Here is a 576,716-nt window from a genome sequence, read left to right on the forward strand (position 1 = left end):
TCATATAGTATGCACTAATTATTCTGTATACTTAAAGAGAATGGCTGAAAGGTACACAGAAGGCTTTGCCGTTTGGTGTATCTATGGTTTGGCATGAACCAAAGGATCATGTAACTGATTGTGACTTTTGTTTAACAAGTGTCTGTAATTTCTAAAAAATCTAAACATGCTGTAAAATATCCTTCATTGCAATCAGGCCTGTACCTCACAGTGAAATTATTGCAATTCCTGAGCCACCTGTGAATGTATGTTTCGAAAGCAGTACTGAAGACAACAATGATTTTGATTTTGAATTATCTTCCAATAAGCCACATCTTATATCACAAGGTGAATTAAATGACCCTGTTAGGGATTTAAATTTATCAAAAAATCAAGCTGACCGTTAGGATCAAAACTGCAAGGTTGGAATCTATTTCAAAAAAATACAAAAATTTTGACCCAACAAAAAACTTTATTGATGAAAATAATTTGGTTTATTGCACAAATATTGATGAGCTTATGTTGCACTTAGAACAAGTTCATAAACTTTTCATCAATTCGTCTGGCACCTTTTCATAGATTCGTCAAAGTATAATTTAAAAGTGGTTTTACTACATGATTGTATTAAATATCCTTCAATGCCAATCGCTTATGGTATTAATTTGAAAAAGTCATATGATGTGATGAAAGATGTTCTTAAAAACATACATATGTGGTGATTTGAATGTTATACTAAATACATATGTTTTCTTTGTGAAAAGGACAGCCAAGCTAGGGTTAAAAATTTTGTTTCCAAGGTGTGGAAGAAACGAGACAACTTAACTCCAAATGGGAAAAATATTCATCACCCCTTACTTGAACCCAAAAAAATATTTTTACCCCCTTTCCATATAAAGCTAGGACTAATGAAAAATTTTGTAACAGTAATTAAGAATGATAGTCCTGAATTTTTGTACATCAGGCAGAAATTTCCAAATATAAGTGAAGGAAAAATTAAAGAAGGAATATTTGTTGGTACTCAAATATGAGAATTGGTCAAAGATGTATTTAACTAAATGTTAAATAATGTAGAAAGTGCAGCTTGGGCTTCATTTAAAGACTTTGCTGAAATTTTCTCAAACAAAAATCCAACAATTACCACGATATTATTAATCAACTTCATACAGAGCTATGGTATGTAATATGTCTTTGAAAATAAATTTCCTTCACTCGCATCTGGATTTTTCCCCAGACAACTTCTGTAATGTAAGTGACGAATACAGTAAACGTTTCCACCAAGACAATTGGGTGATGGAAAGCCACTGTAAAAGGAAATTAAATACTAACATGCTAGTCAGTTATTGTAGGACATTAATTCAGGATGTGCCTGAGGTTGTTTATAAAAGAAAAGCATCAGCTAAATCATTCTAACACAGATAGGCCATACAAAATTACAGATTTTAACTATATTTTCCCTTAATTTTTTTTAAGCATAATTTGTATAGCACTTAAATAAATAGTGAAAAGGTTTTTTTGTCTATCATTGTTACCAAAGGAAGGAAGAAATTTTTGTAAATCATTCTTCATAATAGTTTTAGGGCCAGGTAATATTTTTTACCCCGTTTTTTTTTTCAAAAATCTTTCTCTTCGCCATTTTGTAGTACCGTTTTTACCTATGTAATAATGGTTTTTGTTCAGAGTCGCTATCATGATCAAGCTAAAATCATCCTCTCCCCGTTTCTTCTGATTTAACCTTCGGAACCACCGTAAGGTATTAGTGAAGAGGATGATGTAAATGAAGTGTAGTCTTGACACTCTCATGTCGACCATTCATGAGATGTGCGGTTAATTAAACTCGACCATCAAAGAACACCGGTAAACACGATCTAGTATATAAGTACCTTTATTATGATTTGAATCTTCGACTTCGAAACAGCTGAGTTGGGATGATGAGTTCACCACTAGACCGACCCTGTCAGATTCATTGACGACGGTTCCATTTCGTAAGTTATATTAAAGTTCAAAAATAACTTTTTGCAATGTTTTCAAAAAAATAGTTTTGCACACAAAAAATATAATCATGTATAAAATAATACACTATATATATATACTTTTTATACACTATGTTTATATATAAGTAAAACTTTGACACTAAACATTAAAATAAGATTGTTATGAAAAGTTATATATATATATATATATATATATATATATAATGTTAGTGTTTAACCAGTTTATTTAACATATACTACCAAATTTTAACTCTTACTTAGCGTCCATTAAGTTTATTTATGACCAGAAGAAAGACTCGCTGTGCGTTTTATGCTTGGTTTAATTTCTGGAAGCATTAATTGATAAGGTTATGTTGTTCATTTTAGGTGATTATTTTGTTTATATTTTTAATTGTAAACATTACTAAAAGAAACCGGTAAACTGCAGTTTACGTCATTGTTATTTTGGTTAAATTAATTGCACAATATGGAAAATGTTTTGTCTCTTCAAAAGGAGGTAAGATTGTGCTAGTTTTGTTGATAAAATGTATTTCGTACTATTTATTTTTGAAGTAAATGCTATAGCCAAATTTACTGCTTTGAACTGTATGAAAAAAAAAGAATTAGCCTACTGCGTTTTTTAATTGATGATACCCAATAGAATAATTATGTTTCTTACAAGTTAATGTAATCTGTGGTTATTTGTTTTTCTTGATGTATATTAAATATTTAAAGAGATTTTTTTTTGGTGTTTTGAGTGACAATCCAAATTCTTTTCAAAACTGCCATCTTCAAATGAATAGGAACCCATTTCATTGTAGGTTTGGTCATATTTGTTCAGATTTCACTATCCAGCCATAAAGAATAAAAAAACAACTAATATATTGAATCATAAAATCAACTACACATTAACTGCCCTATATTAGGAAAATAAAATAAAAATAAATTTTTATATTGTAGTCTTACTACACAGAAAATCTCATAAATTAAAAAAAGAAAACAACAAATTTTAATGAAATAAAAACTAACAAAACATTTTAAAATCAAATCGCATCATATCTACAATAAATAAATAAAAACAGTATATTGAACTAAAAGCATACTTTAAACAAAATGCCCTATTAAAAGAAGAACAAGTAACACAAAATAAAAACTGTCACTATTTTGCCTACGTGTGTGGCAGAGTTAGTGTTTTGCCTTTCATCAGGAGGTTATGGATGTAAGTTTTAGGCAGGCATAGCAGTTTTCACATGCTTCAAAATTCATGTAACCATCATGACTACTATTGGACATTAGTCTGTTGTTGCTATTATATGAACAGTAAGTAAATAAAAATCTAAAGAAATGATTCTTTTAATTAAAGCTGTTCTGTAGCACAGCACAATTAAACTCACAAATAAGGACTTACAAGCAATGCATACATTTTAGCTAGACACAAGGGCAAAATTATTAGGTCCATGCACATAACTAAAAAAAAAAATCCTCTCTTCAAGGTTGAAAATTGTTTGAACCTTGTAAGGCCATTTCAATAAAAATAGTAAAAAACTATTTTAAGTCAATAGGTTAAAAATCTCAAAGTAAAGAAAAATTTTAATTTTAAAGGTGGGCCAGTTATATTCATTCTTTTTCAGAGTTTTTTCTTGACATTATTTTTTTATAAACCAAATAAAATATGATTAATGTTTTTTTATGTCCATTAACAGTTTCTTAATATAATGGCAAAGATGCTCACTGACATATTTTATTTTGTAACCAGCAAAACATGTACAAATTTGGATGGTGGAAACTATCTTTAGCATTTTAAATGATATGATTAGACATTTTTTAGTATTCAAACTCCAATAATATGATAGGTTGAATAGCCATTATATTAAAAGTAGGAATCCATTGTGTGCATACAATATCTGACTCTTTTTTTATTGGAAAACCAATATTTTTTGTTTTGTTTTTATTTAAAACCAATATTTCAAGAACTCTTTCTCTTAGACCAGTAGGAACATTTGAGATTTTTATGTTGAATTCTCCAGATATTTGTTAAAAATGTTTATTAATTAAATGTTCATTTTTATCATATTTATCCTCTAATATTTCAGTTTTAGCATCCTGCTTGTCAACTGGAACATATGAACTTTATTTACATTATCCGGTCTATTTAACTTATCTCATAAAATATATCACTAAAGAATTTATCTAGTCAGATTTTCTGTACTTCTCATCAGATTATTATTAATTTTTCATTTATGAAGGACTTCAAATTGTTAAGATTATAATAATCTGTCGATAGGTTGAGAAGTAGGTAAACCTTCAGAAGCTTCAATATCATCTTTACTACTTACTACCTAAACAAGTTTTGCATACCAAATTTTATTTTTTCAGAAACAGACCTGTTAAATTTAGAATCAGTACATGATTCATGAATGATTTTTTACATAAATCTTTGCAAACAACGATATTTCTTCATGTTTTAACTTTATCATAACAAACAACATTATTTATTTCGGTACTTACATATTAATGCCACCGCAGCTACAGCTTTATTTAAAAACAAAGTAGTCAATCGGATTTCGGTGGAAAATGGGCCGATATAGAGTTTAACATAGATTCAAAACAGTCTCTTTATTAATTTTAATACATGGTTATTTATATTTATTTTATAAATATAATGTAACCAAACTTAACCTACGCTCGCTTCGCTAACCTTGACTAATTTAACAGGAGTGTTTTGATTATTTAAATAATAAATAATTGCAATAATTACTGAATTTATTAAATAAATACTCAAAACACTCCTGTTAATTAGTTAAGGTTAGCGAGCGTAGGTTAAGTTTGGTTAAAATATATTTATAAAATAAATAACCATTTATTAAAATTAATAAAGAGACTGTTCATTTTCCACCGAAATCCGATTGACTTTGTTTTTAAATAAAGCTGTAGCTGCGGTGGTGTTAATACGTAATATTTCTAATAAAAAGTTATTATCAATTAAAAATTTTGAATGAAAATATTTTATCTTAGCTTTTGAACTCCAATCGGTATCTTAATGAATGAATAATAATAAAGATATGAATACAGCAGTAGATGGATTGTTATTGTAGTTTTCTTTAAGATAACTACTATATAAATCACACAGAAATGGACAATAGAACAAAGTGATAACAAACTAGTTGAGTTGTAATAGATAATCTTATACATGATATATTGTTATAAATAATTAAGAATGCTAATAAAATTATTAGTATAACATAACCACTGTCATTACCACAGTTGGCAAAAAGGTGATCAGCACTAGCTATTATAGAAATTCGTATCTCTCTGTTTTTCATTTCTTAATGATGTAATCTTAATTTCAAACATTATTTAAATGTTATGTAAACATTATTTTAATGTAATGATTAAACATTATTTACTTCAGAAAACTTTTACACTAATGTAATTCTTCTGGTAATAAAATTGATGCATCAGAATAAAGCAGCCAAATTTGATTTTCTGGAAAGGTTTCTACGTTAGTTATGTCTTGTATTTCTTAACCTTTTTTCTGTACATTTCTATGGTTGTTGTAAACAAATTTTCATCAACAAAATTAAATTGTTACCAATTTTTCTTTATGTTCAGAAAACTAGTCCTTTTTTGCTCAGGGAATACTGTTAAGTGGTTATTGTTAGAAGTTTTTTTTAATTTTCTTCCAATGGCTAATTGAATTTCAGTAATGATATTTTGCAGCTGTTTGATACCAGATAACTTTACTATTCATTTCGTTTTTTTAGATTTTCTCTTGAAATATAAGAAATATTTTTTTTTATGAATTTACCACTTTATTGTACAAAAGTATAAATAAATGTGAAACTAAATTGAAAATGAGGTATAGACTTTTGAATTAATAATCAAACCACAACTGAATTAACAAACAGGAAATGCTTGAAAGGTTTATAAAATGTATATCCTGTGTTGGAGATTAGTCGGATCCATTATGAGTTTTAAATAAGTAATGGCTGTACTTATTCCCAACTAGCTGATTATAATCGTTTGAATAGACTGGTGCGTAATGAATCATATGCAAATTTTTTTATTATCATTATTATCTGATTTATTTATAAAAAAAAAAGTGAACACACATTACAAGTTATTTTCAGCTTGTTTGTAGTTAATTAGTGATAAAATGAATAATTGTACTGTTTAGCTTAAATTTCTAAATAATTCATCAAATTATATCTCCTTTTTTATATATATCATGATTTTGATTTTTTTTTTTTTGTTATTAGGATCTTTTGGAATCATATAAATTATGGAAAAGTGAACAGAAGGTGATAGCAGTAGAAAGTAAGATTTTATTTTTGGTTTTTTAATGCTTTTGTTAGTTGAGTAAAAGAAACTTCTGTTTGCTAAAAAAAATACCAGTAATTACGCATTAACGCCACCGCAGCTACAGCTTTATTTAAAAACAAAGTATTCAATCAGATTTCGGTGGAAAATGAACAGTCTCTTTATTAATTTTAATAAATGGTTGTTTATATTTATTTATTTTATAAATATAATTTAACCAAACTTAACCTACGCTCGCTTCGCTCACTAACCTTGACTAATTAACAGGAGTGTTTTGATTATTTAAATAATAAATAATTACTGAATTTATTAAATAAATACTCAAAAAATTATGATGTTAATTAGTCAAGGTTAGCGAGCATAGGTTAAGTTTGGTTAAATTATATTTATAAAATAAATAAATAACCATTTATTAAAATTAATAAAGAGACTGTTCATTTTCTACCGAAATCCGATTGACTACTTCATTTTTAAATAAAGCTGTAGCTGCAGTGGCGTTAATACATAAGTACCAAAAAACTATTCCCTAGATGAGTTAAGTTGAAACATGAAATCGTTCAGTCAAACAAAAATATAAATTGCTTCATGTAGTCATTATATAATAATGATGATTTCAACTTTTGCAAATTTTAGCCTGATTACTATGAAGTAAGCGACTTATTACATGTTATTCATTTTCATTAAAATTACACACTTTGTTGGTTCTTTAATATATTTCATTACCTTTGAAAGTGTGTTACATAGCTATGAATTGATGATTTGTTATATAAATATATTTATTTTTTCTCCTAAGTGAACATAATTTAATAGTACATTATTTATCCACAAAAGAGAGGATTTTTTTATTATTTTATATGGCCTACCCTATGCTTTCTTATGGTTGTGTTTATAACATGTGCATCTTATTTATCTAAAAATATTAAAACATAACCTTAATTAATAGTAACAAATGCTAAATATTATAATTCAATATGATTATTTTATTAAATTTTCTTTTAATAAGGAGATGCAATGTATACAATTCATTGTTTCCCGTAGAAAGTGAACCAAGCATTAATTTAATAATTTTATTATTATCATTATTATTGTTATTAATTTGCAGATTTACAGTGTCTGTCTCAAACTTTCATATAACTGCAATTATTGAAGTATCTCTAATAGCAGTAGTCAGTTTTCTTTTTCTGTGAGTAACAATGTTCATTGTAAACCAGTTCTTTTGTTAAAGTGAATAAAGATATCATGTGTAGAACACAATACATTACCTGCATTTCAGTAGACTTGGCATACTGATATCGATCATATTCTGCTCTCAATAAAAAAGACGAGAAAAGTATGTTTTCCTTCTTTTGGTAAGCATGACATGGATTGCTTCTTATTCTTGGGAATGACTAAGCCATTTTGAGGATCCGTTTTGTCTTATGTCAAGTCACCTACACTCATTATGATTATGGCACTCAGAATACATACATACATACATACATTATTTAATTACTAAAAATAATTTGTAAAATTAAGTCCAAAAGTATCCTTAATTATGTAGTTAAATCCATCTTGCCACTGGTGCGTTTCGCTCAAGACCCGTGATAAGTGTACTGGTAGACAGTGGTGAGCCACCTGTTTGAAATAGGTGGAAGCAGATTATATGCTCCTATGTGGTTCAGATTAAAGCGCAACCAACTCATCCAACCTTTGATGTGGTATTCTCCAACCAACATGTTAATCAATACCAGGAACAGCCGAGATCTACTGCTCTGGTAGGCATCAGAGCTCAGCACCCGTTCTCAGCTCTAAATATGCAATTACCTCCAGTCCTCACTGTTGCTCCATGTTATTACCATCCTTGGCAGTCTTCTCTTGTTAATTACCGCTTTGATATTTGTCTATATAATAAAAAGAACACAAATTCATTTTTACAAATAATTAGTCTATTCAAAATGTTAAACTTGCTGTAAACTTAAAACTTCCAATATTGCTTCAGCTCAGTTCAATTTGCATAAAATATCTTAGAATACTTTTACTTCTTACAGGTCTTCCAATAAAATTACATTCAGTGAGGAATTATGTACTATATTAAGTTGTCAAAATTACTTTACTTATTCTGTCTTTGTTGGAGACACAATCTCGATTATTCTTGAGATTAATCAGTCTATCTCCAAAGTTAAATATCTGCATTGAATTCCTTAAATTATTTAAGTTTAATTAATGATATAACTAGAATTGAAGGTTCTACTGAGTCATGTCTGGATTACATTTTTATAAAAACAACTAAATCACTTGACTCTATTTCATCAGCAACCAATCTGTATAAAAATTACTGATCATTATCCTGTAATACTTAGTATAGAAAATTGTACTGTTATGACCTGTACTAATAGGTCTAAGTACAAGTTTATAAAAATAATTATCTATGAAAACTTAAATCTAGATTTAGCTTCTGAGAACTGGAATTCAGTTCTAGAATACAATAATCCTAATCTTTCTTTAAATTGTTTTATGAATACATTATATAAACACATACATAACAACTCTTTAGTAAAATGCTACAAAGTTCAGCCTAAAATAGTTCCATGGATAACAGCTGTAAAATCAATTAGGATAAGAGATAAATAACTACATGTTGCCTTAAATAAAAAAAAAAAGTTTTTACACAAAGATTGTAACAAAAAAACATAGCCTAAATAATCTTCCTCCTTCTGTGGATCAAGTTAATTTTTACAAGCATTATCATAATTTGTTAAACATAATTATAAAACAGGCTAACCAGAATTACTTTAAAATGCAGTATCTAGAAGCTGGTAATAACACAAAAAACCGTTGGAATGTCATAATTAATATCTGTTATAGAAACAAAGCTTTTGTCTTCCATTACCAAAATCAAATACGACAATGCTGTAATTACAGATCATCAAGGCATAGCAGATACCTTTAACCAACACTTTTGTTCAGTTGGAACAAAGGTAGCTCGTAAAATTATGGTTGATACCACTATTCCAGTAAATAGACCGGCTAATAATTTTGTACCACTTTTTATTTTTCTTGACCCACTATCTGAGTTGGAAGTTTTGACTTTTATCAGTGGTCTCAAGACCAGTACTGTGTGTGGAAATGACAATAACTCTGCTAGAACTTTAAAGACTATTAAACAGCATATTTCCTTCCCTTGGGCTCACACTTTTAACTTCTTGTTGAAGATAAGCATTTTTCCTGATACACTAAAAGAGGCTGTTGTAATTACTATTCATAAAGGGAGTGACTGTTGACGTGAATAATTTTCGGCCAATATCTCTACTACCCCAATTTGCAAAACTGTTTGAAGAATGTATTAAGAGCAGGCTTATGTTATTTTTGTCAAATCATGAGATCATTTCTAAAAATCTGTTTGGCTTCCAAGAAAAACTTGGCTCTGATGATGCCATATATGGGTACTTTCTTTCATTTCTACGGTAATCTTACCAAATCTAAAAGAACCTTACCCGTTTTCCTGGATTTGATGAAGGCTTTTGATACGGTTCAACATGATATTTTGCTTGATAAATTGCATGGTGCGGGGGTTTGTGGTAGAGCGCTGAAACTCTAAGCGTTATTTTTCTGGGAGAACACAGTGCATAAAAATAGTAAATAAAAAAAGTATCTTGTCCAGTGCCTTTATTGGTGTCCCACAAGGAACTGCTCTGGGGCCTATTCTATTCCTTATCCATATTATTGGTGTATGTAACCTCAAAATGGATAGCATGAGTCTAATTTCATGTGCTGATGACACTGTGCTTGTTTTCTCTGGTAACTCATGGATTGAAACCTTCAAACTTGCAAATAAAGGTTTTGCAAAGGTCTGTTCGTGGCATAATAACGATGTTCTAACTTTAAACATAACCATAGCTTTTTCATCTGATCCCTGCTTTCAGCCTGCTCCTGATCTTTACATTTTGTCTACATGAACAATTAAACCCATCTCAATACACTCCATGTTCTAATGCAAAAATAAAAAAGTTATCGGTAATAAATATCTGGGCATTATTGTTGATGAAAACTTATCTTAGGCTCCCTATGCATGCAATCTCGCTGGCAAGTTATGAACATGCTTTTACATATATCATAGGTTAAGAATTGTTTTACCAACAAAAGATGCACTTAGCGATTTTGACAGTTTTACTCAGTCATTGATATGTTATGGTATTGTGGGATGGGGTGAATTGTTTTGATAGTCACCGTAGTCAAATTCAAATAACCCAAAAATATGCTCTAAAGGCTATTCTAAAGAAACCCTTCACAAATTCTACACATCTCACATATAGGGACTCAAACGTTTTGGACTGTAGACAGTTGTATTATTTATTATATTTTAACTTTCTTTTATAAGAAGAATCCTCAGTTTCATGCTTATTTTGTAAATAACCAATCATATGATCTCAGAAATAGTACTAGATCAGTTTTCAGGCACAAGAGAATTGGTCAGCGACATGCTGACTATATCTTTAGCAAATTCATCAAAGTTCTTCCTGCCTTTCTAAAATCTTGTTCTAAATATTATGTTTTAAAGAAACTTTTGAAATTGTGGCTTGGATATGAGAACATGAAAGATTTTTGTTCCCAACTCATTAACAAAAATTTTTGGGAATTTGATTGATTACTTCCTAATGTTTTTCTCTGTTTCTTTTGCTTGGTTTCTTAAATATTGTCTTAAATGTATTAGTTTAGTTAAGTTGATGATTTGCAGTCTTAAATTACTCTATTACTTAAGTATATTATATACTTTATGCATCACATCTCTTATACTTCAGATTATATACTTTATGTATTATATGATTTATATATGTTGATCTTGATTATTCATTATTCCTTAGTTATACGAGGGTTATTTTTTTCAAGGTCCAATCGGTCACGAAATTAAAACCACAGTGAAAATAAAAAATATTTTATTTGTAATAAGTATTTACATAGTTACGCTATTTGTCTACATAGTCGCCACTCTGATTTAGACATTTGTCGTAGCGTAGTACTACCAACATTCCAATACCCTCGTCATAAAATGGAGGCGCCTGTGTTTTCAGCCATGTTTCTACGCTGGTCTGCAGCTCGATGTCTGTGCCAAAATGTTGTCCTCCTAGCCAGCGTTTCATGTGAGCAAAGAGGTGAAAATCGGATGGAGCCAAGTCCGGGCTGTATGGTGGGTGATCAAACACTTCCCAACAAAAACGCTACAGGAGCTTCTTTGTTACAGCTGCAGTGTGTGGCCGAGCATTGTTGTGGAGAAAGACAATGCCTGATGACAACATTCCTCTCCGCTTATTCTGAATCGCCCTTTGTAGATGTTGAAGAGTCACGCAGTATGAGGCTACAGTGATGGTCGTGCCATGTTCTATGAATTCCACCAAGAGAACCCCATTCCGGTCCCAGAACACAGTAGCCATACAGTTTCTGTTGGAGAAGGTTCGCTTGAACTTCTTTGGTTTACTGGTAGAATGAGAATGCATCCGCTGTTTGGATTGTTTTTTGTTTCTTCAGTTATGAAATGGACCCATATGTCGTCCCATCTGACAATTTTGTTCAAAAAAAATCTTCTCCTTCATTATGGTAGCGCTGGAGAAATGTTAGAGAGGCAGCCATTCTCATTGTTTTGTGATGGTCGGACAGCATCTTGGGAACCCATCTCGCACACAGTTTGCGGTACTGAAGTTTCTCACTCACAATGGTGTAGAGAGCTGACCTTGAAATTTCAGGAAACGAATCACTCGGTACAGAAATTGTGAGCCGATGATTTTCTTGAATTGCCTCATCCACTCGCTCAACGAGATCATCGGTTGACACTCGCTTCCTTCCCTGACCGCCTGCATCATGAACATCTGCACGTCCTGCTTTAAAGTTCCTGCACCATTGTCGCACTTTGCTGTCACTCATTGAAGTTTCACCATACACATTACTTATTCGTCTATGAATTTCACTGCATTACACCCCTCAGCCTGAAGAAATCGAATTACCTCACACACTTCACACTTTGCGGGAGATGCTATTGTTGTAGACATGTTTACGTGCTAGTTGCGTGTTCAGAACTAAACAAAGTGATGCGGTGTGATTGAAGACCATACTAGAGATGCTACACAACACATGCGCAAAGGTTCATCTGATTTTTGCGCGGGTTTTTATTTCGAGACCGATCGGAAAAAAAAATAATAACCCTCGTATAATGATAGTTTGTATTAGTTAGATTCATGTTTAAATAATAAATTTTAGTATGTTTGTCATATGATTTAACTATATTCACTTTTACTTTTTTCTAAAATTTTTAATTAAAATAATTTTTTTTTTTAAATTTGTATACAGGAAATAGCCCACACAAAAGTTTTTACTTGGTGGGCATTGCAACTTTGCTTGTTCTTCTTTGTATTTTAGTATTAGTGTTTTAGGTTAATTAAGTAAATTGTACCAATATTTTGTTTTTGTTTATGCTAACTTATCCATAACTAGGAATATTAAGAGTTGTAATTAAAATAAATTTAAATAAATAAATGTATGGACATGAATGTTTGCGTAATCCTTAATGTAAACATTGCAGAAGGCTCGGTTACTGTTTTGATTTCAATGTCATATGTTGTATTGTTGCTGGTGTTAGGTAATGTACACTTGTTTATAAAGTAATTTTATTAGCAGTGAAAACTTCTATTTTATGCAATACCTTTTATTTTTTATTTTATTAATTAGAGAAATTTTTATTTTAGCCGCAGAGAAACTGGGATACGACAAAGTGAGGTGCAATTGGTAGTTTTATAATTTATAAACTGTATTGTTATTGTAAGAATCCTTGCATTTTTTAAAAACGGATTATGGAGTGTATTGGCATTCACACTGAAACAGTATGTCATAAATTGACTTAGAATAGATCTTGAGTATTGCACGATATTTTAGAGTTTACTGAACAGCAAATAACATTGATATCTTTAAGAAGTGGATGTACTGAAACGAAAATTATCTGTACTTTTCATAAAACAGAATATTTAAATAAATATTATCATATTAATGGGAGAGGTTGCTCTGACCCATTTAGCTGTCATACTAAACCGGTTATGAATCTCTTTGAGAAATATCTTTGACACTTTCATCACGCAAATCAAATTTAAAATTAATTCAAGGTAGAGCACCATGTATAAAATGCTTAAACAAAATACAAAAACCACAAGATGATACAGAATGAAAACCAGAATGTCAAGATTTATTTAAGCCTCAATGTGTTATAGTTGAGTCAGTGCATAAAGCTTGTTCAGCACTTTGTATTTCCCCCCATTAAGGTTCAAAAATTATTGAGCAGCACAAACGAACCAAATTTAAAATATAAGGTTACAAAAATAGCCAAGTCAGTTACCAGTAAATTAAACGATTCCTTTGATTTAAATATTTGTACAGAAGAAACCTTATTAGTACCACAAAATTATGCCGATTTAGGTAGGGAATATGAAGAATTAATCATTAAAGTAAGAATAAAATGAAAACAGTTAAAAAATTAATATTTTAAGTTTATTACTAAGCAGCTGGAGCATTCAAAAAATTCAAAATGAGTTTAGTGTTAGTCAGCATTTAGCTCGTCAATCCAAATAATTAGTAGTTAAAGCAAGTGGAATTTTGTCATAAATCGGCAAAAAGAAACCCAGTTACGTGACTGATGGTGTTATTAAATGTGTCCAAGATTTTTACCAGAATGATTAGCACATCCAAATGATGCCTGATACCATGAAAAAGGACCATGTGATGGTATTAGTGGAACTGTAAAAAGGACTGTGACCAAAGCAAGCCTTCAAAGGACAGTCAACAATCAAATTGTTACACCTTCTGAAATGTACAGGAGCACTAAGTTATGTTAAGTTTATTATCAAAAAGTGCAAGATTTATTTGTAACTTCCATTAGCATTAGTAAAATAAGGTAAGAGTGAATTGAACTGAGTGTTGATTGAAATTGTTCATGTATTTGAATTGTTTATCATTCTGTAATTGACTATTTATTAATTATCAATTTATTCATTCTAATGAGTTTGGTTGTAATCTTTATAATCTGAAAAAATACATAACAGTATTTTGGATAAGTTGTTTATAGTTAAAAGAAACAGTGTTTTTAGGAGTTTTGATGGTTTCATTAGTCGTCAACGCCTTTGAGTAACAAAATAAATTTTATATGGTTTTAAAGTACATAAATACTTACTGCTATAAACATATCGATTTTTTGCCAGGTGTCCCACAAGTGGTTTTTGGGCCCTAATAATGAGACATTTTTGAAATCGTATGATATGGCGACTTTTTTTTTTAATGATGGACACTTGGTAACAGTCCAATTTTTTTATAATTACTACTAGTACGTAAGAGTTAAAAGGTAAAAAACAGGCCTGTTACCCTAAGCCCTTCATTATTTATTTTGGATCCAAAATTTGAAAAAAAACAACAATTTGTAAATATAACTTCAGTAAACATTTCAAGATTTGGTTATGTAACAAAATGAATTTTGAGTACACTTAAGATACAAAAAGCCCTTTTTGACCCTCTGTGTGATATAAAATAAGAATGCTTCGCTCATGGGAAGCGTGATGAAAATGGCTGTTTTTACCTGTTAGCAAGTTAGAAAATAGTTTATTACTCAAGAAAATTTTTTTTTTAAATATAAAAAAATGTTTTTTGGCCACTATAAGGTGGATAGTTGTATACCAAATTTCATCAAAATCAAAAATAGTGATGCACTGATCATTTGTTGAGGTAAAATAGAATACCCAGACTGTAGGAATGCTACTTAGGCCCTACTTACTCTCTGTAAACACTATTTTGTGTGCCAGGACAGTGAAGAGCTGTAATATCTGGTTTATAATGTCTAGTTTTAGTTTTATTATCTTGGATGTTGAACATGAAGTATGTTGTGTCTCTGCATATATATATTTCCTCTTCACAGACACATGTGCTATGCTTTCTCATCAACATGCAATTGCAGCAGCTGATATTTATACCATCCGTCTATCTTTTCCTTCCCATTTTCTTAGTTTTTCTCTGTCTGCTACTACATTTTTTAAGCGTTCATATCTTATCTTGAGGATTTAGTGCTGTATACTTATTATCAACACTTAGAAAGTTCGAAAATTTCTCATTTCTGTTTTTTGATTGAAAATATTGTCAGAGTCTAGATTTGCATGTAGTGCACATTTGCAATATTGGTTATTCCTCACCCTCTGTGTGTTCTTGGTAGGTGGAATCTTTCGACGTATGAATTCAGGTGATAGTATTGAAACTCTGTTCTTGTTGTCCTTGTTATTCGGTTCAGATGTCGACAAATCCAACTGCTTATGACAATTTTAAGAAAAATATGATATCTTCCACATATGGAATTTATTTTTCTGTGTTATTGTTTTTTTATCTCATATCGTATTTAGATCGTAGGTTATTGAAGTTGGTTATGGTAACAGATTTCAACTCATCTCTTGCTAGTTAAAATGTTAGGAATAAACTCTCTTTGGTAGGCATGAGGTAGTGATTGTAACTCAATTCTTTTACTGTAAAGTTTACTTATCTTCTTTGATTGAAATGTATAAAGCATAAAATTTGTTAGTAAATTTTTTGTTTATTTAATAATTTTTTTATTTATTAACCTGTAAACTTAGTAACTCCATTCACCATATTTTGTTATTCTTTGTAGAAGCGATTATAGTTTAGAGTTTCTAAAATTATTTATTTTTTTGTATCAGCATATTGCAACATTTTAATACATCCTGTTAAATCTTTATTTTATTTTAGGTGTTACTGCAAAGAGACGTAGGAACAGAAGAAAAACTGTAGTTAAGGCTAAAAAAGTGAACGATGAAAATAATGAGGTATAATAATAAAGATTGCATTTGTTTAATCTTTTTTAAAGGAGACCTAAAAATTAATTTTGTTCATAAATCTTACAGTTCAACTTATTTAATGTTGTAACCAAATTTTATTTTGTATTGAATTTCCTTTGCCTACCTACAGATTTGCATGTTGTTTTGGTATTCTGTTAAGAAAGTAGGAAATAAAGAAGATATAAATTGTTCTGTGTATTTATATTAATATATTTGGAATCGGTAAGTTTTATTTTTTAATTTTATGTAAAATTTGGTTGGGCTTCTGAGTAGAAGCCCAACCAAAAAAAAATGCTACTCATATGAAAAGATTGCTTTTAAGAACTCCTAAGATGAGAAACCTGGCTTTATGAAAATAAATTAACTAAACATAACTAAAGCTCTTTGAATATGCGAATATGTATTGTTTTATATGCTGCGCTTCATTGTGTTTCACGCTGTGTTTCGTTGTTTTACATGAAAGTGCTGCTGTACTTATGTTTTAGAATCCAATGTTAAGCAACTTTCATAACAAAATCAAATACCTTAAGATCCATTTTATTAACAGTGAATCTTTTTGTTGAAAGAATCTTACATGTTAGGTATGTAGAATAAAGATCTTACATCGGGGCAATTCGAGGAATTTCCTTCACAAAATAAAAAAAAAAATCGTTAGTGTTGGGTCATATGATAAACATAATGGTTAAGTAGTATACAAATAAAAAAATGATAAATATATATGAGTTAAATTGAGAAATATTTTATATCAAAGTTCAATTTAAAACCTAATTTATAATTTATCTCTAATATTATAATTTTAAAATCTTATACCTAGATTTTTTTTCACTTTAACTATGATGTGCTTTATTACCGTATAAATAAAGTCTAATTTACAATTGAAAAGAAAAAAAAAGTCTTTTAGTAGTTTAAATTATTCCATTTTTTATATTTTGCATATATTTTTATTTAGTTGACAACTTAACAATAAGTATGAAGATAGTAATTATATTATTTTTATTTTATAATTTTTAATTTTTTTTCAGTCTAAACTTAAAGCATTACCCGAGGAATTTCTGGAAAAATTAGCGTCAAATGAATCTAATACAAAGAAAGTAAGAAATTCCAATACTTCAGTTAAAAATAGAAGTACAAGGAAACGAAGATTAAAGATTACTAGTAAGTATAGTGTAGCTTGTAAGACAAAAGTAAAAGGATAGGGTGAACAGTATTAATTGTATATCCATGACTTATGTATTGATATATGAATATAATTTACATATATAAGTATTTATACAGAGTGGCTGAGAAGTCACCTTGCCCCCTTAAGTTAGAACTAAAAATTTGTGATGAGTCATAAATGAAAATTGTGATATAATAATCAATTATTTTATTTATTTTTACTTGATACATATTAATTTTAATAGCCCAGTGAGTCTGTGTGTTTGCCTTCTATATGTTATCACGTCCTCTGTGACATGTGTTGGACCATTTCTGGTATTACATTACAGAAGGTGTCCCTCACACAATCACGCAATTCTGCATTTGTTGTGTAGCAACGTGCAGATATATGTGCCTTGATAATTCCCCGTTACGAATTATCTGGTGATGGCTATGGTAATGAAGTGGTGGCGCTGGAGTACCATGGCTAATCTGACATCCTGGAATTCTTTCATTCAGAAACGCATGGTCCGATAGAGCAAAATATGCAGGTGCTCCATTCTGCTGCAACCATACTCATTCCATGAGATCCTTCTCTTGAAGCTGTGGTATTAACATGCCTCCAACATCTCTAAATAAGTTTGTTCACTGGCCTGTCAAAAAAATAAGGACCAAACATATTACAAGCTGTCACCCTATCCCATATCATGATGTGCAGTGGATTTCTTTCTGACTCTGTTGTGAAATAAGGATTTTCTTTTGCCTAAAATAACACATTTCTGCCATGCGAACTGCGATATATTGCATATTTGCCAATAAAAAAAGCACCTTTCCAAGGTGCACTGCAGTGGAGAATTTTTCTAATAAAGCCTGGCAGGAAGCCCTTCAGTTATTATTAGACCGTTAAAAAAAACTATGTTAGTAAAAATCAAGAAGCCCATTTTTGAAATAAGTAAAATTCTCTCTTAACTGTTTTTCTAAATAGGAACTAAAAATTAATTTCTCATGCTTCACTTTGGTATAGTCAGTCAGATTAAATTATTTATTAATGTTAAAATGTAATTCCATATTATTTTATTATTTTCTACTTTATACTGTTTTGTAATTTCCTGCATTAAGGATTTTTGTTTTTACAGGTGCATTAATTGATGATGCAGATTATATACCGTTGGATTCAAATCTTAGTTCTACAGATTTTAAATTAGTTAGGCTTGATAAAGATCCTAGTAATTCAATGACCAAAACTGCTGTGGATTTTTATAATAGAAGACTTTATGGGAAACATATAAATAGAGTCCAAAGTAAGTATGGACAAATTAGCTCTGATGTAATACAATGTAAACATTATATTATACCATTCTTTCATTGCCACCCAAATAGTAAGTCTTCCACTGATTTTGCACCTATTGTTACCATACGATTGCTTTTTTTTCTCATTCCTTTTGTATTTATTTAATGTTCTTGTTTGCATATTTAAAAATCTATGCAGCAGGAGAAAAATTAAACCAAAGAATATCTAACTAATATATTTTTATTTATCTTAATTATATAACATAAAAATAAAATCATACAATTTTAGTTATTAGTACAACTTTGCCTATGTTTTAGAAGTTCATTTTTTTGTTTTGGAATGGATTAAACAATGAGTGTTTGTTTTTCTTAATTTCATCATTATGAAACTTCATTGAATCCTAGTAAAAGTAGTTGTTTTTACTAATATTTGAATACTAGATAGTTGATACCGGTTTACTTTGTAGGAATGGTCAGCCTGAGTCTGTACAAGATTTCATCTCATTTACATGTCACACATATCCTCATCTCATTGGGCCATAGGGGGGGGGGGGGGTTGCTTATTGTTGTTCACTAGTTAAACAGATTGCAATTACTCATTAGGAGAAGGAAAATAAATAAACAAAAATTTTATTGGATCACAGATCCAATCCAAAGTCACAATGAATGTCACTTTGAATCTAATAGCAACTATAGATGTGTTATCTGTTTTAATGAAATGTGTAGAGAATACATCTGGCATCAGAAGGGATGATGGGAGGATAATTAAAAGACCTAAACTGTATTCAAACTCGGTGGTATTAGAAACAAAATCAGGATATATATGAATGAACAACAGAAGTTTAAAAAAATGTTTTCAAGAACATTCCTTACAAATATACATTAATAAAAATTACTTTTGTGACTTATGATTCACTTATGAATAAATAAATGAAAACATGTTTGCAAAAATAATCAAAAAATATGTTTTCAAAATTGATAATAAAAAATTAATTAAAATTTGATGAAAAATTACATGGTAATTTAATATATTCAATAAATTATTTACAGAAGCCACAGACTTTTGTGTATAATATCTAATTTATATTCTCATTAAGTTTTTAAAACTCCTATTGGTGAGGATGGAAGTTTTTGGATGGGGAAGATAGATAAATGGGTTTATTAAAGTCTCTCAAAAACCACTTATATCATAAAATTTCCTGTTATATGGTTCTTAGTTTTACTCTGTATGATAAAAAATTATCAGATTTGTGACAATTTCAGTAGGTTTCTGTAGTTTTTTCCTGCCTTCTCCCTATAGTTTTTTCCTACGGTAATATTCATAATTAACTTTATAACTAAAGGTATAAGGAACAAATTTGAAACCGGAATCTCTTAGAGAAATTATTTTCTTATAATTCATGATTTCTTTCTTTACCCTAAATTCAAAATTGACCAAAATAAATATATATATAATTAATTTTTCAGGAATGGGCTGTTATGGTAAGTAATTAAAAAAAAATTCTGTACAAAACTAAGCTTTAGTTTTTGTGTAAAGAATAAAAGTGCATTTGCTTTTTAATTTTACATTTCATAATAGATAAAAATATTTTTATATAAATAATTTTTATAAATATGTTAAAAATTTTAATAAAAGTGTAAAATTAAAAAACTGATAAAATTATGCTAATTTATTTACTATATTGTAATTTACTTGTGTAATTTAGTCAATTACAATATTGTTTTTTGAAGTATAAAAAATGAATTTGTAGTGTAGATAAAAAGTGTGTGGTCATTTTTATATGTGCATGCATTTTAGTGTATAAAAATTGGATTATACAATCCAGCACAGAATATTCATTGTCCCCCCAATACATTTTATGTGAGAGTTATGCCCAGACCTAGAATGCCTTCAAAGAAGAATACAGTAGATGAAGTAGAAAGAATACAAGAAAAGCACAGTAAAGAAAATGCAACAGATGCATCCAGAAGTGCTCAACCGGAAGTGCTAACATTAGAAAAGTTGGTCAACGTGCAAGCTGCATATTCTGTTAGTCCCAAGAAGTCTGTACAACACCTTTCAGCCCGTCTGGTCTCCATTGATAGTGACCACACGGCATTGCACAAGCATTTATAGATGCCATACAGAATTCATGTTGTTACCTACAGACAATGGAAAACGTGCAACTTTCTGTTAGCGATTCATATCATCATAACACCAGATGGGGAGGAATTCTATATAAGTGTTGTGGTCTGACATGGTGTGGTTTCACCTTGATGGATACATGAATGCACAGAATTCACACATTTGGTGTACCGAAAATCGACATCAGCTTCACAAGTCTCCTCTGCATAGAGAAAAGGTACCTTTTGGTGTGCAATATCACATAGATGAATCTTCATGGCACAGTGCACAGTGAGTGCTACATACCAATGGTGCAACAATTTGTAAACACTGTACCTGCAGACTGACTAGAGTACATATGATTTCAGCAGAACAATGCTGCAGATCATACAGCCAACAACACTATGGCTTTCTTGGATCAGTGTTTTCATGGACAAGTGATTTCAAAGGGGTTGTGGCTCCCTCAGTCTCCTGATTTATCCCCTCCCGATTTTCTTGTGAGAATACCTTAAGGATGCTGCTTATAAAACTCATGCTCAAAAAATTCCCAAATTGCAGAGCAAATATGAACAATGTGTCGCTGCAGTTCCTCAAAAAATGTTATCATATGTATTTAAGAGCATGAAGTGTCGTATTGATTTACGTGAATTGCATAATGGAGGCCACTTTCAACAGCTATTGTAACTTAACTCTTTCTCATAAGGCTGTCACGTTTTGAACACTCTGTATTAAAAGCAGTGAGTTTTTCCTAAAAGTTTAAAATTAAGAACCAAATGCACTACTTTATTCTTGAATAATTTGGTCAGTCTGGATGTTAGAATAAAGAAATAAAATCCAAATTTTAGTAAAATAATTCCCTTTTCTTTAAAAATTTGAAAATGTAATTCTGTATTCTAAATTTACCTATATTCTAATTTAAAAGTCTATATTTTTATAAAAATAAGAATTCGTAATTAGATACTTAAAAGCAAATAATTAGATACAAATTAAAAGCCTGGTCGAACCCGAGAAAAGGGATGATTAAAATGATCTATGTAATCAATGAATGTTTTTTTTTATTTTAACTTTTTTTTTCAAATAATAATTAAACTAAACAAAATTTATAATATTATAAAGTAGTAAAATAAAATAACAATATAATATAAAAGTATGTACAGTACAGCATTGTGTAATTAATTTCTAATTGTTATTACTATCTACTGTAACAAAATGTCCAACAATATCAATGTTGTGACCGATAACAATATATTTGAGATAATAGTAAATTACAATTTAGATCTTTTAATGTTAATAGTAACAGTACTGCAATGAATATATTTTGATTTTTGTTTTTTTTTTTACAGCTAAATCATTATTTATTGGTGCAGATAAAATAAAAGCAAAGCTGAGTGCAAAAAAGAAAAATTAATTTTTTTTTGTTTTGTGTATGAATTTGTTTTACATATTAAAGTATGTTCTTACCGTTATCTTAATTTTTACTTGGTATTTTATTTAATACATCTTGTAGTCCAGTTCATTTCCATACTTTTTAAAACATTTTACAATGCCACTTAGCGGTACTGTGCTATTCATAATCTCTTGGCTTTGAAGTTAATAACAGCATTTAAAATTATTGTACGCTAAGACTGTGCAGCAGTGACTGATTTATCCAAAACATATCAGAAAGTCTTATGTCTTACAAGTAACTATTACAAACTTTAATTACCTATTTAGTTGACTGGTTCGACCACAACAGTTTTGCAAACATTAAACAGCACTTCTGGAAGCGTTCTATTGTAAACTGATGAACGCTTCTGAAAGTGTTCTATTATGATGATGATTCTCTCTACAGTTACTCTGGATTGAAGAGCTCCATGGCAGCACAGTATTCTTGATGTGTCCAAGTTTATTATCTAATGTAATAGTCGTCAGTCAGTCACCTTGCCACCGTCTTTGAAGATTGTGTAACAGAATTAACAAAATCATTAGTAGTAGCAAGAGTGGTGAAAGACAGTCGGCTATATGCGTCTTTAACAGCAGAATCCACACGTTCATTACCTGGGATTCGCACATGGCTAGGGATCCACAGGAACTCGCTTGTGTGTTGAGTCAGTTCAATTCAGCGATTGCATGTTGAATTTTGTTGACGTTAGGAAGTTTAAAATACAAATCTTTTAAAGCTTGGAGTGCACTACACAAATCGCTACAAATGAAGATGTGACTGAATTTTGGATTAATAATAAATATTCAAAGCTTTATTGATAGCGTACAATTCAGCATTGTAGACACTTGTAATATCAGGTAGACTAAATATATGTTTTGTCATTAACAACAGAAACGCATCCAACAGTATTGTGTTTGGACCCATCTTTATATAGTACTGCGTCTGGGTTTGTCTTCAACAGAAATTGGTAAAACATTTGTTGAAATATGAGTTTTTTATTTTTTATTATACATTGTGAGATCATAATTAAAATTTATCAGATCGAGTCTCCACGAAGGATATAAACACATAAGTGGGAAAATAGAATGTGTCAAAATTAAAAAAAATTTTTAACCATTCAACATGGATGGTTTACATATTTTTGTAAATGAGAATTTGCGAGGACTGACTTAAAAACCACGTGATATGGTTGTCCTTTAAGATGGGCAAAGTAAGATGCTTAAGAGATATGATTTATTCTGTGGAAACTCTTGATCATATGTATTAGATTAATGTATTTAATGGGTATACTGATAAAACTCACCGTCAAACTTAATAATTTTTAACTTTCATTGTTGCATATCTTCCCTTCCATATAATTATGGAATAAGATACTTCTGAAAGTTGTATTAGAGGGTTATGTTATCAATTACAAACTTTAATAAGAATTAGAATAAATAAATATTGAGAAATGAATTATCTCCACCAATTGATGAAGGTTTAATTTGTTTTACCATCATTTTAATGTTAATTTAGGTAAGAGTGCAACAGGGAACAATATGTCAATAATAATAGATCTTTACTAATAATTGTCATAGCCTAAAACTAATTTTATGAAACTTTGAACAGTGCTGGCTACAATGACCAATATTTTAATATAATACAAATTTTTAATAATAAAATGTTATTATCTACATATAATTTTAATTTTATTAAACATTGCTAATTGCAAAAATAAACAATAGTAGTATTTAATATACATGACATATAAATTTGATATTTTTACTTATATATGATTTTTTTATATTTAAAATCTCAATATTATTAAGTCTTTTACTGAAATTATCATTGTAACCGTTGACTGTAGAAAAATATTCCAGTATCTGATAAAAATAAAAAATTCGCTTACAGTTATGGCTTACGCCTTGTAAGAATTCAGTTGTAGATAATATGGTAATTCTGCTGCAGATAATAATTATTTAGGCTTCCATATTCTTGAATCATCATAAAAGCAAGCAAGCATCAAAAAATTTAAGTTAAGTGGTTAGTAAAGTGGTCAGTTATATTTACTGAGAGACAGCTTTCAGGAAACCAGTGTTCCAGGGTAAAATCAGTCAAAAAACAATCATGACATAATTTAACTCAGGAAAAATCACCAGTCTTAGACGCTTGTAGAAACATCCTTTCTTCATTGGTTGATCGGTCACGCTAGTAATAACAATCATATCACCAGCAGACTATAAATATCTTTTTAGAGAACCAGTAGTCTAATAACTCCATGAGACTTAGCAATAACAAATCTGCTGCACTTTAGCAGAACCAATGCAATTCCTTTAGTGCAGCTGTAGCACTGTACTAAAGGAATCGGCATGATTCTTGGTTTTAAGCCCTCGTCCTAAAGACAGGGCTTGTTGTTTCGTGTGAACAAGGAATAATAAGCTCAACTTAAGTTGTTCTTTTACACTTTACACATTAATAATTAATGTAATAATTATTACTAACAGTAAATGAATTAATGTGTCTGAATTCCATTTAGTCTCAAACATTTGTGGAGATTTTTTCACATAGAAGAAATAAATGTTGCAAATAAAAATAGTCTTCAAGTGAACCTGCATAAAGATCAATAATGATATGTCTGTGCTTAAGTTAGCAGCATGCTGTTCATACTCATCCAACCAGATAGGACATGTGTCATGTAAAGTCAGAAACTCGGGTGGTCTTTCTCCTAGACATTAAAACTAACCTGAGCTCAGTTTATGGTTAGGAGTAGATAAACAGTGGATTCACACAGCGCATGAAAAATTTTGTTTCAAGATCAATTAGTGATTTTTATTTTGGCTTATCTTTAACTGTAAAATTATGCTCGGTCACTTATTTTGTAGGGTGATTATAAATAGAATAAAATCAAGATGTACGAGCTGCTAGTTTCATGATTGATGCTTTAAATACAAAATTTTATTTATAGATTATTAAACAAAAATGAGTTAAACAAGATTTAGAAAAAAAATCAGCATAAAGTTCCTTTTTAAAAATCAAATCTAGAAACTGCTACTGAAATGTCAGAACATGAAAATTTATAATAGAAAAAACAATTTTCAGTAGATACCGTAGATTTTATTTTTTTCAATAGAAGTACCGTAGATTTTATTTAAAGGCTCATTTCCTCCTTAAAGCAGTGTATAAAAAAAGAAAATACTGGTAAAAAGTACAACCAAATAATAATAATAATAGGTCAGGTCAGCTGAACTTGAAGATGAATTATAAGAAAATGTTTAATGGAGTTAAGCATTTGTAACGTCCAGTGCAATGAAAATAGTTGAGCTAAATAACACATTTGATTGGTTAAACCTTATATTTACATACACAAAAATAATAAAACGTTCAGTTAGCCAAATAAATCTTCATTGCAACATTATTAAAGGCAATACAGATTGAAATAACCAGGTAGTTAGACTTTATAAAGAAAGGTAAATAAAAATGGCAATAATCCACATTTGTAACATTATTAGTAATAATACATCAATGAATTTTTTCTTACTATTTATAATAATGTTGTGATTTAACAGAAATACAGTCTGTAAACTTCATTCTTAGACCCTTCAACTAGTACATTCTCAGTCAATGTCTGACAATATTATCCTCATCAATAATAATTCTAGCAATAGGAAATACTATTCAATCAAAAGCAATATTTTTGGAGTTGATTTAAACAGGACACTAAGCATTGTGTATCAGTGCTTTTTACACCATCTCGTCAGGATGGAAAAATCAGAAACGTACTACTACATAATCACCAAATACTGCATAGAATACTATATATATTAGAAAAATCAATTCCTTTTTTGTTACTGTATTTGTCCTGTCCATATTCCCCTCTATGCTAATTATGTCATAAAAAAAGTATAAAAAGTTTACCACCAAGAGTACAGAATTTAGTAATGCCTCTTACTTTAAGCTTGTTATATAAAAGCGCTTTTGAGGGTTTCACTCATCTTCAGTTATTAAAACATATTCTTTTTAAAAATCACACCTAAAAATTGTAAACATATAAAAATATATAGTCATAAAAGTTAAAAGATAGAATAGAGTACAGTACTGTATGCGTGGCTAGCCACATATATTTAACATTTTAATCTTTATGACTGCATATTTTTATAATGTTTAGAATTTTGAGTTTTAAAATTTAATGTATGATTTTTAAAAAGAATCTGGTTTTATTAACTGATGATAGGGAAGAGGAAGGCGACTTTTGGTCGGGTGACTTTAGAGTAATTAACTCAGCGTCAAATAATGGGCAGGCAGGAGTAGGTTTCGTGATGAACAAGAAGATAGGGAGGAGAGTGGAGTATTTCAAGACGCATAGCGATAGAGTCATTTAATAAGGATAAAATCAAAACCTAAACCGACAACGATTGTTAACGTCTATATGCCTACAAGCGCCCATGATGATGATGAGGTAGAATGTGTATACGAAGAGATTGATGAAGCAATTAAACTCTTAAAAGGAGATGAAAATTTAATAATAGTTGGAGATTGGAATGCAAGCATTGGAAAAGGCAAGGAAGGAAATATAGTGGGTGAATACGAGCTGGGCAAAAGGAATGAAAGAGGGGATCGACTTATAGAGTTTTGCACGAAGTATAATTTAGTAATTGCCAACACCCAATTTAAAAATCATAATAGAAGAATGTACACTTGGAAAAAGCCAGGCGATACTGCAAGGTATCAGATAGATTATATCATGGTTAAGCAAAGATTTAGAAATCAACTCGTCGACTGCAAAACTTACCCTGGAGCAGACATTGATAGCGACCATAATTTGGTGATAATGAAATGTAGATTGGGGTTTAAAAACCTGAAGAAAAGGTGTCAGATGAATCGGTGGAATTTAGAGAAGCTTGAGGAAGAGGAGGTAAAGAAGATTTTTGAAGAGGACATCGCAAGAGGTCTGAGTAAAAAAGATAAGGTAGAAAATGTAGAAGAATGGGAGAATGTTAAAAAGGAAATTCTTAAATCAGCAGAAGCAAACTTAGGTGGAATAAAGAGAACCGGTAGAAAACCTTGGGTTACAGACGGTATATTGCAGCTGATGGATGAACGTAGAAAATATAAGAATGCTAGTGATGAAGAAAGTAAAAGGAACTGTCGGCAATTAAGAAATGCTATAAACAGGAAGTGCAAATTGGCGAAAGAAAAGTGATCATAAGTGGAAAGAGAAATGAACATTGGTAAAATAGACGGAGAATACAGTAAAGTTAAGGAAAATTTTGGGGTACATAAATTAAAATCTAATAATGTGTTAAACAAAGATGGTACACCGATATATAATACGAAAGCTAAGTCGATAGATGGGTGGAATAAATTGAAGAGTTATACGGAGAAAATGAATTAGAAAATGGTGTTATAGAGGAAGTTGAGGAGGATGAAATGAGAGAAACAATACTGAGATCTGAATTTAAGAGTGCATTAAAAGATTTAAATGGCAAAAAGGCTCCTGGAATAGACGGAATACCTGTAGAATTACTGCGCAGTGCAGGTGAGGAAGCGATTGATAGATTATACAAACTGGTGTGTAATATTTATGAAAAAGGGGAATTTCCGTCAGACTTCAAAAAAAGTGTTATAGTAATGATACCAAAGAAAGCAGGGGCAGATAAATGTGAAGAATACAGAACAATTAGTTTAACTAGACACGCATCAAAAATCTTAACTAGAATTCTATACAGAAGAATTGCGAGGTGAGTGGAGGAAGTGTTAGGAGAAGACCGATTTGGTTTCAGGAACAGTATAGGGACAAGGGAAGCAATTTTAGGCCTCAGATTAATAGTAGAAGGAAGATTAAAGAAAAACAAACCAACATACTTGGCGTTTATAGACCTTGAAAAGGCATTCGATAACGTAGACTGGAATAAAATGTTCAGCATTTAAAAAAATTAGGGTTTAAATACAGAGATAGAAGAACAATTGCTAACATTTACAGGAACAGTAATAATTGAAGAACATAAGAAAGAAGCTGTAATAAGATAGGGAGTCCGACAAGGATGTTCCCTATCCTCGTTACTTTTTAATCTTTACATGGAGCAGTTAATGATGTTAAAGAACAATTTAGATTCGGAGTAACAGTAAAGGTGAAAAGATAAAGATGCTACGATTTGCTGATGATATAGTAATTCTAGCCCAGAGTAAATAGGATTTAGAAGAAACAATGAATGACATGGATGAAGTCCTACACAAGAACTATCGCATGAAAATAAACAAGAACAAAACAAAAGTAATGAAATATATTAGAAATAACAAAGATGGACCACTGAATATAAAAATAGGAGGAGAAAAGATTATGGAGGTAGAAGAATTTTGTTATTTGGGAAGTAGAATTTTTGGGAAAGATGGACGAAGCAGGAGCGATATAAAATGCTGAATAGCACAAGCGAAACGAGCCTTCAGTCAGAAATATATTTTGTTTACATCAAAAATTAATTTAAATTTCAGGAAAAGATGTTTGAAAGTATATTTTTGGAGTGTCGCTTTATGTGGATGTGAAACTTGGACGATCGGAGTATGTGAGAAGAAAAGATTAGAAGCTTTTGAAATGTAGTGCTATAGGAGAATGTTAAAAATCAGATGGGTGGATAAAGTGACAAATGAAGAGGTATTGCGGCAAATAGATGAAGAAATAAGCATTTGGAAAAATATAGTTAAAAGAAGAGACAGACTTATAGGCCACATACTAAGACATCCTGGAATAGTCGCTTTAATATTGGAACGACAGGTAGAAGGAAAAAATTGTGTAGGCAGGCCATGTTTGGAATTTGTAAAACAAATTGTTAGGGATGTAGGATGTTGGGGTATACCGAAATGAAACGACTAACACTAGATAGGGAATCTTGGAGAGCTGCATCAAACCAGTCAAATGACTGAAGACAAAAAAATGATAGGGAAATCTTCAAGCGCTTTTATATAACAAACATAAGGTAGGAGGCATTATTGAATTCTGTATTCTTGATGGTAAACTTTTTTTATACTTTTGTCAAATGTATATATATATATATTTATCAGATCAACCCAAATACAGAATAATTGAAATAAGAGTAGGATGACTTACCTTATTTTATTACCTAAGCAGAAGTGCTTTCATGAACTTAATTCACATATCCAGCTGCATTATATTTAAATATATATATTTCAAAAAACATCATAAACTTGCCATACGTAATATCATATCGCTTATTCATTTATATTCTATGTTAAAATATAATATAATTATGTTATGTTTTTGTGAGTTTATGATTTTTTGAAATACATATATAAATATAATGCAGCTGATGTTGCAAATTAAATTTGCGAAAGCAATTCTGCTGAGGTAATGAAATAAGTCATCCTATTTCAATTATTCTGTACTTGGGTTTATATATTAAATATAAATTAATTTGTATTGCTACAGAGAGTATGGTTATTAAAAGAATTGATTTTAAAAATATATATATTCTAGTCCCCATTGCAGCTTCGCCTGTGCTATATGGTTACTTGCATTTCCTATAGCAGTCAATTCTTTTATTTGATGTTCTGTAGTCAAGTAACCAGAGACAGGTTCAGCCAGTCACAGTGGCAGTGGCTGTGTTGGTTGAGCCAACACAGCCACAGAATTAAAAAAACCCTAAAATAGTTTTTAAATATTTACTTGATGGGTATTTGCAAGGCCAAATCTACTGAATATCTAGTTTATTATAGTCTGGATTGTGAAAATTTACAATCATTGTTGAAAATTTTTTTACCTTTCTTCATCCCCTTTGAAGGTCGAATTTCCAAAATTTAGAGATTGGTTTATTGACATGACGATTACACTAGTCAAAAATCACATTCATTTCTTCATTTGTTATCAAGAAATTAAAATAATTAAGAAAAATCAAGGATTGTTTTTAACACTTTTTATCTCTGAATTTCAAAAGATGTAGAAATCAGTTTTTAGATATTCATATTAACATTGCACACACCAAAAATCAAGTTGATAATCTACATCTGCTACCAAGAAATCAAAAAAAAATTTATTGTTACTCCATTTTAACTTATAAAACTCAGAATGGATTTTCTTAGTATGCATTTACACCATAAGGAGAAAGTGTATAAAAATTTTCATCGATTTATCCTAAGTAGTTTTTGCTGAGTGTTGATCACTCTCATGTTATTTTATATATATATAGAGGGAGAGAGAGAGAGCATCCCCAGTCTCGGCCACACCCGAAATTATAATGTAGCCAACCCATTTTCTTACAGTATTAAATTGATAAAACTTCCAGGTATATGATAGTTTCTGTAGCGTTTTGATTTTCTGGCAACAGAATGCATAGACTTTACAAATGACCAGTTCTGAAAGTCCAACATATAATTGTCCATGAGAAAAACAGTCTGATCGTAAATCAATACAATGTGTTTGAATGTCTGGCCTTGTGCTTTATTGTTATAGCAAACAAGAGAAGTTTTACAGGGAATTGCAGCCTCTTGAATTGAGATGGTAAATCTGTTGGGATCATTGGGATGCAGAGTATAAGAGCTAGTTATCCTGCAGCTGGACCTGTCAAATAGTAGTAGCCTCAATCATGTGATTTCATATAGTTTTGAAATCCCATTACATAAACCTTGGAGGGTTAAGGTTTCATAGTAAAACAATTGGAACTCCCATTTTAAAATTGAGACAGCTAGAAAACCTGCAGGATTAAGAGAATAAAAAATTCTGAAAGATAATGGACTGCATCTTCAGTGTTGATTATAGAATATATAGATCAATATTCCTTGCTTTGCCCTTTTTTTAAACCCAAATAAACTTTTTTTTAAATCATATTAATTTCAAATGCAGAAATATTTCAAGGAGTTACGATAGATCTTTTGTAAAGCCACTTGTACGGTTTTTGTAAACGTTTACTAATCTCTGGGTAAATACTGCGAATGAGATCATAGATTGTATGCACAACGGTACCAATGTTTTTTATCTACAGAAATGTAACCATCATTGTGCGTGCCATTTCCAGTGTTTAGTAGTTGGAAGGGAAAGTTAGCATTGCCACCCCCAAGATGAACTCTCATATTAGTTCCTAAGTTAATAGTGAGGACAAATTTCCATAAGAGTGATAATTTAAGGCATGCCTGAACATCATGTCATTGTGAGAGGAACTAGTCCTCTCACAATGACAGGCAATGTTTGTCGACAGTCTCCAGCAAACACAGTTATATCACCCATTAATTTACTGCATGATATAATACCTCAAAGGGTTCGATCAATGGCTTCAATATGAGCTCGATGATTCTTATTGTGCATTCACCCCACGCTATAAGTTTAGCATCTTGAAAAGTTTGTCCCAAGTGGACCATTTTCATGAATATAACAAACAAATTCTTGCCCACAAGCAAGATTTAACAGTAACTAAAAGGGGAATGTGCAGGTCCCCCAATGTTATAAATGTAGCACCTATTCCTGATTATGCTACACAGACTACAACATTTTTAGTTGAGCAAGAAGCAAATTAAGAAAGTTTTACCAATGCCTCAGGATCATCTAAAAAAAAAAATGTTTGGGTTGTTGCTAGCAATATTGTCATTTATATCATCAAATGCCTGATGTTGATCTACTACTATTTTAGGAAGATTTAATACTTGCAAATTCTTTCTGTTCATCGACGTCGAAAGAAAGTCTTTGTATCATAAGCATTAATAGCTCCTTGATTATCACGTGTTGGTATTGGTAAACTGAAATCGGATAAGTATTTTTCACTTAACGTAACGACAATATCTTCAATCTCAATGAGACCTTTGTTCAATATTTCATATGAAACTGTAATCAAAATGTTATTTGTTTGACGTCAGGTTTGATATAAAATGTCTCTACAAAATCCTTTTTGGTACATTTCCCACAATTTGTTCGGTTCGACAGGATGACAAAAAACTAATATAACTGCAAATAATTTTCTCAATTTAATTTAATACTGACAGATGGAAGCATCAGAAAGCGCGTCTTTCCAGTAATTATCATTTTCCGGTAAGGCAAATGCAGCTTTATGTATTTGGTGTAGCACACCATCAACAGTTTTCAAATAATCAAAAGATGTAAGTCCTTAACATTATACAATAACATATGCAGATGAAAGCATTCACTTTGGTTTGGATGAATTGTATATAATATACCCAGAGCAGCATCTTTTTGATTCCAGGAAATCCTACGATGTCAGTCCACACTTTCTTCCTAAACTTTCATTATTATATAGGTTTAGTATCTAGGAACTTCAGAATATAAGTGTCTTAGTGAAATCATTGGACTGACAAAGTTCAAAAAAGCAATAAGAGTGGTTTTCTGGACTTTCAAGGACTCTGAGATTTTGTTCAGTGAAATAAATACACAATAGTTTTCTAAGTGAACAATATATGTACTAGAAAGTTAAAAATCACTAATCTGGCTGCTCAAATGTACATATATATCTACCATTAATGTACTGATTCATCTCTTTTTCTACCAAAAAAGTTGCTTGATCTGAACTTTTGATAATACAATCGCTTGCATGGAGTTGCAAAATTCAACATTTATGTGGGCATTATAGAAATGGGACGACCTATTTATTATCAATATCAGTTATGTTACCTTGCATGTTTTAAGTTGTTGTATGACCTCCAACCTTTGAATTTCTCCTGCGATATGTCTGGTTACAGACATCTGCAGTTTGAGTGTTGGAAATACACATTCAAGGATACTTTTTTGAACATTTTCCATTTATCATGCATGGTGATGAGCTATTTATATCACCACATGGTCAGAGACATAAATTTACAATGTCGTAATGATGAATCATTTTTTTTTATCGGGGAGTTCAGCAGATATGATAAGATCAATTTCGTCAGGTCATATTTTAGTTACTAGACCATTATATATTATGGACCTATTTCAGTTGTTGGACCGTACAGATTTGTGACAGAGGTAAACCTTGTTTTTGCCACTTGACACTTAGTGCATAGCAGTTGGCTAAACTAAACATTTCTTTTTTTGTTAATAATGTCTAGGAGTTTTTTCATTTTCAAATGGAAAACTCTGGATATAATATTGTGTGTTATTAGATTTTAGACCAGTAAATAGTTAATTTTTTATTTCTGGGCATTTTTTTCCATGTAAAAGTTATAAATAGATCTGGATGCCCATGTTTACGCACATATGTCATAGCATCTTGAGATTTCTTATGCACATACCATAGTGAACCAGTAAAAGATGAGGGAAACATGACACTTTGACCCATGTTATTAGCATTACATTGGTGTCTTGTTGCACAGTACCTCGAAGATGAGTGTAATCATCACCAACTAATTTTTTTTTGTTATTATGAATAAAGGCTAATCTTTCAGTGATCATTTTGGCCATCATGTCAACACAATATTGATTAAATAAATTTCTGTAGTAATGTAAAAGATTGTCAATGTTATCTTGAACCATAAGTTGATAAGCATAAAGTTACATGCAGGAAACAGTTTTATTTTGTTCATTATTATTTAGCGGAATAGTTAACCATCTTCATCCTTCAGAAACATAAGGGGTTATTTAAATGACCATAAGAGCGATGAAGCTCAGACAAATGTTGCGTTTGACCATCACGACAACATAAGATATATCTCTAGGTCCCATCGACCAGTAAAACAGCAACTAATGAAGTTGCTGGAGCATTATAGTGACCCCTATGCTGATTAACTGGTACACAATCAACATGAATTATTAATTTAATATCTTCCTTGTTACCCAAAGGTGTGTTGTCAATACTGTACTTAAACTCTTTGATCAAATTATGTTCCAGCAAAACTTGCTGGAGTGCTATTATTAGTTCCTTCTTCAAATTTGAAACAATATTAGTACAAAGAAAAGTTTGATCATCAGAAAGGAAGTAAATTTGTAAAAATTGGTGATTGACACCAAGTGTTGGCAATAAATTTCTTATGCGATGGTGAACTTTACCTTGAATTTTAAATGTAGGCATAAAATTTTCTTCTACAATTTGTTTAGCAATGAATCTGAAATAAAGTGTTGTATTTTCCAACATTATTGAGAAAATGTTTTGACAAAGAAGATCCTAAAACTAACCTGTCGATTTTTTATGATAGTTCATTAAGTGTAGAAAGTGAAACTTTCTCACCAGAACACATGCCAGTTGCTTCATCTTTCCATTTCTTTGCAAAACAATGATTGTATATTTTAATCATTAGACCAATTTGTAAATCTTTACCATTAATAAAACCCAAATGCGTATCATATTCAAAAGCAGATCTGAACTTTAAAGTGCTTTCCTATATTGTACAGCAGTGTAAAATAGATCCTCATGCTCTTCCATAGTCTCATGTAAACACGATGTAGAAATTTGCCTCACAGCTGTAGTTTTTCTACCAATATTACGTCTCTTCCGTTTCGGCATAATTTTAGAAAAAGAACTCAACAAATTCTGCCAAAGTAGATAAATAAATAAATTTGAATAATCAAATATTTATTGCTGAACAAATTCCGCCAAAATCATTCTCTAAAAAAAAAAAAGAAATGGTGGTGCGTGGGTTTGTTTGTCATAGCTGCTATTGGCACAGAGCAGACCAAGGGTGGTGCACTGGGCAGCTGCACACAGCTCCCTCCATGCTAAAAGCAAAGCTTTACTATATGCTCTCTCCTGCCAGAAGCAGTTCGCTGTCAATTAATTTACAGATTACTTAATTTCTAAGTATAGATTATTTTTATATTTGTATTTTTACTTACCTACTATTATTATTTATTAATTTTATTAATAAAAGAAAGGGATTATTAATTAATATTTAGCATTAAAAAAAGGATTCTTTATTTAGCGTGAGAGCTATTGCACATGGCTCCTCCATGAGTCTCTCCACTAAAAGCAGTCGTTGATTAATTTACAGATTTAATTTAATTTCTAAGCATAGATTATTTTAATTTACTTATTTAATTAAAAAAATTATAATAATAATAAAATAATAAGCGATAAATAATAATTATTTATCGCTTAACAAATACTGTCAATATAGATAAATAACCTGAAATAACCCAATATTTATCGTGTCAATCACATAACCAATATATCATATTACCTGAGAAATCGAATACAACTGCATTAACCGAACCACTATATGTATATCAAAGAAATTAATTAAATTTGTCTGATATTCAATAATTAACAATTATCGGCAGCTTATGCTCTCATGATCAAGTAGATTAAATTTGGCACAACCTGTCCACCACTTAGCGGAGAGACAATATACTATGTAAAAAGTTGTTGCCTGAACACAACATATCCATCACCTAGTCAAGAGTCAACATACGACATATGGAGACAGTGAAGCATTACCTTTTTAACATGTTTTTTCGAGATGAAATATATATATATATAAATCTTCTCAGTTATGCCAAGAAACATGGGTAAAAATTTGGTTGTGATTGATCGCGTAGCTTTTTTTCTTTATCCCAAACAAAAAACCCCTTCCTTTTTATATAATAGTATATATATGTATTATTATGTAAACTGTATCTGTGTGTGTGTGTGTGTGTGTGTGTGTGTATATATAGCATAAGAGGGAATTAAAAAGTGGCATTTTAAAGTAGAAATTTTCTTTTATAATTATGTGCTAAGAAATCAGACAAAAATATTTTTTTAAATTCAAATATATTATAATTTTTCACAATACATTTACACAAAAAAGCATAATATACTTTTCACAAAATGTTATTAATTAAAAATAATGTTTATTCTACACAATTTTTTTTTTCATTTAAACAACAGGTAATCCTATGAAAAATATCTAAGCAAAAGTTAGCTAGTACTGGCATTCAGGAGAAAAAGCTTTAGGATTTATTACTATAGCAGTTATCAAAATTTCTTAAAATTTCTTTTCTTTTACAGCAAAAAAAAAACTATATTGCTTTAGTAGTAACAAAATCAAACACTTCTGTCAACAGTTTTTACTTCTTATACTTCAAAAAATATTTTTTTAAAGATTTATCCTTTACTGTATATTACCTAAGGAATTATAACAAAACTAAACCTGAATGCCTCTTCTACAATTAATTGTATGACATGTTACCATGTTACTTAATAAAAGAATAATAAGTAATTTTTTCTTTTCCTTTTCTTTCTTAATAAATAAAATCATATTCTTATGATGATAAATTATTTTTAAGTACTAATGTTATAAAGGTGTTGTATGTTTAAGCCATAAATTAACAACTGACACGCCATCAATTTTACAATCTTTAAAACCTTTAATCGAGTTTGTAAACTGAAAAAAGCAGTAATCTACATCATTTTTTTCACAAGCATTATTCTCTGCAGAATTTGATGGCACAACCATTTTATTTATTTCACAAGGCTTTGAATAGATTACATTGTTAGATACATTGAAATGTCTAGAAGGTGTGTCACAAAAAATAGCTACATTATCACTATCACATCCACAATGTTTTGGTAATTTTTCATGTTTTAATATAAATTTAATATGAGAAATTCTAACAGGTATTCTGTAGCTGTCTTTTTGATGAAACTTATCGCTAATTATATCTGAACCCTCTTTTACTTTTAAAAGTATAAATGTATTTGTCGGGCTAAGTTTTTTGCTGAACAGTTTATTTAATTCTTCTGATGATATTAAAGCCCTGTAAAGAAAATATAACAATTAGATATAAGCAAACAAAAATAGCACAAAAATCATTTTAACTCTAGCTAATAGTTTCATAATAACAACCAAATTAATTGACATCTTTTACAATTTATCTCAACCCAACCCCGTAGGCGGAAGACACCCACCTTGTGATGTTACCGATCGCCACACCACCCCCTCTGTTCCAAGCCCTGAAGGGCTGGCTTTACCAGAGGTTGTCTTTAGACCCTCTAACTACATCTCACAGTCATCAGCCAGGCCTCGATCAGGATGCCACCAATGTAAATGCCTCAGCAGACATTTGCATCAGTAAATACATATCAAATACATATCACCTTCATGTAGGCCTCAAACATACATTTTCACATCCAACCTAACATGATTCCCTTAAACTAACTAACCGAAACTGCGAAAGCACAAACCCCACGCCTAATACAGATTTGACAACACCATTTGTGACTGAATGTCTCAGAAAACGAATGAGTTTAAAGTTAAACCAATGCTAAACTCATACCAGTCAAAATTATGTTTTACGTGGCATAGAAATTCAGACCTACACCCAAATAAGTCGATCAGTTTAGGTCACCTAACAAGGGGAACGCAACCTCATTCCAGTCCATGCAGGAACCGGGGGCAAACCCTGCACCCCCACTCAGTCCATCATGGTGTCTCGCACGGCATTACCAAGTTACGATCAGGATCGCCACCAAAGGAGGGAAGCCACAACCCCGGTCGCACATGCTACCATACCCCGGCAGCGCAGCCACCGCCACCAGCGGGAACCCCAAATCGAATCACAAATAATACCAATATAACTGTGGCACGATGTCTACCTCCAACCAATCCAATGCCCAAGCCAGAACCCTAGCCACCCGGATCCTACCATGACCAAGTACCTTGATCAAACTCCCTCTGCAGACCTACACATCGTAAGGGCGCAAAGAAAACCAGCCACTACAGACCATTCCTCACAGATCATCCAGTTGGTACAGAGATCCAGAAAGGAATGTATTCTCACAATTTCCCTCAGCAGAATGTACCAAAAGAAGTACAAATTGAAATTAAATATTTAATATCGAAATACTTTTTGAAAAGTATTTTCATAATTATATTAGCTATCTTGATCAACAACATTGTATGAAATTTTTATCTATTGATAGATAGGCACTCAGAAATAAAGTATACTTTTTCAGGCTATACATATATCATTATTATTCACAAATATAAAATGATAGGATAAAGTGTAGCACACCAGCGTAGCAAGAAAAATTGGAAAAAAATATTTAAAATGAAACCAAAATAGGAAATAAAAAGATTATGAATAAATATTACTCGACAACTTGAAGAATTATTATTTAGATGTGCTGACTGACAATTACAGTCAACACCCTTATGCACTGCTAATACAATATTTTGATGAGGTAAACATTAAATATCAAGCAAAAGAATAAAAACAATTTTGCAGTTTAATCAGCGAAGAGAATCAACCAGGAACAAATGATTCAACTGATCTATAGATTCAATACACAAGATATAGGTCTGTAAATGAAATGCAGCTCAGATTTAATAATATGAAAGAAGAACCACAGTCAGGAAAAAATTGCAAGTGAGCTCTAAACAAAGTAGATTTTCATAAATTGATTTTTGGAAATGTGGGTTCTGGTTGGCAGGGACAATCTAATGGATAAAATATGATATAGTGCTAATGGGAACAAGTTTTTCCTGAGGAAAAGAACAATGCCCAGAGTTGGTTAGAACGGGATGTATAACAGTATATATTACATTTACAGGCAATCAGATATCAACATGTATGTAGGTAGGTTGTATAATTGCCTTTCAGGTGGAGAGGGGATAACCCTCCGGGTTGGTCTAGTGGTTAACACGTCTTCCCAAATCTGCTGATTTGGAAGTCGAGAGTTACAGCGTTCAAGTCCTAGTAAAGCCAATAATTTTTACACGGATTTGAATACTAGATTGTGGATACCGGTGTTCTTTGGTGGTTGGGTTTCAATTAACCACACATCTCAGGAACGGTCGAACTGAGAATGTACAAGACTACACTTCATTTATACTCGTACATATCATCCTCATTCATCCTCTGAAGAATTATCTAAAAAGGTAGTTACCGGAGGCTAAACAGGAAAAAGAAAGAAAGAAAGGTGGAAAGGGGATACATGTTTAATTCTTAGAAAATATATTTATAGAGCAGTTTGATAAATATTATTAATCATGTTCATTCTATTTCACGTTTTTCTAAGACTGCATGCTGATTTACGAGGGTAAATCAAATATAAATGGTATTTAATTTTTTTTTTAATTTAATTATTGAAAAATAAAAGGCAAATATAATTTATTTTTCTACATAGCTTCCTGTTTTAGAAATATATTTTTCCCAGCAAGATGGAAGGTTTTTTATCATAGCATCTAGGATGAAGGTGGTTGCGTCAGGAGCCAATTATACATGAATCCCTCCATGCCCTCGTCATCTTCAAATTGTTGTCCTCCTAGTGCGTCTTTAAGTGGCCCAAACAAATGAAAATCCTCCTCTTGAATCGGTTGGTCTCATCTTTTGCGATGATATGCAGCCTTCACCTCATTCAACAGCTCGCAGTAGTAAGCAGCATTGATTGTGCGTTGCTCATGCAAAAAACAATGAGTAAAATCCATCGTCGGTCAAAAAAAACGGTTGAAAGAACCTTGCCGGCTGACAGTGAAGTCTTGGCTTCCACTGGGCTGCCTCCTCTTTCCTCAACTACTCCATCAAATATAAATGGTATTTAATTTTTTTTTTAATTTAATTATTGAAAAATAAAAGGCAAATATAATTTATTTTTCTACATAGCTTCCTGTTTTAGAAATATATTTTTCCCAGCAAGATGGAAGGTTTTTTATCATAGCATCTAGGAGTGTAGTGGTGGACTTACATTTCATCACAGGTGACGATCCAATTCAAAAATGCATCACCTTCTTGGTTGCTGTAAACCTCCGACAGACCACGAAATTTCTCTCAACTTCTGATCTGCGGTGAAAAGGTGATGGACCCGTCTGGCACACACTTTATGGATCTGTAGGTTGTTTGTGATGACTGCTTAACAGCTCCCATAACCTTACTTTGACCTGCTCTGCAATTTCGGATACTCTCACCCATCGATCGTCTTCAAGAATGTCTCAAACCGTGCGAATATTTTCGTCTGTAGTGCTGGTCCAAGGATGGCAATCGTGTTCCTGATTTTCCACTCATTCTTGTTCTTCCTTGAACTCTTTATGCCGGGCAAACACATGAGTCCTTGACACTCTTTGGTCCCCAAACTGTGCAGTCAATTTCCAGAAAATTTCCGTCGCTTGAACTCCTTCTCGAGCAAGAAATTTTATAATTATGCGTTGCACAGTGCAGAGGTGCACCTGCTACTCAGACATTGTGAGCGTTACTGACAAATTGGTTGGGAGTGTGGAATGGCTGGCTCTTCCCACTCCTAATGAACCCACCATAGACACTCGGGAACAAAAATCCCGTTTATATTTGATTTACCCTTGTACTTCCCAACATATTTCCAATTCATTTGGCCATCATTTATGTTGTTGTGTGTGGGTTTCACATTTGTTTCTTGTAACTGTTGAGTTCAAGACAAAATTAGCAAATATGCTTATTTTACTTTTCTTTTTTTTTCCCCCTGTTTAACCTCCGGTAACTACCGTTTAGATAATTCTTCAGAGGATGAATGAGGATGATATGTATGAGTGTAAATGAAGTGTAGTCTTTGTACATTCTCAGTTCGACCACTCCTGAGATGTGTGGTTAATTGAAACCCAATCACCAAAGAACACCGGTATCCACAATCTAGTATTCAAATCCATGTAAATATAACTGGCTTTACTAGGACTTGAACGCTGGAACTCTCGTCTTTCAAATCATTTGAAAGATTTGGGAAGACGCGTTCACCACTAGACCAACCCGGTGGGTTATGCTTATTTTACTGGTTGTATGATGGGTACCTTATTCATAATTAAATATTTTCTATACATACCATACATGCTACTAACTTTTATACAATTTTAGTCACTTGTTGTCTTTCTGTAAGAAAATAATATTCAGAATTTGTCAATGACTGCTTTAAACTTTCCAGCATTCACTAAAGTCATTAAAAAGGGTTCCTGTTTTCTTCATAAGAAGAAAGCAGGCCTGTAACTTTACTCATTAACTTTAATAAGTTCCTTAATCTAGTTATGCTAAAATAGGACACCCAATTTTTTTTCAGATATTGTATGAGTTATTTTCAGAGGCAAATTCTAGCTTTCATTATAACTGGATTGCATAAAATACAGGAAATACAAAATCCAATCTTAATCTAGCTCCACTCCTTTTAGGTTGGTTTAAAGGAAAAATCAAAAATGTTTTCTACAATGATAAATCACCATCTGCAATGAAATTCAAGCTTCCATTAAAGCAGTTGCAGAAGGTAGATGAACAGTAGGAAATACAACTTTAATTCCTTTTAACCCTCATATGGTTGGTTTTAAGGGAAATTCCTTAACGAATAAATGAAAATGTGATTATTATTAAACTAAATTTTACTTAGAAATTTCAGTATTCTGAAATTGAATACTAAATGGAGATGAGACTGCTAGCTTTAAAAAATCCTTAAGATGCCTGTCTTTAGCATACCTTAACATGTTTGGAGCAAGCAGAAAAATAATCCCTTTGTTATATATCCAAGAGAAAGTAGCTACCATGTTTCAATTGCACCTCTCTTTTTGTCGCAAAATCTCTTTTTAATTTAAATTTAAAAGAGTTAAATTAAAAAAGAGATCAACCCCTTTTAGGATTGTTAATGAAGGAAATTTTTGTATTCTTTTCTTAAAAAGACTAACTCTGAAGTAAGAAGAATTAATGAGTCTGTTAGGATTTCCCATTTCTTATCCCAACTAAAGAGCATTTTCATTATTTTACCCACACTTCTCTTTCCTCATAACATGATAGGATGATGTAAAACTACAATACTTGCATAATTGTTTTTTTTTATAAAATTTTCTAATGTCCAAACAGTGTCTTTCACCTAGACTAATATCTAAAATCATTCATATATTTTAAAATCTTTAAAGATTTTAGACTTTTTGTTTCACGTCCAAGAATACATAGCAAGAAATTAGTCGACTAACTCTTGAGTTACAGATATATTCAATTTCAAGTAGATTCTCAATTCAATTTTAAAAACTGGTATAGCCGATTCCTGGTGACAAAGTAGTCAAATGGATTTAAATTATGTTTATTTACCGTCTCCAGACTGACCTAACCAAAACTGTACTAGATTAATTTGACATGACTCAAGGTTAAAGTACTCATCTATTCCTGCTACAATGTTAACCTGGTTTACAATTAGCAATTTATTATTTAATCGCGATAATTCAAACCAGCCATTACAACAAAATCGTAAATTAAAAAATTACTTACTGAAAAAGACATGGAAGATGTTTTCTTGTCGGATGGTTTTCCTCTTTATGTTGAACTTCAAATAATGGAATCTGTATTCTAAAGATATTTTGTGCATGTGAAGGAGTTGCTCCAAACATCAGTACAATTTCATCAACATTCGATGATTCTTTCAATTCTAATTCAATATTCTATAGTAACAAATAAAAATATCATTGAATGCTGTTAACTGGATAAAGTTAAAAATGAATAAAAATGTTTAAATATAGATATGAAAATTGATTAAACAATACAAGGTAATTTATTAATTTTTTACTTGGGGATAAATGCTGGGATATTTAGTTAAAATTCAAAAATTGTGTTTGAATTATGTGTCAAAATTGTAACAGTCAATTGAGTTATGAGCTTTTTTTAGTTGTCTTAATTAGTTAATGGTATTTTTTTAGTTTTCCTATTTCACTATAAAACATTAAAAAATATAGAAGGTCTCAAACTTTCATATAAAACTAATTTAGAAAATTTGTCTTAAGTCAGACATTACGTTTTAGATGCAATTAATAGGATTCTATTCTAGGGAATAAAAATCACAACTAGTAAAGATTGAAATGTAACAGATTTTGAAGTACAACATACAGTACCAATACTTGAACGCAAAATTATAATTATTCACACAAGATTTAATAGCGTTTTAATTCATTCTACTTGTATTATTAAATACTATCATAAACATGAAAAAAACAAGCAGCTTCTTTTCCAACAATGAAATATTATTCTAAGTGAAACATCTAGCATTAATTGTAATAAATTGCATTAAACCACTACAATAATATTAATGAAGAAAAAACTAGCTTTAAAAAAAATTGAAAACTTTCAATCGTTATTAAAATAGATAATATATATAAGTAATAATTTTTACCTTAAGTAAATAATTTTGTTTGCTAAATATGAGTTGGAGTATTTCACAGTTGTAGACTTGTGTAGCATTAACTATCAAACTGATAACTGTTATACTATAACAGTCTGTGCCATAGCCTACATAGCAGCAGCATAGTGTCAAAATTATTCCTGCTTTTCACATTAACACTATTAATAATGTGCCACTATCTCAGCCAGGAAAATAACATTACGGTTCAGTTTTATAAGAAAGTATATGCAGTACTAATTTAAAATAAATAAACTTAATCTTGATATTTGGTTTTTGTAAGACGATAAAGTATCCGGATAAAAGACATTACTCTTCTCCTCTAGTCTTACAATACTTTTCATCCTTTTTTCCTTAGATTGTTAACATGAATTTTATAAGAACTGCATGAAACCAATATCTGAATATGTACATATTCAAATATTTATATAATGTATATGTTGAGCTTATGTTTATGAGCTCATTTTACCTCGGAATACAAAACTTGAGTGTAGGGCTTGTAGTCTGAATGTAGATAAACATGTAAAACAGCTGTGAAACTTACTGCGTAAATGTATAAGCTCTACCAATTTTCATGTGTAATCTATCGTAATTTTGTTGGTGAACTCTGTCAAAAGTAATTGATTACATGGACTTCCATGGTAAATACTTCATTGAAGCACGTTACATGTGTATGGCTGTCACATTCTGACATCGCTTCAAAAGTTAAATGTAATTTACATTTCTACAAATTTATCTAATCATATTCCTAGAAGTAAAAAGCAGGTCTGTTGTGTATGAGTAATAAATGGATGCTGTTGTAACATGAAATCAACAGTATGCTATATAGTTTGTTAAAATGTAATAATAATATTTTTATCGGTCAAGGATAAAAATGTAATCCCAACAAAAAAAGATTTTTTTAAAGTACAAAATTTTCTGTAGCAAAAAAAATAAGTGCAAATCTGGCAAAACAATGAACGGTTAATCTCCACGTGCACCAAGCAACTCTTGACAAATTTTGGTAACACTTCGGGAATTAGTTAATTAGTAATATGTAATTAATAGCAATATTTAATGTAGTTATATTAATATATCATAATTTATTAACCTTAAAAGCACAATCTAAATTTTCATAAACTTCTGCTGCTTTTGTATAGTAGCGTTCTGCTGCTATCCTTGAATGCAGTGAAATGTGTTCTTCATTTTCATTAGGTGGCTACAACAAAAAATATTATTTATTTTAAAAATACAACCACAGAATTGATCTTTTCTTTAACTTAGTCCTAATGAGCTTGGTACATCAATTTTAAATTTGGATAATAAATTGTCCAAACGATCACTCTATAAAATTATTAAAAATGAACTCAGTTTTTCTTCATTATTAACATTTATGAGATTTAATTTTTAATGCTATTAAGAGGGATAATGCACAGTCCCTCGTAACTCACAAATACGGCAAAAAAGTTTGCTATATTTGCTATATAAACTTATGTTTATTTTTCCATGTAGTCACCATTTATAGCTACACGTTTCCCCCAGTGAACCAGTTTTCTCAATCCATCAATGAAGAATACTGACAGTTTCTCCTTAAGCTGTGAATTCAATGTGTCCTTTTAATTCATCACCTGTGATTAAATAAACACTCTAATTGCAAAACGAAGAGAAAATTATACAGCATCAAATCTGATGAGAATGGAGAGTGTGGAACGGTTCAAATTTCAATTTCACAAAAGCCTCAGCAGCTGCAAATGCTCCATGGATTGTTAAACTACAACACACATCTCCTAAGATGTTTTAACCACCTCTATATGTGATGTAAGTAATTTTTAATTAATTGATCCACTTCCTTTTGGTGCTTCTCATCGGTTGCACCAAATCTGACGTATGGAGGGTGTGGAATAGATTCAAATTTCAGATTCAGAAGTCTCAGATGTTGCATGTGAAATATTATCGTATTACAGCAGCAATGATGTTTGCGAGCATTAACATGTTGCATAAATATCAGTTCCATGAATTTTCAAACTTAATACATCTCCCCTAAGGTGTTTTAACATCCTCTATGTACGATACAGAATTAACAATCGACCCGGCTTCCAGGTATTTTTTTTTTTATTGCAGTAAACCAGAGTTAGTATTTCATGCTCTGCCATTTTTCTTCTGGTTGTAATGGTGCACTCAAATTTTGTTTCCAGTCACTATTATGAAAAGAAGCTTGAAAAAGGTTGGTAGGCTAGAAAATTTAAAAAGGGAAATGGGTAGGACAAATGTGGATATAGTAGGAATTAGTGAGGTTCGGTGGGAAGAGGAAGGCGACTTTTGGTCAGGTGATTTTAGAGTAATTAACTCAGCATCAAATAATGGGCAGGCAGGAGTAGGTTTCGTAGATGAACAAGAAGATAGGGAGGAGAGTGGAGTATTTCAAAACGCATAGCGATAGAATCATTGTAATAAGGATAAAATCAAAACCTAAACCGACAACGATTGTTAACGTCTATATGCCTACAAGCGCCCATGATGATGATGAGGTAGAGTGAGTATACGAAGAGATTGATGAAGCAATTAAACACGTAAAAGGAGATGAAAATTTAATAATAGTTGGAGATTGGAATGCAAGCATTGGAAAAGGCAAGGAAGGAAATATAGTGGGTGAATACGGGCTGGGCAAAAGGAATGAAAGAGGGGACCGACTTATAGAATTTTGCACGAAGTATAATTTAGTAATTGCCAACACCCAATTTAAAAATCATAATAGAAGAATATACACTTGGAAAAAGCCAGGCGATACTGGAAGGTATCAGATAGATTATATCATGGTTAAGCAAAGATTTAGAAATCAACTCGCTGACTGCAAAACTTACCCTGGAGCAGACATTGATAGCGACCATAATTTGGTGATAATGAAATGTAGATTGGGGTTTAAAAACCTGAAGAAAAGGTGTCAGATGAATCGGTGGAATTTAGAGAAGCTTGAGGAAGAGGAGGTAAAGAAGATTTTTGAGGAGGACATCGCAAGAGGTCTGAATAAAAAAGATAAGGTAGAAAATGTAGAAGAAGAATGGGAGAATGTTAAAAAGGAAATTCTTAAATCAGCAGAAGCAAACTTAGGCGGAATAAAGAGAACCGGTAGAAAACCTTGGGTTTCAGACGATATATTGCAGCTGATGGATGAACGTAGAAAATATAAGAATGCTAGTGATGAAGAAAGTAAAAGGAACTATCGGAAATTAAGAAATGCTATAAACAGGAAGTGCAAACTGGCGAAAGAAGAGTGGATTAAAGAAAAGTGTTCAGAAGTGGAAAGAGAAATGAACATTGGTAAAATAGACGGAGCATACAGGAAAGTTAAGGAAAATTTTGGGGTACATAAATTAAAATCTAATAATGTGTTAAACAAAGATGGTACACCAATATATAATACGAAAGGTAAAGTCGATAGATGGGTGGAATATATTGAAGAGTTATACGGAGGAAATGAATTAGAAAATGGTGTTATAGAGGAAGAAGAGGAAGTTGAGGAGGATGAAATGGGAGCAACAATACTGAGATCTGAATTTAAGAGAGCATTAAACGATTTAAATGGCAGAAAGGCTCCTGGAATAGACGGAATACCTGTAGAATTACTGCGCAGTGCAGGTGAGGAAGCGATTGATAGATTATACAAACTGGTGTGTAATATTTATGAAAAAGGGGAATTTCCGTCAGACTTCAAAAAAAGTGTTATAGTAATGATACCAAAGAAAGCAGGGGCAGATAAATGTGAAGAATACAGAACAATTAGTTTAACTAGACACGCATCAAAAATCTTAACTAGAATTCTATACAGAAGAATTGCGAGGTGAGTGGAGGAAGTGTTAGGAGAAGACCGATTTGGTTTCAGGAACAGTATAGGGACAAGGGAAGCAATTTTAGGCCTCAGATTAATAGTAGAAGGAAGATTAAAGAAAAACAAACCAACATACTTGGCGTTTATAGACCTAGAAAAGGCTTTCGATAACGTAGACTGGAATAAAATGTTCAGCATTTTAAAAAAATTGGGGTTCAAATACAGAGATAGAAGAACAATTGCTAACATGTACAGGAACCAAACAGCAACAATAAAAATTGAAGAACATAAGAAAGAAGCTGTAATAAGAAAGGGAGTCCGACAAGGATGTTCCCTATCTCCGTTACTTTTTAATCTTTACATGGAACTAGCAGTTAATGATGTTAAAGAACAATTTAGATTCGGAGTAACAGTACAAGGTGAAAAGATAAAGATGCTACGATTTGCTGATGATATAGTAATTCTAGCCGAGAGTAAAAAGGATTTAGAAGAAACAATGAACGGCATAGATGAAGTCCTACGCAAGAACTATCGCATGAAAATAAACAAGAACAAAACAAAAGTAATGAAATATATTAGAAATAACAAAGATGGACCACTGAATATAAAAATAGGAGGAGAAAAGATTATGGAGGTAGAAGAATTTTGTTATTTGGGAAGTAAAATTACTAAAGATGGACGAAGCAGGAGCGATATAAAATGCCGAATAGCACAAGCTAAACGAGCCTTCAGTAAGAAATATAATTTAAAAATCAGACGGGTGGATAAAGTGACAAATGAAGATGTATTGCGGCAAATAGATGAAGAAAGAAGCATTTGGAAAAATATAGTTAAAAGAAGAGACAGACTTATAGGCCACATATTAAGGCATCCTGGAATAGTCGCTTTAATATTGGAAGGACAGGTAGAAGGGAAAAATTGTGTAGGCAGGCCACGTTTGGAGTATGTAAAACAAATTGTTGGGGATGTAGGATGTAGAGGGTATACTGAAATGAAACTACTAGCACTAGATAGGGAATCTTGGAGAGCTGCATCAAACCAGTCAAATGACTGAAAACAAAAAAAAAAAAAAATTATGAAAAGGAAGTCATCTTGCTTGTCACTGTAACATTTCAGAAGCTGTTCACAACACTCCTTAAGCTGATGATTGTTCTTTTGAGTTTTTGCCTGCCATGAAGAGATTTTACAATAGTCCAGTTCACGATACGTGTACCTGATATTGGAAGGACAGGTAGATGGAAAAAATTGTGTAGGCAGGACACGTTTGGAATATGTAAAACAAATTGTTAGGGATGTAGGATGTAGAGGGTATACTGAAATGAAACGACTAGCACTAGATAGGGATTCTTGGAGAGCTGCATCCAACCAGTCAAATGACTGAAGACAAAAAAAAAAAATGTCTATTTAGTAAAATTATCTTTTTCTATTTTTACATATTTTACACTATTATCAAATCTAGCACCAGTAAAAAATATATACTCCTAAATCTTAATTAATAACTTCTGTTTTTTGTTTGACGATTAACTTACCATAAAAGCTCACCTCTAGTATGAGAAAGTGCACACATTTCTAAATAAATTCAAATCAATTTATATTATATGTAATTTATGTTATGGGAATACACTTTTACCAAATATAATTTGAAAACACTCTTTTAATAGTAATAACCATTTCAATTTTTTTACGCTAATTTAAAATCAATTTAAATTTTGTACAAATAGTTTATATATAAAACATATTATAATTTCATATTGTTACAATGTCCACTAAAATTACAAACATTTACAAAAGATAAATTAATAACAAAACTTTTAATTTAATTTTCATTTATTGTCTATAATAAAATCTTAGTATTTTGTCAGACATTGTTAGGGTATTCGCAAAGAAAAAAAAGTTACCACATTATATTTACAGAATATCTTCAACAAGGTTAACAATATATAAAATACAATAATACCACAACACACACAATACAGAAATTAATCTTGCACACAGTCCAAATAATAAAGCCCACTGTGTTGGTCTAATGGTGAACACGTCTTCACAAATCAGCTGAACTGGAAGTCGAGATTTCCAGCGTTCAAGACCTAGTAAAGTCAGTTATTTTTACACGGATTTGAATACTAGATCGTGGGTACCGGTGTTCTTTGGTGGTTGGGTTTCAATTAACCGCACATCTCAGGAATGGTCGAACTGAGACTGTACAAGACTTCATTTACACTCATACAATCATCCTCTGAAATATTATCTGAAAGGTAATTACTGGAGGCTAAACACAGGATGAAGAAAAGAAAAAGGAAGAAAGTCCAAATGCTAAATAATAACAATAATCACTTTTTTATTTGACTGGCCTCTTTTGCCACACAATCAGCCCGCTCATTGCCTGACTACGGATCCAGCAGAAGCTCACAGTTGTGTTAGCCACATCATTTTAGAGATAACACACTGTAAATCACAGACAATAGGGTGTCTGGAGAACGTGTCACTAATCGCCTGCAAGGCACTCATGTTATCTGAACAGACAAGTACATATCGGAATATCGGGCTAAGTATATTTAAGGCCTTATAAATAGCATACATTTCTGCAATTAAAAAACTGGCGATGCTGTGGAGGACAAAGATGTATATTCCATTATCAACGACTAAGACACAACCAACAGAATTATATTGTATCTACAGCCGTTTGTATAAACTGTAGCATCCAGACCAGATAACCAGACCAAACCAGATAACTGGATTCATGTCCTTTTCTTAATATCTAGCAGTAGGTCTTGGCCATTTCTCATATCGATTAACAAGCTGGTTAGAAAGTACTAAATCAAAGGTAGAATGATTTGGTTGTGCTTTAACACGAGCTGCATAGGAGCATATCATTTGGTTTCATCTATTCCAAAGAGATGGTCACCACTGTCGACTAGAAGACTTACCATGGAGCTTGAGCAAAATGCACCTGTTGAGAGACGAATAAATGAATAATGGATGCATCGAGCATCTTTAAGAGCATTAGCCTGTGTGGATGAATAAGCAATCCATAGTCTAAGCAGGAATGGATCAGAGACTGGTAGAAGCGTAACATGAATTTTCGATCAGCAACCCCAACAAGTATTAGACAAAACTCTCAGCATGTTTCTAAACATTTTACCTTCAGCTCCTTTAACCCTTCACGGGTGAATACTCATATATGGGCTACCTGTACTTACGCTGGAGGGCGGAAACCACATATGAGTCTCTGAATGTGACCGGCTATTTGTCTTCATGTAGTTACATATAAATTCCAAGAGATGGCATGAGATGTTCTTTCAATCATTTTGAGGTGGGAATTCCTGATACAATGTGATTGGGAACCATTTTACTTCCGTTATCAGATGAGTTCAATGATCGTGCGTAACAAGACACGTGCATTATTTTTTCGTGTTTTTCCCTCTTTTTAAAGTAATTTGTTATAAACTGTTCCTTCCAAACCTTCACGTTCAGCTTGTTTCATTTGAATTCAAACAAAATTTTTGAGACAAAAATTCAGAAGGAAATGAATAAAAATATTTATATTATAATAATAATAAAACCATATTATTCCCTCCCTAGGTCCACAACTTTTTTCAAAATTGCTATTACCATCAATGTTACTATTATTATTCAGTGTTTTTTTACATGAAAAGAACTCAATGTAAAATATAACCAAAATCATCAACTATAGTTTGCAAATTCTAGTGTGCTCAGTGAGACTTATGCCATTTTCACGTAAACTTTCTCGCGAGATAATTGAAAAGTGTTCCTTAACCAGATTAGTTGGAGAATTCAGCAAATACACAAGTATGTTGTTTTTAAGCATGAATGCATGTTTTAAGTTACTTTAAATATTTTTGCATTAACTTTTTTTTTTGAAAATGTCTTCCACCCAAGCCACAAAACATCACCGCCCACAAAGGGTTAAATGTTACCCACATTAGTCAATGGTTAAACCACATTCCTAAAAATCTAACCTGAGATCATGCTTCAACTTGTTCACCATGAAGAAACAGTTGAGGATCAACATGTTCCCTCAAGCATGAAAAGCAATGTATTTCATTTCTCCAAAGAAAACGTGAATCCAATCATTTTAACCATGATTCTAAACATGTTATTGTGTTTTGTAGCAACCTCTAAGCAATACCTAAAGTTCTAGATGCTATGTAAACTGAAAAATCATCTACAAATAAAGAACACATAATGGGTTTTCGCAAACAGTTTGTTGTAGTACTTTTGACTACGGCAAACAAAGTAACACTTACGACATGAGTTTACAAATTGTTCATCATATCAATTGGCACAGAGACAAGGATGCTGTTGTTTTCAAGTCCAAACAACTATGAAGATTGTCGTGATCCACACATTGCCTGTATTTTTCTCCAAACAACCGACAATGGATTTGTTTGAGAAATGGTATCGACATAGTTAAGCCTATGTCTAGATTTCTGTTTAGAACACTGAAACACTCGACTGCAGTAAACACTGAAACACTGTAACAGGCGCAGAGCAATTCAGTTGTAGGCATTATGACAAGGCCTAATTGAAAGCCCTGTGATGATGCCTTAATGCACACCTACAGTTTTCATACTACCAAGGAACCAGGTGTTTTTCCAGATACACACCTTGTTTTTCCAGATATTAAAGGGATGAATTCATTTTCCGCTATTGAGAATAAGGTGTGTAAATTTGGCAAGTTGGTGGATCGCACTACCATTCTTGTCATATTGGCCAAAGAAATCCTTACATCCAATCCAGTCCGTTTTCTGAACTACCAATCTGTGTGGCTCATAAGCAAACCACTACTACAGACTGAGATAACCAGTCTTTAATCGCTTCCAAACATACCAGGAAAGACATGGGAGCAAGATTGCTGAACACAACCATAGATTGATGCAAGAAAATGTATCTGATGATGACATAATTTATATGATCCATCGTTCAATAAATAGAAATCTATTTTCTGCCTCAGTTAATCAAGTATGGTGCCTCAGGAAAAACATGAATAGTGATGGGCACTGAGAACTCCAATTATTAGGCAGGGTAAAGGAATCTGGGAAAACAGATTGGACAGATCATCCTCATTGATATCGGAATTTTGAGAAAGGCATAAGTTGCAAATATTCATTTTGATTGGCGCCATATCTTCATCGAGACTGCAGGGATGTTTGTCGCTAGCGAAATATGGGAAAAACACCCACTCTTTCATGTCCTCTGCCCTCAGTTCTGTAGACACATCTTTTGCAGCTGTATCCACGAAAGGACAAATCATCCTATGGATGAAGGTGTCTCCTGCAGACACAGTATAAATAATTTTCTTCCTTTATTAGGATTCCAATATCCTCACAAGGATAGAGACTGCAAACATTCCATAGAGTATTGATTCCATAAAAATACTCTTTTTCTGTTTCATATAAAACTGCATGCAGACAGTGGGGAACAAAAAAGAATTTTTTTGTCTCAGGAAGGAAAATATGTGATTCTGATAGTATTTTTTCCTCTACCAGAGAAATAGCCGCTGGGGTTCCCCAAGGAGCAGTACTTTCCCCGTTCTTGTACACTTTGTACGTGAACGATATGCCGCTGTCGGAAGGGGTCAATACGGTCCTTTACGCAGACGACACGGCATATTTCTACGAATCCGCAAATGTGGATTACGCGGTCCGGAGGCTCCAAAGGCAGCTGGACTTAGTGGAACCGTGGCTCGGCATGTGGAGAATCAGGGTCAACGGTGAAAAATCGGTGGCCGTGATGTTCACATGCAAGACACGAAAACCGACCAGAGAGCTGGAAATCTCAGGGGAGAAAATCCCTTTTGAGAAAACAGTTAAGTACCTGGGGGTGGTGTTGGACAGGCGGCTTACCTTCGGCGAACATGTAAATTATGCGACCCGGAGGGCTAAGACCGCCAGAGCCTCGCTATACCCAGTGCTGAACAGTGCCAGCCCGTACCCACTGGCAACTAAGCTTCTCATTTTTCGGCTGTACGTACTGCCGATTCTAACATATGCTTACCCGGCATGGGGGGCAGTGTTGAGCTCCTCGCTTCAAAAGAAGATCGAGGCCGTCCAAAACATCGCGTTGCGGACGATCTTTGGAGCTCCGTGGTTCGTCAGGAACGCCACTCTCCGTTCTGATGAGAGATTTCAATCCGTGTCCGAGGTGGGGGTGGCGCAGGCGCGCAGACTGTTCGGGAGAGCGGCTGTGTCCGAACACAGTCATCTTCGGGACATCTGCCGAGAGGACCCAACCCCGACAGTTGTAAGGAAGCGGCCTCACGCCGTACTGGACGAACCACCGTGATGGTGCGGTGCGGTAGCCGAGAATCGACAAACCAGGCTTAGGGGCCTCCATATCGCATGAGCCATAAACGGAATAGCGCGTTAGAGGCGTTTCCGGGGTCGCGAGTGCTTAATTTCCGCGAGTATAGTCTGAAGACGTCAAATACGGTAAGTCGCGCATAAAAACAAAAACGCGGTCAAAATTTTTAAATTTTTTCCGCGTGTGTTTTGTTGTGTTTCTCTTGTTTCAGAAACGGGAGAAACGTGGATGTGGAACGACTCGTCGTGCCGTCTTGGAAAACGGCCTTTCCGTCCTCTCATCCTGCCAGTCCAAAGAAAAGTAAAAATTATTTTTTTTTTTTTTTTCGTGTGTGTGTTCTGCTTCTTTTGTTGCAGATACCAACAGCCACCACAAAAACAAATGGTTTCTTCACTGCGGCCACCCCAACCCCTTCTCAGACACACGTGTGTCTGAAGGTTAATAATTACGTGGAGTGAATAATTTCTAATTACTTCTTTTAAGAAAATCGCCGCCCCAAAATCGCGATCGCGAATAGGTATCACCATTGTAAGTTCCCTATTACCTTCCTTTCCTTTCAAGAAAGAAGAAAGAAGGAACGAGCCCAGCAGCCACTGACAGCACAGAAGAACGAAGAAACCTGCACTTTCCCCCGTTCAGCCCTTCGGGGCTTCGGGAATGCCAAGGATAATGGTATGTAACTTCGGTTACTACCAATTCTTGGAAAGTGCGGGCCAAAGAAGAACGAAGAGGTCTTCGGAAGAAGAAGAGGGAGAAGATGAAGAAGAAGGAAGACCAGCCACTCGTCTCAACATCACGGACTGGAGTCCGGAACAGAGCCCAGCAGAGATGCGTCCTGAAGGGCAGCCATACCAGAAGCGGATGAAGAGCTTCTACACAACCTCTCCTTTTCAATACTTACAAGAAAGATAAAATAACCCAGCAATTGCGACTCCTCCGGAAAAGGGGACGCATTGCTCTTTCCTTATAGCTAATGCCCCGTTGTGGCGTATTCCTGCTAGCCTATTAAGAGTTAGCACCGAAAGGACTTCAGTGGACGGTCTGAAGGGGAATTACGTCGGGAGGACAGGCTTTATAAGCCTAGCCTTCCGCGGTCGGCCCATGAAATGGGTTCGATAACGCTAGTTCAACAACGGATTGGAATGCAATAAAATCCGTCTTAAATTCACTAAAATAATAATACAAAACTTGAAAAATTAGATCCGAGATATAAAATAACCTTTTTAAAAAACCAAGCCCGATTAGAATCATCCAGCAGCAAGGGACTCTGTCCAGGTTCTGCGAAAAGTAGGGAGTAATAAACTCCCGCCAACTTTGCATTCCATTCCGAATTAGTTTATTCTTTGAGAAGCGCTCGAGGTGTAAACATCATCATCATGATTCCGGTTAGTGAAGAAGACGCGTACGTCTCGGTAACCAACGTCTGACGCCTATCTGTTTTAAGTTAAAACACAGTTTTGCATACATTGTCGATTTATTTGAACACGATTTCGACAAAAACGATGATAACTTAACCGTGAAGATAATTTTCAACGATGATTTCGCGTGTGGACAAAGTATTATTGCGAATTTGAATGCGGCGATAAAGCTTCAAAATAAATCAAATTCAAATTAAATCAAGTTCAAATTAAATCAATCGTCGAATATGAAGTTGTCCGCGTCGGTGTTAAAAGATCTCAATACGTCGCATCGCAAAAACAACGTACTCGCTGTAAACATTTTTCTCGCGTACGAAAAACGAAGAGTAGCCGCTAATGTGGCGGCCGCTGTAGCCGATTGGTTTAAGGCGTCAGTCAGTCGCTTCCCGCCATGACTCGGTATGATCCCTAGCCGACCTGGTTTTTTTTTCACTTTAAATATTATTTATTTAATTCAAACCGACCGGTAAACAACAGCTGTACCAACCTTTGAATTAATTATTATAAATAATATTCAAAGCGAACACATATTACCAAAGTTGGCAACCCTGCAGAATTTCAAACATCCCGCTCAGGGGAAAAGGGAAATTCCCACAGGGAAAAAGGGAAAACCAACATGGCGGACGCGACACTAGCGCTCCCCTCGGAAGCGGAGGGCAAAACTGACACCGTACCCCTATGTATACACTACTTACGGGCCAGCAGGAATACGCCTACCGGGGCCTAGTTATTTGGAGGGAGCAACGCGCCCCTTTCTTTCTTGGAGGGAGTCGCATATGCTGACCGAATTAAAATGCGGTCTCTTCGTGGAAAGGCGTGGGATGTTGTCTAGGTTTTTATAGTTTTAACAAAATTTAATTTTGGAAACTGTCACTTTCGCGGCCGGAATTTTCGCGCGATTTCCATTTATAGGTTACGCGATATAGAGGCTCCTAAGCCCGGTTTGTCATTTTTTGACTCCCGCACCACCTCTTCACGGTGGTTTGTCTAATACGGCATGAGGCCGTTTTCTTATACCCTGTGGAGTAGGGTCCTCTCGTCAGATGTCCCGGCGATGGCCGTGTTCGGACACGGCCGCTCTCCCGAATAGTTTGCGTGCCTGCACTACTACCACCTCGGATACGGTGTGTAGTCCCGCATCGTGGCGATACAAAATAAGAATGCTACAGCTCATAAAAAAAGTGATGAAAATGGCTGGTTTACCTATCGGCGAGTAAAAAAAAATAACCTATTACTCGAGAAAAAACTTTTTTAAACATATAAAAACTAATTTTTTGCACATTACAAGGTGAGCGAGTAGGTACCATATACCAAATCATCAAAATCAAAAATAGCGATGAGCTGATCATTTGTTGAACGGGATACCACACCGGTGAGTTACACCATATATCTTTTTCTAAGGAAATATTGAAATTAAGTCATTAAAAGGAGCAGGAACAATTATTATTGGAACTTCAACTATCAAATGAACTAGAAAATACTTGTAACTATCATAAAATTAAGTATAGATGTATATTTGGTGCCTCTAAGTATTCACAAAAAGCCTATAAGAAGGGGTTTAAGAGAAATATTTCTTAAACATTTACAAAAAAAGCAAAATGTACTACGGAAACTTACGCCACAGAATTCACAACTGTAACAGGTCGTAGTTTCAACATACGTGAAAACTGCGTACAAAAATTAGTCGACTTTTTATGACTATTTCTTAAGAACAGCTATGAAATGATAATATACAAAACACTGTAACTTTTCTTTTGTTAAGATTAAAAGCAAAAGTATAACAATATATAAATAAAAATAATGTATTTTTTTTTTACATTTTTAGTACAAGCAATGTAGTATCCCCATTTAATAGCGCTTCTTGTAATTTTAGCTATATTTAAAAATTTATAACTAAAAAACTAATAAAGTCTCGGTGATGAAATTTTAAACACTTATTACAACCCAATGTAAGAATGTTTCCTGAAAATTCTGAGATATTTCAGATTAAAAATACCCATTTTTATAAAAATAATATTTGAAGACCTATCAAAAAAAGGATGTAACTCTAGACCTGAAACTTTCTAGGGAAGTAGTATATTATGAGGCGAGTCTTAGTTCTATCTTTAAATTTTTTATTTTAAAAGTGAAGGTTTTCAATATCAAAGGATTAATATTTATCGATTTTTTTTTGTTTATTTACAGTTAAGTAATCCAAAATATACACTGTATAGAAAATATTGCATTTTTATGCTCTTTAAAGTGGTTTTTGTTTGAATTGAATATATTTAAAAAAACAAGAAGTTAGTGTTTAACATAAACCTCTCTAAAATGAAAAATAGGCTGATGCACCGATACAAAATGACCGCTCAAAAAAAAACTGAACATCTAAAAAAATTAACGAATACCTGTTTACAAATCTCTGAGTATAGTACAAACTTTAAAGCAACTCTTGCAAATTAAATCGGTTGAATTGATATGGATCTACATACTTGAATGTATCTGCTTATACAAATAAGGTCATGTTATTTTTATGTACTGTATTTAAACCCCTTATTTATAATATTTGTAGATTTTCTTTAGAATTTTGTTAAACTGTGAAAGTTGAAGGAGTAGCAATATATTGCTGTTTTGTTTTTCAGGTAATAATAACCGGTCTTATCATTCACCGGATGAGATTTTTGGGTATGACATTTTTTGGTACGAAAGCAGATACATTATCTCGGCTTGTTCATTACCTGAATTCCTATGTGGCCAGGAGCCAAGCAAAATCTGAAACGTGATTACTAAGAGGTGAAATAAGAATAAATTCTCTTAGAATAACTGAATAAGGTGGAAAATAGTAATAATAAAAGTAAAGAATTAAAAATGTTTAAGAAAGATGAATGAATAATTTGTCGACTTCTGTTAAGGTAATTTTTTCAGATTTAGAAAATCTTACCTGTATTGACTTTAAGGTACAAAAATTCAATTCATTTAGCCAACAATCCTGTAATACTGATGAAATTTCATGTACAGCTACTTTTCAATCCTTAGAGAACTACGGCATTCAGTTTTTAGCAAAATTAAATTCCTTAATACATCAGGATATATTTAACCTTCCATTATATCTACTGTCTATAGCAGAGAATATGATATTTCATGATATGAGAAAAATAAAATCTATACGCACAAATTTTTCTTACAATTATCAATTGTCTCCTATTTATTTCCACCTAGTTAACCATAACCTTAATGACTAACGCCCTACAATGTCAGAAGATGGATCAGAATGAAGCAGATGCTTTCAATTAAATCACCTTTTACAGGAGATTTGGAAATAAGATAAATAAACACGGTATCATAATAAAGGTGGTACTTTCTCTTGTCGTATCCGACTCGAGCATGAACGCTATCGATTCTAGTCAAAAGAAGGGACGGTTAATTCTAAATGATATCGGTCTGTAATAGCCATCATAAATAAAAAAAATTCCTGCTCGGTTCTGAGCAAGAAGACAGACTTTTCATTATTTTGTTCTTCCCTGCTCATACACATACCAGACATCATGACTCCTCAAAGAAGGTAATTCTACCTCTTTCTTTTTCCTGTTTAGCCTCTGGGAATTACCTTTCAGATAATACTTCAGAGGATGAATGAGGATAATATGTACGAGTGTAAACGAAGTATAATCTTGTACAGTCTCAGTTCAACCGTTCCTGAGGTGTGGTTAATTGAAACCCGACCACCAAAGAACAGCAGTATCCATGATCTAGTATTCAAATCCGTGTAAAAACAACTGACTTTACTAGGACTTGAATGCTGAAACTCTCGACTTCCAAATCAGCTGATTAGGGAAGACACGTTCATCACTAGACCAGGTAATGCTACCTAAATATGCCAAACTATAATGCTAACAACAGATAAAGAAACTAATAAGCAGATAAAGAAATGTCAACGTTCCAACTTGCAGCATCATAACGAAACATGCTTCTAACTTGCTCTGCTCAAATTTTTTCAATCCTAAATTGATCATAACTCAACAACAACTAAAACCATCTTCATCAAATTTTCAAATGCATAACTTCAGATATGCTACTACAGCATATCCAAATTCAATGAACTTGATCTAGTAGTTTTGTAGATTTAGAGCCACAAAATTTTACAAATGGGTCTATAAATATATAAGGAAACCACAATTTAAGTAAATGGTATTTTCGTACTCCTTATACCGCAAAAGGTAAAGAAAATTCATTTTCACCCCCAAACCCACCGTACGACCAAAAGTAATACTGTTCTTTCATTCGAAAAGTCGGTAAAAATAGCAACACCACACAAAAGAATAGTTTTGTTATATTCTCTGATAGTTTGTTCTACACCTAAGATGGTTTGCCTTACAGAGATAAAAAAACTAAGGGGTAAGGGCGGAATTAATTGTTATAATTTTAAAGCGAATTATTGGTTTTCTTCAACAGTAACAAAAAACTGGACTTGCCTGGGCCCTTGTATCATAGAATTGATAACAATCGAATGGACAACTATCCACTAAGCAGGTTGATTTAAACTTCACTAACAGATAATATAGGTTAAAAATCTTAGAAACCAGAATCAGAATAGTCCTTTGGTCCCCTCTACACATTTGTTCACATCTTACAAGCAACAAAGATAAAAATGATGGATTATAAAATCAGTGAAACTAAAATTAATTCCATCTAACAAAATCACACCTTACAGCATTAATCAGATACATTATTATATACAGAAAACAACAAAGATGTCTGAAAATATAAATTACTTACCTTTGACATCAATTCTTTTCTCTTAGTTATCAAATATTTTAAACGTTCATACGTATACGGTATTTGTTCTCTTTGGTAGATTAAATATTTAATTAGTTCACAAACCAACACTGCACAAGATGTACGAGTCAAAATATCAGATAAATTAATTTCTATATTAATAACGTCACCTATCATGGTAAAAAGTTTCACACTAACAACTCACAGAACATCCAAAACGATAAACTACCGAAGTTCAACGGTTAACACACAGCATACCAACTTACACCGTACGTTCATTAACTACAGCCATTAACGTAAGTTTTCACACTAAAAACGTCGTACAATATTTATTGATGGATATTCATTCTCTCTTGATTAAAATTTCTATTTCATTCATTATTTCACTTTATTTAATATATCCAACAAACGTTTTGGACCATTGAAATATTATTTTATACTGAATAAAATAAAATATTATATGTTAATTTTTTTTTAATTTACCGAGTTAGTTTATGAACTCAAATTATGATAACAGTTTTAACTCAACAACCGTCAAATATTTAGTTCATAAATATTTATAACTGACAAACCGTTATAAGACCTGACAGCTGTGTTTACAACTGTTAACATGCCAAAATCAAATAGCACGATATCGGTCGTGACAAATACTAAACAAATTCAACTTTTGAAATTTCGTTCTTTAAAAATTAATTTCAAAACTGTACTGAAAATGAATAAGATTTTTCATTTTCAAGTATGCTTTAACTATTGAATAAAAAAATATTTCTTTAATTTTCTAGCAATGGTATCATCTGAAGATTGCAAGTGAGTTCCTTTCTAATTTGAAAGGTTTTGACTCTGACAAGACTGTGTGTTTGCTTTACCAAGGACCATATTTTTTTCAAACTAATCAGTCATTCAGGACTAACAGGCAGTAAACCATGAATGTGACTGATTTGTGCTACTGCTCTGTGGGAGCTTTCCAGGTACAAGATAGTACTACCAGCTTGTATGAAATGTGAAATTGTGACATTAGTCAATAACAATATATCTCTCCACTTCTTAGTATAAGAAGGGCAATCTGCTCAAGAATTTCGTTGTTCAAAGCACCAGTCCTTACCAGTAAAGAGGAAAAGCTTCTTCAAAAAAAATACCAATGATCCTAGTTCGTCTGAGAAAATAATAAAGAAAATTGAACCACCTGAAAAAAGCCAAACTCATCACAGATGGGAGAAAAAAATCCATGAAATGAAAATTTTGTTTCATTAGGGATAGAAAGTGAGAGCACAAAAAAATTAACAGGGTAGACTGCAGTAAAGGGTAAAATAATTATAGTGTCATCAAGAGTAGTTGTTTAAATTGAAACAATTTCATGATAAGGAAAAACTCAGAACAAGGAAGCAAAACCAGCAAATCTGGGTTCTTTAGAGAATACAGATAGATTGTCATCTAATCAAGTAATTAGATGACAATCCAAGACAGTAGAACATTTATCCATTTGTATATGAATACATTCTAGGTTTCAGATAGTTTTTGCATTCTCTTAAGTTCTGAAAATCACAAGTTCTGACTTAGTAATTTCATATTTTTTAGCATAGTGAATTTTCTGAATTCACTAGTTTGTATACAGCCAAATGCTTACATCATCTCATACGCAAACAAAGAAACTACAGAATTAGCAGCGTACAAAAAACTTTTAGACTGAATGAGCATAGTGCTAAAAAAACCTGCCTCTAATCTAAAACTTAATTTGATTAAATTATTACTCATTACTTCATACATATTTTAGCTAAATTCTCAGTCAAAAAGGCACACACTTAAATGTGTGTGTTAAAATGTAGCCAGTACTATTTCCAGCTAAGATTTTTAAATATATGACTATAACTATTTTATTGTAAGCTTGAAATGAATTCTCTATATTTTATCTTTACATCTGTAAAACTATTTAGAATAGTTTTTATAAATTATCTGATTTTGTTTAATTACAATCTCTTTGCCAGAAATTTTACTTTTGTATTTTAAATAACTGGTCATGGACTGTCTTCTCTTTATAGCTAGTTGTAGTAAATTTAAGATATTTCCTTTACTCTAATTATACTTAGTGTTACTTAGTTTGGATGGCTAATACTATCGGTCAACCATTTATTGCCAGAGGTAGTTAACATCCATGATAACTTTTCATTTACCATGCCTAAAAATATTACACTTTAGTGTGTTTTTTGTATTTTTCTGATAAAGATGTTAAGAACATGTAAAACATAGCAAATTGTGTTTTCAATTTAAAGCATGAAGAAGTAATGTTAATTTTTTAAGCATCCAAACAAAACTTAATGAAAGACAATCATTGTTACAGATAAAATTTCCAAATATTATAGACAATATCCATTTAACATCATGAACTTCTCCAGAACTTCAAGAACAACGTCCAGCAGCAGGATTAGGACTTTATGAAACAAGTACAGAAAGGTTACAGCATAAAAAAACTGCATACAGTGTCAAAAATACTTATCAGAAGAGAAACTAATAAGTGATTCTTGCTGTACAAACATTCTTTGCACATCATAAGAATTAAGGCAACAGTTCTGGCATACATTATGACAGTTAAAACATGTATACATCACTACCATACCTCTGAAAAATAACAATCAGAATAATAGAATGGCACATATTCACCATAGTGAAATATATTTCAATATTAACACAAAAAATCAAGGTAGCTTCTATGACAAGAGGTTTTTATTACTCAATAATGCTTTTCATTGACTTTTGTCTACAAAAACTCACACTGAAGCTTACTGTGGTTTGTTATTCTATATAAATCATAATATTTATCAAATTTAAAATACTGGAAATGTGTCAATTTTAGTCTGGATTCTGTGAACAGGATGTTATATATATAGTCCATTCGGATGGACTATACTATGGCCAGAAATAAAGCGACCAATTAAATGATTATATTAAAGAAAACTAAAGACAAGAAGGCATTACAATTACCTTCCAAACATTTAATCTTATAATGAGCAATACATAGAGCCTCAGTTGGCCAGTGCATAAACTGATGTTACCAACCTTAAACATTTAGGAATGGTGTGCTCCATACCATAATGTGCTTCCACTTGATAATTAAATACCAGATAAATTATGTTTGTTAATTTTCTAGCTCTTAAAATTTAAAGCACCTTTTCCATTACTTTAGATTACTTTTCCATTATTTTGAGATTAGATATTATCAATCTTTAGACCTGTTTTCAGCAGCAATGTAAATACATAATAAGTAAACAAAAAAGACAAAGTAATGCCATACATATAAATATATATAAAATATAAAGCAGATAATTAATTTAGCATGCACTATATTTAAACAATTTGCTATGTCAATAAATTTAGTACCCTGTTTGTTATTGAAAAAGATTATACTGTAGTTGCTTATGAAAATATATTACCAAAAAAGTAAAAGTTTAGGTAGGAGTATCAGATCAACAATTATTATAAAAATTAAAAAAATCTGTTGTGGTCACTACATGACTTCCTTTATGCCTATCAAATTACATATAACTTTTTTTTTTTTAAATAAGTACATAAAATTTTATTTCATTAATAAATTATGAAAGTTTTTCATATTTTTTACTTCTTTGTAAAAGCACAGGTTTTGGTTTACAGACTTCAATGGAAATATCCATTTTGACCATCCCTGAATCCATTTTGACTAGTTTCTGCATATCTGTACATACGTACATGCGAATGTATCTCGCATAACTCAAAAACGATTAGCCATAGGATGTTGACTATCCATTTTGACTAGTTTCGGCATGATGTCTGTAATAACTCAAAAACGATTACACGTAGGATGTTGAAATTTTGGATTTAGTACTGTTGTAACATCTAGTTGTGCACCTCTCCTTTTGATTGCAATTGACTGGTCCAAAAAATCCCATAATCCAAAAACAAATTGGATTTTGGACTTTTTGTTAACTGCAATAATAAGCTCTCATTTAGAGCTTTTTAATGATATATCATAAGTGGTACTTATTTTCATAGGTTCTAAAGTTATAGCCAAATAAAATTGTAATTAATGAAATATTTGGATCTTACAAGAGGAAGGAACATCAATGGTTTTTTGTTTTTTCTATGTAAATATATTTATTTATTAATATATTTCTTTCTTTTTATAATATACTCGTACTTAATATCTACTGTATTAAGATTGATATATATAAATATAATAATATTTATACAAATTAATATATTTTTATTAATTTATTACTACTAGTAATAATATATTAGTACTAGTTTATAATATTTATAATATTATTTATTTATATTTATTAATATTTATAATATAATATTATTATTTATAATATTATTAACCTGTGATTGTAAAAACGTTTTACACATAGAAAATAATTCAATAACAATAAAAAGAAAATATACAAAAAATATCAGAAATTATTAATGAAATAAAATTTTATGAACTTTTCATTTTAAAAAGATGTGTATATGTAATGTAATAGGCATACAAGGAAGTAATGTGGTGTCCATTTCAGATATTTTTATTTTTATTATTGAATCATTATTTATTGTAATTTTTTTTTACAATCACAGGTTAATAATTATTCATAAATCAATATATTTAAATTTAGAAAAAAAAAGTTAAAAAAAAGGGGATGAAGTTGGATTTGAACCGATGTGCCTTCCCCTTGTAAGATCCAAATATTTCATTAATTAAAATTTTATTTGGCTATAACATTAGAACCTATGAAAATAAGTATCACTTATGATATATCATTGAAAAGCTCTAAATGAGAGCTTATTATTGCAGTTAACAAAAAGTCCAAAATCCAATTTTTTTGGATTTTGAGCTTTTTCAGACACTTTTGGTTCAGTCAACTGCAATCAAAAGGGGAGGTGCATAACTAGAAGTTACAACAGTCCTAAACATAAAATTTTAACATCCTATGGCTAATCGTTTTTGAGTTATGCGAGATACATTCGCATGTACGTATGTACAGATATGCAGAAACTAGTCAAAATGGATTCAGGTATGGTCAAAATGGATATTTCCGTTGAAATCTGATAACCGAAAATTTTCACGATCACAATACTTCATTTACTTTGTACAAGGAAGTAAAAATTTTAATTCCCAACACACACACACACACCAACCAACAATATTCAATTCCCAACAATATTGACATTGACCAGCTACAAATATAAATATATTAAGATCCATTTAAATTTAAAATTGACAACTGTTTCATTTAGACTAAATCATCACTGAATATAATGCTTCCACCTCAACAATTGTAAAGGGGAAGATCCGCTCCTTTAAATTATTTAAATTGATTCAGATTACAGGCATTTCTTATAGTACCAGGCAACAGTTAAAAAACTAAAATGTTAGAAAAAAAGTTTTTTTTGAGACATTGACCAATAAGTAGTGCTGTTCCAAGGAACAGCAATACTTCTTTTAAAAGTCTACCTAGTTTTATAATAGCTTTCACTTTTAGCTATCTCACCTCCTACATTACCCCTTAATTTATAAAAAATTAGAAGTACCTTATAAACAAACAAAAAGAGATCTAATGAGAAACACAGACATTTTCTGGAAAAAGGGAAAGAATGAGTTCTCCTACTCGCACCACACATTACTTGTACAATAGCTTTTTCAAAACTATAATCAGTTGAAGATAAGTGATGTAGATTGATCCCCACCCATTGCAATCCATAGTTTAGTTTCAAATGAACTAGAGCAAAGTAAATTTGATGAAGAATATCTACTGGAAAAAATTTCCTAAGAAAAACTAGCTGAATCTTTTAGAACTACTGAAATAGTTCTAAACGATTCAAATAATATAGTATGGAAATGTTATTCCACTTTTTATTAATAAAACTTTAATAAAATTGAAATACCAGTTTTTCATCGGCACACACTAGCTATCAAGCTGGAATAGATGTGTATTTTCATCTTATATTGTTCTGATTCAAGCGTAGAAGCAAGATTATGTGAAAACACTAACACCCTTAAAATCTCAAGATAATCTGATTTTCATTTTATTTATTCACTTTCTAAACTTATAATGGTGCTTAACTAAGTATGTACATACATAATAGCAGATTGTAATTCATAAATGCTTGTCTTTGTAAAATTGTATGCCTTTTATCTACTTTATTAACCTTACTCTGTAGGTTTTGAGTGAATAATAATGATCATTACTACTCTTGTTCTTACAAACTAATATTGATAATAGTACCCAACTAGATGATCTAGTTTTATAGGCTAAATTTAGAAGCTATATTACTGCAACATTATAATTCACAATTCTTCAAAAATTTTTTAATGACATACAAGGCTTGGCTGAAAAATTTTTGCACATATGAGGGTAATTCAATTATTATCTGCAGTGTAGTTATAAATTTTATTGCAATACAAATACGAAACTTACATGTACATCATTTTTCAACATAGTCCCCTTGCATTGCACTTGGTCCATCGTTGCACAAGCTTCCTGATACCCTCATAAAAGAAGGTATTCGATTGAGCTGCGAGCCAGGAATGCACCACTTCTTTCACTGTTTTGTCCGAGGAAAATCGACGGCCCCTTAATGCCTCTTTGAGTGGACCAAACAAGTGGTAGTCAGAAGGGGCAAGATCAGGACTATACGGAGGACGAGCCGGTATTTCAAAGTTGAGTTTCTGGAGTGTTTCAGCAGTATGTGGACGGGCATTGTCGTGCAATAACACAACACCTTTCGACAGCAATCCTCGGCGTTTGCTTTGAATTGCAGGCTTTAGCTTGGCAGTGAGCATCTCACTGTAAAGCGCACTGTTTATTGTCGTGCCCCTTCCTCATAATGTTCCAGTATCCAGTATTGGGCCTTGTGAGTCCCAAAAAACCGTAAGCATCAGTTTTCCTGCAGATGGTTGGGTCTTGAACTTTTTTTTTGCAGGGCGAATTTGGATGTTTCCATTCCATACTCTGCCATTTACTCTCCGGCTCGTAATGATACATCCATGTTTCGTCACCAGTGATGATTCTGTCTAAGAAGATGCCCTGTTTGTTACCATAGTGATGCAAATGTTTTTGGCAGATGTCCAAGTGCGTTTGTTTATGCAACTGTGTAAGTTGTTTTGGGATCCATCTTGCACAGACTTTATGAAACCAAAGTCTGTTGTGGATAATTTTGTAGGCAGAACCGTGACTAATTTGCAGACAATGTGCCACTTCATCAATAGTTACTAGTCTGTCTAAGAAAACCATGTTATGTGCACACTCAATGTTTTCCTAATTTGTGGTGGTAAACAGTCGTCAGGCTCCTTCATCAAGCATAACATTTGTGTGACCATTTTTGAATTTTTCAATCCATTCGTAGACACTCCATTGCGGCAATACACTTTTCCCATACTGTACCGAAAGTCTTAGATGAATTTCGGCCTGTGATACACCTTCTGACCACAAAAAACGGATCGCTGAACGTTGCTCTTCTTTGGTGCAAACAGAAAGCAGAGCAGCCATGGTGAACGGTAGGGCAGTGATAATGGAACTAACCTAGCAGCATCAAACCTGCACAGACATAATAACAATTAAACCACGCATGCATCATCTACACAATACGACAGTACTACCACTAATAGCAACACGATATTATGACTACTAATAATTGACTTACCCTCGTATATGCATAGCACGGGAAAGAAAAAAGATATTGGAATGAAATGAAAAATGAATAAAAGTGCATAACCTTAGCTATAAAATGCAGTATTTATTTTTCAATATAATCTCCATTTACACTGATATATTTTTCCCAATGTGTGACAAGTTTTTTCATTCTGTCACTGAAAACTTCTGGCAAGATCCAAGTGGCCACAGCTTCCGTCACCTCATCATCAGTGGTGTAATGATTACCTTTGAGATCCCTCTTGAGGGAAAAAGTGGAAGTCACTCGAAGCCAAATCAGGCAAGTATGGTGGATGTAGAATAGGATCAAACTTCAACTTGCAGAATCATCAGAGAGTTTGCAGATTTTACGGTAACCCAATTGCTCGATAATATGGCCTACTTGTTCTTTAGATATGCCTAACTGAATAGTGATGCATTGCTGGGTGATTTGCCAGTCACTTTGAAGCAAATCGTCCACCTCCTCTCAATGTTTCTCGTCAGCCACAGAAATTGGTCGTCCAATGCAAGGTGCGTCCTCAATTGTTGCTTTATCAGCTTCACATTCATGAAATTTCAATGTCCACCTATTCACAGTATTCCTGTCAACAGTTTCACTACCATAAACCACTTTTAAACGATGAAAAATATTCGTAGGATTCACATTTTCTGTAAAAAATTCGACCACTGCGGCTATTTTAACTGTATTGACATTCGGGCATACTCAACTCCATTTTAACTGCTACTGAGAACAAACCAATACATGGATTTCAATGCATTATCGTAGGTTTGTAGGGGGGGAGTTTAGCTATCATGTGCTGTCATGGCCAACTCGATAGTACCTTTTGTCACCGTGTAACATGCTAGTGTACAAAATTTATCAGCTGAGCCTCGTACCTCAAAGCCATCTAGGTTTTTATATACACTTTTTTTACAGTACAGTTTTCTACAGTTCTAATAAATACATTTTAAACGAAGGCACTTAAAAAATCATGATCTGTTATAAATTAACTTTTGTGATTGTTTTCATTACTTTTTTTATAGCTATTACCTATTTTTAAGTAGTTTTGTAAGATCCCTATCATTATGGATTAGGGATTATATTCTGTGCACTGCAAGTAATGTTTTCGTCCAAGGTGGTAATCCATCATTGTGTGGAGTTTGATTCTACAAGCTAGTCAGGCTAGTGACCTAAGACGAGAAGACATGTCTGGTTCCTTGTTCCTTATTTAGTTTGAATGATTGAGACCATGCTAGTTCAGAATGGTATTAACTTTAGAACAGTGAATATTTCTTACTGAATAAGTCTGTAAGCATTTCACATTGACAAGTTCATGAGCAGACAGTGAAAGACCAATGTTCCATTAGATTTCTTGGTACACTGGTTCCTAATCAACATAGTGGAAGAAAGGTAATCAAGAAATTTGGGGAGACAAGATCCGTAAAGGATTATGAGGAAGCGGTAGGTAATCAGTATTTGATAAAGAAAAACTGCAAGGCAAACAGATGCTGTACAACATAGTTCCAACAAGTTCATGCAAAATTTGGTCCAACAGAAAAACATCAGTGTTGCTACTTGATATAAGGCAGTTCATAAGAAGCTCAGTTTCATACTGTATAAAATGAATAAAAAATTATTGTACACAGACTGTGGAAAGCAAATTCAATGCTGTAAATAGTTTCAAGACTTTCTAGTGGAAAATTCTGATGATATTTTGGACTAAGTTTTCTGTTTTCTATACTGATAAGTCATAATTTCATTTATCCGGGTATATGTACACATAGAGCCATGAATTCCTCTATATAACCAGAAGACTGAGGTTGGACTGCAACATCCAGTAGAAGAATAGTCAGCCCAATATTCTTCACAGCCTATAAATCCAGCTTGTTGTTATGAAATCATTCACAAATTCTTGGGAGAGCTTACAGAGGATGAAATTAATAATGCTTGGATTGAACAAAACAGTGTGACCGCACATACAGCAAGATGTTTTAGACCATCAAATAATTTCTATAGGCTTGTGGCCACTTCATTCTCCATACTTAAGATTACCAGATTTGTACTTCTGGGGTTATGAAAAAAGTAATGTTTATTGAGGAAGCTATCATCACAACCTCCAGGAAATTCAAACTGCTATTCATGATTTCACCAAGAACATTCCATATGAACAACTTGTGAGAGTCTTCAAGAATAAGAAGAAATGCATCTTAGATATGTTTGAATATTTATGGGGAACAATTACCAACTACTGTAAGGTTAGTTAATGTTACAATTGTTGTGCTAGTGCATGACAGGAATATAGTTACTTTTTGAAAGCGCTGTACATTTTATATTTTTAATTTATATTTTCTAACAAGGAGTGTGTAATATTTTACCGATATTACATTGTTTTCTTATGACCTTTGGTCACTAAAGTAATAATTACAAACAAAAGATATGCTCATTTGATTTAGTGTGTACATACACATCACGTGTGTATTAATTATTTAGGGAGAAATTAGTATTTTTTTATTTTTAATTTTGGTGGTCTAATTTCTATACATACTTCAACTTTTACTAAATTAACTGTTATGTCATGTTTTGCTACGAAACTGGATTTGAATCATTATCTTTTCTTTTTTTTTCAAAACGGTCATTAAATCAATCTTAATCTACTAGTTTGAAATTTTGTAATTTTAACAACTATATTAAATATTATTCATGCTTTCTTTACAATTGATATTTTAAACCTTTTACAATTTGTTCCAGACCTAAATAACTTACACAAGTTCAGCCTAACAAAGAAAAACTAAATTAAAAAAAAGCATTTTGTAATTTTATAAGAAAATAGAAAAAATCTTTTACTTATTAAAAAACTAGAAGCCACAAAAGAAACTATAAGACAATTTATTCTCGAGTAAAGAAACAAGTTTACTATAAAAGCATCAAGAAGGAACTGAAAGAAAAACAAGCATCAAAGCTCTGCATTACATAGAAATATAACATAAGGTATCTATAGTTAAACAAAAGTTAATCTAAGATAAAATAAAACAGAAATAGTAGAACTATCACACTAGGGCAGGGAATGATTAAGAGTGGTGGGTTAGAGGGCCTATCCCAAAAATTCATGTTTTTACTTTTGGATATTCATTATTTAAACAATTACGTAAAAAGTAAAATTAGATTGTATTACATATCTTTAACTGTTTTGCAAAACAATCTGTATTAAATATCACTTTTTAAAAAGATGTTTAAGAAAAGCATTGTCCTTTTTATTTATATTATAAAAAGTTAACCTGTTTATATTTAATAATTCATACTATGATTGTATAAATGTGCAAAAAATAGAATATAAGGGCTGTTTTTTTTTTCAACCTCCGATGAGTTATAAAAAAAGACACATTGACGTAACAAAAATGGATTTTATTACTAAAAGTTGAGTAATACCTTACTTATTTTTCTACATAGTCGCCAAAACGACTGAAACATTTGTTATACTGTGACATCAGCTTTTCGATGCCTCTTCAAAGACATTTGTCACCAGTCAGGGAAGGTACATCTTGACAGCTTCCTGAAGTTCTTCATTGGTGGTGAAGTGTTGTCAGTACAACCATGCACTCAATTCTCAAAAGAGGTGAAAATCGCTAGGTGCTAGGTCTGGACTACATGAAGGATGGTCCAAAACTTGCCATTTGAATTTTTTGAGAAGGTCTTGAGTCACATTGGTAAAGTGCAGTTGTGGATCAAAACCGTGTCAGACGAGAGCATGCTAATCATTTGTTCTGGATTGCTCTGTGGAGGCAACGTAAAGATTCACAATAAACTTTGTTATTGTTATCTTCTGCTCCATGAAAACCACCAGCAAGACACCTTTATGGTCCCAATAAACTGTAGCCATTGTTTTCCTGTTTCTCAGTGTCTGTTTGAAATTTTTCGGCTTGTTTGGAGAAATGTGTGCATCCACTGCTTAGCCTGTTGTTTAGTTTCTGGATTGTCATACTGGATCTAGGTCCCATCACCAGTAATGATAAACTTTAAAAACTCTTCCCTTTCATTATTTTAATATGTGAGAAACATTAAGACTAACGCCATTTGCTGCATTTTGTGATTATCACTCAACATTTTTAGGACCCAACATGTACAAAGTTTCCGGTATCCCAGGTCACAATTGTGTACAGAGAAGACCTTGAAATTTCTGTAGAATGTTCATTTATTGTAAACCTCCATTTGTCACCGACAAAATCATCAACACGCTCAACCTGGCGTACAGGCTTGCATCCTTGCCCAACTTCATCATGGAAATCCATTCGTCCTTCTTAAAACTTCCCACACCATCACTCATAATGTTTTCACCACACACTAGGCTCATTCTGCAAAGGATTTCAGCAGCACTACATCCTGCTGCTTACAGAAAATCTATTACACGTTAAACTCACACTTGGCAAGAGCATCAATCGTAGCGGCTATGTTCAATTGCCTATAGTTTGGCTGACTGACGCAATGGAGCAACTGGCAAAGGTTGTGGTAGGGGGATGATGCAATCGCACGACGTGCATACCTCACTCCTGCCTATTTCTTGTTTACTTATATGGACAATTGGAGGTTGAAAAGAAAACAGCCCTCATACATGAATGAATGAGACCAACTTAAAATATAATGAACAGTATCACTAATGAATAAACAGCACATAACATATTGTTTTCCTCAGATAGGAGAATATCAATTAGCTGCTTTATACTACGTTATGTTATTTCCATTAACGTGATACACAAAATGTATCTAAGGTAGAAGCAGAACTAATCAGTATGTTTTCTTTTAAGAGTAACGACATTCATTGCGTAGTCAAACTGCGGTGAATAGAGTAATATAGTCAGTTGTAGGACTAAACATCATCTGTATTTCAGTGGGCTTTACATGCTAATTTGCTAGTGTGTTCCAACTCTGTGAAAAGCCACTTCATTCCATACTCTCCTTACCAAGCCTAGCATGGGATTTCATAATTCTTGGTAATTTCTGTACCAGTTTTGGGAATGATTTAGTCTTGGTTAAGGTCATCTATAACCACTGTAGTTATGAGATCATGACTTACAAAAAAAGCTGACCACACAGTTGTATAACTTTCCTATCACACAGCTTACACACACAACTTAATTTAAAATATTTATCATTTTATTTAAATAAAATATTTTTTGCTTATTTAATTTAATAATTCTAACTACAGTGTACGCACATTTAGTATTTCATTCACATGGGTGTGACAGTACTAGCAGCTACTTTAAATACTTTTTTACACTTTAAATATTATTCATTTATTTAATTCTATTGCTAACCTCTGATGCCACAACATAGCAGACTACAGCAGCTGTACATTAGTGCTCCTTGTGGTAAAAGGGGAGATCACTATTGACACAGCACTTAGCTGCTAGTTTATTTAGAGCATTTTTGGGGATGGGGTGCAATTTTTCAAAGCTTTTTTTGCAAATATTGTTATTTTTTAATTATTAACAAATGTGCCTAAAAAAAATATGACCTTAATTAGGTGAAATCTCGAGATACTGAGGGAGACCTTGCCTACAGCCACACTCCCTTGACCTTTTAAGTTGAAAATTTAATGGCATCACATATAGAAGTAATCTAACCAAGTTTGGTCAAAATTGGTGTAGTAGTTCTGGAGATATAATGTGATTTAGAGGAAAACACTGAAAATATATACGAACATCCAGAAAATTTCCATCCAGCTTTTGGGTTTTTTGGATACCTTAGGTGTCAAAACATAAAGATAAAGTGAAAACTGCCTATGCCCAAATTATAAAAATTACAATACTATCTCTTCTAAAGCTATAGCGCAGACATGAAAGTAATTAATAGCAAATGTTTTCATCTATTTAATTTTTAAACATGTCAAATTTCATACACAGAAGCTTTTAAATTACACTGACAACATCCTTTTCAAATATAAAAGAAATCACATGCTGAAAGGTTAGATGACCTGACTGGCTACATTATGCTCCCATATAGGAATAACATATACCTATATTTAAACTTGTCTGTCTTACACTACCATCTTGAAATCTTGTGCCGCTCCGGGGCACAGGGCAACCAACTGCCCTGCCAAGTCGACGCCACCCAAGTGCGCCGCCTGCTGCCAGGTGAAAGGCAGTAATGCCGGACACAGGGTAGGAGGTCGGCTGTGTAAGGCGTACGACATAGCACGGACTCGAGCTGTTAACAACACAGCTTATGGCGACGCTTGAAAGGTCAGAAGCCCTTGGGGACATCTTCCACTTCGAACGCATACGCCTGGGGCAGATTAATCTGCATCATTCCCGGGCAGCCACGTCCGAGGCCATGAGGCTCCTTGAGGAGTACGACCTTGAGGTCCTCTTGGTCCAGGAGCCGTACGCAGTCGCGGATAGGGTGGTCGGCTTCCACGGGGTGAAAGTTATTCATTCTCGTGGGGGACGGCCGCTCTCTGCGATTGTGGTTGGCTCTGACGATTTGGGTGTGTTCTGGATGCCCCAGTGGTCAGATGAGCAATTCACCGTCGTGCGGATCACGAGAGGTACGCTCGATGTTGTACTCGTGTCGGGATACTTCCAGCTTGGATGGAGTATCGATGACTTGCTGGCGAAGTTGGGCGGGATTCTGGACAGTCTCCCGGGCACCAGAGTGCTGGTTGCCCTGGATGCTAACGCCAAATCTACCGCCTGGGGTTCACTACTCACAGACCCCAGAGGCGCTGGTCTCGAACAGTTCGCAGAAGCCAGGAACCTCTACCTGATTAATGATGCGGAGCAACCACCAACTTTCTCCAGCGAACTGGGAGAAAGTTATATAGACGTCACCTTGGTGACGGGTGGTTTGCTTCGAAGGATAGGTAGTTGGACTGTCTGGCCCGAGGCCAGTGTGAGCGATCATAGGCTTATAACCTATGAAATCGCTTACGGAGGCGGTCCAAGGGCACCAAATCCAGGTCGCTACAACCTAAGGGGCCTGGATCGACACAGGCTTAGGCGGGTGTGCGATGCTGCATTGCAGGGGTTGCGGTGGAGCATGGAGTCGAGGGAGGAGGTGGAATTGATGGCGGAGCTAATCGGCCGAGCCATCAAGACTGGTTGCGACGTGGTCCTACGGCGGCCTAGGCCAATGGACGGACCCGTCACAAGCAGCCAGTCCGCTGATCTTAGCGTGCCTGGAGCCGTCATGACCCCATTTTCCGGGGGGTCGTCTGTGGAAGGCAGACGGAGGCCCGGCAAGAAATGGTGGTCCTCTGACCTTAGTGTGCTGCGCGCAAGAGTGAGGTCCGCTCGGGCAAGATACCAGCGTTGCCCCCTAACGGGGATCACTGTCAACGACGTGCGCGCTGAGCGTCTGCGGACCTTCCGGCGCGCCCGTAACGAATATGTTCACGCCATCAAGGAAGCCAAACTCAAGTTTTGGAAAGACTCCATGCGGGAATTGCAGCGCGATCCCTGGCAGCTCGCGAAGACTTGTTACCGACCGAAGCCATTGCACGTGTTGTCCAGTGTTCGGTGCGGGTTAGGTGGTCGGGACCACACATTAACATCTGTGGCGACTTACCGGGCGTTCCTGGATACTCTGTTTCCAGATGCTCCGGAGGGGGAAGCGGAAATCGGCGTTAGGGCGGGTGAAACACCATTCCCTGGCGTTCGGACCGTGGAACCCGAAGATATAGACCGAGTGGTTTCTCGAATGGCACTAGGGAAGGCACCGGGGATTGACCAACTTGACCCGGATATTTTCCATCATTTATTGCCTGTCATAAGAGAGCCACTGGGCAGACTGTTCACGGGATGCCTAAACTGGGGCTGCTTTCCGGCTTGCTGGAAGGTGGCTTTGGTAAGGGTAATCCTGAAACCTGGAAAGGATCCTGGTGAGGTCGGCAGTTATCGACCCATCAGCCTCTTGCCGGTTCTCGGCAAGTTGCTGGAAAGGCTGGTTGTGGAACGGCTCGAAGAAGGCATCGATATGAGCTGTATTCTAAATCGAGGCCAATATGGCTTCATGAAAGGGGTTGGCACCGAGGATTGCATCTTAAATGCTCTTACCGAGGTGGAAAGCGCCGACTGCAAATATGTTTTGGCTATTTTTATTGATATAGAGGCAGCATTTACTTCTTTGTGTTGGAGTTCTGTCCTCTATGCTTTGGAACGCCGCGATGTTCCCGAAGCCATACAGGCCGTGGTACGAGACTATTTGTCTAACCGTACGGCCCTGTTTAAAGATGCGCACCTAGTTGTGGAAAAATCCGTCACCAGGGGAAGCCCGCAGGGTTCCGTTCTCGGTCCCCTGCTGTTCGATGGATTTCTGGGGTTGACATTCCCAGAAGGAGTCACGGCCCAGGCTTTCGCCGATGACGGTCTCCTTTTAGTTCGTGGAAATTCACGACCACAGCTGGAAAGTAGAGCGCAGGCGGCTTTGTCAACCGCCGAAGGCTGGATGGACATGCAAAATTTAAAGATTTCTGTGCCCAAGACGAAGTTTATGCTTCTAAAGGGCGCAGACAAATTATCATGCAGTCGAAACCCCCACATTAAGTATAAAGGCTGTGTAATCAGCCGAGTAAGGGTTCATAAGTACCTAGGTGTTTTGTATGATGATAAGTTGCTTTTTAGCAACCACATTAGACAAGTTGCGGCGGACGCCGTCTCTGTGATGCACAAACTTAGAAGGATTGCTCGGAAAGACTACGGGCTTTCTGGTCGCCAAATGTACTTAGTGTACCGAGGTGTCTTCGAGTCTATGATTGCATACGCGGCGCCTGTCTGGGCGCATAGGTTGGATAGAAATAGAGCACTGCTTCTAAATTTAAGGAGTGCCCAGCGCAGAGCCTTAATTGTATGCACTGGTGTTTTTAAAACAACCTCCTACGAGGCTACTACCGTATTGGGAAAGGCTCTCCCAATCGATTTAGTGGTGAAAGTTCGAGCAGCCATGTGGAAGTTGCGAAGAGGTCGGGAAACCGAGGTATTTGGGATACGGTTTCGGGCCGGGCTAGAACCGGAACGGAACGGTGATCACAATGCACCGGGTCTAAATTTCGAACAGTTGCCCATTTCCCGCCTGCGGAAGAGGCTTTGGGGCCTCGCGATGGAGGCATGGCAGCATGAATGGCACACCACGTCTAAGGGAAGATCTCTGTATAGATTTATACAGGATCTGGGGGGATGGTATGCCTCAAGTTCATTTTTAAGGGCGGCGGGTGCCCAAGTGCTCACCAACCACGTGAATTTGATGCAATATCTGTTCAGGTTTCGCCTAGCGGCTGATGAGTTGTGCGTCTGTGGGGAGGTCCAGTCGAACGAACACCTAATGTTCGACTGCCCTGCTCTTGGGGGGGCCAGAGACCGGGCCACCCTGGAACTTAGAGGTCAGGGGGAAAACTGGCCGCTCATAAACGGCGAGTCAATGTGGCGTGAGCCGCATTGTCGGACCGTGTGGGAGTTCCTCGATGAGGTTGCGATGTTCAACCGTCATCGGTAGTTTAAGTTTAATTTTAATGGGGATTTATTGATTCCTGTAGCGTGTCGGTGAAAACCTTCCTGGAAATAACGGCTGCCATCAGCCAATAAGCTCCAAGCGCTTTAATGGTGGACAGGCACTAGCTGGCAAACAGCGACCGAGGCGTGGCGGTTTAAATTGCCGTCTTTTATTAAGGTAACTTTTTTTTTGTTTTAATTGTAACAAGGGGTGCGCCTCCCCGATTTAGTTTTAATGTGACAAGTGAGCGGTAGGGACACATAGGCGGGTGCTGTACGGCGCCCAGCTTAACCGCTCACGCAAGATAGGAGCTCATTAGGAGCATTTAGGATAACGAGGTCGCTAATCTGTTTAGAGGCACAGTAGCCGTTTTTTGGCACGGTACATTTGGTCTATGCTCTAGGGCGACCGAATGGGGTGGTGGCGGGAGAAATGCCAGTTAACCAAATTACCATCTTGAAAAAAAAAATAATTTTTTATTACCTGGATGAAGAGTTCAAGAATTTTTTTTGGGGACGAAAAATGGGTATCTAAAATGAGAACATAACAAACTATAGTCATATTTTTCTATCATATAAGTTCAATAATAACTAAGAAGAGGTTATACAATACAAACTTCAGAGCTATAAATCTGTTTCTTATGTAGGGCTTTTGTGGAAGACCATTAACAGAATTTTGCTTATTTTGACTTTTCATAAATGAAAATGAGCTTCATCAATCAGCAGTTCTAATTTTTATTAATAAACTATAAAAACATTAAGTAAAAATTTACAGTTTTGTGGTCTTGTTCATACGCTGCATTAGTATCTTGAATTTTCTGGGGGTGGAAGTTGTATAGATCCGAATGTAAAATCTGCCAAATGTTGACTTCAGACATCCCAAATGACACAGTTCAGTGTGAACTATGTTCATTGCCCTCTCAATGTACGGTATTAACTTTGCTAACTTCCTTTTTTATTTTATAGTCAGTAGCTTCAAAATTTTGAACCAAAATATTAATAAAAAGGACTGGTGGAATAGAACATTTGCAGTGAATTACCTTCAGAAAACACACCGAATAATCACAAATTTTTGAAAAAGGATTTCACAACAAAAGCGCATTTCACTACAGACCATGATTCCATTGCAATTACAACATATAACATACTATTAAATAACATAATACTGCAAAAGAATCATGAAATATGAGAGCATACATTGCTTGATTAAAAGCTTAAAAAAATGTAATTAACTATACAAAGTTTAAAATTTGTACAACAAACCATTACCAAGATGCAAAATTAATCTTGTATATAAGTTAAAATAAAATATCCTTGTTTATTTAACTCAAATATTACAACAGTTACATTTTTGACACCTAATTCCTATAAAAAAATCATAATTGTATGATAGGTTATCATACGTAATTGATAATTATATATTTAATTAGACTAGGTTTTTTAAATATGTGACCAATTTTAGCCAATAAATTAAGGATATTTTTATGTTATAATGAAAAATTGGTTAATCGTGTCTCAATAAAACATAAAATTGTTTATTGCTGTCATTTATTTATGAGAGTCTCAATAATACCAAACACCACTAGAAAGTATTTTAGCTATCTAAGAGCCATTATATTTTGTGAAAAAATTTACTCACCAAATAGGAACCATGAGGTTTGTATCTTTCCCTTAAGCAATTGTCAACAAAATTAAATGTAATCAATGGCCATATTCATGTAATCATTCTGCCAAATTTCATTCACATCCAGTATGGAGATATCAAGCAAAAACACACATACATCCTTTTTGAATTTTTCAAAGTTAATATTTTTTGGTTAGACCCCCTTCTCTAACCAAAAGATAGTTTTAAGACTTCCTAGTATTACTCCCAACCAGAGATCAAATCAGTTAACTATTTTTACATTAACTATTTCATATTGTACTAAAAAATTTAAGAATACATTTCCTTAGATACAAATTCTATATTATTCAATGTTCAGATATTAACACTTTAAACCTCATTCAGTTTTAAGGTTTATATATTTTTCCATCCCATATCAAACACCAATAGCTGGCCATGTAACAAAAATAAAAGGCTATTGCCCATAGAATCTCACCTGATCCAGAAAACTGCATGCTGCTAAATTAAACCAAAGGCAATTGGTTTCTTAGCTCTTGTTTCAAGTTGGCTAAATTGTAAGACGCATTGAGCCTTACTCAATATTGAGTCTTCTCAATTAATTCATAATTAAGTCTTTTCAATTTTGATAGCTGGTCCATAGATCAGCTATGGACCAGCTATTCCTGGAAGCTAGATCCATTAATCTATGCTATTTCTGAAAACTGCTTTGACATTGCTTTAAGGGCAGTATTTATTACTAGTTTACTCCTTGCTTAAAAGAAAGCTAGACTAGGCTGACACAGGTTACTGATGATTTGTCTAATAGTGCTTCATTATCCCTAATACAATGCCATTATAGTACCAGCAATCTTACTTGGCTATGCTGCTGAGCGTATTTGTATAATTTTACTTTACATAAAACTTTAGAAAATAAAAGGTGAAATAGAAAATGTTAAAATAATAAATAAATTATGTTTGTATAAAATGTAAATTTATTTATATGTACATACACTTATTTATATTTAATATATAACATTTTATACAATGGCATACTGTTCATATAACAGTTCTCTTACTCTATAATAATCATCTGATAAACAACCTTCTAGTGTCACTTTGCCGGCTTCATGCTAAAAAAAAAAAAAAAAAAAAAAAAAAAAAATAATTTCACGTCAGTACATAAAAAAAAAATTAGAGTGATCCTTTACAGCTATATAGTTTGATATTCACTGATTTCAGAGTATATTTACAGTAGTCCACGTATTTGCAGATAACATACATCAAAAACTACAAGATATTTTTGAGCTATTCTGCTATAGATAACTGAAAGAGTAATAAATCCTATATCTAACAACCACACATACTTAATTTTTTTTTCTCATATTCAAAATTTTTATGGTAATTTTTATTTTTATTTTTATTTTTATTTTTTATGGTAATATTCAAAATAAAGCTATAAAATTCATTCAACTCCTAATTATCTGCACATAAAATTCCACAACTCCCAAAACTTCATGAATTATTCACAAAAGTATAACTAAATAAATTTATAATGCAGTAAGAGCAAACAAAGTTTATATTTCAAAACATATATACTTAAGAACATGTAAAAATAGTAAACACATTTGCTTTTAAAGAAAAAGAATTGAAATAAGTAAACATTTTTTAAGTTTGATAAAAAAAATTCAAGTTTAAAAAATATCTGTTGTTTTTTCTAACAATTGACCAAATTTAAAAGAAAACCTTACACATTTTTTTTTATCTTATGATAAAAAGATGTTATAACAATAACAAATTGGCTGTCCGTAACTTTATAACATCTACTCGCAGAGGCGAAACCTCTACAGAGGAACTGCTTTTAAAAAAATTTATAAAAATGACAAGGATTTTCCCAAAATTTAAACCAGGAAATATAACACTTGACATACATGAAATAACTTAGAAAAATACTGAAATTCATTTATTAAAAAAAAACTCTTTACTCCTTAAAAATTTGACGTTATATTTACTTCAAAGAAGTTTTCTTTGACAATTACATTCTTTTACTAACATTCACAAAATTCTTAAAAACATTCCTGAAACTCTTGTTAATAAATCTTCTAGATGCTTCATCAAAGTAGCAATGATGTCTTTTGGATTCTTGTATCAATTTTCTTCATAGTCGATTTCAATTGAGAAAATAAGAAAAACTTAACTATAACAAAGTTGAGGGAGTATGGTGGATGCTGTAAAAACAATACATTGGGTTGTATAAGTATACTTCTTGATCAGCTTGGACTGGAAAAATGACAATATTTTTGGAGAGTGTGAACATGATGCCTTTTTATATCATTTTGGAGAATGATGTGGCAACTGCTCACAGATATTCAAATTTCTGACAACTATTTATCATTGTAGTTGAACAAGCACTAAACATTATCAATACTAAAAGATCATCAAAGAAATACTGTCTGTACCACTCACAAACTTGTATCTCATTCCTTGCAGTTTCAGCATATTCTTTATCAAGCAACATTCATAACTGTGGGAGAAATTTTTAAGTAAAAACCCAAAATTTTAAGATTTTTATGCTGTTAAATGGCAAAAATTTTGAACCATGATGATACTGCATTCATATTACACAAAAACACATGAGTTGCTATTTTGAAGAGAAAAACAAGAATGTGAAATCATCCTTACTGTGAAGGCTGCCAATTTATGAAACAATAATTTTCCTACTTATAAATAACATCCGAGATATGGATATAAAGTATTCATTAATTTATTTACTCACAAATTCCTTCTAGAAACAAATTCGAAATGATTTCTTTCGTGCCCATTTCAATTATCTAATAAACAAGGCATATTCATAAAGTAAGGCCCATTTGATCATTAAAAAAAATTAACTCATGAGAAAAAGTTTTTACTTAGTTTTAGTTTACTTACATATCTACTTCATTTTACTACATAATCACCCTTCAGTTCTAAGACTTTTTGTAAATGTTGCACCAGTTTCTTTAACCCCTCTGCAAAGAAGTTCGCTGCCTGGGAATTGAACCAGTTGACAAGAGCAGGCTTGAGTTCCTTGTCATTTTCATACCATTCTCCACCAAGCCACTTTTTCAAATGCAAGAAGAGTTAGTAGTTACTAGGTGCAAGGTTGGGACTGTGTGGAGGGTGGTCAAAAAGTTCCCAACGAAAATCTTGAATCTTTTTCTGGATGCACACTGCTTGAAGGAGGATTACGCCAGACGATAGTTTCCCGCATCATTGATTTTGGATCGCACATCTCAGTTTGGTGAGCATTTTACAGTACATGTCAGCTTGTAATTGTTGATCCACGTTCCATGAAATCAACCAAAATGACACCCTTTTTGTCCAATAAACAGTAGCCAATATTTTTCAACTCGAGTACGGAGATTGCTTAAACTTTTTCAGTTTTGGGAAACTTGAATGGCACCACTGCATTGACTGTTGTTTTGATTCTGCATTGGTGTAGGATATCCATGTCTCACCTACCGTAACAATGTGGGAAAAAAATAATCTCCATCTTGTTGATAGCAGTCCATAAATGCTCATCCACTGTGTACATTCTTTGCTCTTTGTGTTGGTCAGTGAGCATTTTCGTTACCCACCTTGCACACAATTTGGGATATCTGAGCTTTTCTGTGAAAATCGTGTAGATAGAGGTGCGACCAACATGCGGAAATTCATCAGTCAGAGCACTAATCGTCAATCACCAATCACATTGCAGTTTTCGGTTCACTTGTTCAACGATCTCATTGGTCTGAATACTGGGCCTGCCACTCTGCTCTTCATCATGCTCATTTGTGTGGCCATTTTTAAGGTCTTGACAACACTGTCTAACCTTTCCTTCACTCATTACTGTAGGTCCATACACTAGGCACAACTGATGAATTTCAGCAACTGAAGATCCTTTTGCACATAAAAATCGAATCACAGCACGCACTTCACAACTGGCAGGAGAAATGATTGTCGTAGACATTGCAATCTGCATTCATCAGTAGGCAAATGAGTACTAAATCAAAACAACTGCAGTGGCTTCGTAAATAGCCAATAGATGGCCCTGCATATGTGAAACTGTGTTCAGACCTGCTAATATTTAAATATAAGCTGACAGCCCTTACCTTATGAGTATGCCTCATACAGAGAGAAAAATAGAAATTCTCAGAACTGCAAGAACCTTAAGAACTTAAGAGATGTAAACTCTTATTACAAATCACTAAAAAACATTTGATGCTAAATAAAATGATTCATAATAACCTGATGCTAAATTCCATGTAATTTTTCCTAACATTTGATACAGGTAAAGTTCTTGATCGCTGCATTGACTTTTTCATTTTAATATCACAAAGTATAAAAAGAAAACTTTTTTCTTTTAACAAAAATAAATTAGTACTAAAAAATAATAAAAGAATTTTTTTTTACATACCCTTCTAACAGCAACAGTTCCATTACAACACCATAAAACACCACCAGAAAACTCAGATGGTATGTTATTTTTAGTTAAAACTTGTTTAAAATCAGATAGCTTTAACTCATTAATAAATGATGGTTGATGACCTTTAATCTGAAACAAGAGATGTTGTTCTAACATTTTAATTTATTATCAATGTCTATTAAAAAAATAATAAAACATATAACAATGGAACCTGTATTTTTATAATTTTCTTATTTAACTAACAGCAGAAACCTTGGACATAATCTACAAAATAAATACCAGAGTTGCAGGAGAAGCAATAAATAGATTTTTTGTTAATATAACTTCTGTCATTTCCTTAAAAAGGTTTTTCTAACCACTGTATAAGAAAATCTGTCCATTTTTTTTATTGGTTATCTTAATTAAAATTTGACAAGCATAATCTGACATTTTATGAATATAAACTAAATTACTTGATTTTGTTATCTATGGAATCTCTTCCTTTTCAGGTTAAAGGAAAAAGTGATTACCACTCGTGCCAGCCTCCGTGGCATGAGTGGTAGCATCTCAGCCTTTCATTGGGAGGTCCTGGTTCGAATACTGGTCAGGCATGGAATTTTTCATACATTACAAAAATTCCGTTTCCATATCCTATGCACAAGCTTCAAGTTTATATGGCAACATCAAGCAAAAAATAGGAATAAAAAAAATTCACCAAAATCAAACTACTATTTAAAGCAGTAAAGAAACATAAAGATCTAACTAAAGAAGTCTGATTCTAAAAGACTTTGTTTATTCACTAATGTTAAACTTTTTAGCTCTTGTTTTAAATTAAACATAAGCTGGTCACCTCACAGACTTAAGTTATCAATCAAAAGGGATTTTTTAATTCATAATTAAAAAACAAGTTATTTAAATTAACAACTTATGTATTGACTAAAGCGTACATTTTTTTCAGTTGATAAATTATTTTCATATGACCAATAAACAGATTTAACCAATTTAACAAGTAAAATTTCCTTGTAAATGATTTAAGATATGACCTCATCCTCACTCTACTTCCTCACCCTTCAGATCCTGATGAAACTTTAATCATCACTGACCTGACGATTAAAGTTTCATAGGCAAATACTCTATACTAAAACAATAGCTAGTAAACTATTTATTATTAGATACAATAAAACAATTCATTATATTTATAGTAACAGAAGTAATTAAAATTTTTTTTTAATTTTCCTAATTCATTAAGAAAGATGAAAGCTTAAAGATAAACTGCAGGTTATATATTAGAGTCATAGCATATTGGGTACTTATGTATTAACGCCACCGCAGCTTTATTTGAAATTGAGTATTTATTTTATTGAGTCTCTTTATTAATTTTAAGAAATGGTTATTTATATTTATTTATTTTATAAATATAATTTAACCAAACTTAACCTATGCTCGCTAACCTTGAACAAGGTTAGCGAGCATAGGTTAAGTTAGAATTAGTTTTGATTAAGTTAGAATTAATAGTTTAATTAATAGTTAGAATTAATAGTTTAGATTAATAGTTAGAATTAATTTGTTAAGTTTTGAATCTATGTTAAACTCTATATCGGCCCATTTTCCACCGAAATCCGATTGACTACTTTGTTTTTAAATAAAGCTGTAGCTGCGGTGGTGTTAATACGTAAGTACCCCATATTGTCACTAACATAACTAAGGTAGCTGGAAAACTGGTTGGAGAAAAATATATAATTGAGAATAATATTTAGGTCAATATAATTAATATCATACAATGATAAACAGTATAAGCTAGAGAGATGTACATCAAAAGAATTTTGCTATTATCAGAGTTTATAACGAAACTCTGGTAAATTATAGAGCAAGAAAGTTTTGTAATAAACTTTTGTTTATTACAAAACTTTATTATTACAATTTAGTTGGACAATATTTTGAAAATTTAATAAAAAAAATTACCTGATTAACTGGTAATGGTTCTAGTGTATATATCTCATCTTCTGGTGAGGTTTCTGAAAATAAAAACGATAGTAACATTTAGAATTAAGTATAATCAAAAGCAAATTTTAATAATTAATAAAAAAAATCAACAAAATACAACTTGGAAAATAAACTAATAACATATAAAATATAAACCGAAATAAAAACTTTTAATGGGTTTTAATTATTAAATTCCATCTATATGAATAAGGACAAAGGTATTACCATGATTTCAAGAATTTTACTTACACTTTATAACTTTGAATGAAAAAGAAGAGGAAACTTGACAGATTTCAATAAATAGAAAACAATGAAAGTGAACACCATATAAGTTAGGCTTGAAAATGATACACAATCACAATAATGGATAAATCAAATGATCATCTCAAATAAAGAAAATCAATTAATTTATTCAATTTTATCTAAATAATTGAGAATATCGATGGACACTGGTGTTCTTTGGTGGTTGGGTCTCAATTAACCACATGTCTCAGGGGCGGTCAACCTGAGTTTGTTCCAGACTATATGTTTACCAGTACATTTGCACTTACACTGCAACTATGGCAAGCCGGTAGCAGTAATAGCATTTGCCTATAATCACATACCAGACCCAGCAGTGGCTGGAAAACCGGTTGGAAAAATATATAACTGAGAATAATATTTAGGTCAGCACAACTAACATCATAAGATGATTAATGGCATAAGCTAGAGAGATGTAGAACAAAAGTAAGGTTTATTTAAAATAATTTTCTGGTTCAACTTAAATAAAATCTACATGATATTTTTTATACAAGACCTTTTGTAAAAATGAACAAGATTTTTTTTTCTGTTGTTTCTTCAAGCTCAGAATTGGCACATTCAACTCTCCACACTGTTGATCAAACTTTGGATAACCAACCAAATCATTTCTTGAGTTAACAACAGACATGAAAATCATTAAGCACACGATCTGTGCTAAAAGGAAGGTTATCAAAAAGACTAGTTTAGAAATATTGCCGTTCACAAACATTAAAAATAGCACTACTGGATATGTGTTGTCATGAATAAGAATGTCTAAATGCCAATATCTCACACTTGAATGTAAGCTTTGCTTTAAAAAGTGTGCCAGGTACACTCTGATGTGATTTTGATTTAACAAAATCAACCAAAATGAAAAAATGCTTGATTACAGGAAACACTGACCATGATCTTAAATACTGATTGAGTTTCTTTGAAATTTTTTGCCTTCACTGTATTTAAATGATATCATTGTATGCCCTGGTATTTTGACTAGCCATAGATATATGAAATGCAAGTTTTATCAAAGTCACACTAGGAAAAATGTCACACACAAAGTCTAAAAATCTACACACAGTCTTTTAATTTCTGTAAATGTCAGTCAACAATTTCAGGACTCAACTTATACGCAATTTTACAGAAACAACCATTTTACAGTAACAATTGTACATTGTAATCTATGAAAGGTGAAAAAACTTCATTACAAGAATACTGTTTACATGAAGCACTGATTTTCTTAAACTTTTGTTAACTTATTTAACAAAATCTATACTGTACTTAACACTTTTCACTACAATCATCATTAGAAACATTTTATACATTATACCACTGCCTCACCTTTCCTTCACTAAATAAACAAGTTGATTATTATAAACCTATTACCATCTATATACCATAGTACACCTACACAGCACGTAATTCACAGTGAATTTTGATAGAATTAATTCCTTCTGTACTAAGAAATTAAATCAGAGACCAGAAATTGTGACTTGAGATCAGAAAACATATTTGACCAGAAAGCAGAACTTCTTATGGTAACTTCTACCACTACTCACCTGAAAGATAAGCAAACAGCAACTGATGGCTGACAAAAGACCAGCATTTATTTTTGAAAATTTTGACATTTATTAAGAACGAATATGCAAATTCTGCTATTCATCTAAATTAACCAAATTATAAATAATTATGTCTTAATGTAATTATAGAATTTAATAACAAGTGAAGATGTAGGATCCCATAAAAATTAATTTTTGGAATTAATATGGTAAGTTTAACTTAACAATTTACTGTGGCTATTTAGTGGTTTATATTTCATTTAATATTAAATTGTATTAACACAATGGTCAATATGTTAATGAATTATATGATTTAAAAAAAAAAAATAATATATATATATATATTTAATATTAAAAAAAAACAACAAAATTCAGCAATCCACCACAGTATAGAACCAAATTTATTGCTCCTACCTTATGTTTTCATTTTTATTATTTTCTCTTATTTACAAATAGCGCTTTCAAGGAATTCCTCATCACCAGTTGATTAAAATTAAAATTTCAAAATATCACATTAAAATACAAAGTTGTTACATATATAAAATATGTGTAGCCAAATAATTAAAATTTTTTAAACATCTTTGCGGCCAGCCACTAAATACATCACTGTACTAATAAATAAGGTAAGAGAATATTTGGTTCTGTACTGTGGTGAATTGCTGAACTACATTTATGACAGTCAGTTTTCTGATGAGAAATTCACTGTCGTGTGAATCACGAGGGTGATTGTACTGGTGTTGGGATACTTCCAGCTTGGATGGAGTATCAATGAATTGTTGGCAAAGTTGGGGCGAATTCTGGACAGTCTCCTGGGTATCAGAGTGCTGGTTGCTCTAGACACTGATGCCAAGTCTTCCACCTGGGGTTCACTGCTCACTGACCCCAGAGACGCTGGTCGTGCACAGTTCGTTGAAGCCAGGAACCTCTACTTTCTCTTCTGAACTGGGGGAAAGTTACATCGACATCACCTTGATAATAAGCGATCTGTTGAGGTGTAAAAGTAGTTGGACTGTCTGGCCCGAGGCCAGTGTGAGTGATCATAGGCTTATAACCTATGAGATTGCTTACAGTGGCAGTCCGAGCTCCAGATTCGGGTAGCCATAACCTAAGGGGACTGGATCAGCACAGGCTGCGGTACGAGTGTGCGGCTGCCTTACAGGGGTTGGAATAGTGCATGGAGCATAGGGAGGAGATAGAATTGATGGGTAAACAATTCAGCCAGAACATCAAGACATGCTGCAATAGAGTCCTATGGCAGCCTTGGACAGACCCTTAGGTAGTGGCCAGTCCACTGACCGAAGAGTGCCTGGAGCTGACCGCTGCTTCCAGGGAGCCATCTGTTAAATGCAGGCGGAAACCTGGGAAAAAGAAGTGGTCCTCTGACTTTAGCGTGCTGTGCACAAGAGTTATGTCTGCTAGAAGAAGATACCAGCATCATGATGCAAGGGATTATTGTTGGCGCTGAGGATCTGCTGATCTACTGGCGCGCTCATAATGAGTACATTCATGCCATCAAGGAAGCCAAACTCAAGTTTTGGCAAGTCTCCATGCGCAAGTTGCAGCGCAGCCCCTTGCAGCTAGCGAAGCCATGTTAAAGTTATTGCACGTGCAGTTCAGTGTTCGCTGCGGGTTTGGTGGTCATGAACACACTTTAACATCTGAGGTGACTTACCAGGCATTCCTGGATACTCCAGGCGGGTAAGACACCATTCCCTGATGTACGGGCTGTGGAACCCGTACATATAGACCAAATGGCACTGAGAAAGGCACCGAGGATTGACGAACTTGACTTGGATATTTTCTATCATCTGCTGCCTGTCATAAGAGAGCCGCTTGGCAGGCTGTTCTCAGGGTACCTAAGCTGGGGTTGCTTTCCGAATTGTTGGAAGATGGCTTTGATGAGGATGCTCTTAAAATCAGGAAAGGATCCGAGTGAGGTCGGCAGTTATTGACCCATCAGCCTCTTGCCGGTAATCGGCAAGTTGCTTGAAGGTTGGTTGTGGAACGGCTCTGGGAAAGCATCCATATGAACTCACTTCTAAATCAAGGCCAGTATGGCTTCATGAAAGGGGTTGGCTCTGATGATTGCATCTTAAATGCTCTTGCCGAGGTGGAAGGCACCGACTGTAAATAGGTTTTGGCAATTTTTATCGACATAGAGGTCGCATTTCCTTCCTTGTGTTGGAATTCTGTCCTCTATAAGTTGGAGTGCTGCAATGTTCCCGTGGCCCAGCAGGCCGTAGTGCGTGACTATTTGACTAACCATACGACTCTGTTTAGAGATGTGCACCTGGCTGTGGAACGGTCCGTCACCAGGGGAAGCCCGCAGCGGTTCTGTTCTCGGCCCCCTGCTACGGAACCTCGTATATGATGGATTTCTATATTAATTAAGGGAAAGACTCCTACCTTGTTGATGTGGGAAACTACTCGAGAGTTATGGCTGGCCATCAGCCAATTAAAGCTCCAAGCACTTTAATATTGGTGGACAGGTACTTGCTGGCATTCAGCGATCTAGGCGTGGCAGTGAATTGCTATCTTCACAAGATAAATTTAATTTATTGAATGTCATAAATATTTTAGTAGTTGACAGGGTGCGCCTACCCATTTTAAAATATATGATAAGTGAGCAATGGGACACGAAGCAAGTGTGTGTGGCACCGTGCTTAGTTCGCTCATGCAATTAGGTTAGCTTTAGGAGCTCGTTAGCACACTGGTTGCTAAACTGATTCGAGGCTCAGTAGCCATTTGTGGCACAGACATTCAGTCTTATGCTTTAGGGCAACCGAATGGGATGGTGGCGGAAGTAATGCCATGCAAAAAAAAATGAAAAGTCCTGCAATGAAGAGTTAATAAAATATTTTTAAGAACATAGGTAAGTTAATGGCAAAGAATAATTATGTATACCTTCCTCCTGGTCAGTTTCCATAGGAGTGGGTTTAGCATCACAACCCTTGTTTTTAATTACAGTTTGAGCATCTAACCATGCTAGTTCAGCATCTTTACCTTTCTGGAATTCTAGCGAGCTGATTAATGCATCAGTTAACCTAACCTAAAAAATAAAAAAAATAATTGTATATAAATGTACTACTATGAATGTAAAAGACATTATTATATTCACAAATAGGTCACTAATCAGCAATGAATTAATAATAGAATCATATTAAGAAATATAAAACATATTAAGAGATATTAAATAAACAAAAAAAATTACTTTAATTTGCTTAATGTTTTGTATTTAATGATAAGGTTTAAAACATAATGTAATCTTAATGTATTACAAAAGATGTGCTATTTAAAACATAAATTTTGTGCTAAAGCACATGGGAGTATACAATGAGAAGAGAGAGTTAGTTATCAATAACCTTATCTGAATATCTAAGTCTGTAATTCAATACAGTTCAGAGGATGGCAAATTGAGCAGCATATGAATCCAAACTGAAGCAGAAATGAGTAGAATGTTTCTGTCAATTAAAAAGTGCTTTCTAGTATATCATGCACAAAAATTTTTGAATGGTCTACTGTATTAAACTGTAATACTTTTTATAATTTAGAATCCAGAGTATGTAGAATGGATCTCATTTTCAGTCCACAAAAGAGAAAGGCAAAAGAAATGACATGGTCAATGGTTGTTTCAATTATTTTTAGATTCCAGAACTCTAAATAGAACAGAATCTCAGCAGCTAAAGCCAACATTTAAATTTGCCACACCAATAAAAGTGACAACCATTAGCAGCTATCAGCCACATCCCAACCCTGTAGGGGAAGACACCCACCTTGTGACGGTCACCACACCTCCTCTGTTCCTAGCCCCTGATGGGCTTTAACGGGAGTTGTCTTTCACCCTCTAACATTTTACATCCCATAGTAATAAGCCAGGCCTCGTTGGGATGCTACAGATGTAAATGCCTCGGTAGATATTTACATCGCTGATTTTCAAACTCGGCTTTTGCCTTCGCTGTAGGCCTCGTTTGGACATCTTGAATGTCCTACATCGTTGCCCTCTGAACTAGCTAACCAAATTCACGGAAGCGCAAACCCCGCGCCTAGTTCTACCTTTAATTTGAGCAATTTCTAGTAAATGTCTCAAAATACAAGGTAATTTAACAAAAGCATAGCCCCAGAAATGTTGTTCGCAACAACAAAATTTAGTCCTAGTTCCCTTAGTGAACTCGACTTCAGTTCACACCCCTGACTTTGTTTCATTATGGACTCCACGCTATCAGCCACAGCAGCAGCTGACACAACTTGCACAATACCTATCTGGGAAAGAATATTATTTAAACATTTTTCTGGCAGTATATTACAATATGGAAGCCATCATGAAAAAAATGCTATTTTGGATCTTGGTAATAAATGGAATTTTATTTTCACCACATAAGCTTCCTAATACTAAGCTTTCAAAGCACATACACATTTGTATAATTAAATAAAACTTAATTATCATCTGTTTGAGTTTCTGAGAAATAAATTTCTAATTCATTAATTACCTGATAAATGTGGCTTTCTGTAGTTGCATCTATAACTTCTCCCTTCTTAGGAGCAAATACTTTAGAATCCTTCCATTGACTAGTTTGAGCAACCATAGCGTTTGTGCTCTCTGGTGAACCTCTAACTAAAATCAATCGACGTGGTTTCAACTGATTAATAATTTTTAATAATGACTCCCCATCAGAACGACCTTCAAAATCTATAAACTGAACTTGTGCATTTACTTGAATAGTTTTAGTATAAGATACACATTTAGTTGGCACCTCAGTCATATCAACTGGAACAAAAAAAAAGTATTGGAAAAAATTAGAATAAGAATTATTTTGATAAATTTTAAAAAAATTATTTTTTAGACACCAAAAGCACGACTATTATATGAAATTAATATAAGAGTTAAAGGACAGAAGTAATTATTGTAATATGTAAAATATAAAAGATTACTGAACTTGTTTAAAAAACTCCCAATCATCCTAATAAAATACATCTACATTTTTTGAATTGATTTAGGAATTCCATGTTTTATTTTTTTATGAAATTGTACCTTAAATTCTTGTAACTGCTATCATTGCATGCAGTCATAACTTAATTTTCTATTTATGTTTTACTGTTTAATAGGACAAGATACTCTTTATGATTATACATATTATAATAATTGCGTCTCAGCCTCTGGTCTGTATTGCAAACCTGCAATCTGCATTACCGGTAGCAATTTTCTGTAAGGACAGTGTTCTACGTAACATTTTCGGGGCTGTACAACAATCAATGGCAGTTAGTCAACCTGCATTGCTGCAAAGTGTTTCACAGAACAACGGCATAGTGTGTTGTAGGAAGGCCACCAATGGTTTAATAAGGATGTTTTCTTTGTCTGTCGGTGTCCCCAATTTGTAGTTCGTGAGGCCAATAAAATGTTGGATCCTCTGGCAGGTTTGGGAAGCAATTTCAAAGCCAACCACGCTGGTGGTTTGACTTAGGACCTTTTTGCTTTTGATGTTTTAAGCAAGGTTATGTGAGAACAGGTGGTCCAATCTGGGGGAGATTGCTTGGAGGAATTGGTTGGTTTTGCCAAGAACTTGGTGGCCATTGACTCCTTCCAGCTGAGAAGATCAATCGGCAGGTCTCTGCAGATGCCCCAGTCCTCTGCAAAGGAAGTCTCAGGTTTCTTCAGGGAAAGTGCTGTGCCCTCATGAAGCAAACTGCATAAAAAATCTGACCGAAACATCTGTCACAAGTTGTGAAGGGAAGGCTGAGGCCAGAACCGCACAAAGAGTGCACGGCAAGGAGGGACAAGCCAAGCCCGAAGGGCGGCTCTTCGTGAAGTCAAGGGAAGTGGTTGATGGCGATGTGGTGATTGGCCCTAGGCGGGAGGTAAGCCTGCTGAGAAGCAAGTGAACTCCAGGTCTGAAGGTTTAGAACGGATCGAGGAGATGCGGTCGGAGTGGACCAAAATCTCCTCAAAAAAGGAGTTGAGAGTGTCATTGGAGCTTTGGCAGCTTGTCAACTCCTATTTGAGTCAATGTGCATTGTTGGTCTCAGATCTGGCATTAAAATGCGAGGAAGTCTATTAAATGGGTGTAGGAGAAGGTTAAAAAGCCTGTCTCCTTCACTCCAGTAACTGCCATGCCTACGCCTAAGCAGATTAATCCACCGCTTCCAGTTCAGGCACTGATTGCTAAAATTAAGCAGACTACCGTTAAGGTGGTTCCACTAAGACCTGGTCCAGGGGCTTCATCATTAGCAACGAAGCTAACCCTGAAGAAGGTCTTGGACCACAGAGGGAAAAGATCCAAGTTTCCTGGGTCACTAAAACAAGGGATCACGATGTCATCTTGGTCATCATAAGTGAGCGGCAAGCAAAACAGCTGCTGGAGGCTGGTGTTCTGACACGGAACAGGTTGAAGGCTCAGTTGCTGACCGAGCAAAGGCTGCAGATATTGGTGTACAATAAGCCAAGGGCGACAAGGGTGGAGGAGCCCGAAATCCTCCGGACTGTGCACAGGCAAAATCCTACATTGTATATATCCGTCAAGGATTTCCTTCAGAAAACCAAGGTGGTCAGGTAGCTGGGGAGGAAGGAAGCGCCAAAGAGTTACTGGGTGTTGGAAAGCTCACCAAAGATCCGGCAGGTCTTGGTGGCCTGCCGGATGTCTGTTTTTCGAGTGGACCATATAGAGGTCGCTAAAAGTGTCAGGACTTTGGTCACACCTCTCTCCACTGCAGAGTGCAGTTGGAGGAATGTGGTCACTGTGCTGTTCCAGGGCACAGGGCAGCCAATTGCCCTGTCAAGTGCGCCACCTGTACCTTAGTGAAAGGCAGTGATGCTGGACACCAGGTCGGGGATAGACAGTGCAAGGTGTATCATATTGCACAGATGAAAGCTGGAAAAAACAGCTTATGGCGATGCCTGAATTGAAGGATGCCTTTGAGAACAGACACCATGTTGAACAGTTGTGCCTGGGACAGTTGGACTTGCATAATGCCCAGGTGGCCACCAGAGAAGTCATGACGCTCCTTGAGGAATACAACTTTGAGGTCCTCTTGGTCCAGGAGTCATACACGGTCGGGGGCAGGGTGGTCTGCTTCCATTGGGTGGATGTCATTTATTTTTATGAGGGATGGCTGCTCTCCACGGTCGTGGTTGGTTCAGATTCATTGGGTGTCTTTTGTATACCCTAATGGTCGGACAAGCAATTCACTGTTGTGCAAGTCACAAGGGGTACACTCGATGTCATGCTAGTGGCAGGATACTTCCAGGTTGGATAGAGTATTGATGACTTGCAGGCGAAGTTGAGCAGGATTCTGGACAATCTCCTGGGCATCAGAGTGCTCTGGACGCTAACACCAAGTCTTCCGCCTGGAGATCACTACTCACTGACCCCAGAGGCGCTGATCTCGAACAGTTCATGGACGCCAGGAACCTCCACCTGATTAAAGATGGAGAACAACCGCCAACTTTCTCTTTCGAACTGGGGGAAAATTACATTGACATCACTTTGGTGAGGGGCGACTTGCTGCAAAGTACAAGTAGTTGGACAGTCTGGCCTGAGACCAGTGTGAGCGATCACAGGCTTATAACCTATGAGATTGCTTATGGAGGTGGTCAAGAGCTCCAGATCTGGATCGCTATAACCATAGGGGCCTGGATCAGGACAGGCTGTGGCACGAGTGCACAGCTGCCTTACAGGGACTGGAATGGCACATGGAGCACAAGGAGGAAATGGAATTGGTGGCTGAGCAACTCAAGATTCAACTGGGCCATCAAGACTGGCTGCAACAGGGTCCTATGGTGGCCACGGCCAATGGACAGACATGTGTGCAGTGGCTAGTTCGTTGATTAAACAATGCCTGGAGCCATCACGGCCACTGGTTCTAGGGAGCCATCTGTTTGATGCAGACAGAGATCAAGAAAAAAGTTGTAGGTCCTCTAACCTGAGTGTGCTGCACATAAGTGTTATGTCCGCTAGGCGAAAATATCAGCGTCGCTCCATATCAGGGATTATTATTGATGACGTGCGCACTGAGCATCTGCAGATCTACCAGCATGTTCGTAACAAGTATGTTCATGCCATCAAGGAAGCCAGACTCAAATGTTGGTCAGATTCCATGTGCGAGTTGCAGTGAAGTCCCTGGCAGCTCATGAAATCATATTACTGGCCAAAGTCATTGTACGTGCAGTCCAGTGCTCGATGTGGGTTTGGTGGTCAGGACCACACATTAACATCTGTGAAGACTTACCAGGCATTCCTGTTTACTCTGTTTCCACGTGCTCTGGAGGGTGAAGTGAAAGTCGGTATTAGGGCAGGGGCTATATCCTTCCCTGGTGTACAGGATGTAAATCCCATTGATATAGACCGAATGGTTTCTCAAATGGCACTGAAAAAGGCACGGGGATTGACTAACCTGACCCGAATATATTCTATCATCTACTGCCTGTCATAAGAGAGCCACTTGACAGACTTGTCTCAGGGTGCCAAAGCTGGGGTTGCTTTCAGACTTGTTGAAAGGTGGCTTTGATGAGGGTGCTCTTAAAACCAGGAAAGGATCCTAGTGAAGTCAGCAGTTATCGACCCATGAGTCTCTTGGCGGTAATCAGGAAATTGCCTGAAAGGCTAGTTGTGGAACGGCTCTGGGAAAGCATTGAGGTGAACCTTTTTCTAAATCAAGGCCAGTATGACTTCATGAAAGGGGTTGACACTGAGGATTGCATTTTAAATGCTCTTGCCGAGGTAGAAAGCGCTGACCGTAAATATGTTTTGGTAATTTTTATAGACATAGAGGCAGCATTTCTTTCCTTGTGTTGGAGTTGTGTCCTCTATGAGTTGGAACACCGCAATGTTCCCATAGCCCTGCAGGCTGTAGTATATGACTATTTGTCTAATCTTACGGCTCTGTTTAAAGATAGCTGTGGAAAAATTCATCACCAGGGGAAGCCCGCAGGGTTTCGTTCTCGATCCCTTGCTGTGGAACCAGGTATTTTATGGGTTTGTGGGACTGACATTCCCAGAAGGAGACACTACCCAGGCTGATGACTGTCTCCTTTTAGTTCGTGGTAATTCACGACTGCAGCTGGAAGATCAAGCGCAAGCGGCCTTGTCAATCGCGGAGGGCTGGATGGACATTCAAAATTTAATGATTTCTTTGCCCAAGACAAAATATATGCTTCTCAAGAGTGCAGACAAATTATCGTACAGTCGAAACCCCCAAATTAAGTATAAAGGCTATGTAATCAGTCAAGTGAGAGTTCACAAGTACCTAGGTTTTTTGTTTGATGAGAAGTTGCTGTTTAGCAACCACATTAGGCAAGTAGCAGCAGACGCCGTCTCAGTGATGCACAAACTTAGGAGGATCACTCGAATGGACTATGGGTTGTCTGGCCATCAAATGTACATGGCTTACCGAGGTGTCTTCAAAAGCATGACTTCTTACGTGGCGCCCATTTGAGCACATAGGTTGGATATAAATAGAGCACTTCTTCAGAATTTAAGGAGTATCCAGTGCAGAGTCTTAATTGTATGCATTGGTGTGTTTAAAACAACTTCCTGAGGCTACCACTGTATTGGGAAAGGCTCTCCCAATCAATGTAGTGGTGAAAGTTTGGGCAGCCATTTGGTGATTGCGAAGAGGCCAGGAGGCTGAGTTATTTGGGATGTGGTTTGGGGCCGGGCCAGTACCAGAACAGGACAGTAATCACAATGCACCGGTTCTAAATTTTGTTCAGTTGCCCATCTGCCACTTGTGGAAGAGGCTGCAGATCCTCGTGATGGAAGCATAGCAGCTGGAATGGGGCACCACAACTAAGGTAAAATCCCTGTACAAGCTTATACAGGATCTGGGGGATGGTATTCCTTGAATTCTTTTTTAAGGGCAACGGATGCCCAGGTGCTCACCAACCATGTTAATTTAAACCAATATCTGTTTCGGTTCCGCCTGGCTGCTGATGAGCTGTGGGTCTGCAGGGAGGTCAGGTCAAATGAACACCTGATGTTTGTCTGCCCTGCTTATGGGAGGGCCAGAGACCGGTCCACCCTGGAACTTACTGGTCAAGGGAAAACTTCGCCACTCACAAGAGTAGAGTCAATATGACGAGAGCCGGATTTTTGGACCGTGTGAGAGTTCCTTGATGCGGTTGCTTTGTTCAACCGACGTCAGTAGTTTACTTAAGGGAAAGACTCCTACCGCACTGCTGTGGGAAGCTTACCTAGAGATATATGGCTGACCCCCAGCCAATTAAGTCTCCAAGTGCTTTAATATGGTGGATAGGTACTTGCTTTCAGCGACAGGTACTTGGTGGCAGTGAATTGCTGTATACATGAAATAAATTTTAATTTATGAATGTCATATATTTTTAGTAGTTGACAGGGTTCGCCTACCCATTTTTGTAAATATATGACAAGCGAGTGGTTAGATCACATAAGTTGTATGGCACAGTGCTTAGTCCACTCACGCTGTTAGATAAGCTCTAGGAGCTATTTAGGACACTGTTCGCTGAAATGTTTCGAGGCTCAGTAGCCGTTTGTGGCACAGATAATCGGTCTTATGTTAGGGTTACCAAATGGAGTGGTGGCAAGAGAAACCAAATAACAAACCAATGTTATAATTAACTGCTTGCTTCTAGAATTAATGTTAAGATATTAGTCAATTTAAATTTAAACTTTTTTTTTTTTTAATCTTCAACCCTGCTTTAGCAATCTACTAACAAATTTCAATGATTTTAGAGAAACCAGATTCAGTATTGTTCAATTTCTTCAGAACATACATTATTTCTTTAGATTCTATACAAAATATAAGACCTGGGTTTATGCAATAACCCATAAAATGAATCTAAAGTCAAAATAACAAAAGTGAAAAAGTTTAGTCAAAAAGAATACATAATATGACAAACCTGTTAAGTCATCATCTTTAATATCTAAGTTTTCTTTATTGTCATCAGCCTCTGGATTTATATCTGCTAATTTATAATCATCAGGCCTATAAACAATAAATCACAGTAATCATAAGATTCAGATAACAATAATAATATTTGAAGTCATTAATTAAAATTTTTAGCTATTAAAATAAAAAATCTAACATCACCGTAATTACCAATAAATCTTTTAGACTTACCAAGTAGGAAGGGTATTTTCGTTTACTTGCAAAACTTGTAGAAATTTTTCTGAACTTCAAAACTGTTTATGTACTCAAACACTATATAGTAAATAATAAATGATTAAGAAAAAGTAGCTAAACCTTCTGAAAGTATTAAACCAGTACTTTCTTTCAGTCCAATTTTATAAGTTAATACACCTGTAATTATTTCAAAAGATATGACCATAAATGAACTCATTGGAAACAGGATAACAGCCTGGTCCAAGAGCTTTACTCCACATGATGGTGTTTGGAAATTGCTGAATTTATTCTAATGCACAATACATCTTTAAAAACCTATCAGGAGGCTGTTTTAAAATTTGCATATATTTTTTTCATACTTTAGCATGCCAGGATTTTTATACTTTAAATAATAAATTAGCCAACTATATCCACGCTCAACTAAAAAAAACAATAAACTTAACTACGGTCCAGAAAAAATATATCTGTTAATCCTATGTAAGCTAATAAAAAAAGTAAGAAAATCTAATGTGGACACTACATGAATTCCTTGTATGTCTATTAAAATTACATATACACATTTTTTGCTGTACTTCATTTAAACTTATTTCATTTGAAAGTGAAATATGATCCACCAATTCTTTAATAAAGTGGACAGTTACACAATTTGTGAAATATTAGTTTTTATTAACATCAAATATTTATATAATTATTAATTCAACAACCTTACTTGAAATATTAGGATAGAGTAAAAGGGGTATTCCATTTTAATTCAATAAATTTTCAAAAATTTTACTGCATCACTGTTTTTGATTTTTATCATATTTGATATATGATAACTACCCACTTGTAGTGGCCAAAAAATTTTTACCAGAATGATGAGCACAGCCAAATGATGCCAGGCAAGAAGGATTGTGTCTCTGTAAGACAAGCTGACTGGAAGAAAATTAATATTCAAAAATGGCTTATTGTATGTAACTTAAAAGAATTGTACACAGTCTTCGAAGAAAAACATAATTTAAAATTTGGTTTTTCAAAATTTGCTGATTTAAGACATAAATTTTGTGTTTTGCAGGCTGGTGGGTCAGGTAGTCACTCTGTTTGTGGTTGTGTCGGTCACCAAAATCTAAAACTCGTTATCTGCTATAAAAATGAAATTTGATTATAAAATTCTCTTTCAAACGTGGTATGTGATGTAGAAAATGAAGCACGCATACTGTCACAGTGTGAAATATTTCCAGGCACTAATGAAGTGCTCAGATTACTGCAAGAGAGCTGGGATGATTTTGATTGTGAAATTATCTTCAAACAGTGCGTTTCTGTTGACTTTTGTGAACTACTTAAATTCTTCCATTTCAAGAGAACTTAGATAAACTTACTGAAAATTTAAATATCTAAAAAGGCTCATTTTGTTGGAAAGAAACATTCTAATTTCCTCAACATTAAAAAGGAAAACTTGTTGGAGGGTGAATGTATTGTAATAGGAGATTTCTCTCAAAATTTTCCTTTTGTGATACAGGATGAAATCCAGTCATACCACTGGTCAAAAACCTATGCTACAGTATATCCATTTCTCATATATTTTTAAAAAGTAGGAAAATTACAAAGCCAAAGGTATTTGTGTGATTAGTGAGTACTTTAAGCACAATACTACATTGTTCTTCTGCTTACAAAAGCAAGTTATAAAATAAAGTAAAAACACTGTTACCGCAAGTTAAACAATTTTTTTTATTTTTCTTATAGTTCCTCAGCCCAGTATAAAAATAAAACAATTTCACAAATTTGTGCTACCTTCAAGAGGATTTTGAAATCGCAGCTGAATGGCTTTTTTTTTTTACCTCATACCATGGAAAAGTGCCATGTGATGATTTTGGTCGATCTGCAAAAAGAACTGTGACTAAAGCAAAACATGAAAGGACCGTCAACAATTGTTACACCTTCTGAAATGTACAATTACTGCAAAGACAATATTAAAAATATAACATTTATTTTCTGCTCTAACATAGATATTAAAGAGATTGAAGAATACCTCAGTTCTCGTTATCAGGTAATCACAAGAGTCACAGAAACAAGAGCCTTTCACAGTTATGTTCCAAGTCAGAAATGTATTCTGAAAGCCCGGGTGACCTCTGAATCAGAAATAATTATGTTAGTAACGGTACACGAAGACATTAGTGTTTCTGATTGCTTTATAGGTCTACCAAAGCCAAAATATAAAAAAATATATCTGCTGTGTATATGATGGCAAGTGGTGGTTAGGCAAAGTCATTGAAGTCAAAATACATGAAAATGAAGAGGAATATCAAATACACTTTTTCCATCCGCAGGGTCCTGGTTCTTCATTCAAGGAATCATTGAGGGATAATCAAACATGGGTTCAACTGGAAAATATTTTAACGATTTTCATGCCTTCAGAGCTTTTTCTATCAGCTACTAGAAGAGTACATAACATTGCATCAAAGACTTATCAGTTCTACTCAATAAAAAAATGGCAGCAGTACAAAGTTTGTTTGTTATCAGAAGTGCAAGATTTATTCATAACTTCCATTAGCAGGCGTAAAAGTGAATTGAACAACTTGTTAATGTATTTGAATTGTTTATAATTTTGTAATTATTATTTATCATTCTGTAATTCACTATTTATCATTTTGTAATTGACTTTATTTATCATTTTTGTAATTAATTATCAATTTATTCATTCTAATGAGTTTAGTTATATTTTTAAAATCTGGAAAAAATACATAATATCAGTATTTTTGGATACGTTGTTTACAGTTAGAAACAATGGTGTTTTTAGCGGTTTTCTTGGTTTCATTACTCGTCAACCTATTTGAGTAACAAAATAAATTTTATATGGTTTTAAAGAACATAAAAATTACTTATTGCTGTAAACATTTCAGACTTTTGCCAACTGTCCCACATGTGGATTTTGGGCCCCAAAAATGAGACATTTTCAAAAGACATGGTGGCCATTTTCTTTAATAAAGAACACTCAGTAACAGTCCAATTTTTTTTTATAAGTACTACTAGTACCTAAGAGTTAAAAGGTAAAAAAACAGGCCTGTTTACCCTAAGCCCTTTCATTATTTACTTTGGGCCCAAAATTTGAAAAAAACAATTTGTAAATGTAACTTCAGTAAACATTACAAGATTTGGTTACATAACAAAATGAATTTTGAGTACATTAAGATGAAGTTCCATTTTTACTCTTCCCAAAATGCCCTTTTTGACCTTTGTATGATGTAAAATAAGAATGCTACATACAGGTCATGGAAAAAGTGATGAAAATGGCTGTTTTTACCTGTTACAAGTTAGAAACCAAGTTAGTAGACCTGCTACTACAAGACGGGTAGTTATCATATACCAAATATAATCAAAATCAAAAATAGTGATGCACTGATCATTTGCTGAATTAAAATGGAATATCCCAAAAGTCCCTTTATTATTACTCTTATTACTAAATCAGTATTATTCATACCTTCGTGAGTTGCTGATTAACAAGTTTCAGATTTCTGATGTGTCATATAAATATAAGTTAAAAATAATTTAAACTATTCCGTTTGAACTCCTGTATACTGGTTACAAATGTTAATTTCGACCTTACGGTATAAAATATTCAGTTTTTATTATTGGATTATTTGGCAAATATTCAAAAATGAAATGAAACAATCATACAGGAAAAAAAAGATTGAAGAAATATATCTCAAAAAAAACAACAAGAGGATGAATATGAAGGAAGAGGAAGAAAATATTAAGAACAAGGGAAGAATAAAAAAAATTAAGAGAAGATAATAAATATAAAGAGGAAGAAAATGTTGATACCAAAGAAAGACTAAAAAGATTAAGGTAAGGTGATAAATATAAAGAGGAAGAAAACATTACACCAAGGAAAGAATAAAAATATTAAGAGAGAATGACGAATGAAAAGAGAGAGAAAATTTGAAAACTAGAGAAAGTGTATATAAATTAAGATCAGGAAAATTATACCAAACCAAAGGGCAATTAAATGATTGGCAACAAAAAACAATGAACGAAATGATTATCAACTCCAACTTAGAGAGAATATTTTCCAACATTATCTGAAGAGTAATGAACTAAAAATAAGAATTTTTGCAATTTATTAAAGATCGGGCATGTATGCCTCAGTGTATGTTGTTCTTGTGAGGGTCCAGTTTTCAGTCACTCTGTAGTTAACTTTAATGTAGATAATAAACAGAAATTCCTGAATAATTAAATTAAATTAAACTAGAAAATCCAAAAATATTACGATTCTAAATTATAATTTTCAATTAATATTAAATAATCTGATGTTTCACCAAATCTTTTATACACACACATATGTAATAATTAATACCTATTAAATTACATATACACATTTTTAAAAGTACATAAAATTTTATTTCAATAATAACTTCTGATTTTTTCTTATTGTTATTATTGAATTGTTATTTACTGTAAAAATATTTTTACAATCACAAGTTAATAATTATTAATAAATCAATATATTTAAATTAAAAAAAAAGAAGATGAAGTTTGATTTGAACCAATGTGCCTTCCTTTTTAAGATCCAAATATTTCATTAATTAAACTTTTATTTGGCTATAACTCTGGAAACAATGAAAATAAGTACCACTTATGATATACCGTTGAAAAGCTTTCAATGAGGGCTTATTACTGCAGTTAAGAGAAAACCCAAAATTCAAATTTTTGGGGATTTTGGGCTTATCTGGACGCTTTTGATTCAGTCAATTCAATCAAAAGGAGATATGCACAACTAGATGTTACAATAGTTCTAAATCCAAAATTTCAACATCCTATGGGTAATAGTTTTTGAGTTATTGAGTTATGCAAGGTTTGACATATGTACGTACAAAAAGACATCACACCGAAACTAATCAAAATGGATTCAGGGATGATCAAAATGGATATTTCCGTTGAAATCTGAAATTTTTCGCAATCACAATACTTCCTTTACTTTGTACAAGGAAGTAAAAAGTAATATATAAGTAAGCTAATATAAAAGTAAACTTTTGCACCTTAACTATACAAAACTTTTGAAAATAACACTAAGATCTAGAGACTTACTTTAATCATAATAATATCTAATACAAATCATAGATAACACTATGTAGAAGGTGTTTGTATCATTTTAATATTTCATATTAAAATAAACTCATTATTTTACAAGAAAAAAATACTACTTACATCATTTACAATAGTCAGTTTCAAAAATGCTACCATACTTCACTGAATGTTTGGTACGTTAATTTTGAATGGATAGTGAGATCAAGTTATAAAGCATACATCATTGTAAAGAAGCAATTTACAATGTTTTTATCTGTTTGTACATTGTCCTAATTGTCTAGGGGTGTATGGAAACTAAATACAATTTTAACAATACTAAGTAGCAAGAAAAATGTTAGATTTAAAATATTATGCCCAATTTTATTTAATTATTGAATCTGAGTCTGAATTTAAATGTTAGTCATAAAATAACCTTCAATAATGACTAACACTGACCAGTTTCATGAGTAGTGAAGGCTTAAAAATTAGTTTAGAAATTTCATGAAAAAATTTTAAACATTTAATTTCGTTTCTTAATTAAATTAATTTAAGTTTATATTTTTAAATTAGCAATGTCAAGCAAAATTTTTAATGAAAAATAAACTTGGAATGCACAGAAATTGTCAGAATTTAGTTTTCAGTAAATTTTCTGAGAAAATTTTATATAAAATGATAAAAGAAGCACAGCTGTTTTCAGAAAATTCTGTTCTTTTGAGTATATATATATATATATATATATATATATATATATATATCCAAAAATAAATATTGCCATATATATATATATTTTTTTAAGGTGCTCTTTCAAAATGAATTTTTATTTATCCAAATGTTTACCAAATAACTGAAAAAAACATATTACATTAAAAATTTCACACCATTAAAAGAGTAAAGATCTTTGTTAAATTTGGAATAAGTAGATTACTACAGCTTAAAATGAAATTTCTTGCAAAGTTTTAAAAGAACTAAGAACTAAGTGCATTCTGTAACAATTTGCTTTAGCAATTTAGTGAAATATTCCAATTACTTTGATGGTTAGAAGATACAGAGTGATTCAAAGAAATGGGAAATTTAAAAAATTAAATAACGTTAATGAAAAATGTTTTTTAGAAAATGAATTTTATTTCATGTAATTGTACAAATGTTGCCATTTTAGGATACATACATTTTAGTTTATTTTTTAAAGATGGGAAATCTCTTTTGTTGTTCCACAACAAAGGTTTCAAGCACGGCTACGTAACGAGCCGACGTCACTGTAATCGCAAGACCGTTGTCATCCTCAAAAAAATAAGGGCCTATAACACCGTAAGATGACATAGCACACCACACGGTCACTTTCTGGCTGTGCAACAGACGCTGGTGTAGCTGCGTAGGATTTTCTTGTGTCCAGTATCTGAAATTTTGCTTGTTAACAAATCCACTGAAATGGAAATGGAAATCCAATGGAAATGGAAATGGTGGAAATGCGCTTCGTCGTCGAAGAGTTTGTCACGAACTGTAGATGTCAGATTTCCACCAATTCTTAACACAGCCTGGTTTCAACAAGACAGAGCAACGTCACATACTGCATGAATATCGATGACAGCTGTATGCCGATTGTTTGGACAAGTGTCATTTCACGAAACGGTGACATTAGATGGCCTCCCAGATCGCCTGATCTGTCAGCTTGCGATTAGTTTTTTGTGGGGTCACCTTAAAAGCAAAGCGTTCCACAGTAGACCTGCTACAACGGAAGAACTGAAGGCAAAGATCCGAGAAGCAATTGCGGAAATTCCAGTCGAGATGTTACGTCAAACCACGAACAATTTAACGAAGAGACTTCGTGAGTGTTTACGTAAAAGAGGAGGTCACCTGGAAGATGTCATCTTTAAAAAATAAACTAAAATTTATGTATTCTAAAATGGCAACATTTGTAAAATTACATGAAATAAAATTCATTTTCTAAAAAAAATTTTCATTAACGTTATTTAATTTTTTTAATTTCCCGTTTCTTTGAATCACCCTGTATAAATAAAAATCACATTTACACAATTTAAAAATGAAAGTTACTGATTTATTTAAATAATAGAGCTTACAGCCAGGAATTTTTCAAATATATATATAATTTAATAGAACAAGACTTGACTCCTCCCAAAACAGAACTCCAACAATAAATAGCTTCCTACGTAAAAAAAAAAAAGTTAATTGAAATTTCTATCTTTTTTGATAAAAATAACAACAGATTGCTGTAAATTTTAATATTTGGCAGTCCTGCAACACCGACTAACATAGGACTAGTAGCAAAAGAGTTATGACTGACAAATTAAATTAAAAATACTTACTTTATTATTTCACCATAATCATCAAATTTTACTTTTTCTTCAAAAAATGGAAATATAGGAAAATGTTTTTTAGTTGTTTTAAAAAATCCACTGCTAGTGTGTGTCGGTCTGTTATAATCATGCTTTAACATCAAATCATGATTACCTTTGGAAATACTTATTATTTCTAATTCGTCCTCTGATTCTGAACTTAGATAGATATCCAGATCCCTAAATAAATAAATAACTATTTAGCTCAAGATTTATACTATGGACTATTACTAATAAGTCAATAAATTTTCCTACTTATTTTACGTTCAATATTGACCTTATATTTAAAGAAGTGTAAATTTATTAAAATACATGAGTAATTAAAATACTTTCAGTAACCTTGAAACATTGTCGGGCCTATTCTAATTGATCTTACCATGACACCTAATACAAGAATGATTGCTAATAAAAAATTCTGTTCTGTCCTTTACAGAGAAGTTCATATTACTTACATTAAACAACCCTATATTGAACATGGAATCTGATAAAACAGTGAAAAAATGTCAGTTCTAAAATCCTTCATCCTTCAAAGTCATAGTCGACATGATCGAAGAACTAGTCAAAACTATTAAAAGTAACCCAAGTAAATTTTTATATAGATGGTTCATGAATAAAGTAAAAGCTACTGTTAGGATCTTTGGTGAATCATTTTTAAGATAAACCTTAGTTTCAGGTTTGGTAAATATACCAGTCTCTCAGGCAAAACATTAACAATTTTTGACATTTATAATTTTTTTAAATGTCTCTATTGATGTATAAACATTGGATATGTTTATAAATCCATCCTTATAATTTCAGATTTTAAAATACTTTCAAATCTTTTATCAAAAATGATGCGGGATTATGCCAAGTGAATGAAAATTCAGAAAGGAGAGACCAGGAAAGATGCAAAGCCTTAATTTATCAATCCTCATTTGGCAAGTTGTTGAGCCTTGGCTAGGACAGTAGTTAAAAAGTGGATATAAATGAAATGAAAAATACTGGAAAACATGGCCTAAAATAAAGATTTACACAAGTTTATTATTACGGGAAGTGTCAGAAACTTTTCTGATTCCTTTCTAAAACTGACTAGACAAAATATTAGGAAAGTATCATTTATCAAAATGAATATGATATATTCACATCTTATCTAAGAACTATGGATTCTTAATACAGAAGAGCCAGTACATAGTATAAGCCAAAAGAAGATTGCTAGGCACCTTTTCCTAGAATGGAAAGGTTTTTTTTATAAGAGATTTAATTTTTCAATTCTGTCCTTTCAGGTGTAGGGACCTGAAAACATGTCAGACACAGCAGCTTTGTCAAGTCACAAATCCAGGATAGTAGGTTATGTGCAAATAGAGAAATATAAAACATTTTAGGCTAAGATGTTTGGGTTATGAATACTCATTTAAATTTAATCTAATTATTAATTCTTGGAGGTACATTTCATAACAACTATTAATAATTTGTCATTTGTAGTAGTAATACAAGTGCTGGATTTTCCTTAGTTCACATTAAACATTAATTTGTGCATTTTATCACTTTTTAAATTCATCTCAATCACTATTCTGGCAAGATATTTAAGGTTAGACATCTGGTAAGTTTAGGAGAGTGAATTATAACAACTAAACATTTTGCGACTTAAAATACTTACTGCAAACTGGTGCTTCCATTCATAAAAAATTAACACAAGGTAAATCAAAATAATGGTAATATAGCTAGTATCATATAACCAGAAAAAAATTCAAAAATATCCCAGATAAATTCCTAACCTTTTGCTTCGGAGGGAATGTAGAAGGCTCTTGTTTGAGAATAAATTAAGGTAAAACAAAATAAAACAGCTAATAAAAAAAAAAGGATAAATCCCAAGATAACTAGTATAATACCACAGGAATGTAGACAGCTCTTGCATGTACAACAGTAATAAGAAATATGTTCTGCACATCACAATAAACTGAATCTTCTTACAATATATATTTCTAGAACATTCTGAATAGATTAAAATAAAGTATGTAAAAAAACAATAGGATGTAGAATAAAAATTAAAGATTGCAGTTATGTGTAATGAAATGGTTCCTGCAGAAGTCCAAGTAAAACAATTCTGAATGCAATTCATCAGATCCAGTGGAAAACTGCATGCTGTCCTAATGATCAAAGCTATTAAAACTGACAAAAAATCACATTAGAATTAATAATGGGTAATAAAAAAGACAAGATATATAATAAAAAATAAAATATGAATTCTGTTTTATTTTATTATAGAATATTATTATTATTCTATAATATTAATATTTATAAAAATATTTTTACATAGCATTTAAACTTAAAACAAAAAATTAATTAATTGCAATAATTTAATTTAAATAATAATTATAACAAACAGGAAACCAAATTTTTCAAAATACTTATATATTAAAAAAAACTAAAAAACATTTATGAACTGCAAATTAATGGTATTGATTTTATCATTTAAGATGCATAAATAAACAATTATCATATAAATATTAAATATAAATTAGAACATAACCCAATTCAATAATTAATTATTACCTTTTGTCGGGCTTTTTATCCTTAGCTTCATGTTCCTTACGCTGATATTCCTCAAGTTCAGCTCCTTCTAATCTTACTCTTTTTTTTACTTGTACATTCATTGTTCTAGATCCCCCTAATTGTATTAAATCACGAGCTAATGTACCTGGAGAAGTCCTGCAATAAAATTACAAGTTTAGAAGCAATTACAATTTTATTATTATGAAATGCTACTTCACCATACTTTTAAGTCAAAAAGAATTCAATCGCAACAAAAAAATCACTTTATAGTAGAAAGCAGTACACTAAGTTCCCTGGTCAAAAACGTACAGAAAGAATTTCCTTTTTTGGAAGACACTTCATCTCTATAATTTTTAGTTTCCTCTTAACAGAAGTATAAGGGATTTTATATGTGCCTATGTTAAAATACAGACTTCATTTCTATCCACAACTTTCAAGGCTAAACAAAGCTGCAGTTGCACTTTAGAAGAAAATTATTTTGTGGTAAACGATTCCGGATTTGACAATCCAATTAGTCCAACTTCCAACACCAAGCACTTAACTTTCTCAAATATTCTGACTGACACACTCTATAAGCATTCCAACAATTTTATTTTGAACTGAAAGCTAAAGCTTCTTTAACATTTTATATTTACGCTAGATTCCATAAATTCCTTTTGCCATGAGTTCAAAACCCTAAATCAATAATTTTTAGTTTGATAGTGCTTGCTTGAAGTTTTTTTTTTGCTTGTGAGCAAGTATGCATTCACAACTGGACTATTCCTTGGTCTCTATATTAACAAACTTCACCATGTCTCATTTTCTGTCAAACTTCTGTTAAGATATTTATCTCCATTTTTATTATAGCGTGAATAAATATCAAGGCCATGGTCCAATACTCCATGATAAAAGCTACAATACCTTCTTTGAATTTTGGGAACTTCAGTCAGTATTCTGATACCCATTTGCTTGAAACTTAGGGGAATCCAAGTTGTAAGTCATGATTCTAGAAAGGGTTGTTGCAAAATTTAATGAAAACTTATTTTAAAGTTAAGAAACTGTGAAAAAGTCAAACAATTACATAGGTTACACTTTCCCTACTTGTCATACACATTATGGAACTCCTTTCAAAATGTTTACTACTAATATCTCACAGTAGTATCAGTTTAAGGAAAAGAAAAAGAAACAAAAATAAAACAAAATAAGATAGGTAATATAAAATTTAAAACAAATACAAGAATTAGAATTATTTAATCTAATTAATAATTATGATATAAAAACAGACCAATGTATCAACTAAAACAGAAGTTCCACATAAAAGATATGTTCATAAAAATTAATCTATGAAGGGTGCACCAAATTAATAATGAAAGAAATTTTTACCTGTAGTACTGACAAGATAACTTATAAACAAATTTTAAATGACCCCCACCCCACTGTTCTTCTGCTCATGATTAAAATATGTCATTATTGACAATTGTTACAAAAGATATTTTATTAAGCTTGATAGCTAAGGTAATGACATAAATCTCCCAGCGTGACATAAATATCAAATTTAAGAAATATTAAAAAAATGTTTTAGATAAATACTTGTAATAAGCAAAAATGTCACTTTCTACTTTAGAGGTTCACTAAACTGACATTTGAAAAAAGTATATCCATTTTTGTACATTATATATTCACAGTTCTAGTAAGCTGTTTTTTAGACTAAAAAACCCATAGGACCAAAGGGTCAATTTAATGATAGCTACAAAGAATTTGCTGAATTCTTTAATCTTGCTAATCATTCAATTAATACAACTACTGATAGAGTCCCTTTAATTAGAATGGATACCCGCAATATATAAACATCTATAAGATAGCAAATAACCATCAAGTACAAATAAATAAACTAGATTAAGCCTGATTTACATCAGTAATATCTGAACTAAAAACCATGGAATTCATTTAATCCTTGAGTAAAGCAATTCCCTTCTTATATTTTTAATTTAACAGCTTTCTTAATTAACCAAATCATTAACATTTTCATAATTATGAAACTGTTTAATAGTGTAAACCACACCACCAAGTGTATTATGAAATACATGAATACAAAATTAGTTACAACAAAAAATATATATTTTTGAATAAATCTATTATACATAATTACTTATAAAAGAATCAGTTAAGATTATTAATGACTCGTGTATTTATCAAACATTTTTTACAAATTAAATGTAATATACCTGCTAGTAATGATAATACTGTTATTTGACTTTGAACACCATTGCAGAAACAACTCTCTAGAGAAACCACATTCCATGTCAGGAGAACTAGCAAGAACTACCTACATAAAATATAAAAAAAGGAAACAAAACATATTAATAAATACTGGATGTAGATAAAATGTATTAACTACTAAGTGTTTTTAATAATAAAATATATTAATGGGTTATTTCTTAAAGTAAATTTAAATTAAATAATAAACTTTAATAAGAGGGATTGTAGAAAAGAATAATATTATTCTTGTTTACACTTGCAAAGATCCTATATTTCACATGAACTTTTTCCTGAGCTTGCAAACAGCCGAAAAATTATTAACATATACCTGTTAATAATTTAATGAATGTTGTCAATCTAACATTTTTATTGCTTCCTTGCTGTCAGGCACAAAATTTACTTTCTTAAGTTCTGCTCGACTCGGAATTATTACCATCTACGATTTGCATTTCTAAAATCTAATTATTTTCTAAAATGATTCCTAAATTTTATTACATCACATTAGCATTAATTCATTCATTAATAGCTATGCAAGGTTTGTTCTTTTAATTCCATTACCTTTATACAAAAAATTTAATATAATTGTAAAATGTAGAGCAAATAAAAGCTACTCATGAAATATAAGGCTAAAAGAACTATCTATGTATCACTTATTATCTATTTATTGGTTTCTGAGCTGGTTAGAGCATGATCCTTAATGGATGGACAAGAGTAATGAGCAAAACAATCCAAGAATTTTGATACAAACTGGAATATAAATAATATATCAGTTAACTAATGCTTACTTCTGTGACAATGTCAGATGAAACTTACCTGCACATACTACAGAACTTCTAAATGGATTTTCTGGATGATACATTACAAAGAAATGCAACATTTTCTTTCAAGAGGGCAAGACATCAAAAAAATTTACTTAGATTGTGTGAGATTTTCTAAATTTTATTTTTCAAACATACTGGCAATTTACTATAATGCTGTTTCATATAAAGAATGTAGCTAAAAAATAATGTTTCATATCTTTAGACATTAGCAGCACATAAATACACTTATACAGTTCAAGCAATACACACTAGCTAGCTAGAACAGGTCTACCTAAATCCCATTCATCAACTAACAAAGTTAAATAAATAGTAAAGTTATAAACTTAGTCAAATAGGTCTTATACAAAAAAAAGAATCGTCATTTTCTGTCATGACTGACTGATAACAAATTTTCTTAGTAAACAATGTAAACAAACTTCATCAGAATTTTCAGCATGAGATATAAGTGATTTCAGCTTGACTGTATGCAAATTGCTATATCATCTGTTTATTTATCCCTATTACCTGTAGAACCAAAATGTAAAATCTATAAATCATCATACATTTTTTGCTTTTTTTTAATTGTAAATTACAGAGTTGCACATTTTATTTTCCTGAACTTAAAGATTACACTGATACATTAAAAACAAATGTTAATGTTTCTCTAAGCATGATACCATTTCTTGAATTGCTTTTTTCCATACAGATCTGTAAATACAATTTTTCTATCACCCTTAGTGTTAAATAAATTACACTTCAAAAAAATTAAGGGAAAATATAGTTAAAATCTGTAAAATTTATAATTTTGCATGGCCATACCTGTGTTAGAATGATTTCGCTGATGCTTTTTTTTTATAAAAAGCCTCAGGCACATCCCGAATTAAAGTCCAACAGTAATCAGCTAGCATGTTAGTATTCCTCTTCCCTTTACAGTGGCTTTCCATCACTGAAATGTCTTGGTGTAAACGTTCACCATGTTCGTCACTTACATCTCTGAGGTTGTCTGGGAAAAAATCCAGATGTGAATGGAGGAAATGTATTTTCAAAGACATACTACATCCCATAGTTCTGTATGAACTAAGAAGTTGATAACAACATCGTGGTAAATGTCAAATTTTTGTTTGCCAAGAAAAGTTTTGCATCGTCTTTAAATGAAGCCCAAGCTGCACTTTCTACATTATTTAACATTGAGTTAAATACATCATCTTTGACCAACTCTCTTATTTGAGGATCAACAAATATTCCTTCTTTAATTTTTCCTCCACTTACATTCAGAAATTTCTGTCTGATATACTAAAATCCGGGATGATCCTTCTTCACTTCTTTTACAAAATTTTTCATTACTCCTAACTTAATATGGAGAGGGGGTAAAAATATTATTTTGGGTTCAACTAAGGGCTCATGAATAATATTTTCCCAATTTGGAGATAAGTTATCTCATTTCCTCTACTCTATAGTAATATAAAGTTTATTCCTAGCTCAGCTGTCCCATTCACAAAGAAAACACATGTACTTAGTGTAGCCTAACTGAATGCCTAACAAAATAACTATAACTTTCAAATCACCACATATGTTCCGGCTATGTTTTTATAATTTATTTTTTCAAGGACATCTTTTATCACATCATATCTCCTTACAAATTAATACCATAAGCGATTGGTGTCAAAGGATATTTGTTACCATAGTGTAGTAGAACCACTTTTAAGCTATACTTGGACGAATCTATAAAAAGGCGCCAGTCCTCAGGTTTATGAACTTGTCCTAAGTGTAACATAAGCTCATCAATATTTGGCAATAAAACAAATTATTTTCATCAATAAAGCACTGAGAAAGTTCTTTTTGTCAGCTTCGAAAGCCTGAATTTTTTATATTTTTTTGAGGTAAATTTCAACCTTGCAGTCTTGATCCTAACAGTTTGGCTCAATTTTCTGAAAAATTTAAACCTCACCAAGTCATTTAATTCTACTTCACCTTGTGATATAAGATGTGGCTTATTGGAAGATAAATCAAAATCATTGCTGTCTTCTTCAGTACTGCCTGATTCTTCATCGCTGCTTTCAAAACAAACATTTACAGGTTGGTCAGGAACTGGAATAATTTCACTGTGAGGTACAGGCCTGACTGCAGATTGCAATAAAGGATATTTTACAGTATGTTTAAATTTTTTAGAAATTCTAGACAATTGTTAAACAAAAGTAACAATCGGTTACATGATCCTTTGGTTCACACCAAACATAGCTACACCAAATAGCAAAGCCTTCGGTGTATCTTTCAGCCATTCTCCTAAATACACAGAACAACTAGTGCATACTATACGAGGAGCCCACATCTTATCCTGATCACTAATTTTACACTGAAAGTAAAAAAGATATGCTTTTTTAAAAAGGTGTAATGTTTTGGTAAACTCGCCACATGCATAACAAAAGGCATCCACATCACTTAACACAATTTTGATGCATCATGACACTGCATTGTTAACAAACTTAAGACGGTAATAAAAATGAACCAAATTAATTCATTCCTAAATCCAGTGTTTAATACAAAAAATATAGCTGTGTTTTCAGCTACATGTTTTGGCCTGCATAGACATGATTAATCTTGTCCATGAAGGCTCACTCTTCAGTATTAAATATGATGTGATAATATGTAACTATGATATGATTTAATTATTTACAGCATCACAAAACAGATTAAAATCAGGTATCGCATATTAGGAAACAAAAATTATGTTATCAGTGCGAATAACATTTTTGCAAAGAATTATACTTGCTTAACTAAAAATTTATGAACTTTATTTCTTGAAATATTAAAAAATATTTTGGGAGTTCTGTAAGATGAAAGATTGTGACATTTTATTACTTGCTTTTATATTATAAAGAATGTATAATTAATTTTAAATAGATTTTCATGAAAAAATTAAATTAAACAAATAATAGTTAAATATGATACACAACTGTCTGATACAAAATGATAGATCTGAAAATTACATTAATTACTACATACAGAAGTACATTCATTATTTTAGTACTAAATCAATACAAAAAGGTCTTTTCTCTTCAAAAAAACTGCTAACTTTAACACTTCCTTTATGTTTAATATTTCATTAAGTACACAGTTTTCAGGAACAAAGCTATACACATTAAAGAAAAAAAAATAAAAATACCTTTGGACTAGGAACTTTATTTAATTCAGCCATACTATGACATAACTGTAGATGTTTAAACTGGAATGGATTATTTCTTGCTCCTTCAAAACTGCGCATTAACTTATCGCTCATCCATTCTATCTAAAAAATTGATATTGATAAATAAATATAATTTTTTTTACACATAAGATAAAAGAAGATGATAATATTCTACAGTATTTTAGAATAATTAGGGTTGAAAGGTAAGCATATTAAATTAAAAAATTTTGAAACTTACTAGCCTTTACCATATATAGATACTAATACTCTCTCTTTTTCTATTTAACCTCTGGAACCACTGTAAGGTGTTACTTCAGAGGATGAATGAGGATGATATGTATGACTGTAAGTGAAGTGTAGTCTTGTTCAGTCTCAGGTCGAACATTCCTGAGATGCGTGGTTAATTGAACTCAACCACCAAAGAACACCAGTATCCACGACCTAGTATTCAAATTCATACAAAAGTAACTGCCTTTACTAGGATTTGAATGTTAGAACTCTCGACTTTGAAATCAACTGATTTGCAATGATAAGTTCATCACTAGATCAACCCGGTGGGTTAGGTAGACTAAACCTAATAATTTAGAGTTGAGTTCTAGACTTGGTGGAGTAAGGACATGCTGCTCTGCGCTCGTTTATCAACGTTGCTTGTTGATACACGTGTTGTTATGACTAACTGTGTTTTGCTTATGGTTAATGATAATACCTTCTGCGTATTTTATTAAATCTGATACGCTACCTGTGTCACATCATTTGTCGTTTATTTCATAAAACATTAAATCTTTAAATAAAATATTATTTATAATACTTTAAATTGTGTTTAGAGTGGTCAGTTTTTCTTTGCAACTTTTGTTTAAATTATGGATAAATTTCTAATGCCGCAGACTCAAAAAGGAAAACGAGATTGTCCAGTTAATTTACCTGACGAGGAGGACCAAGCAGCAAAATAAATTCCTGGATTTGAAAATTTAGATCTGCTTCACAGCATGTAAGCAATGAGCAATGATGTAGAAATTCTTTGATGAAAATTTAGCCAAGCTGGCAAAAAAGAGGTTATTTTGGGTATATCGGCTGCAATTTGAGATCTCACGGAGGAAAATAGATCGTTGAAAGAAGAAGTACGGATTTTGAAGGAAGAAAATGCCAAACATTTGAGCTGGCTTGATAATTACAAAGACTGGGCACGCCGTAATAATTTAATATTAGAGGGCTGAGATTTAACTTCGATACGGATTGCCATGTAATTGTGAGGGACTTCTGTATGGATGTGTTACAAATAGATTGGGAAGTAGTGATTAATCGAGCCCATACACTTGGTAAACAAAGGATAATGCTCCCATTATTTTGCATTAGCCATTTGGTAGCGATATTGAGTATATATTAAAAAACACAAAGAGGTTAAAAGGAACTAGCATGATACAAGTAGTACACAAGGACGTTTGTTGGGAAACCAGGAAAAAAAGGGGAAAGCTTGGCGATTTGAAGAGATGTTATTAAAGCGGTGGGCAATAAGAACATGATTATTATTAATGTGGACCAGCTGATATTGGAGGGTCAAAAATTTACTTGGACGGCAAGGGGACAATTGATGTGCAGATCGCAAGACAGTGTGACAAAATTGAAGGACATGTTCAATTACAAATCTGGGAAAATTGTTTAAAAATATCAATGGACAACTGGGAGGTTCAATAGTGTGAGGTTGTCTGTCAGGAAGGGGAGAGAGATAAAATACTTAAGATTCTAGGATATAATGTAGCGGGACTCAGTGGTAAGTTATTGTTGCATGATTTTTTTCATTTATAAAGAACTATGAAAGTATAAAAAAAAAAAAAAACTTATTTTTGGGTGTATTTGAATGTGTTGTAAATTTAGGGTCAACAAAAGAGGAAAATAAGTGTTATACAACTGTAAAAGAATAATGTTTATCACTTTTTATTTTATGGGTTGGATTCTAAGTGCAATCAGTAAATAGATAGGCATAACATGTTTAATATATATATATATACACACGAGTATGTAAACTTCTTCATACTGTACTTGTATGAACAGTTCAGGATTACTAAAAAAAAAGTAAACATATACATTAAAATAAAATATATGTTCCCTAAATCTCATATAAAAACTGCACCTACCAAACCATCATATTTAGTCAAGTAGAGATTTTTGGAATTAAAGTAAAACTTCCTAATATCACACACAGCTCAGGAACAACAATCTGTCCATTATTTAGAGGCATCCGCTATTCAGAAAAATGCAAATACAGTATTTTGTTCGATTATTGTATAGAAAAAAATCACTTGGAATGGGACAACAGTATTGTTTATTTATTTCTTGTAAATTATTATTTTTTTTAATTAGTTGCTAATTAAAATTACTTGTAAAATTCAAGCTTTTTTTTATTGCTTTTCTGAAAATAAAACAAACACTATCTTCTAGGTTCATATTTGAATAAAAAAATAATATTGTACTACTGTAATGGAATAATAAAATTACTGTACTATACTAAAGTGGAAAAAAAAGAGCTACAAAAATATTAATCAAAGAAGCTATGGTACTTAGGAATATTAATCAACACAAATATACAAAAAATAATGTATAAACCCAAATAAAAACCAAATAATGTTACATACAATTTATTTAGATGTAGATGATTTAAGACAGATGTCTATTTTAGTTTGAACTAAGTCTTGGTACAGATTTTTTTCAACAAGCAACTGCACTTCTGCAATATTAAAACAATGCCGTATGGTAATCCTTTTTTGTAAGAAATATTGCTTTAATTTTCTAACCTCTTCTCTTGCTTCCTTTCTCATGATGGTAAATCCGGGTTCATTGTCATTATCATCATCATCAGAGTCATTGTTGTTCCTTTTGAAAATAGTAATATCAGGGGCAGCAACAAGATCATGGATGTCAGTCGATACATCCTGTGTTGAGCATGTTGTCAATGTTCAGGTACTTTTTGTAGTTTCCAAACGGTTGAATAAGCTCTTGAAATTCACTCTGTTCCACAGAATTTTTATTTGGTTCAGTAACATTTTTAATGTCAAAACTGAAGTAACTTTGTGGAGATTTAATACCGGTTTTTATGAAACAATTTCTCACTGTTGTAGTAATAATCTGCTTTATAGCCATTTGAATCCATAAAACTGCACTCAACATACTAATTCTCTTAGAAATCTCATCAGCATCCATAACTTTCATTGTTCACAATAAGTACCATAATACCTATTTTCTGTACTAAATTTTAAAGCTCTGAATGATCTCCTGATCAAGCAGTTGACATACTGCAGTAGTATTTGGGGGAAGAAATATACATTCTAATAAATTTTAATAATGTATTTTGTAAATTATAATGTATTAGAAGAAAGAATACAGTACTATACCGCAACAAAATTATTACAAGTGTTCAATGTACAATATACACTTGCACAGCAACTGATGATGAATCGCACTGGATAGTGAATTGATTGAATTCATAACATCAACATCTAGGTGGGAAGTGGTACAATTCACAACAGATGAACAAATTAGTCGCACTAGGTATGAAATAAAAAAAGAAAACTTTTAGAATGTTTTTTAGAACTGATTGAACAATTTTTACAGGTAAATTCATTGTTCACATCCATTATTTAGAAGGTCTGTTATTGGGAAGTATTTTATCCATTAATACCAGTATAAAACTGCCGAGGAATCTAAAGATGTCCGGTATTAAGAGGAGTGTTATTGGGAAGTGTCAGTTAAGGGAAGTTTCACTATATATAATGGTTAACATTACTTCTCAACATAGCTCATAATAGCCTCCATATTGGAATTTAGTTCACCATAAAATAATGACCAGTTCATTATCAAACTGTTAATCGCTGAAGTGTTAATTCTAACAAAGTCTTTCAATAGTACCTTGGCAAAAGTCTTATAGGTTGTTTAACCAACATGGTATTCCGACTTACAACAATACTTTTATTGTTAATACTATAGCAGATCATGTTAAGTTTCTGATATCAAGTCTAGCAATGCATGCTGTTTAAGAGAAAATTTGAGTAATACAATTTTCAAGTAAGAGGCCACTAAAGTTTTATATATATTATAAATCTCCTTTGTATTGGTATATTAATACACCAATAAAGTTTCATTAGTACAAAGTAGTATCTTCACTTGATTTTTAAACAGTTAGATATTTCTACTCCACCTGTATTTGTACAAACACTAAATTAGCAGAAATGGAATCTATAAATATAAAAAAAAATAGAGTAAATATATAAAAATAGAATACTTTTCTGAACTTAATAGTATTAGTAGCTGTAAATGAAAGCAGTATGCTAATTCAAACATGTGGCAGAAAGAAAAAAAATGGTGTATTAATTACCAAGATAAGTGAAGATTTTGTACTACAAGTCAAAAACTTTTGTTATTTAGGTAGTCAAATTACAAAGGCTGGACGGCACAAAGATATTAGAAATGGTTTTGCTTAATGAAAGAGTTTCTTTACATAGAAAAGAAATTTCCAACCATAAAACAAAGATTTTGAGTGGAAAGAAATTTTTAAAAATATTAAAATGGAATGTAGCACTCTTTGGAGTGAACCAAGACTAGGAAAGCCAGAAAGTCCAAGAAATGCTTTTGAAATAAAAAGAATGTTGAAAATTAAATAGTTTGATAAAATTTGAAATTGAAATAAAAAGGATTTTTAAGACTTGGCAATAATATAAAAAGCTGTAATAAATTCTTACAAGAATCAGCAACTGGTAGGTCATATATTAAAGTATCCACATGGTTAGTTAATTTACAAAAGGGGCGTGTGAAGGTAAAAACTGTTAATGTACACATATATTAGAATGTGCAAAGCAAATAACTGAAAATGTAGAATATAAAAATTTTTTTTTTATTTGTCACTTGATTAAACTGATATACTTCACTTCCTTCGATTGTGAATGTCTCTTAATTTCAAAATTTGAACATGTTTTAAACTGGAACAAATATTTAAGTGTTCACTTATTTAAAATTTAACATACAACAAATTTGCTGAAATGACTGATGCGATAAAAATGAATCCATTAATTAAATTGTTATTTAAAAATTATTAATCAAATTCTTTATTTCAGTGGTCAGATACCTAACCACCCAGCAGAAACTCGTGGCTTATAACTAGTTAACTAACCTGTCAGTGCAAAAGATAAATACATACATAAGAAGAATTTACACTATCAGTCGTAGCATTAACAAAATTGGTAAGAATACTTAAAGAAAACAACAAGGTCTGTCTGTCTACACTGTAAGCTCTAATGTTCCATTAACGAAAATGTTTTAGTTACTGCAGATGTAACATAAGGATGTAGTTCATCCACAAATCTTTTATTCTCTCATATGCATTCTTGCATTCTTACTTTTCATAACATATAACAAGTTTGATTAATTTTTTTATTATTATTTTACATATTAATATAAACACTTACCTGTGATTTGGCAAATTCAACAACATTATAGCTGACATTATTTAATAATGCTAAGGAGTATGCCAGTAAACCAGAATCTTTATTCCTCCACAATTGATCAAGCATATGAGCTAATTCCAACACTCGACCAGCTGTATCAACAGCCACTAATACATTTCCACTATTACGCAATGTTTGTAGTATATTAGTCATTAATTTTTCATCTCGAGTACGTCGTCTAGCTTGCTGATATGTGGCATTAAATGCATCTGTTATAAGAAGAGATGGCCTCTGAAAACGTTCTAATTCACAACCATTAAGGTGTCTTTCTTTTTTATGATTAAAATCAACAGCATATATAATATCTTCTTCACCAACTTTCATAATTTTCCAGACAGTTCCACCAATAATATGGCCTGCTGGCATCGGTATAATTGTTAATCCATAACCTTTACCTAAAATTCACAACAAAAAAAGGTTAGTAAAAAAGGATTATAAAATGGCAGATTAACATACAAAAATAAGCAAATATATTAAAATAAGCATTCATACACATATTGTATACAAACAATTATATATATATATACATATATTGTATCATATGATACTTTGTAAACAACAATATGTAATTATGCAGGGTATTTATAATTTAACAAGACAAAAGTTGTATTAAATTAAGAAATTTAAAAAACTTAGCGAATGCAACTTAGTGAATTCAACACTGAAATACACAATATATCATTCAGTCCTGTCCTAAATCCTATGGATATGCCTACAGCAATGACTGCAATCTACATTTACCTGAACCGGCAGCTTGTCTAAATTTGCAAGAAGAGGAGGAACAAAAACTTTGTCTTAAACGCCACATTACCCCAATCTATAAGGAATAAATCAGGTGATTGTGTGTAGCCAAATACTGTTCTATCAAGCTCAACCCAACCCATAAAGGAGAAATGAAGTAGGAAGTCACCTAGTGATGGAAGTTGATACACCATGTTGAAAAGTAAATTTTTTGTAATGTATTTCTGTAACCGAGTTATTGGGAAGTCTTCAAGTATGCCCGATTAATAAATGCCAATTACATAGTTAACACAACCAAAAAGAAAGGACCATATATTTCAAAAAAAAAATTGATCAGTTTATAATATAGCTATTTTGATACTATAAAGGAGTAGTTCAAGCCTAATTTAAAATCTGACCACTGAAATAAAGAATTTGATTAATAATTTTTAAACAATTTAATTAATGGACTCATTTTTATCGCATGTTATTTCAGCAATTTTGTTATACGTAAAATTTTAAAGAATTGAACAGTTAAATATTTGTTACAGCTTAAAACATGTTCAAATTTTGAAATTAAGAGATACATCCAGAAGAGAAGGATGTGAAGTGTATCAGTTTATTCAAGTGACAAATAAAAAAAAATAATTATATTCCACATTTTCAGTTATTTGCTTTACACATTCTAATATGTATGTATATTAACAGTTTTTACCTTCACACTTCCACTTCTAAATTAACTAGCAGTGTGGGTACTTTAATACAGGATTATCATAAAAGAATGGTGCGGTTTCAGTAATTCATAGGAAGATCGTAGTGAAATTTCTAGATGTTATATTGGTATCCCTGAAAGCCTCCAACCCAAAAGTTTGTTTATCAGCAGTTGTAACCACAACGTCAGTTCTTGTATCGTTGTTGAGGTGAGTTTAGTGAGTTACTATGTTCTCGGATAAAGACAAAGCAAAGTGTGTTTTATTGATGGCCAAATTAAAATCCATAATTTTAGTTCAATGTGTGCTTCGACGTGAATTCGGAAGAGATCCACCACACAAAAATAACATAACAGGTTGGTTCAAACAATTTGAAGAAACTGGATCAGTTTAGAAACAGAAATCAACTGGCAGACCAAGTGTACCAGACGAAACGGTTGAACTATTTAGATAATCGGCAATTAGAAGTCCTGGGCAGTCCATCCCCCATTGAAGCGTCGAATTTGGTATTCCAAAATCAACATTTCACAAAGTTTTACATAAAAAACTAAAATTACACACTTATAAAATCCAGATACTACAGGAATTGAAACCCGATGATGGTGTAATAAGTTACAATTTTGCTGTTGAAATGTTGAACAGAATAAGTGAAAACTAATCATTTTTAGATGATATAATATTTACAGACGAAGCTACATTCCATGTGAATGGATGTGTTAACAGACACAATTCATGAATATGGGGCTCTGAATACCCACACGCAATTATTGAGAAACAATGCGATTCGCCTACGTGTGGTGTGATGAAAAATCATGTAATAGGGCCTTTCTTCTTTGCTGAAAAAAAACAATTAATGGAGTTGTGTATCTTTACATGTCAACCAATTATTGCTTTCCTCAGCTGGATGAACTCGAAAACATTCATCAACTTCATTTCCAACAAGATGGTGCTCCCCCGCACTTCAATGCATCGGTCACGGACGCTGTGAACAAAAAATTTGAAGATCGATGGATAGGCCGGCAAGGACCCATACTTTGGTCTCCAAGGAGTTCAGACCTGACACCTTGCGATTTTTTCTTGTGGGGCTACATCAAAAGCGTTGTTTATACACAAAAAATTTGCAACCTAAACCACTTAAAAAACAGGATTAATGAAGCAATGACAACCATTAAAGAAGAAATGTTAACTAACTTGGAGAGAAGTTGAGTATCGTTTGGACATTTGTCGAGCGACTAAGGACTATTGAAATTTATTAATTATGTAAAAAAATGTTTGAGACGATAAATTTGAAAAATAAAAAACATAAACTGTAAGTAATTCTGTTTTAATTTAAACCATGCTCAAAACCGCACCATTCTTTTATGATAACCCTGTATATGACCTACCATTGCTGATTCTTTTAAGAATTTATAACAGGCTTTTTATTATTGCAAAGTCTTAAAAACCTCTTCATTTCAATTTCAAATTTTATCAAACCATTTTTATAAACATATAAGAGTTTTTAAAAAGCAAAAATTTGATGTGGAGACCACATGACTTCCTTATACACCTATTAAATTACATATACACATTTTTTGCTGCACTTCATTTAAACTTATTTCATTTGAAAGATAAGTACGATGCTCCAATTCTTTAATAAAGTGGACAGTTACACAATTGCATTATGGTGGACACCATCTTGCATCACTTTTTTTGTGGTATCTGTATCAGCATTTTATATTAGTTTATGCATTAACTTTGTTTCATGTCGCTCAAGTAGATATGTGATATAAGTGAGACTATTTCAGATCTGTAACCAAGCACACATCGGTTTGAATCCAACTTCATGCATAAATATTTTTTTTAACTTTTTTTATTTAAATATATTGATTTATTAATAATTATTAACTACTGTAAAAATTTTTGAATTAAAATGAAAAGTACAGAAGATTTTATTTCACTAATAACTTCTGATTATTTTTCATCCTTTTTTCAATTGGAGTTTAATAATTATTAATAAATCAACATATTTAAATTAAAAACAAAAAAGAGGAAATGAAGTCAGATTTGAACCAATGTGCCTTCCCCTTGAAGGATCCAAATATTTCATTAATTACAATTTTATTTGGCTATAACCCTGGAACCAATGAAAATAAGTACCAATAATGACATATTGTTGAAACACTCTCAATGAAGGCTTATTACTGCAGTTAAAAAAAAGTCCAAAATCCAAATTTATTTAGAGGTCTTCATTTATATATATTTTTGACCCAGTCGATTGCAATCAAAAGATGAGGTGCAAAACTAGATGTTACAACAGTCAAAATTTCAACATTCTACGGCTAATATTTTTTGAGTTATACAAGATATATATGTACATACATACATACATACATCATGTTGAAACTAGTAAAAATGGATTCAGGGATAGTCAAAATGGATATTTACATTGAAATCTGAAAACCAAAATTTTTCGCCAATACTTCCTTTACTTCATACAAGCAAGTAAAAATACAAGAATGGTATACAAGGGAAATTATTTTTATTATAACTGGCAGCAGCACTGTTTTATCTAATAGGTCTATATGGTTTGTAGAATTTATCAGGCTTCATGATTTTATTCTAATAATTAAAGAGGGTGTGGGTGACAATTTTGTATACAGTATAATTTTTTTTTCTAATTTTTTAAATTTATTTTAACATGACATTCCTGGTAACATAAGGATTCCAACGCAGGGTTATATATCTAAATTGGTTCAGCCATTGAGCTGCTACCGTGGAACAAACAAACATACATACTCTGTAAATACAGTATACTCCTTTTTGGGTAGTCTTGTAATAAGGTAAAAAGGTGTAATATGGTCCATTTCTGAGTATATCAGTTCATATTTGTTTGGTTCAATCGTGATTTTGTACTAGCAAATATCCAGTTTCAGTTTTGAAAATTTGAAGAAAGGTTGCAAATATATAACAACATTTCCGAATAACTGCGATCTGTTACATCAACAGTGTACCAGATGCATTCAAAACTTAGCCTTCTACCTACTAACAGAAATACCCCATTTGAATTTTTAAAACCGGATGACTGGAATAATCCCTTTCTTTTATTAATAAAATTAATAAATAAATCAAACTATAAATATAAAATAATCTACACTTAGAAATTAAATTAAATAATCTGTAAATTAATTGACAACAGACTGCTTCTAGCAGAAGAGAGTGGTAATGGGAGCTGTGTGCAGCCATCCGGTGCACCATTGGTTCGCTTTGCACCAAAATTTTATTGCCAAATATGAACTAATAATTTAGTTTACTTTTACTTTTACTTACACAACTGCCCAAAAAGTAGTGTAATGCATTTAGGATGTAAATAAGTATGTATCTTTGTTTCACTGTAGCAACTGAAGGGCTGAACCAGTTTAGATGTATGGCCCCACATTGGAATCCTTACATTACTGGAAGTGTCATAGGCTGTATAAATTGTATAAATAAATTTTTAAAAATTGAAAAAATCTGTCAGATGAATGAGTCGTTTTTGAATAACTTGCATCTCATGTATGAGATACGAGGTTTCAAAATCGTTCAGAATGAAGCATTGCGATGCGAGTTTTTCAAAAACAACTCATTCACGTGATAGATATTTTTAAATCTATCATTGACAGATCAAATTATCAATTTTATTCATGTAACTAGTCTTTTTATTATACAACTGCCCAAAAAGGAGTGTAATTGTTATTGTTTGTTGTATGTATGAGCATTTGTTTCACCGTAGCAGCTCAACAGCTGAACTAATTTAAATCTATGGCCAAGCATTGAAATCTTTACATTACCGGGATATATATGGTTAAATAGATTTTAAATATTTGATTAAAAAAATATACATAAAATTGTCACCCACACGCTCTTCAATTATCCTATATTACCAGGTTGACTGCCACACAAAATTGGATAAGTATTTTTAATTGCTATGATATCTAATAAAGGTCTCACATTGACTGTTGTACATAAAGCCTAAATCACCACCACAGCCACCGCCAGCACCCCGGCCCCGCATGTGAGGTAGAGTGGTGAGTTGAGTGAGCACCTCATGTGAAACTACACCAATCATCACCATCTACTGGTAACAAATGGGTTGCTGTTTTGGGAGGTGCAATGGGGATGGTGTTATAACATCTTTGCAAACCAATCGTCCGGTTTTCAAAATCCAAACAGGGTATTTGTTAGTAAGTTGAAGGCTAACTTTTGCATCTATCTGGTACATTCTCGATGTAACAGATCGCAGTTATTCAGAAATGTTGTTATATCTTTGCAACCAATCTTCCAATTTCCAAAACTGAAACAGGGTATTTGCTAGTACAAAATCACGATCCAACTAAACAAAAATTAACTTATATACTCAGTAATGGACCTTATAACCTTATTACAAGACTGCCCAAAAAGGAGTATACTGTATTTACAGAGTATATATGTATGTTTGTTTGTTCCACCATAGCAACTCAATGACTGAACTGTTCCTGATGTATGACCCTGCGTTGGAATCCTTACATTACTAGGAGTGTCATAGGCACAAAAATATACAGGGTGAGCAACATAAAATCGAACTCGTAACGTAACCACTGCAGAATTGGTAGGTTATGTTGAAATGAAATTCTATGAATGATACGGATAAATCAAATAAGAAAAAACATAAAACGTAATTTAAATGTTGCATTTATTTACCTTATTGTTACAAAAGATGTTCAAAATGACCACCCTGGGCATCAATCATATTGAGAGTCATCCGACACAAAATGTTGTTGTCAACTGCATTGATTTCACCTTCAGTTCATCAATATTGTGCAAATTAGACGCATAAACACTCTCCTTTAAGAAGCCCCAAAGAGAAAAAATCACAAGTAGACAACTCTAGGAAACATGAAAGCCACCATCCTCTGCTGACAGCTTGTTGTCTGTTTTTCAGTTGTTGCATAGTTGTAATGCGATATGGTTTCAATTTTAATTCATGAAGAATTTTACGACAAGATGTGTATTTACCACCAGATTGTTGGGATAACTTGCGTAGTGATATTTTTGGTCTGGCAGTAATTCTCCTTTCAATATCATCAATGGTCTGTGGAGTCCTAACAGAAGGTTGCCTATTTTGTTTTGCATTTGAAACCGAACCTGCTGTATGCAATTTTTTAACTAAATCATGTAAGCTACTCTTTGCTGGGATATAGACATTTAGAAATTTTTCTACCAATACTTGACGTGATTCTTCATACGATCCACAATGAATATAGGTCTCAACTGTAGCTATCCTCTCCTGAATTGAATAAGGTATTTTACACAAACACAACTGCACCCCAATACTGCACTGCAACAAAATGTATACTGCACTGACACGTAACCACCTGACAAACAATCAGCAATAATCAGTAGTAACATATACATCCACTGTTCATGCCATGCTAGTTGTGTGAGTCTTTCATAAATAGTGTTGGGTAGCGGTTTCATTATGGGTTCAGTTTTATGTTGCTCACCCTGTATATATACGATGGTAAATCAAATATAAACACGATTTTATTTAAAAAAAATTTATTTATTGGAAAATAAAAGGGAGACATAATTTATTTTTCAACAGAGTTTCCTGCTTTAGAAATACATTTTTTCCAGCGAGACGGAAGGTTTTTTTATTGCAGCATCGTAGAATGAAGCTGGTTGCGTCAGGAACCAATTGCGCACAAATCCCTCCACGCCCTCGTCATCTTCAAATCGTTGCCCTCCTATAGTTTCTTTAAGTGACCCAAACAAATGAAAATCGCAGCGCAATAGGTCTGGGGGTAGGAAGGATGATCAAGTTGAGTCCAGTGCATAACAGAATAATCCTGTTGTATATAATGAACATTTAATAATTTTGAAATTCTTACCATAATGAATTGAAATTTATTTTTGAAATTGACAAAAATTAGAGAAAAATTACTTAGATGTTTGCATCAAAATAGATAATAGTAATAAAAATAATCAATTCATAACTTCAGTACATAGGAAACCCACAACCAACAAAACCACCCATACATAGATATTCAAATCATCTGTGGTCACACAAAATTAATACATGTACAAACATGGTTATAAGACCAATCAATTATACAATGAATAACGGAAATAATAATGAATTAAATAAAGAAATAAATATTATACAACAAATTGCTAAATATAATGGTTATAATGAATCTTTAGTAGATAATATACACAAAAAACAAATTTCAAAAATGAACAATAATGCATATTTAATACCAATATATAACACACAGAAAATTGACAATGTATAATTGAAATATGTATATACTGATAATATTGTTGAAAACATAGCAAGGGTTTATGATAAAAATTCATTTAAGCCTGCATACCAGACAAATAACCATTTAATAAAACATTTAAAAAATAATACACGTACTGCTTCCTATGATTTACACATTATGTGGTATTTATAAAATAAAGTGCAATGATTATGACCATATTTATAAAGGTAAACCCACTAGATCCTTTAAAACTAGACGTGATGAACACTTTAGATATTATAAAAGTAGAAAATTGGGTGGGTTTCCCTAATGTTTCTGATCATCTTATTAATAATACACATTCAATATCCGATTATTTATACAAATTCAGAATTACTGGAAATTAAGAAATACAATATTAATAAAAATAATAGGGTTTTTGACATTTTATAAAGATTTTACATACTTATAAATATAAAATAAAATTTAATTTGATCAACCTACATATAGAATATGAGGATAACACAATCACGAAAGCTACTGTAGATAGCAGAACTTCTTTAGACATTGAAATTATTTCATAATACTTCAACTCTGTACAATCACATAACTTTGGCTAGCTAGTCTACATGGATTTCTATTTTATTTTTATTATTAATTTTAAATTTTAATTTAATTTTTTTATTGATTTCATATTTTGTATATAAAAAGTTTTTAGTTCTAATTCTGTTTTGATTTAGTTGGAAAAGGATTTTTTAATCATTTTAAATCTCAATTTTAATTTTATGTGCAATTTGCAGTGTACAATTTTAATGTGTAATTTGCAACGAAAGATTTGAAAAATGATAGAGCAACTGATGATGCAAGGTACTCGCAAAAGCATTCTTGCCTGTTTTTTGGAATAAGGTAGGTAGGTGGGTGACATCCTATTTCATTTTATTAATTCTGTACTTGGGTTGATCGGATTAATATAATATATATATATATATACGCGAGGGTAAATCAAATATAAATGGGATTTCTGTTCCTGAGCGTCTATGGTTGGCAGGACTGGGTCTGCGCTTCTAGTATGCTTGGGTGGGGTCATTAAGAGTGGGGAGAGCCGGCCACACTCCACACTCCCAGCCAATTCGTTAGACGCTGATATGTTGGAGCAACAGATGCACCCTCCACTGCACAACGCATAATTATAAAATTTCTTGCTCATGAAGGAGATCAAGTGACAGAAATTTTCTGTCGATTGACTGCACAGTTTGGGGACCAAAAATCATCAAGGACTTGTATGTTTGCCTGGCATAAAAAGTTCAAGGAAAAACAAGAACGAATGGAAAATCAGGAACATGATCGCCATCCTTAGAACAACATTACAGACGAAGATATTCACACGGTTTGGGACATTCTTATAGACAACTGACGGGTGAGAGTATTCGAAATTGCATAACAGGTCGGAATAAGTCATGGGAGCTGTCAACTGATCATCACAATCTACCTACAGTTCCGTAAAGTGTAGGCCAGATGGGTCCCTCGCCTTTTGACCGCAGATTAGATCTAGATAGAATATTATATTTTATATAATGTTTAAATAATTTTTTAAATTTGGAAAAAATTATACTATATACAAAATTGTCACCTGCATCCTCTTTAATTATCCTATATTACAGAACAATTATCTTTTTTTTTTGGCAGTTGTGTTTTTTAATTTTTAATATTTATCTACTGTTTACTTCCTGGTCACATAATTAGGATCAGCATTTAAGGTTTCTTGGGAATGAATTTCAGCAATTTTTCTTTTCTGAAAAGGAATGAAATAGTTAAACATATCTTTCACTTGGCAAGATTCTCAATCGGCAAGTCATTTCAAACACATTATGTAAGCAGAATAAAATCATGAAGCCTGATAAATTCTACTAATCATATAGACCTGTGATAAAACAATGCTGCTGCCAATTATAATATAATAATTTCCCTTATATACCAGACTTGTATTTTTACTTTTTAAAAACTCATATATTTATACAAGTGTTTGATTTAAAATAGATAAAAATCATTATCATAAAAATATTTGATAATATTATGGTTAAATCTTTTTAAAAGGCAATGCATATACAGGTATTTTTTTATTCAATAATATTTTTCCAATACAGAAGTTTCTAATCAAACAATCAATAAAATTATTTATTGATAACTTGACTCTTTAAATAAACTTGATGTTTTAAATAAATGGGTAGGTTTTGACAAAAAAGGTTGAAATGTGACACATCTTGTCATTTCAAACATTGTGAATAAATGAAAATAAATGATTGAGAGTGCCTTAGTGTAAAATTAAATAGATAGAATTTTAAAATAAATAATAATTTTAAAATAAATAATAATTTTAAAGAACCCTATTTAAGCATGTTTGCTAGTTAATACAACATGAACTCTTTTTAACCTCACACTACCAAGTGAAGTAACTACTGGAGGAGCAAGGTATGGAATTACTTTTTCTCCCCTGAAATTACTATTTAGTTGGTTAGCATTATAACGTAAACAATTAATGTTTTTGTATACATAATTCTATAACATTACATACCTTTCATAGGTACACTCTGATTATATTTCAACTGTACAATTTTATCAAATGCTGCATCAACATCATCTAATGTGAACATATTGAATTCTTCCATATCGTGCCTTGACTAAACAAACACAAACAAGTCAAAAAAAAATATTACCTTTATGCAAACAAAAATAAATTATTATTATAATAAATAAATGATATCAGTTTTATGTGACACAAGAGGTTATGGAAAGACATATGTACTCATGTGGTCAAACAAGAGCAATCGCAGAGATAAATTTTTTTTGGAATATGCTAAAGAAATTATTAATGAATTTCTTCTGTCATACATCCACTTAATTTTATCACTGCACTTATCCAAGTCAAGAAACAGTTAATCTGAATAGTTATTTTTATTTTTTTAATAAATTACAGCAGATTCAGGACCACTTCAGGACCGTGACCATATGGACCTACTAAGTTACAGTAACGAAAAATGAGGAGATATAAGTAAATGAGGTAGAGTATGAAATATATTAAACACAATTTAACACCTTATGTTCAGAATTTTATTTCTAATACAGTAATAATGTTACATAAACAACAAACAACTTCTCCTGACTGAGTGATTCATCAATGCCTAGAAGAAACTACTTAGGATAAATTGATGAAAATTTGTATACAAGTTCTTCTTACAGTGCAAGAGTGTATTAAGAAAGGATTTTTTAAAATTCCAAGTTTAAAGGGTTAAAGTGGAGTAACAATGAAATTTACTATTTTTTTTTAGTAATAAATGATATCAACTTGATTTTTGGTTTGTGTAATTTTCATGTGAATATCTAAAAACTAATTTCAAGATTTTTTTTAATTTAACCTTGAAAGGGGTGAAGAAAGGTAAAAAATATTTAAACAATGATCACAATTTTTCCCCAATTCAGTATATACTAAACGAAATATTCACTAGAATGAAGCTTGCAAATACTTTAGATAAATATCTAAAAATCATTTTCGATTTTTTTTAATTTTGATTTTTTAAGGGGTGCGACAGTGTACACCTCACATAGTGTACAGTGATGGCTCAACCAACACAGCCACTGTTACTGTATGTGCGAAGAAACCAGCTGTACCTGTCTTCAGTTAATTGAAAAATATATAAATATATATAAAAGTAATTAAAAAAAATTTTTTAAATGAGCAATGAAGTACGGTCACCTCCTAGAGATGTCTGTCAGGTAACGCTAATAACAATAATTTACCCAAATGATGTAAGAGTAACCAGTTATAACTAATATTTTTAAGATGAAGACCAACTGTTCTGAAACCACCAATCTTAGGTCACTCAAAGTTTGGTTCCATACTAACCAAACTGTTGCTCTGAAGAAATTACAATACAAGGTGCGTTCAAAAAGTAAAGAGAATTTTTATTTTTTGGAAATAATTTTATTCGTCTAAATTAATGTAGATGAAATAGTCAAAATAGTCCCCATCAGATACTACACACTTATGCTAGCACTTTTTCCAATCCCCATAACACTTCTGGAACTCGATCTTTGGAATAGTGTTTAGCTCTTTCAGCTATTCACTTTTAATGTCATCTATGCTTATAAAACAACGGCCTTTAAGGTTGTCTTTATTTTTGGGAATAGAAAAAAGTTAAACTGGGCCATGTCTGGCGAATATGGCGACTGGAGTATCATTACAGTGTTGTCTTTGGCTAAAAATTGACGAACAAGCGATGAAGTGTGAGCAGGCGCATTATCGTGGTGCAAAAGCCATAAATTGTTTTGCCACAAATCTGGCCGTTTTTTTTCAAATTGCTTCACAAAAACAGCAATGAAAACTTGTAGGTAATACTCCTTATTGATCATTTGACCTTGTGGGAATAACTCATGATGCACTATGCCAGATCAAAGAACACAGTGAGCATAACCTTCACATTTGACCATACTCGTCAAGCATTTTTCAGTCTTGGTGATCCACAATGCCTTCACTGGTACGATTGAGCCTTTGACATCATATCCGTAAACTCATGTTTCATCACCTGAAGCCACAATCAGGATGCTGAAAATGCATCAAAATTAATTAATTAATCTAATGCACAAAATTTTGCATAGAATATTTAAATGTTAATGGAGAATTGTTACCTCATACAATTATACCCATTGTAGGAGATGGTGCATGTCTTTTTCAATTTCTTTCTCAACTAATAAAGATGAAATGGCACAGCTATTGGTGACCGAAGTGCAGAAAATAATTTGACATAAATAATTGGTGGAGAATTGGGAGGAATTCTCAACTATAACAAAAAATAATTGGGGTCACAACTATTCCAGTTGCAATGAATGTCCAAATGTTCAACATATAGTGAATTGTGTAAGCTGGTAGCGGCTGACAGATTATTTCCATTTGTATCTGAGCTTTACCGAAATGGTAAACTTTATAACAGTTTTGGTAATGACATTCACCATGTACTAAAAAAGGATGCACTTCCCTGATGATTTATCCACTGGTCATTTTGAGGCATATGATCTCTTACCGTTAACTGATCACCAACTTTTAACAGCATTATTTGTAACCAAGGCAACATCTAGAAAATGACAAACGAGATGCACAGATGCTATGAAAAAAACCACCTTATTCTAATATCACAAAAAATTCCTAATGCAATTTATAAGGAAGTTCTGAAATAAAAATATCTCAAACAGCATTTTTCAGTGCTACATTTTAAATCGGCCATTATCAGGGCGATATATATTTAAGAATTGGGAAACAATTCATTGTTTATCATATATTCCTTGTATATTTTTAATAAACATTTTTATTTACTGTTTTATCAAGATTTACTGAAAATCTAAAAACAATATTCCATTTTCATTGTAGCATTTTATGTTCTCGTACATCAAAAATTCTTCAAAATTTTGAGCCTGCTGCTGTAAAAAAATGTTAGCATCATTTTCAGTATCGACTATTTCAGCATCATTGTCGACATCATCTTTTAAATCATATTTAGCAAACCAATTTCTGATTGTACCACTTTTATTTCTTCCCAATCATTAGCTATGAATTGAATTGCCTGCAGGAAATTGACACATGCACTTAACATAATTAGGGTGGAAGATGCCAACATATTTTCTTCAATTTCTTGAAAATGTAGCTTTATTAGTTTACTTCAGTAAACAAATTTAAAATTGTTCATTATTCTCAGTCAAGTGGTTGAATTAAACTTACTCTATTCAGTGGCAAAAACTCAGTTTGAAGCGTTCATAAATCTACATTAGGATGCACAGCACAACTGTCAATAAGTAAGAGAACCTTTCTTGACTTTTGCTACAGCACACTGTCCCAACTACTCAGACAATCACAGAAAATTAGACTCGTATCCATGCTTTTATGTTTTTTCCCCAGTGAATAAGGAAAAGTTAACTCCCTACAGTGTTTAAACAATTTTGCAACACTAACAAAATTGATAGAATCATTGTAATAAGAATAAAATCAAAACCTAAACCGACAACGATTGTTAACGTCTATATGCCTACAAGCGCCCATGATGATGATGAGGTAGAGTGTGTATACGAAGAGATTGATGAAGCAATTAAACACGTAATAGGAGATGAAAATTTAATAATAGTTGGAAATTGGAATCCAAGCATTGGAAAAGGCAAGGAAGTAAATATATTGGGTGAATACGGGCTGGGCAAAAGGAATGAAAGAGGGAACTGACTTATAGAGTTTTGCACGAAGTATAATTTAGTAATTGCCAACACCCAATTTAAAAATCATAATAGAAGAATATACACTTGGAAAAAGTCAGGCGATACTGCAAGGTATCAGATAGATTATATCATGGTTAAGCAAAGATTTAGAAATCAACTCGTTGACTGCAAAACTTACCCTGGAGCAGACATTGATAGCGACCATAATTTGGTGATAATGAAATGTAGATTGGGGTTTAAAAACCTGAGGAAAAGGTGTCAGATGAATCTGTGGAATTTAGAGAAGCTTGAGGAAGAGGAGGTAAAGAAGATTTTTGAGGAGGACATCGCAAGAGGTCTGAGTAAAAAAGATAAGGTAGTAAATGTAGAAGAAGAATGGGAGAATGTTAAAAAGGAAATTCTTAAATCAGCAGAAGCAAACTTAGGCGGAATAAAGAGAACTGGTAGAAAACCTTGGGTTTCAGACGATATATTGCAGCTGATGGATGAACGTAGAAAATATAAGAATGATAGTGATGAAGAAAGTAAAAGGAACTATCGGCAATTAAGAAATGCTATAAACAGGAAGTGCAAACTGGCGAAAGAAGAGTGGATTAAAGAAAAGTGTTCAGAAGTAGAAAGAGAAATGAACATTGGTAAAATAGACGGAGCATACAGGAAAGTTAAGGAAAATTTTGGGGTACATAAATTAAAATCTAATAATGTGTTAAACAAAGATGGTACACCAATATATAATACGAAAGGTAAAATCGATAGATGGGTGGAAGAGTTATACGGAGGAAATGAATTAGAAAATGGTGTTATAGAGGAAGAAGAGGAAGTTGAGGAGGATGAAATGGGAGAAACAATACTGAGATCTGAATTTAAGAAAGCATTAAAAGATTTAAATGGCAGAAAGGCTCCTGGAATAGACGGAATACCTGAGAATTACTGTGCAGTGCAGGTAAGGAAGCGATTGATAGATTATACAAACTGGTGTGTAATATTTATGAAAAAGGGGAATTGCCGTCAGACTTCAAAAAAAGTGTTATAGTAATGATACCAAAGAAAGCAGGGGCAGATAAATGTGAAGAATACAGAACAATTAGTTTAACTAGACATGCATCAAAAATCTTAACTAGAATTCTATACAGAAGAATTGAGAGGAGAGTGGAGGAAGTGTTAGGAGAAGACCGATTTGGTTTCAGGAAAAGTATAGGGACAAGGGAAGCAATTTTAGGCCTCAGATTAATAGTAGAAGGAAGATTAAAGAAAAACAAACCAACATACTTGGCGTTTATAGACCTAGAAAAGGCATTCGATAACGTAGACTGGAATAAAATGTTCAGCATTTAAAAAAAATTAGGGTTTAAATACAGAGATAGAAGAACAATTGCTAACATTTACAGGAACAGCAACAATAATAATTGAAGAACATAAGAAAGAAGCCGTAATAAGAAAGGGAGTCCGACAAGGATGTTCCCTATCCCCGTTACTTTTTAATCTTTACATGGAACTAGCAGTTAATGATGATAAGAACAATTTAGATTCGGAGTAACAGTACAAGGTGAAAAGATAAAGATGCTATGATTTGCTGGTGATATAGTAATTCTAGCTCAGAGTAAATAGGATTTAGAAGAAACAATGAATGACATGGATGAAGTCCTACGCAAGAACTATCGCATGAAAATAAACAAGAACAAAACAAAAGTAATGAAATGTAGTAGAAATAACAAAGATGGACCACTGAATGTGAAAATAGGAGGAGAAAAGATTATGGAGGTAGAAGAATTTTGTTATTTGGGAGGTAGAATTACTAAAGATGGACGAAGCAAGAGCGATATAAAATGCCGAATAGCACAAGCTAAACGAGCCTTCAGTAAGAAATATAATTTGTTTACATCAAAAATTAATTTAAATGTCAGGAAAAGATTTTTGAAAGTGTATGTTTGGAGTGTCGCTTTATATGGAAGTGAAACTTGGACGATCGGAGTATCTGAGAAGAAAAGATTAGAAGCTTTTGAAATGTGGTGCTATAGGAGAATGTTAAAAATCAGATGGGTGGATAAAGTGACAAATGAAGAGGTATTGCGGCAAATAGATGAAGAAAGAAGCATTTAGAAAAATATAGTTAAAAGAAGAGACAGACTTATAGGCCACATACTAAGGCATCCTGGAATAGTCGTTTTAATATTGGAAGGACAGGTAGAAGTGAAAGATTGTGTAGGCAGGCCACGTTTGGAATATGTAAAACAAATTGTTAGGGATGTAGGATGTAGAAGGTATACTGAAATGAAACGACTAGCACTAGATAGGGAATCTTGGAGAGCTGCATCAAACCAGTCAAATGACTGAAGACAAAAAAAAAACAAAATTGAGTTATTTTATAAGTAAAATAAGAAACATATAAACTAGTAGGTCTTTTAGTTAAACTGGCATAATTTTATATGAAAATAAGTTTCTGTTTAAACAAAACTGCCCAATTAAATGGCTGTCTCAGTAACCAGTGATCCTATTAACCAGAATTCAATGGATGTGCTATAAAAATAATAATTGGATAAAGATATTACTGTAAAGTGGAAGACTGCTTAAAGTTGATGACGTTTTAATGTCTTCACATTACAATCATATGTTACTGAAAGACAATTTTTAAAAGTAAAATTTTGTAAGGTGTTTTATATTAAACACTGTTACTAGCTGATCATAATATGCTAGTCAAGAAAAAACTGAATTTTTAATAATTTTTTTTTGTCTTCAATCATTTTGACTGGTTTGATGCAGCTCTCCAAGATTCCCTATCTAGTGCTATAATAATTACTGTTATCTTCTTGTGATGAACACTGGCCTATCAAATATCCATAATTTTCTGACACATTTTTGGCATTAACACAATGACTCAGCTCATTGGGTCTTAGCTCAAAAAGATCTACCAATTATTCTAGTTGGTGATATTAAAAAAAAAGTTATATGTTAATTCTCTAAAACATACTTAATTTAATATGTATGATTTAACAATTCATTAACCTACTTTTATTAGCAGTGTGACATCTTGTTTAGATCAGATAGCAAACAAAATTAATTTTGAGATTGTACTTCTGATGTGTATATTGCTCTCTCAGGTCATGAGGTATTATTTTTTTAAATTTAGTTTTAACAAAATGACCCATCGGGTTGGTCTAGTGGTTAACGCGTCTTCCCAAATCAGCTGATTTGGAAAGTTGAGAGTTCCAGCGTTCAAGTCCTAGTAAAGCCAGTTATTTTTACACGGATTTGAATACTAGATCGTGGATACCGATGTTCTTTGGTGGTTAGGTTTCAATTAACCACACATCTCAGGAATGGTCGAACTGAGAATGTACAAGACTACACTTCATTTACACTCATACATATCATCCTCATTCATCCTCTGAAGAATTATCTAAACGGTAGTTACCGGAGGCTAAACAGGAAAAAAGAGAGTTTTAACAAAATGACAGAAAAAAAAATCCTTTAAAGAAATCCGTATAGTTAACAATAGTAATATCAATGTTAAGTAGTTTACTCACGATGGAATCTTGGAATAAAATCTTTAACATAAAAAACTGTAGTATTTGTAAATAAATTACAATGTTATTTTAATTTTGATTTTCCTTTATTAAATAAATCATCACTTAAAAACTTCAAACACTTTTCTAGCACTTCATCTAGGTGCTGGAATACTAGACGGTGGTGTAATGTCTTATGTTAAAAAAATTGTACTACACAAAAAATATAAAAATTCTTTGTTATAACAATAATCTAATTAAACATTATAAAATCCTTACAAAAGTAATTTTTAATGAAAATAAAAATGCATCAAAGTAAATAAAATTAAAACAAGAAAATAATAAGAGCAACAAGAGTAAAATTTTATGGAAGAGAGTTAAGAAAGAAGCATCTAGTGAAATAAATGCATCAGAATCTGATTACCAAATTTTTCATAATGATTTGATTACTACAAATTTACAAGAAGTAGCTAGCTAATGGATTTGATAATCACTTCAAAAATGTTAGTCAAAATGTGAATTTGTAAACAAACAAAAAAAACAAAACAATAATGTTAATATATAAACATTTTTTGTCTGCCATCTACAACTGAAGATGAACTTAATAAAAGAGTTTATTTTCTTAAAGATAGAAAATCTAATGTGGGTAAAATTTTAATAATTCTACGTAAACAATGTGAAAGAAATTAGACATCTTCATTAATTGAAAACTATCATCTTTCCTTATTTGTTATAATTTTAATTAGGGTACAATCATTCTTCAAGTTTTAAAGAGTCTAAGATGTGTGACACCCAAGTTTACTAATTGAACTTAAAGCTGATACCAGCACATCATACTTATACAGTCTCTAGTTGCTTTCTATAAATGCAGTAACACAGTATCAAAGAATATAAAAATCTTTCCTCTACTATTCTCTTCTTACTCTGTGGTTCACAATAAATGAGTTACCTACTTTTTCAATGTTTGACCTCTACCAAAAGGGTTGTAACTCATTTCTGGCAATGATAAGAATTTGAGGTTAAGGGTTATTTTCTTAATTAGAGACTTCATAGAAAAAAAATATATAAATTACTACTACACTTAATATACATTAGCCATGACATAATGGCAAGCTTGGATGATCAGCCCATACCATCACTGTTACACTATTGTTCTCTGAAAAACTGGTACTCCACGATTAGTTATCTCTAAGTAGCATAAACTTGATGCATGATATACTAGGTAGTTATCGTATTGTGTATTTATATATATATATATATATAAAATAAATTTATTTTATTGGATCAACCAAAGTACAAAATAGATAAAGTAAGATGACTTACCTTACTCCACTATATATGGAGAAGCCCTTTCGCGATTTACTCGCATCATCAGCTGCATTATATGAGGGCAGTCCAGAAAGTAACGTACATTTGTGCCTAGCATGGAGATGGGTGGTGACAGAGCCACCACCTTGGTGTCAAAATGTTTCTACACTCAATATGCATCAAGCTGTCGTAACATGTGGACTGTGATTTTTCTACTTTGTTCGTTGTGAATTATTGAAATGTGCGCTTCAATAGAAAATCCTGCGAGTTGTGAGGTGTGTTCAGTGATTAGGATTTACTGGCAAAAAACCTCAAACCAACTGAAATTCATTGACAACTTTGTAAGGTGTACGGAGATGGAATAATGAGTGAAGGTAGAGTGAGGCAGTGGTGCATTCAGTTTAAAAATGGGCGCACCAATGTTCATGATAAGGACCACAGTGGTCAACCTAGCCTTGTGACTGATGAAAATCAACAACAAAGTTTGTGAAAATCGCCTCATTATGATTACAGAACTCTCGCTTCACTTCCCTTTCCCCCAAATTTCACGAAGTTTACTGCATGAAATTGTATTGAAGAAACTTGGTTATCACAAGTTTTGTGCAAGATGGGTGCCAAAATTATAAGGCAGCAGATTTCTACAGAGAAGGAATTGAAAAGCTTGTGCACCGTTATGATAAGTGCCTCAATTTAAATGGCAACTATGTAGAAAGATAGTTTAAGATTCTCCCTTTCAAATGTATATAATAAAATTTATTTTTTTTATTTGGTTGGAAACTGAAGTTACTTTCTGGACAGCCCTTGTATATTCATCTCAATTTACATTACAAACTTTGTAAAATATAATAAAATATCATGAATTTATTTATTTTATTTAAAATTTAAAACCTTTAATCCTTTTATTTTTTTTTTTATTTAAATTTTATTCAGTTAAATAAAACATTTTTAAATATGAAAAATTAATTAAAATTAAATTATAAAAATTTTTACATATGTAAAAATATGACGTCAAGGCATAAAATCAAATAAAAATAATTTTAAGTAAAGCAAATATGCATGTTGTCTATTTAACGTTACTATATTCAACCTTATTTGACTTTAGTTAAAATCATTTTTATTTGATTTTAATTTTTGATTTTATGCCTTGATGTCATATTTTTATATATGTAAAAATTTTTACAATTTAATTTTAATTAATTTTTCACATTTAAAAATTTTTAATTTAACTGAATAAAAGTTTAAAATAAAAAAAAAAATAAAAGGATTAAAGGTTTTAAATTTTAAATAAAGTAAATAAATGTATGATATGTTATTATATAACATATAATAACTTACATAATAAGTTATTATATGATTTTTTATGAAGTTTGTAATGGAATTTGAGATGAATATATAATGCAGCTGATGAAGTGAGTAAATCGCAAACGTGCTCCTGCATATATAGTGGAATAAGGTAAGTCATCCTACTTTATTTATTCTGTACTTTGGTTGATCTAATAAAATAAATATATTTGTATGTAGTACAGAGGAGTATGATTCTTAAACAAACTGGTTAAAAAAAAAAAATATATATATATATATAAATTTACCTGATATAAATCATACATAAACATTTGCCCCATTTTATATACAGGAATAGTAGCATATATTGGGCAACTTAAACCACATTTGCCAACCATATACGGAAGAGCACCAAGATGTAATGGATCAGGGTACGACAGCAAAACAGCATCTATCTGATTAGCATATCTGGAAAGACAGAAATACTTCTCATTATAAGTACAAATGTTAAAGATGAAATAAAATACTTTGCTTACAATAAAGTGCTATTAGAAAAACCTTTAAAAATATTATGAACTAAATTTACCATAATGCAGCATAAGTAAAAAAATAAATATGACTATCGAAGAATATATTGAGAGTGGTCCCCTGCTGTATCAATAAACAATTGTGCAATATAACAATTCACATATACATGGCATAAAGTAAAAGCTGTATAACAAAAATTCAGTGTATCATGGGAAGCTAGTTTTTCATATGCCACTACATATGTACATACTGATTTAGTAATTATCCATTTATGAAGCATTAAATTGTGAGTGCTCATTCTTTTATAAAACGTTTAAGTTTTCTAATCAACAATCAAATAGCGATTCACACAACATTTACAATAAAAACAAAGCATCTCAAAAATATAGTTTTATCAGGTGTAACATACTTCTCAGACAAATGATGGATTCTATACTTTATTACACCTAACTACAAGAACGTGAACCTGTCACAAAAATATGTCAAGAACTGTTATTTACAAGTTATATTTAAATACTGTTAAAAAGTTCCACAATTGATAAGTCAAGTCGATTAAAAAAGATTTACTCATATGCACTGATACAGAAGTGTACTAGTTAATCCTACAGGGAAATTCTGGCTGGTTTATAGTTTATTTAATGTTTTGGTTGGCCACTATTTCCACTTGCCCAAATTCTGGAAATGGGATGCATACCTGATGCCAAGAGAGGCAGGTCTGCTCAAGACTCGTCCTTTGGATAAGGTTAAATATTAACTTATTTAACCAAGGTGGGAATGATGAACTTTGAATATACCATTTAATTTGATACAAGCGAACCGGTATGAAAATTTTGCCATTTAAATTTTAGAGGAAAACTAAGTACAATAATTAAAATGTTACAGTAACAAACTGTACAGAATATTAGAAAATGTGAAAAATGTAGCTACATTAGTACTGATACTGGTTATCACAATGACCAGATGATGGCGACTGGATGCATCAATGGGCCAGTGAAACAAATTTCAATTTTAACTACCCTTTCACCTTCTTTTTCATCTTAAATCTGTTTGATGCACATTCAGAAGGGAGGGGTAATTCCCTATTCAGAAATACCACATTTATAAGGGTTTATGTTGACAGTGAAGACACTGTCAACCATTTATAAGAATAAATGGTGCAAAATAATTGTCTTTCCTTAATGTATTGTATATGGAAATTGCAGCTGTGTGCTGAGAGGAGCTTCTCTTTCTACCACTACACATAGAAAGTAACAATGTATAGTATTGTACAGCATTTAATGTGATATATTACAAATAAGCATAAATAATAGCATAAGCATCTTTTTCTGTTTAGCCTCCAGAACCACCATAAGCCAATACTTCAGAGGATGAATGATGATGATATGTATGAATGTAAATAAAGTGTAGTCTTGCACAGTCTCAGGTCGACCATTCCTGAGATGTGTGGTTAACTGAAACCCAACTGGCAAAAAACACTCGTATCCACGATCTAGATCCATAATCCAAATCCATATAAAAGTGCCTTTACTAGGATTTGAACCTTAGAACTCTCAAATTTGATAAGGTCTATAATCTACTTCCTAACCCCCATAGGGGAAGAAACCCTCCTCCACCCCTCCATTCTTAGCCCTTTTGGGCTTTACCGGAGATCATCTTCGAAACCTCAGCTTTTGACATATTCCAGTCTGCTCGGCCAGGATGCCACCAGTGTGAATGCCAAGAGTGACAATCCCGTCGGTGAATTACTATTTAATGAATACAAAACACAACTCACAGTCTTAATTAAGACTGAAAGGACTTAACTAAACAAAGGAACTGAACTACCTATTGTAGAAGGTAAAAGTGAGTTCAGGCACAACACCAAACATAAAAATATTACACGGAAAAATAACAACACAGTAACATTGAAACAAAACAATGAACAAAAACATAATTAATAAAACAAAATATCAACAAGAACAGAATACAAGAGAAATATCCAAGTAGGGCTCTAGATCCCATCAGCAATCCTTTCCTTTGCTAAGTACACTATAAAACTCTTCAATATTGCCCATTCGGCCTGGCTCCTCCAGTTTACATGGAGATCCAGCGCCGACCTGCTAAAATCAAGCCATGGATGGTTTCCATGTGCATTAACTTGTACTTCGAGCACTCGTAAAGAACATGGTAGGTGTCATCAAATTGTCAACACTGAGGACACATCCCAGAATCCACCAGGCCAAATTTCTGTAGTCTGTCCCTAAAAGCATCATGGCCAGAAAGAAATTGCATCACATATTTATCTGAGTGCACCCAAGAGGCGTCCCGTAAACCAACAACATTTGGAAAGATCATGCACACAACACCCACCCTCTGTCTCATCCCTTCTGGCCTGCCACAACACATTGTCATGTTGTTCAATTTCTTAAACTTTTTCTGAAGTCAACTCACCGGACTTCTTGGCAACATATCGCTGCTGCTTCTCAAACGCAATCAATTCTATCAGTTTTACCAAGACTGCCTTCCTGAAATAGTACGGTAACCACCCATTACGTTAACAATATTAGGCGTTGAGTCCTACATATGTTCCGATAACTTTTTAGCCTATATACCCAAACAGGCACCGCATATAGCATAATAGCCTTGCACATGCCTTTATACAGGATTATCGTGGTCTTAAAGTTAAGGCCCCAATCAAGATTGACCACACGTCAAATACCGAAGAAGGCATTGCAGGCCCTCTCTGTGACATATTGAAGGTGCTTCTTAAATTGCAGTTTCTCATCAAGAAACACTCTGAGGTACTTTTAAACCTGAAAATACTTTATATGCTGGCCTGCCATCAAAACATGGACTCACCGACTCACTGTCAAATAGCTTTTGAGGAGCATCATTGTGGTCTTTTTCAAGCTAAACATCATCTTGTGTTGATGACCCCCACAGCTCAAGCATCCTGCAAGCCCAAATGGCTTGGAGTTCAACCTCCCTCTGCGAGCTGTCAACCAGCAGGAGCCCATTGTCAGCACAAGCCATGATGCAACACCCGTTGGGAAACCTCAGCAGTAGGAGAGAATCAAACTCCACCACCCACAATAAAGGACCTAACACACTACCCTGGGGACATCCCTTAGACAGCGTCCTGCCAACCTCATGGCTGCCCTTGCAGAGCAGCACATCCTGATGATTAAATTAACTTTGCATAACCTGCAATTCACTTACAGTACATTCTCGTTTTTGGAGTTGGTAAGTAGCAGAAGGCCACCATAAATTATTAATAATCTACAAAAAAAATCTCAATAACATTAAATACTCTAATATTTTTGGTTTATAAGTGATAATTAACATCAATGTACAAAAAATAATTAAAGCCGTTTCCTAAAAAATATAAGAAATTTAATACTAATATCTTAATTAAATTATGAAAAAAATATGTGAATATATTAACATATCTTACTCTTAAAAAAAATACCTTTTCAATTCTTTCATAAATTCTTGATCAAAAGATTCATTCCATCCACAATCTAAAAGAAACCTAAATTCATCTACTTGTAAAATATAACAAGGGGGAGATTCATCCATTGCCCCTGACAATGTGTACACTTTAATAATTGATGTCATTTCTGGAACAAACAAAAAAAATTTCATACCATCAGTGTATTTACAATATCTTTATCAAAAGTTTGGGATGAGCTGGCATAAAAATCTTAAATCCATTTATACACACCTCCAAATTATGTCATCCATTTTATGTTCACAAAAAGAAACAAAGAAAAACAGCCATCGATAAAAAAAAAGCTGTTAATCACAAAATAAAAAAATGTAATTAAATAACATAAGAATATTAACAATTTTGAATAAGTATTTGTTATTTAATTAATAATTAATTGGGCTGTCATACCAAATTACAAGCATCTACTAGCAATACACACTGAATTCTTTTTTAAACGGATTAAAAAATGTATCTCTGTAAAAAGAGTAATCTGTAAAAGTGGTCTGTTACCAAAAATCAACCAATATTAGGATAACTCGTCAAATAAATTGTCCGAAACAAAAATATTTTACACACGCTACTCTATTTTTCACACAAAATAAAATAGATGAACACATCACATTACCAATCGGGTACTGTTATATGCTTGAAAATCGATAAATCTTATAACTAAAAATTAATATAAAAAAGTTATTGTACTAGACATTACTCTAAAACTTCTTAATAAATAAACAAAACCGATACTACTGACAAATAATTTAAATATTTGCTCGAATTTCTAACAAGAAAGAATTCATACCTTATTCAAAAACCAACGATGCATCAATCAAAATTAGTAAAATACTCTGAATTGGGTTAAGTATTTAATAAATAAATGATACAAGCAAAAATACTATAGTAATAGTCTATAAAGTTATAGTTGTAAAAAACAGCTTAACTTCAACGATGATTTTATACTTTAAATACACAGAGCTACAAACTATACAGAATAGAGATAGTAGTAAGGTAGTAAAGTAAGAAACTAACGTAATAGAATCAATTGTAATTATAACAGGCAATGAATTTAGATTAACTTTAAACCACCAGAATTTACTATCACACAAAATCCACTTTCTATTTACTGTGCCATAACCTACAACTTTAAACAGTCTTAACCACTGTTGCCAAAATCGTAAAAATTATTCCGGTTTAATTGTCAGCGCAGTTGCAGCTTCATTAATCTAATTAAAATTCGATTTTTGAGTAATATTTTTTTCTACCTTTACCAACCTCACAAAGCAGATACTTAATTTAAGTGCGAAATTTCTGGGCGTTTCGTTAAATGGTAAACTCTCGGACGGAAAATTTCGTCTTTGAAACGTCTTAATAAAATACTAAACTAAACTTCACCACCAAATATTATGTTCTCTTATATTACCAAATGAAATATCTTCTCTTGGGAGAGTCTCAAAGTGAGAACAAGCTTTCAAGCTATAAAAATGGAGTCACATTGTTTTTTGGGACCTATACGTATGAATCACATAGACCATTATGAAAAAAGTAAACTTTTTAATGTATACATGTGTATGTATTTATAATGTGCATTGATACACATTCTTGACGGTATAACAATATCCTTCTCTCATCATTACTGATTTACGAGAAAGTACGTTACATTTCTGTTGCCATTTTCAATAAAGTACTAACCCACCTAAAAGATCAATCTAAAAATTTATTTTTAAAATATTAAAATTTTTTTTACAGAAAAGATATTACTAATACTAATTAAACGAAAGAAAACCCCTCAATTTTCTGCATTTTTAATATGTTCATAGGTATGTGCTTGTATAATTTTCATTAATGATTTCTAAATTGTTCTTTAGTTTGTGGATATATTTATTTAGTATCTTCATATATTTACTTCAATATCATTTCATTCATTTATAATTTATTTTACTACTATGGTCTTAAACCACATTAATATTTTGCATTTTATAATTTTTAAGTATATATTTTCTGATAATGTTCTGATAAAGGTTTTATAACGATTTCCCTTGTTCCATCCAGACAAAAGCTGAATTAATTGTTTTTTTATCCATGGAGTAGCTTATCTAACTTAATGTAAACTGTACAGCATACCAACCAATGAAAATAATTTATTTAATTATTTTATGTTGAATGTATGCATGTACACGCGTTATTATTTCAAGAGCTACATATACACCTCCATGCAATATCCTAATTAATCTAGATATTTAACAAAAGTTTTAAACAATCATTAGATTTAATTAAAAATGTTTTTATTTTTTTTTATTTGTTATGTCCTTTATTCCACTTCTTCACATTATTTCTTTTAATCTCTTAAACCTCAACCTACCATTCTTCGTAATGGTAGTACATAGTTGTGACTGACCAGTCATCCAAACTTTAATTTGTGTTACACAGTGACAACAAAAACAAACAAAAGATTTTTGTAATGAAAAAACTGGTGGCCCATAACTATATATTAGTTTTTAAAATATCATTCCTGATTTCGTCTAAGGTTGAATGAAAATGTAATATCATGAAGACCTACTATTATTTGCTTTGTTCACTTATCTTCAAAGATTAATGATATCATATGAGAAGCAATAATTTATGCCAGAACAAGTAGGTTTTCCTCAAGTTGATTTCAAATAGAAAGTACTTTTACTGAATTTAGATCTAAGATATTTCAAATCCATTATTTTAGCAAGGTCTTTTTATGTCCTAATCCATGATATAAAATTGGATTTAAATTTCGTTTGTAGTAACTGTTTTTAGATTTAAAATTTAAAATGTTTGGTTATTAAAGACAAATATTGTGCAGGTAATCTTGAAAGGGTAAAACTGTAAACATGTGTAATGGCATTTCAGAAATCAGATGTTCAATATTTTTACTACATTCAAAACAAATATTTTTAGTTAATTAATGATAACTGATGTTTCTAGTTAATTTTTTTAGAATTTATAAGTATGGATCACATAAATCATGAAATAAAACTAAAATTTTTTAATGTATACATGTATTTGTATTTATAATTGTACATTGTTATTTATTTTTAAAATAATAATAATATCAATCTCTTTTCATTACTGACTTATAAGAAAGGACATTATATTTAAAAGCTTATTGCATAGAAGTCCTACAAAAATTATAACAGAGTAGTTACGCTACTCTGTAAGTAAGTAGTAGAGTTATGTACTCTGAGTAGTTGTGCTAAAGGTTAGCACATAAATACTTACATGTTTTACATTATTCTTATTTTTAAAAAAAAACTTTATGTAGGAATATCATTGTTTAATATGTTGTTAGATTTTAAAAAATATTAACAAGATAAGATAAGAATGCTAACTGTTTCAGTTTTTCTGTAAATCAATTTATGTATAAAAATGTTGAATGCTGATCTGGGGCTTAGTACTTTTTACAATAATTCATTAAGAATGAATCTTTAAATTAAAGAATAATTTAAAATTAAATAACTTGCTTTCAAAATAACAAAACTTCCAAAAGAGCATTTGGAGTTGATAACATTCTTCAATGGAGTTGCCAGCAGTCTTAGCAGTAACTCCACTACTGGAGTACTGCTGATCTACAAAATATTTCTGGAAGAAAGTTGATTGGTCCATTACTTTATTTGTTCATTGGTTCAATATTAAAATAGTCTTGGCATATCTCATCACACTGTTCAATGAAAGGATCAATCATTAAATTAAGAGTTCTACCCCTTAAAAAGATGTCAGGTAAGTTGGGTCCAGCAATCAAATTTTACAGCTAATAGGATAAAAAGATGCAACTACCATTATTTCAAACCACTTTTAATGTTTGCTAGTAGTTAAAATGAGTACACAAAAAAGCTGAGTTGTTTGGGATCCACCCTGTCCCTCTTCAAAAATAGTACTTCTAGTATTTCATATCAAAATATGCATTTTAGTCAAACCTCCAGAATGCAAACCAGGAAATTCAAGATTACCATTGTAAGAGTTTTCCATGTCAATCAGTAAATTATTATTGTTAAATCACACTCAATACATCTCCAGTAACAGTTTTTCATTACAAGTCAAAGGCTGCGCACTGGTACATAAAAATATTTTTTCTCCTTTCAACAGATATCACAAAAAAACCATTGCAGTAGGCACATTTTAACTATTTTATATAATTATTATTTATTATGAAAAAAATTAACTGACTTCAATGATCAAATTAGGTATTCTAATTTTACTTTTATTGCCTAAAAAAGATGCAGTTCAAATCTCATTTATGAGTTTATAGATGGTACAATTATTGAAGCATTATTGTACAAGGTCTGTTGTCGAACTCTAGAATAACTCGATCGTGAATACCAGTGTTCTTTGGCAGTTGGGTTTCAATTAATCACACATCTCAGGAATGGTCAACCTGAGACTGCACAAGACTATAGTTCATTTACATTCATACACATACATCATCCTTTGAAGTAATACCTTAGTATGGTTCCAGATGCTAAACAGAAAAAGAATAGTAGTTTGAAAGAACTGATAAGGAATAAATCATTAAGAATAAAAACGTTACTAGTTGAGAAAACTTGCATGAAAGAATAAAAAAAAAAACTCAATATATTATTAACAAAACCAGCTTAACAGATTTATCTTCTTTTTTTTCTAACGGTTTCTTAGCTCGTTAATTTTTCATTTGAGTAATACCTGCAAACAAAAACAAAATTTTCAAAGGCTGTGCAAAGAGATTGAAGATCACACACGAAAAAAATATTTAAAATTGAACGATGAAATAATTGAAGGTGGCTTACATAAAACAAATACGGGCTGATGGAAATAAAATTTAATTTCTCTGTAGTTCATTATTGTATTTAGGTTAGATTAGTTTATGTCAGTGGATATAGTGCCATTTAGTTTATATCATATATGTTAAGTTTACATAGGTTGATTACATACAATGGAATAGGACACAATTTATTTTGCTGACAATGGTTTTAACTTCTTATCCGAAAATTGTAAGGAAATAATTTAAAACAAAAATTAAACCGTTTAATTCTCGATTTTTCTTGGTTACAACCCGTTCACTCTAACGTGATCAGCTGTTTATTTTATCTGTGCGTGTGTTTGGTTTTGATAGGGCCAGCTTTCAGGGCATAGGAGTTAATGTGTGGTTGGCAAATTGTGTAAATGAGTTAACAGTGAATAATTTTAGTAAGTATCTATTCCGTTTTATTTATTTATTTTTTTAATATGTACGGCCCTGCTTGGTGTATTTATATTTTTCTGAAAATTTAATACGTAATTATTTGTAGCACATTTATTTTCGTGCGAAGTTATTCGTAAAATAAATTTTCAGTAAATTAAAAAAGCGTAATTATTAGGGTTTTTGCGTAATGAAATATTTTGTTTTTTATTTTATTTTTTATAATGATTTAATTTTACAATTAGTGGTGTTTACCAAGAAGTATTGTGAAAAAAAATTGTAAATTGTTAATATTGAGGTTAGTTTTTAATATTTAAATTGTGTAACCATTGTGAAAGTTCATATTTTAAGTCATTCTTATTTTAAATAATTTAAAACTAAGCAAGTCTTTCTTTTATGTCATATGACAGTAAATTTTTCCTAAGTTTAGGAAAGTAAAATGTTGTTTAAGATTAATATTAATGGTAACAGTTTTAGAACTTATATTTATGTTTTATTTAGTTTTTTTGTTATTACAGTGATCATTGTTATCCTTATAATGTGTAAAACCACTGGAAACTTAAAAGTCATTTTTTATAACCTAAATGTATTTTTTTTTGTATTGTTTGGTATCTCTGTTGAAACCACTCTCAAACATTTGCAACAGATATAATATATTTGTATTAACACAAGAGGTTCTTTAAGAGAGACCAGTTATTCATCCTCCTTTTATACCTATTCATGCTACATGAATAGATATTTGAGACTATGTTTTAGTTATGGCAGTGATAATTTTTCTCTCAAGTAGTTTCAAAAGTATTGCCTCCTACTAGGTTTTGTTTTTAAACATTTGTAACTAGGTAATAAAAAATTTTTACCTCTTGATATATTTTAGCTGTTTGAAAACCACCAAAAAAAGACTACAAGGAAAGAAAATGCATCTGGAATATATAGCCCTTTTGGATTGCACAATGTTCTTTCTTTTTTCTCGTTTAGCCTCTGGTAATTACTGTTAGATAATATTTCAGAGGATGAATGAGGATGATATGTATGAGTGTACGCCAAAAGGCAAACGCTCTTTTTTTACTTTTAACCACTGGGTTAGTTTAAGGTAGCAGTTGATGCATGCTACATGTGGAGCCCAGGATTTATCTTGGTCTCCCAAGGGACAGTGAAAATAATGTTCGTAAGCAGTTTTCAGCAGATTCCATACTGGTTTTTGTTGACTTTTCAAGGTTAATTGAAACACAAACAAACGTAACAAAAAGTATTTGGAGAATTTTTACAAGCCAGATTTTTATTCATTGTAAAATTCAAAATGTTTTAATGAAAGAAAGTAAATACTGAAATATTACAGAAATAGTTAGTTATAACAATAATTAACTTTTAATTTATAAATACTTAATTACTTAAAATACTTCATAAAATTGTTTTACTGCAGAATGCAATAAAACACAGCGTGAACACATACTCATACATACAACTTAACAAATCTTGATGTTTAATAAAATAATACTAAAATTTGTCTGTCATAAAAATTTTTCACCAAATTTATGGCATCAGTTATGAAACAATCTTTATATAATATGCACAATATTCTGCATTGAACAAACATTCAGCTTCAGTCAAAGATACAGTGAATATGTAAAAACCCTCCCTAAAAATGTGTATTAAACATTAGCTAACCACCTCATAGAAGGAAGTTATTAATCAATGGTATTAACAAAATCTTGTTATTTACCCATATAAGAAAAAGAAAAACATCTTAACATCAAAAATTTTGAATTGTATAAATGCACCATATATATTTTTAGTGCAGACATAACTCAGATTTAATTTATTTTTCAAAACACTATCTTAAACATATATTTTCCCAAGCATAAAAAAAATAAAAAATGCCAGCAAAACATTAATTAGCGGCATAATAAAAAACAGCACCAACCACAGAAAATGTACACAAAAGTGATTGAAAGTGTTATGATAGCTTAAGTTTAAAAAACATTTTATTAAAATTAATTAAGTTCAGTTCTTACTTCCCTGGCTACAGTGATATATGTTGCTACAGGTATAATGGGAAAGTATTTAGATCTGTCAAAAAAAAAAATTCAAAAAATTGATGTTTTTTAAGTTCTGTGACTTAAGGAGACATTTAAAAAAACATATTCCAATAATCCTAAGTCTAAAAAGCTTATTTTTGTCAGATGTTTTGGAACACCAGAACGAATGCAGTTAAGTATAAGACTAAATACAGTTAAGTATAATACCAAATACAGGGCAATATAGATACGTATGTTGCCTTGTATTTGGTCTTTTAACAATGTACCTCATTGACTAATGATATTCTTCAAACTTGGTACACAGGTTGTACCTTTGAGAGGAAAAAATTATTAAATTTTTGCAAAAATTTGACAAAGGAATGAGGGTGTTTTGACTGAAATGAAATTTCAAATGTTTACCAGGAACTTTGGCAAAAACGTTTTCTTGCAGTTGAGTTTCTTTTTTATCAAGATAACAAATTACCAAAGATTTTTATCTATATTTACCCCCTCCCAAAAAATGAGTATATTTTTTTCTTCTTTGAATATATCTGGCTTCAGAAAAGGAGTTAATGGGAGTTTTTTGCATTTATATTTTCTACATCAATAGGCCGCTGTAAAAACTGTTGCCCATCCCACTCCAATGGTCTGTGATAACAAAAAATACTTTTTTTTAATTAAAAACAATTTTTTATAGATTTATTTTAAATTTAAAACCATCTCACAAATTACTCCTTTCTAGAAAATTACAACTTTGTTCGTATAGAATCATCTTTGAAATTTTAAATTATTTTGTAAACTTCCTATTTTTAAATTTATTATCATTCCTTAGAGATTATTTTCTTAAAAAATAAATTTACCCAAATGCTTCTCCTTGAGTATGGCAGCCTCCGAAATGAAAAAAAAAATTGTTATTTTTCAAGAAGACTTTTTCAAGAATTTTCCAACCATTTCAATTTTCATTAGGTCCTCCAAATGTATAGAAATAACCAGTTTTTTATATTTATTTAACTATGTATTGTAAAATTAAAAATAAATATTTTTTCATAAAAATTTGTAAAAAATAATTCATAATTTTGGTTATTGTTTTTCAATAAAAAGTAATTATTTTATCATAAAGATACAATTATAGCTTAAAATTGAAATAAAAACTGAATTGCCTAATTTGACTGGCGTAACTGTGAAAGTTATGCAATTCATTGCCAGCTTTTTTCATTAGTAATTTTCTTTGCATACTGTCATCGAAAAAGTATTTCAATTTTCTTTTTTTCTTGTAGTGATTTGATTTGATTTTTTGTACTACCAGCAGTTTAGTTCTTCCTGTGTAGTTAAAATTTTTAAGTTTATTTTTGTTTAATTGGCCAATTTCAGTTAATTTATACTATTTTTTATGCTAAAAATTATTATTTTAATTCACGTTTATTTTTCCTAATGTAAAATTACATAAAATTTTATAATTTTAGCTTTTCTTTAGTGAACTTTGCTAAAATCAAGAGTTCTAAGGTTCAAATCCTAATAAAGACGTTACTTTTATATGTATTTGAATACTAGATCGTGGATACCGGTGTTCTGTGGTGATTGGGTTTCAATTAACCACACATCTCAGAAATGGTCGACCTTGAAACTGTACAAGACTACATTCATACATATCATGCTCTGAAATAATCCTGATGGTGGTTCCGGAGGCGAAACAGAAAAAAGAGTGAAATTTGCTATTTTCATTTTTTTAACATATTCTTTATCTATTGCAGGTACTATGCCCAAGCACACAGCTGAAATTTTAATTCTAGTTTACATATTACTTACTCTTGGAACACTAGCAGAAGAAAAGAGAAGGCATTTAGTAGAGGTAGAAACGGGAGAAGATACAGATGATGATGATGAGCAAGATAATAATAATAATAATAATAGGCAAACAGTTCTTGATGAAGATTTATTAACGATTATAAAATTAAAAGAAGATGATAAAAAGGATGATGTTAAAGTGACAGATGATGATGATGATGGTGGTGATAATAAAGATAGTGAACGTGTAAAAAAAGATAGTGATGGTAGTTTAGGTGATATTGAGATGTTAGCATTGTCTAGTGAAAGTTGGATGGCTAAACTGATTTCGCAAATACAGGATAATGATTTTGATAGTGATCCAACTGAGGCTTCAAAAGATGCTTCACCTTCTGAATTATGGTCTGAACCACAACCTGTGATACCTGAGGAACTTTCACCTGAAGAGAGAGAAGGTAGGTAGTTAGTTTATCTTATTAAGTACAATTATATTATAATTAATTATGTAGACTTAGTGGAATGATTAATGACTGTTTTCTTAATTGTTACGTTTTTATTTATTTCTCACCATTTTTATTTTTATCCTAGTTGAAATTTGTTCATAGACTTTTTTTTTTTTAGCTTCCCTCATTTTTTTGTGGCATATGTCACGTTCTCATTTCTCTTCACAGACATCATTCATTTCGTCTCTTATTAAATCATGTTTAACACTTTCCTTAGTGCCGCTCTCCTTTCTTTCTCACTGGTGTTTTTTCTGATCTTTTCTGCTACTATTTTTTTTAGTGGATTTTCAAAGACTTGGGAATTGTTGCTTCTCCTGGTCATGGTTTTATAAATACAGATTTTCTAGAAAGTTTAGGGACAGACCTAAAAAAACACAAACTTTAGAAAGAAAGTAGTTTTAATGATACAAAATGAGAACATTTTATAATCAATATCATACAGTAAATGGTTCTGTAGTTAATGGCATCTCCCTTAGTCTTATACCACTCCATCCTTTACAGCATGGAGTCTATAAGCTTTAGACACTCATCCTTGGTAATGTTCTGCCAAATTTGCGCCGACATAAAATTCAGTTTGACCTTAATCTTAGGCTTTTGTTTGGCTAGATATTGAACCATTATGTTCCATATATGATTGTTAGGGTTTAGGTCAGGACTCCTTGCTGGTTATCGTACAACTCAGCATCGCTTAGAAAACCAGACCTTGGTGTAATTAGATGTGTGACATAGGACGTTGCCTTGCAGGTAGATAAAATTTTCACCAAGCAATTATTTAACTGACAGTCATGACTTCCTCTATTGTTTTGCAGTATTTTACACTATTCATAGTCCCTTTAACAAAAGAAAACTCCCCTGGACCCTCAGTTATGATGAAACCCCACATCATCATGGCCTTGTGCCATCACCAGCCTGAACTGCCAGAGTGACACACGAAGGTAAAACATTTTCATTTTCAGTCTTTGTACTTCAGACCCTGATTCTATGTCTATGAAATAATTCAAATCGACTTTCATCTGAGAAGACGAAACGCTTACAAGCCTCCTTAAATGAGCCAAGTCAAGCCTCACACCAAATTTTGTGTTTCTTTTTAATCTGATCATTTATAAAGGGTTTGCAAAGTGCATAGAAAGAGTTCATATCTATTTCCTGAAGCCTTGAAGACTCAATCGATTCACAAATTTTGAGGTTTTTTCAACTTCCTTTGTAACGGACAATAAATCACTAAAATTTGTGTTTTAGTTTTTACGACTCAAAATTAAAAGCATTCGATTCTGACAAGGCTAGGTTTTGCATGATCTGCCACTTCGTGTAGCTTCAGTGACTGTGTCAGCTTCCTTAAAATGTTTTACTGTGTTCCCAATACATATTTTATACTCATTAAATTTACATGCTATTGAATGGTATGAGTTACCACACTTGTGCATACCAATAATTTGCCACTTGTTATCTTCAGACACAGAACATTGTATCAGTTCCGCAGAATTTACTATCATAAAAAAGAAAAAAAGTGTAACAAGGTTATAAGCAATAGTCTGGCACAATAATAATGTGATTAGAAAATCCGCGTGCAGCCAATCCTTCACAAACAAGACACAGAGAAAACGGCTATGCAGTCAGAACAGGTCTAACTGTTGCCAATAGAGAGTTATCGTGGAGTGAAAATGCCCAATTTTGCGACTAAATTTCCTGAAAAAAAATTTGTTTGAGAGGTGACCTAATGAGTAGGAATTTTTTGTTCCTAGATTGTATTATTATTTTATGATCGTTACACCATATCAAAGCTACATTAAAAATTTCATAGCTGTAGGATTAGCGGTATTCAAGAAAAAATTTTAGTCTGTAAAACAGGTTTTTTAGCCCTGTTTTAAAAAAAAAAACATTCTCTTTCCAAAAGTGTTAGACCTAGAGCAGTGAATATTTTACTGGAAAACTGTAATTAGATGTCTAATAACATCATGTAAAAATATTGACTTAAATGCAGATAGTTTAGGGACATAAGTGGATACGATGAAATGAAGGCTTGTCCCTAAACTTTTGTGCATAAGATTTTTTCATTTGCTCTACCAAACATAAATCTTAACCGATTTTGATGAAACTTGGTGGGGTGATGTTAAACCTATTGGGTTTAACCTTTTGTTTTTTAAGCGAATCGGTTCACAGGAACCAGAGTTAGAGCCAAAAAACCTTTTTTGGTTACATTTTTAGCTTTTTTTTGTTCTGCTAGGTGCAGTTTTTAACTGAGTTTGATGAAACCTGATTGGGTTGTAGATGTAGTAGAAATAGAACCCTATTAATTTTCAAGTGAATCTGTTTACAGTTACTGGAGTTAGAAGCAAAAAAATGGATTTTTTAAAAAACTTTTTCAAGGTTAACTAAAATCAGAAATTCATCCTTCTGATGCATTTAATGTGATATGAGTTTTTTGTTGTTAGACAGTGTTTTACAGCTTCAAAACTCTCTTCTCTCTTTTCCGAGATTTCTTTTATTCTTGATTAATACCTGATTTTGTAAGTCCAGAATTTCTGTTCCTGCTTTTTAAAGTCTTTCTTAACTTTATTACAGTGTGCATTTAGTTTTTCTTTCTAGAGTTTTCAGGAGAATTTTCTTTGAAATTCTAATATCGTTTATTCTTTAAGTATGAATCATGAAAGCCAATTTCTTCACATGCATTATTTCTTTAAATTTCTGGTACAACATTTTGTAGGGGCAGAATTTATATAACATTAAGCATCGTATCAGCCTTTATAAGACCAAATATTTTCCTAAAAAAAATTGTTTTTCTTTTGTTTTTTTTTTAAAGACCTGTGCTTATTATTATGTTAAAATTTCTGCAGCATACTTGCTTTTGGATGAATCACTTGTTCAAATAAATGCCTTAATTTTAGATTTATAAAGATAGGATTTTGTTATATATGTTTTGTATTTGATGATAGGCCAATTCCATTATGTTTGCCTCATTTCTTAGGGCTATTTGTTTATTTTGGTGATTCCATTACAGAAGCTATTGAGTATTTCTGAGGTATTTAAAATGAACTGTTTTACTTTTTCTATTTTCCATACCAGGTTTTTAAAAAAGTTGAGTATTCTTGTTTATCATAATATTCAATAAATATTTGTAGACTTGGCTCTCTCAAGTGTATTATAACAATATTATAAAAAAACAATTTTTTTTTGTTTTCTTACTTAGTTTCTTAGCTTTATATGACTAAACTGCCGTGATATTATTATTGTATACTTGTAGTTCTTTCTTATTTGCATTAAAATCTCCTTTTTCAATATATTTTAGTTTATAATACTTATCTGCTACATAACAGTTGCATTTTTTATTTTTTTATTATGTTTAGCTTCCTTATTCTGCTAATGAGTTGAGGCAAGTGTATATAGCACAATTGTTATTTTACACTACCTCTTTTACTCTGTTGTGACACACACACGCGCAAATGAGATACAGTTTTTTTTTTCTTTTGCTACATAACTTAATTCTGAATATGTTATTAAAACAAAAGAAGCATGTACTTTCTAAAATGAAATATGTATCATTTAACTTGTTTTAAATAGGTTTATATACAATTACAGATTTTTCTAACGAGTAACATTTCATATTTAAAGACTATAAAAATGATAAAATTTTTATATAAAATGATTTTCTTTGCTATTTTGTTTATTTCTGGTATTACTGCAGCATAAATTTAATTATGAATCGTGAAAGCTTGAAAACAGAATAATTTTTTTCAAGTATTTGAATTTTTTTGTTTATAGTTTTTGCCTTATTTGCATCTATCTGTTTCCACATTAACTAAACCTGGATATCTTATTACATCGTGTATTGATCTAGTTCATCTTTTTACAAAGATGAACACAAATTTCACAAATCTCTCTTTGCTATTCATCTTAAGATCTCTTCACTCTGATTTTTAATTAATTTATTTGAATCATTATTGGCTAAAGATGGACTCCATTAATGTGAAAGTGCTATGAAATTGTAAGATGAGTAATTGTTTAGATTTCAGGGTTCTACAAATAAATCTATTCAATTTTGAATTTTTTTGCTTTCTATTGAACATTGTCTAGTCTTGCAAATCCTTCAGTGGACATGTTCAACTGCATACTTTCAAGTTCAATTATTGTCCAGTGGCTTGCTTAGTTCCGGTTCACAAATTGTTTGAGATAATCCCTAAGCAAACCGTAGAACTAAATTACATCAATAAAACGTGTTTTAAATTATTTTTTGAGAACATTCCAGTGTTTATTCAAACACGTTTAATGTGTGGATATGGATGTATTTTTTTATGATTCTGTTTATTTATTTGAGGTAGAACTTAATATTAGAAGTTAATTCTTAGAAATAAATTTTTAATTTTAGTTTATTGTAATTGTTCATTATCTTTTCTGTCTTGTTTTGCTGAAAATGTTTGTACAAACTCCTAATATTTCTAATAAAAATTATATGAAGAATTAATTATGAAGTTTATATTTAACAATAACAGTTAGTTTTTTAATTGTTATTCAGTTGTACTTAAGTTTCATTAACTTAAAAAATATATATTTCCTATGTTATGTTTACTGTGGATCACACAATGTGAGTGTCTCCTAATGGGGATATTGTTTTTCTTTTTTTATGTATTGTTTTATGTAATATTATATCTGCTGTATAAGTTAAATAAATTGTGTTATTCTATTCAGTTAAATATTTTATTAAAGCCTTTTTTCATCTTATATTTAAAGATATTGATTCTCTCTGTTTATAATTATTACTTTGTATTAAATGTAGCCTTAGAAAGGTATGGCTGTGAATTAATAATGTTGTAGTCTACTTAGTCTTGAAGTTATTATAGGCTGCATAATTTAAGAATTACAAGAAGTTCTATTACATACATTTTATAGTGTTGTAAAATATCACATATAAAATTGTTTTAGCGTACTATTTTTGACATTTATTAATGTGTAAAATGATGGTTTTGAAAGTTTAGGTTATTATTAAATTGTTAGGCAATTAATTTAATTTATTTTTTCACTATTTTAGACATTTTTTTGTTTTCCATGATGTAAATTAACATTAAAATGTACATATTCAGATTGAATGGTAGGATGATAATTCTATCTTTGTTGTTTACTGGAAAGGCTTTTTTTTATAATGTTTTTTTTGCAGGAATGATAAAATAGAACTGTTCCTTATTATATCTCATCAGTATGTGCTTACCAACTAAAATGATATTGCTCTAACATTGTTGAGAAATTATAATTAATTTCTGAGAACCAGCCTTTTTTTAATTTTAAACAGCATTGGCTGTTTTGGTTATTTAATAAATGACAACCACATATGGTGAAATTGCACACAGCAATGCCTAACACTTTGGTAGTTTATGAGAACCAGTCTAATAAGCACGGTTTAGACACTGATATGGTTTAGTCCTTCAGTTTTCAAGATGCTATATGGCAGTTGTTGAATGTAAGGTTGTAAGAAATGAATTTACAGTCTTAACAAGGATTCAATTGTTTGTTAATTTGTTAAAGTTTTATACATATTTTTCATTGTGTATGATTTACAATTTTACAGTTTCCTTCCTCTTCTTGATTTCAGTATGTATATATTTTTAATTAGTATTTTAACTGGATAATAGATAGAAAAAAGTACTTTCTGCTTAGATCGTTGGCAAGGGATTGTTATTTTAATCAGCTCCCTGTTATTGTGAGGTATAGATATATCTATTAAAAATAAAAAATAAAATAAATAAAAATTTAAAAATAAATTGTTTCATTTATAGACTAACTATCTGCATTTAAAGAAGATTGAATTATTTATTTTTCTTATTCTTCACTAGATCTTTGTTTATAAGAACATTTTATGAAGTTTTCAGTTCTCTCGTACTTTTTTTTCTTAAACAGATTACAAATGTTGTAGCTTTCCGTTCCCACCTTTTCATCATTTTTAGTGGAAGGCTATTTCCATTTGATTTTTAAATCCATATAAGTACTTTTAATTCTTTTCTTTAAACAACTCAAGTTACTTTAATTCTAAATTGGACAAGCAAGTTACTTTATAAACTTGCTTGTTCAGTGGGTCTAGTTGAGTAGTTTATAGTTAGTTTAGGATCATCCACATTCCGTACAATTTTGAGGTTGGTCTTTGTTTTGTACTAGTTTTAAGTGATAGAGGAAAAACAAGTTTTGTTATAGCATGCATTTATTAAGCTGGTCATTAAAATATTGTTTATAATAAATGTGCTGTCTCTATTTGGTAAAAGTGTCATAATCTAATTAAGTGCTCATCCTATCTACAGGATGGAGAGGACTGAGTTTTCCACTAAGTGGGTTGTTTCATACTGCAATTCCTCTGTGGATAGATTGTCCCTTCTCAATACTTATCCCCTTACTTTATTTTATTTCTTCTTCTGAATTGTGGATTTTTGAATATAAAATGGAGTTCCATCTTATATTCACACACTAGGTCCATTCTAGTTTGTTGGGATCTGTAGAGCCGGTGCATCTTTCTTGGTGTGATCTGATGGGGTAGGACTGCCTATGGACTGATCCAGGGATTCTGTTTTCTGTCTCACGGCTGTACAATATGCCTAATTATTGAAGTGCTTATCAATTAGAGCTAGGTCTTCTCTCATCTACTTTAAACAAATGGATACTTTATATCTTTGGTGACTTGTGTGTAATTTTACATTTTCGTAAGAGGTGAAAATCAAAAGGTGTTGACTTCTGTTAAAACTAGTACTTATCAAAAATCAGCTGACTACTCTTGCCTTATAGCTAATATTGGTACTCTGTACAGCAGGTGATCTGATAGAAGTGGGGTCAATCGGATTTACATGATTTGCGCCCCTGGGCCCAGGCAAAATTTCTGCCCCTACGTCCCCTCACCAATCCTGTCCCACCTCCTCGGCTGTCTTCCTCCTGGATCCGATTTTTAACCAACACTATTCCAACTATCCTACTAAATCACTTTCATAAATCATATTAGTTTGTAATCATTTTCCTATAAAATTTTAAAACAACAGACAAGTTATACACTGATATATCCTACTATATACTTGTACTTATTGTGTTAACCTTTTATATTATAATTACAAAGGTGAAAAATCACAAAATATGGTGTAAAAAGTATTAACAGATAAGAGCAATTTTCATGTTCAATATAGAGGTTATATTACCTAAAAAGCTAACTTATTTATACAAAATTTTTAAAACAAGTGATACTGTAATACATCAAAACTTCATACATCTTGTTTTGATATGAGCAGAATCATTAATAACATCACGAAAATCAAGTTTTGCATCAGGTCTTTTTCAATTGCTAAACCAGCCAAGTGAACCAATCTCTTTTGAGAAATAGTAGATCTCAAATAATTTTTGATAGTTTGATCTTTAAGTGATGTGTCACTGATCATTTAAGTGATCTTTCAGCTGCACAGTTTGTTGCTGTTGTACATAAATACACTTTAAGGCAAATACTTCTGATAGGATGTACGTCCTAAAGATTTTTCAATTTTAGAAATCTGTTAAATTGCGATAGTGATGACATTTCTTCAGCATTGACATTGTCTAATTTGTCTTGAGTTAAAAGTCCTTTTAAATGAAGACACTCAACAACAAATGAAGATTATTTAATGTAAGTATAAGTTTTCTGCAAAGAAGATGCTGCTGTGGTGATATCCTCGGCATTCAAGCCGCATAGGTTTGTTAAGAAGGAGAATCTCGTGAGAGACTCAATATAGACAGTGATTCTTATGTTCAAAACTTAATAAGTAATTATAAGCCTTAATAAAGTGATCCATAATAAGTTTATATCTAAGCTCATATCTAAGTTTTCTTGTAAACTATGGTCTCTGTTTTCTTCTTCCTCCTCTTCTCCTGGTTCATATGTGTCAGATTCATAGAAGAACTTTATCCTTTTTCTTGATTCTTTTTATTAGTGTTCTTGAACAATACCTTGTTCAGGAATCTGTTTTTATTAGGGTATATTCTTTTGGATTGTTCAAAGTCATCTCGTTTTTGATTGAAACCATTTTTAAAAAAATAATGTGTAGCAGTATCTTTAATTTTGCACAATACTAGATCATTACTGGCCTTCAAGTTACTGGTAACTAGCAATAGGAGTATAAGGTTTTAAAAGGACGTCTTTGTTTTCTTCAGTGTCGGATGCAGCTTTATTTGGCTTGGTTGACAATAATACAAGACTATTTTTGTCATTAACTTGGTTCTCTTGTTCGGCAATAGGTGTAACAGGATCAACAAAAGTCGTTTTGACTCCATACGTTTCTTCATCAACCATTGAACTTTGTGAAGGTGTTGAATCAGATCAGGAAGAAGTTTCCCATGTACTAGGTTTAATTTAAAAAAAATTGTCTAATTTTACAGTTTTACTTATTTTATTAACTTTAATATTTCTCTCTTGCTTCTTTTTGATATTTTGCACCACGAAGTCTTTTGTATCCATTCATTTTTTTTTCTTTTAATCAATGTTATGGAGAAATATAATTTACGTACCTCCCACAAGATGGAGGAGTGTCGTACTTGCACTGGTTCGGCTAGATGTTGTTATAGAGCCTATGTGTGCCTACACCTACTGACTAAAACTTCGGTTTCACCGTTCCTCTCCATCGGAGCCCGGTTTTGCAATTAAATATATCACAACCCTGGGGGTGACAAGGTAGGGAGGCTTAGGAGTCCCAGAGCTTCATCGCCGCCGCCCATCCGCGTAAGCACGGACAGACGGCGACTCTACTGAAGGCTGTCCCTCACCCCCACCACCTACCCACTCTTGATGATACCTCTCTGATAGCTACATTATCCTGCTGTTTCTTCTCGGTCTGTTTTAGATCACTGCTTCAACTAATTAACTATAGTTTAATCAATAATCTAGATAACATAATGACTTACCGACTGTACTCACTTTGGCTAGTATTCACACACTACGTCGCTGTCTACCTTCCTTTTGGACATTGGTATCATTCACTACTTGCTCAGAGGCTACCGATGTCCTCCTGCTTCATCACTACCGCCCATCCATGTAAACACAGATGAGCAGCATATCCACGAGGGGATGTCTTTCACCCCTCCCTGCCCCTCCCTGTGTCTTGCAACACCCGACCCGGCTGCCGGTGCTCCGTTGTGTATTCAACTCACTTGTCGTCTAACTGTCATTGCCTCATCATTTTCTTTTCGTTGCAACGCTCTGCAGACAAATTTATCCATGGCCGCAAATCGGTCATTTCCCATTAGAATTATATTAATCACATTGTCAGGATTAATTTGTCCTGTTACTGTTGTGCACTCTTGTCTTTCCTTCTTCCATTTACTAAAGGAAAATATGATATGTTCTGCTGTTTCTCTTTCACCGCAGTACAGATGCGCCAGACTATCTGCTCTGTGTCTCGCAAACAAGTACGCTCTGAAGGAGCCGTGGCCGGTCAGAAAAACTGAGTGAGTCGGCAATTTAGCTAACCGAATTCCCTTCCGAGCCACGGCTCAATCCCACATATTAATCGTCTGATCCATTCACCTTTACGCGAAACAGTCCTTTAATAGCTCACGTGCCACTCCTCTAATAGCTCACGATATGCCTTCTCTTTATTCCTACCTTCGTCTATCTTCACCTGGGAATCAGTCAACTGCTGCAGCGGAATTAACCCAGTGACTTCGAATAAAGCCTCCGTGGACACTGAGGAGTAAGCACACGCAATTCTCAGGGCTATCTCCCTTCAATCTGTGTCGATCATACCTCAAAGCTATGTACCATACCGGTACTCCGTACAGTAAAATGGAATGTACTATCTGGGAATACAATCTCCTTTTAGAGGCCCGCGGCCTAGTCGTAGTTCTCAGCAATCTGTTCAGACTTTGGACGACTTGTTCGGCTTTTACCCGAACTTTTTGGACCTGAAACGTGAAGGACCTCCTATGGTCCAACCACAACCAGAGGTATTTTGCAGTCTTTATTGCCTGGATCGGTCACAATCGGTATAGGTACTATAATTCTCCTACCCGTCCACGTACTCTTTTTTGGCACTGTCCTTATGAGACTGACAGTCCGGTCTTGGTTTTTCCTGTTTAGTCTCCGGTAACTACCGTTCAGATAATACTTCAGAGGATGAATGAGGATGATATGTACGAGTGTAAATGAAGTGTAGTCTTGTACATTCTCAGTTCGACCGTTCCTTAGATGTGTGGTTAATTGAAACCTAACCACCAAAGAACATCGGTATCCACGATGTAGTATTCAAATCCGTGTAAAAATAACCGGCTTTACTAGGACTTGAACGCTGGAACTCTCGACTTCCAAATCAGCTGATTTGGGAAGACGCGTTCACCACTAGCCCAACCCGGTGGGTGACAGTCAGGTCTATTTGCTCTTTGTAACACTGTTTTGGCTGTCCAGGCTCTTTTACGTAGTAGTTCTAATTCAAGTCCCCACCAGTACGTGTGTCTTTTCTGGTATTTTTACTAGAACTTTCTCCTTATCGCATTCTGCGGTATTTATTGCTATCAATTCTTCCGGGTCTACTATATCGGCCAACTTTACACCTATCGCTTAGGAAAACCGTATATCCTCGAGGTGATTACTCTTAGGGCTATGGAACCCGCACATACAGACCGAGTGGTTTCTTAAATGGCACTGAGAAAGGCACCGGGAATCGATCAACTCGACCCGATATTTTCTGTCATCTGCTGTCTGTCATAAGAGAACCGCTTGGCGGACTGTTCTCGGGGGTGCCTAAACCGGGGTTGCTTTCCGACTTGTTGGAAGGTGGCTTTGTTGAGGGTACTCTTAAAATCCAGAAAGGATACGAGTGCTAAACTGTATAGCGGCTCAGTAGCCGTTTGAGACACAGACATTCGGTTTTACGCTTTAGGGCGACCGAACGGGGTGGTGGCGGGAGTAATGCCAAGCAAAACAATAATGTAAAAAAAACTAATACTTTTTCTGGCTTCACTAGCCTTGGTACCGTTGTAACCTCATATGCTATTATGAGGTGATCTGACAGGCTTTCTTTTTCTGGAAATCTCCAGTCGCATAGGTGGAGAATCTCTGATCTCTTTTCACGAACAGAGGTTTGCGTTGTATAAAGTCTTTTTCAGTGCTATTTTTGAGCCGGTGGTCGAGTGTGTACCTTCCCCAGTTTCACAATCTTACTGTCTTACTGATCTATTACAACGGTTTTGCGTCCTTATTATTTATTTATACAATTCATTTCCGGGGATTCAGATTGTTTTGGTGCATGATTTGTTCGAGCACCCGTCTCATCGCGGCGAAAAGAGTGGCAAACGGGCCTTTACCCCCTTTGTCGACCTTTTAGGGCGGGGGCCGTAATCTGTAACTGTGTTGATCTTTAATTTCACGCATTTGATCCAGTAGCGGCGAAGAGGTGCAAAGAGTGTCAGGAAAATACAGAAGATCTCCAGCTGCCGGAGCCCGCTGCGTGTGCCCAATATCTCTAAACAGGAGGAATACATCGAGCATTTTGTTCGTATACTGTTAGTTCAGGGAATCTCCGACCGTGACCGATGTAAGGGAGGTAGGTAAGAAGCCTAGCTGGAGGAGGGGGCCGGAGCGTTTCCTTCGACCTCCTCTAACACTGGTTCAGAAGTAGATATAGGGGTGAACCCCTATAGTGGTAAGTGATAGCCGGGAGGGTATGAACCCCACTCATTGATGTGTTTTTGCAAGCCGGGGTAGGCCTGGCAGCTACCAGGCTTACCAGCTTACCATGTTGCAGCTGCATACCTACGCAGTTGCATTGGGGCTGGGGCCCCAATGCAGCTGCGTAGGTATGCTGAGGTGGTTCGGGGCGGACGTGAAACCAGTCGGTCCAAGAAATCTGAGGTCGCGTTTTGTCAGCAGGGCGGATAGTTCGACTATGTTCAGCAGTCAGCTGAAGAAAGACCTCCAGGTTGCCCTTCGGGGTGACTGGAAAGGCCTTAAAATCAGGAATATCAAAGAGACCGGCAAGGGGTTAGTTGTGGTAGCGGATAATACAGAACCGTTCAGGCAATTGGAGATTCCACTACGGTTAAGCGATTGAATATAAAAATAGACCCGAAGAGAACGCGTAGGCCTCGTATTATAGTCTACGATATTGACCGTAACCTTACCGATGTTCTTCATTAAGGAGCAGAATACTGATTTGGATGACGCCGTCCTACCGAAGGGACTGCAGGTTGGTCTTTAAAACGAGTAGGTGTGATACCCAGAAATATCACGGAGTCTTTGAGGTAAGTTCTGGCCTCTTTCAAAAATTTACGTCTGCAGGCAGATTATTTATCGATTTAGGGTCCTGCCGAGTAAAAGAGTACGTGGATGTCCAAAGATGCTTCAAGTGCTGCAGATATGGTCACGGGGCTAAATTTTGTAAGTTTGCTTAGATGTGTGCCCATTGTGGCGAGGAGGGCCACAAGCGTGACGATTGTTCGCGTAGGTCCGAGATTCCGGCCTGTACTAACCGATAGGCACTGCACAAGAATCAAGAGCACCCAGTTGTTAGTAAGGAGTGTGGCTGTTACATAAGGGTCAATGCGCTGTACTTCAATTCCTTAGACGGTTAGGTTCGGTCGATAAATGCCCAGGGTGCTTATGTAGTCTAGGATTCATTAGGTGAGATTGTAGAGAGACAGAGTCTCAATGTTGTTCTTCTGCAGCACCCTTATGTAATTAGGGGTGATCTGCCAGGCTTTCATAGGTGGAGAAAGGTTTGTTTAGGGCATACCTGTATGTCTGCTATTCTGTGCAGGAAGTCGCTTGACAATGTCTTTATACGGCAAGTTTCTGACGCGCATCATGTTGTGGTCAGACTTGTCATTCGCGGACAGAACCTTACAATTGTTAGTTCATATTTACAATACAGGAATACACTGAGGAATACCTAGCGAGATGCGATAGGATCCTTTGTATTGCGGGCAGTGCTCCAATCCTTATTGGTGCCGATGTCAATGCGAAGTCGCTTTTCTGGCACAGTGAGATCACTGATCATGGCGGTGGTTTAATTGACAGTTTCATCGCTCAGCACGATTTTCAGGATTTGTGTAACGAGGTAGAGTTCCGAGCTGCTTATGCTTGTGAGACACTCCGACTGTGGAGTCTCCAACATAAGATGAATTTTACCCCAGAGAAAACCACAGTGATGTTGCTTAATGTGATGATTGGCTGCTTTCCGACGAATCCGGGTTCGGATGGCTGGTCTCTCCATTCGGTACCTTACGGCTCACAAATATCTGGGTGTTATCCTTGATGAGAATTTTCGGTTCAAGGAACATCTACAGTATGTAGCAAAAACGGCTACTGATGCTTTTTATGGAATCCATATCTTTTTATGGCGGTTGAATACTATACTTATCCTTTACAAAGGTGTCAGCAAAGCTGTTATGCTGTATGCTGCGCCTGTCTGGGCTCACCGCATGGCTTTTAGGTATTGCGCGGACATTTTGTTGCGGGCCCAGCGACTCCTCTTGCTGGCTATTATAGGCGGTTACAGAACAGTCTGCGTTATAGCCGGAGTCAGACCAATAGATATCTTGGCTAACGAGCGTAAGGAACGCTACATTTCCAAGGTAAATAACTTATTGACGTCAGAACGAAAGCATGAGATTGAAGACCGGGCCTTTGCGTCTTTGGAGGTCAGGTGGGACGAATCCCCCACAAGTCGCTACACACATGGTATATTTCCTGTAGTGTCTAATTTAGGTGCGATTGAATGGGTCTCCCCCGATCGGTATATCACACAGTTTCTCTCTGGGCATGGTGCCTTTCGGGTGAGTTTGGCTAGGTTTCGTTTGGTGGATTCGAGTCGATGCCCGGATTGTGGAACTGATGGTACATTAGATCACGTCCTCTACGTCTGTCCCCGATACGAGGTCGAACGTTCACGAGCTGTTAGGAAACTTGAGAGAATATATTTCTTTCTGGATCTCTGTATTAACTGGATTATTCACGAGGAGTGGTCTATAGTGGCGATTTTCTTCGCGCTCTTGCGGTGTGTAGGTCTGCAGAGGGAGTTTAATCAAGGTACTCGATCGTGGTAGGATTCCGGGTGGTTAGGGTTCTGGCTTAGGCACTGGATTGGTTAGAGGTAGGCGCATTGGCATCGTGCCACGGTTATAATGGTATTGTTTGTGATTCGATTTGGGGCTCCCGCTGGTGGGGGCGTGGCTTCGTATCGCCGGTGGTGGTCCTGATCGTGACTTGGTAATGCCACGCGAGACACCATAATGACCGGGTGGTGGTGTGGGGTTTATCCCCGGCTCCTGCGCGGACCGTAATGAGGTTGCGTTCCTCTTGTTGGGTGACCTAAATTGATCGACTTATTTGGGTGTAGGTCTGATTTTCTATGTTGCGTAACACATAATTTTGATTGGTATGAGTGCAGCACTGATTTAACTTTTAACTCGTTCGTTTTCTGAGGCATTCACAGTTACTGTTCGTGACTGTCCAGATTTGACAGCCCTGTTCGGGCTGTCAAATCTGAATCACGCACGGGATTCGCGGTTTCGGTCAATTAGTTTGAGGAAATCATGTTAGGTTGACTGTGAAGTTGTTCGTTTGAGGCCTACGTGAAGGCGAAATTTGATATGTATTTTACTGATGCAAATTTCTGTCGAGGCATTTACATCGGTGGCATCCCGACCGAAGCCTGGCTGATGACTGTAAGATGTAATCAGTTAGAAGGTCTAAAGACTACCTCCGGTAAAGCCCCTGGGCTTGGAACAGAGGGGGTGGTGTTGCGACTGGTAACGTCACAAGGTGGGTGTCTTCCCCCTACGGGTTAGGATAGGGTGGAGACATGCTCCTCGGAAATAAAGGTGAAGTCAATCGCCGAGCTGGCGTTCTCACGACAAAAAGTCGGCTCGTTTTCGTTCGTGCACGTCAGTCTTAAAATATTGATTTTATCAGCTGGATACTGCCTGTCTAGGTTACGTATTGTCCCTGCAAACTTTGGCGACTTTGCATTAAAGTCGCCAGCCTTCTTTTTACCTCTGAATTTCCGGACCTCATTTCTCAGTTCAACAAGCAAGGTCACAAAACTCTGGACTCCCGCATTCAGTGAGTGATATTCAGCAAAGATCACCGTTTCACTCAGGTCCAACAATACATAACCCTTGCCAGATCCGGATGTCCCTACCGGTGTTCCCACCGAAGGAAAACCAATTTCCGCAACCATGTTCTCATCTCTGATCCATTCGGACCGAGTAATCATTAATGGGTTAAGCTTCGCTGCGATAATAATATCTACTTTCTGTTGCATCGCTATCTCCCGTGGCACACGAGATAGCGTGTATCAAAGAGACACGCTATCTCGTGTGCCTCTTTGCTGCGGTTCATGTTTAACTACAAAGATCATTTCTGGTGCGCACATCTCCCTGTCCAGTGGCCCTCCGATCCGCATATTGCACATGTCATCGGACTGGTGCATTGCGAGCTCTTATGGCCCCGTCCTCCACAGTTGAAACATAATTGGGTCCTGTCTTTGCAAGTCGCAGAGACGTGGCCTGAACCCCAACAACAAAAACATCTGTCTTCAGGCACGAGAATGTACGCATGGCAATGCACCCAACCAATCCGTATGCGAGCTTCTGTTAATTTCAACGCCGCTCTATAGGTCGTGATTACTGTTTTTTGTTTCGCTGGTCTGTTTGATGAAAGCTTAAAGTCATTTGTTCCTCCAATAATCTGGGCTATAGCGACTTTGATATCCTCCTCAGTTGTGTCAAAATCGATGTCTTTCAAGTGAACAACTGTCCTCCTTCCATCTCTTGTCCGCATGTCCGCTTGCAGGTCTGCAGCTTTGTTACGCAACATAGTGGTGTAGTCTATGGCCTTCTTCCCCTTAACCCGGACACATAGTTCTTCGTTGTTTCCCTTTCCGAGTGACAGTACCTCTCCCGCTTTTTCTCGAGTTGTTTGCTTCATTTTCTTTAGAAGATCCGGATATAACCTCGGCCTTGACCACTGTTGTGTGGCTATCCACGGGTGGGCTAGAGTGTTTGATCTCTGAACTCTTATCTTCCTGACTAGGTTCTGATTTTGCAAGTAGAACTCGTACTTGGTATCTTCTATCTTTTGTTAAGTAGACTAGTATCTTCCTAACTTGGTTCCCCAGTCTGCCACCCGGCAACATGAAGGTCGCTGTTTTAGCGGGTTTAAGTATTTTCCTCATAGCTTTTAGTATTGCCGCATTTTCTTTTCCTTTGTTTGTTTTGTAGTATATAATATATCTACTTGCGTGACTCACGGATTGTTCTATGATGAGCGAGTCATTCTTAACTATGTCTCCAGCCAAAATCCCTACGACACTACGAGTGCAATCTCTTCTGACAGCTTGATTAGATAGATCGCGAAAGCTGATTATGTTTCCTTCGTCTGGAAGCTCCTCGACTTGAGGTAACCGGGAAATTATTTCTGCCGGCCACTGTCTAGCAGATAACGTGATCAAATCTTATCCGACAAGTCCATATCGAGTTGATCTCTTATCCCTTGTTCACAGGACCCGTTGGTCTGCGTTGCTTGTGTAATCGTTGTCAAGGTCGGAGACAACTCCATTAGACCCTTGAACCCCTTGTAAATCCTATACAACTCCTTTTCATTGGTCATTGTATACTTTGCTAGACCTGCACCGTAATTCTGCTTCAGATTGAACACCAGAAGCCCGAACTTACTGGTTCTTATCCATGGTTCCCGTTTCGGATTCCTTCTCTTCGGAGGACATCTGTCTGGATCTTTTCTCCCCTTACCATACTCTCGCTTTCGCTTGTGAGGTGCTGGGAGCTTCGAGCTACCCGGTTTCGCTGTCTCCGACAATGGCAGTGATCTTCTGCGCTCCATTGCTTAACCACGGATTCGAACGCGAAATAAATGCGCGGAGCGTCTTCAGCGCTCAATTCCGCGTTTCTGGAATACCCACTCGCCGTAATCGCGTGGAGGGCGATTTTTTTGGGGTGGGGGTCGTGAAAATGTACCCACCCAAATCCGGGCTCGGATTTGCGGTAGCAGGAAGGGTGGTATGGGGTCCGGGGGTTCGGGATCGGGATAGATACGAAGTAGTTAAGCAGGCATCGAAGAAATAATCGACTTATGGCGGGATAAAGTTCTCTCTTATAATAGAGGCTACAGCTTAGAATATTTCACTCACCTAAGCTTGATGAAAATTTTCCAAGTCGAACTGATGTCACTTCTATATTAGTAAATAACTGTTGCCTTAGTACGTATAACAGTGAAACGATCAAATGTAGTCGCTATTGCCTGTGGCAATAAGGTCTCTCCTGTGAAAACCTCAATAAAAAAGTCGCCCATTATCCATAAACTCGAAAAACTTAATAAACATGTCCACAGTAATTCAAACTGCAATCGCTAATGTCTATATCCAAAAAAAACCATCCAAAAACCACTAAATAGCAGAGCAACCAACTACATGTATTTCCTGTACGAAGTCATTTACTTATTTTTTTGATTGAAATAACATAACCAAACTTAACTTTAAACCAAAAGTATAATAAATGATCTGAATTCTTATTATATAAGTGCGTTAGAACATATGAGGAATAAGATTTGAACTGAGGCAAGTTACATTTTAAATGTTTTACACATAACAAAAACTTTTAACTGAAACAGCAGAGTAGGAAAATTGTAATGGTGCAGCAATTACAAGACACCGACTGTCAGCTTCAGCAAACAACAGACATGAGTGCTTGTGACTGCTGGCAGCAAACATTCTGGTTGGTTGAGACACTCCAGCTTACATTTGACGCTTGTCAAATGTAAGCGATGAGGCCTGAAGTGGTGGCCCGCGCATCTAGGTGCAAGCACACGTGCACTCAAGACAGCATCACCCTCTGTGTATGGTGCCGCATTACCCACACTGTACATTGCCTGCTGCCATCCTCTCCAAAAGATGTAAATATAGCCAATCATAGATTTACAGAGTTTTTACATGCTACTGGCAAAAAACAACATCGTGCTACAACTGATACCTGCTGCAATTATCGTGCGTTAGACTACTTTGAAAAGGATGTGCTTTGTGTATTTTATTTTGTCAATAGTGAATATGTGTAAAATTAATTTTTTGAGAAAAAAATCATTTTTACCCAAATTTGCTGCCCTGGGCCCAGGCCCATGTGATCCATGTCTAAATCTGGCCCTGACTCCACTGCATATTCAGCAGGAGTAATATTCAATAGGAGGCTACCCTAAGTATCCGGTATAAGTTCTACTGGATACTCTACTGAAGATGAAGCCAATTATTGGCTTTGAATATCCTTTGGAAGAAAATTTCCATTAGTTTGAAAGTGTGTTATCGTTTAAATTTAATTATTTTTAACATTGTAAGTAATACGATAAGTTTTAATAATCAAAACTTTACTATGACAATCAAAGATGTTCAGTTATATTTATTGATTTTATTAAATCTTTAGTGAACATGTTAATTCATCTTTTTTGTATTTTATTTGAAGGATATGACCTCTACATAGAGGCAAAAGCAATGTTAAACACATCAAAGCCTAACAAATATGAAGCTTATAAAAAATTATTACGCGCTGCTGAATTAAAGAATGTCCAAGCAAAGGTAATGGTTGCTTGGGCTAGGCTTCTTGGATCACCTTTACCTCAAGATATGGAAGCTGCAAAACAAGCTTTTATTGAATTAGTTGAGATTGGAAATCCAGATGCACATATGGTGTGTATAATTGTAATTATATATTATTTTGATTGCTTTTTGTTTATCGATTATATTTTTTATTGTCAGTTTTACATTGCTGATTTTGTATTATGAGGTAGCTTTTTCTTAATGGCTACATATTAGTAATGTCTAATAGTAATTATAATTGGTATTATGAATTTTTACGTCATAAATATAATAAATGCTACATAAATAAAATAAAATAAATTTCAACCAGAAAAAGGTTGTAGATTAATCTATGTGTTGTTTTGTATTTTTGTTTATAAAAAAAAACTTGCAAGTCGTCAAACCACCAGTTTTGATGGAACTTTCAGTAAATGATTCAGACATGTCATTTTGCTGGTTAAAAATACAAGATGGCCAAGCAATTATTATTACCTACATTGATAAATCACTTTTTATTGTTGCTTTGTTAAGCAATCAACAGTTTTCATATCTAGTTTTATTGAAAAAAAAAAACAATCTGTCCTACTTACATTCTGATTGATCAAAATTGTTGTAGCTAAATAAAAATTGTACAAATGCGAGTACAATTGTTTAATATTAATTAGTTAAACCTACATTTTCCAATATTTATTTAATGAATACTTAAACATATATTGAAATATCTAACAGTTAATGCCTTTAAACTTGTTAATTTTATCTTTATATAGTCACATCAGTTTATTTAATATAATAATTATTATTATGTACTTAACCATTTGAGCTTCTAAATAATTTTTTTTTTGTTGTAATACTGCTGTGATTAAGATTTTTCAGTGGTTTTCTTTGTTCCTTCCAGACAAATGTTGAAGCAGTCCCTTTCATTATCTGTGAAATAGCAAATACCATTCCTGACATGACCTGAGGAATGTATACATAATGATGAAAATAACTTAACATTTTAACATATAATGGCCTTGGATTATTATTTTCTCAGTACTTCTGTCAAACTGTCTTGTAAAGTAAAGGAGTATCTAGCTCATTATAAATATATGAGATGCAGATCAAAAGTAAGGGTCGATGAGTTTACAAATAGTTTTAGCAACAAAGATTGGTTTGCGCATGCGCAGTAGCTTTAAATGGTCTGTTGGGCATGCAACTGCCACATTGCTTGTCAGGTCATTGTTTGCCTTTGCGAGACAGTGTGTTAAAATGAGTGTGGAAATAACAAATACCATTAGTTGTGAAATTCGAACAGCGATTCAATTTCTAAACACAAGAGGACATAATGCTGCTGAAATTCACTGTCAGTTGTGCGATACACGTGGGCCTACTTCAGTTAGTGAAGGAAATGTGAAGCAGTGATGTTGTGAGTTTAAGGAAGGCCTTGTAAATATTCACAATAAACAGAGAAGTTGCAGGTTTAGTGTCTGAACTGAAGATCTCGTTGAACGTGTGAATACAAAAGTGAAAGAAAATCATTGCATTATGATTAGCAAGATTTGTCTTGAATCTCTAGAAGTTTCAAAGACAATTGTTGAAAATTGTGACTGATACTGTAGGCTATCATAAACTGTGTGCATGATGGGTGTCAAAAATGTTGACAGTGCCCACAAAGATTACAGAATGCCATCTGCATGCGCTTTTATTGAACTTATTTATACTAGGGTGACAGATTTTTTTCCTGTTATCATCACTGGTGATGAACTGTGGATTTCATACGTCAATTCTGAGATGAAACAACAATCCATGCGGTGGAGTCATTCTGGTTTATCTAAAGTGAACAAATTCAAACAACCCCAGTCTCGAAGAAAAATCATGGCAGTTGTATTCTGGGACCAAAAGGCTGTGCTTTTGATTGATTTCATGGAACCTGGAATATCCAACACGTCACAAGTTTATTGTGAAACTCTAAACTGCATCGTTCTATTCAAAACCAATGACCAGCAATGCTGACATCAGGAATTGTTTTTCTTCACGATAATGCACATCCACACATGGCTGCATGAACAACAGAAACAATTAAAAAATTCGGATGGGAGATTTATGATTATCCCCTTTGAGTCCCAATCTCGCACCCAATGTTTCCTATCCTAAACCTTAAAAACCGGCTTGCATTTCAATCATTTGAGGTAAGTGAAGAGTTGAAGTCTTGGTGCAAAAGTGCTACAATCCCAGGCAGTGGAATTTTATGCAGTAGGTTTGAAGAAGCTTGTGTCTTGATGTTTGGAACGAAATGGTGATTACGTAGAAAAAAGTAAATATATATATTTAAAACCATTAATAAATTTTTCATTTTTTCAACTGTTCTCAGTTTGTTACAGATCAATCCTTCATTTTCTAACAATTAAAAATGAAGCAATTTTTAAATGTTAATTTTAAACAGCAATTAGTTGAGAAGCTTAATTCAACATTGATGCAGAAACTTCATCGTTAAATAACAGTAGGGTGACCGATATCATGTAGAATTTTATTAATTTTAAATTTTACTAAAAATTTTTTTGTGAAAGTTTTCTTTATGAAAGAACATTAAGTGGTTATTTCCTCCATAAACTGTTAGAAATATCAATTTATATTGTTTTATAAATATTATTTATTTCGTTAATTAATCTTTTTTAAATTATTTTTTTATTAATTTTTCTATATACCATTTTCTCAGTGCACTGATGATAGTTTTCATTTGAAATGGGCATTTAATTTTAGATTTAAAGTAAATTTTCAGTAAACTTATTCATTATAATGTATTGTTTATGTAAACAGAGTAGTTTGAAGCATTTGTTAATTATTAATTTAATTATTGTTAATTTATTAGTTAAATATTTAACTTTACTTATATATATATGTAGGCACTGGGTTTTATGTATGCTGCTGGTATAAGTGTTAATGCAAGTCAGTCTAGAGCGTTAGTTCATTACACATTCGGAGCTCTTGGTGGCAGTTCTTGGGCACAAATGACTCTAGGATATCGTTATTGGTCTGGTATCACTGTTGCCAATAGCTGTGAGAAAGCGTTAGACTTTTACAGGATGGTTGCCAAGAAAGGTACGGTATCTTTTTATTTACATAACTTTCGATAATATGTACATTAACTGACTTAATATCTAGTATAATGTGATTTTAGTGATGCAATAGACACTGGCCCCGACTATAATGATGCATTCTTTTATCACTTTACCTTTTACCTTTTTATTTATGTCTGCTTTTTGGACTTAATTAATAATTACATTTTTCAGAAAAATTTTTTCAGTGTGAAATAATGCAAAGATTACTTTTTAGCAGTATGAGTATCACATATGATTATGATGTGTTGTCGTGTAGTTTGTACTTAATATTTTTTTTTTAATAGTACTTGAATTGTTAGTATGATCTTGTCGGTTATCTACACACCGGTATTGATTGTGTTTTATTAAATGTCTCATCAAATAATTTGTGAAAATGGTTGAAATAAAGTTGTTTTTTAACGTATTTCTATATTAACTAATCTGTACCTCAAGAGATTTCACAAAGTGATTATTTTTGATTAATTAACTGACAGTGATTGCAAATCAAAGTATAGTGTACATTTTTCTATGTTTTAAAATATACAGTGCATTCCTCTTAGTCGGACCACTGTTTAATCAGGGCAGTCGGTTAAATAGGGCAAATTGGAAAAAAAACAGAAACAAGTTATCAAATTAAATGATTTATTTTGCTTTTATGAGGCAATGTGTAGGTTAATTGGTCCAAATTTCATGAATATTTTTAGACAGAGGTAGTTTGCAATGATAACATGTTGCCAGTGAGATGGAAAGATTGGAATGTTGAGAGAGAATGTGCTAACAGACAAGCGGTCTGTGGCAGTTCACGAGTCATAATGTTGAAGTGATGACTTCAACCTTTTTTTCCTGTTTAGCCTCCGGGAATCACTGTCAAGTATTACTTCGGAGGATGAATGAGGATGATATATATTAGTGTAAGTGAAGTGTAGTCTTGTATAGTCTCAGGTCGACCATTTTTGAGAGGTGTGGTTAATTGAAACCCAACCACCAAAGTACACTGGTATACACGATTTAGTATTCGAATCTGTATAAAAGTAACTAACTGCCTTTACTAGGATTTGAACGTTGGAACTTTTCGACATCTAAATCAGCTGATTTGCAATGACGTGTTCACTAGACCAACTCTGTGGGTCTGATGACCTGCCATCTGTTAAGGAACATTTATTTTTTATTTTGTTTCATATTTATTGTCGTCATTGTATTTAAGAAAGTAACTTAAAGTAGCTTTTATCAAATTACCTTATTGAATCACACATTTTATTTAGTGTTCGTGCTGCTTTCATATTATTTTGTAGGGCATTATAGGGCAAGCAGGACAGTTCATTAATATTTTTTTGTGTGCATTATGTATTTTTACTTTAAAATTTAATTTTTATTTGCGTGTTTTTTTTACTGTTACTGTGAATATATTGCAAAAAGATCTGATATTAGCTAAAAAAGTTTCTTTATTAAAAAAAATAAATCGCTACCAAATACCAGTCAGTGGCAGCTGGCAGAGATTACTGGAGTCCCAAAATCAATAAGTGTATGCTTATTACAAAATTCAGACAAATTACAGCAAGAACAGTGTGCTTTAAAAGAAGGAGAGTCGAGTACATCTCAGAAACGAAAGCGAGAAGTTAAGGATCCAGATGTTGAGAGAGCACGTAACGAGTAGTTTTCATTTTAACAGGATGAGGTGTGTGAGTCAGTGGTTCTGTGCTTCAAAGTAAAGGAGAAGAATTAGTTCAGAAATTAAATCAAAATTATTTTAAATCTGCAGATGGCTGTCCCATTGGAAGGGCAGGCACAAAATTAAATTTAAAAGAGTGCATGGCGAAAAGGGCAGTGCAGATGCAACTGAAGATTGGAAGTTAATAAAAGAGCTGGATTTCTTGAAAAATATTCAGCAAATGACAACAATTTACAACAACGAAACCGGTCTTTATTAAATAGCTACATGAGATGGGCGCTGACAAAGGTGCAATACTTTCAGGATCAAAAAAAGCAGTAGATCATTTGACAATGTTGTAAAGCACAAATATGTCCAGAAACGACAAGAAAAAACCGTTAGATGTAGGAAAGTCAGGAAAACCATGCTGCTTCAAAGGAGTTTGAATAGAAAGGTTACCTACCGGTTGAATATTTTTCTAATAAAAATGCATGAATGACCAGCACAATTTTTACAGCTTTAAGACAACTTTTACAGCTTTTTAGCACTATTTTGTTGGCTTAAGAATTGGGATGCCAAATTAAAAAGAAATTCACAGAACATTCTTTTGGTTGTTGATAATTGTTCACCTTATCAAAATTTAAACTATTTATGAAACATTCAATTAGTGTTTCTTCCACCAAATATGAGTTTGATACAGCCATTTGACATGTTAACATAAATAATTTAAAATCACTGTATTATGGAAGAATAGTTAGGCACATTCTTGAAGAAATTGAAGCAAACATTTTTTCATTGCAGCTAACTGCCAACGAAATCAACACAGAAATTAACATTCTGCAAGCTGTACAGTTAGCTGCTGATAGTTGGTGACAAATAAGAATCTATACAATTATTAATTGCTTTCTGCACTGCGGTTTTAAGCTTTCTGATTCTGATAAGCTAGATGAACCCATTGTTGAAGATCAATCTTTGGACTTATAATTTGTTATAAATAATGACGAGGTTTCTCAATTTGTTAAAAATTATGACTAGTCTTCTCATATCTATAAAACCTTGTTGTTATAAAGAAGAAGAGAAGACAATAATTGAACAGATTAAATCCAAAAATTATAATACACTAGTTATTGAAGAACATGATGATGATGATGTTAGAGAAGTTAACTATCCAGGAGGGTAAGAGATTAATCAGTGGTTTGTGACAATTTTTTTTTATATAAGAAGAAAACAAGCGTAATCCACTACATGCACTGGATGGCTGTACTGATTTTGTTAACGAAGAATCATTTAAAAATGTTAGGCAGTTAAAATTTAAAAAATTCAGTAACGCATAAGTCAATTTTCTACCTACTGTTATAATGGTGTAAATTTCAATAGCCAAATTATTTCTGTATAATTTTTATGTTTTCTGCATTTAAGGCCTTGTTTTCAATGTACTGAATTTTTGTTCTTTCTGTAAACCAGTTGTACGTGCCACTTAACATTGTCATTTTGAAACGGGTCGAGATGGTGCTAATTTTTATTACAGTACTGTAATATATCTCTTAATACACTAAAGTTGATCACACATTAATATGTATTGTACTTTTCTGTCCTGTATTATATATATTTGAACTGTGTGGTAAATTACATAAAATTCATGTTGTTAGATTTAATTTTTATTCATTAAAATAATAGTGAGTTCGAAATGTCTATTTTGTGTTTTATTTTTAATAAATACAACACTGGCCACAGATTCTATTACTATACTTTTGTATGTAACTTAGAATAAAAGGGACAGTTTCTTAATTGGGGCAAGTCATATATATCCCTATGTGATCCGATTAAGCAGAATGTACTGGATTAAAACTGGCATAATTAGATGTCTAAAATGTATAAAATTATCAATCTTCTCAGATTTGCAATGCTTAAACTTATTATGTAAATGTAAAGATTTATTATGAATTTTACTTTAATTGTTGTGCAGCTGTTTAATTAATGATGATGATACGAACATAATATAAAAGGAAATTTAGAAAAGTATGTTCTGACTGAAATTATAAATTTTAAGCATATAAAAATTAATTGATATAAAATATAATATAAAATGTTATTTGATATAAAATATAATTAGTGGAAATTTGTGACTATAGAAATAAAATTTTATCGATTAAATTTTCATTACGAAAGGGAACATAATTTATTTATCATTACTCTTAAAAAAAATAACAAACTTTCCTAAATCAAATTCTAAGGTTTCTTGGGAAGTAATAAGCCCTCATTGAGAGCTTTTCAACTATGTATCATAAATGGTACTTATTTTCATCGGTTCCAGAGTTACAACTAAATAAAATTTTAATTAATGAAATATTTGGATGTTACAAGGGGAAGGCACATCTGTTTGAATTTGACTTCATTTCCTTTTTTTTTAAATTTAAATATGTTTTATTAATAATTATTAACCTGTGACTGTAAAAATGTTTTACAATAAATAATAATTCAGTAATAACAATAAAAAAAATCAGAAGTTAGTTATTACTGAAATAAAATTTTATGTACTTCAAAAATGTGTATATGTAATTTAATAGGCGTACAAGGAAGTCTTATAGTGTGTCCACATCAGATTTTTTTAAAATAGGTAATAACATTAGGTAATTTCAAAGAGTATGATCCCTTCAGAATATTATAGAAAAATGTTTTGAAAAGAAATTGCATTTTGTACTCCAATCTAATTAAACAATTAAATTTAGAGAATTAAAATATTTTATTTTATTTAGAATCCATTGTAAATTGAAACGTAGAAATTATTTTTTTTTAATATGAAAATAAATACTTCTTTATAATTTTGGTGAATAACATATTTGTTATTTTGTTGATGTTGTCATGTTCCTTGATACATTCTGTAATTTTTGGTTTATTCCTGAACTTTGAATTAGGGTGCTAACTAGTAATGCTAGCAAGAAGCATATCATGCTGCTGTAGGGAATAACTAGGGAAATAACCTACCAAAATAACCCGCAATATAATATTTTGCTTAGTCGTCTTATAATGAATGTTTGCTTTAACAAGTTGTAGTTATGTTAAGGAATTTTTATTATATTTAAGTGGTGATTTTAATGAAGGTATTAATTTGTAATAACTCTATCGTGTTATATTGGAATGAGATATTCGACATATTCCTAAATAGCATTTAAAAAAAGGATATCCAAACTGATGTTTGATTCTTGTTCCATTGTCTGAAACCTATGAAATTATAGCAGAATATTATTTTAACCATCATTAAAACTGTTAGTGAATTTGTTTATCTATTTATGAGGTTACTGAAGAGTAAACATCCTAAAAAGCGTCTTATAAGAATATTGTAAAAATTTATTTTATAAGGTATAAACATTTTTTCTTTTATTTTATTACTTTAAGAGTATTGTTCACAATTAATCCACAATATTTATGAAACTTTTAAAACAGGGTGCTATTAAGAGTCAAGCGATGGATGCTACATAATGACAATTCATTCACAAAAGTATTGCTAAAACAACATAGTTATTTCAAAGCCTGCTTTTACACTGTTCACCTCTTTTACACTGCTTACCTGTTTAAACTGTTAGCAAACTTTTTTTTTTGTCTTATCAAAAATTATATTAAAAGGTTAATATGTTGAGTTGAGAAAGAAAAATTCATTAGCAGAATTGTACTGTATCCTGAAAGAAATGTTTAGTTTTTAAAATAATGTAAGAAATCCTGTGACGATGTGTACAACAAAGTAGTGGAGGGAACTGCTGTGAAGGCAGGTAGGTGGAAAAATATTCTATTAAAAAAAAAATGTAGCAATTTTCCATACAAATCTGGTATGATCCTTTTATTGTAATGAAAAAATTTCTTTTTGCATGTAATATGTAAAACATTTAGACTATAATTTTTGATAACTTGCACAATTTGTTAGACGATGCTAAACATGTGTATAAAATATTGTAGCACTTATAACAATCTGTTGTGTTAGTTTTACAGTGAACCTAAGAAGATATGAATAGCATAATTTTAGATAGGATAATGGTTTTTTTTTTATATACAGAAAACTAATAAATTTAATTAATTTTTTTATAAGATGTTACTTTATAATTTCAGTTACTGTGTGGTTGTTATTAAGTACACTTTTTTATTGTTTGCATGTGTTCGTGTAAATAAACAACAAATGTTATAGTTAATGGTGTTTGTTAATCGCAATTGTTTTTTTAATAAATTGTGATTTTATTATATGGCATAAGTTACTGCTATAAAAAAAAATTCTCTCATTTAAAATTTTGTTTGGTCTTTCTGGTAATGAGTGCTTCATTAATTATTATTGGTAACTAGTACATTAAAAATATATAATAAAATATGTTAGTAATAAATTACTATAAAAGAAAAGATTAACATGAATTTTTAAAGAAGTAGATATTTTGTTGTTGTTAGTATGTCCTCAGAATGAAAATGTTTCTGTAAAAAAATATTTATTTTACTTTTGAAAGAAAAGTATGTTATTTAATTAAAAATATTTTTTATATAAATTTTATGAAAATTCAATTTTCTCTGCTTTTTAATTTAAAATCATTGAACTGAAAAACAGTTTCCTTTAGATCTATAATAACAGTCTACTGTCGGTTGATACAGTTACTAAATTTTTTTTTTTTTTTTTTGTGAGGATGCAGTGAACTCTTATACTTACTATAAAGTAAACTACTATATATTTCCATAAGGTTTATAATTCTTGTACAGTATTGTAAATATTGAACTGACATTATTATTTATTTATTTTGGTGCTTTATTTAATATTATGATTAATACATTTTTTATTTGTTCTCTCTACTCCCTCCCTTCAACCTTCTTTCTCTTGTAGTTACTACTCTCCTGTGCAGTCGGTTTGTTTGGTTTGGTGAAGGTGATTATTTGAAAGAGGATTTATTTTAAATTGCCCAGAATTGGATGTAAATCTAATATGTCTAATAAATTCTCTCTCGCTTAGATGGGGCAAAAAGACAAAAATAAGTAATTTCCTTTTATCAGAAAACTTATCAAATGGAAATTCTCATAGTAAACCATCTAATGTAGAGGTAAACTAAAGACAAATTAATAAAGCAGCAAAGTTATCTTACATTCTGGTAGACCCTCTGCCTCAAAACCGTTATGATAAAAGAAAAAAGTTCATCTTTTGACACATTACATGCTCAGTGTTCTTGAAATCATCTTACAATAGAGAATGAGTCAAGTGTTTGCACTTATGTAATGAGGGTTTCTCTTCATCTCGCTATAAGAAGCAAAAAGAAGCCTTGAATAAGCAGGTGATTGCTGATAAAGACACTTCTTTGCTCGCTTAAGTTTATGGATGACTATTCAAGGAACTCATAGGAAACTATTTGGCTTCATCATGTTGAAACAGGTCAATGATTCAATTAAATATTGACAATATAAAAATAAGCTTGATTCTAAATATGTGATGTTAACAATTTCACGTGTCATTACAGTTTAAAAAAGAGTCCAAGAAAACCCACTGCAGAAGATTTTACATGTTAAAGGGACAAAATTCAATTATTTAATGTTAATTAGTCATGCGATGTCATAAAACATATTATAAAACATAGGTTTATAAAGGTTTATAAAACATATTAAATTGAAAAGTAAGAAAGTAACTTTAAATGTACATGTAAACCGTGTGTAAATATATGTTAATTATGATAATCAAACCCTTATTAAAATTTGTACATTAAAGTTTTTCTGATGTAGATTATATACTTTTAACATTATCAGATTAGAATTATTAGATTTTTATGCATAATTCTTCATAACTTAATATAAATGTTAAAATACCCTTATTAAAATTTGTACATTAAAGTTTTTCTGATGTAGATTATATACTTTTAACATTATCAGATTAGAATTATTAGATTTTTATGCATAATTCTTCATAACTTAATATAAATGTAATGACCTGTTTAATTCACTATTTAAGTTATTTTGATACAGCCTATCATGAATTGTGTGTAAGGTCAGAGTCTGTGTTTAAAGTTGCTGCTGCCAAAGGATTAATAAGTTATTCTACCTTTACCTTGCTAGTAAATTATGATGTTTACAATCCTTCATTAGGCTACTTCATAGCCTAATGTTTGTATAGAAAAAAAATTGTGATTGTAAATATTTAAATAGATTTTAAATATATGATATACATATATAATGTTTTAAATACATTTACACCTGGTGCTTTAAATTGTAAGCTATTTTCTTGTATTAAAAAAAATTACATTTATTAAGAGCCGGTATCTTAATATAAATTCTTTGTTTTACAAATAATTTTCATTTATATTTTTCCAAGATCTTTCATTTCTGTTTAAAATTTAAAAATTTCTCCATTAAATCCTATCAACATGAAAAACAACTGACTTCAGGATTATGAACAATATGAAGAGCCATCTGTGTATTACTAAATATGAACTTGGTTTTATATCAGAATCGGTACCGCATTCAACAGATAAAATAAAGTTCTTATCATTACTAATAATGTCATATTGACTCATTGTGACAAGGGTTTCTCTGTTTTATTGAATTGAAAAACAAAAGAAATCAAACTGGAACTTTTAATACCTTTTCCAAATTAATGTCATTATTTATTAGCTCTTCTGAGAACATCAAAGAAACATGCTTAAAAAGTACATAAGTATATCTTAATTAGCCTATCTACTGCGTTCGATTACTTGAGATGTTGATTTCAATCAATTTTTTTGAATGCAAGTAAAAGTATTGTACTACTTCTTACTTTAAAGAGTGCAAAAATATTTAGACCCTGAGCAATCGCCTCGCTATAATAAAGCTAATGATTTATTATAAGGAAGTATGAGAAAGTTTTTAACTTTTGTTAGCGACTTTAGTGTTTAGATATGGAAACTGTTTTTGTCATATTCTTTATAAACTATAAAATCTGTTTTGATTGGACTTTAATAAAGATTGAAGTATTATATCTTATTTGTAAGTTTTTGTAAACCGATTAAGTATTGCATTTATTAAGAAAAGATTTGGATTTTATTTCTTAAAAGTCGATTGTCTTTTTAAAAATTTACAATTTGAAAGTTGTTAAAGCTTTTTTCAATTTGTGAAATGAAAAGATGGGGATTTTATCAAACTAGCCAGGTAAGATCAACTGTATGTCCACCCATCTCTTTAAACTCACTTGCATCAAACTTACTCCATTTAACATCATCAATACTGCTCTACACCAGTTGTTTAATTACCACATGGAAATCAAATCTCTTTCATTTCTGAAATGAAAATCTGGTTGTTTATTATTATGTTTCTTATAATACATTTTACTGCTACTAATTACATTTACTACAGCTTATAACACACACTTCAGATGCTTCATTAAACTATCTAAAAATACAAAACCTCTTATCGCTGATAAATTTATTATCAGGTATTTAATATATATATTATTGAAATAATTACTGTATCGTTTGTAGATTACTCAGTTACCACTAAATTAGTTTTCATGCATTATATTAAAAATTTATTAATTAATGAAAAAAATTAATTTAGTATATCTTTGGTTTATTAAGAGAGTTAAATAAAAGTTATTGTATAATTTTTATCTTTTCTTCTTTTGTAAGGGATAATGCTTTATGCTTTATGCTTTAATATGAAGTTGATCTAATTTATTACTTTATTTAGCTGTTAACTGATAAATGTATAAAAAACCCGAGATATACATTTTTTACCATTTATTTTTTTTTAAACGATTAACTAATAATTATAAAATTTAGATGATTCATTTAGATTAGTGATGTCTAACTTGGGGCCTGTGGCCGCCGTGGCGCCCTTTTGTCTTTTGGCGGTTGCTTCCATTTGCCAATTTTTAATACTAATTCACACTTCAAAATAACATTATATTTTACATCTTAAAAAAGATATAAAAAATACATTTTAGCCATTTGTATTTTCCAGCCGTAATTCTGCCAGCCTTTGTAACACGGGTTCATTTTTTTGTCATTGTTGTTGACAAATTTATTTCCTTTGTAATGGTATAAGTAGGCATAAGAACCTCATAGCTCGACAGAAAAAACTACTTAATTGTCACTCATTTGGTGGTCTGCTCTCCATTCAAGCTACTAGCATTCTTTGTAATAAATTTCAAACTGACCATTCTTTTCTGTTCTTTGGTAAAACTTAGTACCTTTCGTTATTTGTATTTCCTAACATCGATTTTAATAAATTTTAACCTGACCTTCCTAAAATAGAAACAGATGTTTCTCATGTGAGAGAGTTTTTGAATTAATTTGCATGTGGGTGCAGCCAGTGAATTTTCTGTTGTGTAGAAAAATCATTGAGCTTCTATCTTTCTTCATAACTAAGTCTTCAGCCAGTAAGGAGATGAATTTGACACATTTTAAGAATTCTGACTCTCTGAGTGCCATCCAATTTCTTGTACTTTAACTTCTGTATAACTTGGTAGTTGTGACGTGAAGTAGTTCTGCTTGTCTTGGGTTGTGATATGTTATGCATTCTACATGTTATCAGTGTTTTTAAATTTCTTTAAATTGTTAGATATTATTTTAACATAATATCTAGTGTAGTCTTAACATGACTAAGGCAAAGAACTTATAGCTTTAACAGTGAATGAGAAAACCAATATTGTTTTATTGAATATAGGGGAAAATCTGTGTTTTTATTGTGAAATGTTAGTGTGTCTGTTTCTAAAAGAGAATAATGTAGAGCAAAAGTTTTTGATTAATCACGGTGTAATAACAAATTTCCTGTGAATTCTGAACTGAGAAAACACAAAGTGAAAGACCTTAAATCTAAATTACTTGCAACAATCCGTGCTTTTGAAACCTGTTCAGAACACCAGTAATGTGACAGAAGCTTCTTACAAAATCTGATATGCACTAGCTAAAAGGAAAAAACCGTTTAGTGATGGGGGAAGTAGCAAAAGAAGCAATGATCAGTGTCGTTGAATCTCTGCTCGAAGGTCACAAAAATAAATTTGCACTTATGTCTTCCTTTAAAGGTCTACAATTGTCTCGCCAAACTGTTGCTGGGTGGGTTGAATATATTTCTAATAATTTGGAATCTCAATTGCATCAGGACTTGCAATTATATGAATATTTTTCAGTCCAGTTTGATGAAAGTACTGAAATGTCTGATATTGCTGAGTTATGTGTATTTATTAGAATGGTTTTCTATGATTTCACAGTAAAGGAAGAGTTTGTCAAACTGTTGGCACTTCATGGACCAACTAGGGGAGTAGAAATATTTAATGTGTTCCTTAAACTTGTTGAAGATAATAACTTTCCACTTTCAAACTTTGTTGCTATAACAACAGATGGGGTACCTTCTATGACTAGTAGGAATAATGGATTTCTACCTCTTTGTGCTAAGGATGAATCATTTTAAAAATTTATTTCTTATCATTGCATTATCCACCAGAAAGTTTTATGCCCAAAGGTTTTAAAGTTTGATCATTTCATGAAAGCTGTAACTTGTGTGGTGAACTATATCAGATCATCTTCTTCACGTCATCAGTTGTTTTGAAATATTTTGAATATATCAGATAGTCAGTATGGTGATGTAATTCTTCATGCAGATATAAGGTGGCTTAATGTGGGTAAAACAATGGAACGATTCTGCTGTCTGCTGGATGAAATAAGAAACTTTTTGAAATTATCTCCCGGTATATCATGGCTACTAGATTTACATTTTCTGGCAGATATCACCTCAAAATTAAACGAGTTAAATTGCAAATTGCTAGGGAAATATTGTAATATTTTGCATATGATAAGTGTTATAAATGCGATTGTAAAGAAAGTGACGTTAGGGATTACACATTTAAACAAAATTCCCTTTCACACTTTGCAAATTTCAAATCAATTCTAGAAATAGTAATTGACAGTGAATATGGTCTTTCCTCTTATGCCAAGCATCTTGAAACTTGTGCTTGAATTTGACAATAGATTTAGCCAGTTTTCAGTACTTGAACCAGTGATATGTTTGTCAATAATCCATTTACTTCCGTTAATGTTAGTGAACTTGGAAATAGAGTGTGTGAAATATTCAGAAAGTATAAAATTGAAAAATTAGAAATGAAAATATTAAATTTTCAAGAAGACCTTTGTTTAAAATTCTCATATGCAACATGTAGCAATATCTGGACTTTGGTGGACATAGAAAAATATCCCGTTTCTTCTTAGTGTCGCACTGGAAATGTATGCATGCTTTGGTTCAACATGTCATTGTGTAGTTGCATTTTCATCAAAAACAAGTAAATAATTTTCTTTTTGCCCTTTGTTCTTACTTTAAATGATGTTTCAAGCTTATTTTGGGAACGGTATTGGTTCTTTTGTATGACCTTATTTTGTGGGATTCTGTTTTCTGTGGAGTAGATATTCAACATAGAATTCAATTCCTGATGAGTTAGAAAAACCATTTTTTGACTTTTTAAAATGATTATCTTGCTATTTACTTTTCAGTTATGATTGACATTGTTTAAATACTTTTCTTTTACAGTTGCCAGTGAAGTTTCCCTATCTGGTGGCCCGATGGTACAGCGTGTTCGACTTTTAGAGGAACTTGAAAACCCTGGATACAGTTCTGGAATATTAGATAATGATCTCATTGAATATTATCAACTTTTAGCAGAGAAGGGTGACGTTCAGGCTCAGGTAAATTACTTACTGTACAATTAGCCTTTTATAAAGTATTTTAATCCAGGATTTCAATTTTTATGTGTGCTATAATGACCAAAACATAGTAGAGAAAACTCATATCTATTGACAGCAGCTTCATTCTCTTTATCGTGGGAACTATGTGGTATATAATAAGTATCATTACTGCAAGAGAAAGCAACTATGATGGTAACTTGTTTCTCAGGTATGTCCCTCTTAAGAGCATATCTGTGTTCTTGCCATAAGAAAGACTGTGAAAGATAAAATAAGGGAATTGATGATTTATCCTCTTTCTGTAATGAAACAAAGTATTATTTATCCTGTTTACTTAGGGGAAAAATTCTCAGTTACTGATATTTTAATATCTACTATTTTTCTTAAAATGTGGTACCATCATTAGATATTGATGATGGTGCCACATCATGGGGATGGTGGGAGGGTAAGTAATCTGTCACATTATCAAATAGTTAAATGAGTTTTTAACCAAAAGTTTGTTGTTAATTTGATTAAAGGTCAGTACGCTAAACACTATATTAAAATAACTTACTTTATCACCAGATATAGTGATCGATTGGAAGTTTTGTTTTTGTTTATAATTTTTAATAAATAGTTATGAGTTAGAATAAAATTTTAACTAGTTTGTGGAATAAAAAATTAGTTAAAATCGTCAATATTGTAATGTTGTAAGTGTAATATGGAATTTTTTATTATGAGCTGCTGAAGTAACAGATCAAAGCTGTTTTAACCGAGGCTACACCTTGCATCACAGGGGATGTGACATGTTGCCATTTGTTGAACAAAAACAAGAAAATATTAACATGTCTACCAGAAACTTGTGGTGTGTGGATAGTAGGCAACATTCATGTGCTGTAAAATGAAATGGTCAATCAAAAAAACTGTACACTTTATAGAAGATTACTATGTTGGTTATTAAGATTGTGCCATAAAATGTGTTGAATATCTCTCTCTCTCTCTCTCTCTCTCTCTCACTCTCTCTCCCCCTCTCCCTTTTAAGTTAACAAGGTTCAAAACATATTTCGTTGCTGTATCAAATGTAAATGAGATTATACAATTAAAAGTTAGACTCGTTAAGCTTGAATAGTATTGGTCTCAGTTTGATAAAATTCAACTACAAATAGAATTACAGGATGACTCAAAGAGTCAGATTGAAGAAAGAGAAAATTTCAAGTCTGAATTTTTCTCATTAACTGCTGCAGCACAAGACCTTAAATCATATGAAACCCCACTTAGCACTGAAATCAAACCAACAAAAACTCAATCCATGTCAGTTAAACTTTCAGACGTAAAACTTCCCACGTTCAGCAGAAATTATGATGAATGGGTGTCATTTCATGATTCATTTGTGTTACTCATTCACTCTAATGAACTGTCATAAATTCATAAATTTCATTACCTCCGATGTTCTTTAAAGAATGAAGCAGCTGAAATTTTATCATCTTTAGAAAGTACAACTGAAAATTATGAGATTGCTTGGAAACTTTTAAAGGCCAGATAAGGCAATAAAAGGTTTTTAATTAATAAAAATGTAAGTGCACTATTCAACCTCTCTAAAAACTGTAGAGAAAATTCTTTGTCATTACGAAAGCTTTTAGAGAGTGCATTAAAACACATGTGCTCTAGCAGGATTAGGACAACCAACACAGCAATGGGATACCCTCTTAATTCATGTAATTAATACCAAATTAGATTCGACTACCCTTATGTGAATGGGAAAATTCCTTAGAAATAAATTGGTTGCCAATAATGTCCTAATTAGAAACATTTCTGCAACATAAATGTCAAGTTATGGAATCAGTTGAAACTAGCAAGTCTCATAAATCGCATATGAACAATCAATTACCAAATAAAGTGCAACTACCAAAATTTAAATAATTTTAAAAAAATAATAAATTATCAGAAAATTGTTGTATATGCAAAAAATAGTTCTTTATGTAATCAATCACAACACCCAATTTATTCTTGTGAAGCTTTCAAAATGCTATCAGTTCCTGATTGTGAACTTGAGATTAAAAAACGTGGTCTGTGCTTCAACTGTCTAAACAGTCAGCATAAAACTGTGGTCTGTCAAGCAGGCTCATGCAGACATTGTGGCAAAAAACATAGTAGTTTGCTGCATTACATCAGACCTAATTCTAGTGTTACACAAAATAAGATTTCTGCCAGCGGCAATGAATCATCCCCAGTAGTAATTACACAACAAACAATAGTATCCACGTCAAATGTTGGTTCGAAGCAGTCCAACCCTCTTGTGATGCTGTCAACAGCCATTGTTTTAGATGTACACAGTAATTCTCTTTGTTGTTGCATGTTACTTGACAGCGGTTCGCAGTCAAATTTTATCACTGAGAAAACTGTTAAGTTTTTAAGACTAACATCAAAGAAAAACACGTTACAAGTTAATGGTATAGGCAAGGCCGCAAACAGTATGACTCATTCTGTGGAATGTATTATTAAATCAAGAGTAAACGGATTCGCAGCGAATATTGAGTGTGTAGTTTTACCAACCATCACTCAACAATTACCCACAGTTCAAATCAGAAAATCAAGTTTGCATTTAACACAGAATCTGTTATGGCCGATCCAGCTTTCCACAAACTAAGTGACATTGACATACTTCTTGGTGCAGAATTATTTTATGTCTTATGTGAAGGAAACATTAAAGCAAGTGAATCAAATCCAACATTTCTAAGTACCCTATTTAGCTGGGTAATTTCCAGTAAAATATTGATCGATCAGCATTCAACAGTTTTAACATCTGTGTGCAATCTATCCACTTTAGATCACATCAGTGAAAATATTAAAAAATTTTGGGAATAGAAGACTGCAGCTTTACCGAAAAGTAATTTACAGGAAATGACAAACTTTGTGAAGAATTGTATGAAAATAATACGACAAGATCTATGGATGGAAGATACTGTGTAAAGATCCCTTTGAAAGGTAATGTAAACCAACTTGGTGAATCAAGAACTACTACAGTGCAAAGGCTTCTTTTGCTTGAGAAACGTCTGAATTCAAACACTGAATTGAAAATACAATACATAAACTTCATGAGGGAATACAAAAACCTAGGGCACATGACAGAAATATCAGATGAAGAGGTTGTAGGGTCTAAATCAAATTACATTCCACACCATTGTGTTATACGAGAAGATTCATCTACAACAAAAGCAACAAGAAGCGTCAAAAACTACGCTTCCAGTAAGACAACATCTGGGATTTCACTAAACGACTTATCCATTGTTGGACCTATATTACAATCAGATTTAATCAGCATTATCATCACATTCAGAACTCATTGAACAGCTATGACAGCTGACATAGAAAATATGGATAGGCAAATTGAAATCCATGCTTCTCAAACAAATCTTCAGTATGGTGTGAAAACGTCAGTGAAAAAATAAAAACGTATTGGACTTCCAAGTGCATCGTACTTAGCAACAAGACCATTAAATCAACTAGTTCTAAATGAAAAGGAAACATTTCCAATAGCATCTCTTGTAATGATAGACGACTTTTATGTGGATGATCTTATGGCAGGTGCATCTTCACTTCAAGAAGCAAAGCAACTTTAGAGAGATCTAATTGATCTTGCTAGTCGTGGAGGATTTCACCTCAGAAAGTCGTGCCAAATAATCAAGAACTAATGTCCAATATTTCTTGTAAAAATGTACACCAGACTGATTACAACATTAATCAAGATCCTAGAGTTAAAACTTAGGGACTAATTTGGAATTCTGTGAAGAATGCATTTCAGTTCTTATTCCACAAGGAAAGCCAAAGTCAAAAACCAACAAAAAGAACAGTCTTTGCTGCCATCGGACGAAAATTAGATCCTTTGGGATTATTCAGGCCTGTCGTAGTCATTGCAAAACTTATTATGTAAAATCTATGGTCTTGCAAGTTTGGTTGGGATGATGAGATTCCAAAGGACTTGCTAAACAAATGGGATTCACTTCATGAATCCATTTAGTTATTGGTCGCTCTGGAAATTTCCAGATGCGTTACAAACAAGACAAAACCAATTCGTGAAGTTTAAATACATAGGTTTGCGGATGCATCTGAATCTGTGTATGGTACATGTATTTATCTGAAACCCATTGATGCATCAAACAAAATCATGGTAAACTTAATTACATCAAAGTCAAGAGTAGCTTTGTTAAAAAAGGTATCATTATCGAGGTTAGAATTAAGTTGTGCATTGCTTTTATCCGAATTAACAAAAATTACCACAAGTTCATTACTCTTTCAGATCAGCTCTATATATTTCTACACAGATTCCACAATCGTACATGCTTGGATTAAAGCACCATCTTCACATTGGGCAACATTTGTTGCAAAAATTCAACATCGAGTCACGGAACTACGTCCCTTAGGATGAAAATTCAGCTGACCTCTTATCACTTTCTTGACAATAAATTGTACTGGCATGGCCCAAAGTGTTTGATGGAAGGCAATACACACTGGGATGTTTCTGAAAACATATCCAGCAAAATTCCTGAACGTTGAGTTCAAGTTTCTTCTCATTCTGCTGTAATTGATAATACAATTTTCAGTAAATTTTCAAGTTTTACGAAAGCAACTAGAGTAATTGCATTTTGTTCATGTTTTATCAGTTGTCAAAACCACAAACTCATCTCAAGAGTCCACTCTCTGTACGAGAATTGAATAAGGCAGAAACTAAGATATTGAAATTACTACAACATAATGCCTTCTCCAAGGAAATCAGTGATCTCAGATCCTTGAAACCAGTTCAAAACATTAGTCAACTAAAATCATTAAATCCATATCTCAATAATAATGATATACTAAGAGCCGGAGGTCGTTTACAAAATTCCAGCCTCATTCTGACTAAAGGAACCCCATCATTTTACCAAAGAATCACATCTTGACTGATCTGATAACCCGACATGTCCATGTCAAAAAGCTGCATATTGAACCACAATTACTACTGAACATAATTAGACAAAAATATTGGATTACTGCAGGAAAAAACTTAATTTGTAGAATATTTCATCAATGTGTAAAATTTTCAAAGCAAATCCCCAGGGGATCACCCAGATATGAGAAACCTACCCAAATCACGTGTAAATCCAAGTCTTAGACCATTTGTAAGCACTGGGATTGATTATTGCATTTTGGGTAAAATTATCCAGAAAACATGTGAGTCATAACTCAGAAGTGTTATGTATCATCATTATTTATTTGTTTCAACACTAAAGCCATTTATTTAGAGCTGGCTGAAGATTTATCATCAGATTCTTTCATCTAAGCGCTGAAACGCTTCATCGCAAGAAGGGTCAAACTTACTGAAATATATTCTGACAATGGAACAAATTTTGTCAGGGCCCAAAGAGAGCTGATTCAGCTAGTGGAACTATTCAGAACTGAAAATTTTCAGTTAAGTATTGCAGAAGTTTCATCCATTGAAGGTATTCAATGGCACTTTCAACCTCCCAGTGCTCCTCACTTTGGCAGACTGGGAATTACCAATCAGACTTATTAAGAGTCACATGAAAAGAGTAATTGGTACTAACAGTCTGACAATAGTAGAGTTTACCACTCTACCGACTCAAATCAAGGCATGTGCAAATTCCCGACCCTTAACTCCAGTATCGGATCCAATATTGGACCCTTCCAATCTTCTTCCTTTAACACTGGCACATTTCCTAATAGGTGATATCTTTAGCAGCCTTCCAGAACCAAATTTACAACCCTTTCCTGTGAAGACTTAATCACTGGCAACAGATTCAGCAAGTGCATCACTTCCCGGTCTCATTGGTCCAATGAGTACCTGAACAATCTTCAGCAACTCTCTCTCTCTCTCTCTCTCTCTCGCTCTCTGTTTGGTGTGGTGTGGTATGGTGTGGGAAGTTCCCCCATTCCCTTGTTTGTGTGTGTTGCTTGCTCAGTTGAGTTGGGTTCATGAAGTGGACATAACATCATCGGTTATGAATTAATCACAGTTTCTGTAGTGTAATGCTGTACAATAGTGTCAATCCATGTCAATATTACAATAAAGATGTCAATCAGTGTCAATTACATTCAAAATGTGTCATTTTATTATACAGTCCACTTAACCGATTTATAACCAAAATCCAAAATGTATGTTTAGTATAATAGAATAAAAATCTTCTTACACTTTCATGTATATAATTTTCCAATGCATTTGTAATAGTCCTATAAACTGCTGGAATGATGCATTAGATATTAGGTTCAGAAACCAAAACAGGTATGTAAAAACTAGTCAAGCATCTGAGGATTATCAAAAATCTTATGTTTGGCATCAGTCTTTGTAATTACTGATCTGACTTTCTCAAGTAAAAACTGAAAATCTTCTGATTTCTGGGAATAAAATTTTTCAAATGTGCTTTGTCATTAGCAGTCATTTTCATGAAAAATTCACTTTGAGTTTCACGTGCTCTGACTAACAGTTCTTGCTTCCACCACCTTAACGATTTTCTTTTATGGCCATTTTCAGTAATTACATATGTGCGTTGATAACGACACTTCGTTGTGCACCTAAGAAAAAAATGTATCCTACAACTGTTGAAATAAGTGTGTGCGTGCATGTGTGTGTGTGTGTGTGTGTGTAGGGCATGACTCAACATGAGTTGCACGCACAATTACTGCAGTATGCCACTGTAACCAATTTGCTGCCTTTTTTGATAACCAAACAAAAATACTGGCTTAATACTCATCGACTAGCAGATTTTTAAAATATTACATCAATTAGTATGTTCATTAGCCACTAAAAAGTGCAAATAGCAGACATTGAAACTGTACCCAGAGTTTAATTTTGATGCTCTTCAAGGTACTGGTCTAATAAATCTGGCTGTTACTTTTTATCTTTACACTATTGAATTTCTAGAATCTTAACTGTCTGAGATGATTTAGCCATTACAGAATCATCAAGTTGTAAGAGGATGCAGCTTACGATCTTGTTGTGGGCCTAGCTTGATAATTTGATAGTCTTACTGAAGCTAATTTAAGTTGTTAGGTTTTGATGTTGTAGTGCCTACAGTTACATTGAAAAATTTTAATTTAAGAAGCTCTCATGTGAATTTGAAAGTTAACTTTGATAATTTTGTGTGACTAAGTTTATTATAAATGGTTTATTTAAATTTTTTCTTTCTTTTCCAGGTAGGTTTGGGTCAGTTGCATTATCAAGGTGGTCGAGGAGTTCCACAAGATCCTCAGCGGGCTCTTCATTATTTCTTACAAGCAGCTGATGCGGGTAATCCAATAGCAATGGCATTTCTTGGAAAGGTCAGTTTAGTTATTTATACGTATGTATATGCTGCCAAAAAGGCTTGTTCTGTTTTCTTTGGTGTTCAGAAAAAGGAGCTTGCAAGGATCAATTATGATTTTAATCTACAAGTTAATTAGAAATCCAAAAGGGAATGGAACGTAGTTGTTAGCTTTCTTAGATTCTTAGCCCTGTGGAGGATGGCTGAGGGGTCTGATGCTATTGTAGATGTATAGGTAGAATAGCTTGGCTAGGGACTCATGTGGGTTTTTATTTTGCCAAGATAGGCATTTTGGCATAGCATTGAGCCCTGGTAAGCTGAGATATTTGCTGTTAGGATGAGATCCTGTTAAAAGCCCATCAGGGTTAAGACGGGGATTGGTGGCGACCGGAAGTGTCACTAGGTGGGTGGTGTCTTCTCTACGGGGTTGGAATATTAGGATGAGAATGCATGGAGAACTCTGTAACGGAGCTGTGGTGTGGAAGGGTGTAGGCATTGACCTCGCCCTCAAATGTGGACCAGAGCAGAGAGAGATAGGGTATGTTTTCATTAGAGGCTTATTAAATTGGTGAATCTGTTTCTTGATTTTTAAGTAAATCAAGAGGACTTTGAGTAACTTGTACGATAAAATTGTTGTTGCAAAAATACTTTTTTTCTTGGTATGAGGATAGTATTTGGTGTTTAAAAACTCAATCTGAGTATATAGTCTACTTGAAGTTAGATATGGGAAGAGATTTTGTGTGAAACCTTTGGTGTTAGAGGAAGGTATGGGGATCATACTTCTGTGAATCGGTTATTTTGATAACCGATTCACATGTTTAGTTATGGTAAGTGGTCATGGTTAGAAGAGCCTATGCAAAGGTGATAGTAAGTTGTATAAATACATTGATGGAAATGTCTGTCGACGTATTTGCATTGGTGGTATCCTAACAGAGCCCAAACTGATGACTGTGATGTATTATCAGATATGTATAAAAATGTACTTCCTTTCAGTTATAGCATATTTCTGTTTGCTAATTATTTAGGACAGGCTTATAAAATATATTGCTTAAAGTACCTTATAATGTATTTGTTTGATACCGTTGATTTTGTTTTTCAATGATTTGAACTAAATTAATGAATGATATTGAATATGTGTGTTTGTATATGTGTGCACACAGTGCTTGAGTTTACATTGTATCTCATTTACACATAAAGCATGATTTCACTTAAATGACAGGACAACAGATACAGCAGTTCAGAAAATACTTTTCTACTGCTTAAGAATTTGTTATACTTGTATGTGTGTATATATATATATATATATATATATATATATAAATATATAGTTTGTTTATTATCATTCTACCATTTTCTCTAAAATATTTAACTATGTAAAATTGCTGGCTAATTGAGCATTTGTAATTAAGGATAAGTTAAATTAAATTTCTTTAACATTTTAAGAACAGCTGTGAATTGAATTAAATTTTTAGAGTTAATGTACATTAAAACTTGGGTGAGCTGTACTTTAGTACTTGTTGACTGTTCAACATTTACTGCTGACAAAAGAAGTAGATTTTAAGGGCTTTCTGTGCTTCACTTAACAGCCAACCATAGATTGCATATTGCTCCCAACATATATATTTGTACCTATAAAAAAAATTAAATTTCCTTTACATTAAATTTTTTTATACCAGGTTTATTAATCTTCGGTCTTTTTACTATATTTACAATTATTACAGGCTTGCTCTCTTAAAAGTAATCCCTTTTGCAGCCAATATACTGCTCCTAATGTTTCTTCCATTTTGTAAATTTTTCTCACAACAAATTTTTGTAGATGACGTACAACTGTTGTAATATATTTTCCGCAATCTCATTAAAGGTTTAAGAATGATGCCCTTTCAAGGTTACCTTCAATTTGGGAAACGAGAAAAACTCTGCTGGGCCCAGATCTATTATAAAAGTTCGGTCTTCTTTGAACATTGATCTTTTTTTATTTTGTATTCATTATTTATGTTATCTTTGTAGTAGAAATTCTTGTTTCTGAATGCTGAATTTAGTATTGAAAGTAATCTGTGTGATACTCTCCTTTATAAAAGGATATTGTTTGTTGCAGTGATGAGATTAGTTTTTTGCAAATAGAAGGATACAGCACTACTGAACGCCATTGATTCCATCTATGATTTTGATGATTGACAATCGGTCCATCGATGATTGATGATTTTGTGAAACTGAAAAGTGATTCGTTTTGGGCCTGCAGAGTAATTTTTCTGACAAAATTCATGAAACCTGAGATCAAGTTACATCAAAAGTTTATTGCACAACTCTAAAGCTTCAAAGGTTAATCCAAAATAAACAAGATTAAATGTTCGCTTAGAGTATTGTGCATGACATTGTGTGATCTCACTTCACAGATCGCTTAAAAGCCTTACTTGAGTAATTTAAATGGAAGATTATTTTACCATTCCTACAGCCCAAAACTAAGAGTCGAGTGACTACTACTGCCTTCTCTTTACTCTGATCATCTGACTGGATACCCAGTACTTTTCACTGATAAGTAACTCACAGGTAGGGTTCAGTATGTGGAAGCCACCCTGCCAGCATACCAGTAAAGCTCTTTCATTGTATAATAAGTGCTTCGGTGTGGAAGATGACTTTATAATGAAGTAATGTAGATGTGTAGGTAACTTACATATAAAATAAATTTGTTTTCTTTTTCTTTTTAAAATTTGAAAGAGTCCTTGTATTTGTGTGGGCTATACTTACTTATTTAATAATATTGGCTTCTAGAAAATATGGTGTTTAAAAGCATCATTTTAAACATTTTTTAAGAATGCTTCTGAATCATTTGGTCTAAACAGTTTGTAAGAAGTATTAATTTGATAATGCACTTTAATATATTAATGCTATGTGCTAGTTAGTATACCTTAATATCCATCTGAAGATGTTATAATACATTATCTGCTTATCGTTAATATTTAGTTTATTTGATTTATGGAACTTATATAGGACTTAGGTAGAACTTATAACCTTACCCTCGATTCAAATAGTGAGCTCTAGCTGTTTATTAGCCTTCTTATTTTAATTTAAGATAATTTTTAGAAGAAGCAAATAGACTGGTATTTTATTTTATTTTAGATCTTTCTACTTATAACCTTTTCTTTGATTTTCTACCTAATTAAAAAAAAAATTACCTCATTCATTTTATTTTTCAGATTTATTTTGAAGGTAATGATATAGTAAAGGCCGATAATGAAACAGCATATAAGTATTTCAAGAAGGCAGCTGATATGGGTAATCCTGTTGGTCAGAGTGGTTTAGGGCTAATGCATCTTCAAGGTCGTGGTGTTGAAAGAGATTATAGTAAAGCGCTTAAATTGTTCTCACAAGCTGCTGATCAAGGATGGGTTGATGCTCAGTTACAACTGGGCATTATGTATTTTAGTATGTATACGTATTTGTGTTTGAAATTAGTATTTGTTCATTTAAAATGTTAAGACTTTTGAATCTTTGAGTATTCACTTTCGAGTTTTTAAATAAGTGCTCGTTCTGGGACTTTATACCCTTAGGTGTTGTTTATTGGTTACAAAGGAAGTAGTACAGTTCAGTGACACTGCAGCATTTTTTCCTTGATTAAACTAATAAATTAATTTACTTACTTTTGTAAGTATGTATTTGTTATTTTTTTAAATGACAAAACAAAAAGCTGTTTAAAAAGTAATATGTAAACACTAAATTATTGTGTGTACTGTGATTTGCAAAACTATCATCAGCAGTAGGTATTTTTTAGGAATCAATGAATGGTTTAAGTGTAAACTAATAAATATTATAAATACAAAAAGGAATTAAACATTTTTTAAATAAAAAAATATACATCATGAAAATTGACATTTTTGTCTTAAGCAAACCATGTAGACAGTAAAGAGTTTGCAGTGTTGTTGAACGTTTTTGACATGTCAGCAGAGTTTTGAATCTTTACCTTGATGCTAAAACTGAAAATAATATTACGTACTCTCTTATTTATAAAACAATTTTATATTGGATTATTATAGACTCGTAGAAAATCAGTCCTATGGTAAAATTCTGGTTTGATGCATCATTAAATGCAATTTAAATCGGTTTTATCAATAAAAAGCCAAGTAAAACTTTCCCAAATGAACATTATTATTTTTATTATTATTACTGTTCTGTCAATTATTGATTTATTTTTAATGAGATATTATCTCTAACTTGTACTTGAATTAATTCATATTACATGTTTGTGTAATATGTTGGAGTATTACTGTTTGATTTAATGCAGTTGTACGTATAGATTATATAAGTATGTACAGTATATCTGCGTGTGTATATATATATGTATATATATATCTGTACATTGCATTTTTTATAACCCAACAGTTGCATTTTTTTATTGCAACTTGAACAACCCAAGTATAGAATTACAAAGTAAATGAAGTGACACTTAGCTTATTTTTTATTCCAAAAGCACTTTTGCGGGATCCTGCATCGTCAGTTGTATATAGAAGTATTTATACAAAATTACATATCAAACATAACTTCTTTTTTTAAAATTAAAATTAAAAAATTAAAATATATACAAAAACATATAAGTCAATTAAATATAATAACTACATATGTATAAATATGACATCAATTAAAAATTTAAAATAAAATAAATAGATAGAAAATTGATACTATTTAACCTGGCCAGCCAATGTTTCATTACTGAGTGGGTAATGTATCATTATATATTTTATAATGTATGGATAAATTTTCTATCTATTTATTTTATTTTAAATTTAATTTTAGTTTTAATTTTTAATTATGACATCATACTTATATATATGTCGTAATTATATTTAATTGACTTTATACGTTTTTGTATATATTTTATTCTTTTAATTTTAATTTAAAAAAAAGAAGTTATGTTTGATATGTAATTTTGTATAAATATGTTTTTTATATACAACTGATGATGCAGGATCCTGCAAAAGTGCTTTTGGAATAAAAAATAAGGTAAGGGTGATTTCATTTACTTTGTAATTCTGTACTTGGGTTGTTCAAGTTGGTTTTTGATTATAAAAAATACAATATATTGATACAGAGGAATATGGGTCTTATAAGTAATGATTTTGGAAAAAAAAAAAAAAAAATATATATATATATTATTTAGATTAAATTTTTATACGAGGTGCGACAATAAAGTAATGAGACTGATTTTTCTTTGCAAGATGTGGCAACCCTTCAGCTTGCGTAGGTACACCATCTTTGACCTTGGTCTATAAGCTACTTGTAGTCCAAGCAGCACATTGATGCAACTGCTCAGTCGTGAGTTGTGCTGTAATAAGTGAACAAATGTTTGATTGTGTCTCTCGTCACAGAAATGAAACCGCAAAATATTGCGCAACGGTATGCCATTTCCATTTCTTTTTGCGTTAAATCAGGTGAAAACGCTACGACGACTTTGGTAAGCTTCAGAAGGCTTTCGGAGAGGAGGTTATGTCAAGAGCTCAAGTTTTTCGGTGGCATAAAAGTTTTTGTGAAGACAGAACGAATTTTGAAGATGAAGACCGCAGTGGACGACCATCAACCTCACGGACAGATGTCAACTTGACCAGGGTGTGTGAAATCGTACGATCTGATCGAAGATTATCCGTGAAAATGATTGCAGAAGACCTCAACATCAATCGAGAAACGGTTCGTCTAATATTAACTGAAGATCTTGGTATGAGAAAGATTTGTGCAAAAATGGTCCCCAAAAATCTCACACAACAACAGCGAGAAACACGGAAAAATGTGGCAGCCGATCTGTTAGAGCAAACAGAAATCAATCCAGATTTGTTGAGCCGTGTTATCACTGGTGATGAAGGTTGGTTTTTTCAATACGATCCAGAGACAAAACACCAAAGTTCGCAATGGTGCTCAAAGGGATCATCCAGACCAAAAAAAGGTTGCATGTCAAAGTCAAAAGTGAAATGCATGCTTGTGTGCTTCTTCGATTCAAAGGGAATTGTTCATTAAGAGTGCCTCCTGGAAAAACAGTTAACCAATATTTCTACAAAGAAATTTTAAAAAGACTTCGTAAATGAGTTCTTCGTGTCCGTGCCAACATTGCTGATAATTGGATTCTGTATCACGATAATGCGCCATCCCATACTGCTCTGTCAGTACAGCAATTTTTAACCTCAAAACAAATTTCAGTACTACCACAGCCACCTTATTCACCAGATATCGCTCCGTGCAACTTTTTTCTATTTCCAAGAGTCAAAATGGCGGTCAAGGGACACCATTTTCAAACAACACAAGATGTCCAAAAAGCTGTGACGAGGGTCTTGGAGGATATTACAGAAGATGAGTTCCAGAAATGTTACCATCAACGGCAGAAGCGCTGGAATAAGTGTGTGCAATCAGAGGGGAACTACTTTGAAGGAGACAACACTAAACATGACTAAAACGGTAAGCAACATTTTTTCACATCAGTCTCATTACTTTATTATCGCACCTCGTAGTCCATTTTTTCTTTCTTTTTCCTCTACACTTTTTTCTCTATAACTATGTGTAATATAATATTTTTGCAGCCTCCGCAAAGTACAGAATTAAAAAACACTCTTACCTTTACTCTTTCATGTTCAAAATGTTTTTGGGCCTAAGCCCATCTTCAGTGATGTTTTTTTTAATAATTCTTATTTTTTACATTTACACATTAAATTATAGCTTTTTACTTTTATTTTGTAAAAATTGTTTATTGATAAAACAATTTAAGAAAAACATTTTAATTCAGAACAAGTATTTGTTCAGTCAAGAAAGTGAAAAAGTATTACATTAACTATTCGTAAAAGTATTACACTAACAATGTTTTAAAGTTCCCTTAGTTCCTTGACCATTATTTGTTGGCTGATCAGTGTTCACATAGTTTGTTAATCATAATTTATAGTTTTATATGATGTTGGCTCCTTTTCAGTTTCTGTTAGGATTAAAAAGTTAAACATTTTAAATTTAAAATTCTGTATAGGGCACAAATGAGATTGTTATGGTTTTAATAAATTTCTGTTATGGTCCTGCATATGCTTAGTTAATATAATTTATTTATCTCTTGCTTTGGTGATTTTATAATGTATTTTATTTTTATTTTTTTCAATTATTAAAAATTTAATTTAATTTTACTTACACTTGATTTACAAAATTGATATTTATATATTTTATGCATTGTAGTAAACCTTACATTATTGTGTTTAAACCATTGCAGTGGCTTACAAATTTGTCAGCTGGCTGTTTTCTATTTTAATTGCTAATTATGAAATTTTTGTTTTGAGATTTTGTATATTTTTATTTTTTATAAATATTTGTTACCTTTTTGTTATTTGTGCAATATTTATAGCATTTGTTAGCTTTTTTTTACTTAATTTCTAAAAAAAACTACTAAAGACAGTTGTGTAACAATCTTTGATTATTATTTTCTAATTATCATACTTATTTGCATGTCTCTTTATTAAATCGTGTTTTATGTATTCATAATAAACACAATATTATCTTGGTATTAGATGAAATATGAGGCATATTCATAAAGTAAGGGCCAGTTGGTCATTAAAAAAAATTAACTTGTGAGAAAAGATTATTTAACTGGTTTTTATTTAAGGTTTTAATTGAACCAGTTGACAACGGCAGTCTTGAGTTCCTCATTTTCAAACCGTTGTCCACCAAGCCACTTTTTCAAATGCAAGAAGAAGTAGTTGCTAAGTGCAAGGTTGGGGTTATATGGAGGTTGGTCAAAAATTTCCCAACGAAATTCTTGAATCTTCTTGGTTAAGGCAGCAATGTGAGGACGCATATTGTTGTGAAGGATGATTATGTTGGATGACAGTTTCCTGCATCGTTATTTTGAATCGCATGTCTCAGTTTGGTGAGCATTTTGCAGTACATATCAGCTGTAATTGTTGATCCACGATCCATGAAATCTACCAAAATGCACCCTTTTTGTACCCTTTTTCCCAAAAAATTATAGCCAACATATTTTGACTCTGGTATGGAGGTTGCTTAAACTTTTTTTGGTTTTGGGGAACTTGAATGGTGCCACTGCATTGACTGTTATTTCAATTCTGTGTTGTTGTAGGATATCCATGTCTCGTCGCCTGTAACAATGTGGGAAAACAAATCATCTCCGTCTTGTCGATAGCGGTCCAAAATGCTCATCCACTGCACATTCTTTGGTGTTTATGTTGGTTGGTGAGCATTTTCGGTACCCAACTTGGACGCAATTTATGATATCCGAGCTTTTCTGTGACAATTGTGTAGATAGAGGTACATCCAACATGCGGAAATTCTCAGCCAGAGCACTAATCATCATTCACCAATCATATCGCAGTTTTTGGTTCACTTGTTCAGCAATTTTGTTAATCTGAATACTGGGCCTGCCACTCCATTCTTCATCACGCACATTTGTGTGGCCATTTTTAAAGTCTTGACACCACTGTTTAACCTTTACTTCACTCATTACTGTAGGTCAATACACTAGGCACAACTCCCGTTAAATTTCAGCAGCTGAAGATCCTTTTGCACACAAAAATCGAATCACAGCAAGCAGTTCATAACTAGCAGGAGAAATGATTGTTGTGGATATTGCAATCTGCATTCACTGGCAGGCAAACGACTACTGAATCAAAACAACTGCAGTGGCTTCGTAAGTAGCCAATAGATGGCCCTGCATGTGTGAAACTATGTTCAGACCTGTTAATATATAAATATAAACCGACGGCCCTTGCTTTATGAATATGCCTCGTATTCTAAAGGAAATATCAGTTGATTGAACTTTTAAAAGTAAAAATATATTTTGGTTAAAAATAAATTTCGGTTTTGTATATAAAGACCACCAAACACAGCAAGAAAAAACCTAAAGAAACTAACACTGATAGTTGACTTTCACAGGATCCCAGATACTTGAAATACCAGTAGTAGAAAGGCGATTTGATATTAGTTTTTAGGTTTTTTCTTACTGGGTTGGTTGGTTAAATTGTTGTTTTTTTTTTAGTTAAATTGGCACAGTGGTCAGTATGTTGGTGAATTATTTGAATTTTATGAAAGTTTTATATATATATATATATATATGTATAATAATTTTTCTAAAATCGATCTTTTCAAGACCCATAACACCTCTTTACTAATAATTATTGTATATAACTCAACTTGATCCACCCAAGTTTAGAATTAAGTAAAGTAAAATGACAATCAATTAATTAACCTATTAACCTAATTAACCTGTTTTAATGAAATAGGTTAAAAACAAACTCCTTGCTATACTACTTGTTTGGCCACCCAATACTATAGTACTGTATGAGTAATTAAAATGTATGTATTATCATTTTCTTTATCTGAAAATGTGCTATTATCTATTGGTGCCCTTATAAGTGTGTCATCCTCATACTCTGCAAGTTGATAGTTGAATCATTTCTTGTGTTTATAATTATAATATTTTTCCCGTACGTCTAGGTTTTTTTGATTTTTTATCTCTTTTTTAATTTCTGATATTTTCAAATTAGTTTCATTATCAAAAATAGAATATTTATGATTATTGAGGTGGTCAGCAACATTAAAGAAACCCAACTTTTTATTTCTATAGTGTCTGATACGCTCAGGAAATCTGACTTTAGAAGATTTGTTAGTTTTGCCTATATATATGTGATTACAATCATTAAATTTTATTTTATAAATCCCACAGTAATTGTACAAATTATCTGAATCGGTGTGATTATTATTTTTTAAATATTTTATTACATGGTTATTTGTTTTATACGCAGGTTTATATTATTTTCATAGGCTTTAGTTATATTTTCAACAGTGCTATCAGTATATGAATATTTTAAATACATGTTATCAATTATCTGTATATTATTTATTGGTTGTAGAGTTTTTTACTATTCATTTTTGAAATTTGTTTTTATATTTATTATCTATAAATTAGTCACTATATTCATTATGAATAGCAATTTGTTTTATATTATCTATTTCTATGTTCTTTCTATGATCTTTCTATTAACCATGTTTGTATTATACATGTTAATTTTGTAAAACCAAGGATGATTTGATTTTTTATGAATTTTAATTTTATTAGCTGTGGATTTCCTATATACTGAAGTAATAATTTGATTATTTTTATTATTCAATACTAACATCTAGATAATTTATTATTCTATTTATATCTATTTCAAAAATGAATTTTAAATCATGACAATGTGAATTGAGTTTATTTAAAATGAATTTAAACTATATTGATAATATAAAAAATGAACTTGAATTTGAAATAAATTAAAAAAACTTAACAATTGGAACAAAAACTAGGATGGTAAGTTATGATATAAGTAACTTGTTTCCTGGCACACCTGTACACAAAACAGTTCACATAATAAAAAAAAAATTAATATACAATCATGAAGACCCTAAATTTATTGATATCAGAATCACTATTATGAGAAATATATGCTAACAAAACTACTTTAAATTTAATGATAAGTGCTATATACAGGATAATATCATGCCAGTGGGTTTTCCTTTGTCTGCCATCATTTTATGCTGGTAAGAGACTGACGGGTCGATAACTACTGACCTCACTAGGATCCTTTCCTGATTTTAAGAGCACCCTCACCAAAGCCACCTTCCAGCAACCCGGAAAGCAGCCTCAGCTAAGGCATCCCGAGAACAGCCTGCCAAGCGGCTCTCTTATGACAGGCAGCAGATGATAGAAAATATCTGGGTCAAGTTGGTCAATACCTGGTGCCTTTCTCAGTGCCGTTCGAGAAACCACTCGGTCTATATGTACAGGATCCATAGCCCACACACCAGGGAATGGTGTCTCACCCACTCTGACGCCAACTTCTGCTTCACCCTTCGGAGCATCTGGAAACAGAGTATCCAGGAACGTCTGGTAAGTCACCAGAGATGTTAAAGTGTGGTCTCGACCACCAAACCCGCATCGAACACTGGATAGCATGTGCAGTGGCTTTGGGCGGTAACATGACTTCACGAAATAGACATAAAATAGCCATTGAAATAGACATAAATAGAACAATAAATTATTTAGATGTTAGTATTGAAATTAATAAAAATAATCAAATTATTACTTCAATATATAGGAAATCCACAGCTAATAAAATGACAATTCATAAAAAATCAAATCCTCCTTAGTCTCACAAAATTAAGATGTATAGAAACATGGTTAATAGAGCAATCATATACAAAATAATAATAAAAATAAATTAAACATAGAAATTAATAATATAAAACAAAATGATATTTGTAATGGATATAGTGACTTATTTATTGACTATATGTATAAAAAACAAAATTCAAAAATTAGTATTAAAACAACCAATAAATATTACACAGAAAATTGATAACATGTATTTAAAATATTCATTTACTGATAGCATTGTTGAAAATATAATTAAAGCTTATGATAATAATAAATTTAAACTTGCATGTAAAACAAATAACCATATAATAAAATGTTTAAAAAACAATAATTTCAATTCATATAATTTATACAATTTATATGGGGATTTATAAAATAAAATGTAATGATTGTGATCACATATATATAGGCAAAACTAATAGATCTTCTAAAGCCAGATTTCTTGAACATATCAGACACTATAAAAATAAAACGTTGGGTTTCTTTAATGTTACTGACCACCTCAATAATAATAAACATTCTGTTTTTGTTATTGAAACTAATTTGAAAATATTTGAAATTAAAAAAAGAGATATAAAAATAATAATAAAAATCAAGACATTTTGGAAAAATATTACATATATAAATACAAGAAGAGATTCAACTCGATCTACTTGCAGAGTATGAGGATAACACTTATAAGGGGACCAATAAATGGCAGCACATTTTCCGATAAAGATAATAATACATAAATTTTAATTACTCATACAGCACTTTAGTATTGTTACAGCACTTACAGTATTGGCTGCCCAAATAAGTAGTATATTCAGTTTTTATCCTATTTAATATTATTTTATCATAATTGACATACTTTTATATATGCAACTTTTAATTTCAATAATGTTAATTAATATTAATTTTTAACATTTTTTATATTTCTTTTTAAAAGTTAAGAATTAAAAAAATTTTTAAACTTTTAAATTTTTGATGTTTTAATTTTTAGTCTTTTATAATAAATTTTATATATTACATATTTTAATTATCGTTTTGAGTTTAATATGTAATTTCGTAATAAACATTTTATAAATAAGAATTACAACTGATGATGTGGGTTCCCATGAAAGTACTATTGTAGAAATTATGGAATAATAAGGTGAGTGTCATTTTACTTTATTAAGTTCTGTAGTTGGGTGGATCAAGTTGAGTTTTATATATATATATATATATACACAAGGTGCTACCCAAAAGTTTGGGAAATTTGAATTTTGTGCACGAACCATTGCTGGTATGACCTGCTGCTGCTAGATGTGGCTAACAGTACTCTTTGTGAATCACTGTTCCAACAGCTGTGACAGTGAGAGTCTGCAATGTTAACTTTCGTGTGGTTGTGTAATGTTGCGTTTTACTGCTTTGGCAAAGTTCTAAATGGCAGATTTTAAAGAGCAAAGAACCTGTATAAAATTTGGTTCATGCTTAAAAAAACTGATGCAGAAACCCATCGCATGTTTGTGAAAGCATTTGGTGACAACGCTATGAGTAAAAGTAAAACTTTTTTGCGGTACAAACGATTCAAAGATGGGCGAACGACAGTCGATGACGATGAGCGTTCAGGAAGACCATCAACAAGCGCAACACCGGAAAACATCGCGAAAGTGTGAGAGGCTATTGTTGCAGATTGTAGACAAACAATCCGTGATGTTTGTGCAATCATACAAAATGTCATACGGGTCCGTGCAACGCATCTTGTCGGACAATTTGAACATGAGACGCATCGCTGCAAAATTCGTACCGAGACTGTTGAACAGCGACCAGAAACAAAATCGCGTAGCTGTCTGTAGTGAATTGAAAAATTCAGTAAGAGATGACCCTAACTTCATCTCCAACATCATAACCGGTGATGAGACATGGGTGTACGGGTATGACCCTGAAACTAAGCAACATTCATCACAGTGGAAGTCGCCAAGTTCATCGCGGCCAAAAAAAGCACGCCAAGTTCGCAGCAACGTGAAGTCCATGATGATTGTTTTTTTTGACATCAAAGGCATTATCCATAAGGAATTTGTTCCTCTTGGTCAAACTGTCAATGAGATGTTCTATTGTGTAGTTTTGAAGTGGTTACGTGAAAGCATTAGGCTCGAACGTTCAGATCTGTGGGGTAACAACAGCTGGGTTCTGCACCATGACAACACGCGTGCACACACATCGCTAGCCGTTCGTAATTTCTTGGCTTCCAGAAAGATGGTAGTGATTTCCCACCCACCCTATTCGTCTGACCTTGCCCCATGCGACTTTTTTCTCTTTCTGAAAATAAAATTTCAATTGAAAGGCCATAGTTTTAACACAATTGAGGAGATTCAGGAAGAAACGCAGAACGTGCTTAGAACACTTACACCTGCAGGCTTCCAGGGATGCATGGAATCATGGGAAAAATGCTGGGATCACTGTATCAATGTCCAAGGGGATTACTTTGAAGGAGACAATGGAAATTATAAGTTATTATAAGCTTTTTATTTTTATGGTAAAATTCCCCGAACATTTGAGTAGCACCTCATATATATATATATATATATATGTAATTCTACAACATATTGCCCACTGAGCTAATTAAATTCACCATTAACAAAACAAGTAAACAGATATAACTAAACTTATCAGATTAACACCATTAATTGATTTTCACAGGATCCTGCATCATCAGTCAGTGTTCAGTTCTGTAGTTACATTAAAATCAATTATTTAAAAAAAAATTAAAATTTAGAATTGCCTAAAATTATCACTGTTTTATAGTCTTGAAATTTTGCTGTGAATGAACACGCAACTTTGCTGCCCATGTTGGAATGAATGGGTCATTATCTATTTCACATGTGAATTTTAAATTTTCATTATAAGAATTTAATTTGTTTAATATTATTTATTAGATGTTCATTATTTATTATGGGTTATATGTTATGAGAATATCATCAATATACCATGTCCATATAAAACTTTATGTGTATGTTTGATGCCATGTACTAATTTACTCTCAAAATCTCTAAATATATTTCTGACATAATTGCTGATAGTGGAAATCCCATCGGTAAGGTATTTTTTTGTGTTAATATCTTTAATATTTAAATCTTAGTATTTTAAATTCAAAATGGTTTTATTGACATATTATACTTTAACAGATTCTCTTGGTTATTTTTAATTTTTTTATGCTATAGTCTGTAGGTATGCTAGGATACATGTTAGTTACGTCATAACTAACCATTATGTGTCTTTATTTACATTTATGCTATTTAATTTATTTACTTATTTGTAACCATTTTTTTCTTTTTTAAATTAAATGTATTAGATAAATTTATTTTATTCTTAAGAATTTTATCCATTATTTTGGATATAATGTAAAAATGGGGCAGATTTAAAATTTATTTGAAACTTATAATGAGAAATATTTAAATCAGCATACAAACCTAATAATCACATAAAAAAAAACAAAAAAAAAACTAATAGCAGTAAATAATCTCTGGGATTTATAAAATTAAATTTAATGATTGTGATGGTATTTGTATAGGAAAAACAAATATATCCTTTAAAAGTAGATTTCTTGAACATTATAGAAATTACAAAAATAATAAATTCAGTTTATTTAATATGGTAGATCATCTAATAACAATAAACATTCTATTTCTGATATTAAACATTTTTAGAAATATTGAAATTAATTAAGATGACGTAGAATTAAATAAATTAGAAAAATATTACATATATAAATATAAATAAAATTTCTGTTTGATAAACCCTCAGACAGTTTGAGGGAGACTGTCTTATAAAAACTGCAACAGATAGCAACACTCGTTTAAAGTAATACACAATTTTCATTATTTTAATATTTATTATGCAATAACTGAATTATTTCGGTTATGACTGGGGTACAGGATCATGCAAAAGTACTTTCACTAAAAATTATGGTAGATATGTCATTTTTCAATATTTTGTACAAGGTGGTTTATTTAATATAATTATTAGGCTTTCATTTAATTAATAGAATTATTAAATTATATATTAATTAATTATTTAATAGAATTAATAGATTTTCACAATATCCCACACCTTCAGTTGATATTAAATTCTATATTTATTACATTAAAACATATTTTTTTAATGATGCCTTTTTTCTTTTTTTTGTAGATTATAATGTTTTTCTATTGTGAAATTTTGAATGATATAAGTGTACGTGTAATTTTGTTGTCTAACACTGGGATAATTTAACCTTTAAGATGTATTATTTTCATTTGTTCTGTTGTCATTATTGCCAACTTTAATTTATATTTTTATATGTTTTTATTAAATCATCATTCTTGAATGCGATCCGGTGGTTCACCATTTTGTAATTTTGTTTATAAATAAAATACCAAATGCTTTTTTGCATTATAACTGATGGCAAGCTACAGTAGATATACCTCTTTTTTATTTTTTGTATGCTGTGTAAATCCTTTTGTTCTGTTCTGTAAATCCTTTTTTAAATGATGCATTGATTTTATATATGTATATAAATATTTACATTCATTGTATTTAATTTTATATATCTCTCTTAATTTCTCTCTAATATTTTTATTATTATTATTTTTTAATTTTATTATGTGATTATTTGGTTTACATGCTTTATTATAATTATTTTTATTAATTAGTTAATAATTTTTTCTATTAATTTTATTTGTGTAGCTGTACTTTAGATATAATAATTATAATTTATTTTCTAAACTGAAAATACACTTTTTAAGACAAATAATACAATATCATTTATAATATACCACAGAGTTACAAATTAGACATCTAATGATTTAAATAAATACTTCTGCTGACCTACAACAGTTTGTACGTGTAGCTTCTAATTGAACCACAACAGGCTTGCAAGAGTAACTAGTTTTCTAATTTAAAACTGTGATGCAATAATTTATGTAAAATAATAATTTTTGTGATTAAATAATAGTTTGGAAAATTAGGTCCTCCTTGAGGACAAGAGTCCTGTTTTAGAAGTTTCCATCGATTTATGATTAAAACATTGAAGGTTATTAAAGATAATAGATGAGGAGAGAATTGGCTGAGTAGAAATTTAACAATTACTATAAATTATAGAAATATTAGGGGAAATTATTCAGTTTGTCATTAAAAGTCAAGAGGTGATTCACAAAAGCCATCAGCTTTACACTTCCCTAGGATAACTTGTCAGTTTTAGTCATGATTAAATCAAAAAAGGACTCTGTGTTTTCATACTGAATGAGACAGTGGTCAAGAGAAATTCTGAACAAATTTAAACCTAGACTATCTTTTACACAATCTGGCAAACAGTAGTTATAAACCTTTGGTGCCAAAATATACATGAAAAATCTTCAAAAATACTCCTTCCAGGGTCTAGGAGGTACAAAATTACCCTTTGTTCACATATCTTGGTCAATTAGTCCATATTTAAGAGCCTTATCTTCACTTCTAAGAAAAGTTTAAACAAGTATAAATGCCTCAAAGGGAGTGAGTTTAAGATACAGAAAAATGGAAATGAATGTGTGGTAGCAGGTATTCTACGTATACATATACATATAAGGTGTTTCTGGCCTGTTACTATCAATCAGATTTTATTAAAATATGCACCACCCCAACACTCAGTTTCATATCTTAATCGAGATTCAACCAAAACCAAGTAAAGCATTTTTAGAACACCAATCGGGCAGAAATCCAGAAGATAATAAAATTTTCTCGCATAACAAAACATTTCATTATTTAGACTAAGAATATATTTTTCCCATGAAGGATTGCTATCAGTAGTTACCCCTAGATATTTCATACTATCGACTTGATCAATTCTGTCGCAGCTACACTAAGATATTCTAGAGCGAGTGATATTATGATATCTAACATGCGAGTTGCTAGTTTTCTCACCCTTTATTTGGAAAATAATGTATTTCGATTTAGATGCATTTAACGTAATCCTGTTTTTTTGTTAAACCGCAACCTAATTTTAAATATAAATAAGTTTTCTTCGATAGATTTCAGAATTCAGTCAAAACTTTTTTCTGTATAAAAAAGGGCAATATCGTCTGCAAATGAGGTCAAATAACCTTGAGATCTGTCAGAACAGAAGTTGTTAATATAAATTAGGAACAGAATTGGGCCAAAAACTGAACCTTGAGAGACATCAAATTCTATTACTCCCGCTTTACTGAGTGTATTTTTTATTTTAATCTTTTAAGTAGGATTCAAACCAGTTAAAGGCTAATACCCGCTTGCTCCGTCTTATTTAATAATATATTAAATATATATTATAATAAGATATCATAATAATATATTATGATATCAAAGGCCTTCTGGATATCCAGAAAGAAGGGGTCAACTTTAGAATTTTCATTGATGCTGTTTACCAATTGTGAGACAAATTTAAATAAGGAATTTTCAGTGCCCAAATTTTTCTGAAAGCCAAATTGATTAACTCTGAAAAAATTATTTTTATTAAGAAATTTAACCAGTCTTGACTTAAGTAGTTTTCAGAATCTTTGAAAATTGTGAAAGCAGGATTATGAGCATAAAGTTCCCGATATAATTACTATCTCCTCTTGTTATAAATAGGATCTGCCATTGCTTATTTGGAAGTTTATCTGGAAATTTACCCGACTGCAGACTTAAATTGCATAAATACGCAGAAACATGAGAAATATGTTCACACACAAATTTTAGAGCATGCAAAGAAATTTCATCAAAACCAGATGAAATTTTGGTTTTTATAAACTTTATAATGTTTTCAATCTCAAGATAATGTATTGGCTCTAGGAAAATAATGGTTCTGATTTTGGTTGAGGTAAAAATATGTTATATTAATATTGATTCTGAACTGTAATATTCTCAAGAGGTGTGTTTAATTTCTTTGTGATTCCTAAAAAATAGCTATTAAAAATATCTGAAACCTTTTGTACCTTACTAATTATCTGGTAATTTATCTTGGCTTTAATTTCATCTATTTCATATTTTTTATCCTTTTTTACCTATTAACTGATCAATTAGTATCCACTGTTCCCTAGTATTACCAGTGTTATTAATAAAAGAATTTCTAAAATATAATTCTTTAGAATTCCCTATGTCATAGATAAGTCTATTCCTGTACTTACTGTAATATCTTTTTAGATCTAAATTATATGGTTGATTCGTAACTTTTTTCAAATAAATCTTCTCTTTTAATTCTATTTAATAAATTATTTGATACCCAGTGTTTAACTTTGATGACATTTATAGTTTTTGTTTTAAACTCTTTGCTTTACAAAAGCTCTGTCTATGTATTTTTCATTAAATACTTAATTCCCATCAGCATATAAGATCTCATGTTTAAACCTAACTAAATTAATAAAACTATATTGATATATACTGTTATATACTGAGTTTTCTTTATATATAAGCTTTTTAATATCACTCCAGACAAGAATAAGGGAATGGTCTGTGACGCCAGCATGTGCAACATCAGCAAAAAAAAATTAAAGACACTTCTTTGAATTGTTTACATTTAATGAAAAAATGATCTATACAAGTGTTTGTATCCATCCTCACAGGGCTGTTGGCCAGAGACTCCATACCATTTGAATAAGCAAAAATTTATATTTATTAATAATATCGTATCCTCTAAAAAATTCAAATTTACATCTACAAGCATCGTTATGTTGTGGATATCAGTTATATAACTCATTAATAAATACTTCTGCTATCGACCAATGATATCTATAAAAAGCAAAAATATTACAAACACAATTATCAACAAAGATAAACAAATGTTGTCAGCCGATAAGAAACTGGTTTCATTGACCTTGACTGGAATGTCGTTTTACGCACACTATTATACCTCCAGCTCTATAAGTTTTGTTACATTTGGAACACATACACACACACACACACACACACACACACACACAACTGTGATTTTTTCTATTGTTAATTTATTGATTATTAATAAAAACAAAAGATATTGTGATTGTGAAATTTTTTTACACAAGTTGGTATTTTTGTGGTTTTATGTATTCAATGATTACAAAATTTATTCAATTTTGTATTCTTGTTTATTATACTTTTTTATTGAAGGTGGCCTTGGAGTTCGACGAGATTATAAACTTGCTAATAAGTACTTCAGTCTGGCTTCACAATCTGGACATGTATTAGCTTTCTATAATTTGGCTCAAATGCATGCAACTGGTACTGGCATGATGCGTTCTTGTACTACAGCTGTGGAGGTATATATTTTTTTCATTATTTGATATTTTTTTAAATAATTCAATAATAAGATCCAAATAAAAGACCAGTCATTATTGAAAATTATTTTCTACAATTATCATCTTGTAGGAATTAATTATTGTAAATTTATTGTAAATCTTCTTCTTTTTTGTATTCCTGGGATGACTGATAGGTCTTTTGTTGATATGGACCTTCTTATCTTATATCTCAATCAGACATTTAAAAATAATCCCGGTTAAATTTTTTTTTTTTTGATTAGCAGCTTTTTGAAATAGAAAGTTTATACTTTCTATTCTTTTTTTGAGGGCTATTTGGACATCATCTGATTTGTTATTAAAAAACAATTTATTGTATACATCTTATTTATTTTCCATCAAAATTAAAGCAATTGTCTAGAAATAAGTTTTTGAATACCCTCGTCTTAGAACTGTCCTGCCAGTTAATAACACCGTTTTTCAACAACTCGTCATTTTCAAAACTCTGTGTCGCTAACCATTTTTTAATTTTCGGGTAAAGGTGATAATCACTGGGAGCCAGATCGGGGCTGTATGGAGGGTGGTTAAACAACTCTCATTTGAAACTGTCGATTTGGCATTGAGTGCTTACTGCAGTATGCATATGAGTGTCATGAAGAAAAATGATGCTTGAACACAGCATGCCGTGTTCTTTGTGTGGCTCTTCTCAATTTCTTCAACGTCTTGGTGTAAGTTTCAGCATTAATTGACATGCCTCTTTCCATAAAGTCAGTAAAGATTGGCATTACTACTTTTACTAATCACTTTTTATTTAATTTTGAATGGAATATACTGCTATGTTAATTAATTATTCCATAGTATATGTCAATAGTGTGCTTTTGCAAACTTAAAAATAGTTTCATCCAGTGTTGAACTTTAGAGTCTGAGGTCTTTTTCGTGCCTTCTATCCAAATCTTAATGTTTTGAAGATATTTTTATAAATAATTTAAGAATAAATCATGTCACTTACTTTTAACTCATTCATTTCCTTGTAAGGATGTAAAGTTAATTATTTTATTAATGTTTTTTTTTTTTTAATTTATAGCACATTTCCGTTGATCCTAGTCTTTTAATTTACTTGAATTACACATTAAATATATTATTTAATTTTTATAATTTACATAACTATAAAAAAGATGTTTCTCTAATTAATATTCTCTTTGTAATTAATATTATTTTAGCCACAGTCATATTAACCGACTTCTGTTTGTGATATTTAAAAACTTAAAATTTAAAAAAATTTAAAATTACAAAAAACCTGAATGAATTTGATATTAAAGCATGATATGAAAGCATATCAACAGATAATGTTATTTAATTTTTAATATTGTTTTTGTCCATTGTTAATCTTTGGTGTGATTATGAATCAAATTGTTTTGTATAATGTTCAGTTTGTATTATCAGTTCAGTTACATTTTATTCCTTTTATTTTTTTAGGGTTGTTCTTATCGCTAAAGAAAAAAGTATTGGCATTGAAAGTTCAATTTATAAAAAGGAGCTTTGGTTAATAATATATTTGTGTTAAAATAAGATTGTTTTAAGATTACCAGAGTCATTCAGAAAGTTCTCAGCCTGACACAGTGATGGTGCAAGTATGACCAAATGGCTTTGATATTTGTCAAATATGATTCTTTAGATTGGTGTGCATGCAAGTTTTTTTTTTTTGTTTTACCTCCGGGTCCGCAGTCAAGCAATTCATTCCGCAGAGGAAGAGATGAATGTTTTGTAGCGTGTGTGAAGAATGCCATGCCTGACCGGGATTCAAACCCGAATGCAAGTTTTGCATGTGTTTAACCACACACAAGTGTGTGTGGCAGTTGAGTATAGCAAACAAGTTTTGACATTTTCTGAAAAATGTGTAAAATTGAAGTTAAAGCTGTTGTAAAGTACTTTTATTTTAAAAAGTTTAACTTCATTGGACATACAAAAAGAGTCAGATTCTACTTTAAAGGATTCTTCTCCTTCATTTTTGACAATAAAAAAGTGGGCTGCAGAATTTAAATGTGGTTGTACATCCATTCAAGATGATGAACACATGGGATGCCCAAAAGTGCTATAACTGAAGAAATCATCACAAAAATCCACAATGGTATATTAAATGATCACTAACTTAAGGTATGTGAGCTTGCTGACATCACAGACATCTTGTTAGATCATTTCCGCTACATTTTACACAATATTTTGAGAATGAAAAAGTTTTCCATTCAGTGAGGGCTAGGTTTGTTAATATTCGATCAAAAATGTATCTGATGGAACACTTCTCTAAGATGTTTAGACTTATTCAAGTGTGATTCAGTCGAGTTTCTTGATTTATTTTTTAAAACAGTAGATGAAACACAGATTTACTGTTACATGCCAGAAACTAGACTCTGTAGGAGGAAATGAAAGTTCACTAAAGAAAGTGAAAACAGATCCATCTACAGGAAAGTTCATGATTATGTTGTGGTGCTGTCTAGACTACCTGAAAAAAGGTAGGACCATCATCAGGGTGTATTACACTTCATTACTAGATCGATCGAAGGATGCTTCAATTGATCATAACGATGGATGGTGTAATTAAGAAACCTTGGTGTAATTAAGCTAACCTTGTACCAGTTAATATGCCATGTATGACATGATTTATAACAGAAAGATAAGTTGTAGTGTTATAAAATATTGACTTCAAACACTTTTTACAAATAAACATGTATGCTATTCAGGTCAAATCTTTCACCATGATAATGCATCTACACATATGTCTCTGGTTGTTGCTACAAAACTCCATGAACTATACTTTGAAGTGCTTCTACATACATCATATTCACTTGATTTTACACTTAATGATTTTTAACTCTTCCTAAACTTGAAGAAATGACTCGTTGCACGAAAACTCACTTCAAATAATGAGGTCAAAGCTGAGACAACCATTATTTTGAAGAGTTTGACAAATTGCATGTCACTGTTTTTTCTTTGTCTGGCTGTAAATTTCTGAATAGCCAGAAAAATATTACATACATCAAATTATACTCATAAATATTAAAAATACCAGTTTTATTTATTTATCTGTTTTATAACATAAAGGTAGGTTATAATTTTGTAAAATACTGACCTCAAACATTTATTACAAATAAGCATATACAAAAATTATTATTAAGAATGAAATAACTGTATTTGTCTGACCTAAGTTTCAGATATGAGAAACGTTGTAACCAGTCCAAAGATTTCTGTTTTATCACCACAAGAATAGTTCTAATCCACAAACATTTACAATACTAACATTACATAATTAATTTTATCAATTGACTGGAAGAAGATATTTTTCCCCTGTATTTCCAAAATTTGTAATATTTAATGTTTGTTTTTTAACAAACACACCATTTGTCTGAGTAATGAGATCTCTTTAAAATGTTGATGAGTATACTTAAAATTAAAAAGCAGTAATATGAGTTATTATTAAACAAATAATGCTACAATAATACCATTAAATATTAAACATAATTTTATATTAAGCCTTAAAGTTTTATTTTACAGTTGTATAAGAATGTTGCTGAAAGAGGTGCTTGGGGTGAGAAACTGATGGAAGCTCACACTATGTATAGGGAAGGACGGTTCAATGATGGTTTCTTATCATATGCTCTTATGGCTGAGTTGGGATACGAAGTAGCCCAAAGTAATGCTGCCTTTATGCTTGATAGAGGTAATTTAATATTATTAATTATTTTTGTAATGAATAATGTTGTCTGGGTGTAATGTTTAGGATCAGACTTGTTATTTTCTGCAAAATAACAACTTTTACAAAAGTCGGATTGAGCTTCTACAAGGTGCACCTGGTTATATCCAGAACAAATATGAGAAATTTGTCTGGGGAACTGAATCTAAAGAAACTTCACAGCTTCATTTATCATCAAATCAAACCACACTGTACAACAATTTCAGCTGCGGAACAATTTGTTGGTTGTGTAAACTGTAGACATTAAGTAATTCTGGACAACCGATTATTAATAATCACTTCCATTATTTACTTTCAAAACTTGCACTTCATTAATTAACAGGATAATTAGTTATAATATGTTTTTAGTTTACTTTAGTATTTCCACATTACTATTCACATTTTAAATATGTATTAAATATATCTAGCTACAACAATAAAGATTTAGTGATGTTGTTGCTAATACATCTTAAAAGAAAGTAAATTCATATAATTAATTCTAACAATAATTAAGATCAGCTGGTTCATTAACAAAAAAAAAAAAAAAATAATAATAATAATAAGACGACAGGAGATGTTTATATTAATGAAGAGGACAAAGAAAACAAATGAATCTTGACATATTTATCACTCACTAGATCACATCTAGAGTTTTAACTCAGGATCTAGTCCCAACACAGTCCTTGACAGTCAACCGTGAAAGGTCTTTTAAGAAATACTACACTGGCTGAACCAAGCAACACCAGAGTTCAGAGAAGGCAGCATTCAGATATGGAGGGCTGCCACTTAGAAGATAATATGCGATCAGAATCATTGGAATGCCACAAGTGGAATTCACTACACAGGTGAACAAGAAAAATACAAAGTTTAAAATCAAACCAAAGCAAATTGTCTACATTTCCACATGCAATGTAAACTCACTCATCCAGATTGGTTAACTAAAAATAATAACTGGCCTAATGGACCGACACAAAATTCTCATCATGGGTCTGCAGGAAATAAGAAACACTGTGGGATCTCAAGGATATAGGCTCAACAGAGATATACCTGGAAAGAGAGTGATGAAAAATGTTTCACAGTTTGGAACAGGCTTTTTAGTCAGCCTCAAAATAATAAACTCTATACAAGAATTTAAGTCACATCCCCAAGAATCTCAACAATCTGCCTAAAAGCATCTAATAAAATCTACACTATAACAAATGCCCATGCACCCGCTAATAATAAAAATAACTCCAAAAGACCATAAAGAAACAAAAAAGTTGGGGAATCTACTGGACCTGATTATAAATAACACTCCCCAAATACCATGTTAAACAATTAATTGGCGACTTCAGTGCTCACAGAAAGTACTAAAGCGACTAGGCAGAGAAAGTAGATACCATGGCATCATTGGAAAATGGCCTGGCCAAAAGAAAACAAACAAAAGTGGACAGAAAATCGTTGATATCTTGCAGAAACCACAACCTAATCTCGAAATCCACATATTTCAAGAGGAAACTTCAAAAACTCAAAACCTGGAAACAGTCTGGCTACATTACAGGAGAATGGCAACTAGACCATGGAAAAATACCTCATGGAAAATACCATGGAAAAATACCACCACAAGGAGATCTACAACATAAAAGTCCTCCGAAGAGTAGTCTCGAGCTCAGAGCACTATGTAGTCAAAATTAAAATTAAATTTACTCCCCAAAGAAAGCAACAAAACCAAGCCCTTAAAACTAAAAGAAATCTGATTATACTCAACTAATCAAGAATGAAAATTACCAAAAAGCAACCAAAAAAGTAATAATCACAAATAAACTCAAAGATCTAGTCACCAACCTTAAAAAATCCTAGAATTAGCCTTAATAAAATCCCATAAAAAACATCAATGGTGGAACAGCAAATATGACGATACAGTGGAAAAAAAGACGTCAAGGAGAAGGCTATTTTGGAATTCTAAAATTCAGAAACATACTTCCAAAATCTAATAAAACAAAAGAAACCACCCAAACCCTGAGGAGAATAAAAATACAACACCATAAAGACACACTGAAGTCAATAGAGGAATTCAATAAAAAACAGTCAGGGGACTACTACAAAGTCTGCAAAAATCACCTCCAAAAATACAAACCCCCCAATCCTACTAATAAAGAATGAAAAAAGTAAAGTGGCCCATATCAATAATGAACGTGGAAATCCTAGCTAAATGTTTCAACAAACTTCAAAATTGCGAAGAACCGACAGAATTCCTAAACTTCAACACCAACACCACCAGAAAACATCAACCCTCCCACAATAAAAGAAGTTTACCAAGCACTGGGTGAGATGAAGAATTACAAAGCAGCAGGAGAACATCATATTTTTGTTGAGATCTGGAAATATGTAGGAAGATCAGCAAAAATTGCTCTTCATCAACAGCTTGTCAATATCTGGGTCAAAGAAGAACTACCAGAACACTGGACGACAGCCCTCATCCATCCACTATACAAAAAAGAGGACAAAACAGACCCTAACAATTACAGGGAAATCTAACTCCTAGACACAACATACAAAATTCTTTCTAGAATTATCCTCAATAGGATTGGTCCACAACTCAAGAAAAAACTAGGAAAATACCAGGGAGGTTTCAGACCCTGGAGGAGCTGTCCAGACCAGATCTTGAGTTTCATGCTAATAATGGAATACAACAGGAAAAGAAACAGAAAGATGTTGATAATATTTGTAGATTTTAAGAAAGCTTATGACTGCATCCACAGAGAATCCCTACTAAAAATTCTAAGACACCTCGGACTACATATCAAATTAATAAACATTATAAAACTGACCCTCACATACACTAAGTCAAAGGTAAAATTCAGAGGCAGGCTCTCTGAACCTTTTGAGATCAAAGGAGGACAGTGGCAAGGTGCTATTAATAGCATATTAGTTGAATAGTTGCAATGGCTCTCACTGCTATTATTCAACTGGGATTTAGAAATGGTAGTAAGGGAATGGCTCAAAAAGTGCCCCCCAAAAGTAAAAATAGGCTGAAAAATAAAAAAAACCTGTCTTGGTTTTGCCGACAACTTGGCACTGCTAGCAAACAGCATTGATGAAGCTAAATAATAGATATTAGAACTTCAAAAGACAGAAATTATGCCTCAAAAACCAACACAATTAAAAGAATATAAACTATTATAAAATCAAAATAGTTTCCCAATTTAATAAATGCCTCTGATAAATAGTAACAAACAACCTAAATGAAAAAAACATGGCTCCAAATAAGAAGAAACAAACTAGATGAAGCTCAAAAATTAACCCAGTACATTTACAATAAAAAATGTCTATCAATAAATTCAAAAATAAGACACTACACATAGTTATAAAACCAGAAGCCACTTATGCAGCAGAAACACTCTTCCACCTGAATGAACAATCAAAGACAGACAGACTCCAGAAAATCAAAAGAAGAATTGGAAGAACCTGGATCAATAAAAGTACCAGAAAGTCGGGGAGTGGTGGATTGTGCCCAACAAAATCGTGTACAAAGAGTTAAAACCCATCACTGATACCATGCGTAAGAGGAATTTACCAAAGGAATTTACTGTCCAACTGTAAGAGTGAATTTACTGTAAGAGGAATTACTGAATTTACTGTAAGAGGAATTTACTGTCCAAAGAACATAGTCTCTGAGACTAGGATTCTTTGGACAAGTCATGAGAATTCAAGATTCAAGACTTCTAAAACAGCTAGTTTAGTACAATCTGGAGTCGAAAACACCAAGATAGGATGCAGATGGATCAGAGAAATAAGAGAGGATCTGAAGGAAATTGGCCATTCACCAGTAGACACCACAGATAAGATAAAATTAAACAAGAAGATCAAGAACAAAAACACTTGCTTCATGCTCACAAGAAAAAACAACACGAACATTTTCAACACTAGAAAGGACACAAAGACATGAAAAATTAGTGGGAGGACTGCAAGGCCCAAATAGTCCCATCGAAGAGACTTGGATACTGGACTGATTAACGTAATCCTATCCGGCCATAAAAAATAATTATAATAATGTTTGTAATATTAACAGTAGTAATACTACTCTCTATTTTTCTTTTTTTTATTGTTGATGACAAGAAAAAGAATTCTTTTTGTTAAGTTGTATTAAATTACAGATATTTTGTTATTACTGTTTTTAAAAAAAAGTGGTTAAATTTCATTTGCTATATAGCCTATACTTGTCAGATTTTATAATCTTTACTTTTATTTTTTTAATATATAGCTGATCTGTGTGCATTCAGGTTTAATATTTGAAATAACCTTCCTTCGCTTTGTGTAATAACATTTAAGCTTAGGTCCTGTCACCATCTGTTGTTGAATTTTAAGTGTCTGTACATTCTGTCATAGTGATCCATGGGCATAATAAGCTATTGGGTCACTCTTTACATTAACAAGGAATAAAGTCAGCCTATATGTCCTGAATTAAGAAAGAAAACTGTATTAGATATCCAGATATATCTAGAACATATAAATCCAAAATCTAAAGTGATCCTATCATAATCCTAAGTGATCAGGATATATTAAATTATGCTGTAATATTAGATTCAGTTTTAAAATATAATCGACTTCCTAATTGAAGTCAGCTGAAATTAGTGTAAATGAGCTAATGGAGCATTTTTTTTTATGCGATTATATAGTTACTTTTTAACTAGCATTAAATCCAGTTACAGCATTTAGAATCTTTTGTGAATTGAAGTTAAACAGATAGACTGAGTTAAGAAAAATGTTTATTAAGACATCCCTTTATGAATATCTTTTTATTATTTAAAAAAAAAAAAATATCTACCTTTATAAATTTAGCTTTCTTTTTATACGGGCATTGTTTATATTATCAATATAAATGGGGGGCACGAGCATATAAAAAAGAAAATATTGAAATAATTTCTTAATTTACTGAAATGAAAGCAAAATAAAATGCATTCTGACAATAAATAATAAAATACACATTTACATTGATTAAATACACTTATAAATAGGCTTGTACATTTACATTGCTTAAATACATTTATAAATAGGATTGTATCAGTATTGCACAATGTGTTTAATAATTAAGTTTTTTTTCTTTTTTTTTATAAATACCTCTGATATGGTTGCACCTCTGGTCCAGCTACTCTGTAACACTGAGCATTCAAGCCCCCTCACCATCATCAAGGTCTCATGATTCATAGAGGGAGATAATTAACTTATCAATACTAAATTAAAAACAAGTTTAATAATTATTAGCGACTCCCTTGGGCCTGTCTTGCAGAAAAAAGTTTTTTTGAAGAAAGGTTTAATGTTAGAAATAGACACACTAATGAGTTCTTTTTCTATATTTAAGTGAGATCTATATATTGTCTTCAAAGCCGCCACCGCAGAAAATCCGATTTCGCAAAGATAGGATATTGAAAATTGTAATAGTGAACAAAATGTTCTTGTTTTCAGTGTAGAAAACTCATCATCCACCCCTGCTCAAAATTCAAAGAGTGATTTATTACTAAATTGTCTTTATGATTTCGCCACTTGTCGTGAAATCTGTGAAGATTTCATCGGGAGTTAAAGAGCCCTTCAGGAGTATTTTGAAATGGATCCTGAACCCACTCGTAATTTGCTACTAAGTTATAAGCAAGAAAATACTTTATAAATTCTTTGCCAGCATACCATACTATTTTCAACGGTTACAAAAACAACTTTCACATGTTGTTCTTCAGTCTTGTAAATTTTAACACATTCATCCACATTTGCAAACACTTCTAGGGTTTTTGCTTTAAATTTCTGCTCCACAATTCCAACTTTCTACAGAAAGCATTAACTTCATCATTCATATCCAATATATGTGTAAGTTGCTTCTTGCAGTTGAAGATTCAAAGTATTTAATTTCTCGAATATGTCGACCAAGTAGATCAATTCCATCACAAATAAACAATCTTGAAATTTCTTTTTGGCCTAATTGACAGTTTCATTGTGCAGCACAATTTTGAGGTCTTTAATGTTGTAGACCGGTTGGCCGCTTACGTTGGTATGTGGTATCTCGACTGAGACTGATTGAAATTGAACCAGGTGCAGCATTTATACACATTTGGACAGATGGTCACGCAACGTTCTAGAATGTTCAAGATTGGAACTTCTCGAAAAGCCGTGAGAATTTCCGATATGGTGGATGTATGAGAGAGTAGTATAGAGACATTGATTCTGTTTTTGTCAATGCTGTGGATCATTGCTACCAAATATCAATAAATTTAATTATTCTTAGTAGTTTGTAAAGTTTGTAATTAAGATCATAGTGTAACTTTAGCGTCAAAATACATTATTATTGTATGAGAGGAGGGCACAATAATGTTTGTTGATGATTTTCTGATTATATTTATCAATTAGGTTATTAAATAGTTTTCAGAAAAGTAAATTTGAAGATATGAATATTTAAATGAGTATTTGATATATATTTATGTAATTAAAAAAAAAATTGTATGTTCATGTATATCTTATCTATTATATTGGTATTTGAAATATTAAATTTTTCTTCTTTATTTCTTTACTTTTAAATAACCTTATTGATGCATTACTCTGTCTCAGCAATGTTTGTTTAATGGTTTTTATATCACAGCTTTTAAGAGTGTTATGAAATAAAAACACTCTTCATGTTCCATATAATATTACAATCTGTCAAAAACTATATGGTGAGCTGTGAATATCCAGATTGTTGTAGATATTTCTAATATAAAAAACAAAAAGCTTTGATGAATAAAAGAAAGGAGAATTGGTGCAAAGATAAAATTCAGTACATCTATGTAAAACATGAGTAGTAATATATACCAAAGTTGTATTGTCTGTTTATTTTTCCATCTTTTATTTAATCTTTCTTTTGAAAACTTCCTAGCGCATACAAAATAAGTTATTAGAGAATTAATTTGCATTGTTGGCTCACGATTCATAATGTTTGATACCTCTTAAATTAAATGTTTGCCTTTCAGTAGATTTTTTTTTGTAAGGTATATTGGACTTTTCTGTGTGTACTTTTGTTTCAAAACTTACATTTTTTGAGGTATGGGTTCTTTCGGGTCTAAATCTAACTTTATTCAGATTTAAAGGTCTTACGTTTTTAAGGGGTGTCTGATAAGACTAACAGTTTGATCGACTGTAAACTTGAAGCAGTACAATCACTTGATGGAAACTCATTACTCAAGTTAATTCATTATCAAAAAGTAGGATGTAGTGTAGTATTACAGTGTAGAGCATCCATTTTGATTGAAAATGGATTTCTTTAGATATCACTTAATCTTTTAGTTTGCTTCTGAATTAGTGGGAACAAAATTATGAAACCATTTTTATCATTTATTCTTCTGTTAACTGTAGACCTAATTAATATTTTCCCAAGAAATAAATATTTTCAAAATTTTTCATACAATATTATTGCTGAAACCTATTTTACATGACAGTATTTTATTTACTTTCTCTACTTATTGTGCAAGATTTTATGCAAATTTTATTAGGACATTTGAAATTGATGATCGATTTGGAGTATGTTAACAAACAAAAAAGCAAATTATTGATAAAAACCTTTTTAAACTCCTGTCCAAGAAAGTATTGAGGTTCAAGATTAAAATTTCTGTTGGACTTTACCACAATAATTTAAGATGTAATTTTTTGAAAATTATCTGTAGTTGATAAAATATGACTCGTGATAAAGATATTTTAATTAAATTTTGGTGGTCGGTTTCTTTTTAAACTTTTTGTTTTGTATATATGAAAAAAAATCAGTAACGATTTTTAGCCATTTCCTCAGAGCTATTCATCACTATCTCATTCTCAGTACTTTTTATTTATGATACTAGATGTAGAATACATGTCATTAAAGGTTATTTATAGTGGACTACAACTCAGAATCTTTCACCCTCAACTGTGCCAATACCATAGTGTAGTTAATTTCACATTAAAATTTTAATTGCAATTTTCTCTTAATAAGTACTGTGTTAGTAATTTGCATTGTGTATGTGTTTTTAAGTTGTAAGATCTTTTCACGCTTATATCAGTTAGCTCTGCCATACATTTTCCATCATTTCAACAATCTCCATGGTAGGATGGTAGCAGCTCTGCTTTTTCCATCCTGAAGGTTCTGCATTACATTCCTACTCTGGGGCAAGGCACTTTCACCTTCTACAAATTCATTTATTATTAAAAAAAATGGGAAAAGGTTGTATCAATTTGTAGTTGCCATGAATAAAATGTAATAAACTTTTTTTAACTCCCTTGTTCTGTTATTTATAGATGAAACCGTTGTATTATTTGGTTTTATTATATCGGTAATAATTTGGTGGTAGCTTTTATTATATTTAAAATCTTCTTTCTATTTAATGTGATTTTTCATTATGTTTTGTTGCAGGCGAGGTGAGCTTATGGTCAACAGAGCAGGAACTGTATGTTCGTGCATTAGTGTACTGGGGACGTGCTGCTGCACAAGGTTATTCTGCAGCCCAGGTTAAATTAGGAGATTATCATTATTACGGTCTTGGTACAAATATAGATTACGAGACGGCAGCAATGCATTACAGACTTGCTTCTGAACAGCAACATAATGCTCAGGCTATGTTTAATCTTGGTTATATGCATGAACAAGGATTAGGGATGCAACAGGTAACTTTCTTAACCGCTGTTACATTTAAATAATAATATAAACTTTTTATTTTTTTTTAACGTCTTTCATGGTTAGTATTCAAATAAATATATGAGAAGTAATGCTTTGTTTAAGTATACCCAAGCTATTCTCAAATTGTAACAAGCAATGGATATTTATTCTGAAACTGTGCCGTTTAAGTTTTATCAGTGCTGGACTTATAATGTTAATTTCTGTCTGTCTGTATGTGACTATGCTTAAAAATTATTGAATTAGTTTTAACAGCTTATAATTACAACATATTCCAGAAGAAATTAAAATGAATTTGTGAAATGTTTCTCCAACATTTAATAAGGAACTCTTCTTTCCCTGTTTCTGTTTTTTTTTTTATGGTGCCTAATGGGAAGAATTTTACAGATAAATTTCTAAAAATAATATATAGCCTTCAAAATTTGTTACAGCTTAAGTATTATTTTTTTAAAGTTTGTACAGGAGCTTTTTCTCTCTTTTTGAAAATAACATTCTGTTTCAAAATGAATTTTTTTTAAATTTATAATTAAATGTGCGTAAACAACTGATATTCTTTATTTTTGTATTTTACAGCATATATGTCCGATGTCAATACTATACCATCGGCCATATATGCTCGTTTATAAACCGTGTCTTACATTCACGTAACATGAACTATACTGGGTGCAGTTTCACTAAATTCCATTACAATGAATAATTACGAGGGTAAATCAAATATAAATGGGATTTTTGTTTCTAAGCATCAACAGTCGGTAGGACTGGGCCTGTGCTTCTACTATGTTTGGGTGGGATCATTAGGAGTGGGGAGAGCTGGCCATTCCACACTCAACCAATTCGTCAGTAACGCTCATGATGTCGGAAAAACAGTTAACCCCTCCACTGCGCAGTGCATAATTATAAAATTTCTACTTGTGAAGGAGTTCAAATGACAGAAATTTTCCAGAGATCGACTGCACAGTTCGAGGACCAAACATTATCAAGGACAAGTACGAGTGGAAAATCAGGAACAGATCACAATTACAAATGAAAACATTCACGTGGTTCGAGACATTCTTGAAGATGATCGGGTGAGAGTATCTGAAATTGCAGAACAGGTCGGAATAAGTTGTGGGAGCTGTCAGGTGTTAATCACAAACGACCTACAGTTCTGTAAAGTGTGTGCTGGATGGGTCCCTTGCCTTTTGACCACAGATCAGAAGTTGAGTCATTTGGAGGTCTGTCAGAGGCTTTTAGCAAGGTTTACAAAAGAAGGTGATGCATTTTTGAGTTGCATCTTCACCTTCATTAAACATAGGTCCACCATTACATTCCCCAGTCGAAACAAGCCAATATGGAGTGGTGGAGGAAGTCCCAGTGATAGCCAAGACTCGACTGTCAGCTGGCAAGGCATTTTGCTCATTGATTTTTTTGCATGAGCGATGCACAATCAATGCTGCTTACTACTGCGAGCTGTTGAACAAGGTGAGGGCTGCATATAGCTGCAAAAGATGAGATCAACTGATTTGAGAGGCCATCCTCCTCCACGACAATGCCAGGCCCCATACTACAGCTGTAATGGTCTCAATACTAGAAGAAATGCACTGGACTCAAGTTGATCATCCTCCCTACAGCTCGAACCTATTGCCCTGTGATTTTCGTTTGTTTGGGCCGCTTAAAGAAGCTCTAGGAGAGCAACGATTCAAAGATGAGGGCGTGGAGGGATTTGTGTGCAATTGGCTCCTGACACAACCAGTTTTAATTCTACAATAAAAAACCTTCCTTCTCGCTAGGAAGAATATATTTCTAAAGCAGGAAACTGTAGAAAAATAAATTATATTTGCCTTTTATTTTTCAATAAAGAAATTTAAAAAAAAAATAAAATCCCGTTTAAATTTGATTTGCATTGTAGGCTATAATCATATTATTTTGTTGGCTTCTAATTTTTTTTTAATTTACTGTATTACCTATATATCTACATTTTTTCTTGTAGTTTTGCTACACTTGAACACTTAAACTGCTGCTAGTTCACCTAACTTTTGCCAAAGAACTCCACTATTAGCATAACCAGCTCATGTGTTACTATGACATATGTAAGTCTCATTCTCTGCAAATGGTTGCAGCTTTATGTGTAATATAAGTGAGAAATATAATGAATACACTGTAGTGATTTTTTTTATCTGCAAGAATAATGTTGACCGCTTTCTGTGCTTTTATACAATTATTAATTATTTCAGGATATACATTTGGCAAAAAGATGTTATGACATGGCTGCAGAAACAAGTGCTGATGCCAAAGTACCTGTCGCTCTTGCTCTTATGAAATTGTCACTGTTCTTTAGCCTTAAATATTTACAAGAGGTAAGTCCACTTGTTTTAATATTTATGTATCAAAAGAAAAGTGTTATTATTTCAGAATCTCTTAGCCAGAAATTAAAAAAGCTTAATAACAAAAAAAAATGTATAAAGTTTATTTGAAATAATTTAAATATATTTGTATTTATAAAGAATTTGCACCAGTTGTGATGTCTATGTATATTTGATGATGTATTCACTTAAAAAGTTATTAATAAAAATTAATAAGAAGAAAATTCTTAATAAAATTTTGAATACCTTTATTTAAAACAGTTTAATTCTGAAATTTCTAATTTCTCTTATTCTACATACAGCAGAATTGGTTAATTAAAACATTGGTAACAGTAGGCAATACCACCAGTGGTTTTATTATGAAGGAGAAAGTAGAAAGTGTAATGAATTTTCAGTGGAAAGATCCTCTAGTCTGACTGTAAGGGGATTCATAAATACTACTACATAATTTTTTGTTTTGAATCAGCGTGTACCAATCACTGAAAAATATATAGTTTGTTTTTCAGTTGGATCTTTCCATATGCTACTCAGTTGTAGGAGATGATGAAGAAGACCGACATGCTTATTGGGTGAATTCAATACATTCTGATTACTATTCACATTTAAGATGATACAGGAAAGCGAGTAGCAATTTTCCTTATAATGGTGGTGATGGTTGTTATCTATGTTTTTTTATTTACACATAAAATTATGGATGTTTAAAAAGTTTTCTGTATTTTCTAGAGTCGTTGGCAAGAATGGCTTGTATTATTAAATCTGGATAGATCACTTGGACCAAACTGGGATTTCTACCTTGTTTCAATTCTTGTTGGACTCTTGGCCATCATCGTTTACTTCCGTCGACCTCAACCACACTGAAATGATACTTTTTATACTATAAACATTGTGTCAAAAAAAGTGTTTTTTTAGCCACACAGTATATTTGATTTGTTTACAATAATGTACATTAAAATAAAAACTTATATACATGATGTCAAAATATGTACAACTGTAATTATTTATAATTATATTATATATTAGTAATAATTTGCGGTGCACAACTGTTAAAAATAAACTTTTTAAAAACAAAAATCATTTATTGTTGCTGTCATCATCATCGTAATAATTTACTTATTCATACATTCATTACGGTGCACAGCATTATTACAAAATATAATTGTTGCAAACGTATGAAATCATTACTTTTGTTTGATAATTTTAAAAGACTAATTAATATTATAAGAATAAAACTATAAGTAATATGAGAATATATGTTCAATTTATTTTTCTCTAAATTTTTATTTTTTATGGTGTCGCTATATAATTTCATTATTTGTATATTTCTATATGGCATTTATTGCTTAGTTCTAATAACAGCTATTTAAGTGGTGTACAATTACTATTTTTTATTACCACCTTCCATATAAATTTTAACCAAAAGATAGTTTTTTTTTAGATTTTCATAGAAAGTCAATTTTTGTAAAACTTGCATCGACTGAGATAACAAAAGATCTTTCAAGTGGTTTCACAGCATATCATTTGGTCCAGCAAACTTTATCATAAAGAATTCATCATTACATGGTGTTAAATTTAAGTAACAATCCAAGATTTACTTACACCAAGTTGAAGATCCCATGGATTTATGATGCATTTGCTGTAACAAATGATGTAAATAAAGTTGTAATCTGTAAGATATAAATACATTAATAGAAGTCTGAATTACAATCATATTTACTGAAGTAAATATTCCAATAAATGTTTTAAAATCTTAATGTACATTATAGAGACTCAGTAATAGTGTTATTTTATTTATTATTATTAGTTTTTTGCTGATGTTATTTTATTTAAGTATAGGAATGTACATTATTTTATATATGAAAATGTTTGAAGTGAATGATGGATTAATTTGTTAGTTGCTTATGGGAATTTTTTTTTTCAGAATTAAATTTTAATAAAATATTTTGTTCTACAATATGTTTGATCGATATGCACTTTATTTGACATGTACAGGTTTTGCAGAATGATTGGTTGAATATGTATTAAAGGTTAGATTCATTTTATTCAGTTAAGTAATTTTGTTTAAGACAGCTTACATAACTTCATTATATCAATTTTATAAGATTAGGCGATTGTAAATTACAGCAATGAACTACTTCCTGATTTAGGTGAGTTTTTTGAAAGCCAGGGCTTAGTTGCTGAATAAAACAACTATATGTTGCTCCAACAAATTAAGTTATTATTAGAGGTGTTTCATATAACTGATAACTGGTAATTATTTTGTGAAATGACACCAACCTACCCAAAAAATTGTGATGTTTAATAAATGCAAGCAAGTCTTTTAACAATATTAGAGGGCTATAATTTTCATCCAGATTACAGTGTTAGATACATTAATAAATTTAGACAAAGTATTATTCATAACGTATAAAGTAATATGTTATGTTATACTTAGAATAAGTTTATTCATCTGGCAAAAAAATAGTATGTTTCATCTTGAGATAAGATTTTACATTTATAGGTGAAAAGTAAAATTAAAAATGATTTGTATCTTCAAATGAAAACTTATTGTTTGTTGTGATTTAAATACAGTCAGTTTTTGAATGCAAAACCCAGTCGCGCAGAAGTAATAACATATCATTCAAGCATATTAGTACTTTGCAAGTACAAAAATTTTCTTTTATGTATGTATATATATATATATATATAATTTGTGTTGACTTCATCTTTTATAATTATTTCATCACATAAAAATTACTTTAGACACTTAAATTTTAATGTAACTATAATATATATTGCTTTTATTTAATCAGTTTTATAACTTTATTAAAAAAAATTGACAAAATTCTTGCATCAATGCCAGTGTTGCCCGGTTTATGTTACACTATCTCAGGTAACTATTTATAGATAAACAACTGTATATGGCAAGTGAATGTAGGAAAGACTATAATATAACATCTGATTAATGAACAATATATTGTCTCAATTCGTATTTGATAATGTAATAAAAGGAACAGGTTAGTTGATTATACTGTGGAACAAAAAAGAATTTTTTTTTATCTTAGGAAGGAAAATATGTGATTCTGATAGTATTTTTTCTCCTGAATTCAAATATGATATCGGTTTTTCTCCTTCACACAAGTTTTTCGAAAGACAGGTATTTATAATTTCAAACATTTTAATAGTTTCTGCACACTTAACTACATGATATTCAAACAACATTTGACTCGCCTAGAAAGTAAGAAATGATTTTCTGCTATATTTCGCCTGTGGAGCATCCCTCTTGATGAGCAAAAATTGACCAGCATATTAGGATTACATTTGCCTCGATACCTCCTGTCCATAGCTGAAATCTCCTGATGAAAGTGTTCTCTGTGTTCATCACTCACTGTGCCAAGATTTTCCAGGAAGAAATCTAGGTGCGAGTGCAGGTAGTGTACTTTTACAACCCAAATTTTTATAAGATTGTTGACAATATTATGGTAATTTTCCACCTTTCCAAAAAACTAACATTTTTGAATGCTTGCCCAGCTGCTTTCTCCAGTGGATTCAATAGTTCCTCAAACTTTTCATCATGCATTAGTGGTTGTATTTGTGGACCCACAAATATTTCTACTTTAATTTTTGCACCAATAACTTTAGGAAACTTCTGTTTTAAGTACATGAAACCAGGAGCATTGTACATTGCCTTGAAAAATTTCTTCATTAATCCTAATTTGATATGTAACGGAGGTAGATACACATTTTTAGGATTACACAGTGGGTCGTTTCACATTTTTCTGTTCAAGAATGAGTGATTTGCATTTAGGCCATCTTTTCTAATGAAATGCTTTTTTCTGTCCCTACTATCCCATTCACACAAAAAACAACAGTACTTTCTGTAACCAAGAATAAGTGCATTACTTTCAAATTATCACAAATATTCCATTCATACACTGCACATTGAAGCTTTTCCGATATAAATTTAAAGTTTTCATATGTTTCTTTCATACTAGCACAGTGAGCCACAGATACTTAAGGGAATTTATTGTCATTATACAGAAGCACAGCTTTTAAACTAAGTTTAAGGAATCTTTGAACAAGCGGCATTCTGTTGGGTTATGTTCATTACAAAGTGTCTCCATAAGAAAAGAAATGTCATTACAAAATCCCAAGCCATTTTCTTCAGAAAAATAGTCTTAATTCAGAATAATGATTATGAATAAGTACATATCTTATTCTTTTGAAGATTCCATCCTTTCAGCTGGGAAGCTAGCATTTCAGACTGTATTTTGGATAACTTAAATCTAATATGAGATTAAGATTTTCTTGAGTCGGTAAATGAGGCTCAGATGAACTGCTTTGTTCAAAAGTTGTATCACCAGAATCTGTTTCTTTCTCTTCCATCAGCTCTGAGCTCTCTTCATCCAATGTCACATGTTCCGAAGGCTGTGTATGGACAATTTTTCGCAGTGTGGAACTGGTCTTATTACAGATTGAAGCTTAGGGTACATACACAATTATACGTTTTGATTTTGCATAATCCCTATAATGTTTATTAAGCAGAAATAACAAGTCAGAAGAGTGATTCTTGGGTTCCCTACAAATCATAGGGATAGCATGTGGCATGCGCCATTTTTCCATGCAGTGAGAAACCTAGAACATGATAAACAACAGATATGTGGCCCAGGCCCTTGTTTGTTCCCAGACTTTACACCCAAAATAAAGTTCATAACACTTTTTAATAGTGGAGTAAGGTTTAGCTTTGGGACTCTAGCATCACTTCACCGCATAACAAACATTTTTAGGATGATTTAAACAAACCTAAGCATTTTGTAACTAACAACTAATTAAAAGAAACAAAATTGTAAATATATAATACATAATAATTCAGACACATAAAGCAATCACAATGATGTGCTTATTGGTTCACTACTATCTCATAACTGGCATCATTCTGATGAATTGTGTTACACTAGATCACGTTTGTACATGTCTGAACCTGCACAATAGCAGCAACGCTTCCCGTTGAGTTAGCTCATATGGTTTCATCATGTTTACAATTATCTAGTTGCTTTTACTTGACAATGAATGAAAAAAGGTTTTAAAATATTTAAAAAATTAAAATAAAAAGCTTTGGGTAATTGAGAAATTCCGAATACGTATTTGAAAACAGGATAAAAATTGCATTGAGTACAGCTACTGGTACTCGTGAGACAAAAATCATGTTGACAAGTATTATTGATGCATTCGAAAAACTTAAAAATATGTTACAAAACAATTTAAAGAAACACCTGTAATGTACTTAATTTAATCAAAAACTCTATAGAATTTTTAAACATTATTGTAATGAAGCAAAAACTAGTCTTACGGGGGTACAAAATATGTCACTTTTCTACATTAGTCACGCATTTCTATTATTAAATGGTTATTGCTTTAATGTGTATCACTTTTTTCTTTAAATGTATTTTTTTTACTATTGCTCTATATTTATTTATAAAAACACCAGAGTACCACTGTCTGGATATTAAGAAGTCTAAATGTTTTTGTATTATATAATTTGAGATTTAATTAACATTTGAGGATAACAGAAATCAAACTGCTCCAAGAAAGGTGAATTATGATAATTTGTTCATGTTGATCAGTACAATTTATATTTCATCTCTTGTCATTAAATATGATTTGTGACAATTTGACTGAAACCAAATAACTAGAATATCGCATAGTAATTTAACAACTTTTTTTGTTTCTTGGCAGTAATTTTGAAAAGCAAACAGAGTAAATTGATTAATCTGTTCTTTCCATTAAATATTAAACAGGTACATTAGCTGATGATAGTCGTCAGTTGCAGAATTTTTTTATACTTTGAAAAAAATTTTAGATGCAATTTATGGTATTTTTTCAGACAATTGTTTCCAATATAAATATTTGTTATTCTACATGTGTAAATGTAATAAAATATTCCTATAAAATAAAAATCTTATCATTTATGTGCTCTATTGCGCTCTCACAGCCGAGTATTCATTATTTGAATGTTAAGCTGAATCATCATAGATTTGAAACTGAACTAAACAAACCAATATCGATTTAAGAAATTCCTTGCTCTTCGAGATATTTATTTTACAGTGGGAATTTAATTTGAACTTTGCTTGTTTTTCAGTCTACATTATGAATGAATCATACAAAAGAAAACTTTTTAAGTGTTCAGCTGGGATATTTGTTTTTTTTCTTGAAAATTATTTTATATTGTCACCCATTAATGTAGTTAGCACTCCCCTCTATATCTAAAATTATCAATAGTTGGTATATTATATCATGTTTTTCATGAAAATCTTATCTCCACAATGTTTTCATTTGTTCAATCAGAAGTTAAAATTTCTTTAAAAGCATTATCTTCTCACTACTTATGTTTGTAACGAAAGAAGTTACACCTTAGCTTTTTGTAATTATAAACAAGTTTAAAATTTAGAGATTATTAATATATGGTAAACTGTAGTTATAAGACTTGTCAGTAAATGCTGTAATATTCCTTATATCAAAATTTGACTTTAGTAATAATAGTTACTATAATTTTAATAGATAATTAGGATCAGCAGAATGCCGAACTTACAATTACCACACTGAAAATGTTGTGATTTCTAAATTATTGTTAAAAGATAATTATAGAAAAAATATGTGAAATGAGTATTTACTTGAAAGGATATTTTCAGGTTCTTGGGAAGTAATCTCACTGTCAACCCTTGTCAGGAGCACCTTTTGATCATTTAGATGTCTGCTGTACTGATTTTGATGCGTATATTATATACTATAGTATTCACTATATTATATTATATACTGGGAAACAAATATTTAAAGTAATTCTTAAATTGCTATGAGAAGGAAAAAAATGCATTTAAATGGAGGTTACATGCATAAAATTTAAAAAACTTATAGAAGATATATAACGTTGCAGATAAGTAGTAGTGTTTTTACATTCTATGATTAGAAAGAAAGTATCAGTTGTAAGATTCTGCACATCCTTCAACTGCCACATTTCATAGTCATCAGAATACATTCATTTAACTAAGTGTATTAGTAATTGAATGAAACCAACATTAACATAAGTTGATCAAGTTGATAAAAAGTTAAAAATAGATACGGAATATGAAGGCCAATTTGTTAACCAGTAAGAATTATTTTGTTATAAATGATCTACAAAAAAAAAATCTTTTTTCTATTGTACGATTTCAATAAAGGGTCTATAGTATTTTTCGCACTGCTTTTACAAATCTGCAAAATAAAAATTGGAAAGCGGGGTTTTTTTGTAACAAATTTAGAAAATCTGATTTTTTAAGGAACTGAATAGCCTATAGTATATCTTGCCTAATATCAGCTTTGCTCCTGTGTTTAATCTCTTTTCAGTCCCCAGAAAATACATTCAAGCTTTTCCTGGTAGCTTGTTTCTAAATCATTTGCATCCAAGAGTGAATGCAACATGACTATTTTTAAACATATCTATTAACATAAGCATCCCAGTTTTTTGTAGCGTTCAAAAACTTTACTCACAGATTCTAGATAATACTCTGCTTTTTTTTGCCTAATAATGATTTAACAGTATTTTTAATTGACAACTATACTGCCTTCTCAAAGTCTAAATCTTTGTTAGATTGTACCTACAGTCTTTACTACTGATCTTGAGAAACTTGTTCTTAATATATAAGAAACTTTAACCGTTACAACCTTTGACAAAATTTTTCATCAAACCAAGTTTTATATGTAATGATGAAAGATACATATTCTTCAGAAAGAGCTTGACAAATGTTTATTATATTTGAAACAAACTTTTTCTGTCCAACATGAGTACTTCTGTCTTCGGCTAGTATTTTTTTTTTAATATAGTACTTTTCCTGTCTCTACTGTCCCAATTGCATATAAAACAACAGTAACTAGTACAGCTGAGCTGCAAACCTAATATCACAGTTTCTCTCCAGGCATGGTGTCTTTTGGGCAAGTTTGGCGGGTTTGAGTAAATGCTTGGATTGTGGGACTGATAATACGGCAAACCATACCCTTTATGTCTGTCCCTGATATGAGGTCGAACGTTCACGAGTTGTTAGGGAACTTGAGAGAATACATTCCTTTCTGGATCTCTTTATTGACTGGATGATCTGCGAGGAGTAGCTGGTTTTCTTTGCGCCCTTGCGGTGTGTAGGTCTGCAGTGGGAGTTTTGTCGAGGTATTTGATTGTGGCTAGGGTTCTGGCCTAGCTAGGCATTGGATCGGTTGGAGGTAGGCGCATTGGCATTGTGCCACAATTATGTTTGTATTGTTTACGGTTTGATTTGGGGTCCTGCTGGCAGGAGTGGCTGCACTGTTGGGGTATGGTAGCTCGTGCGACCAGGGGTGTGGCTTCGTTCTGCCAGTGGTGGTGCGGGGTTTGTCCCCGGCTCCTGCGCAGACTGGAATGAGGTTATGTTCCGCTTGTTAGGTGACTTATTTGGGTGTAGGTCTGAATTTCTATGTTGCATAAAACATGATTTTGATCGGTACGAGTGTAACACTGATTTAGCCTTAAACTCATTTATTTTCTGAAGCATTCACAGTCACGAATGGTGTTGTCGATTTTGGACTAGGCGCAGGGTTTGCACTTCCGGTCAGTTAGTTTGGATGTGAAGATGTCTGTTTGAAGCCTACATGAAGGCAAAATTTGATTTGTATTTTACCGATGCAAATGTCTGCCGAGGCAAATGTCTACATCGGTGGCATCCCGACATCAGTTAGAGGATCTAAAGACGACCTACGGTAAAGTGGGTGGTATGGCGACCAGTCACAAGATGGGTGCTTCCCTCTATGGGGTTGGGATGCCATATGTGATGAACAGCCTTGATATTTGTTTTCATTGACAATTCTTCATGACAACTAGAATATTATGAAAAACAAAATAAATATAAAGAATCCACTCGTTTAAAATTGTCAACTTACTTTTGAAAATGAACTTAAAATATCAGATCAGACTAAAAATCAGCAGATAAAATTAAAAATATTTTTGTTTTTTATAAGATTATTATTCTATTCAGATAAAAAACAGAACATATTGCAAGGGTATTGATGAGAAGTGTAAAAATTGTAATTCTGTGAGTAGAGCCAATAAGACAATCTATATTTTTTAAACTTATTTTATTTATTAAAACATTTTGTTTTTAATTTCTGCAAATGTTTCATATATATATAGAATTACAAGAAGTACACAACATTAGACTTGTCTGCTAATGTACTTTATGTAGATTTTCTGGCACTATATATAATTACTATTATCGTGAGAGTGTAATATAAATGTATGCGAGGTGTGTGAGAAAAGTAATGAGATTGGTAACGCTGCGAGCAATCTGCTAACGCTGTGTCTAATGGTCTGTGCTCGACCGGTTTGTTCATCCCTTCCACATGCTCAGTACGAGTTTCAACTCCGTTCAGCCAACACATTATTTTTGACAGCGCCATCAGTGAAGTTGTTTTTTTGTTGTGTTACAAAAATGGAGCATCGGAATTTAGAGCAACGTTGTGCGATCAAGTTTTGTGTTACAACTTGGGGCCTTTGAAAAGTTGAAACAGGCATATGGAGAACATTGCTTATCAAGAGCACAAGTTTTCTGGCACAAATCATTTTTGGAAGGCCGAGAACACGTTGAAGATCAGCCTTGCTCAGGGAGACCTCCAACTTCAAAATCTGATGAAAACTTTGAGCATGTGAGGGTTCTTGTGAGATTGGACCGTCATTTAACAATAAGGATGATGAGTGAACAGTTAAATTTAAACACTTTCACCCTACATAAAATTTTGGACAGACAGTTTGGACATGCTAAAAGTTTTGTGTGGAATTGGTGCCGAAAAAACTCACAATGGAACAGAAGAACAACGTGTGCATTGATCTTCCTGAGAGGACTGACAATGACCAAGAATTCTTCAATCGTGTGATCACAGGTGATGAATCCTGGATATTTGAGTACGATCCTGAAACAAAGTGGCAAAGCGAAGAGTGGCACACTCTTATCTCCTCAACCGAAAAAATGTCGAATGACAAATCAAAGATCAAAACCGGGTGATTTGCTTTTTTGACAGTAGGGGTATCGTGCATAAAGAATTTGTTCCTCCAGGACAAACTGTCAACCAAGTGTTTTACAAAGGTGTACTTGAAAGGCTCAGGAAAAGTGATTCGCGTGAGACCAGACAAATGGATGCTTCATCATAACAATGCCCCATGTCACACGGCCATTTCAATCACAGAATTTTTTACCTCAAAACGCATTCCTACGGTTCCTCAACCCCCTATTCATCTGAGTCCTTGAGACTTTTTCCTTTTCCTGAAATTGAAACGTTTTAAAAGGACGTCATTTTGGAACTCTGGAGAACATTCAAAAGACTGTGACCGACCGGTTAAAAGCCCTACCAGTTGAAGCCTTCCAGCACTGCTACCAGGAGTGGCAACAACGACTCCGGCGGTGTATAGCTGCCAAAGGGAATTACTTTGAAGGGGATAATATATTGTTGTTTGAAAAAAATAAATACTTTGGTAAGTAAAAAGTCAGTCTCATTACTTTCTCACACACCTCGTAATATATTTTTTTTATACCTACTACAGATATTTTGAACTACACTCAAATAACATTCATATCTTCGCAAAGCTGGCTCTGTCAATAATATTTTAGTCAAGTCCTTTTGTTTTGCCTCAAAAAATTATCTAACAACTTAGACCAAAGTTTTATTAATGCTACGCAAGATTAAAATATTTCAGAACTTGTAGTTTAAAACAGCAACATAGCCCGCAGCCTCCCACTCACAAACTGAAAAGGTAGAAATCTGCCTGCTTTATTTTCCGATTGTTTTAATAATATTTTCATTAAGTAATATTGTTTATCTTTGCATACAGTACTGGATTTTGCCTTCTTATAAAAGCCAAATTCTGCAGACTAAAAGTTCAGTCTCAGTAACACCTTCCTCCGACTCATTACAGCAGCAGATATAGTAGCACTTTAAAAAATAATATTATTGCTGATAACTTTATTATTACATCATCTATTCAAATGATGGAACTTAGTTGACAGAAGGTGTGAAAAGAAATATTTCAGTTTCTCCCATTAGGTAATTTTTTTATTTTTCACCTTTTTTATTTTTTTTTCAAAAAAAATTATACATATCAAATTAACATCACTCCCCCCTCAAAGTATAACCCTGAGGCCCCAAAAATATAAACAATTAATGCTGCTTTTTCCTAAACGAACAACCTGCAACAAAGAAAAATGGATCATATGCATAAATCTTACATAAAACAAGTGATAATCCTTAAAAAATTAATGTAGGTTTGGATAAATAATCAATCGCTAATCTGTCCAAGAACAACATTTAGGTTTTAAGCTATAAAACTCATGAAAATATTTTGGTACCGCTGAAGAGATCAAATCAGTTTTTCAACTTATATACAGATGTATACAATTAATATGTATATTCAAAAAATAGAGTATTAAAATAAAATGTAGTAACAGAATAAACGAGTGGCCTTCCTTGAGACAAGGGCAAATTTGTATCCATAATTGTTTCCGTTTTCTTTTCTGTAAATTACCTTGGATAAACAGAAATTTCACATTTTCAGATCACAAAAATCCTAATCTACCGTAAGCATAATGAAATAATAGCAATTTGAAGTATACTTTCAGCATACCCAGATAAAGGAGATAAGAAAAGCTTTCTACTCTAATCTTAAGAGGATAATTTCAAACTTTACCATAAGAGTAAGCTACAGTAAGTACACAAATAGCACATAGTTATATATACAAATTTAAAATTTCACTATCATAAAATCTTTACATAATTATTTCAACAAAAAGTACAAAACATTTTATACTACATAACAAAACTTTATTAAGTCAAAGGGAAATAGCATTTTCAATTAACTGCAATAATACATCAGAAAGAAAAAAACACTTTTTTAACTACTGTTTTAGCTAACTTTATGTCACTGATTATGATCATGGAGAATAGGAACCCCACCAGGTTTGGCATTATCATAAGCTATAACATTCATTAACCACTATGAAATCAAATTGAGCATCAGCATATTTTCCTCCACAAAAAAAAAATAGGATTTTTTAAATCTTAATACTCTCAGCAATTTGGTGTTTTTTGAATCTTAGTATTAACAATTATCTGAATGACTATTAAAAAAACTTTAGGTAACCTAAACCTGACCGCCTGGCCTGAGTCTTACCACACAAATGAGGTGTGGTAAGAACATGTTTATTATTTTTTCATGCATAAATGTTGAACCGTTTTAAAAGAGTATTTGCAAGCATAATAAATTACTTTTCATTTTCTAAACAAACATTTAGTAGCTTATGATCATCTTAAAGAAGTTGAGGATTATGACTTTTTCATTCTGTACTGTTTCCTGTGAATCGATTACAGCAACATTAGAAATGATCATAAATAAATCTTGCCTGTTTATTTAGCCCCTTTTCTGCAGGTGCTGGCAAGTGTTTACCAAGACTCCCTGTTACAAATCCAAATGAATCAATGAATATTCCTAAACTGTTAACATCGACAAAATAATTATCTCCTTTTTCATTTATAGAGTGCCATTATTCTTTTATTATTTTGACCTATTATTGTCAATAGTTTTGTGAAAAGAGAGGAAGTAAAAGAAGGAATTCCTTAATTTAGAATATCATTTATGCATATGTGGCAGAAGTACCCTGGTGCTTCAAATGTAAGGCTTTGGCCATACCTCTCTCTGCTGTAGAGGACAGTCGGAGATGTGTGGTCACTACACCCTTGCTGGGCACAGGGCAGCTAACTGCCCTAACAAGACCACACCTGCAAAGTGTGCACCTTGTGCCTTGGTGAAAGGCTTTGATTTCAGACACCAGGTCGGGGGTAAGCAATGCAGGTCGCATGACATGGCCCAGGCGAAGATCATGAATAATACGGTGTATGATGATGCCTGAATTTTGGGAAGCTTGTGAGGACGGTCATCACTATATCGAACGCTTGCACCTGGGACAGTTACACCAACATTATTTCTGAGCAACCACTAATGAAGAAGATCCTTGAGGAGTACAACCTCGAGGTCCTCTTGGTTCAGAAGCTGTATATGGTCATGGATAGGGTGGTCGGCTTCCACAGAGTTGATATTATTCAATCTTGTGGGGGACAGCCGCTCTTTGTGATCGTAGTAATTGTTTAATTGAGTGTCTTCTGGATGCCCCAGTTTTCTGATTAGGAATTCACCATTGTGCAAGAAGTCACGATGGAGGGGTACGCTCAGTGTCATGATACTTCCAGCTTGGATGGAGTACCGACGACTTGCTGGCAAAGTTCTGTACGGTTTCTTGAGTACCAGAGTACTAGTTGGCCTGGACACTAATGCCAAATCTTCCGCCTGGGGTTTACCACTCACTGCCCCCTGAGGCGCTGGTCTCTCACACTTCATAGAAACCAGGAACCTCTACTTGCTTAACAGGGCAGAACAACCACAGACTTTCTCTTCTGAACTAGGAGAAAGTAACATTGACGTCACCTTTGTGACGGGCGATCTGCTTAGGAGTACATGTAATAGTTGGACTGTCTGGCCCAAGGCCAGTGTGAATGATCATAGCTTATAACCTATGAGATCGCTTACGGAGACTGTCTAAGAGCTCCAGATTCAGGCTGCTATAACCTATTTATCCAACCGTACTGTTCTGTTTAAGGATGGGCAACTAGCTGAAAAAAAATCCATCATCAGGGGAAGCCCGCAGGTTTAGGTGTTTTGTTTGATGAGAAGCTGCTGTTTGGCAACCACATTAGGCAAGTAGCAGCAAAAGCTGTCTCTGTTGCACAAGCTTACGAAGATAACTCGGAAGGATTACAGGCTATCAGGCCGTCATTTGTACATGATGTATAAAGGTGTCTTTGAAAGTATGACCACTTATGTTGCATCTGTTTGGGCACACAGGCTGGAAAGAAACTGAGCACTTATTCAAAATTTAAAGAGTGCCCAGGACAGAGCCTTAACGTATGCTCATGTGGCCATTCTTAATGGCCACAGGAGTCCAAGTGCTCTCCAACCACATGAATTTGAATCAATATTTGTTTGTTTCACCTGGCAGTTGATGAGCTGTGTGTCTGCGGGGAGGTCCAGTCGAATGAACACATGATGTTCGACTGCCCAGCTCTTGGGAGGGCCAGAACTCAGGCCACCCTGGAACTTAAGAGGTCATGGGGAAAATTGGCCACTTATAAGCAGCAAGTCAATGTGGCGTGAGCTGCATTGTTAGATTGTGTGGAGTTCCTTGATGCCGTTGCTTTGTTCATCCGGCATCTGTAGTTTAAGGGATATAAGACTACTACCTCTTGCTGTAGGACGCTATCCGAGAAAAATGGCTGGCCATCGGTCAAATATAGCTTGAAGCGCTATAATATGGTGGACAGGTACTTGCTGGCATTCAGCGATCTTGGCGTGGCAAGAAATTGCTGTCCTTGACAATATTGACAAGTCATATATTTTAGTATGTAGACAGAGTGCGCCTAATCATTTTAGTAATACATGACAAGGGAGTGTGGAACATGCAAGCGAGTGGTGTAGGCACCACACTTATTCCGCTCATGCGGTCAAGTAAGCTCTCTGAGCTAATCAGGATATTGGTCGCTAAACCGTTTTGAGGCACAGTAGTCTCTTATGGTATGGACATTCAGTTTTATGCTTTATGGCGACCAAATGGGATGTGGTGGGAGAAATGTTAGACAAGCCGATATCATTTATGCAAGTTTATCAAATTATATTTTATACAAAATCAATTTCATTCTAAGATCAATACAAGACACAATCTTTTCACGAAAATGAAAAACTATAGAACCCTCACCATGATGTTCTGTACAACTGACATTACATGATATGTTGCATCAAGCATCTCTGACAGAAAAACAGTACATTATTAAATCAATTGCTGAAGTCAGAGAAAATCAGTGCAATTTTTCTGTTCTACTGAACAAAATACTTTATTAATCTTGTGGCATTTTTGTAGCTGATTATTTTTTTATGTATTTATTCAGAATTAAACACTTCAGACTGCAAAAAAAACAATTTTTAAATATATTTTTATATTTTTTTATATATTTTTTATTTCATAGCATGATGATTAGAAAGTTACATTTGGCTATATATATATATATATATAGAGGTATCCCATATAAAACGCAACCCAACCTTATATTGGTAGGTATTGAAATAATAAAAAGCAGGTGTAAATGTAATTTTTATTATTACCATCCATTACCTTACAGTTAGAGTAAATGTTGGAATTGGCCGTCATCTTCTTGAATACAAGCTTCAATTCTTTTTACAGCGTTTCTTGCAACTTTTTTCAAAGTTTGTGGCTGGATATTTAATACATCTTGTTCAATATTGACTTTCAATCGTTCAAGTGTTCGTGGTTTGTTGCTGTAGGCTTTTTCTTTGAGGTAACCCCGTAGAAAAAAATCCGCCGCAGTCAAATCTGGAGATCTTGGGATCTTGGTGGCCACAAGCATCGACCGATAACACGATTACCAAAGAATTACTCAACGAAATCAGAAATTGAACCTGTGTAGTGCGATGTCGCACCGTCATGTTGTAGCCAGCAGTGTCTGTCTTCCTCTTCCAAGAGTGCAATCAACTGAAATAAAATATCTTGATATCGTTCTGCATTAATGGTGTACTCGAAAAAAATAGGACAGATTATTTTCTTCCGCGATATCGCGCACCATACGCCAGACTTCTGCGGATGTAATTGTTTTTCGTGATAAACGTGGGGATTTTCAGCGCTCCAAATTCTACTGTTTTGGCTGTTTACGTAGCCATCCAAATAAAACCGTGCTTCATCTGTGAAAAATAACAAATCCATAACATTAATTCCCTCACGCAGAAATCGACGGAACCGTTGAAAATATTGTAGCCGTTTTTCTTTGTCGGGCTTAAGAAGTTGATGAATCGTTTGAATGCGATAAGGTCGTAATTGTAATTGTTTGGTCGCCCGATGAACAGTTGATTTAGACAAATTAATTTCAGCAGACAAACGTCTGACCAATTTATTTGGCGAGGCGAGTAATCGGTCTTTGATTTCAGTGACTATATCTGTATTCAACACTGACGCAGATCTTTTGTATTCCTTGTTATTAACAGAACCAGTCTCTCTAAATTTTGCAACTAACCTTAATACTGATGTTTTGTTAGGAGCTGGTTTATCCGGGTACTTATGGCAAAACAAATCTTGCACTGCAACCACTGATTTCGTACTGAAGTACGACTCTACAATGAAAACACATTCATCTAGCGAAAACACCATCTTGTTCTTACACTGAACAACCATCTTACACTGAACGTTATGCTTGCATTGTTGTTACTATCGGTAGTGTTCTACTGCATCACCGCGATGTTCAGATGTTGGACGAGTCCATTTCAGTAACGAGTATGGGAGTAAGCTTGACTTTTGAAATTTCATGGATTAGTGATTGATGGGCTGCGTTTAATATGGGACACCCTGTATATATATATATATATATTTAAAATGATATTTCAGAGGTTTCTAAAAAATATTCAATTACAACACTGAGACCAGTGTAACTATTTGTATAGAATTATATATAAAATCAAAAATTTTGTCTATTAGATAGATTTGTATAAGAGCACTATTGTATTGTTTATCCTTAAGGCCACAAATTGGGAAAGTTCTGACTGGTCATAACTCGAAACAAAGCATTTATGAACCCATGTTTAAATGAAATTTTTTAATTATTCTAGTTCAGAGGAATTCACCTGTAAAGTTTAGCACAACAACTTCCAGAAAACTCTGAATATATAGATATTTCAATTGTTCAAAAGCTAACAGTGTAATGTATTTTACAGATTAGTCAAAGCATTGTTTAAGGTTAATTATTGCATATAGGTTTCTTAATAATTCTTAAGTCTATATTATGATCATCCAAAGTAGTCACTGATAAAATTTATTTATTTTTATATTAGTCTTACCAGATTCAGAGTTAAAAGTTTACAATATTTGAAATCTGTTTTTTTCCACGACTATGTGAAAGTTACATTTTTTGGCTATTTTTTGATACCAGTTGAATTTAAAAAAAAAAAAAAAAATTGAGTATTTATCACAAGAAAGTTAACCCTCCTACTCCCTGACAAAAAAATTTAATAATGCTATTTTGTTATCTAGAAGAAAGTGGTTTTTGGCTTTTCCCATTAATTTTGAGGCCATTTAAGAAACATTACGTAGCTATTTCTTAGGCTAAATACCAGTCAATAAGAAATTAACTTACCCTCAGTTAATCTTGCCCTACCTCCTGTGGGCTGGCAAAGGATCATTGAGCACCCTGCACATACTACAACACTCTGTGCATGACTGAATACTGTTGTGATTTTATAACAGCCTAAAATTAAAAGGAAATAAAAAATAATAATTAAGCTGTATATATACACAACACAAACATAACAATCACATTATGGGTGGAAACAATTTTAAAATTAAAAAATTTGTAACTAAAAATCATTATAACAAAAATGTATGAATTATTGTTGAACACAGTTAATCAAAATTTAACACTAGTCATTATTTTTTAACCAATTTGCAAGTTTTAACATAAATTAATATTTCTTTGGCGACAGCACTGTTCTTCAGCTTTACGTCTTCTATAAATTCCAGGACATGATATCTGATTTAACTGAACTACATAGTTTCTCTCTCTCTCTCTCTCTCTCTATATATATATATATATATAGTAATAGGATCAAAGAATTTAAGCAGGTCTCTGTACAGCTCTACTTGTGCAAGCTACTTACCATCTGCACTATCACTGAATGGCTTCTCATGGCATGTGGTTCCTTAAGACCTTATGGTAGCCCTGAGAAGGGCTGTTGAGTCCAGAAGCTGGTCTCTGGGAATTTGGTTCTTCTACTGGAATCGGACCAAGCTTTCCCTCAATGGCAGTTAGATTCACACTACAGTGGCAGTGCTGAGTCAGCATCATTCATCTTCCACCAGCACAGCCAAGGTGGTCGCCCTTGGCGATTCCATGTCAGGCAGACTCCTGTTGGCCAGGGCACTTGAAGCCCAGCAAGCTGAGGCAAGGATGTTGGCAACTCAGGAAACTTCTTCCTGGTTTGCTCCTGATGGTGGTCCATGGGGGAATGGCTCTTGCTGTACTGGTATCTTGCTTATAAACAGCCAGAGCGTTGGGGGAAGGGTGCTTGTAATATAACTCCTGCTGACATCTGAATGGCTAGCGTTGCACTTGCTGATATGAAGCACAGCATGTGGCAACAGTACACACAAGTAAATATCAATAAATTCACGAAGGCATAAAAAATAATGATAGTAATTAAATACAATTAATTTCAGATAATCTGTGCAAAAGGATCATATTAACGTAGTGTGAAACACAAGGAAATGGAGTTGCAGACGTTCAGAAAAATTTCCCTGTATCATGATCAGCTACTTTTTATGCTCACTCTACGTAAAGAATTAACAAAGTCGACAAAGCTTAAAGCTAGTAGGTGAAATTACAATGATATCTATTAGAAATATTAAATAACACCGTTAACGATTTTTACCTGGGCACTTAACATCCATGAAATATGAATTTGGATGCTGAACCAATCTTTTTAATTTATGTTTTCTCTTCTCTTCAATTGGAGAAGGATGAAGTAAATCCTTAGCGAGCTGCAATTAAAAAAGTATTCAAATTTTAGTTTATTAACTAACAAACAATTAACGTGCAATATGAAAGTATACAATATTATTAACAAAATGTTTAATTAATTCTGAATTAAACTACATTAATTATACTATGTATCCAAGAATTATCTGAACAACTTTGATGTCTTATTAGAAAAAAAAAGTAATAGTTCTATTAATGAACGGTTGGGCTCCCTTTAACTCATAAAAGTTTCCCTCCGCAAACAGTAGATAACACTGTGATTGCAAATGTAACCGCATACGTCAGTCATTATGAATCCACACATGAAAGCACAATGCATAGAATGGTTCATTGAAATAAAATTAAGCACACAAGTTTGATGCGATTTTAGAACTCTGTATAACTTAGAGCCACCCTCTAAAACAAGCATTTGTTCATGGTATGATAAATTTAAAGAAGCTGGCAGGCAGTGTTTAACAGAATGGTGTAAGCAGACCTAGAACATCAGATGAAAAAAATAGAGAACATTTGTCAGGTTTTTGTTCGCAGGTCTGGGAAGTCAACTGAGTGCAGTGTGTGAGTTAAATCTTCTGTGATCTACCATTCATGATGTTTTGAAGAAATGATTAATATTGCAGCACATTACACCACAAGATCACACTGCTGGAAAGGAATTTTCTGTGGAAATGATTGAAAGAATTGCAAATGATTGTTACTTTAAAAATGTTGTTCTCAGATAAGGCTATATACATTTCACGTGTCTGGAAAAGTGAATACTCAGAACATTTGAATATGGGGATCAGAGTACCCGCATCTTACACTTGACTGTAAAAGAGATAGCCCAAAAATTAATGTTTGGTGTGAACTGCTTCATGATCATGTGACTGGATCTTTTTTCTTTGTGAAAATAGCATTTAACACAAATAGCTATCTGGACTTGTTAGAAGGGTCTGTTTACCCTAAGCTTGAAGAGTTAGTTACAACCTGCTGAAATCATATTCCGACGAGATTTAGCACTATCACATTGAGGTTTGTTAGTGAATTCCTTAACAACACATTCCAAAATCACTGGATTGGATGTAATGGACCCATCGCTTGGCTACCTCGACCACCGAATATAACTTTGTATGATTTTTTCCTATCAAGGATGATGCATACAAAACTCGTGTAGTGAACATTGATGACCTTAAGGAAAGAATTGTTAATGTATTTGAACTCCCAGATGTGCATGTGTTACAACAAACTTGGCATGACATTAAATACTGGTTGGATAATTTGCAAATTACTAATGGTGTACACATTGAATATCTGATTTCAGGTAAAAAAAATCTGTCAGTTTTAAACTTTTTAAATTCATGCATCCTGTTTTTGTATCTTAATAAATAAATTATTTACTCAATATCTAAGTTGTTCAGTAAATTCTTAATCGCCTGGCATATCAGACTATTCTTTCCTGATAATTTGTTATCTGTATAAAACCAAAGCAAATTTAAAACAGAATATATATAATGCTTCAATAAAAAAACCTTACTAAGCGTTAAACATAGATAAACTTCCGGTTTTACTAATCTTAGCTACAACAGAAAAACAAGATGTAATAATGTTTTTCAGAAAGCTATGGTAACTAAAACTTGGAATAAAATGAAATGTCATCTACATACTAGAATTTATCATCTTGTAATACATTATTTTATTACTGAAAGTAAATTAAAGATTCTGTTATGTTGGTTCAAAAAAGAATTCTAGAACATTTTATTGATTTAGTGAATGATTTATAACATAGTTTAGCAAAATTATGATAAAAGTAATATATAATTGTTGAAAAGTTTAGACCTGCACCAGCCAAAAAAAAAAAAAAAATTTTCTGGAACCTAGCAATTCATGATTAATATTTATTAAAATATAATTTATTTAATTTATAATGATTAGTAATTATAGGTTAATTGATTTGATAGGCCTAAAATAACTTCTGAAAATAAATTTTCAGAAGCAAATTAAAAATTTTGCTTTAGATTTTTAGAAACACAAACGTGCATTTCTCTATTCACAAACATGCAGAGTGAAGAAATAAAGCTTATTTATTAGTGAAGAAATTGTTTATTAGGAAATTCAGTAAAGTTATAATCAGAAAACATTAGTTTTAATTTAAGCCCAGTGCACTGTAACATTTGCGTATAAGAAACACGTAGCAGAAGTAATTACCAAAATGTGGCTATAAAAGTAATTACCGAAACCAAATGCTTAAATTCTCTTGTAACACAGTATTTACACTGATTTCAATGTTAAAATTATTAATTACCAATCTAATGTATTTTTATATAGTTATTCAAATTAAGAAAAATAAAGGTGATAAATTTACACTATTTAAACTGATCTATGATAATTCTCTATTATTATGATTGTTTTCAACCTGAATCTTCTTATTACACAAGTCTGTGTTTTTTAGGTGTTGATAACTGTTTATTATGCATTTTTTTGGAGCTAAATCAGAAAGTAACCTTCATTTTTCCCCATCACATCAGGATTTTTCACAATTTTAAACTTGTAAAAAGTTAAAAAATTGCAAAAAAAATGTGATAAATTAATATAATATATTCACTATTTTGGCTTATACTATGAATTCTTATAGCTTAACAAATGAATGGTCTGAAGAAAATGGTGGGAGGGTGTCATTGATCTCTTAATTTCTAATGAAAATTGACACAAAATAAGCCTAACTTCTATCGTAGTGCATTTTTGAATTAATTTAATTTTATGAAATAAGTCATGCCTTTGGAAACCACTGTCCCCCTCTTTACCCACCCTTAATGTATGTAAAATACTTACAATTTTATTCCATGTGTTGAAGTTTCTTTGGATGGCTTAATAGTCTGCTTGCACTTTTCCTTCTGTTCTATATATTGTTCATCTCGGTGTAACATTCAGCAGTAATCTGTCATCATCATAGTGATGATGCCTTGATACGTCCTTTCCATTTCTTTCATGTCCTCATAAAATTTCTTACCCATCTCTTCACTAACGGCACTCAGATTTCCAGGAAAATAGTCCACATGTGAATTTAGGAAGTGAACCTTCAAGCTCATGGAACAACATAAATTGTTGTACTTCTGCAACATCCTCTTAATGATCGATTTGAAGTTCGGATCCTTCTTATTGTCGAGAAACTTGGGTACTAAAAACTCTTAAAAGCTCCCCAGGCTTCTTTTTCGGCAACTTCCATTTGCTTCTCATGTTTTCTAATGTCAGGACTGATAAAAGAGATCCTCATTTTAGATGCATTTAAAACATTAACTTTCTTTGACCGATTGCTTCAGGCCTAACTTGATATGCTGAGGTGGAAGATCTTATTCGGATACACGAATAAACATTTGTGGCAACATTTTTGAAGCACATTTTTGGTTCCAGGTTCTAATACAGTTGCCAATCTTTACTTATCCAATGATTTTCTGTCTCTGCTATCCCATTCACACAAAAAACAAGGAAACTTTGTGTATCCTCCTTGCTGTCCTAGGAGCATTGATATTATTTTGAGATCGCCGAATGTAATCCACTTACAATTGTTGTATTTAATTTTATCGAGAATGAATTTCAAATTATTATAACCCTCTTTAAATGAACAGAATGTTCAACGGGTATTGGACAGATACATATTCCCTTTGTGAAGAACTTTGAGGCTTCTTTAGGAAGAATCTATGAACAGCCTCCAATTTGTACTTTCACATGTAATGTTAAATCGAGTCAAAAGTCCATGTACGTCAGTGCAAAAGACTTGATTCTTCTTCTTCCAAAAAGTATGGAAGAAAATACTTTTGTCTGTACCTGAATCAGGAAATTGAGGTGCCAGCTGTTAGCAGGTTCTTTTCTTTAAGCCTCGAACCAACCAATTCTGTATTTTCTTTGGTCAGATGTAAGTCTCAAACCAAATTGTTTAGTTCTCAGGCTGTGAATAAAGCTCTGGTGAACAGCTATCTCTGGGTTCATACTCCTCGATATTATCTTCATCTAAATCACTTGTGAAACTGTCTACTTCAGGTAAATTTTCTGGTGTAATTGGCGCTGATACAGCTGGACCTTGTGGAACTGGATGTAAAGCAATGACATATTTGGATAGATTCTTTTTTTATTCTTCAAATTGAAACGTGAACACCAGTCGAACAAAAGTAACAACCATTGGTGTGATTTCATGGCTTCAACGCACGGATAGCAAACATTGTGCGGTGCCCAAGTTTTGCCTTGTCTCCTTTTTTCACTCCAAAATACATGAGGCACACTTGCGAAACAAACTTGTTATATTCTTTTCTGCTTTTCTACCAGTAACTTGCCACAAATGTAACAAAAAGAATCTGCAGAATTTTTGTAGCTTCTTGAGCCATTTTGAAAACAGACAGTTTGCTTTATGGCCTGAAAATACATTTTCTACAGACAAAAATGTGTTTGATCACGGAGGGCAGAAAAAACTCATTTCACATGCTGATGGTTGAAACAGCACTGATAGTAATTGCACGATTGGCACAAATAGCTGCCAATAAACATGTTATATTTTGTCACAACCTGTCGGCCAAGCTCTCCCCCCATTGTCTTGCCATTTTCAATTCAAATTCCCCCTGCCCTTCTCTTCAATTACTCTATTTTTTTTTTGTGGGCAAAAAAATGTCACGGTGTTATTGCACGGAAATAAAATTTTATTAAGAAAAAATTATTAAATAAATTGCTAAAAAAACTAAAAAATTAAAACAAAAGCTTACAACTAATATCACACCTAAAATTTTCTCTTTTTAAAAGGGACTTAAAAACTAGTATCACAGTCTTAACTAAAATTAAAAAATTAAAATAAAACTAAAACTAAAAAGAATTTAACAAAGTCCAAGACGGGTGTAAAGGGTCCCAACCTGAATAACTAAAAAACTAAACCTAGCATTAAAAATAATCAAGCACACATTTTGCTACTATGTAACAAATTGCAACATTACGATGCAGGATGAATTGCATCATTGTGATGCAATTCATCTTGCATCAAAATGAATATTTCAAAATTCCTTGTATAATGCGAATTCGATTAATGAATTGTAAAAATACATAAAAATGCTTAAACTTATTAAACTTCAGATTGTTAAAGAAAAGAAAAATTACATTTAACAAGCTATTAAAATACAAATAATTAAACTTCCAAAAAGAAATCTTGTATTAGAAAATTTTAACTAATTTCTAAAATATTGAACAATTTCATAAGTTTAACGCAAAATTCAACAAAAAATTAGTCCTTTTATATACTAGAAGACTATAAAAAAAAGAAGCAAATAACATAAAAATCATGGTAATCATACATTCATGGTTTTTTTTTTACAATTCTAGCAAACTGAAATTTTGCTAGAAATTTAGCTAAGTAAATTATGTTTACTGAATAAAAAGGAATATAAAAAAAATTTCTCTACATGTTTACAATTAATTTAATTTTTTATCTTGAAATCTACAAAATATTATAAACTTATTTTATTAAGTTTTTTTAGATTCATTAAGTTATATCTGAACTAAATGTTAGAAACTAATACTGAATAATGAAATCCATTTAATTACAATTGAATCAACAAATGATCATTAGAAACTATAAAATAACTTTCTATGAAGTGCAAGTAATAAGTTACTTAAAAGTATTATTACATAATGGTAATGACTGCCTGCAATGTTCACATTGTCACCTCCTATCATAAATGCTGCATTTTTATATCAGATTTAATATATGTTTATAATTTCACAAAATACAAATTTAACGACTAAACTCTTAAAATGCAAACTTTTTTTGTTAAAATATACCAAATATGAATTGTAAAATGTTTAAGAATGAGAGTTAAACAAAAAATCTTGCTCCAAATGATGAAATGATGACTCCAGACTTCTAAGGAGGACAGCCAAGTGTTTATTGTATCTCTGTTTGATCAATATACCATGCAATCAGGGCATTGCATATGCTCACAATAGGCCACGAAAATTAGTTTCTTCATGGCATTTGTATTCAACTATAAATTTTAATTTAGGTACATTTTTATTATGTTAATAGTTTTTCACACTGTCTGCTATTGCGCTTGTATAAGTTCCAGCCATCAACTTCAAAATGACATCTGTATCAGTACATTTTGTTGTAAAAATGTATGTTTGTTTAACGTGTTTGAAATATTTTTGTTTCTTTCCATGCTAGCTGTAATTTAACCGAGGACAATAAAAAAACTATGTTATTGTTTTATGCAGAAATAACAGCAATTCCAATGTTTTGATTCTAAGCAACAATTTTTTTGTTTTATATAAAAGTACACAATAGCTAAGATACATGCAAGGCAGCTCACACTGTAGATATTACATGCTGAGTTTATACACTGCTGAATGTATTATTAAAGTTAACTCAACTTTACTTAAATGGTGGCTGGGAGTAACATCAATGAATCAATAGTCCAAGAAATATTATTTTATATTTAAACCTACAGCTAACAAATTGAAGAAAAAAAATTCATGACTGACAACATATGCGCTTTAAGGTATTTTAAACTCTAAATAAAACTGAATACTTACAATTATTTATTGAACATTTTTAATGGTTAGAAATAACAAACAATTCACAGAATACGTAAGTAAATCATTAAATCCCACAAAAAATTACTATATGTATGATTTTTTTTTTAACGGAATATATATATAGAAGCTAACAAATCAAGACACAAAATCTAACTGGAAAACAGGCACAATTGGTATCGCACCAAGGATTAAAATACAAAAATACTCGCACCCTTGAAATAGTAAACTAAAAGTTTCAAACATCATTGGCTTTTAAAAATGATCAATTAGGAAGCACTATGAGAAATTTAGCTGATGACAGGGTCAATAAACACCAAACTGGTTTCAAAGTTGGATTCACAATGTTTTGTGCTTTACAGTAACTATACCAGCATGCAACTTGTTTCAATAGAGACAAGGATTTATATGATATCTAAATAGATGGTTGTTGCAGCTTTCAACCAAAATGGAAGGGAAATTCAAAAGACACAGGATTCAAGAATACTCTGTAAAACAATAATCGCCCAGGCTCCAATATATTAAATTTTGAAAAAAAGTTGAACACAATCACATACATCCAATTCACTCTACCTAAATTTAGAAAGAACAAAATACTCTTACTGTAAATTAAGACTAAATGTACAAGTAAAATTTTCCAGTGGTCAACAAATGAACAAAATCCACTAATTACTTCATTCATAAAATAACTAGCAGCTTATCAGTGGGCGCAAAAGTGAAAACTACAGATTTTAATTTTAATAAAAGATTGCCTAAGATTGGGAAATTTATAAGAAAAAATATTTTTAACGTTAACTAAGTGGGTGCTGGACCCAGCTCAAAATAAAAATCAATTTTAAACAAAATTAGTTTCCACAAATTCACAAGACACAAAACGTGTCGTCCAGCAAGATAAACAAGCGGAAGCTAGACGAAAATATTGTGACAACTTTTAAGTTGTTTAAATAGCTATGACAAAAAGGAAAAATTATTGTATATATAAATAATACTTTTTTAAGTCAGGACATATTCAGGCCAACAAAAATAGCTACTGTTTAGGCCTAGAAAATCGACAGCCACATCTTCAGCCTAACCTCTAGTTGCAAAATGCGTTTAACAATATATAAACATAATAATTACACTTTCCCTCAGTAATATACAATAAAACACTAAAGTAATACATTTATTTACAGAAACTAATAAATTTAACATAATATATTCATAAACAAGAAAATAAACTCACAGGCATGGCTATTCCTTCACATGCGCACGTACCGGAAAGACTCTATATTGGACTATTGAAAGACTTTTATACAATAGACTGCTCAATCTAAATAATACCGATATATTTTCGTTGTACAGTTTTTGATTGTATTTAATTTAAAAAAATATTTCCAATGTTTCAACTCATTCTGCATTAACAAATTTCTTTCTTTTATAATTAAATTAAAATATTTATAATTAATACAGTTTTAAATGTGCGACTATTAATGCATTATGCCAATAAAATAATGTAATAAGAAATTCAAATATAAAATACTATACATATTTTTCCGTATTTACGTTACTAACAATTTTTTTTTCAAAAATACATGTGCATACAAATCAGCATAACTTTACATCAACAGTAGTCTTAATCTATTATCGATGATGACTTGGGTGACATATGATCGGGAATCTGTTTTTTCATTAATGTATATAAAGTAATTAAGTGTTAAAAGTTAATTATAATGTTTGCAGACGATGTGTTGTTTGAGTTTATTCATTCAGAATTAGTGAATTACGTTACGAAGGAAAAGAGTGATTCATCCATTGAAAACGCAAAGGTATCAAGTTTTTTCGCTGATGAAAATTACAATATTCAAACTATACTATTTTAATTATTTATTGAAGTACTATTTACATCTGGACTACTATGTGTTTTATTCGCCACTTTCATTCAGGAGATGTGAATAATATTTGGTTTTCCTTATTGTATTACTACTCCAGAATCGGCTTTAGTTTATTTCTGAAATCGGCTCATTTGTTTCACTTACGTAGAAAATCTGTTTAATTTTTCAATTGATTAAAATATCAGAATTTATCATACATCCTATAACTTGGGATATATATTACCATTGAATTCCCTTATTTAGCCTACTTAACTTTCAATAAAGTATCCTGGCATTGCAAATCTGGGATTAAAGATGTCCTTATTTTTAAAATAGTACTTTGATGTTTTTTCAGGAGCAGTCTTAAGACAGACTGGTTAATATAATCAAACTTGCTTATTAGTTGTTAGTTTATGTTGTATGTCTATTACAGGAAGCAACAATTTTAATTTATTTGTGCAACGCTCCCATTAAAATTTAATAAAATGGAATATGACATGCACATTTTTCTTTTTGAAAACAATGTGAGTCTTTCACTATTTAACACCGATTTGTATTTTTCATGATATACCTTTCACAAGATTCATTCAGTTTTCAGTTGTATACAAATACTCACTACTGGTTTAATCATTTACCTGTTGTATTAAACTGTGTATAGTTATACGTTAAATGCTTTCTAAGTTTTAGTTTAATTCTGGGATATTCCATTTTAATTAACAAATGATCAGTGCATCACTATTTTTTATTTTTATGATATTTGGTATATGATAACTACCTTTGTAGTGGCCAAAAAAATATTTTTTTTTATTTAAAAAAAAAATTTTTTCTTGGGTAAAACTATTTTCTAACTTGCCACCAACAGGTAAAAAAAGCCATTTTCGTCACTTTTTCCATGAGCTGTAGCATTCTTATTTTACATCGTACGAGGATCAAAAACGGCTTTTTGGATAGACTGAAGATGGAACTTCATCTTAGTGTTCATTTTTTTACATAAATAAATCTTATAATGTTTACTGAAGTTACGTTTACAAATTGTTGTTTTTTCAACCTTTGGGCCCAGAATAAATAATAAAAGGCTTAGGGTGACAAGCCTCTTTTTTACCTTTTAACTCTTAGGTACTAGTAGTACTTGTAAAAATGGATTGGACTATTACTGAGTGTGTCATTAAAGAAATGGCCGCCAAATCGTAAAATTTTGAAAATATCTCAAAGTGGGCCCAAAAACCTCATGTGGGAATGGTTGAAAAAATCTGATATGTTTACAGCAGTATGTTTTATACACTTTAAAACCAAATAAAATTTATTTTGTTTGAGTGGTTGACAAGTAATGAACCCAACAAAACTGCCGAAAACACTGTGTTATGCATAAAAAAACACTGATGTTATGTATTTTTTTTTTCAGATTATAAACATTACAATTAAACTTATTAGAATGAATAAATTAATAATTAATAAATAGTCAATTACAAACTGATAAATAGTGAATTACAGAATGATAAATAATAATTACCAAATGATAAACTTCAAATACATTAACAAGTTGTTCAATTCACTTTTACCTTATTTTACTCCTGATAATGGAAGTTATAAATAAATCTTGCACTTTTTGATAATAAATTTAACTAACATAACTTAGCATTCTTGCCATTTTTTATTGATTGAACTGTGTAACGTGTGGTAAGTGTTTTTACTTTATTTATAACTTGCTTTTGGAAGCAGAAAAACAATGTAGTATTGTGCTTCAAGTATTCACTAATCACACAGTAGCTTTGGCTTTGTAATTTTCCTACTTTTTTAAAATATATGAGAAATGGAAGTTTTTGACCAGTAATATGACTGGACTTCATCCTGTATCATAAAAGGAAAATTTTGAGAGAAATCTCCCATTACAATATATTCACCCTCCAACAAGTTTTCCTTTTTAACGTTGAGGAACTATCTTGTTTCTTTGTAACAAAAAATTATGCCTTTTTAGATTATTTAAATTTTCAGTAAGTTTATCTAAGTACTCTTGAAATGGAAGAATTTGAATAGTTAGTTCACAACGGTAAATAGAAACCCACTGTTTAAAGATAATTTCAGAATCAAAATCATTCCAGCTCTCTTGCAGTAATCTGAGCACTCCATTAGTACCTGGAGATTTTTTACACTGTGACAGCATGCAAGTTTCATTTTCTATATCACATGAAATGGTTGAAAGAAGAATTTTATAATAAAATTTCATTTTTACTACAGATGCCATTAGTTTTTACATTTTGGTGGGTAACATGCACACACACACATACAGATACAGCAAATACCTGATAGAAATATTTAAAACGAAGGAATTATTTATATTTAATACACTGGTAACTGACTCGGCTATTTTTTTAACTTTATTTTTTTAAATTGGTTCTTTTGCGCTCCTCGATATTTTTTGAACCTTATTGGGGAAATGGTAAGTGCTGAACAAGCTTTATTCACCGTCTTGACTATAACACATTGAGGCACAAATATATCTTGACATTTCGGTTTGCTTTCTGTATCATCTTGTGGTTTTTGTTTAAGCATTTTGTACGCTGTGCTCTGCCTGGAATTTTAAATTTGGATTGCTTGTTGAAAGTGTCAAAGTTATTTCTCGAAGAGATTTCTTAACCGGTTTAGTATAACAGCTAAATGAATCAGGGCAACTTTTCCCATTAATATGAAAATATTTATCTAAATATTCGGTTTTATGAAAAGTACAGATATTTTTTGTTTTAGGACATCCACTTCTTAAATATATCAATGTTATTGATATATGTGCAGTGAACTCTAAAATATCGTGCAATACTGAAGATCTACTGTAAATCAATTTGTGACATATTGTTATAGTGTGTATGCCAATTGAACACTCCATAATCCATTTTAAAAAATGCAAGGGTTCTTACATTAACAAGAAAGTTAGTATACATTATAAAACTACCAACTGCCCCTCACTCTGTCTTATCCCAGTTTCTCTACAGCTAAAAATAAAAATTTCCCCAATTAAGAAAATTAAAAATAAAAGATATCGCATAAAAGAGAAGTTCACCGCTAATAAAATTATTTTACAAACAAGTGTACATTACCTAACCACAGTATTAACACTAGCAACAATACAACATATCACATTGAAATAAGAACAGTAACTGAGCTTTCTACAATGTTTATATTCTGGATTACGCAAACATTCATGTCCATGCATGTCTATTCACGTTTGTGTGTATGAGTCGTACTATAAGTAACAAACTATCTGAAATATAAGCTTTCTTATTATATACATATGAGTACATTTTGTATTGTAAGCCTACGTTATTTTCTGAAAAAATACATGCTGTGAATTTTTTTAATACATATTTCACAGTAAGAAGGAACTGTTTTTAGCGGTTTTGAAGGCTTCATTTTTCGTCAACTTGAAAAACTTTGTCAACTTGTGAGTAACAAAAAAATTCTATACGGTTCTAAAGTATATAAAAAATACTGCTTATAAATTACACATTTTTCCACCTGACCCACATGTGGTTTTTGGGACTGAATTTGAGACATTTTCAAAATCTTATGATTTGGCAGGCATTTTTTTATAATGGACACCGTAACAGTTCAATTTTTTTTTATAAGTACTACTTGTATAAGAGTTAAAAAAACAGGCCTGTTACCTTAAGCCCTTCATTAATTATTTCAGGCCCAAAATTTGGAAAAAAAAAAATTTGTACATGTAACTTCAGTAAACATTACTAGATTTGGTTATGTAACAAAATGAGTTTTGAGTACACTAAGATGAATTTCCATCTTTACTCTTTCCAAAACCCCTTTTTTACATCTGTAAGATGTAAAATAAGAATGCTACAGCACATGGAAAAAGTGATGAAAATGGCTGGTTTTACCTGTTGGCAAGTTAGAAAATAGTCTATTATTCAAGGAAAAAGTTTTTTAAAAATATAAAAAAAAGTTTTTTGGCCACTTCAAGTTCGGTATTTATCGTATACCAAATATCATCAAATTCAAAAATAGTGATGTGATAAAATTTTTTGAATTAAAATGGAATACCCCTTTTGTTTGAATTAATTGTAGACATATCTCCTTGAATATTAAGATACAGAATTCTAATTTTATTTCTACATAAATTGTAAATTTTTTTTACGATTATTTTTTTCTAGCATTTGGCTGGACAGCCTTACACTGATTGCACCCTACTACAGGGTGGCAGTAATGTATGATATAAACAAATTTTTGTCTTCTGTTTATTACTAATTATGCCTAATGCTATTTAACGTTGATGTTCATAAGAGAGTCTGTGTATACACATACATGTATAGGGTCAGTAAATCCATTCCAAGTGATTTGAATACAAGATCTGGGATACTGGTGGTGTTCTTTGGTGTTAACCACACATCTCAGGAATAGTCGATCTGCTCAAGACTACATTTCATTTACATCATCCTCTGAAGTAATAACTTACAGTGATTCCAGAGGCTAAACAAAAAGAAAAACAGTGGTCCAGAAAAAAAATAATTGTTGCTTTACCGTATTAGAAAAAAATCATATTTTGTAGGTGCAATACCTTATATTTTGGTTGTTCAAAACTATGTTTTTTTAAGTTTTTATTGTATTCCGTTCAAAAATGGCACCGTTCAAAAAGCATAAGGTTTTTTGTAAACCTTATGCTTTTTTCGTGTTTGCAGGCATCTATGATTTTATAAATTACTCCACTGGGTTGTCCTAGGCTTTTCAAATATACTGTATTGTGTTCAGTACATTTTGGCATACAAATCCAAGCCCTATTTACTTACCTATTATGATTTTGTTCACGAATGCTTTGTAGTCAGTGTTATCCAATTAGTCAGCTCATTGAATGCAAATGAAGAAAATTCTATTTTCGTAGGGTAATTTCTCAAAAAACAAACAGTTTCTGCCTCAATTTTTTTTCTGTGCTTTTATATATGTGAATATACTTACTTTACATAAAATATCAGCGGTGAGTCCTTTAAAAATTGTTTTAAAAATTTAATTATTTATTTAGTTTCTCAGCTGCAATATCTCTGTTGCGGGACCAGATAAAAATCTGAAAATTGCACTCATAAAAGGTCTCTATCATATCAAACTTAAGTATAAATTTCAACTAAAAGTAAGCATAAGAAAATATGAATTTGAGCAAAAAATGCTTGATTTCCACATCTGGGATATGCGGGCCTGAGAGTATAGTAATTCAATTAATTAACCCTATTTCAAACTAAGATAACTATTTTGATAACCGTACAGGACATGCATTAAATTATGTGCGGTAAATATGCTTGCAATATTATATCATTTAAATTTAAAGGCCGTAATGAAATACAAAATCTTCAAAAACAGAATTAAAACGGCAATCAGGTAAAATGTAATACATTTTTTCCCTGAACTACTTTACCGCTAAATTATCAGTTAATAAACCGACAACTAGACAATGTCTTGTCACCTTTAATCTCTTTTTACTTTAATGTTGATATGTTTAACAACTGCGATATAGCTTTACAAAGTTTGGGTGCGATGTGAAAATTGCAACAAGACATGATTGTGAATTCGAGAGGAGTCAGCATCTTCAGTATATTTTTGATCGCCACCCAAACTTGGTTCTTTCCATTTTTTTGGAATGAAGTTCTTGATCCTGGTGAACGACAAAATATAACATGCACATCTTCGTTTCGATCATCCGTGTTATTCAGTTCATGATCCACCACTGGCTATCATAAATATGTGCAATTGTGTCTTCATTTTGAAGTATCAATGGCACCGCTTTTGCACCTTGATGAAATTCAAGGTGATGATCATTATCATCAGATGATGATGTGTCTGACATTTCACCAAACTTTCTGATCGTGGTAAAAAACAACATAACATTTTCTTTGCAGAATTTAAATATTTCCTGAGTTGTCAAGATTTAATCCTTGTAAGGCCACTGTAAATTAGACATTGTCACAGATTGCTTCGTACTACCCCCTATGCCACACAGGCATTTTTTCCATGATACAATGCAAAAAATGCCATTCTATGTCGTCCAAAATTTACTTTGTGATAGTCCATATTTATATTATTCTTTTTATTTAAATATCGGCTTGAAGCCCCATCAGAGAAGTAGATTAATTTTTTTTATAGAAGGATAGCGTTCTTTAATGTAAGTTGTTAATTGAAGTTGAAATGCGTGGACTGTTGTGATATTATGTTCTAGATGACAACTTATGACACAAAAGCAAAGGCTCTTTACATTCTCTTGAACTTTATAATAAAACACAAATGTATGAACTGTAGCCTGCTTGTTTACCCAGCGGTGCCCTTGTGCTTTGTCTTGTACAACAAAGGAATAATTTTCTGAAAAGTCAGCCAGGCAATGCATTCATCATCCGACAAGATTTGTTGTTAGTCTTTAAAAAATTATCCTTGTGATTTTGCAATAAAATGATGAATTTTCAAGTTTAACAATCAATATTTCAGAGAATTCTTTCCATGATTTTACAGTTGTCATCATTTCAGTTTTGCCTTGTGTCACCCATTATTTGTATTCTATATCGTCTGGTGTTGAGTCTTCAATCATGTCAACCAACGCCTGTTTGCCTGGTCATTTTCCCATAATACAATAACAATTATCTGTTTTGAATACCAAAAGATCTTTATTATCAACTTAAAGATCGGCACCATCAATCAACTTAATGTTCTGATAGTATAAAGACATACATTATGAATACCAGATACCCCACAACACACCATTTTGGTCTTAACTCACAGAGTTTTTGTCTTCCAATTTTAATGTCAGGGTTCTTCTTTTTAAACTCAGAAAATAGCTCATTTAAATTACAAAACGCTAACCGTTTTTGTCTTTGAACCTTAGTACCACTTTCCTTAAATGAAACACAATTTTTTTTCGCAGGCATCAAACAACTAGCCTGTACAATCCGGAACCTATCTATCTACAGAGAATTGTGACACATTAGCACCATTAACTAATAGTATAAATTGTGTATATACATTTTTTTTTTTTAATTTAATCATTTACATAATAATTGTCTTTCAAAATAATATTTATTCATTTCTATAATTTAATTGGTTTTCAATTGATTTACAAATATTAACTTATTGATTAACGGTTAAATTAATTTAGGTTTCTTTTTAATAATGAATTAATTTATAAACAAATTTTAATATTTATCCAGTGTAGGTCCCGACTTCAGGATAACATTATTTTGATAAATAGAAACTTTGCATCTAAAATAATTCAAAATTTTTTATTGGGCAGTCTACTTGTTTATTTATAATACGGTACTTCATTTATTTTTAAGAAATGTGATTTTCTTAGTTTAAAATGCTTTAGAAATAATAGAATTACTCCTTATGCACACTTATCCCAGATGTGGTAATCATTTTTGCTCGAATTTGCAATGTTTTTATACTTTTTAATCAAAGTTGAAATTTATAATGAAGTTTGATGCCATAGAGACCTTTTGTATGCAATTTTTATCTGGTCCCCCAACAGAGATGTTGCAGCTGAAAGATTGAAAAAAAAAAAAATTTTTAATTTTTAAAAGCTACTCATCGCTGATATTTTATTTAAAGTAACTATACTCACATATATAAAAGCACAGAAAAAAATTGAGGATTTGAAACTGTTCCTTCTTTTAGAAATTACCCTATGAAAATTGAGTCTTCTTTATTTGCATTCGATTATTGTGGGCTACAAAGCGTACATGAACAAAATAATATTAGGTAGGTAAATAGGGCTTTGATTTGTATGCCAGAATGTACTAAACACGATGCAGTTTATTTGAAAAGCCTAGGACAACCGAGTGCTGAGTAATTTATAAAATTGTAGACCTGTGAACACAAAAAACAGCATAAGCTTAAAGCAAAATTCTGATGAGGACTTCCTTGTATGCCTATTAGATTACATATACACATTTTTTTAAAATGAAAAGTACATAAAATTTTATTTCATTAATAACTTATGATATTTTCTCATATTTTTGAATAATATTTATCGTAAAACTTTTTTTACGGTCAGAGGTTAATAATTATTAATAAATCAATATATTTAAATTTAAAAAAAAAGGAGATGAAGTCTGATTTGAACCGATGTGCCTTCCCCTTGTAAAATCAAAATATTTCATTAATTAAAATTTTATTTGGCTATAATAATGGAACTGATAAAAATAAGTACCACTTATGGTATATCGTTAAAAAGCTCTCAATGAGCTTATTACTACATTTAAGAAAAAGTCCAAAATCCAAATTCTTTTGGATTTTAAACTTTTTTTGGACACTTTTGGTTCTGTCGACTGCAATCAAAAGCGGAGGTGTGCAACTAGATGTTACAGTAGTCCTAAATCCAAAATTTCAACATCCTATGTCTAATCATTTTTGAGTTATGCGAGGTAAATGCGTACATACATACATACATACATATGTACAGATGTCACATTGAAACTAGTCAAAACAGATTCAGGGGTGGTCAGAATGTATATTTCCATTGAAATCTGAAATTTTTTGCGATCTGAAATTTTTACTTCCTTTACTTTGTACAAAGAAGTAAAAATAGGTGTCATTTTTTAAACAAATACAATAAAAATGAAAAAAAATTAGTTTTGAACTATCAAAACAAAAGGAATGCACCTATCAAATATGAATTTTTTCTGAAATGCTCTAGCAACCAATTCTTTTTTCTGGACTACCTGGATGCACAGACATACTTTAATGAAAATGTATAAATTGTTTATAATAAAAAATTGTGTTGTACAAAAGAAGGAAGTGCCTTTATTTATTTATATTGGTGAGAGATAAGAAATTATTTTTTAACTATCTATTGTTATTTATTTTATTTTCAGCAGTCTGATTTATCAACATTAGAATACACAGGGTTTATAACAGGATATAGGATAATTGAAAGGTAAGTGCTTAATAGTTTTTATTAAGTTAAGCACAAATTACCTAGTGGTAAAATGTGATATGCATGTCATAAATTATGATTTCACATAATGTTTTCCCATTACCTCTAAGTTTTTACACTAGTATATGCGTCTCTTGATTGTTTATTCATTGTTTCATGTTACTTTTAAGTAGCATGAGACAAAGTGTTTTTCTTTTAATAATGAACTTCAACTTAAGAGTGATTATCCAGTCTATTATTACTATACTTGAAAGTTAAATATATTGTGAATGCAGTGGCGGCTCATAAATTAGTGGGGGTGCTGCTCCAGAAAATGTTTTTCTGGGCCCTTTCAAGGGCATGGTTAAATTTTTCTGTAAAATAAAAGCACCAAAAAAAAAATGAATCAAATAGAATAGCTGGAACCAGGATAATAATTTAATTCTACACTTTATCACATTCAAGAATACGGTACACGGTTTTTAAGTACATTGTGCTAAGTACACTGTTGTGGTAAAACACTGTTCCCGTACTCTACTAAAAAAATTCAATTTTGTGCCCCTGATACAGTTTCAGACCACAGAAAGTACATCACTCATGGTTATGACTATAAAACTGACTTATCAACTGAATCTACACAGAAGACTTAATTCAGAAACAGTGTATATCATCTAATGCAAAAACTGTAGTTTTGCCAAAAGAAACACTAGTGAATATATTACTGATATTTATTAATTCAATCTTGTATGAAGGCAAAAGCTCTCGCTGAATTGCCCATCACTAATTCCCCCACTTAGTGGATATCTAGAAGAAAGCTGAAATTTGGTATAATTATTCCAAATAAAAAGTAATTATTAATTAGTTATTATACATTATAATATATAATTATGTATTTTAATTAATTAATTATTCCAAAGAAAAAGTAAATAAAAACTATTTTGATTACTAACTCTTAAGGAAAGAATTTAGAGTTGTTGTTGAATTTGAGTTCAAAGACAGAAGAATTCTGAACCTGAAACCTGATAGGTATTATGGATTGTTCACTTTAGCTAGGGACAAAGGGATCTTTAGGAAAAATAAGTATGTTTTTGTTAAAAAAAAGATTGAAAAGGAATGCAGATTGAAGTAGATAAGAGCTCGAAACATTACTGATACGTTCTCTGTAGGAATAATTAAATATCTGAAATTTTGTATTCATTTCAAAAGGGCTTTGGAGAAGTAAAGCAAACATTATTTTGAATAACAGTTCATATCGGTCGATCGTCCTTTTAGATTGGTAACTACTGCTTTCTTACTTTCCTATTTTGAGTATGAAAGTAGGGATGAACCAGTTTTTCAGAAGTAATGTATTTACTCCATTTAATATATAACTAAAATTTATTTGGAATATTTACTCAAGGTTCAGGAATTTCCCTTGAAATCTCCCCTAAGTGGAAAAATTTGGATTGTATTTGAATTCAGTGTCCTGCAGATGGGCAGCTTGAAGTAGACTTCTCTCTACTAAATAATGAAAGTCACTAAACTGCCTGACCCAGTGTTGATGAAGTTTAATGGTGTTGTCAAGGATGGTTCTGATACTTTCCCGTAGTGCAGGATGGGGAACAATTCTTTGACGGGCTTGGCACCGATGAGGTAGGCCAAACCAGATTACTTGAAACTGCCATTGGCTTGCAATGGACTGGTTTTCCAGGTTGGGATTGGACGAAAGGCTAACACTTGACCTTACCCAGAAAAAGATTGTCTGTTATGAAATTTCAACAAGCCTTGGAAAAGGGATTTTAGTAAAAGAACCTGGATAAGAAACAGACCTACAATTAGGAACATGAACGAATTAGAATCGTGCAGAATGGAACTAGTAGCGCTGCAAGAAACGTAAGAAAGTAAAGTTAGGATAGAAAAGGAGCTGGTGGAGACTTTTGAAATGAATGCAAGAGTAAGACTTGGTTGTGTATCAGCTATACTATTCAATATAATAGTGGAAATTGCACTAAGAAAACTGAAAGCATTTCCACGGGGATAATAAGTTCGTGGAAAGATAAATATCTTGGCCTTTGTTGATGATGTTGCTCTCATAGCAGAAGAAAAGGAAGACTTAAAATTTTTTAACAGAAATAGCAGTGAATGAAGCGAGAAAAGTAAGGCTGCAGATCAGTGAAGAGAAGACCAAGTATATGAAAATTAGCATAAGACCAGAGCAGGAAACTCCTCTTTGGAAGTCAGAGAATGCAAATTTGAAATAACAAATAAATTTAAATACTTTGTTGTCTCTTGGTATTGTCACACCTAAGAAAGTGACACACAAGCCAGGGTGGAACAAACAGTGGGAGGGGGAAACTACAGCACAACAACATATTGTCAAAAAAATATAAAGATAAGAATATGTAGATCATCGATCCAGTCTGTAATACTGTATGGGTCTGAAACATGGACATTAAAAGCAGCTGAAAGTTAATAACTTTCGAAAATAAAATGTTAAGGAATATCAATGGACCAACTGGAGAATCAACCATAACAAAATAAGTGAATATGGACCTAGACATAATCGTGCCGATTAAAAGCAGAAGATTAAGATGGCTAGAACATGTTTTAAGAATGGAAGAAGTTACAATGGTTAAAAAAGTGTAGACAAAATGGCCTATTGGCACAAGACCTTGTTTAAGGTGGGAAGATAAAGTGAAGACAGACACAAGAAATGTCTGTGTCGAGATGAAGGATAGAAGAAGAGACTGCTTGTTTACGAGGCCAAAAACCTAAGGTTTGAGTGGCCGCAGGTGTAGAGTAGTTGTATTCAATAATTTTATATACCTTCTGAATCGGTTGATAGAAACTTGAAATAAATTGATGCGCAGAACTACATCTAATTAGGGTAGTTTATCATCTTGCCCGTTACTCTTTCAACCATGACTTTTGATTAGAAGCAAACTAGATAAAGGGGTTTCATTGTTTTTTCCCAGTTCATATAATAAAACTGCTGAAAACATTTGAATCGGCATCGATGCGTTAAACTAATTTTCTACAAACGGGAAAGTCCATTATCGACTCGCCCTCAATTTCTGATTTCCATCTACCAAGAAAGATGAAATTTTAGTTAAGTAAAAGTTAGTTTAACCGCTCAAGAGTTCCCCTAAGTATTTAATATTGTTGTTTTTTTTTTAATTTAATAAGGGTTTTTTATTTTAATACTGAAGAAAATGAGATTATTTTCCTTGTTGAATGTTCATTAAATTTAACTGAAATTAATTCTAAGAGGAGATTATTTGATAATAAATTTATTTAATTGAATGTTTAAAATTTAATCATTTTAATTACATTAACTTTTTTTTTAGTATTTTGTGTATCATATCTCATATATTTATGTGCTGTAGACTGTGATAAAGGAAAGAAACAATATACAACATACCTTGAAAAGTAATTAGTTTTTGGTTTTACATCGGTAAAGTTTTCATTTCAGATTAACAAAAGATTGGCCTCGTTTCCAGAATGAACTTGAGACTTTGAAATTTATTTGCACTGATTTTTGGCTATCTGTTTATAAAAAGCAAATAGATAATCTACGAACAAATCACCAAGGAGTTTATGTACTACAGGATAACACATTTAGATTTCTAAATAAAATATCTGCCGGAAAACAGTATCTTGATTCTGCTCCAAAGGTTTGTAAATAATTCAAGTTTAAATAATCATCTGATTAATATTAAATTGGTTTTATTTACGCGTCAGTATAACATTATTCATTTTGAAATGAAACTATGGAGTAATTTGATTTTATGTTCTCTTTGTTGATGGTGTGTAAGCATTAATCTCACAGGAGAATAATTCTAAAGTGCTTGTTAACACTGTCAGAAAGAACTAACATATTAGATGGGATGCATTAGCTTTATAGTTTTAATTGATTAACATTGAGATGCTTGAAAAATGTGTAACCGATGAATGGTTCACATTTACATTGTTTACCCAACAACGATTTTGCTGATTCTGGCTGTTGGTTTTAAAGTAAGCAAAGGAGGTGTAACAACAGTTCTATTACATGCAAATCGTGCTCTCAGGGCTGGAATTTTGGGAACAGTTTTTCCAGTATATTAAATATAGGAATTTTTATCTATACACTCATAATTTGTTGAATTTATATATTATATATATAAAAAGTTTTATACTCCATGAGATCTGTTTTTAAAAAAAACCATGAACTTTATTTATACAATTAATTTTATTACAATTAGTGTACATGTAATCGTAAATGATTAACGGTTAACATCATTTTGTGTACATACTAAATGATGAATTGAATAGGATAATGCAATATTGAACGAGTCCAGTATACAGACTAATGTAGAACGACGATGTGCATCGTACCGGTCTTCTACAGCGACTGAATAATTATTCTGTATACTTGGTACAAGATGTAAACAGGATGCACCTGCATTGCATTCCATCTTGCGGTGGATTTCTTAGTATTAAGTAATATGAAGCAAATGTGGCCTATGGAATGCAATGCGTCACGATTTTACTGTAACATAACTTAGGATATATATTCGTGTGTATATCATTCTGTAAAGAATATATAGTTATAGTTTGCACTCAATTTTGTATAAACTCTGGACAATTTCTTAACTTCAACACCTGTTGCATTCTACATTTCATATTCTATTATCTTTGTTGTCCTATATCATGGAGTTCATTAAAACTTCATTGATAAGAGGCGACAAAGTCAATGAACTATGTTTACAGTTCTAAACGTGACCTGACCTAACAGTAAAATGAAAATTGGAAAAAAAAATAAATGGTGGGAAAAAAAAATAAGCGTGAAAGCATTATATTTCAGTTAAATTAGATTTGTAATAAAGAATACTTTAAAAAAATACCTCAAATTTTGCTAGACAATGTTTTTTTAACCATTTGATGAACCGCAGGACTTGAATATGTCATTTTACTCATTTTAATGTACTTTTACGAATTGCGCTGCTACATAGCAGTACTTGATAGTACTACATATTGTACAAAAACTTGATAATGTACTTGAAATAATAACATTTAAAAGAAAATATACTGCGACTTGTTTTAATAGTAAACTTAGGTAAATGAAAGTACTGAATATGAAACGATTGTCTTAATTCCCATAACTAATTTTAAAAAAATAAAAATAAAAGTATTAGTTTAAAAGAGATTATACTAGTTTTATTAAAAAAAGGAATAAATAAAACAGAATTAAATTCGATTGATAAAATAGAATTTTTCGATAAAAATCTAGGGTTACACTTACAAATAAGTGTAGTATTACATCATGGATCTTCAATTCGTAAAGGTAGTTATACTAGTTTTATTAAAAAAGGAAAAATATGGTGTGAAGTGATAATGACTACCGACAAAAAAGATTGGCCGTGGAATTCAATTTGTTTGTTTTATAAAGGCAATAAATTTTAATAATAAATCCAGAAGATAACATCAGTAATTCATAAAAAAATAAAAGAATAATCTAAAAAACACAGTAATATAAAAAAAATTACAATACCATTTCTTCCACTCAAAAACAAAAATTTCTGTAATGTAAATAAAGCTGTTTCTAATAAAATGATACTGATATCAAAAAAGATAAGACACTACATTTCTATTATAAAAATCTGTTATTAATTTAGAATTTTCTTTAAAAATAAATACGTGTTAAATATGTAATAGATAATAGATATACAATAATAGATAATAAACAATGTTTAAGTGTTTCATATAATAAGAAAAAAAAAACTTTGTTACAAAACTCTTACCGGCCTGATTTCATTTACTAAATAATGAATAATACATATCACATTTACAGAAATAATAAAATTCTTATGATTATTTGTTGTTTAATAAATAAAAACAAGCCAGTAAAAGTTTTGTATTTTTTTTTTTAAAGAAAATTCTAAATTAGTAACAGATTTTGATAATAGAAATATAGTGTCTTACCTTTTTTGATATCAGTACTATTTTGTTAAAAAAAAAAGTTTTATTTATATTACAGAAATTTTTGTTTTTTGAGTGGAAGAAATAATATCTGCAAGACTCTTTACCGTACGGTTTACAATTTCATTGTAATTATTTTGGATTGCTTTTACTCTGCAGTTTCTACTAAAATGAAATTCATTAACCATGGATACCTTAAGATATACCATGGATAAGGTATGTTCAATCCATCAACCTTAATAAGCTTCTTTTTACAAGATTCTTAATTTTACAAATAATATACTTTTTTTTTTTTGTCTTCAGTCATTTGACTGGTTTGATGCAGCTCTCCAAGATTCCCTATCTAGTGCTAGTCGTTTCATTTCAGTATACCCTCTACATCCTACATCCCCAACAATTTGTTTTACATACTCCAAACATGGCCTGCCTACACAATTTTTCCCTTCTACCTGTCCTTCCAATATTAAAGCGACTATTCCAGGATGCCTTAGTATGTATGTGGCCTATAAGTCTGTCTCTTCTTTTAACTATATTTTTCCAAATGCTACTTTCTTCATCTATTTGCCGCAATACCTCTTCATTTGTCACTTTATCCACCCATCTGATTTTTAACATTCTCCTATAGCACCGCATTTCAAAAGCTTCTAATCTTTTCTTCTCAGATACTCTGATTGTCCAAGTTTCACTTCCATATAAAGCGACACTCCAAACATACACTTTCAAAAATCTTTTCCTGACATTTAAATTCATTTTTGATGTAAACAAATTATATTTCTTACTGAAGGCTCGTTTAGCTTGTGCTATTCGGCATTTTATATTGCTCCTGCTTCGTCCATCTTTAGTAATTCTACTTCCCAAATAACAAAATTCTTCTACCTCCATAATCTTTTCTCCTCCTATTTTCACATTCAGCGGTCCATCTTTGTTATTTCTACTACATTTCATTACTTTTGTTTTGTTCTTGTTTATTTTCACGCGATAGTTTTTGCGTAGGACTTCATCTATGCCGTTCATTGTTTCTTCTAAATCCTTTTTACTCTCGGCTAGAATTACTATATCATCAGCAAATCGTAGCATCTTTATCTTTTCACCTTGTTCTGTTACTCCGAATCTAAATTGTTCTTTAACATCATTAACTGCTAGTTCCATGTAAAGATTAAAAAGTAACGGCGATAGGGAACATCCTTGTCGGACTCCCTTTCTTATTAGGGCTTCTTTCTTATGTTCTTCAATTGTTATTGTTGCCGTTTGGTTCCTGTACATGTTAGCAATTGTTCTTCTATCTCTGTATTTGAACCCTAATTTTTTTAAAATGCTGAACATTTTATTCCAGTCTACGTTATCGAAAGCCTTTTCTAGGTCAATAAACGCCAAGTATGTTGGTTTGTTTTTCTTTAATCTTCCTTCTACTATTAATCTGAGGCCTAAAATTGCTTCCCTTGTCCCTATACTTTTCCTGAAACCAAATTGGTCTTCTCCTAACACTTCTTCCACTCTCCTCTCAATTCTTCTGTATAAAATTCTAGTTAAGATTTTTGATGCGTGACTAGTTAAACTAATTGTTCTGTATTCTTCACATTTATCTGTCCCTGCTTTCTTTGGTATCATAACTATAACACTTTTTTTGAAGTCTGATGGAAATTCCCCATTTTCATAAATATTACATACCAGTTTGTATAATCTATCAATCGCTTCCTCACCTGCACTGCGCAGTAATTCTACAGGTATTCCGTCTATTCCAGGAGCCTTTCTGCCATTTAAATCTTTTAATGCTCTCTTAAATTCAGATCTCAGTATTGTTTCTCCCATTTCATCCTCCTCAACTTTCTCTATAACACCATTTTCTAATTCATTTCCTCCGTATAACTCTTCAATATATTCCACCCATCTATCGACTTTACCTTTTGTATTATATATTGGTGTACCACCTTTGTTTAACACATTATTAGATTTTAATTTATGTACCCCAAAATTTTCCTTAACTTTCCTGTATGCTCCGTCTATTTTACCAATGTTCATTTCTCTTTCCACTTCTGAACACTTTTCTTTAATCCACTCTTCTTTCGCCAGTTTGCACTTCCTGTTTATAGCATTTCTTAATTGCATAGTTCCTTTTACTTTCTTCATCACTAGCATTCTTATATTTTCTACGTTCATCCATCAGCTGCAATATATCGTCTGAAACCCAAGGTTTTCTACCGGTTCTCTTTATTCCGCCTAAGTTTGCTTCTGCTGATTTAAGAATTTCCTTTTTAACATTCTCCCATTCTTCTTCTACATTTTCTACCTTATCTTTTTTACTCAGACCTCTTGCGATGTCCTCCTCAAAAATCTTCTTTACCTCCTCTTCCTCAAGCTTCTCTAAATTCCACCGATTCATCTGACACCTTTTCTTCAGGTTTTTAAACCCCAATCTACATTTCATTATCACCAAATTATGGTCGCTATCAATGTCTGCTCCAGGGTAAGTTTTGCAGTCAACGAGTTGATTTCTAAATCTTTGCTTAACCATGATATAATCTATCTGATACCTTGCAGTATCGCCTGGCTTTTTCCAAGTGTATATTCCTCTATTATGATTTTTAAATTGGGTGTTGGCAATTACTAAATTATACTTCGTGCAAAACTCTATAAGTCGGTCCCCTCTTTCATTCCTTTTGCCCAGCCCGTATTCACCCACTATATTTCCTTCCTTGCGTTCTCCAATGCTTGCATTCCAATCTCCAACTATTATTAAATTTTCATCTCCTTTTACGTGTTTAATTGCTTCATCAATCTCTTTGTATACACACTCTACCTCATCATCATCATGATGAGGTAGAGTGTGTATACGCGCACAGGCATATAGACGTTAACAATCGTTGTCGGTTTAGGTTTTGATTTTATCCTTATTACAATGATTCTATCGCTATGCGTTTTGAAATACTCCACTCTCCTCCCTATCTTCTTGTTCATCACGAAACCTACTCCTGCCTGCCCATTATTTGACGCTGAGTTAATTACTCTAAAATCACCTGACCAAAAGTCGCCTTCCTCTTCCCACCGAACCTCACTAATTCCTACTATATCCACATTTGTCCTACCCATTTCCTTTTTTTATTTCCATTTCCTCCTCTATGAATCATGAGACCTTGCCGTTGGTGAGGGGGCTTGAGTGCTCAGGGATACAGAGTAGCTGGACCGAAGGTGCAACCATATCGGAGAGGTATCTATTGAGAGCCAGACTAAGGAATGATTCCTGAAAGAGGGCAGCAGCTCTTTCAGTAGTTGTTAGGGGCGTGAGTCAGGACGACTTAAACGGCCGTATCAACATCACTCAGTCCTCTGAGTACTGCGCAGCTGAAAGCAATGGAAAACTACAGCTGCTTTTTTTCCAAGAAAATGTGGCTCTCTGCATTTTCACATAGCAATAATGGAGGCGCCTTCCTTGGTAAAATATTCCAGAGGTAAAATAGTCCCCCGTTCAGATCTCCGGGTGGGGACTACTAAGGAAGGGGTCACCAGAAAATTAAAAAATAACATTCTACGAGTCGGAGCGTGGAATGTTAGAAGCTTAAAAAAGGTTGGTAGGCTAGAAAATTAAAAAAAATAATATACAATGATGTTTATTTTTTTCTTTTATTAGCTAGCTCTCTGATGGTTTTTCATACTTAATTTTTTATTTTGTTAATAAATTGTACCTGTATGCAGCTGATTAATCTTGTTTTTATTTGTTTCAGTATGTTTCTTTCACATGTGGACTTCTTAGAGGTGCACTTGCAAACCTGGGAATAAATTGTTTAGTTACAGCTGATGTGGTGTCAATGCCAGGTTGTAAATTTAATATAACAACTGTACAAAAGTCATCATAATACTCTGTTTTTGCTACTTTGAATTAAACTGTGAAATGCATTCCTAAAACAGTTTTATTATTGAAAAACTTTATTTATTTTATATTTTTGTTTGCTCCGTGTTAGTTTGTTATTATCTAAAGATATAAGCCATGTAATAATATTCATTATTTTAAATTGGCGTGTACTTTTTTAAAACATATAGAATTTTCATAAAGATTTCTGTAATAACCACTCAGTCATCTGCATAAAAACTTATTACTTTCTCCTGGGACCAAATGGCTCCTAACCTGTTTAAGTTACGTATTGGCTTCTAGTAGAGATTGCAAATTGCACAGTATAGTTTGAAAATTAATTGTAGTACGCACAGCACGGGAAATATTCTATATGAATGGCTATCAAATCTGATAGCTTCTGTGAATTATTGGGTACAGATTTAGTTGTAGATTTCTATTGCAAAGCTTACCTAATAACTTTGTCCCTCTGCACAAAGAGAAAGACAGTCTGTCCAGCTACAAACTGAACTTATTAACATATGCAATAACGATTACAATGAAGGGTTTGTGTACAGGGCTGTGCATTTCTGTGGGCACATGATGACGAAAAACAATATATTTGGCTTACTAAAAACAAAAACTGTTTTAATATTTGCTTTCCTTAGTAACCCTGGCATGATATGTTATTTTCTTTGTAGAAGATATTGTTTCCAGAAAGGATTTGTGTTTCACGCCAGGTCAATTCTTGGAACAATTCGTGTCAGGTCAACTGGAACTTGTATATACAAAATTGCTGGAATCAGTGTTTTAATTGCTAATAAAGGCTTTGTCAGCATTATACTATTGACCCTTTTTTTTTTGCTAAAAAATGCTTCTTTTTTAAGTATTAAAAACATAGTGCCATATTCTAAAATTAAATGTATCAAAAGTTTGGGCGATTCATCTTAAACTTTCTGATCTTTCTCTTAAAATCTTGTAATCTCAATAAGCATATATATCATGATTTTACACCTTAAAGACGTATAATACTTCTTTATGTGTATAATACACAATGTGTATTATCCTGAAGGAGATATTAAAGCGTAATGCAATAAATTAATTAATTATCAATAAATAAAGTCCTTAAAAGGAGGTTCCACTTTATTTATTGTATTTCTCCAGTGGTTAAATAAATTCTGCACAAATTATCAACAGTGAGTTTGTGAAAGGCATGATAAAAATAAAAAAATAAAAACTTAACATAAATATGTTTATTACAACATGTAGTGCTGACAAGTAAAATCAAAATTATTAAAATAATTACAAAATAAAAAGTATTATAAATTGTATAATGTCACTATAATAATGCAATGAAACTTTAAACATGCACATTATCATTACCACTGTTTTAATTAATTTTATTAAATCACTGCTTATACTTTTACCATTTTTACTTATGTTTAGCAACTTCAGTTAACATCACTGCAAATAGAAATAATAATTGCATTAAATCAACAACAAAAAATGTGATATTAAGACTGTTCAAATTTCATTACCTAAAAGATTTTTTAAGTATCTATTCTTCTTCATAGTATTCAAGCTTCAGTAATATTTTTAGTAAATACACCTTTGGATATTAAACATAAATTGTCGAGTTGAAACTATGTAAGTTTAGGTGAACAGTGATAGTAAATTACTGAAATGTTATTTTACCAGTATATTTCTCCCAATATAAGTTATTAGATATATATTAAGATATCTAAAATATGAACTGGACACATAACATAATTAAAATGAAATTGTATAATTTTTAATAACAGGGCAAGTTTTCTGATAAGAACTGTATTTTTGTTAACGATACAAAATATAATAACAAATTTTGAAAAATTATATTCTGAATTTCTTGATTATAAGCGCACCCAAATTTTTCAAGAACAAAAAAGATTTAATGAAATTATAATGTGCTGAGACTACTTACTACTGTCAATAGATGATTTATCAAGAGTTACATTTAATTTAAAATACAATTTAAGTTGAACAAAAAAGGGATGCTTTTATATAAAAAGTTTAATTTTACTTTAGTCTCAAATATGACATGAGGTCACAAAAAATATTAACTGATAAGCAAACATGCCGTTTAATTAATTATGTTATTATATTTCTCTGAAACTGGTTAAAAGAATAATTAATTTTTGGGTTATGAATTAAAAAAATTAATGGGCACTGAAAAATTGAACTTTAAAAAAATAAAAATCGATCATACAGAAAAATTTCAATTGCTAATCAATTTATCAGCTAAAAATCTGGATTATCTTGTCACAGATCATAAACAGGAGATACTTAACAGATGACTTTTTAAATGCGTTAAATATAACTAAAACAGGCTATACAAATTATTCAATTACAAAAAAATTACAATGATTTTTTAAAACAGGAAGTGGCTCTTAAGATAAATGAGATCTTTGAGATTTGTATACAAAACTAAATTTTTCCAATACGAAGAGGATATCAGTTTTATACATGCAAATTCATTAAAAAGTAAAGTTTTAACTGAAACATTTAAACAAAAAAATTAGAACTGAAGAGAAATTCTTTAATCGGTGATAAAATAATATCTTGTTTAACACATTCAATCCCACATTATGAAATAGTTTCCTTCAAAATAACCCAGATGGCACATATTCATGTCACCTGGATTTTCACCACAGACCAGTGGCATGTAAATTCAGTGAGGAAATTGCACATGTATGTGCCGCTTCCTCACTGAATTCTATTACAATTTATTTCAATTGTTAAAAGTCTGAAACTTTAAAATAGTCCAGGGTTTGATGGGTTTTCACTCAGAATTCTTTTGGAAAAAACCGAATGACATGAAATTTGGACAGTAATTAGGGAACAGCTCAAGAAACAAAAGTTATATAGTGCCAATGTGTGCTTTTAACCTGGGGGTGGGCCACCCTTTTTCTCAAGGGTGAAAATTATTACATTCAAAATAACCGCAGAAATCGATGGAGTAGTAAATTCTAAGTAAAAAATGTTCTATAAAAATCTTTTGTAGTCAATACTTTCAACCATTGAACGATTTTTTACAAACAACTCAAAAACCTTATGTTTTGTCAAAAAATGATTAGCAAAAATGAAGCTTATAAAATAACGAAGTTTTTTTTTTGTAGATGTAATAGGAACCAGTTATGCCTCACTGAAGGTAACTTTTTGTTCACTGAAAACTGAAGTTGAACCTTTCAACGTAAAATAACGGAAAAACAGCAATTTTTAGAGGAAAACTTATACAATATTTTTCAAAGTACTTGAAAAGACCTTTGAAATTGGTTTTGGTAAAAGACATAAACAAGAATATTAACGGAGTTATGATGAAAACAAAATGGTTGTTTTGCTTTGTTGTAGAAAAGATCTGTAATGAAATAAATTACTCTTCCACAAGAATTGGAATTAAACGTATCCCTTCTGCAATTTACTTTAAGTAGTAACAATATGTTCTAGAATTTTGACCGGTTTGGAATGCCTAGATTTGAAAAAAGGTTGATTCAAATTTGAAAAATGTTTTGAAATTTCTTACAAAATTTTCTTTTTTTCATAATTCAAAAAGTACAGAAAATACATGAAAATATACTAGAGTACAAAAAAAAAATATATTTTTTTTAATGAAAATTTTTTTTTTTTTTTTTTGAACTTTGTGTGCGAGATGTATATAGGTGTATTGTACATGAATAGTCAGTAAATTTCCAAAACTGAAAGAATAAACATTGGTAGTAGTTTTTAATTTAAGTAAACATATGATTGCTAATTTTAATCATGAGGCCAGTTTGTAAGGTTTGGGACGTTGCAATAAATTATTATTGCATTAACAACAGTAAAAAGTTAATAATTCATTATAAATGCACCATTAAAAGATTTTAAGCTGTTGAAAACTAAGTTTTTTTCCGTTATTAGGGTTGATTGTAAGGGTTACAATGTTGTAACACATCATAAATTATGATTCAGCATATGGAACAATTTATTCTACACATTTAAATGAATTTGAGCTACAAAACACTTAAATTTATAATTTTAACAATTTTTTCATAAGCGGTGGTGAATACGGGTTGAAACAATGCATTAAATCATAAATTCATATTATAAACAGTAAAGGGTATTCATTATAAATGCACCATTAAAACATTTCAAACTGTTGAAAATTATTTATTTTTTTAAATTTCTTAATAAGGGATGGTTTCTAAGGGTTGAGATGTAGTAAAACGTCAAATTATATTCCACAGCATAAAATAATGTCTATTCTACATATTTAAACATGATTTCAATCTATGAAACATTTAAATTATGGTTTTTGAATTTTTTTGTTTTCACATCCAAAAAACAAAAAGCACACATCAGGAACTTAGAACTTTTGAAGCAGAGGGTTAGATAAGCTTAATTATAAATTTTCATGAAAATTGATGTTGTCCAAAAGAATTCTTAGGTAACACTCTAATTTTACCGTCAACACTGGACTATAAGTGGTTTATAGAGATGTGTAACACATATGTGAGTCAGGTATGTCAATACATCGAACAAAAGTAATGTAAGTTGGCATCACTGTTTTTACATTTTCTTTCTATCTGACTCTCGGTGTAGGTTGTTTTTTTACTGTGAATCTAACCTAAAACATTTGAAATGTGGTTTCTTTTGCTGCCTACTGTATATAGTATTTGAAAACCTAAAATATATAATATTATTTGTTGTGGAACATAGGTCTAAACAACATGTGTTGTTAAAGACTGATAGTGAAATTGACCATCAGTTGTAGATGATTCTGATGTTGGTTCTCTCTTCGGTACAGTTGGAGAAAGTGAGTACAGATGGTACTCAGTAGGATGTTCTGACTCACATGAAAATACTGGTAGTAATGTAAGTGAAAACAATGAATATAACTAAGAAAGAGTTGATCTTTCTATGGGAATAAACCCAAACAGTCTGTTAGTTAATAATCCAGATGTTGAATTTGTTCATGTCCATAATGGAGAAAATGATTTACTTGATCCTAATGTTCTTGCTGTTGTGGATGGTACTCATAAAAATTGTCAAAAATCAAGGGAAAAACACAAATAATCTCCCTAAGATTCACAATTTTGTTGGTCAAGAACAAATACACATTGATTCTACAAACCCAATAGAATATTTGACAATATTTTTTGATGACAATCTTAAGAATAAAATTTGTTTTTGGATAAATAAACTTGCTACAGTTATTCAAGTAATTCCTTTACCATGGCGTTCTAACACGAACCAGAGGGAACTATCAATTTAGAAAAGCTAAAAGTTTTTCGGCCTTTGCCTGCTAATGGGTAATTTACATTTGTCATCTCTTCAGCATTTCTGGTCTACATTGCCATTACATGAGCATCCGATTTTTAGTAAAACAATGTCCAGGAATCGTTTTCAAGCTATTTTGTATTGGCTTTGTTTTTATGATTCTGACACTGATTCAAATGCACATAAACTTCATAAAGTAGATAATGTAAGAGTTATCTTTTGAATAGTTTTATCAAAGCTTCAATCCTGGTAAAAATCTATCTCTTGAAAAAGCCATAATTCTACGGTAGGGAAGACTGTTTTTTGGAGAATATATTGTCGGTCATGCCAAGTGTCACAAAGTGCAAAATTTGCTAAAAATGAAGTATTGCTATGAGACTATGTTATTTTTTGTGTAGTTTTTATTGAAACTACCTGCATAACTTTGTTCATTACCCATATTTTTAACATGTTGAGTGCCGTGGCCACCAATTGACGCCAGCCGGATAATCATATCAGTGGCCGATGGCACCTTGTGTAGTTACATTGAACACAGTCCACTGTTGTTGGCATTTTAGTTTTTATTCTTATTCTTTACTTGGCGTGTTAACAGAATACTTAATGTTGTAAAATTGCTTGTGGTCATGAATTTTTCCTTTACTTTTTTAATGGCCGATAGTGAAATCCTGGCTCTGTCTCGATCAAAGAGACAACAATTTTATGTTAAAAACAAAATATCTGCTGAAGAACTAGTATTTTGGAAAATAAGAGTAGCGACAGTGAATTATTGCCGATATTGTGTCTGAATATGACTATTTAGATGATAATAATGTTGAATCGGATAGTGAAACTGATATAAATGAAAATTTTACAGATACTGTGCAAACAATAAACATAGACACTGAAAATAATGATGTATTATTCAAATAACTGACATTACACCTTTGTAACTGACATTACACGACGACTAACTGAAAGAATACAAATAAGAAAGTGTGGGTAACTGAATCACCGGAATTAAAAAAAATTATTTTGTTGAAAATCCTGGTCTTTGTATTCCCGTTCCAATTGATGGTAAGCCAATAGATTATTTCAACAATTTTTTGATGACAATTTTTATGACTTTATTTTAAATGAAACAAATAATTATGCAGAAGTTCTCAGGACAAAAATTAATCAACCTAAATCTCATTTGGCATCGTAGAAAACTGTGATAAAAGCCAAGTTTTGCATGTTTCTGGGACTATTTTTACATATGAGAAACGTTAAATTGAATAGAATCAAAGATTATTGGTTTACCCACTGCTTGCATAATTTACTGGCTTTCCATAATTACATGGGCTGAAATAGATTTACAACAATGCTAAGAGCTCTTCATTTTTGTAATAATGAAAAAGCAAAAGTAATGGTTTACATACAATACAATCTTTAATTGATTTTTTTTAAATAAAAAAATGGTTAATTTGTACTACCCTAAAAAGGAATTGGGCATAGACAATTTATGGTTTTGTGGCACGGGCACCTAATATTCTGACAGTAGATAAATAACAAGAAACATAAACATAGTTTAAAACTTTACCTTCTTACTGAGCCTAATGGAACCATTTTAAAAACTATTGTTTATAGTGGCACTGTGGATGACCAGGGTGATAAAGGACATGCATCAATTTGTTTTATAGTTAATGAAAGAAAAAATTTAATGTCAGACATTTACTTTATACAGATAGTTATAATTCTTATGATTTATCAGACTTAAAACTTACCTGGCAGGTAAGTCTAAGAGGTAATCGAAAATATATGCCAAAAGAAGTTGTAAAATCTAATTTGAATGTAGATGAATCTGTAATACAATATTAGAAAAAGGTAATCGTTGGAAAATGGTGAGATAAAAGAGACCTTTTATACATAACCAAATTCAAAAACGAATATGTTGAGACCGCTAACAGAAGGGGGCAGATAAAACTTAAACCAAACCCTATAGTTCAATATAATAAACATACGGCATACACAGTAGTATTAAAAGTCGCCGAATTAAATTTCTGTGGTCGATACAAGCAGCGTCATCTCTCGGACAACCAAAGAACTATGTAGTACGATGTCTGATGAGTGTATGTACAAAATTTCATCACGTTTCGTCACTACAGCCTCGAGTTATTCGGCCGCGTACGTCGTGTTCATGCGACCTTGTGCGAGCTGGCGACATGGAACAAAGTATAAAATTTTTTTGCCGACAAACTTATTCTACGACACAGCAAGCATTCGGTGATGAAGCCGCATCTCGTACAACATAAACGTGTTGGAAGCGGTTTAAAGACTGTAGAGAGTCGTTGGACGACGACGAACGAAGCGGGAGACCGTAAACAACTGTTCACGACGAAAGCCGTGGCAAAAGCGCGTACACTTTTGCTCGAACAACCTCATCTTACCCTTTAGGCCACAGCAGAAGAGCTAAACATCGGTAAAGACGTGGTACGTACTATTCTAACAAGAAAAATGAATCGCCGACAGTGTGCTCTCGTTTCGTTCCACACTTCTTGACCGAAGAACTAAGACAGATGTGTCTTTATTGCGCTCAAGACTTGGTTTTTGCCGATAGCGACCCGATTTTTTTTTGCAAACAATTGTAACTGGGGTTGAAAGCTGTTGCTTCATGTACGATCCGCAAACGCAGCGTCAATCCACCGCTTGGTCGAGTCCTGGAGCACAAAAATCGGCGAAAGTTGATTGCATTCTTCGACTCAAAGGTTCCGATTCATCATGAATTTGTCCGAACCGGTCAAACCATGAATTCTAAATTCTATTTGGATTCGTCAAATCCGGCCCGAATACCGGAACCGAGCGGTTGGACTCTCCTGCACGACAATATGGCAACAGTTTTAGCATGTTATTATGCCGCAAATCAAATAACCATCTTATCTCACCTGATTTGTATATTTTCTGTTCCCGTAACTGAAGTTGAAGATAAAAGGCCGCTTTTTCGATGACATTGGCTTGTACCGAGCAGTTGGAAGGCGATCCCACAAAGTGACTTCTCCAGAACGTTTGACGGGCTCTACCGGCGCTGCAACGAGTGTATAACTAGAGAAGGATTCTATGAGTAAATTTATTTATCTTTAAATCTGTATTTTTATTTAATTTAGTTTGGGAACTTTTCAGACATACTGTGTAGACGACCAAGTTCAAATGCTTGCATATTATCCCGGTGCAAGTAAAACGATTAGGTGGCATAAGAAACTGGGGATCCATACAATTGAAATGATGCTCGACGCATACAAATTGTATCAAAAATTGATATCGAATAACTTGTCGCTTTTTGATTTTCGACTTGCAGAAATAGAACTGCTCCCAGAAGATGAATCACGATTGGAAAAAAATCTCATCATGGAGTACAATTATTAGACACTACATGGGGAAAAGTGATGTCGTTGGAAAAGGTTGTGCTCTCCAGAAAAAGTGTCATCGGTGCTCTAAAGAGAAAAATGCAAGGACACCGTATATTTTTGCAAAACTTGTCCTGACAATCCTGGTTTATCTTTGAGTGTTTTGAGCCATACCATAAGTGATTTTTTTTTCTATAAAATGTATTTTATTTTTCTACATATTATTTCTATATTTGTAGTGTATGTAATATTATTCATATGTAATTTTTGTGCATTTGTGTGTGAAGTGTTATATTGTGTATGCACTTGCGTGTCGGTTTAGCAAATATCTTTATGAATACTATATAATGTAATGTTTAAAACTTTTAATATAATGTTATACGAACAATATAGTTTGATAGTCTACCCGTGTAAACATCGATTGGAATTGATAATTTACTATATTCAATAATAAATTACTGTCCTCTAGTTTTAAATTTATATAACATAAATTCCTCCCTGTATGAATCACGAGACCTTGCCGACGGTGACGGAAGCTTGAGTGCTCAGCGATACAAGGTAGCTAGACCGAAGGTGCAACCATATCAGAGAGGTATCTGATGAGAGCTAGATTAAAGAACGATTCCTGAAAATGGGCAGCGGCTCTTTCAGTAGTTGTTAAGGGTAGATCAGGGCATAACAGCCATATGAACATCATTCTATCTTCTGAGCGCTGTGCAGCTGAAAGCGATGTAAAACTACAGCTGTTTTTTTCCAAGAAAATGTAGCTCTCTGCATTTTCATGTAACAAAGATGGAGGACCTTCCTTGGTAAAATATTCTGAAGGTAAACTAGTCCACCGTTCGGATCTCCGGGTGGGAACTACTAATGAAGGGGTCACGAGAAAATTAAAAAATACCATTCTACGAGTCGGAGCGTGGAATATTAGAAGTCTAAAAAAGGTTGGTAGGTTAGAAAATTTAAAAAGGGAAATGGACAAGTTAAATGTAAATGTAGTAGGAATTAGCGTGGTTCAGTGGGAAGAGGAAGACAACTTTAGGTCAGGTGATTTTAGAATAATTAACTCAGCATCAAATAAAGGGCAGACAGGAGTAGGTTTTGTAATGAACAAGAAGGTTGGGAAGAGAGTAGAGTATTTCAAAAAGCTTAGCGATAGAATCATTGTAATAAGGATAAAATCAAAACCTAAGTTGACAACGATTGTTAATGTCTATAAGCCTACAAGTGCCCGTGATGATGATGAGTCGAATGTGTATACAAAGAAATTGACAAAACAATTAAGTACATAAAAGGGTATGAAAATTTAATAACAGTTAGATTGGAATGCAAGCAAGGAAATATTGTGGGTGAATACGGGCTGGGCACAAGGAATGAAAGAAGGGACCGACTTATTGAGTTTTGCAAATAGTATTATTTAGTAGTAGCCAACACTCAGTTTAAAAATCATAATAGAAGAATATATATATAGGAAAAGCCTGGTGTATAGGGACAAGGGAAGCAATTTTAGGCCACAGATTAATATTAGAAGGAAGATTAAAGAAAAACAAACCAACATACTTGGCATTTATAGACATAGAAAAGGCATTCGATAACGTAGACTGGAATAAAATGTTCATAGTTTTAAAAAAATTAGGGTTCAAATATAGAGATAGAAGAACAATTGCTAACGTTTACAGGAACCAAACAGCAACAGTAATAATTGAAGAATATAAGAAAGAAGCCGTAATAAGAAAGGGAGTCCGACAAGGATGTTCCCTACCCCCGTTACTTTTTAATCTTTACATGGAACTAGCAGTTAATGATGTTAAAGAACAATTTAGATTCGGAGTAACAGTACAAGGTGAAAAGATAAAGATGCTACGATTTGCTGATGATATAGTAATTCTAGCAGAGAGTAAAAAGGATTTAGAAGAAACAATGAAAGGCATGGATGAAGTCCTACGCAAGAACTATCGCATGAAAATAAACAAGAACAAAACAAAAGTAATGAAATGTAGTAGAAATAACAAAAATGGTCACTTAATGTGAAAATAGGAGGAAAAAAGATTATGGAGGTAGAAGAATTTTGTTATTTGGGAAGTAGAATTACTAAAGATGGACGAAGCTGGAGCGATATAAAATACCGAATAGCACAGGCGAAACGAGCCTTCAGTCAGAAATATAATTTGTTTACATCAAAAATTAATTTAAATGTCAGGAAAAGATTTTTGAAAGTATATGTTTGGAGTGTTGCTTTATATGGAAGTGAAACTTGTACGATCGGAGTATCTGAGAAGAAAAGGTTAGAAGCTTTTGAAATGTGGTGCTATAGGAGAATGTTAAAAATCAGACGGGTGGATAAAGTGACAAATGAAAAGGTGTTGCGGCAAATCGATGAAGAAAGAGCATTTGGAAAAAACATATTAAGGCATCCTGGAATAGTCACTTTAACATTGGAAGGGCAGGTAGAAGGAAAAAATTGTGTAGGCAGCCTACGTTTGGAATATGTAAACCAAATTGTTAGGGATATAGGGGGTATACCAAAATGAAAAGACTAGCACTAGACAGGGAATCTTGGAGAGCTGCATCAAACCAGTCAAATGACTGAAGAAAAAAAAAGCCAGAAATTAATTTAAACATCAGGAAAGCATTTTTTAAAGTATATTTTGGAATGTAGCTTTATATGGAAGTAAAACTTGAACAATCAGAGTATCTGAGAAGAAAAGATTAGAAGCTTATGAAATGTGGTGCTATAGGAGAATGTTAAAAATCCTGAGGGTGGATAAAGTAACAAATGATGTTATAGCAAACAAATGTTAAAGTAACAAATGATGTTATAGCAGATGTTGTAGCAAACTGATGAAGAAAGCATTTGGAACAATATAGTTAAAAGAAAACACAGACTTATAGGCCACATCTTAAGGCATCCTGGAATAGTTGCTTTGATATAAGGAACAGATAGAAGGGAAAGATTGTGCAGGCACAGGCAGGCAACATTTGGAATATGTAAAATAAATTGTTAGGGATATAGGATGTAGGGGGTATACAACATGAAACGACTGGCACTAGATAGGGAATCTTGGAGAGCTGCATCAAACCAGTCAAATGACTGAATAAAAAAATAAATTGATTTTAAAAGAAACAATGATTCAGATAATAAACTAACTATACTGCAAATGAAATAAAATTGATTAAGTACTAACCTTACGTCTAGTCAGCGCCATATGGCGCAGTGTGGTCCTACAGAACATGCATTTATTCAGGGGGCCAACAGCGCCAAAAGGTGTCACATTTATTTATGTCTAAAATCAAAATTAGCCTCAAAATATTAGTAAACCACCCTTTTTTTATTCAAATTATTATTTAAAAAAAAAATTAAGTTGGGTTTACAGAATATTTTCATGGGATTTGGTACCACTCAGTGTTATACAAATAATCACTATTTTCAACACTTCTTGATTTTACTTTATAGAAAAAGTGGTTAACATCAGTTAGTTACTTTTTATACAATTATGAATATCACTTAGTGAATTTTAGTTCAATAATACTATATTTATTTTAGTTTAATAATAGTTAACGTAGAAAGAAGTGTAACTGGTTTAGTTCACGGAGATTAATTTTAATAAATATAATTACATTACATAAAGGAACAGTATAATTAAAAATAATATTATAATAATATTACAAGTGATATAAAGTTAAAAAATAAATATTTTCTAAGATTTTTTATTAAATAAAATATCGTATAAATGTTAAAAAAATACGATGAGTTACATAAATCATAATTATTTTAGACAAAAACAGTTATACATCAGCTGTTTATAATTTCTCTCTATTCTATTCCCACCAAAACTTTACGGATTATCCTTATAGGGTTATGATTTGGTGCTTGTTATTAAAGTTGATGCTAGTGTATTGTGTTAAAAAGGGGATTAATATTAGTTTTAACTTAACTGAATTTTGATTAACTAAAGGTACAGTTTAAATTAAGGTTTTTATTATTACAATAATATTTAAAAACAATTATGTTTTGAACGACAATGAGAATGTCTTAGAGGAATTCTTAACAAGTAGTGTTGATGAAAATTATACATCACTGTCGCAGGATGACTCTGACAATGATCCAAATTATGTACCGAGAAGTGAAGGGAGAAGAATACGATAAATCATCTGAAGTTGTTAGTAATGTATATCTAATTTACTAAAAAAATATTAATGTTCCATAAAAACAGTTAATAATACAAAGATTTCTGAAGCAGCTGAAGGTAATGTCAAGTAAATCTTACTATTCTGAAAAAGGAAGTTAAATAAAACCACTAAAAACATGGAAGAAAGCAGACAAATCAAAATGGGGAAAAAATATTGTCAAAAAATTGAGGTATTCCTGTGTGCCTTATAGAGAACACTTAATAAACAGACCAGCAAAATTACCAAAACCTACTCGCTGTTCAAAATGCAGGTTCTTATGTGTAAAAAAATTCTAAGAAATTGAGAGAAATGAGTTATGTAAACAATTCTGAGGTTTACACGATTATAACCGGATTAGATTTTATATCACATTTATAAGGATGATTCTAAAATAAGTGTCAAAATTCTTTTGAAAATACGTTGTGTAATGGGTTGATATTAAAGGCCTTTCAGGGAAAAAATGAAAGAAGTATATTTGTCAGAAGGGGTAGATCAACTCCAGGTAATAAACAGTGTGCAGGACAGATGAATGTTGTGAAAAGAGCACATAAGAATCTTTCCCGGCAATGGAAATCACATTATTGTAGGAGGTCAAGTGCTAGAAAATACTAAGATTGAAATTTATCGATTTTAAAAATGCACTCGCTTTATAGAGAACTTTGCAAACAAAGGAAATTAAAACCGGTTTGTCAGTTTTATATATCGAGAATATTTTAGGTTTGTAGAATATCTTCTACAAACCGAAGAAAGAACAATGTTTAACTTTCATAAAGAGTAATGAAAAGAAAGATTAAAATACGATATCAGAATGAAAGAAATGTATGATAGACATCAAGTAAGGAAAGTAGATGATAATAAAACAAAAGAAGATAACAACAAAAAGACACCTACAATGGTTTCTACATTTGTGACAGTAACTTTTGGCATGCAGAAAATTTTGCAAATTTCACATTCGGAAGTTTCACTTGTGTAATATGCACATAAACTCAATGTGTACAATCTGACTGTTTACGAAGGTATGTCTGGGCAAGGAGTTTGTTATTGCTGGAACAAAATGAATGGGAGGAAAGGAAGCCCTAAGTTGGTTCTGCTCTGTTGAAGTGGTTAGAAGCACTACGTATTTCTGTAAAAGAAGTATTGTTGTTCTCTGACACCTACGGTAGTCATAACTGCAACCAGATTGTTGCTGCTACTCTGTGATTAATACAAACATTGAAGTAATTGAACATAAATTTCTTGATCACACTCATAAGGAATGCGATTTTATACATTCTGCTATCGAGACAGAAAAACAAAAAAAGGGCAGTTTATGGAATGAGTGGGTGGATCAACATTTTTCAAAGTGTAAGATCGTGCAGAAATAAAAATAAAAACCTGGGCCCATATCATGTAACAGCTGAAATTCAGTAACTTCTTAGATTTACATGCACTTGCAAACGTAATGATTAAAAAGAGATCTGTATATGCAAATAATGAGGAATGAAAATAAAATCACTTCAATTTGAAAAGACATCACCAGGAAATATTTTTTACAGGTATGAACACAATGGACCCTATTTAGTAATTAATGTTATAGGCCAAGGTTCCCTTGAAATACTAAATCATAGCATCAGTTATATAAGTCTGCATTTCCTATCTCTGACCAGAACAAAAAGGGTTTGTACAAGTTATGCGAAACTGAAGCAATACCTGAAGGTTATCATGGATGGTATAAGAACTTACCAGCTGTGGTTAAAAATGATATCAAACCTGAACCTCATCTTTCAGAAAAAAGTAAATCAGAAAATTCTTTGTTTATTTGCTGAAATATTAAAAATATGTTTCAGTATTTTTTCTTCTGTGATAATATTTTACAGTCTAATAGTTTAGTAGTTATAATTCATTTGAAGCACTGATTGAAAGGTTATGGCGAAACAAGTCAAAAACTGAATAAATTGTTTAAAATGTGTTTATGAAAAAAATCACTAACTACATATTTTTTTTTTTATAACTGTAGTAGTATTAGTCAACTAATACTTTGCATAATTGGTGTAAAACGTTGCATTAAATGTATGATAAAAGCACCTGTAGCAGTCAATTAAGAAAAACATAATTGATTTTTCCGTGCAATTTCACCGTTAGATGTTGTTATTCTCAACTAGTGCAAAAGTGCATGTAGAGACTTTTGGCATGACAGCGATGCTAAAACAAAATTTTTTATTTCTTTTATTTAATAAAAGACATAAATAGGAGATTAAATTGTACAACTTTGTACACTTGATGGATTTATTTTAAACACACTGGTATACACTGACAAAGGCATACTAGTAAAACCAGAAAGAGGCCACACTTGCGCAGTTGTTATGAAGTTTATGAAACAATACATTGGAAAAAAACATACTCTATTTCGAGATAATTTCTGCAATCGTGTAATTCTGGCCGAACACTTGATGGACGCAGACTAATATGTGTGGCACTCTTCAACAAAAGAAAGAGGACAATCCTGCAATAGTTAAACAACAAAAGTTAAGGAAAGGTGAGCAGGTTAGTCGGCAAAAAGGGGACATCACAGTGATGAATTAGAGGAAAAAAGAAGCGTGTTTTGACTATATTGACAACTCTTGGACCTGAAATGGGTGATATGAGAAACAACCAAGGAAAATTACATCCAAGCCTAGCACAGTTGTTGCTTATAATAAGTCAAAGAAAGGTATTGACAAAAGTGATGAAATGTTTACTACTCTGCTTCCAGAAAATCTCTGCATTGGAACATAAGAGTATTTTTTCATTTGATAGATGCCAGTCTACAGAGTAACATGTACATCTATTTGAAGCAATGCCCAGACTCCAAGATGACTTACCTGAAATTTAGAGGCATCATAAAGAGAATTTAATGCAGGTGCAGCCTACTCCTTGTGCTATGTGTTCCAGATGACCCCCTGGTTCAGCACGTTCCTGTGAAGCTAGAGAAGAGGGTAAAGTGCCACAACTGTGACAAACAAGTACAGCCAAACTACTTTTTATATGTGCGATATTTGTACAGATGATAAGGACAAAATTTTTAGACTTAGTATGCCAGTGTTTCAGAGTATGGCACCAACATATGAGCAAAATAACTAGAGACTTTCATTGTCTTAAGAAACACATATGTTTACAAGATTTTCAATCGCTTTATTTTAGAGTTTATAAAACATAATTGGCCGTATGTAAAGCATATGTCACAGATAAAAATAATAAAAAATTATGGATACAAGAATTTGATACAGAGTACTGGTTATTTGTGATAAAACGCACATTTAAAACAATTTTCAGTTTTGGTTTGCAGAGAGTCATGTATGCGATGGCGTGTGCTCTGGTGAGGTCTTTGTTGTTTATTGTTGGTGTGAGAAAATGAAATACCTGACACATATATGCGCCACGTGGGAGTGAACGTATTAGGACACAATCGGTCAGCTGTTGTTATTATTAAATACTATACAGACAGTAATACAACAGTTATTGACTCCAAAAATCAAACAAATTAATATTGTGGTATTTGCAGACAATAAAACTGTACAGCTAGCAACCCTGCATTAACAGGTTCATTTTGTTTACAAAGTTTATTTGAATTTACAAAGTCATGGACTTATGTAACCAGTGACATTAAAGTTGCTGGCTCTATATCAAGACTGGTGCATTTGCAGCAATGTGATCAATTTCTAGTAGAAAGTTTCTAACATTGTGTCATGTACCTCTTATATTGTTTGTGCTCTAGACTTGGATCTGTTTGAACATTTACCTTTAATTTTAAGGTACAACCCAACTTTTAATAAGTGAAAATAACTGGAAAAAACCAAACCTTATAACTGAAAAAAGAAAGGTAAATTATTCAATGCCTTGCTCAAAAATTAATGGCCAGTAAAATAACTTTTAGTTGTGGATTTTTCTCCGGCTATAAAACTGATTTACTTTCAACAAAGTAAAATTAATTATTTTTTTGAATGGATTGTAATGAGAACAATGTAGTAGAATGTAAAAAAATATTTTCGATTAAGGAAATAATAAAAACAACAATGTCATTAATAAAAACAATAATATATATCATAATTCATTACAGGTATTTGCAAATTTGAGAATGTAAATTTAACAAATTAATTTTATATGGAAAATTATGGTATATGATAGAATAAAAATTACAATTATAAAGCCAAATATCCCCTGGGATGTCATCCACTCACTCAATCGATTCTTACAGTTATTATGCCCACAAAAAGTAGGAAATAATAACCAAATGTGTAATAATTGCAACAGCAATAAAAATAAAAATCTTATAACATCCCCTTCGCCAAGCCAAATCATTAGACAGAGGCATACTTACTATATAAAGACATTCATGCTTACATACATACATACTTACTTACATACATACATACATACAAACAGACAGCATTTTATTATGTATTTATTTCATTAATATAATATGATAAAACATCGGCAAAATACTGGTTGTTGAAGGTAATCCAGTTTATCACAGTACACTCACTTTCAGTTTTTTTGTTTTCCTTGTCGATGATCTAGTAGCTTCAGAATCTGAAGTATCTGACTCTGATTCTCTTGGATATCCTCTTTCAAGTGTAATTTCACTTGATTCGGCAGCATAATTGCCAGTAGCCTTGGCTTTTTCCAAAGTGCGAACTGTGCAAACAACATTAATATCACTGAAAAGTTACAATATCCTACTGGATCTTGTAAACAATTACTTAAAAGAGAATAATATATATGTTTGCTCACACAAGATGCCCATTTTTTTAAAAATCAACATAAAATGTATGGGTGCAAATATTAAAAGTGAAAATTTCCAAGCAAACCTATGTGGTATTGCGGTATATTATAGTGATTTGGTTTGTTTAAATATACTGTTTTGATGCATAGGCAATTTGTTTTGATTTTAAAATCGCCTAAAAATTATGAGTCACAGCCAGTAATACTGTAATTTTCCAATTACTCTCCATCCTGTGAGAACTGTAGATAACATTAATCAATGGCTAATCCTTTGTTTCTTGAATTTGGAGGAGTCTCAGTGAAACACAATATCTATATCATCTTAATCAAGTAAATATTGAATCCATGTTCAGTTTACATTTCAGTAAATTAATAAATATGAGATCTATAAATCACTGGCGTTCATTTACTACTGGAAAAAAATGAAAAGTTATTCATGAATTATGGACAACAGTAATCACATAGCAAACAGTAAAAATGACATTCTGGAATTCTGTATAAAAGATTGGAGAATTAAAAATGGAACTTAAACAGCAACATTAAAAATAAAGAGCATTTGCACCAGTTGTTGAGACAGTTTTACTAGGGGATTCCCTTTTTTCTGGCATAACTCCTTTCCTGTAACTCCTATCTCAAAACCCCCCAGGATCTATGGGTTCCAGCTCCTTTCTGAATCCCTACCCCACCCCTGCCATCCCAAATCTGACCCCGAATTTGGGTGGATACGTTTTTGGGCCCTCACCTCATACCCCCCCCCCACGATTTTGGCAAGTGGATACTATACAGAAGCGGAATTTAACGAAGATGTTCCACACACAGTTTTTGCAATTGAACTTTTGGTTTGGCCATGGAATGCAGAAAATCACTTCCATTGATGGATCTAGCAGAACCAGGTAGCTCGAAGCCCCTGGCACTCCTAACCTGAAGGGAGAGTATGTATGGCAAGGGAATGAAATGTAGTCAGATGTCATCAGAAGAGGAAAAATCAGTAATGGGGACTATGGATGAACTATGACTATGGATCAGTCAATTGGGTCTACTGGTGTTTAATTTAAAACAAAACTCTGGAGCAGGACTGGCAAAGAACATTATGACCCAAGAGAGAAGGAACTATGTAGAATATATAAGGTTTTTAAGGGTCTGAAGGAGTTGTCACTGCCCTTGACAACTCCTCACACAGGCAACCCAAACTGAAGGCTTCTGAGAGCATGAAATAAGAGACCAGCTAGGTACTGATCTATCTGACGAGGACTTGGTCGCAGTAGCTGCCAGAAGATGGCCAGTGGAAATAATTTCAAAGGTTCCCCAAGTCGAGAATCTACCAGATGAAGGGGACATAATCAGTTTCTGTGACTTAAATGGTCAATCAGAAAGACGAGATTGCTCTGTCTGTGGTGTGGTTGGGGTGGTCTCTGGTGACAGTAAAGAATGGCTTGGTTATTATAGGCAGGGAGCAATCTGTGAGCCGCCACCTGGGACCTGGATTCATTGGGTAGCAGCCAATCGACCCTTAAGCAAAATCATTGTGGTTTTCTCTGGGCTGAAAATCATCTTGTCAGAGTGTCTCACAAGCATGAGCAGCTTGGAACCCTACCTCGTTAAGTGAATCTCCTTCAGTCAGTAGCAGCATGTTGTCAGCATAAGCGACGACATGACAACCTTAAACGCAACATCGAATCAAATTCTATGATCCAAAGAAGAGGACTCAGAACACTGTCTTGAGGGCATCCTTTAGTTAAGGTCTTACAAACTTCTGACCCGCCGTCACACAGGGAAACGGTCCGATGGCTGAAATAACTTGAGAGTACTTCTAGTTCATTTCGTGTACACTTACACTTCTGCATCTGAAACAGGGCAGAGCCACCATAAGTTGTTAAATGCCCTGGATATGTCCAGAAAAATCCAGTACATATTTACATGGACTAGAGGAAGCTATATCCATCACCTTTAATATGGCATCCTCAGGGCTCTTGCCCAGATGGAAACCATACTGGTTGTCCATTAGCAAATGATCAGTGGCCAATTTAACATTAATAAGCATATAAAGGATCTTCTCAGAAACCTTGCCAATCACAGGCAAGAGCGTTAGTGATGGTAACAACTAACAGTGGTATCTTTTTTGCCACCTTTTAACAACAGCAAGTCTTCAAGCTTCCAACACGCCGGAAAGTGGCTAGCAAAGAGCAACCTATTATTTATTCTAGTTAAAGGACAAGGACGACTAGAAGCGCTCGGATGAGGAGCTCCACTGTGATAAAATCATATCTGGGGGGCCTTGTGCTGTGCCATACTACAGATCATCTGGAGCACATCTGCCTCAGTCATCGCAAAAGACTGTAAATCGGTCTCAAAAGCTGTGACTTCCCGCCTGACAACCCGATGGAATGAAACCTCACCCACCATAGTGTTATCTGGGAGCAAATCATTCAGCAAAATGTTAAGAACATGGTCCTTATCAATTACCACACCCTCACAGGTTGACAAGGCTGAAAAGAGGACATCTTTCCTGTGCTTATGTCCAAGAACTCTATACAAAACACCCCATGGATCTCTAGTTCCTTGCTCCTGAATGAAAGAATGCCAGGAATTACGCCTGGAGGACCTAATGCTATGAAAGTATCTAGCCCTCGCTCTACAGTAATCTGCAGTTAGGACCACACACCGATCAGCATCACCCTCTTGTAGCACAGCCCTTCTGAGTTGGTTCACAGACTGTTTCATTGCTATCAGAGACCACCAACCAGGTATACGTTCCTGGCGAGTGCCTCTAGGAATGGCGGCTTCAGCTGCCGCCACCACTGCAGAAGTAAAATTTTCTGCCAGGACATCTAATGGCAGGTCATCAAGGTTTCAAAAAATCTACAGTCTGGACACCAACAAAGAGGAAAATTTCGGCCAGTCCGTTCTCCTATGCAGGAAGCGCCCCTGGCAAACAGGAAAGTGTCCCTCATAGTCATCGGGCAGGTCATCCACTATTTCAAAAAGTATCAACCGATGATCGCTAGAACAGTCGTCGACCACAGACCAGTCAAGGACCATGCCAGGGATGTCCCTACTAACAGTGATGTCAATATTTGCACCTGAAAAGGCCCTTCGTCTGTTAACCGTACCAACGTAAGCGGTCAACTGGTCTGCAACATTAAAGACCTCAAAATTGTGCTACGCGATGAAACTGTCAATTAGGCCACCGCCATGATCAGTGATGCTACTGTGCCAGAAAAGCGACTTTGCATTAACATCGGCACCAAAAAGGATTGAACCATTACCCACAATACAAAGGATCCTATCCCATCTCGCTAGGTGTTCCTCAGTGGGATCCCTGTATTGGAAATATGAACTAACAACTGTAAGGTTCTGTCCATGAATGGCAAGTCTGACCACAACATAATGCGTATCAGAAACCTGCCGTATAGAGACACTATCAAGTGACTTCCTGCATACAATGGCAGACATAACGTATGCCCTACACAAACCTTTTTCCATCTCTGAAAGCCTGGCAGATCACCTCTAATTATATGTGGGTGCTGCAGAAGGACAACATCCAGGCTCCGTCTCTTTACAATCTCACCTAACTCAACCTGGACTATATAAGCATCCTGGGCATTTAGTCGGCCAAATCTGACCATCTAAGGAATTAAAGTACAGCACAATGACCCTTATGTAACAGCCAGATTCGCTACTAACAACTGGTGCTCATGATTCATGTGCAACCTCTTACAGTTAGCACAGGTCAGAGCCTCGGACCTATGCGAACAATCATCATGCTGTGGCACTTCTCACCACAATGGGCACACACCAAGGCAAACCTACAAAATTTAGTCCTGTGACCATATCTGCAGCAGTTGAAACAACTTTGGACATCCACGTACTCTTTTACTCAGCAGGGCCCTAAATCAATAAACAATCTGCCTGCAGACATAAATTTTTGGTTCGCAGGTATAGTGGGTTCATACCCCTATATATACTTCTGAACTATATTGTCAGGACCAATGTTCGAGGAGGTCAAAGGATAACACTCTGGCCCCCTCCTTTGGTTAGGCTTCTTACCTACCTCACTAACATCTGTCACAGTCAGAGATGCCCTGACCTCACAGTATACGAACAAAATGCTCTACGTATTCCTTCTATTTAGAGATATTGGGCACATGTCCACAAGTGTGACGACTACCCGCAGCGAGCCACAGGCAGCTGGAGACCTTCTGTATTCTCCTGTCACTCCTTGCACCTCTTTGCTGCTACTGGATCAAATGTGTGAAATCAAAGATCAAAACACAGCTACAGATTACAGCCCCCACTCTAAAAGAGTGCAAGCAGGACAAAGAGTAAAGGCCCCTTTGCTCGTAACAGGGACTTGCGACCAGTAGTCGTTGCCACTCTTTTCGCTGTAGTTGCCTCACTACTAAAATATTGGGCTCTGCCACTGCAACGATATCAACTCTTGTTTGCAGCGCTAAGAAACCTCTGGTCTCTTTTCACGAAAAAATAGTCTTTTTCAGTGCTATTTTTGAGTTGGTGGTCGAGTGTATATCTTCCCCAGTTTCACAGTCTTCTGTCTGAGAACTGTTATAACGGTTTTGCGCCCTTACTGTTGAGATGATTCGTACCCTTTTCACATGGATTCAGATGATTTGGTGCACGATTTGTTGGAGCACCCACCTCATCACGGTGAAAAGAGTGGCAACAACTCCTGGTCACAAGTCCCTGTTACGAGAGCAAAGGGGCCTTTACCCCTAGTCCTGCTCATGCTCTTTTAGAGCGGAGGCCATAATCGGTAATTGTCTATTGATCTTTAACCCCAGCTGATACATATGGTAGTAGGGTGTTGGCTTTCTGTGGACGGATCTGGGTGACTCAGTTATATTTGCAGGGTATCATTCTCCAATACAGGTGTGGAGAACTTTGTGAACTTTCTGGAAGAGATTCTAAATTTCAAAGGGAAGAAGGTAATCTTAATAGGAGACTTTAATGCCAAGTGGCCCGAGTTTGCGGGCATGATCCACAATATAAAAAATATTAAAGCATGGAGATTAATATGCATGAATAACGATGAGCCGACCGTTTTCCGAAGTACATGCATCGACACTCTGCAACTGGAAGGTGTTGGAAGATGAAAGTCTGTCGTACCACTTTATGATATCTTTTTAGATGACAACAGAACCAAACTTGGTCAAACCTGGAAGGGTCATTCCCTCAAGAAGGGAATGTATCCAGTTCACAGAAGTTATTGGTGGATAGCTTGCCAACATCACTGACCCAGAGGAATTGACAGAAATCATTATTGAAGAATGTGAAAAGGCAAGAGTCAGAGTACAAGCACCTGAACAAAAGCACGCATATTGGTGGGGACAAGAGTTACAGCTACAATGAAAAAGTCTGGGCTGCCAAGAGAGCCTCTCAAAGAGCGAATAGGCAAATTATCAGATTAGAAAGGAGAATGCTAGAAAAGGGTATGTCGAGGCAAGATTCACATACACAGCAGCAGTTAAAAAAGCTAAGTCGTATTGCTGGACTAAATTATGCCAAGATATTGATAAGACCTGTAGGGAAGGGGATATATCAATTAGTAACAGGGAGACTTGGCTGTAGACTACCGGTGATAGCTGAGGAGAAAGTAAAAGAATATGTAGAGATGCTTTTCCCAGAACAACTACAGCCAGTTAGAGAAGTAGAGAGGAGTTGGTAGCAGAAGACATACCTCTCTTTGCCATGGACAAACTGAAGATGGCAGAAAAGAAAATGAAGCTGCACAAAAGCTCGGGTCTGAACAACATTCCAGTTGAGGTTGTCCAGATACTGGTTGAGGAGGCCCCAGCAACCATAGTTGGAGTCATGAATGAGATGTTGAGAGGGGACTACATTCCAAACTCCTGGAAAGCTTCACGCTTAGTCCTGATTAAAAAACTGAATGCCCTGGAAGGTTCAGTAGGTTATAGACAAATTTGCATAATGAATTTATGCAAACTATTAGAGAGAATGGTTGAGGCCAGGCTGAAAACACATATTGAAAAAAGAGGGGTTGTTCCAATTGTAGTACAGATTCCAGTACAGGTAATGAGACTGGTGGACATTGCAGCTCCAGGCACTTGGCGGACACGTCACATTCCTCTGACGGTACTGGTCAATGTACAAAATGCCTTTAACTCTTTCAGTTGGGAGACCATATTTACAGTATTAAAGGAAGTTAGTGTACCAGATTATTTAAGAAGGCTGATTCAATGATATTTGCAACAGAGGGTCCTCATATACTGCACTGGAAATAGTGAAATTAGATTTAGAGTCTCGAGCGTAGTTCCCCAAGGCTCAGTATCAAGTCTGGTTCTATGGAACCTTGTGTTAGATGGAATTTTACGCCTGGAGTATCCGAAGGGCATGCATCTCAAAGCTTTTGCAGATGACTTATACACTTTTAGACTTTTGCACTTGTAGTTAGGGGTAAAGGAGAAGAGGTGGCTGCAGCGGCAAATGAGGCGTTAACAATGGTTAGTGACTGGATGAGGGCTAGAGGTTTACAACTCTCATACCGGAAAACTACGATGATTCTAATGACTGGAAGAAAGAAAATAGACCTAATCTAGATCAGAACAGCAGAAGGACCGATTCAGTCAGTAAAAAATGTAAAATACCTTGTAGCTTGACCACAGATGATCTTTTACATTCCATGTGTAAGAAACTCATATCAAGGCTGAGGAAGTGGTTAAGAATTTAAACAGATTGATGAGGATGACGACTGGATCATGGGTCTCTGCTCGTAAATTATACGCACCTGTTATACATTCTGTGCTGCTATATGGAGTCACAGTGTGGTATAGAGCATTGAGAAGAGACTGAAATAGACAACACCTGGAAGGGGTGCAGGAGAAAGTGATGCTGGAATAGCATGCGCTTATTCATCAGTGTCCACGGAGGCTAATTTGTTGTCACAGGTGTGCCTTCACTACAGCAAATGGAAAGAGAAAGAGTTAAGATAGCCGAAGGGATGAGCAAGGAGGACGCCTGTAGAGAGCTAATAACATAGTAGAAGAGATGGATGATAAGAAGGAAAGGTAAATGGACTCAGAGGTTAATTAAAGAGATAGGACTGTGGTTCGGGAGGAGGATTGGTGAGCTGAATTTTTGGCTCACTCAATTCCTGACCGGCCACAGTCCCTTCAGGGTGTACCTCTTCACGAGGGACAGAGAGTCCAGAATGTCAATACTGTGATGATAGAGAAACGGCAGAATATGACTTTTTCTCATGTATTCGCTGGGAGAAAAAAAGTCAAAAATGTACACTATAACTGGGAGGATAGACCCTGACAACATGATTGCTGTGATGCTAACTGGACTGAATAAATTTGCGGCGGTGTATGGTTTTGTGAACAAGGTGCTGCAGTGGAAGGAAAAGGATATGTTGAGGAACTTAAGGAGCTAGTGGAATAACTTAAGACCAAGTCCTGGCTGCCGAGTGGGGTTCTGGGAACGACACAGTCAGGCCTGGTTACCTCTCCCGGGAGTTAGGGGCACGCAAGAGGAAAGGCTGAGACCAGGTCATAAACTGACACAACAAAAAACATCCTGAGACCAGGTGAAGAACTGGACCAAAGAGTGAAGGGGTGATGGACAGCCCCCTGTGGAGCCATCGTTTGTCTGCGCTTGTGAAGATAGGCAATGATGAGGCACGGGGACTCTTGACTCCCCTCGAGCTCAAAGGCATCCCTGGGGTTGTGCTATGATTAATTGCTATGGGTTTGAAGAAACAGTGAATTAGGAGTTTTAGTTGGTACAGTGCGGGCACACACAGGCTCTAAATAATAACATCTAACCAAACCTGTACAAGTCCAACACTCGTCCACTTGTGGGGGTACCAAAATGGTATTTCTCTGCAACACCGAAAAAAAAAAGTAGAGAGCAGCTGCCCTTTCACATTCAAGAAAGGAACCGACAAGGATTTATTATATCAATAGAGATGCACAAACAGCAAAGAGATTTCCAAGTACGAAATGAAGATTTTAAAATAAGTTCAGGATTGTTCATTTCATGAATAGGCATCAACTATCTATAAGAAAATGTTTGCAGATGCCTATGTGGAAACACAAACTCACAGTGGTATCTGTTCCTATATTTTCAGGCACGCATCTTACACAGGGCGAAAATTATTTATAATCTTTTCTGTTATATGAGGGCTGTTTTTTCAACCTCCAATGGGCTAAAAAAAAGACTGTTGACATAACAAAATGATTTTATTACTAAAAGTAGGGTAATATCTAAAAATCTAAGTTTATTTTTTTTCATAATCACCAAAACGATTGATGCATTTGTCATTTCATGACACCAGCTTTCTGATGCCCTCTTCAAAGAAGTTTGTTCCCAGTGAGATACGGTACATCTCCACTGCCTCCTGAAGCTCTTCATTGGTGGTGAAGTGTTGTCCGCCCAACCATGCCTTCAATTCTCGAAAGAGGTGAAAATCACCAGGTGCTAAGCCTGAACTATATGGAGGACAGTCAAAAACTTTCCACTTGAATTATCTGAGAAGGTCTTGTGTTACGTTGCGCACTGTCATGGATCAAAACCACACCAAACGAGAGCATGCCTCTTCCTTTGTTCTGGATTGCTCTGCGGAGGTGACACAAAGATTCACAATAAACTTCTATTATTGTTGTCCACTGCTCCATGAACTCCACCAACAAGACAGCTTTATGGTCCCAAAAATCTGTAGCCATTGTTTTCCTATTACTCAGTATTTGTTTCAACTTTTTCGGCTTGTTTGGAGAAGTGTGCATCCACTGGTTAGACTGTTCTTTGGTTTCTGGATTGTCATACTGGATCTAAGTCTCATCACCAGCAATGACAGACTTTAAAAAACTCTTCCCCATCATTATCATAATGCATGAGAAACATTAAGGCTGATGCCCATCAATGCATTTTGTGATTGTCACTCACATTTATGGGACCCAATGTGGACAAAGTTTCCGATATCCTAGGTCTTCAGTCACAATTGTGTACACAGAAGACCTTCAAACTTCTGGGATTCCTGTAGAAAGTTCACTTATCATAAACCTCCATTTATCACACACAAAATCATCCAGGCGTCCAGTAGCGACAGACTTGCTTCCTTGTCCACCTTCGTCATCAACATCCGTTCGCCCTTCTTCAAATTTGCCAGACCATTCCTGTAAACTACCATCACTCATAAAGTTTTCACCATATACTAGGCTCATTCTGTGATGGATTTCAGCAGTGTTACAACTTTCTACTTACAGAAAATGTATCACACTTCGCAATGCAGGGCATCGATCATAGTGGCCATGTTCAATTGCCTTTGCTTGGCTCAAACTGATGCAATGGAGCCGGCAATGGCAGAGGTTGTAATGAGGGGCAGCACAGTTGCACGAAGTGCAGACCTGGCTCCCGCCTATCTCTTGTTAATTTAAATGTACAATCGGAGGTTGAAAAAAAACAACTCTTGTACATCACAATAAGATTTCAAAATATCTACCTTGAGGCCGACAAGCGTATACCCATTTATTCATTTTGAGTGCAACGTGTCTAAGAGTTGCTGTACAATGTTATTAGAGACGTTATCTTTTGATCTGACATTGGTGGGCTGTTCTTAAAAACACCTACCTTTCAGATGGCCTCATAAGTAAGAATGAATTTCATATGACCCCTTTCAGATGAAATCCTTGCATAGTTCTGTACAAGGAGACAACTTTTGTTATTTTATTTTGTTTCCTTTTTGAAAAGTATCAACTAATTCTAAACTAAAATCTTATGAAACAAAAAACCTTTGATCACTAGATACTGTGGATAAAGAAATGTTAACGTTCCATCTGCAGCATCATATCGAATCAAGCTTCTAAAAGTTATATTGCATTTTTCTTCTAAAAGACAGTAAAAACTGGTGGTAAGAGATCTGAGAACAGAGAGGCAACAGCCTGCAGGAAGTTACAGGGTCATCGAAAAAGTCATATAACTTTATACTCAAATCAGAAGTGTGTATGTAGCATCATCTTGCTATAACTAGCAGTTTCACTCTGTTAATAATATCTGAATAATGTTCCACAGTAAATGTTTCAGTGAAAAAATTGCTTTGACCACACTTCATCATGAAGTTGAACAACAAGACTTTTTGAGAATACAATGGTCTTTCATAATAAAAGTTAGGATTCTCAAAACACCATACTCTATTATTTTGGCTGTTAATCCATCTAGAAAGATAAAACCATGCTTCATATAAACCATTGTCTAAAATATGTACATCGCTTAGAATGAAACTTTTGAACCAATTATAAATCAGAATTCATCCATAAATTCAGTATTCTAAGTTCTTGTCCTACTCAAATTCGATACAGATGTAACTTGAGGTTTTTTACAAGATTTGAGTTTGTAAACAACTGTGATTGAAAATCCAGTCTGTTGAGAAAGATTGCTGAGTGATTTTCCTGTAGAATATAAAAACGATTGATAAAGATGTGCAAAGTGTCATCATTTAAACTGACAACAAATGACCACAGATGTTTACCATCAGCTATACTTCCGATTTCATGATATCCAGACACTAAACAAAGATAAGTCAATTTATTTGGTCCTATGAAAAAACTATCTATAAAAATTTTGTGGCATTTAGTAAACGTGAGCGTAATTAAATAATGTTCCACAATAAATATACCCTGGACTTATGTAAACAGCATCCATGCATTACTGTGAAATTACAGATAAAGACTGTGGGATGATGTGTCATAATTATGTGTTTTGACGTTTTCTAGTAAAATCTTAAGAACATATTTTGCCAAGTACCCTGTAACAACAAAATTAGAAATATAAAATCGGTGTCTGTTTTGGGTTACAGTATATTATGAACACCTGTGTGTATAAATATATATATCTTCTTTAGAATGCACAAGATTGGTTCCTTATAATAACTGATTCTGAAAAAGTAAAATAATGTTTAATGATAAAAAAAATAACTCAATTTTGCAGCACTTAGGTCATATGCAGAGCCATTCTATTAGAAAGAATATTACTCTGTATAAGGTACAAGATGAATCTATACCTATGTTAAAAGTTTAGATCTTAATGAACTGAATCATAAACAGCAGAGTACATTTAGAATTGATAAACAGTTGGCGGGGGGAAAGGGAGAGAGAGAATTAAACATATAGTAAGAAAAAATGAATGCCTTACAAAAGAAATAAGATTAAAAACTGAATGGATCCCAAAAGAAAATAAGAGTTATTTTATGTTGTAGCTCTAAGATAAATAAGATCAATTTGAAGGTGAAAGAGCTCTAAAACAAAGACAATATGTAGAACTGTCCTGATTAATAGAAATTGAAAGGCTGATTACATGCAAGACATAAGAAGCAACCTACCAGATGTAGTATCTCCTTGACAATATTTTTAATTTATTACTACTTTTTTAAATCATTATTTTTAGACACCTAGCTGAACAGTTCAGTGGATAAATGTATAACACTGTTCTGGGTGTTGTGGTAAAGTATACCTTTAGGAAGCCTAACTTGATCTCAAATGGTTCTTTAATTTCTACAGGAAAGGAATATTTTATAATATCTATTTAAGTTGAGTATAAAGTAGCTGCTCACTGATGTGCTGTTCGCTGCTTGGACAGACCCTTTAACCTCAACTCTGGACAGGGTCATTTCAGTTTTGTCACTGCTATGTGACTGTCAATTGCCACGGTTCCTATTCAGTTACATCATCCCTTCTTATGATATTTCTTCCTCTTTTGATCCTTTCTTCTTTAGATTCTATAGCAGTAGGTCAGACATGCTGCTATTTTCATGCTAAAAATGCTAGAACCAGTGCATCCTTAAGAGTAATTCAAAAAACTTCAGTAAAACTGCACAAGAAGTCTTATTTCTGGTCCGGTTGTGAAGTGCTTATCAGATACAAAGTCCCAAAAAACAATACGAGGCACATTCATAAAGTAAGGGCCATTGGCTTATGTTTAAATATTAGCGAGGCTGAACACAGTTTCACGCATACAGGGCCATCTATCGGATATTTACAAAGTAACTGCAGTTGTTGTTTTGATACAGTAGTTATTTGCCTGCTGGTGATTGCAGATCGTAATGTCCGCAACAATTGTTTCTCCTGCCAGTTGTGAAGTGCATGCTGTGATTCAGTTTTTGTGTTCAAGAGGATCTTCAACTGCTGAAATTCATTGGGAATTGTGTCTAGTGTATGGATCTACAGTAACGAGTGAAGGAAAGGTTAGACAATGGTGTCGAGACTTTAAAAATGTTGGCTACCATTTTTTTGGGACAAAAACGACATTATTTTGGTGCATTTCATGGAATGTGGATCAATGATTACACGCTCAATAATTAGCTTACGTGTACTGTGAAATGCTCACTAAACTGAGACATGTGATACAAAATCGACAACACAGGAAGCTGTCATCTGACGTCATCCTCTTTCACGACAGCATATGTCCTCACACTGCTACCTTAACCAAGAAGAAGATTCAAGATTTTTGTTGGGAACTTTTTGACCACCCTCCATATAGTCCCGACCTTGCACCTAGTAACTACTTCCTTTTCTTGCATTTAAAAAAGTGGCTCGGGAGGCAACAGTTTGAAAACAAGGAACTCAAGACTGCTGTTGTCAACTGGTTCAATTCCCAGGCGGCAAACCTCTATGCAGAGGGGTTAAAGAAACTGGTTCAGCATTACGAAAAGTGCTTAGAACTTAATGGCAATTATGTGGAAAAGTGAAGTAAATATGCAATAAATTAAAACTGTAAGTAAAAACCTTTCCGCATGAGATAATGTTTTTTAATGACCAAACAGCCCTTACTTTATGAATATGTCCATATACACAATCAAATATAATACATAAACTTAATCACTTTTCCAGTCCTGGATAGCATCTAATAGCAGCAATAAGGTATTATACAGGTGTTAGTTTTATAACAAGGTTCTTTTGAAAATAATCTTGAAAAATAGTATTAACATAAAGAAATAAAAATAAGCGAGGGCAGATTATTTACAACACTATAAATATAATTATAAAAAACTAAACAAAGTGTCCTTAAAAAAATCATTAATTTTGGTTTGGTAAGTCACAAATTATCATTCAGTAATGAAGTAAGTAGAATTTTACATGGCATATGATTTAACCTAAACTACGTAATTCATCAGTTAGTTCGTCCATTAAAAAAAACTATTATCAAATAAAAATGAGTTCTCACTAAAATGCATTCATTAAATGCACAAAAACAAAGAGACTTATTCTTGAAAAGAAAGAAGCTTCAAAATAGAAGGGAATTAATTGTTTGTCTCCTCTTCTAGGCACAGGATGCAATTTGATAAGATAAGAAAAAAAGTTTAAATATTGGGTCAAATAAATCAAGACTTAAAAATGCTAAAAAAAAAGCTTTTTAAATAATGAGCTTAAAAGTAAAAAGTAAAAGCATAATCTGTAAATCTTAAGTGCAAGAAATCTTTACAATATAAAATTCTTAAATTGTAAAATATGTTTACGTATTAAATTACTGTATTGTATGTATTACATACACTGCTCACAGAACATTTATGGTCATCCACTTTATAAATTATCTTTGAATTCAATACAGTATAAAAAGGAAATCATAAGCCAAAAAACAAATATTTTTATTTATCATACAGCAGGACAGATGAAGAGACATTTATTTCATCATAATAAAAGCACTACTACAAGTACATATACATTGCCTTAATCTAGAATCTGTTTATATTTTTAAGATAAATACTGTGAAATAAGCAGTTGTCTGTAAATGTCAAAATACTGACCTCTTTTATCACTCATTACCAGACTATGATAAATTAAAAAACAAAAATTATAAGCAATGATGTATGGTGTTTTCTGAATTTAATAAAAAAATCCAGAAATAAGATAACTCTTGAATTTGGTTAAAATTATCTAACTGACTGTAAAATTGGACTGTTAAAATCCACAATATAATAAATGAGAAGAATTAATGCGATATCTTGAAAAGAAGTACATTAATGTGAACATCTAGATTAGCTGTTACATTAGTTGTTACTCCCCAGTAACAGATAGAAGTAATGTTCATAACAAGAAATATAAGGATGATTCAAATATAAACAGGAATATTGTCCCCTTCCTTAAAGTTCACGTATATTTAAACTTCTAAATCATACTGACACAAGTCTTCTCCATTTCACCACAAAGGTTCTCAAATTTACCTGGATTTGTTTTCAATCATAAAATAATCAATTCAAGAAATATTTAATGCATGTGACTGAAGAAAAATGATGCATCAAACTCCAAAAAAACAGCCAAGATTCAATTTTGTTCCTTCTTCAAGGAGACAAAAGCCTGTAACAACGGCAACTGTCTGTTGACTCAAATACTAATAATAATGTATAATGTCCTATCCCATCTATCATTTCTGAATTGGCTCCATCTGATTATCACTTACTTGGAAATAATGAAGGAAACCTTAGGCAGTAAATAAATTTAACAACAATAATAATGTCACTGAACTGTATAAAGATTTATTTCTCATTAAAGCCAATCAGGGCTAGAAACAGGGGGGGGGGGGGGCAGTGGCAACTGAAAGTTTCACAAGGATGTCTTCTGCTATGGGGTTGGGATGTATAAAGATTCTTCGAGAAGCAACAGAAAATTTCTTTGAGAATGGAATTAACTAAGTAGATTACAGGTGAGGGACGTACAGATTATGAATACTAGATTGTGGATACTACTGGTGTTCTTTGGTGGTTGGGTTTCAGTTAACCATACATCTCCGAAACGGTTGACCTGAGACTGTAAAAGACCACTTCATTTACATTCATACATATCATCCTAACTTATCCTCTGAAATATCTTACAGTGGTTCTGGAGGCTAAACAGAAAAGAGGAAGATGACGGAAGTATGCTGAAAACCAATATGTAACAGATTTTACTAAGTTGTACATAAGTTTTATAGAAACAAATTTTTGCTTAAACACATTTATCAAATAAACATGACAATGAAACGATGAATGGTTTGTAAATTTTTTATGAATTACCTACATGTAAAATAAATCTTATCTAAATATAATAAAATAAAAATTCATTACTTTGAGATTCCAAAAGAGAGTTCTGTCGTTTTAAATCATCTATATCCTGCTGGTGAGCAGAATTTTTTCTCCGCATAAATTGAATATAATCAGCAGCCTTCTTCAATATTTGGGCTCGACTGGCCTGGATTTAATAAAAAAAAATTATTAACATAAAAAAAAACCAGAATACTGACAGTGTGACTTGTTATCACATAAACTTAAGAGTAGAATTAGAATTACTGAGAGGTCACTCACACCGTCACAGTCTCCTTGAAAGTAAGGAAGGTAGGTACAGTTCAGGTGTACCTACCCTCCTTGCTTTCAAACATAAACAGCCTTTAACTCATCTACCTACAGATATTATCATTTATTTTTTGAGTTAGTAATCAAATAAACTATATATACTGCTCTTACAGACCAGGTTATTAAAATATTTATTCAGATTGTTCTTCAATATTTTATATGAACATGGTTTATGGCAATCTGACAAGACAACACGCCCCAGAAAATAATATCAGCCATTTTCAAGAATAAAAAGAACTTTATAAGAGAAAATGAGTTAAGTATCATTGCTTTATTTACTAAGCAAAATATACTGTTGCAGATCGGCATACCAAGCAATTGCTGAAATCCAAATGATAGTTAGCCTTAAAAGTTGCATTTTCACTCTTTTCCGATACAGAGATTGGCTGTTTAGTGAAAACAATGCTTGGAGATAAACAACACTAACTAACACTTCAGATTATTTACTGTGTTACTGCTGTCACAAGAATAGGCAAAGAGTGTAATGCAACAACTTAGTATTCTTTTTTTGGTCTGGAAATCAATGCATTATACATTGTATAATGCATGTACATGTATATGTACATGCTATCTACTCACTACAGAAAATATTTATACTAAAATATTATTTATTACCTTTAATGAATGATAATGAATGAATGATGTTTTTACGTTAAAAAAGTAAAAATTCAGTTTCCATATGAATTTCTGTTGACATTAAAGTTTTATTTTTATTTATGTTTCAGTTAAATTATTAATCAGTAAAAAACATTCTTATACTTTACAAAACATTATCTAAAGAATTAACATGAAGTTTCTTTCAATTTTTTTTTTGAAAATCAAATGTTCAGGTGAAAATAAAGTAACCTTTTCAATGATTAGAAATAATAATAAAAAAGGATAATTTATATATATTATAAAAAATTCAATTTTTAGACAAGAACTTAAAATTTTTATATTCAGATTTCTGAATATTAATGAACATAATTATTTTTAGAATGGAAAAAGAGAATTTCAAAAAAACAAGTAAATTAATACAGACAAAAACTTGCGTGTATAATCCAGTACACATACTTTCAATAAATTCTGACTCAGCAGATTTTCTAATTGGAAACCTTTTACTGCAATTTTAACTATTGGGAAAATGATAAATATGAAATGTACATTTCAGTTTTAACAGGAATTTTCCTTCCAATTACTACAGAAAACATTTAAACATAAAGCTAAAGAATATTTTATCTGATCAAAACACTAATTTTATTAGAGTTGTAATAATCATTAATAAATTTATAAAATTGAATTTAATGGTCTTCCCCTTTTTGAAAACATCAACATTAATGGAATTTGCAAAGTCAAAAACTTAAGTTCCAAAAGGGGCGGGTCTCTAATTTTCGAGTTGATTGTTTTCTTTTTCCACAAAATCATTTTCTTCATCAATTTCCTTGTTTCTTGGATAAGTACTATGACAACGATGCTGCAATTGTCACATTGAATCATCTAGTATGCAATTAACTAGTATCTGGAGTAACCAGATACCATCTCTTTAGAATGGCTTATATTAAAGGAAGGGCTAGGTAAAGGCCTTCACAAGGAATAGTGTAAATGTGTAAATCTCTACTTACTTTTTCATCTAAAATCTAAAAAAAAAAACTTGGCAATTCTTCCACAAACCTCAACTACAGGTGGAATTACTGCAACAAACGGATGACTACTCGGTTATGAGTATGAAATCAAAGGAAATAACAAGAAAAAATTCTCTCAATATCAAAAACACAATTTCTTAGAACAAGCAATTTAAATTAAGGCAATGCTTCAAAATGCAATGCTGTTTCTTCAGAAACCAAAATATACATCCTATAAATTTTTTAACTTAAAATTTCTAGTCTTTTTTTACTAACTTCTTCCTTTAAGTGTTGTTTGATTTTCTTTAAATTGGTTGGTAAATTATTTTATTGTCTTAAAATGTCTTCTCATCAAATTTTTTAAGGTGAGCGTGTATGCTGTGCACAAATATGTACTGTACTAGTTAAAGCTCTTAATTCGCTTACGTTTAATATACTTAATATGTATTTTGCAGTAAATTTCTGTTATCCAAAGAATAACAAAATGTTTTCACTGTAAATTTGTTTTCTTTTTACATGCTGCCTGAAAACTTACAAGTCGGTATGATTTATGAAATCTGTTATTCTGATAAGATAAGATGCTGTTATTCTGATAAGAGAGGCGAGTAGATCGACAATCTCTGATGACAAATAGTTGAGAGTAGCATTAATACTTAATTGCTGTGTGGGTCTAAATACATGACATTAAAAAAACTAAATTCTTTAAAACAACATGATACCCTACTTTACTAATCAAACACTAAGCAGACAGATATATGTCTGTATTATATAACAACAGTTATTTAATGAAATGTTACTAAATGTTTTAAAGTAGTACAGACTACAGAAATGCCATTTATGACCACACTCCACGATGGTAAAGGAACAGCAAGATACATTTGAAAAGGGTTTTTCAACAGATAAGTAGAAAGAGAGTAATAATTTAAGTATACATATTTAAAATATTCTTTTCAGTTTTGGAGTATAATTTTATAAATATTCTAACAATAACAAACCAATTTATTTATTCTACACATAATAAAATTTATTAACTGAGCTGAATCTGACATTTAGAGATCATTTCATTAATGTTCAAGTTATTTAAAAAGATAAACATAATATTTTTGTGTAAAGTCATTACTTAATATAGAAGAGATTACTTTGACAAAAATCAGAGATTTTTGAATTTAGACAAAATTGTTTTACTAAATTTAACACAGATCCTAACAGCCTCTAAATGTTTATAAATACTGCGTTTTCATATAGCAGCAATATTTCAATAATACATCACAAAAAAAATATGAAAACATCACTTTCAAAAAATTAAAATAGAATAAATACAAGGTGTCCCATATAAAACGCAACCCAACCTTATATTGCTAGGTATTGAAATAATAAAAAGGCATGTGTAAATGTAAATGTAATTTTTATTATTACCATTCATTACCTTACATTTAGAGTAAATGTTAGAAGTGATCGCCATCTTCTTGAATACAAGCTTCGATTCTTTTTACGGCGTTTCTTGCAACTTTTTTCAAAGTTTGTGGCTGGATATTTAATACGGCTTGTTCAATATTGACTTTCAATCGTTCAAGTGTTCGTGGTTTGTTGCTGTAGGCTTTTTCTTTGAGGTAACCCCGTAGAAAAAAATCCGCCGCAGTCAAATCTGGAGATCTTGGTGGCCACAAGCCTCGACCGATAACACGATTACCGAAGAATTCTTCGACGAAATCAGAAGTTGAACCTGCGTAGTGCGATGTCGCACCGTCATGTTGTAGCCAGCAGTGTCTGTCTTCCTCTTAAGAGTGCGATGAACTGAAATAAAATATCCTGATATCGTTCTGCATTAATGGTGTACTCGAAAAAAGTAGGACCTATTATTTTCTTCCACGATATAGCGCACCACACACCCAACATCTGCGGGTGTAATTGTTTTTCGTGATAAACGTGGGGATTTTCAGCGCTCCAAATTCTGCTGTTTTGGCTGTTTACGTAGCCATCCAAATAAAACCGTGCTTCATCTGTGAAAAATAACGAATCCATAACATTAATTCCCTCACGCAGAAATCGACGGAACGTTTTTCTTTGTCAGGCTCAAGAAGTTGATGAACCGTTAGAATGCGATAAGGTCGTAATTATAATTGTTTGGTCGCCCGATGAACAGTTGATTTAGACAAATTAATTTCAGCAGACAAACGTCTGACCAATTTATTTGGCGAGGCGAGTAATCGGTCTTTGATTTCAGTGACTATATCTGTATTCAACACTCACGCAGATCTTTTGTATTCCTTGTTATTAACAGAACCAGTCTCTCTAAATTTTGCAACTAACCTTAATACTGATGTTTTGTTAGGAGCTGGTTTATCCGGGTACTTATGGCGAAACAAATCTTGCACTGCAACCACTGATCGTACTGAAGTACAACTCGACAATGAAAACACGTTCATCTAGCAAAAACATCATCTTGTCTCTAGCAATACACTGAACATTATGATTGCATTGTTGCTACTATCGGTAGTGTTCTACTGCGTCGCCGCGATGTTCAGATGTTGGACGAGTCCATTTCAGTAACGAGTAGAGGAGTAGGCTTGACTTTTGAAATTTCATGGACGAGTGATTGATGGGTTGCGTTTTATATGGGACACCCTGTATAATTCTGTTTAAGTGTTTTTTAAAAAATAAATTAACAGTTTTTTTACTGTATGAATACAAAATTAACTGATGAATACATTTTTTTTTTCAATTATATTCCAACAAAACACACGCGTAATAAAATAAATTAGAATAGAATTTAATCCAATCTAAACCAATAATAGAAACATTATTACTATATAATTTAATACATAAATACAGTAAGATAAAAACATCAAAACAATTCAAGATTATACTATAGTTTGATTTATCAAAATTTAATATCTACAGATAAGTAGTAAGCAAGGTTGGAAGTTTTTTTTGCTCTTATAAAAAGCAACATACTAGTACTGTAATAGAAAACTTAGAAAAAAATAAAACCTGGTCCACAAAAACATAATTTAGCTTACCACTTTTTCCCCTTGAAGGGCTGGTACTGAATCACGAAGACTGCTGAAGCTATCTTTTATATGGTCTCGTCTTTTACGTTCCAAAGCATTATGATGTGCTCTTTTTTCGGCCTAGTTAAAAAAGAGCAAAAAAATGTTTTAAATAAAAGGAACATATGTTAATATGATGCAAGAGTTCAATTTTTGTTAGAAGACAGTCATAATTATCAAATAAACTCCAAGAGATGGTAATCTAAAATCAACTTTTACTGACCGTATTGGGAGCAGTTTGTCTACAAAATACTTCACTTAAGTGTTATTTTTACAAAGAACTAAAACAATAATCAAATTTAAGCAGCAGTTTTTAAAATTTAACTTATCATATAGGCTTAGAATGAATTTAATGCAGATGTTTTGTTTTTAGTTACTCTAATGAAAAAAAAGAAGATAATGAAAGATACAGATAAAAAGCTTAACAATAATAAGTCGATATTTTGCTTTTCTACATCGTACAAAGTTTGTGTTATATAAAAACACCTTTTTGAGAGTGATCCTGTTCTTCTGCTAATTGCTGATTTGGAATGCTTTTTTGGCATTTATTCATGATGCATTTTATTAAAAATAAAAGATAAATAGTTAGCATTCTTTGAAATTTTGGAAATGGCCTCCCACACCCCTCCTTGAAAATTTTTATTGTGATTATTATTTCAGGAAACATTTTAGCAAAACTTAAAAAAAAATTTGAACAAATAACATATTTAAACAATAATCTTCTTGTAAAAATTTTAAATATTTTTTAATACTTTGCTACCCTCTAGGTGATAATATTTTTTTAAGATTCACATTCTCAGGATGGTCAACAAGTGAGATTAAACAAGTTGAATGTCACAATTAACAAAATATTTAAAAAAAACTCTATAACAGCAAATGAAAAATGAACAAAAAAAAATCCGTATTAAATAGCAAATATCCAATCTTTTCCGCTGTGCTCAACCAATTTGGATATTTTTTAGAAAGCAAGTTCACAGTAATCTGGGATTTTTCAATTAATAGCTATTTCAATCAGTTACACACACACATATATATATATAAAATAATGTAGTAATTTTGTTAATCTTTATCATAAACTATGAATAGTAATTAAAACAACTCCTCATAATGACAATGGATTGATATTTGTTAATAAAAATGTGGTTTAATATTAACATCAAAATGGACAATAAATAACAACAGTTCTTACAATTAATCAGAAGAACAGTGTCTTATGAGCAGTTATAAAGAGGTTATGTTACAATATGTTTGTTACAGTGTACTCGTACTTTCTTTTTGTTAAGTATCTAGCACTTAGGTAAAAAGGTAAAAGAAACCTTTTTTCTTGAAAGAACTTCTCTTAAAATATGTTCTAACATTTCAAGAAATCTTTTTATCGTATTACTGTTTGAGCACTAGAAACAAATACACACATAAATATTATATTTTTTTTATTTTTGGGGGTTGGCATCTAATCTAATACTAGGACCAAGGATTTTGATGTAGAAACCAAACAGGCACGCAAAAGAATGTAAACTATTCATTTAAAAATCTATTCTATTATCAGGATTTAAAAATGAAAAACTCAACAGTTTGCATTTAAATGTAAGCAGTACATTTAATATCCATAATATTTTATTATATTGTCAAAAAAGAATAGATAGATACTACCCGTACGTATAACCTTAAAGAAAACAATAGTTGAAAATTCACATGATATCTCTAAAGAAAAATGACATTTTAAATTCATGACAAATAACATAAAAAAATTCAATGAAGGTTGCATTAGAAATTTATTAAACAGGGTGATTATTTGTAATTACAAACACCAACATGAATTAGCAAAACCAACAAATTTAGCTACATTCAATTCTGGAATGCAAGATTGTAGTAGAAGATACATGACTTAAAGATTCTCGGGCAACGGTTCAGAACATTTATGAGTGAATTATTTTGAGCAGTTGTTGACAAGATCAAGATAATTAGGACAATAACCAGCGCGATAGCTAACAGTCAATAGTAACATGGAACAACAGCCAAAAATATTCAGAATAAATGACTAAAGAAAATATTTAATACTATTATAAAATCTTATTATTTCCAATACATCAGGGTAACAATTACTTAAGAGACTAACACTAATGAATTAAAAAGAAAATACGTATTACTTTTTTCTGAAGTGGCATCAACTGCACCTGTTAATAAAATTCCAACAGCATGCTACAAAGTGCACGCAGAATTAATGTTAGTGGTCTATAGAAACCATTTCATTTAAACTTAGGCACTGAAATTTTATCTAATTTTACAGCCTTCAATTTCCAGAACGCTACTGCCTGAGTAATTCAGGTGTTAAGGAATCATCAGATGGTAAGAAATGCAGTTTACCGTCTTATCAGGACTTATTAATATTATTGGGTTGGGTTTCAATTAACCACACATGGTCGTCCTGAGACTGTACAAGACTACACTTCACTTACACTCATACATATCATCCTCTGAAGTAATACCTGACGTTGATTCCCGGAGGCTAAACAGAAAAAACCTACTGCTTCTATTAAAAAGATAAATATTTTCTGAGCTGTAATAATAAGAAATAAGAAAAGGAGTAGTCATTTTTTGAAAATTTAATTTTGTAATAAATAATATGAACTAAGTACTTAAAAAACTACAACAGCAGAGATAAATAACAGTACCATGTTGATTTCAACACAGTACATATCTTGTAGTTCATCAGTACGGTTTTTTTCCCAACGAGTATCGGGTAGTGACTGTATTTTAACTCATAGTTCAATGAAAAAAATATTTTCCTACCTTTTCTGAGAATAAAAATAACAAATTTTCTAAAAACAGCTACATACAGAATTGACAAACAGAATAAATTTAAAACAAATACTTATAAATACAGATAGAATTATGCTCTTTTAAACATATTTTTACAACAAACTTTTTAAATGTAATCTGTAAAAAAGTTGTTTGTGGAACACTGAAATTGGAATACTAGGGAAACAGGTAAAAAAAAAAAGAAGAAACTTAAAGCTAATTTTCCTTTATTTCTATCAGATTTTTTTCTTCAAATAAACTGCAACTCAAGCTTAATTTTTTTCTATTAATTGGTTTGTAATATTTAATTCTTCAGATGCAAGCTTTCTCTTTTTTGCAAAACACTAAATGATATTTTTGCTAATTTGGCCTTGATAAGGGAAAATTAAAAAATATCGTTCAATTTTAAAGCAATATGTATATGCTGTACCATATTTATTTTATTTATTCTCTAGTCATATTTAGAAGTGAATGACGATATCTTTTGAAGGAAAAGCAAAATTCTTTTAACGAAAAATATATTTGTAAGTTGAAAAATGCCATTCCTGACTATGATGTAAAACTGGTACCTTCTGGATAGAGAGCAATCTAAATCTATACTTCTATAATCTAAAATATATGTATAGTATAACTAAAAAATAGATCTCTGGGTATTCCATTTTATTTCAAAAAATGATCAGTGAATCACTATTTTTGATTTTGATATAACTACCCACCTTGTAATGGCCAAACAATATTTTTTTATATATAATAAAAAATTGTTTCTTATGTAAAAGACTATTTTCTAACTTTCCAAAAGGTAAAACTAGTCATTTTCGTCACTTTTTCCATGTGCTGTAGCATTCTTATTTTACATCATACAGAGGCTAAAAAGGGTTTCTTGGAAAGAGTAAAGATGGAACTTCACCTTAGTGTACTCAAAATTCATTTTGTTACATTACTAAATCTTTTAATGTTTACTGAAGTTACGTTTGCAAATTGTTGTTTTTTCAAACTTTGGGCCCAGAATAAATAATGAAAGGTTTAGGGTGACAAGCCTGTTTTTTACCTTTTAACTCTTAGGTAATAGTAGTACTTATAAAAATGAATTGGACTATTACTGAGTGTCCTTCACTAAAAAAACTGGCTGCCAAATCGTAAAAGTTCGAAAATGTCACAAATTAGGTCTCAAAACCATATGTGGGAATGGTTACAAAAATCTGAAATGTTTGCAGCAGTAAGTATTTTTTATGTACTTTAAAACTAAATAAAATTTATTTTATTACTCAAAGCGGTTGACAAGTAATGAAGCCAACAAAACCGCTAAAAACAATGTTCCTACCGTAAACAACATATCCAAAAATACTGGTGTTATGTATTTTTTTGCAGATTATAAGAAGTACAATTAAACTCATTAGAATGAATAAATTGATAATTAATAAATAGTGAATTACAAACTGATAAATAGTGAATTACAGAATGATAAATAATAATTACAAAATGATAAACAATTCTAATACTTAACAAGTTGTTCAATTCACTTTTACCGTATTTCACTACTTCTAATGGAAGTTATGAATAAATCTTGCACTTTTTGATAATAAACTTAACGTAATTTAGAGCTCCAATTTTTTTATTGCATAGAACTGTTAAGTTCTCATTTATGTTTGGTGTAATATGTGTCCTCTTCCAGTAGTTGATAGAAAAAGCTCTGAAGGCATGAGAATCTTTAAAATATTTTCCAGTGGAACCCATGTTTAATTATCCCTCAATGATTTCTTGAGTGAAGTACCAGGACCCTGTGAATGGAAAAAGTGTATTCGATATTCCTCATTTTCATGTATTTTGACTTCAATGACTTCGCCTAACCACCACTTGCCATTTTATAAGCAACAGACATAATTTTTACGTTTTGGCTTTGGTAAAACTATAAATAAAGCAATCAGAAACACTAATATCCTTGTGAACCTATACTAACGTAAATGTTTCTGATTTAGAAATTGTTTGGACTTTCATAATACATTTCTGACTTGTTGAAACGTAACTGTGAAAGGTTCTTGTTTCTGGGACTTGTGATTACCTGGTAACAAGAGCTGAGGTATTCTTCAGTCTCATCTTTATCAGAGCAGAAAATAAATATTAATTTTTAATAGTGTATTTGCAATAATTGTACATTTCAGAAGATGTAACAATTTGATTGTTGATGATCTTTGAAGGCTGCTTTTGTCACAGTCCTTTTTACAGTTCCACCAATGCCATCACATGGTCCTTTTCCATGGTATGAAACAAAAAATGCCATTCAGCTGCGATTTCAAAATCTTCTTGACGATAGCACAAATTTATGAAATTTTTTTTTTTACTGAGCTGAGGAGCCTCAGAAAAATAAAAAAATTGTTTAACTTGGGGTAACAGTATTTTTACTTTATTTATAACTTGCTTTTGGAAGCAGAACAATGTAGTATTTTGCTTCAAGTACTCAATAATCACATAGTAGCTTTGGCTTTCTAATTTTCCTTTTTTATTAATATTTGAGGGTACTTACGTATTAACGCCACCGCAGCTACAGCTTTATTTAAAAACAAAGTAGTCAATCGGATTTCGGTGGAAAATGAACAGTCTCTTTATTAATTTTAATAAATGGTTATTTATATTTATTTATTTTATATATATAATTTAACCAAACTTAACCTACGCTCACTTTGCTCGCTAACCTTGACTAATTAACACCATAATTTTTTTGAGTATTTATTTAATAAATTCAGTAATTATTGCAATTATTTATTATTTTAATAATAAAACACTCCTATTAATTAGTCAAGGTTAGCGAGCGTAGGTTAAGTTTGGTTAAATTATATTTATAAAATAAATACACATAAATATAAATAACCATTTATTAAAATTAATAGACTGTTTTGAATCTGTTAAACTCTATATCGCCCATTTTCCACCGAAATCCGATTGACTACTTTGTTTTTAAATAAAGCTGTAACTGCAGTGGCGTTAATACACAAGTACCTATTTGAGAAATGGATGTACTGTGGCAAGTTTTTGACCAGTGATATGACTGAACTTCATCTTACATCACAAAAAAAAATTTTGAGAGAAGTCTCCCATTACAATACATTCACCCTTCAAGTTTTCCTTTTTAATGTTGAGGAAATTAGCTTGTTTCTTTGCAATAAAATGATGCCTTTTTAAACTATTTAAATTTTCAGTAAGTATCTAAATACTCTTGAAATGGAAGAATTTGAGTAGTTCACAATGGTCAACAGAAACCCACTGTTTGATGATAATTTCAAAATCAAAATCATCCCAGCTATCTTGCAGTAATCTGAGCACTTCATTAATGCCTGGAGATTTTTCACACTGTGACAGCATGCAAGTTTCATTTTCTATATCACATGAAATGGTTGAAAGAAGAATTTTATAATCAAATTTCATTTTTACAACAGATACCATGAGTTTTACATATGTGTGTGTGTGTGTACAAAGTGAATACCTGATCCACCAGCCAGAACATAAAATTTAGGTCCTAATCAGCAAATTTAAAAAAATCAAATATTAAATTATGTTTTTCTTTAAAGACTGTATAAGGTACATGTGTAAAATTTGTTAATAAAATTGAATACTCTCTTGGTTTTTTTTTTGCAGCACAAATGCAGCAAAAAACTCAAACAGATCTATACCCCAAGCATCATCATGCATTTGTAGACGAATCTATAAATTTGCATAATGCTCGGTTATGCGAGCATGTGATACTACTACCAATAAATTATCAAGTAAATACCATAAATAGTTGCATACTGCAAGAATTTGCAGGATACAAAAAACATACTACTTCATTAATACAGTTCTGAGCAAAGAGGATGCATTTCATTACCAGAGTTTTTGAATTCTTTGTCAGTTCAGGATTACCAGCTCACACATTAAAAGTAGGTGTTCCAATTATACTCATGAGAAATCTGAAGCCACCACAGTTATGTAATGGTACTCGATTGAAAGTTAAGTATCTACAAAAACATATCACTGAAGCAACTACTTTAACAGGTTGCAGCAAAGGAGAAACTGTATTTATCTCTAGAATTCCAATCATACCTAATAACTTTGCATTTCAATTTAAGACTCCAGCTTCCAGTTAATATATGTTTTGCAATGACCATCAATAAATCTCAAGCTCAAACTTTAAGTACAGCTGGTGTAAATTTACGAGCTGTTTGCTTTTCTCATGGGCAATTGTATGCTATATGTTCTTGGGTAAGTAAGAGTGGCACGCTCTTTGTTCGCTATGATAACAGAAGAACTATAAATGTAATTTATAATAAGATGATGGTGAAAAAATATGTATAAAAACACTATTCAAATTATTCTACAGAAATAAAGATTTTATATCTCTCTCTATTTATATGAAACGTGTTTCTGCATGTTAATAAATATCTCAAAATTATCAAATAATGATTCTATGTATCGAGGCCACATGAATGATAAATCTATTGCTTCATACTTTGGAAATTCATGAATCATAAGAAATTTTTTTTTTTGTCTTCTATCATTTGACTGGTTTGATGCAGCTCTCCAAGAGTCCCTATCTAGTGCTAGTCGTTTCATTTCAGTATACCCTCTACATCCTACATCCCTAACAATTTGTTTTACATATTCCAAACGTGGCCTGCCTACACAATTTTTTCCTTCTACCTGTCCTTCCAATATTAAAGCGACTATTCCAGGATGCCTTAGTATGTGGCCTATAAGTCTGTCTCTTCTTTTAACTATATTTTTCCAAATGCTTCTTTCTTCATCGATTTGCCGCAACACCTCTTTATTTTTCACTTTATCCACCCATCTGATTTTTAACATTCTCCTATAGCACCGCATTTCAAAAGCTTCTAATCTTTTCTTCTCATGTACTCCGATCGTCCAAGTTTCACTTCCATATAAAGCGACGCTCCAAACATGTACTTTCAAAAATCTTTTTCTGAAGTTTAAATTAATTTTTGATGTAAACAAATTATATTCTGACTGACTGAAGGCTCGTTTCATCTGTGCTATTCTGCATTTTATATCACTCCTGCTTCGTTCATCTTTAGTAATTATACTTCCCAAATAACAAAATTCTTCTACCTCTATAATCTTTTCTCCTCCTATTTTCACATTCAGTGGTCCATCTTTGTTATTTCTACTACATTTCATTACTTTTGTTTTGTTCTTGTTTATTTTCATGCGATAGTTCTTGCGTAGAACTTCATCTATGCCGTTCATTGTTTCTTCTAAATTCTTTTTACTCTCGGCTAGAATTACTATATCATCAGCAAATCGTAAGAAATACTTTTTAATAATTAAACTATTTGTGATTTATAAATTTGACAAATACTACAAAAATCATAGTCATGTGTGAAGCTGCAGGTCTGTGTAATCTGCTAATAATAAATACTTCCTGTATCTTATCTATAATTAAAAGAATTAACCTACGGTACTGTAAGATACCATTTTATAAAAATAATGTAACTTACAATCGGAGTAATGAAATGTAATATTAAATTTAAAAAAAATATGATTAGCTTTCTAACCACATTGGAAAAATATGCTTACAAAAAACTTTCTGAGCTATTGCATAGTTCCTTTAGTCAAATAAAAACATACAAGTCTAGATGGAGAATATAGGGATGAAAGTCTAATTACACTCATAAAGTTTACAGTACGTTATGATTAAATCTTATTTATCAAATTTAGGAAGTGGGTCTTAAAAAATACATTTATATTCAGGGGAATTTAGTGTTTTTATATATGGATCCTGTAAACTGGAACCTGTCTATTTTCATCATTCAAGCAGAATCCTTTTTTAACATAAAACAGATACACAAACAAACTATAACAAAGCATTCTTTTCTCAACATCATAACATAATTAAAAATATAAATATATACAAAACAGTTGCAGATATTTTTTCATAACACCCTGAACCAACCAACCTTATAAATTCTCAGTTCCTATAACAATGATTCATAAACTATTTATTACACTCACAAAAACAAAACAATAAAGGAAAATTTCAATTTCAACAGTGCACATACCATCCCTTATCAATGAAAAACTCATCGTCCTACTTTTAAATAAATGGATTTTTTCTTTTATCTGTCTACATACGTTTTTCCACACACTGAAGTGATTTAATAAAATGTAAAGAATGAAAAACAATCAAACACTTATCCTTGAGTAAAAATAGGAAGAAAATAAAATAAAATAAAAAATAATAAAAAAGTAATTATCTCAATCCAATTTATATAACTCTGAACATGAGAAATCATAAGTTTATTGCAATTTGGTTTATGATTGTAAACAGTTAACTGCAAATACTTTATCTATTCAGGCAAAGTTGCTGACATAAACTTCATTTGTTTTGTTGAAAGTATTAAAACTGAAGATGCAATCAAATTTTTTCAGGAGCATGGTGTTTTGCATAATCTGCAAAAATGCGGTAATGGTCATGAAATGGTATTGCAATTGCATACTCATCAGTGATGGAGCTGTGCAAAAACACAGCACTATGCATGTAAATAATTATGACAAAACATATCTATCAGGGTCAAAACTGCTATTTTATAAAATATTGTTGGTTACAAAAAAAACCTCCATAATAGTTTGTGAAAAGGAACTTGAAATTAATGCATCTACAACAATAGATTGGTATAATTATATGCATAAAGTGACAGCTGTTTATTTGTTGAAAACTCCAATTAAAATTGTTGGCCTCCACTACTACAGTGGAAATTGAAGAGAACTTATTTCTCCATAAAAAAAAAAATCATATGGGCCATCAGCTTGCTGAACATTGGGTTTTTAGTGGCTTTTATAAGGAAAGTAAAAATAGTTTTTTGGTGACTGTTGATAAGAGATTAGCTGAACACCTGTTATATTGTTTAGCAATTTATTTACCCAGCACAATGATAATATCTGATGAGTGGAAGGCCTACAACCAATTGTAGAACATATGTTATTAACATAAAACAGTATAAAGCACATGGAGACTAGCAAAACCTGTAACAAGGTGCAATGTGGTACATATCGAATGATTGACTTGTACCTCTGAGTTTATGTGGTGTTGCTGACTCAAGGGCAGTGATTTATTCAAAAGAATTCTTCACATACTTCATGATATTGTGTCTTAATAGCTTCAGAATAAAGGTTTGTTTTTATCTTTTTAAACCTTTGTTAAAATCATAAAAATTTCATGTAGACTTATAACCTAAATTATCCAAATAAGTATAAAAACAAAAATTTTCTCTATTAAAATTTAAAAACACAAATACTAAATGAGATATCTTACAAAATTAACAATGTACATAACAAAAACAGAAATTCAAAGCAAAACAGAATAAACCATTAATCACTACACATATTGCAAAAAACATTCTCCCAGTTAATCTCAAAACAACTAAATTTAGTTTAAGTTGCAAAAAAGTTCAACGGGAAACAATGACAGAACACATAAATGCAACATCTGCAATAACATACAAGTTAACATTTACAATATCAAACAAGCTTACTATAATTACATTTTCATTTTACTTTTGTTACATCTCAAACATCTTACATCCCATATTTTAATGAAGGATGAATTGGATGAAATGAAAAATGCCAGATCCATGATGAAAATCAAAACCAAAACCAAGTAATCTACAATCTAGCCTACACACCACTAATCTAATTGTGACCATCAACATCTGTATATTAAATTATCAGAGACAGAAAAAACTTGGTTTTCACCCTAGCTACGTTCTTAACACAAGCACAGAACAACAATAACAGACCCTGATGATAGTTACCAATGAATAAATCTGGTTAAATACATACATAACAAAAAACTGTTATGTATGTAAACTGTATGTATCACAGCAAAAAGTTATGGGCAAGATCTGTGAACGAGCTTGTGGTTCTAAAATGGATTTACCTGTTAAAAAAATGCAATGGATCAAAATCATAAGAAATTTAGTAAAACAAACCTCTTTTTCATTTCTTTTTCTGTAAATGTAGAATTAATTTACATGATACAAATTTTTATTTTCTACAAAAAAATAAAAAATAAAATCACTGTAAATACATTTTCACTAAACCATCAGGTATACAGATAGTATCATGAAGATCTCCTGGAACTTTCATGACCTATTCTACATATGTACAAAACAAAAATTATGGAAAAAGTTCACATCAATGTATGTCCTAAAGTGCTTCACTTCCGAGTTTTGGCTAGTGAAAGGTTTCAGTTGGATTTCAGCTACCCTGGTGAATTGAGGTTGTACAAAAATTTTTTAAATGTTTATTATGAAACAGAATTACTGGTTTATTATGGTTTTTGACATGAAAAGTCAAATAAAATAGGTCCCAAAATAGATTTTTCAGCAGCTAAACTAACAAAAGGAACATTTCAGGAAAATGTATTTATATGAACTTTTTCCATTACTTTCCTAAGTAGAATAGGTCATGAAAGTCTTGGGAGAACTTCGTGATATACCCTGTAAAGTAACAACCAAATGGGTGGAGAAATTATACCTGTGATTGCAATTAAGAAATAACCACATACAATTATTCCAGATCGTAAAGAAAGCAGCCATTGAACAAGTTAACAAATTGAATTTAGTCTACTAATAAGTTATATACTTACTGTCTTAATGATTACAAAAGTTTTCATGTAAATTTAGTTTATGTTTTTCTTTAACGTAACTTGTAATATTACAGAGTAATGAGCAGTTGACATGTTCCAAAACTAATTCTGTACCAATACATTAACAAAGTTTATGAAATGAGAAGAAAAAAGATTATGGCAGCCTTAAGTACTTGAAATTAATGGGATTGTACTCAATTCAGTTTTTCACATATACACTAAGTATAACAAAGACATTTGGATGTCAAATAAGTTAATGAAATTACACGAAAAGAGTATAATATCAACTGCCACTGAGTACAATCCTAATATCTTTGAATAACAACAAATTATCAAAACAAAATAAGAAACTAATTTATTACTAGAAATAGTTTTCTAATTTTGGATACATCTCTATATATCTACAAGAATTAGATGTGCACTGTTTAGAAGTTACCACCGAACTTCGTGATTATACCTGCAAAGTAACAACATTCCTAGTAAGGAAAGTTAAGCATCTGAAGAATTAAACGTAAACCTAACCTAGTTATATACAATAAATTATGTAAAACCAACTAATCTAACAACTAAAAGTATACTTTTGCTACATTGGTTATTAATTGCAGTAAATAATTTATAACGGTAATAAACAGTACTTACACTTTCTATATCGATATCTCTGTCGTCGTCACTCATTTTAAGCGTAAGGTAAAATAAGCTGAACTTGTCTGTTCTTAACAGTAAAGGACGTCGTTCTTGCTTTGTATTTCTTTGTACTGCGAAAGCTGCAGTTTACTGAAATACCTAAAAGAAGGTACAAAAACGGATTTACACTTCAATAAGCTTCGGCAACAAGCTGACATCAATCATGATTACAAGAAGTCGCCATCCAAATGTCTTTCAATCACTCACAACCCGTAATTCAGCCGATCCAGCAAACTCACACAACAGGCTACACGCCACAATGCAAGAGTACCAATTCACGCATGTGGCTGGGATGATACAAAACCTAGCTGTAACTCAGTAAACACACTCGGCGTGGAAAAGAGATTGCGCTGCACAATGTTCTAATGAATCAATCAATGATGTTTCGACAATAAGAAATATTTCATTTAAGAATTCAAAAATGTATATTGATAAAATATATTTTTTCCCAGTTCGTTTTTGGAAAAAACTAGCTGGTTTTCCTTTAAAAGTTACACTTTAATGTACCATGAACATCAAACTTTATTTGATGATGTTGGCAGTACTTAATAATTATATTTGTTGTAGGTTAGCTTTATTAAATTTTTTAACAATGTATTTTAAGGAATGCTGCTGATGGGTGTTTTAGCAGGATTTTTGTGAGGAAAGGTTTATTTATTAATATTTATATAGTCTTTTTGAGAGTAGGTACTGTGATTTTTACAGTGGAAGCAGGCAATTTAATAAACCGTAAAATGTTGAAAGCATTCTCTCTTTTAAAACAGTTTAGTAGTATTCAAAACCCCTTAAATTCTGCAAAAGTTGCAAGGAATTTGCTATCAGCTGCAGAATTAACATTAGTTAAAATTCCAAATCGAGTAAGTATTAATGGATTTTTTTTGTGTGTATCAGCACTTCCCCCGTTAGAAGTATTTTATAATATATTTTGCGCCTTTCGAACAAGTGCAACACCAATTGAGATATGCTCTCTTATTGGTGTAACATTTAAACACCTAGGATACAATAAATGCACTCTTAGCTATTTTCGCCGCAATTAATATTGATTTACTGTAACTTTGTTGTGACCTGAATGAGTTGATAAATTGAGATTGAAATTACAATTTCATTCAATAGACAACCTAGGGTTAACTACACAACATTCAGCCACAATAGGACTGTTTGTTTTTACTTTTTGATGAGCTTATCCCAGTAAAAAAAGGATACTTTCTCATTTTTCTGTCTGAGTGCTATGTCTCTATTTAAATAAACACATGCGTTTTCAAATTATAGAACAATATTTATTAATTAAAACATAAACAATTACAAAAGTGAACATTGAAATCAATATTGAAAACTTTCATCTTAATGACTCCAATCTTTTAGTACTTATTTCAGTCTATATAGATTGATATATCGAACGTTGGGATACAACAGTGAGTATGACTTAATTATTGTTAAAAGAGGCTACATTTGTTATATAATAGTGTCTACACTATTTTTGGGTGTGACTTGGATGTCCTCTGTTTCTTCTATTAGTGAGTAATGATAGGTTTTCTCAGGTATCATATCATCCACCCCCAGGGTTGGTCTAGTGGTGAACTCGTCATCAAAATCAGCTGATTTCAAAGTCGAGATTCTGAGGTTCAAATCCTTGTAAAGGCAGTTATTTTTAAACGGATTTAAATACTAGATTGTGGATATCAATGTTCTTTGTTGGTTGGTTCAATTAACAACACATCTCAGGAATGGTCAACCTGAGACTGTACAAGACTACAGTTAATTTACATTCATACTTATTCATCCTCTGGAGTAACACCTTATGCTAGGTCTGGAGGCTAAACAGAAAAAGAAGAAAAAGGTATATCCTGCCATCAGATGTTCTCAGATTTATCACCAATTTTTCTTTATATGCAGCAGTTCTGTTGTAAATAGAGATTGTGTTCAAAACCCTTCAAATTCTTCCACTTCAAACTCTGTCTCAACACATTATACCCTTAGTGCTTTGCAAGAGACATTTCTACTGTTAGAAATGTTAGAGATATAAGATACTGCAAGAAGTATCTTATATCTCATTTAGATCTCAATGCTTGGTCCTCACAGCCATTGTCTTGTAAAGTTTTAGGTGATTGTAAATTCTAGCTTTGTTTCTTATTTTCTCCCCAATATTACCACATATAGACCAGGCATATTAGATTTGGAGGGTCAAAATAGGAGAAAAGATTTTCCAAGCATGAGACCAACTGGATTAATGTATGAAACTCAAAAGTATCTTGTAGCTAATTTTTTTCATTAACAAATTGTAAAAAGAGATAATTTTTATTTTCTTTTGGTTATTCTTTAATGTATTAGTTATTTATTGAAATAACAAAATGCCATTGGCACCATCAGAGAGCTGAGAAAATTCTATACAATTCTGCTAGTGAGCACTTTTTTCTATGACCAGTAGATTTAGCAGTATTTATTTTGCAAAACGTCACTGACTAAGTCTAGACTGCTTCAGCAGTATATACTTACGAGTTTCACATGCTCTAAACAAATGCCCATAACTTTTGATTCATTAAAGGTATTTAAGAAATTCAAATTGGCATGTATAACTATAGTCAAGACAATTAATTAATCATATTTTGAATGTTTGAATTCCTTGTTTTAATTGTGAAATTTTCCAATTTGTTGAAAGTCCTGTACTTATAAACAAATTTCAAAAAACTAAAAAGTCAATAATGTAATTTTTTTAAGTCAATTATCTACTGAATTCTATAGGAGTGTATCTATAGGCTATTATTTTTTTTATAGCAAATTTTCAGTTTTCTCGTATATGAAAAATGCATTTTTGTGTCTTCTCCAATTAGAAAAACCAATCATGTTTGCACGGAATGTTTGTTCCAGACAATAATAACACAAAAGCATTTTTCGTTCTCCCTAAAAAAATATAGAAAAAACCAATCATTATTTACTGTAATTTTTTAAATTTAAAAATGATTTAGCAGTTATTAGTGACGTAAAACACATACTTTTAGATGGTGGAATTGGCTTTACTAAAACTTTAATTTTTCAGCAAGTTTTAATAGCAAAATGAAATAATCAACAAAAAGATGAAAATATCGCTATAAACAAATTTTTATAAAAAGATGAAAAGAATAAATTTTCATTTAAAACTTTGTAAAGGTTGTAGATAAATATCTTTTATTGATATGTAACTTTACAATAGTGACTGTTTATTTTTTTGAGATTTGATTATAAGTACAGGACGTAAATCAACAAATTGGAAAATTTCAACATAAACACGAAAACTGAGAAATAAAACATTCTAAATACTTTCAAAATATGATTAATTGATTATCTTAACTATTAGTTATACGTGCCATTTTGAATTTCTCAAACATCTTCAATGGGTGAAACATTACAGGCATTTTTTTATGGAGTGTGCGAGTCATAAGTATGTATATTGCTGCAGCAGTCACACTCCTACTTAGTGAGTGACTTTTTGTTTATTAAATACTGCCGAATCTACTGGTTGTAGAAAAAGTGCTCAGTACCATGTAGAATTTTTTCTCAGCTTTCTGTTGGTGTCACTGGCATTTTTTTGTTGTAATAAATAAATGATATTATTATGTTTAAAAGACTGAGAAAAATATTTTTTTTACAAGAATTTATCAATAAAAAATATTACCAAGAAGATATTTTTGTAAAGAGTTTCATACATTAATCCACACACCTTTAGGAAGGACCTTTTCCACTTGGTCTCAAACTTGGGAAAATGTTTTCTCCTATTTTGACCGTCCAGATCTATGTCTCTTCCAGCACTGCTTTGAAGTCTTTTGTTTTTATTTTTTTCCATTCATTTACATTATATGAAAGACTGCATTCTTAAATGTTTAAAAGAGGTTATGTTGGTTTCGAGGACTTTATCTAAAACGATCTTTGATCTCAGTCAGTTTAATTATGTTCATTTTAGACAGGTTTTACGTAAACACAATATATATATATATTGGCAGTGTCATTGATGTTCTTATTTTTGACTTGACATAAATGTAAGGGCATTTAGTTTTTCTGTCATAGGTGTTAAAGAAGTTTGATATCAACTTGAAGATTTTTATGTCAGATGGTCTAAAATTCACCACTTTACTCTGCCTATGAGGTTTTTATTAAACAAACTATGTTGCAGATTCTGTGATCTGTTGCCTCATGTTAGTATTTAATTTTTTTTTTTTTTTTTCAATGCAGTCTAGGTAGATAGCGTAAAACAATAGCAGATTGGTTTTGACTGGTCTGGTTAATAATGAAGATTTGGAATTTAACGTAATTTTTTTAAATATAGAGCGCTGAAATTTTCTGCTTAATTTGCAAAACACATTTTCATTAAAACCACATTTACATACTCATTGATGATCATAATTCTTGTGTAATAAGGAAAGATCAGTGTCATGATTCTACTTCTTTTTGGGTGCATGCAGTTAAAATAAATTTCCAATTACTCTAGTATCTCAAATAAGAGTGGGAATAAGATTAAAAATTTATTGTTATTAGGATAGTAATAAGTTTTCAAAGAATACATAATTTGGTACTTACGTATTAATGCCACCGCAGCTACAGCTGCTGTTTAGGTTATGTTGACTTCGTGTACTGACAAATCGTGCATATATCAAAATAACCTAACTAAATATAACCTACGCTCGCTAACCTCTTACGTATTAACGCCATCGCTGTTACAGCTTTATTTAAAAACAAAGTAGTCAGTTGAATTTCAGTGCTATAACATTAAGGTTATATTATTAATAAGTTGTATATATTATGCATATTTAATGTTAATTATAAGAGGTTAGTGAGCGAAGTGAGCAACATAACCTAAACAGCAGCTGTAGCTGCGGTGACATTAATATGTAAGTACCCATAATTCTTAGAATGAAGGTATGTAGCTTATACTACATTTTTACGGTATTCTGTTTTGTCAGAGGTGACAATATAATCAAGGTTAGCTAAGTGTAACAGTCAAAATAACTTTTTCATCTGCAAGGGTTATTTTCAGTTGTTCTCCAGGAAAATGACAATTGATTGCTTATTTTGCTATGGCTATTTTAAATCTTTCAAAAATATATTTCAGTTCAAATTTACCCATCTGCAGTGTCCAGTAAGATAGCAATAATATGTTTGACAATTAAATTTCACGAGATGTTGAGTAAACAGATTCAGAAAGGCCCAGGCTTACCATTTCTGTTATTTGCACAGTTTTTGCACTTGAAAGAGCCTTTGATTGCTTAATCAAAGAATATTTTGAAACTTAACCAGAACAATTGAACTGTCTACACTACCTCTTTCAAGGCTAAAAAAGAATTTAAAGTAGATTCAAAGTGCTAGCTGGAATGTACTTATTAAAAATAACTGAGCATTAATTATTTTAATAATTGAGCATGGAATGGTGTAAGTTGTACATTCCAATAATGAAAAGATAACATATGCATGAAACGGGTAGGTTTGTAATCCTCCATTACTATGTAATAGTTTCTTTTTATAAAACTCTAAATTGTGAAGTTTATAATTTAATCTTATATTTTTTTGCATTATTAGAAGTGAGAATGTGATATGTTAATTTCAGGAAAATGCCACCGCTTGAAACAATAGCCATGTTGTAAGAATTCTTTGGTAATTCCTCGATTTGAAAAAACTTGTAGCCACCAAGATCTCTAGATACAGACAGATTTTTTTTTTCTTTTGGAGTTATTTAAAGATTAGTTTCTCAGAGTTATTATGGGATTTCAACATCAGTGAACAAGCAGTAGAAAAGAATGAGTTGCAATTATCAATAATGGTTGAAAAATTTTAGTTATTTATTTGTTTGTTTTGTAAGATGATTAATTAATTCACCACATAAGCTCAAGGTTTGTGTGAGAATATGATAATCTAAAAATGTCAAATCTGATTGTAATTCAAACTCTGAATCTTCTTGATAAAAGATGAAGACTACTGTGCCGTGTGATTTGTTTGTGACTAAATGTTTTTTAATTTAACGTCCTGTGTTGTGAGAAACAGTTAATATTTAAATTATCAATATTCAGGTTATAATCTTTTTTGAAGCATTCTTTTGTGCAAGATATTAAAAAAAGATTTTAAAAAAATGAGTTTTGCATCATTTGTTTTAAGCTCTGAAAATAATTACAGGTTTACGATAGGAAAAAATATTATTAAATAACCGTGTTGGTTGAGGTAGTAAGAAATGACTATATGCCATTTTTGGTGTATGGGCTTATGTCTAAATTGCTAATAACCTTGTAGTTATCGCACTTGACAGTCAAATGATTCACTAGTTTTCATTGCTGTTAGTTTTTTTATTGTTGTTCATAGTAATAGTTTATTTTGATATTTTAGCATTTGAAAATGCAATCTAATAATGGAATTGGTCGTATAATGGGATCATTTTCTCATGTTGATTTGAGTTAAAATTTAGTGTACGTTTAAATATAGTCTTGTGTATAATCAGATATTACTCTTTTTTCAGACAACATTTATATTAAAACGAAAGCATACACCCCGACTGCTTCGGAAGTACGTAGATCAAACTAAATGGAAACCTTTTAAGAAACGTGAAAGAGTCTATCAGTTAGTTCAGGATACTGACGTATTACCGGAGGGTAATATTGATGTAATATTAACATCTTATATTCAAGGTGATTTTTAATGTGTTTTTTGTTACTTAGTCTTTCTTTAACATATAATCAAGCAATAAATTCTGTTTCTTTGGATTTTAAGTTTTAGCTGATGGACAGTTTTTTTCCTGTAGGTCTCGGTGAAAAAGGTGATGTAGTTACAGTTAAACGTAATTATGCTTACAACCAATTATTATTACCTGGATTAGCAGAGTACGCTACTCCCGAGGCAAAAGAAATGGCTAGTAGAAAAGAGAAAAGATCAAATGAGGTCATTGAAGAAAGATATAGTGGCATACATGTGCACAGGGTATATAATATTAACTTAAATTACAATTAATTAGTTTTTATTTCTTAGCTGTATTTTCCTGAATAAGCCTTTGTCTATTAATGTGTTAATATAAAAGAGAAATGTTAAATAAAGTAAAGAATATGAATATGAATTTTTTATATAGAAATATTGGAATTAAACTTTAATTACCTTAATTGGCAAAACCATCAATATTGAACCACTTGCCATAATGATCCGTACATTAAAGCCACAAATAAATTACGTAACTTTCCCGGCCATAGTGGTAATTAAGTTAAATAGGGAAAGAATATTAAATGAAATTTTTTGGTAATTTGTGTCTTGATAAAAAAAAACTTCAACATTTGTAAGAAGTTTTTGCTAAAGTACTCCACTAAAAATTTGAAATTTTTATTTTGGCCCCCACCTCCTTTTCCCAATCTTTCAAAAATTTAATACATTCTTTCTTCTTAAAGGGTAGTACCGATTTAGAAGAAAATCGCTCAATGGAGTCCAGAGTTATAAGACCAAATACAGGCTAACATACATACGCACAAACATCCATCTAAGAAAAATAGGCATTTTTTTTACTTTGGAGCATAGTAATAAAAACTTTTTTCACAAATTATTTACAATTTATTTAAATAAAACTTTTTTAAAATGTTGTTTTCTTAAGGTACAAAACTAAAAAAGGTCAGTTTAAAAAAAAAATTCTTATACTAATCTTTACACTTACCAATTATTGCTATCGCAACATTTATTGTCGTAGCGAGGAAAGTAATACACTTCTCATAGTCCTCTGTCACCAATCCATTTGACTACTGTTGGAGAACTTTTTTTCAATTTACCATATTCATGCATGATTGCACTCAATTCAAAAGATTTCTCAAAGTTTATGAACAGATGGAATGAATTTAAAACTAATAATACAGACTTTTTTGTGACAATGAAAAAAGATATTTATTTTGAATGTTGTTATCAAGTTAAACCTAGATATAGCAGTTTCCATCTGTATTAATGTTAATTTATTATAAATAGGGTGACATTTGTTTTGAAAATTAATATTCCCAAGTTTTTGGAAATAAATAAAATATCCATTTTCTTTTTATCTTAAAATCATTTATTTTAATAGATCTTGAAAAGATTAAATAAAGGAAACTCCAATTTATATTCTTATTTTAAGAGGGTTCTTAAGAATCCCAGCCTTAATTAGCTGGTAGTTTAACCTGTAGATTATTGTGAAGCCAACCTCAAGATTCCATCAAGGATGCAGCCATCATCAGTGATCCTTCCTTTCATGTCTGAGAGGTGGTGATATGATTTACACAGTAGGTCTGAAAAGTTCTCAAACTAAATTTCTGTAGTCTGTACAAGTAGCACCGTCTCTCGGACAACCAAGGAACTATGTAGTATGATGTCTGACAAGTGTGTGTACAAAATTTCATTACTCCAGTCTTAAGTTATATTTAGACGTATGTTATGTTCATGTGACCTTGTGCAAGCTCGCGACATGGAACAGAGAAGTGCAATAAAATTTTGTGTTCGTCTTCAAAGATTTTTCATTGAAACTTATTCTATGATACAGTAAGCATTTGGTGATGAAGCCACATCTTTTACTACAACATACACGTGGTGGAGGCAGTTGAAAGACAATAGAGAGTTGTGGATGACAACGAATGAAGCGGGAGGCCGTCAACAGCTAAAACAATGTAAAAGTGTGCACGCTCCTGCTTGAACAACCTCATCTCACCCTTTGGGCCATAGCAGAAGAGCTAAACATCGGTACATACAATTCCCCAATTCAAGGGCCTGATTCATTATGAATGTATCCTAACTGGTCAAACCATGAATCTAGATTCTATTTGGAAGCTTCTCCATACCTGTAGACTGTATGGTTGAAAAAGTGAAGAATGCGCTTGAAGCACATTGCAAGACAACCTCCTCTGTATACCCAGCTTGTTTAAATAGAGTTGTTCGTCCTTTTTTCCATCGATGTGATGCAGAGCATTCTTCTGTAGGCTCACACATTTCAAATGCATCAATTCTTCTCCAGTCTTCCACCTTGGTGGTTTAGTCTCAATCACGTACACAACTACTGGGAAGATTAGTACTTGAAGCAATCTCAGCTTTGTATTCCTTGTGATTGCCTTATCTTTCCAACTAGCTGTAAACTTTTTAAATGCCTCCTTTGCCAAGTTAATTCTTATTTGTATTTTGACTGACAAACACCCATCTTTATTTATTTTGGATCCTAAATATATGAAATGCTCTTTATTGAAATTACACTGCGCATCACTTACTGGAAGATTGTTGGCTCTGTCTATGTTCATAATTTCTATTTTTCTGGTGTTTAATTTCAGCCCTAGTGCCTCACTTTTTGCTGAACTGTGTTGAGGATCTCCATTTCAACTTCAGAGCCTGTGAACCAGGTCTTATCATCAGCCAACCCCAGCCTCCTGCTCATACACTGCTATGCCAGTTTTTCAGACTCTTTCTTATTATATATTTGTCATAAATGTTAAATAAAATCAGACAGAATACATTCCTGTTGTACTTCTCTCGATGGGTAAAGAGGCTCCATTGTATTATTTTCCAGCGTAACCACTGCGCTGTCCTTTATCATACGTCCTTTATTCATCATAGCAGGAGAACAGCTAATACATTGTTTGGCTAACCATTTTAAAGAGTTAGAATTTGACTGCTTTTGTAGCAGAAGGTTGTGATACAATGCATTATCTAGTACAATGACCGACCAAGGTGGCAATTTGGGAATACACTTGTCCCATAACTATTTCGTGTACTTTTTTGAACCATCAATTTGTAATAATCTCCTTTCTTATTTGACTTGTACTTAAGTAAAGCATTGCTAATGAATTCTTTATTACAGCCAGCGAACAATTAATAATAGTGAGCCTGTAGATACTGATGTTTTCAGTCCCCTCCTGCTGGGTTGTTGTGTCTATCCATGATTTTGGTGTTGCATGACTGCTGTGAATGTAGGTTTCATTTGTGTATACAGATCGGTCTTCCTTCTTCATGAAAAAAGGTAATTTGTCATAGAGATTTCATTTTTTGCATTTTTAATGTCCATGCCATTCTATCAGTATTTTCCGGTTGTCTTCTGTTTTTCCATCTAAATCCCATTTTATGTAATTCTCCTTAAAAATCTTTCACTTTTTTGGGCTTTTAGCATAATTCTCACAGTAGGAACGCATTTTTCAATTACATAAAATTTATTAAACCCCTCGAAGCATCTGTGTTAAATGAATCTAAATTGCACACAGTACTGGAGCAATTTACACGTTTTCTCGGCGAAACGAACAAAGATGGCTTCTTAATTTCATTTGTTTTCCCTTCTGCTATAATTCTTTGGACTGTTCATTTTCATACTTTTATCATTTGAAAAGCCGTATTCAGCACTTCAGTTTTCCTCACTATTCCAGTTCTGGCATTGTTTTGTAAAAAGAGATTGTAAACATTGAATACAATTTCCCTCGCCTGACTTGGATCTACTGTACCTTTTCCTCCTAACTTGAGGATTTTAAAAGAAAATAAATATTGAAATATTAAAAATTTACATGACTGAATTTATGACAAAGTCTTAAATGAAAACAACACAAGAATCACTAACAGCTATTCACTTCATTAAGTAAAATATACACTGCAGTAAATGTTTATACAATAATCACTTCTAGAACATAATTACAAGCGATGTGTGACATATGATTCTTCACAGTGCAATAATTACAGTAGATTAAAAATAAGTAAATGAAATTTTTATAACTGCGTGTTGTGTTTACAGCAATTCATAAATAGCACATTAGTCATGAATGATTCTATTATTATTAGTTGCTGTACAACAGGAAGTAGGCCTAGATCTTAACATCAGTATATAATTTAGAATAAAACTTTACAATTATATATACTACAGCAAGTTTTATGAAACCTGTGTTTTATATATTACTATATCACAAAAGACATATAGAAAATGATAATGTTTTTAGTTTGCTTGTAACAGAGGTTAATGCATGCAAAATACTAGTACATAGGCTTCCAGTCCTTGCACCAACATATGTGCCGATACAATTAATATTTTATTTATGTTAGTACTTTTAAATGTTATAGGATAGTACTTATTACATTTTAATATATCAGGGCAATTTTTATTTTATGTTAATTTTTTTCAGACAATGAATTTTTTGTCAAATTTAATACTCTGTGTTACTATGAATAAAGAAAATAAATGGGTTCTTGAACCTTGGCATATCAAAGCTTCATTTCGTAAAGCTGGTGTACATCTATCTGAAGATTGTATTGAAATGCCAAAAAATAAAATTGAAGGGCCTGATTTGAATTTAGAAGACAAAGAGTTTTTAGTCACTGTAATTGTAAGTAACTGTACTAATTTAATATATATAAATCTGCAGCAAGGATAAAAGTCTCAAAATATAATTTTTGTTCTTTTATAATCTATTTGACTGACAAAAGTTTTCATAATTTCTGATCAGTATAGCAGAAAAAATTAATGAGAAGTGGATGCAGAAACAAAACCTATCATTCACAAATGAATGCAAGAAGCAGACCTTGCCTCTGAGCGGTATCTCAGTCAAAATTTATGGGGAAAGATTTTAGACAAAACCACCGGATAAATAACAAAATGATCCAATTATAAGTGACACCTCTCTCGCACATTTAAAGTATCTTACACAAAATTTTATGTGTATTGTAACAGTTCCTTTATATTTATTATGTTATTATTATAAGTCAGTTTAGATAATAGAACATACTACATTCCTTACAAAGTAGTCATTATTATTTATAATTTATATCATTCTGTCAGCTTCATACTTGGATAACTATCATATTGATTATATGATAATCTAAAGTGTAATAAAAGTATAACAGTAAATCTAAGAGCATATAAAGGAAGTCTTTGTTAATAATAAAAATTAATTTTACATTATAATACAGTAAAACCTCTCCAAAATGGAATCTGATGGGAGTGTGTAAGAATTCCATTTTGAGAGGTTTCCTTCATGCACAGTTTTTAAAGATAGAGGTAATTTATTGTGAAGTCCTGTGCTATGAATTATACAAATGTAAACTGAAGTTAGACAAGGATAAACTTTGAAATAATCTGGAAATTATACTGCATATAGAGAACATTAACAACTAATTTTCAAAAATTATTCAGTTACACTAAAAGGGGGGGTGTTTTTATTTTTACAAGTTAGTAATTTTTCATTTAAAAGTTACGTTTAATTAGAAAAAATATACTTAGACTAAAACACAACATGATCTAACACTAATTCTAAAATAAAACCATTTTCTAAAATAATCAAGTACAGTTTTCTGTTTCAATAATTTATTCTTGGAACTTTCATTTTCAATAATATTTTTAGCAGTTAACATATTCTATCACAAATCATCGTTGTTTATACGAATCGCGAATTCTTTCAGCTGTGTGACTATACCCAATACTTTTCCAAAACTGTTAATTTTGTTTCCTGTGTCCTCTTCTTCTTAACTTTCATTAATCTTGCTAATTTCAGACAAAATAATTTCATCTAAAATCTGAATTTCTTCTTTGGTTATCAAATCACTACCAATACCCACTTAATCTTCAGCATGGATCGATGTTTAACCACTTTCTTGCAACAGAAATTCAACTTCATGCAATATTGCTGTATTGCGCAAAGTACATGTATTGGATACATAATCATTATCAGTTTCTGTGCAGAAATCAGCTTCTTTAAACACAGTTGTTTATAATTTGTTTGTATGATGAAGAAAGCCACTTTAGTGCATCCAGAACAGTAATTTTATGTGTTGGTTCTTGAACAGATGAACATGAATCCATATTGGCGACTAGCGATTGCAGAATGAGTTTCCGATAATGAATTTTTATGTTTTTAATACTCCCTGATCCATCGGTTGAGTTACACTAATTGTATTGGGAGGAAAGAACACAAGTTTTATGTTAGAATAATTTTCATGAGGGTGACACGACACATTGTCTAAAAACAATAGAATATTTCTACTTTCACTAACAATTTTTTCATTTAAATTATATAGCCATTTTTCTATTATGTTAATGTCATGTAAGATTTTTTATTTGCGTACCATTCCAGTGGTAACTGAATGGCATTTTTGAAATGAGGCTTCCAAGATTTACCTATCACCAGTTTAACAGTCAGTCTTTTTTTGGATTGTTTACCTCCAATACATTTTTCATTTTTGAAACACAGTGTTATGTTTGGTAAAGCTCGAAAAGATAAATCAGTTTCATCGTAATTACTGAAATTTTTTGGTTCATAACCTGTGGTTATTTCTTTAATTTTATTTTTCCAGTCAACAATGATTTCTTTGTCTACATCTTTAGCTTCACCTGAAATTTGATTGTAAGAAATAGAATGCCTTGCACAAAATTTTTGTAGCCATCCATTAGTAACTCCTAACTTAGCTGAAAATTCGTTTGCCTGTTGTTGCAGGATAGGCTCTGAAATTGGAAGATTTTTGATCTTGCATATGTGAACCATTTAAATAAAATTGAATTTATTTCTTCTTTTTACTTTTAGTTTGTCATCTACATTTAGCATTCCTTTCACCCTCCCACCCTTTTTCCTTGATTTTATCTTTATTTTTTTAAATTTCGTAAATTTGTGTTTTCCACAAATAAACTTTTCACTAAGTTCTTTAACGTTCGTTTCAGAAATTAAATTAATAACTTCTATTTTGTCCTTTAAGCATTAAGTATAATTATACTTGGCATAATTATAAACAAAATTTTAAAAGAAAAATGGACATAACTAATACTAAAATAAGTTAAAGTTCTTAAAGTTAGATTAAACTAAAATAAAGGCACACATGTGTACTGTATTTAAACTCTCAACAGATAACAAAAAAACAGAACACAAAACTGTAACAATTTACTTCTGTGACAAATGAAAACTATACTGCTGTGTTCAAGGCACTGAATAAAATTATTCTCAGAACTGTACATGGATTGTTTACATAAGCTGCCACATGCTATCAAATTTTATTATTGATCTTCAATTTATATGCCGGAAGTTTGGAGCCAAGAATTTAAGGGTGTATAATTAGATAAACAAAAGTTACAGTACTATATTGTAATAATAATCATCTACTGGATATATAATTTGCAAATCGTGGGAATGTATATCTTTTTTTAGGTTATTTATACTTTTTTTATTTATGACTTATATAGTAGTGAGATTGGTGGGGTTTGAACTGTGATAAACATTCCGCGGGTCTAAGAAAGCTGCAGTAAAAATTACATAATGATTGTTTCAGTAGTTTTCACAGTTATCAACAACAAAGAAAAAATCATTATCTCTTTATATAATAATGAGATTAAATTGAAACAAAACTGACAAGAAATATTGTTTAAAAAAATAAATACAACTTATACAGCGAATAAAAAAGTAAATGTGACTGATAAAATAGAAAAACCTGAATAGAATAAATAAAACTAACTTTGAATATTTCTTGAAAATGTATTACTTCATTACTGAAATTTTTATCAATATAATTGAAGTTTCATAACAGAAGTGATTAAAGGAATGTTTGTAGTTTATCTTTCAAATCTCTACTACTCAAGAACTTGAAAGATAAACTACAAACACTGCTGTAACAAATAATATATAAGTAATAAATAAAATATATATGGCTTTCCGATAGTAAAAAACAATTGAGCAATTTTATTCCCACCTCATACTCCTGTGGTGCCAGTTCATTGTGTAGTCTCTATTTTCTTCAAGTCTTCATCATTTTGATAAACAGATGATAATCACTAGATGCCAGGTCATCAGGTTTGTAGGCTGAATGAAGAAAGTTTTTATTTAAATTTTATAAACTGTTTTTTTTATATATATGATATATATATATATATATATAAGCCTGAAAGGAATCAATCTCATAAAAATTTTTCTGTACTTTATATGAACAGGGACAATTTCATGTATAATGGTGCAAGAAACAAATGAAAAATTTTCACTGATCTTGTTTGTTGATAAATTTGTTATTACAATGTAGCAAATTAATTACATAATAAACAAACTAGTTACCCATCATCATGGACATTCATTCTCTTTGCATGCATTAAAATTTTGATACTATCACAGTACTGATGATTCATCTCACATCTCCATAAACTTCCTTGATTTGATAGTGGATAGTGGATCCACGCATATTTCTTGCATTTAGAAAGTGAACCATAAATCTCACCTCACACATTGCAGCATTTAGTTAGTAATGACTAATTTATAAGATTGCTTGCTATCTTGTTTATTAGTAATAAGGTTGTATGGTTAATAAAATTGCAAAAAAAAGAAGATTATAAGAGGTGTGATAAAAAAATAACAAGAATTTAATTTTTTTCAAAAATAATTTACTTATTCTTTTATGTTGATATAATTCCCTTCAAATTAGTTCTCCAGAAATGTAACAGTATTATGCCAGCTTCTCTTCCAATCCTCAAAACATTTTTGTAAGCGTTCTTTAGTATAGTCTTAAGTTCACTGCCGGTTTTTTCTTTATTTCATTATTTTCACAAATCATTGTCCATTTAATGTTCTCTTAATCAGCAAGAAAAAGTTGCAGTGTGCCATGTCTGAAGAATACGGGGAGGCTGTAGCAGCTCTACATTCAGTATCCTCAGTAGAAGGTTATTTTTAGCTAAACAATTAGATATTAATAATGAAGTGTAAGCTGGATCATTATTGTGGTATAAAATCCAAGAATTATTTGGTCACATTTATGGTCTTTTTCTTTGAATTTTCTCATGCAGACTGCATAAAACTGTTAAGTAGTACTGTTTGTTGAGCTTGTTGTTAGAATTTGTAATGGACGCCATTGTGATCAGTAATAATAATAAAGAGAATCTTAATGTTTTGTTTAGCTTTGCATGCTTTCTTCAGCCTTGGTTCTTTAGGAAACCTCCATCGGGATGATTGGACATACATTTCAATATCATAACCATATACCCATGTTTGTTCACCTGTTATAACACATTTGTAATTCTCAGTTAACAGCAGTATCAGCTAACAATTGTTCTGCAATGTTTCTTTTGTTGAAAATTAAAAAAAATTGCTGTTACTTGTTTCATACCCAAAATTGTTTCATCTGAGCCATAAGAGATTTCCACCTTGTCAGCAACTTCTCCAGTAGTGATTTGATGATTATTCATTGTGCTCTTAATACATTTTATTATCTGCTGCATTATGCATAATTTTCTATTACTGCTTGTTTATAAATTGATTATTGCTCAGCATTTCTCCCACCACCACCCCATTTGGTCGCCATAAAGCATAAGGTAGAATGTCTGTGCCACAAACGGCTACTGAACCTCAAATCAGTTTAGTAACCAGTGTCCTAACTAGCTCCTAGAGCTAACCTAAAAGCATGAGCTGAATAAGCCATACACCACTCACGTTTCCCACTGCCCACTTGTCATATATCACTAAAATAGGTTGGTGCACCCCATCAACTACTAAAACATATATGACTATCAGTAATTAAATTTATCTTGTCAAAGATAGCAATTCGCTGCCATGCCTAGGCCGCTGAATGCCAGCAAGTACCTGACCACCATTAAAGCACTTGGAGGCGTAATCTGGTTGGTAACCAACCGTATCCTCTCAATTAGCTTCCTACACAGCGCTGTAGGAGTCTTTTCCCTTAGGCAAACTACTGATGTTGGTTGAACAAAGCGACCGCATCAAGGAACTCCCACTTGGTCTGGCAATGCGGCTCGCCACATTGACTCGCTGCTTGCGAGTGGCCAATTTTTCACATGACCTCTAAGTTCCAAGGTGGCCTGAGTTCTGACCCCCCCCCAAGAGCTGGACTGTCATATGTTTATTTGACTGGACCTCCCTGCAGACACTCAGCTCATCAGCTGCCAGGCGGAACCGAAACAAATATTGTTTTAAATTTACATGGTTGGAGGGCACTCGGGCTCCCATTGCCCTTAAAAACAAAGGAGAATCATACCATCCCCCCCAAATTCTGTACAAGGATCTTCCCTTAGTCATGGCGTGCCATTCTTGCTGCCATGCTTCCATCGTGAGGCTGTATAGTCTCCTCTGCAGGCAGGAAATGGGCAACTGTTTGAAATTTAGAACCAGTGCATTGAGATCACCGTTTCGCTTCAGTACAGGCCCGGCTTGAAACCGCATCCCAAATACCTTGGCCTCCCTGCCTCTTCTCAATTTCCACATGGTCGCCCGAACTTTTACCACTAAATTGATTGGGAGAGCCTTTCCCAATACAATGGTAGCCTCATAGGAGGTTGTTTTAAAAACATCAGCACGCAATTAAGGCTTTGCGCTGGGCACTCCTTAAATTTTGAATAAGTGCTCGATTTCTTTCCAACCTATGCGCCCAAACAGATGAAATTAAGTAAATAAATTGACAAAATTAATTGAAATTAAATAAATAAATAAATTGATTATTAATTTTATTCTTACAGATATTTGTTTTCATATAATTCATTTTCCTTTATTTACAGTTTTCTTTTAAATGTATGTTATTTTTTAAGCAATAAGTTACCATATATGATTTGAATATTTGTTTCTAGTATGTGCTGCTTAAACCTTTCTATTAATGGTTTTGTTCTTTGTATAATTTTGACCATGGTGGGCAAGTATTTTGATACAATTTTGAAACTGTTATATTTATACATTAATTTTATTTTATCAAAATACTTTTGCAATTTTTCTTTTGTTTAAAATGTTAAAGGTCTTACTATTTATTTACACATAACATATTTATGTAGGTTTAAAATTATTATTAATTATTTTAAATTTTATTTTATTTTCTGTCAGTGGTTCTTTTTTTCACTATAAATATTTTCTTTGCCTGTCTTTTCTTAACGGTTTTTTTTTTTTAATCGAGTGTTTTTTGAAATTGACTAGTTGGTTTCATATACAAGGAGTGTTTTTAAAGTAACGTCTATTTTGATTTTGCCGCCTGTATTTGTGATGTAAAGAGTTAATGGCCCTTTTGAAGGTCTGTTTGTCACTCAATAGTCAACTATTAGTAACAGTAATTTAATAATTTTCATTCTAGTTGTTTATGTTCATCCATTTATAATGAGTGCTACAATTTATGATCCCGCCAATTGTGAAGTACAAGGAGTAATCCAATTTCTGATGGCAAAAATATTCTCTTGACTGAAATTTAAAGGGAAATTTGTGACTTATGAAGTGAATATTATGAATGACGCTAAAGAAAGACTTGGTGCTGTTCATTTCGAGAAGGACGATGAACGTTCATGATGAATATAGTGGTAGCCATCAGTGATAATTATTTGAAGAATTTGACAAAAGATTTGAGAAAACCGGCACTTCACAGTGTCACAATTGTCTCTGATGTTTTGTATTCTTTGACTTATGAAGTTTTGACTAAAAAATTGTGAGCCAGATGGGTGCCGAAGATGTTAACCGACACGCAGGGAAAAATATTGCGTGAAAATTGTTTTTTCACATTGTTACAGATGTGAAACTTGGATTTCGTAATTGAACATCAAGACAAAGCAACAATTAATGCAATGGTGACGACATTTATCATAGATCCTAGATTCATCCTAGATTGAAGAAGTTGAAACAAGAATGATCAGACAAAAAAGGTGTCTTGGTAGTTTGTATTTAGTGATCATGAAACTACTGTGAATACAAACATAAATTGTGAAACGTTAAAAATTAGAAGTGCTAAAAATAAAAAAAATTTTGAATAGAGGATTTTGTTTCTTTTTGCATAATAATACCAAAATTTTGTTTTGTATGACAAATTCGAAAATCTTCAGTTGTCCACCGTATAGCGCTGACTTAGCTCCCAGAGACTATTTTTTTCCACCTTAAACAATGATTTGGATCTCAAAGATTTGACAATGACTATGAATTAAAAAACGGTATTATTGTGTGTTTAAGTCACTGGCAGTGGAATTTCTTGAAAAGGGAATGAAGAAGCTATTGAATTGCAATGAAAAATGTGTTTAAATTCAAAGCAGCTATCTAGAAAAGTAGATAGCTACTGAAGGTATAAGTTTTATACCTTCAGAAGATGAAAGCGATTGAACATTTGAATTGAATTGTTTGGAGTTGAAGAGTTTGAACTCTTGAAGTGTTTCTGGCACAACAAAAATTGTAGATGTTATCAGAGAACATTTGAGAAGGAAGGCCATTACAAGAAATAAATGATTGAAAGCAGCAGTAAATGATTCTGATGTCAAGTCAGAGACCAACTCCAAGTAAATAACTAGTAGCTATGGAGATAAAACGTGCGATGTAGGGTTTGGTTAGTTATAAATTTCTGCCTGCCATCATGAATCATAATCTCAGCACCATAATCCACGGCGCAACAAGAAAATGGTTTAGATCCAGTGACTCGAGAAGAAGGTAACTGACCAAGCTGTTGAACCTGTTTCTTTAGCATTAAACCGATAACACCTAAACATTTACGAATGTTGGAATGAATACCTGTCTTGCCATTGAAAATCCAATATTTTTGACAAAGAGAATGATGTGTTAACTGGATGCCAGAGAGCAAAAGATGTAGGTGTTCGCTAGCAATGATTAATATTCTAATATTTGCATCAGGATGCAGGCAAGATAAGAGGATGTTTGTTATCCTAGGATGAAATGGAATGTAGTAATCTGCCTCCAACCCGAAGTAAACTTGCATCATTCAAGAAAGGATCAAGTGAAAAAGCTTACTTTGTTAAGAAATAGGTTGTTTTTTAAGCTCATTAATTTCTGTACCAAAATGTGTGTATTGAGACTGATGATTAAAAATTATGAGTAGGATTTAATTCCTCTGTAGACAAGGGACCAATAAATTCAGTGAGAATATTTCACCTTAACATTGTGAATAAATCTTAAAACAAAAACTAAATATACAGCTAACTTGAATAACGATAAATATTTTTCAGAATAATCAATCATGACAGTAGATGCTAGTGATAGTTGAATGGTTTAGCGTTTTTCAGTTAGACTTTCAGGATCAATGTCATGCTCACAAGAAGCAAAATTGCAATCATTTGGCCAACAGAATGTCACAAATCGATAGATCAGGAGAGCATGGGAGCCAAGAAACATCGCTGAATCATGAAATGACGTCCAGGAAACATTTGTCTAACCACTTCAATTGATGCTCTCACCGTGTGAGCTGTGGCACCATCCTGTTGGAACCACATATCTCTTATGTTCACCTAATGCCTTTCCAGTTCTAGATGCAGGAAATTGTTTAACATGTCGATGTAGCGCGCTGTCACTGTAACTGTGGTTCCCGCCTCTTCAGAAAAGTAAGGACTATGGAGACACCACATCATACTGTTAATTTTGAACTGTGGAGAGGTTTTTGGTGTAATTCACATGGGTTTTCTGATGCCCATTACTGACAGTTCTGTACATTAACACAGCCATCCAACAATCTTCCTTGAATCATTCAAGGATTGCAGTTGTTAATGGTATTTGATGCAGTAAATAATTGTTGTATTTAAGCAAACTGTAACCGTATTTATTAACTTGAATGAATACATTATATCGTCTGATGTAGACTAATGTACACTTATAGACGAGATTGAATTTGATTTGAATATAAAGCACAACACGATTATAATTGAACATGTTAAAGAATTGCTATGTATGAATAAATTGATTTGACATGTTGTGAACACCAACTGCAGTAGAGGCAGTAAGTCCTAGTGGTCAGTAAGAAAACTAACGCTTTTAACTGCCATCACTTTAACAAGATTTTAAATTCTTGTTCTAATTCTTAACATAGCTTATGAATTTTCATACAAGAATCTTTGTAAAACTGATATTTTCTTATTCTATTTTTCAGATAAATAAAAAGGAAAAAGTAAAAGTACGATGTAGATTGCACCATTGGAGTACTGATATAGTATACAGGTTACCACATGTTCCACTGCATTGGACAAAATCTGCTGAACCATTATTTAATGAGGAGAGTGAACTATTGTTAAAAATGCCTATTCCGTCTGTACCTAAAACTAAAGAGACTTAAGTTTAATTCTTTTTGTATAAAATAAATGTTCATTAGAATTAAATATAGATAAGAAAATTAAAAATGTAGTTAATTTTTTTCAGAGACTGCTTATCATGATTTGATTTCTTATCTTAACATTATAAGCCAAAAGTCAAAAAAATCCAAACCAGCTAAATTTTTTAGTGCAGTTGTTTTTTCTGAATCTGTATTTAAATAAAGTTGTGTAGCTAAAAGTGGAATAATTCTCCAAATGGTCACTTTCTCAGAGCTAATAATACTATACTTGCAAAAAAAAAGATGAAAAACATATGACAATAAGGTTCACAGACTAGTGCTGCAAAATCATTTTTTGAAAATGTAATATAATTACACATTGCACCTTTCAAAGTATTGCCTTACTCTCCTTTAGCTATAGTGTACTTCTCCATTCACTTTTTCTAGCCTTCAAAGCACTCGCGAGATTGTTCCTCTGTAACCCCTGATGGCACCTCTGATGTTGACTCTTCAATGGCCTCCAATAATCTGAAAATTGTACCCTTTCAATTTTTCTTTAATTTTTGGAAATAAAAAAAATCACATGGCTAAATTCAGTGATGAAAGGGTGTTTAAGAACCATGTGGCCATTTTGGCCAAAAGTGCTTGACAATCAATGACTGCTATGTGAGAAAGGTGCGTTGTGGTGAAGCATCCACGAATGATCTTGCCACTAATCGGGTCTCTTTTTGCAAACTCTTTCACATAAACATTTTATTAATTCCCAGAAAGCAGAATTAATTGTCTGACCCTGGGAACCCATTCTTGCAGCTTAATTTCATGCGAGTCAAAAAAAAAAAAACATCAGCATTGCCTTCATTTTTGATTTTAACATTCTGGCTTTTTTCCATTCCATGCTCTACTTCTTTGTTATAGGATCATTGTACTAGTAAAATCAAGTTTCATCTTCCTTAACCACGTTTTAAAAGATGGTCTCTGTTTTCCAACCAATCTTGACAAACATGCAAATGATTTTCCTGTTATTCAGCTTTAAGATTTTTGGAATGATTTTCGCACATTTGACATTCCCATTCTTGTATAAGGATGAGGTTCATGGTTTCTCGATTGATTCCAGTGACCTCAGTAACATTTTTGACTGTGCGGCAACAATTTGTGTTGATTACTTGTTCAGTTTTCTGCTCAGAATCATCATTTGAACAGTGGAGGAGCACTTCAAATGTTCATTGTCCTGTATTGAGGTTCACCCCTTTCTGAATCTCTTACCCATTTGAAGAACAAACATCTTTTCTCAAGATGGTCTCCGTAAATAGGGTTACCATTTTAAGAATTTCTGAATTCTCTTTCCTCACTTTCACAAGAAATTTTCATCACATTCCAGTGCTCTTCAAAATCCCAATTGATTTGCATTGTCACAATAGCAAAACACACTTTTATAAAAACAAGAGCTACACTCAACATGATGTCAAGAGCAATGAAAACAACTGCATGACTGTGAAATGTTAAGTAATTATGCTACTAATAGCCAACCTCCCAGTGCTACTATCGCTTTCACAATAATATGTGACTGCGTACTTTATTGTCATACTTCATACAGTATAAAAAGTTTTTATAAAAAACTCAATATTTTTTCAGTGCATAATCAAAATTGTTTGACAAAAGTATGGAAACTGACAGAAGACAGAGATTGTTTTTTTTATTGAAAAAATAATTTTGTTTATAGGCCCTTATCAGCAAAAAATTAAATTATACAAACTTGACAGAGTAGGCCATGAAAAAATTTGTTTTTATAACATTTTACATTACATATTAATACAAAATTCCATAAAAATGAGAGAGGTGAACAGAGTCAAAATTTTCTGCCATCTGGTAATAAAAATATAAATATTGCATTTATTAAAACTACCTTTCTTATCCTGCCTACAGGTTTACGTTTTTACATTTTATTAAATTTAACAAGTCTTCATTGCATGTTATACACATAAGTTTCATAATTTTTTTTTTTTAATACTGGCTATACAACTTTATTTGGCATATTCTTTAAATGCTTCACCTAGTCATGTAATATTTTTAATAAAAACATGTTCATCAATAGATGAACAGTTTTACAACTGTTACCTGTAGGCAAAAATTCATCTGCTTTAGATTTTTATTTAAGGGACTTCATTTGGGTACTGGATTAAGTGAAGAGGGTTGGAGTATTGTACATCTTGAAATTATTTTTTCACATAAATCAGTCAAACATCTACAAAATTTTTACTTGTTACCACATGTATGCCTAATTTAATATCGGCGGACGAACGAACATGGTATAGCAACTCAGATGTGAGCTGGCGCACAGTATACAGATGCGTTGATACAAGCATCACTACTGCCATGCAAATGACCGGCACAGTTCTACCACCATACTGGCACTGCGGTCCCACCACTCTCAGGCTCCAATAAAGGAGCATGCACGAGAGTGAATTTTCAATTCATCGTCGACCACCACCATCGTCTGCAAAGGACAAACAACGTCGACCCGACACTGCAGGGCTCTGGGGGCCACCACTGCCACCCTGTATTGGGGATCCAACTGCCGCTGAGGAAAAGTCCGGTCTAACTTCAATGGATAAGCCGCAACTCCACCAGAAACCAGCTTCTGAACCCAACAGCTCTTCTCAGAGCTAACGCAGAAAAACAGCCCTTTTCAGGGCTACTACAAGATTATGAATTACAAGCTGTCAAAGCCATTTGATGACAACAGCCCTTCTCAGGGCTACCATAAGGTTAGTAAGTGCCATGTGCCGTCGAAGCCATTCGGCAACAACCTAATTTATTTATTTCTATCGCTACATAAAAAAAGTATCAGTTAAATGTGAAGACCCAAATATAAGTTGTCACTAATTTCTTTTTTATATGGGATTTTGTCGAAGTGTATCATTTTCTTTTAATTCTTTTTTTTTAATAAATATTTGTTTTTTCTATTGGGTAAAGCTGTGGTGATATGTTTAGGTGTCAGAATGTTGTATGTAATGAAATTATTTTCTCTTTTCACCATAACTAATAGTGTTATTAGACACTCAACCATTTTCTATTAAAAAGTAATGTCTTTTGCAGTTTTGTTTATGGGAAAAGTGAACAGAAGACATCTAAAATGAGAATTCTAGTCTCTTGAATCTGAATGGTAATTTGCTGGTTAGTGTTATCTTATAGTACAGCAAACTTGAGAATAATAATACCCCTTAACATTCTATTGGCTGCAATTATCTATCTATAAATATTGATAAATACATAACCACTCCTGCAAATTGTTGAAATACAACAGTCTGCAATGTTAAATTGCCAAAAAAAATTAAAATGAGAATTATTTCTTGGTGGGTTCATTGCATTACTTTCTGTATGCAATCGTTTTGTGCAGTTTGATAGTAGATAAATAAAAGAAATGTAAATCAATGTACAATATGACTGATTCAGTAAGCTAACAAATAATGTAATATTTAGTAATATATCCCACATGTATAATAATTTCAGATATTTATTCATAAATTATAATCTACTCTACAAATATTGAAGGACATATTTGCAATTGGGAAAGAGTAGAAATTGTTTTCCTTTTTACTCAATTTTTTTTTAATTCCAATAAACTTTTATCGAGCAAATTGCAAAAAAGTATCTAATTTGTTGTATTCTGTCACTGTCCATAAAAATAATATAATTGTGTATATAATAGTATTGCTAATCAAAGTTAAGGAAACTCAGTTGCAGCAGAGTGAGGATGGATTCTTGCTACTTGTAATGCCCTGTCACAGTAATGTAGTTATATTATCCCTTTCCACTATACTATTAGCAGTGGCAACACTATTTTGAATATTCAGAAATAGCACAAACTACTACATGTCTAATATATTTACACTGTTAAGTTTTAATATTATATTTTGTTCAAATTTAAATTACTGTAATGATAGCTTGATTGTTGTAGTTCCATTTCTCGCCGCTAGGGCTCACCAGACCCGTTCACACCTCTATGGTGGACACTCGGTTGTAGACACACGAGGCAGGATGATGTGTATTAGTTCTGTTATATTCAATGTATACAACTATTCGATTTATTATTTGTATTAATTATATTCAATGTATTACAACTACTCATTCATTACATTATGTGTATTATTCATATTCAACGTGTTACTATTCGATGTACTATTAAACTGGAATGCAGGTTGGAACAATCAAGGCTACCAGATCTATCTAATCAAAAATGTTTCTTTTCAATCAATAAATAAAACATAAACTTAATATGGATTCGTTTCTTATTATTCAAACTTCACATACTCAACATAATTTTTGGTCCTCCAAACCGGATTGTGAACTTCAGCGACGTATTCAATTTTAAATTATAAGTTTCAAAATGGACTTAATTCGTATAGACATTCATTCGTATAGTTATACAAGCTACTCCAAAAACTGTAATGCATTCAAACATTATACGCAGTGAAAATTAACTATAAAAGTGTAAGCAATAGTGATATGTAACTGTGATTTCCAAATTGTACGTTTCTTTTAAAGGGCAAATTGCCGTACTACTAATTCTATTGGAATCCATGTATCAGAAATTTCCAGATTGAACTGGATAGTGGTTTTCATGTGTTATCTTAGTTCGCCGAGTCTAATCTATAAGCGCGCACAACTACGTCACTTTGGCTAGACAAATATATCGCGGCCAAGGTCCCAAGTTCAACTATCTACGAATACGACAATCTACAAGGAGCTACGCATATCAACATTCATCATATGCATAACCAACCCATTGTTCATGTTATTAATTAATTTGCTTACTTTTCTTATTATTATTAATCTTTACGTTTTTATAATTTAGGCCTAGTATAATTAAATTCAAAATGACTGACAAGGAGTCAGTCAACAGTAAGACTTTGCAGACTGATAGCAAAGAACTTGTTAAAAAACGTGGTATAATTAAGGCATCAATCACACGAATCAATACCTTTGCTGATAATTTTAACCCCGCAAAAAATGAAATATATTCTTTACAAATAAAATTAAGAAATTTGTTAGAATTATAAGTTAAATATGATGACATTTAGTCTCAGTTGGAAGCTGTTGATGATGATACAACTGAAGACAGAATACAAACTGAAGATAATCTATGCAACATAGAATGTAAATTAAAATCCTTGTTAGATAAAATGTCTATAAAACCTCCTGATAAATCAGATGTTACAGATATTAATAATCAAATGCAGTTTTTACAGCCAATTAAATTGCCATGTTTTAGTGGAAATTTACTTGAATGGCAACATTACTTTAATACATTTAATGACTAATTCATTCTAGAAATGACCTTTCCGATATTCAAAAATTACACAAAATTACAAAAATTACAGTCATCTTTGAGGGATGAAGCCCTTAATATCATCAAAAACTTACCAATTACAAAGGAAAATTATTCAGTCGCCTTAAATCTCCTTAAAAAAGATTTGATAATAAATACATAATCTTATATATTACATAATATATATAATACATAATCTTATTGAAAATATTTTAAAAATTAGTTTCATTGAAAAAGAATCTGCAGATAATTTAGATCATTTTTTTTTATTAATAAAATTAATTCTTGTATAAGTTCATTGGAAGCAATGAATTTACCTGTAAATCCTTATGAGCTCATTGTTAAGCAATTACTAGCATCAAAATTAGACAAAAATTGAAAGGAAAGACTTTCTAATGAAAACTTTCCTAATTTCAAAAACTTAGTTGAGTTTCTTAATAGAGAAGACAAATACTTGAAAATGTTGCAGCTAAACCTGAGTATAATTCGCAGTCAAATAAGTCCCGCTCTATTAACAAACAAGTATTTAACAAAACCTTTAGAGATCAAGGGAAATATAACAAATACAAATAAAAATTACAGAGGAAATTTAGTTAGTTACCATGCAAATTCAAAAATTATTCAATGTACTATGTGTAAATCCGATCATTATTTATATACATGTAAAAAATTTCTTGATTTAACAGTAGATAAACGCAAGGAATTTTTAGTCCAGAATAAGTGTTGCTTTAATTGTTTTCGAACAGGTCACTCTGTTAATAATTGTATGAATAAACATGTGTGTAAAACATGTTCCAAAAAACATCATTCCTTAATCCATACAGAGGAAATTAATAAATCTAGCTCTAAGCCTGAAAATAATAATTATCGTGCATTAAAATTACAAACAAAAATGTTCTATTGTCTACTGCTGTGTGCAATACTGTGGACAAACATGGAAATTATCAGACGTGTAGAGTGTTGCTTGATTCAGGCAGTCAAGCCAATTTCTGCAGAGTGGAATTTGCTCGTAAACTTGGGCTAACCTTAACAATAAATAATCTTCCAATTTCTGTAATTAATAACTCGTTATGTCAATCAAATTACAGTATCACAGTTAAACTATACTCTCGTTATGAAAACTTTACATTAGACATTGTTTGTGCTGTAATACCAAACCTAACTGACAATCTTCCTGCTGAATCATTTTATTCATCTCATCTTAATTTACCTGAAAACTTATTTCTTGCGGACCCAAACTTTAACATTTCTTCTAATATTGATGTCCTTTTAGGTGCACAGTACTTCCTAAACCTTATTCTGTTGAATAAATTTGTACGTAACCAGCATTTTCCCTTGATACAAGAAACAAGACTAGGATATATATTAGCTGGAAACCTTCCTTTAAATGTTACACGCAACAATTCCGTTTCTTCTTTTTTCATTCGTAATGACAATAAACTTCTTTCATCACAGATAGAAAAATTCTGGGAGGTAGAAGAACCTATTTTAGGCAAACAAACTTCTCATGATAACTCAATATGTGAAAGGAATTTCGTAGAAAATACAATTAGAAATAAGGATGGTAGATTTATAGTTACGTTACCTCATAAATCAGATAACATCAAACTTGGTGATTCTCTTAATTTTTTTTGTTTAGAACTTAAGCTTATCCAAGACCCTAGTTTTAAGAAGGGATACTCTAATTTTATTAATGAATATATAGATCTAGGTCATATGTCTAAACTTAATTGAAAGGATTTATTGATATCTGACTCAGAAGTTTTTTATCTACCTCATCACGCTGTTTTAAAGGAAACAAACTTAACAACCAAACTAAGAGTTGTGTTTGACGGCTCAGCCAAATCCAGCTATGGTCTATCTCTAATCAGCAGAATATTCATGATCACTAAGACGATCAGCAATCATTTTCACCACTTAGATTGTTATAATTTTTAAAAAAGATGTTAAAATTTTCTAAATAAATTCGTATTTTTGGAGTCATTCGTAAAAATTTCCAAACTTTTCCTCTCAAATCCTACCAGCATCACCATCAATACCAGATTCCCAAAAGTAAAATTAAACATATGCGCCAATTTTCATTACTGCAACTTTTCTCCTTTTTATTTCCTATTTTTACTTGAATATTATTTAAAGTACCTAAGTTGAAAACATAACATTATTATCAATTTAGTAAGCTGTAATTTGATTGTTGTAATCAATAATAACTATAACAAAATGCATTTTAATAATTTAATTTACAGATATACATACATTTTTTTAAAATTCTTTGGTGCAATTTTTCTATTTTTAAATCAATATATTTAAAACAAAATATACCCAAATCCATAGAAAAAGACAGCAAAAGCACTAATTTAATATGTAGTACATCTAATATATATTGTGTTTAACAATAAGACAAATTATAAAGAATCAATAGTTAAGTTTGTAGGCCTATATTTTCACATCTACTTAGAAGTATTATGAGAATGAATCAAATTTAAATTGTAATTTTGCTATTATGCAGCAAGCAGTTCCGAGCTGGATGGTGAAGTGGGGGATTTAATGTTCGGTGTGTTAAGAGGGGGGGAATCAGCTTGTTAGCTTCTCTGCTCTGTTCTGTCATCAGGGTGATCAAGAAGTTCTGTTGTCTGTTGCACAATGAGTAGTCAAAGGTTTTAAATAATAAAGGCATTAAACAAGGAGAAATCTTAACTTGTTTAAAGATAGAGAGTTTGAGGATGCTACAGTTTCCAGAACAAAGCGTATATGTGGGCTAGCCAATTTAAGGGTGGGTGAGAAAGTGTAGAAACGAAAGCCATGATTGATGCCCAAGGTCAAATCTCACGGCTAGACAACATCCATGTCATTTGAGAGCTTATTGAAGCCGATTGCGGCTCAATGTTGAAGAAATCACGCCAGAAGTAGGTATCAACTGTGGCAGTGCTCAATCTATTATCGCTGAAGTTTGCTTTAGAAAAATTAATGCTTGATGGGTTCTGAGGTTGTTGACCGAAAATCAAAAACAGTAGATTTGTGAGACTTCTGAATCGATGGGACAATTTTTTGAGGTGCATTATCACATGCGATGAGACAAGGCTCCATCATTACATTCTGGATCAAAAATGGCGAGTAAGAAGTGGTGGAGGAGGAGGATGAGGGCTGCCCAGTGAAGGCCAAAACCAGTCTGTCAGCCTGAGAATCTTCCAACAATCTTTTTTTGACTTGAGGGGAGTTTTTTTACTCATTGATTTTTCTCCACAATCAATGAACGGTGAGTGCAGCTTACTATTGACAGCTGCTACAATCAACTAAAGCCACCTCCCAAAAAAAAAGGATGTGGTATATCCATCAGAGATGTCAGCCTTCATGACAACCCCAGGTTGTACACCGCAATTTAACAAAGGGATAAATTGGAAAAAATGCACGGGAAACCCACAACCACCCTTCCTACAGTCCAGATTTGTCCCCCTATGACTATTTTTTATTTGTGCTCTTGAAAGAATTGTTTGGAGGGGAATGATTCAAAAACAATGAAGACATCAAGGAGCTCATGCGCAATTGGTTGAAGACTCGTTCTCAAACTTTTTACGAACAAGGAATATTCTATAAAGCTTCCAAATCATTGGCAAAAATGTGTAGATCGTGCAGGAGACTATATAGAGAAATAATGAAGGTATAAATTGTGTATATTATTAACCAATAAATTTATTAAAAAAATTACCTACCGTTTATATTTGATTCACCCCCATTATGTCAATTGTTTTCTTTATTAAATGAAACTTGTTTTTTTTTATTATTTTAAATTACATTCTTCTTTATTACAGAATTTAAAAACAATAAATACAAAATATTTTTTCATTATTTTCATACACAGCAAAAGTAGGAACTAATAATAATTTTAATGTATAATTTGTGTTATGTACTTTTTCGTATACAACCAAATACATAAAAAATTTACAAGTGATGTTACCTTAATAAAAAATTGAAAAATTATTCAAAATTAAATTACTACCTAATAAAAATAATGTACACTTTTACATAACTCATTACAAATTAAATACAGTTCCGCCTCAAAAATCACCCATAAATTTTGTTTTACAAAGATTCTACAAGATGAGTTCCAAAACACAACTTGCTAAAGAAGTGTTCTTTGATATCTGTCATAAATATTTGGATACTACAACGAAGTTGACTTCATAGGCACAAGGGGTTAGAAATTCATTTTCATTGACAATGAAAATGAATTTCTAACCCCAGTTGGATAGTTAACATACATTATCTCATATCAAACCTCATTTAAAATTTAAAAAAAAACTAGCATTTTGTTAAATTTAATGGCATAAATGTTTTAGTTTTACAAATGGGGGAATATAGCTATTACCATAGGAATTCACCAGGTTGGTCCTTGTGTATAATAAAAAAATATTTCATTTGATGAAAAAAAATTAAGAAAATTTTTATAAAAAAGAATAAATCTAAATAGAATATTTATCCTTATCGGGGAACTCTGCTAGGAGATTAGGTACCTTTTTTTTTTGTCTTCAGTCATTTGACTGGTTTGATGCAGCTCTACAAGATTCCCTATCTAGTGCTAGTCGTTTCATTTCAGTATACCCTCTACATCCTACATCCCTAACAATTTGTTTTACATATTCCAAACGTGGCCTGCCTACACAATTTTTCCCTTCTACCTGTCCTTCCAATATTAAAGCGACTATTCCAGGATGCCTTAGTATATGGCCTATAAGTCTGTCTCTTCTTTTAACTATATTTTTCCAAATGCTTCTTTCTTCATCTGTTTGCCGCAATACCTCTTCATTTGTCACTTTATCCACCCATCTGATTTTTAACATTCTCCTGTAGCACCGCATTTCAAAAGCTTCTAATCTTTTCTTCTCAGATACTCTGATCGTCAAAGTTTCACTTCCATATAAAGCGACACTCCAAACATACACTTTCAAAAATCTTTTCCTGACATTTAAATTAATTTTTGATGTAAGCAAATTATATTTCTTACTGAAGGCTCGTTTAGCTTGTGCTATTCGGCATTTTATATCGCTCCTGCTTCGTCCATCTTTAGTAATTCTACTTCCCAAATAACAAAATTCTTCTACCTCCATAATCTTTTCTCCTCCTATTTTCACATTCAGTGGTCCATTTTTGTTATTTCTACTACATTTCATTACTTTTGTTTTGTTCTTGTTTATTTTCATGCGATAGTTCTTGCGTGGACTTCATCTATGCCGTTCATTGTTTCTTCTAAATCCTTTTTACTCTCGGCTAGAATTACTATATCATCAGCAAATCGTAGCATCTTTATCTTTTCACCTTGTACTGTTACTCCGAATCTAAATTATTCTTTAACATCATTAACTGCTAGTTCCATGTAAAGATTAAAAAGTAACGGTGGTAGGGAACATCCTTGTCGGACTCCTTACTTATTACGGCTTCTTTCTTATGTTCTTCAATTGTTACTGTTGCTGTTTGGTTCCTGTACATGTTAGCAATTGTTCTTCTATCTCTGTATTTGAACCCTAATTTTTTTAAAATGCTGAACATTTTATTCCAGTCTACGTTATCGAATGCCTTTTCTAGGTCTATAAACGCCAAGTATGTCGGTTTGTTTTTCTTTAATCTTCCTTCTACTATTAATCTGAGTCCTAAAATTGCTTCCCTTGTCCCTATACTTTTGCTGAAACCAAATTGGTCTTCTCCTAAGGTACCTTTAGGATCATGTAAAGGTATCTTTAGGATCACGTAAAGGTACCTTTATGATCGTAAAGGGTTTTATATCATTTATAATTCTTAAAAAATATCATTACTTCTATTCAACACTTTACTATGAGTTTTTTTTTTTTAAAAGTACATCCAATTGTGGTAACTGAACTCTCACTGGTTCTAGTTATTTCTTAAAATTCTACTGATCATTTTATTTTAGCATAAAAGCAATATTTTATTTTTATTTTTGCCAATCAATTAAACACAACTGCTTGTACAAGTATTCACTTGGGTCCATTATACAAATTATTCATAGAAAGCAATTAGCAAAGCCAAATAAAAGGAAAAATGTCAGTATATTTTAAAATTAAATAATAAAATTTCACATATTTGATCATTTAACAGTAGAACTTTCTGGATAATAACTTATTCAAGTACTTTAAAAAAGAATTAATCACTTTAATCAAAAAAGCAGAAATTTGGAACTACAAAAATTATGTATGCTTCTTGGCAAGTAACTCAAATAGCCTAGTCAGGCTATAACCTAACTGCTGTAACTCTACTTTACATTCTGCCCTTAACTACTGACAAACATTTAAGTTAATTGCACAGAGGGAGGAAGAACAGGATTAATGCAGTTGACAACCACTGGATGTCAAATTGATCACTGGAACAATAGTTTTACAACAACCACCAACATTCTTCTCTCTTACTACAAACAATACTAAATGAAAGAATAATTAAGTCAGCAGAATCTGATATGTGTGGTTTTGTTACTAAAAAATAAAACACATGTATCATAAATGCAAGTATCTTTGATATTGCTTGTACTGAATTTATGAAATAGCATAGTTTTTATTTTCCAGCATTTCATTATGCATTCTGCAACATTGGATTAAATAATACAGATTGTAGTTTGCATTATATTTATTTGTGATTAAGGTATCATTTTCCCAAATCCATTTACATTATTCAATGCAGCATCATTAGCAGTTATACTTATCTTACCTAACAACTATTGAATTATTCATATTCTGTTGAGGAATGGCTCAAGCCACTAATTTTCTAGATAAACTTTGAAAATGAATGGATAACTTACCAATAAAAGTAATATTCACTTTCCTGACATATTTCCATCATTCCTTATTCTATGGCTCCAGCATCTACCTGCTTATGTTTTCTTCATAAGTATGTTCACATGAAACAGCCTTTAAATCAATTCACAATGCATTCATGATAAAACACATGGCACACTGCCAGAAACTGTTTTGTTGAACTAACAATCCAAATTAATCTGTGTCACAAAATAATGCAGCAGATATAAATATGAATTCAGCATGTACAAGCTACAGCTCAGTAGTTAAGGCTCATTCTGTCCATGTGGAAGTACAATTATCATTTTCTGTATAATAATGTACTGTAAGCTATCACTTTCGAGCACCATGGCATGTTGATAGTAAGCAATTCAAAATTTTGTTGATTCTTTGTTATTGATGTCTAATAATGATATAATTTGTAATGCTTCACACAATTATTCAGTTCAGTGAAAGAAAGTATTATCAGTCTGTGTTATCTTGTTACTTCTATGCTTAATTTTTTTTTTTTAAAGTTCAGGAAGTTTTTTAAGAGTAACAATAAGGATGAGGTGAAATAAAATGTGTAAGATTTGCAGACGATTTAATTGTTTTTAGGAGACATAATCTGTTAAGATACTCAACAAATGATTTCAAAATTAGAAGGCACTATGATTAAATGGATTGAAATGAATATTAGGAAAGCTAAAGTAAACGAAAACAGGAAAGAATAAGCCAGTGAATGCCTGGGGAAAAAAGGAAGAATTGAAGACGTAAAAAAGTACAAATACTTAGCTAACATATTAACAAAAGTTTGCAAAGTGAAAATGAAAAAACAAGAATAGAAATGTCTAAGGAAGCACTTAAAAGAGATTAATAGTTGCATAATAAGATGGACTTAAGTCAAAGAATCATTTTAATGTGTTATGTGTATAGTGTCTGTTTATGGATGTAACACATGGCCACTTAAGAAAAGAGGATGTAGGCATGTGAAATGTACAGATTAAATGGACAGATTAAAAATGGGTAATGAGAGCAGAAACTTGATCAGAATAGAAAAGCTAACTTGCCGAGTTATAACAGTGCTAAAAGGTGCAGGGGAAATGAGTAACAGTTATAAATGAACTAAAAGGAATTACGAATTATGAAGGTATTAAAAGTTTAACTAGGAATAGAGGAGAAAAGAGATGGACGTGTTGCAAGAGACTGCCTCAAAACAAATAACCACTTAACAATCATATGATAAAAATTGTCTGAGAAAGTATAATGCATAAGAAAGTACCTTCAAAGTATAATGTAGCAAAACTTTTAAGATTTAATAGTTGATATACATTATAAGTATGCAAATGATACTGCTTAATCCCTGATCCAAACATCTGATTAATTTTCAAGAAATTTCTTACGAAAATATTGATAATGATGTAGTTTTAGTCCATTATGGCAAGGCATAATTACTGAGCAAGTGATGAAATTTTATAGAAATCTGATTGAGAATCCAAAAATTGCTAATTTTGTATTTAACAATTTATTTACTTGTTAAATGTTTAATTTATTTAATTGTTAAATGTTAACAACTTAAAAAAAAGAAACTTAATTCTAGTTACCTTTATCATTACTATAAATGCCATATTTGTTTTTAACCCTTTGGAACTCTCGTTAGGAAATGTAACATGAGCACTTGCGTCAGGGCCTTTTGAGAGCGTTGTTATGGCAGTTTTTTTCTAATTAAATAGTTGATTTTATTTTTTTATTATATGAAAATAATTTTACAAATGTATTTTTAGAAACCTAATAACAATCATCTCATTCAAGAAATAACTGGTAATCTTTTAAACAGTTATTCCAAAAGTACACATACAAACAATATAAGTTAGCAATTTCAAATAAAGAAATTAACAAATTTGACTAACAATTTTCGCTCAGATTCATACATGGCATCTAATTCACAAAATATATTATCTTTGCAGTGTTTTTTATATATGAATTGACATTTGAAACATTTTCTTGTCATTTTGTTATCTGAACTGTTACACATTGTGCACTGTCTTCTTTTTTTTATTGATGTTATCCTCTTCATTTTGGATAGGGGCTTTATATTTTTCAAGAAGCATTTAATATTTTTGGAAGTGTTCTCAGACCTGCTCTTTCAATAAATCTAGATTCCATTAATTGCAAAGAAAGGATCTTGAGAAATACCCTTCTCGCAATTGGTTGATCATTTTTCTGATTAGCTTTTAGAATAATATTAGCATTGATTCCCGCTAAATTCATTATTGAGTAAAACAAACAAATTGTCAATCTTCTTATAATACGAAAAATATTGTATTTGCCTTCCATATAAGTCATTATATCAACACCACCTTTGGTCATTCTGTAATCTAAGATCACGTGTGGCTTCCCAGTGTTCGAATCAGTAGTAACACTATCATGAATCGTAGAAAGCATTATAACTGCTTTATTTTTCTTTGGTACACGTGATAAAATCATTATATTGTTCTGATAACCAAAGTTTGTAGATCCAACTTCTCTTGTCTTGTTTGGAAAAAAATGATTTGGAATTTCCTTAATTTAATTTTTTTTTCCAGTAATGATGAAGCAAGATCGAAGCTTCTGCACCAATTATCAGTTGTTAAATTTCTATCTGTTCCTTTTACTTTGCCAATTAACCAATGAACAATATCATACTGCTTGTTTGAGACAGCATATGGCCATGCAGATTGCTTTCCACAATAAATCTCAATAATTGAAACGTAAAACGTATTGCCATCAAATTGAAACGTGAAATGTATTGGCATCACTTAACACATACAGTTTAACCCCATATTTTGCGGGCTTCTTTAGCATGAATTGAATGAAGCCACTTCTTCCTCTAAATCTGAGTAATTTTTTGTCAACAGTGAGAAATTCACTGTGATTGTAATTGGATTTACAGTTTTTACCAAAATTATCTAACAATGATCTGACAGGTGCCAACTTGTTTTGTCTTCTGCTTCTCAAGCCGAGTCTCTCATCAAATCTCATAGAATTCAATAAGAGCAAAAATCGTCTAGATGACATGGATGGCCTTAAAGCCATAAATCCTGTACTATCACTCGTCCAAAGATCTTTGACATTAGTATTGTTAGCATCTTTCAATCCACAAAAATAAAGCAAACATTTTGGACCAGGAAGTTTTTAGGCAGTCTCGTTCTCTAGTATATTTAACTTTTACTCTTTCTATATACAAATTAGTATATTTAATAATATCATCAATTATTTCAATACTTATTTACAAAAATACATCAATAGGTTTTTTGCTACGCCTTTTGGAGCAGGAAGTACTTTGATTTTTTTAGATTGTAAACGAGAATTTCCCGCACAAACATCTGTACTACTCTATAAAGTTTCATTATCCTTTCCTAAAAAGAAATTCCTTTCATTTTCTTCAACAATTAAACTTAAATTACCTACTGGCATTTCGTCACCAGATTCATCCTCTTACTCTGTGTGACTTTCGTGATCAGATTCATTAATTTCTTCACCTTCTCCATCAGAAAAAATTTTTGCAGTCACTGCTTCTTCATCTGAAAGTTCATGAAGTTGCAGAATTGTTTCTTATGGCACGTTTAAGCAAGACCTAAAATACAAAAAAATTATTTAAACATTTATTATTAAATATTTAAAATATACCAAAAATTTATTTTCAACTACCTAATTTTCAAAATTACAAAATGTAATCATATAAAAAAAATTAGATAACACTGAATTGTAAAGTCACATATACAGAAGTTATTCATACTTATGTGCAGTCAGAAAAATTATTTTACTAAATTAATATTATCTGTAAATTATCATACATAACATAAAAAACAATAAAATTGGGCATTCAAATAAGAAACAATCATAGACTAGTAGATTAAATTATGCTTACATGAGAACCTGTGTAGAGGCTTCTTAGGTTTGAAGAGTGAAATGGATTACCTCTCTGCTCTAATAGAAGTACAGAACTGATTTTTTTTCTCTGATGTGTCTAACATGTTAACAAAGGGTAGAGGGAAAGGTACTGAGAAGCTAGTGTAGATAAGTTCATTCTGCCAACACAACATAACGAAAATATCATAATACAGGACTAAAATTCCCAGGAAGGTTCCCAAGAGTTAATAAATGAAAGTACTCACACCACTTGCATCTTTATCAGGAAATTAATAAAATGCACTAATGCAGTCAAAAATCATCTACACTAGTCAGTAGAACCAACAGACTGATGCAAAACAAGTGAATCTAATTTGGTAAAATAATAGACGATTCAGCCATCTTGTAATTACCACTTATTCTAAACTGAATCACAGTTTTAAATATGCAGTATCAACCAAAGAAATCATTATAGCAGAATCTACAATATAGAACATTACAGTATTTCAGAAATGCAGTACACATTCCATTTCCATAATTCATCTTCAATCACTATAATGCAGTTTGAAGAGGAGGTCTTACAAGCACTGTGTTCCAAAGTAAAAACAGAATAGAATTGTTTTAAAACATTCTTTTAGATTTTTTACTAGTTGTAAAACCACAAAAGTATAAATATACCCAATCACAGACAAAATATCACTAATGATAGGACCTATGGTCCTACAAGACTTATTTTCAATAATTTTAAGATTTATTGTTCATAATTATGTTATCACATCTGATATCACAAAAATGTACAGACAGATTCTAGTTACTCAAAGGGACAGTAATTTGCAAAGAATACTGTGGCGTGAAAACCCTGAACAGGATTTAAAGCATTATTCCTTAAGAACAGTAACTTATGGTACAACTAGTGCCTCATTTTTAGCTACTCGTTGTTTAGTTCAAATTGCCAATGATAATAACAATCAATTTCCTAATGCCTGCAGAGCCATATTAAATGATTTTTATGTTGATGACCTTATTACAGGAGCTGATAGTGTACATGAAATTAAGCAATTAAAAACTGATGTATGTAACTTATTAAAACAGTATGGCTTTCCCCTTCATAAGTGGTTCTCCAACTGTCAAAATATTGTTTCCTCAACTGATGATACTGTACTATTAAATACACCTATATCATTAAATAAAATTGAAAACATACGTACTTTAGGTATTTTATGGAATAATTACTTAGATAAATTAACTTATGAAGTCAATGAAAAGGAAGTTAAAATATTCACTAAAAGACATATTTTATCAATTATTTCTGGTATCTATGATCCATTAGGTCTCATTGGACCCATTATATTTTTATTCAAAGCCTTTGGCAAGTCAAGTGCAATTGGGATGATACTTTACCTGATAATTTATTATCACAGTGGCGAATTTTATACAATCAATTAAGTTTAGTTAGTTCTATAAATGTTGACAGATGTGTAAAGTTAAGCATTGATAGTAGCATCAAATCCTTCCAACTCCATGGATTTGCAGATGCATCTCTTAAGGGTTTCGGATGTCGTATATATGTTAGAATTACTCACTGTAATGATAAGGTTTCATGTAATTTATTGTGTTCCAAATCTCGAGTTGCTCCTTTAAGGCAAATGACTCTTCCAAGACTTGAACTCTGTGCTTGTTTGCTCTTATCATGTTTACTTAATCAAGTTACATTAGCCTTAAATGAAAGAATAAATGAAATTCATTTATATTCTGATTCCATGATTGCACTCCATTGGATTCATGGTCAATCAACCAAATGGAAAGTGTTTGTAGCCAATCGAGTTTCAGAAATTCAACAGTTGACTTCTAATGCGATGTGGCATCATACTGAATCACCTTCGAATCCTGTCGATATACTCTCTCGGGGATGTCTTCCGGAAAAATTAATTAATTTTGTATTATGGTGGCATGGTCCAAGCTGGCTTTTGCAAGATTCTTCCTGTTGGCCAACTAATCATCACTTTAATTCTACTGAAAAAAATGTTGATCCTCAATGCCTTGTTGAAAAACGTCAAACTGTTCAGTATCTCTTTTGACCTCTAATTTTACTGATTATACTTAGAAATACTCATCGCTGTCTAAACTAATTCGTGTTTTTACTTATTGTTTTAGATTCATTCAAAATATTACACATAAGTCTACTAACGATAGAAAATTTGATGCATTGTCTTCAAATGAATTAGAATTCACTCTTGAATTTTTCATTTATCAATCTCAGATCGCATATTTTAAGTCTGAAATTAATGATCTTCAAAACCAACGTTTCATTTCGAAACAAAGTAAACTCAGTTTGCTAGATCCATTTTTAGACGGTAAAGGTTTACTTCGTGTAGGAGGAAGACTGGAACATTCTAATTTGTCTTTCGATAAAAAACATCAATTAATATTACATTCTCATGCAAACATAACAAGGTTAATCATCCACAGTAAACATTTACTTCTTTTACATGCTGGACTGCAATTAACTCACAGTTCTCTTCGTCAAAGATTTTGGATTGTGAATGCAAAAATAGCTATTGGTTCTGTAGTTAGGAAATGCCTAAAATGTTTTCATTTTAATGCTGATAAGCAATCTCAGCAACTTGGTCAATTACCCTCTTCTAGAATTACTCCTTCGCCTTTTCTAGTTACGCTATTGACTATGGTGGCCCTATTACGATTGGCCATGGCAGGCAGAAATCTAAAATTCTTTCAAAATCCTATATTGCGCTTTTTATTTGCTTAATTAGTAAGGCTATTCATTTAGAACTTGTTTCAGATTTAAAAACTGAATCCTTCATTGCTGCCTTAAGGCGATTTATTGCTCGCAGGAGTATTTGTAATCAAATGTATTCAGATAACGCTACTAACTTTCCTTGTGCTAGGAACACTCTTTATGAGTTGTTTCAAATTTTTTGAATCAAAGGACTTCAATTCAGCTATTCAATCTTTCTCAAATTCTCAAAATTTCAAATGGTTATTTATTCCCTCTTCCTTGCCCCACTTTGGTGGCTTGTGGGAAAGCGGGATCAAGAGTGTTAAATTTCATCTTTGCCGTGTCGTTGGACAAACCATTCTTACTTTCGAGGAATTTTATACAATTTTAACTCAAATCGAAGCATGTCTCAATTCTCACTATTTCTAATGACCCTAAAGATCCTGAACCGCTTACTCCTGGCCATTTCTTAATCGGTTCTCCTCTTACTTCATTTCCTGACCCAGACTTTTCTGAAATTCCAGAAAATCGTTTAGGTAGGTGGCAATTATTGCAGAAATTTATTCAAGTTATTTGGAAAAGATGGTCTAAAGATTATATGCAACAACGCAATAAATGGCGTTTTCCTAACAGAAATCTTTGTGAGGGCAATTTAGTTTTAGTTTGTGATGACAATACTTCTCCATTATTTTGGAAATCTGGAATTGTTACTCATGCTTTCATGGGTTCTGATAATTTAGTTAAGAGTTGTTGACATTCGTACATCAAATGGTGTATTTCATAGACCAATGAATAAATTGTGTCTGCTTCCTTTATCAGATAATTAATTAAAATCTTAATAGTTTTTATTCAATGTTCTTTTATATGTATTCATTATGTTATACTTATTTCTTATGTATATCTTATTACCTGTTATATGATACTACCTGATATTTAGTTATTATTAAATAAATCCATATGATAGATATTTGTATTATTTGTCAAAGGTATATTATGTTTAAAATTGTATCATACTTGTATTGCATTATATTATGAATTTTCTTTGTAGTTTAATTATTTATGTATTCATCAGTAGTTTACATTCAAAATCTACCGATTTTGGCAGGCAGTCATGTTAAGTTTTAATATTATATTTTGTTCAAATTTAAATTACTGTAATGATAGCTTGATTGTTGTAGTTCCATTTCTCGCCGCTAGGGCTCACCAGACCCGTTCACACCTCTATGGTGGACACTCGGTTGTAGACACACGAGGCAGGATGATGTGTATTAGTTCTGTTATATTCAATGTATACAACTATTCGATTTATTATTTGTATTAATTATATTCAATGTATTACAACTACTCATTCATTACATTATGTGTATTATTCATATTCAACGTGTTACTATTCGATGTACTATTAAACTGGAATGCAGGTTGGAACAATCAAGGCTACCAGATCTATCTAATCAAAAATGTTTCTTTTCAATCAATAAAAAACACATAAACTTAATATGGATTCGTTTCTTATTATTCAAACTTCACATATTCACCATACACTTTCTGAATTTTTAAATGGTAATAATAATATGTACTAAGCGGGTCAGAATTTTGTATATTGTGCATTAATACATAAAACTTGGATATATTTCAGTTATTTTAATTCTTCAGTTTTCTTTTTAATTTGGTTATATCATGCATGGTTTTTTGGGTGGAAATTTTTTTAAGAGTTTTAAAAAACTTACTTTATAACTATGATGAACAATATATTTTGATCTAGACAAATTTTCAGGTAATATAATAGGTTGTGTTCAATATTTAGAGAATAAGATCTCTAAAGGTTACAGTGTGGTATCAGAATAGTAATGTTTATCAAAATTTAACAGGACGTAAGCAGAAAAGAATGGTGCACATCTATGAACAATAAAAATCTAAATACAAAGGCCAAAAACTACAGGTTAGAAAATCTCTTAAAGTACACGGTAGACATACTGATGCTGTTTTCTTTGAAATCCAAAAAGAATTATGGATTATTCACAAGATGACATCTTCAATAGAACCAATGATGGCAGGGAACTGAGCCAAGTAATTTCATCTCAATTCATAATTGTGTGTATCCAAAAAGAATTGCCGACTGAAGCAAGTTCAAAAAGCTGAACATTAATGTAATTTATGTACATTGATGAAGTTCATAAATTTCATTTGTGTTTCTGACTGCAGTTTTAGGGTTATCTTGTTTTAAGATTATATATACATTGCTGATTATTTTTTTTGCTGAGGTACGTAAGGGTTTCCCAGTTTATATATCACGACAGAATCACTCGCTGTTAAAACCCAGTTGGCACAAAAACACTCTAAATTAAAATTAAAGAAAGTAAAACTTATAAAATTGAATTATAAAACTGTATTACACTGTACAGAGTAACGAGATAACATATACTGAAATACTTTCTTTCACTGAACTGAATAACGGTGTGAATTATTAAAAATTATGTTATCGTTATTATACATCAATAACAAAGATTCAACAGAATTTTTAATTGTTTATCATCGGTATGCCACGGCACCAGACAAGTGATAGCTTATAGAACATAATTATATGCATAAAACAATTGCACTTACACATGGGAGCTTGAATACAGAGATATTACTCATGCATGCTGAATTCATATTTACATCTGCGGCACGGTTTCATGAGACAGGGTGTAATGAACATAGAAATTTTGCAATATAGCAACCTAAATATGCAAAACATTTAGGGTGTTTTGCAAAATATAGGCAGTTTATAAACAACCTCAAAATTTATGAAAGAGGTGTAAACAGGTTACCAAATAATACCACATACATTTTTTTTCTTCTTTTTTATTTATTGAATAATTTATGCTAGAAAATGGGTTATTTAATATATCGCCTCTTTATTCTTTTACATTCTACCATTCATTATGGAAATAATATTTTATCTAAAAATTACCTTATAGTACAACCCTATTTATCAAAACTTAATGGGAGTAGGGAATTATGGTCGCCACCTCTTGTGTGATATAACAAATATACATATTTATTTATTTACATAGTGACAATAGACTTATAACCTTTTACAGTTACTAGATGAATGAAAGTGAATTTTGTAGTATGTGAAAAATCCCACGTTTGACCAGGATTCGAACCCAGGACTTCTGGATTTGAATACTAAATTGTGGATATCGGTGTTCTTTGGTGGTTGGGCTTTAATTAACCACAAATCTCAGGAACAGTTGACCTGAGACTATTTAAATTCATACATATCATCCGCTGAAGTAATAGCTTACGCCGGTTCTGGAGGCTAAACAGAAAGATGAAAGGCTGAAATGCTAAACTCCACCGTGGAGATTGGCAATATATTTTATGTAGATCTCACTCTACTGTCATGAAGCGGGATATTTCTCAATTTTTTTCTTTTTTATAATTCTGAATAATTTCACCGTCCTGTTTCCTACAAATATTTTTTGGGCTGTATGTTCCTATTTAATACAAGAAAAATTTCAAGTTTACTTGTAAACAAAACATCTTTAAAAATTTTTACTAGTGATATGTTAGTTACCTCTCTAAGTTAGAGATTAAATCTTTGAAAATAAAATCACTCGCGTATTCAATTTAAGATAATCAATTCATACCGTATATTCCAGTTACTTATATTTAAGAGTTTAATTTATTTGAACAATATCGGTCATTTGCTCAGAATTAGTACATCATAATAGATTTTATTTTTTATGCAAATATAAATGTAGAAACAACTGATTTTATATCTAGTAAACAAGGATTTTGGCTTTACAATCACGGATGATAAAAGGTTTATTTTTATTCAAATATGAAAATACCGTTGCAGTGTATAAATTCACACGCTTTTAAAGCTTTAAGTCTTAAGGAAAAAACCAAGGCTGTTATAAACTACATTGTTTTAGTAGCATGATTAATAAGGATATTGAAAACAGGTTATGTGATTACAGATCTAAAATGAGATGCAAGAGTTGGAAGACAGACTTCGTATCCTTGAACATGAATCGATCTGAACAGGTACAACCTTTTTGTAAAAAGACATTAACATCCACAAAGGTTTAAGGCTTAATGAACTTTTATTTCTATAATTTTATTACTATATGAGACTACCAGTATACAAAATTTCCAAAGTGGAGTACAAGATATGGTATGCATTTATAACAGTTTCATTTAGTGTTCTATAATTCTTGCAATTAACTAATAATAGTTTAATTAGTTTATTTATTACTTGATAAGTTATAAATAATAACTTATTATTTATATAATAATAATATAGTTTCATCAAAACTTTGTTACATTTAAAGCTTTATCTGGAAAACTACCCTGCATAGGAATGCTCTTTGAATATAGCAAATATTTGTTACTTGAGCTCATCTTACCTGGCAGATAGCAGAGGTGGTCCTCTGTGAAAGTACATTCATTTTATCGTAACAAAAACGTATTTTCATGGGATGCTGCATCCTCAGTCATCATTGAAATATTTAATTAAATTGCATATTAATATTAAAAATACTAAAATAAACCATGTACACAGTACAAAGTACTTTCATGATAAAATTAAGATAAGATATGTCTTTATCTCAATATTCTGTGCAAGGTGGTTGATATTAATAGAATTAAAAATATAATTAGTCAATTATATGCTCACAAACATATACATCTTATAATGATTAACTACAGAAAGAAAAGAATTTCTTCAAAGAATTATTTTTAAAGTAAACTAAAGATTTTGAAACTAAGTGAATAAAGTATGAAATTTAGAAAACAGTCACAAAATTCATATGACATTCAGCTGTAACATTACAAAAAACAAGAACATTTATTTGAAAGACATTTATTTTAGTGGAAAAAGATGCTTTCACAGAAAAGAACAACTAATGAAAATTTCATACCCTTAATGTAAACAACTTTTAATAGAATAGATTTACTACAGATTGCGATCAGCTTGCATGTTTCTTAAACATGCAATTATTTCAACAAAAGCATATATAAACATCCAGATTTAATATTACACAAAATTTTTAAAAACTTGCTTTATATTTTTTTGTCATACTTTAATCAAATTATTATCGTAAGTAGTATACATATGCCGATTGAGGGACAGGTCAAAGGTCACGCCGGTTCTGGGACAAGGTGACGTCATAAAAAAAAGTGGTGGGGTAAAAATTGTGGTGGGGGTAAAAATAATTGTGGTGGGTTAAAAAAAAATTATGGGGGGGGGAAATGGCGGGAAAAAACCACGTACAGTACACGTGCTTGCTTGCTGACATCATTGTTTTTGTTTGCGAAGTTATCCCTCTCTCAATGACAAGGCTAACGGTTTTATGTAAAAGCCCGCCAAATCCTACCGGTTTTTATTGCTTCTTACTGTTCTCTCTCTACTACTACTACTACTAGTGTATACTGTGTGTTGTGTTATTCTTCTTCTGTTTAATTTTCCTCGTCGCCATTTTTTTTAATTTTTATTCCTTAAGGTAAGTTAAACGTTATTTTAATAACTTAATATGAAATAATATATTTTGTCTTTATATATATATAAGCTATGCATTTTAAACGATATTGTGTTTGTTTAATTCTGGCAATAATTATATATGTAGTTGTACAATATATATATATATATATATATATATATATATATATATATATATATATATAATTGTTTGATTTAAAACAATATGTATCCGCAAAAGTAATAGTTACATACATTTGTAGAATTAATACGTTGATACAGTTATTGTTAAAGCGGTTTAATTTATTACTAAACAAAATTAATAACGATTAATATCGATAGAGTGGTAAATGGATTCGTTTAAATATAAATATATATTATAGCCGTAATACTTTAATACTTATGAATTGTACAGTAATATTAAATAAAACTGTTTTTTATTCTGTATTTTCTGTTAATTGTTGATTTTTAAAATAAACAATACTATTTTATTTGATCGTTTAGGGTACAAAGTTCTACCAGAAATGATATTATTATTATTATTCTCTTGAGCAAGCCCAGTAAAAAGCATCCTGGCCAGCCCATAGGCAAGGCTCAGGAGCTATAACTATTGTTCTGACATGCATTGTATATGGTAACATGAACTATTGAAAACTATGGGTAAAATGTATGAATGAAAGACAAAAAAAAAACCAGACATAAAAATTTATGAACTGACAGATGTTAACGGCCATTGTCCCCCGTCTGCAGCTCCATCTGATGACGATCAGTTGGCCCTTCAAGAACAGGCGTTATCTTATCGCTCGAGCTTGTGTTGTACCGACGGACCAAGCGGCATGTATCCAGCAACACAGCCTTCTGCATTGGTCGGAACAGATTTGCTGGTGCTCCAACGGATCTTAATGAACCATGCAGAGAACGTGGAATCTCTCCCATCGCGCCCAAAACCACCGGGACCACCGTTACGATCTCCTGGTCCCAAATCTCCCTGACTTGTTCTGCAAGATCCCTATACTTCACTAGTTTTTCCGTGTACTTCTTCACTATGTTGGTGGACAATGGGATTGTGACATCAATCAGGAAGGTGATCTTTTCATGCTTCTTGGTCAGAACGATGTCTGGCCTATTATGCTCCACTGTCCTGTCCGTCAGAACAGTACGATCGTAGTACAGTTTATACTGACCGTCCTCTAATACAGGCTGAGGAGCATACTTAAAATACGGGACTGAAACGGCAAGGAGACCCAGGTCCAAAGCGAGTCTCTGATGAAGTATCTTCGCCACGTTGTTATGTCGGACTGTATATTCCCTTGGAGCTAAAAACTGACACCCGCTAACGACATGTTCGATGGACTCGTTGCTCGATCCACAAAGACGGCACAGGTCAATGGTTACAGCAGGATCCTTGACGACATGCTTTCTGTAGCTGAGTGTGCTGACGACCCTATCCTGTATAGCAAATACAAGGCTCTCCGTCTCAGCAAACAACTCGGCATACTCCAGCCAGGCCACAGACGCACCTCGATCAACCGCTTCATCCATAAGCGCCGCATAGTACCTTCCATGCAACTCCCTCGAACGCCACCTATCCATCACACTGATCTGGGAGAAGGTATCCTCAAGGGGCTGAAATTTCTCATCACTGAGGCGCAGTGGGGTTAGATTACTGTCACTTTTTACTATAACCCCGTGGAGCATGCTGGATTGGCTCTTCTCTAGGAAGTATTTCTGGAGATTCAGCAGTTGTTTTGCATGAACCTCCCGCAAATCCACAACGCCTCTTCCTCCTCTATTCCTGGACAGGTGAAACCGCTCGACGGAGCTGAGTGGGTGATGGGAGCGGTGTCGCGTGAACGATACACGAATCATTCTATTAAGCCCTTCAAGGTCTGTCCGCGTCCAATTTATCACGCCAAAGCTATAGGAAATCAACGGAACGGCAAATATGTTAATGGCCTTTACCTTATTAGAACCACTCAACTGGGAACTCATGACGGCTTTTACTCTACTCTTGAAGCCAGATGCAAGGGCCTCTTTCGCTCGACTATGGCTAATTCCAATATCCTGCAGGAAACCAAGGTATATGTCTCACCACGCTGTATTGCATTCATGAGTGCAGGAGCGTCCATCTGCGGCACTTCACACGTCTCAATTTGCGACCATTTTCCTCTCTTCATAGCATTGACCCTACACTTGTCAAGACCAAAACTCATGCATATGTCGACACTGAACCTTTCGACTAATTTGACAAGTTGCCGGATCCCTTTTTCAGTGTCAGAAATAAGCTTAATATCATCCATATACATGAGGTGGCTAAAACTGTACTGCCCAAGAGCAAAACCCTTCTTGGACTTCTGTAAGATGGAAGACAGAGGGTTCAACGCTAAGCAAAACCATAGAGCGCTCAAGGAGTCGCCCTGAAAAATGCCTCGGTTGATCTGTGTTACTCCGATCTTAACGGGGTTCTTATCTGGAATAGTCAACAAAAGATTTGTGCACCACTTACCCATAACGACACTTAGGCACTCAACGACAACGGAATCGACTTTGTAGAGACGTAAGACCTCTATCAACCAGGAGTGCGGAACCGAGTCAAAGGCCTTTCTGTAGTCTATATAACCAGTATATAGGCTGCCTCGACTCTTCTTTGCCGTTACAGAGATAACGCTATCAATCACTAGCTGCTCTTTGCAGTCCCTGCTACCCTGACGACACCCTTTTTGCTCCTCAGCTAAGATCTGATGCCTCTCAAGATGCTTATTGATTTTGGCAGTGAGAACAGAAGTAAAAAGCTTATATATTGTGGGGAGACAGATAATAGGTACTTGGACGGATCTGCCTTCCCAGTAGAAGATTTCGGGATCAGATAGGTCATCCCTGGGTGAAAAAGGTCGGCATTAGACTTGCATCTCGCAAGATGGCCGAATAAAATTCTGCAAGACGCCTGTGAACAGAAGAAAAGCGCTTGTACCAAAAGTTATGCACTCCATCAATCCCAGGCGCCTTCCAATTATGGGTTTTCCTAACCGCCTCCTGTACATCTTCTAGAGTGATTAAATTATCTAACATTGTCTGGACTCTATCAACTCGTTCTCGTCCCTCACGAATCCACCTTGCCCCACTGTTATGCTGTGAGGAACACGACCAAAGCGGGCCCCAATAACCCAAGACCTCCTCACTAGTAGGAGACGCGTTCGCCTGAGGTTGTTGCGAGGTAAAACCTGCAACCGCTTATACAGCTCCTTTTGATTGGTACGGAACAAGTGAGCTTGTTCCCGGCGCATGTTACTCTGCCGATACCGCCGCAGCCGACATGACAATACCATCAATCGTTGCTTTAACAAATCCAGGACTTCATGGCCGGTGGTGTTTTCCGGGTTCTCATATGTTCGGATTATCGACTCCGCCGCCGATCGGATCCTTCCACTGGGGTTAGCAGATGTTAAGAAACTAGACAAACGACCAATCTCTTTTCTCAGCTTATCGACTTTCCTACACAGTCTCTCCTCCCAAGGTGGACGCTGGGACTCTTACGCATTGCAGGAGCGACGATTCGCTGGCCATTCGCTTTGACTGCCGTAATCGCACCGATGTACACTAACTCATGGAGCTCAGTTATGGAGGGTACTAATCTTATTACCCTCAAGAACCTCATTACTTTTTAAGAATTTTCTTTTCAAGAATTTTCTTTAAGAATCTCATTAATAAGGCTCACTATGTTCCTCGTTCCGCAATTAACCCACAGCCTTGGTATACGCTGTCTGGCCGACGGATCCATACCACCATACAGCATCTCGTTCTCAGCAAATTGATCGGAGAGGGGATTGTCGGCTCTTATCGTTTCTTCTACAGTACTTTCATCTGAAGATGGGCTGGACAACAACCCTAACTCCCTAGAAACATCAGCTCGGATTAACGCCACCACATTCGCAGGAACCCTATTAGACTTAAAAAGGGATCTGCGCTGATCCAGGATGTTTTGGACAGACTTACATCGTAGCTCAGGGAACTTCTCAACCATCGCTTGGTGCAGCGGAACACTATACGGTTTCATGTCCGATTCCATTTTTGTTATAGTTAGGTATGTATGGTAAAGGAAGGCATTATGTTCATCTGTCCATTTAAACCGCTTCCTACCCCGGGGTTCTACAGCACTGGGTGACTGAACTTCAGCCACAACAGAAGCCACAGAAGACGTTCCAGGCCTTGTGGTACCATTAGGTGAGGCGCCGCCACTCGCTCCAGCACTCCTCACCCCAGACTGAACATCACGACGGCTCCGAAGGGTGTCAGCCCGCAACACCCTACCGCCCCGGCATTTATTCACATCGTTGTACTCCATTAATTTTCAAAACAAATGGGTAACATGATAAGCTCCTGCGGGCAAGGCTCCGACACCTCTAGAAACGGCCGTCCCTAACATGGTTAACAGACGCCGACCAAACGCCGCCCAATCTGGAACAGACGCGTTGGATTTAAAGTACCTGTTATGGTCCGCGGGTGGGCCTTTGAAGAACACCACCTACCCTGTATATCTACAAGGCCTTCCTCTATCCGCCACCTTGAGGACGCGCCCAGCAGGAGGGCAGGATCCCCCCTGGGTTATTATTATTATTATTTAAGATAAGTGAAACGAAATTTAAAACTTAATATAAAATAATATTTTATGTGTTAATATTATATATAGATAAAATAATTATTCTTTTTTATAAATAATGTACTTATACATCTTAAAATAATATCGGCGTTTGATTAATTCCAGCATAAAGTAATAACGGCATATGTAATTGTAAAATTACCAAAAATATATTAAATGTTAATAAATATGTTTAATTCTAGTAAATAAATAACTAACCCGCCGGGTTGGTCTAGTGGTGAACGCGTCTTCGAAAATCATCTGATTTAGAAGTCGAGAGTTCCAGCGTTCAAGTCCTAGTAAAGCCAGTTGTTTTTACAAAGATTTGAATATTAGATCGTCGTGGATACCGGTGTTCTTTGGTGGTTGGGTTTCAATTAACCACACATCTCAGAAATGGTCGAGCTGAGAATGTACAAACTACACACTTCATTTACCTCATACATACATATCGTCCACAAATAACTTAATATAAAATAATATTTTTTATCTTTTTGTTAATATTATATATATATATATATAAAATAATTATTCATTTTAAAATAATAATTTTTTATTTTTATTTGCTTTGTTTGTGCAACAGAACAGTTACACAAAACCTTTGTATGTTGCCCAATATCACATAAAGTCACAAAAGAACAGCCACAAGTCAACAATACACATATAAATTAAAAACACAACATTCAAAACACAATAATAATAACTATTATACAGTCAAATACAAAAAAATAATAATTAGAACTTTAAAAACGGTAGCTATGGAGTGATAATAAAAACACATAGATGAAAACATACAAAAACAAAATATTACTAATTCATTCCAAATAAAACAAGTTATAAGCAATAATCCTTGAAAAAAACAACAACAATTCTAAAATCATGAATGTTAGCATTACACCAAGGACAATAATCCATCGCCAAGTAACCCTCTCAAATTTTTAATGAAGGTTGTCTCATCTTCCCAAAAGCTTAGCTTATCCTGGAACTCCACTGCAACACTGGTACACCGCTCAATCGGAGACACGGTGGAACCAACCGGCGTCACAAATTGCCTAAAATACCTCACTGAACTGGCCTGGTTCCGCAAGACAACATGGTAACGCGTCGGAAGTTTATTGTGCAGAGCTTTATAAAAGAAAACCAAGTCAAAGTACGTTCTTCTATCAGATAACCTGGAAAGGCCTAATCGCCTCAAAATATCCTCTCTACTAGCGCCAACAAAACAATCTCCAAACTTAAAACGCATCCAGTTCAAGAACCTATTCTAAACACCCTCAACCAGACTAGAGGCAAAAACTCGTGTACTATTCCACACCACGGTTGAGTACTCCAAGCGACTACTCACCAAAGATTTGTACAGCAGGTTACAAGTGGAAATATTGTTAAACCGTCCACAAATCCAAGACCAAGGACCTTGGTCTTGGCAAGACCAAGGTCCCGGCGTGCTTTATTGACAATCCGAGCAACATATTCGTGAAAATACAACTTCGTTTCAAATAAAATCCCGAGGTCCTCAACCAATGTCTCAGCGACAATAGCGTGCGTACCAATCCTATTGCTGAAAACAGAGCTCGACGTCTTACGAGACAAAGTCAAATGTTTGGTCTTTCGAAAATTCAAGGGCATGCAATTGCAGTCAGCCCACTCAACAACCTTGTTAATATTCAATTGTAGCAACAGGTGATCCATACTATTCCTGATCGGACAATACATTTTGACGTCATCCGCAAACATCTGAAAATTGCACGTCAAAAGATCTTCGATATCATTTGTAAAAATAATAAAAAGAAAGGGACCCAAAACAGAGCCTTGGGGCACTCCAGACTTAGCCAAGAAGGATTCCTCAGACATCTGTCCACCAAAACGCACCGATTAACGCCTGTCACGAAGATAAGAGGACAGCCAATCATTAAAACGATCGCTGAAGCCGAAGCCCTTGGTCTTTGATAACAACAAATGATGGGGCATCTTGTCAAAAGCTTTGGTAAAATCAAAATATATCACATCTACTTGACCCCTATGCTCAATTGCTTTAACTGAATCCTGCAAAAAGGCGGCCAAATTAGAAGCTGGTGAACGACCTTTAATAAATCCATGCTGAAATGACGATAACATCGGAAAAACATGGTCATAAATATGTCCAAATAGAATCCTCTCGAAGACTTTGGAAAAGGTACCGATGATAGAAATAGGCCTGAAATTATCCAGGGAAGGACACCAGGCTTAGGTATAGGAGTAACAACTGCGTGTTTCCATAGGGAAGGAAAAGAAGAAGACGACAAGCTCCAATTAAACAGGAAAGCCAGGATAGGAGAAACAATCTCTATTAAACCTTTGATAACAAACGCAGGAATCCGATCTAAGCCGACCGCCGATCTAGCGTTAAGAATGTTTATAGCACTGGATACGTCAGAAGATGAAACCATCGGAATGTCAAGAATCTGATGGTTGTTGATACAGGCGCCACCAGACGTAGTCTGCGTAGGAAAGTCCTGGTATACTGATTGAAAATATTCACCAAAAAGCTGACAACTCAACCGAGGATCAGAAATAGTCCGTCCATCGACAATAGGGGCTGGAGTCCTCACATAGTTAGACTTCTGTCGAGAAATATATTTCCAATTCCTCGGTTAGAACAAAGGTCAGATTCACACTTCCGAGCCCAAACCACTCTGGCATCCGCTATCGCATACTTAACATTTCTACGCAGCCGAGAAAATAAGAAATAATCATCCGACAGACCAGAAGATTTAAACCTGCGATGAGCAGCCTTCTTCCTCTTAAGACCAACAATGTTCCTATTGAACCAAGGTGGAAATTTGGTTGACTTAGGACGAAATGCAGGAACATGTTTATCAATCGCTGCAGTAAATTATCTTCTGTAAACCCAGAACAGATTCCTCCAAATCGACGGTCAAGAGAATATTACACCAATCAGCAAACTTCACATCGTCATACAACACACGATAGTCACCACAATCATAGCGAAAAAACGGGCCCGTTTCCGCCACATCAACGGTTGCGACTTCAAGGAACCCAATTTCAAACGGAGGATGGAACTTATCAGGGCAAACAAGAGCCTCAGCATCTCTAGTGAAAATCCTGCAGTTAGTAAAAATTAAATCCAAACCATTATTGCAGAAGGAAGGATCCGTTGTTTCGTGTGTAAAAACGTCCAAGTTCATCATGTCAACAAAATCAAAAACCGATCGTGCCTTACATTTAGCATAAAACCCAATATTTGCAGGAAGACGTCTAGTAGACCAGCACACTCCAGATACATTCAAATTGCCTACAATACAAATATCAAAACTTAAAATATCTACGTGCCTATACAGAAAATAAAAATATTGGTTGAGGAGACTTGAAGCTAAAATCGGAGCAACATACGTAACACAAACCAACAAATTCTTCATGCCTGGTCGAATTAGCGTGACTTTAATGCTCATAATTCTCTTTGGGGATCGGATCGAGTAGATCCCCGCGGAAGAGAACTGGAAAGGATCCTGATGAATTCAGAACTTATTATTTTAAACGATGGATCAGGAACCTTTTTCAATGCCAGAGATGAATCGACGTCCTGTATAGATCTTGCACTTATAAGCGGATCGATAGCACCGAGGTACAGCTTCCATGTTTTAGACGATTTGCATGGAAGCGATCATTTCCCGTACAAATTGTAACTGATGTTACAAGAAAAACATATCCCATCTCTGAAAGATGGTTGTTTGAAAAGGCAGATTGGACGAGCTTCACAGCTAGAACAATACTCCCTGAAACAACTGGAGTTATCAGGTACGATGTCGACGCTATAACAAATACGATACTTGAGTCGGCATCGAGATACATTCCCAAAACATCTGGGAAACTTACGAAACAACCCGTTCCATGGTGGAACGAAGTGAAACTATCAAAAGAAAGAAAAGAGCGTATAACGCCTTCAAGAAACGTCCTACCATACAAAATCTTATTGCCTTTAAAAAATACAGGGCGTATGCAAAACGTCTCATGATTGACTCGAAGAAACGATCCTGGCAGCAATACGTGTCATCTATCGACAGAACCACTACTGCGTCAGATGTTTGGAGGAAAGTGAAGGCGATTTGTGGGCGTAAAACTTTTGCGCCCATAACTAGCCTTCAAGATGAAGATGGAATTAAGGACACTCCAAACGAAATCGCAGAGCTATTGTCCAATTACTTCGAGAAGGCCAGCAAAACGGCCAACTACGAGGAAGGTTTTCGAACCAAAAAAGAAGAACTTGAAGATCTACTAAATTTTAGAACCGAGTATAATTACTCATATAATGTACCATTTAAAATGGAAGAATTCGTGAAAGCGTTGGAAAAAGCAGGTAACACAGCTGCTGGTCCGGATGAAATCCATTATAATATGATCAGGCAGCTGAATACCACTGCAAAACGCAGATTATTAGAACTTTATAATCAAATATGGCGGGATGGAATGTACCCGCAGCAGTGGAAAAAAACTCATGTTGTTCCAGTACCAAAGAAAAATAAAAATTTAACAGATCCCAATAGCTACCGTCCTATTTCCTTGACGTGTGCTATGGGAAAAATACTCGAAAAAATGATCAATAATCGACTCGTCTGGGTTTTAGAAAAAGAAAACCTGATATCACCGTATCAAGCAGGTTTTCGACAGTACCATTCCACCACCGATCAAATGATCAACTTAGAGAACATTATATATAACAGCTTTATTACAAGGAAACATTGTGTCGGAGTCTTCTTTGATCTTTCGATATGAAGAAGGCTTTCGATATGACCTAGCGTTATGGTATAATGCTCCAGATATATGACTGGGGCATTCGTGGCAATCTGCCAGTACTGCTCAGCAACTATATGAATGACCGTACCTTCCAAGTACGCGTCAACAATGAATATTCATCTGAAAGAATCTTGGAAAATGGCATACTGCAGGGTTCGCCGTTGAGCGGTACCTTGTTTATGATCGCCATTAACAAATTGATATTAGCCATTCCAGTAGAAATCAGCAAAAATTATTAAAATTTTTAAATAATTTTAATGTAAAAATTTTATGTTGATGATTTGGCAATTGTGTATGCCAGCAACAAGACTGCTATGATGAAATACAAACTGCAACGGGCGATTGACGCCTTAAATGAAGTTGCGAGGAATAATGGATTCCAATTTTCAGCAGAAAAAACGTGCTTTGTACACTTCTACAGGAAGAGAATTCCTCATCAAAGTCCTACGTTGAGAATTGGCAATGATCCAATACAATACAAAGAGAATGTGAGATTTTTAGGACCAGTATTGGATAAATCCCTTACGTGGGGATTACACATACAGGACTTGAGTGATAGATGCAAAAAAGCCCTAAACATTATAAAATGTTTATCGAACATTAACTGGGGCTCAGATAAAGAGATATTATTGAGATTGTATAAAGCATTGGTTCAATCTAAACTAGAATATGGATGTATCGTATATTCATCCGGTAGAAAGTCGCATTTAAGAAAGTTAGACGTAGTTCATAATAGCGGAATAAGATATGCAACAGGCGCTTTCCGCACAAGTCCGGCGAATAGCCTAATGTCCGAAGCCGGATAATGCCACTACATTATAGAAGAGAGATCCTTTTGTTAAGATATGCAGCAAATGTATGGGCTCTCCCTGCTCATATAAATAATAAATTGTTTACGAATTATCCTATGGCTGCATTATACGAACGTCGTGCTACCTATTCCAGACCAGCCGGAATTAGGTACCACGAATTAAGAAGTAAATACGAAATTGCCATTCTAGGTACATTAGCAATTTCTACTAGAGAAATACCGCCATGGCTCTTGCCAGCGGTAAATACAAGGTTGGATATCTCTCAAGGAGAAATAAAAAAGAAACCAGCAGTGATCATCCAACAGGAATTTTTGGCAACCGTCAGTAGTTACGAAGAACACATTAGAATTTATACTGACGCCTCTAAAACCGAACATGGTGTTGGATGCTCCATATATGTAAATGGAGAAGCCCACTTTTGGAAACTGCCAGATGTGGCCAGTGTCTACACGGCAGAACTTAATGCAATTCAGCAAGCTCTTCGCTACACTGAACACTATTGCGAAGAGAGAGTGCTAATATGTTCCGATTCTTTAAGTGCACTTGTCGCAATTCGGAACAAGAACATTAAGGATGTCCTAATTGCAAACATCCTGTCGATTTTATACCTTCTAAATCAACGAGGACAGCGATGCGTATTTGTATGGACTCCAGGGCATGCTGGTATTACAGTTAATGAAAACGCAGACGAAGCTGCCAGAAAGGCAACAGTCTGCAATGTTTTGGATGCATTTCCTGTAAGAGTGGCAGATGTTAAAAACCGTCTAACAAACATAGTAAAAAACAAGTGGAATGATGAATGGAGGAGTTTAAATACAAAATTAAACTCAGTAAAAACTTCTCCATATAAATGGAAAAGCGACTTTAAGTTGACTCGCCGTGAACAAGTGAACAAATAGCGGTGACCAACTTAGAATCGGCACACGCGATTAACAAATTCATATTTGTTAACCGGCGAAGTGAGACCAATGTGCGGTGTTTGTAATAAAACACTGACAATCAAGCATCTAATAGAAGAGTGTACCATATATGAGGTCTTAGAAATAATATTACTGCTGATCTGGATAATGGAAATGAAGAAAATACAGTTGCATTTTTACACGCCAGTGGCTTCTTAGAAGTCTGTAAAAGTGGAAAATTTTAAAGCTGTGTTAAAAAATCTCTAAGAGGTAGTTTCATTTAAATGTGGAAGTCTCGAAGCGTGGCACGTGTAGAAACGGGAGGTGGCCCTCTTGCCTAGGCCATTTTGGCTCACCTGCATTCAAGAGTAGTGAGTCGGGGTGTGTCTGATGATGGCATGGGGGACCCTCAAGGGTGGATTGAGGGCGCGAGGCTATGGGTGTGCGCGGAGCATGCCTGTAGCCTGTTTTTAAGAAGGAGTCAACAGCCATGGCACCCTGGCGCGACTGATATACTGCTCAATGGCGGTTCTGGTCGCCCCGAGGGTGCTTAAACAAACTATAAACGAGACTCGTACAAGAAAGAAAGAAAGAAATGGTATTGATAAGTTGAATTTTTAATTTCATGGTCTTTTGAGAACCTTATCTCAAATTTTAATATCGGGGCCCTTTACACCCCGTAAGTGTTTGTGATTGTCCTTGTCTTTTATGTCTTAATGTTTTTGTGTGTGTAGTTTTGTGCTTTTAAATAAAATGTAAGGGCCCTTTACAACCTTACATATGACGATCCTGATGGTGATACTAATTTCTTTTAAAGAATGTGACGAGGGCTAATGACCTTAGCAGTTGAAAAAAAAAATCAAGAAAAAAAAAATAATAATGATATCATTTCTGATAGAACTTTGTACCCTAAACGATCAAATAAAATAGTATTGTTTGTTTTAAAAATCAACAATTAACAGAAAATACAGAATAAAAAACAGTCTTATTTAATATTATTGTACAATTCATAAGTAATCAAGTATTACGGCTATAATACATATTTATATTTAAACGAATCCATTTACCACTCTATCGATATTAATCGTTATTAATTTTGTTTAGTAATAAATTAAACCGCTTTAACAATAACTGTATCAATGTATTAATTCTACAAATGTATATAACTATTACTTTTGCGGATACATATTGTTTTAAATCAAACAATTATATATGTATATATATATATATATATATATATATTGTACAACTACATATATAATTATTGCCAGAATTAAACAAACACAATATCGTTTAAAATGCATAGCTACTCTAACATATTAATATTTAATACGTTTTTTGAAAATTTTAGAATTACGTATAAAATTATTATTTATTGCTGGAATTAAACAGACAAATTTTATTTAAGAACCATAATTATTATTATTGCTGGAATTTTATTATTTTAAAATGTGTTAGTACTAAAATATAGCATTAATATATATACATAAAGACAAAATATATTATTTCATATTAAGTTATTAAAATAACGTTTAACTTACCTTAAGTAATAAAAAAAAAATGGCGACAAGGAACATTAAACAGAAGAAGAAGAATAACACAACACACAGTATACATTAGTAGTAGTAGTAGAGAGAGAGAACAGTAAGAAGCAATAAAAACCGGTAGGAGATGGCGGGCTTTTACATAAAACCGTTAGCCTTGTCATTGAGAGAGAGATAACTTCGCAAACAAAAACAATGATGTCAGCAAGCAAGAACGTGTACGGTTCGTGGTTTTTTCCCGCCAGTTTTCCCCCCCACCACAAATTTTTTTTAACCCACCACAATTTTTTTTTACAGTTTAGTCTGCTGCAATCTGGTGTGAAAAGTTCCAGGACCTTATGTATGGCCATCCTTCAGGAGGAAATCAGATTATATTGGGGGGAAGGTTCTACAATGTACTTTATTTACTAAAACTATTTGATTTTACTAACCTCTTAAGTGTTTCATCTTTGGACAATGGAGTTGTACTGTAATTACACAAAAAAAAACATAATGGTTAATAAAAGAATTGGGTAAGTTCATGTCAAATCAGCCAATGAAAAATTAATTTTGGAACATGGTAGCATGGATTTTGTTAATTTTTTGTATATTTGTATCTTACCATATTTAATAAAAATTAAAATTTTTGTTTAATTTCAATCATCCATTTTTATGATATAAATTTTTTCATAATTAATGAAAAAATTGTGGTCCATTTACAGTAGTGGACCACAACCAATAGTTTGAAACTATTTGTAAGTTCACAGATGACTTTGTTGGTGAGTTTTCAGCTAAGCTAAACAAGAAATAAAAAGTAGTAAGTAACAAGTAAATAAAAAGTAGTAAACAAGTAAGAAAAAGCATGATCTCATCACTAAACAGCACATTTTTGTTTAGCAATGAAATCATGCTTCATGGCAAATTGCAATTTTATTCTCTTGAAAATTGCAATGAAGAAGCTGTGGTAACATGTGATTCTGCTAAAAACAATCCAATTGTTGTATAAGACAAAGCCCAGTCATTCCACTGCAAAAACTCATTGGCAACTGTTCATCCATTTGTAGTGTATTACATTTGTAGTGTATTTTGTAGTTATTAATAATGAACTAAAACATACGAGTTTTGTTTTTATCTCAGAATGTACGAAACATAGACACAGTACTTGTTTATGCCTTCCAAAGAAAACTTCTTGCTCTTTTGAGAACCGAATTGCTCCCAAACTTGAAAAAGATATTTTACTTTTCAGATGGTTCAGCAGCACGGTATAATAATCAGAAGAACTTTGGAAATTTGTACAACCACTGTAACAATTTCCAAGGCATTGTAGCAGAATGACATGTTTAACCCACTGCACATGGCAAAGGAGTTTGTTTAGGTGCTGGAGGCACAGTTAAGAGATTTGCAGGAAAGTCCAGCCTTCAAAACCCTACCTTAAATCAGATCATGCACTCTGACAGCTGTTTGAGTGGGGACATCCCTACAATAGCTTTTTGTATACTACAAATGAAGACTATCTGGAAATAGAGAGCTTTTTACAAATGCGATTTGATGAAGCAGTTGCTGTTACTGGAACTCACCAGTTTCATGCATTTATCCCAATGTCAACTGAAGATTTAACAACCAAAGCATATTCAACTTCTGAAGAAAGTGCTGTGCATCATATTAAAATCTCTCCCACATTCAAGTTGTACATTTTGACAATATGATAGGTTTTGTGGCATGTGCCTATGACAATGCGTGGTGGATGGGATGTATTCTCTCAACAGATGCTGTTGAACGTGAAGTTAAAATTTCATTCTTACATACAGCTGGACGATCAACGTCCTTCTCTTATCCTCAGAAACCAGATGTTCTCACTGTGCCAGGAAACTTCATTCTTTGCAAACTGGATCCAATTACAGCTACAGGGAGAACATACTAACAACACAGGAGATGACAAAAGCATCCAGAATGTTAGTTAAGAAGAAAAACATTCTTTACCATTAGGGTTGAAAATATTTCAACATTTTAGAAAATTCATTGCTATTACCAAAAAAAAAAAAAAATTAAATTTTGTGACACCACCTTGAAATTTGGATTGAGTAGCTAATGTATAATTTTTTAAGAAAATTAAAAAATTCCGTTTCATTGAAAATTTTGAGAAGCAGTAAGTAAATTTTGAAAACATCCGCAATGGTATCATGACACTTTCCTCATTACTGTAGCTATCACGGTTCTCTAGTAAAGTTAGATTTCAATATATGGTGATCTACAAATTTTGAGAATTTTTGACATTTAGTAAAGTCAATAAGTCAATAAGTCAAAAAGGGGTGGTGGTCCAAATCTGAAAAAAAATATTTTAAAACATCTTTGACTTGAACTAACCCGATTAGAAGATGGAAGAAATTTTCCAATTTATTTTACTTATAAAATAAAAGTTCATTTTTGGTGGCTGTTTTCCTAGCATATTAGTATCTAAATAAATAATTACAATAAAAAGCTAAAATAGGAATAAATATACTTTATTATATATATTTATTAAATAACTAAATACATTATGAATAACAAATAAAAATAAATAATACATAATAAATAACAATTTTAAATAAATTACTATTAAAAACATTAACATAAAACAGGTATAAACAAGGTATAAACAAACAACACTAAAAATTTTTAAAAGTAAAATACTGATATTTAAAACTTGTTCCTCAAATGTGATCATTCCAGTTTCTAATTAATAATTAGATTAATCAACATACTTTTGCAAGATGAATCGAAACACTGACATAAAATTCCTGGTTTGTGAAAACAATTACATATTTTCATAAATTATATCTAAAATAAATTCTGAGGAACAGAATATATTAAAGAAAAATTAGTTCATTTTCAATACTCAAGTTAAAAGTAAGAAAAAGGTTTAAAGTTCAAATTAGGTGTGGAATGTCAAAATCTGTCTTGTAATACAGAAAAAATATTACAAACATCTTATGAAGGCAATATTAAAAAAATTATATAATTTAAAAACACATTACATAAGAAATTTTAAATTACACAGCACAAAACATTACTAGCATTATTCAAACAAAATTTCACTAACAGAATCAACTTTTTCAGGAAGAATCAAAATCCTGATGTAATGAGCTTTACTCATTTGTAATGAAATTACATTTTGGAAAATAGCTTAGTATATATATTGTTTTTGTTTTAAATTTAAATTGAGAATATGCAAACCAAGCAAAACATACTTGCAATTTATACAATGTTTTAGCCAGAAAAAATAATATTCACATAAAAGTTTTACTACTAATCGATTCAAAAGACATTAAAAAAATGTTACTGTAAATAATTTTTAAGCATATAATATCCAGGTTTAATCCCATGAAATAATATTAAAATACATCTATTTCAGAATGAATTATAACTAATAATTTAAAATAAATTAAATAATTTGTGCATAAATGAATGAGGTAAAGTATAATTTGTATAAATACGCGATTAGTAATAAATGAAACATCTTATAACTACGAACAGGATAAAAATGAAGAGTAAAAAGTGGGTAGAAGCTATTAGAGAAAGTGGCATAGCAAACAATAATAGATACAATACACATTTTTATGCTTCTCAGTGAATTTTAACAGCGTAAAAATACACCACAAATTAATTAAACCCATTTAAGGTTCAGCATCTTGTTTTTCCACTCTCAGGAAACCCCAAAGATGATACTGAAAAATTATCTTAATTAAACCCGCTGTACTTTAATTGTAATATTTCTTATAAAAACAATGAGGCTGAAGTCTACGTAAAAAATTACATAATTTTTTTTGAGAGTGTGAATTAATATTTTCACATTTTTAAAACTAAACAAAAATTTTTTTTAGAATTGACTTATCACTCATACTTTTAAAAAAAAATGTATTTATGTCCTCAACAAGAACCATTTTATCGATTTAAACAGTAAGAAACAACTAATACATAATGGCACTATACTACTAAAAATTATGTTAATCTATAAAAACATAAACTGTGCGCATACCATATAAAAAAAATAATTAATTACTAGTAATTCTTAAAAATTGTACGTTTTAGTAGTCACATAAATTACACGCAAAAAAATAATTTTCTAAAATACAAGTAACAGGTACAACATTTTTTTATGATCAGTTGAATACAGTACACATTATTGCTAATCAAGATAGATGATTATAGGCAATCTTATTTCTTAATTTATACTTTAAATTTACTTTCTTTTAAGATCACATTTCATTATTTATTGCCCGCATTTAACGAGTCAAAATATATTTTCTTACCACCAAAATAATTTTTAGTGTTGCAAAATATGTGGAATTGTATATACAAGGTGGATTACCAAACCGCACTGTTATAATCTATTAATAACCGAAAATTAATAAATAATGAATGAATGAAATAAATTTTGTTAATAAAATAATGTTTAATAATATTTTAACACGTCTGCTTTACATAATCACTTCAAATGTCGACTATAGTGAATTACTGGTAAACAAGACCATTTTTTAAAATTTATTCAACAAAACTAAATTAAAGAGGTAATTAAGCTAACATTTTCTAGTACAAATATATATAAAACAAATAACATTAAAACAAAATAAAATAATGTAACGTAAAAAGAAAGAAAAAAGCTAAAATTCAACAATTTCTATCATCAAATTATAACTTGTATTTATCTTAACAAATAATATATATAGTCATAATAAGGAAAAAACTGTTAAAAAATTAACAACAAATAAATCAGTAAACAAAAATCATTACTATGCACATATTTATCTATATAATAAATATTTAAGCCAAGGATAACAGAAAGGAAAAAATTATGCAAAATTAGAGAATAATTGTTTATGTTCATGATAAAGATTTTAAAAATGAATAGTTCGACTAATTATAAATATTTTATTTAACTTTTAATTTTATTTATTAAATTCACTGCCTTATTATTGTTTTATATAATTTATTAATACTATAAAGATAATGAAAATAAATTATCGCTTTCCTATTTCACATTAATTAATTAAAATTACTGTAATCTAGCTATTGTTTACTGCAGAGATTTTAATTTTGTCTGATATTTCAAGATTTAATTTATGTACACAATTTACTAGCAGCAATTGAGAAGTGTTACGCTATGAAATTACAGTATAAGTATTTACTTATATCGAGGGAATGACATTAATTTTTTTAAATTTTCTAGACAATATATCATCTAGAAAATTAATTATTTTGTTTTAAATAAGTAATATAAATTTTATTCTTACAAGCAAATTTTATTTTATTTAGACTAAGCAGAAGTAGAACTGTTCATATTGCATATATGTACTGAGTTTTATGTTTTCTTACACGCTGCACAAATTGTAATTATAGTTAAATTTGTAATAAGATCTCAATTGATAAGTTAAAATATCATGTAATATCCATCCACATGTATGTTAAATTAATTTCTATTTGGCGATTACTATTGACCTTTTTTAAGTACATAAATAACATACCGTAAAACTTGTACTAATGTTTTACTGTAGTCTATAACAAAACGGTTTACTTAAACAGTACACAATTTATTGATTTTGAATCTCACTCAAGTGATATTTTTAATTTGTTTTTAATAGTACGATAAAATTTATCTTATACTCTATCCATCTTGCAAGTTTGGTTTGTTAATAAAATATGTGTTTATAATCCAATCATCAGTTTAAAATTGTTGCATTTATGGTGTAGCCATCAGTAAATAACAATTATAAGATTTAGTCGGTTGATTTTTAATAATAAAAATATAATGTGAATTATATGACATCACAGGGCTATATTATGATATACATGGGCGTAGAATCAGTGTAATCTACAAATTTATTTAGATAATAAGTTTTGATAATTTGTGAAAAACATTACGTATGAGAAAAATAACAATTTAAGTTGAAGGTGGAATATAAACATTGAAACACAAAAATATCAATCAAATGAAGATACAAGAAGTGAATCCAAACATTATGTAAATTTTTAGATTAAGCAAATTAATACAATTGAAAAATTTATGCCAAACTGGAAAAATAATAAATTTTTGGTTAAAAATTAATTCTATACTGAAGTAGGCATTTTAAAATAAATAAAACATTCACATAAAATTATAGAAATTGTAGATAAAAAAAACTTGACTAATACAGGTACTTATGTTTTATTTTAATATTCATTCAGGTGGGCAATCAATTTTGATAAGAAAAACAAGATCTATCAAAACAAATTTATGGATTTTTTTTTCATTTAATCATAGATTAATCTATTGAACAAGATTAGTATCAAAACTATTAATTTAAGTTTAAGAATACAGATAATTTTTAGTGTTCTCGATGAGAAAATATTGTCAGCAAGCCTAAGATTTTCCATAATCAAATTAGCTGAAAAAGAATAACTTAAATATATTGCACTGGAAAAATGGAGTTAACCCAATTAAAAACTGATGAAGGAAGACATAGAGAAAATAAAATTCAAACATAAAATAAATAAACAGATAATATTTTCTTATGTAAATATTATCTAAAGAAAAAAAAATTCACTTTACTAAAAAAAATTGCACAAATCTAAAGAATAAAATAATAGTTATTTCAACAAAAACTGAACAAAAAGGAATGTGATGAAAGTCTACATTCTTGTTATAAAACAAAAAAATTATAAAAAATATAGGAAATTAACATTCTGATATTATAGAAAGAATTAGTTTTGTCAACACTTTTTTTAACATGATAAAATATGTACAGTTATATATATATATATATATATATATATATATATATATATACACACACACACACAATTACCTTTAAATAAATAACAATTATCCAACTAAGATATATATCATCACATCAGTAAATCACATGTTCTTTTAAGGATTAATATCATGATATTGTAATGCCAATATAAGTAGTTACACTAAAAAATGTATATAATTCTCATTAGCTAATTTAATAAATATAAGCTAAACTATACAAACATACTGGACAATATGTATAATATATTTATCCAAAGTAATAGAGTAGGCTGTAATAAAATTAATAACTGTAATAATTTTATCTTTTATACATAACAAGTATATGAAAATAAATATTCATAAAATATTAAAATGAAATCTTACAACTGTATGATATGATGTCGAAAGTAATGACACATAATAAGTATATTAGACAGAAAGCAAGAATTATCAGAATGACAATATGATGACTCAAAGTGTTTATAAATAATTATGTATCACATTATACCGTATCGATGATCTTTTTTGATCAAAACAGTGCAAGGCACCGGCCAATTATTTTCCTATCGCCTATCCAACTAATGTCATATAATACCCGATTATAATAAATTAATGGAAATGTTATCGATCGAATTAATTATTTACATTTACTGGAATGAAAGATGTAATGATCATCTCAGCTGACTTCTTCATTGAATGCTAATAAACATCCGACAGCACCAAAGTAACCCTGTTAAAAAAATAACAATAGAATAAATTAAATAAAGGGATCTCATAAAATATCAATTTAGAAGTATCATGAAAGAAAGAATTCATCTTTATAGAGCAGTATTAAAATTCTTACAAACCTGTCTACTGTGAAAAAGATTATTTTTCATCAATTGAAAGAATAATTAATAACAGTGGTACAATTAAGAACTAATATACGGTACAACAATGGAAGTAAATATTTTTTAGTGTCAAACAATGGTTACTATAGGAAACTGGTTGGTTACTATTGAATAAAACATTCCTTTTATCTAAAAAAAAAAGAGAAAAAAAAGGACTGAAATATAATGTCACTCATAATTCCAAATAAAGATATAGCCAAATGAAACAAATACATTAAAGTACATGATTTTATTTGCTACAAAAACTTTATTTTTCCATGTAGTTAAACATTTACATCTACATATTTCGACCGATGGTGAACCAGTTTTCTCATTCTATCGATGAAACTAGTGGAGTCTTTCCTTAGTTCATAACCCCCTGTGTCCTTTAGTTCATCATCTGTGGTGAAATGAATATTCTCAATTGCATACATCTTTAATTGCAGAAAAAAGTGAAAATTACAGTGCACCAAACAGCGAGTACGGAATAGAGGAGTACAAATTTCAACTTTACAAGAGCTTAGGCCATTGCACACAATGTGTTTGGCTGATCGTTATCATGCTGCAGAATTATTGGCTTTGTGGATTGTCAAACATGACACATAGATCTCCTAATGTGTTTTAATAACTTTATGTATTAAGCTGAATTAGTATTAGTTACAAAGACATTATAACAGCATTATTAGTCGATAAAAAATTTATAATCAACCTGGCTTCCAAATAGTCAGTCATGTATACATATCTGGAATCCCAGAACACTGTTACAGAAATTTTTAGTGCCGTATTCTATGCTCTGATGTTATTCTTCTGGGTCATAATTGACGAACAAAGTTATATTCCCTGTAACAATATTGAAAAGGAAGTCATTTCCCTAGTCACGATAACGTTTTTGAAGTCGTTTACAACATCAATTTTCTTGTTGTTTGTTCTCTGCGAGCACAAATCCACTGTAAACAAATTTTACAATAGCCTAGATATGCTTACTTGTTTTCTTGATATGCCTATCTGGGTGGTGATGCGATGGTCATTTTGAATCTATTCATCCACCTCCTTTTGGGGCATCTCATCGATCACAGAAACCGGTAAACCATTGTGAAGGTTTATTCTCAATGTTTCATTTTACCGGCTTTTGGTACACAAAATTTACTCCTACTCACAGTACTATGATTAACAATTTTATCACCGTAAAACAACTTTTAGACGACAATGAATGTCATTAGCATTCATTTTTTCCACTGTCAAAAATTCAATCTCTGAATGTAGTTTTAAATGCACAGATTGATGCAGCAGGTGTACCTCACTCCATAACAATGATGATAGAAAATTAATGAACTTGGGTCAAGGAGTTTAGGAATGTTAATAGTAGAGGAATGAAAATACAAGATTACACCACCTAAAACTTTATGCAATATTTTGTTCTCCCGTTACATTTCAGAGTAATGAAGACATTCAAATAAAATATATTAAAAGCAGTTGCTGTACCTAACAGTCATTGGCAATTTTATGCGAGATGTAAGTTGTTTATGGAACTGGTATAACTATTCTGAAGAAAAACTATACTGTACCACACTTACCAGGGACCACCACACCAGACTTGCCCACCAGGCTGGTCTAGTGGTTAACTTGTCATTGCAAATCAACTGATTTTGAAGTCAAGACTTGTAAGGTTCAAATCCTAGTAAAGGCAGTTACTTTTATACAGATTTGAGTACCGGTGTTCTTTGGTGGTTGGGTTTCAATTAACTGCACATCTCAGGAATGGTCAATCTGAGACTGTACAAGACTACACTTTATTTATATTCTTACATATCATCATCTGAAGTAATACCTTACGGTGGTTCCGGAGGCTAAACAGAAAAAGAAGATTACCAGGGGGAAATTGAAAAGAAAATTTATTTCCTCATGTTTTTTTCATCGAGCCAAATATAGTGTTGTACATTAGTATGGATATTCCACTGAGATTCCGGCCTGCAAGTAACACCTTAACCTTGTTCATTAAAGAGAATAAATGATGCCATATGATAAACATGATTACAATCAGAAGTAATTGACTAGTGCTGCTTATACCTTAGATGTTTTACAGATCATACATAAGAAAGATCATGTCAAATCATGCTAAAGCAGTAGAGTAAGTACCTTTTCTGTGCGTTTTAATCAAAACTTTAATTGAAAATACTAGATTTTTATTTATTATATTGTAACAGACGTAAAATATAAATTGGAAAGAAGAAATTTTGTTTGATCTGATCCTAGAAACGGTGTAATCAAATTTCATGTTTGAAAATTTAAGCTTGAGAATATAAAATAAGAATATCAAAACATAATAATTTGAAATTATAGTTGACTAAATTTACCAGTAATTTACTTTTTAATTCTTAAAAAATAAAGTTTAATTAATGAAGTCTATGACAAATGCAGCAGTGATCAGAAGCAAATGTTTTTTATTTATTTTATGTTAAACACTATTACTAAATATAAACATTAATTTATTTTCCTTCTGGTTAATCATCCTACAAGATGATTAGAAATGAATTTTTTGTAGCATACAAAAATATGTAAAGTCTCACCTTGAATCTTCCAGAAAAAAGGCAGAGACATTATCGCTTCAACATGGAGATCAACTACATAATGTAAATTATTATTAATAGATATTATCAGAATGGTGGACCATTTATTAGGATTATAGGTAATTTGGTGTTAGAGGGATGTATATAAAAGGTAAAAAAAATATAAGTATAAAGAAGGACAAAAATTGGAATATATAAAACAGGTAATGAAGATATAGGATTTAGTAAATGTGTTGAGATTAAAAGATTAGGAAAGAGCAAAAAAGGGAAGGGAAATGATATCCAACCGGTCAAATGGCTGATGACTTTGAAGGAGATTTATTACCTCCAATGACAATAATTAAAAATTAAGGATGAAGATGGTCTTAGAAGTGGAAGAATGGAAAATTCTATTTTATTACTCATTTATTAATATCGATACAAATATAATATTTTTATTGACACCAGAACATTATTTATAATTACTCACTTCCCATTCTGGTTATTACAGAGCCAGAAATAGCTTAACCATTACACCAGAATTAGCTTAACAATTACCAGAATTTTCATCTCATAATTTCTTAGCTCCCGATATATTATCATCCCACCAACAGTGGTATTAGCAAGAGGAGATGCTTCCTTTGCAATTCATAGTTATCTGCTTGTGACTCTTATTCCTATGCTTATAGGGGGATAGCTAAACAAAGAGAATTATTTTCTGTAGGCAAGTGGGTTGGTGGTGCTGCCCTCTCCTGCTAGGTATGCTTACTCTCCTTGCTCAGTCGGTTAGTTAGCGTTCATGAGAAACCACTGCAGTAGACAGACTGACTGTTTTCTTAAGCCCCTCCCAATGTTCTCTGCAATTTTGTGATGGCAAGCTTTAAGGAGTAACACATCAACATCAAATTCTTCTTTCTGTTACAGAAAATAGTGAAAGAAACAGTTTCAATGCTTTGGGAAGCTTATGGAAAGGAATCTCTAAGCTAGGCAAGAATTTAAAAGCGGTTTGTTCAGTTCAGAAGTGGCCAAATGTCACTTGAAGATGAATCTCATTCGGGTTGCCCTCAAAATCCAGGAAAGATGAAAATGTTCAAAAAATGTACAATGCCATCAGGTTGGATCATCACAGAACAATTGATGATTTGGAGGAAATAACTGGAATTTACTGGAGTTCACGCCAAAGAATCAAGCAGACAATGTACCTGCCCACACAGTGTTGAAAATCAACTTGTTTTTGATGAAAAACAGCAGGACAATGGTTTCTCATTTCCTCTTACTCGCTCAACCTAGCCCACTGCTACTAAAAACCTAAAGGGAAAGTGTTTTCAGGATGTAGAAGAGATTAACAAAGTCACGGAGGCACTCAACAAGCATTAGTTCAGAAGAACACAAAAAATGTTTCAAACAGTGGAAAAACTGTTCGTATAAGTGCATATCATCTACTGGACAGTGTTTTGAAGAAGACTGATGTTTTTAAGATGTTATTTTAAATAAAAAATAATTTAAATAAATAATTCTTGTTTTTTTTTTTTTGTTTGGGTACCCCATATGTAAAAAAAAAATAGTATTGCATAGCTTATTGTTTATGTATAATATAAACATACGGATGTAGTTGTAAAAACACTCTACAAATAGCTAATACTCAGGGTCTTAGTTACCATACTCACAAAATATGAGCGCTTAGAAGGAAAAATATTATTTTATCATCGAGACTAAAATAAACTTACTTCATGTTCAAGAAACAATGCTTTTAACGTTCCATTAGACCAATAATCCATAGCATATGCTAGTAATTTCATTGATATTGGATTTACTCTCAGGAAATTACCAGCAAAAACAACCTATGAACATAAAAATAAAATAGTTATTATAATCTAATTAAAAATAATATAATTGTTATTTAATAATATAACAGTCAATTAATATTCTTTCACAGAAAGAGAAAAAAAAAAAAATTTTTATAACAAAAAAAGAAAGAAAGAAAGAAAAAAATTACACAAAAACAAACAAAATGTACATTATTGTTTAAAACTAATCAATGTGTTACTTTACAAAACTTATTAAGCTATAATAAAAATAATTCATAAATACAATGTTAAATAATATTTTAAATTATAAAATATGTCCTTCATTAAAGTTTATTTCTTAATGCAATTAAAATATAAAAATTATAACAAAACTTTTTAACTGCTAAAAAAAATCTTGTGATATGATGATTACCAACAAACAATGTAAGTTTTGAACTTTCATTCGACATTAATTAAACAATATATTTTTAATATTACAAAAATTTTACTAATTTAGAGAAGGTAGCTTTAAAAAGATAAAAAACTACTTTATACATTTTTACTGGATTTCTTATAAAGAAACCTGTTTCTGCAAATGCTAAAGAAATGCGATTATTAGTTACGTAAATAATACTCATCTAACCCTTGGTTTAACCAAAAATTATATTTTCCACAAATTTTCCAAACCAGCAAGGCATTTTCAGCAACTGTCATCCAGTAAGAAATTCAATAAATTCAATAAATTTAAGTAAGAAATTCATAAAAATTATATTTTTATTGTAAGTCTACCATATGATTTTAGATAGTACAGAAGTGTATTTTTACAACTGTAGTGAAAAAAATAACATTTGATCTTATCCTTTAAAATTGCCTTCATACAATCAATAGAAAATTGTACAAAACATTTTATATTATTCAATTATTCTATATAATTAATGTTTCATAAGTACAAAAAACTCATATTAAATGCTCAATCTGAAGAGACAACTGCAGTGAAAAAATAATATTTGATTTTATCCTTTAATAATTGTCTTCATACAATCAACAAAAAATTGTACAAAATATTTTATATTATTCAATTATTCTATAAAATTAATGTTGTTTTATAAGAAAAGAAAAAAATTAAAATAAATGCTCATTCTGAAGGGATAATATGGTCTATTTTGGAATATGATGACAATGCATCGTTTGGAATAACACTGATAGACAAAAAAAAATTTTTAATGTTTTTCTAAGTGAGATGCCATTTCTTGAATTGCTTTTTTGCATACATTACAGATTGTAAATACAATTTTTCGATCACCCTTAGTTTTAAATAAATTACGCTTCAAAAAAAAATTAAGGGAAAATATAGTTAAAAGCTGTAAAATTTATAATTTTGCATGGCCATACTTGTGTTACAATGACTTGGCTGATGCTTTTGCATCTTAGATCAACTTCCTTATTTGAGGACCAACAAATATTCTTTCTTTAATTTTTCCTTCACTTACGTTCAGAAATTTCTGTCTGATGGACAAAAATTCAGGACTATCCTTATTCATTACTTTTACAAAAAATTTCATTAGTCCTAGCTTGATTTGGAGAGGGGGTAAAAATATTTTTTTGGATTCAACCAAATTTTTTAGGCTCATGAATAATATTTTTCCCATATAGAGTTAAGTTGTCTCATTTCTTCCACTCTTTGGTAACATAATGTTTATCCCTAGCTCGGCTGTTCCAATTGCAAAGAAAACATGTACTTAAACCTAACTGCATGCTAACAAAATAGCTATAACTTTCAAATCACCAGCTATGTTCCAGCTATGTTTTTTATAATTTATTTTTTCAAGAACGTCTTTCATCAAATTGTATGTCTCTTTCAAATTAATACCATAAGCGATTGGTATCGAAGGATATTTGTTATCATTGTGTAGTAGATCCACTTTTAAGCTATACTTGGAAGAATCTATGAAAAGGCGCCAGTCCTCAGGTTTATGAACTTGTCCTAAGTGCAACATAAGTTCACCAATATTTCTGCAATAAATCAAATTATTTTCATCAATAAAGTACTGAAAAAGTTCTTTTTGTTGGCTTCGAAAGCCCAACATTTTTATATTTATTTGAAGTAAATTCCAACCTTGCAGTCTTGATCCTAACAGTTCAGCTTGATTTTCTGATAAATTTAAATCCCTAAACAAGTCATTTAATTCACGTCGTGATATAAGATGTGGGTAATTGGAAGATAAATCAAAATCATTGTTGTCTTCTTCAGTACTGCCTGATTCTTCATTGCTGCTTTTGAAACATACATTCACAGGTCGTTCAGGAACTGGAATAATTTCACTGTGAGCTACAGGCCTGATTGCAGATTGCAATGAAGGATATTTTACAGTATGTTTAGATTGTTTAGCAATTCCAGACACACTTGTTAAACAAAAGTAACAATCAGTTACACGATTCTTGCCAAACCATAGGTAACCTTCCGTTTACCTTTCAGCCATCCTCTTAAATGTACAGAACAATTAATGCATACTATATGAGAAGCCCACGTCTTATCCTGATCAACAATTTTACACTGAAAGTACAAATGTTATGCTTTTTTAATTAAAGGTGTAATGGTTTTTTTCTATTTGATTTTACAGTAAACTCACCACATACATAACAAAAGACGTCCACATCATGTACAAAATTTTGAGGTATTATGACACTGCACTGTTAACAAACTTAAGACGGCAATAAGACTGAACAAAATTAATGCATTCCTAAATCCAGTGCTTAATACAAACAACACAGCTGTGTTTTCAGCTACATGTTTTGGCCTGCACAGACGTGATTAATCTTGTCCATGAAGGCTCACAGATCAGTAATAGATATTATGTCATAATATGATATGATTTAATTCTTTGTCTAGTATTGTTTATTTATAGCTTACAAATTATGTTAACAAAGTTAAAAAATAAAAAATTAGCTAACAGAATACAATATAGAAGCTTAAAACTGTACGTTGAAAAAATCAAAAAATCTTTTAATTAAAATTTAACAATTTTCAAAAATGGTGGGTGATAGAAAGATTCTGAGTTCATATGCGTTTTCAGCATGAAAAAACACAGTAAAATCATGTTGTCGCATGTTAGGAAACAAAAATTATGTTTATCAATGTTATTGATGTCACATCAGTATAACTTTAAAGCTTTTATTTAATTTTTTTAGAATATTTTAGTATAATATTTTCCTGGTTTATTAATAAATTAGATCTCCTGTTAAAAAAAAAAAACATTATTGAAACTCCTTAAATACAAAGGTAGATGAAAAGTTCCAGGCCTGGATAAGAAAATGAACATTTTTTAGGTACATTTTGATTTATTTTTCAACATAGTCACCATTAAGGTCTGTACACTTAGCCCAGTATTCCACAAGAGCACTTTTGCCAGTTCGGTACATCAATTTATCCAATTTTTGAGCCATTTTTTTAGGTTAGAAAACAAGTGATAGTCACTGGGACCCAGATCAGATGAATATGGACGGTGTTAGAGCAATTCAAAATATAATCTGTTGATTTTTGCCACTGAAGTGTGAACTGGAGGATTGTCTTGATGGAAAAACACTTTCTTTTTGCCAAATATGAATATTATTTTCCCTTTTAAATATATACATATCATTTTCTCTTAATTTCATCGCTAAGATTCTACAATAGGGTTGCATGATATTTGCCATTTATTGTTTCACCCTTTTTAAGATAATGAAAATTATTCCAAAAGCATCCCAAAAAACAGTTGCCATATAACGTTTTCACTTTTTTTTAGAGCAGGTTGACCTCTTTCAACCCACTGTTTTGTCTTGGGAGTACACTGATGAAACACAAGTCTCATCAACCATCATCAATCGATGTAAAAGTTCCTATGCATTGTGCCAAAAGAGCTTGAGACAACCACTTCAAATCTTTTTCATCACTGTTTGGTCGGGTGCGAGCAAACACAACACCCATCTAGCATATAGCTTGTTCATGCCCAAATTTTCATGCCAAATATTGTGCACACATTCTGATGATATACCTACAAACTGCTAACTCGTTCACTGTCATTTGTTAATCTGTCAAAATGATTTTATGCACTTTCTTCATCATTTCTGGCATAGTCACTTGAGAATAATGTCCACTACATGGTTCATCGCTAGTGTGTGTTTAACTCATTTTAAACTGTATGTCACAGCTGTTGTATTTGATGGAGAAGAGTGTTCAATGTCATATAAAACTCTTCTTTAGTTTTCTTTGCACTTAAGCCTTTCAGAAAAGAGTATTAATCACTGCAAAAATTTCCAGTTTTTCCATTTTCTAAAAAAGCCCTAATTCTCCACTTTGATGGAATCGAAATATTCTACTAAGCGATGCAAACAGCTTGAAACTCTCATAATAAACTAATGAAGTATGGGTGCGTGTGACACCATCAAGAAGTTAAGTATATAATGTCACCTCTGAGTGAGGCCTGGAACTTTTCACTCCAGTCTTGTACAGCAACATATGGGCTATCTAATATTAACATAATGTAAGTTAGTACTTAAATTAAATAAACAATATTTACCCTATTGACTTTTTCATTAAGTGCACACATCCTTGCAAGTGATCCAATGTTGTTGGTGATAGTTACTAAGGTGGCTCGGGCCAAATCCTCTCTTGATACAGTCGCTCGTCTTTCTTTTGAATTCATTTGACCAAAGCTGTACAGATTCATGAAACTTCAATCGAAATGATATTAATCATTGTAACCTATTAATCTGTTATTATTTTAAATGATTTATACAGTCTCAAAATATGCACCTTTTTAATTAAACCGATACAATAACAAAAGCGAGAATGAATTAAGGAAAAATGTGACAGATTCTTTTGCTAAACTGACTAACAGAAATTAATTTCGAAACCAAATGACTATTACTTAAGCGGATAGCAAGTTTATAATTTGTAATTACTGCATTAGAAAAATACACTTTCCTTTTATATACACTAATATAGCTACTGACTTATCATCTTAAAATAAAAAATATATTTATTTTTTTTCTGTTATTATTTATAATCCAAGTCCACATACTATATTGCAATTTATCACAGTGATGTTCATATCAAATATGTAAAATTGTTAATACAACAGAATTCTATTTTATGATTTTTAACTAAATATTAACAAAATGCAGCCAAATTTCTACTTTAATAATGATGTTATCACATTCCTAAAACACATTCATCATGTCCAATAAGTTATTGTAAACAGTTTTTAAAAAGAAGAGTTGAAAAATTGTGAGCCTTAAAATTGAAATATGGGAAAATCTTTAAGCTGAATTAAGACAGAATTAGTATAACAAATGAGAACAATATAATTATTTAACTTTATCGTAATAATTATTAGATTAAAATTCAACTCACTCTTTCAGTTAAAAAAAAAAAAAACTGAACTTTAAATGTTGTATATTTCTAAACGCTGCTTGATGCAATCTGTAATCCAATATTTATGCATTTTATTTTTAAAAGAAATTATTCTAGTTCAGCTGCCTTAGCATTCTTGTAAGCTAATTTTGAATATTATGTGACAAAGATGTGAGACCTAAGTCATTTCAGAAATTGGTTTACATATTATCTTGAATAACATGCAAGGAATTAAGTAATTTCTTGTTTTCTTCTTCAATGAGCCATACACTGTTGCATATTGACATGCCAAGCTGACACAAAAGCAAAGACATCCATTCTATGAATTTAACTTTCATCCTGTTCATTACACGACTGAACATTCGTACAGTAATGAACATAATTACTGTACAAAAAGCAACTCCAACTAATTTCACTTATCTCCAAGTTGGACACACACACACACACACACACACACATTATAATTTATAATAGACTATGAGGATTTGCATAAGAAATGTAATGCAATCAACTAATATACCCTTTCTTGAGAGGAATGTATCATTAACACTGCTTATCTTCAATAGGAGAGAAATAATACTTAATTCAGATTCTCTTGCAACAAAACCAAAACAATAATAAAACCAAAAATTTATTTTTTGCAATGTAATAAAGAAATCATTTCTATTTTTACTGAATAATAAATTTTGCATAAAAAAGGAAATTTTGACAGTTTTCATAAGGAATATTCTATATAAATAAGTATATGTACAGTAAATAAATAAATACAACAGATATTCTTTATAACACTTAAATATTTTCCATATACTACTTAATTTTTTTATCTGACTAACAAATCTGACAACATATCACAGAGCTTAAAAAGTTATCAACAGTATCTCAAACCATAATGTTCAGGTGCAATTAATTTTAACTTAAGGAAAGTTTTCAATATTACTTAATATTCAGTAAATTCAAAGAGTTGTTTATTTACTAATAAAGCATTAATGTCTAAGTAGATTTTGCCAATATTAAAAAAAAGTTATTAAAAAAATAACTTACTATATTAACAACTTACTCCATGATTAATTTCTCATACTATCATAATTAATTATGACATTATGAAATTAACAGTTCTTTAAAAATATCAGCAACACCTCTTAGAAACTTTAACAACAATTCTTAATTACCTTTGATTTACATTTAATAACCGCATCTTTATTTCCAGATGAATATTGACTTTTTAATAATCATTCAGATTCTTATGCAATAGGAACAATTCCCATTAAGTGAACAGTGATTTGTTCACCGTATGTGAAAACTGATTCACAATCATCAACAATATAACCTATTATAAACAGTACTCTGTATCACACATAGTCCTCTAGCAACGATCTTTCTACTTTGTTTTACTTACATGCCTGCAGAATTGGTTTCTAATCTAAAGAAGTTTTCTGAAATGTAATTGACAATGACACATTTTCAATCAATTTTATTTTAGAATAATGGGTTGGTAATCTTAAAATTGAGTGACTTTCAAACTGAAATATTTTACATATTAATATTTGGTTTCTTGTGTTTTTTATGCTATAAATTCAAGTTTTAATATGAATTTAGTAAATTCAGCCAACTTTCCCTGTGGCAGCTCTCTTTATAACAGAAATTTCGCTACAGTGGCAATATCTGATAGTCTCTTCACATTACTATACTAAAGTACAATATTTCTATTTTTATCTCTTTATTACAGCTGATGAAATCCCAGTAGTTTTTTTTTTATAGCGGCTCTAATACAACTGCCTCTTATATCAAACCTGCTGGTTTTTTTTTTGAATTTAGGTTTTCAATTTTTTCCAGGTGAGTAAACTCAGATGCTCCATTCCTTATTCTGACATTTTGATTCCAGCTCAAAATGATTAATCTAGGTTCATCGAAAGTTATGATGCAATCTGAAAAAGCAATCTTAAAAATAATTTTTAGCAAAAGGTTATCTTTTGCTAAAAATTGTTTTTAAGTTTTGTACTAATGTGACTGAATTTAGGTGATTTTGATAAACCGTCTCAAAATTCACATCAAATATAATTTGCTAACACATTCAGCTTATCATGAATAATGGAATGGGCAGTGCCGAAATAAATTTCAACAATTTTGGAAAGCATTAGTCAAAGTCAAAACTTTCATCGGTTTTGTGCTAAAATTTAAAATGAGTAATATAAATTGTTCGATCCACTTATAAAAATTTGCACGATTAATACATTTTTTACCAAACTGAACATCTGCATGTGAATTTCTGTTGATTTTACGCCTTTAGAAAATAACTATCTTGTCACAGCATGGTTTCCTTTCATGTTATATGTTTCAAGTGGAGCTTACATTGTGAAATAAATAAAAGAAGTTATAACAATGGAGATTATTTTTGAACAGCTGATATTTTCTAACAAAGTTGCCAACTTGAACTTCAGATAGTATCAGCTTGTTCTATCTATTAAATAGTTTTTGCAGCCTCTTTAATTCATTTGTCTTTAACTATTGAATGATCCTTATACATTTAGTATTTAATACAAATACAAACTGGTGCGTAATATTTATGAAAAAAGGGAAGTTTCGTTAGACTTCAAAAAGAGTGTTGTAGTCATGATACCAAAGAAAGCAGGAGCAGAAAAATGTGAAGAATACAGGACAATTAGCTTAACTAGCCATGCATCAAAAATCTTAACTAGAATTCTGTACAGAAGAATTGAGAGGAGAGTGGAAGAAGTGTTATGAGAAGACCAATTTGGCTTCAGAAAAAGTATAGGGACAAGGGAAACAATTTAAGGTCTCAGATTAAAAGTAGAAGGAAAATTAAAGAAAAACAAACCAACATACTTGGCATTTATAGCCATAGAAAAGGCATTCGATAACGTAGACTGGAATAAAATGTTAGCATTTAAAAAAAATTAGGTTTCAATACAGAGATAGAAGAATAATTGCTAACATTTACAGGAATCAAACAGCAACAGTAATAATTGAAGAACATAAGAAAGAAGCCGTAATAAGAAAGGGAGTCCGACAAGGACGTTCCCTATCCTCGTTACTTTTTAATCTTTACATAGAACTAACAGTTAATGATGTTAAAGAACAATTTAGATCCGTAGTAACAATACAAGGTGAAAAGATGCTACGATTTGCTGATGATATAGTAATTCTAGCTGAGAGTAAAAAGGACTTAAAAGGAACAACGAATGGCATGAAGTTCTACGCAAGAACTACTGCATGAAAATAAACAAGAACAAAACAAAAGTAATGAAATGTAGTAGAAATAACAAAAATGAATCACTGAATGTGAAAATGGAGGAGAAAAGATTATGGAGGTAGAAGAATTTTGTTATTTGGGAAGTAGAATTACTAAAGATGAACGAAGCAGGAGTGATATAAAATGCAGAATAGCACAGATGAAACGAGCCTTCAGTCAGTCAGAATATAATTTGTTTACATCAAAAATTAATTTAAACTTCAGAAAAAGATTTTTGAAAGTACATGTTTGGAGCGTCGCTTTATATGGAAGTGAAACTTGGACGATCGGAGTACATGAGAAGAAAAGATTAGAAGCTTTTGAAATGCGGTGCTATAGGAGAATGTTAAAAATCAGATGGTGGATAAAGTGAAAAATAAAGAGGTGTTGCGGCAAATCGATGAAGAAAGAAGCATTTGGAAATACACTTAAAAGAAGAGACAGACTTATAGGCCACATATTAAGACATCCTGGAATAGTCGCTTTAATATTGGAGGGGCAGGTAGAAGGAAAAAATTGTGCACGCAAGCAACATTTGGAATATGTAAAACAAATTGTTAGGGATGTTGGATGTAGGGGGTATACCGAAATGAAACGACTAGCACTAGATAGGGAATCTTGGAGAGCTGCATCAAACCAGTCAAATGACTGAAGACAAAAAAAATACAAATAATAATAAAATTAACAATATTAAATGACTCCAAGATTCAGTGGAAAATTTATTGAAGCGATGGGAATTTTAAAGATATAGCCTTTTACGTTTTTATTACTGTGTTATCTAAATACTTTTGTAAATACATCAATAAAAATTCAAAATAAAAACTTATATATAATTTAAACATTAAATAATATTAATTTACCTGCTTGCAACAAGATCGCCTGGTAAACCAAAACGTTCATAATCACCACCATATATGTCTCTAACCAACTTATCTACATGAGTGTTATCACCGCCTGAAGCCAATTCAATAGCTTCTTCAAAAGTATTACAACCAGTCAATAGACAACATAAACCTAGGAATGTTCCACCTCCTAAACTGTAACATTAAACATAAAATAAGTATAATTAAACTAATACAACAAAACGACAATCAAACAAAACCCTAAATAAAATTAGGGTGCTCTGTTAGCATTTCATCTTACGACACATTTTTCAATTTCCAAAATGTTTTACACCAAGAAGCTCCAGGTTTTATGTAGCATACATGCATAAAGGATGCAGTTTATCGCCTCATCCAGACACAGGATAACACATCCTGTTTTATCTAATAAAGAATTTTAAATGGGACTTTTTTGTTTATTATCATTTTCTTTATCTTTATTGTACGATATCCTTATTCTATAACTGCTCTCTTTTTTATTATGCTGTAGTTAATTATTTAGATTTCATTTACTATTCGTCGGGTAATTGTTAAATATTAAACCCTTTTGTGAATAGCCCCTTATATATTTAATTTGAAATATAAAAGAAGAAATAACTTTAATTTATTAAACAGAATCTTTTACAAATATATTTACGGCAGCGAAAATTTTTACTTTACTTAATAATTAAAAATATCTACTATAATTCTGTACTAGAGCACATGCCACAAATCAAATATCTTGCTTATGAGACTACAATTAATGAAAATATATCCAACATTAAAAAATTTAGATTTTATACTACAGTTAGAAATAAAATCACTATTACGATAGGTAGGAATGATGTCAAACTATTATTATTAGTGAAGTTATTAGATATTACTAATTGAAAATATAAGTTTTCTTGGAATGATAATGGAGATTTTAATCTCCACTATCAAATTACAATTTTAATTGTAAAAACATAGATTCAAATCTTGTAGCTCAAAAATAATGCTTTGAAATGAAAAATTGATGAGAGGATTATATAAGGGATTGATCATCTCTCATGTTCAGTATTCTCTTACACCCTGCATTCTAATGCTCCTGCAGTTCCAGCATGTAGCTAACAATAACATCATAACCTGACAATATGCAAAAAAATAAAATACAAACCGGTTGTTTACTCACAATAAACAAGTTTTGTAAGAAGTAAGTTGGATTTAAATTCCCTCATCTAAAAAAATTTGATTTGAAGATATATTCAAAGTTATGAAACTATAAAGAAAGATTAACTGGACCCAGTTTTTTAATACATTTATTAATAGCGAGTATAAAATACCTTGTGCCTGAAACTCTTCTATAATTGTGCGGGCCGTTAACTGCTAGTACACTAACACCAGAACCAATATTTACAAGCTGAAAATAATACCAAAACATAGAAATAAATGATAAAAGTATCATAAATGAAATATAAAAAATTAATAATTATTCAATGCATTACTGTAATAATCTAAAACAGGTAATATACACATACAGAATTGAGAAGTAAGAATTAATAACATTTCTCAGCAATTTCATCAATAGTAATAGATGTTACACAGACAATATAAAATAACCAAACAAAAGGAATGATGCATTAGTAAATAATAAATAGTTTACACATTAGTAAACTAATCTGTAACACTAATGTTGAACTGAAGGGCTGCGCAATAATTTAAACAAAAAACAAATACAATTCATGTAGTTAGATTTAAAAAAATAAAAATAAATTAACCGCATTTTATCACACTAATGAACAAATTTAATATACATGGTAGATTGTTATTGGCTAAAACTAAAAGTTATTCCGATTATTATTATTGTTTTTTCATATTCAAATCTTATAAAAAAAAAAAAAAAACATATCTGAAGACAAAATTTAAGGGTGGACACATTTGTAATGTTTTCCTCGTGTATTTAGAATGTGGGTGTTTTTTGAAATAATTTTTTTCATAATATTTCATCATGCTAATTAATCAGTATTTAAACAATTTAATTACTTACCAAAAATGGATACGGTTGAGAAAAATCATAAGCAACTTTATGACACCTTTCTGGTTCTGTTGGTTCCGCCCAATAATAACATTCACGAGGATTGTTTGTTTCCACATATAACATTCCTCGAATTAATGAATCCAACTCGTCAAACTTTGCTAATTTCATATTCACTTCCTAAAAATTAAAAGACAATAAATAAAGAAATCGACAATAATTAATTCTAGTTATTTTCAAATAATAATTGATTTAACGACACAGATGGTAATTTTATTTGTTATTAAAGAGCGGCCATCAACAACTATGGTCATTAGCCTGGTCAGGGGGAAATCCATTTGAAGTGACCCAAGGGTGGTTTTGCTTGACCAATTCAAAAAAAAAATTGAAACCTCCCTGCTTGTTTCCTACATGTCTCAGGACCTTAAAAACAACTTTTTTTAAAATTTTTTATTTAAGCAGTTTACCTGTGGGGACCATTTTTTAATGGTGTGCACATCTATTTTTGTGATTGTAAGGATTTATGGAAAGAATCATAATTAAAAAACCTTTGGTCTTGGAAGGATGAAACAAAAGCAATTTATTCGTATCTTCTCAAGGTAACAGATGGGTCCAGTGGTTTATTTGCCTATCTCTCTTCTTTCTATGAGAAAATTACAAAGTTGAACATGAAAAATGGTGAAATTTCACTTTTGGTAATTTTTTTCAAGAGCCAAGGATGACATATTCAGTTTGAAATATTTTTTTTGTATATAGGTATACGTTAGTAGTTTTACCATAAATAATATTAATAGTGATATACTTACCCCTAAATTTTTATGAATTTTTGAAAACTAATTTTATTTTAAATTCAAATTTTTGCTTCAAATAACTCTGATGGGGTTGGTGATAAAAGGTGCCTAAGTTACTTCCAGTCATCAGGAAAATTCATGTTGCAACATGCTCATTGCATCATTTAGCTTTGCAGTTACAGACTGGTCAGTCTGACATTAGTAAGTGACCTGTTCACATCTTTACCGAGTGTCTCAAATTTCATCCTGTGTTTGGAAATGTTTATTAAATAAATAAGTTTTCCTTAATAATATTATATTTGAAAATTTTAAAATCAGTTAAATTTTTACATTATTTTCAAAGAACTTCATATTAAACAATGGAAAAACAATGTTCCATAGGAATTAATGTGAATGAAGAGTGCCATAAAACAGTGTATGGTGCGGTGCCAAAAGAACTCATTAAAATTCATGAATTTAGTGATGAAAACCAAACAACTTTTTTTTTTACGTATTAATTCAGATGTCACTCGTGTTTGTAAAATCATGAAAACATGTTAACTGTTTCAAAAGTGTTTTTTTTTCAGAAAAACTAAGAACTTTATGAAAATGCGAAGACCAAGAGCAATACATCACAATATTGAACAATTGGATGCTGCTTGTAGCATTTTGGGTGTATTACCTCCATCGAAACAGTGATAGGTCATTCTCACACAATTTCAAGAGAATTATAAGAAGAGATATCACAGCTGTTGGTTAACCACACTAAACAAATAATAAACTTTCATTGCTATAAAGACAGACTATTTCATTGTAGAATAATTAAAATTTTGCTACAATTTATTTTTTGTTCGATAGTATTTACAAAAATAAACCAATAAAAGCTAAAAAATAAATTCTTGAAAAAAGATGAAGGCTACTCATTGAAACCTCAGTTTGCATAAGTTTTACAAGCATTGTTGAATCAAATTGTATTTGGTTACTAGTATTGGTTAAGTTATCATTAAATAACCTATTATTTATAATTAAAAAAAAATTATTTTAAAAATATTGAAAACGTCAACTTCAACAACATAGGGGCTAAATATAAAAAATACATAAAAAATGTAAAGTGCAAAGAAGACAGAAACCTCTTTGTAGCACTTATTTAGTAAGTCAAAATGGTATCGCTTTTAACAGGTTTTTCATGGTTTTTGAGAGACTAACATTTTTATTGGTATAATACACAAGAAAATTTTTTATTTGCCATAAAAATTTACAAAAACACTGCTAGTTGTGCAAATTAAAAATTTTTATCAGTAGCCCCATGAGTTATTTAAAGCCAAAATTTGAAGTTTTTAAAAAAAATTAGCTTTTAAAAATTCATAAAAATTTAGGGTTAAGTATATCAACATTAATATTATTTATAATAAAACTACTAACACATACCTAAATATAAAAAAATGATTCAAACTGTGTATGCCATCCCTGCCTCTTGAAAAAAATTACCAAAAGTAAAATTTCACTGTTTTCCATGTTCAACTTAATTGGTAATTTTCTCACAGACAAAAGAGAGATAGGTAAATAAACCACTGGACATTATTTTAATTTGAGAAAATATGATTAAGTTGCTTTTTTGTTTCATCCTTCCGGGACCAATAGTTTTTAGTTATGATCTTTTCTGTAAACGCTTAAAATCACAATAATAGGTGTGCACACTGTAACAAAAACTGCCACCACAGGTAAACTGCTTAAATAAAAAATAAAAAAATAAAAATAAATAGTTTTAAGATCCTGAAACATGTAGGTAACAAATGTAAGTTTCAATTTTTTTTGAATCGGTCAAGCAACCCAACTTATGTTTTTTTGGGACACTTCAAATGGACTGACCCCTGGTGGAAATCAGTAGCGTATGAAAAGATGCCATGCCTGAACAGATTCGAACCTGGGACCTCTGTATAAACTGCTGAGACACCACTACCTACTCAGCCATGGAGGTTGGCAGAAAAAAAACAAATTACTGTCCTACTTCCTATATTATAAAAAAATTATGTTGATCTTAAATTTTTAATTAATATTAATTTGATTAAATTGAACTGTCTTGACATAAATTTCTTTGAGAGTAATGATTTTCACTGTACAACCCTACACAGACTAATGATTTTTGCTGAACAGATCTATAGTGAAGAATGAAGGTGTTACTTGTAGGATTAAATCACTAGCATTTTCATACGCCTATGGTAAAGTACTAGAATTTATTCAAATTACTGAAGAAGGAAATGAGAAAGCATTCCAATCCTCACTTTTCCTTATAAACCTAACATCTGGTTTTGTTATTTTTGAGAGTGTACACATTACTGTGACTGACTTATGTCTCATATCAGGTCATTTACTACCATTTACCATTTGATTGTAGTATTTTACAACTATTTAATATTCCATATTTATTAGTAAATTCTTCTCATTAACTTTCATTCTGACAAAATGCAGGGGAGAAAAAATATTATATATAATTTTAAAAAACAGCTTACCAAATTCCAGTTTAATTTCCTCAAGCGCTTTCGGCTATTCTGCCATCTTCAAGAGGAATATAATAGGAAAGATAACAACTGAGAAACTATTAAAATACGGACATAGTCACTTAGACTTAAACTTTAACTTTTGACAATAATAAAATGACGATCAATTGCTATATATATATATATATATATATATATATAATTCAATTAAGGTAGTTTTATAATTTTAATCATTATTATATTCCTCTTGCAGATGGAGAATAGCCAAAAGCGCTTGAGGAAATTAAACTGGAATTTGGTAGGCCGTTTTTTAAAATTATATATAATAGTTATTATATCAAACGGTGCCATGTTCAAAAAATTAAATTAGAAAAAATATTTTCTTCCTAACTACCATGATTTATAAAAAAAATTTCAAAAGATTCAAAGAAAGCAGGTAATAAAATAAATTACAGGAGTAGTCAGATTTATATATTGTTCCATTACTTAATTGTTTATTTATAACCCACTTAAAAAAAAAATCTTCAAAGAAACAATTCTGACTTCAGTAAAAACAATTCAATTTTATCAAATTAATATAAATTTAAAATTTAAAACAACATAATTTGTTTATAATATAGGAAGTAGGATATACTTTTTTGTTCACAAGTAGATGAATTATGATAATTATAACATTAAAGAGAATATATCACATTTTTTTAATAATTTCAACACAAAAAAACCCTTTAGATCAAACATCATTTTTTTTTTTTACAAATTAAGTAAAAAAATAAAATAAAGGGTATTTTGACTTCTACAACTGAAATTCAACAGGTAATAATTAAGTATTTAGTATTTTGTCTTTGAAACATCTTAGATAAAGAATCTTTGAAACTAGATGGTTCAAAATTTTATTTTCTAGTTAATCATATGTATCCAACTTTTGTAATGGTTTGACACTAATTCAATAAAACAAAACTACGTCTTAAGAATTCAGAATTTTTCCTTAACTGAAACCTTTTTGTTATCTAAATTATTCTATAAGGACCAGCTGAAATGTAATGCACACTAGACCGCAACAGGAGAACAAAATATTGCACAAGGGAAAAACTGCACCTTCTAGTTTCATACCTCTAAAACTGAAATTTTTAAACTCACTGAACCAAATCCTCATTTCTGTCATCATCATCGAATATGCCTGGTATGACAATGTGTTTAAAAGAATGTGCAGAGACTGAATGTTTAACAGCAGAAAAAATTGACACTAGTGACATTTATCATTATCTAAAAGTTGTTTATGGTGATGAAGTTGTTGATCAAAGTACTAAGTATGCGAGTAATACTAAATATTGAGTATGTGAGTAATAAAATTTTGCGCATCAAAACAATGAGGATGAACCTTGCAATGGACGATCAGTTTTTGTGACTGATGAGAAACCCCAAAAGAAGGTGAATAGATAGATTCAAAATAACCATTGCATCACACAACAATGCATCACCACACAGAAAGGCATATCAAAAATCCAGGCCACATTATTTCAATTGGGCTACCGTAAAATCTGTTCACAGTGCGTACCACACAAAATGATTGAATGTTGAGTTCTCTCAATATATAAGCCACATGGAGAAAACTTATCACAATTCATACAAATTTTTTAAAATTTAGAAGTATTCCTTTAAAGCAAATCCATATTTTGGTAAAAGCCGACACACTAATATAATATACAATCAAATCATTAGGTTTTTATCTTAATACTTTTTTGATATCATCATAACACTTCCATTTTCTTAGAAAGAAAAAAGTAAAAAAAAAAAAAATATTACAATTTATAACAAAAATATAATGCTTACTCTTCTAAAGCTTTCCTCAAATTTATAAGCACCTCCTCCTGTAGCACAAACAGTTGTTATCAAGGTTGCCATACCTTTACTTTTAGCTAGATCAAGGAAATTTCCCATTTCCGATGTTGGAAATCTTATGAAATGTAACGTACCTTTTCTACCACCCACTTCAACATTATCCATCTGAAACAAAAAGGTAATTTATAGATTAAACACAAAATTAATTTAATAACAAGATCAAACAGATAACTAATTATTTAATTAAGAAAATTTTATTAAACATCATATCCAAACAAAAATAAGAATTTGTTAACTGAATCTTGTACATTATAAATCAATAAATAGACAGGAAAAATTTAACAATTATGATGCATTTATAAAACTGGTAGCATATCAACGTAAATAATATGATGTAATTATTAACTCCTAACAGAAAATGTGTAATTTTCTTAAAAAACAGACAGAAACGAAAAGAATTTTCCCCTTATTTTAAATTTCTATACATATTATACAAACTAAAGCATAGATTTAAGAGTATCAGCATCAGTATGCTAAACAATGACATACTGATGACTAAAAGTATCTGAAAAAGTAAAAGCCAAGTTCTTCTAAGTAGTGAATAAATATTACAAAAATCCTAAAAAAAACAACATAAATTAAGAACATGCTATGCAAATAAAAAGGAACCAAGAAATTGTTCATTTATTATGCAAATAAATCATGAATAGACCAGTTTCAATCTTTTACAAAATGAAGAGCCATTTATTTCCTATATATTACAAAAAGGTACAATAAATTATATGCAGTGAAAAATCTTAGAATTAAATCCTTTAAGTATCAAAATTATGTTTTATTAACCTTCAGTATTTAAATAAAATAAAAAAATTAACTTTATGTGGTGTTGCTTAAATCTCCACTCAACAATATTTTAGTAAAAACATTTCAACTGGGAAATGATTATCACTGATAAACATAATTTTTGTTTCCTAACATGCGACAACATGATTTTACTGTGTATTTGATGCTGAAAACGCATATGAACTCAGAATCTTTCTATCACCCACCATTTTTGAAAATTTTTAAATTTTAATTAAAAGATTTTTTGATTTTTTCAACGTATAGTTTTAAGCTTCTATATTGTATTTTGTTAGCTAATTTTTTATTTTTTAACTTTGTTAACATAATTTGTAAGCTATAAATAAACAATACTAGACAAAGAATTAAATCATATCATATTATGACATAATATCTATTACTGATCTGTGAGCCTTCATGGACAAGATTAATCACGTATGTGCAGGCCAAAACATGTAGCTGAAAACACAGCTGTGTTGTTTGTATTAAGCACTGGATTTAGGAATGCATTAATTTTGTTCAGTCTTATTGCCGTCTTAAGTTTGTTAACAGTGCAGTGTCATAATACCTCAAAATTTTGTACATGATGTGGACGTCTTTTGTTATGTATGTGGTGAGTTTACTGTAAAATCAAATAGAAAAAACCATTACACCTTTAATTAAAAAAGCATAACATTTGTACTTTCAGTGTAAAATTGTTGATCAGGATAAGACGTGGGCTTCTCATATAGTATGCATTAATTGTTCTGTACATTTAAGAGGATGGCTGAAAGGTAAACGGAAGGTTACCTATGGTTTGGCAAGAATCGTGTAACTGATTGTTACTTTTGTTTAACAAGTGTGTCTGGAATTGCTAAACAATCTAAACATACTGTAAAATATCCTTCATTGCAATCTGCAATCAGACCTGTAGCTCACAGTGAAATTATTCCAGTTCCTGAACGACCTGTGAATGTATGTTTCAAAAGCAGCAATGAAGAATCAGGCAGTACTGAAGAAGACAACAATGATTTTGATTTATCTTCCAATTACCCACATCTTATATCACGACGTGAATTAAATGACTTGTTTAGGGATTTAAATTTATCAGAAAATCAAGCTGAACTGTTAGGATCAAGACTGCAAGGTTGGAATTTACTTCAAATAAATATAAAAATGTTGGGCTTTCGAAGCCAACAAAAAGAACTTTTTCAGTACTTTATTGATGAAAATAATTTGATTTATTGCAGAAATATTGGTGAACTTATGTTGCACTTAGGACAAGTTCATAAACCTGAGGACTGGCGCCTTTTCATAGATTCTTCCAAGTATAGCTTAAAAGTGGATCTACTACACAATGATAACAAATATCCTTCGATACCAATCGCTTATGGTATTAATTTGAAAGAGACATACAATTTGATGAAAGACGTTCTTGAAAAAATAAATTATAAAAAACATAGCTGGAACATAGCTGGTGATTTGAAAGTTATAGCTATTTTGTTAGCATGCAGTTAGGTTTAAGTACATGTTTTCTTTGCAATTGGAACAGCCGAGCTAGGGATAAACATTATGTTACCAAAGAGTGGAAGAAATGAGACAACTTAACTCTATATGGGAAAAATATTATTCATGAGCCTAAAAAATTTGGTTGAATCCAAAAAAATATTTTTACCCCCTCTCCAAATCAAGTTAGGACTAATGAAAATTGTTGTAAAAGTAATGAATAAGGATAGTCCTGAATTTTTGTCCATCAGACAGAAATTTCTGAACGTAAGTGAAGGAAAAATTAAAGAAAGAATATTTGTTGGTCCTACAATAAGAGAGTTGATCAAAGTTGATGTATTTAACTTGATATTAAATAATACAGAATGTGCAGCTTGGGTTTCATTTAAAGACGTTTGCAAACATTTTCACAGCAAACAAAAATCCAACAATTACCACAATATTTTTAATCAACTTCTTACTTCATACAGAGCTATGAGATGTAATATATCTTTGAAAATATATTTCCTCCACTCACATCTGGATTTTTCCACGAACAACCTCGGAGATGTAAGTGACAAACACAGTGAACATTTCCACCAAGGCATTTCGGTGACAGAAAGCCACTATAAAGGGAAATGGAATACTAACATGCTAGGCGATTACTGTTGGACATTAATTCGGGATGTGCCTGAGGCTATTTATAAGAGAAAAGCATCAGCATAATCATTCTAACACAGGTATGGACATGCAGAATTATAAATTTTACAGATTTTAACTGCATTTTCTCTTAATTTTTTTTGAAGAGTCATTTATTTAAAACTAAGGGCGATAGAAAAATTGTATTTACAATCTGTAATGTACGAAAAAAAGCAATTCAAGAAATGGTAACTCAGTTGGAGAAACATTAAAATTTTTTTTTGTCTATCAGTTTTATAAGAATGAAATTTTTTTACAGGTACACTGGCACTGATGTACAGAGTTTAATGTAGGGTTAAGGTTTCAAAAATAAATTACTAATTACAGGCTCTTTACTTTTCTATAAATGTAATGAGAGTAGGAGTCATTTAATCCCCTTAGGGACTGTTGAACCTTATTGTTATGTGATGAAGCTTGGTGTATGCCTTTGAGAAGCAAACTGTCATACCACAGTGATAAAATAATGGAATACACTGGTGAAAAGGTAGACTAAAAAATGATTCCTGAAAGAAGGTGCAGCCATTTTAATTTTGCCAGCAGTAATTGTAGACAAAATCATCTGACCAGCATAAACTTAAAATTGGCCATTTGGTCTTGAAATAATAATTATGGTTAACTAATAATAAATTTAATACTAAGGTAAAACGTTTCTAACCTTGGAAATGTATAATCATATATTTTCTAAGAAAATGTTTTCCTCATTCATTAAGTGCTTAATAAATATTGCAAAAATAAAAAAAAACAACATGAATTAAGAACATACTATGCAAATAAGAAGGTAACTTGAAAGAAGCTACACTTAGTTTAAATCACAAAGAAATTTAAGTTGATTAATTACACAAAATCAACTTAAATTGAAATTTAATTGATTATATGATTATAAGGATAAGGTCTCCTCCATAAAGATTAGAAATATTCAAGTTTAGATAAGCCTTTTTCTTATGAAGGCTCTCGTGCAAATAATTCTATTCAAGGGAGAAGAATGATGAAGAAGCAGCTGACTCCACGATAGATTTACTGCAACATAATTTAAAAGAATTTAATTACAGATTCAACTCTATTCCATTATAAATTATGGTTATTCAACTCCCAAAGGGAAATGTGTTAAGGAGGGACATGCTACTTTGAAAAGTATTTGATAAAATACATCCCTTTAAAAATATGATCCATCTTAGCAATAATTTATGTGGAATTAAACAAATTTTAGTCTATAAATATTTAGTCAAAATTTGCTAATAAGATAATTTCAAAATTTATTTAAACTTATATAGTATTTTATTTACTAAGAACATAATGGAATTCAGGAACATTGCCACATTAGATACACACATGAATACGTTAGAATACAAGTTGCTATTATGCATAAGTGATGTTATTTCATGAGAGTAGGTAAGTTAGTCCTTATACCCTGCAACTCTTTATCGTTGCTTATAGACACTAGTCCAAAATGGCCAATTGCGATATTTTGTTCTGTTAATGCACTATCATTTATATTCTTGTAACAGATGGAATTTATACAGCTGATATTCATCAGCCTTCAAACAGAATAGCACAATATCTCATGTTTACAATAAATATTCCTGAATATTTCTCTTAAAGCTTGTTAATTTATTGCAATCTTTAGTATTTGTATTTCAATTTTAAAATTTACATTTCACAATATTAGCATCACAAATGTGAGTTGAATACGGAATATTATAAGTACAAAAAGTACCAACTGAGAATGAAAACAAAGAGAGATCAGTACTTACTGTGTTAGTGATTGTTAAATAATAAACAGAAAATATTTTCTAATTTATTAAACTTATTTGCTCTGGGAAGTGATGACTAACACATGTTAGATAAAATCAACATGTGGTTAGATTAATTTTCCCTTGTTAAGAGAGATTACAAATAGTCAGAATACAATTACTCTTTAAGCAAATAATAAAAAAAAAAAAAGTATTAATACCGCTGTTTGAAGTACCATGTTTTATCATTTAAAGATATACGAGTACCAACACAAGGTTCATTCATTACCTATTATAACATAAATTCATTCATTCAACAATATAACATTTTTTAATTAACTGGCATAATTATATGCTACCGAATATGAACAAACATAGCCGAACAAATATTCATGAATACGATCCTGTTTAATGTACAGAATTAAAAATAAATAATTGTTAAAACTGATAATCTTTTTACACAATCCAATTTGAAATATAGAGCAGTTAAAAATGCAAGAAAAATAATAATACAAAAGAAATACTAAATACATACACACACGTTTTTGAATAAACTTGTAATAAAACTCTGCCCCACTTGTGAATTAACCAAGGTAGTAATATCAATTTTCAATTCCTCCACATTTTCAAAATACTGCGTTGCTATATTATTTTCGGGAAAAAGTGATAATCACTGGGAGTCAAATCACGCCTGTATGGAGGATGTTTAAACAACTCCCATTTGAAACTGTTGATCTGGCATCGAGTGTGTACTACAGTATGCAGACGAGTGTTGTCATGAAGAAAAACAATGCCTGAACTCGGCATGCTGTGTTGTTTATTTTGTATATTGTAATATTGAAAGTTTTAGTCATTAAATTCTGAAATAATGATCACATGGAATAATTTATGCTATCTTTAAGTAGTAATTCAAACATTTTTTTAGTAAGTCTTTTAAATTAATTGTTTTGTTTTATTTTGTGTTATGAATAGATCTTATCCTTCTCATTTGAATTTATATTTTATCAGTACTTTTTATACAAAGAGATCATCTTGAGAGATGATTCAATTAATTAAGACTTATTCAGTGATAATGAAATGTAGGAGAAGTGAGAAAAAGACATGAAGAACTGAAAAGTAAACTATGAATATTACATAACAAGAATGAAGTATTTTTTCTTCTTAAATAAATAAATTTTCATGACATAGAGCAATCAACCCCTTAGTTACCTCCTATAAACTTTTCGAAACATGATAATGCTCTTAAAAATTATAATTTTCAATAAATAAAAGGATAAAACAAAAAATGTGCGACCCAATTTACATGTTCAAAAAAGTAAATCAGGATACTTTCAGACAATGGACAAAAATGCTGGGCATGCGATACGTTAAACTGGAAATTAAAAATAAACCATTTCTAAGTCAGGTTCACTGTTGAATGCTGTATATTTTAGAGTGATAATGACTACATGATTATTATAAAAGTACTGTCAATTTTTCTTAATACTTTACAAATGAATAATCTAAAATATTACTACATCAAAAAATTATTATACCGAAGGTTGATTATAAGTAAATAACTTTACATTATAAGTGACAAATTATTAATAGTATATAGATATACCTGTAGATGAATATCACGGTGACCAGTCGAACCGTATGCAGAATTTTTAGTAAGATACCTCCTTATATTTTTTAATGTCTCTATTTCAGAATTTGCTTCATCAGGTGTCACATCTTTAGGTTCAAAATAGACAAGCTTTGAGAGTGAACCTCCGATGTCCATTCCAAACCACGGCATCGGCATTGCTGAAACAATTTTTTTAATTTTTATAACTATATTATAGAATAAATTCAAACTTACACCGTACAATTTGTTATGAAAACAAAACTTTAACGTAAATAAAACAAAAAATTTTACAATTACAGGTCATCAAAATATATATTAAACAATTAAAAAGACAAAAGGAAATACGATGAAACAAATCTTTTAATTTTATGAGGATCAACTGATAAATTTTGCACACATATGCGTAGCATGAGAATGAAAAGAGATATTAGAATGAAATAAAAACTGAATAAAAGTACAACACCTTGGCTACAAAATGCAGTATTTATTTTTCAATATAATCTCTGTTTACACCAATACACCTTTCTCAACGTGACAAGTTTTTGCATTCTATCACTGAAAAATTCTGGGGGTCTTTCTTGATCAAATTGGCTACAATTTCATCTCTCTTGAGATGAGGAAAGAAGTGGAAGTCACACGTAGCCAAATCCGGTGAGTATGGTGGATGCGGAATAGGATCAAACTTCAGCTTCCGGAGAGCCATGAGAGAGTTTATGCAGTACCCATCGTGCACAGATTTTACAACAACCCAACTGCTCGATAATATGGCCTACACTTTCTTTAGATATGCCTAACTGAAAAGTGATGTGTTGCTAGGTGATTTGCCTGTCATTTTGAAGCAAATCGTCCACCTCCTTTTGATGTTTCTCATCGGTCACAGAAACTGGTCGTCTGCTGCGAGGTGCATCCTCAATTCTCACTTTACCAGCTTCACATTCGCAAAATTTCAACGCCCACCTATTCACAGTACTCCTGTAACAGTTTCACTACGTAAACCGCTTTTAAATGATGAAAAATATTCATAGGATTCACATTTTCTGCTGTTACAAATTTGATCACTGTGCGCTGTTTTAACTGTGTTGACATACTGGCTGTACTCGACTCCATTTTAACTGCTACTGAAAACAAACCGGTAAACGGATTATTGCAAGTTTGTAGAGGGGAATTTTAGCTATCATGTGCTGCCACACCGAACTCAATAGCACCTTTTGTCTTCGTGTAGCACGCTAGTGTGCAAAATTTATCAGCCAAGCCTCATAGTATTTCAATAATTAATAGTAAAAATAAAAGATTTAATACAATGAAAAACTCTCCACACATTAAGACTTCTCTATGATAGACATAATTAGAACCGATATAATGTATTCTGAAATAGCATAATCACATAATATGAAATATTAAAGCAGAGTACATGTTACATATAATATAAATTTCTCTATATTTAAATCACGCCAGTATTATACCGCACAAGCTAAGTTTGAGAATATTTCAGGCATCAATTATGTAAATCTTGCATGAAATGTAGGGTGATTAGCATATATACATACACACACATTTTGTATATACACTTTTCACTTTAATTCTATTAAATATAATATCTAGTGCATTATGTTTTAAGTAATAATTAATAACAAAAATTACATATGGAATCATCAAAATAAAGTTAATATAAAGTTACCGATTTATATAAAAAGTTTTTCAAATCTGCTGATTCATAATCAGTTATAAAATACTACATCAGGTATCATAATTACATGTAAAAATTAATCGTCAAGGTAAAGTTTATTAAATATTGGTTATAGTTAAACTAGTGATTTAAAAAGCTGTGCTGATTTTTCAATAATTCATCACATTCAAAATTTATTTATTTATTAATAAGAATGTGCTTATTTGTAAATAGGCTATTTTTCTAAATACTCAAATTTTTTAATGTACTAATAATATTTCTAGATTATTTTCTATATTTGTTATCGTATGTACATGTGTGATAAGGTGAACAGCAGGATTTGAAAAATTAATAACTAGTTATCTGTAATTATTATTTAATTCAGTTAATCATGACAACTATTAACTTTTACAGGAAATAATGTCAATGTATCCATGAATTGTAATGTTTTTATATAAACTGTTAAATTAAGTTTGCTATTTTGGCATGCTGATTGCGATTTTATTATTATTAATGTCTATATTTGTTCTGCTCACATTAAATTAATAGAAGTAAACATCAAAAGTTAATTTATCTCTTATTATTTTGGGAAATACGTTATGCAAGATATCATTTTTTATTTAATAGGATGATGATATTTTTATCTGAACAAAACATTATTTCTATAAATCGATACAGAAAACATCTCAACATGAATATTCCTCTAAAACAAATTTATATATTTATATCAACAATTGTTTTCAAAACACCTAAAATATTTTGATGAGTAGGATGCTGAAATTTTAAGGGGGTGAAGTAATGACAAACCACTTCCCATGAATTGTTTAAGTCGAACATCACTGAATGAAATCTCATTATATTCTGCTACTGTTTTATTAAAGGCTTATGAGCCCAGAATTTATACCGTTTAATATTTATTAAAATTATTATTGATGTTTTAAAATGATAAAATAAACAACGTTTTATTCTATATTTATATGCGGTTATTTATAAAAATAAATTTTCATTTACTTATAGCACATTACTTTTCTCCTCTTTCTTTGTGTTACGTGCATTCACAGCTTTCTCAGATCACATGAATATATCAATTTTGAATTATAATTATAGTTCAATTTTTTTCTACATAGGTGACTGAAAAGATGAACTGTTTAAATTAAATTTTGTTAAAACTAAGTGAATGAGAATCTATCTTTATAAATAAGTACATTCCTCTGCTAGGATGCAATTTGCTAGACTATTAAAATGCAGTCATTGTAATGAATGAAACAGAAAAAACAAAACTCACCAAATGAGAAGCACCATCTGATTCTTATATTTTCAGTCTTTATTTTATTAATGCAATAATAATATATATGTATGGATAAAATAAAGACTAAGGATTGAACAGTACCTTTCAATTATGTTCTTACTATAGCATTGGTGGTTCATTCATTAATATTCCATATCATATTTGAATTATGAAGATATGTATACATAAAAAACCAGCACAGCACTTCAAACTTCACTCTATTATTATACAGTTAAATATAGACATTAATTTTTATGGAGTTATACACATCAAGAAAATTCTTTCATCTATTAAGTATAAAATAGACAAAATACTAATTTTATAATTACCAGCAGTAGAATAATTATGATACAACACAACTGAACTACGAAAACTACAAAAACTCTTAATTGTTGTTATGTTTCTAAAACGCTTGTAATCTTATCTTTTTAAATAACAGGAGTAGTCTATACAATAAACTAACTCACACAGTAGAAGTTTTTTTTTTAAAACTCTAAAGATCATTCTCAAGGTAATCGGTAATTTAAAAACTGTGTAATCAACTACTATTACTATACTACTACTTAAAAGCATTTACATAATGGAAAAACCTATGTTTTATAACATGCAAAATTGGGGTTAATTAAAAAATTTATTTTTAACTAGACTAATACATTAAAATAAAATCCTTTAAGACAGTAAGTTTACATTCTCAATATACAAAGTAAAAAAGGTTTGTGATAAAAAACAATCTGATTTGGAAATGAATGTATAAAATTATTTTGTAGCTATCAGAATATAAAAAAAATATATATTTTTACATTTTACAAAGAAAAGTATGATTTTATTTCTGGTCGCACAGTGGGATTGGGAGGGGTGAAATTTAATTTTCTTTAGGTTTTAAGGCATGAGGAATATGAAAATACCACTTAAAATGTAATTTTATATATATGAAGATTGGCAAGTTGTTCTTTAGTTACACTCAATTGTTCCAAAAAATTTGAAAATTTTGTGACTAGAAAATCTCAAAAACTAATAAATCAATTTCATTAAAATTTAAATATGCTGTAGCAGTAGTTTATCTGAAATTGTGCATGTGAAAATTTAATGAAGATTGGTCAGTCATTCTTGAGTTACATTCAATTTAATGTCGACAACAGACAACACAACCTCAATTTGAAGTTATTTTGACTATGAAGTGGTGTATTTTTCATACACCTTATGCAGTGAGCGAGTTGAAACTTGAGGCTTGTGTGTAGGGTCTATTCATTAAATAAACATTTGTAATTTGTTGTACTCTGAAAATCAATGCGCTTCTGACTGCAAAATAAGGGCGTCAAAAACGAAAAGTCTGTCTTCTTGCACAGAAATGCGCAAGAGTTTTTTCTTTGGTATGAATATCTTTATTATTTACTAGGAAAGGAACTGGGGCAAAGAAGCTTATTACTGAACTAATTTTACTATAACGATCGCATAATTAAACAAAAAATATATGTTATTATAATTTGGTTAAGAAATTCTCTGCTCAAACCAAACAGTAAAATTAATTTTTTAAATAAAAACACTGCATGCACTAAAAACTAAAAAATAATAACTTTTAAAATTAATTGAATTTTGATTTTTAGAAATCAATGCCAGATTAAAATAACTACAAAATTACTTGTTTTTATTTAGCGTAGAAGATTAATGGTTAGTAGCTTCTTCTTTTGTTAAGTTAATCTTTAAATTTTGACGGTCCTATAAAAGAACATTGCCTATTTGAGAAAACAGTTGAGTTTTTTATAGAAAAAACTTGATAAAAATTTAAAAAGGAATGAGAGAAATGACATGGATATCTAGAATGCAGGATCATATAATATATTTCTACTCTGCCTTGATAAAAAAAAAGAAAACAAATAGAGGTAAATGATGTAAGAATACAGTTACATTCATGAATTAAGTCTCTCACAAATGCAGATAAACATTTTTTTTCAATATATTTTCCAACTAATTTCTTGAATTTTCATGTGAAAATACTTTGAATATAAGAATGTTATCAGGCATTACGAATCTAAAAATAAGTAAAATAGTAAGCACAATAACGAACACTTTTCTGGTGATGCAGTCCTCCATTGCACCATCAGCTGAACAATTAAAATAATTGCATAAAAAATTAAATCAGTACTTTCTTAAATAGTCATGTGCAGAATAGATCTATTGCAGCAGTTTTTATCCTTCTCACAATAAACATGTCTCTCTATCGTTTTCCATGTTTTCACTGGCTTTCAATAACGTAAGATCATTCTTTAGTTCATTCTCCCCCCCTCATAATTGGTGTTTTATAATAGTTGTTTTCATTATAGTTTCCTACATACGTTTTCTGTAATATTGTTTCTTATCTCCTTAGTACAAGTTCCAGAAATCATTCTCCTTCTTATATTTCTATCGCATCCACTTCTTTAAAGTTCATCAATCTCCAAATTCTTCTGCCTCTTCCATCATATTTTAATCTGATCGATAAATGTTTCACAAAACTTGATAAAAATAATACATCATATAAAAAAAGGAACTGATTAATAAAAGCAACATTTGATAATAAATTCTATAAATTGTCAGAAGTGATATGACAAAATAATCAACAAAGTAATAAATTTACTTATTCTAGATCTGTTATGACCGCAAGAAAACAAATATTACTGTATGACAATGTGAAAAGCTACTTACCCTTTATTCATATTTGGTTGACAACACTCCTAGGAAGCTGTCAAAGGGCCATTAAAAATTAAATGTTTTGAAACATGTGAGATCTGACTATAATGTTTGTTTCAAAAAAATATGTACAATAAAACTAATTAATATAAGAAGTATAAAATGATAAAAATTGTATTCTATATGTTTCTTAAATAAAGCTGTAATAATTTTGATGAAAATTCATTATTATACTAATTAAAACACTCAGCCCCAGCAGTGAACATTAGATGACACAGATTATCTGAAAACATTCTTGAGCTTATGTTTTAAGTAATCTTTTAAAAATAAACAACTAAAACTGAATCTAAGTTGTTGTTAGTCTAAACCAATACCATCTTGAATGAAATAGTTGTATATCATTGACGTTGAGAATATCGAGTGCAGTCTTTTGTAATTTATTGGCAGTTTTTAGAAGGTAACAACCATAGCAGTCAATCCCATTTAACAAAAACTAGCAACCAATTCTTTTTTAAATTGTAAAAAATTAAAATTTTTTTCAACGCAGATAAAATTTAAAAACCACAAGTTTTCTTTAAATCACATAATTTTTATCTTGAAGTACTAATAATTGTGAGGTAAGTCGATGTTTTTATTGGATCTCAGTTAATAAAATAAATCAATAACTCTTTTAACATTTCAGCTCATAATTTTTATTCTTGTATAATAGATTCACCAAACAATTTATTTATTTTACAGTAATATTTCATTAATATTTATGTTGAGCGGACATTGTATTAAACACTAGCAAAATTAATGAAATAAATAAACCAATTTAATAATTAAAACATATAGATATAAAACCCAGGAATTACTTCTTGAAAAATTTTCTTTGTCGTATAACTTAACCGATTCCAAACACAGTTAAAGTAAATATCCCACATACTACAACCGATCTAAAAAATTAATGGGTTAAGAATTTGATCATAAAAATATCTTATAAATAGAATAAAAATAAAGCAGTTAAACCAATAAATAAACAAGAAAAAGATCATAACTTACTGAATATAATGGACATTAAAATCAGTTTGTCCGCATAATATACAACAATGTTTTACATGATTAATATTCAAGGCAGCAAAACTAACACTATCTAATTCATAATATTTTTGAATTTATTAAATAACCTATAACCTACTAAAATAAAATCTGCGTTTTAACTGAAGCTCAATGATAAGACAAATCAACATATTAGCACATATGAGCATGTGTGCACGTGAAAACACATATACACACAGGGATGTGCACGTACACATACATAAACCAAACAAAAGATTATCAATTTTAATTCTATTATATAAATACTTTTAATTTAACTAAAAAAATTTATGTTGCATAGTTTTTTATCAAAATTAAAAAATCATTTATCAACTTGATTTTTAACTGAACAGCCCAAGTTGCTTCACGATTAGAAAATAGAAAAAAATGTTCTCATAATATATCATAAAAAAATTATTTATTATATGTTGTTTGTATGATTATAAATAACAATCTGTCCAGAAGTGATTTCAGATTTTGTATTTAAGTCATTCGCCAAAACTCTAAGCTGAGAATCCAAAATCATAGCCTCCACACGTGGTCGAGATGGATATCTACAGAAATTTTGGTGAATTTCTCTAGTAAACCAAATCAAAATTCCTTTCTAGCTTACAGCTGGGATTGTTACTCAGAGTTCAATCTCCAACCAATCGAGGTAGCACCTTTGACAGTTAAAATATCGAAAGTCTTCTGAGAAAAAATTCCACTGTCGGCAGGAATAACGTCGCCAATAAGTTACTATTTGGATCCAATGGGGCAACATTCAAAAGGCAACAATGGATTGGAGCATCTTGAAGCCCCCCTAAGAACCATACAACAAAAAAGTCACATAAATTAAAACACAACAAAATCTCATACTTCGCCATCCACAATATTAATTCCATTGCAGACAGGTAAACTGAAGATTCTAACTGACATTTGTGACAAAGAGAAAATTTTGATCATGGCTCTTCAAGAACTTAGAAATTCCAACCAAACTATTCTAGAAAGTCAAGGGTATCAACTCTACAAGGAAATTCCCAGGAAAAAGTTTATGAAGAATTGTTCACAGTTTGTCTGTGGTTTTTTGGTAAACTTGAAAATAACTGGCTCAATCATTGAGTTTGAATCACAATCTCCTGAGATATCAACTTTAACCTTCAAGGCTATGAATAAAACTTGCAAGATTATTAATCTACATGCCCCCACAAATCAGAAAAATAACATAAAAAAGTACAAGAAACACAAAAATTCTGGGATCTCCTAGACCAACCTTTAATTATGATCCCCTCAGAACATGTTAAAATTCTAGTTGGTGACTTTAATGCTCAGCTTGGCAGGGAAAAGAAGCATAGAGACATTATTGGGAAATGGCCAGCCCAAAAAAGAACTAATAAAAACTAATAAAATTTACAGAAATAACAACTTCATCTAAAAATCTACATGTTTTAAAAGATTACCCCATAAATTAAAAACTTGGAAACATCCTAACTACAAAAGAGGAAAGTGGCAAATAGATCATGGTTTTTTTATGAACAAAAATTTTCACAAGGAAATGCACAACATACAGACTCTGGATCTGCTCATTACATTGTAAAGATTAAGATAAAATTAACCCAAGTAATAAAATTAAGAGAAAGTTTGATTCAGCAGCCCTAATAAATAATGATTCTTATCTTACAAGAACTAAGAAAGAAATTCACAACACTGAAAACTTGAAAGAACTAGTCTTAAAATTAAAATTGATCGCTGCAGAACTTGTTCCACTACAACCCAGTAAAAAAAAAAAACCAATGGTGGAATTTGAATTTGTACTGTGATTTCACCAAAGAAAAGAGACATCAAGCCTGGATAAATCACCAAGCCCAAAAATCTAAAATACCAATTCGGTCTTAAGTGCCCATGAAGATTAACCAGTAAAGTTATCAGGAACACTAAATGAAATTTCCATAAAAACACTCTTGAACAAATAAAAGAAACTTTCAACAAAAATAAATCCCTTGACTACTACATAACCTTTGGCAGGTATCTACAAAAATATGAACCTCCCACCTTAATGTTAAAGGATGAAAATGGAAAACCGGCCCGTAATAACTCTTGAGGATACTAAAATTCTAATTCTAATCCTTCAACAAACTTCTCAATTGTGATGATCCCTTGGAACTGTTTCAAGTTGAAACTGACATACCTGCTCCCTCCAAACCACATGAAATTAACCCACCTACTTTTTTGGCGATGACCCCAGCAATAAAAGAACTTAAAATTATAAGATCAGCGGAGCGGATCAGGTCTTTGCAGATAATGAGAAAAACGCTAGCCAAACTCCCACATTGAAATACACAAGCATCTGGTAAAAATTTGAATTAATGTAAAATTACCAGGGCCCCTGGAACAATTCACCTGCTTTTTATGAAACGGGACAAAACAAACCTGGATAATTACAGAGGGATAACCAGTTGAACTGTACCTGCACAATTCTTTCCCGTATAATTCTCAACAAAAATAAAAACACACTGGAACCTTAGCTGGACAAATACCAAGGAAGGTTTCAACTCTAAAGAAGCTGTGCAGACCAAATTCTTAAGTCTAAAATGAATATTAGAAAATTATAAACTTGTCCACAAGCAACTTTCTATTACCATCATAGACTTTAAAAAAGCCTATGACTGCATTCACAGGCCAACTATATTTACTCTCCTCTCTACCTTTTAACACTGCTCTGGACTATAATGAGAATAATTTGACAGAATAAGAATCCTCCGAAAACCAAAATTGGAAGAGGAGGGAAAGTTATTCAAATAAACTGTTAGAATTTGCTGACTTGACCCTCCTGCTTTGAACGTGAATGAATTTCACTCACAAATTTCTAGTCTTGAAAATTTAGTCCAAGAAGCTGGATTAAGAATCTCTTATGAAAAAACAGAAATTATGGTCACTGACCCTCTGCACAAATAAACTTAAAATGAATGGGAGTGAGATTAGACTAGTTCGGCAGTTTAAATATTTTGGGGAAATCAGTGATTGCAAATTAAAACAAAGATCCACCTGGCAAAACAAAATCTCCAGAATTAGAAAAACACAAGTTTTAACCTGGCAGATCTACAATAAAAAATGCTTTCAATATAATATAAAACAGTTGTTCTCCAGAGGCATTGTATACAAGTGAAACTATTTTTAAAATTAAAAATGAAGCTAAAACCAACCGACTAATTAAAACAGAACACAAGATCATCAGAACCTAAATAAACAAAAAATTATCTGAAGAATGGGGGTCTCGTCTGTAAATTCCCACTAATGAAACTATACAAAGAAACTGAACTGATTATCAGCGTGATGAAGAAGAGTATTTCTCATATTTTCTAAATCTTAAGAATGTCTGAAGGCCGAATTCTGAAACAACTCGTTCTCAGAAATTTGGAATTAAGAAAGATCTCAAAGAAACTGGACTGACAATCGCTTTCGACAAGACAAAAATAAGCAACACTCTCAAAGCACACAGATTCTCCGCAAAAAAGGTATAAAGATGCACAGCGGAGGTTACAGATGAAATGCAGAAACAAAGATCAGACCACTTAAAAAGTACTGGCAGAACCAAAAGGTTAAGATAGTGTGCTATTCAAAAGACAGTGAAAATTGATCTACTAGGTGGTCCAATGTGGCCTCAAAAAAAAAAACTTTAGCCACAAAATTAATGCAATTATGTTACTAACTGTAAAATATGGATAAGATAATACTTTTTCCAGCTGGAACAATGTCAAAATCAAACATATTATTTATTAGTATTCAATTTTATCCAAATGATACCATGGACAAATTGGTAAATTGAATCTTTACCTGATAAATGTACGTTTACAAGAACAAAGTAAGACAAAAACTTCCTGTATCAAGTTTGTTTATAATTTACAGAAAAAGAAGTAATCTGTAAAAATAGTTTCGTATATCGGTAGAGAAACTGATCCTTTTTCTGCACTTCTTGAAATTATTATTTTGCTATTCTGATATCCATCTTACTTTAGGCAAGATGGGTCTTTTTCATGGTAATTTCTGTTTAGGTTGATAGAATAAACCTGATTTTGGCAGTAGGTCTTCTGGAACTCTTATCAAGTGGTTATACTATTTCTTCCTGTAGATTGATACAATCCTGTTAAGCTCACTTGTACCTTAGCTTAGTCCAAATGTGAACGTTTCTGATGTTACCACTCTACTGACCCTTAGCTGATCAAAGGAAGTGGATTGCATACACTGTAATCTGTCTTTATGAAAGCCTGTGGTTCACACGCATTCACAACAGAATTCACAATTAATGAATGCAGATTCAGTATATATGAATGTGACAATCATAAAAATTTTGTTAGTGATTTTTTTTCTCTTCAGCGATTTATGAGCTGTTCTGCCTAATCTATTGGTAATGTGTAACTTCTTCTCCAGCAATATTTGTAGTAAGATTATTTTTATTTACAAATAATTTAAATGGCAGAATTGTTCTAACACTTTATTGTTTAGCAATACTTCCATTCTAACATACACAGATTTATAAATAAATAAGCAGAGTAAAATCTTTTTTCTATACATGAGGGATAGAAGAGAGCACCGAGCATCCAGTAACAGAAAGACTGAAACAAGGAGACCACACCACACATGAGATCACTGTACATCAATTACGAGGTTTGATAAAAAAAATATGCAGAATCTTAGTTTTTCTCAAAAAAATTTTCATTTATTCATCAATATTAATTTTGTCACCTTCAGACATAATAAATTCATGCCAGAGCTTTTTCCAGTCTTTGAAGCACCTTTGGAACACAATTTTTGATATGGCGTTTAGTTCCTTCGGCGATGTATGTATGAAATGTGCAGTAAAAAATTAGTATCAAATATTAAAATTAAACATTATTAATTAACATCAAATTATTTTAAATTTTAATTTAAGGCATGCATAGGAAATTTAGAAAAAAAAAATGATGTTATTAAGAATGTTTAATTTTTAATATTTAATTTTTGACTGCATATTTTACACTATATATGTGATAATTTTAATTTTTAATGTATACTTTTTTAATGTGTAATTTTAAAGTTTTTAATTTTGATTAACTGATGAGGGAAAATCCTCGAAAGCGCTTTTGTATAATAATAAAATATTTTGTATAGTAAGAAATATTATTAGATTCTGTACTGCGGTGGATTGCTGAGTTTTAGTTTTTAATCTAATTAGTACAGAGGAAGATATGGACAACAAAAATGAAGAATTGATTTTACTAAATTAATATTTTTTTTGTAGTAAATGAACGCAGATGCATACAGATCAAACATTGCATGAACAGCAGTCAGTGGGAAAAATATTGAGTTAAGAAATCCACTACAGGGACGAAATAAAGATAAAAAGATAAACTAGGATGAGTTTAAAAATACAACATTCAGAAAGCCAATAAGCTAAAAAAATTAAAATATAAGATTATTAAATAAAAATAGACTTAAAATAGGAAGATGATGACATTTTTTATCCAGGATGGGAACAGCACACTTCTGACCAGCACAATAAATACTACAATAAAAATTACTTTTCCTCCAGAAATAATGAGAACAGGTTCAGGATTCCCAAAGGAACACAATTAACTATACTCAGAACTATATATCTTAGGATTGTAACCAAATGAACTATTTTTTTTGTTGTCTTCAGTCATTTGACCGGTTTGATGCAGCTATCCAAGATTCGCTATCTAGTGCCAGTCGTTTAATTTCAGTATACCCCCTACATCCTACATCCCTAACAATTTGTTTTACATATTTTAAACTTTGTCTCCTGCACAATTTTTCCCTTCTACCTGTCCCTCCAATATTAAAGCGACTATTCAGTTTGTCTAAATATTTGGCTTATAAGTCATTTTTCCAAATGCTTCTTTCTTCATCAATTTTCTGCAACATCTCCTCATTTGTCGCTTTATCAACCCACCTGATTTTAACATTCTCCTATAGCACCACATTTCAAAAGCTTCTAATCTTCTCTTCTAAAGTACTCCAATCGTCCAAGTTTCACTTCCATATAAAGCTACATTCCAAACATACACTTTCAAAAATGTTTTCCTGACATTTAAATTAATGTTTTATGTAAACAAATCATATTTCTGACTGAAAGCTCATTTCACCTGTGTTGTTTGGCATTTTATATCACTCCTGCTTCATCCATCTTTAGTAATTCTACTTCCCAAATAACAAAATTTTCTACCTCCATAAACTTTTCTCTTTCTATTTTTATATTCAGTGGTCCATCTTCGTTATTTCTACTACATTTCATTACTTTCATTTCGTTCTTGTTTATTTTCATGCGGCAGTTCTTGCGTAGGACTTCATCCATGCCGTTCATTGTTTCTTCTAAATCCTTTTTACTCTCAGCTAGAATTAATGTATCATCAGCAAATCGTAGCATCTTTATCTTTTCACCTTACACTGTTACTTTGGGTCTAAATTGTTCTTTAAGATCATTAACAGCTAATTCTATAAAAAGATTGAAAAGTAATGAGGATAGGGAACACACTTCCTTGTCAGACTCACTTTTTCATTACGGCTTCTTTCTTATGCTCTTCAATTATTACTGTTGCAGTCTGGTTCCTGTAAATGTTAGCAATTGTTCTTCTGTCTCTAAATTTGAACCCTAAAGTTTTTAAAATGCTGAACATTTTATTCAAGTCTACGTTAACAAATACCTTTTCTAAGTCTATAAATGCCATGTATGTCAGTTTTTTCTTTAATTTTCCTTCTACTATTAATCCGAGTGCTAAAATTGCTTCCCTTGTCCCTACACTTTTTCTGAAACCAAATTGGTCTTCTTCTAACACTTCTTCCACTCTCCTCTCAATTCTTCTGTACAGAATTCTAGTTAAGATTTTTGATCTATGAGTAGTTAAGCTAATTGTTCTGTATTCGTCACATTTACCTGCTCCTGCTTTCTTTGGCATTATGACAGTAACATTCTTTTTAAGCCTGACAGAACTTCCCCTTTTTTGTAAATATTACACACCAGTTTGTATAATCTATCGCTTCCTCACCTGCACTGTGCAGTAACTCTGCAGGTATCCCATCTATCCTAGAGCCTTTCTACCATTAAAATCTTTTAATGCTCTATTAGATTCAGATCTCAGTATTGTATCTCCCTTTTCATCCTCTTTGACTTTCTCTTCTTCCTCTCCAACATTAGTTTCTAATTCATTTCCTCCGTGTAACTCTTCAATATGTTCCACCTACCTATCAACCTTTTCTTTATTATTATGAATCAATGTATTGTCTTTATTTAAGACAATATTAGATTTTAATTTATGTATCACAAAATTCTCCTTAATTTAATTGTATGCTCCATCTACTTACCAATGATCATTTCTCTTTACACACTTTTCTTTAATCCACTCTTTTCAATTTATAGTATTTCTTAATTGTCGATAGTTCCTTTTACCTTCTTTATCACTAGCATTCTTAAACTTTCTACGTTCATCCATCAGCTGCAATATAACCTCTGATATCCAAGGTTTTCTAACAGTTCTCTTTGTTCCAAGTTCACTTCAGCTGAGTTAAGAATTTCCTTTTTAAAATTCTCCCATTCTTCTTCTATATTTTCTACCTTAACGTTTTTACTCAGACCGCTTGCGATGAGTAAATATCTGCTCCTGGATAAGTTTTGCAGTCGAGTTGATTTCTTAATAATAGCTTAACCATGATAAAATATATCTAATACCTTGCAGTCTCTGGCAATTACTAAATTATACTTGTGCAAAACTCAATTAGTCGGTCCCCTCTTTCATTCCTTTTGCCCAGCTGGTATTCTCCCACAATATTTCCTTCTTTGGCTTTTCCAATGTTTGCATTCCAATCTCTACCTATTATTAAATTTTCATCCCCTTTTATGTGTTTAACTACTTTGTCAATTTCTTTGTATAACCCTCTACCTCATCAACAAGGTGGGCACTTGTAGGCATATAGATGTTAACAATCATTGTCGGCTTAGGTTTTGATTTTATCCCAATTATAACGATTCTATTTAGCTTTTTGAGATGCTGTACTCTTTGCCCTGTCTTCTTGTTCATTACAAAACCTACTCCTACCTATCCTTTATTTGACGCTATGTCAATTATTCTAAAATCACCTGACCAAAAGTCGTTTTCCCACAGAACCTTGCTAATTCCAACTACATCTAAATTTAACCTACCCATTTCCTCTTTAAATTTTCTACCCTACCAACCTTTTTTAGACTTCTAACATTCCACGCTCGATTCAATGTTATTTTTTAATTTTCTGGTGAAACCTTCCCCAGTAGTCCCCACCTGGAGATCCAAATGGGGGACTAGTATACCTCTGGAATATTTTATCAAGGAAGGTGCATCCATATTTAACATGAAAATACAGAGCTACATTCTCTTGGAAAAAAAACAGCCGTAGTTTTCCATTGCTTTCAGCTGCGCCAGTACTCAGAAAATTGAGTGAAGTTGATATGGCCATTTAAGTTCTCCTGATCTACGCTTTTAACAACTACGGAAAGAGCTGCTGCTTTCTTTCAGGAATCATTCCTTGGTCTTGCTCTCAACAGATACCTCTCCGAAATGGTGCCCCTTCAGTCCAGTTACTATGTATCACTGAGCACTCAAGTCCCCTCTCACCATCCGCAAGGTCTCATGATTCATAGAAGGAGAAATGAACTATAAACCGTTCTATCAGATTTCTACAAGCTACTGTTAAGGCAGGCATTGAACATTTGTTTTTCTGAGTAGAAGGCAGAGTTTTAATAGCCTTTATAAGCATGATGTTAAAGTTTAATGCTATCAGTTCCTCAGTTATGTCTGGCTACAATTAGCTAGTAAGTTCATATAAACAGTACATTCTATGGAAAACTTGGGATACAACACATCTACAAGGACACTGCCATTTTCTCAAAGAATAGTTGGAGCTACTTAGAGATTCCAATTAAATACAGCTGCACCACATATTATGGATTAACTTATGCTTTAGTTCTCAGTAAATTTAAATAACATAGAAAAGGGATTTTCTATGTCAACATCTCTACAGTAAACATGGATAATACTCAGTGTGGTCAAAATTAAGCTTTTAAAAATCCATATTACAACTTGTTTACGAGTAGTTTCCATGATGAATTCATTTACTTTCAGGCACAGTTGGATATTGCATCCATTTGGGCCAATAGGTAAAATTTGTCTAACTATAGTAATATAATACTATATAATAAAAACTTGTGTGCAAAAACTAATGCTAATTTTGGTTTATAGATCTTACCACACTATATATGATAATAAGCTGTCTTTTATCAGGAAATGTTTCAATTAACTTTTTTCACTACATTTAAAGAAATCCTGCAATAATATATAAGAACACAGTAAACAGAATAAGTTTGAATTTACTGAAAAATAAAGCAGAATGAAAGAATCTGAGTCAGTGAGTGAGTAATCATATGTAATTTAACACTGCATAGATGGCAGTATAAATGATAATTCAGAATAGGTGAATTATAATAACTTTAAAAAAAAATTGTATAAGAGATTGTTAGAAGTTCAACTTTTGAACTATACTGGTTTTACTGACTGCAGATAATATATATTATAAACATAATATAAATAATAATATTTTATATCATAAAAAAAACTACAGATGAAGTTCATCCCAAAATTGGACAATACCAATGAGGATTTAGAAAAGGTAGATAATGTCAAGAACAAATTCTAAGTCTAAAATTAATAATTAAAACTCATATGTTACAAAACAGACCAATATTCATCTCATTTATAGATTTTCTAAAAGCATATGACTCAGTGGATAGAGAAACATTAATAAATGTGTGGAAGCATATGTAGTTGATCCCAAGACATTTAACCTTTTATAACTTACTCTTATGGGTACAATTTCAAAGTTAAATTCTGGGGAGATATTACCAAACCATTCCAAATCAAAACAGGATTAAGACAGGGAAATAGTCGTATCACCCATATTTTTCAATACTGAATTAGATAAAATATGAAAGCATTCTGGGAGAAGAATAACAAACGAGTAAGATTGAGCACCAAAAAAACAGGGATAACAGATAAAGTTTTAGCATTTGCTGATGGTTTAGCTTTACTAGCACGATCAGAAGAAGCAATAGTCCAAATTGAAAATTGTAAAACTGTAATTGAAACAGGCTTTACAAATTTCCTTTTTGAAAACAGAAATCATGACAAACATTAAAAGCTTCAACAAAAAAATAATCCATACCAAATTTGTAAATGTTAGAACTAAACATTTTAAATATTTAGAGAAAATAATCAGTTATAATGGAAAAACTCTTTCAAAAGTAAACTAGCAAAGTTAGAAAAATTAGCATTTTTAACTAAAATTATTAATAACAAAAAACTTATCCATCAATGTTAAAATTATGCACAACAACATAGTAATTAAACCTGTCATTCATTATGGTACGGAAACAATTTACTTTACTGACCTAAAAAAGATCAAAGTACTTATAAGTTAAGATCAATAAATAAATATATCAAAATATCCATATGCTAGAAGTAGATTGTAGATAAAGATGATTAAGATTTCTTGGATATATGATGAGGATGAATAATAAATCTAGAGTGAACAAATAGATCTTCGATAAAATTGAAAATACAAAAATCAACAGGCTTACGTCAAACAAATGAAAATAGAAATGTAAAAATTTAATCTAACTCCGGAAAGCTTTTCAAAAAAGAATTTAGAAAGTTCTTGTATAATCTGAATGTACCTGTGGAACAGAAAAAGCCCGGTGGTAGGAAGTGGACTGAAGAAAAAAGGTGAAATCAGAACAGATGAAGAAATTCTGGGAAGAAAAACAGAAGTTAAAAAGTGATATTTGTGTGATTCTTTGATGATCTATTAAAAAAAATATATATCAAATCGATTAAATATCTTCATAAATACAATAAATATCTACATAATATGTGTAAGAATTTATATAAACCATTTATTTTTTTAAACTGTTCTTAGTGTATGTAATTAACGAAAAAGCCACTCACTGAATATTTGACTAAAAAAAATTGCTACAAAACTAAAAAACAGCTAACAGAGAGAGTCATACTTAGTATGTAATAATGACATCAGAATGAAAAGTTAATTGCTTACATAGCTAGGTAGTTCCTTGTGCTGTTTGTCATAACAACATAACATGTAAAGAATCATCAAAATATTTCTTCTGAAATAAATACCATAAATGCATGCCATCGTGTAGATAATTTTAGTATTCATTGTATAATCTTATATTGATAAAGAACAAACTTCTATTTTTGGATAAGTTAACAAGATGCATCACAAGTCCAACCGTACAAAATAATGTTTGATTGAATGTTTGATTAATAAAAAATTTCTCTGACAAAGAAAGAGAAATGCACATAAAAAACAGAAACTTAGTTCACTACTGAGAATAGATAAAATAAAATATTTTTTTAATGAAAATCATGCACGGGGATAAAATCAAAATATAGTAAATAAAACAGAAGATTTCACTACTAATAAAATCAAACATAAATCTAAAAGATTTCTTTTAATCCAACCTAATAAAATTTACTTTATACAGCATAAAACTAAGCAAACGTGTTGAAAAAAATGAACAAGCATCTTTTACAAAATGATATCTTAAGTCTCTTTACTTTCTCAAAAATATGTTAATTAGTCAAAATTTTGGGTAACCAGTTTTTTGCACTTCTAATTAGAAGTCTTGTGTGCCCAAAATGCTAAATAGAACTTGGACAATTCTTCATATATGGATGTCTGTGTGTTGATGCCTCTTTTGCACCTCTCTGGAAGCGGTGAATGTGTAATTATGAAACTTAATATGGTGACTTGTGCATTCAACGCATCAACAATATTAAATTTTTTTTAAAACTCTTTAAAGAAACATAGCAAATCTCTTTCATCCAACGATTATTACCTCAAGACAGGTGTACATTTCTGTGAACAATTTTCTGGGAAAATTTGAAGACATAATAGGAGTATAAAAAATTTATTTAAATCAGTTTAATTCCACCTCACCACTAAAAAGGGAAGAACAAAAGATGGTACGGCTGACCGATGGCTGATGATCCATTTAGAAGCCATGATTAATATCTTGACCTAGGTGTGCGGCATTTATCAGAACACTTTTAAAGATTTCTAGAAGTACAATAGTACAAGTAATCTGATATACTGTCCTCAACCCTCTCCCTCATCTTAAAAAGTTTAATCAAAATTTTCAGCGTTTTCCATATCTCAACATTTTAAAGAAGAAATAAATATAAAGAGCAATGCGTGTAAAAAATGATGAAATTAATAAAAAATTCCTGCAGGTGTAAAAAAATTTAACTGAAAGTGAAAAATGTAACTAACCTCCTAACTAAAGATTACCAAGTTTCACCATAATTTTCTCCTTGCAGGATTTAAAAGAAAGAAGGAAATATCTAGTACGGCATGCTATTAATAAAAAGACAATTCATTTAACGACTGTCACCATTACATTTGTTTTCAAAAAAATGTTATAACTACATTCACATATAACAAATGTACATAAGAAACTATAACACATGTTATAAAACAGAAATCAATTGAAATATACTTAATATTTTTTTCACACAATTTAAATAAAATAATTAGTATTATAAAAAATAAACATTAATAAATCATAACTACATGATTTTACATAATGCAGTATTTTTTTTTACAACCATAGAAAATAACAAAGCACATAACAAAATATTAACATTTTTTTTTTATTTTTACAAAAGAAGATAGAAGGATTTATAATTTATACACATGTTCATAAAGCTATCTACTCACTGGAGTTACTGAAGATTTTTGTATTGTTAATGAAAAATAACAATATAATTCACGGCATGAGATATTCTTTTAAGCACAGGGAGACTATTTCCATAAAATAGTTTATAATTAATACTATTGCTGATATGGTTAATATAAGTGTAAGTAAAAACAATAATTAATGATAACGGTAAGAAAATTATGATAATCTATAAAAAAAATTATAATAATCTAAAGACACATGATAATTACTCCAAATGTTTTAAGTGCACAGGGAAACTATTTCCATAAAATAATTTATAAAAAATACTATTGCTGATATGGTTAATATAAGTCTAAGTAAAAACAATAATTAATGATAACGGTAAGAAAATTATGATAATCTATAAAAAATTATAATTATCTAAAAACACATGATAATTACTTCAAATGTTTAAAGTAAAGCTGATATGCAGTCTATAAACAATTAAACTGAATAGTACTAAAACAATTATTTTTATTTTATATTCAAGGTATAATAATAAGTTACGGACATAATAATAATAATAATAAGTTACGGATAATGTACATATGTATTTATAACCCTACATAAAGTTACTTTTGATACCTATTGTAGGCTGCTTGTGGAATTGTAAACAAAAAAATTTTTTTTTTAATTTTTAGGGTCTTTTATATTAGTTGCTGATTTTATTTTCATCAGAATTTATCAGCTGATTTTAGTTATCAGTGTGTTTCTAGTCATATCACTTGTTTAGCATCAACAGATTTTCATAACCCTCATAACTGAACTAAAAATCTCATGTATTTTATCAATAACTAGTTTTCCTTTTTGAACCCACAGTATATATAAATACTTATTATTTTTTATTAATGTTGTTATTAATAAACTTCATTTATGAAATAGTTTATTTAAAAAATTTGAATCCTTAATTGAACAAAGTTAAAAAGCCTTCAAAGAATTGCATAACTTTCCTGGCATTTCTGGCTGCTGAGGTCTTCAACCTTGACAGATTACTGAAGAGGAGAAAAATTAAAGTATGTAAATATGTAAAAAAAATTATTCTACTCTCTGAGTAAAATTTTTGGATATGAGAACCACAGTAACCAATCTATACCGCCCTCTTAAATAACTGAAACCAAAATTTAAATGGCATGAATGACTGGTATTCATAAGTAATCATACAAAATTTCATAAAAGTTTGTTAATCTGATCTGAGGATATCAAGCAAAATGATAACTGATGAAAAAAAAAAATTAGGCTTATCTTCTAAATCTAAATAAATTTGTACAAATATGTAATGTAATGTAATGGAATCATCTCATTAAAACAAAAATGTGATTTTTAAGTCCATAAATAACAAAAAAAAAAGAAAAAAAAGATTTTTTGTCCACAATCCTTTATGGGGATTAAAATAATACATAACATTATTAGGAAATGTATTAACTACCTAAGGGAATTAAATTATGTAAAAACGTTAACCTATCCTTCGAGTAAAATTTTGAAATATGGAACCTAAAAAGGTCAGTTAGGTCCTTGCATAACTGACCAAATTAAATGGCATTAATGCCACATATATATGGAAATCACTGAACCAAATTCATCCAAATTGTTCCACCAAATCTGAAAATGCCAAGCAAAAAGAGGCCCTACATACATATAAATATACCAATATGCATACATCCTTCCAAAATTTTTCAATACTAAATTTTGTTTACTACTTTGAGTTACTAGTTAGTTTTAACAGCAGCAGCAGCAGAAGAAGGAGGAGGAGGAGAAGAAGGAGGAAGAAGTTTCTTGGCCAGCCTGGCACGAAGCCTGCTAGTGCCAGGAGGCTTAGCGGTATAGATGGAGCGGGACAAGCATGTCACTGGTGGAAGACGACTGACACTGCAGGGGTCTGGGAGCCACCACTATAGCCAGATACTGTAGTGGGGACCCAATTGTCGCTGAAGGAAAACTTGGCTCGATTCCAATGAAGTCATCTTTGCTGGAGACCAGCTTCTGTACCAGACAACCCTTCTCAGGCCTACCTTGCAAAATAAACAAATGACCCTTTTGACAAGATACATCACACATTCTACTTTACTTAAAGACTTATGATGTACATAATTTTAAAATACTGAATCTCAATTTTCCTCGATTTTTCAAAATTTAACAGTGGTCATTACATCGTGATAAAAATAACCAAAGTTTATATAAACTTGACCACTCTGTCCTGTGTAAGACAATAAACAGCATCCTTACAATTTGATATTTCTACGACATCCAGAAAATACCAAGGAGTAGAATTGTGGAAAGTGAAGGCTGTGATGGAGGGATAAATGTCCACAGCTGAAACCACCTCCAAGTTGTTGGCCTTTTTTTAAGGCAAATGACAAAACCTGCTAATTAAGCAAAAAATTATTTAAGAATAAATGTTGAATATTTGAGCGAGTTGAAATACATATTTGGTATTCTTCAGGTATTATATTTAATACTTTCAGCTAAAGGGTTTTCTAAATGCAGATGCTTTTTTTAACTCGTATGTAGCATCAAAAGCACCATCACAGTCCCAATAAAACATGCAATTAAGATTAAAGGGAATAGAATCTAAAGTTAAAGAAATTTTTTATTTTCCAAAGTTACGTACAGGAGGATCAAATGTCATGTATAATTTAATGTAGTACATTGAAATCATAAATAATTTTTTTACAGAACAGAAAATGAATTTGTCAAATTATCATTAATAGAATACAATAACATTTTGAAACATATCCTTTAACATTTGGGTAATCATCTGACCATCAGCATTTTGTAAATGTTCAAATAAACAATCCTTGATCTGTCTACAGTCATCATTACTAATATTTCCAACCCTGAACAGTTTACGTGAACATATACGAAATATTGTAGATAATATCTCGCCAAATGATGCTGGATGTGTTTTCAAATACCAATAAATGATTTCACCTATGCAGAGATTACTGATTTATGTCATGCTGAACCTAATAATTACAATTTAATAATCACTATTAATCAATTCTGAAAATAAGTTATGTATGATACCAACAGACTTCATTAAAATAGTAAGTTCATAATCTTTTCTCCATCAAGAAAACTAGCTTTTTTCTAGAAAATAAACATTTTTAGGAAGAAAGCATCACTAAATGATTTAGTTATAGTGTAAGGAATACAATTTTAAAAAAAAAATGCTTCACAACTGATTGTAAGTAGAAAGCTTATTAGTTTATAAATAATAATGTATAAAACTGTTATTTTGATTTTTTGACAATAAAAAAGCAACTGTTGCAGTGTTATATAATACAATAAATAGTTGTAAGTTACACATGACAATAAAACAATATATTTTACCTTAATTTTTTTTTATAATTCAGATGAATAATGAGCAAAACGACTGATTATCCTAAATGAAACATACATGCAAGTAAATCAATAACATAATAAAACTGAAAGAAATTAACAATTAAAATAAGTAAAATAAAAATGCCCTAGATAGTTAGCACTTCAGTAAAAACTAAACAAGTAATGAAAACATTAACAAATCTGTTATAAATATCATATAAATAGGTGTACTTTAATGGATAACAAATTTTTAAAGAAAAAACCTATACAATTTTAAAGGAAATGTAAAAAAAAACACCTTAAACTTTAAAAAACTACTGCCTATCTTAGAGTAATAACAAAAATAATCAATCATAAGTATAATAAAAAATCCAATGTAAAGAGGAGGAGATTCTTATCATCATCACTTAGTAAAAGATGATGTTAACAAGAAAAATGTATATTTACTTTGATCTGATTGAATGTCAACCACATAATCTTAAACAAAATCTCTTCAATTAAACAATATGAAGTAGTAACTTCATTAATCTGCTTTAATCAAAATATAAAAAATTTAACATAAATGAATACAGCTAACATTAACAAATTTTAAATACATATGAAATATGTAGCAATACTTCAACATTAGACACACTTCATTTTATTAAGTACATATTTTCAATCCACTCATTTTACTTAAAATCATTACAACCAAAATCACTGGTAGAATATAAATGTATTTTTTTAAAAATGACAAACTATATACGTTTAAAAATTTATATGTGCACATTTTTATTTTCTTGTACAAAGTAAAAGAATTATTATGATTGTGAAAAATTTCAGTTTTCAGATTTCAACGGAAATATCCATTTGACTAGTTTTGGCGTGATATCTGTATGTATGTGTGTATGTACGTACTTATCCAAAATATTAGAATTTTCAATTTTTTCTTAACTGCAGTAATAAGCTCTCATTGAGAACTTTTCAATGATATATCATGTGGTACTTCTTTTCATCGGTTCCAGGGTTATAGTCAAATTAAATTTTAATTAATGAAATATTTGGATCTTATAAGGGGAAGGCACATCGGTTAGAATCACACTTCATCTCCCTTTTTTTTATTTATTTAAATATATTGATTTATTAATAATTATTAGCATCAATTGTAAATAATTCAATTATAACAATAAAAAAAAATACGGAAAAATATCAGAGATTATTAATGATATAAAATAGGTGTACAAGTAAGTCATGTGGTGTCCACAGCAGATTTGGTGAAACATCTGATGATTATTCATTTTTGTTTTCATTTTATTGATGGTTACATCATAATTTACAAAAACATAATATTAGATAGATATAAGAGAATTACATCTATTCAAATAGTAATAAAGGGACTTTTACTCTATTCTAATATTTAAGGTATGATTGTTGAATTAAGAATTGTATAAATATTTGATGTTAACAAAAACGAATATTTTAGCGATTGTGTAACTGTCCACTTTATTAGAGTTGGAGGATCGTATCTCACTTTCAAATGAAATAAGTTTAAATGAAGTGCAGTAAAAATGTGTATATGTGATTTAATAGGCGTACAAGGAAATCATGTGGTGTCCACATCTGATTTCTCTGCAAATTAAAAATAGCATGCAGGCAGAATTTGAATGCAGGATCTTCTGGAAGAAAGTCTTAGATGACATCACTCCACTTTTAATAATATTAAAATTTATATGAGGGAAATTTTTGATCTAATTATAAAAGAAAATTTTTGTTTCAAAATAAGGTAAAAAAATAATAATAGTAATAAGAACTTACTTTACATTTTCTAGTTTTACTGAAGACTACATGTAAATTTTCAAGTGAATTAAATAATAATACAATATATATATATATATATATATATATATATATATATGTGTGTGTGTGTGTGTGTGTGTGGTTAATTTCTGTAGATTCTGTATCACTATTGAAAAAAATATCAAACAGAAGAATCTACACGTGGGTGGGTGTATTTATATTCTCTTAAAATAAACAACCTAATGCAGAATATTGGGATAAGACATATCTTACCTTACTTTTACTGTGCAAGTACTATCCCGGGATCCCACATTCTCAGACATGGTTTAAATAAAATAATTAAATAAATAATTTTATTTCAATCACGACTAGAGATAGGATTATATGCATTTGCATATGAAGCCCATTCTCACCAGCGATTCCATATATTTTCCTTAAAATCAGATGCTGCTCCCTGTATGATCAAGGCAGCCAAAGCCCTCCAAGTATTTTATCACAATTTGATTCATGTGACATGCTTTGCTCATGGAGTACATCGACTTGCTGAAGAAGTACGATCCATGTTTGGGAATGTAAATAAACTGATTTCATCAACAAAGAAAGTCTCTCTTAAGGCACCTGCTCACAATAAGGCCTATAAAGAAAAACTGCCAAATGTGTCTTTATCTCCTGAACCAGTGGTTACTCGATGGGGAACATAGATTGAAGCTGTAATGTTTTACAATGAACATCGTAAACACTTTTGACATTTTACAATGGACATCAAAGGTGAAGTAAACGACTTCGATAGGGCAGAGTATTGGGCAGTTTGTCAGCCCAAGGGAAGTATTTAACCATTCTAGTACAAAAAAAAAAACACAGCTGTGATTAGTACTCATTTATCACACATACCTACTACTATTAAAAAGCTTGAAACTCAGGGTTTGGTGTTGTCTGAATCTATTCAGTTAATGAATAAAATCCGCATTGCCAGAGGTATTCTCATGCAAACTTAAATAAAAATTTGAAAACATTTTTAACAATAACCTAGGCTTTGAACCTTTGTGTCAAATTGATAGTTTTATTAATGGGATGGGTGAACTTTTGCCAGAAACAATAAGTGCTAACATAGCACCCAAACTCAAACACTGCCCTGATACCTCAGTGGATGTGGAGCAACCTTTTCAACTTGCAGCATTCTGCAAAAGTACTTTCATGGTAAAATTAAGGTAAGATATGTCTTATCTCAATATTTTGTAATAGGTGGTTTACTTCAATAGATTTAATTATAATTTAAGATTACAAAGGAATAATATGAATCTTAAAAAGATTAATTTCAGTAAAATATACATATACACACACACACACACACACACACACACACACACACACACACATATATATATACACTAACAGAGTTAATTTTGATAGATGTCACCTAATTAAAAAAAAAAAGAAAAAAAAGGAAATCTTAAAAGGATAAGTAGAATCCACTGTAATGAATTATAGGAGATGATAAAGATACTGATGATCATTTTGGACTAGGTCAGATTCATCACTGTTATAATTTCAGTTATAATTATTATTAAAACTTTACAAGTTTGATACAGAACAAGTAATTCAATATCAAAATATTTTTTAAGTTAATAAATAGAATTTAATAAATATTAATAATGAATTAAATTAGTGACAAATAAAATTTATGATACTTTTTGATTGGTAGATTTAAAAAACATAGCATAGCAAGATGAAAACAAATTCCATTCCAAAAGTTACTTTTTTAAATTAAACAAAAGCAATCAAACAGATATAAATCAGAGTAAAAAAATTAGTTGTTTAACCTAAATTGAAATATGAAATATATTTTTTAATGTTGCATTAGTAATTAATGTAATACTAGAAAATACAATAGTAAAAGTCAGTTTCCAAACTCACTAGATAATTTAAAAATTAACCAATGACATTCAGAATTATTTGAAACCAATTTAAAAAATGGTATTTAATATACTTTTTAAAAAATTGTACAATAAATATATTTATGACTAAAAATGAAAAAAAATTCCAACAAAGAAAAAAATAAATTCCCTACTTCTCAGTAACTAAAAATTAAACTACTCAATGAGGTAAAAAAAAGAGATAATATAAAAACCAGCAGGAATGAATTAAGAATTTACAGTTATGTTTAACAGATTTGCACTGATGCGGTCAGCAGTTTAGAAGATGAACCGCACACTAAACATCCAATTCAGATAATAACATCACAAATCATTGAAAACAATTTATATAATTTTGAAAGATGATTAAATAAAGGTGCATTGTGGACATCTCAAATATACATGCACACAACTAAAATGAACATCTGCATATGAAAAATCTACAATCAAGATAAGTGTCATATTGTTAACAATAAAAAAAAACAAAAAAAAAAAAAAACAATAATATGACCACTTCTTAACAGCATTGTTTAAACTTAATTCAAATGAATATTTGCATCGATTTATAGGAGTTCATGAAACATGGATTCAAACCCCCTTAACATCAGAAATTAAAGAATTGCATTTTCCTGATTAAAGAAAAAATAATTTGTACTTAATTTTGCGATTAAATTAAAAACGTTTTTTTCATGATAAAGGAAAAAATCATTGTATAAAAATAATATACAATAACAATAATTATTGGATCGATGAACAATGAAATCTACCAAAAATTACCATCTGACAAAGAAAAAAATATATAAGTTCATACAGCAGTAATTAGACAAAGTTCATGAATTATTCTACAAATCGCTTTCAAATTCATCGTGTTCTACTGATTTCAAAGTATAGTCTTTTTGTTTCTAAATATAAAAAAAAGTCTGGCTGGAAAGAGATATGCATCAAATAATACAGAAACTGTTTATCAGTTTCTGTATTATACATTAGGTGTATTAAAAGTTTCTGACAAGTGGTATTTCTGATAAGCTACAGCATTGGATTAGTATAAATGGAACAAATGTATCGAGTTAAAAAGTTGAAAAGTAAAAAAGATTTCGAGAAAAAACACAAATTATCATTTCATTCTACTCCAGAAAATTATCAAATGCCCTTTGCATATAGCATTCCAACACAAAAATGTGAATGAGAGGAAGCTGCAATATAAGAATGAATATAGTCTTTGCGCAGCATAAGAATCTATAAAATCACTGAATATCATTGGTCTATCAGACTAAACAAACAGATTTATTTAACAAAAAATAAAAATAAAATATCTGATCTCCTTGATGGAATGGTAGCATCTCAGCTTTCATCTGGAGGTCCCAGGTTCAAATCCTGGTCAGGCATGATATTCTCCATATGCCACATACATGTAAAATGTCACGGCAGGTAGAAATGGAATTTCATTTTTACTTCCATTTCCATATTTCCACACACGTTTCAAACTTCTGTGATGAATTAATTCATCAACCAAAAAAAATTCTTAAGACAATGCACAGAAACAAAAATATACAAACAAGGTGTTACAAAATTCAGAAACTGAACCGTTAGGCAAAGTTAATGAATATTAAAATTTCAACAAAATATTTTCAATAATCTAAATAAAAAACAAAACATCAAACGTTGTTGTTACCTATTTGGTTATGAAACATGATGTGTTTTCCATTTCAGAAAAGCCTTATCAGTAAAAAAAAAAAAAAAAAAAAAAAAACTTTTATATACATATATAATCTGTCGGTCAAAATGGATCTGTCTTTTCTGAAAAAGCACAACATCTGTCATGGACATAACAAAATGTATATACAATGTACATAAGCGTTTTTAGTTGAACATTTTTTAACATTAATAATATTATCTAATTATAATACCTTTTTGAAGAAGTTTAAGGACACTGTTTTATAATTAAATAAGTAACAGCAAATGATTTTTTTTTATATAGTTAAAAATAATTGTACTTTTTAATACTGTCGTGCTTTTTATAAATTCATTTTAAATAAAAACTTTAAAATAAAACTAAATGAAATGAAAACATTTTTTAAAACTTTATATAAAAAATATTTTATATACAATATTTTTGATACAAAAAAAATATGTATACTCACATGGTAAATCAGTAGAATCAAATTTAAAATGATGAGCTCCATTAATAGAATTGCTATTATTAGTAGCCATGCCAGTTGATGGCATGCAATCTTTACAACTGTGTGGTCCCATCTGTAACATAAAGTTAAAACTTTACAACACTTTTTATAGCAAATAAAAACAATAAAAGTAATAAAAAGTCAAGGAATAAGGAATCAATCGATGTAAATATAAATATGCTGAAACCAAATCATACTGGTATACCTAAAGTATAAGAGGTAAAATCTTTCATCGCTTACAAAATAATTCATCGATTATAGTGGAAATTGAGCCAAACATTTTTTTAATAATTTCCTAGATGCAATACAAATCTTACAAACAAAGAAAAACTAAAATTAATCCTTAATTATAATTAATTAAAATTTAATTTTAATTAAATGTAAATTAAGATTAATTTTAGTGGAAAGAACTAAACGTAAATTAAAGTTGTTAAATGAATATAGGAAAGCATTACACTTGTACCTGAGCGGAGATAGTTGCCATAGAAGTCATTAAATTATAAAAAGAATAATTTTAAAAGTAATTCACAATGTCCCTTGACTCAAGAGAGAAACACAGCAAGATAACAGAAATAAATAATTAAACATATGTAAGGCTCAAAATTTTAATCCAAGTTAAGTTTGGCATTTTACAGACAGTAAAACTTTCCATACTGTTTTTTCAAACAATCTCTGAGATGGAACGGAAGCATCCTTGTCTTTCACCTTAAGGTTATGGATTCATCAAAGGTGTGGTATTTTCATTGAAAATTTCCACAGTGCATTCTCTCCGATAGGTTAGTGTCATGAAAGGGAATTCAGCCACAAAAAAATTCCATTTAACTACCTCCAAAAAACTGGGAATAATGGACATAAAAATTTCTAGCTTCATAAATCTTACACTATATTCTCCAACACAAACTTTCTAGATTTCTGTGGTAAACCAAATCATCTAAAAAAAAGAGATTATAATATTAAAAAAAAGAAAAATAAATTTTTGAGTTTTTACAAGGAATTTGAGCTCATTTACTGAACTTTAAAGCAATTTAGTATCATTGCTGTTTATAAAAAAAAACTACTCTTAACATAATTGAAAAAAGAACATGTTTCTAATATGTGACTTTTGTGACAGTTACAAATTGTAATAGCAGTTGTATAATTATATAAATATATTTAAATATCTTCCAATTTTAGATTGAATAGTTGGAAGATATTAGTCATTGTACTTGACTTCACTCTTAATTACTGATAACTTACAATCTGTTATGTTAAACAATTCAATTTTATTACGACGATATTCCAAACATCAAAATATTTCATATCATAATGACAAAAATCAGTAGCCGGGTAAATGTTCACCATCGGAACAGTAATTAGCAATCAAAATTTATAATTATCATGGCAGACAAAAGTCTATTTTATTATATAATGATACAGAGTTTGTATCTCTATTTGTCCAGAGTAATACCAAAAACGACTGAGTCATAATAAAAAAAATCCCTACTGCTGTAAAGTTTCCTCCTTTGTAGTGCTGTAGACTACATAGAAATTAGAGAACCCAATTTCACCTCCAATCTCCCCAATTTCACCTCCTTCATGGCAATTAATAATATATAAAAAACAAATAAATGTATTGTTAGAAAACATTTTATCACACCCTATTAAATAGTAACTGGTTATATAGAGCTAAAAGCATACAATCATTAGGTTAATAAGATTTTAAACTTGTATAACTCCCATCAGACCCCCCCCCCCCCAAACTAATCCAATAACAATTTGAAATACATTGTTGGTTTTCAAAATGCATTCTACCTTCAGAAAAAACTTAAATGTGATACAAGAAAAGGAAAGCTTCAGGCTACTTGCTCCCTTCAGATCCTAAATTAACAAAAATTTAAATATGTGGTTATTTAAATTTTTTTTTTTTAAACATAAATTTTACCTTAAAAAAAATTAAGTCATTCAAGAGAAGAAAGACTTTTCCTAAGGACTCATGCCCCTGCGCCCTTAGACCGCAAGTAACAACAATTTAAACATTACTAAAATATTGGTTACATTCTTTTTAAAAATGTGTTTTACCTTTATAAAAGATTTAAAAATATAAAATATGTTTAATATATGATATAATGTTTTTAAATCCTATTCCCATGAATATGACCTTTTAACCTATGTTTAAATTGATAGTATCAGATTTTTTATTATTTGTAATGGTTTAACGTTTTCTTATCAATAACACCATTATCAGCTTTAATAACATTTCCACATAAAGTAGCTATAAATAGTGTAAAGTATCTATAAATAACAGATAAAAATGGAAATCTCTGTCTTTACTGATATCACTTCTGAATAATGAATCTATTTTTAATGAAAATTTCTGGATCTTTTCATAAATCTGATGAATCTTCTTGATTCAAAAACCTGGTGTAGCATTTTAAAAATATGCTACAGATACTTTCTTAATTGCACATGATTTTTTTTTTTTTTATTATCTTCTGAATTAAATTTTATTTTAATAATAAGATTTTACAACATGTTGCAATACATTTAACATTTTTCCTTTAACAGGTGGTATACTTCTACATTGCCTACAACAAAGAGTATGCATTCATAGGCCTATAACACAGCTGCTATCATAATTACATCAACAAGACTACTAAATATTTTATTTAAACATTAATTCTGTAATAAAAGGAAGTAAACAATCAAATGAAATGTTAAGACAAGCAACAGGAACATCATAAAAATGAAATAATAAAAAAGTTCTAAGAAAAAAGCAATTTTAGCACTCAGATTAATAGTAGAAGAAAGATTAAAGAAAAACAAACCAACATACTTGGCATTTATAGACCTAGAAAAGGCATTCGATAATGTAGACTGGAATAAAATGTTGTGCATTTTAAAAAATTAGGGTTCAAGTACAGAAATAGAAGAACGATTGCTAGCATAGCATTTACAGGAACCAAATAGCAACAGTAATAATTGAAGAACATAAGAAAGAAGCCGTAATAAGAAAGGGAGTCCGACAAGGATGTTCCCTATCCCTCTTACATTTTAATCTTTACATAAAACTAGCAGTTAATGATGTTAAAGAATAATTTAGATCCGGTGTAACAGTACAAGGTGAAAAGATGCCACGATTTGCTGATGATATAGTAATTCTAGCTTACAGTAAAAAGGATTTAAAAGAAACAATGAATGGCATGGATGAAGTCCTACACAAGAACTACCGCATGAAAATAAACAAAACTCAATGCAAGTAATGAAATGTAGTAGAAATAACGAATATGGACCACTGAATGTAAAAATAGGAAGAGATAAGATTACGGAGGTAGAAGAATTTTGTTATTTAGGAAATAGAATTACTAAAGATGGATGAAGCAGGAGCAACAAAAATGCCAAATAGCATAGGCGAAATGAGCCTTCAGTCAGAAATATAATTTCTTTATATAAAAAATTAATTTAAACATCAGGAAAACATTTTTGAAAGTATATGTTTGGAACGTAGCTTTATATGCAAGTGAAACTAGGACCATATGCAAGGATCAGAGTACCTGAGAAGAAAAGATTAGAAGCTTTTGAAATGCGATGCTATAGGAGAATGGTAAAAATCAGATCGGTGGATAAAGTGACAAATGAAGAGGTATTGCAGAAAATTGATAAAGAAAGAAGCATTTGGAAAAATGTAGTTAAAAGAAGAGACAAGAGTTATACGTCAAACATTAAGGCATCCTGAAATAGTCGCTTTAATATTGGAGGGGCAGGTAGAAGGGAAAGGTTTTGCAGGCAGGTAACATTTGGACTACGTAAAACAAATTGTTAGGGATGTAGGATGTAGGGGGTGTACTGAATTGGAACGACTAGCACTAGATAGGGAATCTTGGAGAGCTGCATCAAACCAGTCAAATGAGTGAAGACAAAAAAAAAGAAAAAAGTAATGATTTTAAATTTTGTTTAATTTTGTAAAATTATTAAGCTATTTCTCCAGTCGCATTCATATATTTTATTTTTTAATATGTTTTCTTTTGATTTTTCTACATAGCAATTTAAAATTCTTCTTTTGACAATTAAAAAAAAAATTATTAAGTTAAACCGTGGATTTAAAAAAAAAAGTTATTTAATTTAATTATCCTTTAAGTAGACTACAGGTACTACAATCGGACATAGTCACCGACTTTGATGTGAGATGTATATTGTAGCGGAGGAATAATTCCAAGCCTTACCAGAATTTGAGTCCAGAATGAATTAAAGGTCAGATGCTATCATTCCACCGCTAATATCGATAAAACACTCACAATCAAATGTACTGAATGATTTTTATTTTATAGGCAAAGTTCTTTTAGTAACCTCTTGGAAATTTCTTACAGTTAACATCGGCGGAAAGAGTCTTAAACAAAATAATACATATTAATATAGACAATTAATTTTTGAAAATATGTATTTTTTTGTTTCAAGCAATTATCATTCATTGATTTTACGGCTTCAAGGGATTTTCATTCATCGATTTTATTGTTTCACGATAAACATAAGTATCCTGAACATCACATGATAATCCATTAAGTTTTACGCAAAACTTTAAAAAGGTTAGTTGAAAACTTAAAAAATAAATATTCTAGCATCGAATGCAGCCTTAGATCACACTGAAAATAGTTTATTATAATTTTTCTACATTTTGTTTTTTATTACTATCAAGATGATGGTTTCTCACCGTTTACATTTCTTGTAAGTAATTATTTATTCTAACAGGTGACATTTTCTTACAGACCAACCTACGTATAAAATAAAACTTTTTTTTTAATTCCCTAATGTGAACATTGCAATCTATTCAACTAGTGAATAATAAACAACCTCCTCCTCACGGCCCAATGATTTGAATATACATATAACATATAAACGAGGTGAAGTCTTCTACAGACTCAGGCCGACCATTGCCTGAGGCGGGTGGTTAATTGAACCCCGACCACCAAAATATACCAACATTTTTTTAAGTTTACCGGAACGTGAGTGTAGTGTATTCCTAGATTTGTGTCTGTATGACTTGACTTATACCATTATTTTGACACCGTGTCTGATACCGGTAAGACTGATAATAGCGCAAGATTACCGATATTTATTCCGAAAAAGCTCTCAAGCCGTGCGGAAAAACAAATTTTAAACGCTTACAAAAGCGAATTACAGAGTAATCCGACGGCGTTAATTTTGGATGTCGTTAATAAACTCTTAACATGAGCGGAAGTTGTGCTGCTTCACTGTACAATGTGATTCGCGAGTATGAATGTACCGATGAATTACGGTTTCCTAAAAAAAAAACAAAACCTTGCAGATCAATTGAAGAAAAAGTTGACGATTTCGATAAAAACGCGATTCGTAAAAAAATATGCGAATTTTATTTATTGAGAAACGATTTATCGATGTGTTACCTCCTCTGCAAGATGTCTCTGACAACACCCCTTATCTTACATGTAAAAAGGAAAGAATTCCATCCGCGTCTTGGAAAAAGAATGCATCAAAATGCTTCAAAAGGAGAGACTTTTGAAGAGATTGAACCTAAGGTCCGACTATTGCAAAGGGTTTCGGGTATTTAAAGTAATTTTAACGCGTATAAAATTGATGAGTTAGCAAGATCTAGTGATAGAACCGTGCTTCGATTACCTCCCTATCATCGTGTACTCGACCCGATCGAGTTAATTCGGGGACAAATCAAAAGTTACGTAGCGTAAGAAAATACTGCTTTTAAGATCTGATGTTAAAAAATTATACTTAAAAGCCATCGATAACACAGGCCAACAGAAATGAAAAACTACATAAAACATGGAACGAATACTGTCGGACCAAATTATTGGGAATCCCATAATATAATAGAAAACAAAATCGAGTCTCCCGTTTTATCTTTTAATACTGACAGCGCTATGGATTTATCGCATTCAAATGACAAAAACCGAATTGAATTTATTATTTGTTTGACGATTTCACAACTCTTAAAATTCAAATAAAACGACTTAATTTATTTAAATTTAAAATGCGTATAATAATTAAAATATAGTAGAATGTGGTTATTGAGTATTAACGTCGCGTAGTTTATTTTATGCGCATCAGGATTTACAGGAGATGCTTATGAATCGGCCGCCTGAACACTCATACGTGCAGTTTGTTTACTTCGACTCTATATAAGCTAACTGAATAATATATACGTTCATTTTCGTCATAATTGACGGTAGTAATTTTTTAAGGTGTTTCACCATCGGCTGTTGTTTATTTATGACATAAAGTGCGTTTTGTGTTTAGAATACTGTTTTTGTTGTGTTTGTGATTTCAGAAATGTCTGAAACCGAACGAGAAAGTGTAATTCCAAGCCGGCTAATCCTCACGAGGAGATTCTTCAAGTCTCGACGACTCTTCATCCTCTTCCGGGGATGAAGAGTCGCGAGCAAGTGCTTCCGGTTCTTCGCAGGCTGGAAAGAATAAATCGTTCGATTAATCGTCGAGAAGTTTTCTAAAGGTAATAGGAGGGCTGGAGGTTCAATCGCGTTAGGGACGTTTGAAGAGAAGTACGACTTCTCGATTCAATTTTTGGACGACCTAAGAAGTACTAAGGGCTAATGTGCGAGGTAAGATTCTCCCTAAGATCAGGGAACTCAACCGTTGTTGAGGCCTTGGCTCAAGGTTATGAAAATCGGCTACTAAGCCTGAGGCGGGAGATAGTTTCCGACCCACCCACGGATCCACAGCGAGGGTTGCTTCAGCGTAAACGGTACGCAAAGGTGTTGAAGGAGAGGCGGGAGGCTAGTCTGTTCCGTAGCAGCCAGAGGTTGTGTTCGTCAATCTAAAGGAAGGGGGCAACTACTAAAACAACTAGGAAATGAAGGATGAGTTTCAGGAGTTTTAATCGACATAGGAGGCAGTACCTGTGAATTTGTAATATTATAGAGACGAACAAGAGTTCAGTTGTCATTGACGAAAACAAAACAGCGAGTCATCTCCAACTCCTTTAAAGTCGGAAAGTCCGATATGAAAGTCGACCCTAAAGGTAAGAGGCGTCTTAAAGTGATTGTCTATGACATAGATCGACGGCTGTCTGAGGAAGAATTAATGGCTCTCATTAGGAAGCAAAAAATACTCAGATGAAAAGTTAATAATACAAAGATAAAAATTATTGTTCAAAAATTAATACAAGAGTGCGGTTATTAAAAAAAATTCTTTTAATAAAAATACTTTTTTTGTGTAAGTTCAGGCTTTAATTTTTTTACATAAGCGGTTCGCATCTTAAACGATAACGCATTATTAAAAAAATAAATATATATGTACATATAAATCAAGATATGCATAAAAATAAAATAATGAACATTAATTGTTCATTATTTTTATTTTTAAGGTTTTTAAAAATAATAAGCTAATAAAAATATTAATCCACATCTGCTCCTCTATTAAATTATAAACCCTACGTACATTTATTATCCGACGCACTGTACGAGAAAAATTTACGCTTTTTAATTTTAGATTTTAGAATTTAATTTTTTTATTCTTTAATTAAACGAGAAGGATTAATGAATTTTTTATTTTTGTTCTGCAGATTGATTTTTCCGCTGTTTTTGTGCAGTATTCTATAATTTGAGTGTAAGTAGGTTATTAGTTTTTCTCGGTGAATAAAGTGACGTCAATTCGTGTAATATCCGGCATATATTTGAACCGACCGCGCTAATTTTTCATAAATTTACTGGATTTATATTAAATTAAAAAGAAGTGTTAAGCGGTGCAAACACCATAACTTTAGTAACTAGAGAATTTTTTTTAAATTTCTTTATACGAAGTACAAGTACGCATTGTAATCGCGAAAAATCTGGGTTTTCAGATTTCAACGAAAATATCCATTTTGACTAGTCTCGGTGTGACGTCTGTACGTTCGTACGTTCGTACGTATGTAAGTATAGCTTGTCCAAGCCGAATTGGCACAAATCAGATGAACAGCATAGCTGTATATCCTGCCGCGTAACGAGCACGGGTTTATAATACTATTTGATTAAAGACAGTATTTATACGGTACGACTATTGTTTATTCCGATCGCTAAACAAATTCACGTTTTATACTTATTTAATCTGGAGTTTATATATTATTAAATTAATAATTTATTTCTTTATTAGCTACCGAAATAGATACGTTATGGGATATTATGCAGACTAATCGGCTGTTAACGATTAGCGTTCACGCCAAAGTAAATTTATTTATAGTCGACCGTACGCTAGCCTAGGCAGTGCGTCGTACATAAGAAAACTTTATTTATTCAAGTTTGTGAAAATAATAGCCGAACGATGTGTCATTCTAAACGTGGAAATTTGTCGTACAAAGTTTGCAGAACTCTCAGTCGAGGACTACATAAAATGTTGCGAACACGTTAAAAAAATAAACATCGGTATCGCAAGTCGCAAGGACCTCTAGAACAACTAATCGAACAAGTCATCGTCAATTTGGGAAGCGAGAATTCAACAGAATCGTCAGAAGAGAAAAAGTAGGGAAGCGCTACATATTTGGCGACTTTGTAATTTTTACTCTAGTTATTTGTATTACGCTAGTGCTAGTTACAAAATTCATTATAAAGTAAGGTGTAAAAGTTCTTCTGAAAAAAGGATCGTCGAGCTAGTAAAAACAAGAAATACCTACATTTCAAGGTAATAATTATATTTAATTTTTTTTTTACTTAAGCATTAAAAAATACGTCGGTTAAATATTTACGTATTGTTTTATTCGGTTATGAATTTATTTGTTTTTTTATAATATAAGATTAAATATAATTTAAAAATTACGATGCGAGTTTGTTAATCGATTAGAATAAACATCAGTATAAAAAATACTAAAAAAAAAAATTATACTGTAAATTAGTATAATTTTTGTTTTTTGTTTTTACGATCTTACTTTAAATTTTAGCTAAATTAAATAAAAAAAATAAATTTTAAAAATGCTTTGAGAGGGGAGCCTGTAGCAAAGCCAGAGATGAGCGACGATAATTTAATTTTATATAAGTATAAATGACAACAATATATTCAAACTTTTTCGTGCGGGTAAAAATTTAATAAAAAATACACGCAAAATCAATAGGAAAAAAATTATTTTTTGCGATTAGGATCCCTAGATTATTAAGATCTGCTAAAATCTGTTACTTGAAGAATATCAGTAATTACAATGCTTTCTCTTTTATAAAAACCGGTCTGAGAATTCAGGGGACGGTTCCCCGCATCAAAATAAACAAAAAACTTACATCGACATACGTCTAGAAACGCTTACTTTAAGGGCTATCTGCCATTTTTTATTTTTAAAATAACGGTTAATCATATCAAGGGCATACGGCCACCGTTTGAAACGGATCGAGAGATCACGTTCGTTATTTTTATAAAAATAAACCGCTAGGTACCCTAGTAATATATGAAGTTTCAGCTCGATACGATTAACCGTTCTGGAGGAAAAACATTTTACGTTAAAAATACAAAACGGCGGAGAGCCCGGTAAACTAAGGGTTTCCGGACATGTTGATATAAATCTTTTTCTTTATTTCACTGCGGGGTACCATCCCCCGAATTCTTGAAACGGTTTTATAAACGCTCGGCATAAATAAGAAAATGTATATAAATAAACATAATAATCCTTCAAAATTTAATATAAATGTGTAACGTTAACTTACGATCTAAACCGACCGATACAAACACTGAAATAATCGGAAAAAACAGTTCTTATAAAGCAGAGAACCGACAGAAACACTAAGTTTTATGAAAATAGGAATCGAGTAAAATTACAAAAATTATTTATTCTAAATGCGGTTTAAAAGTGCGTACTATTTAAGATTAAGATAAAAGGTTTTTTCTCTTTTTAGGTTTTCTATCGCTTATTTATTAATTTTTTAAAGATTACTTTCATTAAATAATTACGATAATTATAATAATAATATTTTGGGTTAATATAAATACGTAAAGAAGATTACATTTAATTTCTAAATACGTCAATATATATAATTTTTTTTTTGTAGGACTGTAATAAACTTTTTTTCAGCTGCAAACAAATAAAAAATGTCAGCGTTACGAACATTTTTTAATTAATAAATTATAACTTAAAAAACAACACAAATCGCTCAAAAGATGATAATGTATTTTTCTTTTAAAACCGTATTATCCGACTAATAAAGAAAAATTAAAAATAATAATCACCATTACAAGAGCTGCATAAACATAAACGTAATTAAGAAGTTCAAGGATAAAGACTTTATCTTTGAAACGACATACGAACAAACAATCTATTAAAAACAAATTAACTCGAGGAAACCATATCTTCAACCGTTACTTAACACCGACTAACATTAGAGTATTTTATATAATTATTAGTCGTGTGATATCTTAATCGGTTAAAGAACAAGTAAAACCAGAATTAAGATGCAAAATATATATATATATATACATCTTTAATGATTAATAATAATAATAATAATAATAAGCAGTGGCTGTTTTCCTTATTCATCTGTGTAAAAAAGAATTGTGTGTCAAAATAAATACAAAACACCAACATCAGAACTGTTTAATGTAGAATGTCTCTTTGCATTAAGAAAATAATATAATTAGAAATTTCATTTTAACTAAATTATATAAACACTTGCATAATGTAAATTTTAGTTATGAAATACGTATTCTTAAAGGCACTGAACTTTATTTATTTATTTTTTAAGATTTTATCTTAAAAAATAAAGTAATATTAAGTAATATTACTTAAAATAACTTAATTATAATTGTTTGATCGTAGATGAAGTCGAGGACTTTGAATGGCCTAATATAAAGCATTTAAAAATACTACTTCATTGTATTTTGGTTGTTTTGAAAAAAAAACCCATTATTTTAACGATTTTATTTATAGATTTATCTTTACTTTTAATGAAACTTAAACATCCGATTAAGAATCGATGTGGAGATAGGATTTAGTTAAAAATATTTTAAAAATTCAACGTTATAAACATTACAATAACAAATGGAAACAAAACTACCATTGAATGTTTTGGATTTTATTCACTTTTGGTGTCTTCTTCGGCGACTAATAAATGCTGAAGTCGTTCGGTTAGCAGATTTATAACTTCGCAAACGGAATTTTATGTAATGGATTAGAATTGTTTACGTTCATTTAATATATGGTGCTGTGTAATTATATTTCATAAACCAAAAAGCACCTTTAGCGAAAAAGAGACAAGCGTAACAAGATGTGCTGAACTGAACAGACACGATTCAAATCCAAAATATTTTTCAACACCATTCTAAACGTATATATATATGCAAAACAAATTGTTAGGGATGTAGGATGTAGGGGGTGTACTGAAATGAAACGACTAGCACTAGATAGGGAATCTTGGAGAGCTGCATCAAACCAGTCAAATGACTCAAAACAAAAAAAAAACATATATATATATATGTAATTAATTATGTATAATTATATATATAAAAATGTTAAGTTCGTTTGTGTACGGCTTCAAAAACTCAAATGTTCTGCACCGATTGAGCTCAAATTTTAGCACAATATATAACCTGCATCAAAGATTGTTTTCATCTATTTTTAATTTGGAAATGTAAACAAAGGAAAACCAATCACAGCATTGCAAAATGGCCGCTGTCAAACACAACGACCGATCACAAAGAGCCTGTATGGCCGTTGCCAATGTAAACAAAATCACAACTGATTAAGTAACAAATTTCTTTGAATTATATTTAACAGCTAAAACATCTGTATAAGAAAAAAAAAAACCAAAACAAAAAGAAACGCCACCAAGAAGGATGACTTACAGTAAATAAATTAAAACACCCGACTTTCTTGTAGCCCAGATAGACTTAAGACTATGCAAACAAAAAAAGTCGAAATAACCAAATACACAGAAAATAATATCCCTACATAATGACCAAAAAATCCTTTGTTAGGTTAAATATTCACTTTTGTCTGAATTTACAGAAGGCATTTACAACGAAGCATTGATAAATATTGAAGACAAGTGCTTAGCTAATGCTAATAAAGTTCTTAGTCGATTGGGAATGCCAGCACCCGCCCGAGCTGCGACTGCTTCATTTGATGTGGATTTACGCCGTGAACAGAGTTACAACATCGGTGATCTTCAGTCATATGTCCGATAAAACATTCCCAAATTAACGCGTGAACAGAAAGGCATTTACGATCGCATAACGCAAATGATAAATGACGGAGTTGGAGGGGGAGACCTTCTTCTTGGATGCGCCAGGAGGAACTGGAAAAACATTCCTCATTAGATTGATTCTAGCAACGGTTCGATCAAAAAATGACACAACCTTAGCTCTTGCTTCGTCTGGAATAGCTGCGACATTGTTACCAGGTGGAAGGACTGCGCATTCAGCTCTGAAGTTGGTATTAAACATGCAAATCATCGAGACTCCCGCGTGCAATATTTCCAAAGCATCCTGTATGGGAAAAGTATTACAAAAATGTAAACTCATTGTTTGGGATGAATGCACGATAGCACATAAAAAATCGCATAAAGCTCTTGATCGATCGTTACGAAATTTGCGTGGAAACGTTCAACCGTTCGAGAATGCTTTGATATTGCTCGCAGGAGATTTTAGGCAAACGTTGCCTGTAATTTCTCGATCGTCACCAGCAGACCAGACGAAATAAATGCTTGCCTGAAATATTCAACACTGTGGCGACACGTACGTACATTGCAGTCTACGAATATGCGTGTCCAGTTGCAGAATGAGCCATCAGCTGAGGTATTCTCACGACAGTTACCGGACACTGGAAACGGACAGCTGCCAGTCGATGAGACGTCTAGACGAATATCATTTCCCGATAATTTTTGTAATTTAGTAACATCGAAAGAAGAACCGATCGAAAAAGTATTTCCTGATATTCAAATTAATCATAGAAATCACGATCGGCTCGGTGAACGAGCTATCCTTGCCGCAAAGAATAAAGATGTCTATCGACTTAATAATGTTATTCAATCCGGCATTCAAAGCGAGGAAATTACATATAAGTCGATAGACACCGTTGTGGAAGCACATGAAGTAGTTAATTATCCGACGGAATTTTTAAACTCACTTGATGTGCCAGGGATGCCACCACACATATTAAAATTGAAAATAGGTGTGCCAATTATCCTGTTGCGGAATATTAATCGGCCAAAACTCTGCAACGGCACGCGACTTGCAGTTAAGAAATTGACGAATAACGTAGTGGAAGCAACGATTTTAACGGGGCCTTTCAATGGTGAAGATGTCCTCATTCCTCGAATACCCGTGATCCCGACCGATACACCATTTCAATTTAAAAGATTGCAATTCCCAATTCGATCGGCATTTGCAATCACAATCGATAAAGCGCATGGTCAATCTTTAGAAATGTGCGGTTTAGATTTAGATGCGGATTGCTTCTCACATGGACAACTGTATGTGCGTGTTCCCGAGTCGGCAAACCAGATAGCCTTTATATCTACGCAGACAGTGGAAAAACAAAAAATATTGTATATCCACAAGTATTGCAAAATTAAACTTCTGTGAAACGTATGCGTTGTTTTGTTTCTCATTTCTCATCCATGCAACCACAATGTGCCACAGCAAAGCGTGGCACATTGTACAGCTAGTATATATATATATATATATATATAGTTCCAAGAGACTGCCAAGAATAACAGTAGCTGATGTAGGGGTGAAAATAGACATCGATTAATGAATACAGTAATAAATGAAAAATATACATAATATATAATAGATAAATAACACACAACCGCAACCGACATAAACCAAAAAAGTTAAATGTTGAAAATTTACTTACAATTTATACCGGGGTTGAAAGAATTTGTAAAGAATTTAGGGGAAAGAGATGAATAATATTTGGAATTTCTGAGAAATTTCAAACGATTCATAAAATATAACATAATAAAACAAAATGAATTCACAAAATCATTAATGTAAACACTGAAAAGAAGTCTTTGAGGCTACAACACCGAAATTAATTATTACTAAATCCCGATACATTATTAAATAGCAAATAATAAATAAATTTATACACTAGTATCCACACGGCGTTCGCTTTCTTGTATCTCCAACAATGTAATACATACTAATTTCTTAGGTACTTCTTTAACAGCGTACTAATTATTAAGGCAATCATTACTAGTTTTTATACCGTTCACGGTTGTCCACTCTTACTTTTTCTAAATCAGTAGCAGAACAGGAAGTCTATCCACGGTCGGATTTCCTCATCCTTTCAAACATTAACCCCTCCTCCCGCAAGTTATCAGGTGGTGTCTATCTTATCGTGATATCTTAATTTAATATCTGATATCCACCTTCATTTTTAACGTTATACGATTTACATATTTGTAATTTGAAGAGATCTATTTTAATCGATTATTCTTTTAGGAAAACAAATCTGTTTTCATCCCGTTAAAAAAGTCATTAATCAGGTTTATCGAGTATTTTACTTTATCTCTGATTAAAAAATACCGTACACCTCCAATAATTTCAACACCAGTCAACCACAAAATTAAAAAAAAAAAAAAAAAAAAAAAAAAACAATTTTACCTAATAAAATAATTAAAAAATAATTAATCGACTTACTAGCAAAATATACCGACAACTTTACTAAACCTTAATTTATAAAAAGTTGCGATCAAATATATATATTTTTTTTTAAAACCGTTTCATTAAAAAACAGGATAGCGTAAATCTTTTAGATAAGCCTTTGAAAAATGAAGCTTGCAACAAATGAAAAGTCGAGAAACTTGTCTTGATAAAAATAAAAAATAATCTGTAAAGAAATATAATAAGAATGTTGCAAACACGAGCTAAGTAAGCCTTTCTTAGATTTACGAGTAAGAATTATTTTTTCTACTCTTAAGTTTTTCAATAATTCTCTTGAATTTATTAATAAAAAAACAATCAGAATAACATGAAATTATGTATTAATCCGATAATAAACAGCGATGATGACGAAAATGAAAACCGTCTTCAAATAATATATGTACAAAATCACATGTAAAATGTAAAACGGGAAGACATACTATTCCGCAGATAAAAAAAATCCCTTTTGGCATGCCAGAAGGCGGAGTTTGATTTCACCGGTACTAAGTAGGAGATAAAAAAATGTCCACCTTAAAGTTAAGGAAAGCTTCAAATAAACTCGATACAACAACGGTCGCATGCGAAAAAAGTTTCACGTGTTTAGCGTACGACAAACCCCGTATTACAATTCCAACAATATTTTGGTCATCCCTTGCCGTAAGGGTTGGTCGTATCAAAAACCGTTTCAGACAAAAGTTTTCGGTAATGTTTAGAGGACTAATGACCGCTTTAAACCGATTCAATAATGCGCTTATTAAGGGAGGTATGATTTTTGTTATCTTCCAAAATCCGTTTTTTCCACCCGCTGGGCCGATGATTGGTGATATCAAAAAACTTTACTTATTTAAGTTTTAGGCCCTCGTCCGAAGAATAGTAGGAACTTTAAACAAATTTGATATTTTACTTAATAAGAAGGCGATACCGATATTTTATTTTTTCAAAAAAGCCATCCCATTTCCACCCCTCATCGTCCGATTTTGGCCGGAAACGATTTGAATTGGCGCAAAATTACGGCAGTTATCGTGTCCATAAGAAAGTGAAATATAAACTTTTGAGCTGACGATAGTTATGTATGGGATCTGGAGGATATGAAACGCGAAGATATGTCGAATTTTCCGAAAGTCGAGTCGAGTCACGGTACCCGTTATAATAGGTAGCTTTCTTAGGAAATCTACCTAAAAGGCGCTGACCAGATGGGTTAATTGAGATCATAGTAAAAATGATCACACACCGTCAAAAAATACATAATTATTTATATAGTTATTACATAATTAAATAAAAACGTTAGCGGTTAAAGTACATTTTATTATTTTTAGATATAAAATATTAAAATGGGATATTAAATAAATATTAAGGAAATAAATAAGTAACAATAAATAAATGAAATAGGGCAAATGGAAAAATCACAACTCAGAAGCGTAAACGGAAACTTTCTGAGAAAAGATTTAGGTAGATGTTAAATAGATATAAAAAATTCTAATATTCTAGTTACTTTTTAATTAATATTACTGAAAAACTGTTGGAAGGAGTAATATTATTACTTAGGAGTGGTTTTGGTAAATAATTTAGCGTAGCAACGCCTTTTCTAGTAGACTGAATTATTGTGTTGAGGTACATAAAAACAATTTTTTTTTTCAGTTACAAACTATAACCGTTTGGTTAGATAGAGGTGGAGATCTTTTCTTTTAAGAGTCGGTGACTCTTTTAATTTATTAAATAACAGTCTACACGATTCAAATTTACGGGAACCAAACAACAATTTGACGGGCCGTTTCTTTAATTTGAAAACTTGTTCTGGCTTTTTTGGGAGAACCGCAGGAGATTATGTTATACTTCAAATTGGAATGTACTACGCGGGTATAATAAATATTTACCAATGATACAAGCTCTATGCGTTTTATTGAGGTGCTTCAAGATAAAATAGCACGGGTCGATCGATCTGATCGTTCGATGAGGATCTGTCTCTCCTGACAAAAGTACAATTCTTAAGATGGCGGGCTGCGAAGTTTTAGCGACAATCGTTTAGTTCTCGTTTTATAACAGCTTTTTTACAACATCGAGTCGAGAAAAGGTTTTGACGTATTCTGAAAAACGGATAAAAGTGAACTTCGACCTGTTAAACGATACTTTGTTTTAAAAGGTTTAACTCCGATGTACAAACGAAAAGATTTTTTCGCTTCTTATTTTCGACGGTAAAAACATTTTTTTAGGCGAAAAATATTTTTACGTTATTATCGCCCGCAAAACGAAATATGAAATATAAATGCAAAATCTAATAGAATAACAAAAATTAAAACAAAATATAAACTTAAAGCAGAAATTTAAAAGCCAAATAAAAAAAAACAAAATATTTAAAACTAACAAAATAAAACTAAAATGTTAGACGCACAAACATACTACTGTACAAAAATCTAAAAACACTATTAAAAAGTATTTAAAATATAAGCACTCCCGAGAAACAAAAACACCTGGTCCAAAACTTCTTTAGTATTGCCCAAGATTTGACGAAAATTCCTGGGCGATTTAAATTTACGACGCAAGGGCGCGTAACGTATGCAGTATACGAGGATGTGGCGCACAGTCACGCGGCAGTTGTATCGTAAGCGTACTGGTGCGTTTACTGCTGACATCAGATACCCTTGAGTAGCTCTCGTATGACCTACCCCGCAATCGGCAGAGGACGACTTCCTCACGACGAATTTTCCTCTACGTGGAATTCCGTGGCAACACAGAACCTTTAATGTGCCGGAGTTTGTTATCTACTTTACCCGTCCGGTCGTCCTGCTGCTTTTTGCGAAGAGTGAGTTTTACATAGTTACAAGTAAAGTCGGATGCAGTAACAAGAGTAATGAAGGACGGTTGACTACGCGTCTTTAGCGGCGAAAGCTGCACTTCATTACGCGGAATCCGCAAGCGGCTAGGGATCCAGCAGAAACTCGCTTGTGTGTTGCGACGGTTCAACACGACGACTGCATTGTAGATTTCAGTGACGATAGGATGTCTGAAATAAAAATCCTCTAAGGCTTGGAGAGCACTACAAGAGTTGCTACAAACAAGGATACGACGGTACTTAGGGTTAACGATATTCAAAGCCTTATTTAAAGCAGTTGAGCAGTAAATACACTCGTAACACTAGGTAGACCGAACATATAGGTTCTGTCATTAACAATCATCGTTCTGTTTCGATCCATCTGTGTAACCGCTGCGTCCGCGTTTGTCTTGGAGAGAATACGGCAAAACATTAGTCGAAAGGAAATAGGCGGTGTCGATTATATATTGTATATCGTGCGATCAAACGTAAATTTTACAAGGTTGTACCGTAAAAATACGGTTGTACATCCGATCAAAGTGACGAACACTCGGGACGATAAAAAACGGCTAGGACCGATGATACTGTCAAAAAAATCAAATCCACAACGCCTTATTAAACGATCTTCGACTTAAGGTACGCGACTTTATCGGCACGGCAAACATCGCGATAAACCGTGTCGACTACATTTTACACGAATAAGCTTTTTCGGGTACGAATAATCTTTTCGGTCGACGGGTGCCGCGTTTGTTAACGGTCGATAAAAAGGTATTTGAGTCAAGGGTGTTAAGACTTATTTAAACGGGATTTCGCTGTTTCATCGACGTTTTGTAGCGGTCTATCAACGGTTTTTTGGGGATTCTTGTGGTGTTACGCTCAAAAGCAACCTGGAAAAAGTCAGAGCCACCACCAAGGATTATTACGCGTCACTAGCGGACCGACTGACGGGTGCTGTTTGGAGCCGAAAATAAAGTACTCTTACGCTACGATAATGCGCCTTCTCGGGTAGCCGCTGCAAAACTCCACGACCTACGCTGCGAAGTGCTTCCACGCTCGCCATTTTCGCTGGATTTTAAGTCCGGCGATTACTTCCTCTTCTCAAACCCGAATAAACGGCTCGCTGAAGAAAATTCACTTCAAACGACGAGATAAAAGCCGAGACCACCGCTTATTTTGGAGAGTAGGACAAACAGCACTACACTAAGGGTATTAAAAGGTCGAGAAATCATAGGTCTAAACGCAAAAAATCTCAAGGCGACTTCGGGGAAAGACGGGAAAAAAATTCTGAAAAATGTTATTTTCTTTGTCAGGCCGGGAACTTTCCGGACGCCCCTCGTACGTGCAACACTATCGTAATATCGTTATCGTCAATGGAAATTCTATCCGTAAGATCGGTTTTGTTCCAGAGATCTTAAAGCGTCGTATTTATTTATCTATTTAGTGACGAATACGGTTTGCAAATTACAAAACGACTATCCGTATCGACCGAATGGAAACCTCCATTCTTTGAAGCCGGAGAATAAAAATAATACGTTATACAAGTACTAGCGAAAACCGGCGCACAACGTTCATTAACTAGCATCAAATAATTACCGGTAGCAACGACAAACCGATGCTTATCGATATAAACATTACAGTATACAATATCAAGAATATTCAAATCGATAAGCTAAATGACAACATCTGTTAGCGATATAAATATCTATTATTATTACATAAAGATAACGTTCTCGGGAGTACAAATCCCCAGAAACAACTCCTCGGCAAACGAGTGTATCTTTACGGTTTTAATTTCTTTTGGTAAATTTACTTGGACGCGTAAGTTTTAAGTTTGTAAAAAAATACACAAAAGAAATTTTATCGCACAAGAAACACAAAACGTCTAGGAGATTAAACTCAGAACTTTGCGGGTGAAAAACGAAGATGTTACTCTCCCGCAGCGATCCAAGGGCTGCGAGTTAACTGCTGTACCGTCTGATAAATGTTTGTCGGGTATATAAGCCAAGTGTTATACGTCAGATCTATTTCTTCATTAGATCTTATTTCGTAAATAATTTAACATTAACGTACCGTAATATCTACGTCGCTTATTCGTTTTGCGTAACGTGAAATATCTTAGGTTCTCTAGCAAAGGGTCTGTGCAACGAATCGCTTATTTCTCAATACGTACATCGAATACAAAAAAGGACCGTAATATTAAGATCCTTTAGAAAAATCAACAATTACCTCCCGAATAATTTGATTTTTATTAAATTACAAATCGATTTATCACCTGAAGTAAGATTACTTAAAACATCGCGTCGTGCTCTTCGGCAAAATTACGTTCGTTTTCAGTAAATCAGGAAGACCTAAAAAGAAAAAAGTATCGGATCGCAGAGAATCTATAGACTTAATGGGAGCGAACATCTTTTAGCAGGAAGGCAGAAAATACAGATATCGGAAGCTCAAAGTATACGCGGGTGTCGGTACAGGCAGAACCGCCTACTGCAGAAGAAAGCCGATAACAAATTTTATACGCGCATAATTATTTAAACATGCGACATTATAATTCAGAATAACGTACAGCGTATGGAAAGCACGCTGAGATCGTTTACAAAATAATATTTTGGAAAATAATTCTTTACGTATCTGAACAGAAGAAAAAAATTGCGATTAACATACGTTAAAGATTCTTCATTTTACGCGCGTCTTTTTTTATTAAAAAAGAAAAAAAGATTAATAACTTTTAATCCAGAAAAAAATACTAAAACCGTAGCGTATACTTTTTGTAATTTTCAAATTCTCAAAACGGTGGAGCCGTTTAAAATCTTTAACGCGACGAAACCGTAGAAGGATTGTTAAGACATTTTTAATAATCACCGGTTTGAAATAATAAAAAAACGTGTACCGGACACGTGCGAGACGAGTACATAAAATCTGAATTTAATAAATATTTTTTTTTAATATACATACAGACAGGAAAAAAAATAAATTTTCGATCTACGTACACAAGCATTTACTTCAGTTTGATTTGTAAAATCATTACTCAAAATTTGATACGACTAATAATATCACGTAATCTACAAAAAAACTGACATTACAGTGTCCTTTACAAATTTATGTCAACGTGTATAACTAATGAAACTGCGACGGGGAGGCGTTAATAATCGAACGGGTTCACATTTCACAACGTTTACTTAATAACGTTTATTCTTTTCATTATTTTTTACATTAACATAGATATAGAACCAAAAATGAATCTGTACTTTAAAAATGTTATTTTTTTAGGTTTTTTACTGTTTTGTATTAATAATGCTTTTTACTATTTTTTATTTATTTTTTTTGTAAGCTGAAGACGACTGTTTAATATTCAAATTATCCATCTCGGTCTACATACAGATCTTGAGTATTATATTACCTACTTTAACGTAGTCCATTTTTATTGTTCTTAGCCGATAATTATTGTAAAAGTATCAGAGTCCTATAATAATTAAAAATCGGTAACGCTATTTCATAACGTAATATAATTAAGGATGTAGGTTACGTTAGCAAATATACAAAATAATAACCGACAATACTTAACTGAACGTATATGAGAACATACGTTCAAAAAAAATCAATTGAATCCAGTAACAAATAGAAAATCGTATGACAAATACAAGATATACACTTGTTTTAATTCAATTATACTTGTTTTTTGCGTGTAAGTTAAACTATTTAAAATCAAACTGTGAATTTTTTTTCTTAAATAAGTTGACTTAAATACAGATAAAAATAATTTAATAAATCGTAAAATAAACGTATAAATTGTTTTTAATTTTATGCAAAATAAAACTATTTATATTGACAAAAAGACTATCAAGGTATTAACAACATGAATAAATCGCTCGTGCGTGGGCGCGTACATACACACACACACACACACACACACATACACACACACAAACAAATATATATATAATTTACATTATGCTAATAAAAAATATATTAATAAAATAATAATTTATTAAAACAAACACAATAAGAAAATGTAGGTTATTTCCAACCGTATGAAAAGAAAAAATGATTGATCTGCATACAATAAACTTTTATAATTATTATTATAATTTTACGCGTATAAAAATTTTCCGTTTTAAATAATGCAACTGTAGCACGCGTAAATTTTTATATGCGTCTAATTTTCTTAATAAAAATTTAAAAAAATTGAGTTATTTTCTATTAGAAGATTACGCTTCGTAATACTTTTAATTTTATTAACGATTACATAACAATAAAAGGGGGGAACAAAAGTTTTTCGTTTAATAATAAAAGAAGAAAAACTTTGTTAAATGTGAAAGACGACGAATAACTCTCTCTTGTAAATTTGCACCGTAAATGTAATGACGGTAGGTGAGCTCACAAGAATTAAAATAAAAAATCATTTTCACAAACAAGGCAACCCGTGCCGAAATTACCGAGGGGCTTGAGATTTTTTTTTCAGTCGTTTGACTGGTAGGATGCAACCGTACAAGATTTCCTACCTAGTGCCAGTCGTTTCATCTCGCTATACCCCCTACATCCCTAACGATCTGTTTTACATATTCTAAACGATGCCTGCCTGCACAATTTTTCCCATCTACCTGTCCCGCCAATATCAAAGCGACTATTCCAGGATTTCTTAGTATGTGGCCTATAAGTCTGTCTCTTCTTTTAGCGATATTTTTCCAAACGTTTCTTTCTTCGTCGATTTGCCGCAATACCTCTTCGTTTGTCGCTTTATCAACCCGCCTGATTTTTAACATTCTCCTATAGCACCGCACTTCAAAAGCTTCTAAACTTTTCTTCTCAAGTAATCCGATCGTCCAAGTTTCACTTCCATATAAAGCTACGCTCTAAACACGTTTATACTAATTACGCTTTCCTGATGTTTATATTAATTTTTGATGTAAACAAATTATATTTCTGACTGAAGGCTCGTTTCTTCTGTGCTCTGCTGCATTTTATATCGCTCCTGCTTCGTCCATCTTTAGTAATTCTACTTCCCAAATAACAAAATTCTTCTACGTCCATAGCATTTTCTCGTCCTATTTTTATATTCGGCGGTTTATATACTTTATTTCTACTATATTTCATTATTTTCGTTTTGTTCTTCTTTATTTTCACGCGGTAGTTCTTGCGAAGGACTTCATCCGTGCCGTTCATTTTTTCTTCCAAATCTTTTTCACTCTCGTCTAGAACTACTATATCGACAGCAAATCGTAGCATCTTTATCTTTTCACCTCGCACTGTTACTAGGAATCTAAATCGTTCTTTAACATCATTAATTGGTAGTTCTATGTAAAGATTAAAAGTAACAGGGATAGGGAACATCCTTCTCGGACCCTCTTTTTTATTACCGTTTCTTTCTTATGCTCTTCGATTATTACCGTTGCCGTTTGGTTCCTGTATACGTTAGCAATTCTATCTCTATACTCTGTTCTTCTCTCTCTATACTTGAACCCAAAACTTTTTAAAATTCTGAACATTTTATTCTAATCTACGTTATTTTTTATTCTAATCAAAGTCTATAAATGCCAAGTAAGTCGATTTGTTTTTCTTTAATCTTCCCTCTACTATTAATCTGAGCACGAAAATTGCTTCCCTGGTCCCTACACTTTTCCTGAAACCAAACCGTTCTTATCCTAACACTTCTTCCAGTTTCCTCTCGATTCTTCTGTACAGAATTCTAATTAAAATTTTCGATGCGTAAGTAGTGAAGCTAATCGTTCTGCATTATTCACCTTTATCTGCTCCTGTTTTCTTTGGTATCACCGACAATAAAACTCTTTTTGAAGTCTGATGGAACGTCCCCTTTTTCATAATTATTGCACACGTTTGTATAATCTATCGCTTCCTCACCTGCACTGTGCAATAATTCTACAGGTATCCTGTCTATCCCAAGAGCCTTTCTGCCATTCAAATCCTTTAATGCTCTATTAAATTCAGACCTCAGTATTTCATCTCCTTTTCATCTTCCTCTATAACACCATTTTCTAATTCATTTTCTCCGTATAACTCTTCAATATATTCCACCCACCTATCAACCTATTCTTTCGTATTATAAATCAATGTACCACCTTTATTTAATACATTATTAGATTTTAACTTGCGTATCACAAAATTCTCCTTAACTTCCCTGTATGCTGCTCCACCTATTTTACCAATTTCTGTTTCCACTTCTGAACAGTTTTCTTTAATCCACTCTTCTTTCGCTAATTTGCACTTCCTGTTTATACTATTTCTTAATTGTCAATAGTTCCTTTTACCTTCTTCATCACTCGCATTCTTACACTTTCTACATTCATCCATCGGTTGCAATATATCCTCTGATATCCAAGGTTTTCAACCGGTTCTCTTCGTTCCGCCTAAGTTTGCTTCTGCTATTTTAATTATTTCCTTTTTAAAATTCTCCCGCTCTTCTTTTATATTTTCTACCTTATAGTTTTTACTCAGACTGCTTGCGATGTCCTCTTCAAATATCTTCTTTACTTCCTCTTCCCCAAGCTTCTGTAATTTTCACAGATTCATCTGACATCTTTTCTTCAGGTTTATAAACCCCAATCTACATTTCATTATCACTACATTACGGTCGCCACCGATATCTGCTCCTGGATATTCTTTGCAGTCGAGTTGATTTCTGAACATCTGCTTAAACACGATAAAAAGTATCTGATACCTTGCAGTATCGCCCGGCTTTTTCTAAGTGTATATTCTTCTATTATGATTTTTAAAGCGGGTGTTGGCAATTAATAAATTATACTTCATGCAAATAAGTCGGTCCCCTCTTTCATTCCTTTTGCCCGGCCCGTATTCACCCGCTATATTTCCTTCCTTGCCTTTTCCAATGCTTGCATTCCAATCTCCAACTATTATTAAATTTTCATCTCCTTTTACGCGTTTAATTGCTTCATCAATCTCTTCGTATACACACTCTACCTCATCAACATCGTGGGCGCTCGTAGGCGTATAGACGTTAACGATCGTTGTCGGTTTAGGTTTTGATTTTATCCTGATTACGATTCTATCGCTCAGCTTTTTGAGATACTCTACTCTCTACTTTGTCTTCTTGTTCATTACGAAACCTATTCCTGCCTGTCCTTTATTTGACGCTGTGTTTATTCTAAAATCACCTGACCAAAAGTAGTTTTTCTCTTCCCACCCGACCTCGCTATAATTTGGTAGTTTGGTTTGATCGATAATTTGGTAATTTCATAACGTTACATTTTAAATTCTCGCTCCCTAAAAAAAAAATAATTAGTAAACCGATTAATACGACTATTATGTTTAGCACACGGATTAAAACGGTTTATCACGCGATGTATAAACACAGTTAGGCTTTATGCAAACTGCGATTACCTTCTTTATCTAAAGCTATTTTTTTTTTTATTCCAAGCAACATTACTCGGTTTTACTATCCGTCTATATACGTATTTATTTTTTATTTTTAAGTATTAATTTTTTTTTTAAATCAGAAAAAAGATAAATACGTTAAACTTTAAGTTAACATGTTAACCACGTTTAGGTTAAAATGCATATATCGGTGTAACACGGGTAAAATAATCGTGCAAGAAGTCGGTACGACCGGAGCAAGATTGAGGAGGACTGTTTCTCACCTGCAATTTGAGTATTGCCAGTCTGTGTCGGGCGTTGGCTTTTGAACAAAGTTACGTAATCGCGTGTCGTTTGTTAAAACGCGGTTAACCGCTGAAGAATGTGTACTCGTGGTGGAAACCTATTTAGAGACGAAATCTCATGTTGCGTGTCGACGAAAGTTCAGGGAGAAATTTGAAAAGGAAACACCGGTGAATCGTAGATTAAAAAATGTCGTGAAACGCGTTCGGCGTTAGACCAGAATTGTGTCCGACAGAGGTCAGTTTTAACGATGCAGGTCGTACAGGTAAAACGCAGTTACAAGATCTTATCGTAAATCATTTAGGAGACTAAGCCGGGAAAAGAACATTTCACTAGGTTCAGCCCCCGCTGCAGCGAAAAATGCCGATATGTTATTCATATCGACATTCGCTTTTTTTAGTACCCCAGGCGCTAAAAAACCGGCAAATAATCTTTGAATTTTCCCTACACCCACAAAAAATCGGTGTACGGTATGCGGTTCAAGGTGACGAATAATAGGTCCCTTATTTAAAAAAAAAAAAAAAAAACTGTGGATGCTGTCATCTGCAAAAAATTATCCTACAGTTCATAGCGTTACCGCAAGAGTATGAGCTGCTGGTTGCAACAAGACAGCCGCACTTGCCGTATAGCTCACTCTAGTAACAGAATTTTTTCGGTGGAAGAATCATTTCTAAAGGATTGCGGTCACCAAGATACCCGATCTGAATAGTAGACTTCTTTCTGCGAGGTTAAGTAAAAGAAATCGTGTATAGGAGCGATCCACAAACCCTGCAGGAACGGAAGACAAACGTTACAATGCCGATCAGGAAATAAACAGGGTACAACTAACAAGAGTAGCCGTGAACACGATCAAACGTGCTGACAAGTCCGTGCAAGTGGATGAACATCGTTTTCAACACCTTTTGTAAAAGGTGTTGAATTATTATATAAGTGTCGACAAATAAACCGTTATTTATTGGCTAAAATAAGCGATAGGGCCTTTTTAAGTTGAACGTCCTGTACAATACACGTGAGATCAGCGTGTTTAATGCTACTCTTCGTTTCTTTCTGTTCTGCGCTAATCTTTTAACCTCAACATATTTACTACATCCTTCAATCTCGGTTAACTGTTTTTATTAATTACATTCGTTTGCGGTCTAACACGTTTCGCTCTATCATCAAATTAATTAAACCACAATTTCTTAAAACAAGACTCGACTCTTTACAAGATTCTGACAAAAGTCTCTCGCCTTTCTGAAATCCGACAGAAACGTTTCGGTTAACGAGACCAAATTAAAAGTAACTTTTATTTTATTATCGGCCCTAAGATTTATACGTGAAAATAAACTAATTTCCATCTTAAAATTTCGGAACGATTTGAAACTACGACGCATTTGTGACGATTTTAAAGCCGTCTACACACGCTATTTTAAATGATTATTGCAGGTCATTATTATCGATTGTTAATGAACTCTAACGTTTAGCGTACCCGAGGTTTTCGCTTCGACTATCGAAAATCGCTTTAGCTTTGGGCATTTTAAACCTTATTTCAAGGACGCTTAAGAAGTTCCAGGTGTTGTGGAAATATCTGGTTCTAAACGTGCAATTCATTGTCCGACCTTGAACCCAGAATTATACTGCTGTGATGATGAACATTTATACTGAGAATCTTGTTTAATATTCCCTTTATTTTTATTTTTCAACATTATTATTCCATAATAGCACTGATTTTTTTGATTACGTATACTGCAGTTAATTATTTATATTTAATTTACGATTCGCCGATTCCCCGTTAAAAAAAAAACAGACTTCGTCATTCTCTTGTAAATAGTATTCTTGTAAAAGAATTTAATTTTAATAAGGAAAGAAAAAACGAGTAAAGTTTACTAAAGCGGCATTTTTTACAGAAGATTTTTTATCGTAATTCACGCCGATTAAAATGTTTATTATAATTCTGCAGCGTAGCATACGCCGTAGATAAAATATCCCGGCTGCCGGAGAACACCGTAAATGAAAGTATATAAAAACGATAAGCTTTGGAAGTAAACGTATAAAGTAAGAAAATAAAGCCACCGTAATGATAGGTAGTAATACTACCAAATACTCACTACTACTACAGTTTTTACAAGTAATGACTGAATGTAAACTATTGTGGAACGATCACTACGTTTGCAAAAAAAGAAACTCAAATATTTCTGTTTTAATATTAATATCTAAGTCTGGCGATGAAAAGGTAGTGTATCGATAATATACACTGCTTTTAATATTTAATACTGTTTGAAGGATCATCGTAATATAAAAGTTCAGATGAATTACTTTTTTTTGTTACAAAAGAAATTTAAAATTATTAAGGATTTAATAATAAACAAGAATACGGAAACGATTTAAGTTTTGAAGGTACCTTTCGATCGGTGAATTCAGCTTTTGATAACACCGAGACAAAACAATTTTTTTAATGTTTCTTCAAGTATGACACCGTTTCTTGAATTGTTTTTTTTCCATACATTACAGATCTGTAAACACAATTTTTCTATCGCCCTTAGTTTTAAATAAATTAGGTTCAAAAAAAAAAAAAAAAATTAAGAGAAAATATAGTTAAAATCTGTAAAATTTGTAATTTTATTTAGTATTTGTATTTTTAATCGTTTAGAAATTTCAGACACAATTGTTAAACAAAAGTAACAATCGGTTACACGCCAAACCATAGGTGCATCAAACGGCAAAGCCTTCCGTGTACCTTTCAGCCATCCTCTTAAACATACAGAAAAATTAGCGCATACTATACGAGGAACCCGCGTCTTATCCTGATCACCAATTTTACACTGAACGTACAAATGAATGCTTTTTTAATTAAAGGTGGAACGTTTCGGTAAACTCATCGCATACATAACAAAAGATATCCACATCGTTTACACAATTTCGAGGCGTTATAACTTTGGACCGTTAACAAACTTAAGACGGCAATAAGACCGAACAAAATTAATTCATCCCTCAATCCAGCGCTTAATACAACAATACAGCTCTGTTTTCAGCTACATATTTTGACCCGCACGACACGATTAATCTTGTCCATGAAGGCTCACAGATCAGTAATAGATATTATGTCATAATATGATATGATTTAATTCTTTGTCTAGTATTGTTTATTTAATTTATAGCTTACAAATTACGTTAACAAAGTTAAACGATAAAAAACGAGCAAACAGAATACAGTATATGAGCTTAAAACGTTAACTGTACGTTGAAAAATGAAAAAAGATCCTTTAATTAAAATTTTAAATTTTTTCAAAAACGATAGGCGATAAAAAGATTCTGAGTTTATATTCGTTTTCGGCATAAAAAAACAGATTAAAATCACGTATCGCATGTTAGCAAACAAAAATGATAAAAGCCAAAATACCGGTTGTGAAACCGCAACCGGTATTTTCTTTTAACTTTGGTGGTTTACAGGAACCGGTTCATTAAATCACCTTCAGTTTATAAGGGGCTGTAATAATTCTTAAGGAATTTCAGATATTATACGGAAGCGTCAGGTTAAACAGGATTCAGTTTACCGCCTTACACAGAATGCAAAAAAATAGGTGTCACTGCAGACGCAGTGACCTTGATTTCAATTACCTTACCTTCATTTCGATTTTTTAACGAAATATATTTTTAAAAAAAGTAGTTTTGCTATAAAAGTGCAGAAGCAGAAAAATTATTAAATTTCAACATTTTAGATCCGGTCAACCGTGAGAAAAATGGATAACCGACGAAGGTTTTACGGCGCGATTGAACGGTTAAAAATAAATTTAACAAAACGAATTAACATAATAAGCTACGTAATAACAATATCAAGATAACGACACTGTCGGTTATATCATAAGAGATTATATTTCACAACACACACATCTAGATATATTACACAGTATAAAAGCGGCTAATATTAATCGAAATACTTTTACAGATCCGCACTTAGATAATAATAATTACGATGATTTCACGATATCAAAAAACCGGTTCTGATCGTTTCCTGAATATAGGCGCTAGGTCGAAAAACCTCTAAGATACTAAATTAATTTAACGTTAAAAGCAAAGAAGAAAACAAACACGTAATTTTTAACCTTGACAATAGTCGCTCGGTCGTCAACAGATCGTATGTTATGACAGCTACTCTCTGAAACGACCGGGGGCAGAATCCGATAAATACATATATACGGTTTCGCTAAACTCGAATAACCGTATCGGTTATTTTTATTTATCGCTAAGTTTAATTAATAGCAGACTTAAAAAGAATAGATCGACAGATACGAGTCAAAGCCTACTGCCGAACGGTAATCTGGAATTGTAATCCGAAAATAAGAATACGGTAAAAAAAGATTATTTACTTTATAATTTAATAACGTTAAACGAGCGATACATTACGATGCAAAAGTAACAAATAAACAATTAATCGCATACTCGTATACCTGAAGTCGTCTATTCGTAGGAACTCTTACTGATATTAAATTAACGAACGACTATAAATTTACATTTAAAATTAATCTTTATGTTAATCTTATCGCTAAGTTACAGTACAAAAATGTTAGAAGGGTATAAGCCGATTTAGCCCTAATTAATATTACTTTTGCCACCCTCGTGTTTTAATATGCTAAAATTTAAGGCCTCCTTGTTAACTAAATTATATTAATAAAACAAGAGTCTCTTAGGCGGTTTCGCTGGATCGCAGCTCTCCGGGTCATCGTTCGGCAACACGACTGCTAACGCAGAAAGTCCTTGTATATCTTTATTGCGGCGTTAAAAATTTCGACGGTTATCGGATCCGCCCCTGTAGAACCGAGGTTTTACGATAAAGATCGAAAGAAGCGACCTTACCGAGAAATTCCCGAAGCATCTGCGCTCGGCAATTCGGCTTTTGTCACAACGGCTGCCGTTTAATAGCGGACAGCCTTTCCCCGACCTTCAAGTTCCGGGGTGATTCGGTCTTTAAGTTCCTCGAGAGCAAGGCTGTCAAACCTCAGATGTTTATTTGAATGGACCGTCCCTTCACGAGGACTAGACGGACACGGTCGACAAACCTTTTTAAATAATAGGAAAGTTTTCCGCGATCGGATAACCCGAGAGACGATCGTTCTTAGACACGAGGTAAGATTGCTGCGGTTATTATCACCTTAACGGTGATTATATTACCCTTACAGATGCCACCGTAAGCTTGGACGGCGCTGACGATACGTACTAAACCCACCGGGTCGGTAAAGCGGTGAACGCGTCTTCCCAAATCAGCTGATTTGAAAGTCGAGAGTTCTAAGGTTCAAATCCTAATAAAGGCGGTTAGTTACTTTTACACGGATTTGAACACTAGATCGCGGATACCGGTGTTCTTTGGCGGTCGGGTTTCAATTAACCACACATCTCAAGAACGGTCGAACCGAGACTGTACAAGACTACACTTCATTTACACTCGTACATATCATCCTCTGAAGTATTATCTAAACGGTAATTACCGGAGGCGAAACAGGAAAAAGGAGCGGGCAATACGTACTAGATCCAAATACATCGGGGGGTAATGACAAATATATAAGAAAAATAAAAACTCGCCGAAACACACTGACCGTAACTTCATAAATCAACACAAAACGTAGTTTGAAAGACGTATAAATATAATTAATATTTCCTCAGGTTTACTAAGGTAATACTAAAAAAAAAAATCGTCTAGATATAAATTTCAGTTGAAAACCGTACCAAAAGCTCACTTATTTAATTTGAAACCGTTTACGCGTTCAAATAACAAAACGAAACCGAATTTATCGGAAAAGAATAATTAACTGTACTTTTACCGTTTTACTCGTACGAGTAATTTATAGTGTTACGAGCACATATATAAGAACACGCGCGCACGCATAAAACATACGTACATGATATATATATATTTAACTTTTAAAAATAAAGCAAAGATCACACGACCTTTGCGTTCAAACGCATAAGGAAACAGGAAGAACATATGAAGAAAATTATAAAAAAACATTACTATACAAAGAGGTCATTACAAAATTTAAGCGACTGAATAAACGAGCGGTAAGTAACTTTAAAGTGACATAGAACTAAGCGATTAATTATAAACAAGGACACTAAATGACCGAATTAAAATAAATACGATCAGTTCAAGTTTTTCATCGATTAACCGCGCCATCTGTTTCTCTTTCTATAATAAAAAATTCAATTATATTATAAAAAAATAAACAAATAAAAATTTGTTAATATCGATAAAGAAATTACTCGACTAAATTAATACTAAATTTATCAACTTATCTGTTCTTTCAATATTACCTTCAATAATGCTAAATAAATATTTTAATTTATTTTTTTTTCTTAATGAAAACAAAACAAAAAGTAGATGTACTTACATATAGATGCACAAAGAGTTCAATAAGCAAAGCACAATACATACTACTTGAATGTACGAATTAACAACAGCGGTTTAATCATCAAAGAAGGATTTTTATCCGAGCCTGTCATTAAGATAAGTTATTACTATAAATGCTCGGTTAAAAAAAAAGAAAAAAAAGGAAACTATTATAAATTCTGAAGCTAATACTGCAGTTAAAGAAATAAAAACCACACAAAGCAGAATTTCTAAACTGCCCGGCTAAATGACACCGATTGAAAAGAATATCGACTTATGTAATTAAGATGTTTTAAAAACAAATCTAAAATTATACGGATTGAGATTATCAAGTAATTTCACGTTAATATTTTTATATCTACGTTAAATAAATTGTTACACTACAAACAATTTAATTACTGTATAGTCCACGCCAAAATAAAGCAGTCTACCTGCCTACATTTGTTCGACTAGATTTTTCTCGCCGATAATAAAAATAAACTGATTTATATGAGTTTTCATCGTACCTAACCGAAACTATTTCTTGCGATTTTATCGATTATAATATAAACCGTCGATTCTATATAAACAAATTACTTCGAATTTAAATAGTAAATAAAACATTATTAAATGTTCAATTACATCGATAATAGCTATACTCCATTAAAATTGTAATAAAAAAGATTTCACGGTTAACTACTATTTTTTTTTTTTTTTTTTTACTTTTTTTTCAATAATAAATTTATTAATTTCTTTTGTTTAATGCACTGTCAATGTACGGAGAATTTATAAATTGAAAAAATTGTTGGTTCTGATAAATATTTTCTGATTATAATAGTACACATTTTACGAATATCCGTGCTTATTTCCGTTTCATGTTTTAATTAAACGTTAACAAAAATTACATGTTGAATTACAGGATAAAGTTATGAAAAATTGTGTTTCTGTACACCCTGAATTTCATCGCCCCTTTTTCTGCATCGTAAGTTATGCGAAAATATTTTTCAATCGGGTCATTGCCGGGCAATACTACTAAGGGTTTTTGTTAAAACGTTTCCTAAACAGCACTAGAAGATCGGGAGCATTAAACATTGATTTCGAAAAAATTCGTACTGCTCTGTAAATCGGCACGATGATGTACCGTTGAAAACTGTTATTTACAACAAAAAAAGCGACACGAATCCGGGTTTCGAAAGGGGAGAATTACGGGAAATTTAAAAAATGTCCCGAGTGACCGGTGAAAATGTTGTTTGGCTCGGCTGAAAATCACTTTAGAAAAAACGTCTTGGGTTATCGCTTAACCTATAAATTGAGATGCTGTACGTAACGATTCCATAATTAGGTCGCTTGCAATAAGCAAAGACGTGCAAAAAAGCGCGAAAAAATGAACCTGACGTTTGGGACTCTGTAGTTTTATTTATTTTTCTTAAAAACACTTCAAATTTTAGTTAAAATGCTTCTAATGTTGTCCAAAAAGTACTCCCAAGCCCGTCGGTGCATAATATATTAAAGGCGCTGTTTTTCCCTCGGATTCTCTACGTAAAATCGTATACGGCGACGAAGATGGAAATACTTTTTCGATAATTACAGCGATTACGCCAAAAATATGTTTCAAAAGTAAGTTACGTAATAATCGATGGACACAGCGATAGCAGTTCTTTTACAGAAATCACCGAAAGAAATCGCAGGAATAAAAAAATAACCCGTCCGCAACCGGATATCGCATCGTAAAAACAAATTCAACGCGCTGAATGTCACGGCCAAAACTGTACAAATTGCGAAAAAATTACTGAGAATGACGATGACGAGATGAAGATTCGGCGAGCGAAGAAGAAGGTGAAAACCAAGAACAGGAGACAGCAGAAGCGACAGAAGAAATATAGGAAAATCCGAGGAAAGAAAAACGCCTTTAATACATTTAATTTTGTAAAAATTTAGTTTTGTAATAAAATTTTCAACCGGTTATAAAGATATCTTCATTTCAGATTGTTTCCGGTGTGGAGACTTTCTTTAAAATCATCCTTTTTTTTATTACGTATAAAAATTACATTATTAGTTACATCGAACGAAACAAAGAATACGCAAAATACATGCTGCGATTCGATTGTAATATTCATTAATGCGTATTTCATCGCTTTATAAACGATAGATGTTCAAACATATCTGTTAATCGGTCTAAATGTTAATAGTGCAATATAAGAAACAACACAACCGTACAGTTTGCAGCCTGTATATAACGCGACGATTGCAAATATTACGAGTGCATATAAAAACGACTAATTTCATGAAAAAATGTTGTAATTTACGTGTTTTTTCCTGTTCGTCTCAACGCGCTACCTAACTTCAAAAAAAGAATCGTCAATTTTCAACGATTAGAACTAGAGATATCGATCACCGCTACAGCTTGAAGCCCGCGGTCACTTAGCCGTGAAGCACACGACGCCGCGCTATGTACTAGCGCAAATTCGATAGCGCGGTCAATTCGCTGTTTTATCAACCGTTTCTTAGACAATTTCGCGCTAAAATATTTGAAATACACACCGGTCGATGTTTAAACATTCCTTAATTATCCCTCCAAATTTCAGTCCTTAAAGTTAATTAGCTTCGGAGATATGACTTTTGCGATAAAAACCTACGTTGCAAACAGCTCGGGAAGTACAACATCGATTACAGTTTTTTGAAGTTACATTAAAGGTAAAAAAAGTACTTTTAGATGCGTTTGGTTTCATTTGAGTACGTGCATTTTTCCCCAAAATATTTTATAAACGTTAATAAAAATAGAAAACGAGCTGAAAAATGTTTTTGAAATGAAATTATTTAGAAAGGTGAAGCGCATTCAAAAGTCAATAATCTTAGCGTCCGATTGTAAATATACAAAAAAGTGCCGCTTTATTGTGGTTTTTGACTTACAAAGATTTTAAAATGAAAAATCAAAATATTACATATTCCCGTAACGGCGAGAATAATGTTTTGAATCTGAATCGATATTCCGCGTTTACATTTTTTTCTTTTTTGTATAATCTTTATTATTCGTTCTTATTATATACTTCATTGAAATCTGTGTCGGCTGATTTCAGTTACCGATAAGACGGTAATTAAACGAGTTTCTGAACGTCGTAAGATATCAGCAAACATAACCTAGCGCTCGCCAATCTCGTCTAGTTAACCGTATATACTAAATTGGCCGATCGCTAGGCTGATTATAACCGACTGCGGAGATTCTTCTTGAAGAAAGTGCAGGTAGACCTGAGCGTTTAAATGAAACCGCCCAAACAGCTGATTGTGAAGAAGGCCGCATCATACATTGATGCTAAGTCGGCGAGGAGAACTGCCTTTCACTGTTTTATGAAGATTTACTTCTACCCGTGTATTCTCATCGCGTAAGTTGTTGACGCCATCGCCGGTGAAATTTCCCTCGTCGGTAAACAAAACGTACTCGCAGAACTGTCGATTTGTATTTCACCGGTTGCAGAACTGCCAAGCGAAGCGGACCGCCTCCTAGTTGTAGATGTGAACCGGCTCCACTTATAAAGACGTCGTGTAAATATTTTCATCAGTAACAGCGTCACGTTGGACAGATGGTTCGTAACTAGTATGAATACTAGGAAGTGAGCCTGTATCCCGAAGATTACAAAACGTCGCGCTAATTGTTTTGAGATCTGGAATACTGCGATTCGGAAAACGTATTTAATATTCTACTGCACCATTACCACCGATAAAGTTGAACATGAAAAACTGTGAAATTTCACTTTTGCCAATTTTTTTCAAGAGACGGGGATGGCATACGCAGTTTGAATTATTTTTTTTTTATATGTAGGTGTTAGTAGTTCTACCGTAAATAATATTAACGGTGATATAAAATTAAATTTTTATGAATTTCTGAAAACTAATTTTTTTAAAAATTCAAATTTTGGCTTCAAATAACTCTGATGGGACCGGTGATAAAAATCTCAAATTTGTACAACTTCCAGTGTGTTTGTAGACAGACGTTTACGGCGAATAAAAGATTTTCTTGTGTATTGTACTAATAAAAACATTATAACCTCTCAAAAATCATGAAAAACCTGTTAAAAGCGATACCATTTTGACTCGCTAAATAAGTGTTCCAAGTAGGTTTCTTTCGATACACGACATACAATGTACCAGATGGAGCGACCACCCCCTCCGAGACTGAAATCGAGAAAGGGATTTTTCAACTCTACATCTATCGAGCCCCCTCCATGATTCCCAAACAGAGCTCCAACACCTCCAGGACATGACCTGGACCGGCAAACGTGGGCGACTTTAAATCGACTTCGAACTGGGGTTGCACCGACCAGAGTTAACCGCGCTAGATGGCGTCAAATAGAGCCTAACGACCTGAACTGCGAGTGCGGTGAGATTCAGGACTCTGATCATCTCCTAAAATGCACCCTCTGCCCGACCAAATGCACACTAGAAAATCTGCGGCAAGGAAATGCTTCTGGTGTTTCGGCGGCACAATACCGGTCGCAAAGGTTTTAATGTCTCATCGCTCGGACACGAAAAAGTAAGTACGTAGGTTTCTTATCTTCTCGGCGCTTTAATATTTTTATACTTACTGGTATAGTTGAAATAGACTTGTTTAAACCGATCGACTGCAGTTTTCATGTTATAACAGGCGCTTGAAGTCATTTCCATTCGTCAGGAAAATTCGTATTGCAACATAACACGCTATTTACGCATCATAATTGCAGTCGCATCATTTAGCTTTGCAGTTACAGCCCGGTCGGTCTGACGTTAGTCAACCTGTTCGCACCTTTAAAGAGTATCTGAAATTCCATCCTGCGTTTGAAAGGGCTTATTAAATAAATAATTTTTGCTTAATAATATTATATTTTAAAATCGGTTAGATTTTTACATTATTTTCAAGTAATTCCACGTTAAACAATGTTCCATAGGAATTAATGTGAACGAAGAGCGTCATAAAACAGCGTACGGTACAGTGCCAAAAGAACTCGTTAAAATTTATGAATTTTGTGATGAAAACCAAACGACTTATTTGTTTACGTATTAATTCAGATGTCACTAGCGTATGTAAAATCATGAAAAAATGTTTTTGTCAAAATTCAGTCACCTTTATGGACAGTTCTGTTGTGAACCTTTGAGAACTCGTAAAAAAACAGTTAAGAAAAATTTAAGACAAATAATATTAGAGCAAGCTCTTGAAGAACACATTTTTCCAAATTTAAATTTACTTCCTGGAAAGTCTCTCTGTTAACCGTTTCAAAAGTTTTTTTTTTTCAGAAAAACCGATAAGTATATGAATGCAAAGACCAAGAACAATACATCGCCCCGCATCACAATAATCGGATGCTGCTTGTAGCATTTTAGGCGTATCACCTACATCGGAACAGCGACAGGTCATTCTCGCATAGTTTCAAGAGAATTATCAGAAGAGATATTACACTTGTCGGTTAACCAAACTAAAGAATAAACTTTCATCGCTGCAAAAGCAGGCTATTTCATCGAAGAATAATTAAAATTTTGCTATAATTTAGTTTTTGTTCGTTACAAACCGTCTAATAAAAAATAAACCGATATAAAAATAAAAATGAATTTTTGAAAAAAGATTAGGCTACTCATTGAAATCTCAGTTTGAGAAAGTTTTACAAGCATTTTTGAATCAAAACTGTATTAGGTTACCGGTATGCCAACCCTGCCTCTTGAAAAAATTACCAAAGTGAAATTTCACGGTTTTTCACGTTCAACTTTATCGGCGATTTTCTCATAGAAAGAAGAGAGGTAGATAAATAAACTGTTGGACCCGATCTTTTACCTTGAGAAAACATGAACGAATCGCAGTTTTTTTTTATCCTTCCGGGATCAATAGTTTTTTAGTTAAGATATTTTCCATAAACTTACATTCACAAAAATAGTTGTGCGCCCTGTAACAAAAATGGCCGCCACAGGTAACTGCTTAAATAAAAAATTTAAAAAATATAGTTTTAAGGTCCTGAAACGCGGGTAAGTTTAATTTTTTTTTTGAATCGGTCAAGCAACCGGCTTGTTTTATCGGGACACTTCAAACGGATTGACCCTTTTGTAAACGAATACGGCATTACTTTAACGGTAAACCGACCGACTTCAAACTAAAATTCTTCGCTAATAACACCACAGTTCACAATATGCGATATACTTAATGCGCCTTGTAGAATGATTTAAACACTAATACAGTATTGGGCATTCTTAATCGGTTGTTGTTATTTTACTGCCGACTTTAAATGAATAATTTTTCATATAATTTAATGCGTTTCTGCCATTAATAAAAAAAAATATTATTTAAGTAATTGTTATTTATTTACTAATTTCTGTTTTAAAATTGAGTAATTTCCAGTTTTTTTAAAATTTTTTAACAGTTATTTGGTTTTTAAAAATTTTTCACATCGCTAAAAAAGAATTTGTTTTTTTGTTTACATTAAATACGTACTTTTCTGACAAATGTAGTAAATGCACTGTTTTTAAATAAAATTCGATTTTTTCTAACTTTTAATTGTTTTAGTCAACTTATTTTATTACACTGTTCCGTTCAAAATTAAATTCGCTACAAATTTTCTTTCAAATTTTTGTGCATTTTTAACCGCAGTTTATCGGTTTGACTGCAAATTTAGTTCTGGGTCTTATTTTATTCGATTTTTCATGTCGTAAACCGTAAAAAAATCACTAATTCCGTCCCTTAATTAACGCCCTAAAAATTTTAATACGACTTCATTTCACCGGGGTTCCTGAAATCCGAGAGAAATCTTTCACTAGCCGCAACTGTCAAACGAATTATTGCTTTATAATTCGCGTTAAAAAGATTTACGTATACGTTATGTAACATTATGTATATTTTATTACGCGTTGTATATTAAATAATTCTGTAATCGTTAAAACTTTTTTTACGACAGGAAAACAATTTATTATTATTATAAGACATACAAGAATAAGTATTTTTTTTTAAACAGATAGCAGGTTGAAATTTAATTGTAATAAAATATAAAATATATAATAAGTAATAAAATGAAATCGTAACGTTAATAAAATAAAATATTTATTTTTAAACTTTTTATGTTTTGCTCGGTTACCAAATCATACACAGGGCAGATCAAACACGTAATACAACTCTTTTGTACATGGACATGAACAGTCGCACACAGAAATTTCCAAATAAAATTAATCAACAACAATTAATGTACAGAAAACTAAAAGAAAAAGATCAGATTTTAACGATGCGATAAATAATAGTGACCGAATAAGTTTTTTCAGATGTTTTAAGGTGAAAAAACAGTTTACGTTAAAATCATCTGAAATACTACCCGCAGATTTAAAAAAACCACTTAATGAATAAACAAATTATAAATCTAAAATGTAAAAGTAATTAATGACTTCCATAAAATAACCGAATGTAAAAATTTCCACGCGCCTATATAACGATAATATTTGAATACCCCAAAAATTAGATAATACGAATAAACTTAAAGAGTTAACAAATTTCATCCGTTTCAGTCTGCGGAAAATTAAAATAATTTTCTACGTATTTCCCTTAACGTCGGCTTACATTAAATTCTCCCGTGCTCGAGATTAAAAAATCAACTTCACCTAGCGACCTCGCCTGAAGAAATTTTCATCATCTAGACCCTGCTCTCTACAGAGCGGGTGGTTTGAGAAGTAGCAAAATAATCACAGTAAGAAGGAAAACGCAATTACAAGTCGGACCGGTCATCGATTATTAGCGATGAAAGATACAGGTTGTAATTTACGGACCAAAATGTCAGAGACGATTACAAATATACGAATAGAATCGCAAGCCGATTAAAATTATAGTTTGTAGTTTGACTGTCTTCAGGCAAGGCGATGAGCTGACGTATTCTTAGGCGAGGAAAAATGGAAAGTAAGCTGAGATATAAGTTTACAGAGTTTAAAAGAAGGAATTTCGGGGTTATAATTTGTTATATCTCTCAGGTAAGGTGTACAGTGTCGATTTAAGATTAGAATCAAAGAGCAAAAAGAGAGTTTTAGTCGCACGCGTGGTCGTACATTGATTTCTGCTTGACAGCGACACTAATAAAGATAGCTCCTCAAAGCCTTCTTCGCTTTGCGGTTTTCTAGATGTTATTCCGAAGCTACAGTTCAACGTGCAATCTGTAAGAAGTTTAATCGCGATCCTCCAAGCGATAATAACATTCGTCGACGAAAAAATCGGTTCAAAAGACTAGATGTAATATAAGGGGAAGAGTACGGGACGACCGAAGGTATCAGAAGATGTTCGATGCACAGGGTGCAATTTCCTGGGTAATTCTAAAATTTTGCTAGGAAGACCGGCTGTAAACTAGCAATGCCGGCGACGACGGAGCGAATGTTTTAAAGAAACGCTTAAATATGCATCTGTAATGTTTAAAGTTGTTGCAGGCTTTGAAGCCTACCGACTATGCTGCGCATCGCGACTTCGCAATCAAAATGTTGTAGCGTGAAAACGACGACTTTCTTGATGATTTTCATTCTTTGAAAGAGAGTTCTGAAAATTAAATATTTTCTGTGCGATATTCCAACAGCGTGTTTACAGGTCATTCTTCTTTTCTGAAGCGAGTGAAATAAAAGTCGGTTATTTGAATACGCTGCGAACACGGCTCTTTCCTCGACCGCAAGACTGACCAGAATGGAGAATTTTATTCGGCGACAATATCGTGTACCTCCTTGCCGGCAGAACTCTGTATAGAGATTGTCGAATGAAATTTTCGCATCGACCGTCGACCGGAATGGACCCGATGACAGAGCTCGTTTGCAGTAGTCTTCAAGGTCATTCGGTCTGATTACCGTGTGATCTTTTCCTTTCTTGTGTATCGAAGCGCTTATAGTTTCCATTACTCCAGACGTGCCGGTTAAATTATAGCACAAACCCTTTCTATCGGTCGGATATATGCCGTGTGACGAAAGGCGCTCGCATTAAACAATCGTACAAAAAAACTATAATTGTTACTCTTTCATTTTATTTGGAATCATTATTAAACAGCTGAAGCTGTCTATGAATGATGAACTATTTAATAATGAACAGCCTAAGACCTGATACGAACTGACTTAACAAATCAAGGCTATTTGACCTACCAAATCAAATTCGGTAAGTCGAATAGCCTTTTATATAAATAGTACAGTACAGCCTTTTAGGACCGTTGCTTGTGAAAATGTAAGCGAGTAAGCTGTAGAGGTTTGCAGTTATATAAGAATAAAACCGTTTATATTTATAAAACTATTCAAATCCTTTAATTTCTCGACGCTAGTATAAAATTCAAATAAATTATTTCAACAATCCTGTTAAATTTAACATACAAAGATGCGGTTCAACTACAAAGACTGATTTTTTGTGTTGACAGTTCAAAAACGTTAAGTACTCGTAGAATTCAATTTCATTTAAAAGTAACAATATCGGAATACGTCTGTTCCGATTTTCATTCTCTTGGAACAAATCTAAAGAAATATCGGAGGCTTTCTTTTTAAAATCTTAATAGTAACGATAAAATTTACATCTCATGTAGTGTCCGCATGCGAAGCAGAATGACCCTACAAAAAGTTAACGATAGAAAATGATTATCAATTTCAAAATTGATAAAGTAACGTGACCTTATTCTTATCGATCGTCTCAACGGAATCATCTTCTTTACGCGAAGAGAGTCGTATGTTTTTTTAAACGTTATTTTTATATCGATTAAAATTATTCCTCGTTTATATAAAACGTTTAAAAATAATAAAATAAATTTTTGTCGTACACAAATCTAGCAAGAATGAAAAACTAGAATATTTGGTCGAGTATGTTGCAGATAAAAATTGTTCTTTACATTTAGATTTTTAAAAAATGATTATAGATCAAAAAAATGGAACGATAAAAAAAAATAAAACTTCTGTTGCGGTTATAGTAGGGTTATATTTCTACTAGGTTTACATCATCCTACCAAAATCATTAAAACTTGCATCTGGTAGAACAGAAACGGTTGAAAATGTACCCAAAAACCTAATTTTTTGCCTTAACTCTGGTTCCTATGAATCCATTCGTTTGAAAATCAAAGGAGCTCTATTCCCGATAGGTTTATATAGCTCCATCAAAATCGGTTAAGATTTGCGTCTGGTAGAGCAGATGAAAAAATCTTATACGTACGTACATTAACATACATATAAACATGAACAAGCGCAGTAGAGATTTCCAAACTATTTGGAAATCCGCTAAAATACTGCTCGTTTTACAACGAGTCGAGGCACTACGGTAAGTGAATTACATCAAATAGTTCTACGCTCGCAGAAATTCTTTAAAGTGTAATCTATCTGTTCCAGAGACGAATAAAAGCAAAATAAAATAGTACATATAACGTGCGTTTTCTAGTGCGCATATTCTAAGCGCGTACAAATCAGCAATATGCTATTTTATTTGATCGCTGATAACACAGTCTGCTGACGATTTCCAGATAAACTACATAACATCTAATAAAAAGTAACGAATTCAAAATGTTTAATTTGAAAAAAAAACTGTAGTCGGTAAGGCTTTTAATTACAATACTTAAAAGAGTACATTATTATTAGCAAAAAATATAACGGACCGATCTCAGTTAAAAGTAAAGTATACAACGATGAAGAATTATCAAGCAGGAGGGAAGGTAAGTGTATTTATAAAAATAAACGCGCAAGTCCATAAAAGAAAATTAAAATGAGGAAAGACTAATTCAAAATTTTGATACAGTACCTATCATATCCGATCGATTCACAAGGTATTGCACAAGTCTTTGGGATATCTATTGTAGCTTTCTTGAATCAGAGCCTTTACAGCTGCATCTGATGATCGTTAAGTAGACATACGGCTTTTTAAATCCCTAAAGAGGATACGTTTCATTACTATATGATAGTATTCATACGACTACAACAGACTGCTATATGTTAGACGAAGGTCAATTGTTGTTCGATGATCAGATCGTGGGGTTTGAAGTACTTTTAATTTCGAGTTGATATCTGTATTTTATAAATGAAAAAATAAATCGTTATAACACATTATTAGTATTATTATTTATAGCCGGGCCACAATACTCGTAAACTATAAACTTCCTACACAGGAATCCTGGGTCGTTCTGATCCGTAACTTCAAAACAATCAGTTACGTAATAGTAACACAGCGCCTATAAAAGCGTGTTCTCTAAGAATACGATAAAAAATTCTGAGTAACAAAATAAAGCATTTATTTTAAAAACCACAAAGTATAAGGAAGAGATCGATGCAAAATACTCTTACTTTGGCGGTACGTAAAGATCGATACGAAATACGCTACGTTAAATTCCTTTTAATCAGAACATATGTTACTTTTCTGAGAATTCATAACGTACACTAAATAAAAGAGGAAACTAATTAAAAGGCTAACTAAATTCTTGTTACGGGAGAACACCCCGTAACAAGAATTCATCAAAAGTATGATGCGCAGAAATATTTCCGCAGGAAAATTTCACGAGTAAAATAGAAATCTGACTTACAATTAACTACCTCTTTTATCAAAAGTTTTAAACGTGGAGCGATCCAGGACAAGGTCGATCGGCAACCTCTGATGAATTACGAGTAGGCACACTATTGCTGTTGATGCCGCACAAACGCAAAATTATTTAGTTATACACTTCTAACCGAAAATTTTGCTTGCGACATTAAAAAAATGCTTTTTAGCAGAATTATTTTTCGTTAGTCCGTAATCAACCGATAAACATTTTAAAGAAAGTTAAAAACTACATAACTCTACAAAAAGAATGTTTAAAATCGCATCAAATAACATTATATTGTACACAAAGAAATTACAATTTCTGGTATTATACGATACAACTTTTAATTTGTAGTTATTACTCTTACTAAACGATTGAAATGTATTATAATTTTAAGTCTTTGGGATATCCGATGCGGCTATATTTTATTAACAAGGACATGCACCTGCATCTCTTGTTTGTGAATTGACAATTAAATTCTCTATCTAACCGATAGCGGGCAAGAATTAGAATTGTAAAAACTAAAATGTGACCGGTACGGTTAAGGATCTTTTATAAACCTCCAAATTATATACGTTAATATCTCGATAATTAAAATCAGACAACTTTGTAAAACGTACACGGTATCCATCCCAAATCGGTTAATTAAAATGAAGAGCGCGCTGTACCTTCATAGAACCTCTTACTTATTTATTAATACCTATATAGAACCCCTGTTGTATTTATCTCACAAAAGATTACAGGGTTAGCGTTTGTAATAAACATGTTTTCAAGAAAACGGTTTCTTTGAAATCTCTATACGACTGATCGCAACAAAATTGCGATCCAAAGGGATTGCGACAATTAAGTTAGAAATAATTTGTCATTCAATGACATTAACTCTTACGATTAATGTCATATTTAATTAGTGAAATTAATTCGATAGAAAACAAAATTAAATAGCGAAAATGAAAAAATTCCCGAAGCAGTCTAAAATTTTCTAAGCGCTCAAAGTCAACTTTTACATCATAATAATAACAACTTCAACAATTATTCAAAATCTAAGCGACAATTAGGGGACACAACATACACAAATATATCCTTCATTAGTACGCATATATTCTAATAATTGAAAGTTAACACTAGATTTAAAATGTCTTTCTCCCAAAATAAAATTAATACGAGATAAAAAAGAACTTTATTAACCTGTTAGCAAATCTTTATAAATATCTTTCTTTTAATTAATAAAAAAATTATTTATTTATTTTTTTCATAATTAATCAAGTCGATAAATAAAGTGAATCGATTCAACATTGAAATAATTAGAACTTAATTTTTAATAAGCGTAAAAAAATCAAAAGTTATTTTATCATTTCAAATCTGTATAACCGTTACATAAACCTTCAGTAATTAATTATTATTTAAATATGTTACTTTAGAATTGCTTCTTACAAATGTGTTGCTTATTAGTTAAATTAAAACAAATAAAGTAATAACAATATTAAAAAATTACTTACGGCTGTTAACAAATGTTATTGAAGTAACAGTTCAAAATAATAAAATTACTGTTTAAAAACCAATATTTATAAAGATTACAAAAGAAAAATTATCGAATAGAACATGAAAAAAATCATGCACTATACGGCTGTACAAAACAACTTCAAAATGAGTGAACGATGGATGCTATACAAATAACTTATCGATAATAGATATACACATTATGAAATATACTGAGATGAGAATATAGAAATAATAATGCCATCGCAAACAATCTCTTGTTGTAAATCAATAATTACTTTTTGTTTAACAATTATAAACTATTCAAGGTTATCTTTTCAAATAACCAAAGATAAATGAATTCTTATTTTTAAAACACGTGAAATAAATAAAAAATGTTACTGAACTGACCGTGAACTTATGAATATACGTCAATGTGATTGTTCTAAGTTAAGACGACTCCAACAACTGAATATTGAAAGGCCAGTTACAGGTTTATGTATTCAACTCGAACCTTTTGTATGCTAATTACCAGAAAAAAAAAAGAACTCATTTGTTCGGTTTTATAAACGTACACATTTAAGGGGCAAATAAAGCATTGTTAAAAAATAAATGTTACAACTGAATGAGAAAAATATGGATAAATATAAACTTATAAAAAAAGAATCTATAAAAAGTAATTTCCACAACAAAAATTATTAGAACAGATAACAATAAATAAATATTCATAACATTGATGTTCTCCACTCATTATCTTATTACAATGGTTAATAAAAATGAAGAATAATAATATAAATGAAATCGTAAGTGGATTTTCCTAATTTCTACCTCGATGCGATTAAATAACAAAGATATATTCAAGTAAATATGATTACACATGCTCTAACACGTTTATAAAAATAATATTAATTAGTAATAATAGACTTCCTTTTTACTTCCCATTACATAACAATCATCGCTAAAGAAAAATTCCCTAAGTAGTCTCATATTTATTTTACGTACACAAAAGTTAGTTTTCACGCTATAATAATAACTTCAACAACGATGGGAAATAAATCAAACACAAATATGTCCTTCATTAGTATGCGTATATCCTGAAAATTGGAAAGTTATCAGGAGAACTCGAGATTTTTTTCTCTCAAAATAGGATTACAATTAGCCAACAAAGTACTCTATTAATCCGATAGATTTTATGATAATTTTTTTAACTGATAAATAAATAATTTTATTTTCACAATAATTTACATAAACAACTTCAATAAAATTAAATACTAAGCGCACACAAATACAATCGAAACAAAAAATGAATTGTACCAAAGTGCAAATAAGAAATACATATTCTTCAAAATAAACCATCACACATGAAAACAAAATAAAACACACAATCACGCAACTTCGACAAAGCTCAGAAACTAAAAACAATGCCTTAGAAATACAAATATTACATCTAAGAATGACGGTAACATATGAGGAAGTATTTAGAAAATATTACCAACCAGCCAATTATGTCAAATTATTTTGTAAACATTCCGATGATTCAGTAATGCGATTCATATTACAACAGTACTAGTATGTTGTGCCACGGTTTTATTTGTGGCGCATCAACTCAAGTAAATCATAATCATAAAATTTTAATCTATAATTTTATACGCTCCCTCTATGAATCATGAGACCTTGCCGTTGGTGAGGGAGCTTGAGTGCTCAGTGATACAGAATAGCTGGACCGAAGGTGCGACCATATCGCAAGTATCTGTTGAGAGCCAGATTAAGGAATGATTTCTGAAAGAGGGCAGCAGCTCTTTCAGTAGTTGTTAAGGGCGTAGGTCAGGACGACTTAAACGGCCATATTAACATCACTCAGTCCTCAGAGTACTGCTGAAAGCAATGGAAAACTACAGCTGCTTTTTTTTTCCAAGAAAATGTAGCTCTCTGCATTTTCATATAGCAATGATGGAGACGCCTTCCTTGGTAAAATATTCCGGAGGTAAACTAGTCTCCTGGTCGGATCTCTGGATGGGGACTACTAAGAAAGGGGCCACCATAATATTAAAAAATAACATTCTGCGAGTCAGAGTGTGGAATGTTAGAATTCTAAAAATGGTCGGTAGGTTAGAAAATTTAAAGAGGGAAGTAGGTTAAATGTAGATGTAGAAGGAATTACTGAGGTTCAGTGGAAAGAGGAAAGTGACTTTTGGTCAGGTGATTTTAGAATAATTAACTCGGCATCAAATAACGGGCAGGCAGGAGTAGGTTTCATAATGAACTAAAAGATAGGGAAGAGAATAGAGTATTTCAAAAAGAATAGCTATATGTCATTGTAGTAAGGATAAAATCAAAACCTAAGCCGATAATGATTGTTAACATCTGTCTATATGCCTACAAGTGCCCAGTTGATGATGAGGTAGAGTGTGCATACAAAGAAATTGATGAAGCAGTTAAACACATAAAAGGGGATGAAATTTAATAATAGTTGGAATGCAAGCAATGGAAAAGGCAAGGAAGGAAATATAGTGGGTGAATACAGGCTAGGCAAAAGAAATGTCAGAGAGGACTGACATATTGAGTTTTGCGTGAAGTATAATTTAGTAATTGCCAACACCCAGTTTAAAAATCATAATAGAAGAATATACACATGGAAAAGGCCAGGTGATACTGCAAGGTATCAAATAGATTATATCATGTTAAGCAAAGATTTAGAAATAAACTCGCTGACTGCAAAACTTACCCTGGAGCAGACATTGATAGCGACCATAATTTTGTGATAATGAAATGTAGATTGGGGTTTAAAAGCCTGAAGAAAAGGTGTCAGATGAATCGGTGGAATTTAGAGAAGCTTGAGGAAGATGAGGTAAAGAAGATTTTTGAGAAGGACATCGCAAGAGGTCTGCGTAAAAAAGATAAGGTAGAAAATGTAGAAGAAGAACGAAAGAATGTTAAAAAGGAAATTCTTAAATCAGCAGAAGCAAACTTAGGCAGAATAAAGAGAACTGTAGAAAACCTTGGGTTACAGCTAATGGATGAACGTAGAAAATATAAGAATGCTAGTGATGAAAAAAGTAAAAGGAACTATAGACAATTAAGAAATACTGCAAACAGAAGTGCAAACTAGTGAAAGAAGAGTGGATTAAAGAAAAGTGTTCAGAAGTGGAAAGAGAAATGGACATTGGGAAAATAGAGGGAGCATACAGCAAAGTTAAGGAAAATTTTGGGGTACATAAATTAAAATCCAATAATGTGTTAAACAAAGATTGTACACAGATTTATAATACGGAAGGTAAAGTCGATAGGTGGGTGGAATATATTGAAGAGCTATAGGGAGGAAATGAATAAGAAAATGGTGTTATAGAGGAAGAGGAGGAAGTAGAAAAGGATGAAATGGGAGAAACAATACTGAGATCTGAATTTAAGAGAGCATTAAACGATTTGAATGGCAGAAAGGCTCCTGGAATAGATGGAATACCTGTAGAATTGCTGTGCAGTGCAGGTGGGGAAGCGATTGATAGATTATACAAACTAGTGTGTAATATTTATGACAAAGGGGAAGTTCCATCAGACTTCAAAAAGAGTGTTGTATTCGTGATACCAAAGAAAGAAGGAGCAGATAAATGTGAGAATACAGAACAATTAGCTTAACTATCCATGCATCAAAAATCTTAACTAGAATTCTATCCAGAAGAATTGAGAGGAGAGTGGAAGAAGTATTAGGAGAAGACCAATTTGGTTTCAGGAAAACTACATGGACAAGGGAAGCAATTTTAGGACTCAGTTTAATTGTAGAAGGAAGATTAAAGAAAAACAAACCAACATACTTGGCATTTATAGACCTAGAAAAGATATTTGATAACATAGACTGGAATAAAACGTTCAGCATTTTAAAAAAATTAGGGTTCAAATACAGTGATAGAAGAACAATTGCTAACATTTACAGGTACCAAACAGCAATAGTAATAATTGAAGACCATAAGAAAGAAGCCATAATAAGAAAGGGAGTCTGACAAGGATGTTCCCTATCCCCCATTACTTTTAATCTTTTCATAGAACTAGCAGTTAATGATGTTAAAGAACAACTTAGATTCGGAGTAACAGTACAAGGTGAAAAGTTAAGATGCTACGATTTTCTGATGATATAGTAATTCTAGCCGAGAGTAAAAAGGATTTAGAAGAAACAATGAACAGCATGGATGAAGTCCTACACAAGAACTACCACATGAAAATAATCAAGAACGAAATGAAAGTAAGGAAATGTAGTAGAAATAATGAAGATAGACCACTGAATGTGAAAATAGGAAGAGGAAAGATTATGGAGGTAGAATAATTTTGCTATTTGGGAAGTAGAATTACTAAAGATGGACAAAGGAGTGACATAAAATGCCGAATAGCACAGGCGAAATGAGCTTTCAGTCAGAAATATAATTTGTTTACATCAAAAATTAATTTAAACGTCAGGAAAGGAATTTTGAAAGTATATGTTTGGAGCGTCGCTTTATATGTAAGTGAAACTTGGACGATCAGGGGTATCTGAGAAGAAAAGATTATAAGCTTTTTTGAAATGTGATGCTATAGGAGAATGTTAAACATCAAATGGGTGGATAAAGTGACAAATGAAGAGGTGTTGCGGCAAATAGATGAAGAAAGAAACATTTGTAAAAATATAGCCAAAAGAAGAGACAAGAGGCCAAATTAAGGCACTCTGGAATAGTTGCTTTAATATTGGAGGGACAGGTATAAGGAAAAAATTGTGTAGGCAGGCAACGTTTGGAATATGTAAAACAAATTGTTAGGGATGTAGGATGTAGGGGGTATACCGAAATGAAACGACTAGCACTAGATAGGGAATCTTGTAGAGCTGCACCAAACCAGTCAAATGACTGAAGACAAAAAAAAATTTTATATGGGATGTTACATGATGATTAACAGTGATATATCAGATAATTAATCTTGTGCTTTTAAGTATTTTTAATGTTTTTACAAATTTAGCAAAGTCTTTAGAAATCTTACAGGCTAACACAACATTTAAATATTATTATTAATTGAAAAAACAATGAATAACATGTAATATTCTCTATTATGGGGCTAAATCGGCATGCGGTTTTAAAAGTAAATGTAACAACGGTTTAAATAATGTATGCATGATTTCAATTAGATTACTAACGCAGATAACGATATCATTCTCTGGTTGTAGATTAATATCACCTGCTGCCTATCTCTATGTACCCAAACTGGCCTTATGCTTCTAAATATCAATCGTTCTAAAATGTTTATTGTTAGATACTATTTTGGTTGAGTTATGACTTAACAATGAACTCATAGGGTACAGCTTCTTTTATCACATCCTTAATGCTTGTCTTGATAGTTTTAGATAATCAACAGCATCAGCTGTCATTAGAATGGAACCCACAGATACCAATAACAGAAGATGACCACAAAAAAATACATAAAGCACATCGACATGGATTTTAAAAATGTCAGAGGGATGATGAAAAATAGTGTAACATTCATTAATCGGAGTATGGATAACTAAAAAAATCAGACAACAATAAAAATAGGGTCATCAATAACCAGATGAAAGAATATAGTAATGTTTTTACAGGAGCTAAACGATTATCACAAGATAGGAAAGACATTATTACATCCAATTCTGGTTCTAGGAAACATCAAAAAAGGGATTTAGATATTATTAGAGAAATTCAATTATTACTGATTAGAACAAACATGTTTTTGAAGCAAGTCAAAAACTAAAAATTCTAAGCCTAAAATGTTTGGACAACGATAAAGACTACTCCTAAAAATGAAAGATTTTTGTGATTTTTTAATTATCTTATACAGATAATATGTAATTATGTATATAGATAATAAGTAAAAAAAGATACTAACAACAAATTTAAAACTGACATTCAGTTGGATCCGTAAAATCAACCATTTAAACACACTAACATGGGTTATTAATAGATCTTTTAAACATATTAATGAACAAGAAATTGTCACAGAAACAATTTTTGGATACTTTAAGGAAAACAGAGTTTATGAATGGGGCCTTTGAATTATTCTCTGATAACTAAAACAGTTAATTTTATAAATATAGTAAACTTCAATGAAGGCAAAACTTTACGATTGTTTCTGCTAAATCAGTTATGGGCATAATGGTAAAAATGGTATATGTAACTCCAAAATTGTAAAGTCATAAAAAATATAGTTGTTAAAAAAAAAAATTTATTAATTTAGATATGTTTTAATTTAAAGTAATGATTTACGACCTAGAACTTACATCACAATAAAATAAATGAACAGTCATTGGATTAAACTAATTTTAAAATAATAACAAATAAATGCTTAATATTTGCTTGTCTACAATTTTTTTTTACTCATAATATTCAAATAAATTAATGATTTCATTAAAAAAAAAAAAAAACTATTTACAACATGAAAGTTATCATACCGATTTTTAAACAGTATTTTAACAATTTTAACTAATAATTTGCTTATTTATGATTTAATGAAAACAAATTTCTTCAAATATTATAATTTAAAAAAAGAGAATTGTAAAAGGAAGTATCTTTGTGAAACGGTTTCTGAAATAAACTATAAAACACAGAAACCTCTAAACCATAAAAAAGTTCAAAAACTAAAACCAGACAATTACTTCAATAGTTAAACACTTATCGCTAGTAGAAGTTAATCATCACTAAGGAGTTTGTAAAGTATAAATAAATGAAAGGAATTACAAGAAATAAATTACTAATCAACAAATAAACAATTATTACATGAAATGTTTCTACTGATGTTTATAGAATAAAAATTATTTATTTATCTTTCACTTGAATAGAGAAATGTGACAAAAGTTTTTTTTAAAAACAAGTTACTGACATCATTTCAATCTGTGTTTAAGAATCTTCTTATTACTTGTACATGATGGGCTAACAACCTTAGATAAATATTAGCATTAATTCCTATTTTTCCAGAATTGATGTAAAAGCTTTTTCAGTTTTACTCTCATGTCAAAAAATTAAAGAAATTAAAATCAATGCCCATTTAGTTTTAGATTTTTATCTTTTTTCGTGTAAACTATTTTTGAGTCCCGTTATGTTTCAAAATTTATAATAAAAAGATTCATTACAATTAATGTTAAATTTAAAATCAACAAATGCAATAACAGTCTAATAAATTGAAAATAATAACAAATCAAAATAAGTTTCAGAAGATGTAATATAATTATAAATATTATGACTACATTTAGAACCGCTTAACTAGTACTGAAGTACGTCACGAACAGACAGATTACGTCACAAATTTACGCAGTTAAAACAGTCATGACAAATTTAAATAAACAAATTTAAAAACAACATTCCACAGCAAGTGGCGTGCATAAAAAAAGTCAATAATCAAATAATAAAAGTTAATTATTTGTTAATGGATTCAATAATTTAATTAAAAAATAAACAATTTTTAAGAAATTAAAAACAAGTTTTTCAGAAAAAATACATAAAATATAAAAGAAAAGTATATATATATATATATATATATATATATATATATATATATAATTCTATGTAGGTCATTTATCTTGTAATATCATAGATAGAGCTACCAGTTTTACGCAATAACGAAGCCCAAGGCAAACATGTCAATCTTACTCGCATACTATATTATTTTTAAACGTATTACAATAGATTTTCCAAGAAATCACTGTCAATATTCTAAGCATAGTTTTCACTGCAATTTGTACTATTATAAATAAATGGTTTTTTCTAGATAATATAACCTTGAAAAGAAAATGATTTTATCACCTAAAAATTGTAATAAACAACAGAAAACAATTAAAATGGAGAAACGCTACTGTATTTAATAATTAGTATCAAAATTATTTCAGAAGTACCATTTATTACAGATTAAGGAAACAACAAGAAACAATATAAAAAAAGTATTATAAAATACTATTAAATCAGTAAATGCCAGAATGTTTCAAATTTATAATAAATGATAATGAGGAAAATAAGTTTTTTTTAACCATTGACATTAATAAAATAAATAAAATTAATGTTAATGAATTATTTTTTGCAATTAAATTTATTCTATTATATAAAGAGGAGAGGGCTTTTGTTTGTTCGGATAAACAAAAAAACTACTTGATCAATCGCAACCAAATTTTACCCATGTTTCATGATATAACTGGGAAGGATTTAATCTCGAAAAATCTCTAAAATATATATATGTATACATAAATAAATATATATTTTTCTAAAGTCAATACTTATAAGACCCATATTCCTCTGTACCAAAATATTATATTTTTTATAATCAAAAACCAACTTGAACAACCCATGTATAAAATTACAAAGTAAATGAAATGACACTTACCTTATTTTTTCTTTTCTTTATTCCAACAGCACTTTCACAGGAGATCCTGCATCATAAGTTGTATATAAATTATATAAAATTACTTATCGCATTACAATTTTTTTTTTTTTTTTAGAAAGAAAATTAAAATATTAATTATTAAAATGCTATCATAAGTACAAAACATGAAGTCAATTAAATAAAATAACTATATATATTTAAATATGATGTCAATTAAGAACTACAATATTATTTTTAAATTAAATTTAAAAATAAAATAATTAGAAAATATTTATACCATGTAACCTGGCCAGCCAATGTATACATTAGAGTGGATTTGAAATTATTTACATACATTCTGATTATATCTATTTTTATCTAAAAATGTGCTGCCATATTTTAAATGAAAATAGATGTAATCAGAATGTATATAAATAATTTCAAATCCACTCAATAATGTAACATTGGCTGGTCAGGTTACACGGTATAAATATTTTCTAATTATTTTATTTTTAAATTTAATTTTAATTTTTAATTCTTAATCGACACCATATTTAAATATAGGTAGTTATTTTATTTAATTGATTTCATGTTTTGTATATAAATATTTTATTCCATAAAAAAAATTGTTGTTTTATAGGTGATTCTATACAATTTATACACAACTGATTATGCGGGATCCCGCAAAAGCGCTATTGGAATAAAGAAAAGAAAAAAATAAGTGTCATTTCATTTACTTTGTAATTCTGTACTTGGGTTGATCAAGTTGGTTTTTTATTATAAAAAATACAATAAACATATATATGTAATAGTGGAGATTTCCCGGTTGTAGCACAAACTTTAATGAATTGTGAACTGTGAATGTCTATTACTATGTGAGCTGAGTTTAAACTGATTGATTATGAAAATTAAAAACCAATTTCTAATTTTTTTTTAATTTTTCTGTAACAAATGAAGAAATCAACCTGATCTTTGGTAAGTGTAATCTTCATGTCAATAAACCAATTTTCAGATTTTTGGAATTCAACCTTGAAATGGGATAAAGAAAGGTAAAAAAAAAAATTAAACAATATTGTAAATTTTCCATATCTTGCTTATAGTAAATTCATTAGTTTTGCCTTGCAAATATTCTTTAGATAAATATTTAAAAACCATTTTTTGGTTTTTTAATTCCAAGTTTTTTTAAGGGTGTGAAGGTATACAGAGTTGTGGTTCAACCAACACAGCTACTGCCACCGTTACTGTATGTGTGGCTGGCTGCACCTGCCTCCGGTTACTTGATTAAAAAAATAAAAAATAAAACTATTGACTGTTACGCGAAATGCAAGTAACCATATAGTGCAGGCAAAGCTGCAATGGGGAGCTATACATTTTTTAAACGGTATCAACTGCTTGGGGTTATTAACCAAAATTTTTCTTTGATCATTTCCTTCATAATTTTCTGCAAACAATATCTTTTATTTAAGAGATAACTGAATATCTCTGAAGAGATAATCAATTTTTCAGTATATATCTTTTACTGAAAAATTAATTTCAGCAATGTTTATTTACATATAACTTCAAATAATCCAGATAAATATGACAAAAACCTCACTATTAGAAATTTTTGTTTGCAATAAATTATTAGTTTTAAAACAAGTTCAAAAGGAGGAGGTTCTAAATTTTATTCATACAAAATTTTTTATGTATGTTCAGCCCTTAACTGTCCATGAAACAGACCATTTTGATTTTTTTATTTTGTAGAGAAAGTTCCTCATGTAAGATTTTTTTTATATGAAAAATTAAATTGTCTATATATTGTACACAAGCTAGTAGTAGTATTGTAGTAGCTTTTTAACATTCTTTCTCTTCATTACTTTTTTTATACTAATATGTAGGTTTCTTGTGTTTCTTCCAAATTATTTATTTTCATGTAGGAATGATTTTTATAACTGAATCTTAAAATGAAAATAAAATTAATACAATAACTTAAAAACAAAACAAACTTAAAAAACTGCACATCAAACTAAACTTTTTTTAAATCAAATTTTCTTTTCCTAATTTCCTTGTTGTTATAGGGAATAACAGGGAAAGAACTGCTACAACACATGGTCTCAGTTCTTTTAAAGCCTTAAAATTTCTCAGAGTTCTGTTCCAAAAACATAATTTTATCATTTATCTATATGTACACAAATGGCACTTATGTCAAAAATAATTCAACCTACAAACATGAAATTATAAGATAAGTTTCTGTTATGGGGAGTAATAAAAAAACACTGACATCTTGAGATGTGTACTGTTGATTAAATTTTATTACATTATTTTAAGCTTATAAAAATAATCTCATCTAAAATATAACTAGTAATTTTTTTTTTATTTTGAATAACTTCAACCCTAAAAACTGGATTTGTATAATTTTTTTTTAATATCATAACAGGTACCAGTTCAGCCATTATATAGACTGTAGGTTAACGTATAGGTTACAAACCCACCCGATGTTAAAACAGTGGTAAGGGATAAGCTTTTAAAAAAATGTTCTATTAAAATAGCTCAAAGTATGGGGATCATCCAAGTAGACCAAACTGACCGTGAATATTTTATATTTTTTTTAATAAGCCAAATCATAGGAGATTATTACAGAAAAGTAACTAACTTCATTTTTATCGCAGATGGATTAAATGTTAAGCTCTATGCAAACGCCAGTTAAATTTAACAACACTTCATCAGATTATTTAATATATAATAATTACACTGGTTATTGTTGTACAAATAAAAAAAGAAATGAAAGACCCTTAAAATTATAATAAACCAAGAAGTACAAAAAAGTAACAATAGTAAACTTTTAATATACACTTAACGTTTGTAATCTATGTATAATTTTTTCACAGGAGACAAAAGTATTTAATTTATTAACAGTAATCAATTAACACAGATATTAAAGAATATTTCACATATTTAACTTCTGAAGATAATGAGGAAGATAGAGTTTTACAGTCCAAGGAATTAAATCTTTAATATCACTCCTGAGTATATTTGTTTCTGCTCCCTTGCACACGTAACAGAGATTCTATGTATTTAGTCTTTAAATTCATCGCTAGGAACCAGCCCATACTTATTAACTAGCTTCTTTTATACACAGATTTGTGTTGTCATCTATGGGGAACACTCTTAACCAAATTACAAAGAAATAAAGTGACCTGTTTTTACGTAAATGATATTTATTTTTAAAAAAAGCGATTAGCTCCAGTTTAACCTTATGTTTTCACTGTGTGAAATTTTATTTTACAGAGCGTTATTTCTTGGCCTTAAGCTATAGGTTTTCTTTACTCGTGTGAATTTCTCTTAAAATATTCTCTGATTGTCAGTAATATTTTGATAATAGAATATTTCTACAAGTAAAATTTTATAAATTTTAATATGTAAATTTTAGCAAACCAGTAGCAAAATCATCACTGTAGAACAATTAAATTACTATTTAAAGAAGATTTAGTACTTGAGATTTAAATGCGATAAAGTGGAATTGACCATGCGAAAAATGGTTGGATACAAGCATAGATGAAATGGTTTTAGTTTTGCTCTGATATTATTAATAGCAAACATCATATAAGGTAAGAAAAACATTTTACTCAAGTGTACATATTTTTCTGATGGTACTCTTTTCTAATGTAATGCTTCAATTTTAAAATTAGTAATGATGATAACATTAGAGGTTATTGTGTTTGTGCAGTTTTTTTTTGGTCATATGTAACCATAATTCTAAAATTTGATGTACTAAACTACATTAAGCAGAATATTCCAAAAACTGTTAATCTAACTTAGTGAATAGATTATTTTATAAAATAATAAATATAAATAAAAATCTCTTTCAGCACGCTGGAAGGTGGAGGTAGATTTCACCTATGCTAAGTAGGGTATAAAAAAGATTTCCACCTTAGTTAAGAAAAACTTCAAATTTATTCAATGACAACGGTTGCATCTGAAAAATGTTTCATATGTTTAGCATACAACAAGACCCATCTTACAATTCCAGCAATATTTTGGTCATCCCTTGCCATAAGGGTTGGTCATATCAAAAATTGTCTCGGAGAAAAGTTTTAGGTAATGTTTAGAGGACTAGCGACCACTTTAAATAGATCTGATATTGCGCCTATTAAGGAAGGTATGATTTTTTTCTTCAAAACCCCATTTTTTCCACCCACTGGGCCAATGGTTGGTGATATCAAAAAATTTTACATAATAAGGCAGTTATAACGATATTTTGTTTTTTTGAAAAAGCCCCACCATTTCCACCCCTATGGTCCGATTTTGATGTTAACAAACTCGAATGAGATATTGGGATGAGTTATTTTTAAGAACAATTTGAAAGTGATTGGCGCAAATTACAGCAGTTATGTCCACAAGAAAGTGAAATTACATACATACATATATATATATATATATATATATATATATATATATATTTATTTTTCTAAAATTGATCCTTTCAGAAATCATATTGCTCTGCACTATACAAATTATATTAATCCAATCAATCCAAGTACAGAATTAATAAAATAGAATAACACCTACCTTAATCCGTAATCCAAACAAGAGCGCTTTCATGAGTACCTCGTATCATCAGTCGCTCTATAATTTTTCAAATCTTTCATTGCAAATTTTAATATGTAATTTGCAACGAAAGATTTGAAAAATTATAGAGCAACTGATGATGAAGGTACTCGCAAAAGCATTCTTGCTCGGATTATGGAATGAGATAGGTGTCATCCTATTTTATTTTATTAATTCTGTACTTGGATTGGGCGAATTAATATAATATATATTTAGATATAATTATATAAATGTATATATAAACTTTTACGCTGATGGTGGATTTGGGGTCTGGCAGATGTGAAACGTGAAGATATGTTAAAATTTTCTGGAAGTTGAATCACGGTACCTATTACAATAGTAGCTTTATTATGAAATCGAGCTAAAAGCTTTACAGAGAACAGAATGAGCAAGTAATCAAATTAAAGGCGAGAAAATTTTATTTTTAAAAAACCCTGTCCAATGCAGGTACATTTAAAGCTACCATTTAAAGCCTTACGCTGAAAGAATTTGAAAGATGCTGGCAGAAGAAGATGCTTCTTTAGAGGAAGAAAATAAAACAAAAAGACCTGTCTGAAAGAACTTACTGCAAAAAGGCAAATCTAAGATTTGCACTTAATGTGTAGAACGTTGCATATTCAGCGTAAGGCAATAGTTGACGGTAGAAATCTACAAAGAATGGAGAATTAGGAAGGACTTAAGATGCTGATATTAACTTCATAAAGAAGTTAAAAAAATCAAACAGGTAACAAACAAGTTATTTTTTTAAAAAATCAGCTAAACAAAAATTTTTTTCTAGTAGGCTTTTAAGTTCTTTTCTATGTTAAAATAGATAAATAATTTTTGTAGTAATGATAAAAATCTTAAAAACAATGAGTCTTACTGCTAATTTAATTATTTTTTATCTTATATTTAATCATTTTCACACTAAAAAGATTATAATGCCAACCTCTGTAGAGGAGTGATGCATATAATTTTGGGGATCAGTATTAACTCTTATTATAATTAGAGTAGATAAAAACTGGCAAGAAATTACTTTAAAATTCTAAGCATACATTCACACAAACATTTTCCATTATAATTCAGTTGTTTGAGGTCTGATTTGAAAACAAGATTTCAATTTATTCACTATGAAACGGTTAAAATTTGATTAATATTTACTCTGTAATAATAATCACAAAGTTCTTTGCTAAAATGAAGTGAAAAATTATGATTGCCAACATTTTGAAATTTATAAACGTAAAATTTCCATGATTGTTTATTATGTAGGAAATATTAATTTAAAAAGTCATGACAAATTTTCATTAAAATGACACTACTGATTGTGGAGATATAAAGTTCTATTTGAAAACACAGAATGGGGGACAAACAGATAAAAAGGTGTGTAACAGACTTATATAGGCATCTTTTTTCTTGTATTTATTTTAGGAACGTATTACCAAACTATTGGATTACCTTTTTCATATACATTTATACATTGTATATATCTTACATACAGATATAAACTTTTCTTTTTTTTTAAAAAAAAATCCAACAAAAAATATGCCCAAAAAACTTTCCTAAATGTCTTCCTAAAAAAACTTTCCTAAATATGAAAAGATATATTAAAATATCAAATTGAAAATCTTCTTGTTTTGAAGTCTGTCGCAAAATGAACACACTCATATACACACAAACATAAAAACAATGTATAATATATACACATATTACTTCAACAAAGAAATAATTACTGCAGTAAAAAAAAAATAAAAAATAAATAAATCAATCAATAAGTCAAAAATACAATTTTCATGAATAATACTACTACTTATCTTTTGAAGAACAGAAGTAGAAACAATATGTTATCTAAATAGAAAATTTTTAATTAAATTCTACAACAAACTATCACTCAAAATGTAATCCTGATTAAACAAGAAAATTTAACTACAATGATTATAAGTTAATTAATGAGTGATGAGCAGGAAGCAGATAAAATTAACTAACTTAGAGACTGGTTTGTAGCAAACACATAGAACTGAAGGGGGGGAAACCCCCAGGAAATGATGTTTATAATAAAATAAACATAAATACATTGTAGTATGCGATGGTGAATACGTGATAGTGTTATGCTCTTCAGGGCTTTAACTCAACAATATTAAGCATGATTACGTTGGAAAAATCAGTTTAAAAAACCTGAGTAAAATTAAGTATAAACAAGAATAAATCTTTTAATACCACTCCTCTACTTATACTTACAAAATCAGATCACTCGTAAATTCATTTTTGAGGATGTTACAGAAAATAATATTTTTAAAAACCCACAAAGAGAAAGATTTGAATTACGTTAAAACAATTACAGAATCGTTATAAAAAAACCATTCGTGTATCAAGAAATGCTTTAGGATATTTTAGCTCATTTGAACTATTGCAATCATTATTGCAAACTGATATGTAATACGTATGAATTTTGTCACAAAAATAAATTCCCTGAGTTAATCATATGCATCATTAGCAAATTATGTATCATTACATAATGATCATTAGCAAATTAGCGCCTGCAATATACATGCACAACAATACAAGTAATTACAACAATACAAGTAATTGTTATTGAATATATATATATATATATATATATATTCATTATCTTACCATGGTAGATGTTAAGAAGTTTTAACTAACTAGTATATACACACAAATAATTTTTTTTTAATTTTATATTTTAAACTATAAATTTTAATTTATAATTAAGCATAATTTACATAATTATGCCTGCTGATGGTGGAGTAAATCTATGAAAGTACTAAAGATAGGTGAGTGTTCTTATCTTTTATTTGAACTGTATCTGGTAGATTTAAATATTTATTTTTAAAATAATTGTTTATATATATTTTTTAAATCAATTCTTTTAAGAATCATACTTCTCTGTATTATACACAAATATTTATTTTATTTTATTAGATCAACCGAAGTACACAATGTTCTGTACAGTAATTCTGTACTTTGGTTGATCTAATAAAATAAAATATATATGTATATATAATATTAATAAACATCCTAGCAGTATAAAATTTAAATTTTAACATAAGTTACCGTTATATAATAAGGCTATAATAATACCATTTTATAATATTGCAAAATTTTTAAACGAGAATGTAAAATTAAAAAATAATTATAATAAAAAAAAAAAACAAATTAGAATTGGCAAATAAGTTGATAAAAATAAAATTAGAAGAAAAAGATAAATTAATATAATTTGATATCAAAGATTTGTAAACTAACATATCTGTAAATAGATAAAATAAAATTAATACAAAAATACTTATTAAAAATAATGTAAAAAATGTTGATCAAATAATAATGTTACTTGAATTATGTTTAAATCAGAATTATTTTCAAATTTGACATATATACTAAAATGGGTTCATCGTTTAGTAACATAATGCCAGAAATTTATTTACAAAGTATGAAAGATATAAAGTAAATCGAATTCACAAGGCACATAAAATAAAACTATTGACAAGATTCATAGATGATATTTTTTTTTTCTTGAATTTTTACGGGCATCGACTACTAAGGTCATTAGCCCTCATCACGTTCCTAGAAAGAATTAGTATCACCATCAGGATCGTCATATGTAAGGGTGTAAAGGGCCCTTACATTTTATTTAAAAGCACAAACTACACAAAACATTAAGACACAAATAACAAAGATAAACACAACACTTAGGGCCCCGATATTAAAAATTGAGATGAAATTCTCAATGGACATGAAAATAAAAATATATGTCTATACAATACCATTTTCTTCTTCTACCAAACTCGTTTATTAGTTTGTTTAAGCACCCTCGGGGCGACCAGAACCGCCGTTGAGCAGTATATCAGTCACGCCAGGGTGCCGTGGCAGTTGACTCTCCTTATTAACAGGCATCCATTGCGCTTACCCATAGCCTTGCGCCCTCAGTGCACCCTTGAGGGTCCCCCATGCCATCATTGGACACACCCTGACTCACTGCTCTTGAATGCAGACGAGCCAGGGTGGCCTAGGCAAGAGGGCTACCTCCCGTCACTATAAGTGCCACGCTTCGAGACTCCCATATACAAATAAACTACCACTTAGAGACTCTTTAACACAGCTTTAAATTTTTCACTTTTACAGACTTCTAAGAAGTCCACTGGCGTGTAAATAAGCAACTATCTTTTCTTCATTTCCATTATCCAGATCAGCAGTAATATCATTTCTTAGACGGAACCTCTTTCTGAGGTCCTCATATATTGAACACTCTTCTATTAGATGCTTAATTGTAAGTGTTTTATTGCAAACACCGCACATTGGTCTCTCTTCGCCGGTTAACAAATATGAATTTTTTAATCGCATGTGACCGATTCTAAGTCTGGTCACAGCTACTTGTTCACGGCGAGTCAACTTAAAGTCGCTTTTCCATTTATATGGAGAAGTTTTTATTGAGTTTAATTTTGTATTTAAACTCCTCTAATCAGTATTCCACTTGTTTCTTACTATGTTCGTTAGACGGTTTTTAACATCTGTCACTCTTACAGGAAATGCATCAAAATCATCGCAGACTGTTGCCTTTCTGGCAGCGTCGTCTGCGCTTTCGTTACCTGTAATACCAGCATGCCTTGGAGTCCATATAAATACACATCGCTGTCCTTGTTGCTTTAAAACGTATAAAATTGACAGGATGTTTGAAATTTTGAAATTAGGACATCCTTAATGTTTTTGTTCCGAATTGCAACAAGTGCACTTAGAGAATCGGAACATATTAGCACTCTCTCTTTGCAATAGTATTCTGTGTAGCGAAGAGCTTGCAGAATGGCAGTAAGTTCTGCCGTATAAACACTGGCCATATCTGGCAGTTTCCAAAAGTGGGCCTCTCCATTTACATATATGGAGCATCCAACACCATGTTTGGTTTTAGAGGCGTCAGTATAAATTCTGATATGTTCTTCATAGTTACTGACGGTGGCTAAAAATTCCTGTTGGATGATCACTGCTGGCTTCTTTTTTATTTCTTCCTGACAGAGATCCAACCTTGCATTTACCACTGGCAAAAGCCATGGCAGTATTTTTCTTGTGGAAATTGCTAGTGTCTCAGGAATAGCAATTTCGTATTTTCTTCTTAATTTGTGGTACCTAATTCCGGCTGGTCTGGAATAGGTAGTACGACGTTCGTATAATGCAGCCATAGGATAATTCGTAAACAATTTATTATTTATATGAGCAGGGAGAGCCCATACATTTGCTGCATATCTTAACAAAAGGATCTCTCTTCTATAATGTAGTGGCATTATCCGGCTTCGGACATTAGGCTATTCGCCGGACTTGTGCGGAAAGCGCCTGTTGCATATCTTATTCCGCTATTATGAACTACGTCTAACTTTCTTAAATGCGACTTTCTACCGGATGAATATACGATACATCCGTATTCTAGTTTAGATTGAACCAATGGTTTATACAATCTCAATAATATCTCTTTATCTGAGCCCCAGTTAATGTTCGATAAACATTTTATAATGTTTAGGGTTTTTTTGCATCTATCACTCTAGTCCTGTATGTGTAATCCCCACGTAAGGGATTTATCCAATACCGGTCCTAAAAATCTCACATTCTCTTTGTATTGTATTGGATCATTGCCAATTCTCAACGTAGGACTTTGATGAGGAATTCTCTTCCTGCAGAAGTGTACACAGCACGTTTTTTCTGGTGAAAATTGGAATCCATTATTCCTCGCAACTTCATTTAAGGCGTCAATCGCCCGTTGCAGTTTGTATTTCATCATAGCAGTCTTGTTGCTGGCATACACAATTGCCAAATCATCAACATAAAATTTTTACATTAAAATCATCAACATTAAAATTATTTAAAAATTTTAATAATTTTTGCTGATTTCTACTGGAATGGCTAATATCAATTTGTTAATGGCGATCATAAACAAGGTACCGCTCAACGGCGAACCTTGCGGTATGCCATTTTCCAAGATTCTTTCAGATGAATATTCATTGTTGACGCGTACTTGGAAGGTACGGTCATTCATATAGTTGCTGAGCAGTACTGGCAGATTGCCACGAATGCCCCAGTCATATATCTGGAGCATTATACCATAACGCCAGGTCATATCGAAAGCCTTCTGCAGATTGAAGAAGACTCCAACGCAATGCTTCCTTGTAATAAAGCTGTTATATACAATGTTCTCATTTGATCGGTGGTAGAATGGTATTGTCGAAAACCTGCTTGATATGGTGATATCAGGTTTTCTTTTTCCAAAACCCAGACGAGTCGATTATTAATCATTTTTTTGAGTATTTTTCCCATAGCACACGTCAAGGAAATAGGACGATAGCTATTGGGATCTGTTAAATTTTTTTTTTTCTTTGGTACTGGAACAACATGAGCTTTTTTCCACTGCTGCGGGTACATTCCATCCCGCCATATTTGATTATTCAATTCTAATAATCTGCGTTTTGCAGTGGTATTCAGCTGCCTGATCATATTATAATGGATTTCATCCGGACCAGCAGCTGTATTAACTGCTTTCTCCAACACTTTCATGAATTCTTCAATTTTAAATGGTACATTATATGAGTAATTATACTCAGTTCTGAAATTTAGTAGACCTTCAAGTTCTTTTTTCGCTCGAAAATCTTCTTCGTAGTTAGCCGTTTTGCTGGCTTTCTCGAAGTGATTGGATAATAACTCTGCAATTTTGTTAGGAGTGTCTTTAATTTCATCTTCATCTTGAAGGCTAGTTATGGGAGCAAAATTTTTACGCCCACAAATCGCCTTCACTTTCCTCCAAACGTCTGATGCAGTAGTACTTCTGTCAATGGATGATACGTATTGCTGCCAGGATCGTTTCTTCGAATCTATCATGAGACGTTTTGCATACACCCTGTATTTTTTAAAGGCAATAAGATTCTCTGTGGTAGAACGTTTCTTAAAGGCGTTATACGCTCTTTTCTTTCTTTTTATAGCTTCACTTATTTTATCGTTCCACCACGGAAAGGGTTTCTTTGTAAGTTTCCCAGATGTTTTGGGAATGAATCTCGATGCCGACTCAAGTATCGCATTTGTTATAGCGTCGACATCGTCCCCGATAACTCCAGTTGTTTCAGGGAGTATCGTTGTAGCTGTGAAGCTCGTCCAATCTGTCTTATCAAACAACCATCTTTTAGAGATGGGGTATTATTTTCCTTGTAACATCAGTTACAATTTGTACCGACAAATGATCACTTCCATGCAAATCGTCTAAAACATGGAAGGTGTACCTCGGTGCTATCGATCCGCTTATGAGTGCTAGATCTATACAGGACGTCGATCCATCTCTGGCATTGAAAAAGGTTCCTGACCCGTCATTTAAGAGAATAAGTTCAGAATTCATCAGGAACCTTTCCAATTCTGTTCCGCGGGGATCTACTCGATCCGATCCCCAAAGAGAATTATGAGCATTAAAGTCACCCACCACTAAAATAGGTGACGGAAGCTCAGAAATTAGTCGTGCTATGTCATCCTCCTTCCAATCAAAATTCGGCAAGTATATGCTGCAAACAGTGACCTGAATCGGACGCTTCATTCTAATGGCGACCGCTTGAAGGTTTGTATTTAGATCAACAGCTTCGGCGGTAGCTCTAGTCGACTTTAATATTGCTACTCCACCTCTAACTCTTACATTTGGCGGTTGATCTCGCCGAAATATATCATATCCTTTCAATTTAACATTTTCGTTTCGGCTGAAATGTGTTTCTTGCAGACATATACAAATCGGGTCTACATCATGTACCAAGCGTTGGAGCTCATGAATGTTTGAAAAAAAAAATTGATGTTCCATTGTACAATCGACTCGCTAATTTTTAATTAAATTACAGCCTAGGTTTTCCTTTCGGCCAACGTTTTTTTCTTTTTTTCTCCATATTGCGAACAGCATCGTGTTCGCGGAGAACGTCCGGCGAGGACGTTCCGTGTAGCTTCCGGTCTCCGAATCGGAGACCACCGAAGCCGCCGACGACGACGGGTATGGATCGGCGCCGGTTTCAGGCGCCGATTGAGAGGCGGCAACCTGGCCGACCCCCGACACGGGGATAGCAGCAGTCACCGCCTGTGGAAGGGGGGAACACTCGCCCCCCTGCGTGGTTTTTTGTGACCTCTGTGGTTTAGAGGCCACCTCAGTTGAAGGAGGCTTGGGAGCCTCCATAACAGTCTCTGTAACTGCTACTTTCTGCTTATCAATAAGTATCTCACTAAGACGGACTTGTGATTCTGCTTTAGCGTCCGTTTTCTTCTGAACAAGAGCAACTTTCGGAGTTTTATCTTCAGGAGACTGTACTAATATCTTTGGCTTTACATGCTCTTTACCATTGAAAGGCTTCATTTTATTTTCAATAATTCTTTCAATCATGTTAGCCAAAGTAGGCGCAAGTTTGCTGTTGAGCTGATTTTCATCAACAGCAACCGGAGCAGGAGCAGGAACAGCAGCCGCAGCCTGAGCATAAGTTGTTGTTGCTCGAGGCCTGCGGGCGTTAACAATCTTCTTAGCTTCGAAGTAGTTGACCTTTTGCAGGGTTTTTACTTCCTGTACAGCTACCTTGTCTTTGTAGACAGGAGAGTTCCTGGAACTACAAGAATGTGCTCCCTTACAATTGATGCATGTAGGAGGCTCTTTACATGGCTCTCCCTCATGTAACTCATCGCCGCACACACATATTTGTGGTCTCTCACATCTGACAGCGGTGTGGCCAAAACGTTGGCACTTGAAGCATCTCATTGGCTGCGGGACAAATGCCAGCACATCCAATCAATGTATTCCCGCTCTTACTTTCTCCGGCAAAGTAAGCCGGTTAAATGTGAGAACATGAGATGCTGAAGGTAGGACTTCGCCATTCCTTCTCATGTTCAATCGGCAACACTCTATTACTCCTTGCGCTGCTAGTTCTTCAACAATTTCTTGCTCCAAACAGTTTAAAAGATCCTGACAGACAACACCCCTTGAGGTGTTGAGTGTGCCATGGGGATCAACACGTACAGCCAATTCTCCTATTTTTTTCAGCCCAAGGATCTTCTGACACTGTGTATCATTTACAGTCTCTATATGAAGTCCCGTGAAAATTTTCCTAATTTCCTTAACAGGCCCTCCAGCACATTTATTTATTTCTCGAGCAATGAGGAAGGGACTCACCTTCGAGAAATTGCCGTCTTCCTTCGTGATTATTAAATATTTCGGCTTCGGAATGTTGCTCTTGAAAAAAGCTTTTTGCAAGCTTTTTCTAGTCTCAACTTCTATTCTTTGAGATTCTACACTCTTTCGACCGGTTCTAAACGAGGGTGTTTTCGTGAACCCTCTGCCATGTTTGGTTGTTGTTCAAGTATATTCATGTGGATTTATCCCTTCTGTAGCAAGGCTAGCCGCCGGGATACATCCCCACTCCAGGGCTACTAACCTTGGAGGTCCGATCCGGTACTCCGGTGGAACCGCCATATGTCCTACCAGAGAGCGGATGCGCAGTCTCTGCACTGACTCCAGGCTCCTACTCACCGAAGCTTTCAGAGCTCCCATACACCGATATACATGGACACCATTGCTACATGCTTGCCATCGCAGGGGGCATGTGGACAACGGAAGGGTCTCCGTTACACCTGCAATAACATTGACCCTGGCCGCCACATCGCCAGCTCTAAAAATTGTGTGAATCCATTTCCAAATCGTTTGTTTGTCCATATCCTACAGGTGGCCGAAAAATCTAGTCCGTCTGGTGACCTGAAGTTGGAACCAGGTCAAAAGTAAAAAGCATAACAGAGGAATTTACTCGGAACCCCGTTAGCCAGCTATAAGTATTATATACGTAAGCACAGCTGTTTCTGTCCTGGACGTGGAACGTAGATGTTGTGTTCCGGACGTGGGGATTACCTACCTCAAGGCATAGATGATATTTTCATGATTTTCAGTGAACAAATATAAACTGAGCACGATATAATTTTGAAAAAATTAAACAATTATATAATATCAATAAAAAACATAAAGCAGAATTAGAAATAAATAATACAATATTAATATTATATTAATTATATAATTAATATTATATAATAATTAATTAATAATTATATTACATTAATATTATAATATTCTACAATAAACAGCAGATCTATATATCCAATTATACAAAAGATGTCAAAATATAACAGCATGTTAAATAGAGCTTTCAACCATATTAATAATGAAAAATAGAGGAGATTAATAAAATAAAATGTATAGCTGATAATAATGGTTATAAAACAAAACACATAAATGCTTTAATTAATAAAATAAAAGTAAAACATACCACCAAAATTAATAAATTTACTACTTTAAATAAAATAATAACAATAACAAATTAACCACTATTTTCCAATTATATGTAATAATAATAATACACCAATATAAGAAAAATATTTAATTAAAGAATTAAGATAACATAAAAAACAAATAACAAAAGGTTGAATAAGAAGTTAAATAAAATTAAAATCACAATAAAGCATAATAATAAAAATAATTATCCGGGTTTGTATAAAATAAAATGCGGTAAAGAAGATGGTCAAAAGTTTTATACAGACAGGTATGTCTAAAAAATGATTAAAAAAAGATACCAGGAAAAATTGCAAGCTAATAAGTATTCAAAACAAGAACCAAATTATACAGAACATAAAAAAAGAAAAAGAAATCTTAATGATTTAGATAGTATAAAAATATTAGAAATAAATTATAGTAAATACAAAACAATACTAATGGAAAGATTAGATGTAATTAAAAATAGTGATGATACAACTACTACAAACAAACAATTAGTTTTTGATACAGACGAATAGATTAGGAGAATTTTATATAATTTTTAAATATTACATTAGTTATAAATAATAGGAGGTTGAGTATATAATATTTTGTAATACCAATTCAGTTTTAACTCTATGATTGAGAGAATAAAAATTTTCTAAAACCGTTAATATTAATTTAAGATTTTATTTAACAAACACCTGAAGAAGGCTTGGTCATGGTAAAAGCACATGTGTGAATTTAATAGATATAATAATGAGTATTTTAAGGTAAATCCAGAGGTCCTGGGTTTGAATCCCAGTCAAGAACGGAATAAATAAAAAATAAATTTATTACTATTCATTAATTTATTTTAAAGCAAAAAATACATATACAGAGTGCTTCTAAAATGGTGTCCTGGCTATATTTTTTCAGATTGTACTTGTAAAACTAAAAATATATCCTTAGGAAAAATGGCAATTTTCCTTCATTCTCCCCCCATCTGTCATTTTGTTATTTTTATATAAATGTTTAATCTCAACTTCAGATAGACAAATCACATTAATATTTGATAAGCGTCTTGGTAATAAAGTTTTAAAATTATAAAAAAATTAGGACTTAAATATCTTTCCAAATTACAACATGATGGCCATGTTTATTTTTCAATCCGTTACATCTCTGTAAATACTAGTTTTATACAAATTTATGTTATTTGCTAAAATATTCAGCCTTTTATTTTTTTAAATCGGTTAAAAAATGGCTGAGTTATGGCAGAAAATTGATGTAATTTTATGTCTGTTTTCATGTCCTTGTAATCACGTTAACTTCGATTAAATATTAATTGTTTTTATTTTTTGTTAATTCTAGTATTGTAAATTAGTATCAAATTAAGTAATAATTTTCTCACGATAAGAATTAATATAAAATAATAATAAAACGATCGATATTAATTTTTCACTTTTGAATAATTTTACTCTGCAACTATTACTGTTGATCATGTTAACAATGTACAAATGGAGCTTCTTTCAACAGGAACGTTGTTCAAAACTAGCACAACCAGCGTATTTGCAGTGACAAGAATCCTCATGGTATCTTCCAAGGTAGCCATCAACAAAGATTTTCCCTGAATATATGGGGGCAAGTATTTTTAATGACTATCTTTTAGGTCCTGTCATTCTACCAAATTGTTTAAATGGAAAATTATCTTGCTCTTTAACCGAAAGTCAGTCGGTATCAGATTTCCTGCATGAAACTTTCCATGGATAGGCTGCATAAGGCCAAAGCCCTGGCCTGCCAGATCACCTGACTTAAACCTCTTGACTTCTACCTGTGGGGCCATTTGAAACGTATTATTGTTTATTCAATTCAATATTGAGGATCTTCAACAAGAATCCAAAATGAATTTCAAGAAATTAGGAATACTCCTGGATTTTTTGGAAGGTAAAGACAATCTCTCAGAAAAAGGCCGGAAACTTGTGTAATTTCTAATGGTGGACACTTTGAACACGTTTGATAACTTTTAACAATTGTTAACTGTTTAAGTACACCTAATGTTCTACAATAATTAACGTAAGATTATCACAGGTTTTTTTTTTTTTAATTATTAGGTCAATTATTGTGAAAAAATTGTTACATAATTTGATACTAATTTACAGTACTAGAATCAACAATAAATAAAAACAATTAATATTTAATTAAATTAACGTAAAGTGAAGGACCTATAAACAGACACAAAATTACATCAACCTTCTTCCATAACTCGACTATTTTTTGACCGATTTTAAAAAATAAAATGTCATTTTGTTCACAATAAAAGGATTAATGTGTTAGCAAATAATATAAATTTGATAAAATTAATATTTACGGAGATATAACGGATTGAAAAATAGACATGGCTGCCATTTTGTCATTTGCGAAGGTATTTCAGTTCTGATTTTTTGATAATTTTAAAACTTTATTACCAAGACGCTTACCAAATATTAATGCGATTCGTCCATCCAAACTTTAGATATTAATTTTTATATAAAAATAACAAAATAGCGCACACGGGGAGAACGAAGGTGGAAGAGACGTCTTGTCTTAGTACTGAAGCCTGGCCGCGATCCGCCTCTCCCATCTTCCTTTCGCGTCCTAACGATGATTGACGCGATGGCAAAGGTCATGGAGCGAATGATACACCAGCGATTGGTCCGAATAATTGAGGATTCTGATGGCTTTTCGACGAGACAATTTGGCTTCCGAGCTGGAAAGTCTGCATTGAACGCGGTGGCCGAGGTAACGGATGCGGCCTGTACTATCGTTACTGAAGGAAAGACGTGCGCGATGGTGGCGTTAAATGTGAGGAACGCGTTTAATAGCGTTTCTTACACCCCCATCGCCTCAGCGTTGGTGAACCTTCAGGTCCCTAGTTATTTAATGAAAATGATATCGTCATATCTGAGGAATAGGAGGCTTATATACGCTACCGAGAATAACACTTTAGAAAGAAGTGTATATCGAGGTGTTGAAATGCTGCGTATGATGGGTACTGCGGATCCCCCTTCCTGAGAATGTCTCCATTTCTGGATACGCTGAAGATGTCACACTCGTGGTTAGTGCAGCCACCAAGAAAGATATTGCCGACAAAATTCGGACTTCATATCGAGCCGTGGTGTAGGACTGGAACTAGCGCCAGAAAAGACAGAGATAGTCTTAATTACAACCCTGATCATTGAATCGGAGAGAAGGAAGATTGTGTCAAAGCCTGCCATCAGGTATTTGAGGATACGGGTTAACGCGCGGCTTAGATTTGGGACCCGTATCTTGGAGGCCAGAGAGAAAGCAGAAAGAGTAATGCGTGCAGTTGCGGCTCTTCTCCCCAACACAAGAGGACCTAGTAAGCAGAGGAGGAGGCTTCCATCGAGCGTGACGTACTCCTCACTATTATATGGTGCGGAGATTTTTTGGGCTAGTGCGTTAAGATACCTCATATACAAGAGAGTGTTAGACTCACCGCATCGGAAGTGTTGCCTGCGGATAACGCAGTGGAGGTAACTCCACTGCATCTTCATTAGAAGATGCAAGTTAGTGCATCTTCAGATGGGTCCCAATCTGTACTGTGCCTCCTCAAATCACTGTTCAGTCTAATTTGCTTTTTAGCAGCATTAGTGAAAAGAGATAGTGATGTTGTCGTGGTTGAAAACTGAATACTGAGCAATTTTGCATGCGGGTTAAGTGCTCATCAGTGTTTATAAAAGATAACTTCTATACTTTGAGAGGACTGCCCTCATCATACAACTATATTAGACAACTATATTTAGATATTTAGATATTTACAGAGTTTGAAAAAGGAAATTTTGTCCTTGAGGATGCTTGAAGATCAGGTCGACCATCTTTTTCTGTGACCACGAGAAACATTGCTGCACTATGGAAAATGTTTGAGACAAACAAGCATGTGACCAACCACCAAATAGAGGTGTCCTTGGGCATTAATGCACCAGTAATTCATGCTTTTCTGTGAGATCACCTTCAAGTTAGAAAGCTTTGTACTCTCTGGGTGCTGTATAACTTCTGACGATCAGCTGTCATGTTGTATTTCATGGCACTGTGAAATGCTGGAAAAGTTTGAAAATGGGAGAAATGTTGCTGTGTGAACAGTATTGCCACAGGTGAGGAACTAGGTTGTTCTACTATGATGTCCCAACCAAGGGTCAGAACAAGAGAACAACTTTGTGGGTGTTTGAAGATGAGAATGGTGGCCATAGTGGAACTTTACAGCGAGTTGTGTTGGAAACTCAGAAGACAGTTACAGGCAAATGGTATACTGAGGAATGTCTGCCTAAACTTGTCGAAGCTGTCAAGAAGCTGCACCCAAATTCAAGGATCGATGGTTTCTTCACCATGATAACTCTCCCAAGTGTGCTCTGAGTATTTGGCCAGCACCAAAATAAAACTGTTACAGCACTCTCCCTACAGTCCTGGCATCACTCCATGTGACTTCATGCTGTTCTCCCAGGAGAAGAACAAACTGAAAGAAAGGCATTCTATAAGCGATGATGACCTCCTAAGGGCTTGGGAGGATGCGTGTGTTCAGACCACCGATGAAATACGCCAGGGTTTCTTTTCTTTGAAGACTAGTTTCAAAGAATGAAAAGTATATAAAGTGTGATGAAGATCATTTCAAACAAAAAATAATCAAAAAAAGTCATATTGCAAAACTTTCCTAGTGTCTTTTGTATACATATAAACACACCAGTACATGAGTATCTACATGCCATGAGTTAAGGTTTTAACTTAAACCGTTTATCAAATGGTTTACTTAAACTAAACTATTTATAAAATAAAAATAAAAAATAAAAATAACTTTTTTTATTCTGCATTTTATTCCATAAATTTTTGTCTATATTAAAAAAAGTTCTTTTTAATTTAAAAAAAAGATTTTCTTTTTCAAATTTTTGTCTTGCATAGAAAAATCACTAATAAATAAGATTTTGTTGTTAATAACTCACAATCAGAAAGTTCTTGATAACTCAAGAATAGAAAACTACTTTGATGAATGGTGACAAAAATAAAACTGAAATTTCTATAACTAATACTATATATAGCTATCTCTTACAGAAATAAACTGATTCAGAAAATCAAAATTTCATCAAATTCAATTTAAAATGTATTACACAAAAAAGCTACATTGAATAATATGTAATCTTAATAAGAGTATAATGCAAACAGCTTTCTGAGCGTTTTTTTAGCTTAGCGATTATCATTAAAGGAACCTATTTTTTCTGACTCTTGACTTCCAAATCTTAAAGACAAAGTTTCCCACTACCATATAAGCCATTGTTTTTTTCTTGGGAGGGCGAAAAACACTTTCCTTATCAGCCGTTAGTCTCAAAATTTTAATGTGAATTTTGAGATCTCTAAAGAATAATATTTATCTTTAAAAAGTTTTATTTGTTTGATTTATCTATTAAAAATTGTGCATATGTTTTTACTTTTATTCATTCCATTTTGTAAAAATTAATCACTGAATAGTTTATTGTTATTATTATGCTATTATTAACTATTTTGCTGTAACTCAACAGATAAGAAGTTCAAACACAAAATACATCAACTCATACTGCCATACAAATTCATAAACATTAATTGTACAATATTTACAATGAGCAAAATATTTTTTGCAAAGATACTGGATCAAGAATAAAATAACATGATTATTAACATCAGGTCTTTACAATAAACGCATTCTGTCCTTTTTTTTCTCATTTTGAGATTTAATTTTTACATGCATTACTATGATTTTTTAAAATTATTATAATTAATAATACGAGGCATATTCATAAAGGGCCATTTGATCATTACAAAAATTAACTTGTGAGAAAAGGTTTTTACTTACAGTTTTAGTTTACTACATATTTACTTCACTTTTCCACATAATCGCCATTCAGTTCTAAGCACTTTTCGTAACGGTGCACCAATTTCTTTAACCCCCTGCAAGAAGTTCGCTGCCTGGGAATTGAACCACTTGACAACAACAGTCTTGAATTCCTCATCATTTTCAAGCCACTGTCCACCAAACCACTTTCTCAAATGCAATAAGAGGAAGTAGTCACTAGATGCAAGGTTGGGACTGTATGGAGGGTAGTCAAAAAGTTCCCAACAAAAATCCTGAATCTTCTTCTTGGTTAAGGCAGCGGTATAAGGACGTGTGTTGTTGTGAAGGAGGATTACACCGGACGACAGTTTCCCGCGTCATCGATTTTGGATCGCACATTTCAGTTTGATGAGCGTTTCGCAGTACATGTGAGCTGCAAATGTTGATCCATGTTCCATGAAATCAACCAAAATAACTCACCCTTTGTCCCAAAAAAAGTAAGCTAACATTTTTCAACTCGAGTAAGGAGATTGCTTAAACTTTTTCAGTTTTGGGCAACTTGAATGGTGCCATTGCATTGATTGTTGTTTAGATTCAGTATTGCTGTACGATATCCACATCTCGTCACCCGTAACAATGTGAGAAAACAAATCATCTCCACCTTGTTGATTGCAGTCAAAAAACGCTTGTCAACTGCACATTCTTTGCTCTTTGTGTTGGTCGGTGATAATTTTTGGTACCTACCTTGCACACAATTTATGATATCCAAGCTTTTCTGTGACAATCGTGTAGATAGAGGTGCGTCCAACATGCGAAAATTCATCAGCCAGAGCACTAATCATTAATCGCAGTTTTTGGTTCATTTGTTCAACGATTTCATTGGTGTAAATACTGGGCCTGCCACTCTGCTCTTCGTCATGCACATTTGTGTGCCCATTTTTAAAGTCTCGACACTATTGTCTAACCTTTCCTTCACAATTACTGTAGGTCCATACACTAGGCACAACTGCCAATGAATTTCAGCAGCTGAAGATCCTTTTGCACACAAAAATTGAATCACAGCGCGCATTTCACAACTGGCGGGAGAAATGATTGTCATGGATATTGCAATCTGCATTCACGGGCAGGCAAACGACTACTGAATCAAAACAAAACAACAACTGTAGTGGTTTTGTAAATAGCCAATAGATGGCCCTGCATGCGTGAAACTGTGTTCAGACCCGCTAATATTTAAATATAAGTCGACGGCCCTTACTTGATGAATATGCCTGGTATATTTTATTATAATTATTATAAAAAATAATATTAATACAGTTTGCAGCTTACATGTTGACTTCTCTCGTGTTTAAGAAAATTACTGAAGGGATTATGAAAACAAAAAATTGTGTTTACATCTCATACTCTATGTTTAAAAAGTGGAAGTAGTTCAAAGAATCCTCAAATTGTGATAGTAAATTTTTTTAATAAGGAATCATGAAAATTCATCATCAGATAAATAAAGTATACAATCAGTTTCCAATAATGATGGAATGGTGTGAAAATTGGTAAGGCAATCAGTTAAGGATGTGAAAATGTTCATGGTGCCTAAAGAACCGGGCAGCCATTAAATGATTAGTGATTATCTGTTTCAAGCAGTAGATTCAAAATTTTTTGGGAAAATTGTTTCATAATTCAATTCATAGTATTAACTTTCCTGAAATCTCAAGAACCATTCTCTGTGAGACTGTCAGAATTGTAAGAAATTGAGATCATGCTAGTTACTAAAAATTTCTGAGGAGCACAAACCTGAGTGGTCTAACAATGTTTTGAAGTTAATAACAATAAGGTGCTAAGTTCTTAGGCTACACTGTCTAAATGATGAGCCATGACTCACATGACCAGAATTAAAATAAGAATCATGAAACGTAAAGATATAATATAACAAAAAGACACAAATTCAAGCAGACATGGTCAATTTGCAACATCATACGGAAAGTTTTTTTTACAAAGACAAGGAGTAGGTTTATTGAATTATTACAAAAAATATTAATAACTGCTACCACTTACCATGAGACCCTTAAAGAATTGCACTGTACAATCCAGAAGAAAGTATACAGCAAGCTTAATAGCAACCTGGAGTTGCTTAAAAAAAAAGTTGTATGAAGCTAACAATTACCACAATATTTGGCTGGAAATTGCACAGACAGATCAGATTCGCTGCCAAGTGACTTTGAATCTGCTTTTATACTTTAAGAAGCTCTTTTCTGTCCATTGTATTGACAATGATGACAAGATAAAGAAAGTAGAGGAGAATTGGCTGTTTTATAAGCAACTTTGTGGTATATAGAGGGATTACAAAATTGTTCCTCAATACAATAAATGCTTCTGTAATGATAGAAGTAGTATAGAAAAACAGATTAAGTTATGTATGGTTGATGAAATAAGAATAAATTTCAAAATAATAAATAGAATCTTTTGTCTAATAATGCAAATTAAAACAAAAAAAATTTCAAAATTAGCTTAAAACGATCAATTATTCAATAAAAAATACATAACAAAAGAATTATTTCAACTACATAATTATTTTTATTAGTTATATGAAAACACACTGATGATAATAGCACTCACCAACATCTGGCCAGAACTCTGCCTTCATTTGGTCTCAACTTTGTGATACTCTTTGAACAAAACTGTAATATTTCGGCATAACACCTATTAAAAAAATAAACAAAATACATACATAAATATACATCTCTTTTCTATTTACTTCAGATGTTTATAATAAAGAAAAAAGGGTAATTTTTACATTATAAATAAATAATAATAAATTTGTTTCCTAACATCAACAATTTTTATAGAATGTAAAAAAAATATTCATAGGCATAAATCCTGAAAAATACCAACCTGTGATAATCTGAATTTGGAGTTCATATATGTAAAAGAATAATCTTAACACTAATAAGAATATTAAATTACTGGTTGTGGAATAAACAATTTTTTTTTTGTTTTCAGTCATTTGACTGGTTTGATGCAGCTCACCAAGATTATCTATCTAGTGCAAGTCATTTCATTTTGGTATACATCCAACATCCGTAACAATTTGCTTTACACATTCTAAATATTACCTGCCTCCACAATTTTTCCCAACTACCTGTCCCTCAAATGTGAAAGCAACTATTCCAGGATGCCTTAAGATGTGGCATATAAGGCTGTCTCTTCTTTTAGCTATATTTTTTTTTCAAACATTCTCTTATGGCACCACATTTCAAAAGCTTCTACTCTTTTTTTTCTCAGATACTCCAATCGTCAAAATTTCAATACAATATAAAGAAAAAGAATACAATATATTTCAATACATATACTTTCAAAAATCTTTTCTGATGTTTAAATTAATTTTTGATATAAGTAAGTTATATTTCGAACTAAAAGCTCATTTTTCCTGTGCTATTTGGTACTTTACTTACTGCTTACTTACTCGGTACTTAGCTCCTGCTTCGTTCATCTTTAGTAATTCTACTTCCCAAACAACAAAATTCTTCTACCTCCACAGTCTTTTCTCATCCTACTTTTATACTCAGTGGTCTATCTACCTCATTTCTACTACATTTCATTACTTTTATTTTGTTCTTGTTTATTTTCACGCAGTAGTTCTTACGTAGGACTTCACGAAACAATTTTACTCTGCGCAATAATTACTATACCATCAGCAAATCGTAGTGTCTTTAGCTTTCACCTTGCTCTATTAGTCTGGATCTAAACTGTTCTGTAACATAATTAACAGCTACTTCTATGTAAAGATTAAAACGTAACGGGGATAAGGAACATACTTGTCCGACTCTCTATTTTAGTACTGCTTCTTTCTTATGCTCTTCAATTTTTACTGCTGCAGTTTTATTCCTGTAAATGTTAGCAATTTTTCTTTTATCTCTATATTTGAACCCTACATTTTTTAATATGTTGAAAATTTTATTCCAGTCTACATTATCTAAGTCTTTTCTAAGTCTATAAATGTCATATATGTTGGTTTGTTTTTCTTTAATCTTCCTTCTACTATTAATCTGAGCATTAAAATTGCTTCCCTTGTCCCTACATTTTTCCTGAAACCAAATTGGTCTTCTCCTAACACTTCTTCCACTCTCCTCTCAATTCTTCTGTATAAAATTCTAGTTAAAATTTTCGATGCATAAGTAGTTAAGCTAACTGTTCTGAATTCTTCACATTTATCTGCTCCTGTTTTCTTCGATATCACGACAATAAAACTCTTTTTGCAATCTGTTGGAACTTCCGTTTTTATCATAAATATTACACACCAGTTTGTATAATCTATCGCTTCCTCACCTGCACTGTTAAATACTTCTGCAGGTATCCTGTCTATCCCAAGAGCCTTTCTGCCATTCAAATCCTTTAATGCTCTATTAAATACCTCAGTATTTTATCTCCTTTTTCATCCTCTTCTTCTTCCTCTATAACACCAGTTTCTAATTAATTATCTCCGTATAACTCTTCAATATATTCCACCCACCTATCAACCTTTTCTTTCGTATTATAAATCAATGTACCATCTTTATTTAATACCTTATTATATTAGATATTAATTTACGTATCAAAAAAATTTTCCTTAACTTTCCTGAATGCTGGTCCACCTATTTTACCAATTTCTGTTTCCACTTCTGAACAATTTTCTTTAATCCACTCTTCTCTTGCTAATTTGCACTTCTTGTTTATACTATTTCTTAACTGTCAGTAGTTCCTTTTACCTTCTTCATCACTAGCATTCTTATACTTTCTACATTCATTCAGGTCGGTTGCAATATATCCAAGTTTTTCTATCAGTTCTCTTTGTTCCACCATTCTAAGTTTGCTTCTGCTGATTTCAGAATTTCCTTTTTAAAATTGTCCCACTCTTCTTTTATATTTTCTATCTTATCTTTTTTACTTAGACCTCTTGCGATGTCTTCTCAAAAATCTTCTTTACCTCCTCTTCCTCAAGCTTCTCTAAATTCCACCAACTAATCTGATACCGTATCTTCAGGTTTATAAACCGCAATCTACATTTCATTATCACTAATTTATGGTCGCTATCAATGTCTGCTCCTGGATATGCTTTGCAGTCGAGTTGATTGCAAAATCAATTGAATCTGCTTAAACATGATATAATCTATCTGATACCTCGCAGTATTGCCTGGCTTTTTCCATGTGTATATTCTTCTATTATGATTTTTAAACTTGATATGGGCAATTACTAAATTATGCTTTGTGCAAAACTCAATACATCGGTCCTCTCTTTCATTTCATTTGCCCAGCCCATATTCACCCATAATATTTCCTTCCTTGCTTTTTCTGATGCTTGCATTCCAATCTCCACTATTATTAAATTTTAATCTCCTTTTTATGTGTTTAATTGCTTCATCAATTTCTTTGTATACATACTCTATCTCATCATCATAGGCACTGTAGGCATAAGATGTTAACAATTGTTGTCGGCTTAGGTTTTGATTTTATCCTGATTACAATGATCTATCGTTATGCTTTTTGAAATACTCTACGCTCTTCCCTAGCTTCTTGTTCATTAAGAATCCTATTCCTGCATGCCCTTTATTTGACGCTGAATTAATTATTCTAAAATCACCTGACCAAAATCATTTTCCTCTTCCCACCAAACCTCGCTAATTCCTAATACATCTAAATTTAACCTATCCACTTCCTTGTTTTTCTAACCTACCAACCTTTTTTAGACTTCTGACATTCCATGCTCCGATTCGTAGAATGTTTTTTTTTTTTAATTTTCTGGTGACCCTTCCTTAGCAGTCGCACCTGGAGATCCGAACATGGAACTAGTTTACCTGCAGACTATTTTACCAAGGAAGAAGCCTTCACCTTTGGTATATAAAAATGCAGAGAGCTACATTTTCTTGGAAAAAAACAGCTATAGTTTTCCATTGGTTTTAGCTGCGCAGTACTCAGAAGATTGAGTGATGTTGATGTGAACGTCTTCTTGACCAACGCCCTTAACAGTTACTGAAAGAGCTGCAGCCTTTATCAGGAATCATTCCTTAGTGTGGCTCTCAACAGATACCACTCAATATGGTTGCACGTTTCGTCCAGCTACCCTGTATTACTGAGCACTCAAGCCCCCTTCCCCATCGACAAGGTCTCATGATTCATAGAGGGGGTAATTCATAGGGGGGGGATTCATGATGTAACAATAATTACATTAAAGATCTAAGTAATTATCATGACAGTATCACCAAAACTAAGAGCCTGCAGAATACCTATCATAATTTTGGTATTACACAAAAGAGAAATATAAGATCTGTAGAATTTCAAAAACAATATAATAAGGTGCTATTAACAAAATGAACATTTACTTAAAATAATACAAAACAGATTAATTAATGTTTTGCAGAATAATAAACTACAGTAAAATAAATAACATAACTTACTGATAATATATTTAAAAAAAAAAACTAAATCCAACTATAATCAAAAAAAACCTTTCCACTTTATGCTGAAAAACCAATCCTTTAAATTTTTTAAACAAAATTAATTTACCATACACCTTCATATTTTTCAGTAGATTTTAAATGCAATTTATAAATAATACGTATAAAAATACTAAAGTTTTGATTTAGTTAGTATTAATTTACCAATAACTTAAAGAGATATTTTGTGACAAAATAATACAAACATAAAGAGTGTTCTCTTTTTCACCACATCTAAAGAAAAAGATAAATCAAGTAATTTATGAAAATATAAATTTTGCAATGGCAGCAATTAAATTTCTCCAAAAAGTGGAAAAGAATGAATTCTAGCAAGCATTTTCAAAATTATCCTAATCAGATGTTTTTGACCAGTGATAATAAGATGATTTTTTATTAAAATAAGCCCCTCCCTAAAATTCAATATTGTATCTCAATTTTAACTCGACAATACATTTACGAACTAAGTATAACATTTTCAAAACTTTGAAACTACAACAATTCTTCAAGCGATATAATTTCCCGGATTTTACATTTCTTATTAAGAATTTTACATTTCTTATTAATTTTTCCAAGATAAATTAGCAATAGCTAAATTCAAATACTAAAAATAATTGACTTCAATTATTATATATTTCGAACCTATAACCCCAGTAAATGAAAGACTACAATATTTAACTAGTGAATTCTAACGCATAATCATTAATAGAAACATGATGCAAGTAGTCTTTTTAATGTTTAGAGATATACCATTATTTTAGCCAATATCTTAATTGGACCAAATCTTCTTCTACCTTCATTTTATCAACTTCACAAAAACTTTTTCTTTCGTAATTAAGCTATAAACTGCTAATACAGCTAATGAAGTGAGACTTCCTTGTAATCTACCAGAATAAAAATCATTTACATATATTAAAATTAATATTGACCTGGGTTAAGAGCTTGCTGGACACTCATTTTCAATTAAAATAGCATTAACTTTAAACTTTGACTGTCTGAAGACATCCCTACAAATAAGATTTCAACAAGTTAAAAGTTAAATTCTTATTCCCACTGACCAGAGTTTATCCACCAAGAAAAGACAAATCGATCGACTACATTGGAAGTTTTTTGTATATCAGCAAAAATACCAGATCAATTTTTCTCTGAATCCATATTGATTTTTGCTGAAATAATTTCCTTTTTCTATAAATTTTACAGACTTTTTTTTAATAAGTTCTAATATTTTTTGAAAAATGCAATAAGGCTGTAAAGCCTGTAATACCGACTAACTCTCTATGTCCCCTTTCTTAAATATGAATACTGGTACTGTCTATTGATCGGTTCAATTTTACAGGAAATATACTTAACTCTACAACTAAATTACAAAAATAAGCAAAAATATATAATGTTGGATCAGATAGCAAAAAAGTTGTTAAGTGTTGTACAAACTAAGTTTCAACATTGTTAAATAACAGACACTGAGAATAGACTGATGAAAACAATAGGAACCAGAATAATGATCAGTCAACCAATCTTTCTAGATTAAAGGTCTTACATTGTTATAAACAACAATACTTTGAACTGAATTTTAACCAATGCATCATAAAGCAGCAGTGTATATATTAATGGTGCATAATAACTCAATTATAGGCCTTGGCTAACAAATAAGAGAAAAAGAATAAGTTTTTATCTATGCAATCTTTTTTTGTAATCTTAAAAATAATCTTTAAGTTAGTTATGAACAAAAAATATTATCCCTCGATACTCTATTACAACCAAATTCAGATTCAAAAAAACTAGGATGTCAAATCTAAGTTATTTATTATTGAAAAAAAAATTACTTCTAGTCGATTTAATCTACTGCACTAATAACAATTATTTTAACAACTCTCAGGTAAATCCTGTAAACCTACTCCTCTTCCTTCTGAAATATAATCTCAAATTTTTTATCTATTTTTTCTTTTATCTTAAATTTGTACCGCTATCAAAATCAATTTTATTTAACTTTGTTCCACTTTATTTTAGGAAAATGATAATACAGTAAACTATTAATTACTGGCATCGATTAAGTTTCAGATATTCAAAAAATCAACCTGGAATCAGCAACCATCACGTAGAGACATTAAGTTGAAACCATTAATAGAAACATTATGTAGTAAAAGAAGATATAAAAACTGTAGTTAAGTGCAATTTACAAGGTTGCATAACAATAAAACAATAAATGCTTTAGTAAAACTCTATAAATAATTGAGATTTAATTTTCATACGCTATTTTTATACAAACATAGTACTCGGGAGATATACCAAGGCATCTGTACACAGTCAGATGTACAAATACAAAAATTAACATAAAAAAGATAAAAAAATTAAAAAAACCTAAAACTAAAACTTAAAAACAAAAATAATAAATACTCATTAATGTAATTACTTTCTAAAATGTCAAAACCCTTATTCCTATCCATATCGCATTTTTTAATTTCTAATTTTTGTAAGTTTGTCTGAATATCTGATATTGTGTGCTTATTTTTAATCAAATGATCTGATACATTTGAAAAACCCAGTTTACCTTTTTTATAACTTCTAAAATGTTCCAAGAATTTGGTTTTAAAAGATCTAGAGTGGTCTTAGCAATATAAAAAAGGTAAGCCTATATATATATATATATATAGGCTTACCATATTATTTTTTGGGTCTAACCCAGGGCATATTTTTGAAATTACTTGAAAGTCTTAACAGTTTACTGAAACATTAAACTTTATTTATTTAGTTGTATTTTTCATTAGACATGACTTTTTTCAGAAATGGTTTGTTTGTTTTAATTACATCATGAAATTCACAACAAGAAAGTTCTGAATTAATTTTAACATTTAGCAGATGTTTAACAGTAAGTGAAAGTCTACCCCTTTCTACAGACCAAATGTTCCCCGTGATTGAAAAAACTCTCAACTGGAGCAGATGTCCCAGGCAAAGACATCGCAAACTCAACCGTTTTAGAAATATTGCAACATGAAATGTCAGTCTTTTGAAACACCTTAAAAATTACTTTCCACTTCTCTTCAATAGTATCTGGTACTTTTTCAGAACGTGAACCAAAACCTACCCTTGGGTTTTGAATAACCTGGTTCAACAATGAATGTTGGAATCTTTTATAATTTGAGTAACAACTTGTGCACTGTCTTCTAAATCAGACCAGGCAATTTACATTTGTAAATTTATCCACTGCAACTTAATAACTTTATCAAAACTGGTTCTCCACAACTCTAAGTATTGGATACTAGAATTATAAAAATTGCCAACGCTTGAGAGGAATTTTTGTTCCTGAACATCATTATTTTCTTTTAGAGTGTATAGCAACTCTTTGGCAGAAGAAGGTATAAATTTGTGGGTTTTTCTTTCCTGAAGTTGACAAATTAATTCAGAATAAGTCTGAAATGCTTCTGTTGCTGTGATAGAATTAGCTTCCAATTTCAGAACTACATTATTAAATAACTGTAGAGTAACATATAAACATTTCAAAAACAGTTCACTTTCTAGATTTTGAAAAAACCAAACAATTTTGGGCATTTGTCACAAGATAAGAAGTATGATTTTAGGCTATCAAAAATGGAAAGAATTCTTTCTATTGCAGGTAACAAACTAAGGAACCTTGTGCTGCTATGAAATAATACTTTTCTGTAATCTGTTTCCACAAATTCACAAAACTCTCTAAGTTTCGTTACTCTTACTGTTTATATGCGAAAATATTTATAAATTTTTATAACAATAACTTTTATGTCCAGGGGTAGAGAATCACATGTTGTTTGTATTGAATTGTGTACTATGTGGGCTGAACAATAAATTCCTAAAATAGGTCTATCTAAATCACTTTGATCTTTTCTGAACACATTTTCATTCCCCTTTCTCTTCACACCACCAAAATTACTGTTAGTGTTATCAGCAGTATAACAAACCAACTTTTCTTCAAGTTTGTATTTTTTCACACACTGCAAAAGTTGCTGAGTCAAAATTTGAGCAGTTTCACCTGAACTTCATCAAAATTTAAAAGTTTAACTTGAATTCCCTCCACCAGACTGAAATATCTTACAACAATCGGAACAAGTTTTACTTCACTTCTGTTTGAACTATTCATTGTTACATAATTAATGTTTTCCAAAGAATGCAGCACATTATCAAATATAAATGGGGAAATAATGTTAACAATAATTGCCTCTGTTTTTGTTCTAGCAGATGAAAATTTTGGGTCATATAACTTTTTAACAAGTTTGGATGTGCAGTCTGATGTTTTGAAACTGGTATATCCGTCGACTTAAACTATCCGGCCCAGAGGACCATAAAGAAATATGGTAGAGTTTAGAGCCAGTGAGGACTGTAATTTTTTGTGTTAGATGATAAAATAAAACAACGCCTTGTTGTTCTTGATGAATCGTTGTGTTTAATTTCGATTTACACATAAATTTATCAAGTAACACTAAGCCTAAGAGTCCATCCAGACTGAAACTAAAAAACATGTCCGTACTGGACAGAATTCTAACTTAGAATATAACTAAGTTAATTGTCCATCTGGACGAAATGAATAATGCGACTGCACTGAGCGAGATTCCAACATAGAATAGTCATATTAAATTAACTCGCCGGCCAGCGCTAGTAGCTGCTAGAGTGCAGCACCAACCGGCTCAACATGGAACGGAACAGAAACTGAGTTTGTGTTTTTTGCAGTGTGGTATGAAAATGTAGCTTCTTTAGCAGCACACTCCAGACAACTGTTACTGTTATTCCCATCTTTGGCTTTAAAAAAATCTCTTATGTTTGCTGAAACACTAGCATTAATAGCACTTCTATGTTTAATTTTTTTCACGTGGTCTTCAATTTCACCCTTTCCTTTATGTACTACAGAAAATTCCCCAGTACATAGTGTGCAATAAACACGTTCATTGTTACTGTCATTACACAATTTCAAAAATTTGTATTCCCTTTCCAGGTTAACATTAAATACACATTTTCTTTTGCCCATTGCTTTGAGACAAAAAACAAATACAGATAAAATAATCAAAAATGTGTATACAAGTTACTTTACCCACAAAACCAACATAAACACATTGCCCCTGTTGTGTTACCAAATGAATAAGTAATAAGTTATGGCAAAACTAGTAACCATGCCTCCATCAAAATCAACATCTGTGCTTGTTCCAAGGTCAGCTGAGAGATGCACCGTCGCAACAGAATGTTTAAAAACGCGATGTCAAATATGTAGGTCTAAAATAAAAAAAATTCCTTACCAGTCATAAAATTCTCAAACCCCAGACATTTTTGCAACCCCAGACAACACTAAAAAACCAGTACTGTCTGGGCTAATCCCGAACAATATATAATATTAAGTGATTTCAATACTGATATAAACAAAAATAATTTTGAGAGTGTTGAATCTCTTAAAATAAGTTTTATGAATTAGGATTTGAACCTTATTTTAATAAAAGTACTTGAATCATAAGTAATTTTGATGAATAGTGCATAGACAACGCTTTTATTAAAAGCTCTTTCAATATATAATCCATTATAAGACTCAACTATCAGATTGCTGATCATTAGTCTTTACTTTTAAATATTATACTGTAATAATATTTGAATCTTTTAATAAATTTCAAACTTTTTCACTTATATTGATTTCAAAAAATTGTTATTACCTGGCTCAGCTAAATAAGAATCAAATGAAATAATTACATAATAAAGAGAAAAAAATACTTACACATTACTGTGGCTTAGGCTTACCATATTTATATTGCTAAGACCACTCTAGATCTTTTAAAACCAAATTCTTGGAAAATTTTAGAAGTTATAGAAAACGTAAACTGGGTTTTTCAAATGTATCAGTTCATTTGATTAAAAATAAGCACACAATATCAGATATTCAGAACTTACAAAAAAAATTATTAATTAAAAAATGTGATAGGGATAGGAATAAGGGTTTTGACATTTTAGAAAGGTGTTATATATATATATAAACGTAATAAATTTAATATGATCAACCTTCAGACAGTATACGAGGATGACGGTATTACAAAGGCAGTACACCACTATCTGTTTTTATGACAGTGGTGAGTAATTGATCTTTCAATATGGTTATTAGAGTAAATTCAGTGAAATGGCTAGCACATAATTTTAATTCACTTAAATTTTTGTTTTTACTTTAAAAGTTTTAATTTTATTTGTTTATATTATTAATTTATAATAATTTATTAATAAAAAATTTATATTTATTAATACAAAAATTTATTAATAATTAATTTATCTTAATGTATTTGTTTATATTGACATCATATTATTCACATATGTAAAAAAAAATTTACATTTTATTTAATTAATTAATCTTTATAATTAAAAAAAATTTTTTTTTACATCTTGTTTTGATTATAATTTAAAATTTTTAATTTAAATAAAAGTTTTAAATTGTTGTATAAGCTTATCAAGTACGATAATGTTTAAATTAAATTTAACATTTTTAATAAAATTTAAGTATAACAAATATTTTATGTTAAAATATTTTTAACATAAAATTATAAGTGAATAAGTGGTATGATTTCATGGATTGCAGGCTTATGATGTTTTTTGAAATATATATATATATATAAATATAATTCAGCTGATGATGTGAATCAAGTTCATGAAAGCGCTTCTGCTTATGTAATGGAATAACCTAAGTAATCCTATTTCAATTATTCTGTAATTGGGGTTGACCTATTAAATATAAATTAATTTGTATTGGTACAGAGGAGTATGGTTATTAAAAGAATTCCTTTTAAAATAATAAACATATATATATATATATGTACTATATTTTAGAGTGTGGAATGCAGACTAAGTATATTAGTACAGGTTAAACCAATAATTATCTTTTCATAACCTTCTAAGCAGAAGCCAATTATGTCTCGTAATAAGAATAATTTTATAATATTACACACAATACATTTTTAAAAATCATTTTGGAAAATATCATGGATTTTTCTTTTTAAGTCTAAAATATCTTTACCTGATAACAAATCCCACATGCTTCTATACATCAAATTATGAATTGCACATGCTCCTACACATCAGAATTATGAATTACTATTACGCATCGTCTTTGCCGCAAGATAATAATTAAAATATCCTACAAAGCTTTCAAGTAACTAATATTTGGATAATTGTTGCTCCACAATACATTAATATATAAACAGAATGAAGTTTTTGTTCAAAGTATGCAAAAGTAAGTAAATATAAATGATGTGATTTTAGGTTAAGATACAAGGCAATGTCTCAACAGGAAATCTTATTGTTATCGATACAGTATGTATAATACATCTCATACAACAGTCTGTGGTTTTAGAGTTTTTTTTATTTATTTTAATAATAATAATAATTAATGTATTTTATGCGATGTCAGAAGGTAAAGAAAAACATCAAAATATGGTACAGAACACTGAAATAAAACAACATGATAGGAGTATTAATAATAAAAATGATAATAATTTATATAATACTGCAGAAATTAACAGGATGTAAGTATTTGATGCAATTTAATTTAAATGGAAACTCCACATTGCTAACATAATTACAGTTATGAGTAACTGTATATGGATTCATGTGAGAAAGTATTATTTATCAGTACAACAGTTAAAAATAACTATTTTATAAAAAAAGATTTTTTAAGAAAAAACCACAGATGAGAGAGTGTCATAAAAATAATAAATACAAGATACCAATTAATAGATAACATGGATGATATGAACTTATGATGCTCAAAAACTTGACATCATACAACAATAACAAAAAGCAGTATAATGAAACAACACAAAAATCCAGACTGTGACGTGGGAAAAATATGAATGTATAAAAAAAAATAACAAAATTAAAAAGGAAGCAAATTTAACATAAGAAGCTTTTATTTAGGTAGCAAATTATGTTAAACCAAATGTAATACATAGTTGTAGTTAAATATATAAAAAATATGAAAAAATGTATATTTAAAAATACACAGTAACTTGTATGGAAATGTCTGTATAATAGAACTAAAAATAAAAATCCATAGCTCAAACCAAATTTGTACAGAGAAATATGATATGGAAATTTTGTAGCTCATAAAAATGCCTAGTCTTTATAGCATTTGTACCCAGGATCTTCTAGATGAAAGGCTGAGATGCTACCATTCAACTACAGAGGTGTTAAAGCAGATACTTTAGATTTTATACACCGATCAAGTTAAAAAGCAACATCGAATGATGTTTATAATATTCATTAAACTTTTAACATAAAAGAAAATGTTTACTAATCACAAAAAAATTAATTATTAGTTAACAAAAAATAATTTAACATAATAATATATAGTATATAGTATAATATATAATATATAGTATATAGTATAATTTAACATAATTTAATATAGTTTAACAAAAAATAATACTACTTAAAATAATAAAACAACCACCTATAACTTTATATTTAATTCACACTTTAGGCATTTTCAGTTTGCAATAAAATCAAAATAAACCCATGAAGATTTATCAACATTTTAATAAGTTTTCCATACAACATATATAGCATATTAATGTAAAATAACCATATGAATTGTAAAAACACTTGGATATTATGAAAAAATATGTTCAATTTATCATATCAGACTTTTTTTTACACATTACAAAGTTACTATGAAACAAATTTTTTGATAATAATTTAATTTTTAATGATCATCATATAAATAATAACCAAAATGTTTAACCTTGGCATTCATTGCTGATAACTAATGGAGCCAACTATTCATCGATCCAAAAAGAAACAATAAAAAACTTTATAACAAAAATTTGCATCATTATTTCATAAGTCCTACAATTAAAATTTGTTATTTATTTTAAATATCCTGACGGCATGCTAATTTCATTTGCTACTCAATAGTTTCTATGAAAATATTGTTTAATTATAATTTCACATTAAAACTTGAAGATAAAAATAAGTAACGGAAAAAAAAAATTTAGAGGGAAATGCATGTTAGCTACTCACGGCTGCAATTACTTAATTCATGAAGCTGCCAATTATAGCAGGTTCTCAATGCGTATCACGTTTCTGCAAGAAACACTATCTTGTACAAAGCAGACCACCACAGAAATTGCCAGTTTGCTAACTCCCATGGTAGACTGTCAATATTTTTGCCTTTCATCTGAAAAGATCTGGGTTCAAATCCCAGTAAAGTTTTACTGGCCTTTTTATAGGTTACAAGCATTATCTTTCACAAGTAATTTAGTGGTTAGCCTGTACTTGCTAAAATAAATAAAGTAGCAAAGTATAGAACTAACCGATAGTAATAAAAAAAATAAGGGTATTCATTAAAAAAATAAAAAGTTTTATATCTTATTTCTTAGTTCAAATCCTGAAGTAGTTCATGTGTTAGAATCTGTGAACATTGGAAACATTTGAGAACTTGGCAAAACAGGATTATTTAAGCACAGCATAGACAAATTGATATCGTTTCAACATAAATAAAATCCTTTGAAATTTTGGCAAAAATGATATATGCGAATATATCAAGGATTTTCAGAAAATAAATTTAAATTAGTAATGTCAACAGATGATAACAGAGTTTTGAGGTGCGGTTCCTGTGACAAATTATCTCATACAGTGATTAATAAAATCTCATGATTAATTATAATAAATAAGTAATAATTAAAAGGCAATAACTCCAACTCATTAACTATTGTATAAATAACAATGTTTGTGAAATTTTTCTAATATCTCAGTATTCTCTTGAATTTTTAGAAAACAGGAAGTCATGCTACCTGGATTCATATCTTAAGAAAAAAATTAAACAAGTAAATTTTCCCTATGCTATATTATGAACATTTTTTTCTACAACAACTAACGGGCTGGAACTTTAGGGGGTAATACAACTAAATTACAAATCAAAGTATCAGAAAAATAATTGACAAGCAAATCAGAATAATAACCAAACAAGCCAAATACGTGTAAAAATATATGTTAAGAAGAAAGTATTTATCCAATTCATGATTTACTTTTTTAAACAGATAAATGTAAATAATATTATTAAGAACCAAACAGATAGTTACAGGACAGTCATACTTGGGGTTTTAATTCACACATCTTTCATATGAACTTAAGTGGCAATGGTAATATAAGAAGTTATATCAGATGATAAATATGTGTCATCAACAAAAATATATCTAATTTAAATATCTTTTAAATAAAATCCATCAAAATTTTAAAAGAAAAGATTCTATATAATTTTAGGAGGAACCACAAAGTAAACAATCGATCAATATAAAATAAAATTATATTTATTTGTGCATATCTTTTGTATTGTGTTTATAACAAAAATAAAATTAAATGAAAATGAATTAAAATTACAATGAAATTAACGTGATTTTTAAAAAGTTATCTGAGCAAGTAAAGGACTCTCACCAGAAAATTAAGAACAAAATGGCAAAAATTACAAAATTCTACAAATTATTTAAATTTACAAAAATTTCAACTGTCTACTTCATTAAAATTGTCACTTAAATCCACAATACCAAGTGATAACAGTTTGCCCTCTATAAGTATATACGATAAATGCAGAACATCTCACATTAAAGATGTATCATACTGTGAGTCCAAAAAAAACTATGGGGTTTTTTTTATAGAACGAATATACTTTTTATTTTTCAACATTCAATAGTCTTTTATACAATCTTAAGGCAACAAATATTAAGTTTTAGTTTACACTTTCTCCAACATGTTGCAATTTGGTCTAGTGGTGAACGCATCTTCCTAAATCAGCTGATTTGGAAGTCGAGAGTTCCAGCGTTCAAGTCCTAGTAAAGTCAGTTATTTTTACACGGATTTGAATACTAGATCATGGATAGCGGTGTTCTTTGGTGGTTGGGTTTCAATTAACCACACATCTCAGGAATGGTCGAACTGAGACTGTACAAGACTACACTTCATTTACACTCATACATATCATCCTCTGAAGTATTATCTGAAAGGTAATTATCGGAGGCTAAACAGGAAAAAGAAGAGAGTTCAAGCTGTTAATAAGCCCAGACTTCAGTATCATGATGTTGTTGCAAGAAAAAGCACCTTCTTTGTACTGGTTCACAGAAACAAAATCAATAAGACAAAGAAATTATACGAGAATCAATCAGAGAATTTCTCCTAGAGACAAAAGTATATATATATGTTGTCAACAGTTTTTGGGAACAAAAGCATTTTGAAGGGACAATCGCCAGGTAGCCCTAAAACAAGTGCAGAAATCACAGAAAGACTTCGACTGTCTCTCTGACAAAGTCTAAAATGTTCAGTTCATAATATTAATTGTCAACCAAACATTTTTAAAAGTGCTACATAGTCCATTATATATTTGTAAGCAACTAAAAATTTGTGCTTATAAACTGCAGCTACTCCATGAAATTAAATCTAACAAAAAGCCACAAAGAATAAATTCAATTTGTAACAATTAAATTTAGTTAATTTTTAGTTTAATTTTGTAATCCCCAGAAAATAAACCCATCAGCATCACATCGAGAATTCTGGTGCCCACACGAATGGAGCTTCTCTGCCTATCCAGCCTTCTGAGAACCTGAGATTGAGCGCAGTCCCCACAACTTGTGCAGCTACTCTAGTAGCTCCAGTAGAAGTTTTAAGTTTTAGTTTAATTTTGTAGTATTCAACTCATACGTTGGTTAAAGTGTTTTTATTTTTATTTTTTTTGCATTTATGTTTATAATTGTAATTTATTAATAATAAGATGGCCGCTACTAATAAGAGCATTATTGCATTGTTGACCCAAATGAATGACAGTATCAAAGGAAGTCACTTGAAAATGTGAACAGAATTTAAGGGAACGTGAAAGAAAAAATGAATGAAAATGTGAGTAAACTAAATGAAATAGATTCCATTTGAGCTAGCCCAAATTAAGTCTAACTAGACTTCATTTCTGCTTATGAAAATACCTGTAATGCATTTTACTTTCTGATGAACCAACACTTCATTTCCATGGAGTTATGAATCAGCATAATTGCAGAATATAGGGCTCAGAGAATCCACACAAACTGGTGAAATCTGATGAATTCCAAACATGAATGCAACTATCCAAAAGTGAATGTCTGATGTGGTATCATGCATAACTGAATTTTTGAGCAGACTATTACCATCATGTTAGAAAACATAGTGTTTCTACAGATTGAAAATATTTAGGTGCTGATTTTCTAACAGAATGGAACCTCTTCACAGCATGCACCAGTTGTGCAAACTGCACTCAATCTCAAGATCTCTAAAGGCAGGATAGGCAGAAAAGCTCTCATCCATCATTTGGCCACCAGAATTCTCAGTTTGATTTTGACGGATTTATTTTAAAAGACATTATATACCAAGAAAAATTCTAGTCACTTGACCACCTGTCCCAAAGAATAACAGCAGCCATGAAAGAGTTTCCTATGGACAGAGTGTGGAATGAGATAGATTATCAGTTTGACATGTGCACGGCTGTTAACTATGATCATATTGAATTGCATTAAGTGCCTTACACTTTCTTACAGAGATACAATACACATTATAACAAGACCAGTTTAACGGACCTGGGTAATGGATTCCTTCCAATTAAGATTAAAGTATGAAAACAACATTAATGAAAGGAATCCAGAAAGATATTAAACGGGATCCTTTTCAGAGGCTAACAGAACCGTTTTACAATCATACTTTGTAATACTGTCAATGACGCACCTCCAACAGCTGTTGTTTGATGAGAAGGGTTACTGGAACCAGAATAGGAATTCATGAGAAAATCTAAAGGTGCAAACAATAATTTTCACATTTCAACATGTAATGAATGAGGCAGTTCTGCAGGTCAGGGTATAGAAATGCTGGTTGGAACAGAATGAAATGAGTATGAAACAAGTGCTGCAAGGTGTGTTTGACGTGATTGAGGCAGTGTTATCAGTCAATACGCAGTAACAACGTGTAAAGTGTACATCACAAGCATTCCAGTGTGGGCAGTGGTGAATGAAGGAAGTTGTTTGGTGAGTTATTGGTAGGTAGTAAATGAAAGTGATAGTATTATATCCATTGATAAATTGTTAGGGTAGTTTACTGTAAAGAGCAAAGGTATGTGTAGAGAATGGAACTGAATGAACTTAAGACTTGTCATATCTTGTTATTAATGCAATATTAGGCGTTAATATTAGCGGTCATTATAATGTCTTAGGTCAATAGAACTGTGTTCTGGTTTTTATAATTTAGCTATCTTTAAACAAATCCTGTCCTTTTTTGAAATACTATTTTGTATGTAATTATTATTATTATTGTGGTTGTTATTACTATTATTTATTTATCTTATTTCCTGTGTTCTTAGAGTAATAAATCATATTTATATAAATATATGTATTTTTTAGTCTCTCAATGTTCAAGCCGCGAACACGAGATACTAGTGTCAGAAGTGGGATATTGAGAGCATTATAAAGTTTTAACAGTAGTTTATATTTATTATTTTATATTTAGAAATTATGTTTTATGGTTTATATTGATCAAATTTATTTTTATTTTTGATTAGTTGTTTGTACTAATTGCTTACTGTTTGAATTACTCTTGAGTTATTTATTTTGAAATTTTGAGTATTCAGCTCTTAAGTTGCTTAAGATGTTTTTTATTTATTATTTTTTTTGTTGCGTTTGTGTTTATAGTTGTAATTTATTAAGTTGGCTGCTACTAACAAGCCAAGATCATTATTGCATTGTTGACCCAAATGAATGACAATATCAAAGGAAGTATGCTTGAAAATATGAGCAGAATGGTAAGGAATCTGAAAGAAAACATGAATGAAAATTTGGGTAAACTAAATGAAAATATGAGTAATATGAACAAAAAATAAATGATCATATGTCTTATATTGAGGATAAACTGTGTAGTCTAGGTACAGTACTTAGAGATGAAGTAGAGAGTGTTAAGGTTGACTAGTAAGTTAGAAGATAGGTTAGTCAAACATTTAGTTAATAGTAATTTAGGGACTAATGTAAATAACCATATAGGTTTTAGCCATATGGACACTGCATGGGCAACAGAATTGCCTGTAACACCATGATCTTGTGTTAACAATTCACAGGACCAAGGTTTGGGTGAATCGATGAGACGTCCTAAAGTGGTGAGGTGAAGCCACCCAAGTTTGACGGGAGTACATCTTGGGCTGTCTTCAAGCGCAAGGTGGCATCCATTCATAATAGTTAGACAGTACCAAAGAAGACTCTTTTTTTGATAACCGCACTTCAGCAGCAAGTCCACAGCAGAAATTCTCCAGGATGTACCACCTACGGCCGGCTATGACAATGTCATCGCAGCGCTAGAGGGTCACAAGACAGCACAGCACAACTTGGTGGCTACCTACAAGTGTGAGCTACAGGGACAAGTCCAGAAGGCTAATGAGATGCTGCAGGAATTCACCTAGTCCAATGTGCATTAGTCGGACTGCCACAGGAATACATTCACGAGGAGACAGCACATACCTTCATCGAAGGCTCATCAGGTTAAAGTATATAAATGCTCCTCAAAACAGTATGAAGGCATCTATAAGCGAGTGTTATCAGTCAGCATGCACAGTGGGTGAATACAGCAAGTTGTTTGGCGAGTTATCGGTAGAAAGTACGTATTTATTTATAAAGTGACAGTATTAAATTCATTTATAAATTGTCAGGGTAGTTTACTGTACACAGCAAAGGTATGTGCAGAGAATGTAAATGAATGAACTTTAGACTTGTCTTTTGTTAACACAATATTAGGTGTTAATATTAGTGGTCATCATGTCTTTAGTCAATGGGACTGTATTCTGGTTTTTATGATTTAACTACCTTTAAACAAATTTTGTCCTTATTTGAAATGTTACTTTGCATTAATTTATTACTATTGTGGTTATTACTATTATTATTATTGTTTGTTGTTTATTATTATTATTATTGTCATTGTTATTTTTATTTATTTATTTGATTTCCTACGTTCTTAAGAGTAATAAATCATATTTATATAAACATTTATATTTGTTAGTCTCTCAATATCCTGATCGAGCTGCGAACACGCATCAATATATATAGGCCAAAGCCACAATTAATTACCAATATCTTAAAAACTATACATCTTAAATGAAAAACCATTCCAGATTATTGTTTAAAGTTCAGCAAGCAAAAATGACTAGTTTCCTTTGAGAACTACATGAGAAACTATGTTATTGGCATTTAATGGCTAACAAACACAATTAAAATTAGTAATTTAATTATTAAAATATTATAACATTTATAATAAAACAAGAGATGTTGCTTGTTCACTAACTTTCAGCATAGAAAACAATAACCACTTTAAACTCTCAGTAGTAGTACAATCACAATTAAGAAAAAGTCAATAACTTACACTAAAGATCATGCTTCTCTCTCATGAACATTTACTTCTATCTAGGCAAGGGATACACAAGCAATGAAGTTCCTGCAGTAAGTAGGAGGAACAATCCATAATTTACTGCCCATGAGGGAATTCACAAGCACATAGAAAACAGTATTAAAAGCGTGAAAAAGCAGAAGGGAAGACTTATCAAAACATTAATGTTCAATGCTTTCCCCAACACAATTGCATACAGCTGTGCAATCAACAGTAACTTTTTTTGAGTTGTTACTGTAATTACCATCAAAATTGCTATCATTGTCACTTGATTCATGTTTAGATTTTCAATAATTATGACCTTACTAATTTCACTTCCTCTAAAGATTGAAGCAATGTGCATAATGGACTATTTCAGTAGGGAAGGTACATTGATTTGTTGCTTTATACTATCTCCCCAGTCTTTCTTACAGCTGTAATGCATATAACGTACTTGAGCTATAAGAGACATGTCAGAATTGTTTTCTAGCAGAAATGATGTTTACAATACAGTCAGTCTCTGTGGTAAAATGAATGTATGTCACAACACATTTATTCTTTTTACAAGTGAGCAGAACTGGTTAACATCAATATTTTGGCGAATTCAGCATACCTATGTGTAGTTGTTTATTTAGTTTAGTGAAAAAAATAATGAGAAGTCACTTCACCTTACTTTCCTTAGAATATTCTGATCAAAATATTCTTTGATCAGGTTTTTTTTCCAGATTCCTGTACTGAAAGCTGGTAAAGATAAATCATGTCCCTCAAGTTATCCTATCTCCTTAACCAGTATCCTCTGCAAGTTGCTGGAAAGAATGGTAATCCATCGTCTAATATGGTACCTTGGGAGAAATGCCCTAATTGCTTCCAAACAATGCGGTTTCTGCCAAGGCAGATCGTTTATCGATCATGTAGTTGCTCTTCAATCTGTCATTCAGAATGTTTTCCTATTTCACCAATGCCTTGTTGCTGTATTTTTCGATATGCAAAAGGTGTATGACAGCTTGGAGAAGAGGGATCCTAAACAAACTGCATGAATCGGATACACAAGGAAATTTCCTTGCATTTATCAGCAGTTTCCTCAGTAGTCGGTTCTTTTGAATTCGAGTTGGAATGACTGTATCCAAAGATTATACCCTAGAAAACAGAATATCAAAGGGAGTGTCCTAAGTGTGTTACTTTGTTTGTCGTAGCTATAAATACTATAACAAACTCTGAGTAAAAACCTGTTATGTGTTCTTTATTTGTAGATGATTTTTCTATTTACGTAACATCTAAAACTTTAGCTACTGATGAAAGGCTGCTCCAAAACACAATAACACGTTTAGAATCATAGTGTAGATCAACTGGATTTACGTTTTCTCCAGAGAAAACGAAATACATCTGCTTTTCTCGTTGGAAGGAACATGTTGACCCTTAACTGTTTTTATACGGTGAAAGAGTTGAACTATGCATACAGATTAGATTTTTAGGATTGTGGTTTGACCAATGACTGACTTGGATAACACATTTAAAGGATCTGATGGTAAAATGATTAAAAATGATAGACATGCTGATAGTTTTAAGTAATACTCGTTGGGGAGCAGATTAAGTATAAACGTTCCGAGCTCTGGTCTGTTCCCGTTTAAACTATGGCTATGTGGCTTAGTCGACCACTCTTAGAATGCTTGATGTTATCCATTATTCAGTTCTTCATTCATCTTGCTACTGATGAATTTTGTTCAAGCCTGTAGTAAGAATACTGGTGGACAGTGGTGAGTCATTCCTTTGGAATAGATGAAACCAAAGATCTACTCTTATGTAGCTCGTATTAGATGCAACAAAGTCATCAACTTCTAATGCGGTATTCTCTAACCTGCACCTTAATCAATATCAGGAACAGCCTAGCTCTACTGCCCCACTGAGCATCAGAGCTCAGCGCCTTTTCTTAGCTCTAAATATACAATTACCTTCAGTTGTTACTGTAGCTGCATGTTATTACTCCCTTTGCTGGCCTTCTCTCGTTAATTACTGCTTTAGTCTTTATTGGTATCATAAGAAGAATATAAATCCGATTATATTACAAGAAAAATGTTATAATATTATAAATAGTAAGAATCCTGATGCTATAGTTTATACGGACAACTCTAAAAATGTTAATTCTGTTGATTGTGCTTTTGTGGATGGCAATAGAATATATATGTTTGGCCTTCTCAACTTTTTCAGTGTTTTTGTTGCAGTGCCGTATGCTATTAACAAAGCATTAAATATAATAATCCCGACATTTAGGCATGTAATTGTCTGTTCACATTCCATGAGTATCTTAGAGACGATTAGCAACATATACTCCAGATACCCTATTGTCTGTGATATACAGTCTGCTATCTCTGAAATGACTGAAATGACTCAAGCTCAGCAGAAGCATGAGCTTCTGCTGGCAGATAGCCGGGATGCTACCTACAATCTCCAAAACAACTATCTATTTCTAGTGAGCAATAGATAAAATATTTAACTAACAAACAATTAAAATGAGAGAAAAGTAATAACTAGTAGCTTGGAGGAGAAAATTTAGATAAATTTTTGAATATTAGTGTTATTTTTAATTCCATTAATATTATTTTGTAATATCTACAACCATCAACAGACTTTGCAATTTCAATCCTAGCCTTCAATGAAGACCTGATAATTTCAGAGGGGGGCCGATATGAAATGAAAGTAGTTTATGGCATACAGACTAGGACAATGTAGTAGGGGAAGCCATTTCCACCAGCAGCTAACATGTGGCAGATCTTTTTTTAAACTATAAAATAATTTTAGAACAACTAAACAGCAGATACAGATTCAGCGAAATCTATGATAAAAAACAAGAAACAAATGATGTTCGGTTAGTCATGAAAAAGGGAATTCGCACAGACAAACAGGCAAGAACCGTTTGTGAATACATTTGCTACAGTAAAAAAATATATACTTTTTTATAAGCCTAAATCTCCTCTATGAATCATGAGACCTTGCCGTTGGTGAGGGGGCTTGAGTGCTCAGGGATACAGAGTAGCTGGACCGAAGGTGCAACCATATCGGTGAGGTATCTGTTGAGAGCCAGACTAAGGAATGATTCCTGAAAGAGGGCAGCAGCTCTTTCAGTAGTTGTTAGGGGCGTGAGTCAGGACGACTTAAACGGCCGTATCAACATCACTCAGTCCTCTGAGTACTGCGCAGCTGAAAGCAATGGAAAACTACAGCTGCTTTTTTTCCAAGAAAATGTGGCTCTCTGCATTTTCACATAGCAATAATGGAGGCGCCTTCCTTGGTAAAATATTCCGGAGGTAAAATAGTCCCCCGTTTGGATCTCCGGGTGGGGACTACTAAGGAAGGGGTCACCAGAAAATTAAAAAATAACATTCTACGAGTCGGAGCATGGAATGTTAGAAGCTTGAAAAAGGTTGGTAGGCTAGAAAATTTAAAAAGGGAAATGGGTAGGACAAATGTGGATATAGTAGGAATTAGTGAGGTTCGGTGGGAAGAGGAAGGCGTCTTTTGGTCAGGTGATTTTAGAGTAATTAACTCAGCGTCAAATAATGGGCAGGCAGGAGTAGGTTTCGTGATGAACGAGAAGATAGGGAGGAGAGTGGAGTATTTCAAAACGCACAGCGATAGAATCATTGTAATAAGGATAAAATCAAAACCTAAACCGACAACGATTGTTAACGTCTATATGCCTACAAGCGCCCATGATGATGATGAGGTAGAGTGTGTATACGAAGAGATTGATGAAACAATTAAACACGTAAAAGGAGATGAAAATTTAATAATAGTTGGAAATTGGAATGCAAGCATTGGAAAAGGCAAGGAAGGAAATATAGTGGGTGAATACGGGCTGGGCAAAAGGAATGAAAGAGGGGACCGACTTATAGAATTTTGCACGAAGTATAATTTAGTAATTGCCAACACCCAATTTAAAAATCATAATAGAAGAATATACACTTGGAAAAAGCCAGGCGATACTGGAAGGTATCAGATAGATTATATCATGGTTAAGCAAAGATTTAGAAATCAACTCGTTGACTGCAAAACTTACCCTGGAGCAGACATTGATAGCGACCATAATTTGGTGATAATGAAATGTAGATTGGGGTTTAAAAACCTGAAGAAAAGGTGTCAGATGAATCGGTGGAATTTAGAGAAGCTTGAGGAAGAGGAGGTAAAGAAGATTTTTGAGGAGGACATCGCAAGAGGTCTGAGTAAAAAAGATAAGGTAGAAAATGTAGAAGAAGAATGGGAGAATGTTAAAAAGGAAATTCTTAAATCAGCAGAAGCAAACTTAGGCGGAATAAAGAGAACCGGTAGAAAACCTTGGGTTTCAGACGATATATTGCAGCTGATGGATGAACGTAGAAAATATAGGAATGCTAGTGATGAAGAAAGTAAAAGGAACTATCGGAAATTAAGAAATGCTATAAACAGGAAGTGCAAACTGGTGAAAGAAGAGTGGATTAAAGAAAAGTGTTCAGAAGTGGAAAGAGAAATGAACATTGGTAAAATAGATGGAGCATACAGGAAAGTTAAGGAAAATTTTGGGGTACATAAATTAAAATCTAATAATGTGTTAAACAAAGATGGTACACCAATATATAATACGAAAGGTAAAGTCGATAGATGGGTGGAATATATTGAAGAGTTATACGGAGGAAATGAATTAGAAAATGGTGTTATAGAGGAAGGAGAGGAAGTTGAAGAGGATGAAATGGGAGAAACAATACTGAGATCTGAATTTAAGAGAGCATTAAAAGATTTAAATGGCAGAAAGGCTCCTGGAATAGACGGAATACCTGTAGAATTATTGCGCAGTGCAGGTGAGGAAGCGATTGATAGATTATACAAACTGGTGTGTAATATTTATGAAAATGGGGAATTTCCATCAGACTTCAAAAAAAGTGTTATAGTTATGATACCAAAGAAAGCAGGGGCAGATAAATGTGAAGAATACAGAACAATTAGTTTAACTAGTCATGCATCAAAAATCTTAACTAGAATTTTATACAGAAGAATTGAGAGGAGAGTGGAAGAAGTGTTAGGAGAAGACCAATTTGGTTTCAGGAAAAGTATAGGGACAAGGGAAGCAATTTTAGGCCTCAGATTAATAGTAGAAGGAAGATTAAAGAAAAACAAACCAACATACTTGGCGTTTATAGACCTAGAAAAGGCTTTTGATAACGTAGACTGGAATAAAATGTTCAGCATTTTAAAAAAATTAGGGTTCAAATACAGAGATAGAAGAACAATTGCTAACATGTACAGGAACCAAACAGCAACAAAAACAATTGAAGAACATAAGAAAGAAGCCCTAATAAGAAAGGGAGTCCGACAAGGATGCTTCCTATCTCCGTTACTTTTTAATCTTTACATGGAACTAGCAGTTAATGATGTTAAAGAACAATTTAGATTCGGAGTAACAGTACAAGGTGAAAAGATAAAGATGCTACGATTTGCTGATGATATAGTAATTCTAGCCGAGAGTAAAAAGGATTTAGAAGAAACAATGAACGGCATAGATGAAGTCCTACGCAAGAACTATCGCATGAAAATAAACAAGAACAAAACAAAAGTAATGAAATGTAGTAGAAATAACAAAGATGGACCGCTGAATGTGAAAATAGGAGGAGAAAAGATTATGGAGGTAGAAGAATTTTGTTATTTGGGAAGTAAAATTACTAAAGATGGACGAAGCAGGAGCGATATAAAATGCCGAATAGCACAAGCTAAACGAGCCTTCAGTAAGAAATATAATTTGTTTACATCAAAAATTAATTTAAATGTCAGGAAAAGATTTTTGAAAGTGTATGTTTGGAGTGTCGCTTTATATGGAAGTGAAACTTGGACAATCGGAGTATCTGAGAAGAAAAGATTAGAAGCTTTTGAAATGTGGTGCTATAGGAGAATGTTAAAAATCAGATGGGTGGATAAAGTGACAAATGAAGAGGTATTGTGGCAAATAGATGAAGAAAGAAGCATTTGGAAAAATATAGTTAAAAGAAGAGACAGACTTATAGGCCACATACTAAGGCATCCTGGAATAGTCGCTTTAATATTGGAAGGACAGGTAGAAGGGAAAAATTGTGTAGGCAGGCCACGTTTGGAGTATGTAAAACAGATTGTTGGGGATGTAGGATGTAGAGGGTATACTGAAATGAAACGACTAGCACTAGATAGGGAATCTTGGAGAGCTGCATCAAACCAGTCAAATGACTGAAGACAAAAAAAAAAAAAAAATAAGCCTAAAACACAATGATTTATCAGCTTCTTATATCTTTCATCTACACAGACTACATCATATAAAAATGGCAATATGGTTAAGATTAACAATCACTGTCATGTGTATACACTAGTGTTTTTTATGTTATTTTAGACTATTGTTTAATGTTGCAGTAAATACAACATAAACTACTGATTATGTTAAAACACGTTGACTATTCTTTATGAGTAAATCACAACTCTCTTACGCTCATATTCAATTACAAACACTTCAAATATATATATAATTGGCTAAATTTATGTTAATTATGTACAATTTATGTACAGAGGAAATATGGACTACAAAAAGTTTAATTTAAATAAACTAATATATATTGTTACCATATATATGCCTAATTTAATATCGGCGGCCGAACACGAGATGTGAACTGGCTCACAATATATTGACACACTGATACAAGCATCACTACCGCAGCGAAGATGACCACACAGTTCTCCCACCATAGCGGTGCTGCAGCCCCACCACTCTCAGGCTCCAATAAAAGAGCCTGCACCATGAGAGTGAAGGAATTCATCATAAACCACCACTTGGAGAAATTGAAGAAGTCCCCCGGCCGGCCCGCCGAGGGGGCCGCTGGATGCAGACGCTACCTTCCCGCTCCAGCTCGCCAGGCTTCAATCGCCCTGGCTGTGGCGGACTCAGCAACAGGAGCCGGACCAGCGTGTAATCGCTCGGGGAGAACTGCCTCGGCCATGCCAGCGAAGGACGACCGACGCCAAACCGACACTGCGGGGCTCTGGGGGCCACCACTGCCACGCTGTAGTGGGAACCTACTGCCGCTGAGGGAAAACCCGATCGGACTTCAATGGACAACTCTCAACTCCCCGACTGTGCCGAAGTCCAGCTTCCAGACCCAACAGCTCTTCTCAAAGCTAACGCCAGAAAAAAAAACGGCCCTTTTCAGGGCCATCACAAGTTTATGAATTACTGGCCATCGAAGCCATTCGGCGACAATAGATACAGGGTGAGCAACATAAAACCGAACCATTCTCGTTGAATGTTCACCTTCAGTATACCAATATTGTGGGTATTAAATGCATAAACTCTCTCCTTTAAGTAGCCCCAAAGGAAATAAGTAGACAACTCTGGCGAATGTTGAGGCCACCGTCCTCTGCTGACAGCTTGTTCATTTGTGACAGCTGCATGAATACGATTCAATGAAACATTTGATGTGTGACACATTACTCCGACTTGTTGGAAGAAGCTGTATTATTTTTTTCATTATCAGTTGTTGAAAAATAGAATATGTTTCAATTATAGTTTATGATTAACTTCCCAGGAAAGTTTTATAAAACTAATATCAATGTAAGACAATGAGAAAAAACCTGATACAAATACTCCAAAATGGAATACAATGAGCATGTAGGCACAACTTTTTAGGAAAAAAATATAAAATAAGTACTCAAATGTTTAATTTTATATGTATAAATTTAAATAATAATTTTCTTAAATATTAATTTTAAGTGAACTGTAAGCCCCTCAGATTTTCAAAATTGAAGGATCCTGGGGAAATTCAAGGATAGCCTAGTGATATTAATTACAAAATTATAGAAAACAGTCTCTTCAATATGCATAGCGATCTCTGCAAAGATGATGCGATCCACAAAATTATTGGCTTTCTAGAAATTAATGTACTCATCCAAATATATCAGTTTCCTCTGCTGATAATGTACATTCCCAAAATGATATAAAAAAATTTTTAAAGATTAGTCCTTACTTCAAAGCAAACTTAATCATTATGTATAAAAATGTATATCCATACAAAGAGTTTACCTCTACCATCTTTTATAAGTTCTTTAGTAACTCTGAAGTCTGTAATAGATATTATCACTAAATGTTTATCAATTCATGAAGTTACAGTGACTTTCTCAACACTGTATTTCAAGTATAGATATGTATATTTTATGATAAACAAAATGAGTGTAACATGTGAAAAAAGGCAAGCCTAACTGGAAATCAAATCAGAACCTTCCAGAAGAAAGGAAGAAATGCTGCACTCCACTCTGCCACAGAAGTAAGGCAGTGATTAAAACATAACCTACTGGTATATGTATAGTTAAAAGTTATCCACTCTTCATAAACCACAATGTTCGTTTAATCTCACGTGAAAAAATTATATGTTTTGTTGGGTTAAATACAGCAATAAATGAAGTATTAAAGCCAACTGCTGACAAAAAAAGAAGAATCTGTATATTAAATGATAACAATGTAAAGACAGAATTAATAAGCTAGTTTAAAAAAAACAGTGAAACCAGAAAATTAATTGATGTACGTATGTAGACTGAATAAAAGGAAAAAGACAAAAATAGTAATGAAAGGTAAACGGACACTGAAATTATCAGTAGTGCTATGTGCTACTGATTGAAAGGGAGTGAATGATTTGAATTCAAATGAGTAACGAGGGATGAAGTAAGCCAGGGATGAGACATGACATTTTAAATTTCAACTTACAAACATTTATTTATAACAAATTTATAATCTTTATTAAATGAAAAGAAAAGAAATGTTTGTGACAAAAAATAAGTATAATTTATTTCAACAAGTCCTTGGTGATTATCGAGAGACTCCCTGAACATTCTTCATCATTATTTCTGTTATTTCTAAACCTTTTACACAATTTTCAGGTGTTTGCATTCATTACATTATCACCACAACCAACTGCCTATAACTGCCTATTATTAACTGTCTATTATCAGCAACCAACTGCCTATAAATTTCAGTCAAATTAATGTTTTAATGGTTTAAAAAACATGAACCACGTATTTCAGAGTCGACGGCAACATTGATTTTCCTATTCATTTTATAACGTAATCAAAGATACTACAACGCGACAACTTTCAGACAACAATGCAGTGTATAAATTACTATTGTGGTCACAAACAACACATTTTCACCAACTTTAAAGAGAAATTTCCCAGCGGTCTTTACTTTAGAGATATCGCTCGTAGTAAAAATAATGGGATTACAAGACAGAAATTACCTTTATAATTATATAAGATATAAGGTAAATTTTGAAAAACTATCATTTGAAAGATTAAATCTTTTTTGCAAAAAGAAATTTCATCTTATAAATAATAAGATAGAAAGAATCAATTTTTGGAACATCTATTAGGGAAAAAAATAATTCATTCACATATTCTGTTGGTTTTTTGAAACAAAGCGAGAAATTATTTTCTAATTTACAACTTCATTGTACTTGCTGAAGATAATATATTTGTTGTATTCAGTGTAATTTTCTAATAAATAAAATTACAGCATTACGTTTCTGTTAAAACCCAACAAATATGACTGAACGTAAAGGACACAGACAGAATATTGTATAAAAGCATTAAGGTTAAATGAAAAACTTACCTATCTTTAGTAGAAATGTTTGAATATGCAGAAAATCCATGTTCAAATACAAGCAGAAGTTAAATTAAAAAAGCTCTAATATGTTTTACAAAAGGTAAATTTATATTTAAAAAAATGTTAGAATAAATTTAATTATAAGTAGGTTTGGCTAAAATACCAAAGTATATAAAGGCAAATCTTTTTCTTTAGGTTACCTATTAAATTAGAAGGAATATTACACCACGTAGGTAGGTATACCATCTTTCTATAGTTTTCAAGCACTGCATAAAAAACTGACAGTTAAAAAAATATGGATATTATAGAATTTCAAGACATTGTTAAACCTTGCCGAGAAAAACCAATATAATTGGTAACTTTAGACAAACAACAAGAATTGTGTTTAAACCACCACATAAAAAATAAATTAGTTTTAAGAGATGAAACTACATGAATTTAGATGTGAAATTAACATGCGAGTAAATGAATGGTAGATTCTGCAGTTTTAGAAAACAATGAAATTATCTGAACCAAAATTAGAGGAAGAAAAAGTGATCTAATTAAATATATAACAACTAGATAAAATTATCTAAATAAAGAAAATTTATCTTTTCCAAAAAAAATCTGATGTGGACAACACATGACTTCCTTGTAAGCCTATTATTAAATTACATTTACAATTTCTTTTAAAATGAAAAGTACATAAAATTTTATTTCATTAAAAACTTCTGATTTTTTATTTTTTCATATTTTTGTTTTTTACTTCCTTGTATGAAGTAAAGGAAGTATTGCAATTGTGAAAAATTTCGGTTTTCAGATTTCAATGTAAATATCCATTTTGATTATTTTGGCATGACGTCTGTATTTCGCATAACTAAAAAACAATTAGCCACAGTATGTTGAAAATTTTCCCTTTTGAATACAATCAACTGAACCAAAAGGGTAAAAAAAGCCCAAAATCCCCCAAAAAAATTGTATTTTGGACTTTTCCTTAACTGCAGTAATAAGCCCTCATTGAGAACTTTTCAACAATATCATAAGTGCTACTTATTTTCAATGGTTTTTAGAGTTATAGCCAAATGAAATTTTAATCAATGAAATATCTGGATCTATAAGAGGAAGGCACATTGGTTCAAATCAGACTTCATCTCCTTTTTTTAACTTAAATATATTGATTTATTATTAATTAACTTCTCATTGTAAAAAGGTTTTTATGATGAATAATAATTCAATAACAAAAAAAATAATGAAAATATATCAGAAGTTTTTAATAACATAAAATTTTATGTAATTTTCAACTTTTTTTTTTAAGATTAAATATATTGATTTATTATTAATTATTAACTCATGATTAATAAAATAATTTAATTAACCCATTAATAATAAAAAAAAGATCAGAAGTTATTAGTGAAATAAAATTTTATGTACTTAAAATAACTAAAAATGTGTATATCTAATAGGCATTATTACATATGTGCATATGCAATAGTTTGTGAAACATCATCTGATTATTTAATATTAACTGAAAAATATCATTTAAATCGTATTATTTTTGGATTTTCTAGTTTAATTTCTGTTTAATTTTATTTAATTATTCTGAAATTTTTTAAAATTTTATCTACATTAAAGTTAACTACAGAGTGACTGAAAAACAGACCCTCACAAGAACGTATACACTGAGGCATACATGCGTGATCTTTAATAAATTGCCAAAAATTCTTATCTTTTAGTTCATTACTCCTCTGATATTGTTGGACAATATTCTCCCTAAGTCGAAGTTGATCATCATTTTGTTTATTTGTTTTTTGTTGCCAATCATTTAATCACTCTTTGAATTGATATAATTCTTCTGATTTTAATTTGTGTACAAGTTCTAGTTTCCAAATTTTCTCTCTTTAATATTCAACATCTTAATCTTAATCTTTTTTATTTTTTTCTTGGTCTTCTTCTCTCGTCGAGTAAAGTTCTACTGCAGTACTCGTTCAATGCACTTCATCGTCCTATTTAATTCATCATTAACATACATGCAAAATGATGTTAAAAGTTAATTATTTACAGTTAATATATACCAATTGTAATAATTTTAATTGTATAAATAAAGTTAATATTTTATTTATTAATAATTAACCTATGATTGTAAAAAAATTTATGATAAATTAGAATTCAATAAGTTATTAATGAAATAAAATTTTATATACTTTTCATTTTTAAAAAATGTGTATATGTAATTTAATGGTCGTACAAGAAAGTCATGTCGTGTGTCCATATCAGATGTTTTGTTATTATTCATCGTAAAAATTTTTTTGCAATGAGAGATTAATAATTATTAATAAATCAATATATTTAAATAAAAAAAAAGGAAGGAGATGAAGTTTGATTCGAACCTATGTGCCTTCCCCTAAAATCCAAATATTTCATTAATTAAAACTTTATTTGGCTATAACTCTGACCAACAAAAATAAATACCACTTATGATATAGTTGAAAAGCTCTCAATGAGAACTTATTACTACAGTTAAGAAAAAGTCCAAAATCCAATTTTTTTGGATTTTTGGACACTTTTGGTTCAGTCAATTGCAATCAAAAGGGGAGGTGCACAACTAGATGTTACAACAATCCTAAATCCAAAATTTCAACATCCTACTATGAATAATCGTTTTTGAGTTATGCAAGATGGATACGTACAGGTGTCGTGCCGCAACTAGTCAAAGTGAATTCAGGAATGGTCAAAATGTATATTTTCATTGAAATCCAGAACCTTCATACAAGGAAGTAAAAAGGATGGTGCATGGATTTGTTTATTTGATGTATGTGCTCAAATTTTTATTCTAGCTCCTATTCGCACAGAGCAGACCACGTGGTGCACCAGATGGCTGTGCGCAGTGCACGAATGATTTATACTTCTTGAACGATTCATTCATTTGAACGATTTATACTTCTTTACACAGACGATTTATCTAAAATTATAACTGTTTTGGGGATAAAAAAAAGGAAAAAATTTGGGTCAGAACTGTGTTAAAAAATCACAACTCAAGAAACAGCTAAAAATCTTCAGGTTTTTGAAGCTTTCCGTTTTTAAAAGTTTTTGTTGTTAGTACGCTAAATTTATGAATGTCATTCAGTTACAGTTGGCAAAAACATTTAACAAAATCATGTGTAATGAAACATAAACCATGTAACATTTTCACGGCAGGCTGTAGGCCTGCCTTTTTTCTAGTGTAGAATATAGTGTAGAATAACAATGTGTTTTTACAAAGAAAAGGTTTAAACAGTAAAACCTCATTTAAAAGAATAGATGTTAAACTTACATCTCGACAAATAAAATAATGACTAAAAAAATCTTTTTAGATTATTTTTCACATTGTAATAGAAAAATACGTGAAAATTTTCTGCAAGAGGCACAGAAAATTATAATAACCATATCTTTCCAAAAATAATAAAATGGGTAATATCCATTCATACTGTAAAGTTTAACAGGTTTTGAAAGTACAGAAGAAGAGCTATTTTGACCGTGGAAAATTTAATTCAAGATTATAAATTTACAAATGCTATAGAAACAGACAAATTAGGAGAAAATATAAAATTAGTATATCTTTAAAGGAGGTATAATATTGAAAAGTTAAGTTATCTCTTTTATGTAGAAATGATAGAAATACTAACTGTTGTTGATAGGAATTTTAAAGAAAACTAGAAAAAAAACAATGGAGATCTGTTTATTTATAAATTCCCAATAAAAACATTAACATTAGAAACAACACTGACAAAAAATTTAAATGCTGTACTCACAAATTCTTTTTTAAAGAAGTCCAATTTAAAAGTTTGGTAATTTTTAAATTAATAATTATTTCTATTTTTCCATACCTATTTTCCAAATTGTTTTCTTAAACAAGAGCATTTATTTATGTTAATTTCAGAACAAAATAAAGCAGAGTACATTAAAATCTTGTTGCAGAGTGCTTTAAATAAATACACAATGACGACCAGCAGTTTACCTTAAAGTATAACTTAATAGACCAAAAAAGAACTTTCATATACATCATACACTCTCTCTGTTTGTTATCTTTTCTTTTTTTTTTCACTATGCTTACTATCGACAGATATAAACCAAAACGGTAGTTTAGTAACCAACATTTCGATTGTACCACAATATCCAATCTCAATTGAAATGTTTACAACAATAAAAAAGTTAACATGTCAAGAACAAAACATAATGAACTTTAAAAATATTGATAAAAATAAAAAGAAACATCATTTCTTGCTTTTCATTTAACATTAACTTTCTTAATCTTTTAAATGACACTATTCAGAGGCTATGTAGTATGTCAGCCACTTGAGCATCCGATGGTACATAATACACATTTATTAAACCTTGCTTAATTTTCTCTTGAATAAAATGGTTATTGTCAATGTGCTTTAACCATTTAGACTGCTCGCAAGATTTACTAATTCGTATAGCAGACAAATTGTCCTCAAATAAAAGTACTTCTAAATCATGTGAATTTTCTGTCACATCTAAATCAATTAAAATATTCTGAAACCAACAAGCTCACTAACCATTGACTGAGGTCTATATATTCTGCCTCAGTGAAAGACAGCAACATAACAATGTTTCTTTGAGCATTAAGAGACAGTACAATTAAACATTTTAAAACAATGTCCACTGGTGGACTTTCTGTCAGTGGTGTCACCATCCCAGTCAGCATCTACAAAACCTTTGATAATATCAGAAAGTTAGTTTTTATTATAAACTAACTTCAAATCAAGAGTTCCTTTACTGTAATTAACACTCTTTTTAGACATATTAATAAATCATTACTACCACAACTTTGGTATCTGCTTCGAATACTAATAGTTACACACAAATCTTGTCTGCTGCCTAACATCACATACACAATACAACCTATTAATTTTCAACACTTATTTTCTATCTCAGTATTTTCTGGTTTTTCTCTCAGCAATAATTATAATCAAAATGATTATCCATTGGAATAGAAACAGTTTTACCATCAAACATATTGAAAAATTTTATTACATTTTTTAGTTAATTACTTTGATTCAAAGTTATCACGCCATCTTTTGGTGAACAAAGTTCACCAAAAGTTTTCTGAACTTTGTTTGGATATTTTCCATTAAGTGGCAGCATTTGTATTTTGTTGGGAATAGTGTAAACGCACCTAGATAAAAATGGAATGACATCAAAGCTGCATGGCATGTCATTATCTGCCACCACCACGCCATAATTAATCTATTTACAACATTTCATCCCTCAGAATAATTCATGCGAGTTCATGCCTTCATTCATAGTTTTCATTATTTTCATAAAAATGTAATTTTTAATTGCTAAAATAGACTTACTGAATTGACCCAAAGTGTCTTGCACAATCTACACTTATGTGCTAATGGGCACAAAGTGAAATTATGCACTCAAGTAAAGAGCGTTGGGTTTGTTCCAGAAAAGACTGTCATGAGTCTAAACAACTGAGGCGTGGAGTGGCTCATCAAATCACAGTTAGATTTTTGCACTGTTGTGTTATTCACTTTCTGCTGGAGTAAAGAATACACTTTGGTCATATTCTGTCAAGAAGAACTGGAAATAAACCATTGCTTCAATTGGAACAGTTATATGTGTGAGGTGTGTGAAGACAATTTACTAAATAATCCGTTTGTGACAGGTGGACCTAATATGTACGTTGAAATTGATGAAACTTTTAGTGGAATTTATGCCTCCTGAATAAATTATCCTTCATATTTTGCAATATTCTACATTATTATTGTTCTGTTTTGTAGGCCTATAATATTCTTAGTTCCTCATTTTGTTATTTTTTTTATATTTCTTTTATGCATTTTTATTTTTGTATAATGTGCGTTGTTATTATTATATAGAATATGTTTATTATGAAATAAAATTAAAAATGCAACTTTAAAAAGTTTAAGCAATAACACTGTAATCAATTGAATACTGAATTGTTATTGTTTTGATAATCTGGTGCTTCTGAGTTGCAGCCATCACGCCAGTCGCTGTGGTATTTGGCAATATGCAACAATGATTCAGCTTATACCAAGGCGTGTTTACATTATTCTAACAGAAATGCAAATGCTGCCACTTAATGTAAATTATCCCTTTGTTCTACAGTAATAATTAAATAATATGAAATCTGACCCAAATCTTTCATTTTAAACTTACTCATCATTTCATTCTTAAAAGCATTAATTTCTTTCTTATTTGAGCATGTGATAATTAAGTCATCAGCATAAATTAGTATATAAATTTTTAAAACATCAGAAAATCTGAAATGCAAAAAATAATCATTATTTGACCTTGCAAAATTATGAGATATCATGAATTCATGAAATTTATCAACCAGCATTTGAAAGAATTTTTTAAACCATAAACTGCTTTCTTAAATTTGCACACAGTATCATATGGTAAATTGCAAATCTCTGGTAAACACAAATACATTTTCTTTCAGTTTACCATGCAAAAATGGTGGTACAGAACAGATATCAATTTGCAATAACAGGCCAGTCAAAAGTTACACTAATAGTTAACATTAATCTACCTATATTTATATACCAAATTCAGTTAGCTTATAAAGTTAAAGTAAACAAATTGTGCATACGAGTGTTCAGGCGGCTGATTCACAAGCATCTCAAAATTGATCACAAAAAGAAAAGATTGACGATCGTATGAAAAGATAAAGGGTTTTAATAGAACTGAAAAACATAATATTATAAATTCATACATACATTTGATTACATGAAAGGACTATATGAGTAATTAATTATACGGTGACTAATATGAGTAATGATTACTGTGTTGTATATAGAAATGGCTGTACTGTGAATCGGCACTGATACAAGGGCATGACGTAGCAAAAACATTATTAAATCACTAACACAAATGCAACATTTGTTTATTCTTCACTCTACTAGCGAACTGAATGCAGAATAATTTGGCAACAGGAGAATAAACATCATATACTGATCCTTTCTGCATGAACCCTCTAGCAACTAAGCTAGATTTAAATTGAATTGCCTTGCCTTGAATATCTTGTTTAATTCTATAAACCCATTTGCTGTCAATAACGTCATTATATTTAACTGGAGGCTGCAGCTGATCCCTAGGTCAAAGCTATCTTCTATCAGTAGGTCTATATATGTTCATATTCAGGTAACTTCTTTCTAAATTCTCATCTATAGTCACATCCTTAATTATGTTTTCAACATCTTCAACTTTAGATGTACATTCTTCTTTCTTCAAGTTGATATTACAATCAAAAAATGAGAAATTCAGTTTAGATGGAACAAAAATAACATCTCTTTTATCTGGAAAATAAACTCTCAAGTCTTTTTTGTACTTTCACCATAACCTTCAAAGATTCCTTTTCTATGTTTAAGATCAAGCTTCTTTCTCTTCTCTTTTGATATACAAACCCACATTTCTGCACCAAACTGTGGTTTTGTTTTTCCTAAATCAAAACTTTGCTTATTATTCCATAATTCATAAAATGTTTCACCTTTAAATGTACTTGCCAAGTTCTATTAATCAGGTATACAGCTGTATTTGCTGCTTCAGCTCAAAACAACTTGCTTAGTTGTTTTGCTGCCTTCTTCATTCGAACTGTCTCAATGATTGTACACATTTCTCATTCAGCATGACCATTCTGCTCGGGATTGTAATAAAAACAGTAGTCTGATGTGTTACTCATTGCTGAATCATAAGTTTTCTAACATTGTTTTTAACAGACTCCTTTCCATTATCTGTTCTTAAGATTTTAATTTTGTGATTCATTTTAATTTCACACTAAGTTCAAGCTTACCATAAAATTCATGCCTATGTTTTAAAAGATACACCTGTCTATAAAATGTGAATAGTCATCTTTCAATAAAAACATGTAACGAGAGCCACCTATTGGGTCAACTTCCATAGGACCACAGACATCAGCAAGAATTATGTTCCCAACAAAAAAAGTTGATTTTGAATTACTTCCTCTGAATGAGTCATGATGTTGTTTTCCCTGTACACAAACTTCACAGAACAAGGTTTCATTTTTATCTTCACAAATACAACAATTCTGATTCAAAAAAGTGTTCGCATGATTAAAATTTTGATGTGCCAAACTTTCATGCCAATAGATTACATTTCTTTTTTATTTTAATTCACTATGGCATTATTAGCCATACAACAATCATCTCCGTCTACAGAATTATGATTATCCATCCAAAACATCATTTGAAAAAGTTTATTGGACTATCTATCCAATGTACAAACTTGATTTGTTTTCTTGCAAATTAATTGTGCTTCATAGGCATCCAACTTCAAATAAAAACCATTAACCTGAGCCTTGCCCTGTGAGACAAGAATCATCCTTAAATCAGGTACATGTAGTACATTTTTCGTCTTCATATTTATGAATTTTTGTCCATCATACGATTTAATAAAATCAGTACCAATACCAATTGCAGTGATTACTGAACCATCGCCTATTCTTACTTGTTTCAGTTTATTAAGCTGTACATACTTTCCAAACATCTTTAGACCACAAAATCTATGCTTAAATGCTCCACTCTCAAGATACCATTCTGTATCCAAGTTCACCTCAGAAACTTCAAATAAGGCCAACCTTTCATTTGAATTATTTACATTTTGTTTATTTGTCTCTGACAATCTCTTTTGACAAAACCAACAATCTTTTAATATATGGCCCTTCTTATGACAAACATGACACAATATTTTTATAATATTGTGAACCTGATAATTTTTACACTGATTCTTTTTATATCCAACCTTTACAAAAGAAAAATATTTGCGACTAAACTTATTTACAAGTTTAGCAATTAATGCCACAGTAGGTGGGTGGCGCGCGCGCGCGCGTGTTTCCACATTGGTCCAAAATAAAAACTACCATAAAATAAATCCCTACATAAAGAATTCATTAAAGAAATTTTACAAATGCTTCAGACTTAAATTATTAGAAAGTGACACAAGTTGAGAAAGATTTTTGCTTCATTAAACTTTTTTTATACTTTGTAAAAAAACTTACGGAGATGAAAGAAGATTTTCAGAATGATATAAAAACGCCTAAAATTGCTCACTGTTTTAAATAAATATAATCCAAACTAAGTTCTACAAATAATCATGAAAACAATTTGCTTGAATTACTTTCAAGTTATGGGACATAAAATAAAAGCACTCTAATACCTTATTATTAAAAAACAAACCAATTAACTTATTACTATCAAACAGTAAACAGCAGGGATTAATTATTCTTATAATAAGCATAATACTCAGCTTTCCCTTAAAATATGATAAAAAAAGCGGTGTACGGCTACTACCAAATGAATGTACAAGGGCACATTCAAAACATATTCGTACTCGTAACAAACATTCTAAAACTAACTGACTGTATCGTACATACAAGAGTAATGTTTAACATGCATGTAACTAAGATAGATAACCTTAAAATTTAACAAACCTTTCTGCTATTAGAACATACTGTCGTAGGAAACTTTTTCACAATTAGATATGAAGACAAAATACGAGTATAAAAACCCAATGAATGTAATGAAATAACAGTATCACTACACTAGATTTATTCAAACATTTGTTGTCCTTGATTTCAATAAGACTCACACATTCGAACTTCTCACAATCATCGCAGTTTTTTCTTACCTAAAGCATAAAATAATAATACCCCAAGGTGAAACTTTCAGTGACTGCAACCTATCCGTGCTAAAATTATGGTGCGAAATCCTCATACAATCTGCTGCACTGAAAGTTATTAGCTAATAATAAGTATTTATACCAGTATTAAAATGTAAAAATAATAATTTAAAATTAAGAATGTTCAATTCAATTGACTTTTATTAACAAAAATGACAAACACTACTATCACTTGTCCTTTCTTGCAACAGCTGATACACAGCTGGATGATTTATAACTTGTTATGAAAGTATCTAAGTTGTCCTTGTGGATGTTGTGTGTATAAATGTTCAATTTAGCTGTTTATGTATATGGCTGATAATTAGTTTGTTTTGGTGAAATGTTTTCATTCGTTTAGTGTAATTGTGCAAAATATACTAATCTTTAAAATTAAGACGTGTACTTAGTAAGCTTACGAACATTAGTAAATATGAATATATCCTTACAAACATTACCTAAAGATTGGAATAACGATATTCGAATGAATTCGTTATTTGCACCATTTAGAAAAAGAGAATTAAATCCGATAGATTATGAATCAAAAATGTTATTTTGGAAAAATTCAATTGATACTTCTTTATATGAGTGTGGTTGTTGTAGTTTCACAGTTGAAGAATTAGAAAAAGCATTTGTTAGAGAAGGAAGAAAACCTGCTTGTATTGGAGAAGTTATTGACAATTTGTTAAGGTAATGTCATTAATAAGATGTTACCTTTTACATTTTACCATTGACTGTTTTTTTTTCAAAAAATGTGTGCTTTAATTCAATGATAATAAATCAGTTCCACATATATGTTAATTGTGGTTTCTTTGTGATTTTTCATAAACTGAGTTGTAAGTTACCTCAAGCAAATTTTTCAGATGTTCAGTTCATAATAAATAAAATGAACTTTGTTAACACTTTCCAGCAGTATCTTAACTTTTATCATACCTGTCATCTGGATAACCAAAAAGTATGACTGGAGTTGAAGAAAAATTATCTACCAAGAATCCAATCAATTGAATTGATTAGCAATCACATTTATTCAGCAAATTTTTAATTGATTGTAACTATTATTTGATCACCTTCAATCTTTTTAATACTTTATTATACCATGGTATATGCTTAGGATCGGGAAAACACAAGATCTAAATGTTGGAAAGCAAATTTGGACAGTGAGTGATCCATGCAAGTTCAAAGTATATGCCACATTATCGGTTAACAATCAGGTTTGTGAGTTGTGGGGACCTGTTCAGATTCTACTCCATTTTGTGGAAAGAGATTAGGGATAAGGTTAGAGTTAAAGTTAGAATTAAGGTAAGAGTTTTGTGAAGAGAGGCATAAACTATAAAACAACCTTGTTAGTCATCAAAGTTGGACTTGGAGTCAGCAGTTGAAGATTACTGATGGCACTGTTGTAAGGTGATTATCCATCGCACATATAACTAATATCACAGAACTTGTGATAGTCTTGTCCTGTAGTGACTGTATTTTCATGTAAACATAGTAAGTATCCTATGAGATAGTATTGAAATTGCCATACATTGGTAATTTTTCTCCAACTTCTCCACAAATGTTAACTATAATTCTCTGTAACCTTAATTATAATTCTAACCTTAACCCTAACCTCTCTCCACAGAACAGATTAGCATCTGAGCAGATCTTAATAACTCACAAACTAATAGCTAATTGTCTAGAGTACTGATAATGCGGCATGGACTTTGATCTTGCTTAGGTCACCCACTGTGCAAACATGCTTTCTGACATTTACATTTCCTGATGCTAAATATATCTACTATGGTATATTGAAGTATGAATAAAATTGAGTTAATCAAGTAATTACTCAGAATTACCTAATTGTAATTAATTATATTTTTAAAATAATACTTCTAATTATTGTAGGCTGTTGTAATGTATAATGATGATTAGTGTATAAAAAAAAAAAATTATAAAAATGCAAACATCATTGGAATCAGAAATTGAGTGTAAAGAGCTTTTGAAAGCATGTCAAATTTTGTTTACAGTTGGTATGGGGAAATTTCTTCAATGGTGAATTCTGTAATTCAAAGTTTCTTAAATTACAAATGTTTATTGAAATAATCACATATTTACATAATACATGTTATGCTGTACATACAATAAATAATTTTTAATTTCGATTTAATCCTTTTTTTTGTGACCAATAAATTAAACTTAACTTTCACTGTTACTTAAAAAAATAATCAATGAATATACATCCTTTGCCCCTGTTGACAACTAATTTTGCCTGCACCTGCATATAAATTTCATTTTTTACTATTTTACAGAAAATTGGTGACAATACTCTCACTTCTTTCAAGTCAGTTACATCAAATCTATCGGTTACATATCAATCCATTTTAATTTTTACACAGTTTTTGGTATGTTACCTTTGCCTTTTTATTAACTTATTTTCTTTGTAAAGTACTTCACTTTACTGTTTTTGACAAGTTGTGTTCGGCTTCTATGTATCTATAAACACCGACTTCAAATATTAAATAAATTTCACCTCTCTTCTATAGGCAGTGAAACTTATAAAAAAAAATGAATTGATTGCTGTGATAATGTTTACTTGTTAATTTTTAATAGCCGGTAGAGAAAAAAGTTGCTCATTGTTGGCAGTAATATAATAAAGATATGTTTTTTGTTTATTTTTAATAATGTACTGAAAGTAACAAGATGAATTAGAAACATTTTTCTTTTTTAGTTATTTAAATTATTAAAAAAATATCTGAGAAATCGGGGATAAAGTTTTTATACAAGGCAGAATTTTTAGAAAGGTAATTCGGGAGTTTGCAGCAGTTAAATCATTTTAGTTAAGTTGTCCTTTAGTAACAGAAAGCAATCATCTATTGGGCGCTTGCATCCAATAGTTAATTTTTACCATACAAAATCAGATTCATGTCTTTCTCTGAAAATTTAAATAATGAGACTCATATCTTTAAATACCCAGCACGCTAAGAAATGTGTGATTTATTAAAAATAATCATTAAAGGTGAAACTTTATCAGATAATAAGAGATGCCTTAATAAACAAAAACTTAAAATTAAAAAAAAAATGTTATCTGCTCATTTTTGTTTACTTGTAGTTGTTTAAATTTAGATTTTCAAAAAGAAAACTATTAAACTATGCAGCTTTCTACAGTCCTACTAGTAATAATTAAAAATGATAAAAGCCAATTTATGTGCTATATTCTAGTTTAAATACAATTTCAACAAAAAAATTTTAACAATTGTTGAAACTGTATTATCTTTAAAATAATATATGTAACATGTATATTCTTTAGTAAATACTGTGTTACTCGAATCTTGTTTAACTTTAACTTAGCTTAAATATTCTATTGTGTACCTGCTATTCATCTACATTTTTGTGTCTCCTGTGCCATTAATTTTGTTTCCTGCATTATATTTGCTGGATATAATTTGCTCTATAATTTGTCTTGCGATCCCAAATCTAAATCTCTAAATTTTCTTGATCTGTCCTAGCTATACTACTCATATTTATTAAGCTGCTATAAAAGTAATATACGTTCAATTACCCCCGTCGTATGAGCTTTAGGTCATAATATAAGTAACCTATTTCATCTATTTATCTTAGAGCTTTATTTTGCCTTAATAAATTATTTCTTTAATTCTCCTAATCCATATTTAAGGTGTGTAGCCATATCCACAGTTCTGTTGCTACTCTTTGGCATTTTAGCATCTGTTTGCTTGGATTTGAATTTGATTCACTCCAGGCTAAAGATTTTTTTTTCATAATCCTTTATAATTATTTTCTTATTAAAATAAACACATATGTGGGTATGATTTCTGTAAAATAAATGCTGGAGCTGTACACACAACATTGAAGAGGTTGTAATACAAAATTAACACTTGTACAAATTTGATATTAGAAAGTATGAAATTGTGAAGAATAATATGAACTATTTATTTAATTAATGCTAATTTCATTGAAAATTAAAATAGTTAAGATATTTTCATAATTATATTACTATGTAAGTTGTATTTATATTTCAATATAAAGAATTATATTTAACGATTGCAATAATGATATTTTGTAGTTCTTAGTTCTATTTTTTATGTCGGTAGAACCGCATTCTAGTTTTATGTTCTCATGACTTTCTGTACCTCTAGGATTTTCATTAAGAAACATTTTACGACTAACTGATCAGAGTTAAATATAGTTAGATTGTTTTGCATACACATTAGATTTTATCAGACAGCGTTATGTCTATCGATGGGAAACCAAGTTTGCAAGCAACAGGCTATGTCCTGAGGTTGCAGATAGGGAAAACCATTAATGCATGATAAATTAGCTGCAAGGAGAGATTCAGATGACATTGCTGCTGACAGGCAGTAACAGTCTCTTGAGTTGTAGGAAGGGACAGCACACCAAAAATTCCACAAGTTTTTATGCCGCAGCAAGTGTCATATCCCTCAAAAAACTTACACGTCTTTGAGAAATTCATAAAGTTTTTGTGAGCTTATAGGTCGGGTCAAAACAGAAGCCTTTTTCTAAATTTGCAAAGTATTTATTACAGGTTCTTTATTGTTTACGCCGGTACATTTAAGACAAGTTAAATCAAAGTTACTATTATTTTGGGAAATGATCTCCTTGTGAACTTTTTTTTGTGAAGATGTGGGCTGTTATGTAAAATGAAAATTGAGAAGAAAGGAAAATGTAGAAGTTTTGGTGAGCGACTATGTATTGGTGAAATACAGTCTGAGAAAAATGTAGCTGATGCTGCTACAACCCCTTGAAGCTCAGCAGAACAAATTAATGGCAAAGCTCTGTTAGCTATACTATGTTTGGTCTCGGTATAGTTGAAAAGCCTTGGTTCTTCTGTGAAGGTGGATCCAATCGCTAACCAATTTTACACAGATGACTGCTGTAGTACATAGTTAGTTAGTTATAATTACTTTTAAAAAATAAGTTTTTTATTTATTTTTTTTAAAACTATCTGGCCAATTTTATGACCTATCAGTATTTTATCTATTAAACCGATTTTATGGCCTCGATAACAATAAGGTGTTAGATTTATGTAAGGATGGTGGATGCACATTTCTCTTAGGATTACCTACCTTCTAATCTGGTAATATAATATATTTATATGGTAATGTAGTGCAAAATTTATATGCTAAAAGAGAAAGTTGGGAAATAAAAATTTGTACAAATTGTTGGTTCAAGTTTGGAAATAATTGAAAAAGCAGATAGAAATAAAAAAAGGAAGTAATTAAGACAAAAGAGGAAAGTTTAAATAGAAAGGAAACAATAAGATGGATATCCATTGATAATGAAAAATATGTTGTTATTAATGTATTATAACAGAGAGTTGGATTATGGAAAATGAAGAAGGGAGAAAATTATATGAAAACATAAAAAATGAAAGTAATAGAAAGTACAAAGTATCTCAGCAAGACTAGTTTAAAAAGAAATACGATAAGGTAGAGAAAAAGGATTTATTATTGGTTAGGTAGATGTAACATTTAGAAAAATAAGAGCAAACTTTAGGAAAATGAGGCAAAAGATTAATGATAGAGAAATTTATCATATTAATAAACTTATGAAGAGAAAAAAGAGCAAGGCTGCAGGCATCTATAGAAGTGTTCTGGAGAAAGCATTTGATTACAAAGAGGAATAAAAGTTTTAAAAAGTTGGGCTAAATGTAGGTAAAATATTCTTTATCAACAATCTTTATGAGAATCAAGTAGAAGTTAAAGAAAGGTAAGCTCTGATTAAAAAAAGTGAGACAATATATTGTATGCCTACATTATTTAACTAGTGCATTTTAACTTGCGGAAAGAATAATCAGTACAGGAATTAAAAGATGAACTTGAAATTGGATTCAATTTGTGCTGAGTTCCTAGCCCGTATGAATTCCAGTTAATGAATCGAGTCATAAAACGAGTGTGGTCCTGACATCAGATTATCATTTTACTTAGTCTTATGTCTTGATTTGCTTTACATGTGAAGTAAAACTGATGGTTGTTGGAAATCTGTAATGGTAATTACAGGTTATGTATTACTTGAATAACAATGCAACTGGCATGTTAATTACCTCTTAATGCTAAAGATAGTATGGGAGATCATCAATATCTTCTGACTGTAGATGGTTCATAACTCATAAATTGACTCATTGAATTAAAAAATTAATGAGTAAAATATTCATATCTATTAATAATTTAATATAAGAATATTGATGACTGTGATCCTTTCCCTTATTTGCATATCAAAACAAGTAAGTCACTATTTTCAGTTGTTCATGGAAATTTCAACTCTGTAAACAGTATGCATTATAAATTTACTTGCATTTAAAGCCTAACATTTTAAATGCATTTACATTTTAGCAACAATTTTTTTTGTAGTACAAGCAGTTGTATATTTGATATTTAATTAACCGATTTACATTTTCTTAAATTAGTCAAATGTTACAGTAGTATAAATGTTATGTTCTGCTAAAGTTGAGACCAAACTTTTTATTATCCATGATTTATGTTTTCTTTGACATAGTTATAGTGTTTATAATCTTGTATTATTCTTTGATGCTTGTGTTGGAAAAATAGAATTTCTGAGTTATAAACATATCTGTTCTTTTAATTGTCTTTTCTTAATAGTTTTACTTGGATAAATTTTTGTTTTAACTAGTGTTGCGTCGTAATGTATGTAACATACCTTGAAATAATTCAAAGAAACCAATAATAAATTGGTAAAATCTGATTGTCGTGTATTGCATAATTGAAACATTAATTGTAGAATTTTCTCTTGCTTAATAATATTTAATCCTATAACTTATTTATTTCAGTTTTCTTCTCTTTTTTTTGTAGAGATGGTGATATAAAATATCAGTCAGATTTTGAAGCATTAATACCATCAGAAAATACATGGACAAGTTGGGCAGTAAAAAGTTTAGTAACAATGCCACTAAAATGGTCATTTGATAAATTAAAAGATGCACTTGTATCATGCCCACCTACCAACTATGAACAAAGATTTGTGCACATGTCTGCTATTAAGGTAGATAGATTTATACATTTTTATCACATGTATTTTGTTGAAAAACTGATGCAATAATTATTTAAATGTGTAGAATATGAATATAATGAAAAATAACTTTAAACCAAAAACTAATTTTTAATCCCGGTGAATTAAGAATTAGTTTTTGGTTTTATTTTTAGTTGATGTTTTATTTTTAGATTTACATTTTGTGATATTGAGTTTTAATTCTTTGTGATATGATACTGAAATCTCTTCAGCGTTCAAAATAAAAATTAGTTTATGGTGTATTTTTTCTTGTCTTAATTGTTTGACTTAAACATATCTGACATTATACCTATGCTGTATATGTAATATATCCCTCTCTAATTGGTCCTGTTTGCTAAACTAGTGTCCAAGTTTTTCCAAATCGCCCAGTCTTTGTACTTCTGCTATAAAACACCAAGCCAGTCATGACCTCTATTGTTTTAATTTATTTGATATCATTTTCCCTCTTTCTTACCTTTCAATACTTTTCTATTTACACATATATAATTTCTTCTTTTCATCTTGTATGCGCTCTTCCATTCTGTTGACATAATCATAGTCCCTCTGGTGCCGAAAACTTCCATGACATTTTGGCAATTATCTTAAACTGTTAACAGATTGTGTACATTATATATATATATGTATTAATTTAGCAAAAAAAAATATTTTTTGTCCATATCTTCCTCTGTTGTAATTAATTTCAAAAGCATAAACTAAATTCAGCCCGTTCCACTAAAGTACAGAATCAACAAGAGCTCTTACCTTATCTTAATATTTTTATTTTTATTTTCTGTATATCAAAAGTGCTTTCAAGGAATTTCCTCATTATCAGTTGATTAAAATTAAAAAAATAATTACACATTAAAACATTAACAAAATACTAATACATACGAGGTCTGTAAATAAAATAATGAGACTGGTTCGGAAAAATTTTTATTTACAATCCAGTTATACACGGACTCTATCACCTTTGTAATAGTTCGCTTGAGAAGCCACACAATACTTCAAATGGTTTTCCCACTCTTCATAGCAGTGTTGGAACTCAGAATGGTCAGTTACATTTTATTTTATGTTTTCTGTTATTCCAAAATGGTGTTCTTTAGGTGTTTTTTTTTAAATTTGGAAACAGGTAAAAGTCGCACGGACTCAAGTCAGGTGAATAAAGCGGTTGAGGAACTACAGGAATGTTTTTCTGTGCCAAAAACTCATTAGTTGAGAGTGCAGTGTGACAAAGTGCATTGTCATGATGCATCATCATGAATCAAATCAAAACCGTACTAATTTGTTTCTTCGATAGTAGTGGCATTATTCATAAGAAGTTTTTGTCTATAGAACAGATTGTAAATCAATATGTTTACTGAGAAATTCTTGAAAAACTGCGGAAAAGAGTTGCCTGTGAGAGACCAGCTATCAAACACTATTGGATGCTCCATCATGACAATGCACCTTGTCATATTGCACTTTCAATTAATGAGTTTTTGGGCAAAGAAAAAACATTCCTGTATTTCCTCAACCACCTTATTCATCTGACTTGAGTCCCTGCAATTTTTTCCTGTTAAGAACTTTAAAATAAACACCTCGAAGGACACCATTTTGGAACAGTAGAAAAAAAAAAAAACTAACCATTTGAAGGACATTCCCATTTCTGAGTTCCAACATTGCTATGAAGAGTGGGAAAACCGTTTAAAGCATCGCATGGCTTCTCAAGGGAATTATTTCGAAGGTGATAGAGCCCATGTATAATTGGATTGTAAATAAAAGTTATTTTGAACCGGTCTCATTACTTTATTTATAGAGCTTGTATAAATAAATAAAGATGTGTCTTATACAGTTCAACATTTATACAGTTTCTTTTATAATAACTTTGTTTAATTTCTTGTTTTATTCTATATCTCTCGGCAAACAATTTTGTTGGTTACATTTTATTATATTGAGAATTCCTTAATTTTATTTTGCCATATTTAGATGTTATATTCAATTTGAAATAAGTTTATTAAATTTTATCTAATTTATAAAATTATAAGGTTTAATGTGTAATTTGTAAAAGTAAAAGAACATTTTTGCCTGGTTGGCATTCACAATTAATTTAGTAAAATAAATTCTCTTTAACCCAATGTGTCCCATTAACTTTAAATCTGAACCTTGTTATTTTATTACCAAAATAACTGATAAGATACTTAGATCTAAGATTGATTTATCTGTCATATAAATATAATATAAAAGATGGGTATGATTTGGTTAACAAATTAAATAATTTGACAATAAATAAAAATACTACAGTGTTAAGTTATGACATAACCAATAAGTACTCTAATATTCCTATAGAGTTTGTATATAAAGAATAAACTATAAAATAATAATGAGAACCCAAAATTTATCGATAATTTTATCAACATTATTAGAAACATATATCAGCAAACCTATTTTGAATTTAATCACAAGAGAATACTTTACTGAAGGGTTTATGGGTGTTATGTCTGAAATTTATTTGCAGGAATTCAAAAATAAGATAGGTTATGGTATTACTCATATACATAAAGTTCCATTGTGGGTTTGATATGTTGATGACATTTTGGTCATCCTGTTAAAAATGATGAACATCTTATAATATTGAAAAAACTCAACTCCTATCATGACAATTTAAAATTTACATTTGAAACAGATAAGTGCAGAAAATAAGTTTTTTAGATGTTTACATTGAAATCAACAAAAAGAATCATATTATAATGTTAGTATATAGAAAACCTAAAGCAAGTAAAATAACTATCAACAGAAAATCCAATCATCCATGGTCACACAAAATTAATTTATAAACATGTTGAATAGAGTGATACATTACACACAGAACAACAGGGAAAAATTCGATGCAGAAATAAATATTATAAAAAGTATTGCAGTAAAAAATGGTTATAAAGCATCATTAATTGATAATATTTATAAAAAACAAAATTAAAATCTAAAAACATAACGTTGAAACCTATAAATAAATCACACAGCATTGATAATATCTATATAAAATACTCTTTTAATAATAATATTATTCAAAATTTAATTACTGTTGGTAGATGAAAAATATAAACCAGCATATAAGCCCAAGAACCATATAATAAGACATTTAAAAAATCATAACTATAATAATGATTCTAATAGTTTGTGTGGCATTTATAAAATAAAATGTAATGATTGTGATGAAATTTGTATTGGGAAAACTAATAGATCATTTAAAGTAAGATTTGCAGAACATTTTAGAACAAAAGATTGGGTTTTTCTAATATTGCCAACCATCTAATAGTGAATAAACATCTATTACCAACTTAGAAACTAATTTGGAAATAATTGAAGTCATAAAAGAAAATTATAATAATAAAAAATTAGACATTTTAGAATAATTTCATATATATAAATATGTAGACAGAAATTGAGCTTAAACAGTCTGCAGACAAACTTTGATAATGATACTCTTATCAAAGCTGCTATAGATAGCAGTACTTTTGTTAATATTAGGCAAAGTTTATCTTGTATTAGTACAGTGCTGTATTTAGTCACTGGCCACAAACATGTTTAAAAAAAATTTTTAATATTTTTTAAAGTTAAAGATTTTTAATTATTTGACTACATATATTATGTCATGTATGTAATAATATTATATTAATGTTTAAATGTGTAATTAATCAACTGATGAGAGGAAATTCTTTGAAAGCACTTTTGATATACAGAAAAAAATAAAAGTAATAAGATAAGGTAAGAGCTCTGATTGATTCTGTACTTTGGTGGATTGTGCCAAATTTTATTTATGCTTTTAGAATATATATATTTTTTAATCATTAACCCTACACAATTTGTTGCTTGACCTTTTCTAGGTTTTGCAATATGACTCACCGGGTTGGTCTAGTGGTTAACTCGTCATCGCAAATCAGCAGATTTGTAAGTCAAAAGTTCTAAGGTTCAAATCCTAGTAAAGGCAATTAATTTTATACAGATTTGAATACACAGTAGATCTGAAAAGTTGCCGAACTAAATTTCCGTAGTCGATACAAGTAGCGCCATCTCTCGGAGAACCAAGGAACTATGTAGTACAATGTCTGATGAGTATGTGTACAAAATTTCATTACGTTTCATCACTCCAGTCTCCAGTTATATTCAGTTGTGTATGTTATGTTCATGTGACCTTGTGCGGGCTCACAGTATAGAACAGAGAAGTGCGATAAAATTTTGTGTTTGACTTAAAAAATCTTTTGTTGAAACTTATTCTACGATACAGTAAGCATTTGGTGATGAAGCCACATCTTGTACTACAACATACAAGTGGTTGAAGTGATTTAAAGATGATAGAGAGTCATTGGATGATGACAAACAAAGCAGGAGGCTGTCAACAGTTGTTCAGGACAAAAAAGTTGCAAAAGTGCCCACGCAAGTGATCAAACTGCTCCAACTGGTCAAACTGTGAATTCTAAATTGTATTTTGAAGTAATGAAACGTCTCATGCATCACATTCGTTGAATCCGGCCTGAATACCGGGATTCGGGCATCTGGATTCTCTTGCACGACAATGCCTCGGCACATATGGCAACAGTTTTACACATTATTACACCGTAAATCAAATCACCATCTTATCCCACCTGACTTGGCTCCAGCAGATTATTTTTTGTTCCTGAAACTCGAGTTGAAAATGAAAGGCGACTTTTTCCTTTTTCAACGACATTCCAGCCATGCAAAGGATTTGCACCAAGCAGTTGAAAATGATCTCACAAAGTGGTTTCTCCAGAGCGTTTGACGTGTTCTACCGGAACTAGGTAAGGATTCTATGTAGATGGCTGATGTGAGTAAATTCGTTCTTTAAATTTGTATTTTTATTTAATTTAGTTCGGGAACTTTTCAGACATACTATGTGCTGACTATATTGTGGATACTGGTGTTCTTTGGTGGTTGGGTTTCAGTTAACCACACATCTCAGGAAGTAGTTGGATCTGAGACTGTACAATTCTATACTCATTTATATTCATACATATCATCCTCTAAACTAATACCTTATGATGATTATGGTTCCAGAGGCCAAACAGAAAAATAAAAAAGAAAGAAAGAGAAAAAAAGGTTTTGCAATATATGATTGATTTTATTCCAGACAGAATTATTTTAAAACCTACTAAAACCTCTATGTCAGAGGTTGAGTAAGTAGAAATTAATCATGAAACTGTGGAATATTTTCCATTATTTAAATGTTTATTTTTATTTTTTGGCTTGTTAGTTAAACTTGAGAAATTTAATGATATTGTTGAAAAACATCATCAGGTCACTTTTCCCATTAATCTCTTTACTTCCTAAAATAGATAGATTACTTGTAGTTGAACAGATTATTAGTTTCACATATTTTGTTTTTTCTTATAATTTTTTCTTGCACTGGAACACAGATACTTGCCCGACTAAGCATCACAGATGTTTAAGGACATTTTCATTTTCCTTGAAATGTAAACAAAAATTATTTTAATTAACATTCTTAAGTGGTTAGATAAAATAGAAATTGAAAAGATGCTGAGACTAGGACACAATTTATTATACCAGAGCCAAAGGTTAATGGTAATTCCAAACCGATGAAGAATCACGCCAGAATGAGTTAAAGACCTTAAGTACTGCCTAATTATTGCAGAATAAAAATGGAAAACTAATTGTAATTTCCAATACTTCCCGTTTTTTAAATCTTTTTTAGAGTTATGATTTTTATCTATTATTTAATTTTATATTCAAGAATTAAATGTGTGATACAGAAGTAAAGTACTTGATATTTTTTCTCAAATATGTTTTCTTATAGGCATATATATTGTGCAATTGTAATTTTTTCTTTGTTTTAGAGGAAAGCAAATGATTTATTAATGAATATAAATGATGAATTGAAAGGCATTATACTTACAATGGATCAGTTGGTAGATGGCAGCAAAGAATGTTCTATAAAGGAACATGACCTTCCTGTTATTGTACATTGGTTAGAATTGCAAGGTAAGCTGTTTTTTATTTATTGCCATTTATTGAATTTTAAATACTACCTAAATCCAAGCTCTGAGTAATTACAATGTATTCATTCTATAAAAACATCTTCTTTTGATTTGTAGCATTTACAGCAGTGTTTTTCAGTCATTTAATCAGTTAGTACTAGAAAAATAGCTCCAGTAAAACATTAAAATAATAAATAAGTGCTGTTGATTGCTACTGTAATGGTTCACCACAGTTTTTTAACTTCTCAGAGCATGGAATCGGCCATTATTGAAATAAATATTTGTGATTGAGTGAGAAATTGATCTTAACAAATGAAATGTTAAATAATAAAAACAACAAAAAATTACAGGAGAAAGATCCCACATTACAGTTGATTTTACACTGAATTATTGAATCTAGTGAATAACTTACATTTTAACAGGTTTTATTGAAAGGAGAAGGCTCTAAATTGTATCTTTGTGGTTTTATGTATTTGTCTTATTCTTTATCAATAAGACTCATTCTTTTTATATCTTACAAAAGTTTCTCTCAGGTCCAGTTGGAATATTTCATTGAATGAATAGTTTGTTATTGAATTCAATATGTATGTATGTATGTGAATACTTTTTGTGTTGGATTTTGATTTTAGATTCAGGATTGTTAAAGTAATTAAAAATACCGAATGGCCGTGATAGGTCATTGGATTCACCTCAAAATAGCTGCCAAGGTTAAAATTTTATAATAATCATTTTGCAATAATGGTGTAAGCTATCAAGTTACCCATCAGTTTGGTGTAGTGGTGAACTCATCACAAACCAGCTGATTTCGAAGACAAGAGTTCTAAGCTTCAAATCCTTGCAAGGCAGTTAGTTACTTTTATACAAATTTGAATACTACATTGTGGATACTCGTGATTCTTTCATGGTTGGGTTTTAATTAATCACACAACTCAGATATGGTCGACCTGCGTTGTACTTCATTTACATTCATACATATTCTCATTCATCCTCTAAAGGTTCTGGAGGCTAAACAGAAAAAGGAGAAGCTATCAAGTTGGTTCAGATGCACTAATATAATGTTTACTAAAATGTATAAAATATAGAAATATTAATAAATAAAGTGTAAAGACTCCAAAATAACAAAAAAAACCTTGAAAAATAAAGCCAACCAAAACTTGAGAAAATAAATTACATTAGCTTAGCATATGTCAGATACCAATAGAGATTTATTAAAACCATAAACTCATTTATGCCACCTGCACATTTTTTAAAAAAAATTTAAAATTAGAAAAATTTCATAACTTTTTAATTGTAACGGATACTGAAAAGGACATCATATATGATTAGCATAATATGTGACTACTGATTTGAATGGCCACCAAATAATGGTCATGTGACATAAAGGAATTTTAAAATATAAATTTCATACATGTAAAATCTATAAATAGCAGTTGCATTAAACCAAACTATAATTCTCATATACTATACAAACTTGTAATATTTAATAATCTGAGTTAATTGTTAGAGATAATAACTTTGTTAGAAATGGATTGATTGAGAGAATAGTAATAGTAGTAGAAGAATGTTTGTTAGGGAATGTCTTACTAGATTTTTCATTGATAACTGGTTTCATCATAACTTCAGTGGAAGTTTTTTTTTAATGAAAAATGCTTTAGCTATGTTGATGAATTGAAAATATTTATTGTTATTATCATTTGTGATGTATTAGTCTAAGATTCGGCAGCTGATTTCTGCAAGTATCTGTTTTTTTAATGAAACTTGATTTAAATGAACAATTAATGATAATTTAATACATTACTGCCGGGTTCCCTAGGAAAAATTAGCCACAGTTACCTTTAAATATATTATGATTAATGTATTTTAATGAATTGCAACTATATTATTTTTAAGTGAATTAAATGTCATTTGAAAGAAAGTGATGTGAAGAATGTAGAAAATAAAGATTGCCAGCTCTCAGTCAGCTGCAACTTCCAAGTTGCCAGGTGTAAACAGGTATATTATTGTTAATTATTTATGCTAATAATGTTTTTCAAAAAAATTTAAGTTTAGTTTTTTCTGTACACGATAGTCACACTGTGTTCTTGTTTACAACATGAAGCAGCATGCGCCCCATGCGCCCTTCATCTCTCTCGTTCACACTCAACCAGACTGAAAGTAATTAATTAAATAATGACTACTTGCTGCCAATTTTTTACAGGCAACCATGTGTTATCGTGTACAGAAAAAATTAAACTTCAATTTAGTATATAATTTTTTTGAAAAAACCTGAGCATAAATTTTAACAATAACATACCTGTTTACACCTGGCAACTTGGAGGTTGCAGCTGACTGAGAGCTGGCAACCATTATTTTTTACATTCTTCACATCATTTTCTTTCAAATGATGTTTAATTCACTTAAAAAAATATAGTTGCAATTCGTTAAAATAAATTACAATATATTTAAATAAAGGTAATTGCAGCTAATTTTTGCTATGCAACCTGGCAGTAATGTATTAAATCATCATTAATCATTCATTTAAATCGAGTTTTATTAAAAAAAAAATACCTGCAAAAATCAGTTGCCAGATCTTGTACTATGTTGTTTTATTATAGCTAATAATATATATATTTTAGTATTCTGATATTCAAACTATTTTCATACAAAAATTTGAAAGAATTGGTTAAAAAACTTAGGCAAACAAGTAATAATTCATATTTCTACATTCTAGAGAACCTTAGTCCCACCCAGTAATAGTATCTGTTACGTTTTCCTTATTTTTATCAAATCCCAGATTTATTGTGACCAATTAACAATTGTTTTTACAGATGAGTAGCATTTTTATAGAATTATCCAAATTGAATAAAAAACTAAAAAATATATTAAACATTTAAATAAAATAATTTATAAAATAAAGCTGACAACACAGTTGTAGGACTTTTGTGTCACACAGAAAAGTCACTTTTACACTTTAAATATTATTCATTTATTTAATTCTACGGCTCAACTGTGACATCACAACATAGCAGACAACTACAACAGCTGTACTTCAGTGCTACACTAGCACTCCTTGTGGTGTCGATGCAGTATATCCACTTAGCCACTAGTTTAGAGCATTTTTTGGAATGGGAGTGCAATTTTCCAAAACTTTTTTGGCAGATGTTATTTTGTAATTGTTAACAAATGTCCCTAAAAAAAATATGACCTTAATTAGGCGAAATCTGGAGATACTGACGGTGATCTAGCTCTACAGCCTCATACCCTTGACCTTTAAAGTTCAAAATTTATTGGCATCAACTGCATCAATTTTGAACAAGTTTGTTCAAAATTGGTGCAGTACTTCTGGAGATATAAGGTGATTAGAGTGTGACACCAAACACACACACACACACACATATATGAACACATGGAAAATTTCAATATGGTTTTTGGGTTCCTTGGTGTCCAAGTGTTAAGATCCAGTGAAAACCCATATTCCCAAATTGGACCAATTACAATACTTTCCCTTATAGAGTTATAGCTCTGCTATAGGACTGTCTAAATATGAAAGTAATAAAAATAAAAACGGACTTAAAAAAATAACAGTACTAAAAAGCTACAAATAATTATATTTTTATTTATTAACTAAAGTAAAAGTATTTACAACAAATAACTATTTTTGAAGTCAGTGCCAGCCAACACAAATTAAACGTAAAAAAACCTATGATCTACATAACACAAATCCTACTTCAAACAATGCAAAACTGGGATGTGTGTGTGTGTGTGTGTGTGTGTGTGTGTGTGTGTGTGTGTGTGTGTTATGTTGTGTTTTATTGCACTCTGTGATGAAACAATTTTATGAAGTAATTAAGTATTTATAAATTAAAACTTATGATAATTTACTTATTATATGATAATTAACTTACTTATAATTATGTATTTCTGTAATATTTAACTTACTTTTATTAATTAAAACATTTTGAATTTTACAATAAATAAAAATTCAGGCCTGTAAAAATTCTCCAAGAGTTTTTTGTTATGTATGCGAAGAATTCACCACGAAATGTCAACATAAACCAGTATCGAATCTGCTGAAAACCGCTTACAAACATTATTTTTACTGTCCCTTGGGAAACCAAGATAAATCCTGGGCTTCACATATAGCATGCATCAAGTTAAACTAACCCAGTGGTTAAAAGGAAAAAGACCATTTGCCTTTTGGCATACCTATGATTTGGTGAGAGCCTACCAACCATTATGATGATTGCTATTTTTGCTTAAAAACTGTTACTCGTTTTAATTCAAACAAAAAAAGCAATATTGCATACCCAAATGTTCATTCTGCTATGAAACCAATACTTCATGGTGTTGATTTACTAATTCCGATTGCTTCAGCTTCTTGGAAAGAAATTTCTAATTCCCCAGAAGGCTCAACCAATGAATTCTCAATTTCAATAGATATTAATTGCGTTCCAGAAGAATCAGATACTGAAACCTCACCTCATTACACAAGGAAAACCGAGTGACCTAATTTGTGACTTGTATTGGTCGAAACAACATGCAGAACTCCTAGGTTTACGTTTTAAAGAATGGAATTTGTTACTAAGGGTACTAAGA

General features: G+C 31.9%; 11 protein-coding genes across 27 annotated transcripts in view; 6 read left to right on the top strand and 5 right to left on the bottom strand.

The window, feature by feature from the left end:
- Positions 1-2,226: 2,226 nt before the first annotated feature.
- Positions 2,227-22,117, top strand: LOC142324635 (uncharacterized). The gene is made up of 6 exons (XM_075365488.1): positions 2,227-2,466; positions 6,209-6,266; positions 16,026-16,102; positions 17,137-17,269; positions 18,388-18,552; positions 21,989-22,117. Exons 1-6 carry the CDS (start codon positions 2,437-2,439, stop codon positions 22,051-22,053), a joined length of 528 nt encoding a protein of 175 aa, XP_075221603.1. The 5' UTR covers positions 2,227-2,436; the 3' UTR covers positions 22,054-22,117.
- A 13,587-nt stretch (positions 22,118-35,704) lies between these two features.
- On the bottom strand, positions 35,705-62,590 carry LOC142324636 (MAD2L1-binding protein). 2 transcript variants are annotated; one of them, XM_075365490.1, is made up of 4 exons: positions 62,418-62,590; positions 44,155-44,262; positions 42,164-42,333; positions 35,705-36,709 (listed from the first exon to the last, which is right to left on the bottom strand). In XM_075365490.1, exons 1-4 carry the CDS (start codon positions 62,424-62,426, stop codon positions 36,247-36,249), a joined length of 750 nt encoding a protein of 249 aa, XP_075221605.1. In that variant the 5' UTR covers positions 62,427-62,590; the 3' UTR covers positions 35,705-36,246. The 2 variants fall into 2 exon arrangements, with proteins under 2 accessions (XP_075221605.1, XP_075221604.1); XM_075365489.1 differs by lacking the exon at positions 62,418-62,590 and adding an exon at positions 59,367-59,632.
- Positions 62,591-79,061: 16,471 nt separating this feature from the next.
- Cpsf100 (cleavage and polyadenylation specificity factor subunit 2) lies at positions 79,062-144,477 on the bottom strand. 3 transcript variants are annotated; one of them, XM_075365493.1, is made up of 15 exons: positions 144,335-144,477; positions 143,045-143,195; positions 139,377-139,536; positions 129,297-129,402; positions 119,014-119,447; positions 113,540-113,662; positions 109,543-109,643; positions 107,339-107,494; positions 104,777-104,986; positions 97,189-97,274; positions 90,809-91,086; positions 89,226-89,370; positions 84,469-84,521; positions 82,519-82,656; positions 79,062-79,216 (listed from the first exon to the last, which is right to left on the bottom strand). In XM_075365493.1, exons 2-15 carry the CDS (start codon positions 143,191-143,193, stop codon positions 79,124-79,126), a joined length of 2,232 nt encoding a protein of 743 aa, XP_075221608.1. In that variant the 5' UTR covers positions 143,194-143,195; positions 144,335-144,477; the 3' UTR covers positions 79,062-79,123. The 3 variants fall into 3 exon arrangements, with proteins under 3 accessions (XP_075221608.1, XP_075221606.1, XP_075221607.1); XM_075365491.1 differs by lacking the exon at positions 144,335-144,477 and adding an exon at positions 144,092-144,231; XM_075365492.1 differs by lacking the exon at positions 144,335-144,477 and adding an exon at positions 143,865-144,208.
- A 3,616-nt stretch (positions 144,478-148,093) lies between these two features.
- On the top strand, positions 148,094-231,672 carry LOC142324641 (protein sel-1 homolog 1-like). Of its 2 annotated transcripts, XM_075365496.1 has the most exons (12): positions 148,094-148,249; positions 152,008-152,496; positions 170,992-171,215; positions 173,987-174,182; positions 186,333-186,487; positions 193,652-193,777; positions 196,953-197,181; positions 212,993-213,141; positions 216,667-216,832; positions 225,225-225,475; positions 227,699-227,821; positions 228,551-231,672. In XM_075365496.1, exons 2-12 carry the CDS (start codon positions 152,013-152,015, stop codon positions 228,683-228,685), a joined length of 2,238 nt encoding a protein of 745 aa, XP_075221611.1. In that variant the 5' UTR covers positions 148,094-148,249; positions 152,008-152,012; the 3' UTR covers positions 228,686-231,672. The 2 variants fall into 2 exon arrangements, with proteins under 2 accessions (XP_075221611.1, XP_075221612.1); XM_075365497.1 differs by lacking the exons at positions 170,992-171,215; positions 173,987-174,182.
- A 7,212-nt stretch (positions 231,673-238,884) lies between these two features.
- RpS27 (ribosomal protein S27) lies at positions 238,885-254,394 on the bottom strand. The gene is made up of 4 exons (XM_075365503.1): positions 254,253-254,394; positions 246,384-246,492; positions 245,093-245,203; positions 238,885-239,040 (listed from the first exon to the last, which is right to left on the bottom strand). Exons 1-4 carry the CDS (start codon positions 254,256-254,258, stop codon positions 239,012-239,014), a joined length of 255 nt encoding a protein of 84 aa, XP_075221618.1. The 5' UTR covers positions 254,259-254,394; the 3' UTR covers positions 238,885-239,011.
- Positions 254,395-254,629: 235 nt separating this feature from the next.
- Trs33 (trafficking protein particle complex subunit Trs33) lies at positions 254,630-273,607 on the top strand. The gene is made up of 4 exons (XM_075365499.1): positions 254,630-254,835; positions 263,730-263,791; positions 267,222-267,423; positions 273,427-273,607. The coding sequence occupies exons 1-4, from the start codon at positions 254,740-254,742 to the stop codon at positions 273,556-273,558; spliced, it is 492 nt and encodes a 163-aa protein (XP_075221614.1). The 5' UTR covers positions 254,630-254,739; the 3' UTR covers positions 273,559-273,607.
- Positions 273,608-274,768: 1,161 nt separating this feature from the next.
- On the bottom strand, positions 274,769-323,527 carry Max (MYC associated factor X). 3 transcript variants are annotated; one of them, XR_012756348.1, is made up of 6 exons: positions 323,168-323,527; positions 311,065-311,175; positions 306,159-306,282; positions 290,850-291,001; positions 285,364-285,462; positions 274,978-274,994 (listed from the first exon to the last, which is right to left on the bottom strand). XR_012756348.1 is itself a non-coding variant. In XM_075365502.1 (5 exons), the coding sequence occupies exons 1-5, from the start codon at positions 323,201-323,203 to the stop codon at positions 274,992-274,994; spliced, it is 426 nt and encodes a 141-aa protein (XP_075221617.1). In that variant the 5' UTR covers positions 323,204-323,526; the 3' UTR covers positions 274,769-274,991. The 3 variants fall into 3 exon arrangements, 2 of the variants coding, with proteins under 2 accessions (XP_075221617.1, XP_075221616.1); XM_075365502.1 differs by lacking the exon at positions 285,364-285,462 and having other exon boundaries at positions 274,769-274,994; positions 323,168-323,526; XM_075365501.1 differs by lacking the exons at positions 274,978-274,994; positions 285,364-285,462 and having other exon boundaries at positions 290,383-291,001.
- Positions 323,528-323,754: 227 nt separating this feature from the next.
- mRpL9 (mitochondrial ribosomal protein L9) lies at positions 323,755-344,234 on the top strand. Its single transcript, XM_075365504.1, has 5 exons — positions 323,755-324,069; positions 329,685-329,853; positions 329,967-330,142; positions 334,309-334,509; positions 343,988-344,234. Exons 1-5 carry the CDS (start codon positions 323,947-323,949, stop codon positions 344,168-344,170), a joined length of 852 nt encoding a protein of 283 aa, XP_075221619.1. The 5' UTR covers positions 323,755-323,946; the 3' UTR covers positions 344,171-344,234.
- A 16,697-nt stretch (positions 344,235-360,931) lies between these two features.
- Positions 360,932-363,630, top strand: LOC142324666 (uncharacterized). Its single transcript, XM_075365536.1, has 4 exons — positions 360,932-361,230; positions 361,470-362,204; positions 362,294-362,766; positions 363,317-363,630. Exons 1-4 carry the CDS (start codon positions 360,932-360,934, stop codon positions 363,628-363,630), a joined length of 1,821 nt encoding a protein of 606 aa, XP_075221651.1.
- A 24,238-nt stretch (positions 363,631-387,868) lies between these two features.
- fbl (pantothenate kinase 3 fbl) lies at positions 387,869-559,236 on the bottom strand. 11 transcript variants are annotated; one of them, XM_075365508.1, is made up of 12 exons: positions 558,911-559,186; positions 555,619-555,722; positions 520,576-520,659; positions 444,568-444,679; positions 415,914-416,098; positions 409,572-409,745; positions 404,486-404,653; positions 403,782-403,858; positions 402,460-402,636; positions 397,514-397,667; positions 392,898-393,011; positions 387,871-388,485 (listed from the first exon to the last, which is right to left on the bottom strand). In XM_075365508.1, exons 3-12 carry the CDS (start codon positions 520,579-520,581, stop codon positions 388,432-388,434), a joined length of 1,221 nt encoding a protein of 406 aa, XP_075221623.1. In that variant the 5' UTR covers positions 520,582-520,659; positions 555,619-555,722; positions 558,911-559,186; the 3' UTR covers positions 387,871-388,431. The 11 variants fall into 11 exon arrangements, with proteins under 11 accessions (XP_075221631.1, XP_075221632.1, XP_075221629.1 ...); XM_075365509.1 differs by lacking the exon at positions 555,619-555,722 and having other exon boundaries at positions 559,108-559,236; XM_075365507.1 differs by lacking the exon at positions 555,619-555,722.
- Positions 559,237-559,340: 104 nt separating this feature from the next.
- The window catches only part of LOC142324651 (charged multivesicular body protein 7), a 52,656-nt gene continuing 35,280 nt past the window's right edge, over positions 559,341-576,716 (top strand). Inside the window, exons 1-3 of the mRNA XM_075365506.1 lie at positions 559,341-559,824; positions 565,959-566,148; positions 572,001-572,145. Coding sequence (XP_075221621.1) covers positions 559,568-559,824; positions 565,959-566,148; positions 572,001-572,145 — 592 coding nt within the window. The 5' untranslated portion in view covers positions 559,341-559,567. The remainder of the gene's footprint in view (positions 559,825-565,958; positions 566,149-572,000; positions 572,146-576,716) is intronic.

The sequence above is a fragment of the Lycorma delicatula genome, chromosome 5, assembly GCF_047948215.1.
Source record: "Lycorma delicatula isolate Av1 chromosome 5, ASM4794821v1, whole genome shotgun sequence".
NCBI classification, from domain to species: Eukaryota; Metazoa; Arthropoda; class Insecta; order Hemiptera; family Fulgoridae; genus Lycorma; species Lycorma delicatula.

What these genes read in the sequence shown, in the direction of transcription:
- fbl (XM_075365509.1), bottom strand. An exon ending in TGATTCTACTGATTTACCAT is followed by an intron (nt 416,099 to 444,567) that starts GTGAGTATACAT and finishes AAATTGTTTCAG; the next exon opens with CAATGCCGATGCCGTGGTTT. An exon ending in TTGAGGAAAGCTTTAGAAGA is followed by an intron (nt 404,654 to 409,571) that starts GTAAGCATTATA and finishes TTTAATTTTTAG; the next exon opens with GAAGTGAATATGAAATTAGC.
- Max (XM_075365501.1), bottom strand. Translation starts at nt 323,203, where the DNA reads ATGAGTGACGACGACAGAGATATCGATATAGAAAGT. An exon ending in GAGATATCGATATAGAAAGT is followed by an intron (nt 311,176 to 323,167) that starts GTAAGTACTGTT and finishes TTTTTTAACTAG; the next exon opens with GCCGAAAAAAGAGCACATCA. An exon ending in CCCTTCAAGGGGAAAAAGTG is followed by an intron (nt 306,283 to 311,064) that starts GTAAGCTAAATT and finishes TATTAAATCCAG; the next exon opens with GCCAGTCGAGCCCAAATATT.
- Trs33 (XM_075365499.1), top strand. Translation starts at nt 254,740, where the DNA reads ATGTTTGCAGACGATGTGTTGTTTGAGTTTATTCATTCAGAATTAGTG. An exon ending in CATCCATTGAAAACGCAAAG is followed by an intron (nt 254,836 to 263,729) that starts GTATCAAGTTTT and finishes TTTTATTTTCAG; the next exon opens with CAGTCTGATTTATCAACATT. An exon ending in ATCTTGATTCTGCTCCAAAG is followed by an intron (nt 267,424 to 273,426) that starts GTTTGTAAATAA and finishes TATTTGTTTCAG; the next exon opens with TATGTTTCTTTCACATGTGG.
- Cpsf100 (XM_075365493.1), bottom strand. Translation starts at nt 143,193, where the DNA reads ATGACATCAATTATTAAAGTGTACACATTGTCAGGGGCAATGGATGAA. An exon ending in TCAGAGTGTACCTATGAAAG is followed by an intron (nt 119,448 to 129,296) that starts GTATGTAATGTT and finishes TGTGAATTTTAG; the next exon opens with GTAAAGGTTATGGATTAACA. An exon ending in TAAAGATGATGACTTAACAG is followed by an intron (nt 91,087 to 97,188) that starts GTTTGTCATATT and finishes TTTTTGTTCCAG; the next exon opens with TTGATATGACTGAGGTGCCA.
- LOC142324635 (XM_075365488.1), top strand. Translation starts at nt 2,437, where the DNA reads ATGGAAAATGTTTTGTCTCTTCAAAAGGAG. An exon ending in ACGAAGATTAAAGATTACTA is followed by an intron (nt 17,270 to 18,387) that starts GTAAGTATAGTG and finishes TTGTTTTTACAG; the next exon opens with GTGCATTAATTGATGATGCA. An exon ending in ACATATAAATAGAGTCCAAA is followed by an intron (nt 18,553 to 21,988) that starts GTAAGTATGGAC and finishes TTTTTTTTACAG; the next exon opens with CTAAATCATTATTTATTGGT.
- mRpL9 (XM_075365504.1), top strand. Translation starts at nt 323,947, where the DNA reads ATGTTGAAAGCATTCTCTCTTTTAAAACAGTTTAGTAGTATTCAAAAC. An exon ending in ATTAACATCTTATATTCAAG is followed by an intron (nt 329,854 to 329,966) that starts GTGATTTTTAAT and finishes TTTTTCCTGTAG; the next exon opens with GTCTCGGTGAAAAAGGTGAT. An exon ending in GTGGCATACATGTGCACAGG is followed by an intron (nt 330,143 to 334,308) that starts GTATATAATATT and finishes AATTTTTTTCAG; the next exon opens with ACAATGAATTTTTTGTCAAA.
- LOC142324641 (XM_075365496.1), top strand. Translation starts at nt 152,013, where the DNA reads ATGCCCAAGCACACAGCTGAAATTTTAATTCTAGTTTACATATTACTT. An exon ending in GAAATCCAGATGCACATATG is followed by an intron (nt 171,216 to 173,986) that starts GTGTGTATAATT and finishes ATATATATGTAG; the next exon opens with GCACTGGGTTTTATGTATGC. An exon ending in CTTGTACTACAGCTGTGGAG is followed by an intron (nt 213,142 to 216,666) that starts GTATATATTTTT and finishes TTTATTTTACAG; the next exon opens with TTGTATAAGAATGTTGCTGA.
- LOC142324666 (XM_075365536.1), top strand. Translation starts at nt 360,932, where the DNA reads ATGTACAGACAGATTCTAGTTACTCAAAGGGACAGTAATTTGCAAAGA. An exon ending in GTATGTAACTTATTAAAACA is followed by an intron (nt 361,231 to 361,469) that starts GTATGGCTTTCC and finishes ATGATCCATTAG; the next exon opens with GTCTCATTGGACCCATTATA. An exon ending in TAAGCAATCTCAGCAACTTG is followed by an intron (nt 362,767 to 363,316) that starts GTCAATTACCCT and finishes ATGACCCTAAAG; the next exon opens with ATCCTGAACCGCTTACTCCT.
- LOC142324636 (XM_075365489.1), bottom strand. Translation starts at nt 59,543, where the DNA reads ATGATAGGTGACGTTATTAATATAGAAATTAATTTATCTGATATTTTG. An exon ending in ATTTAGATTGTGCTTTTAAG is followed by an intron (nt 42,334 to 44,154) that starts GTTAATAAATTA and finishes TTGTTACTATAG; the next exon opens with AATATTGAATTAGAATTGAA. An exon ending in CATCTTCCATGTCTTTTTCA is followed by an intron (nt 36,710 to 42,163) that starts GTAAGTAATTTT and finishes TTTTCTTTACAG; the next exon opens with GGCTTTAATATCATCAGAAG.
- RpS27 (XM_075365503.1), bottom strand. An exon ending in CATGGATGTTAAGTGCCCAG is followed by an intron (nt 245,204 to 246,383) that starts GTAAAAATCGTT and finishes TTTTAATTTTAG; the next exon opens with GCTGTTATAAAATCACAACA. An exon ending in TAGGGCAAGATTAACTGAGG is followed by an intron (nt 239,041 to 245,092) that starts GTAAGTTAATTT and finishes TCTTTGTTGCAG; the next exon opens with GTTGTTCGTTTAGGAAAAAG.